We start from the raw sequence: 576,716 nt of genomic DNA, 5'->3' as shown, positions 1-576,716 counted from the left end.
CAAATTTATAGAATGATATTGAATTTTAACTACCCAGGAGAAGCCTGGCAGCCCATGCTTTCCACACAGCAGACATGTGGAACAGGTACAATGTGGATCACATTTAGAGTACAGCTGTCAAATATTTGGTAGCTGTTACTGGGAGATCAGAAGACTTTTGCTACTCCATTAATTAATGTTCTTTTATATCATGCCTCTCCTAGGGTGCTTTCCTGATTTATAACTATGACACTGAGCTTTGGACTTTGATATCAGCTATGACTAATATAACAGCCCAAGCACATTGGATGATCTAGATCTAAAGCAAAAGGAACAGACCCAGGGCTAAGGAGTTCATGATTTTAAAATGTGTGACCAGAGAGGAAGTGGGAAGGAGGAATGGAGGGAGGGACAGGTTAATTCTGTTCAAGCAATTCCTCTTAACCTACATATTTGTCCCTAAAAGACATTGGTGTTTCATTACAGTTTCTTTTTCTAATAATCAGACTGATGAACAACTGCTGAAATAAGGCTTTTTTTAATGCACTGACAGCATAACTAATCACTGGCATAACTAGCTCAAAGCCAGAGCTCCATCATGGCAGATCTTTAAATCAAGAAGAAAATTATGTTCCAGCTCTCCACAGAAGTATATATGTGATGCAGGATCCCATGGGTGACATCTTCTGACATCTGGTAGAGAAAAGATTGGGGTTTTTTATCACAGTGTTTTTTTCCAGTCTTAGTATTTTCTCTTTCTGATTTCAATCATGTTCCAGTAAACCACCTCAATTTCGGAGAGCACTTAGCCATATGCTTACTTTGCAAAATGACTCCTGCTTAAATCCTATGAACTCCACAGTGACATGAGTACATGCAAAAGAGTTCATTTGAATTTGATTTACATTAAAGGCTGGATGCACCACGCCAGTGAACTGGATCCTAATTTCTTTCTTTTTCCTGCATCATCATTAAACATCATGTGATCATTAAGAGCAGCCTGAGTTTGCACTTGTAACTTTGGCTCAGGTCTCCTCAGTCCAGATCCTGTGGGTTCTGGAAAGCCAAGGGTATGTTAGGATCCTTACATAACCTCTGCAGCTTTGATGTGGTTTAGTTTATTTATAACAGCTAGCTCTTGTGAATAATAATTCCCGCTTCAAAGAGCTCATAGTCAGCTTCAAGTTCTTGGCCCTACGCTACTCACCCTCCAGAAAAATAGTCTGTTTATCAGTGCAATTTTCTACCACCCGTGGGGGGAGCGTGCATGATGACAATACCGAGTCCTCCAGTTTGATTCACTGCAGGTTGGTCAACGCTCAGGACAATACCATCAATCAGGAAATTAATTCACTGGATTGTCGGCGTTTTCAGACATAAGTTTGATGTTCAGCCTGAGCCTTTTGCCTTTTACAGTGTATTTTTAGAGGCTCTTGCCACTGGCATTGGTAAAATATTTACAGATGAATACTTTGACTTTTGTTGGCATCCAAATGCTCTAGGTGGCAATTAAACCTCAAAATACAGCAGCAACAAATTTGGAGTTGTGAAAAAAGTTTCTTTGCTCGGGACAATATTTTCACTTCAATCTATTCACTGAATTTCTATTGACATATACAGGAACTTTGCCCAAGGGCCCTTGAAGAGAGATGAACTATTCGTGCCAGTATTGCATAAAGAGTTTAAAAGCATTGTGTTTCACCAATATGATCTCAGTTTCTGTCCTGAGAGAAAGGCACTGAGTACTTGGAAAAGAAGAGGCTGAAGGAAGAAATTCAAAGGGATTTTCCAGCCCTTGGGTTTGTGGTTATAAAAACAGTATTTCAGGGTCAGAAGGCTTCAGAAATGAATCAAGCTTGTGTTACTGGATTAAACTGGATTTTTACATTACTAACTAACATATCAGAACTGGCATTCACCTACATTGTGGTCCTTTGAAGTTCTGGGTGGTGTGGAAAACCACATGTGGAGCCCTTTGTGGAGCAATTAGCTCATCATTTCATCTTTTCAAGGATGTGCTTTAATCTACCTCATCTTTTCTTCCTAGGTCAGTAATTTCAGGCCCCTAATCATTTTTATTGCTCTCCTGAACACCTTCTAATTTCCAGTAGTTAGAACTTAATGCAATATACCCAGTGCAGTTACAGCAAAGCCTCTAAGAGCTACAAAAAACTTCAATTACCTGTTTGGTCTTTAACTACAATTCTGCTTTGCTTTATTTGCTGATAATATCAGACTGACAAATTATACGTCCCCCATCATTGTGATGCCTGTGCTCAAACTATTTTCCACACACTATTTGAGAGCAACCAGCATTTTTCTGACACTTACTGTGTTACTTTCTGTTCCGTATTACCAGCTTGTTTCACTGTGTCTTATTGTTCTGGTTTCATTAGCATGCACAGAAGCTCTAGTCCATTTAAGAGCTATATTCACCTGCTCCAGGTCACGTGAGTGATCACCTTGTTACAAAAATCTGACAATTATAAGGAATTAAGGCAAAATGCATCTGCCATCAAGGAACAAACCAAATCTGGATACAGCCCTGCCACAGCACACAGTTCACCTGAGGACAAGGAGGACACCCCCACATAGGCATCAACATCTGGACTCCCTTTACAGTGAAGAGAAAGAAATGGGCACTCTCAGGGAGAGTTTTGTCTGGTCTGCTTTAGTCATCTATTTTGGCATGACATGCCCTAAAGATGCTGTATCAATTCACTGACTCAAAGGAGCAGAGGTTGCCTCTCTGGTGGGCAGTGCTCTCCAGTGTAGGTGTCTAAAGCAGGGTGAGATGAATCCCATTTTATCTCTTTCCAATTACAGCCCCATTCAGAGTCATGTACAGGTGCAATAGATGCCTAATTTCAGCTATAGCAGCTACTCTGAAGTCTGAAACAGTGGAATGATAGAGTCAGATCAGGACTCATTTCCTAGGATCTGCACAGACAGTAGGGAATTCTTACAACACCTAAGCAAGGCTCGCAGAGTACGCTAATTACCAGCATCTCTGGCCCATTTTCACATTTTTATTGCTTTGATCATGAAAGCCTTTGAGTCAGACTCCTGACTCCTACATTACATATGTACAGAATCTAGCACAATGAGTCCAGCTTGCCTACAGGCCCCCCGGGTGTGACTTAAGAAATAATACTAGAATAGAATGGGATTTTTGTTTTTTCTAAATATAATTCAAGTGGCCAGGCACATTGCCCCTGGTGGATACTTGTCTGTTCATATGATCAACCATGAACACCTCCTGTAAATATCTTTCCTGCAATGAATACTAAAGAATTTAGTTGGTCATTATTCCCACAAGGCAGATTTCAGCTTCTGGAAACCAAACAGCCTGAGCTGCAGCTCAGGATGATAAGAAGGACTGAAGATGGTGGATGTGTCCAACAAACCAAGCACCACAATACGTTCACACAAGTACTTTCCTTTTAATTCAAGAAGGCTCTTGTAAGCTACCACAGTGCCTCAGTCTCCCTCTCCTTACCTAGGAGATCATAGCAGAGCTGTGCCTTGCAAGGTGAAACACATTGAAATGGAAAACGTTGTTCATTCAGTGCTGCTTTAGTATTGTCCATCTCTCAAGGTCATTAGCAAATCTGCCTAAAGCCTCATTTGACAGGCACCTAAGATGCACAAGTCTAAGCACTTTAAGGCTCAGTGGAAATGATGAGATTTCACAAGCTGTATTCAGCTTGTTAGGATATAAGCAGGGTCCCTCTGGGCACACACACAGGTCTCTTAAGCTGAGCAAGCTAGCCTGGGAGCCAGGATTGACTTGACCACGCTGTGACATGTTCCCAAAATGACAGAACAAAAAACACCAGGTCAGAATGATAGCTGTGAGATTGTTTCAATGCATACAAAGTTTTATATTACCTTGGCCTCCAGATTCAGTATTGCTTATTTCAGGAACAAGGAGTAATTAATAGTGAGAGAAAACACCAGGGTTTTACAAGATAAATAGTCCCAAAGGGACATGCAGGACAGACTTCTTTTTTTCCCCATCTCTTGCGAAAGAACTGGCTTCATCCTCGTTCTTTGTTCATTTGTCCTACTTCTTGCAGCAGCATCTTTGTTGAGTCTTTTAAAAATGGCACTGACCTCTGTTTACATTCCTGAGCTTTCCCCAGTCATCCTCAGGGATGACACTGTACCCCGGAAAAATGGGACATGTTCCTGGACTGGGCACACTGGACATGGTGGCAGGTTTTGTTGTGACCCAGGCTTTTCTTGTCACATACAAAACGTTGTCACGAATTAGCCCCCACTGGAAATCCCTGTGTGCTTGAGACACAGATGACAATCCTGTGTTTAAATAATCCTGAACAACCGCTAGGAATAGGAGACTGGAAGGATCTCCTGGGCCAAGTCTCATCCCCAGCTGCCGCATATCATCCAGTTTAGTTTATAAGCTTATCATGTTCCAAATTTAAAAAAAAAACAACAAAAAAAACAAACAAACAAACAAACAAAAAACAAACAGAAGGAGGGATTTCCAGAATCTCACTGCTGCAACAATTAGAAGCACTCTTCTAACTTCCAGCCAGATTTATCCATAAGCGGTTGGTACCTAATTGTTCTTCCAGTTGTATTCCTGAAATTAATTCATTCTGATCTTTCCCTTGTGTTCACCCGTTGGTGTATTTATAGCCGACAGCCACATCCCTTCTCACTCTTCATTCTGGAACACCAGACAAGCTCCCAGCTCAGTTAGACTCTTTTCAGATGATGAACTCGCCCTTCCCTGGTCACCACCATGACCTCTCTCTGTGACTGCTGCAGTATCAACTCATCTTTCTTCTGAAATGGGTGATGAGAACTGTGCAGAATGCAGCACAACTTAACGCTTTCCTGCTGGAAATACTTTCCTTGAGACACTCCAGGACTGCCTTTGGTTTTTTCACACCTGCATTATTTCTGTGGCTCATGCTCAGCTTTTATCTGTTACACACAAGTCTTTCTTCTCCTTAGCTATTTCCTGCTGATGAGCTCCCAGCTTATAACAAATCCATCTTATTACTCCCTAAGCCCCTGCTATAACAAAGTATTTAGGTTTCTAATTCCTATTTAGACAGCTCCTAACATCCCGCTGAAATCAGTAGGAATCAACTGATGCTACCCTGCTCCCACTGAAATCAGTGGGAATGAGGTTTTGTAGTATACAATAGACTAAGTTATCAACTTTTCTTTAAGATGTTTACAATAGAAACATTATCAGCAGGAGACCAGACACCATGAGCCTTAATAGTTCTAATAATTATTCGTGGAGTAATAAATCAGAAGTTGTCTTTAGAGACCTAGTAATGAATTCAGAAAACAAAATGAGCATGCACACTGATTTGACTGCATCCATTCTTTCAAAAAAAGGTTTACTAACTGAGCAGCCCTGTGCTGTATCTTCTGTTTGCTAAGGAAAAAAATGTTGATAAAAGGACAAAAAAAAAAAGGCAAAAGACTGATGATAATATAACAGTTCTAGCTTTTTTTCACTGAGTCAGAATGGCCAGGTAGAACTGTGTTGAAAAAAAAATGGTCCGTCTTACCTTGCTGGTCCCCTAAATTGGTATTGGTACCCACAGTAATATTTCATTCTCAGGAGTTCCTATGAGGAAATCTTGCAAAACAAACTTTGCAGAGAGGGTGAAATTTGGTTATTGTATTCTCTGCATCATAATTTGTGACATTATCCAAACCTGTCATACATTTTTCTTACTGTTACAGTCTAGTCTTGCCATATTGCTAAATTATTAAAGGATGACGCTGCTTGGGATATCACTTGAAAAAATAAAACACAAAAAGAAGAGAAAATTCTTTGATGCAAAAATAACAATAATTTAGGATTGTGTTATTTCAAAAAAACCAAAACCAGACAATTATTTCTTGGAACTAGACTGTAAGAATATTTCTGATCATAGGATTCTGCAAAGTTATAAAAGTGTGCACTTTAATTCCAACCTGTTTTATAAACACTAAATAATGTAGGAAACTGTAACTATGAAACAAGATTGTATTACAATAATTACATGACTGCTCAGAAGCAAAGGCATATTAATTTTCTTCCAGGACACTTAGTTTCTTGGAATTTTACCAAAAATGACTGGCATTTCTTCGTGTGTCAGAGATAAGCCCTTGTTGCAGAAATGGGTATGAGAAATGGGAAACCAGAACTGCTGGGAGTGCTTCTCTGTGGCAGCCCATTGCAGGGACAGGGAGAGGCTGAAACGTGCAGAGCAGTAGTTTGGCTCCATCTCCATCTCACTGCATTGTGTTGAGTCCTAAGTTTTCACCCAAAACACCAGTTTATTCACCCTTCTGTTAATTAGGGAGGATTCGATTCTAGCATTATGTTCTTTATTTTACCAAGTAAAAGGCCCAAACTACTTCAAATCCTCTAGCTGTAGCTAGATTTCCCTGACACAAGCATTTTGGAAGAAAACTGCAATACCACCTTATGAGAAGCCCCAAGCCAGACACAAAGGGTGACAGAGGGAAGTAGTTGAGATGTGTCCAAGACCTCAGGAGATACACAGAGCAGCCTGAAGACACAGCTGAATGCTTTGCCGCCCCATCAGACTTTTTAAAATACCTCAGCCCCCAGAAAAGTCCAGATTTATAGTTTCAAAAGTAACTTTGTGAAGCTAGTGCTGTATATCAAAGAAGCACCATGAAGAGACTTGACCTCAGGATTGTGAATATTAAATTAATAGAGGACAGTGAGATGCTCAGGTACTACCTAAAAAGTCAAGCAAGTAAGAAGATGCATGGAGGTGTAAGTAACAAAGACATGTTGATGGAAATATTCCCATTCTGTAGATTAACAGTCAGGTTGGAAGGCCAGGAGATGGCGGCCCACCAGGATCTTGCAGGGTGGCACAGGCCATTGCATTCTTCAAAAAAAAATGGACTAAGCATGTGTTTAATAGAGATAGCTAGTCTTCTTGTAAAGGCTTCAAGCAAGGGCTTGTTCAGCACCTTTGCTGGTAGCTTCTGCAATGTTTAATTAATCTCACAACTAGGGCATTGCCATTTTTTTCTAACTTATAACCCATCATGTCACAATATAATAGAGAACAAGGCCGGGAGGGACCCTGAGGCGTGTCTTGGTTCATCGTGTTCCAGGAAGGGATCAGCTTTACCTAAACTGCTGATGTATTTGACGTTTATTCTTAACAATCTTGAGGGACATATATAGGACCAAATCCCTCATTCCCACTTTTTCTTGAATAACCTTAATAGATTGTGCTTTTCAAACTTTCTAAAGGAAGGCTAATTTCCTAGCTCCCAGTTAATATTTTGGCCTTTTCTGGAGTGTTTTGGTTCTTTCCATATCTGTCTGGAAGGATGGTCAGCTCAATTAGATGAAATATTTTGTTAATGAACTGCCCAAAGTTGTGTCCAAAGAAAGCATCGCTCCCCTACAAACATACTCTTTTTTCATATAGCCCCTGTGGAGACATTTGTTTTCTTTCCTTCAAGTCCTTGTACCTTGATTAGACCATATGAGACTTAATTTTCTGAATGAAAACTAAAAAAGCAGACATTTCCAATCATCCTTCTCAAAACATGTGTTAACTAACAAATATTTACTATGACCTGCTACATCAGTGATGAAAACATCATATGGTACCAGATGAAGAGCCGGTGTCCAGACAAGTCCTGTACTAATAGCCTCACTCAGGAACAGCTACATTAACGACTCCATTTCAAGGTCTGTCACTGAGCCAGTTTTTCATCCATCTATTTTGTGCCCTGTTGATTCCTTATAATGCAAGATTTTAATCAGTGTGTCAGGCAGTATTAAGTGAAGCGCCTTGGAGAAATCCAAAGGTACCACCTCAGCACAGCTCTCTTAATCATCCAAACCTATAATCTTATCAAAAAGAGATAACAGACTTGTTTAACAAGATGTACCTTCCATTAAAACCATTTTGCCCGGCATCAATTACCTTCTTAAGCTCTAACTCTTCATTGACAGAATCCTGAATTCACTGCCCCACTGCCTGGCCCATAAGGAACACCAGGCTGACTGATCTTCTCTGGTTTATTCCTTTTCTGTCTAACTACAGAAATCACAAGCGGATTCTCTAATGATATGGCATTGCCTTATTTACCATGATGAATTACCAACTAACCACAGAGGTTTAGGGTAATTCTCGCCTCAGGCCTTCTCAACTGTTAAATGTAAATTTTTTTCTTGATTTGTTTATTTGAAGAAGTCTGATATTAAATGCCACTTCATACCTTCTTTTGATACGTTTAGTAATAATTCTTTTTCATCCACAACATCACTGAGGGTGGGTTTTTTTCTTTATTTTGTGTCCTTCAAATACAGAACAGAAATATCTGCTGAACATTTTTGCATTTCTATGTATGATTCTACATTTACTTATTACATCATTCTACATCTGTATCCAGTAAAAGACTTATACCTGACCTTAGCTTTTTTTTCCTCCCTAAAATGTTTGTTCTTACTGTCTGTAAACCTGGCAATTGTTGCTATTCCACTGATTCCTTAGCTTTTTCTATCAAGCACTTACATTTTAAAACTTGTAACTTACATTCATGGTTATTAAACCTCATTTCTTTCTTGTTCTTTACATTTGGGAAATGTTTGTTTCACAGGTGCTTTTTCCTACAGGATGCCTTTTTTCCAAAAAAAACCCCACTTTCTTGAGTTTGGAGGATCATAATCTTATGGACCTTCATGAATATTCAGATAACCAATTTACAGCATTCATTAAGATTTGCCACTTATGTTCCCACATTGCAAACAGATGTTTAAGAAGACAGTTGTGTTGTCCAATGAAAGCCAAGCAGAAGTGGTAACTGCCAAACATCTCACACTTTAGTATTTCAAATCTGTAAGTATTCAAGCATTCTCTCTCTGACTTGGAATCACATATGGCTCCATAATGGTAAGATGGGCTGTGATGAAAAGTGCCTCCTTTTTTTCCTTTCCCTTCCAATGTTACAGAACCATAAGGATCCTCTTATCTTCCCCAGCATCTTGCTTCTCTGCTACCAAGAGAGATGTCTCCTCCCATTTGCAACGTCCCCCAGGATCTGTGCGATGAAGTCACCAGCTCTAGTGCAGACCACTGCCAGGGGACTGTCCCTCCATACCTCAGGATCTCATCTGTACTTAACAAAAGCTTCCCCTCCTTCTCCTATTAAGTAGCTGCACCATTCTACTCTTCTCCTTGCAGGAGACTTGATCAATTTTCTAAGACTTTTCTCCTCTTTTGGCCAATCCTAGCTCCTTTCTGAGTTGCCCAGTTTGAGTTGGATGGAAGTTACTTTGTTTCCCATTTTTTTGAACCTGTACTCCAGTTAGTTCTTACATATTGTTCTCCTCCATCTAACCACATAGGGACATAATTTCCTTTTCTCTCCTTATCCAAGCTGTTTCTTACTCCCTGTCCTTGTGATACAACCTCCACTTCTGTGACAGGACATGCTGTGCTACTGCTTGGGTCTGGATGTCAAGGAAGTCATCTCTACTTATGACAAATATGAAGATGATCAGCTATTCATCAAGAACATAATTCTTCTGTAACTTATAGGCAAAGACTCCTCCTCTTCAGGAAGGAGTATCCAAGGCATATCATGACCATTGATTTCTACACCAACCCTTGATAGTGAATTAAACTTGTATCTAGAAAGCAAGACCACCAATCTTTCTCCCATTAATTCCCATGTAAAATCCATTAACTAAAGACATCTTATTCCTTTCCATAGCCCCTTATGTCCTTCAGCAGGGAGAGACTGGACAAAAATGTTAAATACTCTCTTTCTTTCAAAGATAACTGAAGCAAACTACCAATGTTTCAGACCTAAAGCAAAATGTAGCTCTTCAAGAAGGTTAGCTGAGTTTGTTTCACTAAAATATTCATTACTTCCAGAAATCCAGACAGGCAAATTACCCATTTTCTCTCAGTTCAGCTGGGATGTATTTTGTAAATATTATCAAGTAGAAGACTAACTTCATATTTGAGTATACTATAGCATCCATATAAACAATGTACACTGGGGGACAAGAGATGGAAAAGCACTCTGATTTCCATTTAAGATTCAATCCTACCACCCTTGCATACGCAAAACTTCATGTATTTTCAGCACATGGATGCAGGATCAAAAGACGGAGTGCATAGTAAAACTTCCTACCAAAAAATGTAATGTCAAAAGCTCTCTACTGAGTCTCCCATTCTTTTGTGTAAATTGCAGATCATTAAAATGTCGCAAACAGAGATCTGCTTCTCAAATCTGGACTTCTGAAATGAGAAAAGGGAGATGCAGAATCTAGGTCATGTAATTTCAGAGCCTGCAAGTGTCAACAAAACTTCATAGTCTGGGGTGATTAACATTCAACTGCAGCAACAGCTACAAGTAAAATCTTTTCTTTTGTTCCAAAGCCTTAAGGCTGTAGCCATAAAACTGTCTGTTTAGCAATTATTGATGCTGGATTTGGTTTCTCCTGATTGTTTGGGGGGTTCTCCACACAGTTTTCAAAATAGTGCAATTCATACATTGATTTTCCACACCTAGTTTATAAAATATTGGAGAAGGATGAAATGAGCAGTAATGAGCCTATTTGTGTGCATCGTTGAGTCCATCTGAGTCTTGGGTGAAGGCATCAGGCTCCTGCAGTCTTAGGTCTTTTTAAGTGTCAGCACCATCAGAATTCTGTGCTCCCCTGTCAGGATGAGGGCACACAGGATGACAGTGAATTTTACTGTACCTCAAAACCTTGATCCCTTGATTTACCCTCCATGATAAGGGGGTGGGGGGGAAGGGATGAAATCTCCTCCTGCCTCAATTAGCTGGGGAGGGCAGGAACTCCAGTTCCCCAAGAGCCATTTTCTAGAATAGGAGGTCAGGTACACAGCCATGGGCCACTAAATAGGTTAGGTGGCACTGTAATTATTTCAGTGTATGTATGGAAGGAGAGATGGATCTAAAACTCCTCCAGGGCCATCTTGTGTTTCAATGCCTTTCATCAGCCAGAGTGAGCCACCTCAGTCACTGGTAGATCAATGCACTGTGCTGGAAAGGCACCAGCATAGCAAAGGGGCTGCAAGGCAAGAACAAGTCTGGCCCTGTTTGTTCAGTTGTCTGTAGATGTTTTGAGCATGGAGCACCTCCAAGAACGGACCCTAAATCAGCAGGTTATTGCTTGGCAGGCTCTGCCATGTGCAATTTACTCTTCCTTGGAATTCCTCTGTGTCTCTTTTGCCCTGCGTTGAAGAAGTATATACAGTTAACTTATTACAGCACCTGCTGTCTCCAAGGTGTGTTTCAGAGTGACCTCTCTTTGACTCTGTGTTATTACCATTCCCTCCCATCACCATTTGAATCATATGCCTTTCCTGCATTTTTCCCATCTGAATTTCAAGGGGCTGGAGAAGCAGAGTTTAATTACAGTTTCACTGGTTTTATTATGTTATGGCACTGAACCCCAAGGCTTGGCTATAAGGGAAGCTTTATAATAAGCTGTAATGATCCATCTTTTCTTACGTACTGTGAATTTTAACCCCCTCTCACTGATTATTTATTATTTCAACTTGGTATATGAATTATTTAATTCTCCCAAGCTCTAGCTTGTATGAAAAAATGCTATGAAGCAATAAAGATCTAGACTTGCTTCCACTGAAGACAAAAACCCAGCCCCTGGCAATTTCAGTGGAAGCTGCATTAATTTGTAAGATTGTTTAAATGGAAATTGCTTCATTACCATGGTGACTTACAATGTTATCTACAGAGTTGGCTTTCAGGACCCATGTAGACACACAAATAAGATCCTGGTGCAACTCCTAAAATCATGTCCTGACACTGCAGGGTCTTGTAGCACTTCTGGAACCTCACCTTCTCTAGTCCTCTCTGATTTGGTCCCCCAGACTCTAGCTTAGCTAGAGTTTGGGGTCTGAAAGAGGGTATTGGTATGATATTTATGGTCTAAGTATAGAAACTACATGCTGTGAAGCTCTATTTTGGCTTTAGGCCTGGAGCAGGTTTCATTCCTCAGGACTGGCATAGACAGTACTCTTCCAGGAAGCAGTCACTGTTTGGGAAGGGTCCAAGCTCTGCCAAAGAAAAAGAGGAAGTGCTAGAAGGGACATTTATGCACCTCCTGGAAGGCATCTGCATCTAAGGGAACAGATTCCAACCTTCTAGGCAAAGGATCCAAAAAAAACCAAAAACGTCTGCAAAGCTCATCTCAGAAGCTCACTTCCCTTCAGCAACAGCTGTCTTTGAGGGGGATAGAGATGCTGCCCATGCCATGCTCCTGTCTTCTGTTGCTATGGTAATGCTGAAGTTTTTTTAGGACAGAGCTTTATAAGTTTCATTATTTACATTAGGTTACTCTCTTTGTTTCTTTCCACTCTTCTTGCTTATTTCCCACTGTCCCCATTCCTGTGGACTGCCTGTACACATCGTTAAATAATTAACACTCCTTTGTATTATGCACCTGGGAGAGCATTGCAAACATCAACCGTAAAACGCAATTTGAAAGTACAGAATTTCCTCTCTGATTTGAAATTAAGCAGGGGAAATGTTCAACCCTGAGATCATATTTTTCAGTGCATTTACATTTCTATGTCGCTCACAGCAAATAATTTTAAAAACTTAATTTGCATTTCAATTTTTGTCATTGCATACTTACTTTCTGTATTTCACTCCACATAAAGAATGAAAATAGACTGTGAAACTTACTGGAAGCTAACAAATCTGGCTCTTCTTTTCTAGCAAAATGATGCAGTGTTTGGCTTACAAACCCAGCAAGGGAATAATTCCAATCAAAATTGTTTTCATTGGAATGCTTAAATATGGAAACATTTCTATTGGTTTGAATCTTCATTTCACAGAACTTAAATTCAGCTCTAACCTGACTTGTTGGTGTACTTCCTGAAAAATACTTCTGCATATACTTTCCTCCCAGGCTGCAGACCCTGCAGTTGACTAACCCTTAAACAGAAGTTTTTAAGTAAACTTATTGAGGCTTGTCTGGGGACAGCAGAATCCCATATTATTTTTGAACCTAGTGATAGGCTTTAACACTTCTACAAGGAAATAAATTCAGGCAAGAAAAATATCCCAAAGTAGATAAGAAAACAAGAATTTGAGAAATGTATTAGGAACAAACCTGAAACAAGGCAGCCCTATTTTCTCTGAGTTAGTTGGAATTGGAATAAGAATTTTTCAGGTTTTTCATCTCCTCTGGGCTGGAGTTAACCTGCATTTCGAAGTTCTTTAAATCTAAAAAAAATGTAGGAGAAAATCCAAAATTGGCTCCGTGGACTGATTTCCTTCCATTAGACTTTATTTTTTGTAAAACAGAAAGCTTAACTTCATTATTTTCATGTCCAAAAACAACAGAGCATGATTCCAAATGTAGACATACGGATTTAGTGTACTTCCACTGAAAACATGTGTAAATCTCCAGCTACCTTTCTTTGCCTGGAGGAAAATTCCTTACTCTTCTTAGCCCTTGAAATCAACTGCAACAACAAAAAAGGATGATTTCCAACAATTAGGAATTGCTTGTGGTGGAAGAAGGTAACTAGGAGGTCATGTCAAAGGAATATCTTTAACTACTTTTGTGATGCTTTCTCAGCTCCAGAATGACTCTCAGTTAGACCCCCCACAGAAACATTACTTGTCCCTTGTGACATTGAACATATCTCTGAAACACATTGCTTCAAAGGCTTGGTTTTGTTTGGAGCTTTTTTAAACTGTCCCAGGACAACTTCCAGTGACAGTCCTTGTGCTGGAGAAATGGCTCAGGGCTGAGCACGGGATCTCTGGAACTCACTGTTGCTACTAATTAGTATATATCCTTGGAGGATTTGAAACAATAACACCAGTTCTGCCACTAGCATGAAAACAGAGTCTTGTTCAGCAGAGAAAAAATCTCTTTTTCTGACTACCTATCAGTCATTAATCACAGTACCTTTCAGAGGAAGAGAAGGTGGCAAGTGGAACAGTTTCCCCTGTCACCCTGTTTTGAATGAGCAGGGGATCTTGACTCAACACTTCTTGGTATCTTCTACCATAGATCAAGCCACAGTCTGAGATTTTTACCTCAAAACTTCTGCGTACCATGTTAATCATTATTATGCATGTATACACTCCAGTGGTATGGTACGGTAGTTCGTCTGCTGGACCTGAACCCAGGGAGCTCTGCTGGGATGCACAAGGGGATCTGGTCTCTCACGAGACCTGGGTGAGATCAATTCGTTATTGCTGGCCACCTGGAGGCAAGGTGGGAAGACTAATCCCCTCTCCCGGCTCCCAAAGTGCAGGAAGAAGGTGCCACGTGGCTGCGGTTGGCTGGCATCCACGGGGCTGCTAAAAGGCTTTGGAGCCCACTTGCTTGGCAGCCACCTCCTAAACTGAGTGCCAGCTCAGTGCTCTGTAATGCAGCCCAGAGCAAATCTCCGAGCCTGAGCTCTGCTGTGAAAACACTGATTGAGAAACAGAAGCAAGAGATGAGGTCCCCGCAGGCTTGCAGGAGGTAGCTGTAGAGATGAAGAGGTCATCCAGCGGTGAGACCGCTTGCTTCCAAGGGGGGAATTTGAGCTAAGCTCTTGACCTCCCACAGACTTCCAGTGTGGAATCGAAGACAAATTATATGGTCTGGTTATGTTTTAGGTCCCCATGTACAGCACGGGTGTAATTCTATTTTCCCTGCTTCACAAAAGTGTTGGGAGGAGGAAATTGGAAGGGGCTCCCATAGTGCAGCAGTGACAGCTACGAAAGCATGTAGGACCTGAAGCCCTTGGACGGGACACAAGTCTGGATCTTCTGTGAAACTGGGGGGAGCTAGCATGAGTCAGTGGTCTGCCAGGCCCACACTTACCAGAGGAGAGGAACTGGGATGCAGAATGACTTTTTACATTCCCACAGCAACTTCAGAAAATGATAATAATATTAATAATAATTATTCACTGCACTGTTACACCCAAATAACCAATGCAAAGCTCAGCTAAATGTCAGATCTCCTCTACTGTCATAAAAGAGATTGTGCAATGCTGACAGTCAGAAACAAACCGTTTAGGGGAATGAGGAAGATTGTAATAAGAAATGTCAGGAAGACAGAAATAACTGGTCCCCTCGCAATTTCACCCTCAAGAAACACTTTTTTATGGGATGAGACTAGGAATGGAAGGGGGCGAAGGGAGGCTATGAATTGTGCCATAGAAAGTCCTTGTTAGAGAGAGCTCTATATAAATATAAATCTTGTAAAGAGGATTTTCTGCTTAGCATCAGCAAAAAGGCAACACTGTTCTGTGAAGAATGTCACAAGGAATGATGCCGTAACTGAGGAGAAATTCAAAGTTTAATTGTTTGTTTATATGTACTAGGAGGAACAGTATGGACATTTTCCATCATGTTCACACTTGCATCTGAGATGCCAGTGTCAAGTGTTAGTGTGTTTAACCTTATGAAATCCTTCAGTAGGCATAGGTACAGTTGGAGGACACAGTTTCTAGGACAGCCAACAGCCAAGAACAACAAACATGCCCAGTTAAAAGGCAACCATGGCTTAGCTGCCTTCCGTGCTTATTCCAAGACGCAGCATAGCCAGCCAAGGATGGGATAGATGGAGGGGAAACATGATGGCTGCAAGGAGCTGTGGGTAATACTTTTCCCTGCTTAAGACACCAGCTTCAAAGCACGCGCAGAAGGAGGAGCAGAAAAGGAGGATGGTGCATGTTCTTCAGCCATACCTGGAGGCCCTCATCCAACCCAGTTTAGACCTTAGATAGACCTCCGCATCTTAGACCTGAATTTCATCACCACATATAACCACATTGCTCATCCGGTCCGAGGCTGCCAGGCAGTTGAGAGCAACATCCACCATGACAACTTAGACCGTGAGCAGTCCCAGATGTCAGCATTAAGCCTTCCAGCTTCTTTAGAGATTCATTCGGTGAGAGTTTAAGGGGGTTGTTGAAAACTTGGAGTGTAGAGGGAGAAAAGAAGCCACAACACAGAAGGCCACGCGTTATACTCGCCCTGCAGCTGCCTTTCATCAGCTGTTCTGCAGGAATGTGCACTAACTCAAGAGGGAGCAGCCGGGGTGGTCACGCTGAGGGTGTAAAAGGACGGGGCTGAAGCGTGGTTGAGCAGCCAGGTCCCATGCCCTGTCGTCTCAGGGGCTTTCTGGCACCCCGTGCAACACTAGTGACGGTTTTCTCCAGGGCTTAGCAGCTTTCTTATTTTTAAATAATTTACACAAAAGCATCTTCCTTCCCTAAGTCTGGTTATTTTTAGGTGGAGAAAAATACACACGCTTATCTATATAAATAATCAGAACCATATGGCCCAAGCATTCCAAACGGATCAGTTAAACCAGCTTTTTAGGAGAGGGACTTTATGTGTGCGTGTGTGTCCGTAAGTATGCTGAGCACAGAGGAACTGTGTACTAGCCTGGCAGCCTCAGAGACCTGAGCGCAGGATTGATCCACTACAGACTTACAGCAGGCTTTACAGCCAAAGAAGCTTCCTACAGCACCATTGCAAAGGTACCCCAGGCTCTATAAAGGAGGAGACAGGTCATTTCTGCGGTTTATTCATGCATAGCTGCGTTTTGTGCCTGACCCAACGTGGCCAGTAAGTGCCAAGATGAGCACAGAAATGAAGACAAATGCAGTTTGACTTGGAGCTGCTAAAAAATCTGAGACAGTCCAGGCTACCAAGGTGATCAGAGGGTTGGAGAACTTGACATACAAAGAAAGGCTGAAGGAACTGGGTTTGTTCAGCCTTGAAAAGGGAAGGCTAGGGGGAATCTAATCAGAATCTTCCAATATCTAAAGGTAGTTATAGAGAAGATGAAGGTACTTTCTTCACACAGATGCACAGTGACAGGACAAGAAGCAACGGACACAATTGGCTTCAAGAGAAATTCCACCTGGATATAAAAAATATGCTTCACTGTGAGAACAATTAAACATTGGAACAGGTTGCCCAAAGAAGCAGTGGAGACTTCCTCGCTGGAAATATTCAAGGCTTGGCTTGGCAAGGCCCTGAATAACCTAATCTAAAGCCTGCTTTCAACAGAAGGTTGGACTAGGCGATCTCCAGAGGTCTCTTCCAGCCTAGACTTTTTTGTGATTCTGTGATTCAGAGTTCTTCATATAGGCCAACTCTCTAAGTGCAGTAATTAAAAAAATTAAATCCCCTAAATCCATCAGCTGGGCTCAGATGGTGAAGTAGAGCTCATAGCCTGTTTCCTAATGCTCTGAGTACTGCAGGCCCAAAGGGTTTGACAGTCTGAAGGAACTGAAGGTGCATGCAAAAAGGAATGAGTTTCCATATTTAAGACAGGTGCACACAAAGTGACTCAGGTCAGTTTATTTTTCACCATGTTTTGCAACAGAGCCGGTCCTGAGGCCCCAGCTGTCAGGGGAGTCCCAGTGTAGAAGGCCCTGTACCCCACAACAGACTGACCACGTCAGTATGAAATGCAAAAGGATAAGCAAGATCCATCCCCATGTTTCTATGGAAGGCAGCGTTCCTTTTGCTGCAAATACCCAGCAACTTCCATAACTCATTGGTTGGCTTCCACTCCCATTCTGCCACATGGCAGGTCTGTACAGAGCTCCGGGATATAAATCTCCATACAGCCAGCAGGAATCATGCAGCAACCTGCACATGGGAGCTGAGGAGACAAACATACACCCCAGGAGAGCTTGTTTATTTTTAAGGCTGAAGAACCCACTAAAAATCTGTTGAAGAAAATAAAGACAGAGTCCCGTGGTGACAGCTAATACTGTAAGTAAGAAGACAGATGCGTGTATGTGCAGAGTAGATTAGTTGAGAGAGCACTGCCAAAATCAGTTGGCGTATAATTTTCAGGTCATAAAACTGTTTTTAATAGTAGGGCAGAAGCAGGCTAACATTGCTTCTCTGTTTACTTGTTTGTTTTAATTCCTAATCCCAGGAAGTAGTCACTTTGAGCATTTCGCACTGCATATATGCAGTCAGCACGTCTAAAAATTAAGAGCCTCCACTGAGAAGTGAACGAAGGTCTTTGTACTGCCCAGCCTCCAGCTCTCCTTGGCCATCTGAGCATTTCCCTCATGTGGGGAGCTCTTTGACAGATGGCATAATGGGGCTCAGAGGGGTACTAATCCCCTAGGGTTTAGGAGGGTTGTGCGGAGGGTACGAAAGGCCACGCTGCAGCAGACTCCAGCAACTCCCAGCCAACAGCCACTTTGGCACCATTCCCAGCCAGCGTAGGTTACTGCAGTCTCTGGAGTATTTCTAGCTCTGATGGGGGTAGGAGTATAAGAGGGGAAGAGAGAGAGCGTGAGTAGGCTGCAGCATCTGTAACTCCCTCGGTAAAAAGTACAGTCCCAGCCTTCCCTCTATAGACACACATACATGCACACACGCATTCTCATCCTTGGCCTCACATGGCCAGGAGAAACTGAGCTCTGGATGAGGGACACTGCCAGCAAACACAGCCACGATAAGCAGATTCCCAACGGCTGTTGCATCCCCAAACTCAAGACAAGATTCGTGCTTACAGTGGGGGCTATAAAGCCAATCAAAGTGCGGTGAACAGCAGAGGTGGGATGGCCCTGGAGTAGTTCTCTTAGGGATGAGGAGGATTGCAGAGACTTGATCATTACTGCCAGCAAGGGGCAGTGGTATATTTATAGACACCAAAAGTTAACGGATGACCAGACATCAGTATTGCTAGTGCAGCTGTACAGAGTGGCAAAACAGTGAAACAAGACTACGTGGCTCATCACTGTTTTCCCTCACCTCACAGTAAATTAGACACAGAACATTTCTCCTCTCCCTAGCTCTCTTCTGGTCTTTTCATTTCCATCAACATGATTGCAGACTCCAGTCCTTTTGACCTGTACTGAAGGAGAGAGAAAATCAAACGCACACATCCCTTAAATTCATCGCTTTAAAGTTATTTACCTCTGTTATCTCTATCCAACCAGAGTACTGTAGGGGCTTTCTGTCACAGCAATATTTGTCACTGATCTGGCTTCAGCCTCTTGCTTTTTGTTGGTACTTTAAAAGGATTGGTGTTCCTTCTAAACAGGTGCTTAATTTTAAATCAGTGTTTAGCCCCATTACTCATCTAAGTATTTATTATTTCTCAGTTCACTGATATTTATTCATCCACATTTGATCAAACTGAGTTCTTCTTCATCTGCTCTTCATAGCTTCCACGCTTTGACTCTGGTCCCTGGTGTACCCAGCTGTTTTTCTGCCTATAAAATTTCTCTATAGGCATTTTATTTTTTGCTTCATGCATAGTTAGGAGCAGGAGATGAATCCTCCCTTTGAGTGATTGCTTTAATATTCATCCCTTTTTGTGCCTTTTCGTGTGCATTACTTGCTTTTTGTACACGTGGGATTTGTGTCAGGAGGTGTTAATTTCTTCCTCTGACGTGGGTGTTGTAAGTGACAGGCGTTAATAAGGTTTGATCTATGACTTTCACATTATTCAACTTAAGGATTTTTCTTCTCACTTTAGCTGTCTCTTTAACACCTTTGATAGATGGTGTACAACTGCATATCAAGGCATATTAGAGAGGTCTCATTGATATTTATATGTTTAGGATGTACTCCACTCACTCTCGCTGTGAACTAATCCCTTGACTGAAGAGCTTTTCATTTTCTGCTCATACTTTCACATTTCTGCCTTGACTTCCAAGGAAAATGCATCCAGTCCTTCCCAAGGGAGCCTTGGAAAGGGCAGGAAAAATTAAGAGTCACAAAGACAGCCGTGTGACAAAGAAATATCCACATGTTTGTTTAACCCTTGCTCTTCTCCCAGAAATTAGATGTGATTTTTGCTGAGACTGAGGATTTTCAGTAGTTACTAATAAGGATAACCTTCCCCAAAAAACCTTTCCTCAGGTTGAGACTTAGCCCTGGCAGCAGTGACTCAACTGCTACAAATTCCTAACTGGGAATAAGCCAACTATTAACCTGGTTTGGAGTCTTTCCAGAAAATGATGGGCAGAAAGCGACTTTGCACTTGCCTCTGGGAGCCCCACAGACTCCAGCCTTTCCTGCAGTTGATGTATTATCCACATATCATTGCAGGGAGCTACTGTGAGATTTCACCTGCAAGAGTGGTGCATTTTTCTGCATCAAGTTCTTGCACTGAAAAATGATATTTCCTTTGGAAGGGGCAGCATGGTCTTGTTGAGGAGTTGGTGCTAATAGTGTTAACTTAGATCCTGTTCCCATCTCCATAAGCTGCTGCTTCTGCTAGCTTACTTGTTATATTAAATGCTACCTTGGCTAGTACCAGGGCTGCAGCATAGATGTCTGCAGCTGAACTGTTTAGCCTCTCTCTCTAGTCAGTGAAGAGAAATGGGAATTTCCACGGGGCAGTTCATTGCATCCGGGAATAGATATCAAAGCTGGAAAGGAAGCCTGTCAAGACACAAGGACTAACCCAGATGTTGACCTCTGTGTGGTGTAAGATGAGTGCCACATTCAAAATTCAGATGACATTAACCCCAACCTTGCCTTCCCTTCAATGACCTTTTGCAATTCTTTTTACCTTCCCCTGATGTTTCCTTGGTGCAGAAGAGCACAAGGATCTTCTCAGCCTCACAGTTGTCTGCACACATGCTACTCTGGGCTCACTTTATTGGCTTACTGCTGAATATTGGCCCAAATTTAAACACACTGGCAAAGCTTTGGAAAAAATCTTTTAAAATCTCCATCCTACCAACACCCCTTAATCCTGTTGGTTTCTGTGGTAAAGTTTCTGAACAGGAGTTGAGTAGTTCAGTGTTTATTCTATACGGGCAGAAAAGGCCCATATTATCTACCAGACCTCAACTTCTGCATTTTGGGATGCCCCTGAAAACTTCGGAGAGAATGAGAAACTTGAGAACCACGACACCTACCATGAAAGTCCACCAGCATAAGGGCTTTCTCAACAGCCAAACCATGTCTCTGCAGCCTCCAGCATCTGAGGTGGACTGGACCATTGCCATTTGCCAGTACCAATATAAATCTCCTCGCAGTACTCTCCTCACCGAGCAACAGGTCATTAAGTTAATAACAGTAATTTAAAACTATAATTATCCCACCAGCAGGGAGAGAGAGAACAAGCTATGGAAGAGCCATTCATTTATTTCTTGATCAGTGGGGTGTCCTAACGCTACAGAATATGCCACCCTGAAGAGAAGAGTCCCATTTCCAGTGAATAGGAACCCACATCACAAGAAGTCACATTAACAGCCATAGCAGAGAGGTCAATGAATTTACATTGATCCAGGGTACCAGCTGGAAATGGCAGGGGTTCTTTCCACAGCACCGTGTCCTGCTGTGCCATTGCTTATCTTCCATATGCTGTGGGAATAAATAGAAAATGTTAGCCTCTAAGTGCCCTACAGCCAATAAATGTCACACAAGATTATTTTTTTTCTAAATAACCATTTACATTTAATTTGTAGCTCTTGAAATGGGAGAGGAGAGGAAGGAAATTCACCTGTATTCATGTATCTTATGATTTCTTGATGATTTTGTCAGACCTGCCCTGAGTTAGTCACGCGTTTTCCTGTCAAAGAGAATGTTTCTCTCAGAGTTTCATTGGGTTAAGTACACGTTTTGATTGACTGTTAGAAATTCCTTGCTGTAGCTCTGCACTGAGGGGAGAAAAAAACTGCAGTCAAAGAGAATAAAACTCCTGAGGACTCGGTTCTCTGTCACCCTGTACTAAATTTGGCCGTTCACAGCTGTGCTAAGCAGATGTAAAACTCACAACAGGAGTAAGCATCCACTTTGCAGTCATGTAAGTAACCCTACAGGGTGCCAGGCATCAAGGAGTCGAGCCTTTGTAGTGGAGAGTCTACAGATTATGGAAGAAAATGGACTTTCAGCATGTATGTATTTTAAGTGGCTCTGTGTGTATGTGTGTGCATAAACAGAAAATAAGCATTTCAGACTAGTCATGCCTCATCCCTTTGAAGCTACGCCATCTGAGTCATCAAGAAACTTGTTAAGAGCTCCATGGCACAAACGTTAACATGACTGTGAAGAGATGTTGTTTTCTACTTCTAACACTTGGACAAGGATTCATCTGTAATGGTCAGGCGGGAAGTAATCAACAGAATCAACGTTGCCTGCGGTGCCTTTCATCTCATCCCAAAGTAGTCATCTCAGGTAGCTGAGATGAATCATGCCCAATCATTAGTTATGTAAAGACATTAGATACATAAAATTAGAATTAATCTCACTGTTGAGGTTTACATCTGAGTAAGAAATCTTCATGATCTCTGAAGAAAACAAGAAAATATCCTCAGGGATTTTCTATTTCTGTCCTACCAAAAGCAAACATAATTTGGTTTGGTTCTTACTGATGGGCTAGAAAATAGAATAACTTTAGAGACCACAACTCCCGAAGTCAGTAAAAGGGAATTCTGTGGACATTAATGGGTTTTGAATCAAGCCTGCAAGAAGAGGCTGAAACACATCTTTACATCAAATACCTACTTGAGGGAGGAGCAATGTCACACCTTTTATCTTCGGTGTTCTGCCCCACAGACTTGCTGGCGGCCTCCACCCATAAGGTCCCCATTACTCTGCTTTGCCCCTTTTCACACCTTCATTTGTTCCTGACCTGTTGCTGGACTTTCTTAGCTGTGTGGGCAGAACTGTCTGTGAAGCTGTGGTGGATGAAGCCCACTTTCCCAGAAATACGTTGGACTTTTTTCTAAAACCAGTTTAAATTCCCTAGTACAGTTCATCACAAGGGGGTGCGCAGACACATGTGAAGGGTTATGTGGGCGTGAGAGCAGAAAGGGACAGATATACCTCGGGCAGGCATTGCTGCCGATGCTTCATCTTGGGCAACCGAAGCCTGAGGGTTTTGATCATGCAGTGGGAGTCTCACACGCTTCATGATCTGATCACCCCTGAGCTTTCACCCTTCTCAGAGTGCTCTTTGGTACTACAAAAGAGAGACTCTCAGCAAAAATTCCCCTCTGATATAGCTGCCTTTTTTCCAAGTATCGTATAATGAAAAATGCTATGGTGTTCCATGGTAATGTGAACCACTTGATTCAATATTTAGCAACTTAAACAGGTGCCAAGCAGTAGAGTTATTTGGGTATTTTCCAGAAACATAGTTTATCATTGGAAAATGCCAGTTTGTGGAAATCAAGACTTTTCTTGGGAATATGCCAGTTTTGATGAAATTTTCATAAGAAAGGTTTCCATGGTAGGATAGGATTTCTGATCAAAATGCCAAAGAGAATGAGAGATGCTTTTCCTTCCACTAGGAAAGCCAACATGCTATTGTTAGGGCACCTGCTGAGGTCAGGACACCCAGGCCCAAATCCATACCCAGACCACAACGCTGGACCTGGCTGCCCAGTTACCTGGTTGACTAGCTTAGCAGCCCATTTGCTATTCTTAGTTGACTGTGTTTCAGCATCTCCTATAAAAGATATTCTGCATTCTCTGAACAATTATTGGTGTAGGAATTTGAACCCTAGTCCAAACAACAAGGCTTGAGTCTCAGCCAAGCTCTTTTTCCTTTCCTGGCCAAATATTATTTATTCATTAGAAATGTAGTCATTGGAATGAGTAGCTATTCCTCACTTAGCCTTACTGTGTGCCCCCAAGTCTCATTAGTTGTGTCTATGGAACAACAAAGTGTGGTGTCCACGTTTATATCCGTATATAGTTTGCCTTCCACCCACATAGCAACCTTGTGGATAGCCCCCAGCTTGCGTGTTGATGAAAAAGTGCTGAGCAGCAACGTGTGAGCCAAAAAGTTGCCTGAGTGGTCCCACATGCTGTGGTCACATCCCAGCTACACCTAAATCCAACAGAGGACCTTAGTGAATGTCTGGTGAGTGGGTCCGGTCTGGGCTGCAGACTAAGGGCCATCTCAATAACGAGAGTAAATGCAGACATTGACCTCAACAGGAGTTAAGGACATAGAGCACAGGGCAAGACGCCTGTTAGGGCTGTTTGGATCCATGTACTTAAATGGATTAGTTGAAATAAGGAGAAGTCTTATTTGTTTGAATTCAGTGAGGGGTGCTGGATATCAGCTTTTCGTTTTGGCATGTCTCTGATGTCTCCAGCTGAGTGAACTTCTGACTTTTTTTGCTGGTAAATTTCCACAGTTTCATGTCCTTAATGTCATCCGAGCAGACAAAAACAGCAGATTTTTTTTTATTTATTTTTTTTTTTTAACCAAGAACCATTTCATTATACTCAGAGCTGGTGAAATAACCTCATTATGGATAATAATCAGTGAGAAGTTTTCTAAGTTTTCTCCATGGAGTAAACATTATTTGCAAGTACATGATCCCTCAGGGTTCTCTGAGGTAGAGTAGTGAACAGTAACATAACCAAGATCTTTCTTACCTACAGACTCAATGCTTTGGATTATGTAGGAAAGGGTACATAGGAAGCTTATGGTGTCTGAAACTTTTTAATTCTATATCCCACTGCCCCATGTGTTGAATCAAGGCAGAAAAAGTGTATTTGTGTACTCAGTTATGGGGAGGGGCAGGTTCTCACTGTTGCTGAGTCAGAAAGAGTAGGTTTAGTGCGGGAGGAAGGGGAAGTGTAAAGACTGCAACAGTTGTTTATCCAGTCTAATTTCCAGTTACACCACTTGACATCCCCCCCAGTCATGAGATGATAGTGTGAGAAAGAAGCTGCACGGCGGCTGCCTCTGCCCCGCCGCAGCAGGCACCCGTTTCCGGAGAGCTGAGATGTGGGCAGAGCTTTGGGTTTGCTTAGTCAAACTGGTAGTTGTGGGAGCAAAGGGTACTACTGATAAGGGCGAAGGAAAGGACAGAAAACAACCGAAGGGAAAGTCTTTGTGGGAAAACTTCTACGCTTCCTTTACTAACAGCTGCCAAAGACACCCACCGTGACCCTGAAGGTAAAGACAAACTAAGGCGCTTGTTACTACCACAGTCATTTCTCACTTTCACAGTGCCACCGGTTTGTTGGTCTTTCCTTAAAGAGTGAGTTATAGGTTGCGTACGCGGTACAAGTGACACTCAGCTGGCACTTGGCAGTTCTGAAATCTCACATACACACAGCCCTCACTCCCTGAGGCACCCAGGCAAACATGCATTTCCTTCTAATGTAACAAAGGGGTCATCGGGAGAGTAATAGATTATTGATTTTTTTCCGCTGGTAAATTTAATAGAGGACAGACAAATGGAGCTTTGAAGATGAAAAGAGTAACATTGTCAAAACAAACAGATGATAAAGAAGATTCATCTAGCAAACAGCTCACTTCAAGGCATTAGTCTGGGGCAATCTATGGAGCGTAAGGTGAACATCTATCCTCAACATGCCATCGGATTCTAGACAGTCTGTACTGAAATAAAAATTGACTGCAATTCCACCATCACGACAAATGTCTTCTACAGTATGAGCATTTTAAATATTTATATTTTCAATCATTATGGTATAGTCCTATGCTTCATTACATTTACGTAGACTTGCAAACATCTAATAAACAAAAAGAAAGATTAAAATCCCACTCCTAAAGAAATCTGGACATTTGTTACTTCCTTTAGTCATTTGGGAGGGAGCATGGCAAGAGCCTCAAAGGGCTGGGCCTCTGTTGCACAGCTTATAGACAACGTCTTATCAACGACAATCAAAAGATCTTAGGCACTAGTTTAGCAATGCATGCAATGAAATCCAATCTCGGATAACAAAACACCTAAGTACATGCCTAAGTTACATGTTTAACAGCGAAGAGTTAAATGTGTTCTCAAGTCCCTCACTGGCCAGGGAGCTGTGGTAGCTAAGTGGCTGCAAGACACTATTAGCTGCCACATCATGCCTGACCCATGCGTCACTCTGCCATCTGGCTTGGACCCAAAATGCAAGCAAAAGCATTTTCAACTCTTCTCAGCAGACTGCAGCCACACCTGGAGCCCCAGGATCTCACCTGGGAATGTGACAGCTCAGTAGAAGGGCAACAGCCACAGATTATTGTCATAGGAGGTACCAATTTCCATGTACTGCATTTCTTCAGAAAACTGAGTCTTTCTCTTTCTCTCTTTCTCTGAAAAGTCATAACACAAAGGAAAAAGTGTTTGTTAGATGAGGCTATTGAGATGTAGCCAAGTGTTTGGAACGAAGGCAATATAGCATTCAAATTGTGGTTAATCAATTTGCACATTGGAGTAGAGATGGAAGTTCATTGCAGACATTACAGAGGTAGTCATAATGCAGACTCTTACTTGGGTCTAAATCAATTGTTTCCTTCAAATCATAAAAGGGTCTTAAATATGTATAGATGAGAGACCATCAGTAAATTTTTATTTATTCATGAACCTCTGTCTCTACTAATTGCTGCATTTTCAAGGATAACAGAAAATGCAACACAGTCCTTCCTTCCCTGACTTCCTTCTTGATTATAGCAAGATCTGATGAAATAATTAATTGCTGCAAAGATTGTACAATTAAATGCCTGTCGATTATTTCACAGGTATGAAAATAAATCAGGATTCATTTTATTGTATTCAAACATGGCTATAAAATTTACATGGGTGGCATCAGGACCAGACCTCATATACAGTTCATTCAATTGCTATGTTAGTAAGCTTTGAGGAAATTAGAGTTTCGAAGCAGTTTATCTGGCAGAATGTACAAATTCCACCAGAGATCTCAGCAGCAATTACAAACTCCACAAGTACTGAGCTATGAAAAAGTTTGTAAATACTGAGTTTTTAAGAAGTTCTCCAAGGTCCAAGCATTTGGTGCAGATTGTATCAAAATGAATCAATCAGCCTCCTGGGTAAATAGTCAAAGATTTTAGCCAGGAATGGAGTAAATATTATATATAGAATATATATATAAAATATATATAATATTTAGGCTAGGTTATGCTGGTTCTGAGACCCAGAAATTGAATTTCTTACTTTTTCCCCTCTCTCCCTCAAAATCAAAAAGATAATAAAACCCTCTCATTTTTCATAACCCTGCCTCAAAAACATCCACTCTGATTTAGCTAAAACGTCCTGGAGAACAAACATGCTTCTCACAGAAGGCCATGCACCAGAGAGCAGAGGAGAAACAGAGGGGTTCCAGGAAACATTTCTAAGTCAAGCTGGTAGTGTGGAGTAAACTTTAGACAGAGGTGACTGATGAGTTCTGGTACTTTTTTTTTTTCCCCTCATTGTGGTAAACAAAAAGTCATTTCATCAAAATGTAAACTGAACAAAGAAACCTACTGACTTTTTTCTGGAAGGACTTTGGGGCCTTTATATGGGCAAAACTGGAACAAAAGCAGTTACTGCAGTGTTCTGAGGCCCTATAGCTGGGGCAAAGGTTTGGAATAAAAGTGATAATCAGTAGGTTCAGTCTTTCCTAACTTATGCAATAAAACCAACCCCCATTTGCCTGCCTTGTTTATTTTGGCAGTAAACTTTCTAAAATAAAAAGATTATCTACCCCTGTATATGCAGCAAAACAGGAGCCAGATTTGGATTGGGGCTTCTGACCTGTGTTATTTTATAAACAGTCATGTCCTTGTGCATTTATTTCTAACTAACCGTTGCCAACCAGCTATACAGACTCTGACCATGTACTGCGTGGTGTTTTTGATGGAGAGACTCCGAGTGTCTCTGCTGCTGTGGGAGCCACATTGGCAACCGATGGGGCAGGGACTGGAAACATCCCCCAACCAGACAATGCTGCAGGTCTCATTTCATCACAAGGACTCACTGCAGGGAAAGACTAAGGATGCTGCTTCTCTGCTTCAAGGATAAAGATGAGGACTGGAGTTGACCTTAATGAATCTGCTCTTCATAAGATACTCTGAGCATGTAATGTTAAGCTGGGTGCTGGCTATGCTAGGATTACCATAGTCGCTCCTAGGTATTTAAAACCCTAAACCCCAGCCTGTTCCTGATTTTCTCCCTCTAGGCACAGACTCTATGTCCTTTTATCTGTGCAGTAAAATCTTATGCAGTGTTTCTTTATCAACCTCCAAACACAGTCCATGTCAGGCTGAAAAGCTTTCATTGAGAATACTTTGGCAGATAACTACTAACTTTGGCGTCGTATGCAGCAGGGCAAGTGGCGGCCAGAGTGGATCTGAGGACGGGTGCTGTTATCCTTGGATTCACAGCTCACTTCTGCTGCAGCTTTTAAAACCTGCCTTGCTTCTGTTCTCCAGTCCCCAGCCTTCATCTACTTTAAGCACTGTAGTGTCAGCTCAAAGTCACACAGTGACTTCAGTTCCCAGATCCATATTTAAGCTAGTTTCTATAATCTGACTACAGCGAACCTGGGGGTTTTGGCTCAACATGAAATTGCAGAATATGACACAGAGAGTTAAACCTAGCCAAGGAGGATTTGGGTTTGTTTTCTCTCCTAAAAAGAAGCTGTAATCCATTCAAAGAATTACTGAGGTATTTTGGAATCAAGCTAGCTCATTTCTGAAGTTCGCACCGAGGTAATGTGTTATTAACCTCAATTGTTCTGTTTTAATCTTCTCTGTCCATGTGAACAGAGTTCGGTTTTGGCTCCAGCTTAATTAAGAAAATATTAATCTACCATCCTGACAAACCTCAGAAGTGAAGGGAACTGTGTGAAGGAGAGGACAGTAAAAGGCATGGCAGTACTATATTCTGCTGAGGCAAAGAAAAGAAGGCTAGACACTGTTTTCCAGACCATTTAATACCACGGGTTTATATATCACAGGCTTACTCGAGTGAGCAGAGGTTGCACCTCTCACCAAGAGTGTCTGAGCCCCGGGGTGCTCCCAGTTTCTGAAGAAGGGAGGCAGCCCAGAAGGAGGGGAGCTGCTAGGCTCTCCCATTTTTCAGATATGAACCAAGAAGCTTCAAGTCCTTCACAAATGCCACCCACTAATCCCCTGCTTTATTCAAAGCACCAGGGAGCATGACAAACCAATAGCGACTGTGGCTGAAAAAGTTCTCCAGAAGCCACCAGTTGGCACATTTCAGTGGTAACTGTAATCCAGGCTTACTGGCCAATTCCTTCTGAGCTGATTTTTTGCGATGTAAAATGGGTCTGTCTGCTCCGCTGTACTGATAGGCAGAAGTAAACAGGAGCCAGAGAGCCTGGGAGAGGAGCTAATGGGAAATGCCAGCTAGCACAGTGAGACATGAAGTGCTTAGCGCAGAAGTGGTTGTGTTTCATGGTCTGTAGTATGCCCCAGGTCAGGCTAGAGGATCTTAAAGACCTTCCTGTCTAGGAAATATGGATGACTACTTTGCTATTTCTTAAAAAATCATTAGTTGTTTATTTGTCTTAGAAAAAATCAGAAGCAGTGTCACAACCTGGGAATAGCTTCACCAGTTTGCCAGCCCTGCTCGCAGCCAGAAGGAAAGGGTGGTTAGGGCAGATGGCAATAGGAAAACATCTGGCACAACACCTGGCAGGGCTACAAGGTGGGGATGTGGGTGGCTCCATCTTCCTGAAGGGGGCCTCAGCTCTCAAAAGACTAGAAAACACTTCTCAGGACTGTGCAAAAGCCGTTCTACAATAACAGTGCAATATAGTCTACGTAGTGTCTCCAAATAGCTGCTCATGTCTCTTCTCTCTGTCCTCTTGGCAAAGAGATCCAGATGCTGATTTCACCAAAGTCAGCAGATTTCACACTCCTTTTTGCTGTTTCCTGTGAAATGGTTTCTGTCTTCATCTTTCTCTTTAATTAATTCTGCATCATTCAACTGCCCCTTCTGGCATTCCTGATTTTTAACATTCTCAGGTTTATATGGTTTTCAATGATAATCCTTAAAACTAAAGTATATAGGTATCTATTTAATCTGTTTTTCTGCCTCCCTTCCTTTTCATCTGGGTAATATGATTCTCTCCCTCCTTTTTTTTTTTTTTCTGCAGGATGCCAATGCCAAAACAAAGCTAGTCTTATTACTCTGGTCATACATTTTTAATGAATTTTTGTTTCATGCTAGCTATTCCATTTTTGTGAATAGATTTCTATCTTTCTTTCATGTACTATTGTTTATAAAGCTTTCTCACAGGTCTCCCTGCTGAGATTCTTTGACAGTATGTCTCAGAGAAGCAGAAAGATGCACATTAGCCGGCCAGAGACAAGCCGGTTCCAGCACGCAAATTGGCTGTTTTCACTGAGGTTGTTGGGAGCCCAAGCACTCAATACTGCATGTTCACTCAGGCTCAGCACAGCATGAAACAGAGCTCCACAGCTTCTTGCTGGAGGTAGCTCAGGTGCAGCCAGCTCAGAAGGGTGTCAGAGCGAGTGTGTGACTCTGCACCCATCGCACAACTACACCCCCATGGCGTTCGTCTCCGAGGCAGACTCCTCTAGGAAACGGCTGTCCTTGCAGCCACCTCCTGCAGGATCCTCGCTCCTTATCCCGAGGGTCCGTGGTGTCAGAAAAGATGGAAATCCCCATTGCCCTCTCAACCTCCACAACTGTATAGCACCTGGAGCTGCTTTTAGGACTAGATGCTTTTTTTCAAACAGCGTTGCATGGACTATCACTCTGTCAACTTTTCTGCCTCTGTTAGCTGTGGTTACCCCAGGAACATTTTTTGCATGCTGCCTCTATACCTTCCATTCAGGTCTAGTTTATGCCCATTTAGTATTTTGGTTTTGAACCTCTGGCTCTTTGGTTTGTTCTTTCCCAAGAAGCCTGCAAGGGCATTTGTCTTCAAAGTCCTTGGAAGGACTAATTTCCCCATTATGATTCTGTGTGTCTTCATTTCCATAGTTGACTGCAATCACAAAGGTGCAAAGTCTTTGGATTCTGGCTATTCTTGCATTTTAGACAAAATAAGTAGCAGTCTTCTCAGCTGGACAGAAGGCTTCACCTTCCCCTGCCAGAGAAGAACCTGATACAAAAGTTTTTTTCTTTTCTTCTCCCCCCACCACTTCTGTGCTCAAATATTCCATTGCACAGTGATCAAATTAATTAGTCAGAAAACTTCAGATATATCACCTTCATCAGGACATTTCTTTAGCAGCTAGGACCAAAACCACTGGTTTGTTAGTCCTTTTCATGACTCCAACACAGTACTATCTAAGCAAATTCAAAACCCCAAATCTAATTTTGAGGGCCCTCCATGGACCATGGTTAGCCTATACCACATCCCTATCTCCAAAGCCTTTCTATCTTTAAAATCTATTCAGATGGAAGGACTTACCCAAAAATTCACTTTGAAGAGGCTGGAAAACCAGTCCCCGGCTTCATGTTTCATCTTCATTGGACATGTGGTTCAAAATATCATCACTGTGAACAACAAATCCCTCTGGTTTGCCTCAGAAGCCATTTGAAATAATGAGGCTTAGATGCTACATAACAAGAAAAAAAGAGAAGAGAAAAGATCTAAGGGTGTTCTGCAATAGCATACAAGAAAAGCAAGATTCTTCAAATACACAAATGTGGATATTTCTGTGTACTTTATTTCACACAAAGTATTTAACCCATAATTTCTTAACTTCAAGTTTAAGCTCTCTAGGCTGTTTTCTTGAAATGCAATTTTACAAAATCCAATAAATACATTTTATGTGGGCAACCCGTTTCCTGGAAGCCAAGCAAAAATGTGATAGGAAGAGAATACTCTCACAACATTTTTATTTTTTTGAAAGAAAACCAGAGTTTCTGGAAAATTCTGCAAGTACACTGTAAATCTGGCTGCTCTGTTGGCTTCCTCTTCCAAATTCCACAGTGATACGGAGGACTTTGTACACAATAGTGGCTGACATTTGAATAGCTTGTAAGAGGTTTTGCTGTTAGCATCCCAGCCTCAAACACCCGGCAGTATTTCCATTTCCCCAAAAAATGTTTAGAAGGAAAATAATTCAGAAATGAGTTGTCTGGAATTATTTTTGGCCTGAACTTGAATCACCTTTGGCATTAAACATGCCTTTCATTTTGGCACTTGAACTTTGCTCAAGGAGATGGGGAAGAGCACAGGCACAGTGCCATGTTTCAGAACAAAATACCCATTTCACATTACATTCCCACTGCCTGTATCTAATTGCATGTGAATATCTGACAGGAAATGGAACAGGATACTCAGCATTCAATGCTTTTAGGAAACAGATAATCGGTAAATTGCTCTTTGCTATAGTTAAAGGAGCAATTGTTTTACTGGACTAACCAAAACCAAATTGCACCAGGGATGCCAAAGAAGATTGACAATCTGTACCCTACTGGGTGAAAACGGGATAATTCTTTCCTTTTTTTCTCAGTTTTTACTGCATTTCTTTCCTAGTCTAATGTACTTGTACATGTATGATTTGTAAGGAAAAAAAAAGGTTAACTTCAAATGGTGTTGAGATACCTGTTGTGTACAGGTTTTGCTTATTCCCCAGCCAGGATAATGTCATCTATAACAAATTATCAGAGCTGGCCCACATTAAGGAAAAGAGCTGTGTTCCTAATGATCATTTTCCAGCCTTTTAGACAGAAAGAGGTTCTATGCTTTTTGAGAGTCTTGAGACAGTGATCTGTTTGAATAATGGTAATCAAGTGGTTCAAAGACATGTAAAATCTTTTTTTCTTTCTTTCTTTTTTAAAAATACTTCCCTGATAAAGAAATGAGGGGAAAGAATCCTCCTGAAAAAGAAGCTTTCCAAGGAGACACAATACTCTTATTCTCCACCTAATAGTAACTGTTAATGATCTTCCTATGCAACTTTCCCCTAAGCAAGTTTCTGCTAGGCCATGACAGTGCTCAGTGAATTTATATTCACTCAGAGTCACATTTAAAAGCACAATACTCAAGGGCACACTCCTCTCCTTTGAGTTTGCAGAATTACTCTTCAGATCGCTTTAGCCAAGCTGTCCTATGTGCCTTTCCTCCTCAGTGGCACGGGGGAGGAATGGGGATGTATCTGAAGAGGGATGCTCCCTAGCCCCCATCATCCTGCTCTTTTTAAGCCCCAGATCCCAGGCTCTGGAGGAAGAAGGATCAAGTCAATTCCAACACAGAGCAGGTGCTTTGGATAATGTTTACTCGTTTCCAACTAAGAAATCCTAATCCTAGTGTGGTTGGTGACTCCACATTTGAATACAAGACCTCTTCTTATGTGGGCATGTTCAATCATTGCTCAGCATGGTGGGATCTAAAAGGTCCTGGTTGGGTCCTCACAGGTCCACGATGGACCTACTTGATCTTCCCTTTCTCCTTTCACTAGAGATCATATTCCCACCTAGTTTAATAAATTACAGAAACAATTGAAGTGATTTTTTGCTATTGTCTTTGCAGGGGATCAGGAAAAAGAGGTGCATCAGCAGGATGGTAACTTTTCTTGTCTTCTTTACACAACATGCTCTGCAAGTGGCACAGATGTCATTGGAGCAAATGTGGTTTCTGTACCCACTGCAGTCCCAGCCTAGGAAATGTAGCACTGTTTTCTTGGAGAGTCATCAGAACTTGTCATTTTGCCCAGCGTGGTTTTGTTAATGTTCATCACATTAAAATATAGAACACCTATTAAGGAGCAAAATTCTAATTGAATGATACATCTAGGTAGGAAAATTCAGAGATGAGCCCAGGGGACAATTTGAGTAGCTCTTGCAGTTCTAAATCATTTCCCTTATAATGAGAAAAGGAAACAGTGAGGAACAGAGTATGAATATCTAACAAATATATTATATATGACTTTAAATAGGGTTTGTGGGCAGCAAGATTATATTTTACTTTGTACATTTCTTCATGAGAGAAATAAAATATTTTTTTTAGAAAGCAGAGGTGCAATTTAGATTAAACCATTTGAAGACTGATGTGCCAGATGACAATGAATTTAATGATACTTTACAGTCTTTGGCATCTCTAACAGTAGGATAGCGAAGCACTTCATTAAGCTTTACAATGCCCCTGCCAGGTATTGCTATTAGAGACCACTAAAAGGAAGGTGACTTGCCCAAGGTACCACTACAGTGGCAATAAACCTCAGAAGTCTGAAGTTCATTCCCTGGTTGAACTATAAAGCCTGAACTATGTCAGCCCACTTACCCCATCCCTCACCCTGGGGTCTGGCAGCATCGTCAGACTTTCACATCATGGAGTGTCCGGTGGCTGAATCGTGCAATCACATCTTGTTGCCGTCTCTGTCTTCAGCCGACCTGGTGTGTCTGTCTGCTTCCTAAACACCATCTCAGCTGGAGATGAGCTAATTTTTTGTGGATTTTGTATGGACAACACCAAGTTCAGCAGTTCCCGTCTGATGTATGATTGTACGGCTGCTAAGAGACGGTGTTGCTGTTACAGAGTGAGAACATTGGCTTTTTCTAGTAGGAGAAGCAAACACAAGCAGCTCTGAAAAATGATATAGATAGCCATTTGTTTTTTAAAGATACATTAATCTTTCAGAAAAGTGTTTCTGAAGCTGCATTTGGACTTGGCTTTTGTTAACATCCCATACTGCTAATTGATTTTTCTGACCTTCCCAGCCCATATGAAAACAGGGCGGCTGGGACTGCTGAGGGAAAGTACTGTTTGCTACCACAAAAGCTGCATGGCCGGCAGCCAGCAGCACGATTACACCACGTGCCTGGAATGATAATTGAGATATTGCTCCCTTCTTTACTTGTAACCTTGATATTAGCACTGATGCAGCATTCGCTTGACAGAGTGACAGATAAGATGGGTCACAAAGATTTATAATGAAGGCACTATATAGAAGGTCCTCAGAAGGCAACACAGTGAGAGTCCACTTGGGTTCACCTGATGATGGATTGCCTCTGAAGAAAAGAAGATAAATCGTTGTTGTTGTTATTATTATTAATTATTACTGTTGCTGTTACTGCTGTTGCTACTATTGCTATTACTATTATTACTTGCTGCATCCAAGAAGGATCTGGGAGGTGCTAAGGTGGTAGTTTCTACTAAGCAGGGAGCAGGATGGAGAGGAACATCTTGTCCCAGGAGAAAGATCTACCATTTTTTACTCCTCCCATCCCCTTTGTACAGCTTTTCCAGCCTCTCCCACAGCTCTGTTTCAGTTCTCGTTCCCATTTCCCTCTAGCCTGACCTCCACCCCTCATCGCTGGGGCTGCAAAACTCCTGGGAAGCCTGAGGATAGCTCCAGAAGTTGGATTTGCAACAAGGAATGAAGTCCTGAGCTGAAAACTGAAATCAGAAGTGGGCCACCAGCAAAGAAATTGGCAGCATCTTTCCCTGGGAATTAGACCCTTTGGAGATCTGTGGTGCTCAAGTCTGTATAGCACATAATGAGAGACAGTCCCTCTCCTCAAAAAAATTTACAGTCTAAGCTTCATAGGGGAGGCCAAAGAATGGGAAATACATGGTGGGGAATAATAATCAAGGACACAAAATGAGATTCATTGAGAGAAAAAAACCTTCACTTTAAAATCAGAAATGATGGGGGGGGGGGTAAGATTGCAAAGCATTACATATAGATGTAGATTAAGATAGGATTTCCAGATTTCAGTATTGCTAATTTTCAGAGGGCTTTTTTTTTTTTGCTTCTGTTTTGGGTTTTTTTGGTTCAGTTTGTGGTGGGTTTGGTTTTGTTTTGATGGTTTGGGGGGGTGTTTACGTAGAAACCCCAAATCTGTTCCTTTTTAATTTTTGTTTTTCTTCAGGCAGGGTATTTTGCCTTTTAGGCAATGAGATTTACTTTTTTTCCAGTAAAACCCCAAGGTTTTATTTATCTTTAGGTTTAAAGTGTAAAAACTACCTCTACATTAGTTTAACACTTCTATTCTCCTTAGTGGATCCTTTTATCAATATTTTACACCTTTTACACACATCTCATGGGTAGCAGGATGGTAATTTTTAAGCCTAAATTTACCATAAGAAGTCAGTCCAAATTTAATAATAAAATAACTTAATAACCATACACACAGCACCAGCTGAAAAAAAAGCCTCTGAGGCAACATGAGTCATAACGATCCATTACTTGCTGTCCTTTGCTTTTTCCCTCTTCTGCCTTCCACAATTAAATCCTAATGGTCATGAAGAGATTCTCTGGGGCTTTTTCACAATGTAATTTTTCTGAAAAGCATCTACAATTGCTCGTGCAGTATTGTTCAAAACATACAAATAAGCTGCCCCATCCAATACTTTAAAAGTAGGATTTTGTTGCCAGTTGGAGCGGGTTTAAAGTGCTCTTTACCAATTACCATTTGAGAGAGAGGCCAGGGGAGAGATGTTTATAGAGATGTACTGCACTGTAGGGGTGGATGCAGCCGCAAACTTCACGGGGGCTGTGCAGCGTTCCTGCCTCTCACGTCAGACTGCGCACTGCACTGAGCACTGCTGATGGGAGGAATAAATCCTATTAAACTATTACCTTTTCGTCCTTTTTATTCTCCCTGCAGCAGGCTAAGGATCAAGGCTTGCAGATCGCCTTTGGGGACATCTCTGGTTTTGCAATGGGGCCCAGAGCAGTTACTACAAAGACATGATCTCCCAGCTACAGCCTGACTCCTTCCCTCACTCTCATCCCTGCTCAGCTTCAGAAGCTGTAAATTTCCACCCACAAATGACACAGGAGCTGAGTGAGGATAGCTGATTTGGCGACTCCTATTGGAAAAAAGAAAGGGGGAAGGAAAACACGTCCAATAAATACGATGCCAATGTCAATTAATTAGGGAGAGGGAATAGTTTTGAATTGTTCACATAGGGCAGCACGGGTTTAGTGGCAATTTTTTCTTCTTTAAATAATCAAAAACAAAGTGTTGAGATTTCTGGATGGGATGTGAAGGAAAATTCAGGGGTTTAAATACATAGGAAAAGAGAAAATTCAACATTCTTATGGACCCAGTCTGGCATAACACACATAGCTCAGTATAATCACAAGAGTTCAAGTTCAGACCGACACTAGGTTTCACTCATCATTGCTGCTCTCACAGAGCCACAGCCTACCATCTCTTCTGCAGTACTGCCAACCTCAATGTTTTTTATTACATCTCACATTATTTCATTTTTTTTCTTTAAGACCCTGCTCCTGGAAACATGCATTGCTCAAGAATCTCAGCTTTCTCTTGGAGAAAATTAAGTTTCCAGACCTCACTGTTGCAGGACAAGGCTTGGAAAACATGAATCTTAGTCAAACCTAAAAGCCTCAGAAACCAGAAGGAAACTCAGAAGAATCAAACCATCTTCCTCTCTCTCTCTTTTCTTTTTCTTTTTTTCGTTTTTTTGTTTTTTTTTTTTTTAACACCTCCTTGCTTTTAAACCTGTCACGTGATTGTTCTGATACCTGACTCAAGATTTCTGAGTGCCCGAGGCTGGAAGTCCTGCTTCCCAAGATGAGGAGGTTTGCCAACGAGGAGCCTAACGGTTCTAGCGAGAGGCAAAATGAACACAACAGCATCCCTGAGCTATGCAAAACTTCAGTCCACAGGGATGACTCCTTACACGCTTTGAAAACAAATGTCAGGCTGTGTCTGCTTATGGCTTCCCTCCAGGCTGCCTTCCCCTTTGGTGTCCAATTGCATGAGCTGGGCAAGAACGCTCTGTAAATATTTAGCAAATGCACCTGAGGCAGGAGGCGCAGCTATGTATTCCTTAACGAGAGAGGCAGAGGTCTCTCCAGGATGTAAATCCAATGACTTTCTGGAGATGCTTCCATTGTCTGTAGAGAAAGCCTTCTGATGACCATGACCCTAATCTTGACACATTAATTAAGTGCCTAAACTCAGGTTGGATGAATCCAGGATGAATCCTCATGTCTTTAATAGCTGCCTCTTGGAAAAGTGAGGACTGCAGGGATCCTTACTGCAATCATGGAGTGATCCTGCAACTAAGAGACTGCTCTTAGTAGTGGCTACCTGAGCCTAGTCACAGAAGAGTGTAGATAAACATACCCAACATACATATCTCATTTTTCAAAGTGTGTCATATGGATTAAAATATCTGCCACGTTCAACCCTTGTGCCTGCAGGAGATCACGGTGGTATGCAAAAAGAAAAAAAAGTTAATAGCTTCCTTCAGATGTTCATTAACAAACACTTGGGAAAATTTGCATACAGAGTTTCATACAGAGTTGCCTTAAAAAAAAAGTCCTTTTAATTGGGTATTTCAAACCACAAACTATGGCTGTGGTTTGAGGGGTTGTGCAGTATCTCTCACAGCAAGAAGCAGAGACTTTGACTCAGGGGTCACTCAGATAGCAAGAATATGCTTTCTGCTACTCTCCATGAAAATATCTAAAATATCTCCTTTTGCACACACTCCTCTCAGCCTTGCTGAGTCAGCTGAATTCAGCAGCGGTTCCTTCCACGCAGGCCGTGCTCTGGGCAGCAGATGCAGGGGTTGACCAAACTATTCTCTGCAGTTCCACCCCAAATATTTGTGGTTCCAAATACTGGAAACTAGAACCACGCGTCTCTCCGTGCCCAAGTGTTGGGGAGGAGAAGGTAGCGATAGCCCTGTGGGATGTGGGTAGGTGGGAGTTAAAAGGATAGCAGAGGAGGTTGCAGAAGCATGGGGATGTTTAGGAGGAGGGTGGCGTGATCAGAAGGCAATACCTAGATGCAAAAAAAACAGAAACCAAGAGGCTGATCAGAAGCAAAAGAATTTCCGAAGCCTGAAGTTTGGAAATACCAGAATTAAAGTTGCCAGGGCCCCAGTGAGTATAAGCTTTATGATACAGTCTTTAATTAGGTGACCACATACTATTTTTTCCACAGGGCCTAAAGATCATTTTCAGTGCAGGGATTGGGCGCGGTGCTGGGCGCAAAGGCTGTTGTCCCCAGCAGTCCTGCTCCTACGGCATAACAGGGCAGAGCTAACAGGAATAACAGAGATAACAGGGCAGAGCTGTGCGAGCAGCAGCAAAGATGCTCCCACGGTTGAGGAAAGCAAAACCTCAGATCCAGCAAGGCAGGGCTCTTCCCCTGCCCTCCGACACCATGTGGGGAAATCACCGATTCCTGTATTTCCACAGCCGGTCACTAGTTGATGTTTTTTGTTGGATATGTCGCTTAATACTCCCAGGTCTAGGGAGGGACATATGCACTTGAAGCCAGCAGGTGCTACACTATGGGAGTTAAAAGGATAGTAGAAGAGGTCGCATGAGGCATGAGGTTGACCCTCCTCAAGTACCCTGCTCTGTGTTATAGCCCGCTTTGGAAAATTATGTCCTTCTAGTAAACCCTCATAGAAGCACAGGAGAAAAGAATTATTTTCAAGTCACTCAAGGGCTGGATGGAGCACCTTCAGTATCGGGGTCACAAACTGCCCAGAGCAGATAAATTAGCTGCTGGGGCTTGGCAGAGAATCAGCGCAGGACCCTCATCCCCACACATACGGTGTTTGAGAGGAGGCTTCACAGCCATCCTGGACATCAGCATTACTTCTCCTTTTGTGAGCACTACCCAGCAGCGGCCATGCCCCTTTAATACTGCAGGAGTGGATACAACACTAGCAGAAAACCCGGAGCAGCAGCGGGCCCCAAGCTATGTTACGGTGCTCCCCTCGCTGCTGCTGGGCTCAAATGTGCCAACAGCCACGGGGTGACCTTATGGAAGTCATTACCCTGAGCCCCTGCGTCTCCTCTCCTCGTATTTTATCTCTTTGTTTTTTTAGACTGGTAGCTTTTAAATCAGGACTTATCCTCACTGACTTTTCACACAATGAGACATGATTTTAGTCCGGGTTTTTAAGCCCTCTCATAATCCAAGGAAAACCATCTAAAGTACTCCCAGGTCTTTACTATGTCACCACCGTTACAATGGTATCAGTACTGTCATTTCAATTTTTCTGTTCATCTCCAACACTACAGGAGCACTCTGGATGCACACACAAGTATTTGTGAAGGCGTTTGTTGCTGACGCGAAGAGAAGCGTGTTACTTTGGACCTTCCTTTTAAACATTAACACAAAGAAAAATGAAGGAGAACCAGAAAGCAAGCAAGCAGCTCACACAGCAAAATCGCTTTCGAGCAGAAATGACTCAGCCATTTTCTGCTTAAACACAAACACATACACAAAAATATCCCTGCCACATTATGCAGAAATCACCCTTATTTCAGCCGGAAAAATAAAGAGCCACTGAAGCAATATGAAAGCAGCCAAAGCCAGCCAGCTCCTGTGCCGAATCCACCGCGCTGCCCTCCCCCTCCACTCTGTTCTTCTGCGGCTTAAATCTGACAAAAAGAAAAGGGTTTTGAAAATCAGGAGGGGAGGGGGATTATTCCTGGCCTGAAATCAGACTTTTGCTGCCAAGTTTCAGCCAGAAGCAATTTCTTACAGCTGAGTTATAAAACTCTGGGAAGAAAAAGAGGCTGGGAGAGAGAGAAGGGAGGGAGATGGAGGAATTTATAATGGAAAGGCAGGCATGACCTTCGCTTCAGCAACATTAGTGGGTGATGCTGGAGTCTTTCAGGGGCAGAAAGGTCTTGCATTAAACCAAAAAGATGAGACACCTTCCAACAGCAACAAGAAAATTTCTTGAGATCTTTTATTTCTTTCTTTCTTCTTTTTTTAATTTATTTAGTTTTCAGGCCATTCTTGGTCTTTTTTCTGAGTTGTTTTAAAGTACCTGTCAGCTAAACCACTGAGTCATATAATCAGATATTGTCATTTTACTGGTGACAATGTTTCTTGAACTGTGTTTTTGGCCTGTGTTTTACCTTTGGCAATTATTGAAGACGCCCACAAAAGTTGAGGTAGGCGAAGGCCAGTAGGTATCAATTATAGTTCATATGCATAAAAATTGCTTCTTAAAAATTGTTTTCCATGTTTTCTAAGGTTCTCTATTAAATGCTAAAAAGCTGGACCTTTCTAACTTCAGACCAATGGCTCAAATACCAGCCATTAATCTTTTTGTGACTATTTAATTACAAGGCTGTGCTTGTAATTCAGGACTCCTCTGATGCCCCAAGTATATGTATAAACACTGAAGAAGAAAAACGTGCCATAGACATGGAGCTGTGAAGCGACTTGGCTAATACCACACATAGGCTTTTGGCAGATGGAGGACCTGTGTCTCGTTGCAGAGTCCAGAGCTGTGCACTTTTTATCGCTGTTCTGACCTCAGGACAGTGTTTCCCATCCTTGTTAATTAAAGGGCGCACTGTTCCTTTGGAAACAAAATACCAAATAGACAAAGAAAAATATTCACAGAAAGTTTGCTGCAATGTTGTAGCAATGTTTTTTATTTCCAACTGCATAAAAAATAGATTAAATGATAAACATCCATTTGTTACTTTTATTTCGCCCCTGTTTTGCTCGCTTGCATGTTTGAGGGTTTCTGTGCAGGAGGATTTTGGATGGGTGGGAATAGGGTTTACAACATTCGTGGCAATGCCTCCTGATACTCAGCACCAGTCAGCCCTGTACAAGGGTTTTGCTCTAGCATAAACTGCTTCTTAGTGAGCTTGAAGTTGACCCATGCTGTCCATGCTGATACACCCTCGCTCTGACCGACAGAAAACACTACAGTGCAGGAAAATAACAATTCTGTCTTCAAGCCATTTACGTCTTTGGTCTTGTGGCTTATACCACTAAACATGACAGCATCTGTGGTTTACGTAGAGGTTTACCAGAGATCAGCTACCAGAGGTCATTGAACAGTCATTGATGATATCATCTATAAGGCAGGATCTGATTTAGTTGAGAATGGAGATTTCTAGTCACTGCTGATTTTGAAACGTTTATTAGTTTCATTATATAAGCATAGGGCAGGGCCTCGTACTTCCATCTTATACACAGTTGCATTTGGGCTCAAGGCACCAGGGGCACCAATATTAAGGATAAATGATGTCTGGGTTGGTTGAACAGTTAATTTCTTTTCTGTTTTGGCAATGTTGTGAAGGGCTTCATGTATCCCTGGGCCAGTTTGGGGAACTGGTTGCAAAAGGGAACTACTCATTGCTGGATTTTAAGGAAGCAGTGACTATGCCATAGCCTACAGAGACAGTTCAGATGATGCTCAGGAATTGTCCTATTCATCTGCTGGTGGTTGTTCATATGCATGCTCATGTGAGAGTCACTGATTTAGGGCCCGAATAAGAAATGTGAAGGAAATGCTCACTTTGCAGTAACTGGGTTTACAAGTCATGAAAACGTGTCTCTCTCCTCCAGATTTGGCGTATTTTTTTGAAAGACCCTTCAGTGCACTCTGCTGCACAGCAGCCATTCATGTAGCTAATTTCTTTTATATTGTCTAAAAATAGTTCATGGTTTTGTATCGAGTACCCTCTGCTCTGTATCAGAATTAGGAATGGGACCAGCCATACCCAATTACTGAAGTTACCACTGATGCTGGAAAGTATGAAAAAAATTAAGTCTGAAGTTATCCTTGGATTTCATTTTATGACAAAGTTTTGCCAAACCACACTTACATGCTACACAATTAGAAAAAGAAATGGATTCAAATATTGTGGAGATCTTTCAGAACTGAAGTCCCATTTTTATATATCAGTTCAACCAGATCTTCAAAAACAGGTAAGTATCTAACTCCCACTGAAGTAATTTGAAGGCAGTTGGGTTCTGGGTGTCTTGGATATTTAAAAACACTGGAGTTCAAAGGTGCTAGATCTTACATCTTATTAAAAGTAAAAAAATTGGGCTTGCAAGTGACTTGTCCTGACTGAAGCCATTTAACTAGCATCATCCTGCTGTCAACAAGACTTGGGGGTTGAGCTAAAATGGTGTCCCTCATACTTTTTCCATTGGAAAACTGAAAATAAAGCCCCTCTGATTTTGAGCATTCATAGGGAAGATGCTTAGCCTATATTCTGTGCAGTTTCGTGTTCTTATATCACAGCTGGTGTAAACTGGCCTCAGTCCTGGATAGAGGTTCAAGGCTGGAACTCTCAGTGAGTCCTAGGGACTTGTATTGTCACTCAGATTCCTTGTGTTTGCTTCTTTTTGAAGTTTGGTGCCAGTTTCACGTGTGAAATGTCCAATCCAGAATGCTGGTTTGACTTTGTATCTCTGTCAGCTCTGCAGAAAGTCAGCAATTACATCCTAAACCAAAACCAAAATGTAGTTAGAAGTAAAATGCAATGCAGAAGGCTAACGGAAATGCTTCTGTCTGCTCCTAGATTATTCAGTCAAAAATAATTTTTAGATATCTGGCCACTTCCCAGCGTTTCCTAAATGGAAAACTCAGTCAGCTCTAACTCCACTCCTTTTAGATGTTTGTCGCCGAGTTGAAATTGACTGGAAAGATGCAGGACAAGAGGCTGGCTGCCAGGAGGCAGGGTTTTCATCCCACTCCTACGCATAAAGCTATAAATCATATTCTGCCATCAGATCATTATTTTTCTTCTGTTTCTTATAAACACAGCAGCAGCATCAAATGAAATATGAGCTTTCCAAGGCTGTTGGATTTCCTTGTACGTACTGTAGAAGGCAACATTTGCAGACATATGGCATGCAGGCTACTCTTAGAGAAGCATTTTGAAAACTGAACTTGGACATTTTTCAGTCCAATAATGTGTAGGTGGTCTGCGTTACTAACCCTAAATCACTTCAGTGGTAACTATTTTTCCTAGCCCTACACATCAGTCTACATGACATTAGGTTTGAGGGTTTTTTATTAAATAGAAACCTCAGATATAATCCCCTGAAATGAACTGTAAAAGATTATCTTCTGGATGCATGGCTCTTTTTTTTTATTATTATTGCTCATTCGGTTACAACACCCAGGAGTATGTGGGTCAAGCACACACCACTTGCAGTGCTCTGGTGAACAGGCCGCAGGCAAGCTGGATCTACTCCCCGTTCCTCTACCAATTTGTCTTTCTTCCTGCCTGTTTCCCCTCCTTTTGTCAGGGAAGCATTGTTGGGATAATAACACAAAATTTGTCAGGATTTCAGTTGTTATGAGAGAGGACAGCCATAGAAGCACCTCAAATATTTTGTTAGTTTTGCCCTTTTGGCTTACATTTACCTCCCTATCTATATTTGTGGAGAAAGATATGTATAAGTGGAGGTACATACACACATTTATTCATATCTGTAGATAAATACGCAGACCGTAGATTTTATAATGAATTGTTTTTACGTGATTGACTATTAAGTTACACTCTTCTGTATGGGAACTGGGCTGCATAGGCCTTTTCAGAGAGGCTGCATTTCAGGGATGGCCATGGAAAAGAGCAAAGGAAGAACAGTGACGGGGTTTTGGCACAGGGAGCTGTATGGGTGCAAGCCTGGAGACTGCAAAGGCTGATGCAGATTGTTGTGGCGGGCAAGAAAGTGTGAAAAGCTCCATGAAAAGACAATGCGGCAGGATCCTACCACAGGGGACCTTGCATGCGAGGGTGGCAACATTGTCCTGACAGCAAGCACATCCAAGATCCTCCTATGAACTCTCCTAAGCTTTGCTTCTCGTGCGCTGTGTCTCTGGATGCTGCAAGCCTGCTGCGAGCGGTGCAAGGGTTGGTCCCAAGCCCAGAGGTCCCCGCTTGCAGGAGTGGGGATGGGGAACCCTAAACCACACCTGTATCAGCATGTCACATGTGCCCAGGGTTGTTTCTCAGCTTTTGGAGAACAACCCGTGTCTGCCCTGCGGAGTAGGGTGGCCACATTCACACCACCTGTGAAGAAGAACCCCTGTCCCATGCTGTCCCCCAGACTGTGCCCGAGGGAGGTTTAAGAGACAGCCAATTTGAGTCAAGACATAACAGTGCCAGGGTCTAGGCTGGTATTTTCACAGTACAAATGACCAAGTTCCAGTTCCTAGAAATGTTCCTCGACACCGTTTAAGTTATTGGTATGAATACAGCCCTTCACCTTGTTCTAGCTACAGCGACGCGCCCAGACACGCACCGGTGAGGAGCTCACCCACAGCCAGTGTTCCTCTTTATAATTCCCTGCCGTAGCGTATGGCAGATGTGGCCCATCTACTGCGAGATTAGTCTGAGGACATCTTTTGTGCTGAGAGTGCAGCCAGTTTAATCACACTGTGCACCCTTTAACATGATTGCATTCATATTTATTGCTGCACTGACACGGGCAGTTTAGCTACATTGCTGATGGATACCCTTGAAAACCTCATACATTAGCTCAGTTAGAAAATCTGATTTCCTGTCTCTAAGTGAATAGAGAGATGCTTTAGAAGCTGATACAAATGTCTTATAATCCAGCTATAGCATACCATTAAGGAAATTGTCTTGAGACCAGACACTGTCAGATTGATAGTCTTTGTTTCATTTGCCAAGAGCGCAGGTGCAGATGCTATTAACAAATGCACCGAGGCCTTTTTAAAATACTACTAAGCAATTTGCTCCAAGGCTAACCTGCAGCAAGGAGTTCCTTGAGTTAATTATTCACTGTGTCAGCGCAGACAAAATCCCCAAATTAGAATCAGTAAAACACTAGAAAGTTAACCCTGAAGGCAATACCTCAGAGAAGGATCCTACATTGACAAGGAGATTGAGTAGATGACCTAATAAGAAAAAGTTAGTCCCTTTTCTAATTTCTGTTTTAAGACTTTACCATATGTGCTCAAATCCCAAGCACATTACATGCTTTGGAGAACTTATCCAGCCCTGAGTGCCTCTCGAACTAATTTTTTCTTTGGATATAATATTCCTCACTGTTGTCTCTTTGGCCTTATTACTGCTGACAAGACTGATGTGCGTATTCACACTCAATTCAATTCAATTAACACTTACTGTTTGTGCTCGAGTGTTCACAGTGAAACAGCTTTGAGGAACACTTTGGATAAAGCATGAAATCTTATTAGTTATTTGCATTTCTTTGTTCTCAGCCCACCTCAGCTTTTAGTTGTGTCTGCAGAATTATAAGTTTTTAATACCAATGAAGTAAAGAGCACAGGTAGAACCGAATGATCGAATAGGTCTTCTTCACAGCTGAACTCTGAGATTTTAAGTGGTATTTAAAATTCAGCCAGAGCTGTGACCGCATTTCCTTGTGCTCACTCAATCCTTGATCTTGAATTGGAAGCATTCATTATTTATCCACATCTGTCATTCATAAATCTGTTTATTATGAAAGGGATTAGACACTTCCCCCATACAAATCCCATTATTCCATAGGATTTATAGTCATACCAACTTTCTCCTTTGAAAATGCCGCTCTCTGTCCTTTAGCAACATTGAGTGGTTGCTACCATTTACGTAAACACACTGCAATAGCCTTTCTCGAAATAGCTGCACTCAGCCACACTGACGAGCATCTCACCAGCCACTTGCACTGAGTAAAGCAGTAGTAAGACAATACACAGCGCAGAAGAAACACCTGAGAGTCCTTCCTTCCTCCCCGACACGTGGTGTGGAAAATCCGACCCTCAGACCAGGAGTGTAGAATTACCCTGGACAACATATCTACCACGTTGGCACAACCAGTGTCACCCTTTTCGCATGCTGGGGCAAGTAGCACAAGAACAAGGTGCACAGATTGCATGGGAATTAAATACTGGTAGGAAAGCGATGTCTGCAGTAGGAGTGAACAGATGACAAAGAAACAGCACTGGGGGATCAAACCCGCAGCAGACTTAGAAGTTGCCCTTAGAAACTGAGCTAACAGAAGGTTCTTACAGGCAGCGAAGGCAGGCAGACAACCTGTGCCAGGTTTTTTCACCTGATAGAAGATTTATGGTACATACCATCCCAAAGGCAGTTCTTGGAAAGGTACGCATTAGAGCAAAGATCCTTTTGAAATGAAAATTGTCTCTGCAAATGTCCCCAACGAGCAGCATAGATCTGAGATTATTTTTTTTTATTGTCGTGTTACTCTTGGACTGAATGGGTGTTGTGGTTTAACCCCAGTTAAGCACCACACAGCTGCTCGCTCACTTCCCCCCACCCCACAGGATGGGGGAGAGAATCGGGAAAAAAAAGTAAAACTCATGGGCTGAGGTAAAGACAGTTTAATAGAACAGAAAGGAAGAAAATAATAATGATAATAATAATTTTAAAAAATGACAATCATAATAAAAGGATTGGAATATACAAAACAAGTGATGCACAATGCAATTGCTCACCACTCACCGACCGATGCCCAGCCAGTTCCTGAGCAGTGATTCCCCCCCAGGCCAATTCCTCCCAGTTTATATACTGGGCATGACATCCCATGGTATGGAATACCCCTTTGGCCAGTTTGGGTCAGCTGCCCTGGCTGTGAACCCTCCCAGTTTCTTGTGCCCCTCCAGCCTTTCTGTTGGCTGGGCATGAGAAGCTGAAAAATCCTTGACTTAGTCTAAACACTACTTAGCAACAACTGAAAACATCAGTGTGTTATCAACATTCTTCTGGTACTCAATCCAAAACATAACACTCTACCAGCTAGTGGAAAGAAAAATTACTCTATCCCAGCTGAAACCAGGACAATGGGATGGCAGCACATTGAGTAACAGGGCAAGATCACTCAGTAGTACAAGGACACATGACCGTGCTGACAACAAGCTTGTTTTCCTTCATTCCCTTGACCCAGGACACTGCAGAGAACTCCTGATATATAGCCTGGGTTCAACTACTTCCAGGCACTACTGCAGGCACTCAAAAGCAGTTCTGGTGGTGCTGCTCCCTGCATTTCCGAGCATGCTGCTGGCTACGTGGCTGAGCTGGGCATTGAGCTCTGCTCCTCTGATCAGCCGGCTCCGCGCAGCCAGCACAGCTTTTCCCCAGCAAGGAAGCAGATGGCTCCTGGGACCAGAGTCATCCCTGGCATAAGTCATTGGGTTTCACTGAGGTAGGACTGCAGCTACGCTCATCCCAGGGGGCCAGACCTTGACTGCTCATCTGCATTGCCATATGCTCTGCTATAATTGTAAGCTCTAAAGTAAAAAACAAATATGCGGCTTAAAGAAGCCTGCTCTGTGTGGTGTTATTTCACTTAAGGATTAGGTGAATTAGCCTCTCTGAAGAAAGCAATCTCTTGCCATATGCCTATACAGACCCACGGCTCCCCTGTGGAGGTGCTGCAGGGCAGAAGGGAGGTGCATGCTGTAAGCTATGTGCCAGCTCTGTGTCTCTCTGCTGTTAATGCCTGGCTATAATAAATGGTATTTAGAGAAACAGATCTATCTTTAAACGAGGCCTCATTGGGTAAATAACTGAAATGCAGCAAGGGCTATCCTGAGTTCTCAAAGAAGGAGTCTTGCACCTTATTAACACCAATGTCAAAATTCCCACTGTCATCAGTGAGCCCAAAGCATCACCTTCAGGTTCCTCTATTTCAATGCACAAATTCAGAGCTATGGAATTTTAAAAATAGAATAACCTCAGCTCTTCTTGATATTTGCATCTCTGAGGCAGCACTTAGTTGCCTAAAGCTCTTCTTTCACACAGAGCAGAAGCAATTAGCACAATGAGTACCACACACAGAGTCAGGCACATATATATCACTGAGCATCAAGCTGTGACAACCAAAGTAATGGGGCACCAGAAAGCAAATAGGCAAGCACTGTATTTGCTCCTGAGACAGGGACATAGCAAAAAAAACCCACAAAAACCTACCTTAAACTAAAAAAAACCAAACCTGACTATCAACGAGGAACAGCAGCAAATACCAAGAAAAGATTAAAAATAACAGTCAGCTACTAAAATTGTAGTACATCTTGAGGAAGAAAAGTTTAACCTGTGTATCTAACATGAAGACAAGAAATACTGAGAGTTTCATAGTCAGAAGCTATATCCTTTATGAAACCAATGAGACTAATGGGTAAAAAGGAGGCAGACTGGTAGGCACAGAGCCTTCCTTCAGGTCTGTGAACTTCTGCAGTTGCTTTTCATGGACACTACAAGCTTACCTCAGACTTTCAGATCCGTGCTGGTTCCCGTCCATCTCCCTTCGAGCTGACAGAGGGTATGGCCTGACTTTGACCTGTGCAAAGCTTCAAATCATTGTCTGAAATACAACTCTGTAATTCCACCACTTTTATAGCTATACAGAGTGAAGTCTTGATGGGAAACTAGTCAGATATTCCCTCCATGAGGCAAAAGGAAGGGCAGAATCCTGCTTCCCTCTCCCCGAAGTGCTTTTCTGCACGGCTAGCAGAAATAAAACACTGTTTATGTCACTAGCAGTGGCATATTTTATGCTCAATCCTTGCAGAAAACAGACCTCTAGAGTAATGAAGGGACAATAACTGTAATAATTTCTTCAGAGGAGAGAGATGCTTTAAAATTACAAAAAAAGTACTGGGCATGACACTCTTATAGGAACCATTTATCTTGCATATACTTCCTCAACCTTCTCTTGAGCTCCAATTATGCACAAACACACTTGTGTGCATGGAGAGTACATATCCACATGAGTCCAATAGCCCAAGAATTAAAAGTCATGTTTTTTCTTCCCTTCGATTTGTATTTCACCTCTTAATTCAGCCCTACTTACCCTATAGGTCTGACTTCAAAAACTCAGGCTGATAGTGACAGAAAATCTTTCTGCAACTAGCACAATAATTCCTGTTATCTCAAAATATATCCCAAACACATCCAAAAACTTTCAATCAGAGAAGAGTGGTCTTAGTATTAAAGGAATTTGGTTCATTACAGCTAGAAAATAGACAGGGGTTTTTGCCATCAGGTTCTACTTAGCTGGCTGTAAGATACTCATTGAATTATTTCACATAACAGTATCAGAAAACCACAGTAGATATAAAAAAAATAAACAAATGGTACTGATTCTCTTCTCATTTACTTTTATTCATACCACTTTAGCTTCAGTTAAACAGTTTTTCAATTAATATAAAAGAGTAAGTTTCTATTGCAACCAATAACTCCAGAGTGATTTCATCAATTGACGTTTAGGTCAATTGAGCTCAGTGAAACTGCTGCTATTTATGTCAGAGTAAATAAGTAAATAATTGGGTTCCATATTTTATATTTTCTTACTATTTTCTTTATGAAAAATATTACTAAGTATATATGAAGGAAAGTATAAGAGTGGTAGGAATGGACAAATGCAGCACATCCACAGGATTTCCTAAGCAGGAAGATAAATATGTTTTATTAGGTACAATAATTAGCACTAAAAACATTCTCAGCACTTCCATGCTACTGCTTACACCACAGCATGGTTACAGCTATCTTTTGGGGCTTGCTTTTTCCAATGCCCCAGGCAGTTTAGATCTTAGTTTGCTGCATAAAGACGGAAAAATTAATTTAGATTAAATGTGTCAACAGAGAGTATTTCCATCATTGAAGTGCAGTTTTCTCTTCTTAGCCTCTACAAGATTTCCAGTAGAGACATGCCCATTTATTCGCTTCTCTACTTACTCTGTAGAGCTCTGTAGGGTAGAGATAATTTTCTCGTACCTCAGTATGGCTTTGATTCTGAAAGGGAGAAGCATGGATTAAGAAAACACCCCAGCTGAGCAGCTGTTATTTGTGAATCTATCCCTCAGGCTAATCATCTAGCTCAAGACCTAACAAAGCAATGAAACAGGAGCCTCAGTGCTGGCAGGGCATTTTTTGGCATGAATTGCAACTCATCTTAACCAAAAAGGTAAAACAGTAAAAAACTAAAAGGGTTACATTTAAAGCTGTATGACATTGTTCTTAATAAACCAGATTGTGAACCTCTTACTCCCACTTTGATCAAAAAATAGAGGCAGGACAACCCCCAACAGCCTGAAATTTCAGGTACTTTGGTGTACAGCCAGGAGAGATATTTTTCTGCTAAGGTTTGAAATAAATCCAACAGGTCATTTCTAAAACAGCAGCAACACCCTGAAAAGCATGTGTTCAGAAATAGTCCTTATTTGAAAGACCTGCTCCCCATGTTCATGGAGCAAACAACTTTCATGTGGAATTTCTGTATCTACCAGTAAAGGGAAAAGAAAAACCCACAAACCCTTTTAATTTGTAAATGGACTGTATTTGATCTTACATCATTAGCAGACAATCAGAAGGTAACTCCAAAATTGCTAACATCATATTTCCAGAGAGTGTTTTTTGATCTTCACATTAGACAGCTGCAAATTTATCTTACCTTCCCCTGATACTTTTCCACCAATTATAAGTCAGGAGGCATGCGAATTAACAAATTCTCAAGTTTGGGAACAAAACCTGGCAAGGCCCAATGAACTATTATAAAGTTTTCTTGATTAAATGAAAAAATAAGGCAATATATTTCTATTTTGGCCTCTTCCATTAAAAAAAAAAAGGAAATAATATTTTTTAAAAATGCCCCAAACAAGCACTACCACCTCTTTACTCAGTGGTTTCAGAGTCCAGCCAGGAGGTAGAAGACTGGGGTTCAGTTCTCACTTTTCACACAGAGATCTGAACCTAGAGAAGGAAGTTACAGCTATTTCATGGGGGAATTTTCTGCTGGGAAATACTTTCTGTTTTGTTGGTTTTTTTCCCCTGTTGATGTTGTTCCACTGTATATAGAATATTGAAATATTCATTAAGCCAGAGAGAACAACTCTATATCATGGTGTTTAGGCTCTGCAGCAGAGAGGCAGGACATCACTCTCATGAATATTTCAATATTGTAAACAAAGTAGAATATATTCCATCGGAGGTATTGAAAAAACAATCTTTCTTCTCTCTCCCTCCTTCATTGCAAGATACTGAATGGTCTGGTGATTAGGGGCTGTTACTGGGAAATTAAGGTGGGCTCAGATCTCCTCAGGCAGATGAGGAAACTAAAGCCTTATTTTCTGCATTTTGAATGAGTCCCTTGCCAAATGAACTATTGAAAGAAAGGATACAGGTGGCTTTTAAATCAAGTAATCTATCATTATGTATCTCTTTCTCTTTTCTCCCTCTCACCCTCAAAAATGACAAATTTATCCTGACTTTTTGAACAGTTCTAAGCCCACTGAAATGCCACTTTTGGGCAGAACACTTAACAACTAAAGCTTACTCAAACCTGAGCATATTTTATGTTATTTATATGTTTTTCACAGCTTTAGGTTCAACTCTAGCATTACACAAATCATGTTTCGGCTTCTTTCTACACCTCCTCATACTTGGACAATTTCTTACCCCTGGCTCTGCACTGCAGATTGGATTAGCAAACTAATGGAAAAAATGGTCCAGAACGGCCTCTGATAGGTGATCATTTCTGTTTGGAGGTGGAAATCTTTGATTTGGTGGAGAAGTAGATGAATGGCTTGGAGGGAAGGAAAATGGTGCATAGGAATGCAAATACATTTTACTGTAAGTAAACAGATCTATTAGAATTGACACTTATGAAAAATATTCACCTGGTTTCTATGTTACATGATTACAGCCTTAAAGTTGAAAGTTACTAACTGTGCCAGAGACTGGAATTCTTCCATGATGTATTAAAGCCACAGGTTTGGTAGCTGAAGAGGTAAAATTCTTGTGAAGTGCCTCAAAAAAGTCCTAAGCGCTATTGCATTTCTGTCTTTAAAAAAAGAAAAAAACCCAACATGCTCTGGTGAGCAAGGCTTCCTGAATTATGTCTGAGTCCACATTAAAGGCACAGCATGGTATTTCTTCACAAGCTATATGGAATACAGTGCTCCTTTCCTACCTAAAAGTAGCTAGCCTGAAAGAGTAGAATTTAGGCCAGCCGTTTAATTTGATTGTGAAGTTTGCTTTCATGCCTATACAGTATAACTTGGGGGCATGAATAAAGAAGTCAGGTAAGATCTGGAACAGCTGAGGACTTAGCAGAGCCTTTGGATGTTCAAAGCTTTAACTTCCCTGGGTCTGAATGATAGGCGTACTTAGATCAGGACAAAATTTCTTATGTTGCCTTCAGAGCTGAGAATATCTCTTTAGCTGGCTAAGAAAAATAATGTTTGGAAAATCTCTGTGTGATATTATATAATTTATATTATTTATTTTGCCCAAATTTGTTCTGTAGCCAGCATTCTGGAAGTAATGCAAGTAAAATAACTCTGCAAGGAATGATATAAATGCAGTGAACTGTCGTTGCATATAGCTCCAAGAAACACTTTCCAGATATATTCACCTAGTTTTCTTCAGTGCAGTTGTCACAGGAGAGTTTATTAAGAATCCTAGTTGACAGAAATTTCACACATTTACTCTGCAATTTATTCACCGAAGGATAATCCCCAGGCTCCTAAGTACCAAGGGACTCATTGATGTTCTGGGAGACAGGCTGTTGCGTAGAGGCAATGAGCTCGCATGTATGTCTATGCTCCTTACAGACACACACGGATTCAGGCTATGTCTGCCTTTGCAAGTGAAGTGGTGCAAAAGGAGCACCAGTTATCCTATTGCAGAGTGCAACGGCAGCAAAACCATTTGTACTAAGGACCTAGCAGCTACACCGCACACCTCCTGGTTTTACTTCAGGACAGCTCTAATCTGGTCCTCAGGTCAGAACTCCTGTTAATTGCTGGAGCACATTAGGTGCTTGGTTGCCTGGAGGACATCATTTGGCTTACTTTTATCTGAAGGGATCTGGCTCATGCACTCTGAGACAAATGATGCAAACCAAAATATGGAGAGTAGGGACAATTAGGAAAGTCAAACGCACAATGCTTGAAGCTAAAAGTTTGCTTATTCCTGACTTCAAACCCATCATTTCTACACTGTTAACTCAGAATACCATGTTCTTCATAGAAACCTCCAAGCTCCTTTCTCACAATGGAGGATAAAACTAAAGACTCTTCACAGCCACCAAAGCCAGGACCGCAGAGTGCGTTACAGCCCCAGGTGCAGCTCCCGTGGTAGCTGTGAGCCATCCTGGATGCTTTTGTGATGGCAGCTGGAGTGTTACAGGCTCCAGGCTGGAGGGACAGCCATGACATGTCTGCCCAAGGTCCCTCCATGGGGAGGAGCAGGTGAATTCATTCATATAAATGTCTCTACCAAAATGGCACTAATGCTGGAGTCATTTAATCACAGCAAAGAAGCAATTTAGATATTCTGCTAGGATTAGACAGCTACGTGGAGTTGGGGGCTCAACCATCCCAACTGGCCAGAGACTAACTTTCCTGATCAGTTAATATCAGGATGAGCCTCAGATCAAAGCTGCATATATTGAAAGAGAAGATATAAAAATTTAAGATAAGAATATTACGATGACCTGAGAGGTGCCTGATGGCAAATTGGAAGTGGTAGTAGTAGTAGTAGTAGAAGTAATACTATGATCTTTACTTATTTGGTGGTAATTTGGTTTACTTATTTGGTGGTGCTGAAGGACCCAGATCATACACTGGCAAACAGTTCATGCCTTGTGATGCCTAAATTGAGGGAGAGGGAACATTCACAAGGTTAGGACAATACCCAGGGAGCCTCATTTTATGTAGTTATCCAATCTTTGAAAAAGTCACATGGCTTTGGTAAACCAAAACATCTCACCAGCTTCACTGGAGGTTCAAACGGATCTGGTTTTATACCCATACACAAAGATAAAACTCCATGACGCTCAAGTTTTCCATGTCAAAACAAAAATACATACACCCTTCTTTCTGCATCTCTATCCCAGCCATGGGAAATGCCCTCTTCCACTACTCAGTAACATCCTGAAAAGGTGTTACCAGAACCAGATCCCATAATTGTCTGATTAAACATATAAACTCAGCTTTTAATGTTACGTCAAAAAACTACAAAGAAAGAACTTTACTTGAATCTCTCACAGTTATAAAAGCAAATTGTCCTAAAAATGCACCTATGACTTTTGGAGCTGGGGCTCACATCTTGGCAGGCACAATGGGGTTGCAGCACATTGCAATGGTTCCTCAACATAAATAAAAATAATCTAAATAATTTTTGGTGTCTGCATCTCTCACACAGTAGGGATCAGACCCGGCTGGCCTCCTGTTGACAGTGTCATATAAATATTAAATATTAATAGTACTGTTACTGTTAATTTGGCAAAATGTGATACTGTGTAAATGGAAGCTTGTCTCTTTTGGCCGTGCTACAACAAGGAAAACACATGTTCTCAACATTTCTAGCTGGATGGCTTTCTCTTAGAAATGTTTGCTTTTCTTAAATTAACATACATGAGTGGGTTGGGGAGGTGGGGGGGCTGCTGCCTTTACCTGAAGTTTTTCAGCCCCCTTTTTTGTGAGTCACATTTACACCTACTGGGGATCTGGGCTTGGGTGACACTTGTCTCTAATTCAGAGACAGTCTCTTATTCATCAGATAAAAACTGGAAAAAGCTATCTATCTAAACCATTCCTGTCTTTTACTTTTGTACGTTTTAATGCAGTTCTTGACCTAAATGTAGGTCAGAGACTGAAGCTAGTGGCTGGAGGAATTAAGTGCTCCGTTTGACACAATTGAAAATCAAATAAAATACTTGAGTGTTCAACCATTATATATATGCATTTACTCTTATGTTTTCTATATGTTGTAATTAGGAAATATTTATTGTCATGCAATCTGGAGCCACAGTATCAACAGTGAGAAATAATCCTCATGAATACAGCTATCAGGATATTTGCCAGCATTCTCTCTTCTTTAGCATAACAAAAATGTTTCTACTTTACCCCTTCATAAATGTACTTGAAACTTGGAAGATGAAGTAGAAACTGGAAGAAGAAAAAGTCTGGAGGAGGTTTCCCTAACCCTCTCTAAGTACATATGGTAGAATATGAATTGCACTCTTAAATAGCTCTGCTACTAAGAGCTTGTGAACAGCTCTTAGTAGCAGAGCTATGGAAGCCTAAATGTTATTAGTTACAACACAGCACAAAAAGGTAAGGTTTCATTGGCCATTTCATTTTAAATGGGGAGAAAATGAGAAATAAACAGGAAGATACAGGAACAGCTGTGACCTCTAGAAATAAAATATGAAGGCACAATGGAAAAAAACAAGCACGAAAAGAGTGAAAGCTGGTAATGACTCTGTTCAGAACTGACTGTTGAATACTGGTGAGAAAATCATGGAAAACTCCTTCATTATCTCACTGGGGAAAAGGGAAGAAACAACACACCACAGAAACAAATAACAGCATTTGTGGAGATATGTTGGAGATTAATCAGCCGAGATAATGCTCTGGCACTTTGTAAACATGATGAGATAGATACAACTGCCCAAACTCGGTGCCCCATGTGATGCCCAGGAACAGCAAGTGGAGGCCAAGCAGGGCATCCAAGGGCATTTCAAGTAGCCCCAGACACTTTACTAATAGTGAGATAGCCAAACTTAAGCATCGACGTGTGTGGTAGATGTGTAAAGTCGGGTTTGCAGAGACTGATGGGTCCAGTGTAATTTTAGGTTCTGTGGAGCATCTGCTCTGGTCTCCATCTGCTGCTCTCTGTCATATTGGCCAAACCACTGCAGGTGTCTCAGGTATTCTAGGGAATCTCAAACAGCACTAGACTTGTTTTTAACAACAACGTTTCCTCCTTTGTAGCTACAGGCAATGGAGATTGCAATGGGGATTTATTCAGCCATTCTGCTTCAAAACAGGCACCCAAAATTGGCCAGTTGAGTTCTTTCAGGTCTCTGGACTGGGCCTTCATTGACTATAATGTAAGCTTAGACACCTCATGCATGTGTAGACCCCTACAGGTAATGTACATTTAAGTGTTTTACTCTTGAGATGAGCTCACCCTAAGGAAACAGAACCTTGGAGAAATAAATCTAAATCTGGAACAATTCTTGGAAAATTGTGAGGGCTGCTGACCTATTGAAGGGAGAGGATCAGACAGTAGTAGTCATGAGGTCAGCAAAGATGGGTTTAAGTTAAAGCTAGTTAAGAAACACAATACACACCTGGGCCAATTCAATTGCCTGATGTGGCCTCATGTTCCCTGGAAAAGAAAGCTGCCAGCCATGCAACCAATACACCCACTGCAAGGCTGCAGGATCAACAACGGATTCATTTCCATGCAAACAGTGGGGTCAGCTGCAGTGCTTATCCCAGCAACAATAATCAGTATAAAGCTGCAAAAAATGTGACTACGTGTCGGTGGTATACAAAAAGCCATGCTAAAACCATCAGATGAAAACAAACCGTCAATAGGAAACTCTTACAAAATGCATTGTCTGGCGTTTATAGGACCCAGCAGAAGGCAGGACAACGTAAACCCTGATCTTGTAAAGCAGAGCCGGAGAATGTCCTCAGGGTGCAACAGCAGCCACTGTAGGTCAAGCACTCTAATGGACAAGGGCACAAGGCAAGGAAGTGAAGCTGTAAGTAAGCTTCTATGCAGCCTATGAGACATGAGAAATGCGCAGTGTAGTCACCAAGGAAGGAAGTTACAAGGCTGCGAAGAAAATGGATTGTGACATCTCTGGAAACTAGCACAGACTGACTCTCTAGTCTAACAGCACTGAAAGCCTTGCAGATACTTAGGTATATCTGCATCGACCCAGAAACACTAACAGAATCGCAAAAAAAAGTGTCACTGCTGATTACCAGTGAGTGAAGCCAGAGCACTTGCTTTGTTCAAGGCAAAACTACTGACCATTGCATCAAGACGAGTATTTTGGTGAAGTGCTGTGGATAATGAATTTCTCTGGGCTTGAGCTTACCCTCAGTGAGCCACAGGGAGGGTCTGGTGAACACTGAATCACTAGTGGAAGCCCAACCAGCAACATTTACACATGCCTTTCAGAGTGCAATCAAGACTTTGCTGGATTAGGGAACCTGTCTGAGCACACAGTAACGTGGCTATAATCTGATGGGGCAATAGTTCAGTTGGCATTTGGGAATTACATGGCTGGCCAAATCACAAGGAGTAAATCCTCCTGAATGCCCAGTGATATACAGAAAAAGTAAAGCATGCAAAAAAGTATCCCAGCTATCAAATCTCAACCAGGTCTTGGAAAAGATCAAAACAGACTTTTAAGAGGGGAATTACATCATGAGAGAGAACTTTCCCAGCTTCTAGTAGGTGGATAATTTGGAAGCCATTCAGGCAAAACTCCGATGGGGAAACAGAAAACACATTTTGCAAGATATGACATAACCAGGTCCCGTACTCAAACAATTGAGCACATGACACAGTAGCAGAGTTCAAGTGACTCAGCACTCCAGGAGAATTTTAATACAAAACCTCTTCCCCTGGGTACACACAAAGCAATAGGAAAACCAGATCAGCACTAAATAGCCTGAGCTAAACATCCATCTGGACAAAAGAACAATCATGCAGGCAAATCTGGCAGGCTTATATGAAATAGCAACAGATTCGGGGCAGCAGATGAAATGAAACCAGTAGCAATAGGAGAGTAATGGCAGGGAGCTGGAGCCCTTGCAGAACCGAGGCCAAGGCCAGCAAAGCACTGCAAGACACTCAGCTGAGTCAGAGGAAATGGGAGGTATGGGAGGAGAAGACCCTAAGGAGGACCGCTCTGCGCTGCCTGGGGTAGCAGGGAGGCAAATCCTGCGCTCGCAGCAAGCACACGCTGGGAGTGGCAGCTTTCTTCAAAGACCCACACGTGAGAAGGACTGTGCAACTGAGTAGGTCACAGCAAAATGACTGTGAAAGGAATTACCATATACCTGGAACTTCAAGTTAGCAATTTTCTTTTTTTTTTTTTTTTTGAATAATCAAAAAAAACAGAGTAGTTAGTGCAACAACTGTCATAAAGAAGAAAGGGAGAAGTACAGGTTGCAAAAGCATGCATTTTGAAAGAGTCATTAGAGGAGGCAGTTTGGGTGCACGTGACTGGGGTGCTGGGCCGGAGAGAGGAAGACAAAACCCTTTCGGGACCTCTAAGTAGGCCAAAAGGAAACATAAACCTGAAGCTCAGATCCTTATCTTTCTTTTTCCTTTCCATATTCCCTCCTAGCTCTCGCAATATGTGCTGCCCCTCTGTGTGCACCCACAAACTCTGTGGTTCAGTACACCAAGGAGATGCCACTTACTGAGCTGGAAATGCTGCAGTCTCTCTTCTGCTGCTAAAAGCCTCAGTAATACATTCCTTTTTGCAGTTGTTTTGCTTCAAACTGTGCAGAGACACATCAGCACAGTTCCTCCTAATCCTCTCTTGCTCAAACATCCCCTCTTGCTCAGGCGCATTTAACTGCTTATGAGGCCACCACTACCTTAAGGTCAATCATGATTATGCTGTTCAAAATTTCCAAGTGTTTCTTTCCTATTGACTAACCACATCATACAATGGACTAATTAACCCACCAGGTTCTCATTAAGCAGTGTTCCTTCACTCTCCTCCAGGACCACCAGCTGTGCTGCAGATTTCCTCTGAGTTTAGGAAAATAACAAGATTCATTATCAGAAATGGATTTTTTTTTCCTTCGGCATGTCACAAAGCCCATGATCAAGTTTAAAATAGCAACCCCCAGACCCTGGGACTTGGGGCAGGATTTAGACAGCCTCCTGCAGGAGACCGGGATGATGTTTCAGCAACTCTGTGGGGAGTGAGGGAAGGATCCCATTACGAGGAGACCTGGATTCTTCCCCACGTGCCCAGGATGGAGGAAAAAGCATATTTTTCTCTTTCACAGACCATGATGCATTAAATACCACTGCTTGAGGTTAAAATTTCATTTCAGAGGCCACAGCATGTCTCCAGCCAATGCATTCTCCTGCTTTTGGGCAACAATTCTACCACTCTGGGGCTGATGCTCACCAACTCCCTTGTTTTCCAGAGGAAAACTGCAATACAGATACCTAAGCCCACAAACAGAGAAGGGTGCTGAGCCCAACCCAGCCTCGATTTACCCACCCTTTAGGTGTGTAACAGCTTCAGACACCAACCAGGATTGAGCAATTCCTACATCTGGTTTGGACACCCATCCCTCAGGATGCCAGCTGCCCTGTATCCTGATGAAGGAGCATCTCTCACATCTGTCGGAGCCCTGCTCAACCCATGAATTCACACCCAAACTTCATGCCTTGCAGCACAAATCATCAGGACACTAACGTCTTCTGGTCAGGCAGGCCAAAATATTTGGTTCTCATATTTAACATTGGTGGAGAACAAATTAGACATCAGTATGTAGACAGGTGCTTTGGGTGTGAACTGGTTTTAAAAACTGGAAAAACCCTTAGAAACTGATTTATACAAAACATAATGGACCATTTTGTTGTGTCTTAGTAACTTCCAAGTCAGAGTGGACAGTGTTTCTGGTATTGCATGCAGCCAGTTTAAGAGAGAAGGTTTCTCAGTTTCTCAACCATTGGCCTAATGCTGTGATTTGGGGGATGTTAAGATTTTAAAGGAATGCTTATTCACCGCTTAAAATATCACTGATGTGTTTCCATAATGATAATTTTTGTTAATTTGTATTAAGTGTAAGAAAATGTCTATTTTAAATAAAAATTTCTAATGGCCTGTTGTGAGTAAAAGAAAGAATTTCTAAACTAATTTGTGCATAGAAGTGGATCCCTCATTTCATGAGAATCAGCAGTATGTTTCCATTTTGAATTGCAAGAAAAAAGCAAGACTTCAACATTTTCACGAAAACACGGGAAAAAAAATATTTTTATCTGATGTGTTCCCTGATCTCAGTCACTTTGAAATGTTTCTTTTAAAATTTAATATTGCTTAGATGTTTATGAAAATGTATTAATTAAAAATAAGTTGTTTTGACTAAAATCATTCATTCTCAGCATGTTTTCCTTCAGATTTTTTTTAGTCTGATTTTTTTTTAATGTGATACTCATAAATGAACTATTTCCATTTTTTTACTAAAATAGGGGGTTTTTTTCCACTTGGGCTATCAGAAAATAAAGGTATACTGGAAGATTACAAGCCCACTTTTATCTCCAATAAAAGATTTTCCTTCCATAAAAAAATTTAATTTTTAAAGTTTCTAATTTTTTAATTGAACTGTGCAAAAGGGAAAAAGAAGGGATAAAACATTCATAAGAAAATCCATATGCAGCTAAAAGGCGGTATATTACATGAACTGCATTAGAATATATCAATTTTATGCAGTTATCTTTCAACTGCTAATTATAGATTTGTTACAGGATTATAAATCTTAATAAAGTGATTGAGTCAACGTATTAGAAGGAAGAAGCCCTTTCAAGTACATGATTTGCAAGACCAGACTGTGTGTTTCCAGCATCACACCCAGGCAGGTCTGCCGTGAGAAGAGGTCTTCAGGCTGTGTAAGATCTTTGCGTGAAGCCAGGAGCAGCCTGATGGGGCTTCTCCCTGCCTGTTCTGCATGGGTGGGATTTTCCCCCCTTCAGCCCTCTCTGCAGAGATGGAGCTGGGACTATTTGCAGAAGGGCCAGGCTGCAGAGCGGTACAACAGCTCACCAGGAACCTAAAGACTTCAGGTAACGTGTGAGAGGAAGCAGCTTCCTGAACACTCAACCAATGACTAAAAAAGCTTTTTTAAGAGACACTTACAGTTGCTTGGGAATATTTCCTGTTGTTCCAAAATCCCCAGACAATCAAAACTCAGTCTTCTGCAAACTATATTGTGCAGTGTAAAGTGCTATTGAGAAAGACAAATACACACATGGTAAGAGTACATCCTTATTCAAATACTAGTTTTAATTTGGCTTTCCCAGAATTCACAGCACCATGTACTATTTTGTGTTAAGTGGGCAAAATGAGACTATGTGATCCTGCAAAAATACCACTGTGAGCCATGGAAGTCCTGGGCACAAAGGACGAGACAGGCAGGTTCAAGTAGCTTTAGCTGAGAAACTTCTTGCTCAGATGACCCTGAACTGGGATCCCTCTGCACAGGTAATCCAAGAAAATGTGTATTATTACATAGAAATGTAGTCCTGAAAGAGTAAGGACTACTTCAGTGAAACATATGATATTCCACTTGGATCCCAGCACAGTCATTCAGGGAAAGCTTAAAGCAGTAGTCTCCTTATTTGTAAATGACAGTGGTTCACTTGTGCACCCTAAAAGCCATGTTCAACCCGACTGGTGAACTCTGCCCAGCTCTGATTTACAGCATGTCCTGTTTTACAAAACCGACTTAGTCAACATATGGGAACAAGGATGGAGGAGGAGCCGGGAACATCTGCTTTCCTTGTCTTGGGCTTGCACTGTTGCTGCGTACAGCTTTTTGCTCTGGAAGGCTGTCAAGCCTGTAATAGTCACCAACCGCTTGGATGCAACAGTGTGCTCTGATGTTGCTGCTGTCTGTCTTCCTGCTGTGACTAACTCAGGATTTTTCTGGTTTTGACAGAGTGCTGACGTGCCCGGTGGTTTGCTTGCAGGGCCAGTGGCCGAGGTGTCCACACCACACGTCCACCAGCCACCTCGTGCTCATGCTAAAGGTCATCCGTGTTACCGGTGAAACAACTGCTGCTTATTAAAGATTTCCAATAAGGTGCTTTGGAAAACAACTCTCTTTCTTTGTCACAATCTATACCACTGCTGTCACTTTCTACGTGCATCTCTGGGACAAAAGCATCATTTTCAAGAAAGAGCAACGTTTTTATTTCAGAGGTGGTAGAGAGGGAGAGGAAGGAGCCCGATGTGGCATTTAGCTTTGGAGCATGATAGGGCTTCGGGTCCAGCAGACAGAGCAGAAGTATGGCTCTGGTATGGTTGTGCTGTGGAGACTGGCTGGCTTCTGTCAAAAATAAGATGTTGCCTCAAGAAGAAATTGGCACAAATCTTATGAAAGGCTGTCCGTCAAGCCTCTTCTTCCCTGGGATAAAAAGGCTTGAAATGCTCTTTCTAGTCCTTGTGGTTACATCTATGAGCTCTTACCCTCAACACCATAATTTGTTTGGACTGTGGCAGGAACTTGACCCTTCCTTTAACAAAACTCTTGCCCCAGCACATGCAACTGGAGAAATTTCTGCTTGTCTGAAACACTTGGCTGCTCTTGGTCAGAATAATGTGTGATCAGCAATTGCACGGAAGCAATGCCCCGTGTCTGTACGTCAGGCAGAGGGCTTTTCTCAGCCTCTCTGCACACACCGCAGCTCTCCCACAAATATTCTTGCTCCCCACTGCACTCCTGGTGGCACAAAAAGCCTCGGAGCGGGGAGCGAGGAGGCTGCCCTGTTTGCTTTATTACTGTGATGATCAACTCTGAAATCAGTGCCTCCCAAGGCACAACGGTAAGTACTCCATGATGTGTTAAATCACTATAATGAAGGCCATGGGAGATGGGTTTGAAGATGCCAAGAGCACGGCTGACTTAAGGGAAAGAAAGTGGAGCAGCTCCTATTGTTTCCACAGGGCCAGATCCTGCCACTCTCATGTCCGGTCCTCTGAAATCACTGCAGCGTTAAAGAGCCGACAGCCGATTTGGCCAGCTGGGAGATGGTGAAACAACCCGGGGCCAAGAAGTAAACTTGAGCGAGGGAGGAAACGCAGCTCACGGCCAGAGGCTCGCTCAGATGTTGTTTGCAGACTGCACCACCAGGATGCTCAGAGAGACACCCAGCAAGAAGCACCAGTCCATGAACTGGAACAGATTACTCAGAAGCTGGTTGTCACAAACAAATCCCTTTCCAGTCCCATGTCCTCCAGCTAGCATACCTGCTCCCCAAAGCGATGATCGGGGTTTCTGAGCACCATGGGGAAACAGGAGAACCGTGAACTGGAAAATGGGTCTGAGAGCAGCTGAGTGTGCTTCCGAAAGCAGCCTCTGCTCCCAGCCGTGTAAGCACAGCCTTGTCTGCAGCTCAAAACTATTGAAAGTCACCACTAATGAGTATCTTCGAAAACGCTGCTATTTTTTGTCTCCATTCCATTTCTCTCTCTCTTTATTTTCAATCTTTCTGGGTCACACAATGCCAAAGGATGTTATTTTGGTTGTCTTGCATGTTTTCTCTTAGTACTGCAGATGAAAGTTCGTCCCAGACACTGTGTTGTCCTTGGCTTTGTCATTTTTCTAGCAGGTTATTTCCCACATGGCAAGGTCATCCCGTACTCTTCAAGCCACTGAGCTGGAGGAGTACTTGGTCACCACTTTTCCAGTAACTAGCAACAATGACTGTAGCTGTAGAAGAATGAACATCTCTCAGGCTTCCTCATCCCTCTTCCAACTCCAAACAGAATTGCAAAGTACAGACCAGGACATTACCCCAGGTGGTGTCATTTTTGTGTCATTCATGTTTTTCTCACGCCAACAGTGAAGCAAACAACAAGGCAGTTTGTTGCAGGAGCCCTCGCCAGGTCACACGGCTCTGTCTTCCTGCCTCCCTGCATTAAACTCAAGCTCCAAAACCCTGCCCTCCCTCCTGGAGCATCCTCCTTCTCACTCCCCCGGGTGAGCTCATACACTTCTTTCACGTTGTTGATATGCTACATGTTTCTCATCTCCCCGTTTGTTGGCTCTTGGGGCCCGCTGGGCCCGGAGGAGGGAGCACAATGTGCCGTGGAGACAGCAACCTGATGCTGAGGCAGAGCATAGTATTAGTAAGAAAGGGGCCATGGCCCAAAATCACAGCCTGCCCTGATCCTACATCATCCCTGACTCCGGCCATACATTCAGGCTGGTTTTATCCATTAGTTTCCCCATTAACACCCAGCTCTGCTGCATTTTCCTGAGGAACCTGGTTGAGCCAGTGGGCTTTGGCATTGCTGTAACAGCCAGCTCTGTTTAACAACTATCACTGGATTTTCTGAAGACCTAACTTTGCTTGCAGTCGCGATCTGTGTGTGTCTCTGTGTGCATCCTCTGAGCTCACAGGCCAACCTCAACCAAATCTGGGAGGGGGCAAGACATCCCAAAGTGACTGCATCATTAGCCACGTTCGAGGTGAGAGACTCAGCTCCGGAGAAGGCTGCGAAGCAAGCTCAGCCCTTGATGGATGCAGGAGAGAGATCTCATTAATACTTGAACCAACATCAAGAAATAAACATCGATAAGCCTCAAGGCAGAAGAGGAATTTAGATGTATCGTTTCTGATCATCAGGTAACTACTTGCTTTCAAAAAGTCGTTTGAAGTCAGAGCAGACAGAGCCCACCTATTAGGAATGACTCAGCCTGTGATTGCGAGAGCTGCCTTGGTTTTTTCCAGCCCTCTCCATCACTCCTGCCTCACATGCCCCACACAGTCACACATCAGCTTTGAGGATCAGGGTCTGTCACACAGGGCTCAACCCTGCAGCCACTCCAGCAGCTCAGAGGTCTCAGCAATCTCCACCTGCACCTGAGGGGCAAGGGTGACCTTTGGCTCTGGAGTTACCTGGGCTTATCTGAAGGATATTTCATTTTGTTTTCTCCAGTGGGACGGCATTTGAATTCCTGATCTTCTGTGCAGAGGAAATCTGCTCTTCAGAAACATTTCTAGGGAAGGTGACAAATGGATATTTCTGTTCAGTTAACGTTTTGGGTTTATTCTCATTCAACATTGCTGAAATGCCCAGACCCATTCCAGATTATAGCCTTCTAAGTCTCATAACTTCCCTTGAGCATTTGCACCCTGTTTTCTGGAGCCGCTGGGGTGAGTGGAAGGCAGTGCAGAGGAGGGTTGCAGACGATCACTCCAGATACTTCTTGTTCTCTCACCTCCAGTGACTTCATCACCCCAGGCCTGGCCCTTCCTTTTAAGACAGTGTTGCATAGTTTCACTCAGGCATTGCTAAAGTGGTAAGAGAGGATCTGGATCTGAACGCCCAAATTGCACATCCACAAAATATTTGCAGACTGGTTTTGAAAAGTTCGTTACTATCCAGCCTGCTTGTCTTCACATCCTGGACACTAAGCCTGAGCAGCACTGTGAACATTAACTCTTCCCAAAATATTCTCAAAAATTTGGGCAAACAGCATGAAAGAAAAAAAAAATAATGCAAAGCACTAACTGAATCTGTGCTACCCTGAGTGAGTGACAGAGGAAACTTGGTAACCTCAAGGATTTGTCAGATAAAGAAAAACACAGGAAGATGTGTCCTGAGGAACATCTGCCAGTCTCAAAAAATGTGTGCACATCTCATCACGGTGGTTTTCTGACACCTTCAGTAAGATCTCAGTGTGTTTCCATGGGTACTTCAACTTTGATTTTCTGCGTTATCCTTCCTTCTGTGCTGCTGTCGCCTGTGCAGCCAGTAAGAAGACAGTGAGCTTCTGGAGGTACAGTGTGGATCTACAAGTTGGCTTGCACACTGCTCCAGGGAAACACCTTGGTCTGGACCGTTGTCTGTGCTTGTACACCAGTGGGGGCCCAACCCTGGCCTTCGTAGCTCAATGGCTATCCCTCATGATGCTCTTTGGAAGCGAGGAACCCCAAAGCCTGATCCAGATTGAAAACAATGTGGTCTATCTCAGCCTAGATCCTAACATCATCCTTGATGTTACCATGGTATCATCTGCTGAAATACCACAGTATTTTAGGCCCTCCAGGGAAAAACAGGAAGCAGCTGGGCTTCTGTTCATCTTCTCCTAGAGAGTTTTCCTGTGAAAATGGAAAGAAAATGCTGGGTGGAGGAAGAAAAGTTAAAAAAAAAAATAAAAAAAAAAATCATTGTATCTGGTTTATATAGTTGCATGGAATGTCTAATAAAAAACATGAATATTTTCATTCTTTGATTCAACACCATGCACATTAGGTAGAAATGGCACCAGAGTCCGGAGCGTACAGCATAGACTTTGTTTTATGGTATAAATATCTGAAGCTATTCTTGAAGGAGGAAAGAGCTGGAGTTTTTGTGACAGCACTAGTCAAAGGACAGCCCGTAGAAATGCAGAAACCTACGCAACCAAGAGAGACATGGAACAAAACCAAACAAGAGGAAAAGGCAAAATGTTGTGATAAATGCACCAACTGTATTTAAGAAAAATTAGAATCAATATTTTGCTTGTCTTTTTAAGTGACTTAATGATAGAGAAACATAGCAGAGGCAGCCTTGCAATTGAAAGCCTTCCATCTCGCCACAGAAACAATTGTCACAGGCATTGATCCTCCTAACACAGCTTCGACCAAACATACTCCTGAACTAATCAGTGTGCCATACCATTTTCCAGACCAGCTAGAGTCACTACTGTAAGAGCTAACAGGCTGAAATGGATTGTCATTTACTTGGATCAGAGGTCTGATTCAACTCTCAGAGAAAACCAAAACCTCTGTGAATTCCAAAGAAAAACTACAAATGACACAGAAATCACTGAAAGCAAGGCTTGACCGTACAATAAATCCAGCTTTAGGACACCTGGTATCAAATAAAGTCCACTGCAGCTTCATGATACAAAACATTTATCTGATAAAAACTCACTCTGCCATCTCAAATTTGTTCAAAAACTGTGAGTAGGTTGACTTCACCCTGACAGGCTTCAGGCTGAAAAAAGTTATCACTTGCTTTCACTGCTTAACTTGATGACAGACCTCTGTCATCCCAAAGCCAAGCTTGAACTCAGCATGAAAACACAGAGCCAGCCCGAACCTCATGGTGGGTGCTCAGCTAATTCAATGGAAAAGTGGTTCTCATACTTGTTTTTTCTATGCTCAGCCTCAATCGAAATTAGTGCTGCTGGGTGGTATGTTAATGCACAGTCCCCGTAGTGGGACTGCGGTCGCTGTGTTTTCCTACCTCTATCTGTAGTTTGAAGGAGGTGAATGTATTTTTTTTCCAGGGAATGGTTTAGAAAGATAAAGTGAACCAATGCCAGAATACCAAGCAATTGTTGTCACTTCAACATGAGCTCACTTTGACTAGGGATAGCAGCAGCATGCCAGGTTGCTACACAGCCTCTCAGCAATTCAAATTCCGCCCAACCCCCCGAAAATTCAGGTATGAAAATCGGGTGCTGGCAGCTGGCAGCGTGCCACCCCCCTGGCACTGCACAGGGCGAAATCCCCCTCCCCAGTATCCTATTTACCACGACCCAGCGGCCAGGCGATGGGAGCACCGCACCCAGCAGCTTCATTGGCAGAGCGGGTGCAGAAGATCTCTCTATTAGCTTTTTAACTGGTTTCACCTGCAATTTTCCTCCCTTTTGTCTCCCTGTGGTCACGTAACCCATTTTGTGAAACGAGATAATCTGAGACTCAACAGGCAATTACCCGCCGCTTTGCTGAAGTCCGTGGCTTTATTTGCGACCAACCTCTCCGCTTACAGCACATGACCAAACCCATCCCTCATGTGTGAGGAAAGAGGAGTTCCTCACTGTCTTTAAAAATATTTTTCTCTGGCTAGGCCTCTATATTCAGTGTCTTAATGTTGGAAGTTGTTGATTTTTTTCCTCTTTTGCTTGTCGAGGAGCAGGGTTATTTCTGAGATAAAGCTGATGTGCATGTGTAGGGCCATAACACATTTCAGCACAGTCTGCAAACAGAGCATTTCACAGGTAAATAAAGAAAATCATCAGATTAAAAACCACAATACCTATTTAATAGAGTTAGGAACTGTCTTTTAATGACTTCTTAATACCTGAAGAGGCCATCCTAGGAAGATGCATGCATGCATTTTTGGTAGCTAATGAAACTGAAATAAGCTATTGAACTCAATGAGTTTTTCATGTGATTGAATAAGCTTTGTGAAAAGTGCCTGTGTGTGCACAGCCTCTGTGTGTCCACACGCAAATAAAGAAAACAGCTACCTTTCATATTTCTCTTGGCTATTCCTTTTCGCCCATCCTACAGCGTTTTCCTTTCTTTATTTCCTTTCTTCAGGCATTGCTGGTAACAACAGCACTTTTCAGTTCTTAAGTAGAGCTCTGTGTGTGCTGGCAAATTGTAAAATATTTGGCAATGGAAAAAGACTGTGGTTATCTCCATGGTACCAATGAAGAAACTACTATAGGAGGAGGACTTTGGAGATTTATATCTTATTTGCAGCATATTTCATTGCTCAGTTATCCCATTTGTCATAATTGTTACGACTGATAAGAGAAAATGTTCACTCAAATATTTTCAGGAATTCAGAAAAATATACTGAACCAAAATGAAAAGTCAAAATAATGAAAGTACTTTGTAGATCAAAAATCCTAAAAATAATTGTGTTTGACTGAAAGCCTTATTTTAAGTATTTGGAATTTTTTCATTTAATCTTTACCTTATTTTCCCTTATTTTTCTTTTTACCTATTAGTGCCTTACTCAAAAATAATCCATTAATTCATATATTAATGAATCCCTAAACTCCAACAGCAAGCATCTCAGAAGCAGCTGTTACATGTAATGATGTTGTTTATTTAGATTTATGCTATTTAAAGTAGAAACAACAAAGTACAACACCAGTTCAGAGATTCTGGATCAGCAGAATGTATTGCTCCCATCATTAGTTAAACAGTTAGCCTTTTTCTGTTTCTCAACACCATGAATTTCCCTCAAACAATTCAACACACCTGGACACAGTTAGGAAGAAAAATATAAAACACCTCCCAAGTATTGCAATTAGGTTTGTTCTGGCAAGTTCTGCATCTGTATTCTGGTGGCAATTGGCTTCTGGCGCAAAAAGTTGTGCCAAAAGTAATGTTTTCTTTTGCATACAACATATGGAGCTTTTTTGCTGAATTCCACTGTGCAGCGTGCTTCTGGTAATGCTGTTGTCCAACCTGGGAGAGGGACAGCCCAGCACCGCTAGTTACTGCTGGGAGTACCGAGATGCTCTCAGTGCTACTATAAGGAGAGAGTGGCTTGCAAGTTGGTGAAATGGCTTTTAACGCAGTCAAAGACTAACCAGCCTCTAACAGGGGGAATTTCTGACCTACATGTGATGGCCATGAGCACCCTCAAACGCAGAAGGTGGAGACGGGAGGGCAATTTATTGAAATGTGAAACAAGGAAAATAATTTGCAAAATTTTCCAGCCTGAGCCTGTATCTGCAAATGGCGAACCTGTGCATGGTGCTGGGTGGGGCTGTACCTCTAGCTACCAAGTATTGTTTTATGTGACAAATCTTTGGCCTCAAACACAAAACGGATTTTCCCTGCAGAGCACTTGCAAAGAACTTGATGATATTATTTGCAAAATATTTGCATTGTTTCAGTTTGCTCTTAAACTGGTATTAAAGGATTTCTGAAAATGGTTTTCAGGCCTCATTCATAATGCAGTCATATTACCAGGTTCAGTAAGAAGTATTTTCTTAGTGAAACTCTTTAGAAACTGAAAGTAAATTGTCACAAGCCAACCTCGGAGCACTCATTTTTTCCTCAACTTTACAAAAACTGAGGGTAGCAAATGAGCGCCTCGCTGCACAAACTGATCCTTGGAGGGGGAGCAGCATCCAGCCCTCTCCGTGCCCACTCACCCATCTTCCAGCTGGTGAGTTTGGGCTCGGGCCAGAGTTGAGGCATCGCATAACAGTGGGACTTGATTAAAGTGGACCAAATATTACAAAAGAAGCTTTGTCGCCCTTTCTCCTATGCCCACAAAAAACTCTGCTTTCTGGCTAATATACTGGAAATGCACTTGTGAGAGGGAGCCTGATGCAGATCAGCATGGTCCTGGAATAACAGCCTGAAAGTACAGGGGAGGGATTTGCAGAGCGACTTGTGCCTTGGTCCTGGATGGAGCTGGGAGGCTGTACCTGCCGACATCTAGCGGGAACCACCCACAGCCCAGGGTGGGAGAAAGCCCTGAAGAAGAAATTAGGACTCTGGAAACTGTGAAGTGTTCAGTCTGGAGAAGAAACTGGGTAATTCAAAGTGCAAATTAAAACAGCTCGTTCATGTTCAGAAGCTGGGTCAACCGTTCCCAATGAGACGCTGTGAGCCAAGGGGGGGAGCTGCAAGGCAGGTTCAGGGGTTTGAGGGCCTGCAGGGATTTTAGGGCCAACAACAGCATGTGTGGGCTAGAAGTGGATGCAGGAGCACAGCAGAAGCACCAGCAGAAAAGCTTGGCTGAAGAGTGAGAAGAGTTTGCTTTTCACCAAAGTATTTGCTAAAGACCTTGTGGAGGAGAACTGGAGCAGGAGCTGAGGTGGGCTGAGGAGGTGCTAAGCCACAATGTGACCTTCCTGTGTGTATGAAAGGCCCAGCAGCTGGCTTAAGATAAGGAACAAGAACAGTAATGGGGACTTTGCCAGCTTTTACAATTAATTTCAGTGACACCCGAACACCCCTGAAGCAGTGGCCCGTGTGTGGCTCTTTGGCACGAGGAGTTTTTCAGCGTGTGCAAAGCATTAAGCACTGCAGAAATAGGAAGCTGTATTATTTCTGAGCAAACCGGTCCCTTTCAGACCCACAAAGTTACTCCCCATGGGGCCCTGGTTCATGCTTCATCGTCTTTGGGCACATGAGGCATCTCAAGCACCTTCCAGGAGCTGGAGACTCGTGTGAAGTGAACGCAGGTTGTGCCATGTGTCCCCAGCCTGACTCCTGGGAACAGCAGAACTACCTTAGTTGGCATTTTTTAGAAAATGTTGGGTTTGATAGAATCTCAGCAAAAACGGCTGTATTTTAAAAGCAGACACCTATAGTGGAAATGTTTGGTAAGCTGAGCTACAGCATGGTCAGAGGCAGCGGTAGTGTAGGGGTGGGAGAAGGTTGTAAAGCTGGTCCATCCCCAAGTCCTGTGAGTCCTGCTCACAAACCAGGGAGGGGATTCAGTGTCCTTAAACTGCTCTTAGGCAAATCTGTGCATTAAAATGACATTTTGTTTGCCGTTGAGCCCAGAGACAGCAGAATATTAATGAATCCATCCTCAGAGATTGCTGAGATGTGAATATTTGAATGTTTGGCCTTTTTAATTCTCCTTTTTTCTTTTTTTTAACCCCTGAACTTTCTTTTTAACTCTTGGGTTGGAAAAGTAAGCCAGTAATGTTCGCTTTAAAAAAAAAAAAAAAAAAATTGGCAGAGGTAGAGGACAGTTTGGGAGTCTTAAAGCAGAGCTTGGCCTCAGTTCTGCTCCAGACCCCCTAATCTTATCATTGATTGTGGCATTCTTAACAGGCTTTTAAAAAAAAAAAAATAAATGAAAATGGACAGTTCAATCAATCCACTATCTTTAATTCAATATTCATCCCAATTGATTTTCACTTCCAAGTTTCACTTCAGCATGAAACACGGCATTGTGTTAAGGAAGTTGTGGGGGAACTTGTAGGTTTTGGCAGCTGAAGCGAGGGGAAACTGTGGTTTTTAGATTAGAGGAAGGTGTGGGAATCAGCTCTTTAGCTAGCGGTTGGAGCAGCAGGGATTGTGCACGTTGTTTGTGTGCGTTTCTGTTGTCAGGCTTTAGAAGTTGTTGCCTGGCGGAGGTGAGCGGGATGCAGAGGCACTGATGTGCTCACGCTCCAGCCGTGGTCCTCGCCCTGCCGCCAGTTTGCTCCGCAGCGGCGATGGCATCGTGCCATCCCAAAATCCCCAAGCTGCTCCCCAGCTCTCCCCTGCCCCTGTAACAGGGGCGATGGATTTCCAGGCACCATCCCCATGCCTACGTTAGCTGCCTGGGGAAAATAAATTCCCTTTCTCAGCTGGGGCATCTCCATTTACAAGGCTGCCAAGCTCCTGAGGACTGCAGCTCTCGGGCGAACATATTTCCAGATATTTTCTGTGGCTGCGCTATATATTCTGTGGTTCAGTCTCATGAGATATGCAGGGCTTTCCATGGCAACCACAGAGATAGCTTTCTTCTTAAAGAAACAGCAAGTAACAGAAAACGAGAAGTTTACATGGATAAAATCAACCAGTTTAAGGACATCAGGAAGCCCATCAAAACAAACCCCGCTCCCAGGAATGCAGCTCTGTCCCCATGTGGAGCAGGAGTGGGGAAACAGCATGTGACAGACGTTAATCACAGTCCTGAATGCACTGTGGAAAAAGGCAAATTGAGAGCAAGAGGAGCCAAGCAAAAACCTGTCCTATTTGTGCCTCACCTGTCTCTGCACCTCGCCCAGCTGAGCCCATCCCAGGTCCCTCACCAGCGCCCTGAGGTCTGCTTTTAAAGTGCATTCACACTTATTCCCACTCAAAAAAAAAAAGTGGCTTGCCTGTGCTTCACTACGCCTGCCCAAACACCCAACCAGATTGGCATTTTGACCATGATCCCAGCTGGTCTCCATCTCCCTTCTCCCTCCATGGTCAGTGTCCTTCATTTCTCTGTATCTCCTTCAGAGCTCACTTTTCCTATAAAGCTCAATGACCTTCTCTCAGCCACATAAATAGCTGTCATTGAAGTGGTTAGACCACTTATAATGGTCTGTGTAGCACTTTGTGCTTTGCTACTCCACATTTTTACTGGGAGATCCTTTGGGAAGGCATTTTCCCACTTTTGGGTTTGGTGAAAAAGGGAGGGAGCAACCACTCCTGAATTATTCTGTTAGCTATTATATGTGCCAGATATCATTAGAGTTGTAATGGAGAAGTGTTGACAGATTAGAGGGAAATTCAGAAAATTACAACAACACCAAGGGACCAAAAGGGACTACCTTAGGAACACTGAAAACTCTAAATATCCTCCCCCAGAAAGGGCATAGAAAAGGCTTTGCTAAGTCCACAAGGGTGCAATGGGTACACATAGAAGGAAAATACATGTTTGGGTGGAGTCTGCAAAGCAGCTAAACTTCAGAGGATGATATTAAGAAACAAAACCCTAAAGAGAAACCTTTGGCCTGGTAATCTCTAGTGGCTTGTGGACTTGCCACTATGGCAGACAGCATAAATCTCTCCATTGACACTTTTCCTTATTGCCAGTTTAACTGTGTGATTTTGAGCTACTGTCTCTCACCATCCAGAAGAGAACCCCAGCAGCCGATTGGATGGCATGACTTTAACCTCTCTTGTCCAAAGCACTTCTGCTATATGAAGCAACGACACACACTGATGCAGGAATCTATCCCAGATCCACACCTATACCGTTATGCTACTGGAGCAAAGATCCTACTATTTCTCTTTCCTATGAGCCTTTGCTGTGCTGCAAGTCACTGCTTACCCCCACCCCAGGAAGCTCAGGGATGAGACTCTCTAAAATGATTTTGTTGCCTGAAGTGATTTGTCCTCACCAGTGAGAGATGAGGCTTAATCCTGCCAGTTTCAGAGAATGCTCTGCCCAAGGACTTGGTTCTCCATAGCTGCCCACATGGCATGAGGAGCTGGAGTACCTAAACCAAGGGCTGCCACAGCTACACTCCCTTGTAAACACAGCTCTAAATGCACAATAACAGTCACCCATGTCCCATGGGTGAGGAGGATTTGGACCTAAAGCAGTCTGGCTTTTACCCCTGGGAATTAAACCTCAGGCTCTTGAGGAAGCACCCTCACCAGAATGAGAACCCAACATTTCCGTAGGAGGCCAAATCATTACCCTCCCTGAAGGTTTTGCCTTCAAAATATGGGTGTGGTCATTTGGAGAAATTTATATAAAAACAGTGAAAATCATTTGTTTGATACCAGTCAGGAGATGCAGTCACGGGATGCGGTGACATGGTGCACTGAGTAAATATCACGAAGCACTTTGGAAAGCAAGTTACATGATTTGCTCTGAGTCGCATGGAAACAGAGGACAGGACCAGCAGCAGAGCCCTGGCATCCCAGCTTCCAAATCTGAGCCGTAACCACAAACCTCTCCTTCCTTCCTCCCACGGCTCATCTTGTGCAGCTTCACTGGGGGAGGGAAAAAAGCAGTCAGTGCTTGCTAACTGGAACATGAACTCAGTAGCAAAAGCAATTTTGTTTCCAAAGTTTTAAAATACAAAGAGTCAAGGGAGGGGAGGGCGTAAATCTATAAAAACAGATAATCTACAGTGTTCTGCTAACTGGGGTGTACTATAATCTTTATAAGTGAACTATTTTCCAGCTAGAATATGTATTCATCCTCACAAAATGTCTGGAGTAAGAGCCACAATAAATTGTTACAGCTTCTTTGAAGTCCGCCAAGCTTCTGCAAGCTGGGCAGGCTGAGGACTGGCTCTGGAAAACTTTCTCTTCATTTGAATATTAAGAGGGCTAATAAAACAAAGAGGACATGGTAAGTTCTGGAGGGTTTTCTTTAGTTGCTAAGGGACAATTTGGATGTGAGCATGGTTTTTAATAGCTTTCTTCACTCTAGTTCGTTAGTTGTGCTTACAGAACCAGTCGCAAAGAGCATCTCCTGCTGCTTTGCAGATTAATTACCCAATGTTTGGATGAAGTGCTGTGTCAGTGCTAAGTGTTATTACTTCCAGCAGCATCAGTCTGCAGCGAATGCTAGCAGCCACTTTGAGAGGGCCATCATTGCTTCTGCAATACCTCCATGTTTCTCAAAGCAACGTCCTGCCCTCTGGTCCAGCGAGTGGCATTTCACCATAAAGCTGGAGATACTGGCCCACTCCAGCAAGCATAAACATGGGCAGCAAACACCTCACAGCATTTCGTGCATGCCAACAGACCAAATAGGAGCCCTCAAGGGACAAATCCTGATTGCTGGCATACACTGAATCCTGTCTCACTACTCTTGTTACCCAGCTTAGCTGCTCAAAGTGCTTTTGTCTTGCACCTTCAATTTGCTGTGGAATTGGACCCTATATAATAATCCCCATGGAATTTATAGAGCCATGGTGTCTAGCGACACTAAACTGTTAAGGTGATGGCTGTCCTATATTCACAGATGAATGTACGGATTCTGCCATGATGGTGGCTCACTGCAGAGTATCTCTAGTGCCTGGCCATAGAAAGCAGGATTTTAGGGTCAAGAATACCTGCTTCTCACTCCCTCCAGCAGTGGTTAATGAGAGCCACAACACAGAGCAATTTATGTGTTTTCTCACAGTCCTTGGGACAGTGCTGTCTTGTCTGCAGAAGTCCGTATGTGTGCTTTTACAGTAGAAAGTCATAAAAAGCCTTTTCCTCTCCTTGCCTGTTTTACTCAAAAGCCAGCCATCATCACGTCCTACACTCAAGAGATGTGATCTGTGGTCAGCTTGCATGTTCCCCTTTCTCCAGCTACCTCGAACTCCTGTTTACACTGATATCCTGGCAAGACCCTGGGAAGGTGCACCTCCACTTCTCCCTTGTCAGGGCATTATTTAAAAAAGTAGTCTTGACAGTTTTCCTTCCTACATATGCTATGGACCAGCCCATGCACATTCATCGTTTCCAGGACAAGGAGGAGGACAGTACAGACCAGATCAGAATCAGTCTTTGTTTTCTCACCACCTTTATAGCAGAAGTCTGAGAGAAAAGAGGAAGCAGTTCTGAGACCTGAGGTTCCTCTTTATGTTTCTGTAGGAATTTGCTATAAAATGGGGTGTGCATTTTCCAAGGAAATGAGTTATTCACTCAACACTTGCTCTGAGAAAGTCCTGTGGGGAAGAGAGATGGGAAGGGAACACTCATAGAAAATGTATCCATCCACAGGAAACTTGGATTAATGCAAGGTCACAGCCCATTGCTGAAATACACATGGAAAAAATTTCACATCACTTTTATACTGCTCGCTGAATTATTATATTCCTAAAAGGAGCATTACAGAGAAGACAGAGACAGACTTCTCAGAGGTGTGCTGCAAAGGGACAACAGGCAACTTAATCTAACTTTGAAGCCGGCCCTGCTTTGAGAGACCTCCAGAGGTCTCTGCCAACCCCAGTTACTCTACAGTTCTATGATATATAAAATGAAATGTATGCTATGTAGAATGCCTATTAAGAGGTAACATGATTTTTAAAGATGCCTGATTTTTTTCAGTACTAAGCTTCTATTTAAAGTCATCAATATCTCCACAAAATTCTCCCTGAAATTGCCTCCATTTAGCTCAAAATTTCCCTGGTTTTCTTCAGAAGTCAAAATGAATCAGCTGTCTCTGCATAAGAGCATAAGCTCATTAGAAATACCCTGCTGTGTCAGATCCATCATCCATCTATTCCACCAGTGACAGTAGGAGATGCTATTTAGGGAGAACACACAAGCCCAGATACTATCTGTGGTTTATTTCCCTCACACTCCCCCAGCATCGACACTGACTGGAATAGGGATGTTCAAGTTCCCTCTGGTTGCTGTTCATGGACTATTTCACAGTCTCCCATAGCAGCAACGCCAGAAGTTCAGTACACCCTATGTGAAGCAATTCCTTCTTTTATGTGTTTTTAAAAGATCCTCTACTGGTTTCGGTGAGTGTCAGGTAGTTCCAGTATTGTGGGATGTGGTCAGAAACCGTTCTGCAGTCACGCTGCCCACCACCCCCCGATCTTGTCAATCCCAGTCATATCCCCTCCTCCAGTTTCCTCTTCAGCCAGAAAAGACCCAGCCTCTCTAGTGCTCCTCATAAGGCACCTTCTCCAATCCCTAGGTTATTTTGTTGACCTTCCTCACCGCTTCCCCTCACTCTTTAATGTCATTGAGATGCAGAAACCAGGATCACACATGAGACTCAGAGCAAGGGAGCACCAAAAATGTAGCAACAAAATGACTCTTTGTCATGACTGCAATATCCTTCCTGATAAGCTCCAGCATTTTATTGACTTTCTTCGTTTCCACTTAACATTAAGTCAACAATTTCAGAGAGCTGTCAATGATGGCTCCAAGACATCTTTCCTGAGTTATAACAGCATCTTTACTTTTTTTGTTACAAAAAATCTATACAGATATGTAAGAACAAGAAAGCTCTGTGAGTAGGTGGTGTAAAATGAGAAGTACCTAAAAATACTTAACTCATTTTTAAATAATGATCTAATAAGCTAAATAATTAAAAATAACTACCTTAAGACTACAATAAAAATAAAGCTTAGTTGCATCTTCTTAACTCTGTCCAATGTCAGTAAATGAGATGGCCTGGTCTTTACCTATATTATCACATATTACCCCTCAAGCAATACATTTGTTCCATTACTGGAGCTTGGTTTGCGTTTCCTTGCAGAGTTGCATTTCACTCTATGTACATTTTCCTTGGAAATTTTCTCAGGCTTTGCTTTCTTACACTCTTTAGAAGAAATTATGAACTTGATGTAAAGATGCCTGAAGTACCAACATTAGTGTGGCTTGTTACAGCTACATACATGCATTTTACCTGGACAGTAGTGATATTCCTGCCGTACTTTTCCCCCTTGCATGTCCAGCACATAAGCATGACAGACCTATTTTTCCTACAGCGTTTCCATAGACAAAATGTTTGTCAAGAGTTATAACATACCTTTGAGGTGCACAGATCCACTCCAGGGCTGAACTAAAGAAGGGTGGTCTTCTGGGTGAAAAATTGATGAACAATAATCATAGGCTCCAAAATCAGTACCAGAAATGTACTGTGCCTTGAACAGTAGTAAATTTGTAAGAAAAATGCAGGCAAGTAATCAGATAACTGACTATTACAACAATGAACGTAGTGAAAAAAACTAATAGGAAAAACTTTACTGAGCAGTATCTGCAGCTAAATTAATAGGTTTACTCTTTTGTGTTTATGTCATCATTCACTCACACCAGCCGGCTGCCTGTGCAGGAGATGTTAATTCTCAGTGTTTGGTAGCTGCTGACTTCTGAGCTATGGATTGTGCAGTCTGAATTTTCTAGTGACTTTTATTTTGTCATGGCCTACAATTATGAAACATTTGCTCTAAAGAGCTCAGTATCTTTTCACGTTGCTGCCTCTTTCATTGTCATAAAATGGGAACATACACAACCTAAGGCTAAGTGCTGCTCTGCACTGGACAATGGATAAGTTACTATGGAGAAAGCTGTGTATGCAACTCATTTCAAAATCTTGCTCCAGGTTCTGAACACAAACTAAAATCTTCTTATACTGACTTATCAGCTTGCAGAATAAAAATGAAGGTGGGTGAAGGGCAGAGTCATCCATCCTGGGATTCAAGCACCTCTCAAGGCAGTCCTGGTAGAGCAAACCTGAGGTTTGGGCTGCCATGCCATGATGAAGACACAGGAAACAACATGAAAATAGAAAACTCCATGGACTTCAGCATCAATGAGAACAGCCAAGACTTTTATAACCCAAGAAAAGTCCAGGTCAATTCTGCACTGACAGGGTGCTGGTGTGGCAAGAGCATTTCCCTGGTGCTGCTACTTGGGAGCATTCAAAGGGAAGACCTGGGCGAGAGGGCCACTAAGGGTCTCTAAAGCCACCTCCCACTCCCAGTAAACTTCTTCCAAGTTGCTCTGGTAGGGAATGATGTGATGTGGCAGAAATAGAAAGCACACACACAAATTCCCCAAGGGACCAGAATGGAGGAGTCGTCACACGCGATTGCTGCTAATTATGCCTCTGATGACAAGTCTAAGAAGAATCTCAGATAACATAGAGGCATTTAAACCCCGGATGAGGAATCCCTTGGTTCTGGCAGAGTCTGAACTCCCAGCCTGGGGACTCGCCTGTCCCTCGTCTGAGCCAAACATTGAACCGATGCCTTTGCCCAGATGAGGGAAATCTCCCTCCAAAACCCCATTTTTTAAAGACCTCGTCTTGGCTAAATAAGACATTTCTCTTTTTCATCCACTGAATGGCTTTCACAGACATACACAGAATACAAAGGCTGATCCTAGAAATTGAGCCGTGCTGGAGAAGGCACGGAGAGCCAGAGGAGTTAGGACCCTGCTGGCTGCAGCGAGGCTGCCTGTAAGCAATTAGCTCCTGCCTGAACTAGGATGTACTCTCCTCTACCGCTGAAATCACTGTGGCCAGGCCTGCCTGTGCTACCCTTATGGTAACTAGCTTTAAAAAAAGATGATAATAACCAGATTAGCATACTGACATCATAAACCCAGCTACATGTGAATTAAGTGCATCCATTCTCAAGCTGTGAAGTTATTTAGTCAGAAGCACTGTACCAGCAAGGAGAGGAAATATTTATTTCTTTTTATGATGTCAGGATCAAGACCTGGAGTGGCTGCGGCGGGTGCTGCTGGTGCCATAAGACTCAGTGATTAAAACAAGATGATGTTTATCCACAGCCAGCACTGAAACAAGCTGTTTAAAAGGGAAGTTTATTTACAGCACAGTAGTACCTAGCCTTCCCCTGAATGTACTCCCTCTTCCAGGACCCATCTGCTCTGCAATGTGCAGAATTGCCTTAAAACAGCTCAACATGGGGGCTACACTCTTTGGTGAGGACAAGCAGCCTGCTTGACCCTAACATCCTTCCTTTCCTCTCCATTAAGCAAAATCCTAACGTCAAACAGGAAAGAGAATGACTATGGTTACCTTTTCAGAGGTGATGTGTTATAAGAATATTTGTTTTTTCTCTCCCGGCAAATTCCAGATGTCAGAGGTTGTCAATGGATGGAGATGTCAAACAGTAGCAGGAATAGTCACATGGAAGGAGTCACACATCCACCCTTGGCACTGGGAGGGAAATTCTTTGTGGAGATGCAACCAGAGCTCCAGGATGACTTAGAGACGTCATACCAAGCATGTCAAAACAACCTTTGGACTCTCCTACAGCTCAAGCCAAAAAAAAGCATAGGAAACACTATGGTACTTTAAGGTCAAGGCACAGTCAATGATGCTACTACAGTCTACAGCTGGTGGAGACTTGGTCCTACATCAGTGCTGTTTCCTAGCTCTTCTCTTGGTTTGGGAAAAGCTCTGGTCAGCTCAGCTTCACACACCTTTCTGAACCTATGAGCCTCCCTTGTTTGCAGTGTACTCTGTACTTTGCTCAGTTTGTGGTGTTCATATCTTTGCAAGGAGAACAGGGCAGCAAGCCTCTCCAGAACCTCAACTCCATCTTCCACACTCAGCTTGATCTCTATATTTTGGGCCCATCAGCTTTCAGTGGTATGACATGACAATAGCCATCATAAGGGAGACCATCAGCCTTGTTTGTCTTTGCTGGAAGAAACATCTCTTGATCCATGGGCTAGAGTTAACAGTATAGCAAATAGCCTGTACTGCATTTCCTTCAAGTTCATTCTGTCCTCATGAGGAAAAACCTTTTGTGTCTTCTATTAAACACCAGTCTGTGCCTTGCCATTCATGGGCATGCAAAAACAAGTGATGTTATTGCACAAGCCCATATCATACTCAGCTGCGGACACTGTTCTAGTTCATTTGGAAAAACATACACCACATCTGGCAAGACTGGTATTCCTTTTATTAAAAACAATGAGCTACATTTTGGTATGACTCCTGTTTTGCTAAAGCTGTGCAGCTGTTAAATATAAGGCATGTGAGTATTAAATAGTGCTTTCTCTGTGCTCATGTGAGCACACGCATGTGGGGAATTGGCAAGTCTTCCTGCCTTAAAAGACAAAAGGGAGGCATTTGAGCTTGGGACAACATAAGAAGAATTTGGACAATTGGATGAATTCGTGAGTGAGAGGGAAGTTCTCTCTGCCGTGCTGTGAAATGTGGCCAGATAGCCTTGGGCAGACTTGTCACACACAGAGAGGGAAAAACAACCCATCGCTCTTTACCTCAGCCATAATTTTCCTCTGGCAAAATAAGTTTCACCAAATAAAGTAACTGCTGATGCTCTTCTGTATAACCAGACCACAGAAAGGTAGCCCTCAGAAGCCATGTATAACACCAGGTGGTGCATGAGATGAGCAAAATGCTGATAGAAGATGCCCCACATCTGCCTTAGAAACCTTACATCCCCACTGGAGGTCTTCCTGGCAGCAGCGAACTCCAAAATAAGCCATGCTGAACAAGAGGAAAAATTCTCCAAGGTTGAGCAATACTCTGTGTCCATTGCAATCACATTCAATATCTGCCAGCATCCTCACCAGGCTACTGCAGTGCATCTTGCTGTAAGAGAAGCAGGACTTGGGTTACCTCTACCCCAAGACTGCTTTGCTAGTCAAGTCCTCTTAGACTGGCAGCTACACCAGCAAAGTTACATTACGTTGATATAATAAAACTACTCCCTTGAGGGAAACAGCCTTTACCCTTACAAGACCAGATTTTTCCAGCAAGAGCATTTATAACGGGGACCAGCAGAGCAGCGTCGTAATGACCAAACCTCTGGACCCAGCACCGATGTGACTAAGCAGACAGAAGGGCATCACGGAGATAAAGTTCACTTGGGATGTGCTTTGGCTGGGGTAAAACCCCAGGGAAAACAGTAGGGCTGTATCATATCAGTCTCAGGCCAACATGACTGAAAGAATAACCAGATCAGTGCTAAGCTTTCTGAAGTCCCACTGAAATATGAATACAAATCCCTATCCTACCTGCAAGTAGAGGTGCAGGCTGACTCTTCTGCTTCCCTCTTTGCAGGCCACTATTTAATTTCTTTGCTTGAAATAAAGTCCAGGACAACATGGGGGCAAAGTACTCCATAAAGATGGGGCCTGCTGTCTTCATTGTTCTGCTATTCCCTGGCCTGGGACATTATCAAAAATACCAAATCTTAGACCTGGACTTCAGAATCCAAATGTGACATTTTTAAAGAAACCAAGTTCCTAGCCCAAGCAGCTGAAAAAAAAATCACATTCCACACATGAACCTCTTTCATGCGACTATGTTCTGTATTCAGAAGGGGTATTTTCTCCTCCCCTAATCTCACTACAGTCGAACCTTAACTTACATTGGGCACCTTAATCATGACACGTAACGTAAATGTCAATTCTGTTAATTCTTTCTATGTGGTCCAACTTAACAGAAACCTCACAGTAGTTATTATTATCATGGGCATATTCCACAGCACCTAATTGCTTCTCATTGCATTTGCACATCCAGAAATCTCCGTCTTCCCCAGATCTCTGCGATGTTGCCATGAGCCTGCAGTAAAAAATACTGCACTCAACAGAAGAGGAAAGCAAAATATTTAGGGCAGCTTAGAATAAATCAAACTGAAATAAGTCTTTGGCAGCCACATGGGGTTTTTTAAATTTAATTCTGAGGAAGAAAAAAGAAAAACCCTAAAGATTTGCTCAGTCTGTGATCTGCTGCTTAGGTAAGCTTGGTAATGCAGGTGTTTTGATGGAGAAACTAGGTCAAGTTTCTCTGAGACGTGGGCAAGGCCTCAGATGTTATTTAGCATTGCAGGAGTCTGTGGTACTTCCAGGCACTGCGGTGAGGAGAGGACACAGAGGCAGAGCTGTTCTCATGTGGGTAGCACAGCAGACAGTGCTAGCAGCTGGGGGAAAGGTCTACAGACCTTGAATTTGCATCTCTGCCCTCCTCGTCCCTGGCAAATCAGCTGCTGAGAAATTAGGCAAGATAATTTGCATCCAGCACAGAGCAATAGACAATGACGGAGGCTTTCGCTTGCTCTCATGTTTAGATTTCATGTGTCACCTGTTTAATCCAAAAAATAAGCGCAGCGTGTAAAGCACCACAGAGCCTGCAGCGAGATGAAAACCAGCTTCTTCAAAATGAGTCCAGATACGTCAGATGGGACACAGACCAGACAGGGCTACTTCCTCCATCAGAGGCATCTGCCTTTCCCCTGACAGCTAGCAGACCGTCACGAGGCCACCTGGGACCTGGGCCCATCCTGCACAGCCGCAGGACAGCACTGAGAAACCGTCCCTGCCACCTTCAGCCCCACCAGAAACCACCTGGCTTCACCTTGAATGGGAAGTCGGGTGACGCCGAGAGCAGGAGAGGTCCCGGTGGTGTTTCCGTCAGGCTGCACACCCTGGCCACGGCCAAAAAGAAAACACATTGAGCCCTGTGGCTGTGGAGCAACCCGATTTCCTGATCTCTCTCGATCTCCTCCCCTTCCACATATCTGCTTCCTTCCAGAGCAGAGAAGGCAAAACACCGACCTCCAGGTTTCACTCCAGCATGGAGGCAGAGGGACAGCAGAAGGCACCAGCGCTGCTCCACAGTCCCAACACAACCACCCTCTTCTGCTTTTCTCAGCTGGAGGTGACACCAGACTACAGCATCCCGGCCACCTGACCAAACCATGCAAAAGCGGCATGGCACGGCACGGCACGAATGTCAAATGTGTCCACAAGACCAGTTCCCCAGGGAACACGATCTACAGGACCCCAAGTGCTGGGCCAAAACAGTTAAAAAATGGGGGAGCAAATTGACTGCCAGTCAGGCCAAAGACCCTTCGTATTAAGTCATTACTACTACCAGTGGTCTGCCGTTTCCAATCCACTTCAGGTGGCAACTGAAGGATCTGCTCTTGCTTCGGCAGCCTCTCCATTCACAACTCGCTGACCCAGCTCTGCTGGCGACAAAACATTTCCAGACAAAAGCTCCTTCTTGACTCAACCACCCTGACAGGAAAACAGAACGAGGCTGTAAGCATGACCCTTTTCCATGCACGTGGCACATGACTCACCTTCTTCACAGACCTCTTTCCCAGAATAAGAAGGAGGGGGAAAAAAGGAAGTACAGCAAGAAGAAAACCTCAGAAACACAGCGGGAAAATAAGCAAGCACCGAAAATGTAAAAACAACTGCTGTAGACAGCTGTACAAATCTTCATTACAATATTGTCACACGAGGTTATTGTGAAGAAGCCTTGGAAATACAGACAACGACATGGTGCAATGTGAGTTAGTGTTTGCAAGAGGACAGTGAATCTCAGCATCCAGGAAACTGCTATTAGTGAGATATCTGTCAAGCCACATTCACACTGCAAACATCTCAGTGACCTGCAAAAAGCATCCGAGAGAGGGTAAATGAGCTTCCAAACTTTGTGTCACTGCAGCTAATATCCTGCTAGTAGCAAAGTCAAACTCAGCTGAATAGCTCTGCCAAGCCCCAGCTGACTGCCTGCAACTCTCACATGAGCAGCAGTCATGAAAAGCCACATCTCATCAGTACTATTGCTGGCAGTAAATTAAAATTTGGCCCCTGGTTTAGCCAGGCATTTATCTGGAAAGGAAGTGCAGGATCCATCTGAAAAGAGGAAGGTAACTAAAATATAGAGAAGTGCATCTCAGCTCATCACTGAGTCTCCTCTAGTAATGAAATGAGGGGAACCAGCACTTGGAGGCAATAATTCACCCACCCTAAAGCAGGCAGCAGATCTAGAGGACCTCGGAGGGCTGTTTCCCCACTGGTAATGCAGGAAGGCCACCTGACAAGCTCAGGTGCAGATGACAAACAGGAGGGGACAATTCCCATTCCCACATGCTGGCATATGCTGCAATACAGCTGGCCCATGAGACCACTGATCCCCAGGTCCACGTCTGGTGGTTCCCTGAGTGAAGCCAACCACCAGAATTCCATTTAAATCAAAGTCACCAAAGAACTGGGGGAATTGAAATATGTTGCCAGACTGGTAGGATTTGGTCTGGTTTCATGATTTCCTCATTCTTCTGACACCCGAAGCTTTTTCATTATTTTATTTCTTGAAGCAATGGGGTTTCCTCCCCTTTGCTAGGGCCGGCATGGGACACCCATCCAAAATCTGCATGAAAACAACCTGGATGAAAGAAACATCAGTGGAAAGACATGGAGGGGAAAGAAAAGACTGTTCAGAAAAACAGCAAAAAGAAACCACGTTGGCAGCCCTGAGCTTTTCACACTTGTGTTTGCAAAGATAAATTCCCTGATCAGTTCTGGAGTGCTGAATACATGGAAAAGTCCCTTTTTATCCCATAATAGCACTAAGTCCAAATAAATGCCAGCTGTCCCCTATGTAAGGCCCCCCCTCCTTACTCCCCCTCTGGGGAGTCCGTACTGAGCAAACTTGCCCCAACTGCTCTCCCGTTGCGATCCTTTGGGAACCCCAGCAAGGGGGTGGAGAGAAGACCTCTGGTACCATTACAAAGGCAGAATATGATGCATTTATGCCCACAAGGGAACTAGTCACTAGATACCATCCCTGCTCCCCAAAAGAGGCAACAGCTTTTTCTCTAACCCTGCTGCCGTGTGGTTTGCGCTGAAATCCCAAAGCCTCCTCCTCCAGCAGCTGAGCAGACAAACCACAGGCCAGCCACTTTCTCTGTTTCAATTTTCCTCTTAGCAGAGGGGATAATAAAATTACCCAGCACTTGGGAATGCTGTAGCTTTAATTCATTAATATCTATAAGGAGCTTAGAGATCCTCAGCCGTAAGGGGCTCGGGAAATGCCAGCGGAAATGCTTTGCATCTTGTTGCTGTGCTCTGACTTCCAAAATTTCCCTACTGAATCCACCGATTCAAATAATTTGAGTTCTGAATTTTCTGACTCGGCAAATTCGAATCAGCTTTTCACAATGACGCGAGGAGTAAAAACATGCTCTTTGTCAGTGAGAGAAAACGGGGAGCAGCACTAGGCTATCTGTATGCTGCGTGAGTCAGCCACAGTTTATGCACCTGCTGTGACTTACAAGTCTGAATGCACTGAATGCACTCGGAGATGCTGGTTTTGCAAACAGATGGATTTTGTAAATCCTGTTAACGTTTCTGTGTGTAAGAGCTTCCCAGCAGAAAAGGAGCATGTCCACGTGAGTATCGGATCCACTTACCCTTATAGATTTTAGAAGAGTATCTTCATTTTACTCAGGCTGGAGATATAAATAGATTCATTGTAGAGTGGGCACTTCGTTGTGTTTGTGAGAACAGGGACTTTCAGGAAATTAAATTTTAAATTAGCTGCTCTAAGCTGTAAGAAGAGGAGAGATGTGTGCCTCTAAAGACACATTGGCTCTGGAGGGCTCCGTTCAACCATACTCCAGCAAAATAACCAGTTTGGAGATAACACGGGGGCTGCGTGCGCAAACTGCTTGTTGTGCTCTCTCTCAATCACAGGGTTTTATTCCAAAAAAGTTGCTGGAATGTTTTGTTCTCGTAAGGTTTAAGCAGCTTAGGCAGGGAAAATTGCATAACCCGTTTGCTATGTAAGCTTCAGTCTTTGACATGTACTGAACTCCTTTTGCTTCGTGCGTATACGGTCGCCTTTTGCATGGGACAGGGCCAGAGAAGTAAACAAGGAAGCCGAGCCTGATAAGAAGGGAAAAAGGGTCCTGGGAGCTGCTGTTGTGAATACAGGAGAAAGGGACGGGGGAGCAGCAGAAACACAGGCTGTGTGTCAGCAGTTTACACATGAAATTGCTGAAAACCTTCCATTCACCTAGGCAGGGAGGCTGCCACGGGGCAGGGCACACGCATGCCATGCACCTGGCCGTGTGCTAATTGACCCAAAATCCACAGCAAAACAAGGCAAAAATGGAGAGTGGTGAAGGTTAGCAATCCCAGCAGGACGCTCTTTGTCACTCCTGGAAGTGGCGTCTCTGGGCTGCACAGTCAGCCTTCATTGGTGGGTTTAAGCACGGCTGTGGTTTGGGAGGAGGAGGTGGGAACTGCTAAAAAACTCACCCTTTTGTATATTTACGAAGGGACCCTCATACCGGTAGGTATTGAGGTGCTCAGGCAGGGAGGTGGCAGTCTGGCTGTGACCCCACTGCCTGAGTGCAAAGGAGATTAGCAGAAGTTGCATTAGAAATTGGTGTCCAAAAAGCTGAATCCAGCTCTCAGACTCGCCTCTGTTTAGAGAGATGTAACAGCCCTGTGCTTCCCCGCATCGCTGCGATCATCAGTGATTGAATGCTAGAAACCCACTGTATACTGTAAAATCCTAGCTGTTGTTATCGGAATTTATTATGTGGGCAATTAACATAGGCAATCCCATTACCACTGATGGGATTTATCTGAGTAAATCTCACATGTGTTATTCTCCTAGAAAAACAAGCGATCAACTTTTTGGCTTGGCCTAAGTTTCCAAAGATAAATGTATTCCCTCATTTATTACTAACTACACAGCTTGTGGCCATGTGGTGTGAGTATAAACAAGCTGAACAAATGTCTAGTATGGGAAGGAATAAAATGTTAAAGCAAAAAAATGATTTGGTGATCTCTTTGCAGCCAGTGAGATGGGTACTTCATTGCCAGGTCTGACTATGTAAAATAGTAATTGTGCAATTAGCACTTAATGACTGGAGTTTGTTTCTTTTCCTTCCCAATCGTTAAAGCCACATTGATCTGCTCAGAACATATTGATAATTTCTGAATATATAGGCAAGCAAATCAGAAACCACAACAGCCTGTTCAGGCTCTGTTTATTTCTCTGCATTGACATGCAGTAGCCCTTGCCAGATAAAGATGTCTCCAGCAGGGTAGGGCAGAGGACAAAGAACAAGGAGATGGGGCAGTACCTGAGCTGTTACCCCTCAGAAATACCAAGTCACAAGATTCCGTCCATCCAGAAGAAGACGACTGGGGCGATCCTGCTGCTAAAGCTGGGGGACAGTGTCATCCACAGCTGCTGAGCACACAGCCCCCCGCTTGCTGTGCCCTACACGCAGCTCACACCCCTGACTACAAACTATAACTGCACGAGGCTGCTGCAGCAAATCCCCACCTGTGCGAGACCCAAAACACTTCTCCAATCCATTCTTGGCCACAAAAGACTTGCTTTGTGAGGTGGTTTCCTGCTTCCCTCCCCCATCACTTTCTGCAGCATTTCAAAGCTTGCAGAGCAAGGCTGCGCTTCATGCAAAGGGCTTGGTGTCTCTCTGCACCCTGTGTAGGTATGCCTTTTAGCACAGCTACAGCTATTATTTTGCTTTTGACGACATCTGCAGCATTTCCCAGTCCTGGGAGATCTGACCCTTCACCACCACTCATGCTGCTACAAGTGGTGCTTGAAGTGGGGCTGTTGAGTACCATGGCTGGGATTTTCAAAGAGGTGTAAGGGGTTAGGTGCTTACCTCCTGAGGTTTTTCAGGAAAAGAGGACAGCTAATTCCTTCAGTTATGCCCACTTGTAAGAAAAGAGGGTTTCTGCACATAGCATGCAGCAAGGACGCTCTCAAGCACGCTGTGAACTGACTGGTGTGAGCACACTTATGTCCCTGCTCATCACTTGGCCCAGGGCAAGATATATGTAGGCTATGTGCCAAAATCACTGCAGAGATTCTTGTTCTTGGTCTGCAGCAGGAAAATCCCAAAACAGAACAAGCTACAGTTATGGATAAATATTCATCTGGCATTCAAGAGAAATGCATAGATGCATCTTGAGTTGGTTTCCATCTGTTAGTGATGATGCCAAGCGGTGTTACTGGAAGCAGAATGGAACCGGCTAATTCATCCCTATTGCATGACGCCTCCAATGCAAAAGCAGAAAGCCTGTTTCCTAACCCAGGTCTGTGTTACCAGGCAAACTGTCTGCCTGAGTGATGGACTTTATTATGAGCAGGAACAGTGCCAGTGCTTAGACTCTGTAGGCAGACGATGACCACAGCAAATCTGAGGGTGACATGGTCAAAGGGAGCAGCGCGTTGCTCCTGCTCTGTCTCCTTGCTCAGGGATGCTCCTGTTAATGTGCGTGGGTGGACGAGCCAGACCCTACCATGTGGTCACACAGCCTAGGTGTAAAAAGTGATGATTGGGTCAAAGGAAAAACCTCTACTGGTAAATAAAACAAACCAGGATTCTTTGCATGTTTTTAAGGGCAAGTGAAGCGATGCAGCTCACATCCATTGAGCTCTGCACCCCCAAACCAGAACAGCTTCATCCTTGCTACCTGCTGGCCCTTGCTGTCCTCTGAGCTGTGCCACAGCATCTGTGGCAACAGCAGTTGGGACGGGCCAAAACATTTGAAGGAATGTGTTAATTAATAATTAACAGAGAGAGTCTCCAGCCTGTGCCCCAGCCCTGTGTAGCTCACCAGCGTAGGTGTAGTCAAGGGACCTGACTCAGGAGCCAAGCCCTTTGGACTCAGGAGTCCAAAGCCAACTTTTCTCAGCACTGCGGGTTGTGCTGGCCCTGTGAGTCTAAACTTGGAATTCCCAACGGGACATGAATTCCCCTATAATTAGTAAAGGAGTCTGGAGACCGCTTACTGTCCCACTTACAGCCCATTTCCACTGGACAGGCAGTGAGCCCAGATGGCTGGTTTTGATATAAAACATGTTTTCCCTGTTTTTGTCACTCCCTCCCTGCTGCTCATGTGTTTGCCTCACCCGGTTGTGACTCCCTCTTTATTGCAGCCTGACTGTGGCCGTGGCTCCAGATGACATGGTAGTACACCCATAAATGCAGGGCTTCATACCAGAGTTTGATCCAATGCACCACCACAGAGCAGTACCAATCAATAACACAAAACTGGGTACACAGTAAAGGAAATGGATGGAAATCTCCCTAAATCCAACTTCAAAAAATGGGGAAAATAACCTACCGAAGTCACTTTATTTCTGGTTTTGCATTTCCGATTGATACTACTGTAGGTGGACATGCAAAAAATTGTAGGTGTCCTGCTGAATTAAATTTGGAGGCAACTGATGATGCCATTTTACATTATAAATAACGTCTGCCTAAAGCAGTTGAATTCATTCTTGTAAGGCTTTTTTTTTTCCTTAAAGCCTGGTGCCAAGCCCAATAAATTGACAGAACTCCCACTCACTTTAGTAAATTTTGGATCGGGTGCTGTGGGATTAGCCCACATGAGCTTTACAGAGCAAAGACTTGCACACAGCAGTAACAGATTAATGAGACCATTTCTGTGACCAAGTATTTGCCGACAGGGGTTAAGTTTGCATGGCCAAGCACTAACAGACTTAAGTCATCATCTTAATAGCCTGTGCATCCATTATATTGAAAGTGAAATGAGTGCATCTGGGTGCCTGGAGATGAGAATGATTAATAAAGGAAAAAAAAAAAAAAAGGCAGCGAGCTGAGCGGGTCAAGTGAAGAAACCATATGAAGAGTATGGGACTGTCATTCAAAGAGTCATGCTCAAACCTGGGGAGTTTGGGGATCCAATGAGTGGCGTGTTGTCTTGCACAAACACGCCACGCTGACAAATAAGCCCAGTGTTTGATTTCCATTTGAGCACTGGTGTCAAAGCTGTACTGCTGACACCGAAGTGCAATTCCCACTCACTTTGGTAGGAGCTGCCCATACGTGATGGAAAGCACAGTGTGAGCAGCAGGGTCCAGGTCGAACCACCTAACATGAGGAAATTGGGAGTTAAGCCTAACAACTGACTGCATGCGCAGGGACAGGGTTTAAATAAACACGCTTCTGTGCGGGGACAGGAGATATGTTTGGAAATCTGGGCAGGCTCTTTCTGCCGTCTGTGTTTTGTTTCTGAACCCAATGCTATCATAATGAATAAGCTGTTTGCTCTTTCGACTGCACACCACATGACAGCTAGTTTCCATCCAAAAGCTTTGGCCCCTGCATGTAAATTGATCCTGTAAAGTTAACTCCTTTGTTCAAGAGGTTAAGTATGTGATGTATCAATTGGGCTTTTTGTGTAAAAGCCACAGAGCAATATACTTACTGAGCCATATGTGTATTGCAGAATAATTTGCATTAAAGGTATGCAGAGGAGCAAAGATGGATCATCCAAAAAAAATGTAGGCTCCAGTTCAAGAAAGTGTCCATTTAGAACAGAGCAGAATTTAAGCATATGCTTAACTCCCACTGAAATATGGTTTCTAATCACATGTTTCAGGTTAAGTATGTGGTTAATGCTGGCCCAATAGGGAGGGATTTAGACACATGCTTAAAACCTCTTAACTGGGTCAGGGGTTACAAAAAGGCCTCTGGAGTCTGGGCTGACCAGACCAGGAATCCAGACTTGCACCCAGTTGCTACCAAATGTGCCAGGAAGACCCACAAGGGGAAGAAAAAGTCTGAAGAAAACAGCAGGATCATCTGGAGACACTTCAGAAGGCCAAAAATGCAAGCTAGGTTTGATCCTAACCACAAGACATGGCAATTACACCTCCCCGGGATGCAGCAGCACAGCCAGGAGTTGATGATACCTGGGGCTTCACCACTCCCACGTGGACCCCCTGCTTACACGCTTGGGGCAAGTGGATGCTGAAGACACCAGCCCTGGACTCACAAGATCCATGTTCTTTTGAGTTCTTTTGACTCATGCTTTGGACATCACCTTGGGCTACGTTCCCACTGCAACACGGTGACTCTAGTATCTGTCCCAGCCTCCCACATGACAGTGGAGGACCAGGAGATGCTCTCAGACATGGGGGGCTATGGAAGTCCCTTTTGTAGATGGAAAAGTACCTCCATCCTATATCCTGGTTGCTGTCACTGTAAAAACATTCCAGGGAGCAAAAAGGGCTTCTTTAAAAGCAGCTTTGCTAGAATGGAGAATTGAGAATGAACCATGAGGGACAAAGGAATCTTCCTTGCAGGAAACAGGACTGTCTTTGCATTGTCTTCTTCAGCGAAATCAATGTTGCCTAGGTAGAATGACGTCTCCTCTGACATCTTAATCCCTGCCGCCTACCCTGCTGGCAGTGGGATCATACGCATCTTTGGCAACAGACAATTGGCATTTTCAAAACATGTTAAATTCTTCCCTTCTGCTGCAGTGCATCTGGACACAGAACATACTGGCAGCCTCGCTCAACGTTATCATTTTATTAGAAACTCTTGAAGGAGCATATTTGTCTTATCCCTTCAGTTTTTTGTTATTTCTCTCTGGTAGCAAGAACCAACAGCCAGCGAGGTACTTTCCAAAGAAAATAGAGGCACAGCCTCTGCCTTGCAGAGCCATCAATCCCTATAAGATCCTTTGCAGTGTTGTGAAATAAGAGAATCAGAAATCCAATCCCACCATTGTGAAAATGTAAAGGTACTTTTAGCATTTCTTTTCTGTGTGAGTCTGTGCGTGTATGAGTGTGTTTAACCTTCGTCTCTTTAATAAGGAGGTTTCTTTTTTCCATTGTAAATGGGTAGACTGGGAAAAGAAGTGTTCTCCTTGATTTCCCTGCTTTAATCCAGTTCCTGCTCTGAAGTGGAGCATTGCATCAGCCGCACTGTTAAACACCTAACATGCTCTTCCTCCGTGGCGACCCTGGATTAAGCAATTCCTACGGATGCACAAGCAAAACCTGGAACAGCACCAGCTCAAAGGGCTTGCAGGGATTTCAGGAGCAGAGTCAGGCTCTCATCTGATCTAAACCGGCGGAGCTCTGCTGACTTCCTCAGAGCTCTGCCAATTTGTACCAGGTGGGGATCTGGCCCTCAGCCTTTATTAATTATCATACGCACTCAGAGATGAAAAATACGTTTATCACTAAGCAGAGAGAAACCCGTCAGCTGCACAAGCTGCCAAAAGGGAAGGTGCTCGCTCAGCTCGGCTTGAAGGGGCATCACCTCGGTGGCACTGGACACATATCTGCCAGGAGCAGGTTAGCTCTCCCTGATGCTAACTGGAGGTGATGGAGAGAGACCAGACAGCTCTTTGGAGTCTCTCCCTGCCCTATTTTTCTGTGATGTCTGTTATTTAACAAGGGATCAAGTCTTCCCTGTTGGTACACATTATACCAGCCAAGGCCAGGCAATGTCTTGCAGGAGCAGAGGGCTCAGCGGGCTGTGCGGCTCAGTTTGGACAGGATTTTGAGGACAAAGTTGGGCTTCTTGGGATTGGAACTATGGAGGGGGTGACCTGGAGCTCCCGGTGGAGTAGGGTTACACACAGTGTACATGGTGGACAAATTCAGAGCAGCCAAGTTTCCCCGGGCATCTCTCTGTCTGGTTTAGGAGGTTTCACATGGATTAAGGAAGGATTTGTCAGGCTGCAGTGCCAAACCAGTGTTTATCCACAGAAGCCTTTTTATTTTTTAATTGTGTCAGAGATCTCTAGCTGGCATCTCTGTCTCCAAACCTGGCCAGTCAGTGGAAATAGAAGATGTATTCCCAGTCTTTGTTTCATGGCTGGGGGAGGTGAGGGGAGGGCTGAGGTTTCTTTTGTCCGACTTTAAAGAGATACCCCCTCCTCTTCATCTGCTTCCAGCTCATCCTCCTGGCTGGCAGACGTGGAGGCTTCCCTGCCAGGGCTGGGAAGGGAGGGGGAAGCCGACAATGGCTCTCTTGGTATGAGAGCATCAGTAATAACACAAGGCTCCCTCAGATGCACACGTGCCTTTCTGTTGACTGCTGTGGGAGTTGACTGCATATTTTAGGAGACAATTAGGCCGATGCAGTGTACACTGCCTATTCACTCTTCATCTCCAACCCCAGGGAGCAGGACAAATGATTTATTAGGGAGACAGACTTAACATCTTCTGGCTTTGGTCAGCTGTGATGTGAAAATAGCCTCACTGAAGGCAATTAGTATCGAACTCTAATTAAAAACAAAATCTTTTGTTGGTTTGCTCACAGACAGCTACTGCACTGCAAGCACAGCCTTGCAGGGGGACGACAAGGAAAGTGGGAGAGGAGGAGAAGGGGAGCGAGGGGAGAAGGCAGGGACACAGCACAGAGCACCTCGAGGCGGCCCATCACCCTCAGCTCCCACTCACACTAAGGGCAAGCGTGGGCTCAGGGCAAGCAGGGGCTGCCCAGCAAGGGAAAAGTCTCTGCTCTGCTCTGCTGAGGCTGTGCAATGACCTGAAAGGCTCCAGAGAGATGGTTTGGGTCGGCCGGTGCGTATCCAGACAGTGCAGGAGAGACTAGCACCGCTCCCCGTGACAAATCCTCATTAATCCTCCAAAAGCAGAAACAAAAACTAAACAAGTGATGCATCCTGAGCTTGTGAACCAATGCTTGGGTGGCATTGTTCGACCTTTGGCTCCTGCCCAACTGGGGCTGGCTAATCCCCCAGCACTCCCACAAGGTTTACAGCAGCAGAAAGCCCATCTTTCCATAGGTGCCGGGATGACCTGTGCATCCCTTTGTGCTGGCTTTGCCTGTCAGACCTTACACCTTTGCTGTGGAGCCCCACATTAGCACTCTTATTGAAACTGTGCTTGTTCCATCCTTGCACCTGGCCCTGTGTGACACCAACCGAAACCTTTAAGTGCCTTTGCACTTAAATGTGCCCTCTTTTGGGTGTCCCACCCTGTTGCCAGAGGCTGCAGAATGGGAGACCATAGGTGAGCGATGGGGAAGCCCCTCTCAGGCTGGGTGACCAGTCCCCATTAGCCCAGTGGTGGGGGTGGTCCCCTTGCCCACCAAGTGCTTGCAGGCAGTGAGCCCCTGGCAGGGCTCCTCACTGCACACACTGCTGTGGGGGACATGGAGACTGCACCTATACTAGTCAATTAAACCTGCCCAGGACTCTTCTCCGGCAATGAGGCCAACCAGTTTGGAATAGCCTGCACCCATCCTCCTAAGCTTTTTTTCTCACCAAAACAGTGTGCTCTCTTCCAGGTTGCCTGCTGGGAGAGGTGGTTGACTCACGGTAATTCCTGAGCTGTGCTGGGGACTTTTCTAACAATACAACAGTGCAGACAAGTTCTAGCACTTGGGAAAATCCCCTGGCACTATTTAATTTACCAGTCAAGATGTAGATTAGGCGCCTTCAGTATATTCAGGTGACTGCAGGATTGAATTCTGTGATTGAAGGAGCCGCTCCGAAACGCCAACGGTGTAGGAGAATTTTGTAGGGCTGCTCTTCTGGGGAAAGCAATCACTGCTGGAGCTGAAGCCATTACTAATCTGAGCATGAGTCGATTCAGCATGTTCACATCCGCCGCATCTGCTGCAGCCAGCGGCTGCGGGGTTCTCGGTGCACGCCCGCCCATCTGCTGAGCATCCCACCGCATCGCGCCCACCTCCCTGCCCCAGCCCGGCTTCCTACACGCGAGGGAAGAGCCAGAGCCGGGGACCGCAGGTGTTTCCCGCACAGCCCCGCTGGGACGCTGCCAGCAATGCCTCGGACGCCTGCCAGCACCGTCAGCGAAGGGGATGTGCCAAGCGGGCCGGCCATGCCGTCTCCTTCCACACCACCCGTTCGCTCTGCCTTGCGTGACCGCCTTCGCACTCGCCGTACATTAGACCCGCGGACACGATGAACGGAAAGCCAAAGCGAAGCTGGCCCACAAACATTACGTGGTGTTTCTTATGCTGGAAAATAGATTATTCCAAATGCTAGGAAAATTTGGACCTGGAGTCTGCTCCTCCGGCTTATTTAGAGCTTTTTAAAAATTTAATATATTTCAGTTAAGTCTCTATATGCCTCATCATAGCTTAATAAATCAGATGACACATTGCAGTCAATTAAACCAACAATGTTATAGTAAGCAGTGATGTAGAGTGCGTGTGGTACAGCATGCAGCAATGTATACTGTGGTAAAAGAAACTCATTGATGAGTCTGTACTAAAGCAGGCAATCCCACTCGGTTCTGGTAAGATTTCCATATAAAGAAGAGGCTTCCTTATTTGAGGTTTCAATAAAACTTGGATTCCTGTTCCTGAAAGGAACTGATATATGTCATCCTCTGTCCAATTTATTCTGAGATGTTTTTCACTTCAGGCCTGCCTGCATCCCTCTGAATAATTTCCCCAGAATTATGTGCAGATATTTAAAATGTGCACTTGGCGTATTTAAAAACCTGAGTTAATAGCCAGTTTGGGGTTCCTTTAGCATAGGCTACTGAAAAGATTTTGAAGATTAGCTGTTTTATTAGATAGCAAGGATTAGATCTTCAGCTGTATAAACTGGGGCAGCCTCATTGCAGATTCCCAGATATGATCCTTATCTCACTAATGCATACGTCTTCAGCCTTAAGCTACACTCGCTTTTTCTGCATCCTGGGAGAAATCCAATGGGAGGAATAACATGTTATGTAGCCTAGTGTGGGGGAGATGCTGTCATAGCACCTGCCCTAGAGCCCACTGAAGGCAGCAAAAAGCTGCGCTTTGATTTTGGGATCAGGCCTAAGCCTGGCACAGCAAAGCACTGCTTAAACAAGTAATTAACTTTTACCATGTGCCTCATTTTCAGTGACTTCAACAAGACTCAGAAATGAGATTTTCCAGAGACTGATTTGAGGACATGGTAAGTGTGTTGCTGATTCAGAGCCTGGCTGCAGTTGTTTCATTTGCAGAAACTGGAACAGGGCTTGCACTGAGTGATGCTGCCACATACCCGCTGCCTTTCCAGGGTGGATGCTCTCACTGCGACTTGGTCCATCACATGCAAGAGCTGTAGCTTTCAGATCCTGCACTTAACCTTCCACAGCCCCTGTGGAAAAGTCCTTCACAACTTAATAGGAAATTCCAGCCTTGCTAATGCTTATTTGGGGACTTTTTAATCATTTTCATTTCAACAGGAAATTACATATAAAATGCTATAGAAAAGATAGGAAATCTGCTGAATTTCAGGGGGTAGCTCTGATTTTTTCTATGGTCTCCCGTCCTTGAAGATCCTCACGGTTGCACCAATATTAAATTCTGCAGGACTCTTCCACAGAGGAAATCTGTCATTTGTTTTCTTTACAGTCCTGACTGAGCAAATACAGACAAAATAAAGTTTACTGTGGCACAAGGGAGACTCAAATTTGAAGTCACTTTTCAATTGCTTGACGTTACAAATACCTGGAGCTGTGACTGATATCTCATGCCTGCAGCTGAGTATGTTCCTTGAAAAATCCTGTTACATGAGCAAATGAGAAGGGGAATATACTACTCAAAGTTTTTCACTTTGCAGGGTTTGGTTTTTTTTTTTCATTTCTTACTTTGTCTACCTTGATTTTAAGAAGCTGACTCCCAAACAAGTGTGCTTTTCCTGGTCAAGAGAGAACTGTATCCTCAGAATTGTCACATCTGGTCCAAAATGAACCTTGATCCATGCACGTGTTTCCTCCAAGCCCCAGGCTGTTTCAGATTCAGGGTTGTGATTCAGGTGCATCTTCCTAATGAAGATTAATTACATATGGGTTTCCTTGCAGTTTCAGAGACCTAAAAGGCTGCAGAGAGACTAGCAGAGGCAGATTTTTAAATGAGGGAAGACTGGTGCACGTACATCTTTATAGGCCCAGTTCGTATAAGCAACGACATGATGATTGAGTATTTGTATATGCCTTTGTCTAATTGGGAGACTAATTATCCAGGTAGATTTATAGAAAGAATGGAGAAAGAGAGCTGAAAAGAGGTAGAAGAGTGGACTATCAACTCCATCATACACAATCTATGCTCCTGCACCCCAAATACACGCACTGTCCCCTCCCCGGTGTTGGGCTCCATCCATTCCTGTCATTCAGGAGCATTTTCATGCACACCCAGGTGTTACTTTACATTGCTAGGTTTTACAAGCCCAAACACCTATGTGCTATCTGGATGCATCCAGCTTTGAAATTTGAGCCCTGCTATCAAAACTGGCAGATAATGACAACTAATGTAAAAATCAGATTCAAGAGGAGATTTTATGCCTTGAGTTATCATGGCAGTGCAGGGGACCATCCATGGTTTTGGAGTGGCTGCTGCAAAATGCATGTTTTGATTCAGTGCCCTGGGAGTCTCAAGTCTGCAGCTAATATTTCTTTTCCAATTATTGCTGTGAGTGGATAAAATACATTTTAATATCTTTGTGCTAAGAGTCCTATCTAGAGAGAGAGAGGTATTTCCACTGTACTGCAAGACCATTACATTTATTTGCACAATTCACTTAACTTTGGTCCATGATATCGCCAGAAGCCCTTGATGGAATTATGGTTCCATAATTATAGCTTTATAAATTACAGGCCTTAATAGCTTTAGGGCTGGATTCTCACTTGCAATAAATCATCAGGGCTTCATTGATTTTATTGAAGTATATGGAGGTATGTCAACTTACACCAGCTGAAAACTGAGGTGAGATCTTCACCCTTTGAAGTCATTGGGAGTTCTGCCATTAGCTTAGAGGCAGCCAGAAATTAACCCTTGATCCTCATTTTTCATAGCCACTTTGCTACCATGAACTGCATCGATACGATAAATTGTTGAAGATAATGGTATCACAAACCAAGACGATGTTGCTAATTAAAATCTATCATAACCACTCATGCTCTAAAAGGTTGGGCACTAAAAGCGTTTGATTCCCCACCGCTCTGCACCTTAGACTCTCTTTGTATAGACCGAACACAGCAACTCCTGCAATACCCTAATACCTTTTTATGGATCTTCTTAAATATGCACACATAAATATAAAGTTTCAGAGTATGTCACTGTGCACTCTCAGCTAATTTATTGTTCATACATGAGCCTCAGTGGCAGGAATGGATAAATAACTGGAAGGCATCCAGCATTTCAAATGGTCAGCAAATGGGTGGATGAGTTCACTCAGACTCCTCTGGCAACCTGCACAGCCTTCTGCCAAGAAGCCAGACAGTGGAAGGGGAGGTTAAAATAGTGAGCGTGTGGGAAAGCATTGTGCTTAGTGAAATAAACACAATATTCCTATGTAAGTAGTGAAAGTCACTCACTGTCATGGGTCTGATTTGACCTAGTATTGATCGTTCAGAATTGGATGCAACTGTCATTCACTTGAAGAATAAGTAGAATACACTGTCGAGTCTTTCCCACTAAAATAACATATATAGCACTCACATAGCATCAGTGTATTTTAATGACCATAATACCTTTGTAAGCTTAAATTTGGCTATCTGCATTTTCAGTTATGGAAACAGAGCTACTGAAAGTTTCAGTCCAAAATAGCCATTGATTTTTTTGGCAACTAAAATGTGCATGTCTGTGCCTTGCCCAAAGTCAATTTTGGCAGGCACATCAGAGATCAGCCGTTCCTAAGACCAAGCAGTGAACTCTCGATTACAGCTTATTCCCTCTGAATGTAATTCTTTTAAAAATCAAAACAGGTCCTCCAGAGGAGGATTATTAGGGGTCTGTTGAGGATAGCAAAGCACAGGCCCAAATTTACCAACAGATGAAGCGGCTGTGGCGTAGGCGAAGGAAGGCATAAAATGTTTATCCCTTTAAGCCACAATGACTGATGAAGGGTAAGCTTCAGCGAGGGTTCTCCTGAGAGTGCTCTTGTGCTGCACTTCTCCGGTTTTCCTTTCCTCTGTGCTTATGGTTACAACCGTATTATTTGTCCCTCAGCTAAGATAAACATAACTTTCCCACATTTGAATCCGTTGTGACGAATTTACTGGTTTTACTCAGAAAAAAGCTATCTGTTGCATCTTGATAGCTCCACCACAGAAAGATAAGAGCAGGCCGGTGAAAATGTTGAGTTTCTCGTAACGAGGGAATCAATGGCCATGAGACAAGCAAGCGATGAGGGAGCTCCTGCTCCAGGGCAGGCTGTGCTCTCCTCAGGGAGCCTGGGGCGGCTGGAGTACCGTTTCGGCTCTGGTACGTCAAAGGTGGCATTTGGGAAGAAGGCCATTGCTTCGACTTGTGTCAGGACCATGACAAACAAAAAGCAAAGACAGAAAGTCAGGAAAAGGGTAGAGCAGTCAAAACATATCCAAGAGGCAGATAACAGAGAAGTTAAAAGCACTTGGCTGGGCTTTTAAAAATGGACGACTCAACTTAGAGGATGATGTGCTGATGCCACAAGCTACCCTGCAACAGTAGAGTGGCTTTGTCAACTGGTAGCTGGAGTCCTTTTGGGTCCACTGCAGCCCGAAATGCAATGGCAGGGAAGAGCCCACTCCAGCAAGCACACCTGAACCCACATGTTTTCATGTGAACTAAGCCCTAAAAATAACATGACAGCAATATCAAAAGTGAATTGATAAAGTCAATCCAGGGGCTTTTTTCCCTTGCTGTTGCTTGAAGGATGTTGTAAGCACAGTTTCATCTCAGTCATTCAGTACTAACACATGCCTCTGCTCATTTTACCGATGGAGGAGAGCGAAGTTTTCACAGAGAGAACAGGGTTACTCCAAACTACCTGCAAGGCAGTGATAAATACAGCCCCAGGGACTGCATTTTTCTGGGTACAGTGCATTAACAGAGCATTAACCAGGAGAACGTTAATAACACATTGTCGCTGCTGCTCACCCAAAAGGAATTCAGCCTGGCAAAACACGATCATAAAAAGGAAGGCATTTGGAACGAATCAGTGTGTGTGTGACATATATAAATGCCATTTGCATCCTGCCTATGAAGGCTCCGCAAGCCTTGTGGCTTGCAGCTGGCTGTCAAGGTCTCTGCAGCACCATCAAGCACACCCTCAGATGATGGTCCAGTGACTCTGATCTCCACTTAATGAGCGCTGACAGGGAGATTAGAACAAAACCCAAAATACCCTCTGGTAACATTTCTAGATATAAACCCTTCTTTTCTGGTGAAGCTATAGGTTTGAGCTCTTTTTTCTCTTAATAATTCTGTTTTAAGGCAGGCTTCAACATTTCAGTCACCATGGACCAAGACATCTGGGTCTCTGGGGTTAGCAATGTGCTGTGAGGACACGGCTCCCTGAGTCCCTGCCCAGTTTCATCCCCAGAGCCTCCCAACCTGCTCAAATCCACACTGTCCCCAGGGCCCATGAGCCGGTGGGGAACAAGCCAGCGCAGCACACCCCAAGCACTCAGCTTGCACCCATCCACCCCTTGGGGAAGGAGACCAGGACGTCTGGTCTGCCACATCTAGGTCTGCTGAAGATGCCACAGCGTAGGGAGACAGCCAAGACAGTCCCAAGGGGCCAAATCAGTTCCTCTCAGTTATGTAGGATTACATTTGGTTTCCACTCTGACCAGTTGTTTAATGGAGTACTGATGGCATCCATCTCCAGGGCACTTTGAGCAAAAGCATACCTATCACCATCACCACTACCAGATGGCCAAATTGCTGTTCAGAAGAGCAAAGTGACCTGCATTTTCAAATCTATACAAGAGAGGCAGCGAGTTACGTTCAACAGCTGGTTACATTACCGAAATGCTGTGTTGTTAATGTATGTACGCACACGGTGTGCAGACTGGTATGAGCATTGTGACTTTGGGTTAAAGCCACCATCATTTTATAAATTGTGCACAATCATCCGTAATCTTTGCAAAATACAAAGTACAGTTTGCTCTCTGTTGCCTGTTCTGCACAGCCCTTTCATTACAGAAACATCTGTTAGAAGTGCTTTAGCTAAGGGTTCGTCAGAGTTTCCATTATAAACCCCTATATTCAAGGGGTTACTGCAACTGAGCCATAAAAAGTTGCTCCAGGCTCAAACTTGGCATAAAATGTCTCCAGTGGGAGAATTTTTTTTTTTTCTAAAACCAAAATGTTAAAATACATGCAGTTAAACAAAAGAAATTTACTTTCCCTCAGAGACCGCCTCTCCTGAATCTATATGTGTTAGACATACTTACATGTACATACATTGTGGATGGGCCTTTAAAAGCAAACTATTTATTAATTTATTTTTTAAGCTATTTATTAAAATAAAGTTACTAACTTCACAGCCTTATTGATTCCTTTAAAATATAAGTGGCCGGGTGATTTCAGATAGAAAAGCATCAACTACATAGAAAATAAATTATCATCCATATAAAAAGCAGGGGGAGGGCAGCACTGCTAGGGCATTTTTTCATCCCCAGCTTTAACTAACTTTCCTCTTGCAGACAATGGGTTTACCCTTGGGCTGGTGGTAGGCTCCAATGACCAAAATGACCTGAGGGCAAGTGGAGACAATATTTCTTTTAAGAGGCAGTCTGCTCCAGCAGGATGGAGGAGATTAGCAGAAAGATGTTAAGTAGGAGGAAATATGCTTGTTTAGAGGAGATAAGCAGAGGGGAGGGGTTCACTGTACTGTACTGATGGAGGAGGTTAAGGTGATCCATGAGCAGTGGCAGACACAGAAATCCTCCACGCAGCCCGGGGACAATAATGAAAAGGCAGAAACGATAGCAGAGTTCAATTTAGGGAAGTCTGGTTGGCAGGTAAAGGAAGACGAAGCAAAGCTAAAATCCAGGAGTCTTCTGAACTGAGGAAGGGCTCATTTTTCAGGCTTGAGGATATGAGCAATGCTGATGTTCAGCAAGGCAGCCCTTGGTTATGGAACGAGCAAAACTCTTCTTACACCACTAACTGTGTTGCCCCCGGCAGCTGCAGCAACAGACCTCAGTGCTGATCCTGCAGGAATTTAAGCCCATGAGTAATCCCATTTAAATTAATGGGATTATGCCTCAGAAGTGTAGAGTTAAGCATATGTGTATGCGTTTGCTGGAGCAGGCCTGCGGCCGCAATGCTCTTTGTGTTGCCGTCCCGTCCGTCGGGCAGGACGGCTCCAGAGTGAGCTGTAAAGTCTCTAAGGAAAACCCCCAAACTGGGGGAAGTCACGCAGTGATTCACCGCGTGGCACCCTTTCCTCTGAGTCAGTCCTGAACAAAAGTCCCAGCACGGCTTTAAGATGGGAAACTATGGCTGGATGTGCCGTCCCTTGGAAGAGATGGAAAACAGACATCCTGCCCCTGACCGCCATGCGAGGTCTCGGCAGCTCTTTAGGAGAGTTTGGTTGTTTGCCCTGGTGTTTCTGGCCAAGATCCAGCTCCTGTAATTTCAGCTTTCTGGTTCACCCTCCCAGCATGGGTTCCTGCTCTCCTGCAGCCTTGGTTGCATTTCTGAACATCAATAAGCAGCTGCTGCGGCTCTGACAGGTGAGGGAAGATGTTTCTGTACAAACAACAGATGACCCAGGCACCCTCAGAGAACGAGCATGATGCAAAGAAACAACATTGCTTCCTTCGCTTGCACTGAGGAGCGCTTTGGTTTGTATTAAAATCAGTTATTGCTCAGCATGCTTGATGCCAGCAAAGTGGCTCCCCAGCATTCGTTGATGTTGGAACAACTTGAGATTTCACTACACGCAAACGGTTCCCTTTAATCCCCTCAAAAGCTTCAGTACTAACTGGGCTTAGGGAAAAGCTGCGAACATGGTACAGCATCTTATGTGAGTAATGCACGTATTGTGTTCTCCTGTCTATGGACGTAAGAGAGGAAAATGTATCCACTGCATCTTGTTATCAATCAGCATGCAGAATGCTTGAGAGGCTTCTGATTCCTGGGCATTGGCCAACCTCTTCCAGTGCTCTGGAGTCAACACAGCCATTGCCCGATGCCTTGTGGCACACTCCCTCTTGAGCGTCAGGAGCTCCTAGAAAGAAAAAGCTCAGGTAAGGAATCTGTCACTTAAGTCATAGGTTATTTGAAGTGAAGGCTACCTATGGCTTCCTTCCTTCTTTCTATTTCTGTAACCTTCTTCTAAGGCAGTTGTCACCACATTTCTTGGATCAAGAATGCCCAGATGACCTCTCCTTATATTATTAATTGTTATTATTATGAAATCATAAAAGTCGTCTCAATTAAAGAGAATGTCCCAAATGTAAATGCTTTGACTGGATTGCTCCCAGCAAGTCAGTTTTCCACTTTTGCTTTACGCCAACCATGCAGATACATGTTTTGACCGGTTCAATAACTCTTCTTGAAAACATAAACAAATATTAAAAATCTGACAAGAAAAGTTGACATTAAGTAGCTGGAGAGCTGGGATAGACATCAGTTAATAAGAATTTCCTGCTGCTACTACATATATTTCTACCTTTAATCATTGTCACATACATTATTTTATTATCCCAGATTGTCCTACATGGCTTGATAGCAACAGATACATGACAGGTCCTAAAAAGCCTTTTAGAATAGACCAGACTTTAAAGATTTGCCTTTGCTGTAAGAAGAGAACAATGTTCACAAAAGTTATATACATTTCCATGTATTAAAATATTTTTCCCCAGCAGTCATAGCTAATGTCAACTCTATGTATCATTTCATTTTGAAATTTCCAACATGCCCATCTCTGCAAGTCCAAGTAAAAAAAGTCCCTTTCTTTGCACATTCTTTAGATGAAAGTGCTGAAAATCATGTATTTAAAATGAATGAGGATTGATGTGAATCTGTTACTTTAAGAAGAAACAATCTGGTATTTCCGTAAGCAATTAGACTATGGTAATAGTCTACAATTTATCACTCCAAGAAATGACAGAAGCAACTTCTTAACTATATAGAAGTGTCAGGGGTTTTGTTAATGTTTCTTCTTTAGAGAAAAGATAACTCTCATTTCCATCTGGATCCAACTCAGCTGTTGTGAAAGAGCAGCATCAGCATCCAGAACAGCAGAAACAGCAGAGAGTCAGAGTTCAGGTCCCAGTGCCATCCTGTTGTTTCTGCAAGAACAAGGCAAACGACCCTGGAAAAATACAGCAGAATGCATCAGGGAGAGGTGCTATACTTGGCTGTAAAGCTCTCTCTTAGGTAATCACTAGGGGTGTTGACTTGCCCTTCTTTTATTTTGCTTATTAAATATGATCTGTGATCCTGTTAGCACTTTGCATGTCACGCTGAAGCTTCACGCTAGAAAAGGACTGCGATGGAGATTCCTTAGCTGTGGTCCACAGCGCACTGGTGAACTCACTGTGCCTGCAGTATGCTGGCTTTCATCCTGGACTTCAGTTGAGAGGAACAGAGCCAAGGGAAGGAGAAGAGATGAGATAAACAGCAAAAGCAGAAACCATGGTCAACTTTTACAGGAAGGTCAATACCCATATTCCTCTAAAGACCTCTTAAAAAGAGGCACAAATGCTTTTTCAGTATGATTTTCCATGTAATGTAAATTGCCACAGGGATGTTACACAATGACTCGGAGGATAAGTGCCCATGAGGCAATTTCTTTATTGAGATGTGGAGCTCATCGCAGAAAAGCTGGAAAACACCTGTAGGCGTGGGAATAAGTTTCTGCTCTTACTGGAATAAAATATACCCTGGTCATTGCTCAGGCTTTTCAAAATCCCACAGTGTACAACTTCTATTTCTGTCTGTCCTCTGAAGGATCCTTTCATTTTTTTCACAGATGAGATAATTTACCTGGCTTCTAGTAGAAGAAAAAGCATTAAACCACACAGTTAAGGTGGTACATGATGAAGAGAAACTAAGTGTCATTAGCAAAGTGGGGAAATGAAACGTGTAAAATGCAAGATTACGCTAAGCCTGAGATGCAGTGTTAGAATTGGCTTTTGATGTACCATGTATGTTGTATTGCCCATGAATATAATAACAGGTACAGCGCTGAATGATCCAGTAGTCTGACCTGAAGATCACAGAAGCTGAGGGAAAGTTTCCCGTTGACTCCAGTGGCCTTTGGATGACAATCTTTTGCACGAAGCACCACCGATTACTGAAATAGCCTCAACCATACGAAAACCCTGAGAAAATTAGTTCACTAAGCTGTATCTATTTGTGCCACATTTTCCACCTTAGCTGTCTGTCTCAGGCTGATCTATTTTAAATAATTATTTCTTTCTGGAAGTTTAAAAGCTTGAGTCATTCGAGATGATGAAGTTGCAGGGAAAGCTCCCTTTCCACCTCCTCTCCCCGCCCCCATGTTACAGCACTCACGAAACTTCACTCCTTCCTTTCATTAGAAGAACTTGAAATTTTCACAGTGAAATGGCTTTCAGACAGAGATGTGCCTTTCACATCTTTGAAAGCCAGCATATATGCAGACAATTCCAGGTTTCAGTGACCAAAATCGCCCAAGACACCCTTGACACATAGGATATGCCAGCCCAGAGCTGACCAGGACTGATCTAGACTACAACTGGGCCAGTGCACAGACATTTGAGAGCTGCTAAACTCACCCCTGCTGAGAAGAGAGGGAGGGAAAATCAGGGATGATTCAAGGAGAGAGAAACACATGTCCACATATCCTACAGGGATGGGAAGAAACATAGTGGCCAAAGATGGGGAAGAGGCAGGTTTGCAACAGCTCTGCCCACATAGCTTCAAGTAACCAATCTATGCTCCCTTACAGTTTGGCTATGGTATATTCTACAGTATACATTGAATTTTCATTTTTCTGTGCAGATTTCCACAGCCTTTCCTTCCTCCTGTGGCTTTTACTACCCAAGAAGGGAAAGAGGTGGAAGAAAAAGCTGCAAACTGAAGGGAGTGTGGGTGTGAGGGGGTTTATGTGTGCTTTGGTTTCAAAGCTTTGGCCTGAAAAGAGATATTTGCGTTAACAGACTACAAAAGACGGATGATTTGCTGCACTGAAAAAGTTAGAAACTCCTGCAACGTCAACACAGTTCATTGAAAGTTAAAAGGGGGGCGTGTTATTTTTAGGTGCTAAGTAATTCACAACATTTTGTGTTTAAAATAAAATATTCATCTGTATCATTATGAGTCATCTTTGTTCAGATAGTTTACTAAAATATTCTCCTTACGTAATACTATCATCCAACATACCTGGGATCTCTATTTTATCAAAAAGTTGGTGTACACTGGAAAGTCTACAGATATATTTGTGTTCTTAAGGCTAACAGCAAAGTGAAACAATATTTCAGGTATAGTCACTATTAACAAGTTGTAAAATGTTGACTTTTCTCACTATATTTTCAAATACTCTATGTCTTTTCTATTATTATTTTTCTTCTGCAGTTTATGTGCTGTATGCCTGCAGCCAGGAACATGTGTTTCCAATTATCTGAGCTTTCCAAACCAGCTTTGCGTTCAATAGCAACTTTTTTTTTAAGGTACAGTTCCTCGTCCCACAGAAGTTAATATTCCTCTCCTTTTTCACACAGCAAACAGCAGTGGCTCTTGATTTCAGCCCCATTTAGAAATCATTTAATTTGGAGCTCCCCCAGACCAGAATGTTACTTTCTTCTAAACTTCTTGTACATTTTATGAGACAAAACCAAGCTTTCATATTAAATGTATATAAAGTGTTGAAGCAAGAGAGGGAAAAATGATGTCATCCAGTCTGCCTTGTATGACATTTTTTCTAGTTTCTTATACAGTGAAGAATCCAATTTGACCACTAGAGCCATAACGGTAGAAATGTTAGATAGCATCCAATTCTTACAACTCATGGTTAGGCCTTACAAATCCCATCTCTGAAGCATCTGTGCAATCTGTGACCTGTGTAGCATATCTGAGTCACGTGTTGTAAGGTCATAAATTGTGATTATCCCCATTTGTACATGGAGAATTGAGGCAGACATATGTTTGAACCTCTGTGTTGGCTTAGGGCTCAAGCCTGCATTTGACTTTTCTGTGTGCAGTTCTGGCCCTCACAATTTAAGAAGGATGCAAAGGTCCTTGAATGCATCCAGAGGAGGGCAACAAAGCTGGTGAAAGGGCTGGAAGGCATGTCCTGTGAGGAGCAGCTAAGGACTCTGCTTTGTCGAGTTTGGAGAAAAGGAGGCTGAGGGGTGACCTCATTGCTCTCTACAGCTTCCTGAGGAGGGGAAGGGCAGAGGGAGGTGCTGACCTCTTCTCCCTGGGATCCAATGATAGGATGTGTGGGAATGGTTCAAAGCTCCGCCAGAGGAGGTTGACATGACATTGGGAAGCATTTCATAGAATCATAGAATCATAGAATCATTTAAGTTGGAAAAGAGCTTTAAGATTGAATCCAACCATAAACCTAAGACTGCCAAGTCCACCACTAAACATGTGCCTAAGCACCACATCTACACATTGTTTAAATACCTCCAGGGATGGTGATTGAACCACTTCCCTGGGCAGCCTGTTTCAGTGCTTAATAATCCTTTTAGTGGAGAAATTTTTCCTAATATCCAATCTAAACCTTCCCTCGTGCAACTTGAGGCCGTTTCCTCTCATCCTATCACTTGTTACTTGGGAGAAGAGACCGACCCCACCTCACTACAACCTCCTTTCATGTAGTTGTAGAGAGCGATAAGTTCCCCCCTCAGCCTCCTTTTCTCCAGACTAAACAACCCCAGTTCCCTCAGCCACTCCTCATAAGACTTGTGCTCCAGGCCCTTCACCAGCTTCATTGCCCTTCTTTGGGCACGCTCCAGCATTTCAGTGTCTTTCTTGTAGTGAAGGGCCCACTCTACTGTACAGGGAGGGTGGTCAAACACTGGAACAGGCTTCCTAGAGAGGTGATCTATGCCCCAAGCCTGTCAGTGTTTAAGAGGCATTTGGACAGTGCCCTTAATAAGATGCTTTAGCTTTTGGTCAGCCCTGAATCGGTCAGGCAGTCGGACTAGATGAAGGCTGTAGGTCCCTTCCAACTGAAATATTCTATTCTGTTGATCATCTGCATCAGTGAGATGTTGGCCTCCACTCAGGCTTTGGTCTGGGGAAGACCATGGGCTCACCACCCAAAGAAATTCAGGCACAGAGCTGCAAATTGAGATGCAATCCTTACGGACAGTGCAAACATAACCAACATAAAGCACCTAACAAGAAAATTGACCCCATCCTGAGGCATAGTTCACGAAGATAAGAGATGTAGCCAGAGAGACCCAGGCTGTGTCTTGCCTGACCAGAAGGTATAGGGCAGCATATGAGGGAAGTGGGGTTACTGCACATCCCTGGGTCCTGCTCCAGGTTGGGATGAAGCCAAAACACAACTAGGCAGCAGTTTGGAAGTGTCCTGGGTTTTGTCAGTTTAAATGAAGTCTGGGTGAGTTGACCAAGGCCAGCATAAGAGCTTGAACTTAGCATTATCCACGAATCTGCTTAATGAATCTTTATTAACAACTCAATCTGCTTTCTAGGACCGGAGTGGAATCAGAAGGGGTAAGCCACACCAAACTTCATGGGCACCACTGGGGCAGAGCGTGCTCAGTGCCCCAGGCAGCAGAAAGGCTGGTTGGAAGGTGTTAGGGTGTTAGGAAGAGGTTATAAACCCCTGGCCTTTAGTCACTGAGTAACCAAAGATTGAATAGCAGATCACTCATCTGACCTCCACATCAGGAAAAGTCACGATCCCTCATTTTTATGAGAATCACCACATGAACACTACTGCATGGTTGCCCTGAGCACCAAGAGATATGGGTACCTCCTTCTGAAGCACAAAGCTAGTGAGGCAGTGTGTGCTGCAATTAAAATGTAGAAAAGCAAGATGTTTAACAGAAGAAGAGTCATTCAGAAAGAGGATTAATTCGTGTTTGGTGTTGTATGACCCTCCTCCACGGATGTGCTGTGTAGCCCTAAAACGGATGTGTGATCCGCATAATACTGCAGTGTTTGAAACTTCCAATGATAACATGGCAGACCGCAAGTGAGATATCCTGACTGAGCCAGGACGAGCGCTTCAGCTGGCGAACACTCACAGAGGCGCTCACAGCAAGTGAGAGTGGGATGAAGGTGGCCACCACCTCCCACAGAAGAGCTGAAGGAGCGTCTCCCAAGGAGAAGCCTATAACCGGAGCATAACCAGCCACAACAGTAATATGATGGGGAGAAATATGGAAATGAGACACCTGCAGAGCCCATTCCTCCTTCGGGGAAGTGCTGCAGTCCTTCTGTGACAACGACTCTTCTCTAATCACTATCTTCTTCTCCCCAGGAGCCATCAGACCTCTCTGGTGATGGTCCCAGGTGCATTGGTAGTGGAGGACACGAGCTGCAGTACTTCTGAGCATGCAATACATCACTTTCTGACTCACTGGATCTAATGGAGGCAACTTCACCACCTACTCGCCCCATCCTGGCTTCTCCCCGCAAAAGTCCCATCTTTCTGCAGCAATTCCCACCTTCTGCAGGGTGATCTCATTCTCATCTACATATTTCAGGGCCATTACAGGCCAGGCTTGTATTTTACTCTTCTGTTTTGTTTCTCTGTCCTGTTTCCTCATCAGCATTTGAGCGGTTGGATTTTGACTACACACACATATGCATACACATGAAAATCTAACAGTCTAAAGGATTACAGTCGTGGGGAAAAACCTGGCTTTAAGCTTACCTTCATCACTGTAGACATGTTGCCATGATGGTCAACACCTACTTCCAAAAGCAGTAACTGGAATTAGAAATAACTTTTTTTCCTGTGACCTTTCATTTTCCAGAGTCCACTAAAGCTCCCTAGGCTAATAGCTCTTGTATACAGTCTGTGCTGTATACATGAAGTTTGCAGCATTTATAACAATGTTGACTCTCACATGTCTAAGACAATTCTCATGGCACCCATCCATACTTTTAAATGTTCAGCTCCTTGTGATAAGGGATTGAAGGAAATTTAGCACTAATTTTTATGTATGCGTCTAGTCTTCATTCATAAAAAAAGCTTAAAATTATTGCTCAAATTACTTCCAAAGACTGAGATCATGGGAATCTTACATTTCTTTTTTTAAAAAAATCCCATAATTGCTAAACCAATTTGATGATCATCTGGGGGTTTGTGATAGTGTTTATGAATGTCTGGAATTCAAATGTTGTGTTCGTCATTCAAATTTTCTGCAACAAACCAATGACAATACACTGAGGAGGCATTTTTTTCACCTGTTTTTAGAAAGAAAGCTAAGGAAGACTTTGGTGGCAAAGGCAGAACAAGCCTGGTGTGATACTCACAGCATGTCCAAGGTGTCCTCCTAACCCAGCCCTTTCAGCACAACTGATGGCCTGGAGACCTATAGACAATGATGCAGAGAGACTCAGAAATTCAAATTTCAGCCTTTTCCCCACACAGCAGCATTTAATTACTACTGGTGACTGCGGTGTATAATTCAACTTTTAGTTGTCTCTGAACATTATCTGGAGTTTCCACATATCTCTGGCAAGTGATGAGGCCAGAATCTACACTCATACCATGGGGACATCTTTAGGTGACAGCTCTTTTCCTTAGTACCCTTTACTGATTATATTTCTATATAGTGTATTTTGAGCAGAGCTGGTTAAAAAAAAATTGTTTGGACATGTCTTTGGCTTCCTTTTTTCACATGCCACCTTGGAAAAACAAAATTAGGTGAGAAGAAGAGGACTATGAAAAAATTCCCCTTTTTTGCCATTGCAAGAAGGAAGAATGAATGAAAAGGAGAGGCAAAAAAGGAAATGCTTCGGTGTTTCTTTCCCATATTAAAAAAAAAAGAAAATTAAAAACATTAAAACAGTTGAAAATGAAACATGCACGCATTGGTACAGCCTGTAGTTACCATCAAGGGTCAAGTGCTTCTTGTCAAGGCAGTTTCTAATGCCCGGACCTTTTCGTAACGTCAAGAGGTGCTATTTGCTTAATAAATGTACAAACATGTCATTAAACCTGTTAGAACACAGCTTCTGCTGTATTTCACTGAATGAACAGAGGGGAACGTGGCAACGTTTCTTGTGTAATGTAAGAGCACTTGGGTTTGCTGCTGGTTGAAGGGGGCTCGGTGCTTTTCCTAATGCAGCATTGCCAGCAGGGATGCTGGTCTCAAAAGTAAACCTCCTTGACTGCTCATTTAGGAAGGAGCGGACTAGTAATAAAATTGGCAGGGATCTCCAAGCAAACGTCAACATTGAAAGCCAGTGCACAAAGAGATATGTTTTGTAGCGCAGCAAGAAGTCTCTACACCAGTTAATTACTGAAGTTTTGCGAGAAACATAGTGTTTATAGTTTATGGTAAGTTGTGTCAGTGTTTATGAAATCCTTTTGGTTAGAGTTTTTTACTCATTTTCTCTAATGTTTGCTAAGTTCTAGCATATGTTGTTGTAAATCCAGATAGAGTCACAGTGTGAATGAGGAACTTTGTTTAAGCGTGTCACAGTATTTCTCTGGCATCCAGTTTTTGGTAGCTACTGAGAGGTCTGGGATTGCTGAGTGCACAGGGCTGGCCATGCTCTAAAGGGAAAGTAAATTAGTTTCACGTGAATATATTAAGTCATTTTTTTCAAGGATGTAAAGCCTCAGGGTGACTGAAGGGTGAAGAATGACAAAACTGGGACCTGCGATTTCTTTCTCCAAATGTTTTAATTATTCTGTTGAAGTCTTCTCCAAATCCAATAAGTAGAGAGGTGAAAATTAAAGAACTGATCTTCCTTTCAAATCTATACTGAAAAAAAAAATCCTAACTATTTATAATGATAAGGCTTGTCATTGAAACATGAAAAATAACAGAGCTTGGGGCCTCGTAGGTTAATGATAACTCTTTCTCGAGCATTTTGTTCACAATCTCAATTATAATTTCATGTGCTTTATCTTTCACGTACATAGCTAAACCCTTTTAATCTTTAATTAACTGATTCGTCTTAATTCAGTAGCAATAGAGTTCTTTGTGGATGAAGTGAGACTTTCATTATCAGCTCTAGGACTATAGAAGTTACATCCTGGGGATATAGAGCAAGTGAGCAGAAAGCTCAGCTGCTGTGGGTACATCAAGGGTGGATGTGGTGGAGGGGTTTTTTCCAATTTAAAAGCAAGCATCTTCACATCTGTATTGAGTAAGGCCACTGGCTTTTTTTCTCAGGTGATGGTGGATTTTTTCCAGCTGCTGTGCCCTTTCAGGAATCTTTATCCACTTTTTAGCTTCGACAACTCTGCTGGCCTGAGTTTGAAGTTTTCTCACTACCCTGCTTCTCCTGAAATGTTTCTGTATGGCTTATTTTTGTCAGCTTCGTTATTCTACCTACCATGCTGTCCCTGTTCTCCCTTATACCAAGACTGGCAATAACATCTTTCTGTAGAGCTTTTCAACAGAAATTTCTCATTAAATGAAACTTTTCACAATAAGCACAACCTTTTTTCAACTTATTTTTAACTAGAAAAACAGAAAAGTATAATACTTTGTGGTTCTGTATGGAAATTGTTGGAGCTGTTTTATAAACTGATAGGTTTCCATTGAATATACCAATGAATTTTTTTCCCCCCCTTTGAAATTTTTCTAGACAAAAGAACAGTTTTGCAGCAAGCACTTGGTCTCCTGCTTACAGCCTGTTGAAGGTAGCTAGAGGACACTGGTCTTTTTAATTATTGCTTTATCCCCTCTCACCTTGACCTAACTGTGCCCTGGCAGGGAATGTTTGCCTACCTCTAACTGATTTACAGCAGATGTTAGTGGTAATAAATTATATCCCACTTCCCCCAGCTCCCTTTTTTCTAGAGCTGCTCGAATGTTTTCAAATGAAAAGTCTCTCAATCTTAAAAGGCTTTTTTTTTTTTTTCAAAATGCATATTTTGAGCGTTTATGAATATTTTCTCTTTTTTCCAGTTATACGGAAAAGAAAATGCTGCACTTTATTCTTTTCCTCTCTTTTTAATCTTCTTTTGCTACTGGAAAGAGTGGCACTAAGGGGAAAATACAAGAAAAGGGAAGGTGAATAAAACCGTGACAACAGAAGAACTTGTATGGAAAAAAAGTGAATAACTGAAATAGCTCACTGGCAAAGCACATGGAACATGAAGAAAAAAAAAAAAAAAGTCCAACCCTGACATGTTTTAATTTTTCCCTGTTTTTCCACCAGTTCCCTCCTGACATCATCAAGCAACCATTTGATACTTGTTTCATGTAGCACGTGCTGGGCAAGGGGAATGACTTCATGCCTCTAAAGCCAAGCCTTTGTTCTACCACCTATTTGCACAGATGCTGCCGCCAGCACTCCAGCCACGCTCGTAGGGACCGACCTCCATCACTGGCCTCATGCATCCTAAAAAGTAGTAGGAGAATGCCTGGGAACGTGAGGACCCAACTTGAAAGAGGTTTCCTGACTCAGAACTGGGCTGGAGACCAGAGGAGATTTCCTGAGGCAGGGATGCCCCAAAAGCCCCATTTTCCACCCCAGCTCTGCTGCCAGGCTCCCCACGGCGTCGCTTGGCCAACACAAGCTGTCTCAGTAGACCAGGCGTGATTTCCAAGCCTGGCCACTTCCAGGGAATGCTGTAACCGATGTTGGTTTGCCAGAGCTTCTGTCTTTGAAATAATAAGCAGAAACACACCATAAGTAGTAGAAGGTGCTGAAGGAAGTCTTTTCCTATAGCGCTCCTATTTTATTCCTAGTGGGTACCTTAATATAATGATATAGGTTAATACTGCATGTGGGACTTACATTAAGGCTATTTCAGATGAGCTAACTGCCAATGCCTTAAGCAAGGGCACCAGTCAGTGGATATTACCTCTGTGTCTAATTACTTCCACCAGCAAATGGCAAAGTAAAAATCAAGGTACTCATTTTTATCATTTTTTTTATTGCTATGAGGTCCTAGCAGAACCGGAAAATCTGAAGACACGACATTTTCTTTCCAACATGCTTTGTTGGCAGGACTGTCCCAAGAAGTCAATTTTAAGGGAGAAGGAGCATTTTTGGAAGCAGGCCCTTGCCTTAGGGGTCAGTGACCTCTGAAAACCAGTGAAGCCTGTAATTGTCCTCCTGCAGAAAACACGGTGAAGTCCCCATCCTGCAAACACGCAGGGGCTTAATTGTGTTTGTGTGCTTGTAGTCCTATGGATTTAAAATGGACAACTCTCACGTAAACTTCACTTTATTAATTACATCTGTGGGAGCGAGGAGTCAGGTCTATGAAATATTACTGCTTCTTGTTGCTTTTGTAGCTAGCTAAGAGTTTTACATTAATAGTTTAACCAAGGTAGATCATATAAAAGAAACCAATTAAGAAGCCTCAAAGAAAAAAAAAAAAAGCAATGTTTTTAATGATGGGAAGTGAACACAAGACACAAAGAGCAAAGTCTATGTTCCAGAAACAAGCAACCAAACAGGCTTCATCTTACTTTTACTAAGGACTGCAGAGTTTGAGCCTCAATTCCTTGACAAAACGGCATAAAGGGAGTTTTCAAACTCCCCCTGTTCCTTTAAGAGCGCTCTCCCTCTAATTTCTAAGGTGCCCCCCCAACCCTGCTGCACTAGCCCTGGAGTAAATCATCACTGGTACCCTGAAAGTATCTTACAGACAGCCTTATAAATCTTGCATTACAGCAAAAGAGAGAGGAAAAAACAGGTAAAACTAATTTGGGACTACCAGGTAGCCACTGGTTGGTGGCACATCGGCATTCAGGCAGGTTGCCCAGCAGTTGCAGGGCACAGGGTGCGATATCACCTCCTTCTCAGAGGAGGAAAATCATAAACGTTTGAACTAAAGCATCACTCCGTAGAAACAAAGCGAGGAAAATATCCTTGCCAGAGCAGCGAGGGAAGGAGCAGGCAGGGTTGAACGCAGGGCTGCTGCTCAGACTTTGGAGCGCTCAGACTTTGGAGCCCCCGGGGCAGCTTGTGTTTCCAGGCGTTGCATATCTGATTTCAGCCTCAGCCATGGGCAGGCTAAGGGTTAACGGGAGACGCAGCACGTTAACTGTATCTGTGGAGATTATGGCATGTTTATCCAGTGTTCAGATTTCCTGTCTGAGTGTTTGGATTTCCTGAAATCCCTGCTATCAGCCCAAGTGCTGTCCACTGAGCAGACCTTTCTCTCTCTCTCTCTCTCTCTTTCCCCCCCTTTTTTTTTTTTTACTTTGCTCACATGGTAGGTTTTCCTTCCTGCTCCCTTTCCAGTTGTAGTGCCTGTGTCTCCTCACCCGTCAGGACATTTATGGATGCAGATCAACACTCTTAGACTCCAGAACTCTGGGGATCGCCGTACATTGGATTTCCTTTTTTATTATTATTATTTTATTTCACTTTATTTTATCTTTTTGTGGCAAGAAAACTTGAAGAAACATGCTCTTTTTCAGCAGCCCATGGGAGAATATGTTTTAGTCTGAGATGGAATAATGGCCTTAGGTTTGAGGACCAAATCTGGAATGGGAATTCAGACTGCACACGTCCTGGTGAGTTACAGCGCGCTGGGGCTGAGCATGGTTGGTAACGAGCAGGTCTGAGAGAGGGACAAAGGCTGAGCACGTCCATTCAATGTGGCTGCTGAGCAAACTGCAAACAGCAGATGGGTGAAGCTGAAGTTAGAACTTTTTCCAAAAAAACAACTGAAGTCCATTTTTAATTCCTGAAAATACACGCTGCTCTACAGCCTAGATAACACCTAGGTAAACTTTACTGTAGCAAAATGTATAAGGCCAGATTCTGTGAGCCCTTACTCCTGTAAGTAACTTTTACTCACATGAACGACCTCAGTGACTTTAAGAAGAGCTCATGTAAGAAAAGACTTACAGAATGAGGCCCACGCTAAGTAAATTGCAATGCCTCAATCTCAGCGAAAATCAATCTTAAAAGAAAAATAAGAATTTTCTGAGTGTCTTTGCATGTTTCATTAGCCTTTTATGTTTTATTGTTGATCTAGATTTAAGTTTTAAGAAGAATCCATGTGCCAACTATTCCTCCTATTGTCTCTTAAATAAGTTTGCAGTAGGAGTGACAACGTATTTCAGGCAGCAATGTTCCGGGAGGCCAGAAAGGGGCTTGTTGTTGTTGGAGGGAAAATGCTGAGTGCTATGCTGCTCTGAATGAACTGGAAAGCTGCATTCAGTCATGAGGCTTAGCTAAGGTTTTCACTTCATTTTTGGATGTGAGAGTCCATGATGGCATTATTAGGTGGTTTTAGTTAAACCATGGTCACAAATGCAACGAGTTGACCAGTCTCAAAATCAGTGATTCAGCATTCGAAAAGGAAAAATCATCTTTTCAGACCTCTTTGAAGCAGATTTCGTTGTTGGCACCCATGGAAGTGTTGCTGGAGTAACATGTGGAAGATAAAGCATCATCACTGTTGCAACTTTTATTCTGTCCCATAGCTGGAGGCTGTGGTTGCGCTGAACATTCCTGAGCTACTCCTTGGAGCTGCTCCAGGGATTCGATTCTCTAATTTTAGGGAAAAAAGCTTGATTCAGTAATTCAGTTAGGAAACATCTACAGGGAAAACAGCTTTCTACAGTAATTTTACTTTAGCCCTGATTTTGCTTAGACTATTGAATATGTCCTGAATTCTAGTGTATACTACTGCACATCAATCAAGAGACTTTAACATTTAAATTCTTGGGATTTAGCAGGACAGAATACTTTCCTTTTTTATACCAATAAAGGGAAAGAGCCATTTTCCAAATTCTTTGCAGAGCTTCCAAATCTGAAGTTTTAAACTAATTGCCTAGCGTGCCAGCTTTCCGCACAACCCTTTGAATGTGATCCTGCTGCTCTTCTTCAAGGCTTTCTTTGGTATCAGTGGAAGGTTTGTGTGAGACCAGCCAGACCAAACTCAGGTCTTTTCTGCCTGCAAGCCTTCAGGAATCCAGTTTTAATTATTAACATGGGGCAATGCTGAAACTGATGGCATTTTATGCATTGAAATGTTAGTTCTTGCTGTGTATGTAGCTTTGTACTCTTGACCGACGCTCAAAAAATGAAAGGGATGACGAGGAACCCCTCACCTGAGTTAGACCAGACCATGGTCCCCTGCCTTGTGGTTAGCAGGCAATTTGGTGGTCTGTGGTTATGGGTGCAATTAAACTGGCTAAGGCAGAAATGTGCTCCTCTCAAAGCTGGCAGAAGAGTCAAAATGTCACCAACGATCAGCGATGTGCAGAAAATACAGAGTACAGATGATGACTCAGGGGAAATACAAAGACTTGTCTAGGTCTGCCCAAATTTCCTAGCTTTGGAAATTTTGTTGGCTTTCCAATGAACGGGATGCTTGGGACTGGGTCTCTTGTGGGGTTTTTTTTCCCCTTTTTTGCAGGACTGTCAGAACTTTCTGGTTTCAGTCAGGTTGGAAATGCTGTGGGAATAGTTTTTTTCTGGTGGTATTTTGGTATTTCCTCTTCTGCTCACACCCAGACCAGGAAGTGCAGAAGCACAACCTTCAGCTCATTGTGTACGTGTTTCTTTTTATAAACCTGAATTCTCTTCCCTCCCTGTTGGCTTTTTTTTTTTTTTTTTTTTTTTTTTTGTGTGTGTTTGTGTGTGTGTGTGTGTCCTGATAGCCCTAACATAGGATTAAGGTTCTGTTTGATTTAGACTGGGGGAATTTTTTATATCTCTTCATATAACTATACCAAGCACTATAAGTAATTATCACATTAGTTTTGAAAGGTCTAAGTGCAATATTCCCAACTCAGCTACCCACAGCCAATAATGTTAATATGCCAATATACCCCAGTAGCTGTTTCTGCTGGGATTTATACCTGTACCTTTAGCAGTGTGAGGACTAACTGGCCACTAAGACCTATCTACTCAGTTGCCCATGAAGAAATTCTGCAAAAGGTAATTTTTTTTGGTAACTGGCTGCATCATTAAACTCTCTAAGATTAGACACTTTGTGCTTTAATGGTCTTTCCCTCCCTCTTTTTCCCTTTCTGTATCAGTGAGGAGGTTCGACTCATATGCCCTCACTCCATGTGTCCAACTCATTCACCATCATGACTGCCAGTCCTCCTGCCTTTCTTGCTGTTGTTGGCAAGTACGGATAAACAGTTTTGACAGGCATAGAGTCCTGCAGAGCTAACTTCATACGCACAGTGATGTTTCTCTGCTCAGATGATGAATGGACCAGAGGAACTAAAACACTTTCACTGAGACTGTTCCCCACACCCAAAGCTTTTAACCCCTCCTTTTTGCACTGTTTTCTGCAAAAAGCAAAGAATGCAATTTTGTTTTGTATCTGAGCAAAGTGGATCACATTTGGATTGCAGCTTTTCCTTCAACACTCTTCTAGCCACCTTGTAGAGTCTTTAATCCGACATTTTATAAATGAAAATAAACTTGAGATGGATCTTAAAGTTGGCCCATGGCAAAATAATTATCTATGTTTCCACTTGGGTCCACTCTCATGAGCACTACATGGACAGCTATGCCAATTGTGTTTGGAAACTGTCCCCATGTAGGATTGGGTTTGTAAGACAATTTGCTCCTCAGCACCTTCATAGTCCTCAAAAACACAAGGAAATGCAAGCAAGGGGAAGTTAGTTTTCTTCACTAAAAAACTCTGTAATTTAAGAAGATTTAAGTAGAGGCAATGGAGTTACTGAGGGGTTTTGAGCTCTGTGCTTGTTTGGGGGTGTTTGTTTTCTCATTGCTGTTGGCTCTAAGTCTCTTGGCCTTTGAGGAGCTGCAGGGCTTCAGAGGGAGGGCACGAGGTGGGGGAGGGAACGACAGCATGGTTCATTATTGCAGACACTGATTAGCAGCATGGCTCAGCCTGGACCACGTATCGCTCTCCTCGCACGTGGTACCCACGAGCCAAGCTCCATCCCTGCTGAACAGGGCATGATGTGAAGCTCCTCACTTGGTCCCCCCCAAACCCCAAAACCGTGTTCAGCCCCCCCCGGGAGGCAGCGATGCTTTTCGTGTATCCTCCTCTATCTCGGCTGGAGTTAACAAAATCCATCTGCCTCTGTGAGTCAGCAGAAAAGTATTCAGCTTTTATAAGAGTTAAGGGACATGGGATAGGGCAATGTCAAAGCGCAGGAGACTTCTCCCGGCTTAGCGTTTGCACGGCACGCATGGAGAGGAGGTCGCATTTTCAGTTCTCATTCACCAGACGAGCTGATTTACACCAGGAGAGGACTTGGCCTGTAGCGTACATGGCCACAGCTGTCGAACAAGCTTCCTTTCATCAGCAGTAAACGCGAACAAATGTGCAAACGGCAACAACCAGTGCACACTGCGACACGGTGGCTGCTAGCAGTTTGGAAAGTTGAAAGAAAACTCTATTTTCTTCTCATCAAAAGCAAAATGAGGAAGCTTCCCTCCTCCCCTTCCGCCCCCACCGCTACCACCCTGGCTCGAGCAAGTTGATCCGTAGGTATTTGTGTGGGGGTTTGTTCTCAATGGTTAACCACATAACAATTTGAAGCATGTGGCTAACTCAAAAGAAACTGCCTTTAAACGTTTGCAGACTGTAATTTTGTTAGGGAGACCGGACCCCTGGCTGGGGGCTGCCCGCTGCCCCGGAGGAACATCCCACAGCAAGGTCCCGCGAAGAGGGAAAAAACCTGATTTTTATCTCTAGGAGCTTCTCTTCTTGCCAATGCTCTGCAGCCAGGGCCAGATGTTCCCCACCTCCTGTTTCATGTCTGTTTGGTGTGTCAGGGTGAAATACCCAGCAGGAAACAAAACAGAGAGAAAAGGGGTGGCGATGAGGGGGAGGGCATTTCGGCATGCAGCTTTCATAAATAAAGCCGGAGGAAAAATAACAAACAAATTGGAGAAGCTTTGCCACGAAGCCGAGCGTGCCTGAGACCATTGGGCGATCCGCAGGGGAAGCGATGAAAGGCGGGTGGCACGGGGCTGGAGAACCAGGCTCTGGGGGGGATGGCAAGAAGCAGCCCTGCTTGGGGTGGTAAAATGCCCCATTCAAGCTCTTCCATCCCTCAAACCTGAATTCGTCGGGCTGGAGGGAGGATATGTGTGAACAAGACGTGAGTGGTTGTGCTCGTAGGAGTAAAGATCCCAACACCCACACGGTGCCACGGCGCTCGTTATCACAGAGCCACAGGGCTATACTAACATCCAGTTCTAAAGACTTCTGGGCTTAAAGAAACCAATAAAACGGAAGATTGCAACATTTCCCCATGGGACGAAGCGCCTGTGAGACATTCTGCAAGTGGTTTGTGACTCCCAAAGGTCATGGGCTTTTAATTTCGATCCATTTCCAGTGCATCCTCAGTCCGTGATTAGGTGAGCCTCTCCCTGGCTACAAACAGACATGCTCTTAAGTGTTCATTGCGCAAATAAAATAGTGCAATTAATCTTCCTCACCCAGCTGCAAGCCTCATTTGTAATTCAGCAGGTAAAAATACCCTATCTCTACAATCACCAGAATGGCCCCTGATCTAGGAAAGCAAATGACTTTTGGAGTGTGGCCTTAAGGTTGAAAATTCAGCCTGCTTTGGAGAAAGGGCAAAGAAGGCTTTGCCAAGTCTCCCCTCTCAGTTACAACAGCTGGAGCAGTGGCCTTGTGGCACAGGGATGGGGTGGGATTGCAGTTAGAAACCGAGCTGTGCCCTAGGGTCCTGGGAAGATCTGCACCCACCTGCATTTCCCTGTATCTGTTCTCCAGCCTGGGGAGAAAAGAAACCAGCTTTTAGTTCGTGGCTGAACAACAGTCCTGGGATTGTCACCTTCTGGCACTGAATTATGATGTGACCACAGGCAAGTCCCTGCATGGCACTACCCGGAGCAGGAGCAGGAGAAGCGTGGCTGGCTCCCCCTTTCTTCTCATTCATCTCTGGAGTAGCCAGAAGGGAGCACGTAAGTGGGAAATGCAGGGCACGTGGTCGATGTGCTCCTCAAAACCACTGGGGCAAGAATAGGGAGTTGTCTCCTGCCAAGGCTGGCACAGCTGCATAGCTTTTTTATAGCAGTTGGCCAAATGCATAGAAAGCAATATTGTTCTGGCCAGAACTGCCAGCCAGAGAGGCAGTAGGACATTTCAGGCACTAGGACATGCCTGAAGGTATCTAGATTGAGCATAACATCAAGCACTTAGCATAATACTATGGTTCTATATAAGAACATAAACCTGTCTGAACCAACACTTCAGGATCCTGTCTCCAGTATTGGCTGATGTGTAGGATGCAAGAGTTGAACAGGGAGAATATGTAGTGGTATTTTCCCAGATGATGGTCCCAGCTTTCCAGGATCTCACCCACAGGATTTTCTGAGTCAGAGCTCATATTTAGGATCTACTTGTCCTGCAGATATTTGCAACATGGATTTGTAGGCTTTTTTTCTACTTAAACTAATAGACATTTTAAGCATCCATTAAAAGAAGGCTTATGTGGGTACAACAAATTGGTAGACAAAAATGGGTAGACAAATCCATGGAAGGAATTTTGTCCTGAATTTGCAGCTATTAAATCGTTACTGACAGTGAGGGTCCAATCCTAGTCTCCTACCTGATTTATAGTAGTGCTACAAACTGAATTTTGTGGGAATATTCCAGATTTATTTGTGGGTAAGTAAGATCTATGCCAGCACCATGGAACTCTAACATTTGTTTTACCTAATTTAGCATGGAACTATGTTGCTACTTTCCTTCTGCATTCAAATCCAAGCAGTTCAGTAGTCACCCAAATTAATATGCTTACTGATGTAATTATTTACCTAATGGTATATTTGTCATAAAATGTGTAAGACTGCATTCTCTGCTGACGTAGGATACTGGCTCCATCCATCTGATCAGAGTCAGGCTGTAGTTCCATATCATTTAATAATTATTTCAGCAGGTGTCCTTTTATTCCTGTTCATAATTAGTAGCTGAGTACTTAGCAAAGCTTGTCAGGTTCAGAAATTCCTACAATTCAGTAGTTATCTATATTCATGAACAAAGAGGATCTCTACCTTGGTAGAATAATTTCTGAAGATATTTTATTAAAACTAATGGGTACCATAATTCTAGATTAAATGTAGAGCTTTTAAATTATTATCAACCAGCAGGGTATAATTCTGATCTTACACTTGTCCTACACTAATGTCACAATCTGACTCCAGATGTATTCAATGGCAAGATAGTTCTTAGCCAGAATCCAAGATATCATGGGTCATTTAAACTTTATCATTTTTATTTTCTGTGTTTATGAAGTTGTGGTTGAGAAAGAGCTATCATCATGTTCACATGTTGACCAGGACGGGATTAAAAATCTACTTCTGACCCAAGATGATCTACAGCTGATATTTGTTCTCACTACCTAGACAGACAAATGGGATTTGGCTTAGTTGAAACAAATTTCCTTACCATTGAGAATATTAGACTTAAAGGGTGTCAGTAGCAGCAGGAACAAGGATAAAAAGGTGATTGTAAGTCATGTTTTGGTCCTGTATGCCGGAGCCATACGACAGCCTACCTGACACCTGGTCTGAATTAGAGAAATCACTTGACTGTTTTGATTTATGTCTTTCTTCCCAGAGTTCCTAGGAAGCTCAGAACAGTAATTACACAGTCCCCCCTATAGGGTGGTATATATGTGTATGCACATGGTATATCATAAACGCTTATATTTTGTCCCTTCCATTGATTTCAAGCACAGAGACCAGCCTGGCTGTAAGGTTCTGTGCTGGTTTTGGTTGGGATAGAGTTAATTTTCTTCATAGTGGCTACTATGGGGCTATGTTTTGGGTTTGTGTGGACACAGTGTTGATAACACAGGGATGTTTTCGTTACTGCTGAGCAGTGCTTACACAGAGCCAAGGCCTTTTCTGCTTCTCACCCCACCCCACCAGCGAGCAGGCTGGGGGGGCACAAGGAGTTGGGAGGGGACACAGCTGGGACAGCTGACCCCAACTGACCACAGGGATGTTCCAAACCATAGGACGTCATGCTAACTATATAAAGCTAGGGGAAGAAGAAGGATGAGGGGGACATTCAGAGTGATGGCATTTGTCTTTGCAAGTAATTGTTAAGCATGATGGAGCCCTGCTTTCCTGGAGATGGCTGAACACCTGCCTGCCCATGGGAAGTGGTGAAAGAATTTCTTGTTTTGCTTTGCTTGCAGGCACGGCTTTTGTCTTACCTATTGAACTGTCTTTATCTCAACCCATGAGTTTTCTCACTTTTACCCTTCCTATTCTCTCCCCCATCCCGATGTGGGGGGAGTGAGTAAGCAGTTGTGTGGTGCTTAGTTGCTGGCTGGGATTAAACCATGACAGGTTCCTCTTCAGCCAGAAACCTCCTTGCCCCAAGGATAATTTCTAAGACTAATTCTGCTCATTTTAAGACTGTTTCATTTCCCAAACAGCCAGAAGGCCCTAAGGAGCTCCTTCTCAAGGCTGTGATCTGCAATAGGCCCATGTCCTGTGAGTCATATCGGCAGTTTCCTAATTAAGTCCTCCAGTCACTACAACTTGAGCAAGAGGGTTAGTCTTACAAGTAAACTCCTACAATATATTTGCACCATTAGACAGATCAGGCACAAGAGGGAACATGACCCCAACCAGGAAGACCAGGTTTAGCTTGACCCTAAGGAAAACAAGGAATCTTAGACAACACTTTTTCATGATGCTGGATGCTGAAGGACATCATTTCAGGGAATCTTATTCCTGTTGCAATTTACATCCTGGGAGAAAATAAGAATTTATATCATGGAAATTTAGATCATTTAAATGGAGTTTAAATAGCGTGTTACTGAGAACTCTGCAATATTTGTAGCCTGGTCTCTATGAATGAGGCTGAGGTAATTGCACAGTGTGTGCACGTGTGCCCCCAAGACTTTGAACCTCCCTCAACCAAGACAGATGGAGGAACAGAGGGCTCAAGTGCTCCTACATATTTTGTAAAAACAGGCAGATGGCTAGAAGAAAAAAACCACTGTTTGTAACCTCTGACTACCTCCTCCCCAAAGCCACAGCTAGTGTGAGATGAAGAGAATTTCCACAGGAGTGCAGTGCTGTGCTCACCACAACCTTGGGGAAAAGCTTCCGCAGGCATTTGCCCTTCAGGCTGTGCTCCCAAGTCCTCCTGCTGTTCATGCAAACCTGTGTGTGCCAGCATGGCTTTAGGAGCAATAACAGTTAGGTGAAAGACACCTGTTGTTATTTATCCTAGTATTTAAATTCTCTTTCTTTGGAAGAAACACCTTCCTGCAATATCACAAGCCATTAAACCACCATGTTAATGCAAAAAGTGTTTCCTGGGGATAATAATATCCTGGCATGAGTATTGCTTGCATACTAGTGCTGGCTGCTAGCACAGTGGCAATGGTTTGCTTAGGCAAGCAATACCAGGAGAGGACCCTGTTTGCTAAAGCTGGCCATTGTAGATAAAAGCTTAAATCAGTAACTTTCAAAAGCTGGATGCCTAAAATTCAGAGCCTTCGCTCATACCAAAGTCCTGGATAAATTATTTCAATGTCCTTTTGAAAGCAAGGTCAGTTATTTTAGTCCACTAATTAGGGTTTCAGTAGACAAGAGTTCAGCACTTCCTCGAGTTTCCCAGTGCAGGGCAATGTATCTCAGTCCTGAGCTGTGGAACATTTGTTTTTATAATTCAAGGCCCTTTCTAAATAGAAATCATCAGCTGGGCTGGACTGTTGAAGACAAGTCAATTTGCATCTTGGAGAAAGACACTGGTCTCCCTCCAGAATGTGAACTTAGATGGGAAGGAAACTCAGATCCCCAGGAAGGGCCACTTAGTGCTTTCGCTCCTCAGCACCTCCAGCCATCTGCAACGTATATTAGTTTGCCGGGTTTAGCAGGAGATGAGTGGTGGTCACAAACAACAGAGCTGAACCGTCTCATCCAGCTCCTACTCCAGATGCAAACTGGTTCCCACAGATACAACGCAAGAGAGGAGGAAGGACCACAGTGATCATGCAGCTTCTCCGTGAACGCTGGCAACATCCCCTGGTTTCGACAGTAGTTATCACGAGAAAATATGTTTCTGCTTTGTCCTTTCCTGTGCATGACAAAAACAAACAAGATATTTGTTTCCCAAAAAGGAAATACATTCATTCTGGAATGCGCTGGGCAGATCAGGTTCTTCTAAGTACCAAAGGAGACATATGTGGGATTTCAATATTTTTGAGCCCTCCCAGGATATTTGTGCAATATTGTGTCAGTTACTGCACTGTTTTTGCAGCAAACAGTAGACCTGATGTAAGGAAACCTGGCCTCATTTGTGCTGTTAATGTAGTCTTTCTTTGAAGCAGAAGCTATTTGCAAGATTATAATTTCCCTCACAGACACCATTTTTAATTGGGGAAGAGTTCTCTCAGAGGAGTAATAGTCTTACTTCTGTTCACATCTGTGCAGTATTTTCCTGATCAGGAGATCAAGAGAAAGAGGATCTGAGCAACTGCTTCTCTAAGTAATAATGAACAGAGAGCTGTGCAGTAAATCATAATGTGCAATAATATAAAAAACAAAATTTGGCTGGAGATTAATGACTGGAGTGGGACTTACTGAATTAAATTGGATCAGATGTTCCCTGGAAAAAATCTGAGTTAGCTTCACAGTGCTCTATGGTTTTGGTTTTGTTTTTCACAAAGGAAGATTTAACTTGATTGTTTTGTAACTGCTAACAATTCCTAGGCCTTGCAGAGTCATCTTAGGAGCCTGCAGGAGAGGATCAGCGCTGGCTGGAAATCCTGGTCCCGCTCAGGCAGAGGAGGGAACTGAACATGAAGCCTCCCCAACACACAATGCCGCTAACTGCTCGAGTGTTAGGGGGCACATCGCTTTTTTACAAGATATGAAGGGCTGACTTTAGTTCCCACCTCCAGGGGCAGATTCACGATTACAGGTCTGCTACAGAGACGGATCGCCCTGACTTCTCAAAGGCTGTGATCAAAGCCCAGTTGCACCTCCCGTGTTCCTTGTTAGGTGGTTTAGGTGCCTCCTTCTTACTGTGTCTTCTTCTGTGAACCCACTTTTAAATGTCTAGCCTTCTGGTTGTTGGCTAAGAGACATCTGGGCAGCTGACTCAGGCTTTTGAATTTTCCCAGGGACTAAGGCACCCGAAACCTACACTTGGCTTGGAGTTTCAGTGCCAGATTTTCTTGTGACTCCAACCTCCAGCAGCAAAACATTTATGCTTCTAGGACTGTTCACTGAAGAAACCAACTTAAAACTGTAAACCAGAGACAGGGACTGACATTTCCCATTGGTGTTGGTGGTTTTTCTAATCAGAGATGTCTCAGATTTTGTCAAGATCCAGGCTCAGTTCATGAATATATCAGAAGAAGGAAACCAAAGCTGCATAAATTACCACTGATTGTGCTAGAGATACCGAAACTCTTTCCTCTTTTAATTAATTTTATTTGCCAAACTGAAAGTGAAACAGATCCATAATTTGACAGATAAAAAGGCCCACCTTGGTAGGTGTGATGCTGAAGCTAATGCACACACCTCCTTCTCACCTGCACCTGGTAGTTCTGCAGTGGTGAGTTTAGTGACTTTGCCTTATAAACTCAGTTTCCTTAGGCTTTTGCAAAAAATGGACTTCACAACAGTTGCCTAGAGCCAGAAGAAGAGCAAGGCTACGTTATTAAAACCCAGAATGCAATACCATTTTAAAATTCATCAAAGTGCTCAGAACAAATTCTCCAGAGATTGGGGGCTTAGTCATCCCAGGTTTCTCCAGCTCATTTAGATAATTGCCCCTTGAAATAGTTATCTTTTCTTTTTTTCTCTCTTTTTTTAACACTGGCACTTGGCAAGTATTCACTGAGCAGGCAGCTCAGCTCCACAGCTGCAGAAGGGCAGAAGAAACGTCAAGATTCCCACCATGCATATCTCTACTTCCTATAACATGAGCCAACCGCATCTGAGTGCATCCAAAATAGTTATCTCACTGTCACTTGCTGAGATTTTAGCAACTCATTAGTCAGTTTAACTAATTAATACATTAGTAAAATTCATTTTTTTGTGATTTATTAAATAATAGGAGACATTTAGGGAGTTATTATTTTTAACTACCGTCAGGGCATGGACACAGTCAGTCTCAATGCTTTCCCACCCTCTTCAAAACCATATGATTTGATTGCTTCTGTCTCAGCATAAATTCATGTTGTCACCAAGAAAGGCAGTCCAAGTACTGTCATGTGAACTTGATCAGGAGACTGATAAAATGAAACTGAAAAAAAGAAGGTTATTTTTTCAGCTGCATCATTCTTCTCTTGGTAAAAATATAAAACTTATATTATAACATATAATTTTATTGTATTTTATTTATGTAACTTCTTCTATCCAAGAACATCTAAAAATCATTACACACAATCATTACAAAGAAGTGTGGCCAGCAGGTGGAGGGAGGTGATTCTGCCCCTCTACTCTGCTCTTGTGAGACCCCACCTGGAGTACTGCATCCAGCTCTGGGGCCCCCAGCATAAGGAAGACATTCCAGAGGAGGGCCATGAAGATGATCAGGGGCTGGAGCACCTCTCCTATGAGGAAAGGCTGAGAGAGTTGGGGTTGTTCAGCCTGGAGAAGAGAAGGCTCCAGGGAGACCTTCCAGCCTCCCAGTACCTAAAGGGGGCCTTCAAGAAAGCTGGAGAGGGACTTTTTACAAGGGCATGTAGCGATAGGGCAAGGGGTAATGGCTTTAAACTGAAAGAAGGTGGATTTAGATTAGATGTAAGGAAGCAGTTCTTTACTGTGAGGGTGGTGAGGCACTGGCACAGGTTGCCCAAAGAGGTTGTGGATGCCCCATCCCTGGCAGTGTTCCAGGCCAGGTTGGATGGGGCTTTGAGCAACCTGGTCTAGTGGAAGGTGTCCCTGCCCATGGCAGGGGGTTGGAGCTAGATGGTCTTTAAGGTCCCTTCCAACCCAAACCATTCTATGATTCTATGATTCCTATTAGATTACCAGTGGAAAGTATGTCCAAATCCATGATAGTGCACCAATAGGTATTTTTTTTCTGGTCATTTCCATTAAAAGTTTCTTTTGTTTAAAATTTGTTTTCTTCCTCCTGGCACCTCTTCTTAAATGTAGAATTAGAGATACAGTCATGTATCTGCCCACAGTATGGTTCAGGCAGAAATAATAAGGCCTTTCTGCAATGTACTCAGGACACACAGCATCTTTGGGGTAGGTGCCTACCTTTGGGCTGGCACTTTTAGTAGAATGAAAGAGATTGTTTAGGCTGTGATTCATCTGACCTTTGTAGACATCTACTTTAGTATCTCTACTTTAAACATCTACTTTTGTAGGATGAGGTGAGCTGCAACCTACTTTTAGTAGTCTGTATTGACTATATCATCAGTAACGATAAAGGGACCCTGGGGTGGACAGCCCAGGCAAACACACTTTGTCAGTTACATCCTACTTTTAAGTCTAAAAGTTGAGTCAGAGATCACTATAATGGATGTAAAGAATCCCATTTACATGGGCTGAGTTTGGATCAAGCTTTAAAGGCTCTATTCTGTCACTTGGAGTTAATCTCATTTTTCTATGTAGATAGTATATACGATTTCAAAGAGCATGCTTGTGGATTTGGGCATGACTCACTGTAGGGGCAGATACGGACATGAAGAACAAAAAAAGAGAATATTTAGGAACATTTTTGTATTCCTGTATTGAGGTTTCTATGTGCCTTGTATTTTGGGATGTTCTGTAGAGATGCTTTGATAGTTTCACACTCAGCTGAAGGACAGGATGGCTAGCAGTATTATATCAGCCAAAATACATGGTATTTTCACAGGGCTGCTAAGTAGGAGAGTGGTACTGCTTGGTGCACGTCAAAGGCGAAGGCATGAGGAAAACTTCACTTTGAAGGGCAGAGCAGTACAAGACAAGAGGCATTGGCAGAAGGCACCGTGGAGTAATCCTTGTGATCAAAGACCGGCTCTGTACTTGAGACCCCAGACTGAAGTTGAGCATGTCAGGCTTTGGTTTGCAGCAGAAGCCACGATGTCTCAAGTACAGAGCCAGGCTTTGATCACAAGGATGTACAGGCATCCTACAAATACGTATGAAATATATTCATTAACTTCTGTGAGGTGTTCAGACACAAGGACAATGCAAGACCTTATTAGTGCCTGACTAATCAACGAAGGCGACAAGCAGGAGGTGTGCCGCTTGTTTTGCTTGAGAGCTGCCAACACAGAGTACAAAAGCTGCTGTAGGAAGGACGTGGAAGGTTCAGATGCACCAGACTGTTCTTGTAGTGACAAGTCGATCTTCAATATGGCTCCACCAGGTTTAGTTTCTAATTTCTATAATGACTCCTTTCTAAAAATACATCCAGCAAATGGTTGATTTTGAATTCAGCCCACAATCAGTGGCTATTGAGAGTAAGTCGGGTCAGTGACAAAAGGACTCGATGTTGCATTCAGATTATGTTATCAATCTATTATTCATATACTATGTACAGGCTATTTTGCTATAGACTACGTACTGAGTAAATAATTAAGCAGTGACTAACCTTACAGAGAAGGTGGGAAGCACTCTCATGTGTTATTAGCCACTCACAGTCTTCAGAAGTGGATTGTAAGTAACTCAAAATCTTGGACTGTGGATGGCAGCCTTGTCATCAAATATAAAAAAATACCCTTGACGAGATCAGTGAAAGCTCTCCAGAGGTCTGAAGCCGGGCAGCAGACACTCTGATTAGCTGCTGCCTCCACAAAATGAAAATTCTTCCCTGAGCCCGAGAAACAGCCAATGGATATAGTCAGAAGTGATAAAAAGGTCACTCTTAAGTGGATACAAGGAGATTCAACTCACAATACCATCATCCTGAAGCCCTTAGACAAATAACAAAAGACAGGCTTCAAAGGCTGGAGAGTCCTTCAGTCTAAATACTTACACAAATCTCTTTGTCATATATCTGAGTCTTAAAGAAAATTCACCTTTGAATAAGACTGAAGGAAATTACCAAACAAGTACGCTTCAGCCCTCTGGCCCTCTATAACAATGTTCCATAACATTGCATGGTGGTGATATACTACAAAACTGTTGAGTCTTAGAATTACCATGTTTTGCAGCATGAATTCCTAAACCACATTTAAGCTGTCCTGTGCAACTATTCTATAGCACTTGCATAGTCCATATATTCTACCATGATAATTTCATAATCATGATGATCATATCAGATGAGGGTGGAGGACTAATTTGCATTCTCACAGTAATGTATTTTCCTAAAACTAAATTTTTTTTAATCAGTTGTTGTTTCTACTAGTACTGTTCAAGAAACTACCTGAATTTTTAAGTTGGTTTTCCATACATATTCAAACACATGAGTATTTCAAGATGAATGGAAGAAAACTCACGCTTTGCCAATATATCTAAAAGTTCAGTGGAATGACCTGAGGATTAATAAACCTCTCAGCATGACATCAATCCAGTGTAAAACACTGAAATGGCTAATTCCAGGCACTATTCATAAAGAATCAGAGAAAAGTAATGCAATTCATGCCAATCAAAATGGAATTAAGGAAAATATATTTTGTTTCAAGAAAGCTATCTTGATATTTTTTGAGGTTTTAAATTTTCCTGAAAAAAACAACCTATACTATTGATGTAATACTTATGAACTTTGGTAGAACTTCTGGCACCAAACAAAATTTTGATTAAGAAATTTGAGTTATCTGAAGTCATCACTGTAATTATTTAATAGACTAAAAACTGAGCAATTGACATTTCTCAGAAACCATTATAAATAGGGACTCATCATGAAGAGGATATCAGTCAGCTCTTCAGGGTCACTCCTGGGCTCTATGCTGGGTTAGTACAAATCAGTGATGACTTTTCCATTATTACTTCTTTCAGGATTCAGCTTGTGCCTATAAGCATGCTAGCATTTTGATGGTATATTTTTATGGAAGCACTGAAAACACATACAGGTAATGCATGAGGTCAGGACGGAGCTTCTATTGCTTAGGACATACCAAAATCAAGTCTGAGGTGACTTGTCCACAGACAAATCTCCTCAGATTTGCTTCACTGAAGTTTGTTAGACCACATCCTAATACTGTTATCCAAATCACGGATTAGGGTGAAGCCAAAGAACATATGTTTGTCACATCCTGTTTGGATGATACCAACATAGACACAAACAGAACAAGCAGATTTTGGCACGAATGAAAGACTTTTTCTTTAATCTCACAGTTGTTCAAGAACATGTCAGTTATCACATGGACTGAGTAATTTAATTCTATATTTTGCACATGAAAATAGTTTCAGTAGCCTTTGCAAAATGTGATTTTGAAGACAATCTTTACATTTGTAAGATACGCTTTTCAACAGAATATAGAGCAATGACTTTATTCCCTGTAGTTCAAATAACCAGCTTAATTTTTTCATTTGCAGGAAATGAGATTTTTTTTCTACCTGCTTTATTTTAAAACTTCTTGGGATATAAAAGCTTTCTGCTCAGTCATTAGCTGTAAATGGCAGAATGAAGCAGTACCCTACAGCATTTCCAGATGAAGTAGTCTGTTTATACAGAAAGCACAAGAGCTATAATTACTACATGATCACATTTGTATATCGAGGTCAGAATTCTGTGATTCACGCTATTGTTTGGACATAAAGGGAGTTGATTTTCAGCATTGTGGTGTACAACTACTATTATTGTTACATCAGTGACTGTAGAAACAATATTAACTTCTGCTTGTTTGAGTTTTTCTAGTTAGGTTAACTCCAGTTCAGGCATACATGGAAACTGGCTGGTTAATATTTGTCCTAAAATATTCATTAGACATGCAAAATATATGTTTATATTATTGTTGTTCAGGTTGTGTATTCTATTATGAAAGCAAAACAATCCTCCAAAACAAAAAGCAAACTAAAATAGGTCATTAAATGACTTACGCATGAAATCACACAGAGTTTAAGCAATATCAAATGCAGGTAATTAAAGAGTGTAAAAATATTTCCTGATCTTTTCCTGTCCTCTAAAAAATCCCTGCATAAGATTTTCTTCTTGACTATTATCCAATACATTGGCAATTTCCTGAGAATCCATTGGCTTTCTATACTGTTTAACCAGTTCTAAAAGCTTAAAAATATAGGGATTCAACTCATTATACTTGTTAGTTAAGAGCTAGGATTAGTCAAGCACTTAGATTGTACCAATTAATTCAATATGATTATAAGTATTTATAATCAAGCACAAGAACAAATGCTTTCCTCATCTGAGGACTAAGAATCTGCTATTGTATTATTGTATTGGATTGAATTGTCCCCCAGCTGCCATTAATGTCACCCTGTTCTCACTTAGTCCTCTTTCTTACTTAAGTCCCAACTAGTCTTTCTCTTTTCAGGTGTAGGTGTCCCTATGTAACAAGCAATCATAGTTCCCCAGGTTTTCATTGTTCTCTATCTGCTGGGGTTTTATATTTCTTATTCACTCCCTGCTCCCACTCACATACTGTCATAGATAAGGACTTTACATAAATGTGATAGTGTTACCTTCACATTGCCAAGGATGGTTGGGAAGCACCGTTTTTCTTTTTTTATCTCAGGGAGAAACAGAGTCAAGATGCCCTCTTGACACAGTCCAAATTCTACTGCTGTCCTTGGGACGAGAGTTTCATAAAAGCTGTATTTAGCCTCAAAAGACTCTACCCAGACGATACAATTGCATGGGCATAAGGCCTGAGGAATTTGCCATCTGAATGATGCCCTAATAACTTGTCCAAGGTTACTGAGTCAGGGGGTTGAACCCACATGAGCATATTCAGCACTGGGCCACCTTTCTTCTCTCTAGGGAACCACATCTATTTCCTTCTCAGTGTTGTTTCTCATCAATCAATCCTTATAACTTCAACCAACTTGATTGCTTTATAAATATTTTTCTGGATTTCTTTCATATTTCATTTTATTTGCTGGTTGCTGTAGTACTGAGAGGCTTAGAAATGAGTAGGAGACCTAGAAAGGGAATGTAATCATCCTGAACCACTGAGATCTAACCACAACTGCTGGTAACGCTGCCTATAGCAAATGGGTAATTAAGTAATGTTCAGTAGATTATTGCAGGTGTAAGGAGATTCTGTGACTTTTTGGACTTATGAAAAAATAAATTACCATCAATTCAAAACATAACCTAATGTAAATCATTGTTACTTGTGAACTTAGGTCATCACTCCATTTAGAAACCAATGAGCCATAATATATTTTTTTTCTTTTTGCTTTGATTTGAATAGCATAAACCTATAATCATGAAGGTGACTGTTTTCCCTAAAAAGATGGATAATATCATTAAAAGGAACAGATGTGCTGTAAAGTTAAACAACAAGCAGACATGTCATCATGGGTTGAGTCAGATCCAGGGTTGCCAGTGGCTATGGTCTTGTTGATGGTGGTACTTGGTTGTCTACTGGTGGAGGCCCTTCCCAGTCCCCAAAAAACAGTGTAATGCCCAGGTCTTCTTCTAACACCTTTTTCCTCCATGTAACATAATATTCAAGCATAATATTCTTGGTTTAAGGTACATACTTCCCCTCTCACATCCTTTCCTTCATATCGAGGACACACCTCTCCCTTATGGACAGACCCCATAACCATTTCTTCTCCCATGCTGCCAAGCAGGTGGTACCTGGTAGAATCTCAGATGCTTTCCAGCCAGTACGTAAAAATCTGAAATCTGCTGGTTAAAGAGATGTGTAGTCCTCCTAATGGCAAAAGAGCTCCTGACAACATCACTTGAAAGTATCCTAAAGGCTCAGAGACAGAAGGCAAAAGAGATACAGTAACATCCCATCCAAAAACTTTTATGTCGCAATTTTTAATTGAATCCCATGTGTCTTGGAGACAGGGATTATTCTATGTTATTTTTAATGTTAAGGGTTGGCAGACCTCCAGACCCACATGACATATTTGGAAACATAAAACAAACACGACAAACCCCATAAACAAACTACAGCAGTCTCTGGGGAAATAGGTCAACAGAAGTAACAAGACTTCTCTTAAAAGAGGAGGAAAAAAAAAAACCAACTCATAGAGGAGGAGATGTGCTTTTCCTCATGGAATCAAGTGGTCTGCTCAAATGGAAACAGGCAGACTAGCTAAGCAAAGGGTGTGATCTGGAGGTGACCTCCCTCCAACTCCCCTTCTGCCTTGGTCCCTCTGTTCCATCCCAGTCTCATCCTTATGGGTCCTTGTCACATCTCCTGTTCTGCCAACGTACCCAGTCCACATCTCTGTGTCTCATGTGGCTTGTCCCAGCCTCCTTGCTTCACAACCTCATCTTTAAAGGCAGTGCCTTCTGGGTACTCTTCTCCTTCCCAGCACCAATATCTGGCCCCAAAGCCTGGTCAATCTTTTTCCACCTTGTCCCTTTGGACCTACCACGGAGATCAGCCCAGCAGGTCTCAAAGTGAAAGGTACGTCCCAGTCCTCCCCACCTCCTCCAGAGGCTCTGCAGAGTCTCTATCACCTTCCGTCCCCCGCAGCAACGCAAGTCTTAAACTGGAAATAGTATGCAATATAATGGTGGAGAGGTCTGACGAAAAACTGTGAAGCCACTTGTCCATGTCCTGGTTTGACTGTCTCCCCAAACCCTCCTCCCCTCTCCTGTACGCAGGATTCCTCCCCATCAGGCCACTTCTTGCTCGCAGTCTCTTTATCCTTCAAATCCTATCTCCATCTTCCAAAAAAGATCAGTCTGGTGCATACACCTGACATGGAAATTTTCAGCCTGAATGGTTAGACTGAAGTTATATCTGAAAACAGGGTCTTCTGAAGTGTCAGACAACTTGGACAGGCGACGTTACCAGCTCTGCATTCAGTGCAGCTGAGTGAGTAGTTGCCACATTGAGTTAGACAGAGAGTTTTCCCAGTCAGCTAAATGAAGTGCTCCTGTAGCAATTTCTAACAAGGTGTTCTCTTCAGGCGATTCCTGAAGGATCTGTTTACCACGATGAAATTCACATTATCGAATGCAGTAATCAAATAACTTATGATAAATTGCCATCACTGAACAATTCATAGGCATTGTTTCAAACCGACTGAATAATCTTGTCAGTCCCATAGCTTTGGTCAGTTTTACTTATTTGATCTTTTCTCCTCTTCTAGGTAGGTTTCTGGTCGTGACAGATGAGACATGAGATCTTCAGCTTCCAGGCTTTCAAGTTTTTCTTCAAGAGATTCACTATGGAATCGGTAAGAAAGAAGAAAGACATAAATATGAATTACTGTTTTTAAAAAGGCAGACCAGAATCTATGAAAAATAAGCCTAAAAGAAATTGGTTTTATCAATCGCAACACCTGCCAGTGGGTTTTTTCTCTGCTTAAGGCCACTTTGGACATTACTACAGTGGGTGTTTTTCAGAAAATGTCTAACCTATTGATCCTTCCAAGGATCAAAAATTCCAATAAATCAGTAAATCCTTACAAAACACTGACTGCCTGAGCAAGTACTGAACAAACACCAACATTTATTATGTATTTTGCTTTGCTTTCATAGATTTCAAAGCTGAATGAGGGGGGCAGGGTATAAAAAGGACACTTTCTGTAACTCATTTCAACTCATCTCGATCTTGTAACTGATGTTGTTTTAACTTTGAAAACAACAAATCTCTGAGATCAGCCTGAAAAATCTATGGCAAGATTTGTGCGGGGGCTTGAAAGAGGAGGGACTCTCTTCTTCTCGTGATGTAAAGTGCTGAATAGCACACAGTTGTCTAAATATGCTTTTGTTTATTCAGTCTCTGGATGGTGAGTGCTCTTGTTTTAAAGTTTTTACTGTGTTTCATTGAACTGCTAAAAGCTACATTTGGATTGCCTGACTTGAACCCCCTACAACAACATTATTGAGGGTTAAGGCTGAAGTTTTATTTCTACCTGGTGCGCTGGCTGGAGCTATCCTGGTACAGGTCACTGCTCCCTGCCTGGCCATCGCAGCAGTGTGGGACTTCCATCTTTTCTTCTTCCCTGGGGGAAACGGTTGACCATATTGCACCCCAGCCCAGCCAAGAAGGGTGAATCACTGCTGCTGATCTTCTGAAAATCGGATAAATCTTCCTTTGGTGCATTTGCTTTGTCACATGGCTACACATATTTTTCCTTTTTAAGTCCATGCTGCCATAAATAAGCAAGAGTTCAGAAGTCAGACAATCATCTGTTGAAAAGTATGAAACTATTAATCTGGATATTCCTATTTGATTTTGAAACAGCACTTAAGTTTTTATGTCCCACTGCCCCTATATTTTTTTGGAGGAATAAAACAAAACACAGCCACCAACAAGCAAATAAGTAGTGGTAAGATCACTGAAATTAATGAAACCTGATTTCCTATGGATTTGTGTCTTGACTGCAGCTCCTGAGGAGGTGCAAACCATCAGTGAGACTTTTCCCATGATCGGGACACTTATAGGATCTTTCTCCTACACCAATTATCTTGATAAAGAACAAGATGAGGGTGAGCCTTTTCTATCCATAGGGGCAATAAACATCTTTTTCTTCTGATCATTTTTATTTTCTCACAAAAATTCTAGGAACTGAAGAATTTTGGCACCTTTCCTGCCCCCATATCAAATTTGCTGGGATCAGCAACGCATTAAAAAAATAGTTAGAGGCAGGACAGAGGAGCAGATGATCACCCTCTACCATAGTCAATGGAAAGCCAGAGAACTTAGGATAGCAGCAAGCTCAATTTCAGTGATTAAAAGTAGAAGCAAAGGAGTAGGAGAGGGGCTGCTGTGATGGACTTCTAGACTAAAATTCTGAACTTCTTTATTTCATTTAGCACCATGTGAACACTGACTCAACAGAGACTAGGTCCACACAGCAAGACCAGTTTCCAAAAGTTTCCGGATGGTTTTCTGCTGTCCTGGGTTTTAACAGAACCCAACAACTACAACATTCAAACATCAATAAAACATTCAGACCCTGATTTTAAATTTGAGTAATTTTTTGCTTGATGGCAAGCCGTTGAGTATTAAAGCAGATATGCCTCAAATTATTTCAGGTCTTATGTATTGTTAAACATATTGATCTCCTTAATAAACAAACAGACAAACCAACCCCCAAAATAAACACACACCCGCTCCCCCATCAAAACCCAAAAGACATCACTCCTGAATTGAAAATTTTCTATGCTAAGTTCAAGTCTAGAGTCTGGCCAAGTGATGCATCCTTGAGAACAGAGACTTATATACGGGAAATGCAGATGTGCTAGTAAGTTCAGTGGTTGTAAGGGCCTTTTTTATAACATCCAACACCTGCAGATTTATTTCCAGCATTTCTCTAACGAGACGCTATTTAGGAAATTAAGAAATGAAGTATGCCCAGTCAACACTATAAGCCAGCTTTTGAACTTCAACTCAGTAGGCCCATACACATGCATGTCTGCAGACTGTGTCTTAGAAAAGCTTGTGTAAAACCACAAATGATTTCTGTGTATCTGTTTAGCATGATGGGGTCTCAGTCCCTCTTCTTCCACTAAATACTGCTTTAATGCTAATAAATTCATAATACAGAGGGGAAAAAACCCTCACAAAACCAGATGCCTCTGCTTTATATATTCATATCATCAACACCTAGTAGAAAGAAACCCTTTCATTTGCCTGCCAATCCTTTTTGTCTATCCAATAAAATGCTGATGAAATTGTTTGGCCTGAGAGCCCTTCTCAACTTTCAGCTATTTTTTGAAACTCTTGCAATAAAACCTGTAATAAAAATACTTAGTTCTGATATAGCACTACTCAGCTGGAAAAGCCCAGTGTGCCTTCACCTAGAAAAATAAATGTAATTGTCTGCATTGCACAGATAGAGAAATGATGTACACACAGATCAAATGCCATGTCATAGCCGTGACAGCAGCTCAAGGACATGATCCCAGGTCTACAGAGCCTTTATTTCATTCTCAGTCTGCTTCCCAGGTTCATTTTTGGCCTGAATCTCCAGTTTCACTGCAGGCAAGACGCATGCTGCCATCAGCATGCATTTAGCAGCTTAGGTAGAACCAGAGATGTGCCTGGATAATGACACAGCCATATCGTTTCCAGAGGGAAAGAGAAAATATTGAAATGTTTGCAGTGCGGGTTGAGGCTTTATTTCATTCTCTTTTTATTTTGGAGAGCCTGCTATGCCAGCTGCCCTGCAACATGTTCATTTCTGCAGTATCACACTCTGATTTTAGTCATTGCTATTTCTCATATTAAAACAAAAAAATGTATTCAGCTACGATTCCTGCTTTGGAAAGACTCTTATTTCTCTTGTTTCAATCACAGAGTACCCCTTCATGATATATTGGCTTTGTCTCGTGCTTTGCAATCCCGCTAGCATGGCCTGCTCTCATGCTAATGTGTCTGCTGTGCCCTTCCCAACAATCCTCCAAGGAATCGCTCAGGGTCAGGAACGCAAGGATAACCACGCACAGGTTTCCTCCGTGTGGGTCCTCACCCTCACCGACACGGCGATGGTGGGTGCTGCCAGGGGAGCAGCTCCCGTGGGGTCGGCAGTCCTGGCGTGGCTGTGTCCGTGAGCAATGGGCAGGCAAGGGTTAAATTTGCCAGAGGCTGCACCTACAGCATTCGTAAGAGTTTGGTATCTTTGGACTCTCCAAAACACAGTCCTTACAGGAGAATATACTGATGGGTTTTTGTATTCTGTAGATGTTTTAAGGGCTCTATTTGAATCTGATCTTTCCCAACACACACAGTATTACGATTCCTATGAACTGAAGTAAGGTTTCTGAAATGAGCATCCCTAACAAAAAACCTGTGTGCAATAAAAATACCAAATTCAGCACACCTGCAACAAAAAAAAGAGCACGCCTTCCCTGTCCTTAACCTGCTGCCTCTTGCTGCTAGTGAGCATTTTGCCGTTTTTCTCTTTGGAGGATGCAGAGGTTGCAGGGGAACAGCCCGTTGCTTGTTGTTGTTACTGTGAGCCTGGAATGCCATTACGTGTTTGTCTGCATGACTCTTGATCTTGCATGACAAAACCAAAAAACAAAGGCAAAACTGAATCAGCAGATTAGTCAGCTTAATCTTGTGTAACTCAATGCTGCACTTCATTTTCAGTGCTGTTATTTTCAGCTGTCCTTTCAAATGGCTATTTGAGCTCACCTATCGTTTAGTCATGCTCCTTGCACAGGACATTCAAGTGAATAAGATGCAAAATTCAGTGGTACCATTCAGTGGTATGTTTCTGATGTTTTGATTTAATCTTTTTCGTTTGGTACGTATAGCGTTAAAAATGCAAGATCTTAATGTTACCAAAATGTCATTTATAATGAGAACACAATGGGTTCTCTTTTTGCTATCATATTAATATTGAAAAAATGCAAAAAGAACCTTTTGTTTAAGCCACTATTGCTAGTGCTAAAAGGTCTTTAAACTAATACTGTGGTTTCTGAGAGTTGCTTATGCTTTTTTATCTAATTTTAAATACCAAATGAAGACAAATGCTCAGAGATGCCAGTATTAAAATTGAAATCAGCTGATCCTTGTATTCAAAACAGTCACAGCAGCAACAGAAATTGTTGATGCAGTTCATGTAGTCCATAAGGCATATTGGTAGATACTGTCGCTTAAAAATACTGAATTGCAGTCAGCATGTTTGCTGGATCTGGATTTTGGTTTTCTGCATGTACAGTGATATGATTTAAGTAAGAACGTTTTTCTTTGACCGGAAAGTTACCTGACTATTCTGTCCTCATAAAACAATCATTTCAAAGATTTGTTTGCAAATGTCAAATCCAACAGCCTTCTTTCACAAGCAGAAACACTTTGCAGTTTACCATATAAGTTCCCTTCAAGCAAATTAGCACCAGTCACAATGTGTGATGTAGGCTTCAGTGTTTAAAATAGACTTTGCCTTTTCCTGTGAGTACATCATGCACTTATGCGATATTAAAAGTGTAAACATGCTGCAGGTTAAAATATGTGGTTGTTACATTTCATACAAGGCTCAGTCAGCCGACGGGACTGTCCTCCGAGAGGACACTGCTCCCGGAGGTGGAACTCCTCCTGACTAAACATTTCCCGCTGAAGTACAAAGCGATGATGTTATGTGTCCTTACATAAATGGGGCGGGTTTTTTTTTCAAAACAAAACTATGGGAGTTCCATTAACAAAAAAAGTTTACCGCGTTTGAGCACATGAGATACTCCAAAAGCAAAAGCCAAACTCACCCTGCTGAGATTGTTGATTTGAAGCTCCTTTTATCCGCTAAGCCCAACATTCAACTCAAATGAGAAGAGCTGATGTTCAGAAATTTTGTGGATATTCTAGTACTGATGGCCATATATTTAAATAAGCATTTCCCATTAATTTTGTCAGAAGTTATCTGAAAATGAAATTATAGAAATGTAACAACAGCAATTTACCACATAGACGTTTTCTCAGGGAATATCAAACCAACTTGATCGGGGATCAAATGCCATGGCTGCCTTGTGCCATACAGTGATCCCACACAGGGAGTTAGGATAGGAAGGAGGATGGGAAGTAATGCTGACTGCTGTGTTTAGCTGAAATGGATGAATGTAACACCAAACCACAAATTTATTCAGAATAGCAGCATAGTAGAGCAGCATAGCCTAAGGATATTTTCCTGATGAGTTTTAGCATGCCACTAGTTCTGTTGCTATTTGCTGCTGAGCTGGTGATACTCTCCATATTTGTGAAGTTGCTAAGGAGCATAAAAAGAACAACTATATAGTTTACTAACAATAGCATGCGTTTTTCAATGATTTGATGTTTTAATTAGACACTATTGCCTGATCTACACCACTTTTGTGAGCAGTATTAGCCAAGATGGGAACCCTGAAAGTAAAGAAATGCATGTAGGTGTAAGCCCTTGTTTGCAAAGTGGCCTCCTCTCCTTCATACTTGGGGAGAAAGAAAACACAAATTTGACACGTGAGATCCTGGCATGACTACGTCTATACTAATCAAGAGGATTCATCTGCACAGTAGCCATGTGCACAGTGATTTCCTTCTTCAGCTAACAACTCACTTCACCGCCACCACTGACAGGTTGCAAATGGCCCTGGAGGCAGCTTGTCTGAGCATGCTTGACAGCATATTTGGTGCACAGCCAGGGACCCGGGTCAAGCTCGTTTCCAAAAACCAAGCGGCAACCACGCCTGAGTTTGTATTCCTGAGCTCGTTCTCTATGCAAGCAGGCAAGCGTGGCCTCGGGGGGGGTCCCGGGGCTGCTTTCTGCGGGCAGCCTAATCGTATCCCGCGGGAGATCCGCCAGCGGCTTCAGCACAGCCGAGGCGTTGATACCCTGAAGAGCTGACTTGGCACGACTAGAGCGAGGCGGCCAAAAATACAGCCCTGCCTTCGGTCAGCAGGGCCACAGCCTCCCGTATCTGTCTCCTTATCTGTAGTGGAAAGATAATCTTGCTGTTCTCTACCTCACCGCGGCGTGGTTTAAACGGTTAATTGCACTGACTACCCGAAGAGCTGTGCAAGTGCAAGGTAGCGCTTCACCTCTGGCACATATCTGTAAGGTTTGAAAGTTCGCAACGATGACAACAGTCATCATCACCTGATGACTACTGCTCAGCTCTTGTGAATGAACTCATGATCTCAATCTAAATATGACTAGAGTACTATAAAATGAAGAACACCATAGCTGCTGTTCAGCATATTGCAAAACACCTGTGTTAGTAGTTCGTGCTGTCGTTGCTATGTTCCTCAGCCTCTCCCTAAGCCTGGTGACTGTCACCAATATTGCAGAACTATTATCAGTTTGCTGCAATTAACTCTCCCGTTGGCAATCACAATAAAAAAGGCCAGGGAATCAAATGGATTTGTGGACTGAATCACTGGGTGGGATGGCAAGACAGCACAGCAAGCTTCCTTGACTGCAATGCATCATCAGAAAGGAGTGTGCTTTCCAGGGCTGCTTGCACGCTCCTCACCCGGGCTAACTTGTCCCAGGATGGACACTGAGATGCATTTCACATGAGAATACCAAGAGGAGTGAGATAAGCATAACTTCTATCGGCAAGCCTTAGATGAGAAAAAGGCTGCGGCACAGCCTCCTCCCCCAGGATCTAGCACAAACTAAGATAGCGTTAGAGCAGACGCCGTGAAATATAACTTTCACACTCTGCTGATTATTCTTTGACATTTGTGAAGTGAAACAGTGATTTCAGTTAGTGACAACTTATAGGGAGGTGCATCTTATAAATTTAGAAGTGAATCTCAGATACTGATCGCAATTCAAAACAGGAAACGTGGTTAAATCTGAAATCCACTAAGAGCTATCTGAAACACTTATATAATTTGTCTAGTTTAAATGTAAGCACATTTTTACAAGCAAGTTGTAGCATTTATTTTTTATTAGCATCATATTAATTAACTAATCTTGCTTCCAGTGAGTTTAAGTGAAGCTAATCCAAGCCTAAAGAGGTCATGCCCATAGGGCTATTTTCTCTACTAGCATTTGTACAGGGGAAGAGGAAATGCTGCTTCAAAGCAGCAAAAGTGAGCACCATACTCTCTTTAACAGAGTTAACAATTTCAGAACTGTCAAAACCCCTCGACTAATAGGCAATTATGATCAGTAGCTATTGGTCTTCCTTTTTCATCTTTAGGCCTTGTGCTGTTCTCTTTGTTTCCCAGTATTCTTCTGCATTCATTCTATTTTTTTTATCTATTTTATATTTTATTTGAAAAAAATTTTTTTCCTGATGAGGAAACACAGAAGCTCAGCTACTGTTACTCTCTGCTATGCCTTCGTTCCTGTCACTCTTCACTGCTCCAGTTTCCTTGGCCTGCCTCCTCCCTTTCTTTATCGAACAGGCTCTTCAATTCTGCGGTTTAAATTTTCTCTACATAGTATTAAAGAAATGATGTCTGTAGCAATATGTCCAGCTTTTGTCCACACTCTTTGGGGCAGGATTTGTTCAGGATAGCAGACAAGGTTATTTCACAATCCAAAGACTAGTGCTCAAGCTCAGTAACTTCAGCCTGAAGAGGAACAATTCAACATTAACAGTGGGAGTACTCAATTAATTAAACGGGTTTACCCATCAATGCAATGGATTTATCCTCACTTGAAACCTGCTAGAGAGGGATCAGGTCTCCTTCCAACGCGAGCACCGTAGCTGACCCGCAGAGCGTAGGTCTGGCTCAGGACAGCGGTGTGACAGCCCACGATCGATCCTCTGCAGGAAATTTCAGGAGATGACCACAGAGGTCCTGTTTGGCCCTCGGGCCGTATCCCAGCCCCTCACCCCTCCGGTTTCCAAGCAGGCTAGGCACTCTGAAACAGCTCTGTCTGGTGCTACTAACAGTTCTTTCCTGCCCAAACCCCCAGACAGTTCTTCACTCTCCTTTCCATGCCGCTTGTGATGCCACCAGCCATTTTTATCTTCTTGTTCTCTCTTCCTCCTCCACGGCTCTTGCGAACACGATCCTCAATTGATTTTCTTCCTACCGCTCCAGTCGCTTCTCCACCGCTTCAATTTTTTTTTTTCGCCCAGATCCATTTTTTTTTCAGTGCAACTCCCACGCGGTTCTTTTCTTGGCTTCCTCCTCCTCCTCCTCTTGCCTACTCTACCTTTCAGAGTCTCATGACGTTTAACACTCATCTGTACGAGCCCGGAGCCTTTGTGCCGGAAAGCCGGATCACGTGAAGCAGCAGCAGCAGCAGCGGCAGCAATCACATGGCCAGATGGAGGGCTTCTGCAAAGGCAATGAAATCAAAGAAACGTGTTCAGGCAGGACCATTTCTCAGGAGTGTTGGTCATATTTTTGCTGGCAGAACTGCATACGAGTAATTTTTTTTATGGGTATACACAAATAAGGTATCTCCTTTTTATGCTTACTCAGGCTTCGCAGCCTTTTGTTGGCATTTTCAACTATTTCTGAGTTGTACAGGCATTTTATTAGAATTACATAAAAGCCCATGTAAAAGCCTGTAATACAGGAGTAGGTGCTCATGTACAGAACATTAAAACCTTTGAAATGGATATATCCATGTAATATTGCTCATTTTCAGTTGTTCAGATTTGAGAATATTTACCACTCCTGAATTTCCCAGCTTCTGGGGAGAGAATCCCAAATACAAAGAGAAGGAAAACACATAGTACGACTAAACAAATCCGACTGAAACAGCAGATGACCATAATTGCTTGAGCCTCCTGAGACCCTGCCTTCTCTAGAAAGGCACATATGGGCCCCAAAATCTAAGCTTTAAAAAAAAAAAAAGAAACCCTCATTAGTGCTGCCTGTCAATTCCCAGAGTTACATGAGGCAGTAGCGGATAAAGGATATTTTAACTTAATCAGGAATACTAGTTGTGTGAGGATGCAGGACTGGTAAACAACACAAGGAAGGGCAGCAGGGATGTGGGGAAGGTTTCGGGCCGGTGCTGCTGCTGCTCTCTCGGTTGCACCGGGACGAACTCTGCGATCCAGCCATTTCGACAGTCAGATATCCCTCTCCCTTTCTCTTTTGAGAAGGCTCAGGAGCAGAATTAGTAGCACGTATCAGCACCAGCAGGTTCAAGGGTGTCCCTGAGACACGGCAGGACTTCTTAAAAATTCCCCGGGTGCAAGGAGGGTAAAAATTTATAGAGGCAGACGGCTCGGAGCGATGACTTTAGCAGCAGCGGCTGTAAGAAATCTTCAGGCTTTACATCGCCGAGAGCTCGCAGCGCAAAGGGCTTGACGCAAAGGGGCTTCGACTGGCTGGGATGGACTTAAAAAAGGAAAAACAAAATAAAACAAAACAAACAAAAAAAAAGACACCCGCTGACTTGCCCTTGGGGTGTACCCGGCACCCCCCGACCTCGTACGCTTCCACCAAGAAGCCTTTTTATAACAAACAAACAACAACAAAAAAAAAGGAAATAAAAAAAAAAGAGGCACAGCCCCCCCCCCCCCCGGCTCCGCGCCTCCCCCGCGCCGCAGCCCCCGCGCGCGCCCCGGCGCGAGGCACCCCCCGCGGGGGCGGGGCGGGGAGGGGAGGGAGGGGGGGGGGGTGTGCGCGCGAGGCCGGGGGAGGGGGCGGTGCCGCCGGGTGAAGGGGGGGGGGGAGAGGCCAGGCGGGCGTCGGCGCCTGCGCAGAGCACTTCCTCGTTGGCCCACGTAACGGGTGCGGGCGGGCGCTGGGCAGCGCGTGTCAGTCACCGGGCGACTGTCAGCGGCGGCGGGAGCCCCCGCCAGCCCCGGCCCAGCCGCCGCCGCCGCCCCCGGCCCTTTCCCCTCCTCTCCTTCCCCCCCCCACTATCCCCCCGCCCCGGCCGGGGGGCGCAGCCGGAGCCCGCACAAGTTAGTGCTCAACTCGGCGGCGGGCGGGAGCGAGCGGCGGCGGAGGCGAGGGGCGTGAGGAGGGTCGGCGGCGGGTGGGGAAAGGGGCTGAGCCCGGCGGGGTGGGGGCTGGCGGGCGCCGCTCCCCCTCCCCTCCCTCCCCTCAGCGCCGGCGGCGGGGCCGGGCTCCTCAGAGGCGGCCCCGTCCCCGCAGCCGTCGGGGGGCCGCGGTCAGCCGAGGGAGCGCTCCCCACCGGCGGGGCCGAGCGGCGTGGGGCGAGGGGTTGCCGGGGGGGGGGGGTCTCTCCCCCCTTCACCTCCTGCCCGGGGGGAGGAGGAGGAGGAGAGGGGGCGGCCGGGGGGAGGCTGGATGCGGAGGGCGAAGCCCCAGCCTCTCTCTGCGGCTCCGCTGCTTTGCTGCTGCGGGTCTCTGCTGGCTGTTAACATCTTCCCTCTGCTTTTTTTTTTTGTTGTTGTTGTTTTGTTTTGTTTTCCCCCCTTTTCTTTTTTTCTCCTCTACCTTCCCCCCAAAAAAACTTGGCTTCCTCTCCCCCGGATCTGTGTCCTCGGCTCCTTCTGGGCTTTACCGGTGGGGTAGGATCATGCCGGACCAGATCACCGTGTCGGAGTTCATCGCCGAGACCACAGAGGATTACAACTCCCCGACCACCTCCAGCTTCACCACCCGGTTGCAGAACTGCAGAAATACGGTCACACTCCTGGAAGAGGTAAATCATCCCCCGCTCCCCCCCTTTTCTTTTTTTTTTTTTTTTTTTGTGGTCTTTGAGAAAGAGCATCAGGGACGGGGCAGTACCACCCGCCCAAATCCACGGGAGCTAGAGGCATTGGTATGCATGTAATCTGGTCTTTTAATTGTGGGACTTTGCTCTTGTGTTGAGCTAGTTACGGAAAGCTTTCCTGCCCTGGCGTCTTAAAGATTAGTGCGTAAAGCAGTTGCCTGAACTGAAATATTACTGTTGTACTTCTTGGTGGTTTTGGTGTTGGTGGTTGTTGCAGTAGAAACAAGTGTGAATGTTGGGATTTTTAGAGGGAAGATGAAGGTTGAGTTTTGTTTGGGAGCGTTAGCAGAGGTTTTCCCCAGCCACTCGTTAGATCAAGTCAGCGCAGAACTCTGACTGCAGAAACCTGCCAAGGGAGACTTCATTTAAGCAATGAGGTAAGGATGGAAGGGGTGAATGTGGAGTGAGGAAAATAATATGGAAAACAAAATAAGTGGTGGAAGGAGAGGAGCAAAATAATGCAGCAGAAGTGATTATACAGTCTCAGCATCTCAACCTTGAAGCCTCAGTGTTGGGGTTTTTTTAATGGTTATTATGAGCGTCATTTAAACGTTCATCCTGCTTCACTATCCAGAGGTAGGAGTGTGAAAACAGGTAAACTTCCAGAGCTGGTTTCTATGGGGTATCAGTCCACTGCTTCCTATTTGAGGTTTCAGTGTGATTTCCTATGGACTAGGTCAGCAGTTATGAGGAAATGTCTTCCAAATGACTTTAAAACAAGACAGTGTATAGCTCTTCTCTTGCCCTGCACTTGGTCGAAGGTACTAGCATAACGAAGCTGAAAGAAGACGTTTTTTTGCTGTTGTTTCATAGATTGCAGTTTGTTGTTTTGGGTTATATGCTTAGTTCATCAAGTACTTGTCAATTCTTCAGGAGCCAGCACGTATCTAGGAGATGGATTTAATAGATTCTTTTTAGTTTTGCTGAATGTGTTGGCATGAGCAAAGCATTTGGTATGCAAGGAAAGAGTATTAATCATGGCGTTCTCCTGATAGTCTTGGGTATGGAAAATATAATTCCATAGGATTAAAATTAGTTAATGTTGGCTTAGTAGAAAAACTATGTTCAAAATTTTAACAGTGCTTTTGTTTACAGTAGCTGACTAGGTAAGAGACTAATTGTAAGATTGCATTTAAAATTATATATTTTATTTTTATTATGTAACCTAGATTAACTTCTGTAACTTCTCTGTTAACTGTGACTGCTTCTTTTCTTGTGTGACTAAGCCATGGTTGCTTATGGATCGGTCAGAAATCAACCTGTTCTGGTTTGTGTTTGACGGTGTTGCTGCCCCTTGGTCTTAACTATGTAGAATAGGTACAGCCATTGGTATGCTTATTAGTACAGTTGACAGCATTCATAGAGTTAAGTAAAAATATGTATTCTGCCATCTCCGGTGACTTCTAGGGTAAGAATACAGTATAATGCTTTCATGGTTTGGGAGATACATCAGTGCAATCTGAGTGTGGGAATGCCTGTCCAAAGAAAACTCAAATGTAGAAGATAAATAGAGTTCTGCACCATTTGTGTGGATTGTGTGTATTTTCAAAGTTTTTAAGTCTGATTTGACAGCAGTAAATCAGAGGAATAGAGAATAGTGGGCGCTTCTAGTACATTTCTTGAGTTTCTTTTGTTTGTATAACTATTTTATGTTCCCTCTTTAAACTGTTTGCACTTTAAATTGATTCTGGACTTGTTTTGTATTATTTTTTTATTATCTGTAAATATAAAAAAGCTTTATTTGATGGGAAACAAGATATAAATATGCTCTGCTATTACATACTGCAAAAAATCTGCAACTCTCCCAAATTTGTTTTTATTAATTTGCATGAGGAGATACAGATGGTCAGAATCTGGCAGGCAAAGTGCTCCAGTCTTTGACTGTGTGTCTTTATTGTAGTTGTAGCTTGCATGCGCAGTTCTGCTGCTGCTACTTTAAAGCTAGGTTGTTTTCTATACATCTGCTTACCTAAGGCTGTGATTCATATGAAGCAGGGGATTGAGACTGAATGGTTGAAGTGACTGTTACGTAGCTCTTATTACCTCTGCTATTGTCCGTGCATCGTGCATGACTGAAGAGCTCTTCAAGCATCTCCTGAACTTCAATTTTGAGCCCACTATATTAAGGCAGAGGGGATGATCCCATCCTTGCAGCTGTTTGATTTTTAACTTAAGTGTTGTATGTGGGTTGGAGCCCTCACTGGGCTTTTGCAGGCAGTGTCAAACTCTCTGCTGTTACGGTGCTGCAGCCTGAAGTAGCTTAAGTCATTATTTTAAAGCTAACTTAATTCAACACAACCTGCACTTACCTCAGTGACTTTAAGTTGGTTTGTGGATAAACTAATAATTTTCTTTATTTTCAATAAGATTGTGAACTAGAACTATTTTCTGAACAGAAATGGTAGGGAAATTAAACAGATTTAACAAAAAGATCTGTTTCATAGCCTCTCAGTGTGGTGTAATTCCTACAATAGCTCAGATTAGTGGTTGGATCAGAACCACCTTTTCATAAAGAACGTGACAAAAAAGAAATAGACTGTTTTGTATGTGTGTTTGTGTCTGTGTTTCTGTCAGTTCTGTGAAGGTATTACAGAATGGTGAATTTGCTGTTCCTTAATCACAATTAACAAGTTTTCTGAAATAATAAGGTGGATGATGGACTCAATTGCTGGGTTTTTCACTTGGTTGTCCTCCAGTAGAAGTGCAGTTAGTTCAGCTGGATGCATTGATACATATTCTCTTCTAGTTGTGGCTCTTTTCCTATTAAAACTAAAATTCTTTTCAGAGGAGACTTTGGATCCGATTAGATGCAATGTGGGAACAAGTTTCAGATGAAAAATCAGAGCAAGCATTTTTACTGATTCTGATGACTTTGCATTTGGTAAGTTTTTAGTGGAAAGCACAACAAAATATAAAGGCATACCTCAAAAAATCAGGGCCCTAGGAGGTATTCTCCAAAGGACTTCTGTGTGTTTGGCTTATTAAAGGGAAAAAAAAAAAAGCAAAACCACCCCCCAAAAAACCAATACCCAAACTTAATTTAAATATGTTGTAATATTATCAAAGGAGAAAATAGTAAGTACGTGCTTCTGTGTAGCAGCGTGACTAGAAAGTTTTCATGCTATGTTGTTTAAACTACTGAAACTTCTGAAAATTTCCAAGTTTTTTTTCCTCTTAAGCAACAAAACTTAGGGGTTTTTGTCATCCAGTCACAACAGACCCCCCAAAATACCCTGTCAGCTTTGTAGCTGTGCTTAGGCATCTTGTACAGTAGTTACCAAAGAACTGCAAGATTATTTTTTTTAATAATAATTTTTTTAAAGCATGAGTGTTGTCTAATGGCCATCAGTAAACACAATTTTTAAGGTTAATTCTACTGCTAATGTAGCGCTTTGAAGGAACAAACCCATCATATTGTAGTCTAGGTTTGGTTTAAGAGAATTTACAATCTGTACTCCTTTCTGTGTTGATTTCTTCAGCATAATGTTACATTCATGCAAAGAAAACATCTTTAACTTCGTATTTCTGCATGAAACTGGGAGAAGATTTTTATAATATTCAAAGAGGTGGATTATTACACATATAGATGGGTGGTTAATTACTTTATATTAAAAAAAAAAAGTTGAAATCCAAAGATGGTATAGACAGATTACTGATACAGTGTCTTAAAATAGAGCCTCTGCTTTGTTCTGACCAGACATGCTTTTATATCCACAGTAGCTCCATGATTTGTGTTACTCAAATAGATTTTGAAGAGTTGATTTTAATCCTTGAGTTGGTATTACTGTGTGAGCTAGTTGGAATTTTTAGGGAATGATGACATCTGTTCTGAGAATAAGTACTGCACATGTGGGATCACCACAAGACCGTCTTGATTACCATTCCACTGTGTCCCAGCTCCAGCTGAAAGGACATCTTTGCACTCAAGGGATAACTCAGTTATCATGACCAGGCAGTTCTGAGTCTTTCTCCTAAAGCAGCAGATGTTTTGCAGGACTTTCTTGAGATACAGAGGTTAAGCTTAAATTTTTAAATTCCCTTTAGTCAGGCTGGTAGATAAGAAGGGACAGTTAGAAGCTGATGATACAGTACAGAATAGCTGCAGTTGTTTCTGATGCCTGTTTTACTGTTATACTTTTGTAATACTTGAGCGTTGTTAATGACTAATGTTATTTCTTTCTTTCTTTTGCTCTTCAATGAGAAGTTGAAAACTCAAAATGTGCTTTCTGACAATTAGAACTTGTCACGCATCCTTTTTTAATAAATATTTAACTGATGAGTGCAATGAAATATGGCTGCAGATATGTTTGTTGTTTTTTTTAAAATTAAAAAAAAAAAACAAACCACCATTCCTGTGATGGCTGTTGCTCATTTTGTTTCTCACTATGCTGATCTGCTGGAGCTTAGAGGTCTGTTGGTCTAGACCGATCCTGTAACAGATGTGTGCGTGCTACATCAGTGAAAGAATGACTGGCTCCTGCTTAGCCTACCATAAATTTTGTTGTTCTCAGTGCAAGTCTGGTGTAATCTAACATAACTTGAAAGGGGAAGATTTCTTAATGTTCTTCGTTGTGTCATGGACACTTATCTAAGATTAGAAATGGGAAAGGGGAGAGTATGGGGTTTTTCTTGTTTGTTTTGCCTCTTTTAAAATTTTCTTTGAAAGTATGTTGTGTATGAATCATTTTCACAGTTTCCTATATGTAACTTTCCCTTTATGCTTTAGTTTCTGTGAATTTTTTTATTGTGCTGGGGGAAGGACTTTTGGGACAAGGTAAAGGGACAGGGTTTTTCCTCCTTATGATTTTGTAGAAACTTATGCAGCACTGAAGCTGCTATACAGTCAGTTCATCTACAGTGATTTCATACGCTTTTCTACCACAAGATCATCTTCCAGCTACAAAGTATTCTGTCAAGGGAGGCAGGTGAAATCATGCAAGAGAACAGGAGCACTTCCATTCTAAATCATCTTTTTGTGTTTGTTGGCAATACGTACAGACTTTGTTCCTTAGCCTGGACTGTGAAAACTGCTAAGATCTATTTTGTGTGTGTGTCTGAAGAGAAAGAAATTTTTCTGTTGTTTCTATCACTTCATTTCCCTTGAAGCATCACCTCTATGTAATTACAACAGGTAAATCGTAACATCCTATTTTTATCCTTGTTTATTTTTTTAATTAAAATAGATTTTTATTTTTTGAGGGGGAATCCAGGCAACTCCAAGCAGCACTAGACTTAAACCCAGCCTTTTTTAACCTTGTAACCAGTCGCTTAGGGCAGTCAGAAACAATCTTGCATCATAAAAAGCTTTGTACTTAGAAGCTGGTTCTTATGTAACAGGCTACAAGCAATCTTCAGTTTTCAAAGAAGTATGCTTTTGGTAGCAGACCATCCTAAAAAAAAAAAAAAAAAACAGGTAAGAAAAGTTTCTTTGTCTAGTAAATAAAACTCAGGATAATTATTACTGTTTTTACACTGAATGGCAAATTGCACCAAAGACGTAGAAATGGGTACATGAGCATTCTAAAATACAGAGGCCACAGTGACAGCTCATGGGTGGCTCCTGATCACGATACTGAAAATGTGGTGAAGGAGACTTGACAGCAATGTCCTGTATTTACAAGACCATGTTTCACAAAAATGCAGTTGAGGCTGCTTTTACATTTACATGCTACAGTACTTATTCATTTAGTATAGAATACGTTTTACGCTTCATTTGGTAGTAGCCAAAACATTTGGTTGTAATAATCAGGCAACCTCCTTTTGCCGAAATGTGACTGTTGCGAGGAAACCCCCAAAAATATTCACTGGTAGCTCAAAGTTTCAGACATCTCAGATTAATTAGCTTTGCCTTTTGAGAACTTGTATTTGTTTTAGGCACATTTTTGAAAGTATTTACTGCTTTTTGGTAGCTCGTATGGTTTTTAGAGAAGTACTACTTCTTGTTATGAACTCCCAACAGGCTTCTTCATATTTGCTCATCAGTTAGGAAACTGTGAAAGTGCTTTTTGGTGCGCTCTGTTCAGTATGCCGTTCAGATAAATCCTGACAGAGTGTGTACCATGTAGTCATGGGAACTTGGGCTCTGATGGAGAAGAGAGAGACGCTTAAAGTGACATGACTTAAAGTTGGTTTTAGTGTTTAGATTGGAGTCCTGTGGAGATATCTTATGTAGTTAAAAAGCAATAAAAGGGAAAAAGCTGTTTGAAGAAAAAAAGGGGGGGGCGGAACAACCCACAAAACCATGTTTGTAATCCAGCATGGTGTCACTGAAAGACTGCAGATGTATGATTCGGAACAGAATTAGGTTGGTTGATTTAATTTCCAGTATTTTTCTCACTCCAATGAAGGAGTTTGTTAATAATTTTTAAAAACAGATGTGAAACAAATTTAGAGAGCAGTACTGTAAGAAAGATCATAACATCTTATTTTGAATGGAACAGTACCTTGCAATAAGATCATTAGGCAGACTCAAGCCAAGAATGCTAATTATTAGTATTGTTTCAGGTGCAGAGGTAGGCAATATAAGCACGTTCTAAAAAAAGTGCCCTAAACCAATAGTATATTTTTATATTTCATGGGAAACTTTTCAGAATCCAGTTAATAGCATGTGGCATGGTACTTCTCTTAGAGACTGTTCTGTCAAGTTTGATTGATACTGGCCAAGAGGCCTAAAGTTTACTGGTGAGCGTGAAGGAAAACACCTGAGATAATAGCATGAGTTTCCTTTCCTGAAGGAGTACAGCTGAAAGTATGTATACTCCCTGCTGAGAAGTGCAGCAAACAGTTATTTTATATTTCTAAAGAGACAGTATTGATCTGTGTTTATATATATTTAGTTTTAAATATCAGTGGGCTAATGCTGATGTTTTGTATAAGCATTGTGACAACTAAGATTTTTGAGGACAGTGGGTTTGACTGCTGATTATGGGAAACTTAATGCTCTTGTGAAAAAGCAACAAAACTGTTGGGATCCCATTTCCCCCTTTATACACATATACATGCACTTGGGAGCACACACAGCCTCCTTGTTTCTTGCTCACTGGTGAAAGGACAGGCCTGAAGTTGTGTTGTTACTATGGTTAAGCCACAGGATGTATGCTTCTTCTTTCTTTTTAATAGCCAACTCTATCTTCACCTTACTTGTTTTATCCTTGTTACGTTTATTATCAGGAGAACTATAGAAGTCTTTCTGGTGCAGAAATAGATACTTACGATACCAATAGTGTTTTTTTCTTTTGTTGGTTTTTCCTTGCCCAAGAACTAAAAATCTAGTATGATGCTGGAGATAACTTTCAGCAAAATAAAAGTCTGTAGGACTGCAACCCTTGATGTGGTTTGCTCTGGTAGCCTTCTATACAGGTTAGTGAGAGATGGACCAGATAAGTGACCTGCAGGGTGGGTGGGACATTGACTGGGTTGCCAAGCCCAGAGGGTAGTGGTCAGTGAAGCAAAGTCCAGCTGGTAGCAGATGGCAAGTGGCATTCTTCCAGGCTCAATTTTGGGGCCAGTACTATTTGGTGTCTTTTCATTGTCTGGTTGATGAGCTGGAGCGTGATCTCAGCAAGTGTATTTGGGTGATACCAAGTTGCTCAATATGCTGGCAGGCAGTCACCATTCAGTGGGTCCTGGAGAAATGGCTTGACAGGAGGAGCCTTTTGGGGCTCAGTGAAGAGAAATGTGAAATCCTGTGCCAGTGATGGAGTAGTCCCGTGCAGCAGTACAGGCTGGCTGGAAGACAGGTTTCCAGGAAAGGACCTTGGACTCAGGTGGATGACAAGTTGAATGTGGGTTGGCAGTGACAAAGGCCAGCCACGTACTGGGCTGCATTAGTAAGAGTACAGCCAGAAAATAGTGGTTCTTCCCCTCTATTCAGCAATTGTGAGGCCACATGTGGAGTACTATGTTTGGGGTTCACCCATACATGAAAGAAATTACATACTGTCACAAGTCCAGGTGAGGATCACCAAGATGATTAGGGGCCTAGAGCACATCACTTAAGGAGGGGAAACTGGATTTCTTCAACCTTAGAAGAGAGCCTAAGGGAAGGTCATACTACTTTCTTCAAGTATGCAGGGAGAGGAAACTGATAAGGCAAACATTCCGATTAGATTTGAGGTTGTTTTTTGGGGGGGTGTTTGTGGTAGTGGTGGTATTATTATTATTACTACTTTGGGTTTTTTTTTGTTTTGTTCATTTTGAACCATGAGTCTGATGAACAGGTACCTGGAGAGACTGTGGAACCTCTGTCCACAGAGACATTCAAAACTCCACTTGACTGTAGTCCTTCTTAAAATTGTTTGGACTGCATAATTTAATCTTTAAGAAGATATGACGACAGAGTGAAGTGATTATTTAGTTTCATGAATGTGTTTTTTGTGTTTTCAGGTAAAAGTTTATACTGAGCTTATTCTTGGAAAAACAGCACATTTAAACCTAATAAAACTGATGTAAGCAAAGTTGATAATTTTTTTTCCTTCAGTGGAAGAGCTCTTTAATAGAGGAAATGGGATACTACTCACATTTTTACAAATCTGTATTTCAGAAAGTTATCAAATTTGGGCTTTTGTATGATTTTTAAGAATAGTTTGAATAGTTACTGAGTGTTTGACAAAGATATAGTTCTTTTTAAATGATCAACCTCCACATCTAGAAAGTCAGCTAATTTATTCTGCAGAGTGATGACTGTTACAGCTTAAGTATGTCTCTGCTGGATTAACTTTACTTCTATGAGGAAGATGATCCGAAATTTGAATTCTAGAGTTCCCGCCTTGAATTTAGTACGCTAATTGCCTTTCCTTTTGTATTATAGTTTACTTTTCAGGTAAATTCCTTCTTGATTTTTGGATTCACAAAGCAAGAATTTAGGATCGAAGAGGGAAAAATACTTGAAGAAGTGTTCTTCATATGAAACTTAGTCTTTTCCATAGCACTTCAGAAAAACTTCTTAGGGGAACAAGAAGGAATAAAACGTAGCAAATTTTGTTTGCCAGGAGGGTTGTGGCTTGTTATGAAACCGCTAGGATTTAGATATCCTATTCTGGTTAGATTCTTAAGACTTCATTTCATAGAATCACAGAATATCTCAAGTTGAAAGGGATCCATCACAATCATAGAGTCCAGCTCCCTGCTTCTCGCAGGACTACCTAAAACTAAACCATATGACTAACAGTGTCATCCAGATGCTCCTTGAACTCTGCCAGGCTTGGTGCCGTGACCACTTCCCTGGGGATCCTGTTCCAGTGGCTGACTGCCCTCTCAGTGAAGAACCTTTTCCTAATGTCCAACCTGAACTTCCCCTGATGCAGCTTTGTTCCATTTCCCTGTGTCCTATTGCTGGTCACCAGAGAGAGGAGATCAGCACGTCCCCCTCCGCTGACCCCCTTGAGGAGGTTGCAGACTGCGATGAGGTCACCCCTCAGCCTTCTCTTCTCCAAGATGAACAACCGAGTGACCTCAGCCGCTTCTTATAAGTCTTGTCCTTGAGGCCTTTCACCATCTTGGTCGCCCTGCTCTGGACAGACTCACAGTTTGATGTCCTTCTTATACCGAGGTGCCCAACACTGCACGCAGCACTTGAGCTGGTGCTGCGCCCGTGCAGCGTGGAGTGGGACAATCGCCTCCCTTGACCGACTAGCTGTGCTGTGCTTTATGCACCCTAGGACATGGTTGGTCCTTTTGGCTGCCAGGGCACACTGTTGACTCCTATTCAACTTGCCATCAACCCAAACCCCCAGATCTCTTTCCACGGGGCTGCTCTCCAGCCTCTCATCTCCCAGTTTGTATGCATAACCAGGATTACCCTGTCCCAGGTGGAGAATCTGGCACTTGCTCTTGTTAAATTTCATACGGTTGGTGATTGCCCAGCTCTCTAGTCTTTCCAGATCTCTTTGTAAGGCCTCTCTGCCCTCAAGGGGGTCCACAGCTCCTCCTAGTTAGTATCGTTGGCAAACTTAATGTACATTAAATTCCTGTGTCCAGTTCATTTATAACAAGTTTAAAGAGCACTGGCCCTAAAATTGAGCCCTGGGGCACCCCACTGGTGACTGGCCACCAGCCTGATGGTAACCCCATGGACTAAAACTCTTTGAGCCTGACCCATCAGCCAGTTGCTCACCCAACGTGTTATGGACTTGTCTAGCCGTGTGCTGGACATTTTGTCCAGAAGGATACTGTGAGAGACAGTATCAAAAGCTTTGCTAAAATCTAAACCCACCACATCCACTGGCTTCCCTTGGTCAACTAGATGGATGACCTTGTTATGACAGGACATTAAGTTGGTTAAGCAGGACTTCCCCCTCTTGAACTCATGCTGGCTATGACTAATGACTGCATTGTCTCAAGTGTTTTTCAATAACTCCCAAACAACCTTCTTCATAATTTTACCAGGCACTGAAGTGAGACTGACAGGCCTGTCATTACCAGGGTCTTCCTTCTTATCCTTCCTGAAAATTGGGACATTTGCTGGCTTCCAGTTGACTGGGACCTCTCCAGACTCCCAAGACCCTTGAAAAATAATGGAGAGAGGTCCCGCAATGACATTGGCCAGCTCTTTCAGTACCCTGGGATGAATCCCATTGGGCCCCAGAGACTTCTGTGCATCCAGCTGGAGCAGCAAGTCTCAAACTAGTTCAGGGTTGGCTTGTTTCTTTAAAACAAGACAGAAAACCCTTAATGAGTGCATGAAACTCACTTAACATTTTTGTTATGCTCTGTTCCTGATAGATATATGTCAAAGTTTCACATTTTATTTTAATTATTTACATCTATTTTAGAATTCAAAAATTTTCATGTTGAGCATATTGCTGAGAAAGTGTTTCAGTGTTTAAATCTCAGTGTGTATGCTTTTGATGCTATCAACAGAATTTGGTTTTGTTGTGTTCAGGTCATCTTAGAAGGAGACTGTCGTGTTACTGCTAGGTGTAGAAACTTGGATTTCTGAGATACTTCAGGTTTTAGTTAATGAAAACTATTTTTGCCCAAGCAATATTTAGGTTATTACACATCTTCTGGAAAAGTGATGCTTTTTGCTGTACTCAAATTTGGATTGCATGGTGTTTTAGTAGAGCTGGTTTTGGTAGTTCTTAGTCATGAAGGTGGCAGGTAGCCCTATGTAACATTTAGTAGCACTGCTTGCTAGTAATCATAGAATGGTTTGGTTTGGAAGGGACCTTTAAAGATCATCTAGTGCAACGCCCCTGCCCTGGACAGGGACATCTTCCACTAGATCAGGTTTCTCAAAGCCCTGTCCAGCCTGACTTTGAACACTTCCAATGATGGGGCATCTGCAGCTTTTCTGGGCAACCTGTTCTAGTGCCTCACCACCCTCACTGTAAAAAAAAAAAAAAAAAAAAAAAAAAAAAAAAAAAAAAAAAAATTCTTCCTTATCTCCAATGTAAATCTACCCTCTTTCAGTTTAAAACTGTTGTGCCTTGTCCTGTCACTACAGTCCCTGGTAAAAAGTCTCTCTCCATCTTATAAACCCCATTTCAGTATTGAAAGGCTGCAGTAAGGTCTCCCCAAAGCCTTCTCTTCTCCCAGCTCTCTCACCCTTTCTTCATAGGAGAGGTGTTCCAGCCCTCTGACCACTTCTGTGGCCCTCCTCAGGACCTACTTTTACAGGCCTATGTTTTGTGCTAGGGCCCCCAGAGCTGGATGCAGAACTCCAGGCAGGGTCTCACGAGAGCAGAGTAGAGGGGGAGAATCACCTTGCTTGACCTGCTGGCCACACTTCTTTTTATGCAGCCCAGGATACGGTTGGCTTTTTGGGCTGCAAGTGCACATTGCTCGGTCATGTCCAGTTTTGTGGTTTTTTTGTGTGGTTTTGTTTTTGTTTTTTTTTGTTGTTCTTTGGTTGTTTTTTTGTTGTTTTTTTTGTCCACCAGTATCCTCAAGCCCTCCTCCGCAGGGCCGCTCTCAATCCATTCATACTCCAGTCTCTTGCTGTTGGGGATTGCCCAGACCCAAGGTGCAGGACCTTGCACTTGGCCTTGTTGAAATTCATGAGGTTCACGTGGTCCCACTCCTCAAGCCTGTCAAGATGCTTCTGGATGGCATCCCTTCCCTTGAGTGTATCAAATGCACCACTCAGCTTGGTGTCATGTGTACGCTTGCTGAGGGTGCACTGAATCCCACTGTGTCATTAATGAAGATACTGAACAGTACTGGTCCCAATATGGGCCCCTGAGGGACACCACTCATTACTGATCTTCATTTGGACATTGAGCCATTGATTCAAAGTTTTTAGATGCAGTCATTCAGCCAATTCCTTATGCATCAAGTAGTCCATCCATCAGACACATATCTCTCCAATGTAGTGACAAGGATGTTGTGTGGGACCATATCAAAGGCCTTCTAGAAGTCAAGGTAGATGACATGAAAGTATGTGACAATGAAGGTACGTGAATGCGATGTTCACTGCAAAACAAACAAGACTGTTCTAATAAATACTTTATATATGTCAATGTCATTGTCTTGAAAGTACAATACAATGAAAGTAGTTGAGCTGTTGTTTTGTCCAATGTGTATGAAGGAAGTGAAGACAACTGTTAGAAAAATGTAACAGTGATATTAAAACAAATTTGAACGCTTTTGTTCAGTGACGACAGAATGCCTGTTTACAACCTTCAAAAACTATTTGTTAACTGTCAGTTTATGAAACTGTTGAATTTTAATAAAGTTGAATGATGCTGGAATGGGTCTGGGAAATTCAAGTCCCTTGACACATTGAGCAAGCACTTCTGTGCTGAGAATGTTGTCTGGGAACTCAAGAAAAGTGGTCTGTCAAGTGTAGTAGAACATGCAAACTCTGTGCCAGCCTGTGCCACACTGTAAGCATGCAGGACCATGATGGTCCATTCCTGTGTTCTTAATGATGTAATGTACAACGCTGATGGTAAGTGTTTTTGAAATCAGCAGGAACGGGTGACTTTTAGCAAAGAAGTTTTAAGGAGGTAGCTTAAATGTAAGATATACTGACATTCTTGTTGCTTGTGTTTTGTGTTTGTATTTTTCTTCCCTCACTACATGTCAGAATTATGGGGAAAATTGTGAAACTAAGAGTGATGATGCTATGAAAATGCAAGTGGGATATCCTGACTATGTCTGTTGTTTAATCCAACCTCTTATCCTAGAAGAGTGTTTATACTATCTGTGTTAGTCATTAAGATGGAACTCGGTATAACAGACAATGAGTATAACTAAAGAGAAAGTTGAATTAAGTTGCCTTGAATATTTTGACAAAGTTGTTTGTTTTTACTATAGAACTGGTCTTGCATGCTAGATTTTCCTAACCTTGCAAATGATGCCTTGATTTCTTTTGCAAATTGCTCTTCATATGAGGCCTTCCCAAAATTATGCATTTATGATTTGATTTGTGAAAAATTACTTTGATCTTTGTGAGGCAGAGGGATGTATTTTACAGTTTTTAGTATATTGTCATGTCTGCAGCACCTGCACTGGTGTCATTTTTTTGGGGGTGGTTATTTTTTTGTTGTTTGTTTTGTTTTGTTTTCCCCTGCCTTGTAGCCTCTTCTGGGAGGGATGAAAGAAGCCTACAGAGGCTCTTTGATGTGAAGACCTACTTAAATTAGTTTTCAGTGTTACGATACCAGGGCTGTCTGTCCACAGATTTGGAAAAAATGATGGTGTTACATAGCTGATGTGATTTAAGCATACAAGAGAAGTAACATCTTTTGGGATAGGGTCACCTGCAGAAGTTTGAATGCCCAAAATACTGTCTGCTCACGAGTACAGTTATAGGGAAAGAGATGCTAGTTCTCTCTAAAACCTCCCTTTTAAAAATGTTTATAGTCCTCTGGTGGCAGTTCTGTTGCCAAGCTAGTGTTGCTTTCACAGGGAGTGCTTGGAAGGAGACCTTGTTTAAACTGGCAGAGAAAACATGAGAAGTGCAATTTTTTTCTTTGCTGACACTTTGCAGGGTTATGAAGCTGTTTGTGAAAGATGCTACTAATTTAAACCCTAAAATTCACTGCTTGCCCTTCCTTGTCTCCCCACTTCATTTGAAGTGCTTCAAATGCTTCCTTGCTTGCTTTGTTCCACCATATCTAGGATAGGTTCTTCAAAAATATTTTTGTCCGTGGGTATGGTACTTTCTGGTTAAAATATCTGTGACAGTGTTGCTTTACTTCAGCAAAGCCTAGCCTATTTGCTGAACTCATCTGTAGTTTAGTATAGCTTCCTGTTTTTCTCATCTGATTTAATTAGGCAACAAGTTGCAGCAAAGCAGCTTCCTTTAAATCGAATTGGTGAATATTGCGCATATTCTAAATATGGAAGCACCTAATGTTTCTCTGAATCTTACAAAACTCTTGGACACTTTTCTATAGTTTCAATGTTTGTGTGGAAGGCCAAACCTGGTTGCAAATAAAGTAATTATCTGCCTTTCTGTGTATTCCTTTTCAATTTTATTGGATTTATTTTTTGCTCTCTGTTGCTGTCTTTTGATGGTAACAATAAAGAGCTGTCCTACCTTATTTTTTTCCTGTCACCTTTATTGCTTCATGTCGTATAACTTGTTCCTACAAGTAATGGTGCTATTCATTGGGTCCAGATGTGTGTACTGCTATGCTAAGATAATTATACAATAAAATTGACATGTAGAAGTATTTATTAAAACTGTCTCGTTTGTTTTGCAGTGAGCATTGCATAGTGTGATTATTTTTACAGCAATGCAACTATTTCTTTGAAACACTGTGTGTGTGTGTTTGCCTTGAGAAAAGCAAAGGGAAATGAGAGTAAATACAGGCAATCTAGCTAGGTGCAGAGCATAGTTCATACTGTAAACCCAGGAAACTGACTGATGTGGGGATTAGTATGAAATCATTGATTTATGAGTCAAACTATAAGGGTGAACTACTGGATGGAGCGATGATATTCTGCTGGTAGTTGTAGTGTGCTGAAAGCACATGTACAATGTGTACAAAGATCTTTGGATGGATGTCTCTTCTCTGATAGAATGATTTTTCCCATTGTATACATGCAGGCTGGACCTTTGTCTGTTTGCCAAAAGTTAAACCAGAAGGCTGTGATTTATGACTTACTCAACAGGGCATTTCGGAATATCTGTCATCAAGTTGCTATATGAATCTCTAATTCTGAAACAATCCTATAATCTGTGGTAGAGGAAGAAAACCTGAACTTTTTCATCATAAAGTAGTGTGAAGTAGAGCTAGAGCTTTGCTTGAGGTTCTAAAAATAAGTGGATGCACCTATAGAGAACATATTAGGTGCAAGAAACATGGTGTCTGTTTGTGATTCCTGGGCATCAGAGAGTGAAGCGCAGTGCTTGGAGGACTTCCCAGTTAACAGGGACATGGACTGTCCTACTAGCCTGCTGAATAACTCCACCACATGGAGTTTCTGGTGCTTCTGTTGGAAGCATTTACAAAGGAAGTTACAGCTTGACCATGATTGTGAATTTTTAAAAAAAGATTAGATCACTCCTAAAATGACTCTAGATGAACTAAATGTATAGAACACTAGGTTTTGATAGTGTGAATTTTTAACTATTGCTTATACAATCTGTGAGAGTTTTTGGTGTTATTTCCTGTCTGGCCTCAAAACCTGTATGTGAAATGAGTAATTGCAGGAAAAAGAAATTAAGATCTCTTTGTCAGTTGAATGCTAGAGAAGTGGGTTTTGTCCCTGTCTGGTTAATGAATTCACCTGAGATATTAGAAAAGTAATGTAAACAACACATTTTTCAGGTGACCAGTAATTGGGATTTCATAACTTCTGAGAGTTTGCCTTGAAGTTGAGTGGTCTAGTTGAATGGAGAGAATGTTGAGGTCTCCACCTGAAGGCAATTGAATGTATTCATTTAACATAAAAAATTTTGTAAAATGCTTGTGTCCTGGGCACTCAACATTAATGGAAGATTTTAACCCTAATCTGTCATTTTACTGTTTTTGACAGGGGTCCAGGCAAATTCATTCATATATTGTTAAGCTCTGAGATTATAGTAGTCTCATAAAACTGCAAGAGAAAATGTAATATTTCTGTTTTCAGAGCAGAGTTTTAAATAGCATGTCGATGTAACAGGAAAGAAAAAGAATGCAAACCTAGAAGTGTATGATCACAGTAGACTGAAAATGCTTTAAAGAGCAGTTCATTGATTGAGCACCATGCAGCCTTTGTACAAGATGGACCGGGATAAGTTAAAATAAAAGGCTATAGAGACACATGATCATTTAGTGACGTGGTAGAGAGGTGTGTGTCTTACATACAGTAACAATTAAGATGTGAATGGAGCCTGCAATCAGGCTTTTGTGTTCTATATTAATCTTACTGTTCTACACTATGTGTGAGGGTATATGCACACACATCAGTACGAAAAATATACACATGCCTCAGTACAAAACTGTTGTGTGAATGGACCTGCTTCTTTTCTCTTTGTGCTATGGTTTCTGGCCCACTAAGCAAGGCAAATGTAGCATGTAGAGAAATGGTGCTTTTTCTTCAGCAATGTAGGCATTTCATTTGAATCAAGCTGGTGTGTAAAGAGTAAGTGTTGTCCCAAGCATATTACTTCTCTCCTGAAACTCAAAGACAGTCAATCAGTTTAGGGTGGTATAGAATCATAGAATTGTTTGAGTTGGAAGGGACCTTTAAAGGCCAACCCCTTGTCCAACCCCTCTGCAATGAGCAGGGAGGGACAACTTCAACTAGATTAGATTCAAGTGCTTTGGTTTATTGGACTGCATTGGAAGCCTGCTTGAGCCTACAGTAATCAATGGGTTTATTTGTGTTGGACTTTGATTTTGTGGATTAATGTTCAGATCCATTTTGAGCGTTCCTAGGAAGCTTTCAGTTGTGTTTGAAGAAGCCCTACTTCCTACTTTGTTGCTAAAAGTAAATGTGGTCAAGTGCGTATGTTGTATGTTGTAGTTGGCCTCTACAACCTGGTTTGGATCTACTGTTCTGCCCCATCGAGTTTGCAGCCTTTGAAACATTTTTTTCTTTTTTTTTCTTTTAAAAGAAAGAGTTGACAAAATGGAATAGGCAAACATGTTAGCTGAAATGAAAAGACAGTTTGTCTAGAAAAACAAAAATGCAGACAGGAGAATGACAGGTCAAAGGCAGACAAACTGATGTGCTCCTAAAGTGCATATGCTGTATTGATGTAACGGGTTGTGCTGTCTTGGACGTTGCTTTCCAAAAAATTGCATGAGCTGTATGATGAAATATAAAGCAAAAGGTACATGATGAAACATTATGATCATGTTCCAGGGACTGCTGGGGACCAGATACAGTTTAGTGCTTAATGAGCTGAAGCTTCATGTTATTGCTCCAGAATGTTGGAGGCAGAAAACTTTTTAATTTCAGCTGAGGAAAGAGGAAGTGATATTTAAAAACTTCAGCAATATTAAACTTGAGCAGTTCTTTCTAATGAAGTTATATGAATTTCTGCTCTGAATTTGAACAGAACATTTGGATGGTACTAATTTGTAGCCCATAGTAAACAATTTACTTACAGATACAAGATTCGCTTGCAAGATTTATTTAAGATTTAAGTATATTTGCTACCGAGTAGAAAAGTTAAATTCTTACAAGGAGAAAGATCCTTTCTTTTGCTTTCTCAGTTTTACATTGGTGTTCACGCTTTCCACCCAGCTTTTCACCCTTCTGTTGTACCTTGTGTCTTGTCCCTTCTTGAGGGGCCTGATGTTGACTGATACCAAATCTGTGTGAAAGGTTTTAAATGCTTTAGTGCTGGTAGTAAGATCTCCAAAAGACTCACCTAACAACCCTTTCTATAAAAAGTGCTTTTATTTTTGCAGAAATAAAGTTGTGAATAACAACTTGGTAGATTCTGTTTTGCTGTGTAGTTTGTTCTGAAAGACAGTGTATGCCCCTCTAAATTGTACTAGTTATAACTTTTATTCTGTTACTCATTTTTGTAACTGCTTTAACTTAAAGCTTCTCAAACTCCCTGGCTTATGTGAGTATGACCATCTGTATTAAGAAACAAGAACGATGAATTGGTAGGAATTGAAACACATTGTGTGGATTGAGAAACGTAGTTGAATTGTGTGCTATGGTTGAAACAGTAAAAAGTTTATTTGCACAAGATATTCTCAAAAGTTTTCTAGGTTGTCATTTTTTTTCAACCAGAAACTACCATCACATTGAGTCAAACCATAAGTTCACCTAACCCTGTATCCTACCTTTTAACAGTCAATGATCAATAGCAGCTGTCTTGGGGAGAACATTAAGAACAGGGAAACTTGCTGTGATACTATCCCAACAATTTGCAGCTCAGAAATTTTCTGAGCTGAAGGTGATGAACTATTAAATACACATGTGTCTTGGATATCCCTCTCATTAATTGTGTGAGTTCAGAAAGAATTTGTTAGCATCCATGGAAACCTAAATTTTGCAGCTTACCTAGGTGGCGTTTAGGGGAAAAAGCAGATTTTTAAATGAAGCCTGCATCCTGATGGTTTAATTTGATGTCCCTAGTTTTAATAGTATGAGAAAATAAGTAATCATTCCCTGTGCATTCCTTCTATTCCTTACAGACTGTAGACCTCTCTTGTTCTACATCAACCATTTTTTCTTGAGGTTGAAGAATCGTGGCATAAGTATGTTAACCCCACCTCTCTTAGGAAATATTTCCCTAGTTGAGGTCAACTTAGTTGCCTTCCTTTATCCCTTTTTTACTGTTTTGAGATACAGAGAACAAAATGTAGATGTACTATGAACTTGCATCTTGGTATAATGATGCCCTTTGTGCTGCTTTTACTCCATCCTGGATTACTTGCAGCATTATGGTTTGATGTGCTGGTAGTTCCTGAATATTCAAGCAATAGTTCAGGAAAACGTCTCTTAAAATTGCAGCATGTTTTTGCCTACCCTGGTAATGGGGGATTCAGAGACTCACATTATATATGTACATTTACAGAAGTGTTTTTTCCTGGGTGTATTGCTTTATGCTTATGTATATATTGATTTTTTTCATCTGTGGTCTTAATGGACAGTTAGTATTTGTGAAGTTACCTGTACTCTCCACATTTAGTTTTCATTTTTCTTACTTGAACAGCTTGTATCACCAGCAAACTTTGTCACTTCACCATTCACATCCTTTTCTAGATAATGTATGAATACATTGAGCTGCACAGATGATAGAGCTGCTTCCTTGACTTCTGAATGACAAAGCTGACAGTTTATTCATATTTCCTTTCTTTTTAAACAGTTGCAGCTCCAGAAGAATGGTTTCCCCTCATGTCGTGTCAGTTTATTTTTTTCCAAGAACCTTTAGTGTTGAACATTGTTAGATCTTTTTGGAAATTCAGATAGCCTGTGTCAAATAAATTGCCAGCAAACCTATTTGTCTACCAAAAAGTGGACATAGTTTACTAAATGACTTGGATCTTGAGAGATCTCTTTATAAAACTCATGATTTGGGTTATTTTTGTACCTCCTCTCCTCATGCTTTGTCAGTTTCTTTGTTGCTTTGACATGTGTGAATGAGAGAGGAGGTATACAGCAGAAATAAGACAAGCTTTTTGCTTTGAATGTTTTTGAAAAATATACTAGTTTTTATACATTTAGAAAAATTGTTACTATAAATCTCCTGTTTTGTGATTTTTACATTTAATTTGCAGAGTACTTGTGCGATTTCCTCATTTGCCCATGACTTCAACTTGTTGAAGGATGTCTTCTTTTAGTAATCTCCTTTACTGGTTCTTCTGTCATTGTGGTCTTTCTGAAAAGATATGTTTCTGAAATGACAGCCATTTACTTAGATACAATCACTTAAAATATTATTGTCAAAGATATGAAGTTGTATATCAGGGAGAATGGGAGAAGATCGCCTTCAACATACCTTGCTGAAACACTGTAGTGTTGAAAGTTATATGACAATACTATTTTGGAACAACTAAATGTTTACAGTGTTTCAGCAGGAGACCATCTCACGTTAAGCTTAATTTTAATGTACTTTCAAAAAGTTTGTGCGTTTCCAAATAAAATGTTACAGTTGGATTAGTAATGCCCATGGTAATACATTTTAAAGAAAAAAGATCTTTTTGACCAGCTGGCCTCTGCTAAAACCATGTGCGAGACTGGAATGCTTATGGAAGAACTTTAGCTTAGAAGTATGCTGAAGACATCAGCATCTAAATTTCCTTTTATTATTTATTTGAAGAGGTTCTGACACCCACTAGCAAATGGGATCGGTGAACATGCTTTCCACGTGTTGTCCATGTCCGTTGAGCTCATGTTCAAATGTCAGGAAACTTCCTTCTTTCCCTTTGGAAAATTAGGCAGCACTTCTGTGGGGAAGCTAATATTAGAATAGCCTGCTACAGAGAAAATGGTCTTAAGTGCTTTCTTATGTCATCTGAGAATTGGGCAGATGCTTACTTCAAAGAAATGAATAGTACTTAAACGGGGCAATCCATTTAGTAAAATGAGGGGTAAGGTTCACAGTGTTACTGCTTTTCACTTACCTACTTGGATGAGTTAAAGGGGTTTGTTTTATTTTTAATTTATTTTTTTAATGTCATCTTTGTGTCTTTACTGAGGAGATTTTGGCAGCTTTTTTTCCTCCTCTTCTTACCTCAGTACATTGCTGTCAGGCAGTCTTTGCGCTGCTGGAGCTTGCATTAACCGCACCAGTGCCTGTGCAGGAAATGGAAACTTTCTTGCATGCACTGCAAGAGAAGTTGTGACATTGGCTGTGCACGTGGCATTGGTGGTGTGAAGTTCTGCTTCTCGACAGGAAGAACGTACCTTCTCTGCTCTGCTCCTGAATAGGGTTGATCAGGGAGAAAGGTCAGATTACCAAACTTCAAGTGGAGGTGATCAGGATTTAAGAATATGTAGTCAACTGCTGTTAGGTACACTGTTAGTCAAAGAAAAGGGTAACTTTGGTTTTTCATAGTGCCTTTGGGGTTGCTTTTCTTATCGCTTTCTTTTGGTCACTTGTGTAGTAGACGTGGAAGAAGTAAAGGGAGTAGTCCTCCAAACTTAACTTGTTAACCAAGACGTTTCTTTGTTTCGATACACATCTTTATATCAAACAGTAGGTGAACCACTATGCTGGTTTAATACAATTCCCCTTTAGCCAGTGACAGTTGTGTGTACAGCAGGAGGGGCGTTTGCTACTGCCTTTCTTCCCCAGCCTGCTTTTCTTGACCTGCTTCTATGCCTAGAAGAGGGAGTGGGCAGCACTGGATAGTATGGTACCAAGGGCTAGTTCCTTGGCTCTTGCTGCTGAAGAATGAGATTGCTTGTCTCTCCTTGCTTTTATTCCTATTGACTGGACATTTGTAGTTCTTTTCTAGTAGAATATTTGTTTCCTGAGCTGAATGTTTTGGCTGCCAGTTTCTAAGTGTGACACCCCCCCTCCCCCCCCCCCCCCCCAAAGACATCTGCCCCACAAGTGGCGTTGTGTTGGAAATGCAAGATGATGCAGTTCTGGGAGAAGAAAAAGGGAAAAGGGGTGAAAAGGGAGATGAAGTTCTTCATGCATGGTGGGGGAATATACTTCCATGCTATCATCAGCATGTAGCTCTCTTCTTGTTTCTTCTTTTCTTTACAGAGATAGCAAAATGTATCATTAGATTTAACTAGGAATTTTTTTGAGGCCTGAAGGTACTGAGAGCACAGGGGTTTTTGGGACCTTTGATGTTCATTAGGGAGTAGTTCTGTTTCTGTGCCAGGCAGTGTTTACTTTATCCAGTTGCTTTTTTTGTTTCCTTTGCAAACTGCAGTCTTCTTCTTTCTCCTGTAAATGTTAATGTTTCTTATTTAGCTTTTCTTTCCCAGAGAAGCTCCTAGGCTTTAGAAAATTTGGTTGTCTGACTTCCATGGGATTAAATTTAATGCAAGGGAAAATGGAGGGGTTTGGTTTTTTTTTTTTTGTTTAATACAAAGGACTAATTTGTTTTAAACAGCATGTTAGTATTAAAGTTGCATTTGAATGGATAGGTTATCCCCGTATGGTCATTAAAGCCAGTACTTAACATATTACAGTCTTGATGTCATGATCTGTGTTTGCTTTTTTTATTATGATAGACAGTAAATTGTAAGTTAATTTTATTTCCTGTTTACGTTCTGAGTATTTCAGTGTTTGGCTTTCAGGTAATTTTAAATAAATATTTGTTTTTTAAGGCTAATGGAATCACTTCACAGTTTTAAGAGATGACTCTTCATAAAATTGGCAGAACTTTACATTTGATGTCATATTTAAACTAAATTACTGCTTAGGAAGAAAAAGAGAAGTTATTCCCTGCAAACCATCACTTACGGCAAATGGAAACTTACTTTATTTTTAGCTTGCAAAGATTTGTCTCGTACTTGCTTTTTGCTGTGTTCCCCAGTCTCGATATATTTAAACCTCTCTAGTCTTCACAGTAAACTTCTGTATCAAATAATGTGGGTAGGCTGGTACTACAATCAGGTGTCACGCATGCTTACTAAACAGATTAAAAGAAACTGAAATAGAGAAAGCAACCTGCACAGAAGGTCAGACTATTAAGATAATATTAATGAAACATCTACGTAATACATATAGGAAGTTACCAGGTTTCAGCTTAAGGCCAGCAGATGAGACACCTGTACCAAGGTTACTTTGTGTGATTGATAGGAAGATTGCTGTTTGAAGGTTGATAAATAAATGAGATTCCTATCTCTGTAATCTTGTTGTGACCCAGGCTGACCTTAATAGGTCACAGGGCACCACTGCGGCAGCTGAGAACAGTTGTTTTCAACCAGTGATACCACTGAGATACTGTAGGTTGTCTGAAGAGAAGTAGTGTCTTCTAAGGATTCTCACTAGCCTTTCCTGTGTGTAATTTTTTCTGTTTCTTAATGAATAGCATTTACTGATTGTTACGGTGTCTCATTAAAAGGGATTGTAAGGAACATACCTGAAGAGCTTTAGTCAGTTCATGAAAGTGATAATTTTCATGATAAAGTTGAATGAAGGATAAATGAAATTGTAAAATGATTTAAAAAAAATACTCCTGGGATCAAAGACAAATTCAACAGTCACAAGTAAAAAATGTTGCCAAGAGTATTGGGTCCTTTGTTGAATTGGAGCTGTCTGTCTGACATGGAGGCGGCTTGTGGTGGCTTCTCACAGAAGACACCCCTGCAGCCCTTCTCTGCCCGCCCCTCCAGCTGCCAAAACCTTGCCACATGTCCTACTTGGTGTACTGAATTTATCTACCTAGCAGTAAAGTTGTTTTAATGATGAATTTGAAAATGTCCTTAGCCAAACTGTGGCAACAACTGTCCAATGTGGCTGTGGATTAGAGAATAGAATAGTGAAAGACCGATCAAAACATGCCTGACATCAGCACACAGTTTGATAGTGCAATGCTCTTTATGAGACTCTCTAACATGAAATTGCCTAGAAGTATTTGTCAGGAACTAGTTTGACTGATAAGTGGACTTAAAGGACATTTAAATCAGTTCTCTGGGATTATTGCATGTGTAGCAAGTTTGACAATTTTGGGAGATCTAGGCTTTTAGTAGAGTTGGTCTGAAAGTGTTTAACAAATGCAGTGCTTGCTTTCAGGAGTTACTGTGCATGCCTTGTGGATTTTGCAGAATGGATATAGTGAGTGGGTGCTGATGTCCAGATTCCTCAGTATATACAGGCCCAGTAGGAGTTTCTGCTGCACATGTTGTGAGCTAGTCTTATGTTGGGTCACAAAACCTCTGGAAACCCAGACAGCTGCAGAAAATCCTCAATCTGTGCGGGCACAATTTCTGAGTTTCTTAGCCTGTCATACCACTTCACTGCTTGGACCATTCCATTGAAATGGGAACTTGTGCTTCTGATAACCCCTTGAATAATCTAAAAGATATAATAGGCAGCTGGGGTGTTTGGTAGCATGCCTCTCTTTAGTAATTTAATATATGGTGGGAGGAGAAATTCATTACTATTTCTTTACCTTAAGATCATACTCAATTCAAACCAGGGTAAAATAGAGTGCAAATTTAAAACATTCATCATGACTTGAACAACACAATTGCAAATGTTTCTAAATGATGTAGGAAAAAAAAAATGGGAGAAAGATACTTAATGGAGTTGCACCTGACTTCACTTAGAGCTTTTCCTCTCTCTCAAGTTAGCACACAAAGTCGGCTGGAGAACTGCCTATCCTGGATTCTTTCTTTCATTGTACCTCCTGCTGCACCTAGTAGAAAGCACAACCAGTCTTGATGCAGAGACTTGATGTGTGTATGACTAATCTTATCCTTGAAGTCATTGGTGGAAAAGAGGGAGGGATCTAGACTTCTAATCTTTCTCCAATTTTTTGTTTCCTTCTTGGAGATGTAAATATGGGCCAAGGTATCTTGCAAGCTACCCGGTTGTATTTGACAGGCTGATGTTTGCCTGAGAGTGTGGTACAATTTTCCTGTCCCTTTGTGACTAGCTAAGTACATTACACTGCAAAGTCTTTCTGATTTAACTTTTTGTTTTTTTGATGGTACAGACTCTGTCGCTCTGTACACCGACAGTCATATTTTATACAGGGTACTGAATGGGATAAATATCAATACAGGCATTGAATTAAGTCTAGCCACAGTGGGGTCTACAGTTTTGGGGGTCGCTGACCTCCAGCTTTTTTCCTAAGCTTACAAGAACAGTAGACAGTAACCCATAACTGCTTATCAAGTATGAGGGGGGCTGTGGAATGAGTAGTTAAGCAAAACAAAAGAAAAAAAAAACCACTGCTTTCAGTAATTGTTGTTGTTCTCACAGGATCAGGTGTATTCAATTTTTTTAACACAACTGTAATAAAAGCATCTTCTTGGAAAAGAATAACTCATTCAAGAATTTTCTCGTGTACTTTAAGGGTATTTTTAGTGTATAATAAGATATACAATTCAGAAGAAATATAAATATTGTATGTAAATAAACATTTTTGTTGCAAATATTCTCTATTTGATGTGATTTATGATGAATGAGTTGTAGCACAACATGTTAAAAAAATTACTGCTTTATGTTTACTGATGTCAGTATTAAGTGAAAAATTTCTGCTTTTAGTTCAGTAGTATAGTAATTGTACCAGTGATGACTTACCTGATGTTAAGACCACAGATGTGGTGTTCTTGTTGAGAACACTTAAGACGGCTCAGACAATAGTATTTACAGGCAAAGCAAAATAGTGGACAGCTAGTTTTTCATCCCCTTCTACCAGCAGTTCAGATCAGTTGGGCTACAAACTAACAGTCATGTTTTATCTTTGGAGTGCCTAAAAGATACCTTTAAGGTATGTATGTTTTAGTGTCTCTCTTGGTACTTTTTGAAAATAATATTTCTCCTAACAAGTGAGCTGCTTGGAAACTGCTAGGTGATTTGGAAAGCATGCTTTCTGGTTGAAATACTGCTTTGTATTCTATGGTGCAGATGCAGTTAAGGCCTGTAAGTTAGGCAGTGGCAATGATTGTGCAGTGCTGTTAACGGAAGGTAACCTGTAAAAATGTGGTCTAAGCTACGTGGTGTTTGCTGCAGGCTAGGAGGATGCACAGAGGTAGTTATTAATGGTTCAATTTCATTTTCCTTGTTAGATGCTGTATGTTAGTTAGATATCTAAGGTTTGGGAAACAAGAACCCAACTGATATGGTATGGTATGGTCTATGGACATTCATACATTCTTAATAACTTACTGATTTTCAAGACTTTATTAATTTGGGTGAATTATTTCTACAGGACTTGTTTTGTTTCTTTGTATCAGAAGAAATTAAAAAAACTGCTGCTCATGCTAATGAACAACAAAAAGCTTTATACTGACTCAAGGCATAAACAGAATAGAGGTCTCAACTGAGCATGTGACTGTTCAGGCATAACAAAATCAAAGCAGCTGGTTGAATAGCTTGGGGGTTTTTTTAGTGCCAACCTTGCCAAGACATCTGTTCTATAAGATGTTAAGGGGAGAAGCTGATTTCAAATAGTGGTATGTTTTTGACAGCCTTCCTTTTGAATAAGGGGTCTGTACAAGTTTCCATAGTCAAAAGGGCAGGATGCCATGTGACTGTCCCTTCCGCTGCAATCTTCTGAAAATGTAAAGTATTTTAGTAAGAGTCTGTTTTAATTTGGAGTGTCAATTTTTATATTGTCTGTTCTCTTACCAAGCAGGAAGGTACTTTGGATTCATTGCAACAATAGAACCAGCACACTTTTGCATTGTAAGAACTGGGGGGAAAATCTTTACTTTGGGGGCTTTAGATAAGCTGTTGTACCACTCAACTGTGAAACTAAGAGGTGCACAAGGTATTTGGTTTTTAGCTATGAGTTTTGGAAAGGTACACTGGAAGAGTATCCTATGGTAGCTTCACGAGTGCATCTTTGGAATATCCTTCTTATAGCAGAAAACTACCTCCAGCTAATTGTTTTGGTATGATTTTTCTTTGTTTCACAAAGCTTAGAATATAACTGAGATTACCCCCCCCCCCCAAGATTCCCAAGACACACCTTATAATCCCATACTTAACCTAACTCGAGGAGTCTGTGATACCTTACTTCACTTTAAATGACACATGTAGGGATTGGAAGATACTGCTATATCATAGAAAGGCTTACTTTCTTATAAGACTGAGGATTCTCTGAATTACTTGAGCTCAGTTGAAGTCGGTGATGCTTCGTCATAGGAATAACACTTTATAAATTAAGTATCCTAGCCAAAATAAAATTATATACTACCACAAATTGCCCAGGAAGTTTTAGTTCTTAACCTCACTGAACGATTGAGAAGAGGAGCAAAGTTGCTACTAATTGCTGTGAAATAGTGATGTTGCAGTGAAGTTCTTTTTTTAATATTACTGTTCCTGTATCTAAGAGCATGCACACAGTACTTGTAGCAGCTGAACATGTGTTGTTACCTGAGTGACCATGAAGTCTTACCCTATTGTCATGTGAAGGTAATTTAAGGTAGTTTAGTGTAATAAACAGTCTGAAAGAATCCTTGGAATTTAAAAGTCTTAGTTACTAAAAAAAAAAAGTCTCGTTGTAAATATTAGCAGTATGAAGCATGTAAGTGTGAACTAATAATTTCTGGAACTCATAATTACAGGCCAAAACCTAAATCACCACTTTTCAAAGTTTCACAGGCAAAGTTTCTGTAGCATCTGTTCTTTCAGGATCAGGCACCGTGACCAGTTGAAGGTGCTCTCTCTTCATGAGCCTGAGTGGTTTGTGGACTGAGTGGTAGAGTCCTGCCTGTCTTCTAGACCTGGGCTGCAAATTTTGTTCTGCCACATGCAACTGTGCAGGTGGAAGGCACAACAGCAGTGTGGATTTGGGTTTTCTAACTGGGAAACCATTTCTTGAATAAAATTTGAAAAATTAAAGAAATTCTGCATTTTTCCATTTTATTTAGTAGTGGCTATAACAGTACCTTGGGTATGGTGACTTTTTTTTGACTGCATGTTTTTAGGTTTGTATTTTGTCATATTCATTTGTTCTAAATTTGTGCTCGGTTAATCTATGAATTCACTCAACTGTTTGGTTAGTCTGTGAGTATGTGATGTGCTCTTTGGCTGTTTTACAGTTACCTTGAAAGTGTGTTAAAATGTGTTACTTGTCTGTTAGATGTTTGGGTAGGTAGTGGAATTAATATTTTTTTGGAAAGACGTGAACTTTGGAAAGAAGTGAACTTTTACTGAGCTCTTAGCCAGAACAATTGTAGCTAAATGTGTTTTGTAAGCTATCTATGAGGCACTGATTGATTGACAAAGAGAAAGAGAGAATGGGAATAGTGGAGACTTGAGGAAAAAAGCCATGAAACTCTCAAAGTGAAAGTGGGAGGAGGAAGAGACTCGCTGGAAGAAAGACTAGGCATGCTGGGTGAGCTTAGACAAACATGATAAGGATTCAGGAAAGAGAGGAGCCCAGAGAACCTTAACAGCAGGCAGAGAAAAGGACACAAAGTATTATCTAAGTGGGCTGTAGATCTTTTAGATCAGTAAGTTAAAACAGATATTACCAAAGGGGGTATATTTTTAACGACATGCAGCAAGGCAGACATCGAGAAACCGTGGCACTTTCAGAGGTGCATGAAATGCAGCATCTTGGAGCTTGTGGATCTTGCCAAGGTTTGAACTTGATTAGAGTGAGATTCTCTGCTTTTCCAGAGATTTTTATGTAGGGGTTTTTTTTATCTCCAGTCCTTGACGAATCCATTGATCTCTGGGATACAGCTGAAGAACGTGTGCTGTCTTGAAGATTGTTCTCATGGGAAGTGGTTGTCTTGTGATTCCTCTAAAATAGCAGTGGTGGCTTGTATATACACCTTCAGCTGTTTGGTTTCTTTGTGGGGAGGAGTAACCTTACAGCTTTCCACTTTTTCTTAACCTGTTGTCTCTTTCTTGCTGTCTTCCACTTGCATCTGTCCTTGACTCTGGCCTTCTGTGCTCATTTGCTTGTAAACTTAAAGGGAGTTTCTTTGACTTCTGTGATACCTCTTATGCTTGCTAGGGACTCCCTACGAGCGTGCTCAAATGTTACATATCTCTCTTTCATGATGTCAGTAGAAACTTGAAAAGACTGCTGTCTGTTCATGCTATCAAGTGCTGTCTTGTTGTACTGCTCCTTTGTGTAAGAAAGCGTATTCATTTTCTTTCATGTGTTGCCTCTGTCAGATCAGAGGCTTTTTCGGCACTTGCAGAGTTCTTACCCCAAAGGAGCTTGACTTACGCTTGGGCGCTTTGGTAATATAAGTAAGAATACTTTAACCTTTGCTGAAGCTGATGATTTGACTTAATTTTACTTTTTTTTAAAATTGTTAGACTATACCATCTATGGGGAAGCTGTCATTAATTGGTCAAGGCAAGTCCTTATTGCCATTGCAAATTAATTTCTTCTCTTAATTTTTTTAGGGGATAGGGAATGGCATGTATGTCCTAGTATGTTTCTGATTTGATTTGCAGGCTTTAAAATAAATTTTATAAAAAATAAGTTTTTCATATCACAACACCTTAACTCCTGAGTATTTTGAGGTACAAAGCTTTCAGTGGTACAATCCTGCCTGGCTTGTGTACAATGGTGCAATCCTCTCTGGCTTTACTTCTAAGTGGGGGGAGAAGTTAGGTTGTGAGATAAAAGGCTCATCTCCACAAACACAAAGGAACCCAGTGGGATGGTGACAGGTGGGGAAATCCTAATTATCTGAGAAATGGAGCACCCTGACCTGGCTCTTCCTGAGTTTGCCACAGGAAGGCGATCAGCTCCATGAGACTCATTATGGGATGGGGAGGAAAAGCATCATGGAATTGTTCAGGACTTCTTATGAAATGTTTAGAGGAAGGACCAAAGGCAGGGTAAAGGAGGATTTGAGGTGGTTTGGGGAGGAACAAGCATAGGAAAACAGAAGGATAGGGTAATAAAGGGGCTAGTCCTATTTTCCTGGTTGAGGGGGCTCTCTTCTATATGCATGTTTATACATGGAGTGCTAAGCGCAGCTGCAGTCGGACCATTGGGTCATAGGGGCCTGCGTGCCTTCGAGTGCCAGCAACTGGAGTGCATGCAAACTGTGTGGTTGGGTATGTCAGTGTACAACATTAAGCAGGACTATTATTAGGCTGGTGAGTAGGTAAGATGCTTGGGAGCCAGGTACTGAAGCAGCCATAAATCTGGGAGAGACTGAGAGAACAGAAGGTCTGCCAGTTCGCTGCTAGAGGGACCAGCAGGTCCAAGCCAACTGCCAGAGACATGGTAAGGTCTCAAGGCTGGTTGAGAGACCCGTTTGCATGTGTATGTCTCTGTGTTTGTCCTGGTCAGCCACAGTGGAGACCAGCATGAGGAGCCCTTCATGCTGTGTGTATCTGCTGGAAATAGGTGCTCAACCTTGGTACTGGCTGGATGAGGAATGTGGAACCTCACGTTCATCGAGCTACTGGAATCAGCAACCCATAACCCATTTGGATGGAGTTTGTGTGTATGGTTGTCTTTTTTTGTCTGCTTTCTTTTGGGTGTGGCTAAAAATAGTGCAAGGTAGACATTTGGGATATATCCAACATGGCAATGAGTCTTTTTATAGATTTTTATTCAAAAGAGGTTTGTTTACCACATTATATGTCTAAAGATAGCAAATCTTTATTGAGATGTAACAATTTTTTTTGTTGAAGCCCTTTGAAGCCCTTTGAAGATCATACCTAATATCAAGAGGGCTTCTTGCTTCTTCCTATAGTAGCCCAGTGATGGCTGCCCTTCACTGCATAATCTGTAACCCATGGTTCCCGTTTTCAAGGAATAATGAATGAATACAGTTTTGTATAGAAATGAGCACAAATTTAAAGAACTGCAGGATGAGTAAGCATATGGTAGTCTAACTATTGCCTTCTGAAAATCAGACTCATCTGAAACAAGAAATCTTTGATAGCGGTCGCAATTTTCAGCACTGTCTGCTTGTTCTAGTTTGGAGCGTGAGTGTTGTTTTGAAGTGAATTTCCTAATTATCCCTCTTATTATACCATAATAATCATGTCATCTCATGTCATTGAGCAGTTTTATAGTAGGCAAAACTGGCTTAGTTTTGGATGAAAAGAAACTGGAAGATGCACTCCCAACTGCTACTGGGCATTCAGTGCACAAAGCAGTTTAGATCTGGTCTGGAGTAAACCTGTCTGAAATGCACCTTATGTGGATAAAAAATATTTTGTTTTACAGATCATGTCCTAATATTGTGCTCTACTTGTGGCTATACATATGATCTTTATTTTACGGAGCAGCACAGATATATCTAGTGTGAGTTGTTTGTTTGCTTTTCCTCCTTTAAGCAACAGCAAAGCTTCACCTAGGAGGAGTTTGCTTCCCACACTCTCTAGGGAGGCTTTGTTTTTGTGCACCATCCTGACAAGGGAGCTGCAAGTAATATATACCCCTTGAAAAGATTGCAACTCTGCTTCATCTTTTCCTTCTTGTGGTATATTTTTAAATGCTTTTCCACTGTGCTGCATATTTTGCTTCGCTATATTATTTCCTTAACACCATTTTTTTCCTCAGTGCCTATGACTTTGTCAGTTGAATGTCTGTAAAATAATCCCTTGTTTATGGTCCTCAAGCTCTGTCTTTGATGTTTTTGTAACTATTGTGAAATGTACCATACAATCACATCTACCGTGGGAGACAGTTATCTTCAGTTGCCATCACCTCCTGTGTTATATGTCTTTAACTATGGTTTCTATTTGTCTACATTACACAAACTGTATGTAACGTTGGCATTAAATCATTCTATTTCCAAATTTTGGAGCACTCCAATTTTGTGATTAACAAGTGTTGCCTTTTATGATTATTCAGTGTATAACTAGAGTTTGAATATGTTCCAAAAGTGAACACTTAGAAAAATAGTTCTTTACTGAATCTTCTATTTATACTCCTCATGTGAATAAGCTGGAGGTTTTCTTACTTTCTTCCTCGTATTCAGGCAGAATACAAAGCAGCAATAGGATTTTTTGCATCATTGCACACAGCTTCCTTTTCTAATGCTCCATTCTATTTGTGTCCTGCCTTCAGCCCTGCTCAAATACAGCCCTTAGCATTCTGTGCAGTACTAGCTTCCAGAGAGCCAAACAGTGCGACGTTCATGAAAGCTTTGAAAGACTGCAGTTGCCAGGTGTAGGATTTACTCTGTTCTAGCTGCCTACTGGTGACTTGTAATAAGCTAAGACAAAAAAAATACAATCCTACAATATTCGCTTGTGAATTCACAAGGAAACGTTTATGGTCATGGGTATGCAAGTAAATTTGCTTGCTCGGCCCATAGCTTTCTCTAAGGTGAGAAATAGGTGCTTATGGAAGGAGTGTAGAAACAGTAAGCAGTGATATTTGTCTTGATATGTTGTTCCACCGGTTTACGAACAGGGATATTTTGAGCTGGAGTTCCATAAAAGGTGTTGCGATTGAACCAAGAGTTTCTGACTTAAAGGCAGCATCACTGTTGTGTCTTTTACCATTTCTATTTTCCCTACCCTAAATTTAATCCAAACCTGTGATGATGTATACTGGGATTTTGTTGTAATTTGCCTGGTAGATGTTCACCAATAAAATCTAATTTTATTTTATTTTTTTTTTGTCAAAGTATTCTGCATCAAGGTAGATACTTCTCAAATGCAGCGTACCTTGTTATCCTCATTGGTAAGGAGATCAGTAAAGGGCTGAACTCATCATGGTGGTTTTTTTCAGTGTCTGATGCACCAAGATCCTTTCCAAAACAGTATATGAATAAAGAAAATCTATATTAAAAACATTATGCTTAAAAGGCCAGGAGCTAGCTTATTAACAGTCAGTTCATTTTTTCTGTAAAGGATTATGGGTTTTGTCAAAACAAAATGGCCTTCTGAAAAGACTTTCTATACTTTCAGTGTTTCAATTAGGTGCATTAGTTCAGTAAGTTTCCATTCACTGCATAAAGACTGGATATTCTGGAATAATATAAAGAAGTCAATTGACTTTCACTCTTGGTGGGTTTAGGGCAAAAGATACAATATCAAACAGCTGTCCTTGTTAAGACTGGCAATAAATCACAGCTTTTCTTTTTCTATGACTGTAAAAACAAACATTATCTAATCTATACGTTAAACAATCAGCTTTCGTTCTCTTTAAGATGTACTGTAAAATATACAATGGAAATTTGAACAAATTGTTTATTTTGTTTTAAGTTTAATAATTTGATTTTACTAGAACACATCAATATAATTCGTGAAATTTGGACTAATGTCTAAGGGCTATGTGCATTTAAAAACCAAAATGTATGAAATATTTCATTGGTCCAGTGAACATAATTGTTCAGTTAATATCTTACTACTTAATTACTGCTAAACCTTTCAGAAAATCTTCCCCTTTCCATATGTAAATAGTTTTGGGGGTTTTACAATGATAGCTGATATTCAGATCTGAAGAAAACAAAAGCCATATAAAGGAAGAGGAAAAATTGTCCTAGCTTGCTACAGGCTTCTTGTTTTTTTTCCCTGTGTTTTACTGAGGTTTGTCTGTTGCTTGGTATTGTGCATATATGGTTATCTACTGGTGAATTCCTTCTTGTTGCAGCTTACATAACAGAAATACCATTAGCGAGTGGAAGAACAGCTGTGCTGGGATAGTCCAGAAGTTGATGAAAGTCTAGGATCTTTTCTGATGTCGCCAACAGCAGATGACAAGAGAAGAGTGTAGGAAAATGGCAGAGATGTAGGGATACCTTCTCCAGTAACTTGCAGCTCAGAGTATGGCAGAACAAAGGTGTTAAATTTATATTTAATAGCCATGCTGAATTTCTCCTCCATGACTTTATCCCCTTTTTCTTTCTTCCTTTTTTTTTTAAGTATATAAAATTTTAGGATCCATAAGGAGTTCCACAGCTTACCATATGTGGTGCACTATGCTTTTCCATTTTTAATTTTTTTTATTTTGAATTTGCTACCCGCTGGTTTGTTTAAAGTCCTCTGCCCTTTGTGTCAGAATAGATTGGATATCCACCCTTCTTTTCCATTTGGGATTTTATAGGCCTTGTGAGGTCAGGCAGGGTGCTTGGGCTCTGTCTTGCCATGCACTTGTCTCCAGAAATGCAGCTTGTGCCTGCTGTAGCTGCGCTGCAGAGATCTGAAGGGTTGCGCTTACTGTCTTGGGTAATAAGATGGAATAGGTGGAATTTTTGAAGGGGCTGCTCTGTGTAAGGAAATATAAGGTGAAGTATTTCTGGAAAAGCTACTGTCAATTTCCTACGACTTCTGTTGCATCACTTAGTGTTTTCTTTCTGTTTAGTTCTCTATCAAGGCAAGCTTCTGGCCTTTAAAACTAAATTCACCTTTGCTAAATAATGCTTTCTGAGTGAGAAGCATGCTGAGAGGAAGTGCTGCTTGCTTGGAGTGATGTGTGGTGTTAGGGGATAAATGGTCCTGTAAAAGTAGCAGGAGGTATTTAAACTAGGTTACTAGACAGTTAATAATACAGCACACTGAAAGTTACATAAAGTGCTTTTCAGGTTTTGCTTGATTGGTATTGTCAAATGCAGTAATTCTCTATAGCTGCAAATATAAAACTTCAGTCATACTTCAGTAATGGTTTACGCACTTGTGAAGATCATGAGAAAAAGGCATAAAGAACTCCAGTTAGTTACTGTAGTTTAAGTAGTTGTCTGAGTTTCTGAAGGATATAACCATTTTAAAATCAAGAGAAAGAATGTGAGATTAAAAAAGGAAATCTGTAGCCTGAGTTACCCCTGCTGGTGAAGGAGAAAATTGAATTTAACTCCTACACGTGTGAATATTGCTGCTTTTTCACAGAGTTAGTTTCTGAGGATCCAAGTTTTACAGTCGCAAAGTGTATCATCATGGAACAGAAGTAGGTGAAATGCAAGGGATGCAGCTGGGATGGAACAGATTTTAATGTAGTTGAAATATTAAATATAATCTGTCTCCTCAGGTTATGGTCACATGGCAATTTTAATCTCTTATAAATTTGTGCATCCATTTGAAAGAGGTAGCATCACCACGTGTGTAGTTGTCCTTTGTGCTGGCCATAATGCAATAGAAAAGGCAATTTTCATCTGATCTAGTTTCTTGACTTTGTGGTTTTCTGAACACGAGTGTGCTGGTATAAAGGAAGTAGTGGGAATGGGTGTTGGCAGGGGGGAACAGGAAAACCACCTCTTTCAGGTCCTGTGGAGCAACTGAGTACTCTAGCTTTCCACAGAAACCTGCAGGGATGCCTGTTGACCTCTTGCTTCTGGCCATAATATACCAGCTGGAATATGGAATGCGATTGATCTTAACCTTCATTTGTTTAACAATTTCATCTTCCCTGTCCAAATTTTCACAATATTACTCACCATTTTTTCTATACATTCATTCTGCATTCCAAAGAGGGTATTTTAACCATAAGCATACATGTAGCGTATATTATAAGACTTATAATGTATTTTGTAGACATCTGAAGCAGTGAAATGGTAGTTTATTTCCTAAGGAAAAGGAGAAAAACCCATCTTCATTCATATGCCTCTGCTGAATAAAATTAGATTTGGAGGTTTTAAATTTTTATTAAAAAATACAATGAAGAAGCTGCAGAAATGTAAAAATGAAGAAAGTATCTTTCTGGGTAAGTAAAAGTGTTCATGAAAAGGTACTACATTTATTGGTGATAATGTTGTGTCATGTCCTATATCATCTAAGTCTAAGGGTGTTTGTCAAGAGAGTATGCTGTTGCGTAAATTTACAAGTTTGTTCTGTTCATAGTTTCTTCTTTGCAAATTTGTGAGAGCAACTGTGCCATTACTTATTTTAAAATACTGCAGCCTATTAATCTACTATTGTTCTAGTATCTCAGTCTGTCTAGTTTTTATGTAAAATCATTTGTCAATTGTGTGAGCTTCTTGAGTATCTTTAAGACTGATGTTGGCATGTTAATTTTATTTAAGCACTAACTACATCCATTAGGATTAGGTAATGTAATTTTTGGAGTGAGCTGGAATGAATAAATTGCTTTTGAGAACCAAGGTAACTTTAAGATAAATGCCGTAAATTAATGATTTTAGTATTAGTCTTAATTTTTTGCTTGGGGGGTGGGGTGAGATTGTGTAGTTAAAAAAAAATCATTGGAGTAAAATATGAGTAACTTGGTTTCTGACTAAATATACTTTATTATGTAATTACTGCTCTTTTGGGTGGGTTTTAAATTATGCCATTGCTTTGTCCTATGTTTAAGTGTAACCTGTATTTTCTGTTTACATATTATACAAGAATGAAAAGCTACATGGTTATAATCAGCTTTGTCCATGCACTCTTGTTACCCTGTGGTAGTAGTCTTGGTTTTCATTAGCTTTCCCAAATTCCTTTATCCTGAATCATAAATTATATTCCTTATTCTAAAGGAGAATATTGCCAACCTGTACTCTTTTGAAGTGATATATATCCTCTTCAGCTGCAAGACTGCTGTTTAAATAAACAAATCCAAAACCCGACAATATTTTCCTTCTCACTGGTGTTTTCTGATTCTTCCTGTATGCAAAACTGTTAGTTCCAAACTTTGTTTTGCCCCGAGTGCTTTAAGTTATATTCTAGCTAATCCTTTGGGAAATGCCATTTGACGATTATTGAAGCTGATTCTACTTTTACTTCCTTGCTGCTGCTTGCAGAAGACAAGGTCTAGGGACCCATGTTTTTTAAATCCCCTTAAATAAATAGTAGTTGTCTGAAGAATGGACATAGGAATGCCTTTTCCAAAGGGGGAGACAAGAGTAAACAGACTGAAAACCTACTTTCCATACAATATCTAATATCACAAGGAAATGATAAGCTGAGTATTTTGAAGGTTTGGGGTGGGTTTTTTCTTTTTTTTCTTTTTTTTTTTTTTTTTTTTTTTGTCTCCAAGCAAAATAAGCTAAAAGTCAATAGCTGCTGCTAGAATCTGGCTGTTACTGAATAAACTGGTGTTGTCATTAGTAGAACAAGAATATTGATTTCCAAGAAGTTAACACTCATTGCTGTGTTTAAGGTCCCTTATGTCTATGAATCACTATATGTGAGTTATGTACAAAGCCTATGTTTTATCTGACAAAAATACACTGAAATAATATTTTGTAGAGCACAGTTTGTTGCACAATTAGTTGATATTCAGTGTTGGTATATTCCTGGGAGTCTAGCACAAGTGTTAGCAAAAGTGTTTTAAGCCCTAGCTTAAGGAAGAGAAGGATGACTGTGCATGGTATTCTCTACCTCCACTGAATTTGAACCTCCTACTTAGGTGCTGCATATATGGGGAAGTCGTTATCTTTGACTACTTTTTGCTTTTGAATTTGTGGGATTTGAATGCTTTAGAATCCCCAGGTCCTCAAACAGTCACCTTCCACTTTATTCCTAAGACTTTTCCCTTTCTGAAAACTCCTTTTTTTTTTTTTTTGCTAATTTGCACAAGCTGCATCACAGTGCCTCCCAAAATGATTAAACAATGTAATTGAGAAGTGTTGTAAAATTGGGACTTTTTTTTTGGCAGTTAAATACTCCCTAACGAAACAGTTTCTTCAGCTAGTAGCAGAACTGTATACTTATGTTATAAATGTGGGTTTACTTATATTAAAAATATTCAGTTAAATCTGTGATCAGACAAGTCAGTTGCATTTTCTAAATGGAATACAGTGCAGCTATTTTTATTTTAAAGTATTGATAAGTATTTTAAAGAAAGTTGTTACCAGTGTAATTTAGTTGTATTTAGGATCTTGGCTGTAAATTATATCTGAAGCTTAATATTGTTAAGAAAATTTATAGAATACTCTGTAAGGGTGTCTGTTCTCTAATACAGTCGTAAAAGAGAAATAGCATAGGACTATTTTTACCAAACACAATACCAGGTAAAAAAATGTTGTGAAGTAAGTAACAGTTTGCTTGCAAAGCGCTCATCCTGTTTCCTAACACACTGGAAATTGCTGCCAAATTCTTTTAAGTTTCATTGTGGTTTTAAAACAAAACCTTTAAAATCAGCACTGTATTTAAAGTGCCCTTCCTATGGAAGGGAAAGTGGTAGCTTCTGTGTTGTCCCAATGACTTTGCCAGGTCATATATGCAGTTCGGGCAAATTAAGGTTACCTTTACACTGTAGGATTTCAGTGTTGATAGTATATCCTTTTCTTTCATCTTTGATTGCTATAGCTTATGCATTTGTACATAAGTCAGAAGTTCCTTTCTAGACTTAAACAGTTTGCCAATGGTCATAATGTGTGCCAGTGTCTTCAAAATAAACCTAAGAATCTAATTAGAATATAGGTCTTTGCTTTGGGTTGGATGTCCCTTCTTGTTTCACTGTATTACTTGTATATTGAGAAAGCAGATGTCTGGTTGTAAGTTGTACATAGAATTATTCTGTTAATTACAGCATATATATCATTATATAATATATATGACACATTTATGAGTTGGGTTTTTTCAGCCTGTATTGCTTTTAGAGGTCTGTTTGTTTTCTGTACCACAGTGAAGATGCAATGCACGTCTTAGTTTTCTAATGTACATTTATGCTATTTTTGCATGTTGATCAAAAGAAATGAAAGACAATGTAGGAGAAAGTAGAGGTTTTTAGATAAGGCTTTTATTAAGGTATTAAAATTGACTATACTGATTATCATGTTTCCTTTTCTGTAATTTTCCCCACAGAATTAAATATGTTCAGATAATATATTTGTATCAAAGAAAATGACATTGAAATTCAAAATTACCTCTAATGCTTCATGTCTAAATTATGCTCTTATGATTTTATTTTTTTCTTCCTTGAGGGGAGACTCAAAAGCCCTCTTGTGGATTTTTGTGAATCATCTCTAGTCAATGTCTAATCATGATGATTAGAAACACAACTCCTGTTGTACATTGTAAAACTTCTCATTTCCATTTTTAACTTTGACCTTAAAAACAAAGAAAACTGAATGTGTGCTTATTTTCTAGAATGTTTCTAGATTTGTTGTTATTCTCCCTCCTCTTGTTATCCTATAGTGTCAATCTACATTACTGTAAGAAGGATTAGATGGTAGACTCTCCTAGCTGGTCATCCAAGTGTAGCTCTGAATTTCATAGTAAGTGGTAGTGGTTACAGGTTTAACATGGTGTAAGATGAAGTCTTACTGAGTCTGTCATCATAGCCCTCTCCAATAACAAAAGGAAACGGAGTTGTAAGCAGTGTCCCAGAATGCTGTAGTAGTCTTAAAGGTCTATGTTGTAATGGAAATACCTTTCTTTGTTTTTAAAAAACCTAATGAAAGTCTTGAAATCTGCAGCTTGGAACAAATAGCCACAATTCAATTTTACTTTTTTTTACATAAAACAATTTTAGTGTGTTAATATACCTGCTTTTTTGCTCTGAATGGAATAATTCTGAAATGGAATATTGCAGTCATGCATCAATGTACACATTTAAGTGTTTCTTCAGGGGTTAGGAGGAGAAGGAACATGGGTTGTTTCTGTTCTCAAGAAAGGGACCATGCCCCCCCCCCCCCAATTGAAGCAATTTTTTTAAAGAAAAATGGGTTTATAATAGTATTAATAACATTTTGAAACAGCTTGGTCTACCATGAATATGTTTCTGATGCCATCCATATCTCTGTGGCTAGCTGATACCAGATATCGACAAATAACAATACTGATTGAAATTTATAGAGCTAGGAGGTGTAAGTGTACTGTGTAATTGCAACACCACTGTGAGGCTGGCAATGGCTGAATGAGGGAGCACATTATTTATCCCTAAGTGTCACTTTTGAGCTTCTGTAACGTTCACGGAATCTGTGTACAATACTTGAAAAATTTTGCTGCTTGAGAAGGTGGTAATAACCATAACTCACCAATCCTGATCTAGTGCATCTTCCCTCCCTGTCTAGGTAATGCCTGTGAGTTACTGGGATAACACTTTAAGTACAGAGCATGCTGCAAAATATTTTGTGGTTTCAAAAGAAGAAAGGGAAGAGTTAACGTGGGAGGAAAATATTCTGTGGTATTAAACTCTGGTGCAGCAGCTGAAGAGCAATCCTGTTGCTGAATTTTACAGTCAGATATGGTGGTGGAGAGCAATTATCCAGAGACTTTTGTGCTTTTTTTCCAATTCAGTTTGCTAAGAATCACATTTCTTTCTAATAATTCTTCACTATGAGGGTGGTGAGGCAACTGGTGAGGTTGCCCAGAGAAGTTCTGGATGCCCCATCCCTGGAAGTGTTTGAGGCCAGGTTGGATGGGGCTTTGAGCAGCTTGGTCTAGTGGAAGGTGTCCTTGTCCATGGCAGGGGTTTGGAACTAGATGATCTTTAATGTCCCTTCCAACCCAAACCATTCTATGATTCTATAATAACTATGTCTGCTAGCACATCTGTTTAGTGCATTTATGTTTGTTGTTTGCATGCCGTCTTCTCTTCAGTTTGCTTCCTTTTGAAAGACCTTAGCTCAAGTATTTGCAGTCTTCTGATGTATTTATTTTTTTATTGTTCTAGAAAATAAATAATCTTGTTCTATTTTGGGCTGTTTTGAATTGTATTTTGTTATGTCTTTTGCATATAAGCTTTTTAGGTTAGATTTTGTTAAATGAAAATGGCTCTTTATAGTGTATTTGGTTTTTCAAATTACAAGTATCTTCAATAAATTAATTAAAAATCTTGTTTATATACTATTTCTATGGGACTGTATATTTGTATGCTGGAAAAGAAGATTTTTAAAGATAGTATTTGGTAGCCAATACTGGCACTCAAGGTAATATATTTCCACTGGACTTTGAAAAAAGTGTAAGGAGGGTTTTGCAAGAGCACAGGTACAGAATAGGCTTCTATTTCATGGTTTTTAAGATAATTCCCTTTGTGCTTTTAAAGCAATACTTAGTAGATTGCTATTGCAGACAAGAAGGATTAACTCAGGGAAAAAAAATTGACAATATGCCATGACTTGCTAAAAAGTAGAGCGCAACAGCACTACTTATTTTTAAACAGAGAAGCGTTTGTAATGTAGGAAGACTTACATTTGTGTTCTGTGCAATCACTTGCTAGCGCTCTGCAGCTTTAACGCTAGCAAAAGCTGTGTGTGCAACTTGGGATCTTGTACTGCGGTATCTTCAGGAGCTGTGGGGCTGGCTATGGGTTTGCTGCTTTCTGAGCTTTAACCACATTTTATCCCTTTAGTCATGCTAGTGTGTTTTTTCTGCTGCTGGCGTAAGAAATAGTTAAAACTGTGCTGCTGTGATATGAAAACTGGTCACTGGTTTTGCTGTGGTTTCTAATTGGTAGTAGTAAAGCTGACTAGTGTAATGAATTGAGTTTGGATATAGTGAATGATAGCTGTTCAACCAGTCTTTCCTAGTTAAAGGTATGTTGTTGCCAGTAAGGCAAGAATATTGGCACTAAGTAGTTGTGGATGCCCCACTGTGCCCTGGGAAGTTTTGGATGCCCCGTCATTGGCAGTGTTCATGGTAAGGTTGAACGGGGCTTTGAGCAACCTGGTCTAGTGGAAGGTGTCCCTGCCCATGGGACTAGATGACATTTAAGGTCTCTTCCAACCCAAACCATTATGTGATTCTTCGATATTTATCACCAAGATTAGTTTCTACCCAGTGGAAGCTGGTTTACAGTCTGTGCCTGTGGGGAAAATTTTTTATGTGTCACTGGATGTTTTCAAGTGCTGTCACTAGTTGTGTTTTTTTCAGTATCTCCTACACAACAGAAGTTAGAAAATGAATCTGATCTGTGTCATCATCATATCTGGGAACAAATCTCATCGTTTTATTTTTCACTGTCTCTAAATGTACCTTGTGCACAAAATGAGCTAGACACAGAAATATTAATGTAACTCAACTGAGAACTTAAAGGGAGGAACTGCCCAAAATATTGTTAAATATTCCCAAACGTATCAGAGCATGATCAAGATCAAATATCAGTTCCATGCTCATTAGGAAAAACGTGATGCTATAACTTCATTTTATCTGTAATCATACATAGATAGCAATTAGTATCTGCATTCACGCACTTGCAAAAAAAGCTTCTGGGTAGGAGTGTGGTTGCAGAGAGGGATCCAAAGATCAATTGTCAAAACAAATTGCAATTTAGCAGTACTGTATTTTTTATAGAGAGAGATTTTACAAGCAGTATCTATTGTGCTGCCTTTTGACTAATAATTGAAGAATAATTTATTGACTATTATTTTTCAAAGTCTTTTTAGAGACTACACGTATGAGCTTGCTCATCTAACGTGACTTTTACAGCACTGAAGGGCTGATGATTTTTCTCATATATGCTGGTTTGGAGAGAGGCTGTTGCATTGCATCAGGCCATGTAACTAACAGCAGGAGATGTGAGGGAAGTTCAGCTGATGGGATCTCTGTTAAGCTTTGGCATTACCTCAAATATTATTTTCTGGAAAAATGTATTTCCTAAATTTGATTACTGATGCTCTTTTCATTAGTTTATGGTTAAACACTTGAAGTTTCAATTTTCAGGGAAATCACAGATTTATTTTTTTAAAGTATCTTGTCTTTTAATTGGTGTTATTTTGGGAGTAGCTGGTAAATGATGGTGTACTAAATGATGTTGGTAGCAGTTATTACAGTGATAAGTGTTTGTTGATGTGGGGTTTTTTTACTTTCTCTCATTTGGACCCTTTGGATTTTCAAGTAATTCAGGACAAGTTCAAACTGTGCCTGTCTATATCCATCTTTTACACAAAGTGATTAAGTGTCTCTAGAAAATTTTTAATCACTCCCCTATTTTTGTTATACAGACACGTGCTGAGACCAACAGTTTGAAACAGACTTTATACTGGTGACTGGTAGGGCCAGTACAAACTGAGTGGAGAGAGAAGGACAGGAAGGGTGGTTTGAATCCCTTCTTCGTGTACAGATTTAAGTGAGTTTGGTAGTCTGCTCATTTCTGAGTAGGTAAGCTACAGGAGACCAATGCTCGACTCTTACCTTCTCTTTTGGTTGTATTTCACTGGGGAAATTATGGTTTTTTTTTCTTGTTGCAATTTCAGTGGTATGTAATAACTTATTAACCTGTCTAGTCTGCATTTATTATCCATCTGATAAAATTTGGATTTTATTGGGAAGAAAAGTGATACTGGTGCTGAACAGCCATAACTTTGTAAGGTGCCATTGTTCTACTTTGTTATATGGATATTGTAACTGGGACTTGAGCAGGCGGCAAGCATATTTTCTAGTACAGACAATAGTAACTGTCAGTCACTTCTGTGCTGGGGTTAGAGTAGTGTGTAAATTGATAAGTGACTTAAGTACTTTTAGTCCCTTGAATCCAATATATCATCCATGTATTTTCCATGAAATAATTAATCTTGTATCTGACAATACATGCATGTGACTACTAAGTATTCATTATGCCCATTTGTGTGTATAACCTCAAATATTTTATACTTCACATGGATTGTTTTCATAATATATGAAAATAATTTCTTAATACATGCAGAGGTTTTTGTCATGAGTGCATGCTCTAATAGACTTCAAGCTTCTGTCACGGGTTTGTCTTGTGCAAAATCTTGTAATTGTTTAAAACACTTCTGGTTTGGTATATAATTTTTGTGGGTGGGTTTTCGTAGTGGTAAGATATGGCATTTTTTAGGGCAAACCTCCTACAAATGGAGTGAAATGCTAAACCTCCTCTGATATGAGGATGAGCAGTTTGTTCCAGTTGGAAAATGCATCTCCTCTGGATAATAATCTACTTGAAGGGATTAATAATATATGCTGAAATATTAATGTGATTGTCAGTGTCTTGAGCCACTCTTCTCTTTTTATTATTGTAAGGCTGAAACAGAAATCAGTGGGGCTTTATTCTCTTCAAATTGTAAAGGTTGGCAAGGTGCACAAAACTTGTTTGATATTTTAGTAGATATAGTGGGCTGAAGCGGCCGTAGCATCCTCTGTGCAAATGTATGCCCCTGGGATGATGCTGATTTCTAGAGTTTCTGTAATAGTAGTTTTACATCAGTCAAGAAAGGAAGGTGTGGTTGTTTTTTTTTTTTTTTTTTAGTTGCTCAAACCGTGCTTTTCATGTTTGTTAGGGATAAGTACATCAAATATTCTTAAGTATGATCTCCAGTATATAGACTTTTACATACACACACATGCACACAAATATATATATATATGTATCTATAGAACCTTGTGTCTTTTTTTTTCTGTAAAGAAACAATAACTGGTCTATCTAAATGTGAGTTTGGCAGTTTTTAGTACATCAAAGATAGATCACAATCCAGAATCTAGGACTTCACACACTGCACGGTAGTATAATTTCTGGTTTAAAATTTAGTAGCTATTATAACAGAGCATGGCCCAAAAATAGAAATACACTTTGGTGACAAGAGATCAGGTTCTAGAGGGTTGAAGAGAGGCAAAAGCCGTGTCTGTCTGTGCGAACAGCAGTGCACGACTCTGCCTCATCTAGCAAAGAGGACTGTGGTGTAGATTATGGGATGCCAACATACACCTACTCTGACCTGGAACTGACTTGTGTGCTGTGTTATGCTGGTAAAAGTGTATGTGGAGCTACCCAGTGATCTACACCAGTGAAAGGATCCATTGGGAGGACTCGCCTTCCCTCCACCCCAAAAATTTGATTTAGTTTCCTCAGGTGGACAAGTTTTCCAATTTTTATATTGGTATGAATAGCTACCAGTAAATATACATCTTAAAAGGGAGGGTGCTATGAGAAGTCTTGCTTCTGAATGTGAGATGGTAGCTGTAGGAAGGTGAGCTAAATCCATAGCGCTCAAAAGGAGCCCCTGGTTTTCATGGAGCTCGGGTCACCACAGCAGCTCCTGAACTGGATCACAGTGTAGCCAACATGAGTGTTCTGGCATGAGGAAGGAGAGACACTGCTTTCTTCACTAGTACAGATTTGAACTAGGTTGGTGGTTTGAAATTGCAGGCTAGGTTCAAAGTAGCTAAATTTTAGCAGAAAGGAGAAATTAAATCTGGGGTGACTGGGGGATTCCAAACTGATTAGTTAGAAGAGCTGATCTTGCGTGATCAGGAGGTTTTCTTCTTGAGCATAAGATTCAATATAAGGGAATGCAGGAATATGAAGACTCGACAGGGTATATGTCAGAGATCATGCATAGAAAATCTGCTGAGTATGAGGAGCAAGGAGCTTTCCTTGTTTAATTTTATATAAGTAGATTAAATACGGTGCCTTTTTTTTTCTTCTTCTTCATTTCTTTGCAAATATGTCTCAGGGTTTTTTTGTGAACACTAACTTTACATTATTTCGAATAAAGATAGAGGTTGTCTCCAAGATGACTGTTTTCAAGAATAAAGCTTTGTTCAGCCTAGGAAGTAGGAAATCTGTGTTGCAGGTACCTTTAGTAAATTATCTGTCTTTTCAGAATGCATAAGGGGGTAAGAAAACATTCTCCCAGGGAAGTTAAAAACACCTCCTGGGAGATGGTATCACAGAAATGAAGAAAGAAGCCTTTTTCAGGAATGGGTGGTGATGAGGAAGAGTTTAGTACGTAGGAAGGTAGGAAGGAGAGCGTCTGAATACCTAGATATTGTCACAGAGACTCCTTGGTTCTCCAAGACATTGTAGTTTTCAGTAATATAATTGTATGTAATTTTTACTGGAAGTTTTGTGTTTTCTAAGACGGGGAGTAAAAATATTTTTTATTCTAAATGCTGGAAAATAAAATTAATGGATACTGCAGAAGCATGCTTTCACCTAACTGGGGAAAGCAAGGCTGTTCCCGTCTAGTTTAACATATGTAAAAGGTAACATTACTCTGGAATAATAATTGAATTGAGCATTGAGTGCAGCTTACTTCCTTTGCAGCAGAGTGCAGCTAAAAATTGATAGCAGAAGACATTCAAGAGTCATGTAATATATTTGGAAACAAACTCCCTACAGTTATATAAAACAAACAAAACAAAACCAACCAACCAAAAATACCCCCACTCAAAACCACCTAAAAACCGCTAGATAACAGGTTTTGTGTAGCTAGAATCCTACCTAGGACTGGGTTCCTGCTGTGGTAGGCATTTTACATTCTGCCCTGGTATACCTTTGTAAATGTGCATGGATTTATTTTATTTGGAGAGTTTTGGACTAAGAAGAACTATTTCATGTAAAGTAAAGATTGTATTTGCAAATATAAAAATACAAAATTGACCTGTGATGTCATTCTGACTTAGATCACTGGCTCCTTCAGGCAGTAGATGTCATCTCTGTATATTGCTTTGCTCAGTGATTGCTCTCTTAAAATAATGAATGTTCCCTTCCCTCCTGCTGCCATATTAGTGATTAAATTTAACTCTATATCAAATCCAATTTTGAAGATTTTTCTAGTCTATTTGTCCCAGTCTTCTAGATTGATATCTTTAGGAACAAGTACCATCTTTCTTGGAGTTGTTGCATTTGTTTTTTCCTCCTGAGTGTCCAGTTTGCTTCAATATTAGAATTTAGTACAAAGTTTTATCTCTGAATCTCATCAATGTTAACTGTTGTCTTTTTTCCAAAATACTGGTTTCAAATTCTTATACTATCCTGCATTCAAATTCTGAGTAGACAAGTGAATTATTTTTTTTTTTTCTGGTCATTGAAGGTAGAGAGAACTTCAGTGGAAATGTGTGATAACAACTGTCTGGCATAGCATGCAGGCAGAAGCAAAAGCTTTTGACAGCGTTTGCAGAGGAATCTGAGGAGAATCACCTTCTGTGCACTGCCTTGAAAAGGAACACAGAGTTCTTAATATTTTATTAAATTTAAAAATTTTAACTCTGTCAAGATGAAAGTCAAGTGAAATCCACTGTTTTATTGGGGAGCAAAAGAAATTATATTTGCAGTACTGAATATTTGAATCCATTGTTCTGCTGCAAAAGAAAAACTAAAGGTAAATAGTATTAGAAAGCACTTACATAAATGCTGGGGTTCCAAACTTGCTAGTTTTAGCTACCATAGAAGTGACTGTGTAATCTGAGAATGTGGTGGTTTTCAGTTAAAGAACAGAAACACTACATTTTTCTTTTGTTACAGACTTTAATGTATTGTTGAACTATAATGTTTTGCTTGGTTAAAATTGAGCCACTGCAAAATAGAACTGTTATATATTAATTGGTTTCTCTATATATGTTTTCCTACTGTAAGTGTGCATACTCAGCGTTTTGAACTTATCTAGGAGCGGGTACCCTCATGTATGACCATCTCCAGTGCTTAACACTCTAGTTGTCCTGGAGGTCCTGCTCCAGGCTTTTTGGAGCTTCTTAACACCCAGTGCAACATAGTTCAATCATCTCAGCTTTGACAGTAAAAGCTCTCCTTATTGGTGAAGTTTTCACTCAGAGTGTTGCTGATGATGACCTCTCTGATGAGGTGCGCTCTGCTGTAGGAGTAGCTGCCATTCTGCCTTGGTCTGCCAGTCTTCAGATATCAGACAACAGGAGATCCAAGCTGTTTGGATAAAATGGCTACCCAAGGGTCTCTGCAATTTGAACTTTGTGGTCTACAACAGCTAGCAGGCTCAGTTGGGCTGCTATCCTGACAGTCACTCTTGAATATAAGTTCTCCAATCTTCAGTGATTTGAACATGAATATAGTATGGCAAACACTGCCAGCTTCGTTAAAACTTGAGATTATTGATCCAGCATTACTTATGTGATGGGAAATTGCCTATGATCTAAATGGGAAAAAATATAGGAAATAATTTAAACATTTCTGTGTATGTTCTCCATGGATAGCAGGGAACTGTGTACAACATGTTAAGCAAGCAGAATATCCAAAACACACTTAAATTAAAATTAACTGGATCACTGCACACAGTACCAGTATGTGGCTTTTAAGGTTCTTAATTCCACAAGTCTAGACTAATGTTTACTTTGATTTTATATTTTGCTTTATCATAATAGTTTTTTCTCATGTTAATTTGATTTCTTACAGCAGATTGAGAGTGGGTGGGGAGAAGTTATGTTGCTTAAAAAAGAAAGTATCTAGAAATCTAATCCTAAATTCATCATTACTTAATACCATTTTCTTCTGGATTTTAAATATTTCCTTTCAGTCACATTGTGTTGCACAAAATCAGATCTTGGTCTTTTTGGTTTTATCTGCTACTTTTCACCTTTTGTCTTCATAAAATTCTGTTGTGGAGTTTGGGGCAAGAGGTTAGTGTGATAATCTGTGTCTATAGTTGGAAGACTATTACTGTGGGAAAACCATAGATGTTAACAAGCAATTTGGTTGTAGTAGAAACTATAGGGCTATAGTAGAAGCATCTACTAACTATTTCTTGGTGTTTTTTTCAAACTATATTATAATTTGAATAAATGCTTTGTCCCTTGCAAAACTAGAATAGTGTTTTAGCACTGTCACTACTGCTCTACTCTGCCTTCAGAGCATTTTCAGTTCAACTCTTTAATTTATCTTGAAGGGGTTGAATGACCTTGGACCTCCCTGTAGCCTGAATATGTTGTATCTGCAGTTTTTCCCAGCCTGTGAAACTACTTACTCTGTGGGTTTCTTTTTAAATGTTACAGTGTATTCTGTTGATCAATGAAGTAAATATTTAAAGTTTGTTTATTTCTTGTTATTGTAGGCATTGGATCAAGACAGAACTGCACTACAGAAGGTGAAAAAATCTGTGAAAGCAATATATAATTCGGGGCAAGGTAAGACATTGTTTTCAGTTCTATGTGAGAACCTAAGCATTTGATTTCAAGTTTGCAAAGTGTCTTGCAATTTATCCTGTTGAAGAGTATAGCATAAGAGATGCTTCTCTGTTTAGGAGTGTTTGGACTTAAAAATGTTCTTTCTTTGCTTATGATTATACATCAGATTAATGTTCTCTCGAATGCTTTCACGCTCATATTCCTTCTCAAAGGCCTCTCAAAGAATTCGCATGGGTAAATTTTCCTGCTGTCATGACATTTCAAGCAGTTGCCTTCAGCTAGAACAGTGACAAGACAGTGTCCTTCCTAGTATGAAATTATGGAGTGCATTTCTAAGTGAAATAAGAATGAGAACTTCTGAACAAGTTTAAAAAATAAATAAAAAGGAAGATCTACAAGTAGATGTGTTTATTTCTTCAACACATGCTCTCCCCTCATAACATGAAAAATAAAAATTATGTATTTCCTTTCTTAACTGAAATAGTGGAGATTTATCATTATTTTGCTTGTTTGAAGACACTGTGGATGTTTTATTGGAGCTATAGTAATAAATTTGATGAGAGGATAAGTGGCTGTAATATGAATTGATAATCAGTTTCAAATCAGTAAAAAATGATCAAACACAGATCAATATACGTATTAGGCTTTAAAAATGTTATAAAGTGTACCTGGCTTCTAACTCTGTTTCTCATAAGGTCTAAAAACTGTGCCAAAGGCAGATAGGGTAGCAGAGCTGTACACCTTCCAAGAACCATCTGGCTGTAAATATTGGATTTTAGAAAATGCCAGTTCCTCTTCCCTAGCAATAGTAATCAGTTTAGGGAGTATTTTCCTTGTGCAGAGCCACTTCTGAGTGGTTTTAGTTTCTCTGGTGTTTTGTGTGTTGTCCCATTAACTCATGTTTATGGAAGTGTATGGGGGTTTTAATGTATTGTAGATTTTTAACTTTTCTCTTCTGCCAGTCACTAATACAGTTGCGCCACTAGCACCATGTTTTAATTAGCTTTTCTGTAACTTCAGTTGATGATGAATGTTTTCCCAGTAGACTGTGAAGCCTGATAGAAAGTGAGAATAGTATTTGCTACATGTGTATTTAGTTTTATGCTTTTAGAAGTATTCAGATGCTGCAAGCAGCTTTTCCATTTCAAAGTACCTACTTGCTGAATTTCAAAACTGATGAAAATTGTAGAACACGTGAAGTGTTCTGCCTGTTTTGAAATAGCCAAAATCTCTACTATCATTTATATATCATTCGATTTGAGTCTTGTAATAAAAGTAATATTGTTTTCAATGCCTGCAAGTAGGCCATACTATATCATGAACTAGACCCATTGAGTAAAAGCAATAGAAGGTTGGTTAATGGTTTTAATTGGCTGGCTCTGCACTTAAAAAGGACCAGAGATGGTTAGGTAGTGCTTTCTCTCTCTCTCTGCGCGCCCCCCCCCCCCCCCCCCCCCCCCAAAAGGTCTTGTTTCAAAGGTACAAGTTAGTATGAATTCTTTTGGATAAAGAAAGCACTATACATAATACTCTAGCTCCCTCTTCAGAACGCTGTTGTTACAGGCTACATTATGACTTGAAAAGGGGTGCACAGGAGGCAATTAATGCAGTAATTGATAAACATAAACTAGGCTTAGTAAGAGCAAGGCTAAAAGCATGTTACACATGTGAAACCTTGTAAAAATAAATCTAGAAATAAAATGACTGAATTAAACTCATTTTGCCTGCTTGTACAAAGAGAATTGCTAAGCCAGCTATTTTCTTATGCTTCAGTGATGAAAGTGGATTTCGATGTTTAACTTCATGTAAAACGTACTAAAACCAGCTGTAAAATGCATTGTCGTTTAGCAGTTCAAGCAAGAATTTGGTGACTATTTTTGTATTTCAAAAGAAAGCCTCTAACTACATTTTGGGAACTCAAAATTGGAATTTTGTTTTACAAATTTAATTGTTTGCTAGAAGGTGAGACCATATTTAAACTACTAGAGTAGGAGATTGTTTGGGGTTTTTTGGGTTTTTTTTGTGGGTTTTTTTGTTTGTTGTTTTTGTGTTTTTTTTTTCAAACTTCCCTGCTTCATGATCTCCTTTGAGAACTCTGGCTGGACTGGTGTGAAATGTTTATTCAGGGGCAATAGAAATTCTTCTCTTTTCAGTTCAGTAATCCAATTCATACTCTACCAAAAGTCATAGGTAGGATTTTTTGGGTTGTATTGGTTTTTTGTTGGGTTTTGGGTTTGTTTTTTTTTTTTTGGGGGGGGGGTGGGGTGTCCCATCCCCGTCCCCCAAGTAACATTTGAACAGTGACATTCACACAATACAACGTCTCACACAGAGGTCTTCAGAAAGCCCTAGCCCTCTGGTATGTTGGTTTGTTTCCTCTTCATTGCTGAATTAGGAACTGCAAGGGACTCTCTTCTGTTATGAAGAGAGCTTAAATGTCACCCAAATACTTTTTTCTTTTTGTGCAGATCCCTCACCCATTTGTTGTATTTAGATTTAGATCTACTGCTGTGGAAGTGAAAATGTACCAGCACAGAAATGTGAAAATCCCTTAGAAAGGTCCCATCAGTTTTTCCTTATCTGAAAGTACTGTTTCAGAAGGTACTGTTTATGAAATCCAAGGAGACATATAAATTGATACCTCTTTCTCATCACTTCCTCCTTATCTGGCTTGCTGTTTATTTCTGGCATGATAGATTGCATCTGTAACTAGGAACCCATCTTACGTGAATGGTGCTTGAACTTAATGGAGAATCTGTTCTGACTAGCTTTCCCACAACATTTGGATTGAACCGTAACAGCAGTAGATTGCACAATTAGTTTTGTTGTAGATTTTTCAATAGCTCTTTTTCATTAGTTCTCTGATATAACTCCCAAATATAGTCAAAAGAATTTACGCAATGGAGAAATAAAAACATAAAATCCATGCAAGACCAAAGGTACTGAGCTGGACCAGCAGTCCACATGGTCTCCCACAATGATCAACAGCAGATGCTTGCTTGAGGAAGTAGAAAAATGGTGCAATGGAGTGGTTGTAATTTTTATTTTTTTTTTTCACACTTTCTCAGCTCACAATGATATGAAGGCCAGGAATTACCTGAGTCAGGACTGATATCGTGATGCTTGATACTTCTTAATGGACTTTTACAATTCATTTTGTCTAAGGAATTTAAATTCATGTAAATCTTTATCGTTTGTAGTCTTGCATCAATCTAGTTGAATGCTCCCTTATGAAGTTGTCCCATGCATGCTCTTCAGGCCTTAAGTCCCCTGAGCAGGAGACTGGCTCTGTCCATGCCTCAAAGCATTGGCCTCAAGCCCACCAGAATGACTCATTTGGTGTGGAATTGAGGGACTATTGCATGTTCTGAGGCATGAGAGTTTGTAAAGGGCTTTGAAGTGCTAAAGCTTGCTAAGATAGTGTCAGAAGACTTTTTGGTGGGTGAATCCAAACTTGATTCAGCGTCATCCATTCCATCTCTTGAGATAGGTTTCTGGATTGAGTTGTTTCCACAATCACCCACAATATCCCTCTTCTGAACACAGCAGCCCTAAGGGTTTTTGAGGGTGGTTTGGGTTTTTTTTTGGTTGGTGGGTTTTTGGGGGCTGGGGGGGGGTGTGTGTGTGGTGTGGTTGTTGTTGGGTTTTGGTTTTGTTTTTTTACAGAAACTGTCACATTTATTCATCCTTACTGTCTTTCTCCAAAATGGCAGCATAGACTTTCCTTTTTAAAACAGGGAAGAGGAGGAGTGAATTTTGGGCAACAGGGACAGGAACTGCAGACAGTATTAAGGGTTTAAGCACGCTATGGTAATGTTTTTATGTTGCTCTGTTGCATGCTGTGTTTCTTAATAATTTCTGATGTTCAGCTTTGTTTAGCTTGGTACTGAATGTTGAAGTGATAGAACTCCAGAATCTTTCTTTATAATGTCTAGTTACGCAATAATTTCTTAAAATTAGGAGTGTTTTCCCACGTGCGTTACACTGCCTAATGCACTCTTTCATGCACTAACCTGGGAGCTACCCAGATGCAAGCCTGCTGCTGTAGCCTCTGTGACAATTAATGGATGTATGTAGATACTTCTGGGGTGAGATACATCTGACTTCCTCTGCGTTTACATTAGGATGGGCTGAGCTGTAACTTTTCCTATGCTGAACATAAGGGGAAGGGTAGACCCCAAGGTTCAATATGGATATCTTTGTTGTAGAAGTCTGTGTTTGGACAGATTAATCTCACCTTTGAAGTCAGCTTTTGCTTCTATTGCCCTGAGTAATTTATAGTATTGTATGGAAAAGAAGAACAGTTTATCACTATGAATCTTATTTCCCAACTCATTTATGTTGTTAAATGATGTGGGCCTTATCACTGTTTCATACAGGACTTCACTGGTGATCCTCCTTTGTTGAGAAAATTAACTCTTTAGTCTTTCCTTTCCCCCCACCACATCTTTTTGACCTGTCTTTCCTCTGTGTGAGGCTCATCCCTCTTAGTTTGCTTAGTTCCTTTCAGCGTTTTGGTGAGGGACCAACCTTCTCAGAAATCCAAACAGATCATTTAATGTGGATTTCCTCTCCCCATATGCTCGTTGATCCCCTGGAGGGGGGAGTTTTTCGAAGCAAAAATTTCTTTCTATAAATTCTGTGTTTCTTCTTCAGCATTTTATATTTATCCACATGTCCACAAATTCTGTTCTGCACTGTAGTTTCTACAAATTGCCTGAGGAATATATCAGCATTACTGCTTTGCTGGTGCATACTTGAATTCTCAGTTCTCTCTGGAGCTGTTATTTAAAATAGCTATTATATTTGACTCTCATTCTTCCTGTAGTATTGAGGCTGTTATAAATAAGAGGCTTTACTTTATAACTGTATAGTTTGCCTATTTTGTTCTTCTGTATGTGGGTCTAAGTGACTTACCATTGCTCATTTTGTCAACTTCTGTGAATTCTACTGTTAGCACCTAGATTTGGTATAAATCCTTGGAAGCAGAGTTGAAAGAAAATTCTTCCATGAGAACTTCTTCAAGCACGTCAGCAATGAATACAGGTGCAAAAAGAAGTCATTTGCCTTTCTGGACTGGCTTATCTCTCAGTGCTTTTAGACCATGATGATCTAGAGAACCTTACAGACTCACTGAGATGCTCCTTGCTCTGGAAGTCTTTGAAAGAGGCTTTTATTACTTTTCCCTTCAGCAATCTCAGTTCAGAAGGTGTTATTGTTATCAACTCCAGGTAACAATATAGTGGTCAAATGTTTTTTCTTTTATTTTTTCATTAGATTTCAGCTTTGTGAAGGATGAAATGAGAGAGGATACTTTCTTACTTCAAATAACTTCTTTTCCCATCCTTTTTAACCTTGCCAGCTTTCTTGCTTTTTCTAAAGTCATTCTGAGTCTTTTTAATGTGTATGTTTTTCCATTCAGAAATGCAGTTTGGCTCTGACCTTGGTTATTTTTCCTCTGGCTACCCATGGAACAAAGCCATTTTATAAGTGCAACATAAAAATAGTTGATCAGGAATCTGAATCGTGATTTTTTAAATTTTTTTTTTTTTTGGACTTAACCAGATACACGGAAGTAATTCTCAGTAATTTAGACATTCTTCAGTTTTCTTTGGGTGTAATTTAAGTATAATCAGTGACAGGAAAGAGTTGTATTTGTGCGTTTTTCTTCTGTAAACTATTTAACTCTTTTGTTGTTGTTTTGTTTTGTTCTTCAGTGTTTGCAGGGTAATATGTCTGAACAAAACTGTTTTAGGCAAAGGGAAATTTAAGGCTTTAATTTTAGTGTTGTGTCTTCTAGCTCCAGTATGTAAAGGCTGTTCCTTAACCTCTCTTCACAGTATTTGTTCTTCAGTTTCCTTACTTAATATGCACAAATAGACATGAATTTCACTGGGTTCAGAAGCATATACTAAAATTCTGGTAACTTTGAACGGGAAATAAACACAGTACTTAATGTTGTGGGTTTCATTGAATGAGTACAAATTCTCTGTATGCCTTGGGAATCCGATGTCAGTCTTCTATCTGTGTCCTGGGAAAAGTTTACCACAAGGTAACTTTAGGCACAGACAACTTCAGGTGACTCCCTGTGGCAGCAGAACAAGGTGGGATTCAGCCCTGGGAGTCCTTAAGCCTGAGTCTCCGCAGTGCTTGGGGCTCAGAGCAAGGGTGCTCCCTGCTCCTGGTGAGTACTGCTGTGTACCAAAAGGCTGCTGTAAGCTGCTGTGGCTGTCGTCCGTTCCTCACTTGCTTGGATCTGCATCTTCAGATGTGTTTGTATTATTTCCTCTTTACACATAACCCTCAATACACACGTTACAGCGCAGAAGGGATGCCACCACATTGCTGTGCACTGGGCCCTGCCAGGGTTTTCTCAGAGCAAATGTAAATTCTGTGCTGAGTGTTTCTCAGAGTTGAAGGGGTGGATTGTGGAGAAGAGAAGACGCACGTCTTTCAGCTCAGGAAATCTCACTGCTGTATCTGGTCCAGTATGTTGCTTTATACTACATCTGCCATCCTGTAGTGAGGTCTTCAACATGGGCTCAGGTACTGGCTGCCTTGCCAGATCCCATCGGGGAGGGGATGATTAGTGAGGCCCCTTTCCCATCCCCTTTGAAGGGAGCTGCCTTTGTCAGTGGGTGCAGAGCCCGTCCTCGGTTGTCCGTGATTCTGGCACCTCTCGGGGAGCTACTGAAGGAGGAGGATGTCTGTCTGAGGAAGCTGTTCTATTTTCATCACAGTACTGAACTTTGTTTACGATATTGAGATGACATGAGCCAGTTCGAGAAGGCAAATCTATGTACTGCTGTCAGTGGTTGTGTCTTGCTCTCTAGAGTTATTAAAGTCCTTCCTACAGTACTTGTATCTAAGGATGTAAACATTGTCATGCACATTATAACTTTCTTTATGCAAAGGTCATTCTATTAGGACACTAGGAAGTCATTTTTGTGTTTGCATGAGGCACCTACAGGGAGATTAAAGCTTCTTCTTTTTTGCTCTAAGCATGTCAGTTTTCCTGTGTTGCATTCTACCATAGGCTATGCTGCAGATTTAATTTCTCATCTATGTGCCTTTAAGGTCAAGTAGGGAACTACCTTACCTCTTCAATAGAAAATATTTTTTCTCCTTTTAAAATATTTACATTGATAGTTATGTAAAAATTGAAAGTTTATTATTCTTACACAGTACTTGAATTTTGTGTGTATATGTGTGGTAATTACAGAAGTATTCCTTTTACTTCATAAAGCCTCATTTCTAGATTTAAGTGATCTGCTATCTGGGATTCTTGAGAATTTCCTATGTATTGTTCTAAGACAATGATCTGCTTCCTCTTTCTGACAGGATTTTTTACCTTTCCACAGGCAAAGGAAACAGTTCTTTTTCAGTCTCTTTACAAAAATTAAAAAAAAAAAATGGTGTATGAAACAACACAGCACTTAAAATCAAAATGCTAGGAAATATTGTGGGGTTAGAACTGCTTCACAGGCAAGGACAGGCTTTCCATGATATAGTAGACTTCTTTCTGACCTTGTTCCATTATCCTTCCTTTTCCTTCAGCACAGTTGGGTACATTTGAGTTTTATGAGCTCAGGACTGCATAAGCCAAAGCTCCTTCTTAGATGAAGTCTTCTGTGTATATTTATGCAACAGCTTTTACATCAAAACAAAATGCATATTTTATTATTATATAGTGGTTTCCTTGGTTTTAATGCTAAGCTATTTGATTAAAACCGTATGCTTTTGGAACAGTTTTATTAAAAACATACTGGTTGAATTACAACTCCATATTAACATATGATTAAATATTTGGCCTTTTGAAAACCTCAGTGTTAATGTCTGATTTTAAAATGTAACTTGTCTGATGTGTGGGGTTTGGGGGTTGTTTTTGGTAAATAAGCATTGTGGGTTTTTTTTTGTCTTTTAATAAGTTTTAACTTCTTTGTGTTGGAGCTTTAGTGCACTGTTATTTTGAGTACCTGTAATACCTTCAAAGTATTAGTTTAATGCTTCATCAGCTCTTAGTTAGTGTCAAAGTAGATTCATGCATTGATACATTGTGGGACATCATCCACAAGCCTTGTTTGAAGCATATGTCTTGTCTTCCCACCCCCCCCCTTCTTTTCAGTTTTATCTGCGCCCCCCACCCCCGGCCCCCATAATTCAAATGCTCTCAGGCAATAGGAGAACTTGAAGAATACAAACCTTGCAGGTCTTCTGGGCAAAAACATGGTACCTATTGGCAACTATTCTCTCTTCCCCCCCCCTCCCCCTTTCATTGCACAGGACTTGTTCTAGTTGGAATATCTCTGTGGTTTTGTGTTTGTGGCTTACAGAAAAAAAACATAGGAAGAGTAGGAAACTCATTAAAGTGAAATGTTGATTTAATTAATACCAACATTATTCCTCTAAGAGAGATGGAGGTGATAAAGTATGTCCTAAGGGGCTGTAGTGGCAAATTTTCTATTTAAAGATGCTAAAATGGAAGTAACAACAAAATATGCAAACAGATGCCAGAAAGGAAAGTAATAGAAGCAAGAAAAATATTTCAGGCACAGTGGTCTGTAATTCAGAATTTCCTTCATCCTTGAGTTAAGGATTTTGCTCACTTTCACTGGCTTCAATTTCATCTTCTTGGTTCTGACCTCTCTGTAAGTCCAGTTTGCTATTAAATATATTGAAACAAGTCTTTGGCTATATACCAATATATATTCTATTCTGTGGGGTAACTCGGTTTTACAAAGAAGGTGAAAAGGGAATCTTTGTCTGTAAGACATGTTTCTTCTTTTAAACTTGCAGTCAGATTCAGACTTGGTCTCCTTAGTTTTATATCTGATACTATGGACTTTTTTGTTCTGTAGAAGTGTCCTACCTTACAATAAAAAAAAAAAAAAAAAAAAAAAGGTTGTGTTACAGTAGACAATTATAAACTCCTATGTTGTTTACAAAATGGGCACATATACTTACACTGTTTGACCTTTTATTTATCTTACTACTTTATTAATAACTACAGAGCTTTTTTTCCTTGATGTATTACAAATTCAAGTTGCTGATTTAAAAAAAGCATTTATGCGTATATAGCTAAATAGGTCTTTTTAATATTAAAATTATTGTAATTTTCAGTAAATGCATTAATTTCTGGCTTTTTTGAAAGTACTGTTTGTTAGTTGGTTTGTCACTGTACTGCAATACATAAGCTTAAAATAATAAGTGTCTATAAGAGAAAATTTCTGACTTTTAATTTTTCTTTGCAGATCATGTTCAAAATGAAGAAAACTATGCACAAGTACTAGATAAATTTGGAAGTAATTTTTTAAGTCGGGATAATCCAGATCTTGGCACAGCTTTTGTAAAATTTTCCACGCTTACTAAAGAATTATCAACGCTGCTGAAGAACCTGGTAAGGAGTTTCTAACATTCTTAGTTTTTTATTTTTTCCAGAATAAAATACAATACAACTGCATGATCCTGATGACTGAAGATAATTTTAGAGATGTTTTCATTTTTTTTCAAAACACAGTAAATTCTTCAGAGATTATCTCTAAAGGGTGTTATTACACACTCGCTGTGTTTGGTTGTTAATTGGCAGTTAAAAAGAAAAATATAAATGTTGAGACATCGCTTAAGGCATCATTCTCAAGTGATTGATGATGTTACATATATCTTCTTATGGACCTTAATTTTAAATCATTCCCTGATTTGAAGTCTTTCCAGTTAAAAATCCAATACCATTACTTATGGCTGTTTTGTCTTACCTCAAAAAGAGAAACTTTCACTTTTTGGAAGAAAAATAACAATTTGGGGAGCATGCTTAAATGGTGTTGCTAAAGTCCATTCTCCCTGTGGTATACAAAGCATCCATTGCTTAAATATTAGGTTTATGAAGGTGGTTTAAAGGTTTGCCTCATCTAAAGTTCATCTTAGGCCTTTTATAATTCTGAAAGCTGGATAATAAAACTGTAGTCATAGCAAATATCTTTGGACACTGAAAGTAATGAAGCCAAATTTCATGTGAAATCATGTTTCATGGATTTGATAGCTGTTGTACTGAGAAAGTGGTAGCTTCAGTTTTATGTTTTTCTTACAGTTGGGGTTATTTCCAAGCTTTTTTTGGTGTGTAAAGTATAAGCAATATTACAAGCTAGACTCCCTAGCACGAGCATAGCTGCTTTTAGGTCCCATCAAAGGCCCATGTAGCCAGTACCCTGGCTTTGACAGTTGCCTGAGAAGTGAATCTTTTGGGAAGGGTGTAGGAAGAGAGCAAACATATGGGTATAACCTCTGTACTGTGGTCATGAAAACAGTCTTCAGCTCAGAGACATTGGAGCTGGAGGCAATATTTTTTGTTTTGTAGTCCTTGTTAGTATTACCTCCATGAATTTGTCTTAGGATTTCTTGAATGTATGCTATGCTTGGCACGGAATATGGTGAATTCCTCCAGAGTGCTAAACTGAAATGCTCTCTGAAATGTCAGTTCTATTTCTTTTGAACCTGATCCTTTCGTTTATTGTCCCCTGATTCTTATATCTTATAAGAAATGTAAGAATTTCCCTATTTTTCCCAGGAATTTACAGATAGCCATCATTTTTCCTTTCCTTTGTTGCTTTTCTAGCTGAGTCTTAGTTATTCCGTAACTTGGATTGTCCTTGTTGGTCCTTTCTATATCTTCTCTTAGTACTACTGTACCCTTTTCTGAAATGAGGGGGGACAAACATGAAGATGGTTGCATTCCTGATTTCTTTTTCTGGAGGCTGATTGCTTTATAATTACTGAGCATTGAGCTTGATGTTTTCAAGGGATTCTAGGTTGTAACTTCAAGGTATTTTTTCCTTGAGACATTTTTCGTGATGATTGTTATTTCATAAGCATGAATCTGTATGCAGTTTTTTTCCTCCTTATTCATCACTTTACATTTTTCAGTGTAGACCTCAATCTTTAATTTCATTCTCTCAGTGGTAAGCATTACAAGGTCCTTATGCAACTCTTCATACTGGCTTTTGCTTTAATACCCAGAATAGCTTAGTATCAGCAGACATTCTCCCCTGACTCTCTGCACTCCTCTGAGATTCACTTATAAACATCTCAGACTGCACAGGCCCTAACAATCAAAACAGGGTGTCACTTCTGAACTCTCATGCTTGTGCTTATTTCTGCCTCCTGAGTCTTGCCTCTTCTTCATCACCTACTTACTCGTCTAAGGATGATCACACTTGCCCTAATGAAGCTTGCTTTCTTTAAGAGCTTTGCTCTGGCCTATTACCTGGATCATCCTTTGTTTCAATATTGGCAGTTTTAAAGACCAGTAGGTATGCGAGGGACCTGCTTTCCTCTGTAAAGACTTCTGTCATTCTTGGTTATTTTGGCCTCCTTTAATCTTAATTTAGCACACAATTAAAAACAAGTATTGTAAAATGTGTGTTGAAGTGCAGTTTGAGGACAATTTGGGACTAGAACTCATGTTTGTTGGAAGCTGTTTGGACCTCATCACTCCTTGCAGGGCTTCCACAGAAATTTTTAACTTCTTTCAACTGGCAAACAAGAAGTGGGGGTTTGTTTTATTTATTTAAAGTAATGCTGATTGAGAGGAAAAAGCTCTTTTACTTAAGAAGCCACACTCATTCAAAACAACATTATACTATTTCAGCTAGACTATGAAGCATTATCTATCTAAATTCTTGTTGACAGGTTTTAAATTAGGCTATTCCCTAATTTACTTCATTCGGAAGTCTCAAATAGACAATAAGCTTATTTTACAAATGTCTCAGTGTTTTTAAAACACTTATTTTTCACCTTTTTTCCAAGATAGATAATTCTGCTTTCTTGACCCACTGTTGTTCATAAGCATAGTACTGATTAATACAATTACACTGAAAGAAAAGGATTTTTATAATATCAAAAATAGAAGTTCACGTCCAGTGAAAAAGCAGTTGAGAGGAGGACTGTATAATGTCGCTGATAAAGCCCCGCAGTAGGTGCTGAGGCTTTTGTTAATAAAATTAATTGAAAAAAGGGCAGTAGGTATTAAAATGAATGGCAAGCTAATAGGCTTTTTCTTTTTTACATAGGGTAAATTGTTGCTGCCTTATTTAATAAAAGTACAATAAAATGATGAATGGTCTTTAAAGACAGGAAGACGAATAAGGAATAGAGCTACACAGTAGGCAACAAAAAAAATACTTCAAAAACTTGGATCCGTTTTTATTAAATCTTTTGAACTTTAATTATGATTCATTAAATATTTTCCAACAAATTGTGATATTATGCATATTTCATGAGATGGAGGATACAGAATATTCTTCTGTGTAAAGGAATTGCAGAGTGATCACTTAGAGAGTGATCTTCACTTACTTACTATGACCACTTACTATGAAGTAAAGCCAGCAACTTGTATTATATATACAACTTCTGGAAACCATCATTTTGAAATGATTGCTCTGCACACAGAGTCAAGAGGAAAAGCATACCCATTAATCAGTTTAACAAAACCAAATAAGTCACTATGCAAATTTTACTAGAAATTGTTGATGTTATCACTAAATATAACATATGAAACTTAAAACCTATAAATATCATGTTATATTTCTGAGGGGTTTTTTGTTGTTGTTGTTGTTAAGATTATCTTATAAGAATGACACACAATGACCACTTCTGTAACATTTTCTAAAGGTAATTACATTTTGATTGGCCATTGTCAACATGGGTCTACATTTTCTGCAATCCTGGAGTGTCCCGCTAGAATCGGTTTCTCTGCTTTTTACTGCTTCTACTTCCTTTCCTGTTCCAGGTTTCATTCTTTATGCAGTAATTCATTATAATAGTGCATTAAAAACCTGTATGAAGATCTACATATGTGAAACTGAGTGTGTCAACATCTTTAAATTGATCTAGATGAGGTTTTGGAAGAACATTTGGAGCACTTGCAGATTACTTGTTTGTTTTTTTTTAATTTTGCATGGTTCTTGGCTTTTTTCCAAATGTTTAAAGCCTGTTTTTTCCCATCTCCCTTTCCTGTAAATGTCCTCAGCTAATCTTTGCGGGCAAATTATCTTCTCTTCATATTCTTCCTCCTCAAATTATCATATGTGTTTCCATCTGTTAAGGTTTTTTTCCTTTATTTTGCTCTAGATAGGAGACTGTTTTTGCTTTATCAGATGTGTTTCCGATTCATTTGGGCTACTGTTTTATCAAGTCTTCAACAATGTAATAAGTGATTCTGAAATCTTACCATATTGGAGTAATACACTGCTATTTAGTTCGGGGTTTTTTTGGTGTTTTGGTTTTTTTTTCCCTAGCTGCATAATAACTGGCTACTGTTCAGTAATTTCAAGCCAAGCATTAATGGCTTGAATTGGTTATCCTTAACGGATACACTTGGAAAAAATAAAAAAAGCTACAGTAATGTACTGTTATTCATGCCTGCTCTGATAACTACTTTAAGTCTGCCCATATTGCAGAAATTTGTGTTCTCTCTGTTTTTATGAACTAGGCTGGGATTAAAATCTTTTGCATATTCTTTCTCAAAATTCACATTTGAGATGTGAACTTTGGTTTAGGTTGTTAAGTGGAAACTGATTAAAATGGTTGATTATGAAAACAAGAATACTTTTTCTTTAATCTGTGTATTGATAAAGTAGGTATTACCTTAATCACTTGTTGGCTTAGTAGTCATAGAATCATGGAATCTTTTAGGCTGGAAAAGACCTTTAAGGTTATCAAGTCCAACCATCAACCATGTCCACTAAACCATGTCCCTAAGTGCCACATCTACACGTCTTTTAAATACCTCCAGGGATGGTGACTCCACCGCTTCCCTGCGCAGCCTGTTCCAATGCTTGACAACCCTTTCAGTAAAGAAATTTTTCTTAATATCCAACCTAAACCTTCCCTGGCGCAACTTGAGGCCATTTCCTCTTGTCCTACCACATTTTACTTGGGAAAGGGGACTGACCCCCACCTCACTACAACCGCCTTTCAGACAGTTGTAGAGAGCGATAAGGTCTCCCCTCAGCCTCCTTTTCTCCAGACTAAACAACCCCAGCTCCCTCAGCTGCTCCTCATCAGACTTGTGCTCCAGGCCCCTCACCAACTCGGTTGCCCTTCTCTGGACACGCTCCAGCACCTCCATGTCTTTCCTGTAGTGAGGGGCCCAAAAACTGAACACAGGACTCGAGGTGCAGCCTCACCAGTGCCCAGTACAGGGGAACAACCACCTCCCTGCTCCTGCTGGCCACACTATTTCTGATACAGGCCAGGATGCCGTTGGCCTTCTTGGCCACCTGGGCACACTGCTGGCTCATATTTAGCTGGCTGTCAACCAGCACCCCCCGGGTCTTTTTCTACCGGGTATAATTCTATTACTACTTCAACAAAATTGACATTGCTAAAGAGTTGTTTGTTGTGATGCATTGAGATAAAAAGCCAACAGAGGACAAATTGCAAAAAGGCGTTATCATCTACAAATTCCCTGGCTCCTTTTATATCTGTTATGAAATAATACTGCGTGGGGCTCATGTGCAAATGTTTAAGCGAAGTGGAAAGAAAAACAGAACCTAGCTCTTCAAATAGAATCAAAGCTTAGACTATCCGTTATAAACTCCTTTCGTGAAGCCAGGTAAAGAAAAAAATCTTTTGGTGTTTTAATCACTAAAAGTGATCAGGTTGCTTTTTTGCTTCATACAAAATCAATATTTGAGCATTAATTATGTTGTTGCACTTAAGGAGAAAATCCATTCTCAGATCACGATCTTTTAACCCATGAAGAACCTTTGCTCTGTGTTCATGTTATTGTTTGAAGCTGCAGCTTAAGATATTCTAGTGGTTGTCCTTCATCTCTCTTTGAATATAATTTGAATATAAGATTTTTGTGAATTTAAAAAATATAAAATATTGACACATGGAACAGTTGTCAAGATGTCTTGAACATGAAGATACAAGTGTGTGTCATGTTTTCTGAATTTGATTCCATCTCATACCAAGAATAATCATAGAATCATAGAATAGTTTGTGTTGGAAGGGACCTTTAAAGGTCATCTAGTCCAACCCCCCTGCAATGAGCAGGGACAACTTCTACTAGATGAGGTTGCTCAGAGTCCTGTCCAACCTGACCTTGAATGTTCCCAGGGATTGGGGCATCTACCACCTCTCTGGGCAACCTGTGCCAGTGTTTCACCACCCTCATCCCATAAAAATTTCTTCCTTTTATCTAGTCTGAATCTACCCTCTTTTATTTTAAAACCATTACCCCTTGTCCTATCACAATAGGCCCTGCTAAAAAGTCTCTCTCCATCTTTCTTATAGGCCCCCTTTAAGTCCTGAAAGGCTGCAATAAGCTCTCCCTGGAGCCTTCTCTTCTCCAGGCTGAACAACCCCAACTCTCTCAGCCTTTCTTCATAGGGGAGGTGCTCCAGCCCTCATCAGTTATGATATCTGCAAGCTGTCTAAAAAGAACAAAACTTGAGGGGTGTCTGACAAGCTACCAGGTGATAATTAAGTAGCTGTGTTAAAAGATCCACCTTCCCCTCTGCCATGCTGAGACCCCAGTGCTTTCCAGAGGATAATGCACATCAAGTTCCAGAACTGTGCTTTGTAGCACTGCTTTGTATCTTTATTAGAACAACGGGCACCTGAACTGTGCTGGAGCTCTTGCAGCCAGGTTTGGCAATAATCTCTAGGCGACCATATGGAAATCCTTGTGCCCAGGATATATGAAGAACGAAGCAAGCCTCTTTGTTTTTGTTTTTGTTTTTTTTTTCTTTTCTGTTAAAGACTGATAGTGAATCTAATGAAGGAAAATATGCTATTTTATATGTAGTAGATGTAGTTCTTGTAAATAATGTGAATGTATTTAATATTGTGTAATGTCACTTTTGAAAAATCGAATATGTAATTTTTCATACATGTCTTTTGAACATATAAGGAGTTTGTGAATGGAACGTTAACACCTGGAGAACCTGTTTGAGTGATCATTTCGATATTCTCATCTGTGTGGATCATCTATTTCACAAAAGTCCCTTAAAAATCAGTTTCATGGTCTAAAATATGCTCAGAAGACCTTATAGGAGGGGAGAGCTGGGCTCTCTCTCTATATATGGCAGATTAAAAACTCTAATGCAACACTTCTCCTTTGGTTTACAAGCAGAGGACATGGTGTCTTGCAGCCTTCCTATCATTCTCCCTATCGTTCCCTAGCAGGGAACTGAAGAATTCATGAAGTGTTTTGGGGGAGAAACAAAGGGAGGGATGAAGGGAAGAGGCAACAGACTTTTCACTAAACTGGGATAATATTGATACACATCTTCGGGAACCGTACACACATATGTGTTCAGATAGGATCATAGCAGTAGGTTTTTCTACCCTCAGACTGGCAAAGCCAGACGGAACATTTCCACAGATAAGTAATCAAACAGACGTGGACTTAATGGGCTGAAATTTAAACTCTCAAGAGTTTAAGGAAATGTCAGATTTCCACACTGGACAAGGAAAGGAACACTCTTCCCAAATAGTTGTGAATAATCAAAGAGCTGGTGACTCTTTGCTCCTTTTGTTCATGGTTGAATTAACGTGTGCCTTGCATTTTAACTACCTGTAGCACAGCAGGTCCTTGCTTCTTACGCAGGAGGCTGAGAAACATTTGTTCCAAAATTTGCTTCCTCAATAATTAAGCAGTATTCAAATGTTTGCTTTGAGAGACTGAAGATTACCTTGAGGTGCTTTCAGAATTTTGCTTTTATGCAAATTTTTTAAATTCTGGTTTTGTATCACCCTGTATAAGTAAAGATTAATTATAATGCTTCTATGGCTGATGCAAGTGAATGTCTATTAATTCTTCCCAGACTTGAATTTACTATTGATTTAGAAATTTTGAGGTGATTGCAACTACATTAGTGAAGTTCAAAGACTTGTTGACAGTAGTTTGATAAGATCATAGTAAATCTTTTTGAATTATAACAGTGTAATGTTTTTCTTTTTAGCTCCAGGGTTTAAGCCACAATGTTATATTCACTTTGGATTCTCTCTTAAAAGGAGACTTAAAAGGTGTTAAAGGGGTAAGTGTTGAAAACTAACTTTTTATTTAGGGAAATGTTTTCAGGTTCAGCTGTCTTGTGACTGTTTTCCATTCACCCATCAGATTATTTTTTATGTTGGCATCCATTAATATTTTGTTTGTAGTCCAAAGAACAAATTCAAAATTGACATGACTGTGATGCTGCTTTAGAATTTCATTATAAATTCTTGTCTTAACAGGCACAGGAGAGCAATACTTTACGAGATTCAAAAATAGTATTTTTTTCCAACTGCTATCTGAAAAGTTTTAAAAGAGAACAGTATTTTTTGTTGCTATTTATAACTTGGTATCTTAACTATAGAGACAAAGTTTTTAAAATGGTCTAAACAAATTTTCTGTTTCCTAAGGACCTCAAAAAGCCTTTTGACAAAGCCTGGAAGGATTATGAAACCAAATTGTAAGTATTTTTCTCCCTCTTTTTTTTTTTCTCTTGCCTCCTGGTCCCAAACTATGTACTGTATCTGTGGATGCAAATATGAATACAAGCAAGGCATCTCTTCTGTACTAATAGAAAGAAAGTATTTTTATGTGAAGTAGTTAAATGACTGCTCAGTGTTTCTTTAGTGTAAAGAAGGTACTTCATGCTTAGATACTGAATGTTGTAAAGTAAATTGTGGAGACTTCAGATGGCATTTACACGTTCTTATAACCATATACATAAAATCTATCGATAGTAAGAATTATGAGATTTATATGTTGTCCTGTATTGCAGAACTGTATGTTTTCGAGAGGCAAGAATTTTAGTGCAGTTGGTGTGACTTCTAAAATACCTGTGGTTTTAAAAATATTTTCTTGCTATAATACCTCTGTTCTATGGCTAAAGAATGATTTATAAAAATAGAAGGTTGGAAACGAGTAGTATCATAGTTGCAGAACTGTTAGTGGAATGGTTCAGAATGCTATCAAGGAAGTGATGGGCAGGTTGCTTTATCAGAATTCAAGAGCTCTCAGGAGTTAATTCATATTTTGTATCCTTCCATTTATTCCCCTTTTTAATCCTATTATTAGCTTTGTTTCATTTCTGTCTAACCAGGAGGGGAAACAAGGAATGAAAGAAAAAGTCAGGCCACTAAGAACTGCTGAAACATTTATTTTTGGCATAATTTTCTTACCTACTTATAGTAACTTTTGCCTTCAGAGTTCATTACAATGTTAAATCCCTGTGAACAACTGAACTGAAATGAGGTTATTACTAATCTAAGGCAAAAAGGAGATTGCTGTCCCAATATCACATCATTGTACTCAGTTGAACATTCAGATTTACATGCAGAATTGTTTTTTTTGTTGCTTTTTAGTTATTTAGTTCTTACAGATATTGCATATTTTGCAAAAATATTGAATAGTTTTCCATAGGCAGCAAACTGGTTTAAAAAAAGTACATATTTCTGCCTCTCAAATTGCTATAAGTAAAATCAGGGATATCTTTGCCAGCCTATTTATGCTGAATGACATTAAACAGAACTTAGGAGACAAAGGTGTCCCATACAGACTCAATACATGGAATAATCTGTGGGATTCTGTTCTGAACTTGGAAAGTTTACAGAAAGATGCCTGTTGTCTTGTTACTTTTGTTTTTGTGGGTTTTTTTCCTCCCCTCTTGTGAGCAAATTTCAGTTGGGCTTCTTAAGACCAAGAAGGAGGTGTCCCTGAAACTTCTCACAGAACCTCATTTCCCAGAATTTGTTCAAGACCAAATATCAAATGAAGTTTAGAGGCACAGTGCTGAAAAGTGCTTTGCTCTACGTGCAAACATTATGCTTTCCTTAGTTGGAGAAAAGCAGAGTTCAAAACCAAATAAATTAATCCTTATTACTTTTTTTTTTTTTTTCTCCTGGCAAGGAGTACCAGTCTAATAAACACACGGTGCTTTGTCACCTGTTTTACGGAAATACAGCTTCAGTGTTTACTTTTCTCAAAAAGGCTGCTAGAGAAGAAAGGTAATTTCTTTTTTAAAAAGAAAAATGAAAATAATTTAGATTTTTCTATTGGACATCTAAGTTTGCTTAAAAATGGAATATCCAGTTGTTTGCAGAGTAGATACGCAAGGACAGCCCCACTGTAAAGCTCTAAATAAAGTCTCAGGATGGCCTCTTAGTTCCATATTTGCATTTTAATATTTCAGAATTTCGGTGTTGGCTTTCTCTGAAAACATAATGACTGGAAGTCATCATTTAGCATAGGTGGTAAACTTCATATGCTATCTTATTGTTCTTCTTAACTCCTGTCTTACGAGCATTAAACATATTTGATTACATTATTCTGCCATTTTCCTGCCAAGTCAGTAGTTCCTTATGTATGCTTTACAGTGCAGTATGTAGAGATGAAGACTACGGAGCACATCATAGAAAGAATGAGAATTTTCCCCTATCCCCGCCAAGTAGTACACCAACTAGAGAAAAGACTTAAAGGATGAAAGGAAGGAAGGGCAACTTCATGACTCCATTACTTCTGCACACTTACTAAAAATATATAGGATTTGGTATCATAGAGGAACTCATCTTCAGAATGTCTTCTTTAATATTTCTTGGTTATTATTTTTTTCCTAAATAATATTAGGTCACAGGATAGTAGAATAAATTTTCTAAAATGTTTTCTAATTAAAATTTCAGTACAAAAATTGAAAAGGAGAAAAGAGAACATGCAAAACAGCATGGGATGATAAGAACTGAAATAACAGGAGCTGAGATAGCAGAGGAAATGGAGAAGGAAAGGCGGCTATTTCAGCTACAGATGTGTGAAGTAAGAAACAAGTTTCAGCTTTTAATTATGACACCATAACTTAAAAGTACTTTGTGGGCCTTAAAGGTGGTGAAATCTACTTTGTTGTTTAATGGGGGTGGAGAGAGGAAATGATTTCAGTGTCACATAGTACAGCAATATGAAGATAATTATTTTAGCAACTCTGTACAAAACTTGTCTTCCTTTTGTTTTATTCCTTTTTTTCTTTTTTCTTTTTCTTTTTTTTTTTTTTTAGATTATTATGCTAGGGTTCTTGGGCTGAAAATATTGGCTATGGTAATATTTCTTTTCAGGTTTATGGTTGAGCAGTTCAGGAAGTATTTTTGATACCTTTTATCCAACATGCTTTCTGCAGCCTTTATAATGAAGTGATAAATGATAGTGATACTTTAGTTCCATAAAACTGCTTTTTATATTAATAGTTCTCTATTATGTTTTAGTTGTGTTTACTTTAAATTGCGTAGTATTTATATTTTTAGAATATTTCATCAATTACTGCAGTAGCATTCAAAAAGGGACATCTTCAGACAATTATAAAAGATGCAACTTTTTTCCTGAATTTGTTTTATGGTTTGGGGTGTTTGAATTTTTTAGGAATGGCCAAATAAACTGCTATCTGTTTTAACTTTTGCTTAACTGTGGTGGACTGGTGGCTTATGAGTCAGCACCCAGGTTAAATACAGAGATAATTAATTCACAGAGCAAATGATGTTTTATCGATTGAAAACTGTTGAAGGTTTCATGAGGCATGATTATCAACATGTTTTTCACTGTCTGTGCAGTATCTTATTAAGGTTAATGAAATCAAGACAAAAAAAGGTGTGGACCTTCTGCAGAACCTTATTAAGTACTATCATGCACAATGCAAGTAAGTGCAATGCTTTTAAGCTTTAGTTGCAATTTTCTTTTTTACACAAGCGTTTGTTTCCCTTTGTTTTGAATTTGATTTGGTTACATCAGGAATATTTATCACAATTGTAATCTTCTAGGTGTCTGCAATGTCATCTTATTAGGCTGTAGTCTTTCAGTAGAGAGTATGGAAGTGAGTGGGGCAGGGGAGTGATGGAGAAAGAGGCCATGGGAAAACCTTGCATGCTGCGTACAAAATTAAATTTGGTTCCTGAGGCATAAATCTAGAATGTAATTTTAGAAATAGCTTGTTTATTCTATTTAACAGTTTTAGGTTTTTATGTAAATTTTAAAACCATTGTGAAAGCCAGTAATTTCTTTGAAATTTCTTGAGGTGAAACTGGTAAGATACAAACTTGTCATCAGTAGAACCACAGAGGCAAACATACATGAACTTTTACTGAAGTTAAACACAGGAAAAAGATTCTGGAAATTAGTAAGGGGAAACATATTGACTAACAGTGATAAAAATAAGCTAAGCTATATTCTCTCTAATTTGATATATGTTAAAGTTACAATGGTATATCTCCATTGCTGAAAGATACTGTACTTTAAAACTACTAGGAAGAGGGGGTTTTGGTTTTTTTTGGCGGTGTTTTTTTTTTTTCGTTTGTTTGTTTTGTGTTTCGGAACATGGGAAGAGCTGGATATTGGTTTTGCTGTTTTTCTCCACAAGACAATCTACTTTGTGTTATGAATTATATGTATTCCTGGTAAATCACAGGTGTTTTTCATTATAGTTTCTTCCAAGATGGCTTGAAAACAGCTGATAAACTTAAACAATATATAGAAAAGTTGGCTGCTGACTTATATAATGTAAGTTTACTTATAAGTAGTTTAATGTCTGAAAATGGAATTATTTTTTTATATGAATACATTTTAGGTATGACTACAAAGGTGTATATTTTATTTCTATCTTATAAGTGAAAAGTGTGTTCTTTGAAACTTTGAATTAGCTAGACAGAGGAAAAAAATCTTGGCTATTTTAAACTTTGTATTCTGTTTTACAGTTATTAGGAAAAGTAGCTTTCATTCTACTACTAATTTAATGTTGCATTAAAATAAAACTAATTTAAAGTGGGAATCTTTGAATTAGATTACATTATTAGCACCAATTTTAGCTACCACTTTCGTTTTTCAAAACCAAACTGCTTGATGATAGCACCACAGTTTTTAAATGAATTAACTTGTGATGTTCATTGAAGGCAAGTAATAATGTGGAATCAAAGCCCACTTGTCACCCAAGTTCTTCTGTATTCTATAATCAGAATTACAATAATCCTATTTAATATTGTAGTTTGTGGCTAAATTAAACTGTATTTTCATTCCTTAAATCATCTGACAAGCTTATTGGAGTTATTTAATTATTATTTCAGAGACTATTTTAGTTGCCTTAGATACAATGAACCTTTAAAGCGTAACAGAACAGAGCATGCAGAGTTGTACTTTCATTTTGGCTTGCTTTTCAACTAATATGTGCATAGAAGGTGAATACATGAGAATGGACTAGTTCATGAAAATAAACTCAAATATTACAGAAACGCAGAATAGTTGAGCTGGTTGTTCAGGACATCTAAAATGGTATATTGGAATGCATAAAAAATTAAAATTAATGTTGCATCCAGAAACCATATAATGGCAATGTCTTTCCATAGATAAAGCAGACACAAGATGAAGAAAAGAAACAACTTACTGCCCTTCGTGATTTGATAAAATCTTCTCTGCAGCTTGATCAGAAGGAGGTAAATAATTTAGACATGTTATTCTCAGAGATCATATCAATTTATGAATTCTGTTTTCAGAAGGTGGTTTAATTGATGTTCAATTTGTGTAGTTACTGGTTCAGAAGAATTGGACTTTGAACATTATGACAAAACTAATATTTAGAATGTTCAACTATGTATCAATAAAAAATAGTTTTAGATTAATTTTCTGTTTCTGTTTTATATATGAAAAGAAATTATTCCTTTTTTGTGTAATTTTGTTTTTTTTAATGTACTTTTTTAATGTACTGTAAGAACAGTTGTAATGGATCAGATAAATTCTTCATCTAGCCCAGTATCCTGTCCTTGACAATGATACAGAATGAGTGTTCAGGAAAAAATATAAAGGGATGGGATGCACACTTCTTTCTTATGTCCTGCCATCCTCCAGCCAGATTGTGTTCAGGATTTTCCTGACCTAGGTGTTCCTGAATAAGCCAGAACAAGAACTGGAGGCTTGCCTTTATGTATGGTTTCCATATTACTATTCGTCTGCTAACTCACATGGATTTTGTGATGATGTTCTCCTTCCCAAACCCCTTTTGTTAATACTATATGATAAGGAAGAAAATAGGTATGTTAATCAGATAGCAGAGGCTGAGACAGGGCAGTTAAAAAGAAAAATACATCATCAATTGCACTGGTATCAGAAATGAAGGTGCAACATGCAATGTCTATTGTAAATGTTCTGGAATACTCCTTGAACTAGGAGATAGGACATAATATATAAAACAGCTTTTACCTGAGATAATATTGTGACTTTTTCCAAATTGTAGTGCCTGAGAGTCAGAAATACTGAACATTCTGTGGTGAAGCTGAGTGTGGTGGGGTGGGTGAGTGGAGGAGAGGGAGTGGCTTTCCTTTAGGAAAAGCTCACTTACTCTCTGTTCAGTTTTCTCTTAGGTAAATAAAACATTAGTATTTGCTAGGTGTCGACTCAGATTATTAAATATTTATTATTAAAAATGAATTATTATTATAATTAAACCTTAGACATGCCATTCTGCTGCATATACATGTTCATATATATATATATATATATATGATTGGGCAGTATTGCTATTATCAAATATACATAAGAATATAACTTAGAAGCAGAGGTACCGAGTCAGCCAAGTTTCCAACAGTGATCAATCGTGGATGCTTAGAGTATAATGCAGGGCAATAAACACTGATACTTCCCCAGAATACCCTCCCATTAGTAGTTTGACTTTCCTCACAGTCTCTCCACCATCCTATGGATTTCCTTTCTTTGAATTTGTGCAGTTGCTTTTGAAGCAGTGTAAACTATCAGCTTCTGTTATAGCCGTGTCTTTCCCACCATCACTATGTGTTGTGTGGAAAAATCTTTTTCCTTTTGTTTTGAACTTTTAGATCTGCATACCCTACTCAAGATGGGAGTACTTGTGAATTTATGATAGCATCACTAGATCATTTCTGATCTTTTTTTTTCATCCAAGTCCTAACATTGACTTGCTTTTTGACCAGTGCTTAGTGCAGAGAAGGTGGTGTGTAACATTTAAGCAGCTGTAAAGCTATAACCATATCATTCTGTTTCTGAATCTTAATAGTCAACTCACAGTATCTTATTTCCCGTCCCTGCATCACTTTGCATTTGTTTATGCTGATCTTCACCTGTCATTTATTGTCAGGTTACTCACTACTGTGAGGTCCTTGAGAAATTCTTCAGTCAGCCTTTCTTGGGTATCCTGAATAATTTAATACCATTCAGCAAACTTTGACAGTTTACTGTTCACCCTTTTCCAGACTGTTCTAGTGTTAGATACCACATGTGCTGGCACAGCTTTCTGTGAAACTCATTTGTTTGTTTCCTGCTTTTAACTTGTTAGCTCATTTGAGGACTTTTCCTCTGGTCCAGGAGCAATGTAATTCTTTCTCTTTCACAAGAAACACTTAAGTGCCCATTGAAAGTCCAGGTACGCTGTATCAGTCTGATTTCTCATGTGTATCTAGTTACCGATTTCTTCGGAGAACTCCAGGAGATTTTTGAGACATAACCTTTCTGTACAAAAGCTGCACTGATTTTTTTCAGTATATATAATACTAAATGTACTCTTAAAAGTAGTTTTCATTAGTCTTCTGTGTGTGCTGTGAAGCTTACTGATGTTTACTTTCCTGGAATTCTTTTGGAACTACTTCAAAAATAGGACTTTAGTAACTGGGGCAAGTAAGTATTTTTATGGGCTTTCATGTAATTTTGTAGGTAGCACATTGTGCTTATAGCTACTGTGTGTAGATAAATGGCTTGAAGTTAGTAAATTATTTCAGGTGGAATCACAATTAGTAAGGAATGATTGATGAGTCATTCCTTACAGTGTGGTGGTGGTTGTTTTTTTCTTTTGAATACTTGCCTATGTGTGCTTTTGTAATGTAATGTACATTATGGCTAGAAGGCATCTTTAATCCCATCGTTCTGAAGGACAACACAACCTTACAACACACTATGCATGGTTTTTAGAATTTCTATGTCACAAATGATGACAGGAGCACTACAGAGCACCTTTGAATAGATCCCAATTTATTGTAAGACCTGTCAGCTTTCTAGTACTCAGTTTTCCTTTACCTCATGCTCTACAGTCTTTTCCAGTGCTCTGTTTGGTATTTGTTTTTCCTTCTATCCCCAGTGTGCACATGGACCTGCTAGATATCTTCCATAATACTTACAGAGCTTCCCATAAACATGTTGCATCTGTAATCTTCCTAGTATCTAAATCACTGTGAAGGTAACTCATGCTCATTCTCCATCCTCACCCCCAAAAGTTGAACAGAGAATATTAGATTTCAAGAGCTGTTTGGAAGTAACTTTTAAATTCTAAAGTGTTTTATGGATTGATTCCCAACACACAGAGGAACAAGACCTGCTCTCTCCTCAGGTACCTTTTTCTTCCACAAGCTGATTATCTGGGAAGCAAAGAAAAATACCTCTTTCTCTCCTGGCTGCTGTGTATTCTGTTAAGTTCAAGCTACTTGGTAATCAGCCAGATCTTGGAAATAAAGTAGGACAAACAGGTTGTTCTTTGATGCTGTGTATTGTATATACATGGCTGCATACAGTACAAGTCAAGTTTCAAAAGTTGCTCACAGAGTATTATGAGGTAGAATAACTGAATGAAATACAGTGTTTGTTTTTTTGTTTTTTCCTGGATCTGTAGTAAAAATTACTCTGCTTCAGTGGAAAGTAACCTCATTTAAAATATAAAAAATAAATAAATCAAATTCTGAAACTTAGATACATTTTGTAATAAAGTAGCTTCACAGGCATCAGCAAAATAAACTATGCAACTTTTCTGACTTTCATTATAGTGTAGACAAATCCTAGGACTTGAAAAAAACTGTGTGTGCATGTATGATATCTGTATAAAAGGTTATATGATAAATATAAAAATAAAATGTTTGGCTTGAAGAGAATTGAAGTTGTGTCTTAGAAGAAAAAGGAAGCAATATTGTGATTCTCAGATATCCAGGGAAATCATGGGAGAGAGAGATCTGCTGTAATAAAATAATCCACTATTTTGGATAAAATAACCATTTGATCACATTGATGTTCAAGTGTCTCTTTCAAAGTCAACGTGAGGACTTTCACTCATGTGATTCTGCTACATTCCATGAGTCAGAGTGTAATGATGCTGGCAGATACTGAGGAGCTTGATAAAACAATGTCTTTGTTATTTAGGTATTCAGTGTTTTAATCCTGAAATAGCATGCCAGCATTCATTACTCGTTAGTTAAGTGACAATGAAACTTGAAGAAACACAGCCTCAGTTACAGCAGTCAGCTCTCCATCACTGTGTATATCTGAATCTTCAAGTATGTAAAGCTGGGCTTTATTGCTGTGACAAATGGCCTGGTTGACTGAGGTTAAGAATACATTTTCCCCCTTATATTAGTGCATTAGAATGTCACTGCTGGAAAATTTATGGATTAATGGAAATAATGAACATGAAATGAACGGGATTTTCTCTGGTGATTTGTAAAAATTTAGAAGTACTCTTACCAAAAATTGCTTTGGCAGGGAAACAGTTTGAAATAATAAAATTGGTGCTCTGGTTGTGTGTAGTTTGAAGTTTCTTTGACCCTTTGTGCAAGAGAAGGAAGTTGAAACTAGTGATTCCTATCCAAATTGTAAATTCTGCCACCTTTAACCTCTTTGAGGTTGTCATTAGATGAGTGAGGCTTCCTACCCATCTCAGACTGACTTGCTGCCACAGATGACAAAAGAGATTCCTGCGTGGCTGTTGATCCATCAAAGCATTTAGGATCTTCTTGAATTTAAAACACTATGTGTGGACAAACTACTCTTCAGCACCCATACTTTCATTCAGGAAAAAACCACTAATTTACTAAATGAGCTAACCTTGTTCTGTACACTTTCAAGGTCTCATAATGCAACTCTTGTTTTACTGTTGCATGTATTCAAGGTGTTTATTTAGCATTATGGACAACTTGTAATGCTCTTACACATTTTGCTAGCATACCTGTCCTTTCATTGGTGAAAAAGCTGTTAATGTAATCTTTGCAATTACCTGGTTCTTGGAAAAGCACATCTTGACAATCTTTGAATCCTGGGTTGTGCAGAAGTGCTAGTGCTGTAGCTTCGCTACAGAAAGTACAATTTACTGTGGCTCTGTTATATGCAATGTCTCTTGTTGCCACTATGGTACTGTCTTGATATCAAGTTATGGCAGTTTCTATTACTTTGCACAAGAATTATCTGATTTTGTAAAATGACTATGGTTTAAAGCTTTAGGGAAAATATTTTAAGGGACACTAGTGTAATTTTAATTGTGTAAAGTATTTATTTTGTTTGTTGAAAAATGCTTATATGTTAAGGAGCTTAAATTTTAAAGGAAACCAGGCCTTTAATACAGGCTTCCGTTCTCTATATTTTTGTATATGAATTATTGGTACAAATGTAACTTAATCACTTTAAGTAGAATATAGCTAGTCTTCAGAATCATGTTTTGTGTCTGTTTTGTTAACTATTTCTTTACATTTTGTTTTATTTCCCCAAATCTCCATTTGATATGCTCTTCGGAACAGGAATTGTATCTCACTACGTTCTTTCCTATGCTAATACCAAATGGACCCTAATTCCAATGGGGGTTTGAAATTTACTTATAACAAATGAGCCGCTTACTGTGATGGTGTAAACACTGCTGACAGCACATTGCATGTAGCAGCCTTCATGCTGCTTCCAACCACAACTGCCAGTTTTACCAAAACACTTCTCTCTAAACACCTATGGCAAATTTGTTACAAAATGAGAAACAGTTGTAAGGACCCTGAATAAAATAGGAGGGAGTAATCTTCAATATATATTGGTTATAGTAATTTTAAGAAACTCTGCTTTGAAAGAGAAAAGGTTTTTGCCAAGGGAGTAATTGAACTTCCCATTCTTTTGACTTTTTGTGGGATTTTGTAAGGTGTTTTGCAGGCAATTGTTTCACAGCTACATTTAAAACTGTATCAATGTGTCCTTAATTATAGCTTTTTATATAGATTTGCAAAAATTGAAAGTTAACTTTGGGCCTGATCTTTTTTCAATGGAAATTCAGAATTAGCTCCAGTTTGGTGGAGGATACAATATAGCTATCATTTTAGACAATTTAAATGCAATAAAGACTGGAAGACATTTAGTAAATTTTGATCCTGTAGTCATCTTAGTTGCTTTCTGAAGCCAATGTCATATACGTGGGGTTGCACAGAATTTTGTTAATGATGTTTTGTTACTTGATGAGAAAAAGCACCAGTGTGCCTAAAAAAGTAATTCTTGCCTTCTTTCTAGTACTGTTGTTAGGAAGGGGAAAAGTTATTATACTAGATATGGGGGCTATAAAATTTTATGTTCAAGGAACATGTTTTTAAAATAAAATAATAATTCTTGTTTTAAATTATTTGCTTTCTCTTTCCTCTATTGCTTTTGCCTTTCGTGATCGAAGTCTAGGAGAGTAAGTCAATGTTTTAATGAACTTTTGGGGATTTTTTTTTTCTGCTGTGCTTATAACAAGTTAATCCATTTCACTTAATTGTTTCACTAGATCAGGCCAAAAGTTATTTCAGTTGACTTCATTCACTAAAACTCATGAATTATATACATATTTTTAATTGGATAAAAAAATAGTAATTATTAGCATTTGGTTTTTTTTGTTTATGTATGTTTTTCTGTATATATGCATGCTACATTCTGTTGCTTTCTTCTTGAAATTTTATCTTAGCCTTTTACTCTTTGATTATAAGATTATGCAATATTAAATTTCTGTATTTTAAAAAGTCATTGTTTTGAGATGCATATTTGCATCCATACTATACTTCAAATGTGTAATCTTGGAACATGCAGTTAGTTCAAGGTCACATGACGTAAAAGCAAGCTCTCCTATGGACGTAAAACATGCATTAGGAGTTTTCTCTTTTTTTAATCTTTATTAATTTGTGAAATTGTGGTAGAGAAGAGAAATAGAATAGGCTTAAAGGTTAAGAAAACTTGCTGTTCACATCAGGAAACGTTAATGGTGTTTTTCCCTTTTTTAGGATTCACAGAGCAGGCAAGGAGGATATAGTATGCATCAGCTTCAGGGGAATAAGGAATATGGCAGTGAGAAGAAAGGTTATCTTTTAAAGAAGAGTGATGGGTATGTTCTTGGAGTGCATAGTACATAGTGAGAATCATTACTATGTCCATGCACTGATATTTATTGTTTTTTACTGTGGGTGCTTAAGGCACATTCTCGTAATGCATGTGCCACAAGTACTCAAGAATTTCACAGTTCAAATCTGAACACAGATCTGAATTTAATATAGTATAAATATATATAAAGCATGACAAGCAATTGTAAAAAAAAAAAAAAAAAGGTCATATTAAAAAGAAAGCTGTTGTCTTTATAAGTCTCTAAAAGGTGATTAAGACCTGTCATAAATTTCCAAGTTACTTTTGGTGAGGCATTTAGTAAAATTTTTACTGTACCTGTTTGTTTCTCAAGGCTACTCTTCTCAAAATGTTAATGTGATTAACATGTGTTTTCAAAATGTGTCTAGTTACTGAATTTTTGTTGTTGATGTTCTTATGCAGGTTAAGGAAAGTATGGCAAAGAAGAAAGTGCACTGTTAAAAATGGAATTCTTACTATATCACATGCAACGGTAAGTTATTTTTATACCTTTTTATTAAAATAATAAATTAACATTATCCTTTCCTGGTGAATCTGTTGGTGTTAATCTGCTATTACAAAAAAGATACCAATTCTGGTTTTGACTGTTGAAGTTCTGTGGATTACCAGAAGTTGGAGACTGACTTGCAAAAGTATTCTTACACTTGCTCTGTTAAAATTTTTCCTGATTGTCTGCTGCTGACCACTAGTGGGAACAGTGCTTCAGGTTAAATGGAGCAGTACAGCTGTTCTTACATAGAATCATAGAATGGTTTGGTTTGGAAGAGACCTTAAAGATCATCTAGTTCCAACCCCCTGCCATGGGCAGGGACACCTTCCACTAGACCAGGCTGCTCAAAGCCCCATCCAGCCTGGCCTTGAACACTTCCAGAGAGGGGGCATCCACAACTTCTCTGGGCAACCAGTTCCAGTGTCTCAGCACCCTCAGCAAAGAATTTCTTCCTCACATCTAATCTAAATCTACCCTCTTTCTTTCAGTTTAAAACCATTACCCCTTCTCCTATCGCTACACTCCCTGATAAAAAGTCCCTCCTCATCTTTCACGTAGGCTCCCTTTAGGTGCTGGAAGGTTGCTGTAAGGTCTCCCCAGAGCCTTCTCTTCTCCAAGCTGAGCAATCCCAACTCCCTCAGGCTTTCCTCATAGAGGAGGTGCTCCAGCCCCTGATCATCTTTATGGCCCTCCTCTGGACCCACTTGAGCAGGTCCATGTCTTCCTTACGTTGGGGGCCCCAGAGCTGGATGCAGTACTTCAGGTGGGGTCTTACGAGAGCAGACTAGAGGGGCAGAATCACCTCCCTCGACCTGCTGGCCACACTTCTTTTGATGCAGACCAGGATACGGTTGGCTTTCTGGACTGCAAGCACATGTTGCTGGCTCATACTCACTTTTTTATCCACTAATACCCCCAAGTCCTTCTCCACAGGGCTGCTCTCAATCCACTCATTGCCCAGCCTGTAACTGTGCTTGGCATTGCCCCGACCCATGTGCAGGACCTTGCACTTGGCCTTGTTGAATTTCATGGGGTTCACATGGGCCCACGTCTCAAGCCTGTCAAGGTCCCTCTAGATGGCATCCCTTCCCTTAAGCGTGTTGACTGCACTACAGAGCTTGGTGTTGTCGGTGAACTTGCTGAGGGTGCACTCAATCCCACTGCCCATGTCACTGACAGATGTTAAACAGCGCTGGTCCCAATACCAACCCCTGAGGAACACCACTTGTCACTGGTTTCCATTTGGACATCAAGCTGCTGACCGCAAATCTGAGTGTGACCATCCAGCCAATTCCGTATCCACTGAGTGGTCCATCCATCCCATCCATGTCTCTCCAATTTAGAGACAAGGATGTTGCGTGGAACAGTGCCAAATGCTTTGTGCAGGTCCAGGTAGATGACATCTGTTACTCTTTCCTTATCCAGCAAAGCTGTAATCCTGTTGTAGAAGGCCACCAAATTTTTCAGGCACAATTTGCCCTTAGCGAAGCCACGTTGGCTGTCACCAATCACCTCCTTATTTTCCATGTGCCTTAGCATAGTTTCCAGGAGGATCTGCTCCATGATATTGCAGGCCACAGAAGTGAGACTGGCCTGTAGTTCCCCGGGTCTTCCTTTTCTCCCTTCTTAAAAATTGGGGTTATGTTTCCCCTTTCCAGTCAGTGGGAACTTTGCCAGACTGCCACAACTTCTCAAATATGATGGATAGTGGCTTAGTCACTTCACCTGCCAGTTCCTCAGGACCCACAGAAGCATCTCATTGGGTCCCATGGACTTGTGCATCTTCAGGTTCCTTAGATGGTCTCAGACCTCATCTTCTCCTACAGTGGGTGGTTCTTCATTCTCCCAGTCCCTGCCTTTGCCTTCTGTGACTTGGGTGGTGTGGCCAAAGCACTTGCAGGTGAAGACTGAGGCAAAAAAAGTCATCGAGTACCTCAGCCTTCTCCATGTCCCAGGTAACCAGGCCTCCTGTTTCCTTCTGGAGAGGGCCTGCATTTTCCCTAGTCTTCCTTTTATCACTGACATACCTATAGAAGCTTTTCTTGCTGCCCTTGATGTTTTATTAATCTGAATAAAATGAAGCATCTACGGTGTAGCTGTCTGCATCAGAGCAAGATCGTGTAGACTCCTCTCTTTGCCACTGGAGAGCTGGTCAATGTAGTCAAAGGAGTCTGGGTAGGTTTGGTCAGATGTCTTGTTATAAACTCAATTCTGGCTGTTGACTGTACTGGAAGACCAGTACTTAGCTCATACATAGATGTCTGTATTACAGATGTTTTATTCCCACATAGGTTGTTAACTATTTAAAACATTTTAATGCCTACACATTCATTTTGTAAAAAAAATAAAATTGTTCAACTAATCAGAGTGAGAAAATGAGAATAAAGGCTAGTTTGGAATTAATTTCAAAACTTCCTGTGGACTGTATGAAGTAAGTGAACTCTTCTTTAGCCTTCTAAAATTTTTCTTATTTTTTTTTCCCACTGCTATAGCTTATGGTAGTTGATAAATACATCTAAGTATTAAATCAAAAGTTTGATAAGAAAACGGCAAATATATTGAACAGAATTTTCAATTAATACTTCAACTGGTTTTGCTCAGAAGGATTGTTATGGTATATCTGTGAAGCACATAATTTGGAAACTTGGAAGTGTTTGATGTTAGATGTTATTGATAGAGTCTGACAGATGAGTAAATGTGTTAACATTTTGAGTGCTTTCAACTAAAAGTGTGAAATTTTGGGAAGTTTTGATCATAATGAGTTCTGGGAATTGGGCATATATCTGAAGTATCTTCCTAGGAATCCTAAATCATGTGGAAGCAACAACATTATCATGGTGGAGGCAGTCCTAAAATTGTCTTGCGGCAGTATGACACAAACTTGTTGCAAATGAGTAATTTCTGTTACTCTTGTTAAAGGAGATGGTCCCATTTCATCAGCCTTTTTCCCCCTTTGCCCTAAATTCCAATGGTGGCCATGAGTATCAGGGTCTAAAGTTAACTACCTACCTTAAGTTAAAGGGAAGTTACTACATTTTGTGCTGGAGTGTTGGGTTTTTTAATGGCTAGGAAGATATCCTCACCTCCTTTGAAGACTCATTTAGTGAAATTATTTATACCTAGGTTAGTAATGGTTCAGTTATCACCTTTATTTAAAAAAAAACAAACCAAACATGTATTGCCAAGCTCAAGACTTGGCAATTTAGAATTCTTGGAATTGCACTATTGATTGTAGATTTCCTTTTCTTGTATGTAGCTGTGTAAAAGCAGTCCATTTGCTCTTTTCTGTTGCAGTGCCAAGAAGAAAGTAATTTTCTTGTTTTCAATGATGAGAAGTTCAGATTGTGACAGTCTGTTCAAGACTAAATTTTGAAAACTGAGACTCCAATTGCATATTTACTACTTCAAGGAATCGTTGCTCCTTAAGTGTCAAAAATACTGTGTTCATGAGCTTGTTCTGACAAACATTTGACAATGTGGGAAATGCACTTCGAGATTTTTTTTGTTTGCTAGTTTTGCATTACTTTTATATTTAGTTTACAATTTCTAATATGAACAATTTCCAAAGCTCAGTTCGGAAGTATTTACTGATAACTGACATCTCATGTTCAGTTTGTATCTGCCACCTGTAGTACCTTTAACTCAGTATCTCTATGGTTTCTGTTAAACCTGTATAGCCCCAAAATACTTTGAAGACACATTTAGTTATCATGTCTTAAGTAACCTAGTTACAGCAGAGAATGTTAGTAACTGTATTTATTCCAAGTTCTGAAACTCCAGATCTCCAACTTCCCACTTCCCTTTTAAAGTTTTAGGTTTATATTTTTGATTCATTTAAAATGGGTGGAAAATTGGAATATGGACATGCTATAAGGAAAAATTGCATAATAGTTTTACCACTGTTTATGAAATACAATAAAAAAATTCAGTATTAGCATATTTTAAATTAAGGTTTATTCCTTTAATTGCTTCAATCCCTTTCAAATAATCAGGAAGAATTGTCTTGAAGATTTTAAATTTAATTAATAATTTAATAATTTTTAATTTAATTAACTTAATTTCATTTAGATTTAGCAATCTGTCCATTCTTACAGACCAAGTCAGACGAAGTCATGCTAGTCTCAAGTGTTTTGAGGGTGTACATGTATGCATGCCCATGCTTTAAGTAAATATCATATGTGCCCACTCCCCAGAAAGAAAACCTAATCGTAAATCAAGACATTTTTAAAGTAAAATAAATCTTCTTTTTAGTCCAACAGGCAACCAGCTAAACTGAATTTATTGACCTGCCAGGTGAAGCCAAATGCTGAAGATAAGAAGTCTTTTGATTTAATATCACGTATGTAGCAACTTTAGTACCATCTTGCATTATGTGGGATTTCTAAAAATGTCATTACAAGATAGTTTGAGTAAAAATAAGGCTACAGTTCAAAATTCAGGTTTGTCTCCAGAAACATGCAGCACCTCACGAGTGTTCAGATCTCTCTAGTTTTGAACATGAGTTGAATGGACGAATGAATGAAGAACGTTTTTTGTGTGTATGTGTGACATAAATACTGTTCGTTTATGACAACCATGAAATGCAGCATATGTGCTGTTCACCTAAGTTCAGAGAGCTGTTTAACAGCTTAGTGGAACATGCGTAAGCTATATCCACTAGGAAATGGAAGAGACTTTTGGCCTCATCTTGGTTTTCCTTCATTGTCTGTTCTGCTTTTTGAGTGCTGTATGTGGGGTTGAGGAAGGCAAGAAGAACCCAGTTTCTCTTGTTCTCTTATCCTCCTTTTACAATATGCTTCTGTTTGTCTAAAATTGGTAGTGACTTGTCTTCTCAGCATTAAAGCTCCTGTGATTTCCCTTCTTCCTATTTTGTTCTTGTATAGCAGGTATTTGTATCCAGCCTGATTTTTAAAAACACTTTTGAAGTTGATGAGTCAACTTACTGTTTTCAGTCTTTACATATATAGTATTAAACAACAAACAATTTCAACATTCTATATTTACAAGGACAGTCACAATTACAGTGAGGGATAATACCCAGTTCATATCTCATCCTTTGGTTAGTGAAAAGAAGTTTAACCCAAATGGAGGGAAAAGTATGTAATAGGAACAAAGTCATGTTGCCCTTTTCTGCTACTTGGGTTTCAGATGTGACTTCAGAAGGGCAAAATTTGATTCATGTGCTTATTTTTCTTTAATATTTCTAAACATGAGACTTTTGAAATACGTACATTTGGTGTAAATCAAAATTCAAAATTTCCATCTTTCTCTGTTTTTTTTAGAATTGTTTTTCATAGCTATGAATAAAGTATTAATGTTTCTGGTTAAGAGCAATTGCTCTTAAAGGCTTTAGTTGCCAAACAGGTTTTCATAACAAATATGTTGATATTTTAAAATTTTATCATGTGCCAAATGAAAATATGTATTTATTTATTTCAGATAACAGAACATACCACTTTCAAGCAGAAGATGAACAGGAATACGTAGCGTAAGAATGTTTACATTTTTTCAAGTTTATTTTGCCAATAGAGGTGTATAAAATTGCACATAACAGTGGAAATAGTTTTCTCAGTTAATGCAGAATTAGTGCCTACTGTCTGTTTTTTCTACTGTTGTGAATCTATCAATGTAAAACTATTTTGTGTCATGCTACAGGGGTCTTTGATAACCTTGTAAAATTATAACAGAAACACAACCCAATGAACCAAAATCCCATACAGATTGTGTACCCTACCAGCACATGGGTTTGTGTGCAGTTGCTTGGCATGATATAGTAGATCAGGTTATTAGGATTCAAATGAAATATTTCAAATTTCTTAAGTCTTCTGTGTCAGCCCTCTTCTGCAGTTACTTCTTTTCCTCCTGAACCCTACTTTTCCTTTAAATTTAAAATAATAAATAGATAAAAGATGTCCATATAACACATAGAAAATATTTACAGGTAATGCATCTTTTCTACTGTAGGCCTAGAATAAACAGCAAAGAATATCTGAGATGTGTCTATTTCAGAATCCAGTAACTCGCTTCATTAATGCATGTTTCCTTTAAAACAATCTTTCTTCCTGCTACATCAAAACTACTTCTTGTCCTAAGAACCATGCACCACTTTTTTCCTCCTGAATATTGCTCTTGGTGTCATCAAATGTGTGTTGTGCAGAACATTACAATCTAATGCTCATCACTTGACAATTCTGGGAATAAAGCTACTAGTGAAGAGGGCAGCAAGCCTGAGCCTTCCAGGCTGCCTCATTCTTCAGGACTGTTGTGCTCTTTTGTGACATGTCCATATTCCAATGGAAGACTGTGTATTTTAAAGGTACAGGGAATGTTCGTAGGGTATTTCTGTTGTTTGGTAGTGTTGGGAGGCAATGGGATTGAGAGTTCAATGTTGGAAGGCATGGGTGAAATGAGAAGGCCGGAGAGTTCTTTGTCATGCAGCTATTTCCTTCCAGAATCTCCCACAGCTTTATGTTGACTCTTAGAACACAAAGCTGACTTGCTAGTCATGCTTACTGCATTCATTCTGGAACTTAATTATTCCAGTAATTTTCTCAGTCAAGATAAAATACTCTTATTTCTGATCAGTAATGCACTTAATGAGTCATAAGTTTTTGTGTATATTTCATAGATTAGTTTTTACTGTATTTGTTGGTTTAAAAGGTGAAGTGTGTTTTGTTTTGGTTTGGGGTTTTTTTGTCTTAATGCATGAGCAAGGTAGGGGGAGAATACATTAGTAACATACTTCTGATTGGCAGGTCAGTAAATTCAGTTTAACTGGCTGCCTGTTGGACTCTTTTGAAACTCCAGGCTGTTTTTGCTTCCCATTAGAAGCATAGTTACCATTTGTTTACCACTGAAGTCTGGTTTATCACTTTAGTCCAGTGACTGAGAAAATGACTTGTACTGGAATACAGAATGATAGAATCATAGAATATCTCAAGTTGGAAGGCATCCATCACAATCATAGAGTCCAAATCCCTGCTCCTCACAGGACTACCTGAAACTAAACCATATGACTGGGAGTGTCATCCAGATGCTCCTTGAACTCTGCCAGGCTTGGTGCCGTGACCACTTCCCTGGGGACCCTGTTCCAGTGGCCGACTGCCCTCTTGGTGAAAAACCTTTTCCTAATGTCCAACCTGAACTTCCCCTGATGCAGCTTCATTCCATTTCCCTGTGTCCTATCACTGGTCACCAGAGAGAGGAGATCAGCACGTCCCCCTCCGCTGCCCCCCTTGGGGAAGTTGCAGACTGCGATGAGGTCACCCCTCAGCCTTCTCTTCTCCAAGATGAACAAACCAAGTGACCTCAGCTGCTCCTCATAAGTCTTGTCCTCGAGGCCTTTCACCATCTTGGTCGCCCTGCTCTGGACACACTCTAATAGTTTGATGTCCTTCTTACACTGAGGTGCCCAACACTGCACACTGTACTCAAGGTGGGGCTGCACCAGTGCAATGTAGAGTGGAGTGTAGTATTTTTATGTTGTTGCAAGTTTCAGAAGTCTCATTTAGCTAAAGAGACATTAGTTGCATCCAAGTGTTGGAACACATGCAGACAAACTAATAGAAGCTAAGTGTATTTTGCCTGTATTGGCACTGTAGGCCACCAACAAAAAAGTATTGTAATGTTACTCAGACAAGTGTTCTGTCTCAGAAAGTTACTGAAGTGACCCAAGTAATGGTATATATGGAAACTTACTTTCTTTTTTTATTTAGGAAAATTTCTGCAATATCTTTAGTTAATTGAAGTTCATGAACCAGAATGACTGTTAATGTGTTGATGAAAAACTACAATATAACCAAATGTTTTGTTTTTCTTGTGCAGCCACTGAGTAGGTCCTAAACAGCTTTATTATCTAAGGTGTCATTCAAAAAGCACCCTTTAACTTCCAACCTTCTTGATTTAAGTGTTGTGCAGGAACTATGTGATGTAGCTCCTTGGTTAGAGTTGTCATCCTCTTGTTCCAATTTCCACTTGACTTGTATATGTGTGCCTCTCTTGACCCTTTCTTCTCTATCTTGTATTTTGTCCACTGAGTTTTAGTGCTGCCTCTGTTCTGTCTTTTTTCCTTTGTGCACCAATTGAAAAATAAATGCATAAACAGATTTCCAAATCGCTTTCCTTCCAGACTCACATCTAAATAGAGAAAAAAGCAAGATTCATTTCTTTAGTTTAACTGACCTTGCATACATATCCCTAGTGATCATTTTAAACTGCTTCCATAAATAGATCCTCAAACAACTTATAAAAATAATTTTAAAAAGCAGATGGTTTAAAATACAAATCGCTGAAGCCTACATTCTGTTATAGGTTTATTACTGCTTCCTCTCAAACATTTCCTTTAGTCCACTGCATTTCTTGATTTTTATCCGGCCAGCTGTCTGTTGACCTTTAATTGCTGCTTGACTGTCCTTCAAAATTCTCAGTGGATTATTAGTTTCTCTTGTAGATAATGTACAGTGTGTGCTGGGGGGGGGGGGGGAGTGTGTCTATGTGTGCATGTGTGTATATCTAATTATATGTATATCATGAGAAACATAACCTCAGATCTCTAAAATAACTAGATTTTTTTTTTTTTTAACATACACAATAATAGATGCTTTCTACTTTTTGATAATTGTGGATAGGGCCAAACATACTCCAGACACAACCTTTTAGTTCTTTTTTACCCTCTTTTTGAAGGTCAAGAGTATATTCATTTCTGTAGGAAACACCTGGATTATAAACAAAGCTAGATTCAGAAATTTCGCTATGAAGAAACACGCATCTAACTTCAGTCTAGTGTTTAGCAACAGTCTTCAGTCTTTTTTTTACTTTGGGAAGGCTGAGTTGGAAGGTCTTGATACTATCTGTTGCTTCTTCCGTACAAAAAAGTTGTTTCTGAATACTTGAAAAACATGCTATTCTTGTTCTGTTTATGCATTTACCTGGAAACATCGATGTTGCAATAGTGATTGTCAGAAAAAAAACAGAGATAAATTTTTTATTGCAAACCAAAAACCCTATTAGACTGGTTGTTATTCTTGGGGAGAACACATGGGGATGAGATGACTTTTATTGGCTTAGAAATACTGAAGAAAAATAAGAGAAATCTGAGTGAAAGTCTGATCCATCTGAGATTAATGAATACTTCTGTTTCCTTCATTGGATCCAGAAGTCACCCATGATGCCAGATTTTTGTGTAGCCTCATGAGTTTCTTCAAAACTTGGAATCTCCAGCAAACAAAATGCCTTAAAGGATCGTAAGAAACTGCTGAGATCCAGAAAAAGAAGTAGTATTAGAAGATTGGACAACCTGTGTTATTGTATTAGATAGAAGACAAAGCAATTCTGTAAGACTTGAGTAATTTTTAAATTATTTGAAAGAACACTAGAAAGTATTACCAGCAGCTTTTTGACTGTTGTCTTGACACTGGTGGTATTGAGAAATAAAGCAAAGACATTTTTTAAAAAAGGGAAGGAAAAAAAAAAGACTAGTACAGATAAGAAAAAAGAGGAAGAACAGCAGTCATAAGGCAGTTTTTATAAACTATTGACATTGAATTAATGTACTGTATTTACCAATTTGAATTGTTTATTTTTGAGTGTAGAGCCTGGCAGGAAGGCCTGGCGACCAACTGGGCGCTTCTTGTATAAATAGCACCAGTCATTAGGAATGTGTCTGTTGTTACGCTTGTGTTAAATGGGCCTTGTGCTGATGACTGGGAAGAGCTGACGCTGTGGTGCTTCTTGCTTTGACTGTCTCACAGATGACACCAATGACACGCAGCCTTGGACACTGGGTTCCTTCTAGCTAAGGAAATGTAACCAAAATAAGTTATTGCTCTTACAGTTTAGAAACTCGCAATGTGGAAATCTGTATCAAACTAACAGCTGGCTCAGTCATGTTGTGTTTATTTTAATTGCATCTAATAATTTTTTAATTGTTACTGCATAGTTGAGTTTAATTCAAATTCTGCCTTTTTAACAAACTAATCAAATTGTAACCCTGAAAGAAATTGTCAACAAATGTCAGAATAAATGTTGTCTGTCTGAGTTAAATGATCATTCTGTGTGTTTAACCAAACATTACTATAATATTAGAAGCAAGATACTGCCGCTTCTTATTTTATAAATAACATTGGACTTCATCAGAAAAATTGCAGAAGAATGCCATCTAGTGTGGGTTCTTGTATTTTATCATATAACTGGAGAGAGAGAGAGATTAATGTAAATATTGTTTTCAGCATGTGAACTATGGAGCAAATTTTTATTCAAATTTTCAATTTCTTTTATTTTTAAGGTTGATTTTTTCAATATTTTTTATGCATTTTCTTATAAGTACAAGTTCCCAGATTATTCTCTGCCCATAAAAATTTAAGAAACATATGTGTATGAAGTATATAATGCACAGTGCTCATATACCTGTTCAGGCTCTGAATCTGTATTGCAAGATTATATACATAAATTTCCCTCTGAAATCCTTTAAAGTTTGTCTCTGCATTATTATTTCAGTGGGAAATCATGAATTTGAATATGTAGTTCGCTTAGTTTGTTTAGATGACCATAGCCATTTTAGCACATTTTATAAGATCGATGATTTCGGATAATTGGGATATTGTAGACAGGAGATGGATTAAGAACACTGCCAATTTACACATTTTTTACGCGGAAATATTTTAGGTTTTAGTTGCAGTAGATCTAAAACCATCTAAAATCACTGTACCTGGGAGGATTTTTTTTTTAACTTGCTCTTTTTCTAAATTAGGCAACACTGCATCTGCAATGTGCTGGTCCTTAGCGTAACTGCTTTCCCCTCTTTACTTCCGCCTGCAGGGTAGCACTGACTGAGAGGGGTTTTTTGTTTGTTTTTAATTAAAACATTATTGTGTAAACAAAAACTTGCAGAGTGGTTGGGGAGGCAGGGGAAACTGGTGCCTGAAGTATCATTAAAGAGTCTTGATTTGTTCCAGTCAGCAGTTGCTCTTAAAAATTTTATGTTGGCTATCAATATCGTTACTCTCCTGCCATCTTCTCTTCTTTACCCCATTTGTTGCCATGGCAATTTTCATTAATTTGGACATTACAGTCTGAGTCTGATTAGTGCACTGAGACCTGCATTTTGAAAGGCAACTAGACATCAACACATTCAAAAATGTGCCTGCTGTCTCCTCTATGGAGAGAGAGATGCACATTGGAGAAAGTAGTGGTTATAATTTTCTCCTTTAATAATGGGAGAGACTTAAGGAAGATCTTGGGCACCAACTTTTAAAGCAGTTAAATTTACAGGAGCTTAATTGCACCCTTTCTCTTCCACAGCTTCTGCTTATTTGAGGAACCTGAGAACTGTACTGCTTTAGCTTTAAAATTGTTTACCAAAGGGACTTTAGAATTAAGACTTTTTCTTTTTGTCTTTTCTCATTCTTACTTACCTTTTCTCAAACCTTTCCTTCCTGTCTCTGACTTTTTCCCCCACTCAGTCTCTCCCACAATACAGTCCTTCCTTACATTCCCACTAATATTTTGTTCCTGACAATCTTTCTACAGTTTATAGATTAACTTGTATTTGCAAATGCAGATCTTCATTAAGGTCTTTATCTTGTGCTAGATGGATATCAGTATTGACTAACAGCAAAGAAGAAGCATTAAATATGGCATTCCGTGGAGAGCAGAGCACAGGGGAAAACAGTTTAGAGGATCTGACAAAAGCCATTATTGATGACATACAGAGATTACCCGGAAATGAAGTCTGTTGTGATTGTGGCTCACCAGGTATCTCAACTTGTTCATGTCATCAACTTCGTGTTGGGAGCAAAGTAATTTCTTTAAAGAAGTGTTTGTAGAGTGCAAACTAATTTTCTAAATGGTGTGTTGATCAGTCTTCAACCTGTTTTTAAAAGAACAAATATGACTTTCATACATTAGTTCCATTTAATTCACTAAAATATTTTTGTGTGTTGTCTGTGCTTACTTCCAGCAGTTCAAGCCCCTCTGGAGTTTGAACTGTTCTTGTTGCACTGTCTCTAGATGCTTGTTGCACTTGAATGGAAGTTGCTTGGCATCACTGATCCTGTGCATGCTACTAAGTAGAAGTGAGTAATGCTTAGACAATGATTGTGGAAAAACTGACCTGGCCAGGATCTTACTCTGAGGTTTTATCTTGGCATGAGACTACTGGAATTGCAGTATCAAAAATATTCAGAGGTGGAGTAAGTAGTCTTGTGCAAAGAATGAGACCCAGAGTTGGAATCTTATCAGATTCTATCTTCAGAAGTACAGAGCTACAGGTCAGTTGTATGTTGCTTAGAGCTTGAGAATTCAACTTGTCATAGAGCTACTGAATCGATGTGGTAGTTGGCAGCTGTTACAGCTTTCACATCTAAAAAGACACTTCAAGAAGGTGATGTTCATTTGGAACTGAGTAGATAGTATGTATCTTGAAGATGCTTACTGATGTAGAACTGATCCAAATAAGAAATACCTAGATAAAAATGCAAAGTGGAATATAATTATGTCAAATCCTGAAATCGGTTCATTCAGTTATTTCATCATGTGAAGTTACAGAAACTTCAGATTACAGTTTTCATTCATCTTTTAATTTATGGTGAAGTTTTAAGCTTCACTCCTGCACCCCAGCTTGCTGCTGTAAAACTCTTGACTTAATGCCTTATCAGTTACTATTTAAGATCAAGGAAGAGATTAATCTGAAGACATGTATGTATAAAAAATGTCAGGAGCCTTTTCTTTTCCTTAAAAACTGGTCTTGCTTCTTATGTAGCAGTCATAGTATAAGATCTATTCCAATATTACATGCAGATCTCCTCCATGACAGCAGTTTTTTGTATTGCTTTTTTTTTTAATTTGCTGGAGTAGCCAGCATTCCTTAAATTTTCTACAATTCTACATATTGGAAAATGCCATGGTTAATCTTTAATGAAGAAAGACTATTTAAAGTTTAAGAAGTAAAGATTAAAACTTCAGAGGTTACCAACAGTGGAATTTAGAAGATCTGTTCCTTTTAAAAACAGGAAACAAAAGTCTTACCTTCTTTATACAAGAAACAAATCCTAAATGTATTCAAATATGGTCATTCAATATGGATTTATAAGACTAAATTCAGTGCCTTTGGGACTGTCCCTAAATCTGAAAATCTCAATTCCCTTGGTTGCAATTTGTGTTTAAATTTGCACTGCAGTTTGGAGAACAGTATGGAATATTCTTAGATTTATTTCCATTTGTTAAAACATTAAACGAGGAATCCTTTCAGAATATATTGGGATTTCTTACCACCATGGAAAACCTTTACTTGGACTTTGATTAAATATTTTTGGTTTTCAATTCTACAGATCCGACATGGTTGTCAACTAATTTGGGCATTTTAACCTGCATTGAGTGTTCTGGAATACATAGAGAAATGGGTGTCCATATTTCTCGAATCCAGTCTTTGGAATTAGACAAATTAGGAACGTCTGAACTCTTGGTAAGTTTCTTTAATTTGCATTTTATTTTTTTTTTTTAGTCAAATGTTGACCTATTTATAGGAAACATTCAGATGTATCATTTACAGTTAATTTTTTTCAAGGTATGCGTTTTGCAGAATGTCATCTTCATATTTTTGTATGTATCTTACAGGAGGTTTTTTACTATTATGTATTCTTGATGCTTTTGACTACTTGTCACTTCTCACGTTCACTTCCCGAGATTTTGCGGAATGAATATTGACATAAGTTGTGATTAGTGCCATCAAAATATTGTCTGTTATTAGCTAATCTTGTCCCTAAATCAGGACAGTCTAAAATCTCATGTAATTAAAAAAAGTGAAAGCTAATTTAACTTGACAAGTGAGAATGACCATTGCTAATTTTGTCAGAAAAATGTTGGATGAATCTTTTAATTTGATGGAAGAAAACCTGCAACATTAAAGTTATGAAAGGAATTTGATGTGACCAAAAAAAAAAAAAAAGGAAAAAAATACAACAAAAAACCCCAGTTACAGCAGGTTTATCTCCCCAGCTGTGTTTGGCCTGTGAGAAGACACTTGTTACAGAAATTTTGTATGGGAGAATTGAGAGAATTTAGAAGGCAATTCTGGATTTGTGTATAAGTTTAACATGAGCACTAGTGCTCTTTTTGAAATCTTGTTTGCAAAGTTACTATTAATTTAAATCAAATTTTATTAAGCATGACTTCCCAGTAGGTCTGAGCTTTCCAAACGTAGCTTCCTGATCAGTGTACTAGCACTGTTTCAGTGTTCATGCTGCTAGCTCCTCATTCTGTTTCTATACTGGTGGCAGATTGTCTTGAAATACAAATAATTAGCTGTGACTGTGAAGTCTGTTGTATTATTTCTGGGATGATAAGACTCATACTTGAAAAAGATCTTTAATTGCTTTATGTTGAAATGTAATCATGCTTTAATTTTGCAATCCTGTGTGTTCCATCTTTTATTAATAGTGTGGAAAATACACATTAGTAGTCCAATTTTTAGGTTGCTGTTAGACCCCCCCAGAAAACCCACCCTCATATTTTTTTTTTTTTTATTTTTCTTCTTATTGCAGCTGGCCAAGAATGTAGGAAATACTAGTTTTAATGATATTATGGAAGGGAATTTACCTAGTCCTTCACCTAAACCCAGTCCATCAAGTGATATGTAAGTTTTGAATCTCTAAATTCTTTAACAATAAGTTTACTGTGGAATATATGTGATGTAAAATGTCTTAAACAGTAACCAAGCCACAGGAGGGCTAGGATGGCAGAAGACTGGGGATTTTTACTCCAACTGTGGAGTTTCTTGTCACGTAGTCACTTTTTAGCCATCTCAGCTTTTAAGTTTGGTTTTCAAGATTCATTATTTTGAATCTTGAATGTTTCTGAGTTTTGTAGTATGGCTTTAAGTGATAAACAAAGTTGGACTAAATGATGCTAGCTTCAGGTACTGTCCTGAGACGGTAATAGTGTAGTTACCTGTTGTAGGAGTCACACAGAGAGCATAACACGTGTGGTTTTGCCACAGAAGACCTTTTAACCTATTATGCTGTTTTCTAGCTGACTTAGTATTTTTTTTCTTTTATTCTGTTTTTAGCATGTTTTTTATGCTTATCTTGTTTTTAACATGTAGATATGTTTCCATGAGAAATCACACTTCAGGCTTTGTTTTTTCTTTGGTCTTAGTCCCCAGTGTCAGAGTAATTTTCGTATGTAACAAAGGCAGGGTAAAATTGAATATGTACCTTATTTTGGGCTTGTTTGCAAGAAAGATGTGCATTATAATTGTAACACACTCTTTATCTGATAGTTTTCTTCTTTTCAGGTCCTGAGTTTGGCAAGGTGATTTTAAATTTAAGCAATTGACCCAATTTTCTAAAAATTTCTAAACCAAGCTCTCTTTCATACCCCACAGGACTGCACGTAAAGAATTTATCACTGCTAAATATGTAGATCATAAGTTCTCTAAGAAGACTTGTGCATCTGCAGCAGCTAAACTGAATGAATTACTTGAGGCTGTCAAATCCAGGGATTTACTTGCACTAATTCAAGTCTATGCAGAGGGGGTAGAGCTAATGGAGCCACTGTTAGAGCCTGGACAGGTAAGCTTATCAGGTAAACAAAGCAGAGTATTTTAAATAACGTGTATTTGTAAAATGTCCAGGACCTGGGACTGCTACCTTAGATGCTAAAACAAGAGAAATAACAGATGAAAATGGTGGGTTTTTTCTTCCTTAATGTGTCATCCTTGTGGGGAGGGAAAAGACGACTGTATCTGTTTGTCATCAGTTGGTCTAAAGGAGTGTGTGAAATGCAATAGTAATATCATACAGTGTTCTAGGTGCAACTATAGTATGTTGAAGAGCACCTGTTCTGCAGTAAGTTTCTTTTAGGAATAGGCCCAAAGAGAGAGGGCTAGACTTTATAACCCAGGGTCACTTGATACCACAGACAGTATCATATCTGCTTTTAAAGTAGTTGCTGAAGGAACACATTGACTGTATACAAGTCTCTGTTTACTCTGTATGAGGAAAGAGTAAATCTGATGCCTTCACAGCTTCTGATGAAACATTTACAGACACACAATTTCTTTCAACCAGGAAGAGAGTTTGGATTTGTTTGGTTTTTTTTTAATAAAGTTCTGAATATTTGATCTTTGTTCTGAAGTCAGTAACAGTTTTTCAAAAAAAATAGTCCAGGTTGACCTCAAGTATCCAGGTAGAAATGTTGCTCAAGAGCAACGTAACCTGTTTTTATAGGTAATTGATGCTGTGTAACCACTTGGTTGGCAATGTTTTTTCCTGTTACTTTTGAATCCAACTTGGAGAGATCTTAGAGAATGTTTTCAACAAGTTCTGTGAAAATAGCTAACTTGGCAAAGGACGGAGTGCCTGTCTGTATCGAGTGGAGGGAATAAGTTCAATATAGTCTCGGCACTTGAGATATCACAAAGTGTTTATCATAGAAACACATTACAAATTCTCTAACTACAAAGTAAGCTTTCTTTATTTGTCATCCAGAGCAGTTACCACAATTAGCTCCTTAGCATTTCTCAGCTATTAAAGTTGGTGATACCTAGAAGGGTATGAACACCAATTGAAATGTAGTCTGCAGACAGGACATTTATAGCAGTATTCGCCGCTGTAAATTTTCTCTAATGTTTATTAAAGTCATGTTTTTTTAATAAGTTGTGACTTTAATTCTAAATATATGTACTATAATATACTTTTTTTTAAATGCCCTTTATGATCAATAGGAGTTAATGAAATCTGCATTTAAATTAATTTCTTACGCAACTTTTAAACATATACGTATGTCATATATATAGAAAGTAAAGTATGATTCAGTTCAAGTTCAACAAGGAGAAGGAAGCCCTGTATCTGGGGAGAAGCAACCTGATGCACCAATATGTGCTGGGAACCACCCAGCTGGAGATCAGCTTGGCAGAAAAAGACCTGGGTTTCCTGGTGGACGCCAGGTTGAACATGAGCCAGCAGTGTGCCCTTGTGGCAAGGGTGGCCAATGGTATCCCAGGCTGCGCTAGCCAAAGTATTGCCAGCAGGCTGAGGGAAGTGATCCTTCCCCTCTACTCAGCACTGGTGAGGCCACAGCTGGAGTACTGTGTCTAGTTCTGGGCTCCCCAGTACAAGAGAGACTTGGACATACTGGAGAGGGTGCAATGAAGGGCCACAAAGAGTTTGGAGCACCGGATGTATGAGGAAAGGCTGAGAGATCTTGGACTGTTCAGCCCGAAGAAGAGAAGGCTCAGGAGGATCTCATCAATGTATATAAATACCCGAAGGGCGGGTGCGAAGAAGACGGAACCAGGCTCTTTTCACTGGTGCCCAGTGACAGGACCAGAGGCAATAGGCGCAGACTGAAACACAGGAGGTTCCCTCTGAGCATCAGGAAACACTTTTTTACTGTGAGGGTGACCGACCACGGGCACAGGTTGCTCAAGGAGGTTGTGGAGTCTCCATCCCTGGAGATATTGGAAAACATTTGGACATGGTCCTGGGCAGCCTGCTCTAGGTGGCTCTGCTTGAGCAGGGGTGTGGGACTAGATGAATTCCCCATGTTCCTTCCAACCTCAACCATTCTGTGATTCTGTAAGAGATTTGATGTTTGTAGGTCTATGATTTTTGTGATTTCCCCCCCCCCCCCCCCGGTTTTGTAGGAAATAGTGTTGTGGCTATGCTTGATGCTCACCAAGGCGTCATAAAGCAACAAGTACTGTAAACTCACTCAGTATTCCTTTACAGGTTCCCTTTTAATTAGTAGTAACTAAAATGGTTAAAGGCTCCTCAAGATTGTTCCATCCAGCTGGGAAAAAGGACCGGTTTTGAGAAGGCTATGATCTCAAAGTGTGATGTTGCTTCCTTTGAAGCACATGGTGGCTTTTAGAGATCAGAAAGGCAATAACTGTTTTAATCATAATTTCCTAATATTTTTCTGTTGAAAGAGTTGTAAAAGAGTGAGTGACATATATCTCTGTAGGTCTGATATTAAAAGATTTGCAGAAGTAAGACACAAAAATCTAACTTCTATTTACATGTGTTTAGGAGCCAGGCGAAACAGCACTTCATTTAGCAGTCCGGACTGCTGACCAAACCTCTCTCCATCTGGTTGACTTCCTTGTACAAAACTGGTATGGATTGCTCATTTTTCATCAAATTGTGTATTAAAAATGCAGATGTTCAAAGCTGTCTTTGCAGTGGTTTGGACAGTGTTTGCTCATCACTTATAATCGTTCTCCTTAGATATGTTTCAAAAGAGGATAATTTAATACCTTTGAGTTGACCTTTGTGTTCCTAATGAGTAGAGAGAGGGAAGGAAATGTAGGTTAAAAAACACGGAAAGCAGTTACATAAAAATAGGATGAAAAGAAAAACTATGTAGAGCAAAAGAGAGCATTGATTTAGAACACATGAAACAATACATATGAATGGTTCAGGTAAAGGAGGGATGACAACTAAACGTTCCAAATACAGGACACATGCAAAGAAATTGTAAGAGTAAAAAACAAGGAGCTTTCTCAGAAAATTGTGAATAGAAGCTGGACTGACTTTGAAAAAGTTGTTCTAATAGTTAATAAGCTGTATCAAAGTTACTGAGAGCATAGTCTTCTTAACTAGTAATTTTCAACATCTAGGTTGTCTGAGCTATTCCTTGTTGTCAAGAGATGTGTTCATAGAAGTGAAAAAACCTTCATGAAAAGATTAAAAAAAAAAAAATTGCATGGTGTAGTGGTACAACATTATTTTTTATACGTTTCACAATATAGGTAATGATTAAATGAGATCAATTCCAGTCCAATTCTATAGTATGCTATTAAGTGAAAGAAGAAGCAGTCGCTTCCTGTGTCAGATGATGGTTTTTACAGAACTATGAGAGAGGAGAGTTTGGGAAACACAGAAGATTCATCATAACTTGTTTGAGCTGGTGGGGGGAAGGCTTGAGGATTTTTTTAATTTTTGTTTTTCCATCAGCATAGCGAATCATACCTGCTATTGAAATGCAGTCGGTGAATACTTATTTCTTTTCCTTCCCCTCTCTCATAGTTTATGTGGCATTGTATGTAGGGAGTGTTAGAGAGAAAGTTTGGTCTTCTTGTAACAGGACAGACTTGAAATCCATGTTCCATTCCTGACAACATCTCTTGGGCTATGTAGACTCGCTGTGTAACCTTCACTTAAACTTTATTCTACCACTACTCCCTCATGTTAAATGGAGTGCTGACTATTGTAGGAGTGTTATTGAAGTAAAAAGTAAAATAAAAACTAAGATACTTATATTTGCAAGCTGTTTGAGATCATAATTTGGAAAATGTTTTAGAAGCCCAAATTATTATTCTGAGTATTATTAAAGGATTTGTTATTTTGCATGATTATTTAAAATAATTTTGTTTAGTTATGAAGCTTCATAGTTTCTTCAGATGACTATCATCTTTTACATGTTTCTGTCAGCTCTCTGTATTTTTGTCTCAATCTCAACTTTAAGAGCATCTTCACAACCATATGGGCTCTGCACCTACTGTTCAGTGTGGGTAATACTGAGTGGAGGCAAAGCTGTCATCTTCCGAGCTTTTCTTTTCATTTTTATAAATGTATTATATTGATCCCAATATGTCAGTAACTTTTTTGAGAAACCTTGTTTTAAAAATTGAAATCTGAAGGAAGTACAGTTTTAAAAAGCCCTTTGAACTCCTTTGCCCAGTTTGTCTTTCCCTAACTCAGTGTCTATCCTTGTATTCCTTCTTATGACTCTCTTATGCATCCTCACAGCCACCTTCTTTATAGTTCCTTGAATGCATGGGACTTACTAACCTAACTGTATCAAAATGATTTTTTCAGATACTCTTTACTGGGCTAATTTAGCATGTTTGAAAAAGAAATTCCAGTAAAGTGGCAGGTGGAAAACAACTGGCATGACCTTACAAAGGATTAGGTTTGAATCTTGAGTTTCAGAATTTGCGTTTCACTTTTTTGTTGTGTTTTTTTTTTCCTTGAATGTACATTTGTAGATACTCAGTACTTTTCATCCACAGCTCAGGGATTTCCAGTATGCTGAGAACTATTCTTAATAGTCTTTAAAAGTAATTTTTAATTTAAAAATATTTCTTTCTCCCCCTACTTCATATTTGTTCAGTAAAGTATTTATGCATTTATTATTTATAGGGAAGCTAGATCTGAAATGAAGAGCACAGCATAGAATACTTTTCTTGATTGTTTTTTTCTTTTGTGTTTAGTGGAAACCTGGATAAGCAAACAGCATTGGGTAATACGGTTCTACACTACTGCAGTATGTATAATAAGCCTGAGTGTTTGAAATTGCTTTTGAGGGGGAAGCCAACTATTGATGTAGGTAAGTTCATTATTTAAAACTAGGAAATAAAGATTTCCTAAAATTTCTTTCCATTATTTTAACCACTTTTATTTATGTCCCACTGTGTTAAGTGAACTTTTAAAAGGAAAAATAAAATTGTATTAGAAAGATGAAGACTTCACCAGCAGCAAGCCTAAAGGAAGCAGTCAGTCAAGAAATGGGACTTAAATTCTTAGAAGATAATAGGGACAGAAATTTTCTAATACAAAATACTAATGAAAACCCCTAGTTTTTCTGCAGTTTTATTTCTGACACACTGTAAGTGTCCTGGAATTTAGGTTTGTTGTTTATATTGTAAAATTCATCTAGTACTTGTACGTTAGAATGCTTCAAATGGCTGCTTACATTAATTCCACTCTGGATGTATGTGGGCTTTGTGTACACTACAGTTAATTCTTCTTTTAATATTAATGTCGGTTGGCACTGTGACTTCACCCAGCATGCCCTAGCCACCACTGTAGCTGATTGGGGAAGGGATTAGCTTTCTCAGCTGCCTTTCTTCTTCTGTTTACCATCTACATGTATGAGATAGGTGAAACGTTTGCTGTACCTAAATCAGTCTGTTTTCATCATGGCTTGGCAAAAGTTTAATTAAAAACAATCTGTGTAAACTGTTTGCTCACACTTAGGGTAATCTCTCGTTTACTAGATGCTCTCCTTTCCCCGCCATATTTTGAGTGTTAGGAAGGCTTGTTAGGCTCAGGAGCTAAAGTGTCATCAGCGTGTCTATAAAACATTTGCATTCTGTCAGTTCTTGGTATAGGAGGGAAGCTTTCTGAACAGTTGGTGCAAACTGAAGAGTATGAACTTTTGATTCACCCTTTCTCCTCATTGTCATCATTTTCCTCCACTGCTTAGTAAAAAACTGTTGCATAAATTTAAGTTCATAGCTCAGTGGCAGAAGTCATTGGTTTCCTTGGCCTTTTTAATACATCCTTAGAATATGTTCTAATATTATCATAAGTCAAAGAATTTGCCATGAGCTGTTTTTAGCAGGTATGTCCCTAATTAAGAAAATGGGAAAGCTATCTGAACAAGCTTAAGCCTGTTTATTGGCCTTTCCATTGAACTCTCTCCTAGGTAGATGCCAGAAGAGTGTTCTTACCTTTTTGGTTGTTTTTTTGGTTGTTTTTTTTTTTTTTTGGGGGGGGGGGGGGGTTGGGGGGAGGGGGGAGTTGTTTTTTTGTTTTAATGCTCTCACATAGGAACTGTATTATCTTCTTTAGTCCTTGAAATATCAGATTTATACTTAAAAGTTGAAAGTTTGAAATTTACGTAGTGTCTTAGGCTGTTTGTGTGTTAACTTAAGAAATACTATTACTTTCATTCCTTTTCATATTAAAACTCCTGAGCCATCTCAGATTGATCTCTCTGTAAGGAGCCCTCCTTCTTCTAGGGTTCTTAATTCTTTCAAATTCATAGGCTTTTCTAGATGACTGCTTTGTATTTTCTAGAATTCATGACTGGCATTCTGTATGTAATATTACAGATAGACATATTTGCTTATGAGACCTCAGTTTGGCTGTTTTCAGTTCCCAATCACAGAAATGCTTTACAATCTGGCTATTATGTAGAGCGTACTCTGTTCCAGCTCCATGGCATTTACAGCTATACTGTAAGAGTGAATTTTACCTAAGGTTTGTCCACATAAGGTTGGGGTGTGGGGGCTGTTTTTATTTCTTGAGACTTGCTACTGAGCATCTAGGAAGGGTCCCATTAGATGTGCCAGAGGAGCTTCCAGAGTGCTTGGATATGACCTTTCTGATCAGGCATTATTTTAAAAAGTAAACCCATTTTATAGCCTTTATAAAGAAGAAATAGCTAGAAAGTTTTAAAATTATTCTTGTTCAAATGTCATCTTAGAATAGGACTTCTGTCTTCAAATTCAGGCTTCAAACTGCTACATATTAATCAAAGTAAAACATGCTTGGATCAACTTTAGTGCCTTTTTTTTTTTTTTTTTTTTAAATCTTAGAATATTTTTTTTTTTCTTTAAGCTATCTTACCCTGTCTGCTTGCTTTTTCTGCTTATTCATGTAAGAGTTTTACTGGCAAAGGAGTTGAGTGGAGACTGAAATGACTAAATTTCTTTATATTCTCTGCTATGATGGTTAGGAGGGATTTGGGAACTGTCCCAGCAGATGCTGCTGTTCAGAAAGAACCTGATGAAATGCATGAGCACTTAGAGTGGAATCTTAAAGAGCTGCAGCTGCTATAGAGTAAATAGACGTTTTTGATCACTTTTAGAAGTTACTCTGCTAAAAATAGTGAAACTTAATGAATTGATTCTTTAGACATCTCAAAGAATCACACTCTTTTTTTCTTTTTTCTTTTTTTTTTTTTTAATTGTTAAATTTTGTAGTAAACCAAGCTGGAGAGACGGCTCTGGACACAGCAAAAAGAGTGAAAGCTGTCCAGTGTGAGGAACTGGTAAGAACCAGGGGGGAAGGCAAGGGGGGAATCTTTACTTCTTTAAAGATATCATCTACTTAAGATATCATTACCACTGCATCTTAAACCTGGTATTGCTGCCAGCTGGCTGTGCGCTGATCTGAAGGCCTTAGCACAGATGAGTATTTTCTAACTTCAAAAACACAACAGTCATTTTCTTTGTAACAGTTTAAGTTCTATTGGAAGTACTTAGTTATTTTAACCAGTGTATTTGAAGACCTTTAATACTGGAGGGTGAGGTATTTGAATACCAATTCATGCATCATTCTAGGACATTTGGGCTTCATCACCTCAGAAGTTCTTAGAGACGTTTCTATCAGGAGTGCAAAGCAACCCCTGAAGTATTAAATCTATCAAGACCTTTTAGGTCTGGATCTTTGTTTGCTTTGGCTTTTTCCAGTTTATTTAATGGGACAGATAGTTGAGAGATTGTGAAAGTCGTCTTAAAAGGAGAATTGAAACAACTTGAAATTAAACCTCCTCAAAGGAGAAAGAAGCAAAAGTGTCATGTCTGGAAGTTAGGGTATCAAAAAAATGTAAAACACCAGCTTCTGTGGGACTTTGTCTCTGTATTGAACATGATCAGAGCAAGAACTTTCTGGAATTTTGAGAATATATAAGTGATGTGAACAGATGCCACTCAAGAAAATTACTGGAGTTCAAGAAATAAAGGTGTTAGAGTTAAAGGTACTCTTCTGAAGCAGTTAGCCAGGAATAAGGATTCTATATCAGACCAACAAGCTTGTTTGTTCTTAGCCCTCTGAGGTGCCTCTGACCGGCATGCATTTAGTAGGCAAGTGAACTGAAGTACTATCAAGGGATTAAAAAGTCTAAGTAATGTGGTAGTTTCACATTCAAGACAAAACCAGAAGAATTTACAGAATAGTTGTCACTTGCTGCTTAATTCCATTTCTTAGAATTTTTTTGCCTCATTTTAATGATCCAAGAAGGGTATCTACTTTTCTCTGCAGCTGATAATTTTAATACCTTTCCTTTGACAATTGAAAGTTCCTGTCATGTATTAATTAATTATTGCATAATCAAGAGAGCTTGTTCTTCACAAATCATAATGATTTCCCATATTTCTGGGGATGCAAGTCAACATTTTGCTATGGTTGATAAGGTGGTACTCTCACTGACTTCTCAATTACTCCCATGCCTGGTGTGTAAGTACTGTTTCCAGTGTTTTGAGTATTCTGTTCAGGTAAAAAACAGCTCAGCTGTACAACACACAATTGGTATGGATTGCTTTTTTCTTTGCAGTATATATTTAATAAAGTAACATGTGCCGTTAATGTGGACCAACTGATAGTGTTGTAGAACAAACAAAAACAAGTGGATATTATCAGTGATCTTATCTAGCAGTTAATTGTTTTGATTATTGTAATCAAAATTCCATGAATACCTCACTGATTATTTCACTTAACTTTAATAGAACATTTATGCCTTTTCTCTTTTTTTCATTTTGGAAGGGGAAAATTATTTCTGCATTTTTCTCAAAAGTGGCAATGAGATAAGGTTAAGAGTAAAAAAGAAATATGAGTGAGCATGTTGTTTACCATGTGCAATTAAAAAGTACAAAATAAATATCTAGATGTTTGCAGTATGGTAGATGTACTAAGCTAATTTCTGTTGCATAGGTGGAGTCTTAACTGTGTAATTAAATTCAATTTCAACTCAAGTGTGCTCATTAATGCTTACATAACAGATTGAAAATACTTTCTTCTTCCAAATTTTATTTTGGGAAGATGGTTAAAAACTTTCCTGAATCAACGAGTACAAAGCAGACTACATTTCAAAGGATATGAAGGAATAAATAATGATAGGAATCTAAGCATTGAAAAGGCGAATTTATGTCCTCAGAATAACCATGAACTGCAATTTTCTTTTATTGCTGATCATTGAAGTAGTCGATTTTTAAAGAATGTGGATACATTATTTGGGCTGGCAAAGCAGAGGAATTTTGTGCTTAAGACACATTGGCCTCATCCAGTGAGAGGGAGGAAAATATTTAAATAAAGGATAAATACCTTTTATTTGATTGCAACACAAGGACTGTGATTTTGGAGGGGTAATAGTTGTTTGTACCAGAATTTATAGATAGGTTTTGTATTTTCTTTTTGGAAAGGAGGGCTCCAGATGCATTCTGCTTTTGTGCATATGCCTTCTCTTCTTGTCATCTTTTCAAATGGTTGTCAAACATGGCAACTTATATCTTTTTGAGAAAATCTTCCCTTTTTGTCTTTTACCTGTTTTTCTATACCTCAAGTAAATGAAGGATGTTTGTGTGATTGCCCTGAAATGGTTTCTTTTTAGTGTCTGGAAAAGTTTTAAACCTCTAAATATTTCAGTTTATTGCTTGCTGTTACAAAACTAACCTTGTTGAAACCAAAGGAACAGCAAATATTTTAACAAGAATTGTTATTTCTTTCAGCTTTCTCAAGCCAAGGCAGGAAAGCTAAATCCACATGTCCATGTAGAGTATGAATGGAATCTTCGGCAGGAAGAAATTGATGAAAGTGATGATGACTTAGATGATAAGGTAAGCATGAATTACTGATACGACTTTGCACAAAACCTGCCAAAATTTCTGTTCTGGGGAGGGGAAACTAGTTTTGAGGTCTGTATTAAAGACTGCTGAAGTGCTTTTTTAATACAACCTAGTTATTATGGACTTGAGTTTCAGAAGTTTTACTTTGATAAGACATACAATATAATATAAAGCAGTAAATGTAGATTACTTTGTTGTCATTTTATCCCCTTCTGAATTCTAGGTTGTTAATATTTAGCTGGAGGAAATCCAAAGCTTACATACTTATTTTTCCATAAATTAATTAAAACCCTAGTTGAATCAATAACTATTTTTCAAAAACTGCTGTGCACTTTATTGCTGATTAAAAAAAAGAAGTAATGGAAAGACAAAACTTGAGGGCATAGGATAATTGCCATCCTAGAACATGTGAAAACTTAGCTTTAGTGTCCTACTTCAGCAAGTCAGTTAATTACTCTGTGCTCTGTTTCTGTAATAAATGGGAATACACCTCTTCTATTTTATATATGTGCTGTAGAAAGAAATGTGGTCAACTTTTCATTTTTCTGTGACACTTGGGACTGAAAAATTCAGAAACCCAAATAATTTACATATCCTCCAGGACAGTAGAGAACAAAATGATTATCTGTGCAAGGAGACTCAGGAGGATGACTAATGCTATATTGGAGATAATAGGCTGCCTGAACCAGAGCTGCAATGAAACAGATCGTGCTCCATATGTAGCTATTAATATACAGCAGTCAAAAATTGCTGTGCAAAGTTTTTTCAAAGAGCAGTTATATACATTTAAAAGAAGAGACATACCACTGAATATATTGCTAGTTCAGTCAACAAATAAATCTGAAGTGTCAGAAGTGGTTATTTTATTTTTAATATGCATCAGTGGGGTTAGTATATTTGATCTTTGAGGATAACTGTCTGGACTGAGTAAAGAGCCATTTGAACTGAAAATTACTCTTATTCTAAAAACTTCACTAGGCTTTTATTAATATATTATTCAGTATATTATTATTGTGTATCTGCTGCTTTAAGAATAAATCTAACTTTATGTACATGATGATTTGTTGATGCTACAATCTTTATTTTTCAGTTAGAGGACAGGATCTTTCAGGTTGGATCTCTGAGAAAGGGAGGAATGTGGGCTTATTTGTCCAATAAAGAAAGAAATTATGTTCGCTAGAATATGTTCTGTTATATTCTTTCCCAATCTTATTAACTACATTTAGTATTTAGACAGCTGTATAATATATTTATTTTTCTATTCACAGCCTAGTCCTATAAAAAAAGAAAGATCTCCAAGACCTCAAAGTTTTTGTCACTCTTCAAGCATTTCTCCCCAAGACAAAATGACTCATCCTGCATTTAGCACTCCTAGAGACAAGCAAAGACTCTCCTATGGAGCTTTTACCAATCAGATTTTTGCTTCTACAAGCACAGATTCACCCACCTCTCCAACTGCAGATGCTCCTCCTCTTCCTCCTAGAAATGCAGGCAAAGGTAAGTCTCTTCAAACTACGCTTGCAAGCGGTAATTTTTCCACAGTTGTCAGTTGTCCTTCCTTTAACCAGGTGCATTACAATGGTTCAAGATGTAGTGTGTTTTTCTTACTACATTGATGTGGTAAAATATACAATGCATGTTCAAAACTTAAAACAAACAACCCACCCCCCACCCCCAAACCAAAACCACAACAACCACGGGGGACAATGCTTTGTAATGGACTCATTCATAACAGCGTATGTGAAGGGGTGAAAAAATAAAGTAATACTCTGCTAAATAAAAGTTTGTTCATTTTATGTAGAAATTCTGTTCATATTTTGGAGAAGTGTTTTTATGCATTTACAGTCCCAAAAATACAAGTGTTAGAAAAAGGCTGATGGCGTGTAGTGCTATATGATGATGTGCTGTGTAGCATCTGGCAGAGAGGGCGAAGAAACAAAGCTTTGGTGGAGAGGAGGTGCATGAAGACTCCCTCTCTTGCAATCAGACAGTGTGTAAAAAGACAAATACCAGAATGACCTGTGAAGTGCTAAGCAGGTTGGTATTAAAGTTCCTTCCCTCTCAGTGCATCTGGATTCTCCTCTTCCATTTTAGTGAGTGCTAGAGGGGTGTAAAGAAAAAATACAGGGTGCAGAGAGGGATGCAGAGAAAATACCAAGCCTATTGCCAGATAGTTAACAAGTCACACACTGAAGATCTAAACTAAACGTCGCCCATTCTTCCCTGAGTGAAACAACCATTTTGCTCTTGTAGAATTATCCATAAGGAAGGTTTGTGCTACAGTTCAGTCAGTTTTGCAATCTACAGTTAGTTGAAATGAATGAGTTGCTTTTTCTTAGTAATAGTAGTGACACTCTTGGTAGTGCCTGAAAGGGAAGAGGACTTATTTTCATGAGACTTAACTGTTGCAGCTGTAGTGGAGGATGGTTCTTTGACCTAGACAGCTATAAATGTCAAGTTTAGAGGATGTATTTATGGAACAAAACCTGTTACTTTACTATCATTTGTGCAAATCTACTTTTTAGAACAAAAAAACTCTTCATCTTTTCCCTTTTTTAACTTATTTAATTTAGAAATAGCCAAATTGTGTTTTTACAGTAGACTTCTGTCCTGGTTTTGGCTAGGATAGAGTTAATTTTCTTCCTAGTAGCTGGTATAGTGTTATGTCTTGGATTCAGTATGAGAAGAATGTTGATAACACACTGATATTTTCAATTGTTGCTAAGTAGTGTTTAGACCAAGTCAAGGATTTTTCAGCTTCTCATGCCCAGCCAACAGAAAGGCTGGAGGGGCACAAGAAACTGGGAGGGGACACAGCCAGGGCAGCTGACCCAAACTGGCCAAAGGAGTATTCCATACCATGTGATGTCATGCCCAGTATATAAACTGGGGGGAGTTGGCCTGGGGGGATTGCTGCTCAGGAACTAACTGGGCATTGGTCAGTGAGCAGTGAGCAATTGCATTGTGCATCACTTGTTTTGTATATTCCAATACTTTATTATTATCATCATCGTCATCATTTTATTATTGTTATTATTAGCATTATTAGTTTCTCCCTTTCTGTTCTGTTGAACTGTTCTTATCTCAACCCATGAGTTTTACCTTTTTCATTCCGATTTTCTCCCCCATCCCACTGGCTGGGGGGGGCAGGGAGTGAGCGAGTGGCTGCGTGGTGTTTAGTTGCTAGCTGGGGTTAAACCATGACAACTTGTTAGAAAAGACTTTAGTTTTGATGAAGGCTACAGTATACTTTAAGGCTTCAGCAGTTATGCTGAAGGATGCTCCCCTGTGTTAGCACTGCTATAACTTCATATTTCATTTCTTCAACTGGTAGTTAACTTTTTTTTTCAAAAATAATGAAGAAATGCTCTCAGTAAAAGGAACAGAACAGAGTGTGTTGGCATCAGATGTCTGCTTTTACATGGTTCAGATGCTGTGCTGAAGAACTACTGTTCCACCATCAGTCTTTGTCATGTACTGGCAACTTTCAAATGAATCCCTTGGCTCTCTTTTTTAAACGGGTTTGTTTTCCATTAAGAGGCAAAGCGATTTTGTCAGGGTATGCATTTTCACATGAGATTTCATAACCCACATTTCTTTGTATCAGTTTTATTGGGGACTCATTTGTATTCCTTGTAATTTTATTAAGTTGACCTTCCTGTTTGCTTGACAAGATTCTAACTTTTTCCTTCCTCTCCCCCATCTTTTTTACATGCTCTAACAGTCTGCTACTGATTGTCCATTGTCAGACACATTATACTGGCTTAGATGTTCCTTCAGTCTGGCCTAGGATAACTTTTTTTGTCATAAAGTTGCAAGACTTGGAAACTAATCATGAATCCCATTTTCTTAAGAAGGTTAAGGAACTTGCATCTTGTATTTGTCTGTACACTGCTTAGTATGTTGTCAGCTTTCAATGGATTATAATGAACATTATTTCAGCAAATTGTCTTTTTCTCCAGGAAGGGTAATATTTATGTGCATATTTCATTCTAAGTATGTATTGAAGTTTCAGAAATGTTAGGCATTTTCCTAGGTGTTCCTGAAAAGTCCTAGACGAGTGAATCAACACACCACCAAAGCTACTTGTAAAGAAATGAAGCGTTGAGTTCTTGCGTGTTTTCATGTCAAGGATTATGCAAAAGGTGTCAAGGATTATGCAGAAGAAATCCTTATTTATATTACAACAAAATAATATATTATTACAAAATACAGAGAACTATTGCCTTCTAATGTAACATTAACTGCTTCCTTAGAGTGGAAAATGCCAGATTCACAGTGTAAGTCTGAGAGAGAAGTTGAATGGAACTACTGTTAACATTGAAGTCACCAGGCTTCTCTGCTTCACACATGCCAAAATTTTACAGTCTGTGAGTGATGCTGTTTTTTTGGTTGATTTCCATTCAATAATATTGTAAAGTATTTAATCAGAGTTAGAAGTCTCCATTAAATACATGCCTGTGTTACAGGAATAATTTAACAGACTCAAAAGGACAGGGGAGCGAAGTGACAAATGTGTAAAATATTCCTCAGTGTGGAAAAGTTGCTATAGAAGCATCATTGCAGATGTACTTAAGCTTCATTATAAACTGTGCAACGCCTTGTTATCTTCCCCTCCTTCTAGCTCCCAAACAGATTGTTTAAAAGAAAAAGAAGCAGAGGCTCTCCACTTCCATAAGACACTGGTGACACATCTTAATTTTGAAACAGTCAGAGATGATTATTTTTTCCTACAGAAACAAAATTCTTTACAATTTATCTGTTCTTTTGAGGTTAGTAGTAATAGAGCATATCCCTTACATCAAAGTTTAACATACAAGCTTACTTATCAAATCCTTTTTTGTTAGAATAGTTCATTTTAATAGCTACCTATTTGATTTAAGATTATATGAAAACATAGAATTACATTTTGCCCTAAGATCCCGAAATAGCAAGAGTAAGAAGAGCACTGAACCTGTAATTAAATTTCAGCTTACCTTCTGTCCCCAAATGTAATCTGATCTTCATCCCTGCGCTTCTGTGAGGCCCCAGCAGATACCATGGGACCCTGTTAGTGCATGGAGACAGTCTGTAGGGAGTGGATAGCTGGTGGGATCCATATTTTAGAAGGAGGCAGAGGATTTTAAATTTTCATGGTTTTTATCCTTTGGGGCATACAGATAAAACTCTTTTCCAAAACATGTTGTATATTTTAACAAACACACCTCCCTTTAGCCCTCTGTAAGCTGGCTTCATTCACCAGTGAAGTTCCTTGGTAGCAAGGTTCTATGGTGTTTGCTGAGATGCCACAGTGGACTGGAAGCCATCAAGTCTGAACTTTGTGTTGGGGAGAGAAGGTAAGTTTAGAGCAATTTACATAATGCACACCACTCTTGCCCATGTTTTTTAGTGGATATGGTGTCTAAAAATTAGTTTGATTCATCATTAAAATTGTATAGGTACAATTGTTGGAGGATGTGTATGTGGGGATTTTTTTAAGTTTCTCCATACATCATTACAATGTAAGTCCAGATTTTCCAGTTTGATAACTTTTCAAAATATTCTTAAAGATGCTGGAACGTTAGTGTATTCTACTCCAAACCAGCTTATTTGTGGATACATTTTATTTTTCTGTTATCTCTGATACAGATATAGTTAATCCTAGTAGAATGAAAAGTACTGATTGAGTACAGTAGCTGCATAAGCCAGCCACTGTATGCTTTTTCCAGTAGTTTATCTAAGCTTATTCAGGTTCAACTTACTTGTGTTGTCAGTCAAGTCTTTAGTCTGTAACAGTCTGAAAATCATCTTTTTCTTTAGTCTTTCCAGCTTATACCTGCATTATGGCTCCAGACATCTAGCAGGTCTTCTGCCTGCTTTTTTACAAAAAGCTTTCCCCCCCCAAAAAAAATCAACATATAAGTAGTTGCATGACTCAACACAGTAGCTAAATAAGCTTTTGCACAACCTTAATTGCAAATCCAATGTGAGGGCAATGTTGCTAACTAGTTTTGTAGAAGTGTTAGGCAATCTAAGGCAGGTTTCCTTAATTTTAGCTGAAAGCTAATTCATTTTTGCATGGTTCTACCTATTTCTGTCACATGGGATGAACACAGAGGTTAGGGATCAGTTTTATACACTGAAGTAAGTTTGGATCTTCAGTACAAGTTTGCACATTTTACACTCTTTTTCACAGCTCTAATGTTAGGTACATAAACCCAGAAGGCACTTCCTTTGTGGTTGCAGTCCACCGGTACTGCAGATACTATGTCATACAATCTGCTTCTTCTCTTGATCAAACTCAATTTCTAAACAAATTAGCTCATCTGCAAGGACTAGTAACTTGTAGTTGTCTTACTGCATTGCTCACAGGATTAGAAATCTTTTCAAGTCCACTAAATTGCTTTGTTCATGTACCAGCGTTATCATTTAGCTTCGGTGGTTTTTCTGTCACAGGTGTCTGTGTCAAGGCACTATCTGGAAAGCAATCATACAAGTCTCCATTTCTATTTTGTTAGACTAAACAAACCAAGCTATTTCACCTTTTCTGATAGAAGAGTACTGTCATTCTCCTATCATCCAAGTTGTCCTTTTGGCATACTAGCCCTTCTCTGTACCTTTGCTGTTTAAATCAGCTTTCTTGAATGCAACTGACTGGAAGCATAGGAAGGGCAGCAAAACCTTGCTTTTTCTGCTGGAAATACTATATTGAAGCTATTTATTTTTTCATGGTTGCATCATACTATGGAGTGTCAGGCATTATACAGGTAGTCTCTACTACCATTTTCAACCAGAGTCCCTAATTTAAAGTACAAATGCTTTCTTAGTCTAGAATTTTAACTTTGCATATACTGTTGTACTTAATCTCATTTCTGTTACCTTACTCTTTGAGGGTATCCAGCTTCTTCTATTTGTTTTGAATGCTTTCAGGATTCTACTGCTTTCCTGCATACACTTAGAGTTAATTTTTTAAATATTCTTATAAATGTGTTGTAAATTTTTGTTAAACAATACTAGTTATCCCACTCAAACTTTTTTTTAATACCATAATAGGAAGAGAAGGGTGACAACTGTTGATTTCACATGTTTTATATTTGTGCATCAACCCAAAATACAGTATCCTTCAATATAAATTTGGGGTCTTTTTTTTTTTTTTAACTCAATTTATATACTTAGCTTTCTTGTTCAGAGAGATTGTGATAATTTTTCTTTAACTATAGTCTTAATTTTCAGTACTGAAGATACATGATCTAAAGCAAGACAAACTGAAGAATGTTTTTAGTAATATCGTTCCAAAAATGTCATAAGAACTTTAAAAATAAGTATAACCACACTTGTTAATGAAAATACTATTTTTAATATAAACTTGCTTTCCTTTGCAGTACCCGTTCTGCCATTAACTGGAATACTGGTTCTTCCATATCTCTCATTAAGTGGTAAACAATAAATACAAATGTGAGGTTTTTACACTCTAAACCCACTATTTTTTGAGTGGATGGTAACAGCTTTGCATGGTTTCACAAGTACACAAATTAATAGATACTATACTGACTGCACAAAAGCTGAAGGGCAATGCACTATTAATTGCAGACCTTTTTCAGTTATTTACCTTAGTACAATACGTTTGAGATTTGGTCTATTTGCACATGCAAGCATGATCCCTGTACTAAGAAAAAGTGATAGAAGATGACAACAGCTTTACTGAAAGCAACTGCTTCAGCTAACTGAAGAAAAGAGAGCCCAATAGAAGCTAAATTTAAAAAAAAAATCTAGGTCAAGATTTTTTTTTTGCTTGTGTGAGGGGAAAATTATTTACACGAAATGTGAACTTTGCAACTATGTGAGAAATCATCATTAAGATGCCTATGGAAAAGAAATGATTGGCTTACTTGCTGCCTGGTTAGAATCACAAAATATCTTTGATCTATAAAAATAACTACTCTGATTATTACTTAGGAATATCTGGCTAGCCTTGCATAGTTAAAAATACCATGTAAGAATGTTTTTGAGATTGTGTGTGTGTGTGTATATATATATATATATATGTAATACAAAGTATTTTATAATAATTTTACTGACACTCCATACGTCATCAGATCTTTGTATTATTCCACCAGTTGTTTCCATAAACTGATTTAGATTCCAGAATGTTTCCCACGTTTGCTTTATTCAAAGCATGATGTGACTTTATGCCTCTTTCTGAAAAAATGTTTTGAAGTTTTCCTTTATTTTCGGTTTATTTGAAAGTCAGGTATTTTGTATTTCAGCCATCTAGTCGTTAGTGTACGACTTCTAAATTCATATTTATTCCTTCCATGAAATTAATATAGGAACCCTCCATGAAATTAATATAGGAACCCTTCCATGAAATTAATATAGGAACAAATGCTAGGAGTCTGAAAAGATGCACTATTTTTAATACCTTAACACCTTTTCACCTTTTCCCTGTAACTGTTGTATGCCATGTGAACTTTTGACAGGTGTGAAGTGATAATGTTTTTCACCTCTTCTGTGATATCTGGAGATACACTACTGGTGTGAAATACAAAAAATATACCCGTATAACCACATTTAAAGAGTTTTTAATCCTGCTAAATTTTATTTTTGTAGAGGAGGATTCTTCATTTTATTGGCAATAAAAAGTACAAATTTTACTTCATGTCTGAACTTTTATTTTTGTGATAAGTGCATAATACTATTTCTATGCATTTCCTCCGCTTTTCTCCCTTTAAGCCAAGTTTGAACTGTTTGTCACTTGTGGCGGGGCTGGAGACCCTCTTAGCGTTGAGTGGTAAGACTGGAGTGCAGCACAAACAGCAGGACACTAGGTGGTGGTAGGACAGAACCTCTGTGGTGTTGGCCGTTCCCACTTGCATACATTTTGGAGGCGTGTAACTCCTTTTTGAGATGTCAGGACAAGAGAAAAATACTATACTTACATATACTGGTACACTCTGAGTTACTTATGGTTTATAGAACAACCTTTGATTCATATTTATTTAAGTGAACTAGAGAATTTATAACTTGCAGAAGTCTAGGGGATCGTCAGGCAAAACTTAGCATGAGAAAAGTTTTTTATTTTTGCTGGCAGAAACATTTCAATGTGTGGTTTCAATTAGCTTGCTTGCTTAAGCTCAAGGAAGAAATTAAAATGAGAAAGGATGCAAATTGGGGAACAATCATTAATTTGCACTAACATTTGACTTCTTGTCAATTAACGGTTTTGTGAACTTGGAAGTAAAGTGAGAGGAACAATTGCAAAATACATAATTTGATTTACAAGACTAAGCAAATAATGGAAAGCCAGGCCCAAAATACCTGCTGGGGTTGTGGTTGACAGATCCTCCTTCGCAGCAAAAGGCCATCCAGGTTTGAATCTGGAAGTGAATAGATTGAATCATTAACTCATTATGGGCAGTTTTATTAACCTTTTCTTTGGCGTTAAGGAAGAGGGAAGTCACCCACTGAAAATATCTGGCAAATGTACACATGCTTATAGGATAATTGAAGTTACTTTTTTCAATGTTTAGTATTTCATCTGAGGAATTTTAGCAAAGGTTATTCTTCACTGATTTTAATATTTTTATGATATATAGTAATTTAGGAAGGAATGCAGACTTTGGTAATTCTCAGTCTACCTATAGAGACTGGTAATAAATATTTTTAAAGAGGCAGCTCTAGTTCTGTGTGCAGGTTAGGGTATATGCTGATTAATAAAATGAAGATTTTGTCTCAAATACTGTTCAAATAAGTTACATTTTCAAAAATAGGCAAGTTGGTTCTATAGTGCTACAAAAATATGTGATGATAGACTTGAAATTTCAGGTATAAATAAACTTTGCTTTAAAACTTTGATGAATTTCTGTATGTATCCAAAGCCTGTGATGGCAAAGCTCTCTTACATGCAAAACTTACTGCAAAATCATGACTGCAGTGAAGTGTTATTTGTTGGTTAGATTAAAAAAAAAAAAAACCCAAAACAAACCAATTACAACAAAAAACCCAAACCCCAACAACAAACCCCTTAGAGCTATTCTAACCTAATGTAGAACTAATTTAGATAAATGTTACAAGTAATTTCTTTTGGCGGTAATGGCAGCTGACTTGAGCAGTTGTCCCCTTGCTGCCTGTTTGCGCCCTGCACTGCCTGCTTCCTTGAGCTTCTTATTAAAGACATTTTTGAAGGTGAATGGTGAAGTTGATTAGGGAAAACGCTTGTCTTCCCTCTGGGTTATTTTGTCTTTTAACCTGAATCTGTTCCCATATCCTGTAAAACATGCATTGTGTTGAATACTACTTGTGCCAATATTGATGCAGGGGGAAATAAAGGGTTTAAGGGTAGGGGCAACTGTGTAAACTCTATAAGCAATGCTACCGTTAAGTATCTAATCTCAGTCTCAGGGCTTTTCTGATGTTTATTTTATACACACTGTATACAACAATTTGCATTGCTCTAAGAATACACAGTCTGATGTATTTAAGGCACAGAAAAAAAGGGGAAATAACTACAGAAAAACTTACTAAGCTTACAGTCCTATTTTCAAAATACAAGGAAAATTTGTAGATAGATTTTTATTCCCCTTGTCCCCCCAGTTTATTAACAGAATTCGTATGGGTTGCTCTGGAGGGGGAAAAAAATCCCCACATAATAGAACATCTAGAAAGCTATTTCATTCTGGTATAAATTAATAGTGATTTTAATCCCACGTGCTAAATATTACTTAAAACTAAGATTTCATGGGTTGGCTGCTTTTTTTAAAAAAAACCCAAACAATGCCTAAAATTAGAAAACCTGGAGTGATTAATCCTGTGTAAACATAAGTGCACGTGTCATTCTATTGTCAAGTTGCTTATATTCCCACAGCTAAGATGGTTAAAAATGTGGTGAATGTGTCATTTAATCTAAACAGTGTTTTGGCATGGCTTGTCTTTTTATTTTAGTCTTTTGCTGCACTTCACTGTGGGTCTGACTGTGAATTTTTCAGTGCTGCTTTGACGTTAATGCACATGTATTTGTAAGAAGATTGTTTGTTATTTTGCAGGCCCACCTTCAACCCTCCCTCTAAGCACTCAAACCTCTAGTGGCAGCTCCACTCTTTCCAAGAAGAGACCACCTCCCCCACCCCCAGGACACAAAAGAACCCTCTCTGACCCACCAAGCCCACTACCTCATGGACCCCAGAATAAGGGCCCAATTCCTTGGGGTGAGTTTTGAAATGCAAAACAAAAGGGCAGGGGAAAACCTTTATGATGGATGATATATGATCTTTGGTTTCTTTTACCTGATGCTTGCTTTCCAATGATTGCAGCTTGATGTAACGTCAGCTCAGATAAATCAACAGTTCTATCTTCTGTCACTCTAGCTTCCGGGCTTCTGTATCTGAGTCTCGCTTGAGAAAACTGAAAATATTCCACACTCCCCTGGGGCCCAATTCAATCTCCTCTGCTGCCTCCCTCTCTCTCCCCTAGCTGCCCAGGCTGCCCTCACCCCAGCCCCCTCATCTCCTGCATCTACTTTGCATCTGCTTCCTCACCCCTGCTCCTGTTCTGACCAGCTCGTTAATCTAGATGGAACTTGATTTGGGGCAGATAGACCTCGATGAACCTGTGTAGTTCTCCTGATGGCCAGAAGAGCTTGTCTCCTTGGGCTCTATGCCAAATCCCTCCTGTAAAGTGTTCGCACCTAGCTGGTGGGGATGTGTTGTCTTAATATGTTTTCGGGTTTTGTGATGTTGTCTGTACATATACAAAGACTGATAGGTTTGCATCCTTCTACCTGCAGCAGTTATACAGAAACAGCACTTTGTTTTTTAACAGGATACGTTTTTGACAAACTTTTTGGAAACTATTTTCCAGACTACTCAAATTCTTCCTCTTTTCAATAAACATTGCTCTATGCAGTCAACTCCTAGTAGCTATAAATCTCAGGCCCATGTAATGTTCTATAATTTTAGTCTTGGTGGCAAGATTTCCATAAATCTGTAAACTTTTGAGCTGGAATCCAATGCTTACATAGGGGGTCATCCATACACTACTTATATCTTAGGAGTATCCTCTTTCTGTTCCAATATAAACATGAAATTACTAGTCTAAAAAAAAAAAAAATTGCAAGCCCAAAAGCACCATTTTTTTTTTCTCAGCAAATTGAGTTAACTGTGGTAAATCATGGAGTACTCGTGTGTAGAATATGTAATTTCATCTAGGATTTAATATGAAGAGAAGTACAGAGACCAATGAAGGGCAAAGTCTTTTTCTCAAGGAATACAAATAATGGCAATCTTTTCAGTCCTCTACTCTTCACATGTCTGGGATATGGAAAAAATGTTTCCTATGTTGTGGAGTCTAACAGCCTTGTACTATTTCAGGGGTAGTAAAGACATTTTGAAGAACTTGGACTTTAAAAATTTAAAAAGCGTCCAAATATTTAAGTCCAAAACAGTACCTAAAATACCATATACTAGAATACTATACAATGCAACACTATTAGGATGAAAAGTGTGGTAGGAACAGATGCTGAGCTAGTGCCAACTTTTCTTTTAAAATATTAGACAACAGATAAATGTGGGAAAGGTCCAGGTGTGGAGTTGAAGAACCTTATAGCAGTAGAACGCCTTTTCAAAGCAGGGCCAGAGAAGAACATTGCTTATTCTGTCTCTTCCCTGCTCTACAGTGCAGACTAAACTTCCATGGATGGAAGAGGGGCCTCTTCTCCCCTTTTTCGTAGCTGAGGTCTGTACAAAAACTTGTTTCAAAGCCCATTTGGATTTTAAGCAAGTATTAAGTTTTGTGTTTATAAAAGAGAGAGTTTCTTGTATCTGCCTTTGTGGTTTTGGTGTAAGAATATTGTCAAATGTTGACTGCTTTCCCTTTCAGAAGCTTTTTTCTGTGCTGTTACATTTCTTGTTATGTTGAATTTCAGCATTTGTTTTCTAATCTGTGCATTAGTTGAAGTTTCAAGCAGAGCAATCCTTAGCTTATATCTAAGCAAATTAAGTTACTATTCAAAGATGTTCTAAAAATGTCATTTAGATTATTTTGGATTTCCATAGCAACCATGAGAGCTTTTTCCTTGCTTTATCCATAGGATCTATATGTGAAGGGTTTGCTGTTTGTCTTACCTTTTTTCTTCTTTTTTTACTTTTAAATGTAAACATTTTTAGCAAGGTTCAGCATGAGCCTTTTCTGCTGTTTCCTTTAGACTTCAATGCACTAAGAATGGTGTCTAGGCAGATACATCATTCTTTTGCCTGGGAAGTATTTTGTGTTCTTGGATCGTTAAATGTCACTTTACATCTATTTCACTAACAAAATTTACTAATGGCTGTTGAAGTTGGTTCTAAGATTGTTTAGATGTGCTGTAATAGAAGAGGGAAGGGGGAATGATAAAGGCACTAAACCAACATAGTTAGTATAATTGTACCTTGGGAATGGTGATGGTTCATGAAAGAGGAGCCTTCTGCTGAAGGAGCTCAGAAACACTTGGGTTTGGATATTGCTGCCTTTTGACAGAATTGAGCATACCCAGGATCTTTTCTTTACTAATGGTTAACATTCAGGTTATGGTAACTTACTGACTTAGTCACTGAATCAGTAAAGGCTATTCTTTATGTAAGATAAAATACCAATCCTTAGAAATCTGATGTTTTGTGAATAAAATCAAACACAGGGCAGTTTTAAGATGATGTGCGTCATAAAGTAAAATGTAAACATCTACAATAAATTTATTTGATACTGGCCTGCAGGGTCTCCTTCTATTCAGAGAAAATTGAAGCACGATATTCAAAACAAATGCCCTGCAGCAGTAACTCAACAATGTCACTAAATCTTTCCTTGCCAGCAAATGTGAGCTACCAGTGAGTTGTTTTAAAATGTGTTGTATGAAAGGTCAAGTTGGATTATTATGGTCCCTGCTGCTTTTTCAGTTGCAAAATCATTAATAAAGAATGATCTTCAAAATCTTTAGACATGTCGTATAGAGGATAATTGGAAGAATGTGTACTTCGCTTTAAGTTGCACCCTCTGCTGATTATTTTTAAGTTATCCTAATGATTTTTTCTTTAATTGTGCTTTTTTCACCTCAGGTAATGATTTGGGCCCACCTTCAACTAAGGCTGCAAACAAGTTTGAGGGCATGTCTCAGCAGTCAAGGTAAAATCTGTGTGTATGAAGGCAAAGATGAAAATTTATGTAAACATAACTAATTTGTAAATTAGAAAAAAATTGTCTTTCATATGAATAAAAATCCAGGCTATGCTTCTTCATTAGTTTTCTGCATGCCTTACTGCCATACAAATACTTTGGCTTCATTGAGCCTCCTACGCTTTGTTCATAGCTGTCCATACACAATTCATCCTTTCAGCAGGATGGACAGAACGACTTGTACCAGAATCTATCTACTGCTCCTACAGAAGTGTTCTCTGAGCTGGGGAATGTTGCCTCAGACTGCAGTCCAGCAGGACAAAAGTTTTATTTTCATGTCTCCTGGCATTTCATTTTATCCGTTTCAGTGTGAGGTCTCATGCCTTTAGCTGCAGAAGTGTCACTCGGTACAGGTTGGCATTGAAGATAGCTCTATAAAGAGAGAATTAATCTCAGTCTTCCAGCTTAACTGTTTTCCAGTCTGTTGAGCTTATGTGCTGACACAGTCTGTTGTAACACAAACTGCTTTTAGCTCATAGTTCATCAGGTCAGTACATTACCAGTGTCTTTTTCAATAACTGAAGTAGGAAGGATAGCCATACATTCCTGTCACTTCATTACTCCTTTATCGGTGTTGTGATTCCAAGCTCCTGAGGTTCAAAGCATGGTAATTGTAATAAATGTGTGCCTCAGGCAACATGATGGAGACCTTGCATGACCACAAGTGTGCGTGATCAGGCCATGACTGGAGATGGATGTGTAACGTCAAACAAATCACGGTAGAAGATGTGTAGGTAGAGTTTCTGGATGCTCCTCAGTCTGTGATCTGCCCTGTCAGGACAGGCAGTGGACGTGGTGTTGGTAGCACAGCTGACTTGCCGTGTTTGCTGAATCCAACCAGGAGGCACTGGATATTCAGGGAAAAAGTGGCGATGTTCTTCAGCACAACGAGCTGGTGCCATACTTGATACTTGTAAAACAAGGGTAAAAGTGTGATACTCGTGCTTGATGATATTAGATAAAGGCCGAGGTAATTACCTATTGAATCAAGATTGAGCTTGGCTGTTCTTTCAGTTTTGTGTCATGATATATTTTGACTATTTAAAAAAACCCTAGGAATAAGATAAAAGTGTTTCATCATACTTGTTTTGAAACATTAAGTTCAGAGACAAATAACACCAGAATCAAGGCTGTCGATGCAGAAGACTCTGCTCTGTTGAACATATTCTGGCAACTTCCTCACTCATTCTTCTTTTTACTTGTTTTTTTGAGTAATTATTTTTAGGTGATTATTTATTTTTTATTGTTTGATTTTTATGCCTTAAATCAATTGGCTTTCTTCTTCTACAGTCATTTTCTATAAAAGCGACTTAGGTGTGGTTCTGGTGGAAAAAATTTGGTGTTTTTTTGTTGAAGCTTGTAGTATATTTTGCCCTCACGTGCCATGTTTGTAAATTTGAGCCAGCCTGGCCTTAATTCTTAAAAAAATTGTCTACAACAGAAAGCATAGATGGAAAGTTCTTGCAGTGTGCAACCATCTCAGATTTTTATGTTGTAATTAAATTACTTGCAACTGTCCTGCTTGTATTGTTGCTTACCACTATGAGTAACTAACACAGCTGTAACACATGTTGACAGTGTTGTTTTCACACAATCATCAGTATTTCCTTGGAGTAGCAGAGACTTTGTCTCCTAATGCAGCTGCCATTTGTGTGTAATACAATATCATACTCGTGCAGTAGGCTACAAAGCATAGGCTCAGTCCTAGAAAACTTCAAACCACTGACACAAAGGACATACTACGTTTTTGAATGATTCAGTATAGTTACTTTAAAGACCAAATTTTCCTTAATGATCAGCATCTGCCCACTGAGCTGGTCTTTCAGCTTCACCTATTTTCAGAGTACATTTTTTCACATACCATAGTTCATGGAATAAATGTGCCCTGTAGCATAAAAGCTGTGTGGGGTTTGTAAGTCTTTTTTTCTGCAAAAGCAGTTCATTCTTAATAGTGTTTTGAGTTTTGGGATTGATCCACAGACAAGATGACAAGTTAGTTATACAAAAGAAGCAAAATAAATGGGGATTTTTTTAGATTATAGATGTGTAGAGGGGAAAAAAAAAAGGAAAAGAAAAAGTATATAATTGTTGTAAGCACTAATAATTCTCTTCTGTTGATTTAGTACTGGGACTGCAAAGACTGCACTTGGCCCTAGAGTTCTTCCCAAACTACCTCAAAAAGGTAAGTGTTCTTTTTGTGGGTATTCCCATAATGATATCTTTTAAATGTGTGTGAAAATAGATACTTGTTTTAAATATATGAATCTTTTCATCATTATTTCTAAAATGCCACAAACCATGAAACTTCAGCAAAACTAAAAGGATTTTGGAAGATCGGGAAGGTTTTTATTAAACTAAAAAAATAGTTAGATCTATGGAACATAAGGAAGAAAGAAAAAAAAATCATAAACTAATTGAGGCTGGAAGAGACCTCAAGAGGTCAGCTGGTCCAATCCACCACTCAGAGCAGGGCTAACTTTCTGACATGAGAGCAGGTTGCTCAAGGCCATATCCAGTTGTATTTTGAGTATCTCCGTGGATAACCTCTCTGGGCTCCCACTTCTTTGACCACTCTCTTTGGTAAAGTCTTTTTTCTTCCTAATATCCATCAGTCCAATTTCTTGATATGCTAGAGGTGTGTTGTGTTCATTGCCACGTTTTGGCGATCAGGGTTGTTGTCCATATAAATACTCTGAAAAGAATCAGGTACTGTTACATGCTTGCTTATATATTGGTGATGAACTCACTGAAACCATCATCCCAGTGAATGCCTTATGGCCCTTTCTTTTTAGAAACACTTTTTTCTAGTCTCTCTTTAAACTCATACAGCAGATTTTATATAGTTTTTTGAATTCTTGCAGCAGTTGACTATAAAGTTGAAAGTAGGCCTACCTTCTAGCTCGGTCTGATACAGAATCCATCAAAAATACATTATATCTTTATGAGTGGGTGATCACTATAGAGCCTGAAGATCAGGATATGATGCCTGTCCAAACTTCTGAAGCTAGATGACTGAAATTGAGAATGCAAATCATTTTAACAGAAAATACAAATGTGAAATTTCAACTTTATTAAATTATAATTATTATGGTATCATCTTTTGAAAGACGCACCAATGACACAATGGGGTACCACTGCAATGGAAGTCAATGCTTCCTTGATTTAAAATGATATAGGTGAAAATTCAAGATGGGCTCAATCAAAGCACTTTGATAAGGGCTACTAGCAGTTTTTTCATATCATTTACTTAAGCCTCAAACCAATGTGGGTGATCAGTGCTTGTACATTTGCTACTAGGTAAGTCTAGGAGACAAAGCCATATACAAGTATAATCACAGACATTTTTTTAAATGAGGTATCTGATAGTAGCTATACAATTTCTTTAATGGAAATTATGCACAGTTTTCCTTTTTTGCTATAAATAACCATAAATATAACATGGAAGTGTTATTGCAGTAGGTGATACCCAAATCGAGTATTGTTGCTTTCATAGTAAAATGTCAGGCCATCTTTTTGGCTGGTATTACAGGATACTAAAGCAATCCTGAATACAATAGGAAATTATTGCTTCTAGTCAAGATGTGTTTCTTTCATCATGGGTTGTAACTTTTTTCTCTCCTGTACCCTTCATCTGCTTTAATACAGAGTTGTTTGGTTTAGGGGTTTGGTTTTGTCTTTAGGGTAGATTTCAGTCAAGTTTTCTTAGGGAACTTAGCAGTAGAATGAATGTATGACATGGACAAAAAACTATTTCAAAAGCTATTTTCAATTTCCTTCCATAAAACCTCCAAAATATGCTCATTTAATTCTTCTAATCTTTACTAAATTGTAAATATTTACAATTTTTTTATTAGTTTTAGTTTGAATGTCTATAATACCGTTTATTCTATGCACTGTATAGACATACATACTCACTCGCTCTCTTCTTCAAGATTTTACAAGTACTAATTCTGAGACTCAGTAGGTTTTTTGTATGGAGTTCAACTGTGTATATTAATAATTGGCATTAAAGAGAATTTTCATTGCAGTCACATCAGGGGGTTGATAGGTTGTTTTGCAAAATACATCTTTTCTTATACTTATTTTTTGGTTTAGGCCCAAAAAGCAATCACTTTATTTCACCTTAAGTAGTTAATCTATAAATTGACACCAAGTAGCTGTTGGATTAAGCACTTGTGGGCTCCAGTAGGAGCAATGAAATGAGATCTCAGTGAAAGAGGGTTAAAGTAAAGACTTATTACCTGGCATTTGTCATAGACTAGGAGGACATATGGACAGTTATCAGGACTCAGTTAACAAGTGGTCATTATACAATTACAGTTCTGATATGTGCCTAAGTTCTTTAATATTAAGATGAGATTGTGAAAAACCATTGTTATGTTCTTTTGTTTTAGTGGCACTAAGAAAAATAGAAACCAGTCATCATCTTTCAATAGATAAATCCCATCAGCACACGGAAATCTTTCAGAAGCCCTCACTGTCCATCGATATACCACAGAAGCCACAACCTGGAGACTTGCCCCCAAAGCCTCTGCCTCTGGAATTAACTCAGAAACCTCAAGTGGGAGATTTACCCCCAAAGCCTGGAGAACTACCCCCAAAGCCTCAGCTAGGAGACTTGCCACCAAAACCACAACTTGGAGACTTACCTCCAAAGCCGCAAATGAAGGACCTTCCTCCAAAACCTCAGCTAGGAGAGCTGTTGGCTAAAACTCAAGGTGGAGAAGCATCACCGAAGCCTCAGCCCCCAGAGGCAAATCAAAAATCTCACTCCTTAGATCTTTCTCCAAACGTACAATCTAGAGACACCGTCCAAAGGCAAGCATCTGAAGAGTCTAATGACATAACACATACCCTGCCAGAAACCCCTGTGCCACTTCCCAGGAAAATAAATATGGTAAGTATTATTCCAGCTAGTTGAAATTATCCATGGAAGTCTTTGAAGTTACTGTAGGACTATCTGTGCAAAAAAACCAAAACCCACCCTTGAGCTATACACACAAAACAACATAACTTTATGGGTTAGGATGGTGAATGAGGAGGTCTTTTTGTGCTCCCAAGCAGCTTCACCAAATGCTGGGGGTTTACAAGGCCTCTTGCATGCTGAAACAAATGCTAGCAACATAAAGCAATAGTCTTGGGAGCATGACAGTGTATTTAGATTTATTAGGGAACTTGGGCATTTTTATCTGTGCCAGTCATACTTCTGAAATGATTGCTAGTTTTCTTTTCTGACTTTGCCCACTACTTTGTATGCCTTAGATTACTAGAACATTTATGTATTTGATTTTTGTATCTTTAAGAAGGAATGTTAGCACCTATTGTCAGTAGATAATTTTAAAGTCAACTGTGACAAACTAGTAAATGTTCCTGTCACGAATATTTAATGTCGATGTACTTAAGTGGTTAACAAAGGTTCAGATATATTTCTGAAGTGGCAAAATTGACATTGCTGGATGGTGTGTAGTAGCAAAACTGCAACTATAACTTGATTCCAGGTCTCCTTGTTCAACCCCCGATTCATCTTGCTGTTCATCTTGCTAACCAGTGCAATTTCCATCCAACAGAGGATTCTTCATGCATATGTATATTGAAATAATTTTATGAAACTCCAAAGCTCTCTTAAGATTTTCATCATTAAGAATACATCAAAAAGGAGAGGGTTTTGCTTGTCAAATTGGCTATGCAAAGCGCTTATGTAAAAAGAAATAAGACTTCCGTTCTTGTAGTCAAAGAACACTCTTTCTCTGAAGCCATCACTCTGCTTGGCTTCTCTCATGGACTTGTCTGTAAGCTCCTACCTCACTGAGAACGACAGGGTTGTTGCTTGGGCTTCCTGAATGTTCTGGAGATGAAATAAAATAGTACAGAGATCTGATCAAAAGGTGTCTGCAACTACGATTTGTTTATTTAAGTACTTTTAAATATAAGCCGACAGATAATGCTGGACATTCTCAGCTATTTGTCACTTTAATGAAGAAGGAAAGAAAGGATAATAGTGGATTAGTTGTTTGGTTTGGTTTTTTTTAACTTTCACTTTATTCACTTTATACAGAAAAATTCTGAGGAAGAATTCAGTGTTCTCCAAATTCAGCCATTTTCATAGGTGCAGTAAATTAAATAGTTCCACTGTTTTACAGTGATCAAAATTGTGATGTATCTGTGATAATTACTTTCCAGTTTTCTACACATTGTTGCATGCACACGTGTATCTCTTCTTGTTCGCTGCAGTCTTTCTTGCTCAAGTAATAATGTGCAGGAATTCCTCTTAAATGTATCTTGCCTCCATTTTCATCCTCTGGCTCTATCTTCTCCGCACAAACTGGTGAAATGCTACATCACCGTGCAACCGTAAGACCCATGACAGCAGCCAGTAGTACTTGTGGGTACTTCACTCTTGGGTTTGACTATTTAGCCATTAAATAGATGAGCACAAATTTATTGGAACTTTTAGAAAATCAATTGTTCAGAATTATTAGGTAAGAATACCGAAGCTGTTAATATGTAAGGAGTTGAAAGGATATTTTTTGAAAAATGAAACTTGCTCTGAGTACTTCTAAAATAATACTGAGCACTTGAGTGTTCTTTTGTGAGTTTTGTATAAAGGAGACAAAATTATTTCTTTTTAAACAAAAAAAATGTTGAACGTAAATAAGAACATGGAGGGATTATTAATGACCACAGCAGCTGATTATTATTCAGTCTTAAGCATTAAAGTCTCTTTTTAATAAGTACTAATATTGGATACAAGGAGTTGGGGGCGGACTGGGTGATATTTGGTTTATAGTTGCAGATTACATTTCCTGTAATTGCTTCTATTTCTTTACACACCGGTGCCCCAAACTGTATTCTGGAAAATATATAGTCTCTTCAGATCCATCCTTTTTTAAACCTTCCCAAGATTAAATACACCTCAGACTTGAATTATCTTTTTTACTGCTCTCCTAAGTGAAAGAAATAGAATATTAAAATGTCATCTGTGGTACTAATCAGAAGGAACCAGGAGCAATTTCCATCATTTTTCATGTGTTCTTACAAGCTGAGTTGCATGCAGTTCTCTAAGTTTAGAGGAATTTAACTTTCCTTAGTCTTTTTATTCAATGAGACAAGTTTTATCTGGCAGAAGTAGTTATTTCCCTTCATCACCAGGGTATTGATTGGAAGTGTTCTTAGTTTGTAAAGGTTCTCTGGAGTTGAAAGCTGGGACTGGCCCCAAATACCCATTAATATTGAATTCCAATCCCTAGTGATAGTTGAGAGTTTTGTTCAAATTACATGAATTTGTTTAAAAAAGAGAGAAAGCATTCTTTGAAGTAACTTTTTGCTGCAGCAAATCCTTGCTGTAAAAAATCCTTTGATCTCTCATGAACCTCACTTCAGGTATTTCTGTTCATTTGTCTTGAGTATGAGTTTTTTTTAGTTTTACGTTGTTGTGCCAACTGCTTTGTCCCTTAGATCCCTCTAGAATTGTTATTTTTCTGTACCTTGAGTTTAGTATGAACGTTCTTTGCTGTGTGTCTGTTCTGCTGTTCATCTGCAGGGATGGTTTTTTGTTGTTGTTTTTTTTTTTTTTTGCCAAGACCTGGAGGTATTTTAAGTGGGTAGGTAATAGCAAAGAGAAGGCTCCCTAGGAAATTTCCTCTGTGAAGTTACTTTTGGCTCAAATTCCTCTAAACCTGCTGACTTTTTCCTTCATTGCCCTTCTGCTTCTCATCTCTTTGTGCTTTTCTTGTTTTTTTGCATTCTTGTTATCTGACTACTTCTGTTCAAAGAAGGAAATGTAGTTTTTGAAGTGTGGGTATGAAAATACAGGAATATAAAGTAGCAGGAGTGTTTTGCTGTGAATATTGCTTCCTTACTCTATTTGGAAATAATTTAAAGCATTTTTCCTGCCGTGAGAAACATATGTTCAGGGAGGAGTCCATGGCTCAGGCTTTTCCATATGAATTATCAGTATGCAGCAAAGTATGACCTAGAAAACACTTGGCCTCAGAATGGTAGAGCTGCGAGAATATCTATTGTGAACTATCATCACAGAATAGCACTGCCACCTGAAATTAAGATTCTTTTGGTAAGAAATTGCTAACATTCTGGATGAGCAAATCACTCAAAAAATAATTTCTAGTCCTATAAGCAGATCTGTATTTTTGGTAAGATCCAAAACCAAACCTGTAAGGAATACTGGGAATTCAGTGCAGAATTTTCCTCAGCCCTTACCTCTCTTGTAACATTGAGAGGAGACTGGATTTCATTTTCTGTTCATGGTGGGTTCTTTAATGAAGTATGTATTAAAGGAAAAAGAGGGTGTTTGTGGACTGGAACAATGTAAAGACATTATATCTTCTTTACTGGAGGAAGCATAGGTTACTTAAGCCATGCACTACATGTTAAAGTCTCTTGGGAATTCTGAATCTTAAGAAAAAGAAAACCTACACCTGTGTAGGTAATTTTTCGTTCTGTTGGGTTTTTTTAATAACATTGTTGAAGCAGAGTTTTTTGATTTTATGTACCTGATTGCAGGGAAAGCAATTTGGTAGTCTTTACCTTCTTGTAAAATAAAACATAACTAAAAGGCAAAATTGATATCATATGTATGGTTTTGCTGTTCCTCATGTCCTTCGTCTAAAACTTCATTCTATTTTTAGGGGAAAAACAAAGTTAGGCGAGTGAAGACCATTTATGACTGTCAGGCAGATAATGATGATGAGCTCACGTTTGTTGAAGGAGAAGTAATTATTGTAACCGGTGAAGAGGACCAAGAGTGGTGGGTATGTATCTTTTCCTTTTATAGTTCCACATAACTTCTGTATGACTTTCCTTTAAAAGCCTCTTTTTCCAAATTTGAGGAGTATCTTGTTATTTTGGTTTGTGGGTGGTGTTTTTTTATTTTGTTTGTTTTGGTGGTTGTTGTTGGTTGTTTTTTCTTTTCCTGAGCTAACATCCAGCCCTTAAACTCATATGAGAGGAGCTCCCCTTTCTCTGGTAAGGTCAGTCTCTTCCTGGGAGTCTGCTAGAACCGTCCTGACTACGTTTGACTTTATTGCTGGCTCATAACAACACGTACTTACATACGTCACTCTTTGGAATGCACACTAGCCTTTCATTAAATGAAGAAGTGGTGATTTTTACTCCATTTAGCATGCTTACACCCTTCATGAAAAGTGAGATATGTAATTATCTTCAGTTCACCAGAAATGTTAAGTTATACCTACAGGGGTTGCAGGAAGTCTGAAAAACTATTTATAATTGGTGCTGTGAGCTGATGGTTTTCCTCCTTAAATGAGAGGTAGTTAATATTTTATTTCCCTTCTTTCCTCCTGTGCCATTGGTTTGTATCATACTCCCCCCTACCCTGGACTGCATATTGTCTTTGGTTCTTAAGTGCCAACACCAGCTTTTTCTCAACCTCATTTGAAGGCTCCAACCCTCCCTAGGCAATCTACTTCTTGCCTCCAAAGCCCTGCTACATCATACTTGGCTACCTAAGAATTATTACTGGGGAAAATGAGACAGATTTCATTTTGATTAAAACAAATTCTTACTGCAATGCTGCCTATGAATTCCTAATCTAAGTGCAGTGCAACCCTTGCTGTTTTGGTTCTAGCTACACAGTTTCCTCTCACTCATGATTTAAGTGTGGAAGATTTTTAACTGAGAAGATGGTATCAAAAGAGCAATGCCCAGTGAAAAGCTGGTGTATCAACCATATCATCCAGTCCCTGATTATGGTTGTATTAGTTGCTGAATCTGTTTTGTGAAGTGGCTTTTTAAAATCCCTGGGTACATGCCTGACAAGTTCCATGAAGTGCTCCAGCTTGAGTGTATCTGAGAAGGGAAACGAAGGCTGTTGACTCATATGCTTCAAAAATTTGGCTCTACAAGAGGAAATGGCCAGCCCTGCATGTTTCCCCTTCCCGTTTTGTTAGCTTGTGGAAGAGGAAGGAGATACACTATTATTCTGAAAGTAGTGAGCAGCACTGTAGCCGATAGTTGTTTATAATTATACATTTTAAACAAGTGAAGTTCATCTAGAAGGAGCCTTTTAAAGTTGCTTGGCTATTTCTTTATAAATTATTATTATGCAAATCAGAAGAAGTTGTACATGAAGGACACTTAAATGATACTGTGATTTGTTATAAACACTAGTTTGCACATAAATCATTAGGAATCATCCTAATTCAATGAGAAAATAGCTGGGCCTTTATCACTTTTAAGTGAAGCATGCAGATTATCATAAGTAACTTAACAACTGTAGCAGACGTTTCCCTTAAGTGAGATGTTTAGGATTTACTCAGTTAACTAAGATGAACGGGTTTGAAAGACATAGACTAACTTGCAGTAGCAAGATACATCAGGCAAGAAAATAAGGCTTCTGTTTTGGTGAGATTCTTGAAATTCAGTGATTTATGTAGTTCTTTTAGGTTTCCATATTCAATTGTAGTTGTTCTGTTTACATTTAGTTGGCTTAATTTGTCTTATTTATAACATGTTTGTATGGTTTTACTTTGTTCCGTTATGCAAATTCAAATATTAACTAAGGCCTGCTTTAAACTGTCCAAGAACTTGCAAATGCTCTGTAGGATCCACGCAGTTCTGCTGCTTTTGAATGAAGTAAATGCAGTCTATGAACTCTATGTGTACACGTACACACACACATATATATGTACGTTTTTCTCCTGTGTTGCAGATTGGCCACATCGAAGGACAGCCAGAGAGGAAAGGGGTCTTTCCAGTGTCCTTTGTGCACATTCTGTCAGACTAGAAAAAACAAACAAACAAAAAATCCTAAACTTGAGCATTGCACATTCTTCATGCAAGACGGGCTTTTTAGCAAAAGCGAACGCTGCTGCCTCCCTGTAATCCTGTGCACAATTGTATATATAGCTGCTGTTACAAATTAAGAATTCATTTAAGTTTCACCTCATGAGGTTGAATTATATGTATTGTAAATATACTGTGTTATTCTGCCTTTGCCAGTATTATGGTAGCCTTGGAACCTGGCACGCCTTATTGGGTTCGTTGAAGCCATCCTTGGCATCTAGCACTTACATCTCTGTTTATGCTGTTAAAAATACGTATGAACTGCCAGCTTTCCAAACATAGGTGGTCTCCGTCAACCATGTAACTGTACAGAAATGACTGTTCCTAATAACTCGGTATTTTCAATATACAATTAGCAGAAAGTTAGAATGAGTGAATGGTTTCAGACAATTTAAAAATCAGTCTGCAGTTTATAAGTGTATGCAGTTTACAGCTATGAAACCCACTTCGGTATTTATTTAATATAGTGCTCAGTTAAGTGTAATTATGAAGACAAATATTCACTGACTTTACAGATAACAGTAATGTTTTATGGTGTGCATACAGCATTTCATGTTTATATTATGTGGACCTATGCCAAACTGTGATTGCAGTTCCCCTGTGATATTACCTCACTATAAAAAGTTACAAATTTATTTCATTCGAAAACTTATTTTAATGAAAATTAGTCATATTGTTCTTTAGTAGATATATGTGAAATTTGCTGGTTTCTTTCACTGAATTCGTAGTAACCAAGGACTTCTAGAAAATGTTAACTGTTGACATTATGCATGCATTTAGACGCTTACTTGAAACCTGCCTTTGTACAAAAGTAGTACTGTAGTCATATAGCTACATTTGAGGAAAAGAACATTTTAACTTAATTGCTATTCAGATTAATGTGAGCTTGCAACAGTATTTGTTTATAGCTAAATTGGCTCTTTGAAAAATGATTTTGTGGGTTTTTTTTTCCTCTGTCTTCAACCTTGCTAAAAGTTAGTTACCTAAAATAAAATTTCTTAAGTGGTGATATAAGGATAAATTTAAATTATTTTTAATTGCTCTAAAAAGTGGAAGTTAAGATGACCTCTCATGCATTCGATCAGGCTGTTAATGATAGAACTCAGATCACAAGTATCAGGCTGGTTTTAGTAGAGCTCACTAAACTGTGAGTGTAATAGTCTTAATTCAAAGCACCAAGTAACAGGTATACTGTTATGAAGCTAATTTCTAAGAAAATCTTTGGAAGGCTGCATTTGACCTGAGGTTTCTTGAAAGTTGGTATAAAGTTGCATTGCCAGAAAACACTTAAATGTATTACTGGAAACTTTCATTTCCTATGTCACTTTAAACATCATTTTTTAACTTCTGAAACATAATGAAGTTATGTTTTTCCCATAGTCTGTAGCAGGTTCCATGACTTTCATATGTAGTTTTGTATTACTTGCTTTAAATGTTTTTTTGGCTTCAGTACCTAGTACTGCTATTTCAAAGCAGATTGTCTTGACTGCATGGAAAGATTTTCATTTCATAAAAGCACATCTCAGACTTTCTGAGGGCTTTCATTTTTAATTCAGTTTTACAAGACTGTAGTCAGTGAATATTTAATTCTGTTTGTGGTTAATACAGAAACAAATATCAGTCTAAACCCCACATGGAAAAAATACAAAACATTTATCAACTGTTAATGGTTTTATCATTTATAACAAAAGTTTATTTAAAAAAAAAATAATTATGCAATGAGCAAGCAAGCCTGCTGGCATCTAATCTTCAGTATTACCAGCTCCAGTATTTCAGACTTTATTCTGTTTTTTATGGAAAGGAAGTCAGGTTTAGCATTTACTTAGCATTCCATTTTATCCATTACTACAATGTTTTAAGTTGCATTAAAGAACAAAACCTATTCACTTTTGTGGTCAATTGTATTTTTAAGTGATCTTGAAATAAACTGATAAAAGCAAATCATATAAAGAAAACCTAGGCATGTAAAATTATGTAGAGTCAAATGTCTATTCTTTTCTACGCTCTTTAAAATAGTATACATATGCATTTTATAAAATTAAATGAGTTCCATCGGGAACAATAGTTCTGTTTATTCTGGCTTATTGTGGGTCATAAGAAATCTGAAAATGTATGATATTGATTGAGTTTAAGTACAGTATTATATTTGAACTCAGTGAGCCACTGTCTACAATTTTGTATATGACATAGTATTTGGAAAGTCTAAATCTTTATGGAAAATTAGCTGATAAGGGGTTGGGGGGAGGGGCAGGGGAAGGTGCCCCCAGAGGGGGAAGTATGCTCTGCAGATGATGTCTTATTTACTGTTGAACAACAGTTGCTATTTATTTTTTTATTACATAGTACATCAACGTGTACAGAAATCGGATCTGGTCATGCCACTAGTTAAAATCTTGACTTCTCATTGAATGTTAAGGTAAAACATCAGTACACATGTCTATTCACATGTATTTAATGTGACAGTTTTTGAGTACTGTATGTGTTAATTTCTACTTTTTTAATATTTAAAATTGCTTTTAAATAAATGTATTCAGTTGATCCCAGATATCTGAACAAGGCCCTTTTGTCAACTGGAGTATCTTCTAGGGAGAAAGTCTGGATTCCAAACAGGTAGAATTAAAACACTTGAAATGTTTTCTCTGGAATATAAAGCACCCCTTATATAATGCAATTAAATGTGTATCTCTTTAACAGCTGTTAAATATGGATGCAATTGCCTTTATCTGGAAAACTTTACTTACTAAAGTTAGCATCAAAACATTTATTTTGTCCATGAGTTTCGATTGCTTTCTCTCTGGCTCTAGTAGGCTCTACAGAAAGCCAGCCTCGTGTGTCTTGTTTTCTACATCTGGCCCTTCGGGTTGAAAAGAACTGCTCAGCATGGCCCTCTGTCCTGTATACGGCCTTCCTCTGCCTGTGGGCAGGTCTACCAAACCCGACAGCAGCTCTCAAACCAACTCGAGCAGTACTGACCTTTCCTGGATGGAGTGACTTTACTGCTTACAATTTCAGTTCTGACCCAGGTTGCAGAGGTTGGTTTTCCCCTCCCTGACTCGGTTCTTCAAAGTTTCTCATTTAAGACCTGTTCCCGTCAAAACTGCTCCAAAAAGAACAAGCCACTTGAAATTGCTAGAAAGCAATGAGAACATCCTTTAGCCAGAGGAAAAGTTGGAGTGTGGAATTCTCAGATCTGGTTTGTATCAAAAACAGTGACTGCAACAGCACAGGGCTCAGGAGACCACTGTCGTAGGGTAGCTTTTTGAACACTGAATTGTAGCGCAGGCATAGCCTGGATTGATCATAGAATATTCTGCTCGGTTAGTTTTGGGCTTTTAAATTTACATAGGCTAAACATATGGCGCGAGGGGTGTGTGAAATGCGGACGTGGGGCAGGGGAAGCAGTCTGGTTAAATATTCTGCTCTTGCTCAGTTTCTACCTTGTCACAATATTTCAGATAACGGCATTCAGAGATCCGTTGATTCCAATATCCTTAGTTCTCTGTCCTACTTGTATTACTTATTCTTCCGTGACATGTATTGATTTCCTTTTCAAAGCCAAAATTGAGGTGGATATCTTGTACGCTGTTTGGAGCAGAAGAGACCAAGACAAATGCATGCCCAGAGAACTCCCTTTCTTGTTCAAAGTTTCAGTCTGCTTACACTTCTCCTGGCAAACTTAAAGCTCATAGTTGAACAGAAGACTGATTGGTAATCAAAACCAGTGAAAGTGGTGCAAATCTCAAATACCAATGAGTGAAACTCAGAATTGCTCCCCACTGCCCAACAAAACCCCAAATGCTCCAACCCTATAAATATGATTTGTTTTCAGATGCTTCTCCCCTCCCCAGACTCAGTAGTCCTGTGTGACAGTTCACCAGAGCATCAACAAAAAACAACTTTACTTTCCTCACACTCTACCGTGTTTTTATAATTTCATAACCCTTCTATGCCAAGAAACCAGAATGTGACAGAGGAGCAAAAGTAAATAAAGTTCAGCTTCAGACCTTAAATTCTTACAGACAACTTATCAACTTAGTCTTGAGTTTAAGGCTTTTGGGGGTGTTTTTATGAGACACTTTAGCCCTTGTAAAACACAGCTGGAGGCTTTTCAGATGGATACAGAATGCACACAGGACTGTAAGATGTTTTTGTCTGTATAGCTGCAAGCCAAAAATTTTCTTATCTAATACAAACTATTTCAAGTTGTCTTAATGATACTTTTAGGGCTATAATACATAACATGATTTACAGTTCAGGCATCTGCTGAGAGAGTGGTCAAGTTTCTTCTTGAGATAAGCTAAGTGCTGTTTGTCAACTTGTACTTAAGCTTACACCCCCCCTGCCCCACGCTGCAGCGTGCACAAAACCTGTGAGTCTTGACTAGTTCTCGTCAGCTGCTGTTCAAGTAACACTAAAAACGATAGTACAGGCTTTGCCTTGTTCCTCTGTAAATTACAGAACAGATCCTCTTGTCTGCAGTGAGGCGGATGTCTGCTCTCGTCATTTTTATAATAGCAGGGGCAGGGGACAAACAATTTGTGACAGCTGTCACATCTGCTAACCATGTCAGAGCAGAGGAGAAGCTGATCTGTCGTTTGCTGTATCCACCTGAAGAATGTTTTGAATGAGCTTTAAACTTACCTGGAACTTTAAATCCAGTGTTAATGCTACTCTGCAGTTCTTACCGGTTTGGTCTTGGTTCTTGTAGTGTTTGATCAGAAACATCCCCTCCCCTTGTGCTTGTTGCTTTTCACTGAAAGGTGGTGGCGTGGGACTAGGTCCATTCCACCATGAGATTTTTTCCCAAAGGCTTGAAGATGTTTCTTGTGCTTCAGTTATCACCAGAAATTTAGAAATCTGATTTTTCTCTCTCAGTCCCATTGTGTAGACAAATCACCCTTGAATGCTCAAACTAGACTACTCCAGAATGGCTGCGTTAGAGGTCATTTCATTGTATTTACCTTTGTTCAGTTTAAAGCAATAGCACTAGGCTTGGTTTTTGGTAACTAATTTCCCCAGTCTTTTCCCCAGGGACTACTCCAGGAAAAACTTACTACAGCTGCCTGTAAACTTACAAGACTAAGGAGTAGCATGCAATAGCTTAAGTCTGAAGCTGCTCTCAAACCTAGTTTACTAAAGTAATGTTTTTCATCTCTCCCTGCTCCCACCCCCCTCCTACCGTAGTGTCAACATGCCTCTGAACTGGAGTTCTTAGTGTTTAAATAAAAATAAAAAACTTACTTATTGGAAAGGATTGAAACGTGCTCCTGAAGAAAGACAAGCCACCTCTTGAGCTGAACGTGCACAGAAGAGGTCAGCAGCTGTTTGTTGGTTAAGCGGGTGTTTTGCAGTGGTTTTCTCTTGAACCCTGCAGACTGCCCTAGTGACCTGGTGACACCAGTAGCCACACACTACTTCAAAGACATCTCAAAGATGAAAGCAGACATTTTTTTTCAAATTAGTAAAGATTATACAGCCTGTAATCACCTGTCCGTACTGCACGCTATTCCATCCATGGCTCTAGACCTACACATCGTAGAACCGTAGAATGGGGGACTCTAAAGATCATCTAGTTCCAACCCCCTGCCGTGGGCAGGGACACCTTCCACTAGAGCAGGTTGCTCAAAGCCCCATCCAACCTGGCCTTGGACACTTCCAGGGATGAGGCATCCACAACTTCTCTGGGCAACCTGCTCCAGTGCCTCACCACCCTCACATCACAGTGAAGAATTTCTTCCTTACATCTAATCTAAATCTATCTTCTTTCAGTTTAAAGCCATTACCCCTTGCCCTATCACTACATGCCCCTGTAAAAAGTGCCTCTCCAGCTTTCCTGAAGGCCCCCTTTAGGTACTGGAAGGCTGCTGTAAGGTCTATATATCCGTGTGTCCTAGCCTTCCCTTTATTCACTGCAGATTTTGAATACTGAGCTGTAGCTCTACTTTAATAACTCTAGGCAGGAAAGCAAGAGCCCCAGGTAGCTGAGCAGTTAAGTGAGCTGTATCCAGCCACACGCTGTCATTTCAGGTAAGACTTTTTATTGTGTAGAAATGCATCCAGTAGCTGGAAAAAAGCCTTGTGGAGCAATTCGAGGACGAGTGCAGTAGTTCTGACCTCTGTGGATAGAAGCATGGGGATGAAGGGCAGATTTGTGATCCAGGATCTTCCTCAGCCTCTATCCTCCCTACAGGAATTGGGCCAACCTCCACAGAAAACAGGAGAGCAAATGCTAAGCCTGCCTCGATAGGGTGTTTAGGAGGGGAAGTTTACCAGGTTGAGTAAAGGCAGAGCAAGAAGCATTAGGCTCCATGTGAAGGGAACTTACACTAGTTCATTGATGCTGGAAGATGGAGACTTCCACGTCTTCTGCAGAGTATAGGAACAAATCTGAACTCTACATCTGCTACAAGGTGGAGGTGTGAGAAGAGCAGGGGGCAAAGCAAACCACAACTTGGACACCTTTGAAAGAGTATGAATAACTACATCATTGACGTGAAGATCAATCATAAGGAGTCAGGAGCTCTTCTGTAATCACTGCCTATAGGTGGGCCATATACTCACCTCAGAGCTCAGGGTAATGCAGAGATTCAAGTGATACGAAGAAGCAAAGGTCCATTGTCCAGGAAAAGCAGCAAGATCTTAGCAAACAATAATGGGTGAGAGAGGGCAGTGGAGCAGTCAGACCATCTGGTCAGCACCACGCAAGTAGCTGCCACAGTAGCTGGGCCCTGTGAAGGAGCAGAAGGTACAGATATGCGGATCTGTGCCCAAGATCCTGTGAGCAGGAGCTTTCGGTGGTAAGCAAGGACGTGCTGCTGCCCTGCCAGACCAGTCTCTGGCAGCAGCCCCACACAGGGCCCAGGTCCACCTTAGATGTGGTTCTGCCCCCCCACTATCTCCTTGGAGCAGGTCTGGAAGGGTCACCTTGCTTAGGGATGGATTTTGCTCAGGATCATCCTTTAACTCGGCACGTGTGTTCCTGCCAGGTCTGTCGGAGTGAGATGCTGCTGGGTCCAGCAGAAAAGCTCCTTCTGTTCCCCCTTACCTGCCGGGATGCAGAGAAAGTTGAGATGAAAAAGAAGATACTAAATTTGGGGGTGGAAAAACCCTCTCTACTTCAAAACCCTCCAGAGCAGGATTTTCTTCCTCTCACTTGCCCAGGGCAGTGTTCTGCCTAATTGTTTTTCATGCAAAATGTGGCCCCAGGTAGTGTTTATTTAGACTGGGGTCTGCCCAGGGTCATCGCCTCCTCTCTGTATAGCACATGCCTGGTCTGCCCATGACCCATAGATTTAGCTGCTTGCCTGGTGGAATATAAAAGGTGGCCCTGAGTGTAGCACCTCTGCATAGGGGTCCTGTTACCTACGTGACTTCTCAGCGCCCTGGCCTCACTGCCGCCCACGTCTCCATCTGCTTTGGGCCAGAGACGGGACTTGTAGCCATTGTGGCTGTCGCAGCGAGACCCGTGCCATGGCGCGGGGCCTCTGGGGCTGCAGAGCGAGCTGAAGTATTGCAGCCCCCCGCCAGAGACTGACAGGAAAGCCGGGCAGCAAAATGCCATTTAGAGAAATTACCTTAAGACGTGTTATACCCCCATCTAATCCCCATCCCTTCCTGAAAGGGATTGATGGTGCAGGAGAACAACAGCATCTGTTGCTGGAGGGAGAGCTTCCTGCTGGGCAGACAGGGATGGGGATGCCGTGTCCTGGGGGGACCCTCGCCCCTTCTGCCACCAAGATGCCGTCAATCATCAACATGAGATGGAGGACAAACCCAGCAAGGTGCCTCAGGGACGTCACAACCGCTCCGGTGCCCGGGCGCAGCTCCAGAGGTGGAAGGAGCTGTCGGGATTTGCAGGAAAAAATTCAGCTGCGATGAGTTTTCCCCTGAGTTTGGGAGGATCAGTCTTAAAAGGCAACATCTCGCCGAAGCTGGTTCGGCTGCCAGGCCCCAATAACCGGGCTCTGACCGTAGCAGGGACGAACACCTGCGTTTGGAGGTGCCAGCAGCCCCGTCCCCAGGACTGTCACCGGTCCCCAGGACTGTCACCGGCCGTGCCCTTCCTTCCCCGGGTGTCAGCCTGCGGCCCCAGCCTGCCCTTCAGGCCCGGGCAGTGCTCCCGCCGAGCCTGCAGCCAGAAAGGCCGCTGCAGGGGGTCGTTCGTGGTGTGCACACTCGTGAAGGTACCCCCGGCTCCTCGCTGGCACCATCCTATTTCTGCAAAGCCCGCCTCACCCTCTGCTTTATCCCCCGCTTGCCCGCAGCGGCCCTCCCGAGGCCGCCCCGGTGCGTGGGGACACGGCCGAGCTCCCCGCGAAGGGGTCCCTCCTCACCCCCAGGGCCCCCCCGCCGCGGGTGGGGGCTGAGGCGGAGAGCTCCGACCCTCTCCCCGTCCTACCCCCGGCCGGCCGGGCCTCCCTCACAGAGGGGCAGAGCCGCCCCCACCCGAGCGACCACCTGCCCCGCGGCGGGGGGTGTGAGGAGAACCGGGGGGGGGGGGAAGGAATCGGGCGCGGCGAAGGTGCCGGGGCCGCCTCTCCCTCTCCCCCCCCGCAGCCGCTTCCTTTTATAGCGATGCGGCACCGCGCCCGCCGCCCGCCGCCGGCAGCCAACCTGTGGCCGTGACGACGCCGCCGCTACCGCCGCCGCCCGGCAACCCGGAAGGCCAGGCTGCGCCCCGCGGGCCGCCCCGCCGCTCCGCCGCCCAGGTAGGCTGCCCGCGCCCCCCGCCGCGGGCGGAGCGGAGCCAGAGCGGAGCGGGAGGGACGCGGCGGGAGCGGGAGCGGGGCGGCGGGCGCCCCCCCTGCCTCGGCGGCTGAGGGGAGCGAGCGGGGGATCGCCTGAGGGGAGGCGGGAGGAGCCTGAGGGGAGGCGGCGGAGGGGAGGCTCGCCCCCGCCCCGCTGCTCCCCCACCACCACCACCGCGGGGCCGGCGGAGGGTGCTCGCCGCCGGCCGGGGCAGCCTTGCCCCTTCTCGGTCCCCCCCCGCCCAACCCCGGGGCCGTCTGTCAGGCCGGGGGCTGAGGCGGCGTCGGCGGCAGCCCGGGGGGAGCCCGGCGCCGAGCGCGGTTTCGGCGCGAAGGCCGGAGCCGCCGCCTCGGTTTCCCTCAGGGCGGGGGTGGGGGGGGGTGCGAGGCCGCCCGGGTGGGCAGGTGCGGCGGGGGGGGACAGGCTGGGGCCGGGAGATCCTCTGTGCCCCGGGAGCGGGGGGACGGCGAGGGGTGTAAATGGTTCTCAACGCCAACCGAGAGGATCTCCGGCAGCCGCCGGGTTGAAACGGAGCAGCAGTAAAGCCGGGGCGGTCGGTTTCAGGAGGGAGCCGCGGTTCGGTACCGCGTCCTGGGGGCGGTGGGCACCGCTTATGGCCGTCCTGGGTTTGGGAGCAGCGGCCCCGATGTCGGCTGGCTGCTCCTTGCACTGAGCTGGGTGCCTTGCGTTGGACCATCATCCGATGGCCGGGACGGGTGCCAGGCTGGAAGGCTGCTCAGTCGTCACCGTGCATGCAGATCTTGCATCTACAAAAGTTCAGCCCAGCAGCCAGAAATGCGCTGGACTGGCCGGCGAGGAGGCGAGCACTTCTGCTTTGGGGGATCCGGTACTTCCTCGTCCGCGCAGGGACCGTGGCGTGGTTGTGATCGTGACTGTGAGCGGAAACTACCCCTCTCTTAAGCAAGTTGTAGCGTTTCAAAAGGATTAGTGGTGAAATAGAGAGGAAATAGCCCAGAGCAACCCCTAAACCATGGAGGTTAACTGGCCGTACGGTTTAGAGCGGTGTTACCCTTTTGCCATTTAGAAATGAACTCTTATTCCTAATAATCATTCTTTAACATACACGACCCAGAAAGCCATGAGGGGTATACTGCTTATTTGGTGTTTTGTTAGGTGTGTGATTAAAACAGTAGAGAGGCCCTTTTTTCCGTTCAAACAAAGCAAACCCCGCATCTGCATCCCGAACCGAGAAGTATTTTGAAGAGATGTGAGACTTCGTTGGAAGTGCAACGTTGTCTTTGTTTCGGTGCTTGACTGTAACCAAGCTTGGTGGCAGGCTGCCGCCTGTTTAATGTCGGGAATGCCAGTACTGCCGCTGCGGGGAGAGGGGGAGCATTTGGGGTGCCTACATGAGCTCTGAGGGACTCTCCCGGGTGCACACAGGTACCCTGGGTCATTTCGGTGCTCAGCCTTCATGAAAGAGCTGCTCGGGGTCATCTTGCCTTAGTGAGAGGCAGCACTTCGCTACATGGCTCCTGCTAGGCAGGACCAGGAGCCCGTGCCCATCCGGGCAGCAGATGCTCTGAAGCCGCTGTTGCAGGTGGCAGTTCCTACCTGCTGCTCGCTCTTGCCTGCTTCGAGCACTGATCAGACCGAGAGGCCTCGTTGGTTTGTTTTCCGACAGTTGTCACCACTTGCTTTCCCAGGGTGCGGCAGGGGTCGGTGATGCGGTTTCCTTCATGGCTCAGCAGCAGAAGCACTCCTGGCGCGATGGAGTTTCTGAGCAAGTCCGAGGCAGTGCTCTGCATTGGGACTAGGAAGTGCTTAGGATCCAGCAGGAACAGTCATACCAACAGGACTTTTAAAAACGTTTCAAATGACATCTAGAGCATCCGTTTCTCTAACGGAGATCGATAGTTCAGACTGCTCAGCAAGGAGCATGTGCGATGGATTTTCAGTAATCTACAAGGCACAGATAGGGCTTGAGGAAAAAATAATTAGGCCTCATTCTGTGCCTCTGAACGCGAGTTGCCCGGTAAGAGCACTGGAAGAAGCTGATGCACTGAGGGTAGTTAAAAGCTTGATGCTGCCTCTAGAGCGTGGGAGGGCATAGCCACTCTCAACTGCTATTTCTTTTTACTCAAAGGTATCAGAGGATAAATAGTGGCTCACAAGAATAAAGGCTGGTGTTTGAGATCCTTCCTGTGCTTGTCGGAGAAGAACAAGGCCAAGAGTATTTTGAAAGTAAAAGCATATTTCCTGTGAAAAACTTTTGCTGAAGTGAAGGGTGAGATCATTTTAGAGCTGGAGTCACAGCTGCAGTGATTCAGGCCAGCCACGCTGGCACCTGGATGGGGCTGGCCGGGTTGGTCTGAGGCAGAGTAGAGGGCACGGAGCACTGGCCTGTCTAAACCTGCAAATGGGGAAACAGGCGCAGCATCATGTGCTCCTCTTGCTTCACTGGGAACAGGAAGAGAAGGCTGTGTCCTCTGCCTGCAGACAGCCTCGAGAACTTGGTTAGAGACTACAGGTTGGTTCACCTGCAGGTAGAGACTGGCCTGCTCTGGTTGACTAAATACACGCTCCAGAGGCTCAGTTGAGAGCCACTGTGGGTCTCTTGGCTGCCCAAGCAAAGTAGATGCAGGAGTGTGATCCCATCATGGGTATCGGAACTGTTTCTGTAAGCTGAAGGTCATTGCTGCAGCGCTCTCTCAACCCTGACTTAGAAGGGCTTGTCTCTGAGGTTAGCTCAGTCCAAGACCTGTCTTCCTAATCATCTGGTTTAGGTTTTCCTTAAGCGCTCACCGTGTCTGTGAGCTTGCTTATCTGCTGAATCACTGCCCTCATGCAGACCAGGACGGTTCCACCAGGAGCTGAATCAGGCTCGCTGGCTCCCAGGCACTGCCTTTCCCCTGCAGCAGCACAGCTCTGGGGGAGGAGATGGCCAGGAGCAGAGTATAGCGCTGACAGTCTGCTGGAATACAGTTGCTGGAGCAGGGATTTCAAATCTGCAGTCAGGCTGTATCTCGCAATGGGTAGAAAGCACTTTGCACGGTGTCTGCAGTTACTCAGCTGTTGGAAACCTTTGTTCCATGCTGCTCTGCGTGGAGCTTGATATAGCTTGGATTTTCATTTGGTGCCTGAGTTCTATTACTGTCCTTGCTGAGTATATTTTAAAACTCTTATCCCCCAGTGTTTTGGGTTTTTTTTTGTTGGTTTTTGAATACTGCACACATTAATTTATTCCCTTAAGATCTTTCTATGCCAGAGATGCTCAAACTGAGTGTATGTGTGACCTTGTGGTATTAGGTGGGGTAAGTCTAATAGATAGCTTTTGTTTCCATTCCCAGCAGTTTTTTTTACATGGTGCAAGCTGCTTTTCTATAATCAAAAATGCAGTTTTTATAAAATGCTTGGTTTGATACCTGCTTTGCAGAAATGCTGTAAGATCTACTGCAGAGTATCTAGGGGACAAACTATTTCTCAAAGGCTTGCTGGATAGAAAGGGAAAAATACCAAATCTTCTGACTACAGCAGAAAACCAGGAATTTTATCTGAGTCTCGCTAGGACAGTCTTTGTCTCAGCCAGAACTAGGAACACCCCCCCCCACCATCTTCCTTGTTCCCAGTCTTGAGGTCAAACCTCCTGGCCACAGCCCTCTCTATTTAAGAAAAAAAACACAGACACTAGTTGTAATCTGTGCTATGAAAATCTAATCTGTGACCTAATTTGTTGTGATACCATGAAGAACCTGTCAGTAGCAATCACTGTAACCCGTGGCACAGCCGCACTGCCCGCTTTCCAAGAGCGCTCGCTGGTTGTAGCCTACGAGAGAGCGGTGTCACGCTGAGTGCGTACGTTTGGGCTCCTCCGCTGCCAAACTTGGGGAATAATATACAGACAAGTCTCAGATCACTTCTGTTATTCTTTTAAAATGAAAGTAGCATTGGCAGTCTTATTGCTTGTGGAAGTGAACCTCTTCTGCAGGCGATCCCTGTGGAACAGGCTGGTTTGAAATGTGGGAAGGAAAGTGAGATGCAACCAAAACTGGACAATTTTCTGTGTGTGTTGTAATAGCTGTTTACCTGTTAATTGCTCATTCACCTTGTCTGTGGCAGCGACTTGGATGCAACCAGCTCACTGGGTGAGTGGTTAGAGGAGTGACTCGTCTAAATAACTTGGCACCAGTGTGAGCTGTGGTTTCATGGGCTAATTCTCAGAGGGCAAAATTGGCTGGCTTCTGGTACAGCCCCTTTGAGTTGAGTTTGTTGTCCTTAAAGGAAAAAAAACAAGATCTTCTGTGGTGTGTTACTGAAACCATAGCACTGCCAATCTTGCTCTGCAAGGCTAGAAAAGGAAGGAAGGTTTTACAAGCTGGGAATGCACAAATAATAGAATGGGAATCGTATTCCTAGGTCTGTGCACTGCTACATCTGACAGGGAGAAATCTTAACCGAGGAACTACTGCTCTATCAGAAACAGACAGCAGAGCTGGGCTTCCGGTTTGATTGTTCTAGAAATAACAGTTCCTTTTTTTTTTAAAAAATATTAAAGTGCTTTACTTGAAAGTACTAAATTAAAATGTGCAGGGGCATGCAGTCTATTAATAACTGCTAAGATCTGTGTCCATGCTTAGTGAGACACCATCAGTCCATTTGGACTTTGAGAGCCTCCAGGTTACTAGCTGGGTTTTTGGGATCCAGTAAGATGTATGTCCAAAACGAGGCCATAATCTATGATCTGATGCCTTCCCTGCTTAGCCTCACGGGAGCTACCTGTGCTGCTGTTAAGGCATTAGCTCTTAAACTTTTTATTTTGAGCCTCCTTTTTATTTTCAGTACTAGCACATGTCTTGTTCACTAGCATATGTTAGGTGTATGTTAGCATAGAATACATGCCTTCGCGTAGTATTTTGTAAACTCGGTGTCCTTTTATTCACCCTGGGCACTTGGTGCTCAAGTTTCAATGTGTTATTTGTTGATTTTTGTTCACTCCAGGCTTTTCCCTCCACCCACTCACTTCCTCTCACAAATGTTTCCTCACTTCGCCACTTTCTCACACATGTTTCTAGTGCAGGGTTGCCACCCGTTGCGGGCAGGCTCAGCACTTCATCTGCCGTTCACCTCTGCAGGAGATGGGCGACAGGCTGGTGTGCCAGGGAAGGAGCAGAGGCAGGGAGAAGGTGATTGCACATGTTGGGGGAAAGGTGCAGCAGCAGGGAGGAGGGGTTCTGGGTACAGCTGTATTTTGGGGCCAGAGGAGCAATGGCTTGTAAGCGGGGTGGACGTATGGGTGGAGGGAATGAAGGTAGAAGAGGGCAGATGGTTATACGCATGCTCAGGGATGGGGCACAGCGAGATGTCTGTGTGTATGCAGCTGGGAGACGGCAGGGCATGTAGGGCCGGCACACATACAAGCTTTGAGGAAGGTGCATGCTCCAGACCAGAGTGCAGGCAGACCAGAGACCCTGTCCCTTCCTCAGCCCAGCACAGGCAGGCTGCTCTGCCTCCAAGACTTGTTCTTGGAGCTTAATAGCATGTTTTAGTGTGCATTTTTTTCTATCTGCTTCTTACTTCTAACAAAGTTTTCCCACCTCCTCTTGGACAAAACCGATTTCTCAGCCACATGGGGTGCATCTGGCAGCTTACAACCTGTTAAAAAGAGGGGGAAAAAAAAACCACCATGGAAATAGCATGTCTGTAGTTTTAAATTAGGCAAGGGCCAAAATTAGTAAGAACAGGCCTGCCTGTGGCTGTGCAAACCAGCAGAGAATTAATATTCATCTGATGCTGAGCAAGGCAAGCAGAGGTTTGCAGCTTGTGCTTCCTTTGCCTTGTCCCACTCCTGTCCTTGCAGCTTCTCTTCCCTGTAGGGCTCAGTCACTAGTCAGCAGAGAGCTGAACAAATGCCACTAACCTTGTGCCAATACCAATGCTACTTTCAGCACTGTGAAACGTTAGCAACAGCCAGAATGTTTTTACCGTACTCCTTTAATTTCTTTGCTTGGCTGCTATGAATGCAGCTTTGGATGCATCATGCTAAGGTCACTTGTTGTCAGAGCCCTGGATATGGCCTGGGTCCCATGCTGGGGCCTGTGTCCACCCACCGTTTCCTTGGTGAGATAGGTGCCCCTAACACACTTGTTCTTGTTTCCTCTCCCCAGCTGTGGTTTACTTTCCTCCGCTGTAATTGTGTTGCTGTTAATGGGGCTGCAGTATAAACCAGTTGCTGAAATAATTCACATCACAAGAATAACTCTAGGTTGGTTTGGTTCTTTTTAAGTCCATTTTTCATTTTGCATCCTGCCATCATTTTCATCTGCAGGATCACCCATGCAAATGGGTTTATCTGCACAAGTTAAAGTGGGCAATAGACTGGTGGGAAAGGGTGGAAACTCGATGTTGGAGGGGAAAATGATATGAAAAAAGGATCTTGAGTTGCTGGGGAAGGGAGTTGCAGGAGGGGTGGTTGTGTTGTTTGGCCCTATGCTGTTGGTGGAGGCGACATGCAGCTGCTGATCTTTGGGAGTGGGGGTGATGTGTTTGAGGGAAGGGAGAACAGCAAGAGTCTTCACCTCTCTCCCCCCTCCTTTGGGAACTGCTCTGTTATGCCCTGTGCCCGCCACTGGAGATAAACTCCTAGGAGTGAATGTTCTTCCACCCCTAACATATCCAGAGGAATGGGAGGTCACTTGGAAATCAAAATTAAACAATGCCTTAGTGCAGCTTTGAAAAGTTTACTCAAAGGGCTGGCATTGCTCCAGCACGGTTAAACTGATGACCTCCCTCTCTTAACAGTCCAAGAGAAAGTTCTCTGGTTCGGCTGTCAGCAGCCAGCAGTGACTGCAGAGCTGCTTCTTTGGTGGCAGGGCTGGATTCCTGCCCCTCTCACCTTGCTCCCATCGCAGCAGACGGGGTGCGAAAGGAGGGACGGCTGCCCTGCGTCAGGCACGTTGCAGCCCAGCAGCCTCTGGTGGGGATCGTGCTGGAGGCTTGTGAAGTGCCTGGGCTGCTGCAGGCAAGGGGCAGCGCTGAGGGACCATCCCAAAATGGGAAGAGCCGTGTGGTTGCTCTCTGGAGGACCACAGCAGCCCGCAGAGGACCTGGAGTTGGCTTGTTTCCGTGGGCTGAGCTTCCTTTGAGCTGCTCTGTGGAGGGACAGCTGGAGCCTGTCTCTGTAGGTGTCATCCAGCGGCATGTTTCTGATGGTGGACAGCTGCTGGCATCGGGGTTGAGTTACATGATGAATGATTTATGTTCTCCCACAACTCAGTGTCTTGCCAGAGACACAGGGACAGGGAGTAGCGTGATGGAGAATACCTCTGCAGTCTGCAAACTCCAGGGACGATTTGGGTTTTCATGGTGGTGGATCTGGACTAGTCAACAAAACTTAAAGGGAAAAAATAGAAGCCCCATTCCCAAGACTGTTCTGCCAGTCCCAGAACTGAGGAGGGCAGATGTTCCTGCCTGTGAATCCTAACTCCCTCTGAAGGACTAGCTGTATGACCAGATATGATCTGTGCATTAGTAGGTCTGTCTGGCATCCTGCTTACGTTGAGGCATTAAGAAATATTTACTGTATGCGGCAGTGTTCTCGTGTTAGTGCACTCTGGGTATCGCAGATATCCACTGGCAATGGCATACAGCAATCTGTCAAATGAGAGCATTGGTAGGATTCCCTGTGAATGAAGCAGCCGCTCACATCTCTATTTAAGGGTTGGGACCAAGTTTCTTTCCCAGGATTACCGCTTTGAAAGGAGATAGTTTGTTTTAGGACTTCCTGTGCCCAGGATTCACAGCTGATCAGACATTCTGGTTATTGGCATTACTATCATTGCATTTATGAGCAAAAATTGCTTTAGGCCCACTTGCACCTCTTCTAGGTCTGCTGCTACCCGGTCATATGCCTCGACGTAATATGAATCACAACATCTCTAAAATATGTTTATGCATTCAAGGTATGATTACGCCTAGGACTTGTAGCTGCTGTTAATACCAAAAAAATGATCTTTTAAAGTTGTTGAGGTTCTGTTTGGTCTGTCATCTTTTTCTTAAGAATAAACTAATTTATGTGAGAAGTGGTTGGTGGATGTACTCAGAACTTTTGTTCTTCAGGGGAACACCACCCAGATGGAGATGGCAAAGCCTTGCATGCTTTTGCATCAGGATCCCAAGAGATCATGTAGCTGGTACAGGACCAGTAAATTTTTCCCCCCACAGACTCCTGTAGCACATCAGTCAGTTTGAGGAAGCAAGAAGGCGGGGTGAAGGCCCAGAAGGAAAATACTATGCTTGAGTGAGCATGTAGAAAAGGACTGATCCTGATAACCCGGTGTGCCTGCTGACCCCACTGGCAGGCTGGAGTGCTTATCCAGCCCTTTGAGAGGACTGTCCCATACAAGGCCACCAAAAAGATTGTGGCTTATCAGCAGTTGGTTAACGCTTCATGGGTTTGGAGCTGTTCCTGGGCAGTTGTTTTTATAGAGCTGAATACAGTCGTTTGCATATTGCACAGCGTTTTGGGGCTTTTCCTCTTCCTCTTAACTCTGTTGGGCACCATTGTACGTGTGTCTGTGAGGGAAGTCGTGTTCTCAGTCAGCACCCAAATTGGTGTAACTTCCCCTGGGCAGTGGCTCCCAGAAATGCAACCCCCTCTGCACCAGCCCTGCTGGGGAAGGGAAGGGGCAGAGGCTGCTCTGCAGGGGGACCTCGGCGAGGAACTTCCCCTGCGTTTGTTTGTTCTCCTCCCCTGGTTCCTCCTGCATGAGATGATCCCAGTCCTCATGCCCCCCCTGTCACGGGACGTTCACCGGCTGGGGTTTCTGCGACAGGAGATGCTCGTGTCCGCTCGAGAGGAGCCACGGGCTTCCTGTGAAATCCCCCTGTGAAATAATATCACACACTGCATCCAAATTACTACCCACGTGTCCGGCATGCCCCGGCCTCTTGTCAGCCCTGCCACTGGGGAGGCTTTGGGGGGCAGCCAGAAGGTGTCCTTGCTGCTGGGGGAAACCAGAGCCAGAGCCAGCTCCCACCGGCCCTGCCTGCTGGTGGGCAGCACACGGAGCAGATGCCCCTTTTGCTCCCCTCTGTAGGGAGCTGTACCGCCTGCTGAAGGATGGGGAGAGGAGGAAGGTGAGCCTCACTTCTGCCCCCATGTCCTGCCTGCAGCCGTGCCAGTGCATCCCAAGCCTTGGTCCAAGTGCAGGTGGTGGTAGTTAACACCCAGCTAAGACCCAGCAACTCGCCAAGCTGGCCCTTCTCCAAAGCTGCTCCAGGCCTGCCCTACCCTCTTCTGCAGGATGGAGCCCAAACTGACACTCAGGCTTCGTTGCGTTTTGTTAAGGTTTGACCTACCATACCAGGAACTCTATCTGTAAGGTAGTTGTGGATGTGTCCTAAACGTTTGTTTAGATCATCTTTCTCACAGTGTGCTGAATAATTTCTGAGCTGGAAGAGCGGCCAGAGCCTCTGCCTAGGAACCAGGCAAGCTACCCCCTCTTGCTGTATTTTGTTTTGTTTTCTGCGCTGTTTTGTTGGGCTCCAGTCCTACCATGAATTTCACTGACATCAGTAAAACACTGACAACTCCCCCAGGTGGAGTTCAGCAGGATCAGAGCTGTTCGGAGATGAAAGCATATCCGATAGCGCGAAAGACGTATTTTCAGAGGTCACTGAAACTCGGTCCCTTATCTCAAAGCCTCCATTTGCCCTAGACACTATTACTGCAAGTGCAATAGGTGAATTTAGGTTCCAGCCCCATGAGAGGATGCACCAGTTAATACAGAGAACTTTAGAAATTGCCCTTCCTTTCTCTGATGTCACTTTAATCCCTTGAGTGTACAGAGATTAAAAGATACTTGATGAATGTACTAAACATTCATTGCACATTTCTCTTCCAGTATCCAGCTGACCTCAAATCCTGAATGAAATGCATTTGCATTTGTTTCTAAAAGTGTCTTATTTTGTGAAACAAAATGTTAACACATTTGAAAATGGTCCCACATGAGTTGTTTGTATCTCTTGGAGTTTAAATTGCTGGATCAATTTCCCATTAATGCTAAGGGTATTTAAAGGACAAATTCTCTGCCTACTGCAGGGAAAATTTACCCCAAGGTATGACATTTCACCTGCCACTGAGTGTAAGATTGTTGCATATAATGGACTAGAATAGCTAGATTTGCACATACTGGTAACAAAAGAGGGTGAGCAGTGGATCCCATTACAAAAAACCTTTCCTTCTCCTTTTTCAGCCATCAAAACTTGCATCCTCTTTGCAATTTATATTACTGCGCTATTCAGAAGCCCGTGCCTGAATTTGGGCACAGTTTAATCACGTACCATATGAGTGGGTAAGGAGAGCCCTGAAGAGTTTCCACTCAAAAGGGCGTAAAGAAATGGGAGCACCAGGGTGCATCCAAGCTCTCATAGCTGAGCAGCAGCCACAGAGCCTGGCTCCAGCTTCACTGGTTCCTGCCTTGGACCACAGAGCTACGAGCCCCGCCACATGCTCTTCTGGTTGTAGGTATGCCGACTGACGGGGCTTTGCCACAGCTTGTCTCTCTCTGCTCCTCAGCGTGGCTCTGTCCTGAGTTAGAAGAAAGGAGGACAGTTGGCGAGCCTCGACCCCCTCCTCCTCAAATGAAATGTGGAGGCAAGTGGAATGAGCTATAAGCAAGCTAAAGGAGACAGTATAGCTGCAAATAATTTCAATCTAGGGGCACGGTGAAACTGAGCCTGCGCTAAGGCATGTTTACCCGAGGAAGTGCCAACATAACCTAGGAGAGCATACCATAAAATTGCACCATACTGTCCCTCCCTTGTGCTATCATGGAAACCAGATGCCAGGATGGAAAAGCACCAGGAGCTGAATAAAAAAAGCAAGTGTCAGAGAGCCCTGCTCAGCCCTACCTTCTGCTGCAGGCCATCTCTGCTTCCCGGCATTCCCTGGTTTCTTGCCAATTCCCATCAACAGCTGTGGTTTGTGGTTGTAATGCTCAGCATTTGTCTCCTCTTTCTCCTAGCAGACCTGCATCAAAGCTAGATGTGCAGCATGTAGCAGTTTGGGAGCCCCAGGACTCCCAGGACTGGCCTCCAAGCATGAAATCAAATCCTTCTTTACTCCTTTATCTTCCCCAAGGTCTGAGATACCTCAGGTGTGGGTTTGTAAGTCTTCTGGGCCCTTCTGACAGAGTTTTTGAGGAAAGGTTATAACAAAGTGCTTTGTAATACTTTGTTTCTTTTAAAGAACACAAAAGTGCCTGTAGTAAATCTAAAGCTGGATTGCTAGCCCAGAAGCAGCCTACTTACTGCATTTAGCAGATAAAATGTTCTTCCCTCTACGATGCTTACTCCTAGTTTCTGTGTCTATGTATTACTGTTGAGACTGCAGTTTGAGTAGGAGCAGCTTCAAGATGTAAGTAAGTGTATGTTAGGAATCCCACTCCTTGTTTCAGGAGGCCCCAGAAGTTCATTAGATGTTTAATAGCTTCCAGCCACTGCTGTGCTGGATGGACCTGAACTGGTGACCAAGAGGGGAAAGGTTCTCTTGCACATTTACAAACCGTGAGGCATCTGTTCCCCAGACACAGATTTGTCTAATTTCCCTAAACCACTGATGACCTGCCCTGAAATGATATTCTCATTCCCTTAGGAAATCCCTTGGGCTGATATCAAGCAGATAGTTATTTTTGGGCTCTTTCCCAGAGAGAGTGCACTGTATTGCTCTGAACCCTACACACGAAATAAATATATCATCGGACTGTAGTAAAGGTCCAAAAAGCTTTATTGAAGGGGAAACAGATTATTAATAATTCAGGGTAGTTCACTGTATTGGTTTTGGGCCAAGTAAAGCTAATAGAGCTTTTTTATAGCAGAGATGAAAGTGTAGAATATCGAGACTGAATTGATTGCAACATTTAATGGCAACATAAAACTCAATTAATGAATTGCAATGGTTAACTCTGCATTAAAGTGAAACATGCAGCTCCCAGGCAATGTATTAAGCATTTTTAAAGACTACCAAAACAAAGAGACAAAAAAACCCCAACCCAAAACCCCTTACTGACTAGTGTAGCGTTCACTACATATCAAGGTGCCACGCTTAGATCACTGGTCGGCCTGGACCAGGGAAAGAGACAGATAACATACACAGTGTGAGCGCCAACTTCCCCCTTTTATTGCGCAGTTAATTCCTTTTATACTAACAAGGGGAGGTGGGGTTACAGGTACATCACAAGGCTGCGACTAACCCTCTAACTTTCCGTGACATCGCGAGATCTTCCGAACGTCGAACCCTACAGACTAGTAAATGCCTATATTGTTTTTTACCTGGGAGAGAAACTCATATGAACATTTTTTTAATTAATTTATCCTAAAGCTGTGGGTGCATGTATGTATGTGTGTGCTTTTCCCTTAGCACTTTTCAGAATTAAATAAAGCCTTTACATGAAGTTGATCAGTGATTAATTCTAACAAAATTCTCTCAGGGCTGCCTGCAATTTCTCGTGGCAGGGAAGATGGTAGTGCAGAGAGAACAGGCTTCGACAGATGCGTTTGTAAGCAAGGCTCTAAACAAGGAGGGTACCAAACTGCTACGTGTTTGAACTGCCCTGTGCTGTTTATTATCTACCCAATTACAGTTTCCTAATTTAAAAGTATATTTTCTATTTCTCCACAATAACAGAAGAACGTAACATTGAAAAGAGCAAACAGAATCATTGGGTAGAATAGCTGAACTTCTGGAGGATGAGGAAGGTTTTAAAATGTTCTGCATTGAACAAATTAAAGGTTTATTGCAGAATAAACCTGCAGCCATTCCTTCTCACTGACAGTCATTATATTGTAATTTTGTCCCTTTGCAGCCTTTCCAAAACCATCCATTTCTTTTGAAGCCTTTGTTCAAGCCTCAGTCTGACACGAGGTCTTTTCCTGCACTGCGGTCTCCTACTCTCTGCCTATTTCATGGTAGCCATTCAGTCTTCCAGTGGGGACACATGCCCCCTCTTTGCCATCTGGCCGTATTCAGGTCCTCTGAGTGCAGTCCCCTCTGTGCTAAACCCAAGCTTGTCACACTCATCTGCAAAACCTTTCAGAAGCTCAGGGCCAGAGTCTGTCATCCGAACGCTAGTGTGTTATGCCTTAGGTCAGAAGTGACCTCATTAAAACCATTTAGAAGCATGCATACTTAGGACTGTCTCGCTGCCCTTATGTTTCTCTCTGCTCCCACGTGGTTCCCCAGGCCCTTTCACATCCCTGCTTAAGCTGGTCTTCTTTGAGCAAACCACGTTATATTCTTTACATCCTTCCCTGCCATCCTTTTAAAGTAAAATTCAACAGATAAATAATTAGGATTAAAATAATAATGGGAACATAATAGGAGCATGAAGAAGTCAGTACCTTTCGCCTTTTCTTTGAAGAGAATAAGATATAATTGAAAAATAAAGAGTCCTCTGAACAGTGTAACTAATGAATCCTAATTTTCTCCTAATTTGGGTTCTGTGCACCACACATTTGCCAGTGGAACCTTGTCACTGCAAAACCTCTGGGCCCTTCCCTGTTCCCAGCTCTCTTCTTCCCTGCCACGTTCCCAGTGCCTCCACTGCAGGTCCCCTCAGTCTCTCTCTTATATCTTGCCAGCTGGGCAAGAGATGACACGTGCAGGTTGACTGGGCAGTATACACATGCTGTTTAGTGTCCAGCATCATAAACTAGATTTCCAGGGGAAAGCAGGCTAAATGGCCTGGGATAGGGAGAATTGCTACCTGGCACAGGCCAAGGTCTCACTGGCAAGCTGGAGCCAGCTCTGAATGATCAGCCGTGCTGGGAAGCATATAGTAGAGATGCCGTACTGCTTTGTCTTTTGTGCTCAGGTTAGTTGGCTTAGGACTAGCCTGGTAACTGCTGTGGAACGTTGTATTTTGCCATGTGGAGACACCTTGCTGCAGTGGTAGAAAACCATGTGTACAACTGCTCTTGGTATTTCCGTTTTCCTCTCATCTCTGACTGTGAGCTGCTTGGAGCAGGAACTGCACCAGTGTTTCTGTAAAAGCGCCATACAAATCTTTCCAACTTAGTTTTTTACATAGGAAGTTACTGAAGTTTAACGGTATCGCTTTAGGCACTTACAAATTATCAGAACGGGAGGTACCGCTGACAGGCTACCTAGTCTTCTCGATTAACACCATGCAAGAAGTCCCAGGTCAGAAACATGGTCTAAGCTTCTCTGAGGTATAGCCTAGTACCTCACAAGAGAAGACTATTTTGCTTCTTTCCACTTTTTAGCTTGTTCACTGCCTGAGACAGGAATCATTTAGAATAAGGAGTATTGTTATTATTAAGGAGTATGACCATGTACTTAAAAAAACCACTGCTTTGTGATGCATTCCTGTTGAGGCAGCATGGTCACGGTGGGAAGCTGCTTGTTCTAGCCTGATTGCTAAAATAATACACAGCTAAGCTCTGACTCCAGGAACCCAGATGTCTCAAATGGAACTGTATCCAGGATGGTATAAACAGGCACAGAGTGTTTCCCAGCTCATGCGTGGGGTTTATCAGCTGGACATAAAAAATATCTTTCCATCAATTGGCTAAGCTCAGAATAAGTTTAAGTAATTGCAGTGTGCAGTGTCAGCTTTACTCCCTTTTCTTGCTAGCTGAATGTTAAACAGCTGCATCTGGTGCTAGATTTAGTTGTAGGTGCCATATTCACGCTCAGGAAAAGGAAGAGAAAGACGTCTGGTGTGCAGTGTTTCAGTTGCTCAGCAAAGGAAGTGTTTAAGTGCATGCCTAAATGGTTTGTTTTATGGCAGCCTTCATCTGCACCCAGTCTGTCCTCCACAGATTACAGTATGGGGAAAAGTCCTGGCTTTCCATTTCCTCTGCTAGCAAACTCTTCTTTGCCATTAGAGAGACTTCTGCTTACATGAGCAGTAAGGACTCTGTTTCTGTCCTTCTAGCTACCCAGGCTTCTTAAAATGATCACTCTCAAAGACTTTACTTTGGAAACCAAATATACCTACCATGCAGGTGATGGGTGACTGGGAATTTCTTATCCCACAGAAAAAAAGTGCTACCTACCCACTTCGTATGAGATCACTGGATGGTATACAAGAAAATTTGTGTACTGATGGGGAAAGGGTTTCTTCAAAGTTCTTTACATTCAGCAATTGGGTGCACTAAAATTATTTTAATGTCTGCTGCTCTTTGGAGCCTATTGATGGAATTGCATGAAGGTAACAGTATAATGGGATACAGCAGATGACTGTATCATAATAGCGTTATTTTAAAGAGGTAGATATAGTTGGTGAGCCACTAACTAAATCATACTCTTTTTTCTCTCATTATTCAGTAGCCTTACACTCAACATCACTTAAATCACAAATGAGGATGAATTTGATTTATAGTAGTTCAAGTGAATGTTGCAAGACCAGTCCAGGTTTTGATCAGCTAAATTGAATTCTACTTTTCAGATGGGAGAAAACAGCCAGGTCCTTTCAACCCGACCTAGCGGTGCAAGGACAGAACAGTGGCAACAGTGACACTGCAGCCCCGTGGGGTGCTGAGCCACCCTCAGCTTGCGGTCGTGCCACTGGAGGCAGCCTGAGATGCTTGTCCTTGGTCGTGTCTCTCCCAGCAATGCGTAACACTGTTGTTTAGTGAAATCCATGTTTGTTCACTGAATTTTGAAATTGGCTCCTGAGACTGACGCTCCAGAGCCCCTCCCTGAGGAGCTTTAATTAACTTACCTATTTCCCCACCAAAAGATTGCAGCATCCCCTGTGATCTGAAGAGGAAACTAAGTACCACTGTAGCAAAGGCAACAGCTGAGACAAAGTGAAACGGTCTCTTGACGATGTCCCTTGGCAACACCTAGACACAGCCCAAAAATCACTTATGAGCCAAGTGCTATTCTGAGGGTTTCTAGTAACAAATGAATTAAGCACTTTGGGGAAAAAGGAAAAAAAATAAGCAATAAACAAAAAACCTCCAATGATTACATCACTACAAAGGATGTGACCAAAGTAAAATACCAGTCTCATGCTCCTGAGGTAGGCAGAATTCTCAGTGAAATCAATGCATATTTGTTTCCATCAGGGCAGCACAATTGCGTTTGCTCAAAAAAAAACAAAAAACAAAACAACAAAAAAATTGGGTTCTCTTCCAGAGAGTAATGAAACAGTCTAGCCCTCTTAAATATTGCCTTCTCTGTTCTCTGAAACATTGATTCTGTCCATTAACTGGAATACTATTACGCTGCTGATTGATCTGAAACATTTTGGGGGGAGGGGGGAAAGAGGCTTGTGAGAAAGTTCCAGTTCAGATTTATGGTTTATTTCCTACCGTGGTCCTGGTGGTTTACTTTGTTTAATAAACTGGGTTGACTGAATGCTAAGGGGAGGTCAAGTGAAATGCCTGCCACTCATCACCCCCCCAATTCGCAGCCACCCCTGACTTACTTAGTGAAGCCCTTACTTAAAGGCACTAGCTGCTACCCAGAGTCAATAAATCCAGTGACATTTAGGAGCTTTGTTGGATAAAGGTGCCTTTCATACGAGCAGAGGTGATGACCCGGCACCTGCTGAAGGGATCATAGCTTTTCCACTACACTGAGCAAACCTCTGCTAAAGGAAGAATGGGTGCATCTCGGGTTTTTCCTCATCCGAGTGCCATAAATTTGGAAGCGCAGTCTGTGGCCGTGACCTCCTGAACTTGGTAATGCTGGATGATCTCAATTGCTTAGCAGGCCTCTTCTCTTGCTGGCCAGCTCATCTGTTTGCTAGCAGCATAGGTTTTACCACTGCCATTGTTCAAAGTACTTCTCAGTGCAATGGTGTCTATGCAGTGGTCGCTGAAGAAAGTCCGTATTTCAAAAACTTTAATAAGCAGCTTAAAGATCTTGGTGTCTAATACCATGTTCTGCTCTATTCTGTAACAGGTCTACTACTATAATTTATCTTTCTATTTTCCAGTAGAGATAAAATGTGATTAAAATAGCTGCAGTTCCTCTTTCCACCTTCCCCTATGCTTCCTAGTCTACAGTCTTCTTTTTAATGCAGGCTTAACACCTGCCATTTTCTCTTTATTCCTCTTTTTGCTTCCCTGTCTCATACGTGTGAGCTGTACTGTTGAGGAAAGGCAGCAAAATGTGAAAACAAAAGAGCTTTATATTGTAAAATCATCATTATATTTAACCACGGTCCAACACTGAACCCTCCTGCGTCATTTGACTTGAAGTGTTCACTAATCGAGAGCGTGCTGCATATGTTAGCTGAGGCCCCCCTGTACGAAGAGGCCGAGCTGATTGTTTGCAGGGAGCAATTGCATCAACAGATGAGCGAAATCAAAGATAATCTCAGACATTGTAATGGCAGAAGAGATGACGACTAATGTAATTAGTCACGTGAACGACAGACTTGCACCAGGTCTGTCAGAGTAGAAAGAATGAACTTCTGAAGTGCCTCAGTTTCCCCACTTGCCACCTAAATACCAAAATGACCTTTTGAGGGGGGGAAGAGGCATTTTGAGATCGCGAGTGCCTGTCTCCATGCACATATAAAACATTGTAATTGTTTGGCTGTACAATATCTGGAAGCACTTCAGGCATCCTTGTAAGCATCCAATGATTTGACCTTGGCTTTTTGTTTTGTCTGCGCTTTTCGAAATTTATGTAGATCATTCATATTTTGTTGCAAGTGTTTATATTTCTAAAAAGCTACACTTATATCAGAGGATTTGTACTATCCAAAGTGAAAGCCCTTAAGGACACTGTAGTGTGAATGTGACTGCTTCTGCAATCCCTCATCTACTAGCCATGCACTTGAGAAGATAGAGAAATCTGGAAGGGGGAGGGCAAAACCTGATGTTAGCTTTATCTGAACTGAAAGGTGCTACGAACCACAACAGCGTAACAAGGGATCTCCGCAAAGCTGCCTCTCTTTTCCATTCTTGAAATTTTGCTGTAAGAAATCGTCTCTCTTTAAAAAAAAAAAAAATAATCTTTGGGTATAGGATGCTTACTTTCTATTTTCGTCCATGTAATGGAAAAGTTAGTGGTGTCCTCCCCCCCCCAGACAAACAAAGCTGTTGTCAGTGGACAGTGTGCCCTGTTGTCCCTGCTGAGTACAAATGGAAGAGGATGATGATGACTTCCTTTTCTCCTTTTGACTTTTTCCCCTAGGCTACCATTAAGCTTAAAAGTAGCTGAAGTATTCAAACTGCATGGCACCTAAGGGCGGGTTTGCTTCTGTGGTTTTATTTACCTGTCTGGCCATCTATATATAAAATAAAGTTATCTTTTGTCACTGGTGTATACCCACATGTATACAGTACATATACATCCGATAGTACATTGGGAGCTTAATAATCTTTGCTCTATGAAAATGCTCTGACCTCTTTTCTTTCCTAAGTGTCAGCTATACCTACCTGGCAGCAATACTCCTACTAACAAAACAATCCACAGGCATTTAGCAGCATAAGAGCAGTTATGTTCTGTTACCACTCCTTTATTTTATGATACTAGTAGGCAAATACAATCTATAGTTTTGGGTTTTATATTTATCGCAGTAATAACCTGGTAAAATAATTTTCTATTCAGAAGAAGCAATTAAGAAATTAAAAGTGAAGGCAGAACTAATAGAAAATTGGTGGGTTTTTTAGTCACGCAACATTTTCCAGAGTGTTCAGTAATTTTTTATGCTTCAATTATTACGTGGGATGTGGATGTCTTAGTATGCAGCTGCTGTTGAAAGCATCGCTGATGCTCAGCGTCTGGGCATTCTTACTTGTACTTCTGAAAGATCAGAGATCCAAATCAAGGGTACCTTACAGTTTTGGAGAGCTCTAAAGGGTAGACATTATTATAAACCTGCTTATGGTTTCAGTAGGAAATTTTCCTTGTCTCACCCCACCCTGCCAAGCCCCCAGCAGCTCATAGTGTTACGAGCATCAAAAATCATTCATCCCTGAGGCTGGTTGTATGGTTTCCTTAGCTCTGTGTAACAGCACAAAGTACTGTAGTAGGAGAGGTGAGAGCCCCCAGCTCTGTATTAAGCCCACACGGTAACGAGTCCGACGTAAACTCAGAGCACGATTCTGCTTCCCTTGAATTCAGTTCAGTGGGACCTGGGTCGCTTCCTGCCTGGCACACAGACTCGCAGAGGTCTGTGGACTTCAGAGAAGAAGGAGATGTGGTAGTGACCTGCCATCTTCTGAGGAAGGAGGGTGCATCGATCCACACCTCAAAATTTGTATGGGCTAGTTGCAAAAAATCCTTTCCACAGCAGAAGTGAAAAGTCATGTCAAGCACTTAGTTTAGCCTACCCACTTACACAAATCAAGCACAAGCAGAACTGGGACTTCTCCTGTCATTCTGCCCAAACTGCTCCTGTGAAAATCTTCCTTCCTATCTTCTTGGGCATCTCCTCTATTTGCTGCAATCTACACAAACTTCTAGGAGCCTCCAGGGCTTGCCTGAGCACTCCCCTTTCCCTACTTAGGTGAAGGCAGCAGACAGGTACGTGGTGTACCAGCCCTGGTCTTGCCAGAATGTTACCCAAGGACCACAACTAAAGTGCAGTGATTTCCTCTCAGTTCACCGAGCAGGTTTTGCAGCTGAAGTACGCTCACAAATGGCTTCCTTTATATCCCAGGATACTCTTTTATGTAGAATACTTTAAAGTTATTAGTGTAGTGAATCTACGTATCTTGAATCCTACCAGGTTACAAGAGAAACTAAGTTTACCAGTTTAAGTCAACATATATATAGGCATGAAAATAAAAAGAAGAGAAATATGTCGACATATAAATAAATCTCTGAGGTCCTTTCCATTTTTGTTCTTAATGTGTGTTTGGGGGAACTTGGTATTCCCTAATATTCGGCAGTTATCAAATTGGTGTTCGGCTTCTGAAGAGAAAGTAGAAGTGGTTAGACTTTCAGGTGGTTTGTTTGGCTCTTTCAGATTGAATAAGCACCTTTGCCAATGACAATGCTCTACTGGTTGAGGCTGCAAGTTTTGTCTCGGCGGTATCCGTACGCTACTGCCCGGCTGTCCCGCTCGGTCTCTGAACCGCTCCTAGCGCAGCCTCACCGAACGCAGCGTGTTCTGTCCCTCGGCTTCAGAGCAACCATTCAACGTGAAGGCTGGATGAGACTTAATGGCAAAATTTTGAAAATCATTGTCTAGATTCCAGGTTACTTTACGAAAAAAAGAAGCAGAACTTCTAATTTTTCTTACTCTATGTGTGTACATGTGATTTTACTAAAGAAGCAAGCCCAAAACAAGGTATTTGTGCTATCCCTCTGCTTTGGCAAATTTATCCATTAGTAGAAGTAGTTCAGGGTGTGCGATGTCCCAGGGTAACGACACCAAAATCCCAGTTGTGATACAGGCAAGGAAAAGGTGAAACCTTCATCAACAGGATGCGTGCACAGGAGAGGAAAATACATAATTAAGTCCATGAAGTGCCCTTAAAATGTATTTTTGTGTTTCTTAACACATTCTGCCTGTCTTTTACATTTCAGGGGAGGTGGAGAGCAGTGCAGCGCGAGCCATGAGAGCAGCGGGACGTTCGTCCTGCGCAGGGCTCTGGCAGCGCAGAGCTCACTGAGGGATCCAACTTTCCGCTTTTTATTTTTTTTCACCTTAGATCTTACAACATGATCCACCTGGGAAGAAATTTCAGTCAGCAACCTTGCTTTCCACACATAAGGAACCTGATTTTCTTTCCCATCCCGGCTTTGCCAACTGCAAACGTTTAAAAACCCTGAGCCAGGCCTTCAAAAAAAAAAAAAAAACCCGAAGTCACACAACTGGCTTAAGCGGCCATCTGTGAGGTTAAGTTAGTGGCTTTGATGAGTTGTTAGTGGAGGCGGGGGGGGTCTCAGGGGGCTGCGGGAAGATGGCTGCCCCCTCCCCGGGCCGCCGCGGCGGCGCCTTTAAGGCGCTTGACCCACTCGCCGCCTCGCCTGCCTGCCCGCCCGCCTCTGTTTCTTTCCCCCGCCCCTGCCCGAGACACTGGGAGTCGAAGCAGGTGCATGCGCAGTGCGCTGGCAGCCTGGCGCGCTTGCGCAGTCACCTGCTGGCCGCCCCCCCCACCAACCCCCCCCCGCCGCCGGTACATCCGGGTCATCGCACGCCCGCCCGCACGGCCGGTCCCCCGCGGCGCTGCGCGGCTCGCTCCCCCTCCCCCTCCTCCCCCCTCCCCCCCAGCGCGGGCGGCTCCGGCGCTGTCGCCATCCGCGCCCTCCCCTGCGCGGGGCTCCGGCCACGCCGCTGCTGTCGCTGCCTCCGGCCGAGCGGGGGGAGGCGGCGGCTCCGGCTCCCGCTCCGGCTCCCGTCCGCATCGCCGTCCGCCGGGCGGCTCGGTGAGTGTCAGCGGCGTGGAGGGAGGGCGGGGGGCCGGGGCGGGGCGCCTCGCTGCATCCCCCGCGTTCCTCTCAGCCCCTTCCCGCCGGGGCCCGGCCTGCCCCTGAGGGGACGGCGGCTCCCCCCGGCCGGCCGCCCCGGCTCCCATCTGTTGCTCTCCCTCCCCCCCCCGCCTCCCCGGGCCGAACCCGCTTCCCCTCAGCCCTCCGCAACTTCCCGCGTCTCTGCCCTTCCCGTCCCGCCGCCGCTTCGGCCCCGCTCTCCCCGCCGGGGCGAGGAGGGGGCTGCCCGCCCGCCCGCCGCCGGGGCCTCACGCCTCAGGGCCGGGGTGGTTGGTTGGAGAAGCGGCGGCCGCTGCCTCCCTCGCCTGGGGAAACGGCGCTGACTGCCAGGGACCTGCCCTGCGCTGAATAAACCCGCTCTGGGTTTCCCCTGGTTCTGCGGCGGGGCTCCTTCCCCGCCCGGCGGCGGGTCGGAGGCAGAGGACCCGGTGCGCTCCCTGGTGCAAGCGCAGGCAGCTGCTCCGGCGACGGCGGCGCGACCGGCTTGTGGCAGGAGCTGGTGGTGGTGGTGGTCGGAGGAGGAGCGCGTCCTCCCCGCCGGCCTTCATCCTGCCTCTCCTCTGGTGCAGCCTTGCGGGGTGCAGGTGGTGCGTGGGGAGGTGGAGATGGAGTGACAGTGTCAATGGTTAACCGAGAGGAGGAAACCCGAAGGGACGTCTGCAGCCTTCCGAACTGTGGCTAAAACGTGCAGCGAGTTAAGCAGAATACAGAAATCGCCGCGCATTTGTCATAGTTGGGGTGTATCCTGCAGTTCTGCGTGCGGTAGCTGAGACTGTAATGCCAGGTAGGGTTAAGGTGAATTCAGAAGCTGTAACAGGAGGCTGCTGTTTCTAACCTATTCGTTAAGTAGCTGATAAAAGCAAATTTTAATTGGATTTTAGTTCTCTCCCGCGCGATTCAGGAATAAGAACATGTGCAACTCAGTTCTGTTTTGTTAGTTTTTAGTCTGGTGTTTCATCTTGCATGGTAATAAAATAGAAGTTTCTTCACAGAAACATTTCAGATACCAAAGAAATCAAGTGACTGTGTTTTGCAAAGGTTTTTGAAGTGTTTTTCTTTTTTTCTTTTTCTGTTCCATAGCATCAGCATCCTGGATCCAAATGTCAGTGACAGTATGACAGCTGTCTTTCCGTTGTGATAGCAGAGTCTTACTAACATTTAAAATCTGTCTCGCTGAATTTCTGATAACGTAATATGGAAATACAAGTGTTGATTAGCATGTATGTTAATCTTCAAACCAGTAAAACATTTTCTAGATTGATCTAATAATACGTGTTCTTCTTATTACTGTTTTTGTTGTTAAAAACTGCAAAGTCAGTTTTTCTCAACACCCACCCCACCCCCCCCAACCAGTCTTCCTTTGTGTTCTGATTGCTTGGACTTTAAATATACCTTTAAGTTAATGAGCATTTTCTGTAGTAGGTTGTAGCAGATAGGGGTATTGGACAGGAGATGTTTAGTAATTAGCCTGAGGTTACTATTGTCAAGGTTGGAATGTGAATCCAAACTTAGAAGGTTCAACCTGACAAATATCTTTGTTTAGCAAGGTGCGTTGTTTTGCAAAACATATCTTCAGTTCCGTGTGGCAAGTTTAACAGCAAAATCCTAAACCACATGAATAAGGTGCTGCTCTTCCATGAAGTAGAAATGTTTTTTTGTCTGGCATACAGCGAGTATTCCATTGTTGAAACAGAAGCTTTCAGCAGAAGAGTAGATAGCTTTTTATCCAAGTCAAACTGTCAGATTTCTTACTGCATGCATTAGCTGTCAGAGAGTAGGGGCTGTAGAAAGAAGCAACCCCAGAATCTGTTTTAAAGTATCCCTGTCAAGAAGTACCGTGGTTATATGGAAGTCAGAAATGAATTTGATCCTGTCTGTTATACAACTTCCATTTGTTGTCAGGTGCTCTAGATTTTCTTCATTGTTTGCAGTTTGGCTGGGACCACCTGATGTGACGGATTATTGAAAAGGTTGTCTTCTGAAATTCTCTGCCTCTTCATGTGAAACCTTTCCTGTGGGAGCCTTGCTGACTGTAGAAGCGTGATGCTAACCAGTTCTGTTCTTGCATACATAACTGTCCTGTCCCCTTATCTGACTTTTGCCGGAGTCTTAATGTCTGGATAAAGAGAAAAAGGAAACAATTTTTTATTGTGTCTTTCAGTAGTTATATATCTTAGCAGAATAATTAATTCTGAAATTATTTGAACACAATAGCTAAAATAGTTTAGGGACAGTTATGTGGGGAGCTTAATTCAAGGTGTCTGTCACCAGACTTCTAACAGTTCTCGCTAGACACTTGGAATTAATACTGTAAAGAGGCAGAAGGGTGGGGAATATTTGTGTTGTTAACTAGTGAATTATTGAGTAATACAGTAACAGAAATTGGCTCTGTCGTTTAGAAAAGCATATGTAGGTGCCACTTTGGACTTCTGTAGCTGCTTAGGCACTGTAAATGTAAATGCAGGGGTTTTTTTCCCCTCGCTGTGTATCTAGGAGAATACAGATAACACAAACAGCCTGCAGTACCCTATTTGTTATTGCCTGCCAGCTGGGGGCATAGATGGAACTAATGCATACCCTGTAGCAGAGACAGGCAAAATTAAAGCTTATGTGCAAGAAGTCAGATTTGTTTTTTAAGCAGTCAGGGTATGTTTGTGTGTGTGTGTTTTGGTTTTGCTTTTTTTTTTTTTTAAGAAATAATGGTGCTAGTGTAAATCAAGGTTATCATCTTTGCCTGTCCTTCCTAAAAGCTTGCTCTCTTATAATTACACTGAGAGTTTTAGTCATTGATGTAGATGGGCTTAAGTTGAGAAGAATGACTCCTGTCTGTTAAGGTAATGTTAACTACCCTGAAGTAGATTATAAATCAATTTTATGAGACTTTTTCATTGTAAAAATGTTTGACATTACATCTTCAAAGCTGAAATATTTTGAGTGTTGTCAAATTGCATCTCATGGACTATCAGCTGTCAAGCAAATGTGCTACAGGCAAGGTATGCAACCCAAGTGAATATATGTGCTGAATCCACACAAGGTTTGAATGTCAGTGCCATGCTCCTGTGCTTAATACCAGGGTGCAGAGAGTCATCCTGGTAGTCATTTTGTCCAACTGAATCCCTCCAAGTCTATCAACATGTCCTCAGAGGTGATGAGAGCAGGGGGACTGGGCATATGAATGAAGCTGTGTTGAATTGGAAAGAGTTCAGTGCTGGGGAACCTGAACCAACTATTGAGAGTGCTTACTAGCTGTGGCACCTGAAATACATGAATCAGGCAGGGTAAAGTTTATTTCAAATCATTTTCCAGCTGTGAATGGTGGCCAGTTGTATGCACCTTTTGATATCTTTCCTACTCCCATTCACTCGCATGTATCAAGAGCACTTTTAAATAAATGGATGGTCCTCTTGCATACCTTGTAAGTCTTCCTTTCATCTATGGACATACAGACTTTACTCAAGAGTATTAGTAATTTCTTCCTTGTGATTGCAGAAAATTTAACTCCTCTAACTACCCGACGTGGAGAAGTTTGCTTTTGTCTTCATGTGTATGAAGACAAAGGCTTATTTGATTGCCTTTAATTTCAGGATCTCTTATAAATTTTCCCCCCTTCTGTGATTCAGGAATGTTCTCTCGAGTGTCACAAGTTGGCTGCTGCAGCTGGCAGAGTGTTTCAAACTGTCTAAAATTTGCTGAGAGTAAGAGGCTTTCTTATATAGGCGCTGTTTTACATTTGCAATTCCAGTGGGTGCTGGAGATACGTTTATTGTAATTATATAAACAGCAGAGCTTAACAGAAACCAACAACAATGAGCAGTTTTAGAATTGACTAGGTAAAGCTGAAAGTATTTTTAGTTAACAGCACTTTCTCCTGTGTTCCCCACCTCTTGTGGTTTTAATTGCATTCTCCTTTTTAGAAATAACATTTTGTCTTCTCTGTCACGTGAAAGCCTGATGCACAGAGAATACCTTCACTGTGGACATAGTGAGACTAGTTACAAAGCATATTGAAAGGTGCAAGTAAAATGGTGCATTCTTTTGCCTTCACTTATGATACTTTGAATTTCAAGGTCATAGATGTGAGGTAAAGGCTGACAATGCCCTGCTCAATGTGTGTGTATGTGGCTTATGAACTCACATCTGTTGTTACAACCTTTGTCATCTGGTATGCTACTGTCTTAATTTACTGTTGCTACTGAATCAGATGGTCTTGGTGAAATGTTTAGTAATTTATTTCTGGTTAACTCTGGAAATGTTAATACGGGCCATGAAATTGATTTCTAAAAGGACTTTTGGTACCAGACATTTTGAGTGTTCTTTAACATTACTTTTTCAGCACCTAGAAAAAGAATTTTTACGTTTCTAGTACCTAGACAAGTATTGGCTAATTTGTGCGTATCGGGAAAGATTGTTGTTTGCCCTATTGCACTAACCTAAAGTTCTAGTATTGTATTTGGGGAATGATGTATGACTGACCAAACCCAGCAATTTTTTTTCTCTACTACATGACATCATTGTGGGACTACAGGAAAAATTGGAGGCTAACTATCTCTGAAACAAAGAGGTTGTACTTATGTACAATCTTAAAGTGTATAAAACTTGTTTCCTCTAATAATGCTTTTATGGGAGGATTTATTTTTATTCTTTTACTCCTATTCAGTGGAAACGCTCCATGGTTTGTGGTCTTGTTTACTAAGTGTTCGGCTGATTGTATCTACAGCTTGTATCTGCAGCACTTGGGATTCCCAGGTGGTCTCTGTGCAAATAGTGTAATTGGGTCTGGGACAGCTTAGCTTGTGAGATTGAGTGCATTCAATTTGGTGTGGCTGTAGCTACAAAAATAGCATGCCTTGCAAAACAGGGCTTCTGTCTGCCACCCACACCAAAACCTAAAGCTTGATCCTGTAGGCAGTTAATACGTTTGTCTGGAAGGCTGATTCCCATCAGCAAATGCTTTACCTGAATTGGTAACCACCAGGCAAAAAAAAAAAAGTTTTCTATCGGTAATCACTTTATATGTAAGAAAGCGCAGCAGAACACTGTCCTAGATACATTTTTAAAAGCACTTTTTACTTCAGACTGCGGGGCTTAACCGTTCCCCGGTAGCAGCAGGCTGCTCTGTGAGCGAATTCTGTTCAACTGGCGTAGTTCAAAAGACTCTTAAATTCAGCCATGAAGCAATTCTGGTTCTCCTTCAGTGCTAGATGATTAAATTAAATGGAGTGTTAGCATGAGTAACTTTTTCTGGTGTAGTATACAAGGTAATAGATGAGTTCCTACCCTAGTTGTAAATTAGCTGACTGGAAAGCCCTGTTTTTATGACTAGTAGCTCTAGCAGTTGTATAACTTCAAAAGTTGTGTCTAATTGTGTATTATTCCAGTCAGGTGTGGCACTGGATGGTGGTTGGTTCACCTTTTTATTATAGCAGTTTTGAGGGTAACATCCTCACAGGGAGAGGGAATTCTTGCCTTTTTGTGTAGGACAAGAAATGTGGTTTTTTCGGCTTCTGATGTACAAGTCAGTTTGACCTTTCTACTGAAAAAAAAAAAGTAATTTTCTGAATTCTAGCACTGCTAGTCTGGGGAAAAAACTGTAATAATAAGAAATACGTTCATAACTTATTTTTTTTAAAACCCAGACCTTCCTGTTTAGTGTCCCTGAAAGTGAAACTTCTGAGGCAAAGCGCATTCTGGGCATGAAAAGCCAATTAATTTCTTTTTGTTATATTTGTACCTTGTATGTGCTGAGACATACAGTTATTTGAAACTTCCTTCTTAATGTGGAAGTGAAATATGTAACCACTAGACTTCATGAGGCTTCATCTCAAAGATAAAATTGCTGACCTTTTATATAAATGAAGATCATACAGACAAGGCAGAATGTTATGTAAGGATTGCTTATGGATAGTAGTTAATTGATTTAGAGTTTAGATTTCCTGCTTGTGTGTCGAAGTCTTATGTGGGGAGATGTGAATTTGTCAGCTGAACAGGCAATTGAATTGTAATGATAGTTTTGAAATTTTCTGTTCTGGGTACTTCTTGTAGAAGATTACTTGCTGCTTGTTCCCATGTGCAACTGGCTAAAGTAATATTCTCCTGAACACTAAAATAGTACTTCAAATGCTTTAACTGTTCTTACCTTTGCATCTCAGAGTTCAGATCTGAATTAATTCTTCCTAGCAGTAGTAACAGAATAACATGACCGAGTTGATACCTCCTAGCTTGAAGTTCAGAGGATGATCTTACAAGAGCTTTCAACTAGCCTAACAAAACTCAAGGTGTTTTCTTACATTTTCTGAAGTTTCTGGTTTTAGCAACGTTCAGGCTTCTTATGGAGAAACTACCCATTTTTCTGTGACTATGGCTTCTTAATAAACACAGGGTAGAATCATGTCCCGGTAGGGAACTTATGTAGGTGGGGCTGGCAGTAAAGTCTAGTAAATGGCAGTGTAGGAGACTATTGATTAAGACCTAATACTTTGAGCAAATAATGTTATATAATATTGATGTTAATATTGTGTCAGGTTTTCAAAGGAATTTCAGTCAAACTACTTCAGTAGCTGCCAAAAGTGAGGCTTGGGAACAGATGTTGTAACTGTAGTCTTAACATTTTTTGACAGCTCTTCAAATAGCTCTAGTGTGTCTCAGCTTTACAGCAGAGTGTTTTTACAGGGCTTATACCTCTTGCTTTGCTTCTCTCTCTGTCCCTAGTCCAGAATGGGCCTGAGTTTGACCCCGTTACAGTCCTGTGAAAACTCATGCTCTAATAAACATCTATCCAGCCAGGCAGCATGGGAGAAGAAACGAGTTTGGATGGAGAGGACAGCTGAGGTGAGAAGTGATGGCAATTAACTAGGAGGAGCAGCTTACTTTGAGCTGAAAGCAGGGAAGAATATTAATTAGAATCTGGGACTGAGTTGGGGACAAGTTGTTCAAAAACTAGTGGAGAGGTTGGGTTGGAAGCTTGTTGGCTGTGTGGAGAGTATCGGTCAGGTACCAAGGGAGTGTGTGGAAATGATGCTGCTTCTCACCAAGCATCTTGGGGACATCAAGGGAAATGGGGACTTGCTGGACAAAGAATACAGAAAAGAGAGCTGATGGGGAGAAGGCTGGACAGGAGACGTAAGAGTTAGAAGCTGGAACTTTGTGAAGAAGGCAGATGGGCATGTTGGACAAGGAACTTGGGATGGTAAAAATAGAGTCAGAAAAACTATAAGGAAGGGACTACAGTGAAATAAAACATACTAAGTTTTGTCTATTGCCATTAGTAGCCATCATGTTTTCACCACTTTATCTTAATATGTATCTCTAAGTGATAGAAATTGGTGTTGTGAGGAAATGCTTTTGATTCTGGCGATGTGCCATGCAGCTATGAGGATGAATTGTCCAGGCTTATCCCCTAGCTAAGAGTTTATACTTGGTCTTTTCTGTTATGCTGTGAAGGAGTGCTCAAAAGTGAAGAAAGAGCAGAAAGAAGGCAGTCTTGAATACGTAATGTATGCCGTTTCTTCCATTAGGACGCTTGTTTTATCCCCACGATGAAGTGGCTGGTGCTAGTTTAGTGAACAAGTGCTCAATAGTTTGTCGTCTTTACTTAGTACCTTACTATGCTCTTGCTAGATTGCTTCAGAGATGCAATTAATTTCCTCTTGGATAGTCTGGTACTGCTTTCTGTGCAGTTATTTATTATCAGAATGGTCTAGTGAGATGAGGAAGTGGTTTGCTTCCTATTTTACACATGAGGAGCAAAGGCAAGATGAAGAGAAGTTCCGCTAGTTTTGCATGGTTAGAAATGACTAGAACCTGAGTCTTTTTAGACTAGTTTAAATATTGCAGCCACATCCCCATTGAACTCACTGCTTTTCTCTTGCTATGATTCCATTTTAGTACTATATTCTAACGTCACAGTTGTTTCTTGTGTTGGTTTATAGTCTGTTTAGACATGTAGCTACCATAACTGAATTGGAGAACGTGGCAGTGCTCGAGGTCATTCTGTTTATCACAGCAGCAGAACATGGCCATTTCATTTCATCAAAAAGGCAAAGTTATTTCTTATTGTTTCTTCTTGTGTAAATATGTTGCTTGTTCAGAGAAATGAGGAAGGATTAATTCTGGTATTGTGTGACTCTCAAGAACTCATACTCTGGTATTAGTAACTCCCACAAACTTTTGGTATTGATGCAGATTGATGCATTCCTTAGCTGTACTGCATTCACACAGCTTTAGGGCCAAACTTAAAGGGCCAAACTGGCGTGTGTGGTAAAAAGACCTATTTTTAGTGTTTAAATGTTATGGAAAAGTCAAAGTGGTGGTGCAGCTTTATTGACAGAATTGTGGACAATGAATTCCTTTCTCTCCTTTATGGTGAAGGAAGGCGGTACAAGCTGATTTTTATTTTTCAGTTGGGACTCTCAATTGTCTACATTGCTTTGCTTAGACGTTTAGTTTGAAAGATAGTTCTGTCCTGCTCTAGCCACTGGAAGGAGGAACCATAAGCTGTTTCTGTTTTGTAGAGCCTTGTGGCTTCTCAAGTTTCTCTTTAGAAGAGAAACCATGTCAACCAATGTAAGAAGTATAAAGCTCCTGTTTCTTCTGTCATTAGAAGGAAGGGTAAAAAGCCTTTGCTTATCACTTAAAGTTTTTCTTGGGAGCTTCTTTTTTTAGGAGAAATACTATGAATGAGGCTTATGCTGGTTAGGAAACTGTATAGTATTTAAAAAAAGGAAAAAAAAGTGTTTACTCCTGGGTAAAGAAAAGAACAGCAGCCTCTGCTGATGGAGCTGTGGTTTTTTGACTTTTCTTGCCAGGCCTACTGTGTTGGCTTATGTTCAGTTAATATTTGGCTGATCAGCTTTGCAGCTAGCAGGACTAGAAATACTTCTGCTGTAGCTTAAATTTAGTGGAAACTTTCTTTCTTTTGAAAGCTTTGCATTCATTGGTAGCAAATCTCTATTCAGGTCTTAAGGTAGAGATTTTTCTCCCCTGTTAGGGAGGGGAATGGCCACAGGATTGCTTTTGATCTGAAAAGTCAATCTGTACTCTGGGTTTCTTAGAAGCACAGCTGGCTTCTGATGTGATACTAGGTATGTGACAAACATTAATGTTCAAACTTGAAGTACTTTCATGTGGAAAAGGACACCCAAACAAAGCTTTTAAACAATGAGAGCCTCAGGTGCTGTTTTCTGGCTTTATGCAGGCTTTTTGTGTATTTAGTTATGTGATCTGTCAGCTCTGCCCACCTTTACCTCTGTGGGTGGATTTATGCAATTTAAGTATCTTCAGTTCAAGTAAGAATTGTAGTGACACTTTATAAAAGAACATGAAGTGCAACATGCTGAAGCACAGCTACATGTGGGTGAGTCAGTAGAGAGCTGGGAGTAGCAGCACTAAAAAAGAAAAGGAAGTACAGTCATGATAAAACTTTGTTTAAAAAGGAAAAAAAAAAAAGAAAACAAAACCCCAGCAAACTAACAACCATCTGTCTCCAGAGGATGGGAATGCAATAAGGTGATATAGTTAGTATCTTATAGTTAATCTCTGTGTGTATAGATTTTTATATGCATGTGTGTATCTATCTATATTAACACATGTGCACTCACATACTTGCACATATGTCCACACGCTGTTCAGTGTAGTTAGCTATATTATATCTCAGTACAGTACTCAAGTAGGGCAGTTTGTCCCAAGTAAATTTGACCTGATGTAGAACCCACATGTATTTTTAGGAAACTAATATTTTAATTGCTGGTCAAAATACTTACATGATTTTCAAGCCTCTGTTTTGGTATACCAGTGATGTAGGCTTTGCTTATGCTCTTGTTCCATCTGTTGAGGGCAAATCCTCTCTGCCAGGGGACAAGAATGCACATACTCACTCATCAGGTCACACAATGTGCTGCTGACTGTTGTCAGGTAATAAAAAACACAGAGTGCAATATAGTTCAGTTCTCGCAATGTGTTGGCTTTACAGCACTGCCACAATGATTCAGTGCTTCTTAATTTTGTGTTACTGATGTATATGCAATAGCTTCAGAAAAAGAACTAAAAATCACTTACTAACTTCAAGTAACTTGTGTTTAGCTTCCACTATTATATAGCTTTAACTTCCTCAGAAAACGTGTTGTCTTTGGTCTTAGTATTGCATGTTAAAAAAAAAAAATTGAAAGCCAAATGCTTTCTTTAAAATGAAAAGCACAATTGTTGTGCCTAGAATTGGTCTATTTCCTGGTTCTGAATCAGAGTGCTAGAAAAAAACAACTATACGTATTTACTTTTGTCCTGGTAAAATGCTGTTCTTGGCAAAAGGATTGGGTGTTTAATTTTTATCATGCGTTGTAAACGAGCACAGATTTGATTTAACAGTTCAAGATGTTTCTTAACAACTTAATCATAAGAAAAGCTATTTTATGTTGGTACTTAAGTGTATCTTTTCAAAGACAGTGTTCAGTCTTAATTTGAGCTAGTGCTACAACTCATCTTTGGAAGTTCAGAAAAAGAAAAAGAATTGAAGACAGTGAGTGAAAGCCTTGTTAGATGTGTCTGAATAGACATCTTAATGCTTTATAAATACCCTAATTCTTTAAAGTACTTATGCTCTTGTGTAGTTTTTTGTTTGATTTAAAGCTGGTTTAGTTAAGGTATTCTTTTTTCCCCTTTCCTTAGGAGGTCCCAGAGTATGGATTTCTACACTTCATCTGCTGGCCTTCACTGAAGGAGGGCACCGCATAAAAGTGTTTTTCCTCTTATCAGTCAGTTATTGTGTGTAACATCATCTCTTCCTTACTACTGTCAGCTGTGCTCTGCTTCATAAATTGCTGAGACTGCTGTTAGAGGATAGGCTTGTAACGGAAATGCGAAGGCTGTGTCCTGCCTGTGAACACTGTAACAGAAGTAACTGGAAGGTAGGGTTCATGCTCTTGTTTTACATCTGATCAGATAGTTTCACTCTTAGTGCTCTGTCCTTTCTAATCCTCTTTTATTTGGCATTTATGTAGAAAGCTCTTCTTGCTCGTACTTCAGGAAATATCTGGCATAGGTAACATTCTTTGTGTTTTCTTTTGCTTTTTACCAACTATACTTTTCTCTGCTTTATTCTTCCCTCAATATTTGTGAAAACAAAATGTTTAGGGTAACTGCTACTAGTAGCATCTAATTCAGTAGTACAGTAGCTCTGGTTGGTATCCTAGTGCTTCTTTCATTTAGCATCATTAATACTTGTAATCATCTCTGCAAAGTTGAGGCTAGAACTGCCTGAAAAGGAAATGGTTTGAATTTTGTCTTTGAACTTTCCTTTTTTCTCCCCCCTGCCCCTCTTCCTGACTAAGCAGGTTCAGGGATCCTGGAAGCATGCTCCTTAGGGGCTGGTTTTCAAATTTCTCCAAATGCAGGGCCAGTCTGGCCAGAAGTCCAGACAGGTTTCGTTTGAACTGTGCTTTGGAGTCGGGGATGGCTTGTTGAACAGGACATGGTGCCTTCCGCCCCCCCCCCCCCCGCCTTTACACTGTGGTTCTCAGGGTTTCTCAGTACTTGTATTTGGGGCAGACTGTGTGCCTGTAGTAGTCTGTTTTTCTGACAAATACTCCGTTTGGGTCTGAGTAAAATTTACAGTGCAGAAGCAAACTTTTATTCTTTGTGAAGAGCCATGAGCACTATTCTTATACTTTCCAAAACAGTGCTTCCAGTAAAAAAGGATAAAATTCTCACTTCTGCAGCGAATCCGATCTTCCTGGTCAATCCTTCAAGATTTTCTAGTATCATTTGAGCAAAAGTAGTAAAGTCAGCATCTCCTATTTTTTTTGTTAACTAGGATGAGTAGTGTTTATCATAGGCTGTAGACAAAAACTGTTGAAAGATGCCACTCTCACTTGTAAGTGTCTATTACTGCCTGAGACTTTATAAATGACATGTATTTCTTACTTACATGGGAGTAATTCTGAAAATCTGGCTGGGCTTTTGTAGTTTGTCTTGAACAAGTTTCAGAAAGGTGATCTTTTCTTAGACCGGTGGGTGTGTGTCGTTCCCTCCCCTCCCCCCAATTTTATAGGTTAATTATGAAAATAAAACCTTTTGGGGAAGTTTGTCTCTTAATACAGTAGCCGTGTCCTCAGCCCGGAAACTTGGCGATAAGTTCCTCCTTTGCTGTAGCACCTGCGCCAAATAGTTGACTCTGTGTACCTTGCAAAATAGCACTGATTTAATCTTTAAATAGAAATAGTATGGTCACGGCTTTTAAATATGCTGCATTGTTGTTTTAACAGCTAGCTAGACTTCAAAGAAATTATTTTGGAAAATATTTCTGAAAGCTGCAGCCCCACAACTGTCCCATGCTTAATGAGACTTGTACCTTTTGCAATTGAGTTACAGGTATTAGTTTTATCTAAACCTGTGTTTATAGAAAAGTACAGTACATATCAAGACTGACACAATATATCAGGGCCTTTAGCCTATCCAGATTAGAAAGGATGGAAATGTGTTGTCTAGCCTATTTGCCTGTTAACAGGGGATCAGTTCTGTCTGCTTATCATAATTATAAGAAAATGATTACATTTGCATTTGCCTCATTGCCCAGCTTCTGACTCACTGGCAGGCGTGGATAGTAATGCATAATCTAATGTGTAATACATATAAACATACTATTTATATCTATACAAAAAATATATTTAAACACAATATTAAATACTATGTGATATGTGAGTAATTGCTCCAGAACCTGATAGACGGAGTATGCAGTTGAAAGTTGCACTGACAGAAACGGCGATCTGATTCCAGCAGATCTGGAATGTTACTTCGTTGTCTTTGTCTACGGAGTTGCTCTAATCCCAATTGCTTAATTGTTCTGGTCATACAAATGTGTAACATAGATGATTTGAAGAGGGTCCATCCATTTCAGTTTGATGAAATGAACTGTAGTAGTGCATTGCATAAATAGAAGTAGCTATCTAAAGCTTGAACTTACTTGTTTTAAGTTAACAGTTTTGCTTGCCCCAGCCTGTGTACTGATTGGGCTGTGTAAAACAGACTTGAGAAACTGGTCCAGATTTCAAACAAACAACTTGTGGGGGTACAGTATTTTTAACCAGGGAACTTACCTGTGTTAACCCAGTGGTGTCCATGTTGGTACAATAGAGGAAATAAGGGAAGAACTGTTTCTTCTGCTGGCAGTCATGGCTTAAAATATATTAGAATAAAAGCTTTATTTTATTTGAAGTCCTGGAGAGACCAAAGGAAACAAATACAGATCTTAATTTTATAGTGAACTTTCTCTTTAGAAAGACATTCATTGTCTTTAAAGGTAGTTGAACTTTCTGCTTTCTCCTGTATGTGAGGGTTTGTTTGTTGTTTTTTAAATACTGTAATTTCAAGGAATTTGTTTTCACTAATTCACTCCTCATGAATGTTAAAGCCTTTCATTTATCTCTGAAATACTTTGACAAAGTTGTCTGGCTGTGAAGAGCACCAGATTTTGCTTCTAACAGGAAAAAAAGTGTGCAGTTCTCTTGTCTGTGTCACTGCAGAAAATGAGCCAAAGAATTGAACTGTGGCCTGTGTCAGTGCTGTATGTTCTCTTGAATGTGAGGCTTCTCCATTAAAGATTTTTTTTTCTCCTTCTAACATGGTTTGTTAGCTTTCTAAAAGGAGACCTAAGGATGTGACTCAACCTTGCAGAAGGAAGGAAACATGAAATGTAGGCTGTTCTCCTGTTATGAACTTACAGCAAACCTTTGCAGAGGGTTCAGTATTGTTGCTAAATAAATGTAGAACCGCTGTACTGTGCATGGAAAATAGGGAAAGCATAGCAATGTGTGAGTGTTCTTGGCTTTATGAAGAAGACATTGTGGTTAATGACATCTTGCATGTAAGTAAAACAAAAAAGCAACCTACCCCCTTATTTAAATAATTTCAATCCAAAGGAGTGTGAAGTCCTGTTCTTCCCCCCCCCCCCCTTTCTTAGAATGTGGGAACAGAATGCTATGTGTCCTTGTTGGTATGAGATGGGAGTTTGAGATGGTGGATTCAGGTTTGCTGACACTGGTGTGCAAACAAGTGAAGTGTGGACAGGAGGGCAGTAATAGTGCTAGTTCTCCATGTTTTTTGATGCTTGAATCATTTTGTCATTTAAAGGTCTGAATATGATGATTCCTATCATTTGTTGATCCAAAATGAATTTGTCTTCAGTGCAAATTGGTGAGCCAAAATGGTGAGCATCAATATTAAACTTGTTTTACGGTAGACTTTTTTGTCTAAAAAGAGTGTGCTAGCTAAAGAATAGAAGATGGAGCAGCCAAACATTTTTGTACTTTATTCCATTTGTTACACAGTGCTGAATGGACTTTCCATAGTCATAGGAACTAAGGGTGGGCTTTTTTCCCCAGACTGGGGTATGGACAGTGTACTGAAGTATATTTTTATAAGTAAAAAGCAACAACAACAAACGCAAACAAACACTAAAAGCAATGCCCACTGTGCAAATCACAACTGGTGGCCCCTCTGAGCCAGGGGAGAAGCTTGCACAACCATACAAATGGTTCTCCTGGCATTATTGCAGCTGAGGACAGTGGAAATTCCCAGTACTTTGGGGGTAGGAATAAAAAGTTGTGATGTGATTAAGACGTGATTGATGGCTGATCCAGGACTTCTGCACTGTATGCTTAACTCTCAATCTGTTATGCTGCTTGGTAAATCTACAATTTGAGTCATAGGGTAAGTGAAGAAGGGGAAACCTTCAGGAAAGCAGAGATGGGAGGAGAAGAGGTGGCAGAAGATGGACTTTGTTAAAGGTGCAGCCTTGTTGACTTGATACTGGATTAATGATCTGTTCAGATGCCACGCTCAGAGTACAGTCATCAAGGGCACTAAACTTGAGCAAGGGATTAAAGAGAAAAAACATGAAGCTTCTGAAGAACAGCCTTGCTCTAATAAAGGCTGAAGAGTTAAACCCAAACAAAAACGCAGCATACCATCATCACCTTTTTCTGCTTGTTTGCAGAGATTGAATCTGCATGGATTTCAGAAAATGGTTGACCTAGTTTCTTGGGTAGTAAATTAATGTACATGCCTGCTTTCAGTAAAATCTGGTCATAGACTAAACTAATGTTTAAGGTGATTGAAAATCTTAGAATACAAAGACAGGATACTAACCTAAACACTTTATGCCTTAATTTTGAGGAAATTGAGAGGCAATGTGATAAAGGTAAATAAATGATACAGCACAGGCTCTCAGGGAATGAGTAACTTTTCTTCATGGCACCTGAAGTTGGCACCCAGTTATCAGGCTATAAGTGTAAAATAAATCAGGTTTGTTTTTTTTTTAACTCACACAGTACCTAATTGGACTGTGGCACTTGCTGCCAGTATTGGTTAAAGGAGCAGATGATGTGCCTAGCTATCAAATGTGCAGATATAGCTTCTAGTTCAGACAGTCTCTGCACTACCTTTGAAGTGATCCTGAGGATATTTCCCTAAATACCTGCTACTGGACTAGGTGAGCATTTGGTGTGAATCATATTGGCTGTTCATTCCTTGCCAAAAAATACCCATCTGCATTCAATAAATGTGAGTGTAATGGGTAATAGTCTATGTTCAGTGTCAAGATCCTTTAACTTTTAATGAGAAAGTTCAGTGCTTTTGTTTGTCCTTGGATTTTATCAAGTATAAAGGCAAAGAAAAGATACTCCAGGAAAAAAAGGCTTCTGTTACAAAGAGAGATATTCAGCTTTAAGTAATGCTTGAGTTTTTAAGTTCTGTAAAAATAGGAACATGTGTGTACTTTTTCTTGTATCATTGCTGAAAATCAATGTATTTAAAGCTAGTGGTGGTGCTGGTTGTGATATTGAGAGATGTTTTGATGCCAAAAATTAGAGGGTGAGGGAAGCTACTCTCCTTATCTTGATAAAGGCCACTAGATATGAAATCCTGTACCTGTCTACTTCTGAAGTAGTCCTAAATCAGGATCTAATGCCCTTCCTGTGGTAGTCTTTGTTATTAAAGATGCTGAATGATTATTCATTTATCACTATTCTGTGTGGAAGGTGACTTTGTAAAGCTGCTGATGTGGGGCTCTTAATCAGTTCCCCCCCCATCACTTGCATACTTGCATCAGTCTACTAGTTAGCATCTCTTGCTCTGTAAATCCAAATTTTGTGACCAAGTTAAGCTTCAGCTAGAGTCTTTTTTTGCTACTGTGTACAGCAGAAGAAACAGGTTAACTTGCTGAATGGAAAAGAAACAAATTCTCCCTCCTTTTGTTTGTGTGAAGCTAACAGTGCTAAGAGTGGGGGGGGAGAAGGGTGGGAAGAATATGCTTGCCGATTAACAGCTATCATAGTTTTCAAACAGAGAGCTGCACTTAACGTTATTCAGTGTTAGACAGTCAGTCTTGTTTAGTGTGGAATTGTACAATTCTGCATAAAGGTAATGCTGTATTTATCGTGTGGCTGCTTTTCCATGCCAGTACTGTTTTTCTTCCCTTTATGAGAGTACTATAAAAACTGAATTGTTGATACTGGTCTGCCCGAAACTGGACTTGATGGGTTTTGTTGCTTGAAGGTGGGATTTTTCTGCTAGCGGGTGTAGTTCAGTTTGGTTTTTAGTTAGAGTGACTCCTGTTTATATTAAAATATTGTGTAAACTGACTTTTTGTAGCTATTTTGGTGGCTTCACTTTTTCCTGAATGTTGCGGTTTAACCCCAGCTGGCAACAAAGCACCATGCAGCTGCTCGCTCCTCACTTCCTCCCTCCCTGCCCTCCTTGGGATGGGGAGGAGAATCAAAACCAAGTAGGAATCATGGGTTGAGTTAAGAACAGTTTAATAATTGAATTAAAAAAATTAAATATAATAATAGTAATAATTGTAATGAAAAGGAAGATAACAAAAAGAGAATGAAATACAACCCAAGAAAGACAAGTGATGCACAATGCAGTTGCTCACCACCTGCTGACCGATGCTCGGCCAGTTCCCAAGCAGCGATCTGCTCCCCCCCGGCCAACTCCCCCAGTTTATACACTGGGCGTGACATCACATGGTATGGAATATTTGGCCAGTTTGGGTCAGCTGCACTGGCTGTGAACCCTCCCAACTTCTTGAGTCCCTCCAGCCTTCTTGCTGGCTCGGCATGAGAAGCTGAAAAATCCTTGACTTAGTCTAAACACTACTTAGCAACAACTGAAGACATCAGTGTGTTATCAACATTCTTCTCATACTAAATCCAAAACATAACACTATACCAGCTACTAGAAAGAAAATTAGCTCTATCCCAGCTGAAACTAGGACACTGAAGTTAATAGCCTCAGTGTAGTTTAGCATGATAAATGAAAAAACAAGAGCAAAGGTGTCATAAAAGCTATTATAAAATCACACCACAACCCCCAACTACACCACCACTTCCTACCCCTCCCCCCATCTCCATCTAATCCCTGCTGTGGGTTCAATCCCACCTTCCCACCCTCGTGCTGACTGCGAGAACCCTGTGCTTGCTGGGTGGGTTTGGAAAGGTGCTCTTCTGCTCTTCCCCTCGCTTTTCTGGCATGCCAGGCTGAGGTGGTGGCAAGTCTGTCCCTGCATCCCACCATGGCTTCCATGGCCCTGTCCTGAGGGTTTTGAATTGCTCTAGGCTCAGGACTGCATTGGAGGTCTCAAGGATGCTGTAGCTGCGGGTGAGCAGCTCCATGGGCAGTGAGAGTGAGCCAATGTCGCAGTGGGAAATGGCTCCGCCAGTGCCACTAGGGTCCCCAGGCATGGGGATGCTGCTGGGCCTGTCCTGGCTGACCAAGGAGCAATCTGGTAGCATCTCCTTGGGCAGTGGAAGGTTACCTGCTGGGTCCCCGATGGCTTAGATGTGGGGGGCAGCACAGTGGCGGGGGATGTTGCTGCCCACGGCTGCCCCACTGGGCTGGCCATGTCAGAGAGGCTGAGTTGTGCAAGCTGCTTCTCCATGTCCTTGTACCCAGGAAAGTATGGCGGCAGCACCGGGGGGACTGAGGCCACCACTCTCCTCTGAAGGTTGAAGGACGTGAAGTGTTGCAGTTGGCCCTGCGGGGGGGGGTCCCCAGGGACTGCCCAGGCTGGAGGGATCCCACAGCTCTGGGGGCCCCACAGGGCAGCACCCACCAGAGACATAGCACTGTGACCAAGCATGGAGGTGGCTGGTGGAAGCAAGTTGTTGCTCGTCCACTGGATACAGAAGACACGGGGGTTGAAGAAGCAGCCACATGGAGCCGTCTGCACCCCTGCATGGGTGAGTGGGAGGTGTGCTGGGCTGGCTCCTGGGGGGACCCCCACCGAGCTGGCCCTGATTACTGACGTCCCCCAGCTCTGTGCAAGGCATGTGGGAAGCTTGTGGCCAGGGCGTTCCTTGCAGCGTGAGCTGCTGTGCCAGTGGCACAGGGTTGCAGATCAGGGAGGAGACTCACTTAAAGGTGGTGATGCTGGAGACATGGCCCCAAGTGTTTGGGGAATTCTCTGCAAATTGTGTTTACTGGGCATACCTCACCCAGGTGAGGGCAGGGATGCTTGCACAGGACTGCTGAACCCTCGTGCCACAAATGTCAGGGGGTGGGAGTGCTGGGGACACTGGAGGTGCTGAAGGTGCCATACCTGCTTGGGGGTGCCTGGGGTGCCCAGGCTGCGGGGAAGGGCTGCTTCTGCCCAAACAACACAGGTTCGCTGAGCCTGAAAAGAGAGACGGGGCAGTTGCCGGTGGTCACCTCCACTCTTGCCCCTAGGAGCATCCCCAGGCTCTAGGGGTCAGGGTTGGTCCCTACCTCGGGTGTAGAAGGTTTCAGGATGGACAAAAGGCTGAAGCAGCCAGGGCATTGGCGGGGCCCAGGGGCTGTGCAGTGGGAACTGCAGTGCTGGCAGCGCCATGATCTGTTATGCCTGTTGGCTGCTAAGGACTCTGGGGTTGCCAGCTCAGGCCTTCTGTTTGGGGGTCTCTTCAGAGGGAATGTGGGGGCTCCCTGTGTTCTACCCCCAACAGTCTCCCCAGCATCTCATGGGAAGGGAAAGGGTTAAGGGGGGCTGGGGTGCCCCCTGACCCTACAGGCAGCTGTTGGGTGCTGTGGTTGCAAATGCCTTTGGCTGGAAGCCTGGAAGCCTTGGTCAGTTCCCAGAGCTACAATAATCATTGGTGTTACTGAGAGGTGGCAGAACAAGTCCCACAACTGGAGTGCTGGGATGGAGGGTTATAGGCTGTTCAGGAGGGATAGGCAGGGCAGGTGAGGTGGAGGTGTCACACTTATGTGTAAGGGAGAGGTTTGACTGTACAGTGTTTTGAGTTTGTGTGGCAGGGTTTTGGTAGCGGGGGAGGGGGCTGCGGGGGTGCCTCCTGTGAGAAGCTGGTAGAAGCTTCCCTGGCTCCACGTTGGATCCAACTCTGGCCAAGGCCGAGCCCATCAGTGATGGTGGTAGCACCTCTGGGAGAACAGATTTCAGAGGGGGAACCTGCAGTGGGGGAGGAGATTGGAATGTGAGAGGAACCCCTCTGCAGATACCAAGGTCAGTGCAGGAGGAGGAGGAGGTATACCGCAGGAAGAGATGCCCCTGCAGCCAGTGGTGAGATGGCAGACTGTCCCCCCCCAGCCCATGGAGGGGAGCGAGGAAGCAGATGCCCACCTGCAGCCTGGGGAGGAGCCCACGCCGGAGCAGGAGGATGCCCCTCAAGATGGCTGTGACTCCATAGGAAAGCCCATGTTGGAGCAGTCTGTGCCTGAAGGACTGCAGCCTGTGGGAAGGACCTGTGCTGAAGCAGTTTGTGAAGGACTGACTGGGAGGGACCCCACGCTGGAGCAGGGGATGAGTGAGGAGTCCTCCCCCCGAGGAGGAATGAGCACCAGAGACAACGTGTGAACTGACCCCAACTCCCATTCCCCATCCCCCTGCGCCACTGGGGGGAGGAGGTAGAGAGAACCAGGAATGGAGTTGAGCCGGGGAGGAAGGAGGTGTGGGGGGGAAGGTGTTCTAAGGTTTGATTTTTACTTCTCATTATCCTTGTTTTGATTTGATAGGTAGTAAATTAAATTTACTTTGTTTCTTCCCCAAGTTGAGTCTGTCTTTTGCCTGTGATCATAAGTGATGAGTGGTCCCTCTCTGTCCTTGTCTTGACCCACAAGCTTTTCTTTATATTTTTTCCTCATCCCACTGGGGCCAGGGAGGGGGGGAGGAGTAAGGGAGCAGCTTCATGGTGCTTTGTTACTGGCTGAGCTTCAACCTTGACATACAGCCCTTACAGTTAGCGATGATGTGGTTTAGAGGCTCTGGATGAAGGTTAAGGGGATGGAAAACAAAGGAGATGTTGTAGTGGGTCTCTACTACTGATCACCCAGCCAGGATGCTAGCACCAAGTAGTTATTCTATAGATGATTAGGAGGAGTCTTTGGATCAGTAGCCCTTGTCCTTGTGGGAGATTTCAACTTCCCAGACATCAACTGGGAATATCATACTGCTGTGACAAGCAGGTCAGGGAAATACTTGAAGTTTGTGGAAGATAACTTCTTGTCAGAAGTACTCGGTGAGCTAGCGAGGAAAGGTGCCCTCATAGACTTGCTATTTGGGAATGAGAAGGACTCCATGGTCTCCTGCAACATCCTTCTCTAAATTGGGGAGAGGTGGATTTGATAGATGCGCTATTTAGTGGATAAGGAATTGGTTGGATGGTCACATCCAGAGAGTAGTTAGTGGTCAATGGCTCAATGTCCAGATGGACATCAGTGACGAGTGGTGTCCCTCAGGGGTCTGTATTGAGACCAGTACTGTTTAATATCTTCAGTGACAGTGGGATCAAGTGCACCCTCAGCAGATTTGCAGATGACACCAAGCTGAGTGATGTGGCTGACGTGCCTGAGGGATGGGATGCCATCCATAGAGACCTGGACAAGCTCAAGAAGTGGGCCTGTTTGAACACCATGAAATTCAACAAGGCCGAGTGCAAGGTGTTCTGCACGTGGGTCAGGGCAACCCCTGGTATCAATACAGGCTAGGGGATGAAGGGATTGAGAGCAGCCCTGCAGAGAAGGACTTGGGGGTGCTGGTGGATGACAAGCTGGACATGAGCTGGCAATGTGTGCTTGCAGCCCAGAAGGCCAGCCATATCCCAGGCTGCATTAAAAGAAGCGTGGCCAGCAGGACAAGGGAGGTGATTCTGCCCCTCTGCTCTGGTGTGACCCCACTAGGAGTAGTGCATCCAGCTGTGGAGTCCTCGGCACAGGAAAGACATGGATCTGATGGAGTAGGTCCAGAGGAGGGCCACAAAAATGATCAGAGTGATCATGAAGACAAGTTGAGAGAGCTGGGGTTGCTTTTCAGTGGGCTTATAAGAAAGATGGGGACAGACTTTTTAGCAGGGCCTGTTGTGATAGGACAAGGGATAATGGTTTTAAACTAAAAGAGGGTAGATTTAGACTAGATACAAGGAAGAAATTTTTTATGATGAGGGTAGCGAAACACTGGAACAGGTTGCCCAAAGAGGTGGTAGATGCCCCATCCCTGGAAACACTCAAAGTCAGGTTGGACAGGGTTCTGAGCAGCCTGATCTAGTTGAAGATGTCCCTGCTCATTGCAGGGGGTTGAACTAGAAGACCTTTAGAGGTCCCTTCCAGCCCAAACCATTCTATGATTCTGTGCTTGTCAGCAATGTAATGTGTTGGGAAGACCTGTTTTCAGATGTTTCTCTGATCTGGTGATTTGTATTGGCTTTGTATTATGCATTTGTGGACTGACTTGCGTGTTTACATCTTGTTCTGTTAAGGATGAGTAGTTCATCAGAATCAGAAGAACAATGGACAACAGGTTAATTTTTGGACTTGTGTTTTAATCGCTTATGCAGCTTTTAGCCTCCTTTAGCATCAGTCAAGAGTGAGCAGTTCACGAACACGTAGTTGAACCTGCTCGAACAGCAAAATTGAAATGAACTTAACTTTTTTCCTAGCTGAAAAGTATAAACAATCCTAATATGAAGGTCATCAAAAGGCAGTCAATAACATGCTGTTGAGGAAAGCTAGAATTTAACTTGCCCTGAGATACTAATTATGCTTCTTGTGACACTATGCTGCTAGTGAGAGTAGCCTGGGAAACTGTAGGCATACATACTGCTGGCAGTTACTGGAATATCTTAAAGATCCAAGATTTTGCTGGTTTACATTTTATGTTAAACATAAGCCCTACCAAGAAGTTAAACAGCACATTCTTTCAGGTTCAGATCTGTTTCAAACTAATGTTGCACTTCCGATCCTTTCAGAAATCTGTTCCAAATGTGACTTGTCTCTGCACTGTGCTCATTATTTAAGGCCCTGTTTTACTAACCTGTTGTCTCAAAGCAAACTTGAGATAAGTACTAGCCTCCCCAGATAGTTCTGACAAACTGCTTTGTTTAAAGATAATTGGGAGGCTTATCTTTGTAGTGGCTTCATATTCACAAAGAAACCCAAATGAAAACTCCAAACTGTATCTCAGTATTAAACTGAGATGTATATGTAACTGAAACAGTAGTGTGGCGAAAGAAGTATTTGTTAATGACTTTTTTACAACTTAAAAGACTTTTGCTTGCTGAGCAGCAGCTTTTTGTGCATGTGTGTAAAGATGAGCACAAAATGATTGCTGTTCCAACTGTATGGCAGATTATTGTGCTAGCTACTGTTAAAATAAGTGGCATAGTGCTATAAATGGTGTCTGGGGAAATGAAAAACATTTTACATATTCCAGCGAATTCTTTTTGCTGTTATCTCTGTTGTACACAGACAAAGTCTTCTTTCTATTATATCTCAGTATTCTTTAAGCACCATTTGATGCAATCGGACTTTAGATGGCTACATTTAAAACTATCTCATGAGAGTGGACAGTATTTTTTCTTCCCATGATATAGCTAGAAGCTATGTTAAGTAGGACTAGGCTCAGCTGTATGAAAGATAGGGTGGAAAGTTTAAAAAAAAAACAACCCAAAACAAAAACCAAAACTCACTGCTGATAAATCTCTGGTCTGTAAACTCAGAAGATAAGATGAACGCCACGCTTATGCAGTGAGACCATGGTGACAGAACTTTGTTTTCTGTGGAACTTCTGAGTCCTGAACAATCTCAGTGCTGTTGCAGTCTTTAAAAAGTAAGGCAAATGGGAGAGATCTTTGTTTATTCTTAGGAGTTGAAAGGAATTGTGTTGAATAAGAATGCAAAGTAAAACTGAAATCTGTTTGAGTACATAAGTAATGTGTTGACTGACTGTTACGCATTTTGTATTGAGGGCTGTGTATTCTTGGGATTGGAGTTACTCTGAAGCTAGTTTTTTGTATGAATAGTAGAGCCTTTAGAATAAAAGAAGGTTGATGAAAAGTCACAGTTTTGACTCTAACCTGTGAACAACAAAGTTGAGATTGTTTTTAATGGTTAGATGGAGGAAAGCTTTAAGTGTATACAGATACTAAATCCTGCAAGTGCTTGACAGGCAGAACTCCTCTGTCATAACACAGAAGTTGAAGGTTTGACTCCAGTAAAAAGATGGGCTGCTACATAACCTGTAACTATAGCTACTTTACTGGAACCGGTTGTAATTCTCTTCTCATTTATAGTGTGGCTCTAACTGTGTTCCTGGCATGACAGCCTTCCACCCTCCTAATGTTTATAATGTTGTTTTTTTTTTTAATTTCCTGCTCTTTCTCACAGCTAACCTTTTTGTGTTGTACAGCAATAAAAATGTGTCTTCCTGTTTCTCCCTGGGAGATAATGGGGACAGATGATAAAATGGTTAATATTACCTCCTACCACTGCCTCTGTTTAGTAGCTCCTTCTAGGCTTAAATAAATTTGTAGTAGTTCTTGTCAATGTGTATAGTTCATTATGTTCATTTTCAATTTCAGGTTTTTAAGGCTTTTCTTTTGACCGGATCAGGCTTGTAAAGAAGTGGCAATAATTCTTACTAATCCAACTCTAATAAACTGTTGTCACTGGCAAGTTACTCATGAGGGACCTGAAAGGGTTATGTCTGTAACTGTTTTACAAAATCCCAGCATCCTTCCTGCTTTTAGATGGTTTCTAAGGAAAAAAAGCTGGTAATTCAGGCCAACTGGTCTTTCTTTTGTGAGGAGGAGAAATGGGCATTTTCAGGTCTGATAACAGAACAGATCTTTAAGCTAGGAACCACTTACTGTCTTGCAAATACCTTTTAAAGGATGTCCTCCCATCAAAGTTGGGAAGGCAAATGCTTTAAGTAAAATTTTGGAGATAAGTATAATCCTGTGATCTTTGTCACAAGCAATCCCCACTGTCAGTGTGAATTCAGAAGTAATGTGGGATTGATTGCCTTGATGCCTGCCTTTGAATTCTGTACATTTGTGCCAGTTTATTTAATATTAGTTTTTTATGTACTTTAGGATGTAATGGGAGACTCCCTTCACCTACAAGGAGTTATTTCATTCACCCTTTTTCTTTGCAGATGCCTGTTCATATATGTACAACAAAATTGCTTTTACAGTTTGTATGCTATCTCAACATTGAAAGCATCCAGGAATGGCATTCCTTGATTTTTATCTCCTTGCTGCCATGGAAAGGAACAAACTGCCAAGACTTCTGTGCCAATAAAGAATACTTTTTATGCATTTCTTTGTGAGTATAGCTACATAGAGACAGTGTAAATTAAAGAATGTTTTAAAACTAGGAAGTACATTATCCTAGACTGACAGAGCAAATATTAGGTGTTGCTTAACTTCCCCTTTTAGTCAGGTAACAGTGGTAGGCTGAAAGCCTAGCCTGCACTTAGCCTTAATAAAACACAGCTGTATAAATTAATGTTTTGAATAGTTCTGAGTTAAGAGATTTATAAGAACAAGACTGGTAGCTGCAGATAATTCTTCATTTTCCCTAGCACCTCAGGTAAGTTCAAAGTTGACCTCATATTTGAATAATTTGCCCATGGACTTGCTTTCATATGCAGAGATTTCTCCTAGAATTGTATTATTTCAGCATGGTCTCTTTTCCTTAAATAATTGCAGGACAGTTTTTTATGCCTTTCCTAACTAAGCTGAGCGTCTGGAACTGCTTGCTCTCTGCCTGCAGAAATGGAAAAAAAAAACCCCAAACTGTGCATGTGGACAGGTTTTGGTTTCTCTAACTTACAATAGTGTCTATTTTAGTCTCTAAGTATCTATTTTGTAAATAGGGAAAAGTAGACTTGGTTAGAATTTTTGAAAGCGGAAACAAGTTCTTAAAGGTCAGTCACTTAAGAAGTGCTCGTTTTTCCTTAAAATATCTGGTTAGGCATTTTTAAAGAGGAGTAAACAGGCCAGAAATAAGTTTTTATTCTTCAGCACAGGGCTACAGGCTAAGGAAAAGGCTGAAAGCTATGAATTTGCATGCTGGGATTGGTGTTTATAGTAGTGACTTTGAACTGTGTCGGAACACTTCTGAGCGCTTTACTGATTTGAGTAATTCTGATAATGCTTACACATCAGAGAAGCCTGTTGAGGGTGAGTAAGTGTGCAGCTTGATGGCAGATGAAATTTGCTGTCAACAGATTCAAAATCATGAACAGTGACACAAATAATGTAACTTATTAAAAAAATTGTTAATTCTTAAGCTTTCAAAACATTTTCTTATTAAAAAAGCTTTTGGGGAGCTCTGAAATGCAGTGATAAATTCAGATTAAAACACTGAACTGTTATGTTGTTCTCTTGTAGAACGCATTTCTGACTGTCAACTTGTGAAAGGTACTGATGTGGCTGAGTGAAATTTAGAGTAATTTCTGTGTAAAGAGAGAAGGAGTTGTTTAGAGTTCTTTTTTTTCCATTGGAAATATCTAAAATGGTGTGAGATGTGAAACGTGTATCCTATATTTAAGCATTTTATTTACTTACTAGGACACACAGCTGAACTTTGATAACACGTAAAATTGATAGCATGAAATATTAATTCAATTTAAACAAGGAATTTTAAAGCTGCTGCTCTTCTGTGTGTGTGAGACAGTGGCTTTATGGAAGCCCAGGGCACTCTAGAGTACAGTGACTGTATTGAAAACCTTTTCATCAACTGAAGCATTCAGAAGAGAGAATAGATCAGGTATATCCATCAGTGGGCTGGTCTGTCTCTCATCTCTGTCTGGACTAAAGTACACTTCTCCTTTTCACCTTGTGTGTTTTTTTGTTTTGTCTTTGGTATTTTTTAACTTCCATGTCATTCTGCGTAAGCATGACTTAATTCTACTTGAGTTTGGATGCTGGGGAATGATCCCTTTTGTCATTCACCTGCTCTTAGCAGTGACATAGGCGTCTGAAAGGAAGTGAAGTAAGTATTCTGCCTTTGATCTTATGGACTATGGGCTTACGACAAAAAGTAGAAAGAGCTGCAGTTGGAACAATGTTGAGAGTTGTAGCCTAAACCCAGCCTTTAGGGTCCCAGCCTAAACCACTGCCTTTAGGTTGTAGCTTTTATTGGCTAGTAGAAAAGTTATAGCTATGTTTTTTGAAATAAATCTGTTTCAGTGGCTTGGCACTACCCCAGTGTACCTTTTTGGAACGGTGATCCTTGACGTAAGTGAGTGTTGAAGCAGCTCTTTCATATTATGGGCAGAGTGCTTAATGGCAGAAACTAAATGTCTGTAAAATAGTGTTTGATAATTCCTTATGATAATCAAAACTTTTTGATAGTGCATGTATAGGGGTTTATGGTAATGAAGAAATTGCTTTCTTATAGCTTGATTTCCTACCACGCATTGCTTTTGTAGTGCTGTGTACATGCACAAAAGCAATGAATGAGGCTTGAGAAACTGCCTTACAAATATGGGGATTCTCACAACTAGCATCTGTTAGTTCTCGTCAATGCTCTTCATGTTTGGTGCTGTTTCCCAGTATCAGTAGGATGTGATACCATCTATGGAAAGTTCTGTATGCCTAAAGTTACAGGTTTTTAAGCCACTTCTTGTGGGAATGGTGCATTTTATTTACAGGTCCCAAAGTTGGCAAAGAAAGTGCAGCTGCTAATGCCCTTTGCCATTCAGTAGGAATGTGACATGGAATCCAGGGTTAGAGAGATACCACCTTTCTGAACTAGCCTTGTGTCCCTACCTAGTTTCTTGAGAAAACTTTTTCTACATTCTGATGAGCTGCTCAGTAATGTCTTTGTTATTGTATATATTCTCTGTTGTGTCCTAAGTATGGTGTTTGTGATCTTGGAGAATACTCTGGCTGACCAACAAACTGAGAAGCTGATTGTACTTTTCCAGGGGTGGTTTATTCTTCAGACTCTTGGTACATGAGATAGGATAGAATTCGTGGATCCTGTTAATCGTTTGAGTCTAGCTCTGCATTGTCAAGACCACAAATTTATCTTTGAATCTAAGGTTTCCCCAAGGGAGCAGTTTTTTCTATAAATTTTATTTAAGTACACCTAGTAGAATGCAAGTTGTATTCTTACACTCATTTTTCATCTTAGAAAGTTGTCCTAATGTTAAAAAATAACACTGAACTTACAAGTACGTTCTAACTACAGGATGTCTTATGATACTCCACTGTAATAATCCAACAATAACCAGTGTTGGAGCTGGCTGACCTGGATGAAACTTGTTGGGTTTTTTTTGTTGTGGGGTGTCCCGTCCCCCGTCCCCCCCCCCCCCCCCAAGCCTCTTTGTGTTTAACATATGCATCTTTTCCTTTTTTTAATTATGTTTATTTATAATCTTTGTGAAAGCATGACTTGATCAGCAATTTGGAACACCTGCGTGATTTTTTTTTTTTGATTCAGAATAGTCTTAAAAAGATTTTATGGGCAGAACTATAATCCACATATTGAAGTGAATTTACTGTTTGTTACGTCCAGGATTACACTGGACTGTCTCAAATGATCAGTTAACTTCTTACTATCTGTAAGGCCTAAGAAGCTTAAGTTTTCAGCAGTGAAACAGTAACTTCCATTGTTTTTCAGGTTGACGCGTGAGAGTTTAACATGAATATCTTTGCCAGATAGGAATGCAGTATCTGATTTTTGGAGTCTGTACTGCTTCAGCATCTTCTGTTTGTAATGTGAAGTACTAAAGAGATTTTGAAGGTATTCTGCATGTGTGCTTTACCCAGTGTATCCTCACTGACTGCCTTGAGGGTCACTAAACAGCCACTTCTATATTATCCCCTTGAAGGTTTGTCCAAGGCCATCCTTACCAACTCTTGCTGTAGCAGAATTCAAAGACTACATAAGTGGCTAAAGTCCTGCTATGCTTAATGTTGTGTGTTTTGCCTCATTACAGATAAGAAACTGAGGTACAGCCATGTTAATTATCTGAAAGCAAATAGGAAGTTTGTAGTTAAAAATGGTGATCAAATGCCTGTTTCTCTAGTTACTGCAGCATTAGACTGAGTTTCTGTTGTTGAACAACTCCTAATAAAACATGTTTATAAGACAGAAGCAAGGTTAGTAATTCCCTGTGAAACTCCTTTAGTTTCTCTGCAATGATACACTGACTGAAAGTATATCCAAGTGAATACCTTCCATTCTTTCAGGTCTGGTAGATCTCAGTCATTGTTGTGTGTTGGGGTTTTTTTATACTACTTTTGCTGATAGTTGTATTTTTTTAATACTACTTTTGCCGATATTTGTATTTTTAAGCAAGTAACTGAATTTCCACAAATATGTGGGGAAATGGAGGCCCAGAAGACCAACATCCATTTCTAGATTTGGGTGATAAGACATTGAATAAGCTAATATTTGTCTTGTTATTAAATCTTTGAAAGCCAGATTAATTTTTATTGAAAGACAAAAAAGCTACTGAAAGACTCTTCATCAGCCAAAGGGGTTTTGCATTGCACTTCATGAAGTTGGCTTGCTTGTTTTAGTATGCTTTCTGTGACACTCATGACAGTACCATAAGGCAAAAATAATTTTCTAGTTTAGCCACAGTGACAAGCATATCTTTATTAATGAGATTTATTGTTATGTAAGTCTTCTCACTTCCTCTGTCTTGTTTTTGTCATATTCCAATGTTCAGAGATTGCTGGCAAATGTCTGCTGTGTTGGAAAGTTCCTGCTATAGGAGGTCCTGCTGTAAGAATACCTATAAATCATCCAGTTTTTTTGGCAGTGTCTTTGCCACATGAGATGTCCCTGATAAATTGCATAAGTTCATGAATGGCAATGCAAATAATTCCATAGTAGGTAATGTTTGTTCTAGCCCATGCTAGGCATGACAAGCCTCGAACTAAACCCTGTCTATCGTGAATGTTAACTAACTCCACTTATTCTGAGACTCCTTACAACAGAGATGATACAGAAGATTTCTGTAGTTGCACTGAGTGAATCTGAGGCCAAGAAGGCTTTAATCAATCCTGTTATAGCAGATGATTTAACTTCTCTGAGTGCTCTTAATTGCGTATGTGTGTGTAGCCTTTTCCTGTCAGCAGCCAGACACGTATGTGGTGTACAATTAATCTGTGCATCTGTACTAAATCCAACACACCCTGTAGGCACTGAATCATATTCCTTGTACAGCTCTGTAGGCACTGAATCATAGTCCTTGAACAGATGAGTACTACAGCACCACGTGGTAGATCCAGTTTCTTCCTAGAAGGCATGCATCTATGGTGCATGTGCACGCACTTTTCGTTTGTACCTCCTCCCAACCTGGAGCTTGCTTCTGGGCCTCTGTGATGTAATTCATGTAACACACTTCTGGATACCGTGTTTCTGAAGAGCTCCAGAATCTCTGTCTTTCATTTTGTTGGACATAAACCTCGTATGTGGCACTGCCTATGCTCTGGTTCTACGATGTGGTAAAGGCCCTGTGGGTTTCTCATGAAGGAGCAGCCTAAAGCATGCTCCACCTGTAGAGCAACTCTCTCATCCCATGGCTTGAAAGCACTTTGCAGATGGAGTCCCTGATCTAAATTCAGAGATTGCAGAAGCCAGGCACCTTAGTTTCAAGTCTATTTAAAATACTAGTACCACTTATCCCTGGTATTCTGTTACTCTTGAAATTCATGGTCCTAGGACTGTGTCTCAATGCCTGCAGGTACGTGCAGTGCTTGTACTGATAACACTCGTTGCATGTGCTTGCATATACTTGCGAACTGCTATGTATGCATGCCTGTTGTTGGAGTTTTACTTAGAGAGCAACTTTGTGTCTACTGGAATTACGGTAGGCATGACTCCACAGTGTGAATTTTGTTATGTGAATTTTATGTAATACAGTGCCTTTGTTTCATGTGTGTATTTAGCTTCATTTTTTCATGAAAAATTTACTTCAGAATCTGTTAGTCTTCAAGTAAGTCTTTCTAGCCTTATAGTAGCAAAAAAGCTTTGCAGTGTGACCAGTCTCTAAATAAAAGGTTTCTTTTCTACTTGACTGCTGTTCCAGGGTAAAGTTTGGTTTGCAAAAGGATGAACCGACTCCCTTGTTGCAGTCTCTAGAACATGTATGTGACTATTTGAATGTTGGTGTTTGTTATTTCACTGAAGCAGAAAAATATAAGACTTGTTCTTAAATACTTCCTTTGTTACTCCAAATACAGGGTAATATAGAAAAATTGTTGTGCTCCTATTTTGGCTGAGGTTGTAACATGCACATTAAATGTAGGAAAAATGCCTCTGGAGATGATGGCATCTGCAAGTACACTTTGAACAAAGATCTTGTGCTCTCTTAATACAGACCTAAATGGGAGGGTGTGGGAGTGTAAGAATGGCTTAAAGTTCATCAGATTTCCTGTGCAGAAACAGGAGTCCAGTTGCCTTTAATGTCCTTCTAGTGAGAAGCGGATGTAAAAGCTGAGATAGTCTGCAGACAACCTTCTGAGGGTGAGACTTCCTACTCAAAGTCTCAAACATAAGCTCTGCAGTATCTTTTTTTTTTTTTAAAGTAAATATTGGATCCTAAAAAGATCATTCAGACTGTTTAAGCCCTTAGCTTAAGCTATTTACACATCAGATAGAGAAGGTTAGGTACTGTAAACATGGCTAAGAACTGGAAGTAATGCCTGCCTCTCTGTGGACTAGATAACAAGCTTGTTTAAATCCAGCTGATTAGGAAACAGGAAAAAAAAAAGGATATGTTGACCCACTAGCCAGATCCAGAGCTTCATAGCATCTCTCCTTCTCCCACCTCTCTTTCAGAGTTTTTAAATAGCAGAGGCTTTTGCATAATAACCTACAGATGGTAGCATAAGGGGAACCTAACTCTAATCTCTATTTGAGTAATCTTGAATTCAGCATCTGCTTGTGAGCCAGGCTGGTGCCTTGCTCAGCTGAAGCTGGGACACTTTGAGAATAGGGACTTAAGGGGTGGATCCAGGGAAGACTTAGCACAGCAGAAGCTCGTGAGAAGAAATTTTTGTGGGATGGGCAAGTCCTTGGGTTTAGTCTTTGCTTATGGTAGATCTTTGTTCAATGGAAACCTTAAACTGTTTGTGGAGTTGGGGAATATGCAAATTCTATCCTCTCATTACAAGCCTTAACTTATTGAAGAGTTCATATAGATTGCTCGTACCTTTAACCATTACAGCAGGCTCTTTGATAGTAGTCCTACTGGTCTGCTGGTTTTGGTCACACACAGACCTTCTCCTATTGTGCCTCTGCACAGAGTAGAAAAACTAGGACTGGTCTGGTGTTCGTTCCATGAGTTAATTCCTGCTTTCTACAGTGTAATTCAGTTCCTTGGTCAGGTGTTCTGTATCCAAGGAGCAAACACATAGTAAGTGAGATCTAGGGTCAAAAGATATGTGGCATCTGTACTTCAGAACGAAGAAATCTTCCAAGTTGTGCTGTTTCTCTATATGGCTAAAAGTTTGCAAGTCAAAGCATACCTATCAGTAACTTGCTTCTGCCATCTGATTGCCAGAATTATCAGTGGGTTTGCAAGGTTTGCACATTTCTGACCAACTTTTTATAAGTTATGTGTTATAAACGTAATTGTCATCTGCTTTTGTGCTCTATCAAGAACATTGTCACACTAGTAATAGGAAAAGATTATTCCTGTTTCAGTCTGCATAGAACTGTACGTACCTGCCCTTTTCACCCTTCTATGGAAACCTCTTCCATAACTAATGTGGAGAACATGTCATCTGTGTCCCGCCTCTTCATCTCTGAGTTGAGTCACTCTGAGGACTTGAGCTGCTCTCTAAAGAGCAGCTCTATTTTAAAGGGGAACTGAAGAAAATATTGGTTATGGTTTTTTCAAGTCCTGCCTCAAAGATATTCAGATTGTCCATGGTTAAACAGTCTGTCTTGCATTAGAGTATTCAAATGATTGCTATCATTACAGTTACACTTCCACTTCCACATTTGTCTTTGAAACATGGAATGTGCTAGTTGTAGGGTTGTGGAATAGGTATTTAGCAGTTTCAGGTTTTTGTTTTACGCAAGAGCTACATTCTTTCTACTGCTTCATTTATGGTAAATATAGGCATAGGTTCCAGAGCTCTGCGAAGCTGGATGAATGAGGACTTGAAGGTAAAAAATGGTCTGATGGTAGTCAGAACTTCTGAAGTGTGAGCAAAACTCTCCTGGATCTGGAGCACATATTATTCGCTTTGTAATTAATTAATAATTTTTAAAAAGCTGATAAGGGTAGTCATCTTGTAAGATTCAGACCCTCTGTAATACTCGGAGTTGTTTTGAAAACCTGTATTTTTAAGGGTAGTTGTTAAACCATGCAACACTATTGAGCTCATAATGTTAAGTCCAGTGTTTGAAAGCTGAGATGTGGCACTGACAGGAGAAAAAGTGTTAGCTGTTGGCAATCCTTTCTATGATTTTGGAGTCCTTGACAGAGGAAAAGCAGGTCAGTGTTCTGTTTGGTAAATTACACTTCAATTAATGCATTGTGTTTGACCAATAATACTTCAAACCTGGGCCAGATGTTTGCTGTGGGCACAAGGGAAGGTTATGTGTGAGTCTCTTCCATCTCTGTCTTTGCAGCTCTGAATTAACTGGACAATCTTCACACACAAAATTAGCTTATAGTACATGAATATGTTTTGATGCTTTCCAGCTCAAACCTGTAAGGAAGATCATATTTAAGTCCTGTAACTGATCATGTTCTGGTGAATGAAGGAAAGTAGTAAATTGACGTTGGAAATGGTCATGGTATCTCTTGAGTTACTATGGTGTTACATGGAAGCAGAGCTGGGCAATCTTCTGGAAGCAAATAGTTTTAACTTTGTAATGTGTTGTAGCATCATCGTTATTAACTGTATGATGTACAGTTGAAGCTCAAACTATTGAGTTTTAGTATCATTATTTTGATCGTAAATGCTCAGTTTCATTGCTGTCCTGAAAATAAAGGAATGAGAACTTAGTTTTTCAACCCTGTAGAAGTAAACTACTGGGGATATTTTAATAGATGTCTGACCACCAATTCCTCAAGTCACAGGAGAATTTCCTCTGTCAACTGAAAGTTAAGGTTTTGGCAATATGTGTTTGTAAGGGGTGAAAAAAGTAGTCCATATCATTTTAGTGAGGAATAAAATTCTCAAGTTTTGTTTGCCATGGTGCTATCTTTGTGAATTCTAGTATTTACAGGTTTTCCTATTTTTGTAGGGCACTGGATGTGTTGCTTTCTGCCTCTTCTTTTCATAGCTGCCTTACTATGAAGAGTAGTGTGTCAGAAGCTCTGCAGGGATTATTTTGACTGCTCAATTTGTGTGCTGTCTTATGTCTTGCAACAGAATTCTTTATAAACTACCATAAGCCTTCTAACACTTAGTTTCATGGATCTTAATGATTATTTTTTTTTACTCTTTTTGTATACTCTGCTTTTCAGATATGTCTTAACCTGTTGATGGGCTGCTGTCACTAGCAGTCTGTTGCAATCTGTGTTGGGGAGGATACAGGACCTTAAATCCTCATTGCTGTCTCTTCTGTGCTTTCTATGTTTTGGGCTAAGCAAAGTCAAGCACAGACAAAGATGATGTGTGTAACATGATTTTAAATGTGGTTCGTATCTATACAACAGTGTTGGGTATACAGGCTAGGTGGAGTTATTCCTAAATGTACTTTAGACAAAGATTTTGAGTTGAAATAACCTGCATATTAAGTTGTGAAATCTACATTCTCTGGGCTTTTGAAGATGCTGTGCAAGTCACCAATCACAGAGGAAATGAAATGGCATCTCAGGCCAGTGCAGATGGTCACCTTGGTAGTGTCCTTGGGGGGTGGGTGTCTGACTGGAGCAAGGCAGAGGACTGGAGTGCGGATTATTGGGTTGGCAGTCAAGTATTTGTGCAGGATTTCAGGAAATGCTTTGACCTCCGTTTCCCTCTGCAACTCAGCCCTGAGTCATCCCTGTTACCTGCTGGTGAGGACTTACAGCCAGCTCTGACACAGGGCTTACCTGTGCTGTGAGTGCCACTCTTGCTTTCATGGTGGCAAAGGTTGCAAAATTATTTAAGATAGCTTTAAGCCCCTACCTAGAAACCGCTCGTCTGGCAATAACTAGCTGTTTTGCCATGGTGTTTCAGCAAACTGTCTTGCATGGAGTATGCTGAATCTCTCAGTAAAACCCATTAACCCGTGCGTTACTGGCTTTACCATTCTCCCCTGAGAACATAACCATTAATAAATTTCTCAGAAGTGTTCTTCCTTGTAGCTCAAATGAGTGCAAAACATGGAGGTTGGGAAGCAGTGGCTGTGATTTTTGCCTGTTGAAATGTCTGCCAGAGGAAAACGAACACCATGCAATTCACAGAAGACTCTTTGCATCTTTATGGTTAATAGTTTTCTTGAGCATGAATTTTGTATGGAGAACAAGATTTAATCAGGTGCTGTACTTCAGAGTCTAATTCCACCTTCCCCTTAAGTGACAAAACTAATGAAGTAAGGGATGGTCGCTTAAATGAATAGGTGAAGTCTCCCTAATTTACCAGGAACAAGTAGATCTATTGTCTGCTTCCTTCTTTTGAACTCATCATCCTACAAAGCTACGCCAACACAGTGTGTGGAGGGCAAGCAAGGATATCTCCTGAGAATGAGCTTACTCTCTTGTTGTTCACCTGCTATTCTCATTAGCCTGTCAAAGAACAGTGTTAATTTACTTCACAAAGGTCTGTTGAAGTAAAGAAAATTAATTTTTGAACAAATATTGACTGAAAACTAAGATGGCAGCTAACTTAGTTTTTCTCAGCTGTGTTATTTATACTGTAGCTTACAGTTTGGGGATCTATTATTTAAAAAAAAAAAAGAGAAAAGAAAAAAAATGCTCTTGACTGGTTTTATCAACTGAACCAGATTAATCTTGATCATGTATAAGGAATGGTTGCCTTTAAAGCTGCGGAGGTCTTCCAAAGGGACCACATATCTACAGCCTTCTGTGTGTACCCCCGCTTCAACACCCCTGTCCTTTTGATGTACAGTGCAGCCCGGTTGCTCCTGGCCAGCACGCCTTGTGTCTCCAGTTCCTCCTGTCTCGCCAGACTTTTTTCTTTGCCCAGCACTGGCAGATTACATAGTCCAGCACTGGCAGATTACGTAGTCCCCCTGCATGTGGATGTTTCCATGATCCCTCCAGTCTGCTGTACCTGCTGCTGTTCTGCCAGATTGACTTTTTCCATCCAGAATTGCTGTGCAGCTGTAGCTGCTGGCACTTGCTTCTCTTTCTCACCTGAAGGCCAGTCTGCAGCAATGGGTTGTCAGGGAAAAAACACAGCACGGGAGATGCTGAGCAGCCAGGAGAGGGAGCAATGCAGAGCAGTGTGGAACTGGTGGGGCAGAAGGGTCTCCAGCAGGCTTAGATAATTGCTGTCAGTAAAACAAAATCCTGCGTGCTACTTCGGGTAGTTATGAGGAAGTTTAAACACTCGAATTTGGCAACATGATGGTATGTGCATTGGTCCCATGGAAGTGTAACACAATTTTTCTGTTTAATGAAATGATCAGTCATGCTTGAAAAAAGTTCATTCTCTGGCGCTGAATAGGAAGCTTTTCATACTGTAGTGTAGCAGGGTAGAAGGAAGTATTTTTGTTGAGTATGTTGAAGGAAATTGCACATGTTGCAATTGTATAGATGGTCACTCAGCCAGCAGAACTTTCAAATTGTGTTACCAGGCTGTAGACAGTGACAGTGCTGCTCTGCTCAGCGACTTACCAAGCAGTGTTTGAGTGTAAGACCTTATGGCTTCCATTCCGAAGTTTTTAACCGAATTGTTAATTTTATACAGTTGCTTGGCAAGAGGACCATGAATGAAAGGGACTGAAATAGGGCAGTGGAACAACTGTTAAAACAAAGCCTATGCTTTAACAAAGTGAATAAGGTGGCTTGGATGTTTATTAGATTTCCTTTTCTGCAAGAGAGAGTAGTGCTTCATACAACATTTGCAGGAAAAAAATCAAACAATATTAATTTGCTAGGTACCTGCTTATCACTGCAAAACAGCATATTTTTTATTAAATGCTTGTTGATCAGGATTATCTGATGTAAGAGGAGCTGCTGATAGCTGATTAAATACAAATTAACACTGAATATTTCATGCCTCTTCAGCTGGATCTGCAATGACATGACAGGGATTTTGTATTTCTAAAACAAGTTTATGCTAAAAACAGATGCGTTGCAGAATGTGCTTGACTTTGCTGTAGAAGCAGAAAGAAAATTGTAGTATAAAATGGAATGATCACTCTTTTAAAGAAACTTTGAGATGCGACATATTGACAGGGTGGATTCTGATACCAGGAACAATACCTGAAGTAGGAGCAACAGTGGTTTTACTGGAGATAGGTTAAGCGACGACACTCAAATATTTAAATTAGCTGAAATCCCTGAAACAGAAGCAGCCTACAAAACCCCAAATGGAAGAGGCTTATCAACCTTTCACCACAGCAGAAAGGTGCCATTTTTGGCCAGTTCATCATCCAGTTACTGTACTAAAAAAGGTAGACTGTTTGCTAGATGAACCTACTCCAAATGAACTTAAACACCCTTCAAATGCTTGTAATAGATCTCAGTGCCACATTTCCATAGGAAATGCTGTTCTGTCTGACCATACGTTTACTAATTTTCTAAACCAGAAACTTAATTTTGAAGCAGGAAATCTAAGTAATCCTGGAGTAAGTTCAGAAAGGTAAAAACTGCCATTGGCCAAATTTGTCTTTAACTGATGAAAACTGTAGCATTGAAGCATTTTTCCCTGCATGCAATATATATGACACTGTAAATAAAACTTGAACCGAGACCTACTTTTTTCTGCTGCAATTATGTGTAACTTGGCTCAGTAATGCAGGGATGTAATGCTTTCTTTTTTTTGGGCTGTAACTATGTGTAACTTCGTAGTGCTGAGATGCAGTGCTCTATTTCTGATGCTTGTGATCACGGATAGCTACTTGCCTTACTGAGTCACAGAAGAGTTTGTAAGGATGCCACTCCATTTGCTGGTAATGTCACTTCCATAAAATCACAAGTGTTTTTGAGATTGGCATGTTGTATTTGCATTCCTGAAGATTTATGTAGTTTCCTTGGCACTGCAGAGTTAACTTTGATTTACCTCTGTCACTGGCTTATGTAATTGAAATACTGTGTATTGTTTATGTTTAATGGTATTCTTCTTTTCCTTCAGATTCTGAAGACGAGCTGCTGCATCCGTAATCTGAGGAAGGGAGTTCTCTGTTAAGACTGCAAGAAGATACTACCAACTGGTAAACACTTCCTTAGGTGTCTTTGCTTATAGAATGTTTCTTTTATGTTTTACATAACATTTGAGGCCAAGGAGTACAAAGTATTTTGCTCTATTGAAAGCAAGAAGTAGTTCATGTGTTTTTTGGTTTGGTTTTGGGTTTAGGGTTTTTTTTTGGTAATTAACTGTAGCTTACCAGACAAAAGGCTTAGTAGCAGTGGATAACATGTGGGTATTTAAACTGGAATACAAAGTGATTAAATTCCTTCTATCGCAGTAGAAGAGAAAAAAAGACTAGCCTTTTTTCTGTAGTGGGACGTTTAACATTGTCTATTTGCCTTTTCCACTGAGACTAATACAATGTATTTGTACCTCTTACTATATAAAGACTATTCGAAGTGTGATAGTGCAAACACTGAAACTTCAAATCTGATGCTTCAGAGCCTGGAGAGAGAGAAAAAAAGGAAACTTTAACAAAATCTAGTTTAGAAGTTGAACATGGCTAAGCATTCTAGTTTGAGTGTCCAGGTGCTTTGGAAGATGCCATTAATGTGCTTGTAGTTATTCTGTGGGTGTTTGAGGCATAATTTCCACTGAAAATAATATATAATGATAAAATTAACTGTGTATTATAATTCACAGACATTTAAAGTCATCTGCAGGTTCAGAATGGTAAAAGGATCATCAGTGAAGAGCTATAACCACTTAGGAGTTTACCAGCCCGTAAGTTAAGAGGTTGAGCTACACTGTTACAAGGCAATCACAAGGAAACATGAGAATTAGGACATCTGAGCATGCCTTGACATATTTAAATCATATGCACATTGATAGTAGCTACGAGATTTATATCTCACTTCTCAAATACTTAATGTTGTAAATGAAGTAGCAGTCTTCGGTATGGCGCAAGACATCCACAAAGTTGTAAACTAAATATTCATTCAGTTTTCCTCTGTGATTATCCCTTAAATTATACCTTCTATAAAGCTAGAATTCTACCCTTCTGTTTACTGCTACCATTGGAGCTATAGGGCTAAGTAAATTCATGTCAGGAGAGGGTTCTTAGCCCAGAATGGGGTGATGCAGCTGGGTCCAAGGATTAATGTGAAAAGAAGCAGCATCCTAGCCACTAAGGAAACATTAAGCTTTTATGACCCAAATATTTACAGATGCTTTGTTAGTCTTCGCAAGCCAGTTATTCTGCCTAAATTCTATAAGCAATCGAGGACAACTTTATGAAGTTGTGTTGCTGTTGCTAATAACCAGGGTTCACAGAGAGTACTAAAATACTTTGTTCTGTTATTCTGCCACTCTGCCAAACCTAGACTAATAATAGAAAAGTTTTGAAGGCTTATAGTGGTCAATAATGTGCATCTGTCAGAAATGACATAGTGAAAACAATGTTTGACTTTATGTAGTCTTTTTTTTATATAAAGATTACTTGTATAGTACAGCTATTTGTGAACGATAATTTCAAGAGCTTTGTTGCCTGGGTCTGTAAAATAGCAGCTTCTGAAACTAAAATGTGTATGAGACTCCTTCCCAAGTACTCAGTTTGAAAATGCATGTCCCTCAATTTACAGGAGAAACAACCTGTGGCATGTAGAATGTCACAATTTGAGGTACTAAAGCACTGCATTACCAACACAAGTTTTGAACCAAACTGTAATTATCTGATAGTAATTTTTAAGTTAATCTTTTGGATTATTCTGATCATATATGATGTGAACAAATACTGTATCTCTGTCACTAAATTGGAGTGCATAGCTTGCTCCATACAGAAAATTGAAAATCTCATTAGCCTAGCAGTGAGGGGTCCTCTGTCCATTTCCCTACTTCAGCTTCCCTTCCCACTCCATCATCACTCCACCTTGTCTCTGAGAGAGGAGTTTAACAGGATGGCCATGCTGCGTGAAACTGGGTAAATCTAGAAAATAGGTCTTTGTCTCTAACTGTGGTAAAGTATTTGTCTTAATTCAGCATTTCCTTTAGGACCAGGAAGTGCTTTTTAGCTTGGGAGTAGTGCTGCACAAACTTGATTTTGCTGTTTCCAGCATTAACTTTGGTCTGGGAAGACATGAGCTGAGAGCACACTGAACTGTACCACATTTTAAACCTGATCTGGGTCTCAGCACAGGCCCTCAGCTCTGGTAATATGCTGAAAAGAGAGTGTGACACATGGACACCGCGTCCCTTGGGGCAGAGTGTGTCTGGGTCTTGCATGACTGGTGCCAAGATAGAAATATTGAGCCAGCTGGACCTTGTTGTGGTGCAGACTAGCCCAAACGGTTGTGTAAGACGTGTGCCTATTTTATCCAGGTGGTATTTCTTTTGGTTATGATGTTTCAGCTGTCCATTATCACAGACACTGAAGGACATACGACATTTTAGCATTTGCCCTATTTTTCTTGTGTTAGCTTTTCTTTTTCATTACATTAACTTTAGTTGTATGGGATTATTTTTCCAGAGTATCAGTCATTCAGAAAAGATCTCGGTAATTATCTCCTGCTTTTGAATATAATCTCTGATAATTATTCATTCTTATTTTATAGCTTTATCTCTCATATGCAGCTTGAACTTGTCTGCATGCTTGAAGATTTAAAAATCTTTCCATGCAACTTAAAATTGTTCCCCTGTAATGATGATGGGGAGGTGTTTGGCGCAAACTGATTAACATGTTGTGGAGTCCTGTTCCAGCATTGATACTGTGGTGTTTGTGGATTAACAGGTTTTGCATTTTGTAGTAATTTTAATAAATATGAAAACACCTTCAGTATTATATTTGCAAAGTGGAAGCAAATGCATACCTGTCATTTTCTTATTAATTTTGAGAACTCTTTGTTGTGGCTTGTATAGCTCTTATAAGAGTAGCATTTGTCTGGCTGACACATCTTTAAATGTTGTGTTTCCTTGTGGGGAGAATCTTTAAAATCTCTTCGGTAACAATGTCAGTATTTTAGTGCAAATCCCATAATATGTATTAAACTTAAAAGGAGCAGGAAAGTTTGTTTCTAGTTGTCTCTGTACCTGTGTGCCTACAAAGGTTAGAAGTGAAGACCTTCATTCAGAAGAGATACTGTATTGAGTAAGGCCATATTGCACGTGTTACAGGCTTCTGTATGGCTTTGGCTGTCTGGGAAGTTTATATAAAGTCAAATGTGCTGCAAGAAATATAAAGCAAGGTTCTGTTTTGTTTTGCTCAATGCTAAATGTTTCCTCCATTAAACAAGGAAATAGGTGTTAAAAAGGGTGCAGCTTTTAATGTGTGCTTTCAGGAGGATTTGTTCCATTTGGGGAAAACTATGTAACCAACATAGAAAGTGGTGAAGTTACAAATGCTTCTGAGCAACCTGAAAAGCTTTCATGCAGAGCCTACCAGATACCAACAGTAGGGTAATGTGGGAACCATCGAGGTAAAAGAGTAATCTGTCACAATGAGGTTATATACTGTAAATACATGAAGAAAAATGAATACCTTTCTGACAATTGAAACCACTTTTACTTCCCATTTGTGCCACAAGTTAAAACCAATCTCCTTTGGTAGTGTTGCTCCAAATACATTGCTGTAGATTTGCCTATAAACTCTATTTGCAGTTCAGCAGAGCTTCTTGAATTGATTTGTCATCCATGTGAAAGTGAGTTTGTTGAAATGGTTCTTATATGGACGTTAAGTACCTTTTTGTGGTTTTGACACTTGCTATAAAATATTTTGGTAGAAATTCTGATCATGTTACTGATGTTCTACCAACATGCATTTATTTTGTATTAATCCTGGTATCTAAGGCAAGAAAGAGGAATAGCTGACATTTTTTTTTAGGCCAAACTAAGTTGTCTTCTATTTACTTGCTGTATTTTATCTTAGGGCTAGTTTAATGTGGCTGACTGCGATACCATGGGAATAGATTGAGGGGCTAAAAGCTTTTATGCAATCCTGTGGTTTTTGAAGTCTAATAGTACGTATTAGCAATGAATGTAAACAACTTGCCTGTGCTGATGCAATGTAATGTGGTATCTTTGCTCCCACAGTGGATGTAAAATTACTTAAAACCTTGAATGAAGATGGTAGTAATCTGCAAATGATGAGTGAGAGTGGGTTTTTTTTACGGTAATCAAGCAGAATTCAGCGTAGAGCTCTTCCAAAATATCCTTCCTATACGTGCAGCAGTACTACTGCAACAGTTAGTAGAGTAAGTTTAAAAAGTGAGTTTTGATAATGGCACATTTAGTAAACTGTGTTCTGCTTCAGCCTTTAACCATGCTGATTTGTTTATGAAGGTAAAGCTGCTATTTTTCTCTACCTGTAAATAGTTGCCCAGGACAACATGAACTGTTTAATTCTGTTTGTCCAATGAGCCTTCAAATCAAAGACATTAATTGCAGGGTTGTTTTGACTTTTGAAAAGTCGCTTTTAAACAGATGAGCAGAATATGTAAACTTTGCTCATCAGAAAGGCGTTTGACCTGAAAAACTATGCTTGTTGAGATGGGTGACTGGACTTTCATATTATGTTTTATGTGGTCTGTTCTATTGGGTTAATGTCAGATGTTGCTTATTTCACTTCCCGACTTACAGAAGGACTCTTAAATGCTTGTTAAAGGACATTTCTAGGTTTTGTGGGAGTGTTTTTGTTGGTTTTTTTTTTTAAACTCTGTAGGGACTTGGACTATTAACATGTAGTCCTTCAGATCTGGTTAATATTCAGTTTATTGCTTGACCAAATAACTGCAGTTTTATTATTTAGAATCATAGAATATCTCAAGTTGGAAGGGACTCATAAGGATCATCAAGTCCAACTCCCTGCTCCTTGCAGGACTGCATAAAACTAAACCATATGATTAAGAGCATCATCCAGGTGTTCCCTGAACTCTGACAGGCTTGGTGCTGTTAACTACTTCCCTGGGGAGCCTGTTCCAGTGACTGACCACCCTCTTAGTGAAGAACCTTTTCCTAATGTCCAGCCCGAACTTCCCCTGATGCAGGTTACCCTCTTTTAGCTTATTATGGAATTAATTTTGGAAATTATTGAGCAGAAATAGTGTGCAGCTGTTGAGACTCAGTATCATTGAATTAAGACCTTGTTGTTGTATGGCTTCTGTTTTTTGTTTTGTTTTTTTTTTTCCCTGACTGTTGGACAAAGCTGTTGAATACACACAGTGGTCCCTAGGAGCTGGGCCCAGACATCCCCATGTTATGTCTCTTACATTTGTTACCCTATGTTCTGTTATTTTTGTGCATGCTTCAATCTTAAATGCTACCTAATAGACAGTTGAGGTCACAGGTTAAAATAACATGGTTAGTTTTTTTTCCTTTCTGGACAGCTAATGATCAGTACAATTGTTTTGAGTATTCTTGTTTATCATTTTTACTGGCATCTAATCACCCATGTTTTTCTTTCTATTAGAATAATCTCAAACTTCTGTTACTGGATGTTACTGTTTAGCTGATCTGAAAAGCTTCCCTTTCCCCTCCCCGCCCCCACTTCTGTTTTTAATTTTAGCTGAAACAGTTACTAAAATCTTTCCGTGTAGGTGGAGCTCAAGGCACTCCTGGGCAAGCTGAAGGCAGCCTTAGTGGTATATGACAGTTGTTACTCTGGCCAGAGCAGAGTCCCGCACAGTGTTGCCTCCTGGTTTGTGCATGAATTAGGACCATGGAGGAGCTGCTTCTGCTGAGACTTGCTTAGTGGGGCAGTGCTAGGGACCTTGAGGGGAAGGAGTTAAAGCAAACTGCTTGGGTATCCACTGTAACCTGCTCAGTCTGAGAGAAGCACGTCGCAAAACTTACTGCTGTTGGTTTCCATAGGAAGGGCTTTTCAGACTTTTTGAAAGCTAATCTGTGTTCTTTGAAATCTGGACTAAACAAATCCATTGCCTCTGAGCAGCAGAGATGCTGTCTGTGATCTTCTAGAGCTGTAGTGTAATCAGCTTAGGTCTAAATTCATCTTACACTTTTAACTATCAGAGCATTAACTATGGCTTCAGCTCTCAATTTCTGATGCTGTTTACTGGTTTTACTGAGTTCTAACCATAAAAAGATGTTTTAGGTGGTGAGTTACTCACTTTGCTGGTTGGTTTCCTTTCATGATCGAAGTTCCTTTCTATTCATATGACCTAGTATAGTCCTGAGGAAAGTGATTCAGCCTGAGCGTAGAAATCTAGATTATAAGAAATAAGGACTCCTCTGTTTAAGTGTTACTGAATAGGGCTGTGGGTCTTGGGGTTGCTTAGAGCTGATAATACACTACTAATAATGTTGAATGGAAAAGCCCCTTTGACCTTTTCTTGTCTTACTGTTTTTATTACGCAAGTGTATGAGTATTGCTGCAAACTTCCTGGGACAGGGTATGGTTTTGTTTCTGTTATGCTGATATTGAGTGAGAACTCTTAGCCTTAAACTCTGCCATACTCCTAAGAAATTATATCATTTCTGTAGCTTAGATAAAAAAGCTGTTGAATCACTTGGTTGGTATTCAGCAATACTTTACAGCTGGGTGTTAACACCATAACATCAAAGGAAGCATCAACTGTAGAAAAAGAGCAATGCTAAGTAGTCATAGGGAAGTTAAACATGCAATGGATAGCAAATGGCAATATCATTTAATGTTGTAGAGTTATCCAGTATCTCTTCCTAGCTTAGGAATACCTAAGTACTTTTTTGAGGAGTGACAGCCTGAATGCTAGAGAATTCTTCAAAATTCTGCTCATGTTATATACCTGGTACTAAATCACTTCAGGATTTAGATTTATTAAGGTTCAAAAGAAGTAGAGGAGATAATATGCTACCAGAAATAGCAAGTTCAGTGTTTGAATAATTGATTATTAGACACAGGACTTGCTTCAGTAATTCTTGGAGGTTTTTTAAATTTATTTTTTTTCTTGCAGTAAAACAAGAAGTTGTGTAGTCTGGAGTAAAATATCACAGTTCTACTCCTCCATCCCACTGCCAGAAAAACACCCTCACAAGCAAACAAACCCACCACAAATTAAAAAGCAAAAAGTCCCATCTCTGTTTTCCTAAAAGTCTTTATTTGTCTTCATGTTACCCCACATTTAATATTCTCATGCGCATTAAGAAGTGAAAGAGAATATTTGTAAATATTTAAATTAACTTTCTGATTTGGTTAAAAAAAACCCAAAACTTGTACTTGGTCTTCAGTTTGGAGCTTTTTTTTTTCCTATGTAAAGCTTTTGACAAGATGCAAAAATGAGGATTATGATAGTTCATTTTACTGTTTCCACTAAGCCAAGGTAACGGTTCATTGTGGAAAACATACCTGTAAGTGGATGAAACGTAAATTTTTATGCTGAGTATTAGTCTTGTATATGTCTGAATATCCTCTTATGCAATACAGGCTTCTCAATTATCTGTGGTTTTCCCTCTTTTTTTTTTTTTTTTTTTTGATAAAACGGGTTTATGTATATAACCTTGTACCCTTTTTGTTAATCTATAGTGCAGTATCTAAACTTCCTTGAAATGTTTTCTTCAAAGTAAACCTCATGGCTCTTTGCTAGATTTCTTTTGAAGCCAGATCTTCAGACTAAGCTTTACAGAAACTGAAACAGTGCTTTGTGGACCTCACTTGGAGTATGCCAAGTAATTAGCTGCGCTCCTAACTTAGCACGTGGAACTGAGAGTGCTGCTCGATGTTTGGATGTGTAGTATGAAGAGCTGTATGCCAGTATGGCTATGTATAATATGAGTTATAGTGGCATAAATGCATTTTAATCTGTGAATAAAGGACAGAAAGCATAATGTATGCTTTTGGTATGTGTTTAACACAGGTGGAGAACTACTAAGAAAGCTTTCAGGTCAGATCACCCTTTCTATCATTAAATTATAAACCTAAACCACAGGTTTGAGTGTAGCAAGTAATACGAGTTACTATAAGACAACATTGAGAAATTATATAGGATAGGGAAAGGCTTAATATAACTCATAGACTTTTAAGATGCAATTTAGCTTTTGAAGGATAAATAAAAATGAATGAAGAAGAAAGATTTGAGCTGAAGCTTTCCTCAGCCAGAAGTCAAAAAGGTGGTTTTATAGTAAGCAACCAGCAGATTTGCTTTCTTATGAAGAACTACAGTAATTTTGCAGTAGTGATAGACTACCTTTGCATAGACTTAATCTAATGTTTGATTGCGATACAGATATAGCAGAATCTTTTTAGAATCACTGATGTTAACATTGAAGTTTGCATCTGTTTAGCATTGAACTATGGGTTCATCTGCAGATGCCCTGAAACTTCCTCTGAAACATGATCTTAGCTATGATTTATTTTTTATAGCTTAGCCATCTGTTATTGTTACTATAGTAAAAATCAAGTTTTACTGCTAAACATTTCTTAGCGTTCTTTTTTTATTACCCACAAGATGTGGGATATATTTGACTTGTGGTTCTGTTTTGGACTGGGCTTGGTTTTATGTTTTAATGTGTGCTTCTAAGAGTAACCAGTTTTTGGAGTGGTTTCCTCAAACTTAATTTCAAGTCTGCAACTGAAGCAAGAGAGCAGGAGTGTCTAAAAATTGCCAGAGCACTGTAGTCTTTGAGCTAGGTTCTGTTCTGTTCAGCAATATGCAAAGGGCAATTAAGATTCATGGACTGAGAACATCTGTGCCGTAGTCCACCTCTGGTTCGCACAGAGTTCAAGTTGGTGACGCTTACCAAGGGAAATCCTAGTGCAAGCTTGAACTTCAAACAAGCAATTTAAACATTTGCTCTGTGAAAGCAGTGGAGTGGATTGTTTTGAAGATGACTAGTAAAGCCTGGGTGCCTAATACATCACATGGAGTACCTGAATCCTGTGCAAACTTTCTTTAGTAAGTGTTGTAAGCTTTATGCAGTAATTCTTTCTGAAGTTTCCTGACAAGCTGAGGTACTGATGAAGTACACAGAAAGTAATTTAGATTCTTATTGCAAAGTTGTTGTCAATTCTTTCATACTACTCAATGTTTACTGTTCTTAATAGACAGGAAAACCTGAGTGTTGGAAAGCCTGCAAAATCACCATTCCTGTAGCAAATCTTGACTGACAGTTGCTGACAAGTTTATGCTTGTGTGTAGAGGCTTCTTAATTCAGTCGGGGTTAGGCAGAAGGTGTTGGTTTCATACTGAAAGTTAATGGTTAGCTTTTCTCTTCTGAAAACTGTTTTCATGTATTGCTGAGTTAAGCAGCATTAGTTCAATACGAGGTGGATGCCCAAAATGCAGGGCTTATTCAGTGGTTAGGCAGTGTATTGGGTTTGTGTGGCAAGGTTTTGGTAGCGGAGCCGGGGTTACAGAGGTGGCTTCTGTGAGAAGCTTCTGGAAGCTTCCCCTATGTCTGACAGACCCAATACCAGCCGGCTCTAAGACAGACCCACCGCTGGCCAAGGCTGAGCCCATCAGCGATGGCGGTAGCACCTCTGGGATAACAGATTTAAGAAGGGAAAAAAAGTTGCAGCTGGCACAGAAACAGCAGCCGGAGAGAGGAGTGAGAACATGTAAGAGAAACAGCCCTGCAGACCCCCCGGTCAGTGAAGGAGGAGGGGGAGGAGGTGCTCCAGGCACCGGAGCAGAGATTCCCCTGCAGCCCATAGAGGACCCCACACTGGAGCAGATGGGTGCCTGAAGGAGGCTGTGACCCTGTGGGAAGCCCGCACTGGAGCAGGGTCCTGGCAGGACCTGTCTGTGGCCCCGTGGAGAGAGGAGCCCATGCTGGAGCAGGTTTTCTGGCAGGACTTGACCCCGTGGGGGACCCACGCTGGAGCAGTCTGTGCCTGAAGGACTGCACACCGTGAAAAGGACCCACACTGGAGCAGTTCATGAAGAACTGCAGCCTCTGGGAAGGACCCATGTTGGAGAAGTTCATGAAGGACTGTCTCCCATGGGAGCGACCCCATGCTGGAGCAGGGGAAGAGTGAGGAGTCCTGCCCCTGAGGAGGAAGGAGCGGCAGAGACAACGTGTGATGAACTGACCCCAACCCCCATTCCCTGTCCCCCTGTGCTGTTGGTGAGGGGTAGGTAGAGAATCTGGGAGTGAAGCTGTGCCTGGGAAGAAGGGAGGGGTGGGGGGGAAGGCGTTTTGAAATTTGGTTTTATTTCTCATTACCCTACTCTGGTTGATTGGCAATAAATTAAGTTAATTTTCCCCAAGTTGAGTGTGTTTTGCCCATGATGGTAATTGGTTGAGTGATCTCTCCCTGTCCTTATCTCAATCCATGAGCCTTTTGTTACATTTTCTCTCCCCTGTCCAGCTGAGGTGGGGGGGGGGGGGGGGGGGGGGGGGAATGAGAGAGCAGCTTTGGTGGGCACCTGGCCTCCAGCCAGGGTCAACCCACCACAGCCAGTTACTAATTTTTTTTTTCAAGTTTTGTTATCCACAATGATACCAAGTTTATTTAGTGCATCTTTTATATTTGGGTACCATTTGACTTGTGTCAACTACAGGCTTTTCCTCTGACAAACCGAATGATGCTTGGTTTTGTTTTCTTCTGAAAATGAATAGCTGCAGTTTAGATGATTCACCGTCCCTCTCCAATGGCTGTAGACATTTTTCTGCACTTGGTCTCCAAGTGTTGTGACAATTCTTTGAATTCCTGTTGCAGTTGGTCTGAGATGTTAGTGTAAGCTTTGGCCTTCTCCTGCTGTGGTGAAGTTAGGCTGCAAGTCAAGGGGGGGTTGTGTAATAGAGATTCCTAGGATGGGATTCATCAATCTTTCTTCTGTTTGACTCCATAAAATGGTATTAAAAAAAGGCTAAACAAAATTTCTGAGCTGTTAACCCATTGAATAAAGGTAATTTGCCTGCCTAGAGCTGCTTCTCTCTAACATAATGTTAAATACTTGGCTGCCTCAGAATCACAAGCAGTTGAAAAAATGCTTGGTTCTGTAGTATTCAATTTTCACTAGCTATTAAATTATATACTATACATGTCTCATCTTGTGCCTGTTGATACTCTTTCTATATTAATCTGCAGATCCAAACCTTAATAATGAGTCAGAAGGAAGCTCAGATGTTTTGCAGATCTTCTGTACTAACTGGGAGAACCCAAGTAATGCACTCTGAACCTGACAAGAGGCGATTGTTCATTTGGATACTCTTGGGTCTGAATCAGGGTGCATGCGGAAGTGCAAAAATTGTGTAAATAATCTGTCACACCATTAATTTCACATCTGGCCCTTTTAATGAATGTTGACTGATTATTGCCCACTGACTGCTAGAGATCTGCAAGTCAATTTCTTACCCATTTAGGCAGTGCTTTATTATATTGCATAGTGCTAACCTCTAAATTTAAAATATTGTATGATGTGAAGTCACACTGTACAAAAATCAAATATCTGTCAGCTTGCCAGTATAAACCAAGTTGATAGCATGATCTGAACTGTTCCACATGAAGGCGTGCTCATCGGTACTAAAAGACAGGAATCCAGTTAATGGATTCCTGTGCTAACATCTCTTTGCCTGTTATTGATGATAGTCCAACTGACCTATAATTCTCAGCTTTCCTGGTTGCTTCCCTTTTGCCTAATGGCTCTACTAGGCCATTCAGTCATTCATTGAAGCCTTGAGGACAAGCTACCTGAGCATCAGCACGCTTTTCTTGCAGGTACTAAGTGTTTGTGATTATAAGTGCAGTATTCTGTCTGGAAAGATGTAGAGAGCTGAGCAATTCTAGGTTTTTTTCTAATAATTTTATCAATTGGAAATTTAGCAATTTCTGTTTAGTAAGGAACTAATAGTGTTAGGAAACATTTTTTAAAAAGTCTGTAGTCTTGCTGTTATAGTGGGGTGTTTTTCCTCTATTGCTTTCATATTTATTTCTATAGTCTGATCATTCTAATGAATTAGGACTTCTTTTTGTTTTCAGCTTAGTGAATTAGGTTGGACTCTCACACAAAATCATCTTAACCAAAGCTCTTGACTAATCCCCCCAAAATAATCTATTTTTAGGTAGAATTTTTTAGTGTTCTTAAATGTTTTGTCCTATTTGATTTTCCTTTCACTTTTTTTCAGGAAATTAGCTATTTGAAGTAATGTTGGGTCTAACTTTGGTTTTGGTTTCTCTATTTGCAGTATCAGTTATGTTCATCCCTGACCCGCAGGGCACAAATGTTTTCCAGTCAGTATTTGATGTTCGTTGCTTTGTCTCAAAGCACAAATTGAGCGGTGTGCAGTCATGAGGACGGAAAAAATTCCATATTTAAAATACGCCTAGTGAGAGCATGTGAGTTTTAGGGAAGTTGCAGCAGCTTTTACAAAGATAGTGCTCTTAACCATCTTTTTGTCCTGTGAAGTAGTTGTTGTCCTGAAGTACTAGCTAGCTGTTGCTTACTACTGAGAGAGTAAAGGGAAGTTGACGCCAATTGGCAAAGGAAAAAGCAGATGCTACTCAAACGTACAGAAGTCCTAGTCAAGGGAGAAGCCTCTTTGAGAGAGATGCATACACAGGAAAGAATGGAGCAATAAATTTCTACACCTGTAATAGTGTCTGACAGTTGTCCTTCCGCTTATGTTTAGTTCTGCGGGCTGTGAAGGGTCGTTCTCACTAGGGTCTCCACTCTGCTTCTTGCCCATGGTGTTGTAGATCTTCAGAGCCTTCCCCAGCTAACATTACACTATTATTTCCTGTGAAGCTCAAGCCCTGTGAGATACTGTAGTACTCGGTATCTTCTCCCTTAAACTGTACTATTAAAATTACTGTTTCACCAGCCTTAAGATGGTGGTTAATGATGTGTGTAACAGACTGAGGCTGTCCAAGAATGCTCGTTTTCTTTGTTAAGCAAATGGTTTTCAGTGGTGACTTGAAAATGCCTTCTCTGGAGGTCAGTATACAAGCCATGAATTTTTTTCAAGAGCTAATTTGTGTGGTAGAATTAAGAATCTTGTGTTACACTCTTTCTTTTCAAAGCAAAATGAAATGCAAGTGGAACAATTTGTCACTGGTATTTTATTGCAGCTCTGACTCTTTACTAATTCAATTTATTAGGGGTATGTGTTCTTACGGATTATCTAACACCAGCAGCCTTTTTCCCTAGAAGCACATTTGTTGCCAAATAATTGTGTTCCCTGTTTATTTATATGCCTAGAGATAAAACACAGTTCTGCATTTTCAAAAGTCACAGTGGCATATAGATCCAGGACTACGTTGATAAAGTAAATCCAGAAAAATAGTACAATGTCTGGAACAGATGCATGTTTGCTTTTACAAGGTCATGTAGCATTACATTTAAGACTTTCGGTGCAAAAGAATGAATTTTCATAATCTCTTTTTCTTTTAAAACAGACTGGAGGCCAAGAACAGAGTGCAGCACTGGCTGTAGGTAAGAATTGAAACTTAACCTGCTTGAAAACTCTCCTGACATATAAGAAGCAAAAATTATAATATGTTAAATGACAGAAAAGGGACTGTACTGAATATGAGCAATTTTCTCTTCAAGAACTTGTTTTTCCCTATTTCCTTCTACAACTTTTGAAATCTGTAGTGTTCACTAGAAAGTCCTGATCTATAACGTAATTTATGCCTCTCTGGTTAAAAATGCTAAACCAGGTTGCAAGTGTGTGGTTTTTTGCTTGTACGGTATCTCACCACACAGCCTGGTAATGCTTTTAAAAACTCTTCACTGTAGCAATGTGAAGAAGTACCATTGTTTCAATAAAGGCATTTGTAATGTGCACAGAGTATAGTAGTTTGGGCACATCTAAGAACGTACCCTGGAAGATTGTGCTTAAACTCCTTGGAAGATCTGCGTGAAGACATGTTTTGGTGGTTTTTCTTTCTCAGTCTCTTCAGTAAAGTTACTGTGTAACTTTACTTCTTTTCTGAACCAGATGCCTTATGCTAGAAACCAGTATTCTGAACTGGCTTGTAAGACTGAAGAGGTAGCATGTGCTCATGTGAAGGTTTTAGCTTTTAGTTTTATCACCTACTTGTCATCTAAGCTACTGCGTAGAGTGTGTGTGTTATACTTCATGTTTATTGTGCTGTGCCAGCATAGCTGTCTTCTGTCAGATTTGGAAGGTAATGCTAGCAAACATGAGGTAGGATTTATTTTTCTCCCGTTTCCGATTAATTATCAAAAAGCTCTTTGAATTCTGGGGAGCTGATTAAATTGATTTGTTATCAGTTTTGCTGACAACAGTAGAAAACATTTCTAAGTGCTGTGTCCAAAACTATTTGAATGCTCTATTGAGTAATTAAGAATATATGGCATTATAAATGTGTTACTGAAGTAATTGTCCCTTATTTTAGTGAATGATTGATCTATTAAAATACTTGTTTTGCAGAGTTGCTGGTTTTGATGAGATTTATATCACATTTTTGTCATTCTTCGGAGAGTTTCTGGTAATGTTGGGTCAGACCAACAGTCATTCTGGCCTACTGTCTTGCCTTCTGGGTTTATGGAATGAGTCTAGGAACTGGGCAAGCATGCAGCAATATTTTCCAAATCTGCAATAAACTAATGGAAAAACATCCAGTGTCAGCAGTAGTAGTACCTTTTTCATTCGGTAACCTTTTCTTCTGAAGTCATGGATAACTGTATTAGCAAAGTTGCAATTAGAACTAGTGACAACTTTTATTTACAGCATTGTGTGCATTTGCAAAGGATACATTGTAAGAGTCGCTAAACTGAGTCAGACCATGGGTCTACCTAGGCACCTATAGTCTCTGGGAATCACCATCTTACTTCCCTCTGCATGTGTGCACTTGATTTTGCTCATCCTTTCACACCCCCTACTTATTCCTCCACTAGAGCAGTGCTCCTTCTGCTCAGGAAGGTAAGAGTCATATAGAAAAGCTAGCAAAACTCAAGAGGCATTGCTGGGAATGGTACTGCCTGCAGAAGGAGGAAGGCTGTCCAGTGAACAGCTACAACACATGGCAAGGAACTTCTGTTTTCTTTGAAGACACTGTGAATCAACAGTATTTTGGGTATCGAAGGGAAAATGTTTATAAACCAAGGTGCTGGTGTCCACTTCAGCAGCCCTAAAGCTCAGGTGTCTGACTGCTGATGCTTTCACTTTCTCCAGCTGTGCTGAGACAAAGTAGCTGCCAGATGCTTAACAGCATCTTAAACCAGCTGGGAATCACCATTGTGAAGGGTTTGAAGGGACTGACAGGAACCCTACCCAGGCAACACTTTCAATAGCAAAGCACCAGTAAGCTAACGATAGTAAAGATCTGGAGTCTACTGAAAACTGGTTAAGCTTCAAAGAATGGGGCAAACTTACCTAGATGTTGCTTTCTGAGTAAGGTTAAAACTTGAAAAAAGCTTAGTACCTAACAAAACTTGAACCTTCAAATGTGAGCAGATGCCTAGGGAAGAGTGGGAACAGGGAGAGCATATATTGATGGTTCTTCTAGTATATATTTTCAGGTCAAGTATTTTTCGGAGCCAGATGTGATTATTAAATGTATTCAGTATTGTTTAATGACTTTCTATTCCGCATACGTGCCTGGTTTTCCCCAAGAACTGCTGCAAACTCCTTGTGAGATGAGATGAGGTGGACTTGTAGAGGTCACAGGTGAACTGGTGCAGGAATCTTAACTCTGCATGATATTCTGCATCCTTGCTACTGATCTTAATAGTTTGCAGGTTGTATAATATCACTGGAGAATCGCAAATGTTCCTCAGTATTTCTAATATGTGGATGAAAATAAAGTGTCTTATACCTTACACTTATAGGACACCTCTAGTTTGATTTTAAGATTAAAAGAAAATTTAAGAAATGTTGGGAGAGATGGAAAATGAGATAAAAGATGATCAGATTTAGCACAGCTAGAGAGATCTGGAACAATGTGATCTGCGTTTTTTGTTTGGTTGGTTTTTACACTTGCTTTCTAACAAGAAATAACTGTCCAGACTCAATAAAAGTAGTTGATACTATGCCTCATGAGGCTATCTGAAGAAGTAACTGGAAGTAACAAAGACAGCTCTAGAATCTTGATCTTGCAAGAAATCTCCTGTGAAACTTTAAAGACACAACCAACTACATAGAGACCAATTTTCTCTGTCTGCCCTGCCTAATGCCTGCCTGTTTTGTTTCTGTTTCTGAAAACAGATGGGATGGTGAAGAAATCATTCTGCTAGTCATTTTCTGTTGTACCATCAGTAACTTGATGTGTTTCATTAGCCTTCTATATTTTGCAAACGAACTTTGTCTGACTGGTGTCTCGGAAAAAGGAAACTCCACAAAATAATCAGAAAGTTCTCCTGAAATATGGAAATCTGCCCTTCCAGCTATGTGATTTGGAAGGCCATAGAACTTCCCTTCCTTCTTGGTAGATCAGAGCTGGTGTGTCACTGAACTGAATTTGCAGATGGACAGTGTCAGGTTCATACACACAAGGTTTGCGGGTTGGTACGGCAACATTCCAAAAAATCCCTTGAGATAGAATATGTCAGTGAATATTTATATCCATCAACTCGATGACTAGGTAATTTGTCATAATATTGTTAGTGTAGGATTTGCAAGCCAAGGTGCTGAAGGGGTGCAACAGTTCGGAGCCAAACTAAAGTAAAACATGTCATTTGATTATTAAAGAGTGATGCAGCTGATTGTACTCCTTGTCCTAGTACATTAGATGGCAGCATTATCAAGGCTGGCTGTCAGAGCCTCAGTACAACTTCATCCAGCTTGGGTACTGAAACATATGGGAGTCTGATTCTTATAGATGGAAATTCAGCTATTTTGAAAGAAAACACATTTCCAGATAAAACTAGGCTTGAAGAGGAGTGCTTTTTCACAAGTAAAATACCAACTAAAAGGTGGCAGATCAATTGAACTAGACACTATAGTGAAGTTAGGTATTGAAAAGACTTTTTTTTTTTTTTCCTAGCAGTTAGATAAAACTTGCAGGTTTGGGGCTTGGGGGTTTTTTTGGTGGGGTTTGTTCCCCCCCTCCCCCCCATCTTTACATTGAAATAAAAAGCTGGCAGGAGAAGGACTTACCATACAAGTTATTGTTGAGTTTGGTGTTTTTGGAGATGAGAGCTTGACAGCTGAATTACAGGCTGACATCTTTGAAATATGAAACTTTCTTAGTAATGTGGTATTAGAGCACAGTTTTAATAGGCATACCATCTTTTGTAGAGTAAGAAGCTTTTTCTGTAAAATAATAAAAAAGCAATGTGTAAATCTACCACATCTCTTGTTAAACACTTTTTTGCATCTTTACCTGATAAAAATAGAATGTTCTCAGCCTACTTTGAAAAAAGACAAACTTCAAGATCAGCCACTGTTTCAATGATGTCATAGTATCGTGGACTAAATGCAGTATTTGGGCTGGAAGAAAATTGCTGACTCTCAGCTGTAAGGCTCTAAGGTAGTATGAATACATTTGTTACAAGCTTCCCTTTCTCTGGAAGTTCAAATTGTAAGGTAGTGACCTCTGTTGGAGGAGTTACAGCACTGCAAAAGGCTTGTAAGATTTCAAACTTTGAAGGAGAAAGCAAAGTGTAGATTGCATTCGAATGTAAATCTCCCTGAACTAAAAAAAAGTGTATTTTTTTTTCCTGATGGTTGCAATGCAATTGAATTAAAAAGAGCATTATGCAGAATTATGTTAGAAAGCATGTTGAGCTTGTGTCATTTTGAAAGAGGAAAGCATATCTAATTTTTATCCCCAGATTCATTCTTGGAAGAGTTGTGCAGTTACTCATTGAAGGTAAACCAGAGCAGATTTTTGGAGCATAGTCTCTCCCCTTTTCAATACAAGTTCTGTTTTAAAAATAAGAGTAATCCTTCCAGACAAACTGGGTTTTATTGCAGACTTGTGTGGGCACACTTAGTTATTTTATTGTAGCTCCTGTCAAATAAGTTATTCAGTGTCAGCTGTGCCACTAAAATATTCCTGAATTAACAAGGCTTTAAGACTGCCTCTTCTAAAGGAACTGTGGATTCTTCAGTGCTTTTCCCTTGATTTCCTCTAAATGGAAAAATGGACTGAATAAACACTGACCTGACCATACTTTACAATTCTGGTTTTGAGGAATGTGAGCCTTTTTTCACTAGACTATTTTCCCTGGCAGGCCTCCATTTTCCTGATATGACAAGTTGTGAATTCGGTTTTGTTCAGAAAGGAGACTTTATTGATGATGTGTGATTTCAAAGTAACTTCAGTTTCAACTAAAACAGTTCATTGTATCAAAGTCAGTTTAGCCAAAAGAACTGACATCAGAGGCAGCTTTAAACAGCTTTTAAGTAGCCTAAATACTTACTTTCCTATACAAAAACATTTTCTATATAGCTGTATAAATTGTTTTCCCACTATTCAGATAAGATATTGATGATTGAAGCCCCTGGAATTCAGTGGTGGGTTTGTTTGGGGTTTTTTTGGTGGGTTTTGGGAGGTTTGGGGTTTTTTTGGTTTTTTGGTTTTTTGGTTTTTTTGCCTTGCATATCTTTTATTCTTGATACAGTTGATTTGTAATTAGTGGTGTGTGGAAGAATAACCACTAGGTGTCAGGAGTAGCAAGCAGTGTACAGATCTTTGCATAGGTTTAGATTGTGAGGTATGTCATAAAAGTGTATATAAAAACTGATGAAATCTTAACATTTGCTAGAACAACCTGTCCAGCAAAGAATGAAATTGTGTGTTTTATGCACAACTGGTGACTGGTGTGGCACTTTGTGTATATGTGTTTGGTTCAACAGTTAGATGTCTATCTGAACTGATACCTTTAATATTAATAATATTACTATAGCTATGATGAGTCCTGAAAATGAGACTGGTCTATCCAAAATCTAACTTATTTTAAGCTAATAGCACCAAGCTTCTATTTCTTAAATCTAAAGCTGGTAATTTCCATATATTGGTCTCTTTTTCCAGACTATGAGTGATAACTACTTTTTTTTTTTTTACTGTTACCTCAATAGTTATTTCTTGTCTGGACAATTTATTTTATTACTTGGGAATTTTGTTTAATGACAGATCTTTATTACTTTAAACACCACTAATATCAGTAGTAGGAATTAGAACATGTCGGAGGGCATCTATGCTTCTCTAGCACTACATAGAAGATAAATGTGTGCATTAGACAAGGAAAAACATGTTTGGATTTAAGGAAAAAATTACGACTTTCTGAAAAGAGTGATTCCCGCAATGTAGTTTACAAGCCTGTTTCCATCTCTGCAGCACTCTCTAGCTTTTAAGGTTAAGGGCAGATGCATTCTCACTGCTTCTAAAGCTTAACTGCTTCATCGGGAGAGAAAACGACACTCGATCCAATAGGCTGTCCACTCTGTGATTCCATGTGTTGCTAGGGGCTGCCTTGGATTCAGCTGATGTGGGCAGCCACCTATTCACTGTCTTCCCCCCCTGCCGCTGTTCATGGCTAGATACTATAGGCAGAAAATGTTCAGGAAGCCTTGAAACAATCGCCAGGCTGATAGGATTATTGTTCTAGAAAAACAGTATAAGGAGACATTCAGCTAGGTTTTTGTTTATGTATTAACACTGTAAGTGTTGTAACAGTGTAGTGTTATACTATAGTGTTAGACTTTTAATGCTATAAGTGTTTTTCACTTACTATTTTACCAAAATATCTCTGAATTGGAGGTTTATGCCACACATACGTGACCAATTGAAAATTTAAAACTCAATCCCTGAAAGAAAATGTTTGCTCTTTCATTAGATGTGTTTTCCATATAGTGTCATGCTTAACTTCCTCCTCCAGACTCTAGAGCATAGATATGAGGTTTTCACAGAGTACAGTTTTCATACTCTGCATGTTCCTGTTCAGTTTTAAGCCTTGTTAAAAGTAGTATTGGGAATAGCATATAATTTTCCAAAAGGTGAGCCAATTTTTTTTTTTCCTTGAAGCAGGCATTCTTCAATGGTTACAAACATATATTTTTTTTATCTATTTACTTAACTGGGTTTTTTTCACTAGTTTGAAAGCATGCTATTTTTCTGATAGAACAAAGCAAAATTAAAAATGTCCCTTTCGAACATCTTTGTAGTATTTTACCTTTAACAACAGTAAGTTTTCTAGCTGCCCACCAATTGCAAGTAAAATGCTTGTTGATGTACACTTATTCTTTCAGGTGTGAGAGAGGGAATTTCTTCAGTGCTCGGCTGAATTTAGTTGCATCATGTATTTCTATTAAATTTCCCCTGGGCTGAGCTTAGGAAAAAAAAAATTGAAACGTGTCACGGATGTTTTCAGCATGAAGGGCATGCGTGCAAGACTTGTTTTGAAAATATGCCTTTGCTTTCCGCTTGTCTGATCATGACACTACACGCAACATCATACAACCCCATAAGGCTGTAATGGGCCAAATCATTGTAATCAAATGTGGCATTCCGTATGTCTTCCTCTGCAAGTAGGTCAAGTTTAAACCATGTTCTTGGCTTGCGCTCTGATTTCCCATAACCTGTTCCACGTGGATCAAGTATTGTGCTGGAGTACAGAGCATGTCAGGAGGGATTCTGGGCAGCTTCACAGGGACAGTCAGTTTTTAGACAGAGACTAGTGGGTTTTTTCTGCTCTGATTTTATGATGTTGGATTCACGGCAAGAGAAAACTCCATTGGTCTAAAGCGTGCTTTTACTGAATCTCACACTGTCAGTTTGCCTAATGAGTTACCTTTGGACACTGCACTATAAAATGTTCAAATCGGTAAGACCGCTGGGAGAAAAAAACAGTTTGCAAGTTTTGAAGTGTACTATATTCTGAATGAGAATACCAAATAAAATTGGACAAAGGTTGACAATCTGAAGCTGTGGAAGAACAAATAGGTAGTGACCTAAACCATACTTAAGGCTGGGCATGTAAATATTTTGACGTTGGTGAGTGCAATATGCAAAATTCTTCTTGATAAGGATTACAGCTTTAGTGTGGATTTTGTTCCGGTTGCGCTAGAACAATTGTGGGTCAAAAGGTGTGTTAGCACACACAAGAGTTACTTCCAGTCAGTGTTCTGAGTCAGCTGTTTGGCTCTGAGACAAAGCCCAGCTGCAGGATATAAAACTTAGTCAGTAGTAGTGCTTGCTGTTGGCTTTGGTCTTTATACAAGCTCAAGTCTTTCTTGAATTGGGGCTGACTGATGTGGCAATGAGCTCAAGAAGGATGCAGTTAGTGCTGGAAGATGTCCTTGACTAGGCAATGATAGCTCAGCGTCAGAGCTTGTTAACTGGAACCACATCTGACTTCATGAAACAGTTTACTTCAGCTGAAGTTGTGGACTTTCAAGGAAGTTGGAAGAGTGCTTAGTAAATCAGTACTGACTGGGCATGCCGCTGTGGTGGTTAATTACCAAGATAAGTCTTCATAGAACTACCAAAATCTTCTGTGCTGGTGATGTTTTTACAGGACATTAAATAGCAGAAGAGGTCCCTGAAAATAACTGTAATGGCTAGTTTTGTAGACTGTTTCTTTTAGATGCAGATTGTCATCATCTTTAATATTAGAGCCAGTAGCAGACCTTCTTTCATGTGTTCTGGACCCAGCAGAAATGCAGACAATGAGCCATCTTGAACAAAGCAAGAATCTCTAGTACATCTGGATCTGTCAGGAGCCTGAAGCATCTCTGAGCTAGGCTCCTTTACTCTAGATTGATCCAGGTATTCTGCTGACATCGCAGCCTCTCAGAAAGGTCAGTTTTCATTTTCCCCTCTACAGGTTTCCACCCAAGTGCAACAGGTCAGCTCTTCTTGCTGCTTAGCTGTACCTTTTGAAGGAAAATAATGTACAGAAGTGCAGAGCCATCTAACCTGAGCCATGGCATGTTGACCTGCTGCTGCTTCCATGCCTCTGGGAAGTTCTACGCTGTGACACCACGGTCTCATTTCTAGAAGGCCATTTCAGAGCTCGAGAAGCTAGTGCTTAGCCATGCGGGAAGAATAAATTTCTATCTGTTGGATCTTGCATTCATTACCTTGAATGCTAAGGAGAGAGAAAGTATTCTCCCAAGAAATGCTAGATCAATTATATCTTCTCAAATTGAGTTTTCAAGCTCTCTTTCTAGCTTCTTAATGTCTTTTTGGATTACAACTTGGAGGAATGGTCATTTTCACAGTTCTTAAAACACAGAAAATCTTCTAGTATTAAGGAATACTTGAGATCCTCAAGTAGCTGTTAGAATTCATCTTGATACAAGTTTCAGAAATACTGTGTATGTCCAGCTTCTGCTAGATTTTCATTCACTCCATAAAAACTGAATATACAGTGAATGTTTTGCTGTGAAGAAAGCAAATGTGTTCCTGTATCTTGTACACAAAACTGACATGACTGAAGTTTATCAAGATTTTTTCAGTATGCTGAATGCATGAGGGAAGAGGTCTGTTAGAACTTCATTACGAACAAGTGTTCATGCGGCTTTGTAATCATGTAAATTGAAGTGTGTTCCTATATCACATATTGTCATCTTGGTGCTGTCGTAGTTGAATTAATCCATTCTCATCATCTTCAATTTCTCTCCTTTTCTCAGAGAGGCTGTTCACTGAACTGTTACCATTAGGTCAGTTGCATCTTCTGCTTGAATTTGTTTCCTATCTACTGTTTCATTGTAGTGCCAAACCTTTTATTGTGCTTCACTGTGTTAAACTCACTCCCAGAAAACAAAGCGTTTATTCTTATTGGCAAACTTTTCTGAGGGGTGAAGGTCCGAATGAAAGAATTTGTATTGCAAAACTGAGTCCCCGACCCCTTACTCATTTTAGGAGGTGGTAGGGATTCAGTAACCTCTTCTGCAGTGGCTATATGCTCTTCTGTAAACTTATCTTCAAAACACTTAAACCCTTCAAGCATGCTCCTACTCTAGCCTTCAGAAGTAGTATTATCCAATATTTGAACACATGCATGACCCTGTAAACTCTTAAGAGACTGGTTAATATGAAAACAAAGGCAGAACCTACATAGAGGCATTTACTTGAGGTATTGAAAATATTTTGGTGGAGGAGGGGATGGTGCAGCTGAAGAGCTGAAGCGTGGCAGTAATTGCAGGTATAGTTAGAGTTCTCTTTAGGCAGTTAATATCATTCTCTGCTATGTATTTGCTGTTTACTTGTTAATGTTGGAATTGAAATATGCAATACGCTGTTTTGAGGCTGAGGTTTGGTTTTTAAATCTGAATCTACAGACTCAATCATCATTAGGCAGCTTGTGCTTTTGGCTTTTTATTGCCCCTGTTGAAAATACTTGTTTAAGAGTGCCTCTGCTTTTTCCACATTATGAATGTCCTTGTTGGGGAGTGGACTAAGTGGGTTATTCAGTCTTGTGTTACAGAACACTCTTGCAAGATATGGAAAAGTAATTTCTCTGCTTTCTGATGTTGCTTGTTTACGCTGCATTGGTGCACGTGTAGCATTTGAAGAGTTCACTGAGCTATGGAAGAAAAAGCTCTGGAAAAGCTGCGTCTTTGAAGAAACACGTTTTGATGGAATAGTTTTTGAGATAAGTGTCTAAACTGGACACCCTAATTTTAAACTTCCTTAAATAATGGGTGTTTCTTACAGGCTCAGAAATCTGACTTTCCAGAGAACTGAGTTCAAATACTTAGGAAGTAGAACTTGCATTTTCTTGAGTTTCAAGGCAAGAGCTGAACATGCAAAAAAGCAAGCATACACCTGCTGATGAAGTTCTAGGTGCAAAATTCACTGTGATCAGTTGGGTTACACTCAGAGTTGCTTTTCTAAAAATCTAAATTGTTGTTTGGTCATTCTGTAGAAGTTGCTGGAGCAAAGACCTGAGTAACCTTCAACAATCTGGGATTAACTCCCACTTTCTTCTGTAGCTTTTGTTGATTGTGTGAGTTACTGCTGAATCTTGTGGATCCTGAAAAATAAATTGCGTGCTGTTCTTAGTTTGCTTTTCCCTCACCCAGAGGTTGCATTTTTCTTATGGAACTCAAGAAATCCGTCAACACAGGTTCTGAAAATTTGTCTTGCCTGACAATTTATTTTGACTTCACATTGCGTCGGTTTTCTTGATTCCTAGTAAATTAATAATTCTTACTGTCATGCTACCTCCCTCCAGGTAAACATCAGTCTTCAGTAAAAGTAAAAATCAGGGAAAAAAAAAAGGCATACACTCGAAGGTTGGTATAGTTACACTAATTTGAAATTTGATTTTTTAGATTTTATGCTTGAATCCAAATGTCAGACTGTTGATGACTTAAATAATTTGAAATCAGATTTTTTGGTTAGTGTCTTGTGTTTGTCTTGCAGCAGAATTCCAGTGAACTCCTGGTATTTCAGGGCAATGGTTCTTCAGGATATTTTCAGCCTCTGTAAAATATGGGAGGGTCCTTGAAAAGGTGCCTTGCTATAAAATGCAGTTTTCATAGTCATACTGAAAGTATTGATTTCTGAAACTTACAGTGATGTTTGAAACTGTTTCCTTAATTTATCTGACCTCAAGTAATCTAATGACTATTTAATTTTTCTTCCACTTTTCATATCTTTTAGCTGGGATGTGACAGCAAGCATAAGAAGAACTGTTGAAACTTGATTATCTTCTGTTTTTGGAAAAGTCTAACTTGCGTTTAACTCATCACTTACATGATTTGATGGGGAAAACTGTTCATTGGCCACAGATGACTACTACTAGTAGGCTTTCCGAAATTTGTTTTGGATTATGGAGAGAGAGTAAAAACTCAGGCTTATGACAACACTAGTTCCATTTGAGGTTGCTTTTGTCCTAAGCAGTAATTGTCCTTATTGGCTGCAGGTTGTGGCAGTTATGCAAAACAATTGGTCAGTCATCATAGCTAACATATTCTTTAAAAGTATTAAAGAAAGATGAAAAAGAGTCAGTAATTCAGAACTTATTTTTGTCAAAGCTATAATTCTTAATTTTTTTCAACAATTACTCCTCCCAAGAAGAAGGGGAGTAGAAATGCGCTGTACAGTGCGCATTTTCTACTCCCCACCAGAAGGTGATGAATCCAGTGGGCAAAACCCAATGGGAGCCCTGCTCCAGTGAGCCCCAGGCATGTATTTAAAATAGGAAATGGTTATTGGAACTAAATTATTTTGCCATTTTTATTTTTAGGTTTGCTGGCATGGGTAATCTCATTAAGGTGCTAACCAGGGACATAGACCACAATGCAGCACATTTTTTCTTGGATTTTGAAAGTAAGTCTCTCGGCCCTTCACAGCTGGTGCATTTAAAATGGTAACAGTAGGGTTGCTTATACCTGCTGCAGTGAAGGCTAGGGGACTCAAGTTACAAATGTGCAATTTGAAAAAAGATTTGCATGTGTTTTTTTCCGTTCCTCTTTTTTTTTTTTTTTTTTTTTTTAATCCCTCCCCACCTCCAGTAGTAGCCAAGCCACCATCATGCTACCGTGTAAATTTTCTTTCCTTGTGCTTAGTCATTTTGGGTCTCTGTGGTCAGTGATGTCCATCCATCTGCCTGCAAATCGAGTAATCGTAAAACAAAAAATTCTGTCAGTATGCCATAGTAATCTGTGCTAAGCAGTTTTTCACTGTAATCCTGTCTTATACAAGAGTGAGTGCTAAATCATTCCTGATCCTGGTTTGGTCATTCGTGGTGCAGTTAATGTGCATTTTTGCCATCCAAAAGTCCAAAGTAGAATTGTCAGGGCTTCACAGATGTTTTGGGGACCTTGTGTAAAAGATCTGTGGCATACCTGTGTTAGCATTTTCTGCACACTGAAATGATGTATCTTGATGCTTTTTTCTATAATGGCTTTCTGACAAAATTATAAGGGCTGACAAAATTAAAGCTCTATCCTTCTGTTGTCCCATCAGGTAAAAATCTGTAGCATGGCTACCATGTCAATGCTTGCAAATACAGTACTTGGTCCTCAGTGTGGTACTCCTGCTCAGGACACTGGTGCTAGGGTGTGCTGGGACAGAATTAGTCACTGGCGAGGCCTTCGGTTGGAGTTCTGCCCCGTTCTCAAAGGGGCAGCTGTGAAGATGTTGGTGACGTAGTCACTTCTTACAGGAAAGCTGCATTGCATCTCTGGGATCACCAGCTGTACGTCCTCAAGGTGGGGGTCACCTTCCACCCATCAGGGTGGCAGCCTGAAGGATGGGTTCGTGCCTGATGGAACTCTGGTCTTCTTTCCCCCACAGCTTCAATCAACTATATTTGGGCTGTTCCTTCTTACAAAAAGAAAATTTTCTTTTCTCTCATTCTTGTCTTGGCAGGTACCTTAACATGGGGAACCTTCTAAAAGTTTTGACATGCACAGACCTTGAGCAGGGGCCAAATTTTTTCCTTGATTTTGAAAGTGAGAAGATGATTTTATATATCTATTACTCTTTGCCTGCAGTAGACTGCATTTGTCATGTACTAAGTGTATGTTTTCGCTTTGCCATCCTTCTAACAGCTTTGCATGCCTGAGCTATGGATAATTGTTCAGCGAACTTTTGTAGAAAGCAATAATCTGTTTTAAAATAACCTCAGTTTCTAAAACGTAAAATCTTTATTTCAGGGAGGGCTTTCAAATCATATCTTACTGCTGGAATCTGATATGGTCCTTGTTTTAAATGAAAATTCTGTCTGCTTTTAATCAAAACTTTAAAAAGAATTTGAATTATTTGAAGACTTACTGAAATTGCAAGGAGATACATGCACCTTAAAGGAAGGACCGAATATGAAACCTGATTCTCTTTTCTTCACTTCGTGTGCCACTGAATAATGCTGCATATACAGATTGGCTCACAACAGCTATTCATAGCTCTCCAACATCATCACGTTAAAGGTGTATATGTGAACCTTATTTGATTTGGCATTGAAATTTGATCGTTAAGCTCATACCTCCTTAAAGGGGGGGCTCAGAGAGTATAGAGATGAAATTGCTTTTGAAAAGAGACGTGTAGCTTGTCTGATCAATGCCAAGCATTCTGGAAGGTTCACATATTGTTAGTATTTCTGCTTTTAGTTTTTGTTGCATGATGTAATATAGCCTAAGAATGGCAGGTAAGTGTTGTTGGCTGCTGCTATGCATGTTTAATTACTTTCTTTTGGGATATGCTATTGCTTTACCCAGCTGTACATCAGCAAGCATAAACTAAGAAAGCTAATGTTCAGGTGCATTTTGACCATGTAATAGAATACAATGGAATAGCATAATAAAAAAATTGATGAAGTATTGTGATAATTTGAGATTCATTATATCTTCTTTTCTGTTCTTCCCCCAAATTATTTTTCAGTTGTGTTTGATGAAACAGTAGCAATTGATTGTATTAGTTCTAATGGGAAAGCAAATGCTTGGAGAAACGTGTTTTTGCTTCAGTGATGTTTAAAGTTGTAACTTCTCTAATCCCTTACCCTGTACTGTTGATTTTATCAATTGTCTCTTCTGAATATATTGTTATTGGAAGATTATAGCCATACATATTATTCATAAAGGGGAGATTATCAAGGGCTTTGTTCAAAAATCAGAAATAAAAATGTTGTTTAAAACCACTTGAAATCTCACATATGTGAGATGCATTAGAATAGGTACAACTCAGTGAAGTAGGGAGAACTGATATGGGAGAATATTGGAGTTGTGAAGCTCCAGCTTAATTTGCAAATAATGACTATTTGGTTGGATTAAATTAAATTCAAGTTAGCTGGATACAAGAGGCATAATTCTAAAATCAATTGCAATAACAATTGCTGCTATTTTTAAAAGAATAATGATTCTTTAGCTATCAATTTTGTTTTAAAGTGCATGTTTTGAGCATGAACAATATTTGGCATGAGAGTAAGCAGGTTGCTGACATGAAATGTTTACATACGCAGTCAAGTTAAGTGACTTATATTATGGCTGAATTGTTAGACTGTTCTTTATTCACTTTGGACCCTGTCCTGCATTTGTTTTTTTGCTGCTATATTGTGTATCCATGCTTCTTTCTACTGTTTCACATAGCTTGCCTTGACAGGATCTTGGCTTTGACACAGTCAAGATCTTTCTTCAAGACTTGGCACTTAATCTTGTGATACTTAACATTGTGTTTTTATGTGAAAGAGCAAGTAAGCTCTGTATTAAAAACAAATTTGCCATTCTATGTTACGCCTGGCCCAGTAATACACAGTTTGAAGTCTTTTGTTCTTAAATCCACAGATATCTTTGGAGTGAGTAGACTAGTTAAACATTTCTTGCACAGTACCATGAAGAGCTAAAAATCTAATGTCCATAAACCTTTATAGGGTTACAAACTCCAGATTTAGAAAGGTTTTAGACTGCTTTCTAAGATATTTTTTTCCAGATGTTTATCTTGGTGCTAAATTTCAGTGATTTGTGTGACTGACTATCAGAATACATGCAAAAAATGTTCTGATAAATGATATAATGGGCTGTTGGCTTTTCCTTGCCTTACCACTGGTTAAGCTTATGTTTTCTTTGGTCATTCACCTTACCTATTTGAAACAAATAGTTGCTTAAGTATTCTACTAAAGTCTCTGCAGTGCCACTTTAACGTGAGCAGGGAAAATGCACAGCTTTGTAAGGACAATATTGTTAATGTGAAACAGGCACCTACAATGTGGGAAATGTACAGCTCAACTTCTGCATTGGTGTCATCACTGTCGCAGTGCAAATCCTTTCCAAATTTACTGATTTGAATAGTAGCTAAAATTCAGAGTACTTTTGGTTGCAGATGGTGATCTCGAGTGAGCGCTGAAAGTATTCTGCATTATCTCCAAAGAACTTGGCTAGGTTTCAGAGGAGCCACAAAGATAGCATTCTCCATAGTAATGATGATAGAGATGAATAAATTATTTCATCTCCAGCAGTCTGGGATTTTTCTCTCCCTTGCTTGTGAGTTTTGTCCCAGCCAGTTTCAGATGAGTTGATATGTTCTTCCCTGGGAAAAATCTCAGCTTAAATAGTGTCTGCTGTGCAGTATAAACTTTTAACCCCAAATTTCTCTCCCTACTAGTTCTGTAGGCTAGCCAAATATTTTTTAAGCAGTCACTAAATGTATGTGTTCCCCGCATGCAATATGTTGTCATATTTCCATAGCATTTAGTTCACATAACAGTGTTTGTATATTGTTTTCAAGTCTACTCTTTTGTCTTTAATGCATTATCATGTGAGCTTTCTGAACTCTAAATGTATATTGCATCTAGTTCAGTAACGTTCTGATTAAATTTAAAATTAATTTAAATAAGAACTCCCCATTTACGTGAGGGACCTCAGTCTTCACTTTTCTTAGTGTTGGATTAAAAATGGGAAAGTTGCCCTGAATAACCAGAGGTTGACTCCCGTGGCAACAACATCAAACCTCAGAACATTTCAGTGAGCTGTGCTGTGCTTGCTGCATTTGTTCTTTCTGTGGAAAACATTGCTGGGTAAAGGCAAAGCCTTATCATAAAGTTGTAGCAGAAACTTACATCCATGGAAGGGGAAAAGGGAAATCCCTTCATCCTGCTGTTTGGATGCCCCGCGTTGCTGGTTGCTTTTTCTTAGTTGTCAAGACTAACTCCAGAAGTACAACTCCCTTTCCTGCTCTGTGCACTCCACGTTGAGGAAAACGAGTTCCACAATTAGTGATTCTCAAGTGAAAGTCCTATAGCTTGAGTCCTCAGGTACTTATTGATATGTGGGAATGCTACCTCCATCTATTCAAGATTACAACGGTGCTTAGGAAGAAGAACCTCTCCCTCTTTCTCCGCCTGTGATGGGCTTTCAGAATGCAGTGCCCTAACCAGCACTGAGAAGCAAATAAACCAATTGCTCTGAGCTAGCCAGCACTAGGGCTTGAAGATTTTCTATATTGTGCCTTTTAAATCTATTCTAATAAAATCCTAAATGTATTGTGAAGTGAATATAAAAGACTTTAGGTTTACTTTTTAAATTTGAGCTCTTTTCTAGGTGCAGAAGAATTGCAGATGGGAGAGGAACTTAGCTGGGCCAAATCAGGTTTACAGATTTCTTCTATTGGAGAGGACTAGGTGCACCAAGCTGAAATACATACCAAAAGAAATAATCCAGTGCCTACTGGATTTTAAAAGTTACATATTTAGAAGTTTTTTATAATCAAAACAAACAACCCACCACCCCAACAAATTCACGTATAAACCATTATTTTAGAAAAGTTTCCTGGAATGTTTTAGGGAAATGAAATACAGTAGTTGGCTGATTATATCCTAAGTGAAACACACTAACAGAGGTTTTGAAGGTGTTGACTTGCATAGCCAGCTGTTCAGTGAAGACCACTTAATTTGTGTCTGGAAAATGATTTTCATGTCTAAACTTGGGAGGTCATAGTACTACATCTGTTCTGCTTGTTGGTGGGTTTTGAAATGAGGAGGAGGAGTTCTTGTGGGCCCTTCTGCTGTCCTGTCCCGTCCCCGTCCCCCCGCCCCGCCACTGAAAAATGAACTATCCTTACTAAAGAGGGTAAAGAAAAAATGGCATGAAAAATTAAATAGGCAAGAGACATACTCAGTGTGAGATGATCCAAGTGGCAAGTCTTGATTGCATTATTTAACAACACAATCTGGAATGCTACAGAGCTTCACGTTTTAGTCTGTATTTCACTATAGCATTTCATGTTTGTGCATGAACTGCTGCCAGTCAACTGGTGCTTACCTGTCTGCTCTTTTCCCTCATTTTTTTTGTCTTCATTTCTTACAGCAGTCTTCAGCAGCTTTCAAAATTATAAACGTGACCTTTGTGATGATCTGAATAGCACTGGCCACTTTTACTTGATGCCTAATCAATGTGGTGCTCTTTTATTTTTGTTTAAAAGGAGTGACCAGCTTTTTTTCACCCCATAATTCTTGATGGTTCTCAAAATATCACAGTTAAACTGTTGCAAGGTCTATATATAGGCATAACTGCTAATAATGCTCACTCTCTATGCATTAAAACATAAAAATAAGAAGTGTGCAAAAATTACAGCAAAATCCAGACAGGCAATGCATGTGAAACTTATTTTCTCCTAATACAAACTTGGTTTTCTAATGTTTTTTTCTAATATGTAACACTAGGATACTGTCTCTTTTTTTTTTTTTCTTCTTTTTAATGTAAGTACGTACCTAACTTCCATCACTGTTAGTGGGAGTTATACATATGCATCATGGAAAAGCATTTTTAAAAAGACATTTTCCAGACTCTTTAAACTGCTCAAAGTCATGAGGATATATTGTCTGTAGAAAGATTTTGTTTGTCCCTATAAAAAAAAAAATCTATTGTTAATACCCTGACTTTTGGGATTGGAAATCCTGCATTAAAATATAGTGATATTTATTTCATAACATATTTTGCCCGTGTAAACAGAGAAGGGTTTTGAGGTGGGTTTTGGGGTTTTTTTGGTAAGACCTTCAGTAGCAGCTTCAATAACTTATCAAAATTTTTTATATATCTATCAGTCTAAAAGTATCTAACCTTATAGCTTCCATCAGAATTTTAAAAGAAAAATTGATCTCGTATCAGATAAATAAGGTCTGGAATATTTGTACTAGGTGGTTATTTTTAAAGCTTAAAGCCTTTTGTTGATTCTTCTCAAAACATACTTCTTATTGAATCACATTTCTTTAAACATGTATACGTGGCTTTTTGAAATGATGATCAAATATACTTTTGGAAAGTCTTTAGCTAATTATAGAAAAACTGGGAGACAGCATATATCCTTAAAAAGGGGAGAACGAAGAAAAACCCAACCAAGTTTACACTAGATCTTTTTGTTCTCAGCTCTGATTTTGCGATTAGTGCAATAAAGAATATGTTTTGAGAATTAAATATATGTAGAAATAGAAGATATGGCTCCTTTCCCGACCAGTAAAAGGGGAGGCAGGGAGGATGGAAAATAATCTGATGCAGTGTTTCTAGATAACAATTAGATGTGAACACCTCCTGTAATAATCTGCAGTGAGTCTGTCTTTTGAGTGCTTACTTAAGTCTCTTCCATTGAGTTTGTACTGTACCCCAAGGTGAGATTGACACAACAGTCAAAGATGACTTGTCAGGATTTCTTCTCCGAACTCAATTTTAAGTAAGTCAGGAAGGATAGATTCCAGGTGGATTTTTGGGATGCAAAATGAAGCTAAAAGTCTACTAAAATTAATACAATTACTCTCTTGGAGTCCCTCATACATTGTAGTAGCTCTCCAGAGAATGAAAATTCTTGATGAGGTGCTGCATAAAGAATTTGTCCCATAGGTGATGGTGTGCCTGTTGAATTCCATATTATTGTTAAATATATATATATTTAATATGTTCTACTGTTTAGATGCCCAACCTACAGAATCTGAAAAGGAAATTTATAATCAGGTGAATGTAGTGTTAAAGGATGCAGAAGGAATACTGGAAGACTTGCAGTCATATAGAGGAGCTGGCCATGAAATACGAGAGGTGAGCTAGAGCATTATGATTGTGCACAACCTGTGGTTGTTGGTTGTCTGATCCTAACCAAATACTGCTGGATTTTAACTTTGCTTGCAGGAGCTCTTTTGGCAGAGCATGTTGTCTATTAAAATTGCTGTCTTGAATTTCTGCTCTAGAAATGTTCCTTTTTAGCAGCAAAAACAGACGTCACTTGTTTCAATAATATTAATGCACACATGTAATAGCAAATGATGCTTATCAAGCTTTTTATGGAATTGTTGCTATTGATTTTTTTATTATATTCCTACATAAGCTCTTCTTGAGTTAGCGGTGAATTTGGAGGGAGCGTGGCATGACTACAGTGCAGTATTGAGTAGTATCAACACCTTTTGTATGCTAATTGGAGAAGTCTGATGTGTGATAATCCTAACACAAAAGGCACCTCATTTTCAATCCCTTTTAATTGGCTTTTATTTACTAAAGTAGATGTTTGGAACAGAAGCAAAGTTTCTGTACAGCATGTCAATCCATTTTTCCTTTTCCTTTAAGAAAAGGTGGAATAAATGTTCTCTCAACCCCCTTCCCTTCTTCCTCAGATGCAGCAATGGGGGCTGCTTTGCTCCTAAAGTGAGGAGTTACTCACTGTAACATATCCTAAGAAATATTGTTAGATATGAGGAGTCTCTGCTCACTCCAGATGAATTTGAGATACTCATAGCCATTCAGCTTTAATTAAAGTACCATGATTTTTTCTTTCTGTTGAATTCATAAGGTAGGTTTAAGAAGGGTAACTGTGTCACACAAAACCCTTAGGAGGGGAGATAGCTTATTCCTTCTTCAAGGAAGGAGCATGTTCACAGAGAGGCTGTAGGATCAGGCAGGAATGTGTGTCTCGGCAAGGAAGCCTGCAGCTCCCATGGAGAAAGGAGAGACAGTCCTGAGAGGAGGCAGACATCGCAGGAAGGAAACTTTCTAGGGACCAGAGAGGAGTGTGCTGCAACTCGCAGCCCAGGGTTGATTGAAACAGATTTTTTGGAATCAAGGACTTGGCCATGAAGATGCAGCAGGAGAGTTATGAGCATTTTTATTTCTGTTGTCTTAGTAATTTTGCAGTTGCTAAGTAGTCTAGTTTCTATCATAAAAACCTGGAGAGATTGAATTTAAGGCTTTGTCTGAGAAGCTTACTGTAAAGCTCTGTATACACTATGTCTTGGTGATGCTTTATGTTGATTATGCTGAAATGTTCATACTGTAATATTTAGCCTGAATTTCACAGCAAATTTGAATTTTTCTTTTTCCTCTTCACTAATTCAGAAATTGGTCATAGATACCAACATTAGGATGAGGCTTTAATCACTAAACTTTTTTGCTTGGAGGTTCCCCAATAAAGTTACTGATTTTAATTAACTAGATCTAGTTACGTAAATTTTCTTATTTGAGTAGCTTTATTTTTAACAATTTCCTTATACTCTCTCCAAGCTGTTTTCTTATTCAGGATACTTATTTTCAACACAAGTATATAGAGCTTTTTGGAACAGACATGGGTTAGTACAGGCTTGTCTCTCAACTGGAAGCTTCTCAGGAGGTAGAATTTTTAATTACTAGCTCTTCAAACAATTGTCCTGCATATTTTTTTTTCCAGCCATGTATCAGTTATTCTTAATCCGAGCATACTTTTTTCCTCTTTTTTTTCTAATTTAAGGCAATACAGCATCCCAGTGATGAGAAGCTGCAAGAGAAGGCATGGGGTGCAGTTGTTCCACTAGTAGGCAAACTAAAGAAATTCTATGAATTTTCTCAAAGACTAGGTAAGTGGAATGGTATTAACTTGGGGGTTTTTGTCTTCATTAATTAGTACATTTGGCATATTCAGATGTGATTGCGTCTAGGTCAACCCCTTGTTAGTAGATAAAAGCTCATATTGCATAGATTCCTTCTGTACACTGGATTGAATCTTACTTATATCTGCATACTGCCTTCTTGCATGTGAAAGCAAGCTTGCTTCAGTGGATGCTGAGAGGAGAAAGGGAATGGGCACTTAGTTGTCATCTTCTTTCTCTACCCCTTTAGTAACTCTGGAAAGCACTAACCAGCTGATTGTTTTGAAAATTAGTAGGCTAATTAATTGGGAATTAATTCTGTTAATGTTTCTGATACCAAGATTACTTAAAAGTGACTGTATTATTTCCTCCTCAAACACCAGAAATAATTTGGTCTGTGGAAATGTCTGATCTTAGTTCATGCAGGTGCAATACTTAAGATGGTGCTTCATGCCTCTTACAAAACTAACTTGACTGATGTGTCTAAGCTGATAAAACCTATTAGACTTTATTTGTTTTTTCACAAACTATTTGTGTTACCTCACTTTTAGACACAGTTGTTAGCATGGCTCGTAAAAAATGAGCTCAAAAAATGGAAGCTTTATGCAGGCAAGTTCTGCTTTGTTAAAGAGGTGAGGTATTTTTCTCAAGATGAGCAGGAAGTTGGATTATAAGTTTATCTTAAAACAAACGTGACTTCTGCTGATAGGTATGCACCTCTTGAATTCTGTGTTATCTTAAAGGCTGCAGTCTGCTAATACAGGTTATTGAAATAAGTTTTACACAAATGCTGCAGGCAAAGCTGGAATAAAACTTTTCAAGAAGTTTTTTCATGGCTGTCAGTACTGATTAGACCTAGTCTTTACAGCAGTTTATAAGTAAATACGGTAACAGTGGCACATAGAAGCAATTCGTCAAGCCCCTTTATTTTTAATTGCCATGTATTTTGGCAGATGTATATTTTAATTCTAGCATATCAGTCAATAGAGATACAAGAAGCAGGTGCAGTTGTATATTGCAAAATACTCTCCTCTTGTTTAAGAGGCAGGATTGCGAGGTCTGTTGGGAGCCCTAACAAGCACTCCATATTCACCAACGCAACACCTGGAGCGAGAGCAGGCTCTTGCTAAGCAGTTTGCAGAAATTCTTCACTTTACACTCCGATTTGATGAGCTCAAGGTAAGAACTTGTTATAATTTTGTAAGCACAAAGGCTAGCAAAAAGAAAACAAATGTATTTACTGAAGCAATCTGGGTAGTGTTGTGTTCTGTTCTAGAAAAGAGTGTGCAGTAGATACTGAAGTTTCTAATATGCTCGGCTTGTTCGCATGACCTAGAGTTAGATTGAACTGGAAAGCAGATGAAAAATCATATTAGCTTTAGGCACTTGTTATATTTCAATTCATATTAATCATGTTTCTTCATCTGAATTTGGCATACCTTTTGGGACAATGCTGCTGCTTTTAGGACGTGCACACCCATAGTCCAGCTATTTTCTTGCTAATGTGCAAAGAACTAAGCTGAAATAATATTAATTTGCTGGTCTGACCCTTGGAGTCAAACTAGCAAAGCCATTTTTTTTCAACCTACTAATTTCAAATTCGTATATAGGAGACTACTGCTTTTCTTGTTCTTGTTGGATCTTGTTCTGAAAAATCTGAGAATTTAACCAGAAAGCTTTATGTTCTACATATCACTTCCCAATGTCACAGGCCTTTTTACTTCAGAATGCTGAATATTTTCTTTTTCTCAGTATTACATTTTATGAATACTTGTCCTTATATTTTTCTTGAGTTTTTCACAATTGTTTTACTTCCATATCTATATAGATGACCAATCCTGCTATACAGAATGACTTCAGCTACTATAGAAGAACTCTGAGCCGTATGAGGATTAACAATGTCCCAGTAGGTAACCCTTGGATGAGATGAAATATAATCTTATACTACCACCTATCTTTTTCATGTACAGAACAACAAAATTCTTTTTTCCTTTTGTTTTATAGGCAGAGGGAGAAAATGAAGTAAATAATGAGTTGGCAAACAGAATGTCTTTATTTTATGCTGAAGCAACGCCAATGTTGAAAACCTTAAGTGATGCTACAACAAAGTTTGTGTCAGAGGTAAGAGTATAAATTTATAGCTTGGATAGTGTACTTCAAAGCACTGCAGGGCCAGACATAATTTTACAACACAAAATTCTTGTACCAGGCTTAATCTGGCACCTAGAAATCGAACTTGGTTTTTTGAGCCTTAAGAAACATAAAGTATCTCTCTCAGATGCCATGGAGGTTAGAGTAAGTTCAGGTAGCCACCTTGTGGATGTGTTGCAAAAGGTTAATGGATAGCATTACAACATTGCTATCGATAGCTTTCCTTGAGGAGGGAGGTGGGAGAGGTAAGTATGTTGCCTGCATTTTGGTGGTGGTTTAGAGCAGAAACTTCAGAAAATTGAAAGGGAAATAGCTTGGTTGTGCCTGAAGGAGGGAACAACGGAATTGCAATGTAGCTTCCTTTTCTCCTTCCCAAGACATTCTGTTGTGCTGTGTAAAGTCAAGTATACTTATTGCAGAAGAAGGGAGGAACCTGAACTGGAAGAGTTCAATGTGTCAACATTTTGACACATCCCTATTTATGCTTAACTATCTAAATAAATATTAGTGGTAAAATCCAATCACTACAAGTATTGTGCTTGTCTTCTGTAACTGTGATGATTTTTGTCTTGCATGCAAAGAATGCATACTATTTCTTAATAAAAAATAATTGTGCATTACATGATTAATACAAAGATACATGTCTCTTAATATTTTTTCCTTAAGTTCTGCTTTGCTTTTGAAATGCCTTGAGAAAAATGATGTCTTATTTTACATTTCTTAGATGTTTGTCTGCAACAATTTTAAGTCTTACTATTGCAGCAGATGCATGTATTTGTCTATAGAAATTTCTGTCTTTAAAGAGCAGGATTCCTTTAAAACTTCCCAAAAGTCAGTAGTGTCAATGATTTATTTCTTTAACTATAAACAAGCAAGCAAAACCCATACGGTAAACTTTACTCTGTAAGTTGCTAATCCATATTGTAACATTTTTAAAAACCAGTGCGAGGCTACCTGATTTACCATAGTTGTGTTGATGTTTTTAATTCTTCCACATTGCCATGTGAGCAGACCACTGATTTGATTTAGGTTTTGTAGTATAATATTTCACAATAATTGAATTGGAAACTGTTTATCTTCTGCAGAATAAAAATTTACCGATAGAAAATACAACAGATTGCTTAAGCACCATGGCTAGTGTGTGCAGGGTCATGCTGGAAACCCCGTGAGTATAAACAGTGCTCGTATTGTTTATGAATCATCTCTGTATTTAAGACATGACTTGTGATGCAAAAGGTGAAAGAAATATAATTGGGGTAATTAGGAGCTATGGTGGGTTTTTTTTACCAACTTAGTTGTTTATCTTGACATGAAACTAATGTCTCATTTTGCTAGCCATGCAAATCATGCGGTCTACTTTTCTGAACATATTAATATTTAAAAATAGAATGGCTATGAAAGCTAGACAACTCTTGGCACTCTTTATAAATGGTTTTCTCATGTATAATTCAGGAAAATATACTATTTGAGCATGATTGCCTAAGGCCTCCTGGAAGAGGGGTTATGGGCAATGCGTTGGATTGGTACCTCATTGCAAGTTGGCTTGGCTGATGGCTGTAACAAAATTACAGCGCCCCTGTCTGGGGAATTATGAGACGACTTTTGGGCATGAAGGCAGTCTGTCTGCTGTAAATTTGAGAGGCACTGGGAGTGTGAACAAGAAGTCAAACTAAACTTTGGGTTTTTATCTGTCTCTTCTGGATTCTAAGTAGCTTCTCATTGGTAAATGTACTCAGGTATAAGGTATGTCTTATTTAAGTTAGTTTCTGTCCAAATACCACAGTAATTTTTTTTTTGGAGCACATTGAGAACTCCCATTTATATTCTTACCCTTCTTAAGAATAGTCTGCCCCATTGAAGAAAGTAGTTAAGTGTTGTTCATTAAGCTTGCTTTATTTTCCTTTTTTTTTGTTTACTGAGTCAGAAGTTTGGGTTGCGTTTATATTAGAGGGTGGTGGGGAAGAGAGTAGGAAGCATTGAAGGCAAAGTTAGTATGTATTGTTTTAAATTTTTTTTTTTCCTGCAAAAATATATACCTGAAAAATGGTATAGCAGCAGGGCGCTGTTTTAGGTTTCAGAATCTTTGTTAATTTCCAGATAACTCTTTCTAAGCAGTCGTCTGACTTGTAGGCAGGTTATTGGGGGGAAAAAAACCAACCAAATAGAGTTGATAGGTTGTAGGGTTTTTGTTTGGTTTGTTTTGTTGTTTGTTTTGGTTTTTTTTTCACTGAGGACTTATAGTAGGATTTTTCTCTTTAATCTTAAATCAGGGATTACTAGTAAGTATTCTTATCTTGTGTTTGATAGATAATAATCTGTGTTTTTAAATTACAGTGAATATAGAAGCAGGTTTACAAATGAGGAAACAGTATCATTCTGTCTGAGGGTAATGGTGGGTGTCATCATACTCTATGACCACGTGCATCCAGTGGGCGCTTTTGCCAAAACTTCAAAAATTGATGTAAGTTTATTGTTACAAAATAATCTTTGGAGTATTTAAGTTGTGTCCTCTACTAGCAGACATACACTTTGGTTGACGCTAAATGGATAACAGTAGCTTTAGCAAACCATACATACAAGTAGTGAAAAATACAAGCTAGGCCTTCAGGCACATAAATGGTCATTGTTAGGTCATGAAAAATCTGTTTTGATAGAATTCAGGTAGTGTCTTGAAACACTTGTAAACAGGGATTGTGTTGAAAGATTCAGATCAGAATGACTGGAAATAACAATGGCATCTAGCTTCCTTCCTCACTATCTGGTAAAAAGTTAGTTTCATCATCTACCAGTCTTCAAGTCTTTAACTCTCTGCTGTTGTTTGATAGTACGTCTATGGAGTACGTGCTGTTACAGTATGCTGCTTTGTGGTTGTTGCAAGTGGACTATTATCCCATTGTGTTACCTACAGAGAGTTTGTCATTATTTCACTGGCTGAATGTAATAATTCTTAATGGATTTATGATGAAGAGAGATTTTTGTTTACAGTTCCTTTTTTTAAGGTTAATAAAGCAGAGCTTGACATCAAAGTTGCATTGGCTAAAGATATGCAGATTTTTAAGTAGCTAAGCCATTCTGTCATAGGAAAATGCAATACTGAAAGTTTAATTACTTTCTAATATCAAGAAAATGTTGTCACACTGCTGCAATTTTTAAGTACTTACCTTTTATCTCTCTGACAAACTGAATATAAAACACTTCTATAAACTTAGAAAGTATTGGCATGAAAAAAGCTGTATTTTTATTTTTTAACTCCTAGATGAAAGGATGCATCAAAGTTCTTAAAGACCAGCCTCCTAACAGTGTAGAAGGCCTTCTAAATGCTCTCAGGTACTCTTATTCTTTTATCTGAAATATTTTTATGTGAATTTTCATAAATTGTCCAAGGCATTTCCTTCAGCAGCGAAGTATTCAGTCAGTGTTACAGGTGAATGTGGTTATTGCAGGCTTCTTTTCCAATGTGTCTTGAGACAGGGATGCAAGAAGAAGTTACTGTGTTTTAAAAGCTAGGTAGTAAACTTGCAGTTGTTCATGCTAAGATAACTTTCTGCATACTTTAATTGCATGCAGGTTAAGAACAAGTCTGTAGATGTAAGCTTGACAGTAGACATTGTTCCTGAACTTAAAACTGATGACAAAGTGTAATACCTACTAAAATCTAATTAGAAGTCAACTTGTGATCACATCTGCTGGCTGAACAACCAAACAAGCAAATGCACAGCTGCAGTATGCACGCTGTGATTTGTGCCAGCTTACCAAAGAAATTGGCTTAGTGTGCATTGGCCATATCCTCAGCTGTATGTAGTTTGACCATGGCTTAATGATTTTATTTATTATTAGTAGAATGTAAAAGTAGTTTCATGTGATTTTTATGTTTCACAGATAGCTTCAGACATGTAAGGCAGGTAGTTTTTTGGTACGTAACTAAAAATTGTTCCTCTTTCACAAAGTATTTATAGGGAGGTACTTAAGGCAAGAGTCTCAATGTTTTTCCTGTAGACTAGATGAGACGAAGTTGCCACATGAATTGCAAAGGTAAAGAAAAAGTCATTCTGTATAGGAACAAGAAAAACTGCTAAATTGGGTCATGAAACTGTATCTTAGTAAGTAACATGTTCTTCATGTGGGTGTCCAGCTTCAGAGGAGAGGCAAGAGGTGCCAAAATGTGACAGGCAGATGAAGGCTTCATTCTTGTTCTTAGGTGAAAAAGTATCATATTATTTTGGTAACAGTTAACTGTAACTGGGTATTGTTATTCACGTGCTCACTTTGAAATGTGGAAGCTTTAGTTTGTCTTGCCTGAAAGTGTGCAGTTGTACTTTGTTTTTTTATCTGTAGTGAAACTGCTTTAATTTCATTTACTCTCTTTTTTTTGTGTTAAGATGCAAGAAGTGAAATAATGTGGTATTATAAGTGGTTTCACTTGCCAAGTTTTTTCAGATTATTAGCTAAAGAAAAAAAATTAAATCTGGGCTTAATTTGAGACTTTGTATGAGTATTTCCATGCCTAAAATTCATTTCTGAACCTCCTGTATGTGATCAGTCTGAGATGGTGATCAGTAAAAACACAAGCTTCCAGAGGAAAAATGCTATATTATTAGCGTTATATTCTCTGACTAATTTATTGTGATTGCAGCTGCAAATGAACACCGATCTTTACTAGTACCCCATTTTTCCCCTTTATGGTTGACACTATTAAAGTACATGGAAAATGTGGTTCAGGTTCTCACTACATTGTGCATTATTTTGTGGTTAGCAGTGTAAATTCAGTCTGTGCTGTCATGCTGACCTTTTACCACACCAACCCATTTCATGTATACATACTTTAACAGTCTTGATTTCATACATTTGATTATTCATCTGGGTAGGATATTTAAGTCTTTTTTTTTAAATCACATGTGGAATTGCTAGGAGGAGATGCAGAGGTGAGCTGCTATGTGCATGTGTGATGAAAGCAGATTCAAGATGATGTCATGAGAAATTAAGTCCAAATCTAAGTCTTTTGATTCTGGAGGAGTTTTAGAAGTTCTTGTACTTTCTCAAGAGATAGATAATGTGTCTTAAAAGCAAATGGAAGGTGGTATGGATTTTGGAGAGAGGTCCGCTCTTTATAATTTGAAATTCACATAAGTATTGTGATCATGTTCAGCTTTTTCACATGGGCAGAATACCAAGTGCAATAACTTTTCAGGATTTTAGAGAACCTCAGGCCTCTTGTGGAAAGTATAAATTACCAAAAAGTGCTGAAATCTATATTGATATTAATTTCCAAAACAAAGAGTCACTGCATATTCTTCAAGTGAACAACTAAAATATCACTGCAGTTGTGGATAACTTGCTTTTAGATTACAGTTAGGGAAGGAAAATCAGGGGAATTAATCATCCAAAGAAGCCAGCATCAAGGATGTACAGTACTTTCTTTTAAAATAAGAGATGACTGAGTTTTTTGTAGTGATTTAAAAATGTGCTAATGTTCTAGAGAATTTTGAAGGGGGAAGGGGCTGGAATAAACACATGTATACTCTTTAGTTTTAGCAGCACAGGAACTAAACAGGAAATTAGGCTGAAAAGTGATGAAAACCATTCTTATTGAGGGATCTTAGAAAGGTTTGGTCACTGGCAGTTTTGAAGAAAAGTTTCTGAAGCTGTGTTTTATTTGAAGATGTTTCCGATGGACAGACACCTCAGTCTTACTGAGAATTACCTATCACAAGTGGTAACATGAGTTCACTATGAAATGGCCTATGAGCATGAAAGCCAACATCCAGCTGAGGCTTATTTTTAACTCCCCTTGGTGCAAGGCTGTTGTGTTATAGTTCTGATTGACAATAGGATTTTCTGATCAGAATGTCTGATTTGTGTACTTGGTAACTGTGGAGTGGGTGATTTTCAGTGGCTGAGGGTTTTACTCTGGTACGGTCAGGTTGAGCCATAAACAAAGAAAACATGTATATGTTAAGCCAAAGTAAAATAGCATCCATGCTCTTCTCAACTTGATTTTTATTTCTGTGTTTAGGTACACAACAAAGCATTTGAATGATGAGACTACCTCCAAGCAAATTAAATCCATGTTGCAATAACAATTACCTGGAATTCGCACCTGCTGTAGACAGACAGTATTCTGCAATGACTGAGATGCACAGAATTTTTTTTTTAGTGATTGCAACTACTATCTCGTTCATTCTTGCTTTTTATTTTCTCTCTTCCTGTTTACCCTTTTTTTTTAATCACTTTCTTGTTCTTAAGTAAGCTCAGACTTCTTTTCTGTGCCAAATCAATGAAAATTATCAATTCTGGAAAGTGTTTCTACTTTTCAGAATAGCCATCCTAAGTGGCAGCTAATTATGCGTTGCATTTGGATTTCTCTGTACTGGGGAAAGATTTGTGACTTGAACTAAATATTTTTAAACTTGTGGTTTTTTTCTTTTTTTGAAAAACTAATATTTAATATTGCTTCTTCTGCATGGCAAGACTGCCTACTTCTGCTATTTAAAAATCCCTTGATGACTTCATTTTCTATTGCAGCTTATTTTCATGTGCAACCATGAGGAAACTAAAAGCAGATTTGTTTAAATTAACTGTGTTTGTACAAAATGGTACCCAACACAAAGGTTTTTTTAAATGAGTAAAAACTGTTTTGTTTAAAAGTTACGTTTGCATTTTGACTCATTTTTGTAAGGATGTATGTTGTATGTTTAACCTTTAATAACTAACGTTAAACTGTGGTGTGTGCGTAGCAAAATTACGTATGCATGTTCATGTCAAATGATTGGCTGTGGATAAGATAATAAAATCAGCTTTCATTTTTCTAAGTGTGGTTTGATTTACCAGTATTTTGAGTGAGATGTCTTCGTGCTCTTTGGATTTTTACAAAAAAATAAATTTATAAATTTTATATAGTGAAAACTCTGCTGTTTCATTACCAGTAACCACTAGTCTAATCCACTGATTTAAGCCTAGTATGTTTCAGGGTTCTTGCTCTCCACTCTGTGCTGCTTCCCTGTCCCCAGAAGTATTACTCGTACAGGGTTTGGGGGGGAAGAACTTTGTACAAGCCACATAGATCCCGGTGGATGTCGCTGAAGAACATGCATCTTGGCTACTCACGTTGACGTCTCAGTACAGTCATCAGAAATGACATTCCAGATGAGGCTGCGGGTTTGGCTCTTTCCGTACCAGTGGTGGGGAGATTAACTTCCCTCACTCTTATACTGGTGTATGCTCATGTGGATCTAGGTATTTTGAACTGTGTGTAAAATCTGAATAACCTTAGCATACTAAATCATGTTTCCTGTTTGGCTCGTATTTTATCACAACAAGTGTTAAGCTTTCATAGGTTGGTGAAGAAAAGAAAGCTTTTTGGGGGAGGGTAGGAATTGGAGGGGAAAAGAAGAATTGAGAATTACTGGAAAGAACATCTCTGGGAAATGGCATGTTTTGCATCGATGGGCACACGTTAGTGCACCTCATGTGCGTGGTGCTGTTGTGATTGTGTGTAAAATGAGTTCTCAGCGTTCTGGAAAGGAGATTTGAAACCTGCAGGCAAGCATGAACACCCTCAGCTTTATTTGCTGGACAAATAGTATTTTGTAACTTTGCATGGCACACTAGCTCCAAATGTAACATACTAGTGTGACCATGCTGGATTTCTTGAGCACACCCTTCTTCTGCACCATCAGGAAAGATTTCCCTTTTTTTTGTTGGTGGTGGTGGTTTTCGAAAGAGGTCTGCAAAATTTTAAATCATGACACTTGAGAAAGAGTTCAAAGGAGGCATAAGTGTGTATTGCTGGTACCTGCACGTCCTTCTCTGTTAAGCAGGATAATACATCTTTTTTTCTTTACTGTTAAGAATGCTTAGCAGAGGTTCTTGCTACAGAGAAAGCAAACCAAAGTGCTGTGCTGTCTACAGTAATAAAATACTCTTAGTTTTACACGGTACTGCTCTCTAGTCCTTTTGGCAGCATCACAGTTGAATCCAGCTGAGAAAGGACAAAACTTGATTTGTTTGGGTTTTTTAAAACAAAAAATTTCCCAGAATTGTATGAGTGTTACAAACTCTATACAACCAACCATTCTGCGTGTATCTGAAAGGGTAACTGTCCTCATGAGTTCATTACCCCAAGGAAAAAAATAATTTCATCTCAGCCTTGTTACTGTGAATACAGTTCTCAAATAATAATCACAGGAGGGGCAAATCATATTCCTGTCCAGTGTTATTTTTTTGGAAGTAAAACTTTCTAAACAAAACCTAATTTACAGAGAATAGGTTTTAAGCAGAACTTGGGTATTTGACAGTTTTTATTTCCGATCTTGTTAGAAAACACTTGAAGCAGTAAATCCAGCCTGGGTGCCATTATGGAAGAACTAGCCATATAGCAGATTTCTTCTTTGTCTTGCCTCAATGGCTACTGACTAAAGCAACACAGAATTTCTTCAGTTGACTGTTTTGGACAGTTCTTCCTTTTTGCTGCCCTGCCAATATCTTTGCTTTTAAACATCGTTGTTCTTGTGGTCTGAGAATAATTGGAGCTTTCCTTTTTTTCCTCCGGCATTTGTGTCCTGCAGTTTCTGTGTGTACGCAGCTGGGAAAGGAGATTAGCGCTGGCGTGCCTTGGAGTTGGCTGGCCCGCAACTCTGCAAGCTTCCCTACTCGTGAGCTTTCCAAGAGAAGACAGGCCTTCCCGTGCATCAGGCATCAGCTGTTTGCATTTTTTAACTGAAACTGCTGCGTGTTTGCTGCTCAAGCTTTAGTGCTTGTTCCTTGCAAAACCGCTCTTTAATCTTTGCCCTCTCTCTCTTTCAATTCTTCTGTTATCTGTAGTAGTGGACAGAAGAGCAGCTGGCAGGCTCAGGACTAAGTATTGGCCCCCAAACAGCTTTTATGTAAGTTTTGGGGGAAAATTGCTCACTTTGGATGGCACCACCCTGGCGTATGTGATAGCCTAGTCTCGGGGCACTGGGCTGGGTGGCAGTCGATGGGTTTAAATAAATGTGCTGCTCAAATGAGCCATCCTCCCTCTGCTGTGAGCCAGTGTAACCACGCTGTAGCTGCTGTTGTGGGTGGAAGGCCACCTTCTCGTGATGCTGTGTCTCTGAGTGTAAATGCTATTGTTGTTTCCTTATGGGCCTCAAATTCTGGGCCCAGGTGGGTCTCTGGGGGAAACTGGTTTACAGTGGCTTGTGAGATGCATGTCACCATTCACGGACAGTAAAGTGGTTGCATAGCTTTGCTCCTGATCACAGGGCTAATAGTCTGTGCCACCCCACATGCCCTAGATTTTTTTTCTGCAGTTCTTTACTGCCAGCCTGCTTACATGATATTGATTTGGATCTTGAAGTTTCACATAAACAGTACACAAATTATGGAAGTGTTTCTCCTATAAAAGTATTCTTTCCTGTCTGTAGCTTCTGCTTATAAACCACATCAGCATTTCACTTTGCCAGCAATGCTGCCTGTTTCCTAGAAGTTTTATTATGGCTGGAGCAGATCTGGAGAGGGAGATCCTGAAATGGCTGCTTGTTGCAGGTGAACTCGAAGCATTCCCGGGCAAACATCTCATTCTGGATGCACCGTCCTCTGGCTGCTCTCCCCTGGCTTACAAAGCCAATGGCAGTGAGTCTTCTGCAGCGGGAATGTGGTGACTCTTCAGGCAGTTGCTTCACTAGAAGGGAGCTCATCCTCCTTTTCTTTAGGTTTTCTAAACTTAGTGTTGTCTTTCTGCCCCTGAAAAGACTGATACCTGTGAAATAAATGTAAATAATTAACGAGGAGTAGTTTACGCAGTCACCGTGGGTTCATAGTTGGCATTTCAAAAGCAAGTCTGTGCAGAAACTCACTGTGATGGTTCCTGGGTGCTGCTGCCACGTGTAATGACAAGGCCTGCTCGAGGCAGGAGGCATCCTCGAGGGTGCCCTTCCTGGCTGTGGTTACTTGTTTCTCAAAATTTTGAGAAATGCTTCTTTGTGAAGCAGCTTTCTTTTATCAAAATAGAGGACTAGCTCTGAATTACCAGGCCGTTTGCTCTTGCTCCTTCTTTTGGTCTTTTTACTGTGCCTAAGCAAAGTTTTTTCACTCCTTTTCCCAAGTCCGGTGTAATGTCTGCTGGCTGGTCAATACAGTAGTAGCAGCCTCCATCTGGGGGCAGTGAAGCAAGGACTAAAGCAATCCCAGCATAAAGTTCATGCTATCAATTTGCGTATGAATTTTGTAATGAATTGCTATCACATGGGATATTCAAAAACTGGATGATTGCATCCAATTCTTGTGCCCTGGATCCAGGGCAGTGCTTTGCTTTCCCCTGCTTCAGTGCTAAGGATCCTTTCAGGCTGGTCTCATCCTTCCATTTTATTACTGTGATGATAGAAGGGTGCCTGGACAGGCTTATTGCTTCTGTCAAAGTTATGACACAAGGAGGCCTGTACCTGGTGAGCAAATCTGGCCAGGTATAATTGGACCCTCTTGAATCTGAGCACTGTTCTGGTCCCTTTTTGTCACAGCTGTAATAGCACGAAGTAGGTGTTTGCGGAGTCGTATGGGGTAGAGGTGAGGTCATTACTTACTGTGGGGATCTTACTAGTTGCAAGACTTGGGAAAGTTGTAGAGTAAAGCTGTGTAATTATTTCACTAGCAACGCTTGAGTGCATGGTAGGCTAGTAGTAAGTTACATGGACTTGGTGTGTTAGGAACATGCTTACTGAGGTTGGCATTGTGTGCGAATGGTCTTGGAGCTCCTGGGGCCATGCTCACTTGCAGCCTTTCCTTGGCTGCCCTGCTCAGTCATGTCTGTGTTTCACAGTTACAGCTTCATGCAAGACTTTTCCTTTTGAAAAACATTGTTTTAATACACATAGAAACACATTGGTGCTGTCTGTTGTCTTCTGTGTGCTGCTGTGATTAGGAATGATTGAGAACAGGTCCTAGGACAACTTCTGGGACCTCTGTGCAACAGGAGTTGGAGAAATTCTGGTGTATTTGTCTTCTCCCCTGTAGCAGTCTGCTGTGAACTACAGCAGTCTGCTACCCCCTGCAGGCTCCTGCCCTGGGGACCTACGTTCTCTGCTCACACTTGAGCCTTATCCAGAAGCCAACATGTTGCTGCAGTGGGTCAGAGGTGTCCGATAAATGAGGTAAGGAGTTACAAGCACCTGGCGATCATGACGATCAAGTGTGATATTGGAGAGACGTGCCCTCTCCAGGCTCCTGCCATAGGATTCCTTGTAAGTGATGGCAAATCCCTTTTGATGCCAAGATCTCCGGATGTGTCTCTCTGCATGTTCAACCCTTTCTCACCATCCAGGGTATATCGCTGACATCCCCATCTGCAGCAACATGGAGAACTCCTGCTGCAGGTGATGTCTGTATGTCCTGCATGGCTTTGTTTCTTGCTGGTAACCATGTACACCACGAAGTGACTGAGGCAGAGAAGATCTTGGTGGCCTTTATAGTCATGGGAGTCTAAGACAACCCCAAGTTAGCGCTGGCCTGGCAAGAGCATGTGTTTGGCCTCATCTGTGGCCCATCTTTTTCTTGGATGCAGGCAAGGAAGAAACCGAGCTGCTTATTTTATCCTGGCTCCCCATCTTCCCGCCTTGCGTGATTTCACATGTGCCCATTGTGTCAAAGTGATGCTTGAACACTGCCCAAATGACGGGCCAGTGTCCAGGCTTGGGAAAGGAGTGTGTGCGCACATCCAGCTCATCCCATGCGGCTGGAAACACACCCATCATGTGAAGGGGCGCAGGAGATAGTGTCCGATTGCAGGGTGGAGGGAGATGTTGCAGTATAAAACTGATGTCCCCATAACCAGCTATGTGACCTCTGGTCAGCATCGGTGTAACTAAAAGCAGTGTGGGAGTGCATTTGCTGAAAAACTTGAGCTTAAGTAATGTGGAAGTCTTAACTGTGCTTTTCCTAGCTTTTAAGCAATTTTCTTTATCATCTTTAGCATCCTGATTGTTGTTTTTAAGGTGGTATATTCCATATTCAGTACTCTGCATCTTTGAAATGGCTTGTAGTGCCTGAGAGTGAAATGCCACTTTGAGATCTGGGCTAGAGGTGCTTTCTGCATTTACCAGCTGATTGACTGCATTCTGGCTGGAAAAAATGATGATTTAATGCCATGGGAAGGAAAGTTGGCTGATGACATTAGGAGTTTCCTAATACATCTCTTACGCTAATGTAAACATCTTGCAAGAGAAGTGGAAGGGCATGGCTCCTTAGAGACATTTAAGCTAGACTGAATAAAGGGCGAGGGGTGTCTGTTAGGAAATGTTGCTGCACTGAAATGGGCCGGACTGACTGACAGGTCTTTTCCATCTTAAACCGAAGTTGCACTGGAAATTATGCTTATGAAATGTTTCTGTGTAGGCAGTTTGGGGTGTCAAAATTCAGAAGCTGGGAGGCATTGGACCAAACCATGGTCCACAGAGCGTCAACGATAACTAAAAATATAACTTTGGCTGGAGTTGCAGAAAACGCTTCCTTTTGTATTGCATAAACCAAAAAAATGCTCTCGGGAAAGCTGCTGCATGGCAGGAAAGAGAAACCGGCTGTCCTGAAGATGGCAGTGATGCTCTTCTCAAACGATCCATATTTACTGGCTGAATGCCACTGTTCTTTGAGAGCGACTGTCCCACCCACAAACTCTCCCTTCTATAAATTACTGCAATATTACTTTTCCCTTCAAAGACTCAGTGATCCATTGCTCTCTTTATTTCTCTCCTCATTTCGACACATTAACGCAACTTGCTTCATGCTCTGGCTTTGCAAATGAGGAACAATTGATACTGCGGCGTAATTGCGTGTCTGCTTTCAAGGAGGGAACTTGTTTAATAAACGAACGGCCCCAAACCCCAAAGTTGTGCCTCTGCCGATCTGCAAGTCTCTAAAGAATTTTGAAATATGCTGTTAATCAAAAGCTAATTAAATGTTTTAGTTAGTTTTTACGGGGTGGGTTTGGTTATGCAAGGCACTGTCTAGGTCTTTGTGGCCTGGGAAGCTCTTGCTCGTGGAGCAGAGCAGGTAGAGCAGAGCAGTAGGGTTTCAGTCAGTCACGTTGCTGAAGGACCTTCAGCCTTGAAGACATCATCATCTTCAGTATCTGTCCCCCTTCACTTCTAGCAGAGAGAGCACTGTCTCAGCAGCGAGGCTTTGGGGATGATGCTGATTGCAGGGGCAGTATCAGCTGCTTTCATCCAGCCGAACGAACGGCTACTCTGTGCTCAGCAAACTCACGGCCCCTTCCCACGCTTTGGATTCGTATTTCCTCTATCGGGGCTGAGCCCTGGTCTCTGCAGCCCCAAGCAGCTCCCTGGTGCAGAGATGGCTTATCTGAGGCTCAGATCTGGAAACCCTTAAAAGGCAGATCTGATGGGAGACCAAGCCCACCCCATCTGCACCAGGGATAGATTTCTTCTGGAGTCTGGGGGAGCTGGGGATCAGACCATGGGAAATTTCTGTGGTCTGAACCTCGATCAGCATTTACAGCTATTGCTATGAAGAGTGCTCTGTGTGTCTGTGTGTGTGTTGATATTATATATCTTTTAAATGGCCTACTGTATCAGTACTGTAAATACTATAATTTTACAATAAAACCTCTGTTGCAGGTAAGGAAGGAGCTGATGTTGTGCACTGCAGTGATTTCTTCAGCCTGCTGCATCTCTCCCCCACTCCTGGGCTGGGACTTTGGCTGCATTCTTTCCCAAAACTGTTTTGGGTTTTGTCTTTTTTTTTTTTTTTTTTTTTTTTAAGTAATGTCAATAACAACAGATGCAGCTTGAGACTGCATCCAATGCAGAGAAGTTTCTGGGGTCTGATTAGCCTGAGGTTAGGAATATCCCACACTCGACTTCTCTTGTAAAGGAAGAGCTTGGCTCTCTGAATCCTCGCAGCATTTTTGGGTCTGAGCAAGCGGCCGAGGGCTGGGCTGAGCCACCCGGGGAGCGGCTCTGAGGGGCTGTGTAAGGGGATCGGAATTTGGTCAGTCTGTGCCGCTTCCTCTTCAGCAAGGCGTTGGAGATGGAGGAGGGCTGCCTGGAGCTGAGTGCTGGGCTGGTTTTTGGGGACGTGCCGGAGGAGTGGCAGCGGGTAGCAGGCATGCTGAGCACTGCTTCAGGTGCAGCCTGATGCTTTGATAAAACAAGAAATGTGTGAGCATCAAGGAGGGGGGCTCTGGAGCCCAAATGACATCTGTGTGACTGAGTGGCTGATGAGATTTGGGGCACCCTTTAAAAGCTGATTTTTGTGCAAGGATAAAGTGTATGCTGACAAGCTTGGGGTGGGCTGTAAATGGGGAAAGCAGACAAACTTGCATTACAGAAGTTTCTGGGGATGCTAATTGAATTGCATCTGGAGGCAGAATCTTCCTTTTTTTTCTTCAGGAGTGATTCAGCCACTCAGCAGTCCTGTCACCTCTTCTAACTAACAGCCCATTGCCAGAAATGCCTGTTCTTCAGCACGCAAACAGCATCATTGCTCACTGAACCTCAGGTTTCAAGCACAGTCTTTGGATTTAGGCCAGAAGAAAGGGCTGGTAACTCTTTAGTAGCGTCATTGGAAGATTATTACCTATCAGGACTCGGAACAAATGCTGCTTCCAATCCCATCCCATTGGTGTCTATTAGCGCTGCTGGCCATTAGGTGCCATCTTGCTGTGGATGAGCATTCCAGGAAAATGCACAAAACTAATTTGAATTTTTTGCAGAGGGGTTCACACAGCAAACAGCGGTACCAAACGGGCTGCTCAGGATTAGTGTTGCTAAACTTGCCAAGTCCCACAGGAGTCAATCGCCTCCCACTTTTTTCTTCTGACATCTGCATGCAACCACTAGTGAAACTTGTTAGGCAGTCTCAGTCCTAGTGCAGCCGCTGCAATGATTGCAAATCCTGTTCCATGGTCTGTACCGAAGACAGATCATCGCTCCCAGCATGCTGGCTCATGAGTGGATGTGCCCAGGTCCTTCTGGCTGACACCACTGGTTTGGAGATAGCGGTGCTTCATGGTGGTATTGTCGAAATTAGCTGGTGCTGCCATTGTGTCTGCTGGTCGTGGCACTGACTGGTCTGCCTTGGAGTGCTTGTGCTTTCCATGCTTTGATCGACTCCATGGGCTTGGCAGATCCCAGAGAAACCTGTCTGTTCCTGTTCTCCTCTAGTTCAGCCGTGGCTCAGCAGGGCCCCAAAAGGAGCCCGAACAGGCACACTGACTGGTCATCTCTGCTGAGGCTCGCCTGCTCCCTGTGTCAGTGCTGGCTGACCTAGATGGTTGGGCTATTTCTGTATGTCCTCCTTGCACAAAGAACAGACTCACCCTTGGCGAGACTATGGCTACAGGGTAGATCTGGCACAGCCTGCAGCACATAGGTGGTTCTCACTGGTACAAAATGCTGCCATGTGTCGCTGGACCAGCGCATCTGTTCTGGCTCCTGCCCTGCGTGCCGCTTTCCCGCAGCATTCCTCAACTTACACCTTCTCCAGGGGATTGGTGGGCCCGAGCCCATAACACCCAAAAAATCACTAGGTGCTGGGGACAGAAGTTTGGGGCTGACCATTAAATTCCTTTGGTGACCTGCTATAGCGAAAGAAAACACATTTGGGCAGGAGGTGAAATGTTCTTGTGTTGAGGTTGAGGATCTGAGGACCACCATCAACCTTCCTGGCTGTAAGAAGCGTCTTTTGGCCCTCCTTTGTCTAAGACTTGCCCAAACCCAGCTGCTTCCACAACAAACCACTCCATGCATTCCTGCCTCAGCAGGCTGAAAGCAGAAGGGATGGTAACTTCGGTACATATAGCTATGTATGTCATGAGATATTTGTATTAAAGGACCCAATCAAGGTTGGAGAGCTATTGCTTTGGCTATTACAAAGTGGGCAGTGAAAATAAGTTTCCCAAAAAAGAAACAGTTAATGGATCCAACACTATATGGAGGAAAGAGAAGTAAAGCAAGCTGCACATAATAATTAAAGTTTCAGTGAATTGAATAGATCGTATTGTATATCAATAAGTACTGTGGCCTTTACTTATTTCTTTTATACAGTTTATCTGTAAAAGTGTTTGAGCTTGGGTCTTTTGTGGTGAGAAGCTGTTTTCTCATACGCTAAAAAAATCACTTAAATAGTTTGCAGCATCTAATTTGTGTGTATATATATATAATGTATATGTTATATCAATAAAAAACAGATGTTTGTAATGGACAAACTATTAATTGCAGCTCCTGGGGAAAAAAAACCCCAAACGTAGCTGTAGTTAATGGTTTGCCTGTAACAAAACATCTGATTTTATATAATAATATATTTCTATAATTTGTGTAGAAAATCAAACGTTTGTAGCAAGCAAAGTATAAGTTACAATTGCTTTTCTAGGAATTTAGGAGCTACTAAGCTCCCTCAGACCTGCAAGCCTTCTAGCCCAGGATTTTGACAATGACCAGAAAGGGGTGGACTGAGGGTGTTCCAAGAAACCCTGCAACAAGCAGTTAGGTTATCCCTTATCTCAGAAAAGTTTCCATTCCTCCACTTCTCTCTGTAATTAAAGGTTAGCTAATGCCTCAAATCATGAGAGTTTACATCTTTCCTGAGACTTCATTTCAAAAATAACTTTAAATATTTATTGCTGTAACTCTGGTCATGCTCTTTACTCATCAAAATGTCTAATCATGGTTGGAGTCTTGCCAACATTTTGTTATCTTTCAGCTTCATCCCATTTTCCTGCTGCGTGATGATCTAAAGATGGGTGAGAGCAGTGATCTGTAGAATGACCAAATAAAGAACGGTAAGAGTTTGGGGAAATTACCGGAAAGCAACAAAGTTTTGCTATATATAGTGTTTCCATTTCGTGTCCCTTACTGTGGCAGGACCAAAAAAGCACAACCCCAGGCTTTGACACCACATTTTGGGATCGTTTTCCACCCTGGTAACTCTGTGTTGATGGCAAACCCAAGGCATGCTGCACAGAACTGGCCCCTCCTGACGGGAGCTGTGGTGTGCTGCTGGCTCAGAACCATCTCACGTGCCGGGGTCCACGACCTGCTCTGGACCAGACCCCCTCATCCTTTTCACGCACTAAGGGTGGATCTCAAGGGCAGAGCTGCAAGTGTTGCCCCACAGGGAGCAGACAGGAGGACCACTGATGACCCAGGCATGGAGATATTTGGGGATGTGGGATTTTGGAGACCGTGGGCACAGCGTGCTGGGGAACTTGTGCCATCTGAGGCAGGTAAGTCATGCCAGCGTGGAGGCAGATGTGACTCTGGGCAGTGACTTAGCCATGTTTGCCGTAGAGGTGAAGCAGAGTCAGACATGGGGGCCAGCTTTGTGGAGATGGACAGTGGGCTGGACATATCCAGTGTGCCTGGGGATAAGGGATTTATCTGTGCGCATGCCTCCAGCAGTTGTTTTTCTGGTAACTCTGTAGCCAAATGTCACACTAGTGCTGATACACGGTACCAAAGAAGCCCGTGGCCATGTCTGTTGTCCTTGTGAGCCATAGGCTGTGATCCTACGTAATGGGTATCTGAGAGTAGCCTCATTAAAGGGTCAAGGTATGAAGTGATGGTGGTTCACGTGCAAGAGTAAAACTGTAGCTGGCCAGTCCTTAGAGCACAGAGCTTTTCTGAGACACCTTGGTCCCTCTGGGATTAGCCTTGTGGGGTCCAGACTGGTCTCTCTGCTAGGCATGCTGTTACTTAGATGAAAGCAAGGCACTGGGGAAATGGAACAGCGTTCTGGTGGGATGATAACCTTGTCACAGGCTCCCTGTTTGGAGTTAGTGATGGATCCTGCTGATAAACTACGTGCCCTGATATTATCAGGATGGGTCTCGGTGTTAAAAGCTGGTCTGATGTAGCAGACTTTGGTTTCCTTCTCACTCCTATCACAGTGATAAGACAGTCATGTTTAGCTGGGATAAATACACTGCTGTATTCCAAAGCCTTTTTTTTCCTCATTTGCATTAATAGTAGGCATTATTATAAATGTATTATTGTGTTCAGGAGGGAATTGTGAAATTGGCAGCTGAGGGGCTCTCTTGCAAGAGGGAGACAGCTTCTTCTCAGGCTGAGTGAATATTTAATCTTGGATCCATCCTTTCCCATATGTCCCTCCATGGTCAAAGCTGCTGAATGTCACAACCCGGGCTGGACAGACCAGGGAGGGGTTGTGGTGAGTTCAGAATTCCCTCAGGCTAAATTAAGGTGAAATGACATCAAACACGATCAGTTGAATGATTTAGTCATGGCAGAAGCAGCCCGAACTTGGAGGGCGTAACATTATGTGGTGGGGTTTCTGTCATGACCCAGACTGGGCAGACCAGGGAGTCATGTTTAATTTGAAAATCCCTCAGTCTAAATTAAGGTGAAATGACACCAGACGATCAGTTAAAGATTTTATTTATGACAGAAGCAAACTGAACTGGGGAGGCATGGTAGTAGGTGGCAGGGTTTCTCACAACAGGAATTGGTATAAGACTACTTCTGTAAACCGTGTAACCATACACATTAATTCAGGGAATAAGGAGATCCCTCCCGTTGAGTCCCGAGGTTCAGAGCAGACCCCCTTGCTTTCCAGACTCCTCCTCAGAGAAGGGTCTAGGGGCGGCTGGATCCGCTCCTCATCCCAGACTTGGTCAACAGTTTTATGTCTAAAGGCATGAGGTGTGGGGATTATGGAAAAAGAGAAAGAGAGGAGAGAGAGAAAGAAAAGAGGAAAGAGAAAGATTCCACCAGCCTGGGTGCAGCGTTGGCCCAGCCAGCCTAGAGGTCTGGTCCCGGTGGGCGCGCAGGGCCCCTGGTGTCCGTTTCTCTCAGCCCAGTTCCCGCTTTTTCTCCCGTCAGGCTCTTGCTCTTCTGCACACGTAACCCTCCATCCTGCCCCCAGGTGCCATTTTGGGGTGGGGGATGTCGCGAAGGCTCCCTGGGGTGGCCGTGAGCCCCTGCCTCAAGTATTCTTCGTACGAGCTGTGGCCATACGTGGTGAGCTGCCCCACTCTTTCAGTCTCTCACACTGGCTAGAAGGGAAAACAAATTTAAACCGACTTTGAAAGTTCAGTGAATATTCAGTAAATAACCTACTCCCTATGAGGGAGGCCTTGCATTTGCTGGAAAAATTCATAGGCGCTTTCCTGTGTCGATAGGTGGATCTTCAGAAAGCAAAGAGTCTTTCTAAAAGTCTACTAACAGTATCGGTGTGTTATTTGTATTTAAGTACAAATCAAGGTACCTCAGGACCTTTGATTTAAAGATCAAGCCCTCATAGAGCTAGAAGCTGTAGAAAGAACTAATAGGAGAGTTGCTGCTCTGGTGGTCAGATCGACATGATTAGTGGTTACATGTTGGGATGCAACATGGAATGGAAGAGACAAACGAATTGGAAGACTTGACTACTCATAAAATAAAGTTTTTCAGAAAAGGCAATATCCTAGTTTACCTAGCTGTTGTCTTCTGGACATGACTTAGTGGTCCCTGGGTGAAATAGGCATTGTGGCATGATTTAAAGTAGGGCAATGTAGCCATGTAGCAAGTTTTGATGGGAAGTTTGCCAAAAAGTGGGAAAAAGCTGTGTGACTCAAAACAGTCAAGTCTTACAGCTCCCAGAGGTGAGGAATGATCTCCTGGATGCCTTGTGACCTTCTGGACTGCCTCCTCAAAGACCTTGAAGGTAAAGGCAAACACCTCAAGTCAGCGCTGGAGGGGGTGCTCAAGAGTGAAGCTGAGGCTGTTCAGGGTGGGTTTTTTATCCCATCTCAACCATTGCTTAAGATCACACTTGTTCTTCAGGCTTCAGTTATTGCTCTAGCAGGCAATTTATCTGAATGAGCAAATAGCACCATGCTCTTTTCCTTCAGCTACAGCTGATTCAGATCCTATTAGTGTCTCCGACTACTTGAAATTGCTCTTTGTCGGATTCATTGCCTGGTGCTTTCCTGCACGCAAGCGTAGGGGCTGATGCAGTTGAAGTACAAGACTTTGGCCTCCATCCCCAGTGTTCCTGACAGAGAGGCTGAGGTTGCACATAAACCCGTCCTCATGCATTTAGATGTCTTCATCAGCAGAGAGCACCGTTTGGGAAAGAGACATTTAAAAATCTCTTTGTTGGGTTTATAGGTTCTTTAAAGCCACTTAGTCATTTGATAGCAGGTTAAAATTAGTCCATACAAGATGAGGCATCAACACAGTCTTTTCCCAAAGCTCCTTATTAGCATTGATTTTTCAGTCAGGAGAAGAGTCGAGTGGTGGAAGATTAAATTAATGATACTGCAGTTTGTACGGTTTGCCTGGAAATGCCTGGCATCTTGTGCAGCAACTTTATCACGTGGTTTTCCATGATACAAAACCTGAAGATTCAGCAACAAGAACACAAAAAGGTCATTCCTGTTTTTAGACTGTTATTTTGACTGGGATGAAAACCACTTTTTTCCTCTGTCTTTTGTTTCACTAATAGTCGGTGGTTGACATGCCATGACCTTCGTTATTCAGAACTTCATTTAGATAATTTCCTGGTGATTGTGGTCGTTGAATTCATGAGTGTACTTAGAAATAGTACATTGATTCTTTCAGAAAAATCCAGTAAGAATTGTAGTTTTTGTTGTTGTTTATTTCTTAAAAGCCATGTGTGAAGGAATGCTCTGCAAAATGGTGTGCTGGAAGGATGAGATGTATTCCTAGTCCTTGTGTCTCACTGCTTGGCTGTTGCAGACAAAAGGGCTTATGCAACATCTCTTGAAATTAATGGGACTTTTTCCCCTGGCATCAGCGGGCAGCGGGGCAGTGTGATGGGAGGAAGCAGCCTGGCTGAGGCCCTGTACTCCTCATGCTCTTGGGCAGACAAGGATCCATGTGTTGGCACCCTTCAGTATATGCTGGAAGGAATTAGTTGTTAAAGAGATGAAGATAAAAGGGTCTAGAGGGTAAGGAGCTCCTCCACGCACTTTAATTTCTGGGAAGTCTTTTTGTCTTGAGCTAGTCAGACCTACCTTGAATGATGCCGAAGCAGGAGTCTCATCTAAGCTTTCTTGATAGAGTGTGAAAAGAGACAGGTGTATGTCCAGTTTGATTCATCCTGTCCTAACATCATTAGATAGACAAGATTAACGTCTTTCTGCAGGTATCTCTCTCTCCCTGAGGCTACAGGGAGAACCTAGGTGGCTATGTTTATTTCTTAGATAAGTCAGGTTGTGTGAGATCAATCCTGTTCTTTATTGCTGCCTTTTTCTGAAGGGCCACACTTGAACCAGCACAGGTGTATAGTATATATTCATGGCACGGACACTTGAGTTGTAAGGTGTCTGTAAGACCTAGGAGGTCACAAAAGTCTGGCTCAAATATACCTTAGCATTTTCCTTTTTTTTTTTTCCTCTACTTTGGAAGCAGCAGGGACTGGGTAGCCTGAAGTCAGTGTACCAGTGATGTTAGGTGATTGGACCATAGACTTTTTTTGAGAAAAATCTGCAGACCGGCTTTTTTTGCACAAGTGGTATCACCAGAACTGTATTCTCGTGCAAAGCTGTAATTATAGACTTCTTAAATGAGAAACAATGATGACAAAAAATCAATCATGAGCTTTGTCTGACAATTGACCAGCCACCAGCATTCTCCACAGACATTGCCAAACACCTGGTAATAAGTGAAAAGTCCTTTTTTGGTTGGTTTGTTTTTTCTTGAAGCATTTCACAGACCCATTTCCAGTTCCTTGCAGCCTACCACTGGTCAGTCTGTACCTTAGAGGCTGCAAACCACTGGTTTAGCAGATATTTGGGAATTGGACCTATGCATCCCATGGGAGGAGACTCTTAGAGCCTATGGAAGAACTGATGAGGTGACTTCTTTGAAGGAGCAGGCCTGAAGGTGACCATGGAGGGGCTGCAGTAAGGAGCCAACTCTGTTTATTAACTGTCAGTGGGGTGATGGTGCGCTGAACCCAATGGGGTGGTGGCCTCTCTGGAGAGATGGTGAATTACAAGCAAGGAGGGACTGGAAATAATGACTGCATCTCCCCTTTTATTTATTTGTCTCCAGGCTCTCCCTTAGAGCGATGATGTAAGTTTCCAAGCCCAAATTTTGCCTTGTGGGACAAAATGTGTTCCAAGTATTTTTTCTTGGGATGCTAACATGCCAGGCTGGGGTCTTTGAGGAACATGTGACCACCTGTTTCTGCAGCTTCATTAGCTCTCCTTCTGCCTCTCCCCAAAACCATGTGTTCGAGCACTACAGGAGCATCATATCATCAACACTGCAGCAGCCAGTTACTTTATCCTATTTGATGCCATCATTTCATAAATAAGATCAGAAAATGGCACTGGGTCATCCTGTCCTGACTGAAGTGATTAAGTAGATCTGTGCTATTAACTGCAGCTATCTTCTGAAAATGTCAGACTGCCTGCCAAGATCTTGCCCTGAGTTAAATAAGCATCTGCTGGCTGAGGATTCAGACTCCGGAGCGGAGGCGATCGTACGTAACTGCAAAATGAAAACCCACAGATCAAGCAGCCCCCTTGGACCACCGGGTCCTGCATCATGCTGCCCCTCGGTGTTGTGGTCCTGCACAGAAAACTCACGTGCCCAGCAGTTTTGTCCCAGCTTTATGGGTTCTGTCCAGCTGACATATCATGTAGCTGACAGTTGTTTCTCTGGAGGGGGGGGGAAGAAGTTCTGAGGAAATTAAGTATTATTTTAGAAAGACAGAACTTTTTCTCTGTGTTCACGGTATTAATTCAGTGGCTCCCCCAGACATCTGGCAAATATTGTGGCTGTGTCTGAGAGATTTTGGAGAAGAAGCCTTGGCACTGACATTAAATGCAGCACAAGAAACACGAGAGGAGAAGAAATTGCTGCTTTAAGGAGGGAGAACGTTTGCAGCATTGCAAAATGGCAAAGGGAGCTTTTACTGCAGGCTGAGATGGGATTAACATCCCTGCAGCAGTGTTTTCAACTACCTCCTGGTTGTCTGGAGGTCGTTCAGGAGCTAACCCCCCCCCGCCGCGGCAGTGCCGGCCGTTAGCATTCTTCATCCGCAAATGGATGCTGGCTCACATGTCGGCTCTTTAATAGTTCCCTTTAGGATCTCAGGGCATAAAGCATTAGGAAACTTGCAGTGTTGTAATAAAAGTCACTGGGGATGTTTGGTAAAACAAAGTATTAGAGGTTTTCTTCTGCATAAGTAGTCTGCGTAGATATATACGTGTGCATATATATATGTATACACACACACGTTTGCTTCAGGTTAAGTGCATAGACAGAAAGTCAGGGCTTACCAGCCTTTCCTAGGTTAGGGAAAGTCCACTAATGTTCCTAACACATGAAAACACAATTGATAGTGAATTTCGTGTATTGGTTTTTATTGTTTTCTTAGGATTGCTTTGCAGCCATATGAGGACGCTGCGGAAGTGTAAACGAAGAGTCTTTACAACAGAAATGCTTTTTACACTGGCAGTGGGAAGGCAGGATTCCCAGTTTTTATTTTTCTTGGACTTTTAAATGTTATCTTGCCTATTTCACTAAACCTTTCTGGACCTCTGCTTAACCTTGTTGCTACAATGGGAGTTCCTCTGGTGCTGGGAGGCTGCAGGAAGCAGACCAGACTGGTGGGACAGTAGGAGAAGGACGATTTGTGTTTGGCCAGTGCCAGTGTCATAGCCTGTCACTGTCCCAGGACGTTTGCTATATTTACCATTAGCTTTGCTTCCAGTGGAAGGATTCAAAATTGTGGGTATTTGAAAGTGTGTGTTCACTTGCAGGCAGTTAAAGAAATGGCATAAGGTCATTGTCACTCAATTCCTGAACATGATTTAATGGCAAGGTTCAGCCAGGTTTGCTGGGTTCAACTTCTTGTTTATAAGGGTGTCTGCCTTAGCGAAGAAAGAGCATCTCTGGGAGCATCACAGCAAGAGTGTCTCAGCTTTAGAAGAACAATTGACCTTGGGACCTGGGAAGGATGGGGATGGTAGCTCTTCCAGTCCATCTTGTGCTAAGGGCAGGGGTCTCCCACACAAGTCCTACAGGATTAACCCATCTCTCCAGGCGAGGATTTTCCATTTGTGAAGGTAACAGTACTGAGCTGTGCAGGACACATTTCTTTCCTGCTACTTCAGCGCTGTGCTGGGAGAATTGGCCCTTTGTGGGCTGGTGTCAGTGGCTATAGGCATTTCCCCTCTCGACATGCTGCAGCCATATGGACACAAGGACACACGCCGTTTTCACAGCTGGTGGTTTTGCTGCAGCTGACTTTTTTTCCCTTTAAAGTTTTGATTGCCTGAGATAATACTCAGGCTCAGAAGCAGGGTGGCAGTGATGTTCCCTTGCTTGTTGGCCATAAGAATTTATTTGCTTTTTTATCACCCACCCTTGTAATACCTTAAACGCAAGGTCAGGACAAGAAAAGATTAAAAAGACTATTTTATAGGCTCATGTAAATACCAATGCCATCAACGGCATTATCCCGGCAGGATGTTAGACCTGAAATTCTTATATAAGGTTTTAAAATAAATTCCCCAAATAGGACATAATTCAAAATCAGTTAATTTTCAAATTCATTTTGTTGAATATTTGCATAAGTTTGTTGATATTCATAGGGTGTGAAAACTGTTGTGTCACATCCTCAGCTGCTGCAAACTGGCACCATGCCACTGAAGCCAAAGCGGGAACAATAATTTCCATCAGTTGAGGTTTTTTGGAATCGTGAAATGGTGAGGAAGGGACACAAATGGTTTCCCCTCATGCCCCATAATGGTGTACAACTTCTGCATGGCAGGTTTATAATTTTCTTTTGCTACTTGGCAGTTTCAGTCTAACCCCTTTTCCCCACTTCTTCCTGCCAAAAGTGAAATACAAGAAATGAGTCAGGTCTCCCTCACTCTGGATGCATCGCAAAATTGGAAATAATGTTACTGCATTCTAGTAATAGTTGGTGCGGATTTTTTCCATCCACGGCATATGGCTACTAATGATGGGCCTTTTCAGGCAGTTGCAGAGGGCTGTCAGTGGGATTCAAGAGTACTGATTGTGTTAAAGAATGTAATTCACCTCCATCACAATTTGGGGTGACAGATGTTGTTTTGCAAGATATTACAAAGAACCCCAAAGTTCACTGGGAAACAGGGTCACCCTTCTTGCGTTAGGGGTTTTAACAAATAAGTGTGCATATATATAAATATAAAAATAAAAAAGTTGGTGGTTTTTTTCCTCTTTCTCTGGTTTATCATGTACATAATATCTCCCCTAAAGTTCCTGGAAAAACTTATTTCTTGACCATGGAATTACTTTAACCATGTATTTATTTCCTTAAAGACATCCACCTACCAATTATTTTTTTCTGCTTCCTCCCCTCAGTTTCTTTGCTTGCCACAAACAGATTCATTCCCAGCCTCTAATATTAGTGATATCCAAGGGTAAGTCTGAAGTTGGTGCAAATTTGCCACGTTTTCACTGATTTCTCTGGGGAGAAGGAAGGGAGAACATTATGCATGAGCTGTGAGTGTCCTTTAGCCACTGATATAAGTAAAAGTGCTTTATGTGGGCCCAGGCACTGCAGTGATGGAGCACAGATGGGGCTTGGACACGTAGGCATGGAGCAGGGAGCAATAGGGGCTTGGATACCAGGACCCTGTGCTTTACCTACAAGGCTGTATTGCACCTCACCTCAGTGACATTTTCTTACCCCTTTCATACCAAAATAGTTGCTGTTAAAGGGAAGAGCAAAGCAGCCTCATTTGCTTCTCTCAAGCTGCCAGTGTCCTGCACGTGGGACCTCCTGAGGCTGGGCAGATGATGGGGAGAGGAGATGCCCTCAGGTGAGGTCAGGTAGAGGGTGAGGCCAAGGGAAATCTGCTTTACTTCAGCCTTTCTCACCTGGTTGATCTGAGCCACCTCTATTTCAACTGTTTGAGGGTTTGTGACACAATGAAACGTTGTGAGAGAGCTGGAAGCCCTCCAGGTATCTCTGGTGAGGAAAAGCTGCGGTGGTTGCATCTCCAAGCTCAGGTTGACTTGGGGACCCACCAGAGTTACAGACACGCTCAGCTTGGTTTGCATGAAGTAATGAACTATTTTTCTGCCTTCAAATCATGTGTATGCCATATGCCGTGGATGAAGAGAAGGTAGGTTGTAGTGCATTGAAGTATAGCCTTTTCACATGCTTTCTTCCCTCCTCCTGTCCTTCCCCCAAGCCAGGAGTCTTTTTCACTCTCCTGCCCTTAACTTGAGCTCTGTAGGACACCAGCTAAGGGAACATACGCGCTTTGTATGGTGAATTAGTGAGTTCAAATGGTCACCTTACACAGCAGAGATGTGTGGAAAAGAAAACCTGTGTCAATGTGAAACATGTGTGCGCCTGTCCAGAGGATGAGGCATCTGATACATAAATCAGTGGCAGGGAGGTAAGGAGAGATGTGTGGGTTTGGTAACAACTGTCAGACTTATAGTGCATTTCACTCTTTTTAATCTTAGGTCTCCCAAGAAGATCATATTTTTGACTTATGTATTTTCTCTCTGGTGCTGACCAGAGTTTAAAGCACCCAGAAAGTCAGCATGCTCCTGTTCCATGTAGTCTTGTGATTCCCGGTGATGCTCTGTGCACACAAGCACCGTCAGGATCTGCAGGGTACCTGTTTGGGGGAACGAGGGAAGGCTGCAAAAGCTGCCTGAGAGCTGTGTCTTGCCTGCCCCTTCAGGCTGGTCGGTTACTTGGAGTGTGTTGATGCTGCAGTGAGTAAGACATGCGGAAATTCAAAAACTGCTTATCTGTACTGGAAGCATTTCCAGCAAAGACTTGTGAATGTGTCTCAGGGGAGGACACAGAGAATATATTGTCCTGCTCATATAAATTGCTCCTTTTAAAAAGACTCAGACTGAACTCGCAGTAGTTCTAGATGTCGGGCAGGGAGTTGTCCCATTGCAGTAAAATCTGCAGCCCACTAAGAAGCTGCCTGTCTACCTAGGTGCAGGCAGCTCTTGAGGATCGCGTTAGTGTGGGTCTGAGATCCAAAACCAGCTTTGTGACTGAGCCTGTAGTTTGCAGGATCTCCTCTTCCCTAGTGTGATTTCACATTAGTTATTGCAGCTGTAGCAGGTGTGGAGGCTGAGGAGAGCCCCAGACCAGGGGTGCTGGCCTTGCCCATGGAACCAGGCTGAGGCAGAAAGAGTTGGTCTAGGTCAGAGAGAAAAAAGATGGAAAGAAGCCTGCCCATTTAGCCTGAAGACAGCAATTCCATCTGGCATTTTAGAAATGCCTCCCTTTTTATCCTTGCACTATCTGCATTAGCAGTCTCCGAGCATTGCCTTCTAGGCTGAGGGACAGGAAAACTGTGCTGAAGCAAAATGCACCGTGTCTTCTCCCACACCACAAAGATCAAGCAAGTCCTGCCGAGACTCTCCAGTTCCTGTTTACGCCATGCATGACGTTCCCAATCCCTTCAGCATTCGTGGTATTTTCTGTGGCTCTTCCTCGATAACTAACTCCAACTGGCGCAGCTGAGACATCAGCAAGATGAATCCATGGAGCGCAGCCAGCTCTTGCTTTTATTTTGCACTTGTGTTGCTGATGTCAAGCCTTTGAACGAGGCCTGAGGCCCCCACTACAGCACAGGGCAGATGAATACAAGGAGGGGGTTCTTGTCTTGTGGGGACAACAAGAGTCACAAGATCTCCAACGGGATGCCAGACTGCAAGTGTTTGTTGTGGTCCAAGCCACTACTTATTTCCTCCAGTGACGCAAACTTGTGTCGGCCCTTTTTGGTGGTTGAGCGCGTGCAAAGGGAGATGCTAACCTCCCCGGCATTTCTCCGCTTGTACATGTGCACGTGTTTGCGCAAACCCAGAAATGACAGGCTGGATTCAAAGATGTCTGGGTGGGGTTGTTTGTTCTGTGGGCTGCTGGAGGCCTGAACCAGGAGCTGTTGGGCTGGAAATCTCCGGATGAAGATCTGGAAGGCGTGTGGGGTGTGTAGCACCTCATGTTGCTGAGACCAGCAGAGGCTGGGTTTTAAACTTCTCAAGCTGCAAGCAAGAGCTTCCCAGCAAGAGCTAAACATTTGCCATAGATATCTGTAACAGATGTGGGAAAGAAATAGCATACTCTTAACTAGCCTATGGTAATAATCATACCCTCCTGCCAGTAGTGTCCGATGCAATTGTTTACAAACTGGTCAAAGCAGAGATTAGGCTTCATGATTGCATGACATTGAGTTTGCCTCCTGCTCTGCAAGGAGAAAAGAAAACTCTTCATATTGAATGGTGCCTACAGCTTTAGGACCTATAAGCTATCTGCTTGTTTGTTAAGAACAATTATTTAGTCCTCAATATCTCAGCAGTCTCTTTCCCATTTAATAACAACACTCTTCCTCTCTGATTTTGCTGTAGTTTGTTGTATGCTTTTTAGGGGTGCACTGCCTTACTGGATGTTAATAGCTGAAAATTCACCTGCATTGCATGTGCAAAAGGATTTCTCATTTCCAGAATATTCTGTAGAACTTACTATTTTCCAGGTGACACTGATCTGTCCCTTCCTGTTCCTGACATTGTACAGCTCCTTGAAAGCATCACTCTCTTCCTGTAAATAAGAGCAATTCCCACTGTGCAGGAGTAACAACCTGTACAGAAAACCTTTTTGTTTTGGAAGAAAAAAGTCCTTCTCCTCTGTGGAAATTTAAATTTTAGCACATGTAAATTCTTCCAAATGAAGTTGATTTCTTTTTGGTTTATAATTTTTTGCTCTTTCCATGTAATGGAAACTTGCCCAACGCTTTTCTAGTTTAAAATGATTTCTAGATGCTACAGCAGTAATGAGATTTCCTTGGTTTTATTGTGTTTTATACAGACAAGTGCACACAAACTGAAGTTCTGAATTGACATCCTCAGCAAGACATAGGACAATTTCAAGAGCCTGTACCTAAGCTAAAATATTTGGCTGAGATATTTGGCTCTGCCATCTGCAGCTGTGGGGCTTCTGTGCAGAAGGACCCCACGATGCTGAAGTGGATATGGCTATGTCTCAAATAGCTTTTCCAATAGGAACCTTTGCTCTTATATTTGGGAGAGAATGTTTCTACAAAGCCAAAGCACCATGTGCTTTGATTTGCCCTGATGTGAGTTGGAAAATATAAGTAGAATTAGTGAAAACATTTTTCTTGCCTGACTGATAGTTTTCCACACAAACACTTTAAAATACTTTAAAATTCTTTAAGTCTCAGATCTGATGCTTGAAAAAAAAATAATTCTTTGATTCCCAGAGGGTATAAAAAAAAAAGATTCTCTGCTATTATAAGTTAATTAAATTACATATCAGACTGGAGTGTTACTACAGGTGCAGAAAGCTTTTATCTGCTTTCCTAACTTCTCCAATCTTATTATCTGGCATGACAAATTTCCTACAATTGACCTAGCAGCATTCCAGCAGCTAAGTATATGGCCAGTCATTCTTCTTAGCAAAAATCAGCCAATCCTTTTTTTAACATGGAATTAATGAAGTGATGAAAATTTACATCAGCAAAGGATTTATCACAGTATTTTACACACAGCTTTACTACTGAATTAAAGACATTGAATGATTCCATAAATACCAAGCATTGTTGATAATCCAAGACTTGAAGTCTTAATTCTGCCACGTTATAGTTAAGCTGCTAGAAAATAAGCATGAAAGAGAAAGATTTTTTTCCCCTTTAGTTCAAAATATGCTTATTTTGGTGCTCCAGTAAAGAGAAATTATTACTTGAGCAAAAAATACGATCATGCTAATTGGTGATCTAAGAAATCTAGGGTTTCTAAGCAGAAGGTTTTCATTGTATGCAACAAAAAGATACTCTGGTATCCCCAAAGCTTTTCTCTTTTATCTTTGCATCTTCTATACAGAGTAGTCAAGTGTCAAATGCCAATATGCATAAAGCCAAATGAGCCAACGAGTACTCCTCTTATCTTCTTCACTGACCCTGAAGTCTTTATTTCACTTTAATGAGTGGAAGCCAGAAGTAATTCATATGGCCTGACACCTGGCTGATCATCTGTAGCTTAAATGAGACCTTGAACATGAGTATCCAGAAGGAAAGAACCTGTGTGGTCATTGTGAACCGACCCAGGAAAACTTGACAGTCCCAGAAATAGCATTCATAAAATATATACTCAGCAATTATTAATTTTTTTCAACTGAATGGGGGGGTGCTGTGGGGTGTTGCTATTGCACACTATTCCCAATTCTTTCCTAGTGTGTTTAAAAACACACCTGGGTTTGTGCTCTTACCATTGGATGTAGGCAGCGTCCGTGTAATCATTGGAAGAGTGAGATCACACAGGTGGACAGTGAGATAAAAACTGGACGCTACCTGGGCTCTAATTAAGCCAGATCAAGAGACAGTGAGTGCTTCTGCACTAATAAGCAAAGCCAAGTCCCAAATGTCATGACTAAACTCTTTCTTCTTGTTTTCTGCCACGCAGAGAGGACATATCCAAACAGCCCTGAGAAAATACTGTTCCCTGAACCATACCCAAATGTCACCTGGGAGGAAGATGGTTGGCACAGGTCAAACCATGTCAGGGAGCCCACCAGCACTTCCATGGTGAAAGCAGTCATGGTTCAGTGCTCAAAACTCTTCCCTGACCAGGGTTCATTTGCCAGTAGGGATGTAAGGTTGCTAACCATAAATACTGGTTCGGGGCAGAAGGCAGGACTGGGCATTGCAGTCATTCAAAATCAGTGCATATGTTCAAGGGCTTGCTTAAGAATATACTTAGATTTTATGACATGTATTTCAATGTCCCTGGGAAGTCTTCATTCAGGGTCCAGATATGGACTATTTCTTGGTTTCAGAATGATGCTGATATGATGCCCAAACATGCTGTACCAAAAAAGACCAAGTCTTTAATATTAACCTTTTTCTTCTTGTTTCAGGTTAGTGGTTTAAAAGACAGAGGGACTGAGAATTGACGGCCTCTGTCTCGGTGTAAAACCTCAGCATCAGACCCTTCATCTCTGAAACAGACACAACAGCTGCCTCTACTTCAACAGGTATCTGGAAGGGATATGGGGATGAAAATGCCTATTGCAAGCTCCTTCCCAAACCCCCACCCTGGCCCCTGAATTTGTAGACTCACTATCTGTTGGCAAGTCATTATTCATCATGATTTCATAGGAAAACAGGAGATGGGGTAGCTTTTTCATATGTTTTTTTTTATCTTCACAACTACCTAGGAGCAATCAAAAGTGAGACCTACATATCTGTTCAAAAAGGCTGTTGTTAACTTCCCTTGGAGAAGCACTCCCAACGCTCGGCTTTTGCAAATGTGCATGTGCAAATCCCCTGCTGTAAACAGTAGAAATGATAGATTTGGAACAAGAACAACTAGATCTCTAATGAAAGTGCGTGTTCACTGCCAGCTTCAGCCCAAACCCACATCCTTTTGTTGCTCCTCTGTTCTCTTAGCACCTAGATCTGAACTTGATCTGCATTTAGTATAACTGCCCAGTGCTAAGAATTGCCTTTCTGGGCCCCTGGTGTCAGCACAAGATATTTCCCTGGCACAGTGATAGCTGCATGCAATTCTGTAATCTTTCCAAGCCAACAGGGTCATCTACCTTGTGTTGTTAATGACTGTTATACTCTTAAAAACAAGACAGGGCCTGCAGTGGATTTGCTGAACTCACTCATGCTGTCACAAAACAGTAATACTCAGTGTTGATCTCTTGTGACTGGGGCACGAGGAACAAGGGTTAGCTCATGAAGAACCATTTTGGGGTTTTGCAAGGGAGAGGTATCAGCACTGACTCGGCCCTTTGCAGGACGTGAACAGAGACCTGCACACTTGCGTGACCCAGCGCTGCGGGGGAGTCCCTGCGTGTCCCAGGGAGGCTGGGCTGTGGCCGCTGGAGCAATGAGTTTGGAGTAACAGCCTTTGGTGTGCTCTGAAGCTAGTAGGATTGCTGGGGGAGCAGGCTGGAGTGTTTTCACCTTGGCCTTGTGGCAAGCCTGGCTTGCACGTCAAGGTCGGTGGTGTGCTGGGTGTAGCTGCAGTTCTGTGCTCATGCTTTTGCTGTTGGTCTTTTTTCTCTGAGCTTGAGGGAAGACTGCACAAGGTTTTCAATTCTGGATCTTACACTGGTGTGCAGGTACCTAACTGGTAAGGTGGTATAGCCAGCCATTTGACAGATGTCATATTACCAGGCTTTCTCCAGAGAAGGTTCAAGGGTCAGATCCCTGGATTCAGTGACTCAGGGATTCACAGACCAAATCCCAGTTGCAGGACACCCTCCAACGGTGAAGCAGCTACAGTTGCATGGACTCTCTTTTGAAGGCTTTCTTGTTCTCTCTAAGTGCTGGTGTTCCTTATTTTTAATTCTGTGCTGCCATGAAGTAACTCACAACTAAGTATTCTATTAATTTTCCTTTACTTTGACTTCTCCAGCTTCCTTGGTCATGCCTCAGCCTTTTTTGGCTCACGTGAGTCTCCTCAGTCTACCTCACTGGTTGTAACGCTTGGTGGTGTGGTATGGTGTGGTGGTCTGTTAGTGGTGGTCAGACTCTAAGGCAGGTGTGGTGAAGGGCACCAGAGTTAATTCACACAACCGGCACTTGGAGAACGGTGTGTCCTTTGAAACACACACACTTGGCAATGGCATCCACAGAAAATGTCCACTTACCCTCTCTCCATATCACTAAGAAACTAGAAACTCCTCCTTTGTAAAGGTGAGAAACTCCTGCTGGCACCTGAGAGACCAAAATGAACAAGATGGAGTTTGTTGGATCAGATAGGGATGAGTGCCTTTTGACTGCCACAAAGAGAGACTGGGAGGGCCTGGCAAGAAATTCCCCTCCTCTCTTCATTCTCAGTGGAGGACAGACAGACATGATCAAATGCTTGGATCAGGATCCCCGCTTGGGCCAAATCAGGACAAGGGTTGAACTCAGATACAAATTGTTCTCACTCAGGTTTGGCTGCCAATGGTGGCTATCTCCCAAGATCCAATGGCTGTACGAGCCTTTTGCAATCTTGGCTGGAGATCTAGTGGAGATTGTTCAGCTTTGTGCTGGTAAAACAGGCCCTTTTCTGAAGTGAGAGTACCGAAAGCATTTTCTGGAAGTGTAGACACAGGTTTGGAGTAAGGCAAGGGAACATTTTAATTCAGGGACCAGCCTGGAGTAGTAACAAGTGGTGCAAATAGTCCAAGAAAAAACAGGCTGGAAATGAAAATGTTTGTTGCTATCAGAAAAAGCTGCTCTAGATGAGATTTCTAGAGGAGCAATGAGCTCACGGGCAGATTTTCCCAGAGGAGGCTGTGGCTCCCCCACTATTACTGTCTTCTGCAGTTTTCTAAGTAAAAGCCTTTATAAAAGCGATATCCTAGCGCGGACAGCTATGACAGCAGTGGATGGTTACCATGACCCAGTGGAGACTCAGTCATGTCGGGATAGAGTCTAGGCAATCAAGTAGGACCATGCAAATGTGAGGTGTCCTCCAGCAAAGTCACCAGCAGTAACATAAAAAACAAGGTACTGTTTTGCAAAGGGAGAGTTTGTGCTGTCTGTGTCCATTTGCTCTGTGCTGGGGGAGAGACCTGTTCACAAACTCAGATGTCCCCGAGAGCACCACTGGGCTAAATTTTGTTGGCTTTTCTGTGTAGTCCAAGACCTACACGCTTTGCTGGGTTTTGCCCCTGAGAGGTATCCTTTTTTTTTCTCATCCTGGCTTCATTTTCCTTTGGATTATTGTCCTTTGCCTTAACTCATTACTGCATGATGGTACATAGCTCTCACCTTATTTCTAGAAATGGGTCAGAAATAAACAAAAGCTGTTGACATGGTAAAGCTCTGATGGCTGTGGGGATTTGGGACAATGAGATTGCGGCAGGTTGAGTTCCTTTCATGCTGTAGGTGTCAGTGACATGTAAACTCCTCCCTCTCTAATATACACCTGCCTGTTTGGTTTTACATTTCTTCAGCATCACTTCAGGTTAGCTATGGTTGCATGTACCTGGCAGATATAGTTTCCCCAGCTGACTGCTTGTTTACGCTGCTTGCTAAATGCATTTCCGTGGCATCTTTGCAGACCTTTTGTGACAAGTTCTCCAAAATTCTCACATAGTGCAATTGCTGAAAAGACTGTTCATGAGGTTGGGATCTAAAGCCCCTTTGAGTGGGCAAGGACTTTCATGTGAAGAGATTTCCTGGCTCTATGACTAACTGTGCTTTTTTTTATTCCTTTTTGCAAGGTTGGTGCCATCCTATGATGTGGTCAAGTGGTTGAAATGTGCCAGTCTTGAGCTGTGTTTGAATGCTGTAGGGTGTGCTGGGAATCTCAGGGCATAGAGATATAGAGATATAGTTTCTTTTCACCCCCGATTTGTCTTGATGCCCAAATTAAACAGGCAGTGTTCATCCAGAAAAAGGGAAGGGAAGAGGAAAGGGGAAAAGGGGGGAAAGGAAAGGGGAAAGGAAGGAAAGGAGGGGGAAGGTAAAAGGAAAGGAAAAATGTTTTAAAAAGTTGCAATGGTTTTCACTGAAAACAGAAATTTGTCTGACTTCTTATTTGCTGTCTGAACATGCCAGTAGCTTTGCTAATCTCATCCTGATACTTTAACAGTGTGTACTATTAAAGTGCATGCATTTGATTAAAAAAGAAACATCACTTATTATGTAAAAATTAAACTTACATTAAGGTTAATTTTCTAAATTTGTGATTTATGCCTGTGCATATCAAGAGAGATGGGAGCACGTATCTCCTAGTACCTCAGCAGGAGGCTCATGTCTGCATGAGTGCTGTTAGAAGTCCAGCCTCCAGTTTAATCTTGGGGACACCCCTAAAGAGACTCCTGCCTTTTTCTACCCAGGTAGGGCAATATTTGCTGCCACCCTGGAAGACATAGAGACCTAATGAGAAAGTCCTTTCTATAGGAGTTAATATTTGTTGTTATTTTTATATTAGGGTGGTGATGTGACAAGATGCTGCTGGGTACCGAGGGAAGGGAGGATCATGTGGGAACGCACCCGTTTGCAGCGTTACATAATTTGCAGTATTATGGAGGGTGCCTGGTCTTGACCATGCAGGGTCTCATGCAGGTTCCCACTGCTTTAGTTTCTCCTTGTTCCTCAAATAACAGCAGTCATTCTGCCTACGAATGCATGGGATTAGAAGTAAGTATTTAGCAGCATTAATTCACGGTCTTTGTAAGAGCTCCTTCCTTCTTCAACCCATCGCAGAGCAGTTAAACCTTCTCTCTGCCAAAATATAATAAATTGCAGGTCTGGCCCCTAACGATTCCTTGTCCGGGAAGCTAGGGATGCGGGCGATTTATCTCCCAGTGATTAAACCTGCAGACAAAAAAGGGTGAATTGCCTGAACTAAATTACTGCCCATGCATTATTCAGCCAGCTGTGGGGAGCTCTGTGAGGGGGGGGGGCAGGCGGAGGCCAGCAATCGCCACGGCTCTCGGGAGGGTTCACGTGGGGTGTGCACCCCACGCCGCTCCCCATCCCGTCCCCCCCCCGGGGAGTCGTGGGGCTGTAGATGGCAGCAAAGGCTGTGGGATGGAAAGGCACAGGCGGGACTGGTTTCATCAGCTCCCTGAGGAGGCGGTGAGTGCGCAGACCATGGCCTGAGCTTTGCAAAACGGTGGGAAGAGGAAGGGTGTTCACCCCACTGTTGGGGAGGAGAAGAAGACGCGGGAGAGGATCTGTCCTCCAGCCAGGAGAGAGGTGACTGGGGAGAGGAGAGCACTCTGCATTTGGGTGTGTTTAACCCTGTGTTTGACCGAAAAGTCTGCTACCCTGGCTGGGTTATCCAAATCCCATCTGTGCTTTTGCTGCTGTCGGCCCCTCTGTTGGCCCACGTACAAGGCTGGCGCAGCATGCAGTGGCCTGGAGGTCTTTCTTTGCCTCCTCCCCAGGTGCACAGGAACGTGTCTGCTCCTCAGGGGCAGGAGGGGACAGTGGAGGAGGTGCAGCAAATCCTCTCTCCTGCTGCTCTGTTTTGATGGTTGCTAAACAGGATTTTTCCCCAGCTTCGATTATAGTGCCCAACAGGATATGAAGATGTCAAGCTTTTGCTTTTAGATGCAAGTTATGGGGTCTCCCCTGATCTGCAACTGCAGTGCCTCAGCCTCTGTGGCTGGCCCTTGTCTCCTTAGTCGGACAGAGTCAACGGGTGGGACACGGTGCTCTGGGGTGAACTCCCTGATATTTGCTCCTAGACATGATGGGGATCCTAATTGAGCTGGGGCTAATGATCAGTGTGTCACATCTGGCACACGAGGCTGCACAAGACTTCAGGGAGCATCACTAATACCCATCCTGGTTTAGGGGTGAGCTCTGCTGGCCCTCCTGACTGATGGGGCAGCTTTGGTGCATTAACTCCGTACTACTCTTTTCCCTGCAGGGTAACCAAGCTGGCAGCCATCTTATCCTTTAAACTCACAAGGTTGAGAGATGCAGATACAGGGCAATACATGCAGATAAATGCTCTTCGGTGAGCTCAGATGTTGGCCTTTCATCCTGACCCTGACCATGGTGTCCCTGGACCTGCTGCTGGAGAGCAGAGGGAATTTACCCACCTGGCTGCTCTTTTCTTAACTCTTCCCTGAGCTCTCGGTTGCAATGCCCTAGAAAACTGATCAGGGGCTAGTAAGTGTATTTTATAACATGCAAACCTGTGTTTTCTTCTTGGACAATCCAATGAAAGATCCACATTCAGTCTTCAGCAAAATGACCTTACATCTTTTCCTTTAGGCTCCTTCCAGCTTTGCGTGATGTAAGACTAGGGCAGGGGGTGTGCACAACTGCTAAGGAGTGAGTGCTGCAGTGCTGTTTGCTGAAATAACGTTACTTGGCAGGCTAAAAATCTGAGTGCAAGCCACCTTTAAACTGTGCCAACTGGCTATTTTGAGTCTGAGAAATAGGCAGTACCTCTAGGGTGCTAAAAGTTCAGGAATTCTCTTTATTTTGATTGCACATACATAATAGAGAAACCAGTGCCGTTTGCTCCAGCAAGACGTAAGCAAGTGTTGAAAAGAAACAGGGTCCTGGCTGATGTCTCTCTACAGTGAAATACATCTTCTACTTCCCAGTATCAAAGTATGGGAAAGGGTTTTGACCAGTGATCAAAAACAGGAAGAGTTTTTGTTCCCAGAGCAGTAAGAACTGCCTGGCTGTGGTTGAATGTGCAACGATGGCACTGTAGGAAGTAGGTCAGCATCTTTGTGCCAGGGATGGATGGCAATCCCAAATGGCTGTTCCAGTGCAATGTGTAGCCTCATCCCCTGTGAGTCAGACCTGCCTCATACCCGAATGACTTCTTTCCCTTGGGCAACCCTTATGTGGCATATCATGTCACTGAGGTTCATGCAGTTACAAAACTCAGCCTAGCTGAAAATGGGCAAGAAACACTTTGGGGTCTGTCATTATAGCTCTTCTATAACAGCTTGGGGACTTGCATGACAGGGCCTGGTGTTGGTCTCACTTACATCAGTATCTGTCCAGACTTACTGGAACTGGTTGAACTGAGGGTCATGTGAGGGCTGGTGAAACTAGATGGATGCAATTGTAATGTGAGAACAAAAAGAAATGGCATTGCACCCATCAACTCTGGTCCATGAATAATAGAGGTTCCTGGTTTGCAGGATGTGGGGCAATTGTTTCATTATTTTAGTGTTTGCTGGAATTATTTTTCTTTTTTGTCACATCTTTTAAAGCAGCATGTTTAAAAACAAGGTTGCAGAAGATGGGGTGAGTCTGTGGAACCCTCATGCCCCCTCCTGGGGCATGGACCTCCACCAACAGTGACTCCCCAAGAGCCATTCCCGGGGAGATCACCCTTCCCATCGCCATGGCCCAAAGACGCCGTGGGATTTGTGTGCTTCTACTCAAAGGGCCTTTGAAGGAGACAGTGAGTGCTAAGGGAGAGCTAACAAACGATCGCTTCTGCTCCTCCTTGCCCTCCCGGCAGCCTGGGGGCCGTGTGGCTTTAATTAATCAGTCGGCTCACGCAGCGATGCTGACACAAATGGCACCTGCTGTCGTCCCCTCCCACGTAAGTGCCAGTGATAAATGGCATGGGGTGTGCTGGCCAGTGATTCCAGTTGGCCGAGTGGAGATGGATGCTTGTGTCCTTCTCTGTGACGGAGGAGTTAATCATAATGAAGAGTGAACATGTAGGGCAAGTGGCTCCAGCCTGCTCTTCCAAGGAGGGTGCTGTGGGCCAGTTTGCAGACAGTTTTTGCCAGTGGTTTAGAAAGGCACAGAAGGGACCCTGTTCTCCCTTGTGCGCCAGCAGTTGGGTTTGATGCAGATTAGTCACAATTTAGAGTATATTTTAGGTACCCGTGTGTGGGAGGCTGGTAGCTGCTTCTCATCCTTAGCCCTTCCCAGGTGCAATGTACTATGAGCTCCTCTGCCCCTGCAGAAACGTCCTGGCTGGTGCCATCAAGAGTGCAGCTCTGTTCCAGCCTGTGGGAGGTGGAGGCACTGCTTCTGCCATGCCAGTGTCTGCCAGGCAGGGCTTCACGATGGGTCTAGGTTGCCCAGAAGAAATGGGCACGAGCTGTATCTTCAGATCCTGCTCACCCAGAGAGTTCTTCATGGTCCTTTTGGTACATCTAGAGGGAGGAGTCTGGGTTTTCCAAGTACCCTGAATCCCCCATTGCTCCTCTCCCTGCCGTCACTGTCTCACTGGATAATCCCAAAGCCCTGGCCACCATGCATATCCTTTCTAGGACAGGAGATCCTACAGTAGTGTGACCCACCACACATCACGTTGTGAGATGACATGGCAAGGACTGTCTCCATGCCTGGAGTATCAGAAAAAGGGACAATGCCATCAGAAGGCTGCGTACTCCTCTCCGCGTCTAGCCAAGGAGACATGCAGAAGGTCTGTGTTCAGCATCCACGTGGTTCTCAGTGCAATTCTTCCCCCAGCACCTGAGCTCAGCCACCACTCTCAGTGGCAGTGACTAGTAGCAGTAAAAATGTTTTGAAAGGAGCTGGGATGGAGGACACTTATGCGTGTGCCCAGCTCCCCTTTTGCAGAAAAGTTTCAGAGGTATCAAAGATACTTGGGTAATGGGGTATCTGGTGGTGGAAATGACACAGGGGTTGGAGGAAGAGCATAGTGATGGGACCAAGAGCAGGTCCAGTTTGCCAAGGCTGAGCTCCATGGAATTTGTCCTGTCTGTCATACAAGGGACTGGATGGGGAATGCAAAATCTGTAGCAAAACCCTTCACTCTGGTGCTCAGACTGGCTGCACACAGACTGCAAAATTTCTGGGGCCTCTCTCAGGCCTGGCCTAAGAGATTGAAAGATCATGAATGGCTTCCACTGAGGGATTCATTGGAGCCTTCCCCAGCAGCCAAGGAGAGAGCTTTTAGTGTCTGCAGTGTTTTGTTGACTATGCTACATGACTGAAAAATTGATATTTGTATTGTTATTGATTTCTCCAGGATGATTTCAGCAACCCCTATTAAGGATCTCATTCTTGAAGTAATTCTGTAGTTATTAAGAGTAATCTTTACAAATGATGCTATGCTTCTGCATAATCTCATCCAATTAATCTTAATCTATCAGCTATGATTTTTTATTTTTCATGGGGGAATTGGTGCAGAGTTCCTTGTTGTTTCACTAAAAGAAGACCTCAAAAAGCCTTGCAAGCACCAATTTTTTTTCAGTCTGTGCTGAGCAGTGTGATTTAAGACTGAAAATACATGTTTCTGTCTGAAGTTTTTGACAATGCAATTTGAATGTGAGGAAGCATCCAGTCTTTTCTCCTCTGACAGCTCATTGTACAGGTCTGTGTGTCAGTGCACCATATGGGGACATTACCCAGACTGGGGTCACCAGGGTGACCTTTACTCATCGCTCTGCCACTGAGCTGGACATGCAGGGAACTGGAGATGCTGTCTGCATGCCAAATGAGATCAGTGTTCCCGATCTTCCCTTTTCTCTGCTTTGGGACCCATTGATCACTGTCAGTGAGTGTCTGCTGGGTCTCCCCTGAAATAAAGTCTTTTTCTGTTGCTTACTGTCCAGATCCCGTCAAGGGCTGAAAACTCCTTTTGACTTCAGTGATATTTGGATCTTTTTCTTTGAAAAAGAGAAAATAAAATACATTATTAACTCTGCTACAAATCCCCTGAAGAATTAGAAATAACATCAGTAAAAAAGGAGGATTTGACTCAAAAACTACTAGCACTCCTCTAGGTACACAGGACAGGTTTTGATTTGCAGTGCAGTTGCTGCTAGAAAGCAGAGGACTGCATGGTCTGCAGGCAGCATGTTAGTCCCCATCCATGGACCAGCTTGGTTCTCTTGCCTTCTTCTCAGACTCCAGCTTCTGGCTGCTGTCCAAGATGGGACACTAGATCTTGCACCAGATTAAATGTTCCACATCTCCCCATCCATGTGAAACAGAGAAAGCCCTTTCTTCCCTCTTATTGCTCCAGGCTAGAAGTTGTTGAAACTCAAAGTTTCAACTTTGGGAGATGGGTGTGGGCTGCCCAGGGTTTTACTGTTAACTTCCTTTGTGCCAATGAGAGCTAAAGGAAATTTTGAGATATGCGGGGATGTACATTCCAGGGCATTTCAGAGTGTTGTTACAATGACCCCAAATTGCTCAGGATTCTGTTCTCTCTTGCAACACTGGACTGCTGGTCCTCCTAGACCACTGCTCCTGGTTGATGCTGGTGTCCATCACCCTGCCATCTCGTAGGTGACTCCTGAGCAAGCTGACACAAGGGGTTAGAATTGGATGGATTCTCTCATTTCCAGCCTGCACCAACCCCTTCTAGGCAGTACTCAAATTTTCCCTTGGAAAGTAGAAATGGAAAGTGGAATGAGATGGTGGTGTTTTCTCACTTTTCAGTGATCACACATGTTTTCATCCTAGGGTACACCAGTCCTGTGGATCTACATTAGCAGCATTGCTTGTGTTTTTAGCAGAGAGACCTTGATGTGACTTGACTGTGGAAACTGAACTTCTCCTTCAACCACTGTGGTGTGTCTGAGGGCAGGAATCAAATGACCACTGATGCGGTTTTGTTGCACCAGTTTTTTGGGTAATTAACACTCTTCATAAGCTACATGGGGGAAAAGTTAAAAGCACATTTGATCCTTAAATAGCTGATCTTCATTTTTCTAGAGAGACCTCAAAACACGTAGGATTAGCACATAGCACATGAGTGTAGCTAGACTTTCCCAGGGAATTCCCTGTACCTTCGGTTCCCACAAAGCACATTCTGGTCTTTTCCCTCTGGACCACTTCTAAAGTGTGAACCCACTGTAAAGAATCTTTATAAATCAACCCTTATGCCTGTGGAAAGAGAATTTAGTACTATGGCACACTAACCATTTTGTTCAGGCGCTGCCACCAGAGCCTGCTTAATGAGCTAATGGAAAATTCTCCCCAAGAGAAGGAAAAAGTTTGGAGAATTGAAATATCTTGAGCAGGCTATTCCCTTGATCAATATGGCCATGAGTCATAGTGAGAGAGGGGTACTGCCAAGACTTCCTGATCACTCAGGTGTCTCCTGTCCTTCAGGCTCCTTCTTGTTCCTTCCAGGGATGTGATGGATGCTTTGGAGATCAGAAGAAATCAAGAACTGGCACCGTGCTGCCTTTGCTGTCACCTCCTGAGCTGTCCATGGCATGGGAGTGAAATGTGGTTTAAACTGGGAACACTTACAGAGCCCTGGATTTCACCTCTGTGCAAATCCTTGTGGCTATGTTAAGTCCCAAGCAACAAACTATCTGTGTTAGTCTTCAAGAAGTCTCAGTTTTTGTATTCCTCCATTTTAAGTTCCCTATTTGAGACGTTTAGTCTTGATTTCCCTGGAAGCGTTCAAGGTCAGGTCGGACAGGGCTTTGAGCAACTTAATCTAGTGGAAGATGTCTTTGTCCATGGCAGGGTGGTAGGACTAAATGATCTTTAAAGGTACCTTCCAATCCGAACCATTTTATGAGTCTATGATTTTCAGTGGGTCTGAGCATCCACAGGTTCTGTTATTGCTTACCCATGTACTTTTATTCAAATCCCCCTTTGCAACAAGTTCTCCCCAACTTCAAACTTTGGTAGAACTGTGATTTGGCACTGCTTATACAAAACCTACTATAAATATACAGCCGCTGCCTTGCTTTCTCCCCAGTATTTTTACTTTATTATGTTTCCCAGACGCATACATTTTAAAATCCCTTGTCACGTCACTATCAGACACAGGGGGAAATACAGACTGCTGCATTAAATCACATAGCGGCAATGAGCCCAAGCAATACTCAGTGGTGCAGAGATGTGCCAATTAAGAATGCATCCTACTTGCACGGTCTGGACGCTTTTCTCCTTCAGAGGGATCTGATTGTTTGCTTGCAATTATTTGGTAAGTCTAATGAGGCTGAAAAGAGGTCAGATCACCTGTAAATGTCTTAGAAGTGGGGAAGCAGATGTGAATCCATGTCTGTAAAATTTAATGTTCCAAAGACTTTAAAGTAAAACAAAACAATTTCCCTAGAGTCCTGACTGCAGACTGAATATAAAAATAGTTCTGTCCTAGTCTGCATAACCTTTGGGACTCTGGAAAGAAACTGCCTGCCAGAATCAAAGACTTGTTGCGTTCAGTCTGTCACTTGTCAAACCCAATGCTGTCATTTCAGAATAAATACTAATATGCTGATATTTCTGCTGATATGATTTCATCATGCCCTGTATGTAGACATCACTGCTGGAAAAAACCCACAGGGCTAATGATATTTTACTTTGGCCACAGGTGGTTTCTTGGTGGCATTAGTGCAAAACTTCCATTGATTTTCCTAGAAGAAGGACCAGGACTCTCGCATTTGTTTATCAATCACAGTAAACTGTACTTTATGTAAGATTGAGATTACAAAGATTGTGGCTTCCTATGGTCTGTCCTGGGAAGTGTTCCTATCCCAGAGAGGTAAGAGGACATATATGAACCTTAACTCTTCATTGAATCAGGCCTTCTTTCACCTTGGGAAAGTTGTGATGACCTGAGCTGGAGAATAAGCATAGTTAAGTTGAGTTTGCCCCTTTAAAGATTAAAAAGGCCTTACCTTTTTAATATTGCCTCTTGTTATTACATTATTAGTAACTATTTATAGCATTGCTATTCCTTTGTGAGTTTGTTTTAGGCATGGAATAAACATGTAGGTTATTGACTGTCCTTGCTCCAAAAAACCTTAGCTCCTAAACAGGCAAGTGAATGAGAGGACAATATTAGCAACTTTAGTTTACGAAGAGAGATCTAAGTACAAGCTTAGCAAGACCTCAGACTGGCATATGTATAACATTAAGGATGTGTATAGTCTCTGGGGCTAATCACCAGTGCCAGATTCAGGAGGTGCCAGAGATTTTTTTTTTTCTCCAAAGATTCCTGAAAAGATTTTACACTAACTTCCCATAAAATCAATAATGTCCAGCTATGGAGGATTTGAAGATCTGGCTGGGTAACCAAATTTATAAAATACCTTTGAATTTTGGCCTAAAGTAGCTTTCCTAATGTCATGTTGGGTATTTCTGGTGGGACTGGCACAGGAATCCAAATTCCTGCAGTCTCATTCCAGTACCTTACAGCTTCTCATCCTCCCCTTACTTTACACAGATATGAAATAGGCACACTTGTACCCATTCAGTGTCATTCTTGGAGCTTTGTAGAACTATGTTGCATAATGTTTGCAGAGTGCCTGGAAGATTTCTAGTTGAAAAGGCATGGTATTGGAACTAACACCTTTTTCCTTCCTTCCGTTTTCTTTTTTTTTTTTAAAGAGTTATAAATCTACTTGCCAATGTTACATCCTTCTGCGGCTTGGTCGTTGGTCAGTTCCACATCAATGTGTTCATTATATAATATGCTGATGTGGAAATTGCCGGAAATTATTGCTTCCTATTACACAACTGTTGCTGCGTATCTGATGTGTTTTCTGATGCTCAGGGGAACAGAAAGAGCAGTGGCTGTAATTGCTGTTACACTTTTTGCAGACACTTGACTGTAGATCATCATTAGCTTTTAACAGTTGCACAACATGATTTTCTTGGGATGTCCCAGTTTTTTCTTGAAATATCTTTGTGTTTACAGGTTCCTTTACTGTCCCTATAAAATCAAAACTGGTATTTGTATTTTTGCATAGGTATGCTGGAAGTTGTGGAGAGCTAGATCCCCACATTGCACAGGGATCTCAGGCAATGGGATCAAGCAGCTTAAATCAAGCGTACATAGGGCTCAAATATGCAATGGAGACATGGCAATTGAACGCACTGAAGCGTAGGAGCTGGACTTCTGTAGCTCTCCACAACCCTCAGAGCACATGCTCTTGACCTGATGATGAAGTCAAGTCTCTTATCTTAAACTTTGATAAAGAACATTAAAATTACATTATATTTCCACATATCTGGAGATAAGCAATCATATAGGCAGTCTCCACAATTCAGCTGATCACTGATAACTAATGAAGCCACTGTTTCTCAGCTGTGTGCACCAAGCCCTTGGTGATTAGTACCTGATAGGGCTACTGGTTTCTGTGAAGTGGTATAACGTCAAGGTTGTCACGGTGGTAGCCCATGTTCTTTCTTTTAATGTGCTGCAGAACGATTATACAGCAGCATCAGACTAAACAGTGCCAGTGGAAAGTGTGATAGTTTCCCGTTTCAGCAAACTGAAATCAGAGTTGTGTGGATAGATTTGAGTCAACTTTGAAGCTGTCAACCTATGGTGTAAGTAATAAACCCAACCAGAGTCTATGCAATAAACTCTTGTGGCACAGCTCATAGCACATCATCCAGCAAACAATCAATCAAAAATGCCGTACGACTGGTGCATATCATTTTGAGAAGACGGTCACAACTGATTTAAAGTTTTCAGAGGCAAATAATACTCTGCATCTGAACAAATATAGCATGTAAATTTCCAGTAACAAGCAAGAAAACTAATTTTGCTGATTAGTAACTGTTAAGTGCTCTTGGGACTTGTTGAATATTAATGATGAGCTTAGTCAAAATTCAAGACCCTTTATAAGAGTTGTTTTATAAACCATATAGAAAGAACAAAGGCTGTCTGCCCTAAATGTCTTAAAGAGTATATGTAAGGTAAGATATCCATGTTATCTTTTGCTATGGGTTTGTGGCCTATTGCCTTGCCCAGCCCTGACTGCTAACTGAAAAGATGCAGCTGGGCCTCTACTGCCCATGTGTTTTGCAGTTCATCAAGTTTGTGCAGCAAATCCAACATAATTCATCTGAGACCTGTGTGCATGCCTACATGCACAGTGCTTAGATCTTTGTGATACTTCAGGTGGCTCTGCTGGATGGTGTGAGTTGATACAGCAGGTAGACAGAAAGGGGAGCACAAGGTCCAGGATGGGCCAGGAGATCAGGTTTCAACAACTCATTTATCACACTGTTATCAAGTTTCCTACTGCGAATTATACACTTGAGATTGATTTTAGAAAGTGATTAGCCTATCTGACTGCTGTTGGAAACACCGCTGATGGTATCAATAACACAAATGACTTTTTTGTGTTTAATATCAAATTCATGTAGACGTAAGAGTTACTTTTATTTCTGTTTCTTCTAGTGAGACATAGTTTAAACTGAATCATCATGCAGAATTTGGTGCATCTTTAAAATAAGAATCCACTTTCCATAGAGTGGAGAATTTGTCTCACACAATAAGATCATGAGATCATGGGATAAAACCAGGCTGGAAAGGACCTCAGGAAGTTTCTTGTCCAACCTCCTTCTCAATGAAGGGTCAGCTATGAGATTGGAGCATGTTGCTCAGAGCTTTATCCCATTGGGTTTTCAAAACCTACAAGGATGGAGAGAGCACAACCTGTCTGAACAGCCTGTTCCAATTCTTGGCTGTCCTCATTGTGACCTCTTGTTGTCTTTTGAAAAGTGCATTTCAAAGGTGGTAATTCTGCTTGCTTTCTTCCGACCAGCCAGTCCAGTCACTCCACTGGCACTAGTCATCTGAAAAAGGTGGGCAGATCCCTCAGATTTTAGGTAAGAGACAGAAGTGTTTGGAGTAACACAAGTAAGCAGGAATATTTGGTGAGCACCTGAAGAGCCCATAGTTGAAGGAAATCAGTGATCTTAGGAGCAGGAATTAAGATGATAGCTGAGAACATGCTTAAATGGGTTTTGTTAGAACTAAGTGGCAGCTTTTCTTAATATTTTTTTACAGTGTTCATAATTAAAAAAAAAAAAAAGTGCTCTGGAATGTACTTCTTTTTGTTTACCTTCTATTTTTACGGACATTAGAGTTCTGAGTAAAGGAGTGAGTTGTAGTCAGGCAGGGTTAACATGTTAATGTGCTAGGTCAGGTGATTACTTTAGCGGTAGTCATCTACTAGTGACTGTGATGAAGGAGCTGGGATGAAAGGAGCTGGGATAACATCCGTGCCTTGCTAGTGATTTCTGCAATGTCTTTGGGCATGTTGTTTACTTTCTTTTCAGTTCCTCATGCAGAAAATTATGCTGCTTGCTTTCTCCCCATATTTGTCATGTCTATTTAGAAAGGTTTTTTGACTGGTAGTATCTCTTACAATGCTTGTGTGAGGAACCTAACACAAAGGACCTTGTTCTTGGAGACCTCTATGTCCTACTGTTATACAAATAATAAATAGGACAATGATGTGCTACACTAGCGCTTAGCTCATGCTGAAAGGATTGTTTTAAAACAAAGATTTGTTTTATGTTGGATTTTTCCTCCTTCCACACCTGAACTCTGTGTACTCCAGAGGCTCCCTCTACTTCTATCTGTTTTTTTTTTCCCTAGATGTATCAGGACGGCCGTTGTATAAGAAAAATTCCAGTCGCTTTCTCTCTCACAAATCTTTCCTCTGCAGGTGCCTTAGTGAAAGTGAGGGAAACTGCATGGCTGATCTGTTTGGATTTATAGACATGCTCCACTGGGTCATGGTTCCTCTCAGCTATTTTTCCTGGGCTTTTCCTGGCGTACTCTGGTTGCATTTTATGTCAGAGCCAAGAACCAGAATAGTTTTGCTGACTTCTCAAAATGTTGCAAAAATCTCTGTGTAGGAGAAGGTCACAGCTGAGCTGAAAGAGATGGCATTTAGCTGGGAAAGTGCCCACCAAGGCTGACCACAGGTCCCCAGGACTCAAGGGTTTAATCCTCTGTGATATGATTTGTGAGATGCTTTGTGGGGGCTGAAAGGAGGAGGACTCCTCACTTCTTGCATTCCTTCCTGGAATATTACAGCATCGTTTTCCAGACTGGCTCCCAATGTTGCAGTGAAAGTAAAAACAACAATCCAACAACAAAACCTGTCATCAAGTCTGTATGAGGAGTATTGAAGTAAACTAGTTTCCCCAAGCCCCGTGCACATGTAGGGAGGATCATTTTCTTAGGAGACTATAGTTAGGCAATCTTATCAAAGTATCAAAGCTTCTTCTTCGTCATTATTCCCAGAGTTCCCTGGATTTCTATCAGAATATTGCTTGAGCAAGTCATTAATATTGCAAATATTAAGGGTCAGAGGGTTATATATGTACCCCTGTATATACCTGTCTGTTGAAAACCTGAGGACCAGAGATGGTGCTGCTAAGTATTCAGGTGGGGTTACCTACAGAAATCTTGCCTTGCATAATAATATTTTGTGTCCACTACTTCTTAATTTAGATTGTATTGTGTGTTCTTGCAGTGATAATTAGTTAGATAAAGACTGGTCATTTACAGTTCTGAAATAAAAATACTTCTAATGGTAGGCTGCGGTTCATCTGTAAGTAATAGGACTCCATATAGGATTTATCAAGTCTGATGGCTACAGTGCTCAAAACTTCATTTAGAACTACTTTAAATTTATGCCCATGTAAACCTCATGATGGTGATGGGATAGTTTATGGGTCAGCACCTGATACTTGATTGAATATTGAGTAATAGCTTATTCCAGGGGATACACTATTTCCTTCAGTCAGGCGTGAATGATAGCTGCAATGTCACATAAAGTCATGCCTTAACAGCTGCTTGTCATTGCGATAAGATCCTTATAATCTTGATCTTGTTTTTCCTCTATTTATAAAATTCACTTGAAAAGGGAGATGCTCTGCTTTGGGTTAACAAAAAAGAGAGTTTGCCCCTTGATCTTTCTCAGTATTGTCTACTGCCTGATAGATGGAGGGAAGCATTATGAGCAGTAGAACTTCAGAAATCTAGTTTCTTATGTGCTTGTCTGTTGGAGGGCATGAGAGGCACCATTTCTGTGGATTCGTGGTATCTAAAATAGATTACCGCACATTGATCTTGCTGTCATTAATAAGCCTTGCTCCCCTAATCAGCTACCTATATCCAGAAAAAACTGTAGGAATGCAGCATCTCTGAGGTCGCTATTCCTTTGTCACATTCAACTGATGCGGATTGACATGTTCAAGCTATTGGTGAAGGACTGCCTGACAGAAAATATTGTTATCCTAAGCCTCACTTATTTAAGGAGCCAAGTTAGAAAGAAATATAAACTTTGGGATTAGATTTTTCAAACCAAGTGTCTTAGACCCTTTCAGCTATGATGTCTGGTGTATGGGTGACCTAACATTTTCTACATGGTGCTTCTGATTTAAACCAAGAGGAATATTAAGTGGTTTAAGAGAAATCCAAACCTTTCTAAAATGTTCTACCAAAAGAAAACTTGGAAGTAGATATTGGGTTAGTGACACTGAACTACAGACTGGATAAAGCCCTTGATAAGACTATGGGTCTTCTACTCTAACTTTTATGTTTCCTTCTGCTGAAGCCCCAGCAGCAGTGTTAGCATGAATGCAGGTGGTGTGCTCTGTTAAGAGCCGTTCTGGCCACAGACACTGAGACCACATTTGGCATCTCTTTCCCACTAAATGCACATGATTACCCTGTGAGCAAAGTTCAGTCTAACTTATGTGAGCAATGCTACTACAGAGTTGAGTATAGTTTTTTGAGCTGGATGTTGATGAGTCTTTTCTATGTCAACCAATCAAGTGTTGAATGATAGAAGAAAGAGTTTTCAAGGGAAAATATGCTCATAAGCAGTAATTGTCAGGATATTATAACAAACCAACAAATGCCTTTTCTTTGCTTTTATGCTTGACCTTTGAATGGTAGAGCTTTAGTTTCATATCACACCAACACTTCTCTAACAACAGAAATACAGTCATTGGCAGGACTGAGATTTTGATCACTATCCAAACTGTTTAAGCATTTTGTTTACCTGCAGTTACCAATTTATTGAGAATGGAATGACTCAAACATGCAAAGTTTTACTGCAATAAAATAAGAAATTAAGGCAATTGAGAGGCTCTTGTGGAATCTTTATGACTGTTCTTGTTCTTATAGTAGCTGTCCTTTAAGGCTTAACAGTATTTTTTATAGCCTATAAAGCATGAAATTTAAGTATTGAACACACGGGTGTTCTATTTAAACTGTAGGAGAATCACAACACAGGCAGGTCTGGAGTCAAAAGGAAAAATGAACTAGAAATACTCATAAATATATTAAACTTGCATTGGGAGGTAGATGAGGCTTGTTTCACCTATTTATTGTATTTATAGAGAATTGGTTGTGTATGTATGTGTCGATATATCCACATTTCTAACATATACACACATACTTTAACAGAAAAGCATGCTACACTGATGATTGCTAGGGCTATGCTGGTATTTTTCAGAGATGTGCTACAGGAAGAGGAGTCAGAAATGGGGCAGTGTTGAATGTGGTTATTTATTACTTGGTGCAGAGATGTGGCTTACTGGAGGCCAGCAGGATCAGCTCAATTCTTTATGCTTTGCTTTGGGTGAAGGTGGATCCTGCTGATTACCCTAAGGCTGCCCAATCTGTTGCCTCCAGGAAGCTCATTTCTCTATTAGCCTCCTTTGCAGTCCTAAACGTGCTTTGCTTCTGTGTAGGACTGTCTCAAGGATTGAACAAGTGTTGAGTAATATTGTGTTTCACACCCCCACCCCGCCCCACCCCCCCATCATCACTAGGTCTGAAAAATCCTACAGCTCTGAGCTGTGTCAGTCACGGGCTTAGTCTTTGTCTCTGTCTGAACTGAGAGTGTTTCATGTTCGGATTCCTGCTCACAATTATTTGTTCAGGACCTGACACGGAGATTTTATCTTAAAATCTGCAGTTGCCACGTTGATTTGGTGCAACAGTTTCAGATGTCTGATACTAATTTTTTAAAATTATTTTTTCCAACATTCCATCCGCTTGGAATTTGATTGCATCATTTTAGTGTTTTTCTTCTGGCAATTACACAGTATGATTTTGCAATTTGTTCATTTTTGCCACTCTGTTGGAGACTGGGTAGGCTTTTTCTCTTTTACAAACAGGGAACTTACTTATGTTTAAAAAAGAAGTTCAAATAAAGTAGATGATAATAACTACAGTATACAGCCCAACAAAACAAATTCATCTTTTGGTAAATCTGTGTTTCCCTCAGCTTTTCCATAAGGAATATCCCAATTTTGCTTGGCTGTGAACAACATGGAATTTGTTAGGCCATATGTAAGTCCAGTGTAGTTATGATCTGCCATATTGTATTCGTAGTTGCCAGCTGTTAAATAATATAACAAAATATGCTCATTGTCACTTCTAACAGAGAGCACTCTGGAGCATTTCTCCATCTTTCTCACAATATGAGCAAAACATTTTGTTATAGTTAGAGTAATGTTTCTCCAACTATGGAAGTAATTAATGAAAATATACAATTAACATAATTTGTTTCCAGAGTACTGCAAGCCTGTGTAGGAAGACACCAAGGTAGCCTCTGTCAGATACTGAGAATGCACATCTCATATCTTTATGACATTATTCATGAAGGTATAATTTTGGTTTGAATCGTGGTGTTTTTCTTTTTTCAAAAAGAGTATTATGAATGAGCTTACAAAAAAAAATTTTTCTTTAGAGGGTTCAACAAAGTACATGTTGAAAGCAGGATTTCTATGACAAGTGTTTTGCATCATGCCAAAATGTTTGACTTCCTTTATTCCCATTAAAAAATCTGAAGAAACAAGTGTCTTCAGTCAACCCATCATAATGGGTTTTGGGAAAGTGATGGGCAAATAATGGCAAGGCATATTCAACCATACTTATTTGCACTGACACATGCTTGAAGACACAGACAGTGGGACTACACAGATATTGTTTTCCAGGAACTAGTTATTGGGGGGGGGGGGGGGAAGAATGTTGTAATGAGAAAGGACTGGCCATTGAGATTAGCAGAGGAATATTTGGAGAGCACAGCCTCATACAGATTTATGAGAGGAAACAGGGTAAACTAGATTTGGATCAAGCAAAAGCAGTATATGTGATCTGAACTCATTCCTAGTATGATGATTTCGAAATTTGGGATCTAGACATGTGGGTGGAAGTTATTGCTTTTAGAAATATGTGGTGGGGATGAAAGAAGATGTGAAGTTGGAATGTGATTTTGAGAAGGAAAACTGCTGAAACCTTGCTGACTTCTGCCTTGTCTGTGGTATTAAGCTCAGCTGTCATGAAACTATGACTCTGCATCACCCTATTTGTGCCATTAACCAGGAGTATTTTGGGCAGTTTTGTTCATGTTGGCTAGGTGGTGTTCTGGTGCAACTGAGAGACGTGGGATCCCGTGGGATCACCCCTGCCTCTCTGCTGGGTGGTTAGCTTTCCCTCCAGTCTGCCAACGTACCCACGTGTGAAATTGTACCCTCATTCAGTGCTCGAGGGGTCAAACAGGAGGCTATGCTTTGACTTGCATCATTTGAGTGGACCAGTTTAGGCAGAAATTACCCAAGCAGATTGGTTGGTAGATCAGAGGAGTAGTGGCTTCAGATGGAGAGAAAGGTGACAGAAAGCTTCTCAGGGTAGGCTGGGCAAGTAACCTTCTCCCAGGGCTGACCTGCAGCAGAACAGGGTGCGTTATTCCTGTGTCCTGCTTGTTTCCACTCTGCTAGACAGCCCATAAGCCTCGACCCTGTCTGTCCATGCAGCCTTTGGATTCAAGCCTGATCTTCAGCTCATTCTCCCTGCCCGTGCAGTCTCCTTTCTCCCTGATCCCTCCTACTCTTTCTTTATTCCTTATACCCTGTGGCTTTTCAGCTCATTAGACACAGAATATCAGCTCAACTTGACACTCTGGGAACAGTGATTTACATTTTTTTCAGTTGATTTCTCTGCTGCTTCTCCTGGATTTCCGATGAAGTGGAGGGTTACAGACACTTTGGCCATCTGAATGGTTAGTAATGACCTTGGACTGAGGAGTACCCGAAACAAACTCCCTGAATTATGAAGCTTAGGCAATAAGCAGAGCAAGGGTCACCCAGACGCAGGCATATTTTCCCCCTACTGCCTCAGGGTTAAGACTGGGTAATTGGTATTTCCAGTTTGGCTTCTTTCTCATTTTGTGTCATCCCATCACGGCATGTCAGGATGCATTACATTAAATGGCATCAAATAGTCAGGAAGTGTGACACGATACATTATCTGACATGTCACCTCACACCCTGTCATAACACAGTGTACTCAAAGATCAGCGGGGACCAAAAATTCATTTGTCTGATTCCATTTTATCATTAAACCCAAAGGGAGGCAAGCGTATTAATTATTTGCATGGTGTTTTGCATCCAGTGCTGGTGGGAAGAGGATGGGGTATGATGGCAGAAGGACAATTTCTGTGCTTCAGAACAATTTTACACCTACTCTCCATGCGTATAGGTGATGGTGAACAGGGTGTGATAGTGAAGGATCAGTGTCTAAAACTTGATGCATGATGCAAAGCTAACAAAAGGATGAAAAGATACCTGAAGAAGTGCTGGTTCCCCAGCATTGGAATTTGAATTAAGTATCCATTGTACTCTGCAAGAAAGTGATTGATTACACAAGCGAAAAATGCAAGGATTTCCTTTCCTGTTTGGAGACAATGGATCTTAATATGTAGATTTTTATATGCTTCAGAAAAATCACTTCAACAGGCATAAAGGTTCAGATAAATAAGCCTTCAATGGATCTAGCTGGGATGTTTTAGGACATTTGTTCCTTTTTCTTAAGGTCCAAACTGAGCAGAAGGCAACGTTTAGGTCTCAGCTATACCTGTATAATCTAATGTGTTAGCTAATATTCTGAGAAAGGTTGATTTACCTCATAGCATGTGACTCTGGATATGTAGAAAAGGTGAGAGCACCTGATTTGGACAGCTGAAAAGAAAAAAAGTTCCATTGCCAACTGATTTCCTAAAGTAGAAGCCAGTCTGGGCTCTTCCTGACTTCTTGATGTGTTTTTTGTGAGTAGTTCTATTTCTGTGACTGGATGTTTGGAGGCCCAAACTAATTTGTTTTTTTTTTTTATGAATAAATGAACAGAGGTTGTTTGAACTCATCAAATAGATGAATGTCACAGCAGCTTAGAAAGTGTTACTTTATAAGCTACAGGTGTCACATGAACTCATAGACATAGTGTATGACCACAAGAAGCAGTCATGCATCTCAATGAGTGAATTTAAATTGAAAGACAGAAATACATGCTGCAACCGGTGTGAGCAACACTTACCTCTAGGATTGCTTTTAAAGAGAAAGAGGCTGAATTTTGAGCACATCACAGGAATTTGTGCCTTAGCCTTGCTGAAGAAGGCGTTGCTGGTAACTTGCACATATGAGCAAACCACTGGTGTTGTCTTGTACCTGTGGCTGTGGAATGAAGCTGCTCTAGTGCATGTTTGAATTAAATCCCCCATGTCACTCTTGTTCTGTAGTGTTTTAGCGCTAGTTTTAAGGCACTCCTTGAAATGACTTGTACAGCATGATGTAAGTAATGTTAGCACTGGAGTAACACAAAGCTGCATCTAATGCCAAGGTATTTGCTTCTGGTCCACATTTCCCCATGCCTTTGGGACTAGTATGTAGGTTGACTTGTGGATGAAAGTTCACATCGGTTCTTTGATGTAAACTGGGTTATGCATCCCTCGTTAGCACAGATCTACAGAGAAAAGTACATCAAACACCTGCACTGGCAGGTGTTTCTTGTGGTAGGAAACTGTGTTGCCCTCTTCTGGCTGCAGAAATCCTTGGCAATGTCCCAGGTGTGTGGAGTGGGATGATGGAGAGACCATAGCTTACCTCTTGGAAACAGGATGGAAAGACATCACTAACTCTAATGGTAAATCTGTAGCATAGGAAGGGATTTCATTTGCCTCCTTCAGGGTAATATCCTCAAAGTGTTTCAGCTTTATGACTTTGATCCATAGAGGCTGCACAGGGGAGAGATGGGTGAGATCAGAATGTCAGTGAAAAGTATATCCCCGTCCTGTAAAACCTGTGTTAATGTAGATGCGAATGTCGAATTCTTGTCCAATAGATGAAAGTTCCAGCTGAGTCCTTTATTTTGGAAATGAATGTTGTAGCACTGGTAAACACACTCACAGCCCCCAAAGACCAGGTCTGGTCACACAAACTTCTGAGCAGACACATTTTTAGGTGGATATCATCATTGCTTGTAATTAGACCATGTTCTCATCCCAAAACTAGACAAAAACAGTACCCCAAAACATCCTTGGGAAGAAGTAGTCCTGTTCCTGAGTTGCTAAAGCAAGCCATGAACGATGGTGGATATACTGTATGGAGTATTCTCAGCTGTTTTCAGAAGAGAGCTTTCCTCTTGGTGCTGCTTGCTTTGCTCCACATGTGGCATATTATGGAAAGGAAGAAAGGAAATTGGTAGGTTTTATCAAACATGATAATAAGCCAGGTAGGAGAAAAGGAAAATTCTTTATATCTTCCCAAAGAAGATCCTCTGCAAAGAAATACTGAAAGTGGGAGGGAATTCTAGGAAATGGGAGTATTATATACAGAATATGACTGATGACTGTCTTGTGGCTCAGGCCACAGTACAACAGGGTTGAAATCTTTAATATAAACTCCTATTAGCATGACGAAGGAGAGAGGGGTAAGGAGTGTGGCATGGGAACATCACAATGCATAGACTTAAAAAGTGTGAGAGGAGAGGAAAGGATTAAATGTGAGTTGGAGGAAGAGAATAAAGAAGAAAATACACTTGGAGCTTTAAGGTGTGTGACTTTTAGTGACACTCCTGGTGGTCGCCTGTGCTATTTCAGCTTCTGGTGGGAGAATGTATCTATCTCTGCAAAAGCAGGCAAAGGGCTGGGATTTTGATCTGGATTTGTCCTATGGAATTTGTACAGCTGACAGATCCAGGTGCTGCAAAGAAATAACTGCAGAGAATGTCAGGAAAGCAGAGATTTAGCCCATGTCATTTCAGTCATTCAAGTGAAGTGAAGAAGTCTAGTAACTTCAGACACCTTCAATAACCAATTGTTGGGGTTTAACCCCAGCCAGCAACTAAGCACCATGCAGCCACTCTATCACTCCCCCTCTTCAGCTGGACAGGGGAGAGAAAATATAACAAAAGGCTCGTGGGTCAAGATAAGGACAGGCAGAGATCACTCACCAATTACCATCACAGGCAAAACAGACTCGACTTGGGGAAAATTAACTTAATTTATTGCCAATCAGACCAGAGAAAGGTAATGAGAAATAAAAACAAATTTTAAACCCCCTTTCCCCCACCCCTCCGTTCTTCCTGTGCACAGCTTCACTCCTGAATTCTCTACCTACCCCCCATCAGCGGTGCAGGGGGATGGGAAATTGTCTCTGCTTCTCCTTCCTCCTCAGGGACAGGACTCCTCACTCTTCCCCTGCTCCAGTGTGGGGTCCCCCCCACGGGAGACAGTTGTCTGTGAACTTTTCCAATGTGAGTCCTTCCTACAGGCTGGAGTTCTTCACGAACTGCTCCAGTGTGAGTCACTCCCATGGGCTGCAGTCCTTCAGGCACAGACTGCTCCAGCGTGGGTCCACTGCGGGGTCACAAGTCCTGCCAGAAAACCTGCTCCAGCGTGGGCTCCTCTCTCCACGGGGCCACAGGTCCTGCCAGGAGCCTGCTCCAGTGTGGGCTTCCCACGGGGTCACAGCCTCCTTCGGGCATCCCCCTGCTCTGGCGTGGGGTCCTCCCCGGGCTGCAGGTGGAGATCTGCTCCCCCGTGGACCTCCCTGGGCTGCAGGGGGACAGCCTGCCTCACCAGGGTCTTCCCCACGGGCTGCAGGGGAATCTCTGCTCCAGCGCCTGGAGCACCTCCTCCCCCTCCTTCTTTACTGACCTGAGGGTCTGCAGGGCTGTTTCTCTTACATGTTCTCACTCCTCTCTCCGGCTGCCGTTTCTGTGCCTGCTGCAACTTTTCTTCCCTTTTTAAATCTGTTATCCCAGAGGTCCTACCACTGTCGCCAATGGGCTCAGCCTTGGCCAGTGGTGGGTCTGACTTTGAGCCAGCTGGCATTGGCTCTGTCGGACATGGGGGAACCTTCTAGCAGCTTCTCACAGAAGCCACCCCTGTAACCCCCCATTACCAAAACTTGCCATGCAAAATCAATACACCGATGAAGACCAGGAATGATACAGATCTGGGTGGTCTCACAGAGGATAAGCATCCTTCTTCATGCTCTTAGCAAATTTGCTCTGGTTCAAAGTCGAGGTAAGTCAGTAAAGTGGATTTCCATAGGCTTACTCTCACATCCATTGAAAACTGTCCTCCGAAGTCAGAAAGTAAGGACGTAATTCAATCTACCTAACATGGTCATCTGCACATTTGGTCCCCATATGTCATCAAAGGAGCAAGACAGGCATCTCCCTGAGACACCTCTGTTGGGTTGGATGAGTTACTCTAAGATGAATCCTTCTCTTTTGACTAGATAGAGCCCAGACAAATATCTTAGACCAGATAAACAGCCAAAGACAGATGACATAAAGGCTGTATTAAAAGTTGTGTTATGATGATCTGTTTAGGGTTAGTCCGTATCATGGGCAAAATGCGTGGTTTCTTAAGGAACCACTTAACAGATGACAGTTTGCTTTGCTGGCCTCTGACTGGCATGGTGCATGTGGAGGTTGGAGTGAGTAAACATGTCATAGTCATGCAGAGAACTAGCCAGGCTCTGTTCAGGTGAATCTGTGGTCCACACAGCTGAAGGCAATTTCAAAATTTGGGGGTTTGATTTTCAAAGCGGCTTTCTCACAAGCGGTGGGGCTGGTTCCAGGAACAGTGCTGTGATGGCAGGGCGTGGAGAAGACAATGCCGTTCCCCACACTCGCCTCGTTGTTTTGATTATGCAACATTCCCCTCTGCCCACAACACTTGGGTCACTGTACCATAACTCGTGAACTGTTTTTCCCCTTGGCCGCATTTTATTGCTGTTATCCCTCAAGACAGTCAATATCTAATTGAATGTGGGTTTTGTTGTATGCTCAATGAATTCCATGTGTTTGTCTTTTAAAACCAATTTGACAACAATGAAGACAAGAAAAATTGCAAAAAATAAGGACTCCTTTTTAGGGAAAAGTAATTGAAATGATACAAGCCCAAATCCTGAGTGATGTTGAGTTGTACAGTGCCTGACTTGGCTTGAACAGAAGGTGCTAGAGGTTCAGGCAGACTTTGTTCCAGAAACATATGAAAATGTCCAGGAAAAGTTGCATCTATCATCTAGCGCAGTGTTGATTCACTAAAATACAGATGCAGGTTCAACCTCTCTGTCTCTTACTAACTTGAGAAGACCAAAAAAGTATAAGTGAAAGAATTCTATTTACCTCACGTGAATTAATGTATAACAAAAAACCAAAACACATAAGATACTCTGATCAAAAATGGAAATATAACTAACTCACAAAATCATGTAACTGCTTGAGCGGACTGAGAAAAGGATGCAGTGTTTAAACCAGGCACCTTTCACAAAATACTAGTTTTCCATAATCTGGGATGTTATATTGAGTTGTTGTTGGTCTTGTTTAATCACTGATCAACTTGTAATACTAAAGGATAAACACTCACTCACACACACAGGGAGAACAAACAAACAAACAGACAAGGCAGTGAAAGCAATAACCTGAGAGCTGGTTGGGGACAGAATATATTTTGCCCTGAAGAAGAATCATTTTTTTGTGTAAGGGACGAGAAACTATAAAATTTACTATTACTGTCAATTTCTTAATTAATCATGACTGAACACAAGCGTTTCATGCCTTTCTTCTCTCTCTGTTCTTTTCCTCTAATAGACATTTTTCCTAACGGCGTCTGGTTCATTAAGCACTCAACAGCTTATTACACTATGTTAACCCAGTGCTATCTGACCGTGGACTTTGTGTAGATTTCCAGTTTATCATATTTTTCTCCCATATCCGCTCTGCTCGGTGCTTGTGCTCCATGTAGTAGCTGTGGTGATAGCCCATTCATTCACACTGTGTTGAAGGGCTGACTATAAAATTCTTCTTTCTTTCCCCCCTCCTCTTCTTGCAACCTAATGCCTCCTCTTGCTCTTTGATTCTGACTGCATTCTTATGGGATTAAGGGTTTTCTGTTTCCTAGAAGGAATAAAATATGGCTATCTATCTGAGCCAGAGGAGTAGGAAATCTCTCCGTAAACTCCTTAATGGGGGGTTTTATGGGATATATTTTCACCTCATTTAGTTTTTATTTCAGTATGGCTCTTTCATCAGTCTGAGCATCTGAAGGAAATGACAACTTTATGGGAAGGCAAGGAGGAATCATTGGATTAAAAGAAGATATGAAAACAGAACTCAAAGAATGGAAAGGCTTAGAAAGAATAAAGGCCTGATAGGTGGCTCACTGAAGTCAAAATAAATGTGCTTTTTGGATGGAGAGATTCCTGAGGGACTCTGCATTGTGACCAAGAGGCTGTATGTGACAGTCTGTAAAAGTGGGCAGATTACCTTTCTTCACAGGTTTTAAAAACAGTAAAGGGGCTTTGATCTCCTGTACTGCTTTCTTCTCAGCAAGGGCCCTGGTCATCCCCATATCAAGATGAATATTTCCTTCAACCAGGTCATGTCATTATGGAAGACACCTGGCCTTTCAGACTTCATGAGATTTACAAACCTACAACTTTCCTTGGTAAGTTGATTCAGTGATTATCTGAACTTATTAGTAAAAATATATATTTTACCTCACCTTAATCTAATTTCAAATTCTGGCTGGTCAGACATTGCATGCCTTTTTTCTGCTAAACTGAGCAACTTTTTATTGTCAGAAATAATTTCCATTCCCCAAATAGAGACTGTGATTTCATTGCCTCTCAACTTTGTTCTTAGAGAAGTTAAAGAGGCTGAACTTCTTAAGTCTTTTGTTTTAAGACAGATTTTTCCAGATATAAAACTATTGCTGTAGGATTTTTCTGATCCCTTTCCAGTGCTTCAGCTACCTCCTTGGACTGTACATGTTATTTGAGTAATAACTGTACTGTATGCAGAGGTAATAATAACATTTCACTTTGTCACAACATGTTCTTTGTATAAACAAGCATTGTATTCTCTGTTTTACAGGATAGTATACAGGGGTTTTGGGAGTGCCTACTTCTGAATATGCTCCGAGAGTGACTTTGTCTTAGATGTAGGAATAGTGTGTTTCACTGCAGAGTGACGTTCAAAATAATGCAGTTTACCAAGCTGTAAGCACAACTGACCCGTTCCCATTATTGTTTACTGTTCTCCAAATGTCTGTGTCCTCTGAAAACTTCACCATCCTGGCTAAAGATGTTGAATAACATTGGACAAAAGGAGATCTCTGTAGGACCCACAGAAAATACCCCCCCTTTGATGATGATTCCCCATTAACAATTGCTTTTTAGGAGTATAACTTTGGAAGAGACCTCCTGGGTCATTGAGTCTAATCCCTAGCTATTTCAAGTAACCACATCATACAGTCACTATTAGAAATCTAGTTCAATTTTAATCCATTTAATATGTGCTGCATTGGTTTTTATGTAGTGCTGCTTTTGTAATCTGAATGCCATGTGATAGTAAGTCATTAAGTCATTATTTTATTTCTAGTAATGACAAAAAACATCTGAAGTGATTTTTATATATTACAACTTCAGTCCAGAAACAATGAACCAAAAAAAAAAAAAAAAGCCTGAGGTTTTTCTTTCTTACTCATTTCAAATGAAATGTTTTTTAAAATTAAAATAACAAATAAGATGACACCAATAATGCACTGAGACATGCTGCTGAAAAAATAATACATGGGATGTTTTTAGTAGGATGGTTCAAAGTTCCAAATGGATTTTTTTTCTAAGGATGTTGATTCACAAGGACAGGAAGATAAAACTTTGAAGGCAGAGATAATTGCCTTTGCCAATATTTCCCTCCTCATCTCTCCCAGAAATTGCTCCTTTTCTTTGCAGGGAAGCTGAATTGCATGTGAAGCAGCTTTTGGACTACAGCTGTTTGCATCTGCTCTGTTAAAATCACCTAGGTTGTAGATGATGGTTTAGGAACTGCATCACATAGAGTTTGACTGTATCCACTGCAGTGCAGGAGTCTAGAAAACAGGCAGAATGAAGAGTTGACGGAGGAACCTCTTCTAACTGTCCATGTTTAACCTGCTAGTTGCCATGAATGAATAGCCCTATGTCTAGGCTTTTGCTGGGCTGATGATGCTGGAAAAGGCCAGGTAGTCTCTGAAGCAGTGTCCTGCAGAAGTCGCAATCTGCAGGGATGAATATCCGATGGCCAAGGTCACCTATGGCTGAGTTCAGTGACAGCTGATGGCACGTAGCACCTTACGGTACTGACGTTGTGCGAGTGTGTATCTGTCTGTATTACATGCCCATCAGTGATCAAACAAGATGCCTTTGTGTGTTATGGGAGGAATTAATACAGTACTCAAGCCAGATGCCTGTGTGTTTTGAGGATTTTGCTATATGACTTCCTTTCCATTTTGTAACTGGGAACTATATGGACCTTATTTGTTTATAGAGATACATTTTAATCTCTGACTGTCAAAGAGGATTTAGGTAACATATATCCTTCTTTAATGTTGGAGGTTGAGCAATTCTGAGCTCATCTTTAGAGGTGGGAATGGGAGAAGAGTGGGAAAAATCTCTTGAATATTTTCAACACAGTAGTGATGTTAGATTTACCCTCATTTCCAGACTGACGGCAACACTGAAGCTAAGGTTTGAAGGATTTCCCACTACGTCTGAAGCTAATGTAGTTCTAGCCTATTTCCGTGTTGCTATGAGCCAATTACTGCTTTTGGATGCTTTGGGCTGTATTTCCCTGTGAGACTATGAGTTTCTGTTGTTCTGAGCAAAATTGTAGGCGTAAAGCCTTGGCAATGTGCCAGCACATTGAATCGGAACTGAAACCCATCTTTGTATGAACCCAGCTAAACAACCCTTCCTGGGTCTCAGATGTATACTCAAACTCATTTATTTGGTTAAGTATACTTCTAAAAACCAGCCCACTTTCTGCAAGACTTCCCCGCCTTACTGTCATATCACACATGCTTAAATGAGATGCTTTCATGTCAGTGACATAAGTCCAAAAAAAGAGCAAGGGTTTGGAAGCTGCAAAAGGAGAGTTATTTGCCCCTGCTCGGCAACCTCAGAAATATCAATCTTGCAACTTCTATAAATGTATTTCATCAGGGACCTGTTCAGGTTGGGCATCAGAGTGGAAAACACTTAGGTATGTGACTGAGCGGAGTTCGGTCACCCAGGTGAGCCGTTCCCTGCACAGCTGAGTCCTGGTGGGACGAAGGCACTGGCGTGTTGGTGTGGGACTGAAGGCAGTGGAGCATAATTGTAACCTCAGAACATTTTCCCTTCTATTTGATGGGGCTGTTGCTGCTCCTGGGAGACAGCGAGTTTATCACAGCCTTCCCCATTCACCTTCAGTGAGTGTCTTAAGGCAGAATTCACAGAGGCTGCTTAGACAGAATTTAAGACCTGAAGGATCTTTGTGATCTGCAAAGGCTGTGCTGAAGTGGTAAAGAAAAAAAAAACCAAACAAAACTGGTTTCTAGATCTGCATATTCATCAGCTGTGTTTTACTTGAATTCTGATGGATGGCAGGACTCCCCCATTTTGGCAGAGTGTTCCAAAATGTGAATGCCCTGAGGAATTTAATTTTTTTTTAGATAGTTCTCCTTGTGCTGTCCAAGGGGCCATGTAGCCTTTCCTATTGACTGGTTAGGAAGCTGTCTAGCTCCAGCTCTTTGAAGCACTCAGATGTGGTCAAATGCCTAATTTCTAGTCATTGCAATATCCAAGCTGAAAGCAGCAGAGGCACTTTATTGTCCACAGCCTCTCTTGTGCCTTAGTTCCCATCTCAGCATTGGGAATGGTAGCCCATCCTCCCTCCTAAGGATGGTATGAGGATAAATACATTTAAAAAGGTGAAGTGCTCAATTATTATGGTAATAGGACTCCTATAAATACCTAAGATATATGTGTATATTTGGATTTTAGCAGAACCTAACTTACAAATGCAGCTTAAAAAAACTACCATAAACCCCCATATAAATTCCATCTGTGAATATTTGATCAGATGCTATGTGGGTGGAAAAGTACGTTTCATTGCTATTGTGATTGCTTTCTTTCTTTAGCTTTTCATGAGTAATAAACGTGAAGAATGTCCCAACGCTTTTATGCTCTCCCAGTCAGTAATATTTTCTCTGAATCCGTATGCGAATGTTTAATTCATTAAATAGTATCATGCAACTTTATGGTGAAATCATAAATCTGTTCTGTTACATTGCTTATTGGAAAATCTTCAACCCCAAGCAAACCCCTAGCATTATAGCTTGCTTCCCTTGATTACATATGTCTTTTATTGGCTGCTTCCCACTTTCTCTTAGGTTGCTTTCTCCTTCAGCTTCCAAATTCGCATTCCACTTTACACTAATGAATCTCACCAGTTTGAGAAGAGGACTTGTCTTCATGTGCATATAGCTGGCAAAAAGGAAGATATAGTATGTCCTGCATTTTACTTCATATGGCTTTTATGCTCAGATTTTCAGGATGAAGGTCAAAAATTCACTGTGGGCAGGAGACACCTGTGACAGTACCTGAGGTTAAAAAAAAAGGAAGTTTCTTTTTACTTTCTTGTTTTCTTAAGTTAGCCATTTCCAGTGTTAGCAAAACTGTGCAGGATGGTGTGCCACACACAATATCATACATTGCTGCCCTTCTCAGCATCATGCTTTGTTTTTCAGTTGCTCATGGTCATGACTAATCCTATAAGACCCTCAGGAAACATCTCTGGAGACCTGTAGGTGAGTATCACTACTCTGAAGTGCTCCTAGGAAAGCAGTTGGATAGCAAGAACACAGGCTGCTTAAATCTCTGCAGAAAAGTCCAGCACACAGGCTGCACAGTCAATCTACCAGAGGGGTCCAAGTTTTGGTTACAATTATAGACCAAATAATACCTGTCCAGACTGATGATAAACAAGCTTCTTTTTCTAGACTGCTGTGGCCTTAGTTTTTGCCAGAATCCAATTAAATTGAGACAAAATCAGCATGCTTGTGAACGGCACCCGAAGGGACAGATGATGATGCTCCCTGCTTGTGGCTCTTTGCAGCTGGCTTGTCTGAGAGACCATCAGCATGAGCAGCTGTGAGACAGACAGGGCAAGTTGCCCAATGCTCGGCTGTCCCAGACTTTCTTAAAAACTACCTTTGAATCCTCCTTCCTGAGCTACACTGTACTTTCTTTGGTCATAGCAGAGGTTGTGGGACAGTAATTATTACTGAAGACTTGTTAGTGGATGTTTGCTGAGCTCTCAGTGGTCTGTATCACAGAAGCTGCCCAGGCAATTGAAGATAGTTGGCAGCTTCTTGGCAGTGTCAGCAGAAACACTCAAAAAAGAGCTTAGTCCTTAACTCCAAAGCTGGCTCAGGGACCCGTAAGTTATAAGAAAATTGCCCTCCTCTTGCTATGTCTACTGCTCATCCTGTGGCTGTGACTGCCTTGGATCTCATCTGTCCCCATGCTCTAATTTCCAGAGCGGTAAGCAGTAAGGTTTCAATCCAACAAGATATGTTGCCACCATTATGGCATCATTGGGCATAATGGTACAACTCACGTCTGTGCCTAAAAGTGGCTTTTCTAAGTGCCTAGGTACTACTAAGAGCTATAGGATACAATAGTGATTAGGCATCTAAATATATAGGGAAAAAACCCCAACCCTGTTTTTTCAACCCACATATAAGCTCTTGCATAGTTTTATTAAAACCAATGAGCTCCTTTTCTTTAAAGTGAACATGTGCTTAAGGGCTCTGCTTTTTTTTTTTTTTTTTTTTAGTTTTCCTGTATCTTAAAAGAATCATTGTATTTGCATCAAGGAGTGTCCTCTTTAGAAAGGGTGGGATTCCAGTATATTTTTAGGAAAGCGAACCAAGCAATTATCTTGCAGGACCAGTGCAGATGCCAGCACGAGGAGGTGTGGTAAAGGAGAATGCATGATTGATTTCTTTTCTATTCCAGAGCTGGATGAAATGCCTGACACAGCTGTTAGCTTACACTGCTTACAAGAACGAGGAATCAGTCTCACCAGATGTTGTTCATTTCCTCTGTTGCTGTGTGGCCAGCTCTGTTGTACAGAGGATGCGGGGGGCGGAGGGGAGGGAGGGAAAAGAAAAGGGAGAAAATCTCAGTCTAAATTACACAAGAAGGACCCTGTGTGGGAATTTAATGTAAGAGAGAAACACAAAAATGGGCCATGACTGGGAAAGTGGAAGCTGGAAAGACAGAGCCCACTCATTTGTGAGTCTGATTCATTCGCAGGGGAGAAGAGCAGACTCCCGTCCCCTGTGGGTCGATGCATGACCATCCTATGAGTTCTCCTGAAAGCTAATGTTTTCCATTAAAAGGATGCAGGAGGTACATGGGGAGGGTTCAGTAGCAAATGAGCCAATGATTCAAGGCCACATCTGCCAGCTGCACTGTGCGCTGTGTCGGATGAGTCTGTGGAGCACTTACTCACATGTGTAGAGTGTCTGAGCAACATTTGGGGAAGGGATCACAGTGACGGTGTGATGTACTGCTACCACAAAAAAAAACTACCTGGATGCTTGTGGTCCTGGGTATGCCAGCACCATTTCAAACCACCTTCTTTCCCAAGGTTTGAACAAGCTCCTGTGCTGGGAGATGCAGCTGGGGACACCAGTCAGGACATGGGACGCACCTGGTGCTGGGAAGCTACTGAGATGTTACACCATCTCTTCAAGCTTTTTCACTAGAGCAGGTGTCTTCTGTAGATCCCTTAAAGGTTTCTTTGCCTGTGTAACTGGTTGACAACAAAACAAGCAAAGAGGCAGAGGAAAGGAGCTTCAAATGAGGAGGGCACTTTAAACTAAGGGTAAATGCTTCAGGAAGAATTATATGAAATGAGAAAAATTTGCAGATGAGCTGTAGACGTGCCACAGGCCAGGAGGTGGCATAGTGATATCTGCTTCCCATGGAGAAAAGCTATTTAAATAAACCGGTTGAGCCCTGACTTAGTGATTATCATTTGCTCTGGAATATCCACTTCAAAGTGAATTGATTTCTGTTGTACACTTTTTAACAACTTTTTTGCACATTCTCCATTTCTTTGCAGTATGGACCAGGTAGGTTCCTGTCTCTGTGGCTCTATCAGCCTTAGCAGGTGTAAGGAGAAGGGGAAAGCTCCCAGAGCTGCTGCCATGGAAGATTAGACGAAGCCACTGCTCACAAACAAGCTCTAGCTTGAACTGTATGAGGAAGGGCTAGTGTCATGCTTTGCAACCTTTCTGTCTAAAACACCTTAAAATAAGCCCATCTGTCTCTGCCATATAGCATTTAATGCTTTATTGGTAAAACCCCCGAAGACCAAAAAAACAAATAAAAAAAGGATTCCAAACCAGAAAAAAGCACAAAGCTGTTTTGTTTTTGCCTGAAGTGTTTGGCCTATAAGAGGGTCAAAACTCTGTGGGAGAAAATAACAAACAAGCTGTCACTGCTGAAGTCTCTCTGGAGAGAAACCGTGACAGGATCGTGATGGACTGACACATTCCTCTCTTGAGATACAGCCACCGCCACTGAGGAAGGGACAACCAGTCTCTTGCTGTTCGGCCTTAGGACCTCGTTGAGGTGAGAACAGGGATGGGAACAGGACTGTAATGCTCCGAATAACACTGTTGTGTTGCATGATGTATGGCCACATCTGGCCTGCAGTTATGGAGCAAGATGGACCTACTCTAAGATGTCTTCTCATAAAGTAGTTACTTCTGCCAAGGGTGGGACACTGGGTTATAGGGAGAACTCATTTCACCTTTGTGCTAGTTTCTGTGGTTTTGGTTAACAAAAGGAGTATAGATTGACTTGGGAACTGTTGGGTTGAAAATAATGCAAAGATTCTGTTCTCCAGTTACAAGGATGCTAAGCTCTGAGTCAATCAGTTGGCATCAGTGCAGATAATCTAGATTTACACCAGTGAGAAATGTTGTCATTCAAATGGATTAGCTGAAGTGATTCCTTAAGGGTGAATAAAATGTTCTCACAGGGCATGTTAGAGGCTCTGATGAAAGGATTTATTGTACCCTTCCTGGGAATGTGGATGAGACATCCTGATACTCTAGTTACATTGATCAGATCCTTGCTATTGCTCAAGGCAACTTGGGAGTTATTCCTTGAAGTGCCATCAAACGATTTCCTGTTTTGTTGCAATTATACCCAACCGAATCCTACTTTGCCGTGTTGCTTGCATAGGCTGCTCTGAATATCACCTAGCATATCAATTACTTGCTGTAGTTTGCAAACTCTTTTATCAACCTGTGAGATGCGCCAAGGGGAGCTGATCCTTCAGTGCCAAAGCTGGCAACTTCTGGTAAGTCCTTCACTTTATGTAAACCTTCCTTCACCATCGCTGATAGGCAGACAATGCATGTGCAGTTTGAAGTTACGGTTAAAATTACATGGAAAGAAAATGACAGGCGCAGCTGTCATATTTTTAACAAAATTTGGTCACTGCGGATATGAAACCTGAGAACTTGCATAAGAGACCCGCTCCACTGAGCGTTGGTTTAGTCCACAGAGCAGCTGCACAAAGGGGGGCATTTCACCGCTTTTCTGGAGCTCCTTGCCTGGGGAATTGTGGCTGCAGGTTCCCGAGGGCCCCCTGGTGTTTTGCGCAATCTATCTTTAGAGAACTGCAAGTTAATTTCTGAGAAGGGCACTGGCTCTGAGCAGGGACTACCTCTAAACTGACAAACCACTTCCTGCAATCGTTAACTGAATTAAGAGCTTGCTGTCCCCTTCACTCCCCTGAAAAGACCCCCCCCTCCCGCCCCTTCACCATCACCACCCCCTCTTGGCTTGGCATCAAGAAATATTGGTAAAGACAAGAGGGCATGGAGGGTTAAAGTGATACTAGTTCATAGGCCTCCTCCCTTCCCGCGTCTTCTACAATGAGCCCTGATATCAGTCCCATTGGGTTTCTGCAGGAGCTAAAGCCATGACATTTCCAGAGTGTTTTCCAGTCCTGGGAAAGGAGGTGCCTCCTATGTCCGTGCATGTGATGCTTCCTTTGTATTTCTACCAGCACGGTCCTCCTCTGAAACTGAAGCAAAAGGATGTTGTAATTTTTGGCCAAATTCTGGGAAGCAATAGAGTACCTGCAACTCCTGGGATGTTATTCCCTACTAAAAATATCCCAGATCTGGTCTGTATCAGCTTCCATTATAGGATATTGTAAAACCTTGCAATCATCAGTGTTGACTTCAATGGTATATGCTTGTAGCCATTGAGAAAAAGACCTGCAAAGCTACTCTGAATTCTTCCTGTCTGATTTTATACTTGGTGATGGTGGTGGTGGGTCTTTTTTGTTTTGTTTTGTTCCCAGATTTGTGGTCTTCTAACATCTACTTTACTCAGGCTTTGCATACACGTGTCTCCAAAACCTCTTTCTACTGGGTGAGAGTTACAAGTCCTTACTTAATACACGTTGCTCTCTCCCTAGGTTCCTGGTCCTCCCTCTCTGAAAGTGTCCAGGCAGGTTTATTCACTGTGGGACTTACAGATGCAGACTAGTATTTTGCAAACCGGTGTCAGAAATTTAAGCGTTAGCTAAATAATATTTTTTTCAAGAACTTTTCAATTATGGGCAAGGCAATTTATTCAAGAATGTTTTTCTTGCATTTTTAAGATTCCAGCATCATTGCAGAAGTTGATTGGTTCTATACACAAGAAACACAGAGGTAGTTCAAGACTATAAACCCACCTTAACACATGCTCTTCTACTTAATTTTTTTGGATAAGCTCCATTAAAACATGACCATTGCTTCATAACTTAAGTAGTCATGAAAGATATTCTTCCTGCAGACATGTCTATCTCAGAAAAGAATATAAAGGCTTTGACTGTTTTCATATACAAATATAAAGAAAAGTTTGTTTTGCAAACAAATATTTTCTCTCAAAGCAACTGTTTTGCTTCTCCTTTGCCACAGACACGATGCCAACAAGAATTAAGGAAGAGCTAAATGGGGAACATATGCTATATGTTAGTATCCAAAGTCTGGGAAATGCATGGAAGAGTGCACAGCATGAGTAGAAAAAGCCAAAATCAAGAATATATGCAAGTCTAGAAGAAGCCATTTGAATTTCCCATTAAACTTTGAAGGTTACTTATAGGTGTTTGCTTTTTATACTAAGGACATTGACAGAGCTGAAGCGCTATGTGTAGAAGACCTTTCAAAGGATGCTAACTTCTGTCCCAGAAAGCAGCCAGAAAAGGAACTGGAAGCCTCTACTCCTACTGCCTGTGCAGGATGAGCAAGAGCAAATGACCAGGGGACAGTTTGTCGTCCCCCTCCGTCTGGAATGGGGACCCACAATGGTGCATTTTAACACTTGCAGAAGATGGACTGAAGAAGCGTATAATCACTATAGTATCAGATGTTTTGATTCAGTATTTCCTGAGTGTCCAGGGCACCTGAAAGCAAGATGAGCCTTTAAATTACCTCAAAAGACAGAACCAGTGAAGAATTTTTTTCAGCAGAACAGTTTTTTCATTGGGAAGTGACATTTCTTTAAAATAAGAACTTTCTCTGGGAACACACCAGTTGGAACGAAACTTGTCATTGTCAGTGCTAACAAAGCTGCAAACTCCAGAGGTTTATAAAAACTGGAACTGCATAGGAAATACACACAGGCACGTAGCTTGAATACAGTCTACAATATATACACCCCAGGAGGCTGGAGTGTATAGAGGCAGGCGTTTGCTCCACCAAAAGCACTTGGAGTGTTTCCATCTTTCTTAATGGAAGTAAGATCAGGCCCAGAGTATGGAAATGCAAAGAGGCAGATAGTGTGAGCCGAAGGGAGTTGCTCATTTTTTTGGCCATTGCTGCATGTCTGTTGGATACTCACTTTAGCTGCAACATTCCTTGTTCCGTAGGAAGCCATCGATGCCAAGGGTGCCATTTCTTACACCCCTGTAAACTGGGGTTCAATCCATAAATGCACTGGAGCCTTCACTGGCCCCTTGGTAAACCTGGGAGTGAGAGTCATATCCGTTTCCATTGCTGTAAGCAGGATGTGGAAAGCTTTTTGAGGTAAGTAGATAAAATATGCTACAAGCACATGCAGGATTGTGTCACTTCATGGTTCGCACAGTCCTGACTGTGGCTGGCTATTGAGCTGTTTCATCAATTAGTTCCTTTCTCCCACGTAAACTCACGTGAGACCGAATGGCTGTGGCTCACAGCCAGTCATGCACGCTGGGGTATTTGAACCTGCTGTCCTCACGTCCTAGGAGAACATCCTGCCAAGAATGCCTGGAGGGCATTTGCAGCAAGACTGGGCACAAGTTGCGTTTTGAATCCATCACTGGGAATGGAAGGTTCACAGGTCCCTGAGAAGAGCAGGAAGCTTGAGTGAGACCGTGCAGCCCAGTGGCCGTGGCTCTGAGTGGGACGCCCTGGCCTGGGTGGTGGGCAGCCTCCCGTCCGTCAGCAGTGCCTGGGCTTAATGCAGTAGCTGCCTGGTGTCACAGATGGAAAGGAGCATTGATAGAGACACTGAGAGAAATCAGGCCAGGAACATGTCTCTCTAAGGACTTTCTGAACCCTGCATCTCCAAATTACATATTTATCGTCCCTTTTTGGGTTCTAAATTCTAACTTGCAACTACTCCATTTGATAATGATGGTTTTCTATGGAACAATTTTCACCTAAGCACTTAGTCAGTCGTCTAATGGAAAGAGGAGTGTATTAAACTGCTCTTACGATCTCTGATCTAGGACTACAAATCTCTATCTCAAAAGGCAGACTAAGGTTAGACTAAATGCAGGTATGCTGGTTCCCAGGACTGTGTACTAACCCACTGCCAGAGTCTGCCACTTTGAACTTGATGTGGTGTAAAGGCCTTTGACTCCAATTCCTCAACAAAAAATGCATGTGGAAGAAGACCTACTAAGACATTCAGACCACAAGGGAAAGCTCAGCTAGCCATGATGCACTTCTCTGGGCCACTGCAGCGAGCAGCAGTGACTTTTGAGGAAAGTCCGTAGATCTCATTTACCTTTTTCAAGAAGACAGACATAATTTCCAGCCATCTTGGCCAGAGTTTTTCCCCACTGCAGCAGAGGTTGTGCTCTTATCAAGTTATACCCCCATCTTGCTTGTGCAATCAGCCAGCCTTGATGCTCTGCTTTTTTTGGCTATTCCCCCATCCTTTCTCTCCCTCTCTCTGCCCCCATTTCTTTTCTCTTAGGAAAGTTCAGCTTCTCAATGTAAAGCAATAGAAATCAGGGCCTGAAGGGATTTCGTGGGAGCTGTCTAGCCCATCCCCCTTGCCCACAGAAATTCAGCTATACCTAAATTTGTATATGAGGAAGAGGAGGAAGGGGCAGAAAGGCTGTCAGGCTGCAAGCTACTTTTGGCTTGGCTCTGATTAGCACCAAGCACAGGTGCTAAGCACCTCTTTGCTGTCAGATTTTCCATGCAGTGTGTGTCCTTAATACAGGCAGAAACTATTTTTGGTTACAACACAATCAGCTATCTTTATCAAGGGTTTTTCTACAGTGCCCATCTGTATAGCAGCCAAGTACTTCCCAGACAGATTCAGTCTTCATGGCATGAATGAGAAAACATTTCTCTGACAAATTATTTAAAAATAGTATGGGTAGATTTATTAACACCTTATAAAAACCTAGGCAGCTGCAGCTAAGTATAAAGTCAGGCAGCAAAACGATGGGGTAAAAGCAGTTAATGTTTTACAAGAAGTTTTCTAGATATAAAAAATCACTTCTTTCAAAACTGATTTTTTACAGAAATGATGCCTTTGAAAAGTTTTGTTTGCAATTCACTTATACATCCCAGATACACAACCCACATAATAAACATCTTAAATTGAGAGTCTCACTTCAGTTTACTTGATTCCAGTCAGTAATTATGGATGCTAAATTTCTGTAAGTAACTTCTAAGCTAAGTTTACATTGTCTGCAGAAAGGTTTTCACCATTTAAATCAATTTAGAAATCTGTTAAGTAAATCTGACGCAAGTTTAGTTATAGCAAATGTCTTCGCTAATAAATTTCTTGGGACTGGGTTGTATCTTTTCTACATGCATGGATGAAACTCAAGTGCTCTCAAGGCCTCAGTGAATAAATAATAAATGATGCAAAATAGCTTTTTGATACATAATAATATCATAACTTTAAAATGTGTTTTCCCAGGACTAGAAATGAGTGTGGTGTGTCCCTCTGGGAAGTTATTAAATACAAAGAAACAAGAGCTATTTCTAGTGTTGGAAGCTGGTCAATGCATCTCTTGCCACACCCTGGTTCCTGGTAATCATTTACACTCATCTCTTATGCCCTTTCAAAGGGACTGTAAAGTATTGCCAACTCAGTATGTAACATCCACCTCATCACAGGTGAAAATAAATTGTAGAGCAATGAAGATTCAGATCTCTGGTATATGCATGCACTGAAAGGCTGCTGCTTTAGCTTATCAGATACCTTTATCTTCACTCCATCGTAACCTCGTGTTTAATGCTCTTAACCCTCTCTCAGCTGATATTTGATCCTATGTATCAGCAGTCTGTTTCTGCCTTGTTGTGTGTCTGTAAAGCTTTCTTGCTCAGATTAATCTCCATTCAGACTTAAAGTGTTTCTCTGCTCACTAAACTGATTTTTAGTGATCCCTTATGACTGCGTGGCTTGTCCCTGGTGGTCTGGGGATTTTAGGTGATCCAAAGCCTGACCAAAGCTGAAATCACTTACCTGATGTGATCAAGTGGAGTATAGTCAGTGTTACAAGTAAATAAATTTTCTTAATCCAGTTTCAATCATGTATAAGTTATTTTAAAATATCCCTTAAAATGACTTTGTTATAACCCTAGATGACCACTTAAAAAGCCCAATTTTTCCCCTCTGTGATAAGTTGAAATGGAAGTTAGACTTAAGCCTTGATTTTCCTTCCTGGCAGGAGCTGGAGAGGCTGAGCACATTATATCTCTTCCTCTCTTTCCCCTTCCATTTGCAGGGGAAACTATCCTTCCTTTCAACAAACCTGATGTCCCCCCACGGCCCCCCTGCAGCGGTTACTGTGTAAAGCTCAGAAGCCAAGAGCAGTTTCTGAGCACCGCACAGGGTCTTGCCTGCTCCTCCGCTGCTAGCTGTGTGTCAGCTCCTGGGACACTCCTAGGACAACGAAGCAGCTACTGGCCATCAGCTCTGGCAAATGAGACCTGTGACCTCAGGCACAGTAGTTCAGAAATGTTCCTTGCAATATTTTTTAAAACCTTTGAAACAGTCCCTCTCGCAAGTATTGAAAGAAGCCTACCGTGGCGGCAAATTTAAGTACTCCCGAATTAGGAAATAAAGAAGATAAAGTTGTCTAGGCAGCCCCAACTTGATCTCTTCATATGAACCAGTCATCTTTAATGATGTGTGATCACAGACCCTTGCACTGCCTGGGAGTCCCGTGGACACTGATCATTTAACACTGGGCAGCTCAGCATGGTCAGTGTGAGGCTCATCTTGCTTATCAGACCCACACAAACCACCCTCCGAGTGCAGCATCACTCATTTTCCAAGAGCTTTTCCATCATGGTAGCAGTCAAATGCTATGACAACTCTAAAGAAAATATTTTCTCACTAATGTCAAAAAATGAAGTTAAGCTATTATTGTCATTTTCGGTGACAGAGAGGGATTCAATAGCCACAAATTACAGGCCATGTTTTTCAAAGCCCTTGGTGTATTGTGTGTGCTCAGGGTATAGTTCCCTGCACCTCCCGTTACAGCTGAGGCAGCAGCAGCTGCAAACCGTTTTTGTCCTTTGCACTGAATGAACATGGGAAAAGCAGGCTGAGTATGGCACTATGTATTTAAAAGTGGATCTATAAAATGTGCAAAAAGAGCCTGGGTATGTGACCTTTATTTCAGCATGCATTTACTAACTTTGTAACCTAATTATTCCTTCCTATCTTTAAGTGGGTACACGGTGCATTTTTAGGTTATACTTTCAATGCATTCAAAAATTCGGAAACACAACATGTAACATCACGTAGGAATCTAAACTTGGTATCAGCTGGACCAAACACTTTAAATTCACTGTGTAAAGCCCTGCCAAGTGTGTTAACAGGGTAATCCACAGCAGCAGCCGGTCCCCATCTTCCCTACTGCCTCGAAGGAAAAAGAACATGTGGCCCACAAGCATCCCAGATGTTTGTGGAGAGCAGAGGAATGAGGAGATTTTAAAAAGGAGAGGCTTGGACCATGGAGGGGAAGTGGTTTTAGGACAGAAACTAAGGAGAATTTGGGGCTGGAGTCTAGAACTATGATGAATCTTTAACGCAAGAAGAGATCAGCAAAGAGGCAGTTTAGGAAACAGCTTGGAAGGAAGGACAGGGGATCTTTGTGTGCTGTTCAAGCCACTGACATCAGTGCTGACTAACTCGGCAGCTGCTTTCAACTCAGACATGCTGGGAGGCAGTATGTCATATTTTATCTCAAGCTTCCTACAGAGCCAATTACTTTACCAACTCATGCCCACTCAGAGGCATAATAGAGGTTTCTAATGAGGCATCACCAGGTCTCAACCAGTCTCCGAGCTGACCATCTCTGTCCTGTGGATGTCTGAGGCATTTTATGAGTTTTAGCTCTGCTTTGCTCAGCCTTGTGCCTCCTCTTGCTTTATCCCTCGCTTCTGTTGATTCTGGTTTTGATGTCAAGGGTTCAGACTCATTCTTTTTTTCCCTCTTCCTTTTGTTATGGAAGCTGTAGGTCTGTCTTCCATTAGGAATCACCTCGTGGGAGGGAGGCTACTTCACAAGAGACTATTGTCTTCTGATGTAATAGACTAGTCTGGTGTCCTGCAGCCCCATTAAAGTCATGTTATCCACGATCATGGTAAATTTTCTGGTTCACTTTTTTTGTGAAAATGCCCCAGCATTTAGCATCAGCACCTAAAATAACCTGCTAGTCTGGGCTGAAGTGTCCTCTGCAGGTGGCAGCCCTGTTCAGAGGGTACTGAACAGGGCTGAAATTTAGCAGCATCAGATAAAGCTCCAGATGTGACTCTGCATCTCTTTTAAGCACCCTTTTACAAGTTTGGTTTTGTTTTTTTTTGTTTTCTTTTTTTTTTTTTTAATAGCAACAATAAAATATAGCTATCCTAGAGCTGAAATAATGCTATTTTAAAATCAAACTTTTTTGCAAAACAGTCATGGCAATTGTGGTCTGTGACCCATTATTACTGCAGATGGTATGCTGTGGCTCACAAAGAAAGATTTTACACGTGAGATTGCATGTTTAGTCATTGCATTCTCTAATAATGCTGTTTATGGATAAAGAGGATAATAATCTAAGTAGTTTTTTCCCCAGCATATACAAATGAATTAATATCAGTCTTGGATCACAGATTTAAAATTTTTAGAGATATCATTCTACACTGCTTCTGTTTGACTATTTTGGTCTTGTAAAATGGCCTTTTCTTTACATCATTACTCAGAGCGTATTAGTCTGTATTGGTTTATTTATGGCATTTCTTGACATCCTAGATATTCTGAGTTTTCTTTTGTAATTTCCATATATTAATCTACCTTTCCCTTCTCCTTATCTCTTTATTTTTTAACTTTCTCTTTTCCCTGCAGTCATCTTCTGATCTGAACTCTCCCAGTGGCAGTCTGTTATGTTTCAGGTGCACCTTCTCCCAAAGTAATTGTTAACTTCATCTTTTAAAGGTTTTGTTTTATCTCAACTTCTATGCCCTCATACAAGAGTGTTTGTTTTCTTTGGTTTTCAATGATATACTTACGATCCACTAAGGAGATTGGCCAAATGTTGTTCCCATCCCCGGACCCTTTCCTTCTCCTTTCCATGGGGAGCAACCCAGGGGATCAACAGATACAGAGGCTGTGGCATTATTGAGGGTGCAGCAGGACCTTGGGAGTTTGTGCTGAGACCGTGATGAGTTTGGTTAGGCCTCAGGAAGGAATGGAAAAACCTCCCTAGAGAGCAGAGGGCACTGGGCAGTGTTTGCTGCCATGCAGCAAGCGATCATGCTGGCTGGAAGCAAGGACCCCTGGAAGAGCAGGGGCCATGGCCAGATGGTTGTGTGTAAACATTGCTCCTTGCATCCTGGTTTACCAAGCTGGGTTTTTTAATTTAAAAAGTGAAGTTTTTTACTCAAAGCAAAGATATCTTTTTGGGTAGTACACTTCCCAGGAAGGGTCTGGGCAGTTCCACCTCTCCAGCCAGGTGACTGTCCCGTTATACTTAGATGCCACCTTTTCAGGAGTGATTTATCCCCCATATGGACTGATCATTGTTGGTATTGGTTCTGTCCTCCCACTCAGTATTGTAAATCAGGTATCACACTGATCTGTGCACCCAATCTAAAATTAATAAGGGATCTGCTAGTGTGCAAGGTAAAAATCTGCTCCATTTAGGTATCACTTAATTCTTCCCCATGATGAATTATGCTTGCTTGTGCAGAGGTAAGGTACTTTACACCCACTTTGGTAAATTCTGTCTTTCTAGCAGGCTTTTGCAAAATTATTTTGCTTGTTACAAAATATAGCAGCTCTTTACAAAGGCTAGATGTAAATTTGCTTTTTGTTTTCTTCCACTTTTTGTGCAGTTCTTCATGCTGCTTCTTTCAAATTTTGTGCGCAGTTTTCTCATTCCTTTCTGAGCTTTCAATTTTCTTCTAGTTGCCCCTTTGACTAACCCAATCCTCTGAATGAGACCTGGTTTCCTTCAGCACTTTCAATCTGCAAATAATGTTCTCCGCTTTTGGTCTAATTGCCTTTTCCAAACTGAAGGCAGAATCTTTTCTGCAATCTTGTTCTTCATTTTGGCTGTCCATTACAACTTTTGCCTCAAATTAAAGATTCTATAAACCCTTCAAACAACACAGTTGATTCAACAGTCGCAACTCTGTTCTCAAAGCCTTAAAAGCCTCTTTTTCCCTCTTTTTGAGTTCTCATATGATATCTTGTCAGACGTCATAAGATGTCTCTCAAAAGTTTCATTCTATCTAGAATGAAGTTTTTTTTCCGTGTCTTGATCATTATCTCATTACTAGTTTGATCTTCACTTACATGGATATTATCAAACAAGGTTTGTGATTCTCTGATGAAAAGGCTGCTTTTAGTCATCTTTTTCAGTATCTTTGCTTGCCTTCATGAAGGGACAATCTTCTAGCTTCATCTGATTGCTTGCTGTGAATCGATGCGGTCAGAGCAGTTTTGGCCAACTCAGATCCATGTTCTTCCATCTTTTTTTCCCCTTCTGTTTCTAGGTATACTCATTTGTAATTACCTACACCTCTTGTGCCACATAGCATTGCAAATTCAGTATACTGCCAGTTTGGCCCCAGAATTTTCTAAATAAAATGACAAAAATTTGCTAGTACCAGAAAAAGGGGTTTGTTGTGTTGAGTTTTTTTTGTTTGTTTTAATTTTTTTGTGTGGTTTTTTTTAATCAATATTTACAAGGTGTTGGTCATCTTTTCCAGATTTTCACTGGTTTGTCTCTGCATATAAAAATATAAGCCTTAATATTATAAGTTTCACAAAGGTTGTGAGCACCTGAAATATAGTTTTTAGAATGGGCGATATAAAGCAACTACGATATGCTTCCAACCCACCATAAAGGGCACCTCTCCCACAGAAAAATGGCCTTGAGGCAAGGTGTGCTGTGCTTGTTAAAGTGTCAGTAATGAGCATATCAACCTGCAATACTTCATCACCTTCCCAGCTTTTTACCTGTGAACCCTTGATCCTACATCCCTGCCTTTGACTGTTACATGCTCTGATTTTCTATATCACGGTACCTGTACTGCAAGTCTGTAATCAAAACTGTGCTGGGCTTAATGTGCCTGGCTGTTGAGTGTAGGAATAGGCATCAGGGTGCTTGGTGTTACACCCTTGTCATGGCACCCCTTTGGGCCTGAGCTTATTCCCCTACCTTGTGCTGAGCTGAATTGGGGAAATAAGGGGATGCTGACCTAATCCCACCCCCTAGCTGGTCTGGCTGCAGTCCCTGGATACTGAGGGGCCAGGTAGCTCTGCTAGGGCAAAATCATCTGAAGGCCATTATAAATTTATTGTTCACTCAGACTTTTTTAGTGTTTGTAGAGCTGTTTTGCTTCTGTATTTTGCTCTGCGCAGGCAGAAGGGGGAGAGAAGGAAATGCTCTCAAGCAAATAGCTGTGCAGCAGGGTTAAGGAAGGACGCATCCTCAGTGTGAAAGGTTGTGAGAGTTCAGACTCATTTTGAGATCTAATGCATGCATAATGCATTTCTAATACCGTAAATAGGTAGCAGGTCATGAGAAAAACTCACATGTTTAGAGCTGGCTGGAAACCAAAGCTGTTGATCATATACAAGTGAACAAGGGTCACCATTTGCATGCATTAAGATAAATCCGGAGCTGGTTCATTGTGCATCACTGGGCGTTTCTAAATTTGTACTAATAGGATGAAGAAGGCTGTGATTCAACGACATTTCACTCACTGAAGCTAATCAGCTCTTCCTATCCCCACATTGACCACAAGATATCAGGAGATGAGGAGATGAATCTAAGCCTAAGAAAGGTATGAAATGGAAATGAATTTGTCAAGTGTAACTAAAAGCCAGGACAAAAGCTCCTATTCAGAGTTAAGGTGACCTTAATTCACATTTGTTTGACTAACTCTGAGTGCACTAACCACTGGCTCTCCTGCGGGTAAGGACGTCCAGGTTCAGCTGTTTCATAAGGAATAACATGTTGAGGACACGTGGGGTAACTCCAAGTTTCCTTTTAAACAGCCAGAGTTGTACATTAATTACATCTATCCATAAACATACTTTCTTCATCCTTCAATAAGAACAAAGAACAGCTGTACTCTTGTTAGTTGTAATGTGAGTATGTACATGTCTCTAGAGACTACCCCCTCCCAGGCCTATGTGCTCATCTCAGATCTGAATTTCTGAGACAGTTTGCTCTGTTTTTCATATCCAAACTATTCCAATTTTCTTTATATCTATCTATATATCTGTATCTATTTCTATATCTACATCCATATATCTTTACATGACCAGCAGCAGCATAAAACTGCCCTGACACAGCTAAGTGGCCAGACCATTCCTGCTCTCGTCAGTGTTGAGTTTTTGTAATTCAGTATCAGCAAGGGGCAGTGTAAAGAAAAGTAGTTTCAAGATGAAAATGGCACTTTTACTTCCCACTGACTCTGGCCACATGAAGTGATCCCTGAGGTTGTGCAACTCATCCCCTTGTCCTCAGCACTTTGTTCTGTGCTGAGACAGTGGCTCAATGAAATATGCTCTTCCCTTGGGCGGATGCCCTCTGAAATATATTTTAAATTAAATTTATTACTGTCCTCTGTTTCTTACCTTTTACCTGTTAGTCTTAACCTTAACCTCTGCTTGCCATGACAGACCTCTCTAGCAGATGTTTCTCTGTAACTGTAATTTTGACACAAGGGAGTTACTGCCTCGTTTATCACAGAATAGGTCACGGTTGGCTGGCAGTGAGTGGGAACCAGGCTGCTCTTCCTCTCCAGTGATGGTCTGGGAGGACACAAATTTCGATGAGAGGATCGAGTGCACCCTCAGCAAGTTTGCAGATGACACCAAGTTGGGAGGGAGTGTTGATCTGTCTGAGGGTAGGAAGGCTCTGCAGAGGGATCTGGACAGGCTGGATCAATGGGCCGAGGCCAATTGTTTGACGTTCAACAAGGCCAAGTGCCGGGTCCTGCACTTGGGTCACAGCAACCCCATGCAGCGCTACAGGCTTGGGGAAGAGGGGCTGGAAAGCTGCCCAGCAGAAGAAGACCTGGGGGTGCTGGTGGGCAGCCGGCTGAATATGAGCCAGCAGTGTGCCCAGGTGGCCAAGAAGGCCAACGGCATCCTGGCCTGCATCAGAAATAGTGTGGCCAGCAGGAGCAGGGAGGTGGTTGTTCCCCTGTACTCGGCACTGGTGAGGCTGCACCTCGAGTCCTGTGTTCAGTTTTGGGCCCCTCGCTACAGGAAAGACATGGAGGTGCTGGAGCGTGTCCAGAGAAGGGCAACCAAGTTGGTGAGGGGCCTGGAGCACAAGTCTGATGAGGAGCGGCTGAGGGAGCTGGGGTTGTTTAGTCTAGAAAAGAGGAGGCTGAGGGGAGACCTTATGGCTCTCTACAACTACCTGAAAGAAGGTTGTAGTGAGGTGGGTGCTGGTCTCTTCTGTCAGGTGGCTGGAGATGGGATGAGAGGAAATGGCCTTACATTGCACCAGGGGAGGTTTAGATTGGATATTAGGAAAAATTTGTTCACCAAAGGGGTTGTCAAGCATTGGAACAGGCTTCCCAGTGAAGTGGTGGAGTCACCATCCCTGGAGGTATTTAAAAGACATGTATATGTGGCACTTAGGGACATAGTTTAGTGGTGGACTTGGCAGTGTTAGGTTTATGGTTGGACTCAAAGTTCTTAAAGGTCTTTTCCAACCTAAATGATTCTAAGGTTGTCACAGAGGAGGTCACGGCTGGCTGATATTGGTCAAGGAGGCTGGAGAACACAAGTTTGGGCAGACACACTTGACTGGCATCTGTGTGGGAAGAAACGTGGAACTTCCATTCCCCAAGTATGACTGAAGTTTGTTTTGATTTCAAATGTGATGACAAAGTAGAAAAATAGTTGCTATATAAATATGTGACACTGATCTAGAGAAGATAAGCTGATTACTCCTAATGGCTTAAAAAGCCAAACCAAAAAGTAACAATAGCTTTCAGCAATTGTATTGTGATACGTGAGCAGTGGTAGTACAGTATATCATTTTTGAAAATTCTCTAGTGAAATTTCAAGGTTTTTCCACAATTAAACTTTTTAAACTTTAACTTTTAAGAAACTTTTTAATTTTTCTTGCAGGAAAATGAATTCAGTTTTCCATGATTGTACAAGAAAATTTGTTTGATTTTGATATCTTTCCTTCCCTGAACTAAAGCTTCCAAACCCAGACAGTTTTGATGAAAATTTTCCAGTATATTCCAACATTAGAAAAATGACACAATGACATCTGCAAAATCTTGAGATTTGGTGCAGACAATACCACTACTGAAACAGACTACCCCAGTCCTCACACAGTCAGAGAAATTTTTTAATGCTGTTGTTTGGAGTAGTGTGCACTCAATGAGATGGTTGGACTTTAACCATACAGATTTTGGAAAAAATGTTGTGTGCTATTAAACCCTACCAGCTTTATGTGTTTGTGCTCACACTATCACCGGGAGATATAAATCTAAGTTAAGTAAGTCAAGTGAGGTAAGACTCTGGTCTCTAGGGAATAGTGTAGGAGCTTCTGGAAGAGGGTGGGTGATTTAGCAGGAGCATTCTTTCTGCACCGCCTGGCACCGAAAGTATAAAGCTGATAGAGTTTCCAGCTAACATACCAGAGATAAAAAAGAGCCCTGACTATTTGTGTTTATAAAAGATCTCCTGGCATTTTGCAAAAAAACCCTGACACTTCAAATCTCTGCATCCTGGCTAAGTTGCAACTTTTATTCTCCTCCCATAGACACCCCTATTCTCTCAAGAGGAGAAGAGTGTTCTGCTTCCCATCTGCAACTTTATCTTTTACTTTGTCTCAGTAGGATCATGCACAGCAAGAGTAGTGTGAGCCACAAAGATCCTCCATTTTGATGACGGTGCTGTGAGCACATGGCACACATCCTGGAATGCAGGTGCCGTGGCTATGTGTGTTAGAAGTTGAATGCTATAGATTTACATTAACAAAAGTATTAAAGAGGTCAGGTTATTTTATCTGCTTTTAGTCTCCAGGCTCTACGCAGAGTGCATAATGCACTGTAGATGCTAATGGCCATCTTGCCCAGATTATTAGTAAACCTGAACACTTCTTGGGCCCCAAGTCAAACATCTAATTGGATTTCAACCTGTTATATACTGTGTATGGGGTTTGATGCTTTTTGCTGTCCACCTTCATTCTTTTCTAAGTTAAGATGAGTTGCATTGAGTGGAAGAGATAGTGATATTGCATGTGTGTGAGACATATGTGGGTATGATCCCAGTGTTCATGGACTGTATGATCTCCTGCTGTCTTTTCCTAAACTCTACACTGCACTTCTTGAATGCATCATGTAGTCTTTTAAACAGCAGAGAGTGGTATTATTTACATTATTATATATATGTGATTTGTTTGAACAATCAAGTTTAGATGGAACTGGTTATAAGTAAGCAAGTACCTATGCAAGAAGATGAGGTCCTCTGCATCTGGTTTGTAAACCTATGTGTGGTGAAGCCCATGTGAGAAGTGGAGGGGTCTGAAGAACACTGTTGGTTCCAGTCCATCCATTTTCTCTGAAGACCATTTGGGCACTGCAGGATCTGCGGACAGAACAGGTATGTTCCTCAGGTACAAGTCACACACTGTCTGTGGCCCTATGGGGGAGCTGAGCCTGGTGATATGGAAACCAGGCTTTATTCTCTTTTGTGACACAGATTTCATTTTTGATCTTGGGCAACATTTGATCTTGGGCACTAGAAATGCAAACAGAGTTGGACTTCCTTTTGGAGGTGGGGCGGGGGGGGGGAAGGGAAATATAGAATATTCAACCACCAAGATATAAAACAACAAGGAAATAAAATCATTGTAAAGGTATTTTCTTTAGGTTTACCAATTTACTATGAAATCATCAAAAGTTCATGCCAATCTTTCAAACTATTGTGTCTGTCTGATGACTAATATTTATTTTGGGTGATTAATGGAGGTGAATAAAGATAAACCACAAGAGCACATGTGTTTTCTTGATTATGTCTTACAAAAGGATGCACTTGGACAAAACAATTTTCACATATTCCCAGTTGTAAAAATACCTATTGCAAAGCCAACAGAAATTGAAAGCATATTTGACTGAATCGATCTTAGTTTTTCATTCTCCAACTGCTTTTGAGTCTTCTTCTTTTTTTCTGTTTCTTTTCAGTTCACATTAACACAGTTTCTCTGCCTGTCTGGGTGAAAAATACCCGAATTTTGCCTCAATACTCACTGCAATCCCTCCAGTGATCAGCAGGGGCTCCTCTTGGACTGTGACTAACTTGGCTTTCTACTCTCTTCCCTTACCATTGACCAGCCCATGGTGTTTCCACACTGGCTACCTGATGTGGATCCTATAACACTGGGGAAACAAATTGGCGCAATTTTGTGTTCACAAATTCTCTCTAGTTTTTCACCTCACAAATCATCCGAAAAGGGGAACAGATGGATCACCAAAGAAGTGTTGTCAAAGTACACTTACTGTATTCCAAAAGCCAGGCAATGAAAGAGTAGCAACACCATCACGTTCAAGATATTATGATCACTGATGGATATGGACAGACTTTGATATAGTTTTGCTACACCTGCAGATATCTTCTCTGATGAAGTATTACATCTTCACAAACATGGAGCTGAATTTAAGCATATCTTGAATCTAATGCTCTTGTTTGTCTGCAAAATGTTCAGTTTAACTTCACCGAGTTCAAGGGTATTTGGACTCAGCACTCAAGCTTCACACTCCGCTGGGAGCTGAGGAGTTTGATCCAGATGGCAGGGAGGAGGTAGATGCCCGTAGTGGCCAAGGTGGCTCATGTGATAGCGTGACCCACATACCCAAGGTGACTAAATGTCTCAGGTGCTTTCCTTCACATGCTGAAAAAAACTGGAACAGAAAGCAATAGCTCCATCCTACCAACAAGATTGGCTAATTGGTCACAAACCTATGTTACTGATATATAGGTAGCCTGGGGAAAATACAGTGCAAAGGTACAAGTGCAAGACCAACACCAACAAACCTGGACAGCTGGTAAATCCTGTAATTAACTCAAGTGGGGCTTAGGAGTGAGCCAGAAGAGCTTTCAGAAGAGAACTGAAGAAGATGGAAAAGGTAAGTCTTTTACTAGTTTATGTTGAATAATTTATTTCATTACTGAAAATCTGAGAGGATAAATTATTTACTCAGCTACTTTCCAGCAGACAAAAAACAAATCTAGTAATAAGAAACATTCCTGGAAGGTGTTGTGGTTTAACCCCAGCTGGCAACTAAGCACCTTGCAGCTGCTCGCTCACTCCTCCCCCTCCCCAGTGGGAGCGGGAAAAGAATCAAAAAGGAAGTAAAACTCATGGGTTGAGATAAGAACAGTTTAATAATTGAAATAAAATATAATGTAATAAAATATTAATAATAATGATGACAATGAAAAGGGAGATTAAAAAAAAAGAGAGAGAAAAATAAAACCCAATAAAAATAAGTGATGCAAAATGCAATTGCTCACCACCCACTGACTGTCCCCAGCAGCCATTCAGGCCATCCGGCCAACTCTCCCCAGTTTATACACCTAGCATGATGTTCTATGGTATGGAATATCCCTTTGCCTAGTTTGGGTCAGCTGTCCTGGCTATGCTCCCTCCCAGCTTCTTGTGCACCTGGCAGAGCATGGGAAACTGAAAAATCCTTGACTTAGGATAAGCACTGCTTAGCAACAACTAAAAACTTCAGTGTGTTATCAACTTTATTCTCATACTAAATCCAAAACACAGTGCTGTACCAGCTACTAGGAAAAAAAATTAATTCTATCCCAGCCGAAAACAAGACAGAAGGCTATTGTGATTTATCATGAAGAAAATAAGACACTGAGAGCAGTGGCTGCAAACTGAGTTGTGCATATGCTATACAATGGAAATTAATGAGATGCCTTTTCCATCTTGTTACAGAAAGATGAAAAGCAGTAATGATTGCTGGCTCAATCTTCCCTAGCATTTAGTAACATAAAATTCTTGATTTTTTGAGGGGGAGAGGAGGGAAGCAAATTTTTGGAAACCAGCATTCATGTGGTCTTGCTTTCTCACTCTGCCATTCTCTATATTGTCCTTGTTCTCTAAGGCTCAAGGATGGGTTTCACGTGTTCTAACTTCAGGTGCTTACAGTGTAGGTGTCTGGATCTGAGGGGGCTGGCAGTAGAACTCTGTGACAGTCTGTGGAGACATGTCAATGCAGCCAATGGAGTTCAGGGTGACATTCGACTCACCAGAGCCAGGGGTCTATCTAAGCTGAGATGTATTGCACCTTAAAGAGCATACACGCTATTGATCAGCTCTCCACTGACTACACTGTGTAGAGATGTGCTCAGGTGTATATGCCTAGATTATAAGCAACTACATTTAATACCACAACTCCTAGCACTTGCATTCCAAGTGCCACTTTGAGACCCTGGGTTTTTCGGAGGCTGCCCAATCTGCCAGATGAGTGTCAGTAAAGCCTTTGGATAAAATTCTAGCTTGCATGACATTTTTCTATGATTTGCTCTTACTTTTGGTGAGGGTGTGATATCATTCCATGTCATATGTTGCTCAAGCATGACAGCTATGTGCTAGCCACTACCTAGGGCAAAAATAGTGGAGACTTTCACGGCACTGTACCTAAAAATGGGATTTTGGTGCATAAAATAACCTTAGCAACCCAGGCTTATGCATCTGCTCTTAGCTCATCTGAATGAAAGTGATGAATTTATTTCTGGCTTGCTTAGCCTGAGTGTTGTATGGGTCAAAAGTGAAGAGGCTTTTCTATGGGTCTGGGAGGTGAGTTTGAGGTTGTCTTCAGGCTTGCACTGAGGCTCATCCCTCTTGATTTTCACGTGTGATAAAGCTCACCACGCACCCATCTCTAAATAAATGCCTGTGCGTCGGAGTATCCAGACCTTGCTTTATGCACCCTCAACTTTGTTTCCTGAGACCTGGGCTTTGCCAGGAAGAGCACAGCACCAGCTGTCTAATGTGTGGAGGAAGAGTGGGAATCAGAAGCACAGCCAGAAGCAACACTACTAGATTAGACCCGGCTGACAGCTAAAGCCAGCCACCTAACCTGATGTGGCTGGTTCTGTTTGTCACTGGCTGGGTGGGTCATTGCCTTAAGTGAATTATTTATCCTGTCCTGGCTCCTGTAACATCTCTCATGCCACCGATATTCTGTGGACTTGACTTTAAAACAGTTTGGAGGAGGTTCTGTCTCTTGCAGAGTTCATCTACAGTTCTGCTCATGCTGGGACATGTAGACACTACAGCTATGCAGATAGTATCTGTCTAATAAAAGCAATCCCAAATGTTGTGGTTATTGCAATGAGTGCAAAACCGTTGTATTCCCTATTTCTTCATACTTGCAATATACTGGTATGATAAATATGAATTACCAGGTAAGGATATATTTTGAGTATGGTTATTGAGGAATCAGCCATGCTATTCTCCTGGCAGGCAATAGGATCTGTATGACTAATTCCCTAAGAAACAAAAGGACAATGTTCTTCATTAACAGTAGAGGGAAAGAAAACATTTGCATGGTGAATGCAATGAATTTGTACATGAATGTAATCGGCTTTGCTCAGTCTATTGAACTTCAATGATTTCTGTGTCTAGCATGCAGAGCAAAAATACCATTTCATAGCTCCTTATGAAAAGTGGCCAATCATTACTGCAACCCTTGGGACTGGCTATGATAACATTAATCATGATGAATTCGTGTGGGATCTATGGGACCATAATATGCAGCTCTGTGAGAATACCATGGGGTTGTGTTTCAGAGTACTGCAGACTAGTTTATATTTTTCTCTTGACCCACATAGAACTTTTTCCAGTCACTAAAAATACCTTATTCACAATAACATCTCAACTGACTGTTTGTTACAGTGCAATGGTTGGATTTTTGCTTTTTTAAGGTCAGGACCATGAACTTATCTCTTCTGACATAAAATGACTTAATCATAAGCAAACTCCAAACTATACAATTGCTGAAGATACTAGTCCAGAAATAATTTTTAAAATCCTACAAGTGAAGTTGTTCACTCAAAAAAAAAAAAAAAAAGATCAAGGGAAAAACTTATCTCTTCCTGTGTGATTGATCTTTTTCTCTTGCAATTGCCCTCTGACCTACAATAAATCATTTTAGAGTGTGTCAGGAAAATCTCTTCAGTAGCTTTAGAGCTGGGAGGAGAAATGTTTTGTCTCTCAAAGTATTATCACACAAAACATCCAAACAATTGCAGCTTTTCTGTTATTTTTCCCACATCCAATGAGATGATGAGAGAAGGTTTTTCCCCATCTTGATGTAAGTTGATGGTGTCTAATGAATATTGCCATTTGAAATCCATATACAATCTTAATGCTGTAGGAGGTATATAGAAGGAGACCTGAATATCCTTATGGATGAGGAACCTAACAGGAAAGAGATACACTGGAGAAATTATAGCCCTGCTTTATGGAGCTGGTGCTCATTTGAAAATAAGAGTATTTTCAAAATAATTCCCTATTTAAAAAAAAGTATATTGCAGAAACTGTTACCGCACTTGGTCACAGAAGGCAGGAATGGGTATGAAGGCTGACTCTCTTCTGACCTGTTTTCAGGTAGTCTGATCCCTTCATGGTCATTTTTGTGGTAAGTTGCTTGTAGTTCTTCCACACAGAAAACCACTGTATCTGCAAAACCACCTGAGCTACATCAGACCCTTGCTGTGGAACTGATGTACTGTAACTCCATTGTGGAAATGCCTCTTGGTGCATCCTGAAGAAAACATCTAAAACTGTCATCCTAAGAACATCCTAAAAGTGCCTATTTCTTTTAATGGGCTTTTAATTTCTTTTTCTGGAGCTCTTGGAGATTAACTGATCCATAGATGTCAATATTTCAGATGTGTGATGTTAGGAGAGATGGATCCCTACAGATCCCAAGCAATTTTATAGGCATTTTAAAAGCAGAATTCCCAGTCTAAGTACACTAACAGTTTCAATAGGTTTTAAATACTGAGTTGCTATATTTTACTTATACAAATATATGTGTTTCTTGTACGCTATATATTACATGAATTTGTTAAATTGTTCTCCCATTTAAATTCAATTTCTTGTGGTTTTGCTATCCGCAACCCCCATCCCTTGCTTCGAAGAGGCCCCCCACATCTTTACAGTAAAACAGCCCAGAAATGTCATTATGTAACTCCGATACCCTCCTAATCAGTTGAGCTCTGGCTGGGTGGGTAACCCCAGAGGCAGCGAGAATCTCCCGCACCTACGGCTTGTCCAGCTTCCCGTTCTCAGAACTACCGACCACAAGAAACTCCTGTGGTTACTAACAGAAGAAACAAGTTCCCTCCAATCTCCCAGTGCACCTTGTCAGTTGTGGTTTGTGAGAATTACACTGTGCTCTTATCCAAGGCAGTCAGGACCAGAAGCAGGCTTTGAGCCCCTTTGTGCCACCAGTTTGGGGTCCTCAGCCTACTGCTTCGAACTTCCCGGCACGGCAGCTCCATTCTGTGGGAAAATGTTCAAATTAGTGCCACAAAGAAAACCATTGCCTTGTGAAAACTACCTGCGCTCAATCACAACCACTCTGTGGGAATGAAACAAGGCTTCCCTTGAGATTTTATCACTTATTTTTCATTTATGTGTCTGCTAACGTGTGAGAGAGATAGCCAGTGGTGAAAATCTTGGTGCCTTTTTACATATAAAACTTTCTGAGTAAAACTGAGCAGCCTCTGTTCATTTATATCATTGCTCTGACATTACCTTTGCTGTGAGAATGATAAGGAACCATTTAATGGCAGTGAGGTGGGAACTGGGTGACATGAGATGTCATGCTTCCTAATTAAACCACTAATGACAATAAAAGAGGCCACTAAGTTCTTCTATTATAACACGTAGCCATAGCAAGAAAACTTTTTAATACAGTTTAATACACTCTTTCTATTTTGTTGAGGCTTTTGTGTACATTTGTTTCTCAATATGACCCAAAAGATCAGCCTTGCAAAACACGCTCCTTTTTAAAAAGTTACCCTGTGATCTGTCAGTGCATCTCTCACATTGCTGCTTTGTCCTGTGACTACTTGGCTGTGATCCTGATGGGATTACACCAGCCTCTAATGGGCATGTTTTCCCTGGTTGCTCCTGGCTGTTCTGCAACAGCACCACTCAGCCCCATCAAGGAAATAACTGCAATTTTCTCTTCCCTAATGAATTTCATAACGTAATCAGTGGCAGGCCATGACTGAGAATGAAACTAAAACTTGATGTAATGGTCAGGCAAGAAATTCGACTTGGAGCTTTGTTTTGACTGGGTCCCAAGTGAGGAGAAGCATTGCTGACAGCTCTGCGTATACTCTGTGGATGCTGATGGCTCCAGTGGCAATAAAAATGTTGACAGTTTTTTGTTTTTGTCTTGTTTTCATTACCATTGTCATGTTGCTTCTTTCTGTGAAGTTTGGGTTGCCAGCTAATGATCTGGTTCCAGTGGCAGGAACGGCCTTTGGCTTCCTGCAGAGATTAATTAAAGAAAATACAATAAGAGCACGCTGGGAGTTATTGTGCGGAGGCTGAGCCTCCACCGGGTGCTGGCTGACAGCAGGTACACATCTGAAGATGTCACCAGGGACCCGAGGGTTCTCAGAAATACTCAGCTGTTGAGTGTACTTGGGAGGTTGAATACAAGTTATTTAAGTGCAAAGCATCAGGGACAAACTGATGAAGGGCCACCAAGCTTCACCCACACAAGGGCACACCTCCACATTATTTTTGTACTCTTCAGCATGATCCATTTTAGGTTTGACCTAGCAGGGTGAGCAACAAATGGTCAAGAACTAACAAGCCTGACTCCTGCTCCCTTCCCCGCTTCTCAATCTGCTGGACAAGTTTAGCAGCAGCTGACCACTTCAACCAGGCTGGGGCAAAATTCAGTTCGTACCGACATGTCTTTTTTAGCCTTGGGACAGGCCAGTCCAGGACTCCCAAGCCAAACATCTGTGGGAATCTGAAGACATTATGAAGTCCAGCTCCAGAGGGTTTTAATGTAAGAACCAATTCAGCTTAGTCAACTTGTGGGCATGGGCGACATCTGAATGATGCCAGATCAAGAGAAGGCCATCCTAGCAATGAGTGGGCAAAGCAGCATGACTATTCCTTCAACATGTCAGCCCAAGTATATGCCACGTACCACTGTAAGTGCTGCAGCTTCTCTAAGTTCCCTGGGTAAGCCTGGGCCTGGCGGTGAATCACCATGATTATTGTCTCTGCAAACACCAATTTCCCAGGCGGGTCAAAGAGGATGAGGATGACTGTCTGGGAGCCCTTGCAGCTTGCAACTGGAAGAACAAAAGCCACTCATAGTTTTATTGTGCTTAGTTGTGGCTGCAGTCATTGTGCCAACCTTCCCCTCTGCGGAGCCTGGTCCAGACGCCGTGGTTCCTTCCCCTGGGGCTGGTGGCTCAGGAGCTGGAGCAGTGGGAGCCTTCTGGAAAGGTAGTTGGGGTTTCTCCTTGCTGCAGGCAAGGTGGCTGCTGCTTTCACACCACTGAGGGTGGTGGTGAACTTTCCTGATGGGCTATGGCTGGCTCATTGTGCTGATAAGCAGAATCCCACACTTCTGGAGTGCTTTGGAGGGGCAGGGCAGGCTGTAATACTTTAGGTGAAGTGCATGCAAGGCTTCAAAGACTCATTTATTATGACTGCTGTTCCGCTGCCAAAATCTCTGTTATGGTCATTTGGCACCTGTCCGTGGAGTTGAGTGCAACAGTGCCAATTGCCACCAACAGAGACTTGGCCCTCTCTGCTGGAAAATCCCAGCCTTCCAGGATACGCTTATCTTGCTAGAGCTATTTTATTTTGTCTGCAGTAAAGCTGGACAAGTGATTTGGCATTGCTGGGCCAGGCTGTTAAAAGCATTCATAAACGCGAGGAGTTTTTGTTACTGCAGAGGACCCAGCTCCACAGCCCGCCAAGGACAGCACTCTCACTTCGGTGAAGGCAAGCAGTCAACAGTGCTGACCCCTCTGGTTATTGTGCCCCAGAAAAAGGCCAATCTGCCCTGCTTCTTGTCCTAATACCCTTTATTTTGGACATGCTTAACCTGAAACCTTGCAATTCCATACCCCACGGCTCACCCGTTTGGGAGTATCTGCCATTCCCAGTGCTGTGCTGAGCTGCTTTCCTCCCTTTGGCTGGGATGCTCTGATGGTCTACCCGCATGGTGTGGCTTCCCCTTCTAGGTCATGGCTCATTGCTCTGGTTACACCACAGGTGCCACAGTGTATGGGCCTGCACATAGGGAAAAACGCTATGAAGCTGCTGATGTGCAAGAACTATTTCTGGCTGGGTCCCAGGCAGTCTCTTGGGTGGACTAAACTCAGAGCTGGTCCACAGGACAGTTTGGGAAGGTGGTGTTCCCACAGACAGACATCCACCACAAGGCAGAAAAACCAAACAGTTCTGTCTAAAATATGCAGACCATGACATACTTTCTCCTTCTAACCTGAAAAGTGAATATTAGTGATAGGCAGTGTTCAGGACTTGGCTATTTTGGGTCAGTGACCAGAGAAGTGCATTACGAGACTCACTTGGTGTTCCCCCCAGTTCAGAGGGAAGGAGGGAAGCACTCCCACACTGCGCAGAGCTCAGTGCTCTCAACCAGGCAAGGGTAACATTGATGAGTGCAGTGTGCACTGAAGCTCCACATGTCTTTTTTTAGGATGGCAAAACTGCTCAATACTAAGTACGTACGATGGGATATAGCAATTGTTAACAGTAATGGTAAAGGTAAGCCTTGCAGGGCTGTCACCTCCACACAAACGTTCTCCTGTAAAGAGGGGAGCTGAATTGCTGAGATGAATGACTTAAAATAACTGCAATAGTTGTGGGTTTTTTTGGTTGCTTTTTGTGCCAGTGTGATTACTTCAAGGTACATGCTGCCTTCCCTCCCAGGACTCCAGTCAAAACATGGCTTGTGGAAACCAGTTCCCTTTTACACTCCGACGGCCTGGTATTTACATTCTCCGCTCATTGTTTGTTCTCACTTTCCTCTTGCCTCTGTAGAAGTGTCTGCTGCGAGTCGTGCCATTTGTTAGGGACAGCCAGAAGATATTGACTCTACTGCATTCCCCGCAGGAGTCCTCTGTGCAGTGATGCTCACCGCAGCTGTGGCTGATTTCCTGAACGGTCTGCAAGGTAAACATGCAATCAATTAGCTGTATTGCATGAGTGATGTGATCACATTTGCTAGGATTCATTGATTTTAGAAGCAGAAAGGACTGCTATCATGTAGCCTGACCTTGCATTTTCAAGGTTTTGTTGCAGAATTTATTAAAACCCCTTTCCCTCCTTTGTGGCCTGTAGGACTAGGTACTACTATATATAAGGCTGATGCCCACATCCCAATTTCCAGAGGCAAGCCCCAGGAGGAGACACGAAGTTGGAAACCAGGTGAATCAAGCTGGTGGTTAGCTGCCATAGCACTTAAATGCTGATTTCAGTAACTAGCTAGAATATTTGACCATCCTGTTTAGACACCTTAAAAACTGGACATTTTGCACTGCAGTTTCCTGGCACTAAATCCTTTAGAAAAGCAGGCCAATGACTTCCTATAGATCCTAAGTTTCAAACCTATATGAGTTTTAGAAAGATTATCTGTATGTTTTATCGTTAAGCATATTTTTTGCAAAGATAGAAAAAAATTATTTCACACACAGAAAATTAACTAAAAAGGGGGACTTAAATAGTAATGAGAAGTTTCTACACTTCTTAGAAGCAAGAATTCCTCCTCCCCATTAACTTCTCTCTAGGCAATTTACTAATTCTAATTAAATGCCCACTCTCGCAGTTTCTATACAGTCAAAACTCCTGTTAGTTAGATTTGGTCCAAGGTAGAGGGCACGGGGTCTTCAGCAGACTATTTTTAACTTCTTTAGATTTCATAAGTCTTCAAGTCAGGCAGCAGTTGCTTAGGAAACAGAGCAGGTGGGAGAGTTTGTTGTTTTGGGCAGTTTGCAGAATAAGCCATAGCTGGGAGTAGAGGATGGTCTCCACTGCACCCCACATGGGATGTGAACCATCAGTGCCCAAATGGCGCGAGTGGATGTGATGTCCTGCCAGATCAGAGCTGCAGCATTTACCTTCCGCTTTGGTCTAGTGTAAAGGACCCTACATACCCTACAGCAGTGCGGATCACATTGCATAGTCCAAATTAAGCTCAGGTTACTTTCAGCACCAGACTAAGGAGTGCAGTTGCTGTGGGCTGCTCTTAAGTGACTATCTTTCCTGGCTGACTGAGGACAAAACTTAAGAAGAAAAGTTTCTTGACTTAGTCCTCTTAACTAAGCTCCTACAGGTGTGTGGGCTGATCCCAGATCATCTAAGTGATTGCTAGTCACCAGACAGCTCTTACTAACATAGGTGAAAGTAACTAGTGCTGTGTAGTTGGGAATCTTGATAGCTCCAGAGGGTAGGAGTTCACAAGTCTTCTAGAAAAGGAGCCTTGTAACCTACCCAAATGCATTAATGAAGCAAAGACTAGACACCAATGTGCATGTGTGTGTTATGTGGGGCTTTCTCCCTGGCTGTGTGAATCAAGAACTATTCTCCATCCTACTCTGCCTGAGACCACCAGAAAAACTTGCTGATTTCTGTAGATGTGAGTTCAGACCTCAAAGAAATGCCCCTGTCCGACCTATGCAGCGGCCATCCCTTCAATGCAACCACAGTAGCACTTGGCTTTTCTTCCATTGCACAGGCAGCCTTGCTGCTGGTACCTATATATGGTTAGTTTTCTCTGGGTAGGTAAAGGGCTTGCTTCCATCAACAACCAAAAAGAAAGTCAGCCCAAGCTGCTAGGGCCACAGTAAAAAAAAAATGCACGTGTGTGACTGCAGCAGTTCAACCCCTAATCTGTTCCTCCTGTTAAAATACTGTTTCTTGCTGCCTGTCAGTAAAGAGTGACCAGTAAATGGAGATGCCAGCTCCATCTGGGTGCCAGATTACTGGGAGGAGAGCTGCTTCCTTTGGATCTTCCTGACACATTTCCTAAACTGAAGAAAGGATCTCTGCTTCCTTGAGACTGACTTCCAGCCATCATTAGAGGGAGCTGTTGCCCCAGCAAGCCCCAACCTCCCTTCGCGCTCTTCTCCAAACCTGCTCCGAACTGCTGTGCAGCGAGGAAATTCCACTGATTCATGAGTTGGCACCTTTCTGTACAGCACTGTCAATCATGTCAGCTCTTGAGGGTGCTTCATAAATAAATATCTTCATTTTCATTTGTTTGGCTTTCTGTACGCAACAGAAGAAACATGTCTGAGCTAAACTGTGGCGGCACTGTGATCTTCCACTGCTGGCTGGGGGAGCCGGGGAAGCCTTTTAGCCCTTCTGTTAACCTACATGAAAAAAGCAGGGGAGAGCTTTGACATAATTTTCTTCTGTCATTTCACTAGCCCTTTGTTTGAACCATCAGTCTTTTCCCTCATCCTGACCCTGTTCTCATTTCCATCACAACTGGAGTAATTCAAACCAAGGCAAGGAAGTTACATGGGTGCAAACTCCTGTGAATGAGATCAGAGTTGGACTTTTTGTGAAAAAGGACAAAGGCCCGGGACCAAAATCTTAGCAAAGTTGAGCATCTGACTCAGTAGTTAACCTTTGCTTTTAACTTGTAACCATTTTTCTTGGAAACAAATGTCAGGATCGTGGCTCGGGGTACCCTGTCTTCATGCATTCTGTGCTTGTTTTCCTAATTGGGGATGGGCATGTGGTTAGGTTTTGTTTTCTGACGAGAAATGTGTGGAGATTAGATACACGGTGTCACTGGTGTTATTCCAGGCTGATAACATCACATGGCGTATTTCATACTAAAAGAGGGTGTAGATTGAATTACTGCAGGCCCAGCATGGGTTGTGCACCGAGTGTATTTCAGCTGCATGAAGCAATACACGGGGTATTGTTTTAAATGTGCATGGGCTGAATTAAAAATGTCAGCTATCACATGAGGGTTTTTTTTTTTTTAACGGACAGGAACAATTGTGTAACCAGATCCCCGTGCTTATTAAACCAAATTGAGATCGGTGGATAAAATTTAAATAGGAATGAATTTGCCTGTTTAGTTTTAGTATCTTGAAGCTGGGAGCTGGCTCACTTGCAGCAGAGGGACTGTGCCCTTTATACCTGTAAACCACTGTTCTTAAAACTATGCAACTCATTTGAAGCAGATAAGGTTATCTCGGTATTTGCAGTTTTTCTTCTACTCTTCTGTTTTTCCTATGGAGAGCACTTGGCACTGTCCCCGCTCTAAGGTAATACTATTTCATTTTCCAAAGCAATTTGTCAGGTTTCTAAGTGTGACCATTCAGCATGTAAATTCAGTGCATAATCCTCATGCTGTCATCTTACTTATTTAAATGGACTGAATACAAGGCATATTTTTGTAATCTGTCTGTGCTCTCTCAGGACAGCTTTGTAAATGACATGTTACGTTCCCAAGTCTCAGCCAGGCAAAGAGGTTCATTCAATGCCAATAAAGAGCAGTTATTTCCTAATAAGCATATTAACTGCTCAAAATGCGGTTGTGAAGATCTGAGAAAAAGCTCTGTCAGAGAGAAAGCAAGCAGGAGCGAAGCTCGGAGCGTGTGTCCGTCAGGACAGCGTCCAGCATGCTGCTGGCAGATCTGGAGTATTTGCCTCAGTGGGGTGACCCAAGTACTGTGAGTTAAACTGGTCTGCGGTCAAAAGGCACAACACCAAGGAGATGGTGCCCAGGAGCCAAGCGCTGTTTCCAGGCTCACTGTAAGCTAGCAGCAGCCACTATTGGCACTAAAAGAAGCAGCTCTGCCCTTTCCTGCCCTTCCTGTTGCCATCACTAAGAGTAGGTTTTTCTCGGCTCTGCAGGCAGCTGGGTCTTGGAAGTGACCTGGTTTTAAACTATCCAGGAAACAGCAACAAAAAGTCATTTTAACTGATCTGATTTATTGTACAACCACGGATACTGGCCCCAAGGCATGGTGGTACCAGAGCAGAAATGAGTTGTGGGGAGCAGTAAAGAAGACCAGGACTACTTCTTCTGTCTGCAGTGCTGGTTTATGGTGGCTTAAAGTGAGCACGAGGCTCCAGATTAAGCTACCTATGCAGCCAAAAGCTCCTGCCTGCCTGAGCTCCGCAGTACTGGGCCATTGCCTCCCTAAGTTGAAGGGCTGCAAATGGAAGTCTGGTCTGTCAGCTCCCCTGGCTATAACCCCTGCCCAGCTTTGTACCTCCACGCTATCTTGGGCAGTTTGGTTCAATCAGTGCCAGTATCTCCTGCAGTGAATTTCCTTTGCTGCTTCTCCTTTTGCTGCCTCGGGCTGTCAAGTTATGGTCTTAAATTTCAAGCAAAGAGAAGAAAGTAGTATTTTCACAGTGTGCAGAACAGAGCAGTGGAACTCACTGCCATGGATGTTGTAGATGCTGAAAGCACAAAGGAATTTTGTTTTTTAAAAAGGCTTAGATAACTCATGGAGGAGGGCTATAGTGACAGATATTAAGTATGATGATCTGAGGAAGGCTGTTATTAGCTAATTGATGTGAAAAGGATCATTCTGTGCATAACCTGCTCTATTCTGTTCCTTAAATCTTAATGTACCCCCTCAATCCTGTCCTTAATCTGGCAGGGGCTAAGGTTCAGGACAGCAAACTGGGACGTTGGACTTTTGGTCTGATCCAGCACAGCCATTCCTACACTTCACAAACAATGCTTTAATAATCTGTGAGTAGAACTTAAGACATGAATGTGCATCGTCACACTTTGTGCACAAATTATCACCTGCAAATGTAGTAGCTTATCTGGCAAACTGTGCGGTCATATATTCTTAAGGAAGAATAAGATCTGGGTGTTAGCTTACAAACTTGAAGTTATCCAGTCCTGCACAGCAAAGATAAGGCCAACTATGTCAAACTTCCGATGCCTTTACTCCAGCTGGTACTCTGCTGCGGACACCGAGTGCTTGGGAAGAAAGGAGGAATGTGAAACTTGTTCTCTTTGGTATATAGCTTTAATTACAATCAATTATTTATCCCACAAGCAAGGGTTTGCAACTGAAAATCTGTAAGGAGTATTTGGAGACTGAATTTGCTTTTGTTTGCAGGGGGATACATGCAGAAGGATTCCTTGCAGTTGGTGGATATGGGGCAGTGTGACAACAAGCAGGATTGGGCCTTTAGTATTTCATGGGTACCTTGGTGCCCTTTCTCCCCGTGTCAGACACAGCAGAGCCAGGGAGAGCTGCTCCTGTCTGTCCTCTACCCATCCCGCTGGCAGTGCAGGTGTAGCTCTCAAATGGCAATTGGGAACATTTGGATCAGTGTCGGTTTTGTTGCAAATGCTCTGCTAAACCTATCTCCTTAAGTAAGAGGAAAAGAGAAAAAAAAAAAACAACCATCATCCCTCCACCCCCAAATACTTTGCAGTTGAGAAGGTCAGCATGGCTGATCGTGTTGCTTTCTTTATTGTCATCTCCGGACCATGTGAGAGCTTTTCAAACCCATGCCGTTCCCTACTGCTGGCCCGCAGTAGTGTGTCCTGTGTGCTTACGAACTCTATCACCCTTGATGAGTTTGGAGCTATATCAGGTGAGAGAAGGTTTCCTCCCCGCTGGGAAGCCCTTGGCAGTAATGCCAGGTAGTTTGTGAGGAAGGGCCAGCTTGGGTCTGGCTCCTGGGTCCCTTGAGCTCCTGGGGGCAAGGAGGAGACCTCTGAGGGTGTGCTTCAGAGATCTGACCTCAGGTCCACCTGGCACACTCTGGGTCTGCGGGATTTATCAAGAAAGAGAGAGAGGGCCGTATCCTTCCACCATGCAGTTTGGAGGACACGCACAGCCTGGCATCACCAAGCGAACCTGGTTTCCAACGCAGCACGCGGTGCAAAGCCCACGGGGCACGACAAGTATTTTTAGTAGCAAAATGCACAGAGGGCTCCCAGTCACAACAGCCGCTGACAGAGACGTGGGAATTTCAGCACTGAACCGAGCTGCACCGGAGTGGGGATCCTGGCCGCTCAAACACAGCAAACTAAGAAGTGGTTTCATTCAGAAAGGCAGTTTCTGCTTTTCATTCAGAGTGGGAAGCTTGCGACAGGATCCAGCAAGGTGACGGAGGGAAGTAACCTTTACACGCAGTGGGAAACTGAATTCATTGAAGAAATAGCTCCCCCGTCCCTACCCATCTCTTAAACCAGTCTTCTGCCCCGGGAGAGAAAAATCTATCAGATACTGACCACGTTCTCGTTTTTCTCAATGAAAAGTAGGAAGCTCTAAGTGCCACGCAGACAAGTCCTGCTTCCTCGTGCTGGCCAGGCCAGCGGGCGCTTACAGACTCGCTTGTGCGGGAAGAAACTGCTCTTTGTGGAGTTTGGCCTTCAGGGAGGCTATCGCTCTTGTCTGGGAGTCATGTGCCTTAATCCTCCAAAGTGGACTGCCCTGCAGTTTAACATTCCCCGAATTCCTGCCGCCTGCTGACACGAAGCCCATTCAAAGGCAGCTCCAGAGGCCGGCAGGCTGCGGGAAACCTTTGCACCAGCTAATGGGGGTGGCTGCTGCTCCCGCTCGTGTCCCTTGTGCCAGGCATGCCTTTCTATTCAGAGCTGCTGGGCCACCCGTGCTGGGGACCGATATAGCTGGGGAGCAGCGGGAGAAAGTATCTGGAGGGTCACCACCAGCACCCATGGGTGGGATGCTCGCGTGCCCCCGGAGCCCCAGTGCAACGTAAATCCCACCGTCTGCTGGAAAGTGAAACTGAGGCAGGGGTTGGGAAGGGTATTTTTTTGGAAGGCTGGACCTCCCATCACAGGGGGACAGGGAGGTGGAACTGGGAAGAGGGGTCTAGAGAAGAGGACAAGCTATGGTGGCCCCCTGTGCCTCAGCCCCACTAATGAGACCTAGCAAGGTGGGAAGGATACTGCTTCTGTCTCTTGAGTGTGCTGTGGGCAAGGTCTCATAAAGCCTTAAAATTCAGGAGAAGGTGACATTTTTTCTATCCCAGGAGGGTGGAAGGCTTTCATCCTTGTCCTGACTCCGGGTGCTCGGCAAACCTTAACTTCACTGGTCCTGAGCAGAGCTGAAAAGGAAGGCTATCTCCCTCTCATTTCCCTGTTTCTGAAGTGGAAACAATAATAATAATAATTAGAAGAATTAATAATTCTGTCACATAAGGAGTGTTTTAATGTTGGCTATAAATAAAAAAGTCACCAAGGTGTCTGCAGCCTTTGGAAAGTCTGAGAAATTTACTTGGCCATCTGACCTTGCAAACACTTAAACAAACTACAGGTCTTGAGAGTATCAATAAGATGGCTCTGCTGAGTAAGGGTTATGCTTGCAGACGAGGGCTGGGGACCCAGGCGGCGGCAGGATAGGAAGGATCACAGTTATTTTTTCTCAGTCTGTTATGGTTTCTCGTTTTCTAAGAATTTCAGTGACAGGTAGGAATTTGGAAGCTTTTGTGTGCTGATAACAATGGCCGTTAGGATTTGACAAGTGTGAAAGACAGGCGTATGTTGTCCCCAAAGATATGCAACACTAACCATCCATGCATCATCTGTGGACGAGTGTTTACATTTTACAACTTTCTGAATCAACTGTCACTTTTTCTCATTCTCTCTCTCTCCTTTTTTTTATGAATGAAGTCTGAAGCAAGTCAGACAGAAAGGAAGGCTGCAGCATGTTTTATAGCTTGCGTTTCCTTCTGGTGAGGTTGTTACATTTGCTGAAGCGAATTTCTGAAAGAGATGTGGAAGGGTTTTCTGGTCAGCGTTAGGGGATATTTCATCCAGGCAGGAAGTTGCAAAAGCTGAACAGAAAGTGTATATTCTAGAAGTTTCAATTAAAAAAGTAGGCTGGAGGGTAAAATTGCAAAATACCAGCTGAAGCTCAGAAGTCAAGTTCACTTCATAGTCCTAGTAAAGTGTAATGTTAATAGCAATAACAAATTTCCTTTAAATCTAAGACATAGGAAGAGTATTCCATCCAATCTTCTAGCGTAAATTTTTGAAAAAGCTTGTTTCTGTGATGTATTTCTGAGACAAGTAATAGCTGCCTCTTACATAAGCTGTTCCAATGCATAAACTTTGGACTGAACATGGGGAATTTTTCAGAGCGGGGATGGATGGGATGGACATAATATCACCTGAGTTTGGGTTTAGGGAGTTTCAACATGTTACTGCCAAGCAAATCACCAACACAGAAAAAAACGGGAATGCTGCTGTGTTGTCCAGAAGGGATGCATGAGCTGATATGAGTGGGGATTGTGGTTCAAATGCCTTTAATACTCCACATACCAGTGCATCAGGGAGTGGAAGCTGATGTGTTTTAGCTTTGTTCTGCTAAGCAGTTAGGTTTTCCCATTCATTTGTCCTAGACCCATGGGACACAGCTTTTCTACAGACGTGTAGCCTCAATGGGCCAGATGCCAGGGGGATGGGAAGGCAGTGTTGGCACAGGCTGTGAATTATACCTTACTGATCCACAGGGATTCATAGTTTTATAGGTTTTAACATCAGGAAGAGTTTATTGTGGCCATCTAGGCTGACGCTCTGTGTCACACAGGTGAAAGAAGCTCACCCCAAACTTTCTACACCAGGCTCATAGTTGCTGTTTGAGTGTCTGTGTATTTTTAGAAAGACAAATTCAATGTTGATTTAAAAGACTTCCAATGAATTTACCATTCACTTAGATAAAACTCAGGCTGTGCGAGCCCTTTATGCAGACCAGTTTCAGCCAGTTTAATCCTCTCTGACATCACTATTCCAAATGGATAAATTCCCAGGTCTGAGCACATGATAGGGAATAAATGAGTTACTGAAGATGCCCATCATATGAGACCTGCTAACTGACCATGTGCATGCCTTAAGCTTGACCCAGTGAGAAGTGTGTTAGTTTAAACTGTCTCTAGAGTGGATTTCATTTTCATTAGGATCTAAGCTAGCACAATTTACTTTGCTGCTGCATTATGCTAAGGACACATGCACCGTCAGGCACCAACCATTACTGTGGCTTAGCTGACAATCAGTAGCTTGATTAACTGCCTGAATTCACTCATGCACCCCAGCCCGAAAGGAGCTGGTGGAAAAGATCTAAATAACTATATTGTTATCTCATTTAATTGTCCCTGGACATGTTTTATAAGCTAGAGGAGGCCTTGGATGCACTTCAGAAGTCAGTTTACTGTGGTTTTTGAAAGTGAAGGGCAAACGGAGGCAAAATTTACATTTTTCCAATGAGAAATGGGACCTCTAACTTAAGCTTTTTCCATTAGAGAAAGCAGTCTGTGATCTTCAAAGGTCACAAGCGTTCACAACAGCAGCTTAGCGTCTCATCCAGCAAAAGGACTTCTCCTGTAGCTTAGCGACCCCTTAAAATCACATGAGGCCACTGCTGTGAGGCCTGTAGCTGCTTTGCCTGTGTGATCTCATGCGATCAGAGCCTGGAATGGCATGTAAAGTGACAGGTTGACCCACCAGATGGTTTCATTAGTACTGCACAGGTCATGACAGCAATGCCCGCCGTAGCCCATAAGCATATTGAGAACCAAGTGCCAGAAGACATTGGGAAAGCAAAGACAAGTTCGCAAAATCAGCCGGTTAAAAACTCAGAGGAATGAGTAAGAGAGCAGCTGAAATGTGCGTAGAACTGTTTTTCTGCTGGTGTACAAACCTGTCTTTCTGATACAGTGGTGTCCAAGTGCCTGACATGGACTCCAACAAGCATTCAAAATCATGAAGTGCTTGGAGGTCTCTGCCTTGTGCTTGCCTTTGCCGTCATTCCTAAACACTTGCAGGTAGTTTACGAAAGGGATATTGTTTAACACTTTGGTGTCTCTCAGCTTTCTTGAAGCCTAATTGAACCACCATCCACAAGTTGCAGACCCATGAGCCCCATTCAGTATGGGACCTGTGATGTTTAATGGTGTGTTGTATGGAGCAGGGACTGCTCCTAGCTCTGTCTGTGCTCCTGAGGATCCCAAACATAGTGGGTGGAAGGGAGCTCTGGAGATCATGTAGTCCTCCTTCCCCCAGGAAGCAGGAATATTTGCAAGCGGAGTGAAATACCAGATGGGAAAAGGGAACAAAGGAAAGGGGGAAAACCCCCATAGTCTTCCCAGGAAGAAGAGAGACCCTGAGAGCACATTTTTGCATCTATCATGGAGGAAATATACTGAGGAAGGAGCAGGACTGGAGAGAAGTAATTAATTTTTTGTGTAATCTGGGTGTAAAAATGGAAGATCTGCACTCTCATGGGATGAAGGTTTGAGGTTCTGCAGAAATTTCCAATGAACACCCAGTTGCACTGGAAAAAGTTTTATCCACTGCTGGTTATCATCCCAGCTCTGCCTACAGGCATAGTGGAGCAGTGTGGCCCAAAAAGTACAGTTTCTGGCAAGGTTTTTCCTCTGCTGAATGTGAATACTATTATTCTGCTGAGCTTAATTAAACTGTCTGGCTATTTCAGCTTGCACAATTTAGATAAGAAAATGACTATTCCTCCCAGACTCAGAAAGAAACCACTAGCCTTCTTCCTTATTTGGTGTAAGTCAGTCGTTGTCATGCTGCCCAATTTGTAATACTGAACTGTCTACTCAAATTGAAAGCTGCTCCCCACCATAGATCAAAATTTCTGTCTTGTTTGCCCTCTAGATGGCAAACTCTCCTTAATTTTGGGACGGGAACAGCCACAGCAGTTGCTACTGGCTTTTGCAGACGTTAATCTGCAGCACAGCTTCAGTTTGTAGTTTTGAATCAACCAGACACAAAAAGACAAATCCCAGCAATGATAATGGAAGAGTAGGGGAAGGGGGGATCAGTGGTGACATATGCGAGTTTCACGGGGAGATTTCTCGTGAGATGAAATGTGGAAAAACGGGCATTTCTGTACCATATGCATTTGGGAAGTGCTGGCTGGCTGTCCCCTGCAGCTGAGTGCTGTGGATCTCCAGGAGTTACTCCTCCAGCAGTGCTACATAGTTCTGCTTAGGTGCTTTAGTTATGATCTAAGCAAGAATAAACCCGAACTTTTATTTATTTATTTATTTAGCCAGTGAGAGGCGCCTCAAGTGAGGAGTCAGGGCTCCCAATTACTCTGTAGGCAGCAAGTTCTCTTGTTCTTCCCTTGGCAAACCATACCCTGGATTTACCTAATGTCCTGTCTCTAATTTTGTTCCTTCTTTTCAGCTCCTGTCTCCTGCCAGATGTTTTCTTCCCTCTTTTTCAATCAGAACCAGGAGCCGTGGGACTGCTTCTTTAACCCCTCCACTTATGCAACCCCATTCCCAAACCGCACCTCTTCTCTCTGCCCAATTCCCATCTCCCCTAAACATTCAGATCCAGAAGAAGGTCAGCACTTGCACAGGGCAGTGTGACAAAGTCGCAAATGACCATCTCTCAGTTGCCTCTCAAAATTAAGAAAGTTTGGTGGCCCAGGTCCTAACTATCCCTCCCCTTCCCAGAACCACAGGGCCTCAGGGGAGTGTGTGGCCTTCCAGGGAGGGATTTATCTGCTTCAAGTGGTTGTCTATGGTGCAGGCATCTATATCTGAGCTAATCACCTGGACTGCCTTTACAATCAGTGGAGAGCTGTCAGCAGAGTTCGGGGAATCTAGGGCACTTCCTAAAGTGGTCACCCACATTGGTTAGAAGTTTTGTACTCCCTAAACTGCCTGTAAAGAGAGCCTGGACACTCTGCTTAGATGGAAACTCATATCACAGGCAGAGTTAGGGAAGAGGGATCTCTTTCTTGTGCCTCTGGTCAGCTGAGGTGACATTTTTATTTTATCTGTTTCTTGGAATTCAGAATATTTCAGACTTCCTCTTTGTGCAGGAAACAGAAGAGTTTTTGACATGGCTAGTAAGACTTCCTCCTTCCTTTCTCCTTAAAAACTTCTAGAAATCAATTCTCAGCCACTGTAGTGGAGGTAAATAACAAAATATGTGAGCTCAGCCCTTTGGAAAATAGAGAAAGAAGGTAAATGCAGTATTTTCCAAATCAGAACTGGGTAAACTCCATTTCTTATGTACACTCTTGATTATAAACCTAGGCAGGAATACAAGGTTTCAGAAAGGAGCTAGTTCTTCTTTCATTTTGGGGATGAGGAGGTCCAGTCGAGTATCTGCATTCGGTATCCTATCTAGCACTGCAATATTTTCCTAGGGAAAGTGAAACACCATTTGTCTTTTCTCAATCATCAGTTGTCAGGACAGAGAAAGAACAAGTAATTTCCAGTCTATATGGAGTCAACATGACAAATTGTTCCCCTTCCCACTGAAGTATTTGCTTGTTTCCTTTATGTTCATAGGTTGGTACCAAAGGAAGGTGCTAGACATGTTCCTAGATGGGAACATGTTCTCCGCGAACAGAGGTTTCAGAACTGCACACAGCCAGTGGCTTCTCTGTTCATTGCTCATTTGCTGTGCTCACTTGCTGGGTTAGTTAGTGCAAATGTCTCCATTTTCAAGCAGCTGAGCCAACAATCTTTTATTTCAGAGCCTGATTTCTTATGCTTCATGTAATCTAGCTGGAAAACAGTCAGTTAAAAAAAAAAAGAAGAATTAAAATTTAAATTGTTTGTGCTAACAAGTGTTACCTTCTAAGTATGTTCCACCTACAGAATAACCACATTCAGATCAATGGAGATTTAAATGCAGACCTATGATGGAAAGCAAAGGACCTATGAATGTGATGGCCTGGAAGCTACATTGATGTGCTAGAGTGCTCCTGTTGAGGTGTTGCAAATACAAAATGTGGGGTTAGCAGCTGCTTTGCAAAATATATGTAAAGTCACACCAGCTCATGACATCTTGCCTTTGGTTGTATGACAGTCTTGATCAACTGTATGTGATTTTTTAGTTGCAAATTGGGCTTAATTATCATGTGGTTAGTTATAGAAGGCTGGATTTGTATTTTAAATATTTGTTAGGACCCCGACAAGCAGGCTAACTCTGTACATAAAGCAAGAGATATTAATGAAACATATTTAGTTGTGTGGAAGGCGCCAGTGTTAGATCTCAATTTATTACTTGTTCCAAGAAAAGAGACCCCCACCAGAATTGCACTAATTACATTATTATGAGCACACTGCAGTAGAGCTCTGGTTACTCATGGGAAACTATTATTTTTTATTAATTAATACGTACTTAACAGTTCCAGCCGTGACTCAGTGCTGTGTCCCAGGGATTATATGGGTGCAGAAGAAAAAGACAAAAGTCATAAGGAGAGTGGCTAAGACTGTCTTTCCCAGAATTTGTCTTTGTGTATAAAGATGGCTGGGAATTCTCCTACTAGCAGATGCTATTTCTGCAGAACTAAAATTTGCATTAGGGAAAACATAAGTTTTTTAATGAAAATGTTGAGGTTTCTTTTAGGAACTTGAAAATACATTGGAAACTTGAAAATAGGGTGCCTACTGATCGGGGAGTCCAGTGACATGTCCAGTTGCTCTCACTGACACCTGCCAAGGCAGCAGCCTGTCTTACATCTGAGCTGGAGACTCAGTGGTAGAAGAAGGGGTGGACAGGACAGTCTCAGATAAATCAGCTTTCCTAGAAAGTGTAATGGCTCAGTACCTCCACATAAAATGCGCTCTGGGAATGGGTGGATGGGGCATTCAGCCCTGTGAATGGTTTGGTGTTTTTTTTACTGGTGGTCCCATTTGGCACTAATATTTTTCTGAAAACCTGCTGCATTCTGTGGAACAGAAATTTCACTGATGGCCAAGTGTACAGTACAAACCTTGCTCTTTACAGTGTCAGTTACTGCTGACTGAGAGTGTTAACCATGGTTCAAGCAAGCTAGCAGGTACATGGTTTAGCCATTCATCTCAATTGGTTCATCATATCTCTGGGAACATGTTTAAATCCAAATTGATTACTTTTATTGCTATCTCAGGATGAACTCTACACAAGTCAGTCTTTTGATGTTTTGTAAATGCATACCTCTCCATAGGCTGTTTATCTGACATGTCATGTGGAATTAATGATGTTTATTCCCAGTTGACCAATTTTCATTAGTGCCACCTTTACCCAGTTGCAGGATATGCTTGAGCTGACCCTCCACAATTAATCACACCCATCAACACAGCTTGTGCGACCTTCACTCAGTCACATTAACCAGCTGGCAGCTATCGATTCCATATAGGTGGATGTACTTGTAGAAGTCCCTGTTAAGAAAAGTAGAAATTAAATCTCAGACTATATTTTTCTAGATACATATACCTTACAAATACTCTGGGCTTAATTCTGGGCTAAAAAATGAGAAAATTTCTCATGCACATGGCACTCTTAACTTAGACTAATAAGCCCTAATACTTGGACTCATCCACAGAGTTTTATTTACTTAATTCAGAAGCTAAACTGGAAGATTTTGCCACTGGAGCTGTTATAGTCAAGGGAGAGAGATGACCTTCTCATGGGCATGCTTTAGCTCACCGAAAATCAGACTAAGGGAGGTACCTCTATCTTTCCACTGACGAGTCTTCCTCTTATAGGGAATAATCATGAGCTGAAATAGGTAGGAATGGCCTAAGAATGGGCTGAATGGAAATCTCAGGAAATCTCTATTGGCGTGTTTCCAAATGAAGTCCTAGGTGAAAGTTAAGTTTCCCCTGAAGGATGGAGGGAGTCAACTTTGCTGGCAGAGAAGGATCTTGCTTAAGACAGGTTTCAATTTACCTGTATTCCACTTCAATCATTAGCCTTAATATAGGGTCTGGTGATATTTCAGATGCCCTGCCTTGTCCCACCTGACTTTCAGCTGCTGGAGAAGGGCACAAGTTTCTTGTAGCTTCTGTGTCACATCTAGCAGTGTGACCACATCTATCTATTTCAGATCCACAAGGGCATCTCAAATGGCATCAGACACCTAGGTTTAAGTAACCTAAATTTGCTTGGGAGTTATTATATAATAGTCCCTTATCAAAAGATTAAAGAATCCATCAGACTGAAGGAGAGACCCTGATATTCACGATCTTTTGGATATGTAAATTGTTTGTGACCATCCTCCACGTCTGCAGCATACTTTGGAGGAGACACCCCTGCCATAATGTTGAGTGACTGGCTAATCTCTGGGGCTCCTCATACAGTGGTCAGGAAAGGTGTCTGCTGACAGATTCAGTTCTAGTGGGTTGAATTACCCAGGTCTCAAAGACTGATCAGGAAAAAAGGGACAAATGTGTATTTTTAATCATAGTCTTGTGGGGTGACTTTGTTTTAGCTGCATTATTTAAAATTAAAATAGTCAAAATGTAAACCACATCCTCCCACTTAGTTGAGAACAGGAAAAAGTATTCTGTTTTGTTTCTTTCTCCTACATTGCTCTTCCTTTTCCTAGTAAGAGCCATTTTGCAAGGAAATGTTACCTTTGCCAGGGTGTTATTGCTTTTAATGGTGGAGGAGACTGTCTTTTGACTGTAGGAATGACCCAAAATTCAGGGTCTTAGTGCTTGTTCCAGTTAACAGGAAAAAACAGGGATGTTTTTCTTAGAGCTTTCTCTTTCTTACAGTCTTTTTATACCACGGGAGGACAAGGTTCCTTGGTGGCATCGGGAAGAGATGCTGAGGATGCTCACAACACTTCACTTTAGGTACCTGTCTTTGCAGCCTCTGCCTAGCTGCCAGCCTGCAGGCACACCTGGATGGAGCCTAGACACATCTGCACAGGCAATGGTTAAGTTCCCATCGGAGGACTCAGATTTCCTAAAATAGATGCCTAAAATCAATGGCTGGAATACTGCCTGCCTCATACAGTATCTCCTCTGACAATTTCTCTTCTTTCTGCACCAGCAATTGCTCCCTCTTTGTCTGTAAGCTTCATTTCATAGTCTTCTCTGGATTGGATCTGGTGCTTTTTTTGCTACGCTTTCTGTCAGCCTTTCTCACAGAACACATTTCTCAGTGGAAATCTCCTGGTCCACATATGCTTTCCATAAGCCTATGATTGGAGTGGGCTCATGCTCTCAATGATTGCAATTGTTTCTTTTTTCAGGGAGGTTTGGCCCAAACCAGCACACACTACTTCTCTTGAGCATGTGTCAGTGTTTTCCCCAACAAACATGGCTGGGCAACAGTAACTTTTAAGTGATGTTGAAACAGCAGGAACTAGATTCTCCTTTATTAGATGTGGGTTTAGCCCTCCCTCCACACCCTCGTTAACTGTATTGAACTTAGGCAGTGTTTTCTGTGAGCAAGATCAGATAACAGTTAGTGTATTTTATATTCATGCATCTGTGTGGATCATATCATTCTTTCCTCACCCCAACACACTCACTTTCTCAGGCACACATTTAAACCCCTTGGCTACGGTCTAGCATTACACTAAACCTTTGGAACTCCGAATGAAAAAATTTAGAAAAAACAGATTTGTTGTTCATCTAGAAAAGCAATAATTTCTTTTTCACTCCCTTTACCACTAAAATTTTTAATCTCATGATCGCCCAGATAATTCTCACTGGTGGGTGAAAATTTGGTCCTGAATTTTTTCGTCAACAGCTGCTTCACTAGCAGGCTCCAGTAGATTACCAAGGCTATGGGAACTGCTCTACAGTAGTGTTATCCATCAGTGTGTGCATACCTCTTTACTGTTAAAGGTGGAGTGACTTTAGCAGTGTATTGGGTTTGTGTGGCAAGGTTTTGGCAGCTGGGGGGCTACAAGGGTGGTTTCTGTAAGAAGCTGCTGGAAGCTTCCCCCATGTCCGACAAAGCCAATGCCAGCCAGCTCCAAGACGGACCCAGCGCTGGCCAAGGCTGAGTCCCATCAGCGACAGTGGTAGTGCCTCTGGGAGAACAGATTTAAGAAGGGAACCCCCCCCCCATGAAAATTCAGCCAGAGGAGGGACGACTGAGAACATGTGCGAGAAAGAGCCCTGTAGACTCCCAGGTCAGTGCAGAAGGAGGGGGAGGAGATGCTCCAGGCGCCGGAGCAGAGATTCCCCTGCAGCCCGTGGGGAAGACCCTGGTGAGGCAGGCTGTCCCCCTGCAGCCCAGGGAGGTCCACGGTGGAGCAGATCTCCACCTGCAGCCCGGGGAGGACCCCACGCCAGAGCAGGGGGATGCCCGAAGGAGGCTGTGACCCTGTGGGAAGCCCACGCTGGAGCAGGCTCCTGGCAGGACCTGGACACCCGTAGAGAGAGGAGCCCACACTGAAGCAGGTTTTCTGACAGGACTTGTGACCCCGCAGTGGACCCATGCTGGAGCAGTCTGTGCCTGAAGGACTGCAGCCCGTGGAAGGGACTCACGCTGGAGCAGTTCGTGAAGGACTGCAGCCCATGGGAAGGACCCACGTTGAGGAAGTTCATGAAGGACTATGTCCCATGGGAGGGATCCCACACTGGAGCAGGGGAAGAGTGTGAAGAGTCCTGTCCCTGAGGAGGAGGGAGCAGCAGAGACAACGTGTGATGAACTGACTGCAACTCCCATTCCCTGCCCCCCTCTGCTACTGGCAGGGAGGAGGTAGAGAAAACTGGGAGTGAAGCTGTGCCCAGGAAGAAGAGGGGGGTGGGGGGAAGGTGTTTTGAGATTTGGTTTTATTTCTCTTTACCCTACTCTGATTTGATTGGTAATAAATTAACAAGTCAAGTCTGTTTTGCCTGTGACGGTAATTGGTTGAGTGATCTCTCGCCGTCCTTATCTCAACCCATGAACCTTTTGTTCTGTTTTCTCTCCCCTGTCCAGTTGAGGAGGGGCAGTGATAGAGTGGCTTTGGTGGGCACCTGGTATCCAGCCAGGGTCAACCCCCCACAAGCAGAAGCGACAGCTTTTTGGATTGGAGCACAAGGGAAGGCCATGGGGATGCACCCACAGAAAGACATTTGGCCACTTTCCAGTGAAAACAGAATGACAAAGAAAAGAGAATTTACCTCATTGTGTGGAAAAGTGTCATACAGAAAGGTGGAGAAAAAATGGATCTGAGAAGACTCTCAATGTGTGTAAAAATGAAGTCATTAATTGGTGAATGGAGACTGCCAGTCCAGAAGTGTGATTTTTCTGTACAGGTTAGAGAGTGAATCTAAGAGCTACCTAAGTGTGGTGTGTGTGTGAAGAATAAACAGGTCCCCGAAGCAGTGTGGTGACATTACTGCAATGCTTACCCTCACACCCAAATTCAGAAGCTCTGCAGTGTTTAGGTGCAGTGGTGGTTCTGCAACTTTTCATTCCAGAATTGGTGCATTTGATGGGCTAGACATGCCTGTGACTTCCCACAAAAGCTGGATTAATCTTGTTTTGGTTTAGATGTCCACAGTGTAGAAACACATGTATATAAGCTAGTCACCCATAGCTTTCTTCATAGACAATGGAGAGAAACAGTCATTTTCAGAACATTATCCCTGTGATGTATTTCAGATGTCTACTTCACTGTGAGATGAATTATGCCCCAGAAGAGCTTGTTTCTCCCCACTGATGATAAAGGAAATCTAGATGGTTAGCTCAGGGGTAAACAACTACAAGGAGCTTACTGGAGTGCTGCCTGACAGAATACACAGAAAAAATGAATCCGATGGCTTCAAGCTGTGTGTATTCTCTGCACAGCCACATTCTTCTGGCAATGGACCCCTTTCCATTTTGTTGTGATTAATGCCACATTTTTGTACAAGTAAATTTTGTCCGGGCCATTTGCTGGCCTTTGTAGCCCATCTTTGCACTTCGGTATGCATTTTTAATTGGATTCCCACTGGTCCTACTGAACTTTTCATTTGAAAAGCAGAGTTTTGACTTGACCTGCAAGTATCAACTCTTTTTTGCAAAGTCAAGCCCATTGCTGCAATAACCCTACTCTGACCTTGTTATCAGTTAGACTACAAATAATCTGCTAACTAATCCATTTCCTAAACTGTTCATTCTCAGCAGTCCTGTTTTAGCAGCTTCCAGTAGTCCTCATGCTTCTTCCAAAGCATACTGTCAGATTCCAGTGCCTTTGGAGCTGCCACATCCAATACTGGGGATGATTTCAATCTGTCTAACTTCCCTGCAGTAATGTTTGCTTCCAGGTACAATTAGAAAAACTACAATAATTTCTTCTAGTTCAGTGCCTCAAAAGAAGGAGCTGAATTTCTTGGATCACACTGGCAGTTATAAAAGTTCGCTGCTTCTATTATGTCTGCTACCTGGTAGTTACTTTATTTTTGAGCCCCACAGGATCATGTTGAAACTGGGTAGAAATCCCTGTGTGCCACTAAATGTTAGACATATCAGACTGAAGGGATCATGTTGATAGTTCAGTCCAGGCCTTGGAATCAATGGTTAGGAAGGTCTATGGAGCATCCAGTTTGCCCCACTCCTGACAGCCTACATCCATGACGACTTCCCAGTGATCTCTTGTTTATCAAAGCCTTCTAGGAAAAAAGTCTGACAGCCATCAGAACTAACATGCCATAGAAAGTGAGTTAGAGAAGAGAAGAGCAAGGAAATGAGCAGAAGAAGTCAAAAGCATCAGTCGTATTCTGTATCCACAGAACTGAAAAAGGGAGATGCTGAGGATGTTTGCACCACAAGATGGGGAACCAGGAGTTGTGGCAAGTGCTGATGTCATCTGCTTCATGAAAGATCGGTAGATGTGTGAAGCACTGAGGGTAAGAAATCACTTACTCAACAATGAAAAGAAACCATGGTACTGAAAATTGCTCATAATGTAAAAGGAGAATTAATCTCACTGACCTGTAACTAAAAAGTCAGACATCAGGCTAGGCTAGCTCCCTTGTAGTCAGTGGAGAACTGGTTAGTAGCATTACCAGTGTTTAGGGTTCAGTCTGGTCTTTTCTAGGAGACATTGATATTTGGCCAAGTGTATTTCATCTGGCCTCACTCTTCCAAGACTGAATAATTCCATGATGCCTTGGGCATTTATCATTAGAGAGCAAGCCAAGTACTGTCCTCACTGTATAACCAATTTATAAATGTTTGTTTCCTGCATTGTAAATGGCACCTTCATGTGTTCTTTGCCAAACACACTGACTTTAACTTTATTCAATTAGTAATGAAGAAGCATGGAACATTAAAGACTAGGGACTTTGGTGATTTTATGCACCAATGTCTGGCACTTCATCAGCAAGCAAACACTGGTTTCCTATGGACATAGCTACACACTGGTGGGGGCAGAACCAAAGTCAACAAACATCTTAATTACCTTAGGTACCATATCCGCAGATATCACATTACAGCCCGTGTACATCAGAGAAAGCCGCAGCTCGGCTGCAAGGAGACCAGAGCCTTTGCATCAAGGAAGGTCAAAAGTCAAAGGAAATGCCAGTAGAAGCAGTAGTCACAGTAAAGGAGCTTAATAAACCCCTCACCTTCTTGTTTACCCTTGATTCTCATTTATTGTATAATAGAGGCAAATCTAAATGCATAACGACACAAGAAGCAGCTGGACTATGTTTGCTCAAGAAGGGGACTCAGCTGACAACGTAGACAGGAACTCGGTTAATCAAACCACGCTGTTTTTCTGCTCATCAGTGCCCCGAGGCCACGCATGCAGTAGCTGGAATTAAGTCCTCACATTTGCACTAATGGATAGGATGTCTTTGACAACTCCATGGCAGAATGAAAAAATTGCCACTGATGTTAAGTATGTAAATAAAGCCAATGGATGAGATTGATGCAATTGCATGTCTACTGTGTATACATAGTTGCTTTAATTGGATGTGGGTCCCAGATAACGCTGGATATTGCTGGACAACTGCATACCCACCAGGCTGTCTTCCCACCTTCCTGTAGCCAACTGGGTCTGACTCTTGATCACAGCTATGCTGGTATAGTCTTTCTCTCTTAATGGATTTAACTCAGATCTTAGAAAAATGCAGTTACAACACGGCCCAGATGTGCAAGGGCAGGCCTTTGAGTAGATGTGGTCAGGGCACAATTATCTCATTGTGGCATGAGGGCTTGTGGTGCGAGGTGGCTGGAGCGTTGGGCAGTTGCCTTTGCAGGCTTTGTGCCAGGGTCCAGCTGCCCCTCAGCAGTCTTGGCCCTCACCCTGACCTCTGTCCTGAACCTCGTCTGTGTGTTATCTGGTCTAATTGGTGGCCCTCATCCTCTGCCACTGCTAACAATGTGAACACGCTGAAACTACCACAGTCTATTTCTGTTCTGCTTAACACGCCACAGCTGGACCATCGCAGGGACTGCCAGGAGGTGCATCTTAATTGCCAGCACTTTCAAGTGGTCCTGTCATTGTGGTGCAGATCTAAAGCAATGAGCAACCCCAAGTGCATTTTCTTCTGGTTAAAGAAGGTTAATTTTTTGCTGTCTCTCTGGTGATTCTCGCTTTCTTCGTTCCTTGTATCTTTCCTTCCTGAGTAACCCTGGGGGTACTGCTGGGATGGACCAAGTATGACACATCCTTACAGAAACCCAGAGCTCAGCTGCTGGATGGAGGGTGGTGCAGGGTCTCAGTTAAATCTGATGCTGTGCCACTGATTTCTTCTGTGGTGTTGGATGGGTCCCTCAAACATCCAGCAACTGCTAGAAAGCTGTGTGTCTGTCTGTGGCTCAGAGCCTTTGTGCACAGCCTACCCTTCACGCCTACTCATGCCTCCAGGTTTAAGGGAGTGCTGAGAAAGTCGAGCTCCTGCTAGGCTGGGCTGAGCAAAGAGCAGAGAAGTGATGGCCACGGTTAACGTAGCTGTTCCAAGGAAGTGATCTGAACATAGTCCTTAGGGACTGCAAGGTGCTCAGATGCTGCACTGACTGATTTTAAACATCCAGAATTTACCAAAAGCATCACACTGTTTATCTGGGTTAAATGGTTAATTTTGATAGTAAAATTGCCCATTTAGTTATGTGACCATTTCAAATAGCCTGTTGTATACTAAATCACACACCCGCTCTCAAGTCAGTAATAGTTATTTAGATTTTGTGCTCTTTTAGTGGATCTCACTGGCATAAGCAGATTCATTTCAGTAATTAGATTTATCCTGGTACACGATCTCACTTTTCATTATTACCCAAAAGAAAGCTGATATTCAGACTGACTGCAGAATTAGATCCTTAGTCTTACAGCAGGAGATGGTGGTTGTTTGTCAATATCCCATAGAAATTAGAGCTGTAGATTATGTATTATCTGTTAAATGCAGTTATCCAACAATCAGTCTTGGTTTCAGAATCTGCGAGGTAAAGTGTTTGTAGGTCATGCCTGCCATGGAAAAATGTGAATGGGTAAAATGACTTTTCTTCCACATTCACAAAAGGTTTTAAAAATTGCTAAAGCTGCTGCCAGGTCACCTGTAACAAGTTCCAATTCCCAGAAGCATGTGGGAGAATTTTCAAAGTCAAAAATCAATGGCTATGAAATTACACATTAGTCTAGGGGAGTGTACTACTTTGCCTGTTTTCACAGCTAACATTCATCTTCCTATAGTAATAGTGGCGCAGACAATTTGCCACGGTGAAGTTGATCTATAAGTGTTTTAATTAAAGTTCTGACAGCAAATTGAAATCTTATTTTACTTACAGAGCAGACAGAATTTATCTCCTTCTCACCTGAGAACTCTGGCTTAGAGGAGGACCTCAGGACCAGCACAAGCCTGGGAGGAACATTCGGAAAACACACACACTCATCAAGCTCTAAGTTAATGCTATTATGTCTTCTCTCCCGTGACGGAGACAAGGGTCTATAAGAACAGGGTTGTTGTGGCCTGGAACTTCTTGGACATCAAGAGACCTCATCAGCACTTTAGCAGAGGTCTCTGGGCACTTCAGAGTGCTGGTTTGTAGGAGGTGGTGGGAATTTTTTAGCTGGATAACACATAGGCAAGAGATGAGGTACACCACCCTCTCTGAGCGAGGCTTGGAGGCTGAATGGAAAAAGATGACAGGGAACAAGAATGTCACATCTGTTCTGAGCAATCTCTGATACCTTCCCTCATGTCAGAATAAGGTGGCAGCAGAAAGGAAGGAAAGGATTATCACAGGGCTTTGATAGGCCTGAAGCAAATTCTCAGAAATGATGAGGAAACTGAGGCAAGAGGCTGTTGCAAATTTTATTGATTTCTACGGCTCTGGCATGCTGTATAAGAAAAAGCACAAGGCTGAGTAGGCGTAAGACAAAGGCCAACTAAGCAGTTGCCCAAAGTGGAAAAGTGGAGATGGCAAAATTACAGTTTTGAGACACAATGAGTGAGACCTGGCCTCACAGCAGCATTAGCATCTCTGTGAGAGCTGTGACCAGCGCGGTGCGGTGGGACAGAGCGAACCCTCCAGCAGCACTAACAAATCCTGACGTACTTGTCCCCCTAAGGCTGCCGCCCTCCTGGCAGCTTTGCCTCTTCCACCGCTGAACAAAAGCCTGTGCATGTTGCAGGGTTGCATCTGCTGAGAAGGCAAAGTGGGGGAAACGTGGCTGCCGGCTGTGTGCATTCATTTTTCACCCCACGGCGTGGTGTGCGCACCGTCAGCTCTGGCAGAGGAACGGGTTGGGGACAGGTAGTGCAGGGCCACGACAGACTGCTGCAAGGACAGGGCACTCATTTTTGAGTTATTTAGGCGATGCTGATGCCCAGAGGAGCTCCTCTGCTTCCTCTGCCAACCCGAACTTTGCCTTAGCTGATGAGAAATCCTTTACTCTGTGAGGTTGGAAATCCCACCTTTTACTGATTTATGCATGAGAGGTGTCTGTCCCTTTCCACTGACTGCAGAGGGGATCTGTAAGGGCATGGAAAGACACTGAAGAACCCAGGGTCCTGAGAAAATGAGTAACCAAAGCTTTGCAGACATGAAAAGGAAAATCTTAACTCCTAAGAGTTCAATAAGAGAATTAGGTGATCTAGACCGTGATGTATAATGATCTCATACCTCATCAAATAAAGTTGAACTAGGATCAGCTGAGATAACCCAATTTTCTGTGTTCCCAGTTTTCCTTATGCAAAAACAAGTACAAAGCCTGACAAAGCAGAAATCTCTACTGGGATGGATGCTAACATTTTGATTAAGCTTTGATTTGAGAAGTGACCTGAGAACTGGCAAACAGTACACCTTTGCTTTCAAAATACCCTCTACAGGTTATATATATATCTATCTATGTATATAATTTTTTTTTCAGCCAGAGTAGGAAAGCCCTAGAAAACCACCAAAGCACATGCTTAATTTTCACAAAGTGTGAGACCATGGAAAAGATCCATGCCTCTTTCTTGTGGTTTAACCACTAACTCTGGCAGCTCCTTTTGGGACTCACATAGCAGCTTGGTTTTGTAATTATTTATAGAACATTAATTTTCAGTCAGGAAAGAACTAATTGTTTACTATTAGCATAACACTCAATTTGAAATAATTAAGGAGAACTCTGTTTTGCACTAATCTTAATCTAAGTCTGAAATGTATCCCCAAAGTCCATTAAAAACAAAGCAAAACCCACTGTTAATTAGCGATTTACTCCGTTACAATAGCTGGGAGTTTTAACAAGTTCAACCAAGGACTATACAACATTATAAAATAAATCTCCTGGTTTGTCACATTTGAAAGTTACTAATAAAGAGGGTAATTCAGCATTATAAAAGTGCTTACTTTGTCTGGGGAGGCCTCACAGTATGTCAGAATTATATAATTCACATGACGGTGGATCAGAAGAGAGATATAAATTGTTTGGTTGGGGAAATTAACTGAGGATTGATTCTCTCTGTTTTAATTTAACATCAGAATGCTAGAAAACTCCTAAAAGCAGATGGGCTATTGATCCAACAAGAGGATAATCAGAGCATCAAAACAGGGGGAGGACAAGAAATGGGAACTCTTGAGGCTCTTCAGTGATTGCTGCCTTAGACAGAGAGGTCTTATTCACAGCAAGTGCGTGGAGGGAGAGGGAGCAGGGGGAGGAGAGGCTGCTTTGGAAAAAAACCTTACTTGTGTAAGTGAAGCTGAAAAAATACATCTACCAGGGGAGGAAATGTAAAATCGAAGAGGGAAGATCTTAAATTGTAAAAAGATGGGGGAAAGAAAGACCTCACAATCACTCACTGAGGACACACAATCCATCAACGTCCATCCTGTCTGCAGGGTATTAATTGTCATGTTCATAAGAGGAACTTGAGAGTCCTGAGGGGATGGGCTTGCAAAAAACTGAGGGTCTTCTGCTACGTGAGGTCCAAGCCCTGGCACGAGCTTCCATGAGTATTTATTTCTCTGTGAGGTTTCTGAAGGAATGGAAATAATTAATGAGCTGGTTGTGTCTCTTTGGCTCTGGGAGCAGAGCATTTCTGTGTCCATGTTAACCACACATAAATGATGCTGTCTAATGGGAGCCTGCATTACGGCCAGAGTCAGGACGGTCTGACTCCTGGCATGGCAGACAGTTATGTGCAGTGTCCTAAAAGCAGCACGGGAGCACCACTGTTTGAGGAGAAGAATAGGGAGGAGAGGAATAAAATTCTCATGTTCAGCCAGCAGTAGTTAACAGATCCTGGAGGGAATCCAGGCAGACTTAAAGCAATATTTATGTTACCTTGATCTTGGTTGCCTTCCTGACACAGCTTCTCTCTGGCAAAATTTGGATGACCCAGAAGTGGCTCTGTCTTGTGCACACCCTTGTAACCCTGTAGTCCTAATACAGCATTTGAGAAATAGTTAGGTGAAGCTGCACCCCTTTGCCAGACGGTGCACCCTACTCTGGGGTGTCTGGGCTATGGGAGTGTGGTCTGTTGAATGATGCACCAGAATGAGACTGGTCTATGAACCATAGATTTCCTCAGTGACTCTAAGCAAACCACTGTCTCTCTCTCCCTACTTATGTAAAAACAGGATGATAATTGCTTCCCCCTTAACCCTCATGTGGTTGTTTTAGTTATAAATCTGTCTAGGAAGATATGGTCTCTCATTGCATAGAACACCTCACACAAGAAAGTTTGTTGTCATTTAGTTGTCTCTCAAGTGGGGAGTTAGCTCCATTTCACACATCGCTGGGTATTCTGCAGGTCATGGTCTGCTGAAGGTCCTGTGTCATACCTGACAGCCCCCTGGGGACATCCTGGATGCCTTAGGGAACCTCACCGTGCTGCGACTCATGCCCTGTTTGCCAGTGGTGGATCCAGAAACAGTCATTAGTTCACTTGTTTGTGTTCCTAAGCAGTTCTGAGGCTCAATTCTGACAAAGCAATACCATCAGGAACTAACTGACATTTAACCCTTTTTTTAATTACATTGAACTTATTCCAAAGTATTTACTGACTTGTTGATGCTTTTCTATGGCTTCCACTAGGTTCCAGTGACTCCCAAAGTTTTGCTCATCATGGGCTTTCTTTTAATAGTGATGGATTCATATGCCCTGGCATTGGTGTAAGCTACTTCTCGCCAAAATACTCTTGGAAGGGATGCAGTGGCTTACACTCAGCACATCGATATTAGGAAGGTTGCAGAATATTTTCAGTCCTTTTGGATTCAGGAACATCCCAACCCCTATGCGACAGTAATTGTGCTGTTGGCATCTGCTCTTCCTCTCCTCCCATCGAACACCCAGAGGAGGAGCCATCATCATACACATGACTAAGGTCTCTGTGGACCACCAGCAAGTGCTCTTTTGACCACAAAATTCTGTGTTGGAGCTCGGTAGCCATAAACCAAGTACAATTTGTCCTGATTTTGATATTCTGAATCATTTGCTCTGATATTGCTAGTTCAGAAATGGCTATGTAAAGAACAAGTGGGCAGGATTGAGATATTCCCTGTAATTCTGAGGTTTGCCCCTATCTGAGGCCAGTCAGTTTGTGGTATCAGTCATAAGAGGAAGAGATTTCATATCACAGGGACTCTGGAAAGAGCAAGCAAAATCTGCTGCCTTCCATGGGCTCAAGCTAAATGCTTCTGCCTGAGAGACACCAAATATCTCTCTACTTACTCTTTAAAAGGCAAGAGTACAGTTGGTTGTGTTGAAACCAAAATACTGTGCTTGCTGAAGCCTTGTGGACTTGAGTCTACAAGCAAGCCATAGGGCTTCACAGAGGAGTGGAAAAGATTTTTTGATTCATCAGTTTTTTCTGTAAAAATCTCATAATGTTATGGTGGTTTTAGAAGTATCAGATGTTTTGTGACAAAGTGAAATTGTATTTATACTTACATTAAAAATTCCAGTTTCAGAGTTTGCAGGGAAAATTTGAGTATTAACAGAAGCTGAAGCACCTGAAAGCAGAAAAAATCCGTACCCTGAACCCCCAATGCTTAAGAAAAAATCTTTAGATTTTAACAGGATTTAGAATTGTAATAGCTTTGAAGTAAGTTGATAATGCCATGAGGTAGTAGGCAGAATGTAAATCTCTTCCTTCTGCTGGTCACTGCTAGCTAACTCAGCAGCTTGCCAGTCAGCATTGGTTTCTTACACGACAGGCTCTTCCCTTTCATCATGTTGACAACCTGGGTGCTTATCTTCACTCTGAAACCTCCACTAGCTGGCAGGGAGATGCTCTTCGGAGTATGGCACTGAAATATTTATTGTCCAAAGTGATTAAGGGGGAAGGTAGATGTTGCTACTTTCATTTATAAGGTAGTGAAGCCAAAGGACACTGAAAAAGTAACCGGTGGCAGAGACAGGGTTCAAAACCATGTTGCACACGTTCTCCTGCTCACTGATTGTTGCATTTAAATGTCCCTGCCACAACTAGTTGTTATGAAGTTTAATTTTCAATTGTTGTAGTTGTCAATAGAAGATGCTTGAAGAAGTTGAAACTGCAATGATGATTTTAAATTAAAGGGCTTTTTTTGAGTGAAAAAAAGGAGCTTGTGTTAATAATTATGTGTATTATAATGGTACCCTCAGGCTCCATGCAAAAGCCGCCTTTGCCAGGGAAGAATTCAAGATCCTGCAGGGTGTTAATCCAAGCAGACTAGACAGACAAAGAAATTGTTACCCCCTATGTATCAATGGAGATCTGAGGGATTAAAGCTGAGTTTCAGAGACCCAGGTATGACCTTGAAGGAACTAAACCCAAATCATCTAAAACCCTGTTCAGTGCTATCAGCTACTAATATTATTCCTTTTTATTAATAATCTGAAAACAAACAAAGAAACAAAAATAATCACTCTACTACTGGTCAAAACCAGTGAAAGAGCCACTTATGGAAGCACGATGATACTGTATCAAGCACTTTGGTTCATTCCTCAGAATAAACCCCAGGGAACTGCTGTTGCCTCATTTATGAAACTGAGGAGTTGACTATTATGGGTGGGTATGAGAGATGTGAGCAGCACATTTAATAGCGAGAGGTAAAATCTTTTCATAGACCAGCTGAGACAGCTAGAAAAAGCAGACAGTATTTTAGGCAGTCAATCCCTTCCACTGGTCAGCTTGTCATAATTAGATGATAATGGGATTGCTAAGTATTCTTTAATGGCTTTTAAAACATCACAAGTCATTCCCTCCCAGCTAAGCAGTTTGTTTCCAGCAATTATGTAGGCTTTGTTTTCAAGCGGTAACACAATCCCAGTGCAAGAGACTCCCTGAATACAAAACCTGGCACTGTGGCAATAAGCACTTGTGGGTTTGCACAGGCTGGTTGGTGTGAACTGAAGATTGAAACTCTTTGGCTTTACATTCCTGAACCACAAAAAAAAAAAAAAAAAAAAAATCTGCTTCTAATGAGTCTCTTTATATTGCCCAGTGCAGTACTGGCTCTACGTGAGCTGGTTCCTGTGGTGGTATCATCAATTTAGCATAATGTCCACTGGAGCAAATTAGCCTATCAAGGAAAGCACATTAGCTGGGAAAGATGGTCCGAGTGTGACTGCACTGCTTCTGATTCAGCACGGATTTGGCTGTCTCCTCCCAGCTCTGCATTGTGCCTGGGGGATGGACATCCCCTCTGAGGATCAAAGTTGTCTCAGGGCCCTGAAGGCTGCCCCAGCAGGTCACATCAAACCCTCCTGAGAAGGAGCCTATTTCTCTTCTTGGGCTGGCATTATCACTAGAGGGGCACAAGAGAGAGCTGGAGGTACAAAGCTCAACTATATTACAGGCAAGCGGACCCTAAAACTTTCTACAGAGGCAGAACAAGCTGCCACTTCATCAAGTTATGTACATGAATATTTTTTGGTCCTGGAGCCACCCTAGGTCTTCTTACACAGTACTGCATGGAGGAACAGATAAGTGTATGGATAAGGTAACTACAGGTGACTTACTGCACACTGTTCAAAGAAGAGCATTTTCTCTGGTGGATAACTGACGTTGAACATTTCCTTCTTCTTGGCCTACCTAAATCATAGTGTATGAAGCTTCTGATTGAAGGACAAAGTGAGCCCTATGTTACACAGTAACAGGAGGAAAGGTTTATGATGGTGAAATTTTTGGTTCAAGGTCTCAGTGCAAAGTATCCTAGACCTGACTCAGCACCTGAACTTAAGAAAGGTTCATTGGAAAATTTGTTCATTTTCATTGGAAAAAGTTATTTACATGAATAAAAGTTGTAAGTGTGCTCAAACACAGGAGGCTTCTTAAATGTTTCACTGAGGAAAGAATAGCTAAATTCCTTTAAATAATAATTGAAAGTTTGATTGTTATTGCTGTTAATATTTTTTTTTTTTATAATTTTGGCACATTATGTCAAATTTAGAAGGGACTAGGACACATCTGAAAAAGCATAAGAACTCTGACAACAAAGATCCTGAGTTTTGTATGCACCTCAGGAAGAAAATTAAAAATTTCCAGGTAAAAAGCTGACTGCATGTCTGTGGGATTCTTGCAACAGTTGTTTTAGGGAGTAAGACCTTCCTAAAACTTACCTCCTTTGCTATCTGCTAGCCTGTCTATGCTATTGCCTTGTGAAAAGAGGCTGCTGGGCAACCAGAAAGAGAAAGGAGAAGAGAAGGTCAGGATCTTCCAGTATTATAAATTACTTTTTCAGCAGATAAAACTACAGAGGATTATGGCAGCCAAAATGGTAGCTCCTGGTGTCTGGTGGTTTTTGAATGCACTACCCACTATGCATGAGTTAGCAAGTAATTTCCCAGTTTATTGTGTTCAGCTCTTCAGTGTTCAGTGGCTTATGGAAATTTATGTGACATGTTCACAAAGGAAATAAAAATACTACAATTGGCTTAATGCATCTAACATATAAAGTTTATAGCTGTTCTTTCAGTAAGTAAAAGTATGAGTTTATTGGCCAATACTGAAGTAAGAATCTGTGTTTGATTGCTAAATCACCATGCATCATTCAGTCTGATTACTTTGAAGATGTCCTGATAAGTGCCACTGTAAAACAGTATAGAGCATTTGTGGTGTGTTTGTATCACAGGCCAGTGTTTTAACTGATACTGTAGTCAACTATTTAATTATACCTGTATCATCACCAAGTCTCAGGCTTCGAAAGAAAGCATCTTAATGAAAGTTGGATGGAAACCAGTCCATCTACAGAAAACTTTGGTTTCCAAATAACAGCATGGCTTGTTAAAAAGCCATTCTGGTCAGCTCTGTTTGTGCTTTTGGGCCGTTATTTGTAGTTCCAAACCAAGACTGCTTTAGTCCAAGTGAGCTATCGAATCTTACTCTACCCATGGGACAGGAGTTACCACTTATGACTAAGGATTTTCAGCACCAGCCTTCACCCAGCTGTGGACTGTGTCACACTTCCAGAGGTGAAGAACACCATGAGTGAGGAGCATAGGGGTGGGGATCTATATTAATCCCAGTTTGGTTCAAACTGATGACCTTGCCAGAAAAAAGACAAAACAAAAAAACTGAATGCAGACTGTAAGATCAACACATTTCAGTACATCCTTAGGGCTTTGGAAAAGCATATTGCTTTTAAAGGACAAACACACTAATGGAATTCCTGTTCCTTCATTCTCCTTTACAGGGCAAGCCCAAAACGAAGAGTTTTTTAACCATCCTCTTAAGGAAGGAATGCCTTGTGGGAGATGCTTGTTAAAATCTGGCAGTGTATCATTGCAATGTACCTTTACAAACAGAACCACAAACCTTATGATTGCTCCATGGTGGTTATAACAAGGAGTTCTGCTGCTATTGTAAAAATACCAGCTGACTTTTAACAGGACCATTAATTGATACTGTATCTTATTAGAACTCTTGTTTAAATGGCAGTAAAATGTTAAACATTCTTGAATATATTAATAAAGAAGGGCAATTAGACATGCTTGTTTCAGGAGTCTTGATAAATTAATAAATCTTGAGTTAATTACAGTGCTGGGCACTGAGATTTAGCTCTCAGAGGCTGTAATCAGTACATTTCAGAAGTGACTCTTATCATGGTTAAGTACGTGTGTGCAACAATGGTTAACTGGTATAGTAAATCTAGCAGGAATAATTGTGAGGGATGACAACTTCATAATTTATTCTCTTAATTATCTATCATTAATTTTTTCAAAGTTTCAATGAGATCAAGTTAACATTGCAATCTGAACATCTCCAGAGGTGTGGGGTGAGGTTTGGCCACCTATTTTTCTTCAGATCCTTTGGTACCATTCGTTACCAGAGGATTTTGATCAGAACTAAGTCACATGAAATAATAAGTGACACTGTACATTAATCAAAGCCATTTCACACCTACCATTTTCATCTGATTCTGTCTCTGAGGTAGAAGAGCAAAGAGATTAGACTCATGGCTGAAATTAGACCTGAAATACTAACTGCTTTCTCATTGGAATCACTTACTCTAGAACTGTATCAGCAAAACAGGAGGTGTTTGCTTAAATCTTGGTATATACATGGTGACTCACCTTTCATTTAGCACTGTTTTTAGTAAGTACATGTATTTTTACACATAAGGACTTTGATACAATACACCCTTGCTAACATTCTGCAAATCTTTGTGCTGCAGTTTTTATGCCTGTCTGCCTGAACACCTGGTCTGCTGTAATTGGTGACAATGTTCTAGTTGATTTTTAAAGGTGCTTATTGATTTAATCTGTAAATTTATGGGTATCCTATATCCAGTAGTAATGCTTAGTAGCCTTTCTACTTTTACAACTGTTCCACTCTCTTTGAAATGTTGAGTTATTCTCTTGAACTTTGCCTGTACTGGCCAAGACCCAATGGGACTATTCTGCACAGTATAGGGTAACTAATGTGTGGATTATTTACTTTTCTATTTATCTGTTCAATAACACCCCCCCTTTCCCTCTGATCCCCATGAAATTCTCCAGAACTCATTGCTTTTCAGACCTCGGTTTCTAAGGTGGAATTTAAATAAAACTTGAGGGGAGAGAATACTGGCTCCAGCTGTAGGACACAAGAAGCCTGGACTCTATATTACTATTCCGCAAACTCAAAAGCAGGAGAAGTAATGTTTTGAAAAGATGTGTGTGGTTAGTAACACAACAGTTTCAACAGTATACTTCTGACATGATGCAAACTGGAAATGACCCCATGCTGAGTACCGCTCAGAGTGTAAAATCTAATTTAAGAATGCTATTCTGCTGTGGTCATGCAATTTAAATCATATATGTTGCACCATCTTTTCATACTAAGGATTATATTTTTTTGACCGACAGAGCATGGATTTGAAGCTGAAGAACAGTACAAGGGGCAGAACATAAGCAGGAACCTTTCTTCTAAGACTGTGTGACAGGAACCAAAGACTTTTATTAACTTACTTAATGTAACTAAAGACTAGGTGAAAGCAGGTAAGCTGTATTCCTCAGGAATAAGCATGACAAAAATTGACGCACAAGCAATCACACGAAGATCACATTTTATTAATTCTGTTATTTACTAGGCAACTGGCATATAAATACAAAAGCTTGAGTGAGTCTTTACTTCAACCATTTACTAGGAAGATAAGACTCTTACATTAACTCTTATAATAGAAACCCTTATGAAAGGCAATCAAAAGAAAGGTTGAAAATCTGTTTCAGTTTTTCATAGCAAACTTTTCCATCAGTTCCTTTTAATGAGATAATTATTTGTGTTAGGATTCAATAAATCCAGTGGATACACACTATATTTTTTTCTTTTGGTAAGCTATTGCTTTACTTGGGTATTTTTTTATTGATGCCTCCAAGCTGGCGATTCCTTTTGCTGGATTCCTGCAGTAGCTGACAGTCAAGTCTGATAATAAACTATTGGTCTGTGTTAGCTACTACTAAAGAAGGGCCAGTTATTTTTGAAGCCAGCAGAAAGATTTCAGCACTCTCTCTCACTCTTTGAACACAATGACTTTACTTCAGTTTTACAACAGTCTCCCTGAACCCAGGGATCTGTCCCAAGAAGTTTACCTTTGAGAGGAATGGATGAAGAATGATGATTATGACTCTAAATTCTAATTGTTACAGCCTAGCCTAGCAGAATGACAACAGTGTGGATAGCAACAGGGTCATTTCTGTAATGAGAAAGCCAGGGCTATTTGTATTGTGTGTTTTTTTATGATTAAAGAAGCAAATCTCAGCAATTTGTAAGGAAGTTAATTACTATATAAATGTGCTCAGATTTGCTCGTCTGCAAAGCTGTGTGCCAGAAGATATTTACCCGGGTCTTGCTTGGATTAATGGCGAGAGCCCAGGTGATCAGCGCAATGTTGGTGCAGTGCAGAGCTGCGGGAGGGAGCCCTGGGCTCTCCCTGAGTGGGCAGCTGTGAGTGCGCTGGGCAATACTGCCTCACGCAGAGACGTTAGAGTTCAGTTCAAGTAGGCATCTTGTTCTGTGAGCCATCACATCCCCTGTTGCCCTGACTTTCTAAAAGGTGGGATCAGGAAACCCTTGCTTCATTTTTGGGGCAGGATACCACCTACTCAGTGCTGTATTTGCTCTGTTTAAGGCAGGGAGTCCCCCTCCTGCTCCATTTATGATCTCTGTGTCTTGCTGGTTGTCTGGGGTGCTCAGCTGGTCTCTGCTGTCCTGGGCACAGAGACGACCCGATCCCTCAGGCTGAACAAATATGAGTTAGCCTGCAGTTCATCAGGCATCACCATGTTCTGCATCTACTTGTTTCTATCTGCTTGTGTGGATACCTGTTTAACACTATTCCAGAGGAAAAGTTAGAGTAGTGATGATGGAGGTTATTGTCCAACACACTGTATTTAAAAACCACAGTCCCCTGTTGGAAGCAGACCTATGTGTAGTCTGGTGCCTCAACACCACCCACAAACCAATGGGTTGAGCGTCTGCACTGACTCATCCACTTACTGTGGCAGCTTCCTCACTCCTAACTAAAGAAGTCTGCACAATGCTAGCACATAGCCAGTGTGGCTTACTTGTAAGGCTATGATGTGTCTTCATCCATATTTATCAGAGGGTCTGGTGATCTGCAGTTGAGGAGAACAGAAACAATAAGTATCAGAATTGTTCAGCTGAAGTGAAACCAGCTGATGCCTCTCACAGATCATAGGGCATAAATAAGTCCTATGAGGAGCAGCTGAGGGAACTGGGGTTGTTTAGTCTGGAGAAAAGGAGGCTGAGGGGAGACCTTATTGCCCTCTACAACTACCTGAAAGGGGGTTGTAGTGAGGTGGGGGTCAGTCTCTTCTCCCAAGTAACAAGTGATAGGATGAGAGGAAATGGCCTCAAGTTGCTCCAGGGGAAGTTTAGATTGGATATTAGGAAAAATTTCTTCACTGAAAAGATTATCAAGCATTGGAACAGGCTGCACAGGGAAATGGTTGAGTCACCATCCTTGGAGGTTTTTAAAAGACATGTAGATGTGGCACTTAGGGACATGGTTTAGTGGTGGACTTGGCAGTGTTAGGTTAACATTTAGACTCGATGATCTTAAAGGTCTTTTCCAACCTAAATTATTCTATGATTCTATGATTCTATGATCTTCTCTTTCCAATTAAATTGGAAAGTGCAAACACCTCTGTCTTGTGAACTCAGGTTATCCCCAACAGCATTAGGTTTTAGGTCCACCTCCAACGGCAGCATCAGCTCAGGGCTCTCCCGCTCTGTCACCTGGCCTATCTGAGTTGTTTTACCCTTCTTTTCTCCACCCATTTCTATTAAAAAGTGAATTATCACTTTCAACCCAAATGCTGAGTAACAGTGTCTTTAGCTGAAAAGTGGAGGAAGAAGAAAAGCTGTCTTCAATATCCAATGCCAGAATTACCTGCTTTCAGAGGTGAAGTTTCTCTGACTAGCTCATCATACCACGTTCCTCTTGGAATTAAATTAGCAATTCATTTTAAAACAGAAAGGATTGAGCACTGATTTTCTTTAAAGCCTGTATTCCTTTGTACAACATCACTTCCCTTGTCTAATGCTTTCTTCAGCTTAACCATGGAGGTCATGGCTCTCTGGGATAGTTTTCCAAAGCTATGACAATGTCTTTTCTAGCTGTATGCCTGATTTCCATGTCAGATTAGACAACTCCCTATTTCAGATGAACCATCCTGCTGATAACAGAACAGAAGAAGTGAAACATCACTAAATGTGTGAGAAAAAAAGAGGTCACAGGAGTTCATGCTTTAGAACTTTTCTTCACCTCACTTGGCTGTGGCCTCAAAACTGATCTCATTTAATTTCTGTCTTAGAAGGTAGCTTTTAAAGTGAGATGATTGCCCAAGGAATTTTCTGCCTGCTTGGGAGATATTCCCAGGGAAGCAGCTCCTTCTTCCAGTTAAAGTTAATGTAAAAATGGACCTGAAGTGGTGCTTTTTATGTTATACCCAAGGGAATAGGATATGGTCAACAGAGACAGTGCTGTCCCGAGCACTCACTGCTATCAGGTCCTCCAGACCGTGCTGGAGTGATGGTGCCAAAGTAAAGGTTAATATTAAGAGCTTCAGAAGCAAGATTAGTTCATTAAGGGGGCTCCATTTCTGGGGCACTGGGAAAGAAGTGGAAAAGGAAGATGATGAGGGATGCGCATGAGGAAGGGAGCCACATAACCAGGAAAAGGACTCAGTGCTGCCTGCAGTGAGACCTGCAGGGCTGCAGATCTACGGTGGGCCTATGCAACCTGTGTATGGTGCCCACATGCCACATCTGGGGTTTGGGATGAAATCTGTGCAAGCCTCTTTGATCCCCACATCCTCTCACCCTGATTACTAGAGCAAGGACAGAAAAGTGTCAGGGACACACTGATCTGAGTGGTGGTTTCTTCAGCCGCTGTGTGTTGCTCTGTCATGCTGCTCCGTGATGTTGAACTTGGACGCTGGCAGAAGCAGAACTGTCACGCTGCTGGGCACAGAGTTCCCTTGCCTGGCTCTGAAGGGCAGTGCCAAACTGCCATCACAGCTTCCCCTCCTACATGTGACACATGGCGTACACCGTGCCAGATGGAGCTGAAAGGAGATTTTTTCTTTAGAAAGCCTCAGTAAATCTGCCCTCTAGGAGCTGCGTGCATCCATTTTGGAGTCTGCAAGGGAGAACGCAAACCTTGCCCTGCGGTCAGAGTTCCTTCAGGTTCTGCAGATGTGCCACATCTGGCTGTCAGGCTGACATACAGGACACTCACATATGTGTATGACTGGTTGCAAGTGTCTTCTGCAGGTATTTTCTTAAGTAACCAGTGTAGCTGTGAATAGGGCTGAGAAGCTTAGTGCCACAATGAAAGAAAGTGAAGCAAACTTACTTACTACTTTTGCAGCAGTGTAGCAGAGGCATTTCTTTCATCTGAGAGCGCTTCCATGGAACTAGTATGAATTCATCAACTTTTAAAAATGGGACTCACTTTTGGACCTGTGCAGTTTTGGAAGTGTAAGTTTTGCTGGGCATACAGTCCAGACTCCTGGGAAGATGAGCAATAAGCCCTAATAGTTGCATCCTCTTAGGAAAACTAGGTGCCAACTAGGAAAGCTTTCTCCATCAAATAATGAAGCTGACAGTTACAGCATGCTGTTGTAGACAGTAATGTACCTGTTGAAGCAAAGCCAAACTGAAACCTGGTGGAAGCTGGTGTCTCCCATACATTAGGGGACTTGTACTCACTTACACAGGGTCACACTGGTCCTGCCTAGAAACAACTTTAGAATTCCACAGTCATCACATATAATTGCAACAAATGAATTCACCAGTGTCCCTAAAACCACAATGGACACTGGCAAAACAAACAGACAGATGTTTGATGTAATAAAAGTTAAGCTGCCTCTTGTCATCTCTCTGTCTGTGAAAGGTTTCTTACTCCATATTCTGTGGGAGAGCCATTTGAGGTCTCCGCTTAAAACCAGACTGAAATGTAATCTCTACCCTAGATAGCCATCAGCAGGAAGGTCTCCAGACAACTTAACTAAGTTAAAAAAGGAGAACATTCACCTTAAAATCAAATTCACCATACACTCTTGGTCCTGCCAACAAGCTGGTCGGTTTGAAACAGTAGCCAGGAGCAGGAGAATCTAGATTTATTTCAAGACATCTGGAGTTATTTGTCCTTTTCTTTGGGTTATGTTTCAGAATTCACAGCCACCAAAATTCAGGCTTATGTACATGGTCCATGTAAGCTGTTTTGTACCACACATGGAGAACAAGGACCAATCCCATAAACATCCACTATACCTTCCTGCAAAAGTCTGCAAACATAGGGCTGTTACCAACAGCTTTATTTCTCATTTTATATTGCCTATTACTCCTTAGAGCTGGATTTCACCTCAGATCAGGGCACTGCCATCATTAGCTGTATGGTAGCCAGGCAGCAAACAAAAAAAGTGTTGATGATTTTCTATGATGCAGGTGATAATAGTTACCTACATATTTAGATTAATACTAACTCATTGATAGTTATGCACAAACAATTTGATGCGATTAAATATATGAAGAAAAACACAGTTCTTGAATTCAAGGATTTTCTTTTCCTTTGAAAAATGGCCAGCTAAGCATTCAGAAACAGAGTTGTTTAAAATTGTGTCAGCCCTGGTGTGCTGAGAAGTATGAAGCAATGACATCTGCAGGGCCATGTCCTCTGCCTTTCCTGGGTGACCAAGCTGTAAAATATAAGGCTTCAACCTGTGGGGCAAAATTAACCCAAAGTTTAGAACAGAACAAGGATGGACACCGAGAGCTGCATTTTTAATATCTCATTATTTCAAGCTGCATAGATCTAGGATTTTGATTCAAGGCCACTGCTGGTTTCATTGCTATTGAAAAGCAGTCAGACTTTGAGTGTAAGCATCTATTTACAAGATATTGTAATAATGTTATCAATATTCATACTGAGAATTTATAACTAGTTTCACAAGTTTCCAAATCTTTAAGAGTTATTTACCTTCTGGATTCTGCTGTTAAAAAACTCTGCGAATTGCTACAGATCTTCTAAAAACCCCGGCCTCTTATTGGTGATTTTACATTGGCAGCAGTCAAATTCGCTGTGCTATAAGCCTTCTGGGCATTAGAAGTTAATGGCTGAAACTGAGTAGCAGTAAAAGAATGATTAATGGAAAAATCTCATGTCTCCCTATCGAAGCTGACTCAAGAGCTATGCTCATATAACAGCAGTTACAATATTTCTCAGCTTTGCAATCTCCAGACAATGAAAAATGGCATCTTATATATTTCTAAGATAGATAGTTCCCTTAATATTGACTCTATCATATGAGAAAATAGTGCTTTAAATAAGGATAAATATTGACATATTTTATTATGGAAAATAAACTCACATTTGAGTCAACATGCCACAACTATCTTCTTCAGTGAATTATTGTTTAATCATTATTTAAATTTGGAGTTTATTTACTAGAAAAAAAAGAAGGCACTTCGAAAGGAGATAGTTTAAGAAGCCAAAGCAGCACAGAAGTAACAAGAACCCAAACATTTAAGAGGCACAGAAAGTTAAGTGACACATACAACCAAGGGGTTTTGAGGAGAAGGAATGATGACATGTTAACACCTCTCAAATCAAGTGCCATCAGTTTTGGGTTTAAAACACTTCACACAGGCAGTTTCAGAACTGATGCGCATGAGGTTCCCAGGGAACCACACCAGATTTTGGGTCTCATCAAACTCAGGCAAACTTTGAAGGCTTTTAGCATCACGTAGTTGTCTCAAAATGTGTCATGGCCCTGGTGACAGCTCTGCTGTGGCCTTGATGACCTCTGCAGTCCCACACCCTGCCGAAGGCACAAAAGGAGGTTCTGCTGTGGGTTATAGTACTGTCCATGGCTCCTGGATCCAAACGTAAGATCACAGAATAAGGGGCCTTCAAACTCAGGAGACTTTGTACTTTTTATACTGATGGTATAAGCTAGGCCCTAAGCTTGCTGATGATACTGGCATCTTTTCCGTTGTATTATTGCTTACTGGATTTCTGTTCTTTCCCAGAAAAAAATATTTATTTTTATTTTATTTTATTTTTTTTATTTGTGCTAGCATTGGAGTTGGGCTGGAAGTGTTTCTTTCCAGCACATAAAACAGTTCATGGTTTTGAAAAAAAGCCTTGTTTGATATTGAAAAAGACCATCAATTCCTTGTTGTTTTGTGGGCAACAGGTACTGTGCCCATGTCCTGTGGATTAAGACACCCAGGATACAGTAGTTCAGTGCTTTTGTGATTACTGGGCAGATGACAGATCTGAACTGGCTTTTTCTAGGTTACTGATTTGTTCTCAGACTATTTTCAGTCTCCTACTCTGTGAGCAGAAATAGGACTCTTGTCCTATTTCTACTTACCAATAGATATTTCCTTGGAACTAGCACCTCTCTGTAAAAAGATTTTGTTTCCCAGACAGGTGCTGTCATTTGGACAGCATCCCTTCTTTCCTCAATCTATAAAAAAAAGTTTAATTAAAAACATTTCAAGCTCCTTGCAGAGCACGAGTGCTCATTCCTGGCTGGCAGCATCCTCATTCTCAGCAGAGATGACTGTCAAAAGAAAGAACTGGCAGCTGCAGAGCAAAAGGTGAGCTTCCATGTAAGGAGCATCTACCTCTGAAAGGCTTTGAATATCAACACAGAGACGTGGAGCTTGATGCTCTTTAGCAGTGAGAGGACCACAATATTTTGTTTTTAGGACATGTCAAGATCTACAGCATTTCCTCAACAAATTGCAACAGAAACCTGGACAGAGAAATGAACTCTGTGGTGAGGTTCAGGTGAATATCCAGATGGCAGTATCAAATCTTGTAATTGCTACAGCCTCCAGTAAAATTAATTTGTAAGCCATTGGCTTTCTAAAGGCCACATGTCTACAATTACTTTTTTTTTTTCCCTTTGTGCCAAGATACATTCTTTCAAGAAAAAAGTATTGCTAAGCAAAGGGCACCTGTCTAAAATTACTAAGGCTCAAGTAAGAGATTTGCAGATCAACTTTGCTGCCCTTTTCCCCTTGTGGTAAAACTATATGCTTTGCCTACTGAGAACAAGAGAATATGCCCTTGCCTTGATTTGTGAACTTTAAAAAATGCTGAAAAAAATATCTGGGAGGAACTAGAATGCAAAACTGGCCTTCAGCTGTAAAGGCTTCATTTTTCCTGGTTTCTTAAAAAGAAGAGGAGGATGCCATAAACATATCTGTCTTTATTTATTCTTGTGGTCCTCTGTTTTTCCTCAAAGTAATTATTGCATATTTTTTTTAAACCATTTAGTGATTTACATTCTAGGCAAAACCAATATATTTCCAAATGGGGAAAAAAAAAAAAAAATTCACACTTTAATTTGTTTATTTCATTTGTATTTAGACCTAGTCAGAAAATAGGATTTACAACCTACTTGGAATTGTGTAATATCTGTATTTCATTTTGGTCTTCACTCAGTATAAAAAGACTATCACTGATGGAGTACAATTCTGCGGAATAGTTTGATTTAGAAATACCTAAACATTCTTTATTTTGACATTGAAGTTGAATACAATTTTCTGGTGTGAAACAGCCATCTGCCCACCTCCTTGCCACGTGTGTCTTCTCTTGTGTGACTTTAAACTGAAAAAAAGATTAGCCGTATGACACATTTTTCCACTGAAAAGAATAATTTTATTTAAACTGCTTCCATCAAAATACATAATTGCCAAATGATGCTCATTAAGAACCTGATTACATCTTAGGGATATTAAAAGTAATTTTTTTTTCAAGCTGATTTCCTACAACTGGTGTAAGAAATCCAGGAAAGACTCTGCTCGGATCGGCATGACCCATCTTCGCTCACATCTCAGACCTTTACCATTGCCAGTCTGTGACACTCCTCTGCAACCTCCGCGATGTCTCACGTGCCAGATCTCAAATGACTTAAATCACAGCTCACAGTGTGGTCATCATATTTACTGCAGTGTTAAACTGCCAAAGGACAAGACCAGCTATGCCAGGCCAATGAAGGTATTTTGTGTTCTGGGTTGCTGCAACATCTTTTTTCAACCTATTAGGAGAGGATCATAAAAACAAAAAAAAAGAGTTTGATTAGTTGGCATTAGAAAACCAATGACAAAATACCATTTCCTGCTACAGGTAAAACCAGTCATAAAAGTAAGCAAATGTTTTGGGCTTTTGCAGTGGATCTGTAATTATTCAAGTGTGCCCAGTGTTAGTCCTTACCTGGTGCATAAACTGCTAAAGAGCTGGTTCCTGGAATCCACTGTAGTGGAAGAGATCATCAATAATGGCTCCATTTTTACTACAGTTTATTTTGTGATAGTAAACATTATTATGACACTGCTTTGTTCCCACGATAATCCCAGCAAAAATTGCTGCGCATTATTGTACATTACAAATCACTTTTCCAATAAAAATATCTTTGCAATTGGAAATATCAGAAAAAAGAATGCAAGAAGGTACATGCCGTAGCTGTTCTTAGCATATGTTAACCATTGCTACTTTATGCTACGCATGAAAATTAAATGTACAAAACTGAGGACCAAGGGTCAGTGTTGTGAGTGTGCAGCATTGTTCCACAGTTTAGAGATTGTCCAGTCTGCTGATGTCCTGCAAACCTGTGATAATAATTCTTCAGCTACTGTAATCAGCTGAACTCTGGCAATTTACTCCATTGCAAGATTTCTGCTCCAATCCAAATTGTTATATTCCCCTGGGCTGGAGATAGCTGTGGATCGGTCTCTCTTTCTCTCTTTCTTGCTAAGACAAATGCTCTCACAGTGCAAAATGGAGCAGCTTTATGCACATGAGTTCTTTCTCCAAACCAACTGTTCCATGAAAGCAAGCAAACAGCTTGAAAATCCAGAAGCAGCTTTTCTTCCCCAAAATAAAAACAAGTTTTTCTGTTCATCCCAGTGTGTGCATTCACCTGAAGGAAGAATTTAGCTCCAGTTAAGTCCAAATCAGTCTCACTTTTTATAAGAGCAAAAGCTTCCTTTGGGCCATGTTCTAGAACTATATGTACATGTTGCTCTCGCAAAGCGTGTGTGTGTCAGGTAAGGGTGTATATACTTGTACCTGCTTGTTTTGGATGTGTAAGTCAAGCACATGTACTTGAGAACCTTCCAAATTTTGCACAAATACAGATTCTCCAAGGAGCTTAGCAGCCACATCGGATACATAAAAGTGGTATTAGGGCAGTACTGTTAGCTGGGTTTGAAACAAAACAAAATAAAACGGCTTTGCAGGTTGTTTTCTTTTTCCTTCATGCTCCCTACAACTCTGTGCAAAGTAATCAAAGGAGCAAAATGAGGCTACAGCCACTGATACGAGAGATGGCTCAAAGTGTGACAATCAGTGGAGCTGGGAAGCATTTCTCTCTCATGAAGTAATGTGTGCCGATAATCCTAGATACCCCTTAGCAGGAAGAACAGCTTTTAATAGGGCTCAGTTTTCTGCTTTGAATGAGATTTGCTGAGTGTCTGGGTTACTGTGAACCATGGGAGACATATTCAAAGGCACCTCAGGCGTCAAGAAGCTCAGATCTAAAGACACTTGGTGGTTCCTGGATTCTTGAGCTGTTCCTGACATGTTCTCATTTAAAAAAAAAAAAAAAAAATTAAAAAACACAGAAAAAACTAAAAACATGAGAAACAAATCCAAGCACTTATATGGGACAAGTGATGTGTGGTGTGGGGACAAGAGGTGCAGCAACAGGGAATAGATCAGTGTTTTAAAGCACAGCCTGAAAGCGTCACTATTATTGTCTTTTTTTTTCCCACAATATCCTTTTGAACTGGAGATTGCAGATAATTAAATAATTCTGTTAAAATAAGATATAAAGGTTCTCCCCATGTATAGTGGCAGTGCCTGTAATGCTGGCAGCAGCAGACTGTGCCCAAACCCTATGATTCCGAGGGAGCCCTGTCTCCCCTTACAACGCTCTGCAAAATATGCTGCAGGTCCGTGAGCAGTTTGCGTCACATCTCCACGCACTTGGATTTCACTCCATTTTCAGTGTGTTAGCTCAGCTTTACAGATTTGAGCGTCGGCGCCTGGTGCGGTTCTGACTCTGACCTGGCACACTTACCCGCTGGCTTTAGGCACTGAGTGCATTGCACCCAGAAGGAGTCAGCAGCTGATCCAGCAGTTGCCTGCTGTTTATAGGAACTGCTCGTGATCCCACAGTAAATTGCCAGAAAGCTGCTTTCATGACAGACCACATTCCTTTCCCCCTCATCGCTCCCCTCTCCACACGGCATAGCTGGATTTCCAATTATGGTCGAATACTGATGTGTCTTTTATGCCCCTTTTATTTTTGTTTCTAACCTCAGAAGCCATTGCCAACCTGCTCTTCTCTTAACTAACCATATTCTTCCCTCATCAACATGAACAAGTGCGGCACCATTGAGCCCTGTGTAAATAGCCACAGTGGCATCTGAAACAACAGAAATGTTAGTATTCACTTGATGGGGGTTTTTAACAACATGCTTGGAGATGTCGAGGGTTTGCTTTACATCTGCAGCAAATTCACTATGTGATCTGTTGATGGGTTGCAGATGGCATCATGAGCCACTGCTTGCAACAGAAGTAACAACCCTGGTCACATTTTACCACATTAAACAATTTACTTGGGTGGTAATTACATAGCAATTAACTTTGCTGCCTCACAAATGCTATCTGAGCAGTCTGTCTTTTTCAGTTTTTTCTTCTCTGTCAGCTTCAGTCTTTTATCTATGGCTGTGTGCAAGTGTTCCTGCCAGAAGAAGCTATTAGGAAATTTGGGCCAGCCATGATCTCTTTGGGAAATAATGTTCGCTCCTCTGGGCAGGACTGGGAGATGAGCTACCAGGGTAGTATTTTAGCTACCACTGGATTACTGTTACCGCTTAAACGACAGGCTCCCTCTTGATCAAAACATTTGATGTCTAGTCAAAACCTATTGCCCAGGGTCCTTCTGCAGTCACTGATAGACTAGTACCTCAACGGGGTGATTCCCTCCAGCTATCTAGTGGTGAGGTGAATTTCTTGAGCTGAACATAGAGGTGATGTGAATACAATGATACTTTTAGACAACTATGTTAGGTGGAATGAGCCCTGTTCTGCACGGTTACAATCCTAAAAAGTCTAAAAAGTATATGGGGTGTGGAGAAAATCTTTACAATGAGAAAGAGCTTGACCTACCTGTCTTAAAAAGAAGATTTGCTTACCTGTGATAAGATGAAGTGGCTCTTTGGTATTACTAGGCTTTATAACCAAGAAACTTACAGTGGGAACATTTGTGTGGAACTGAGGGTGGTATCAATCACTGGGACACTCTGTGGTAGATTCCTGAATGCTCGACATGAAGACTGGGCATCTTTTCAAAAGATGTGTTGTAATACATACAAATGATGTGCTACATATTAATGGACTGAGTACTGTGTGGACATTTTTACATTGGATGGCCATGGTAATGCTTCTGGAGCAAAGGTTATGAAAAACTTCTTTCACATATATTTTTCATCTACAAGTTTTGCTGTGCATTTTTTTTTTTTTTTGCTCAGCTTGATGTCCTGGCAATAATAATACATTCAGAACCCTTTGGACACATAGGCTATCCAATGTTGATCCAACCATAGGATCTGGTCCTTAGATTGTAAATCTTTAGGGCATATGACATCTTTGTTGTGTTAACATATTTTCATGACTAAAATTATTAATAACCATCTTTAAAGAGAAAGGTGATCATGGAGGAAGGCATTGCATAAGGACAGAAGTGATCGAACTTCCATTCTGCCAGAGGTTTCCTTTGTGATTTTGTTTGACTCACTCAGGTTCAGCACTTCCAATGTTTTTAAGATTCCTTTTGAAATCAGTAGGAGGCTGATTCATAGCTGAGCTTCAGGCTATATAGGCTGCATATAGACTTACTACTATACGAGTGTAACAACTCCATCGCTACTTGTTTGACATCTACAGTCAATGATGGGCTACTGTGGCTGTCTGTTATCCAGAGCTGCCAGACCTTTGCTCCCTAATCAGTCAACAGATAATTAGGCTCAGCTCATAGTTTGGCACTTTCAGTAGGAGGTCTGAATGTCATCTTTTTTTTCTGAAATTTTTTTCCCATTCCTCTTCCCTTTCTACAGAGACTGTAATCACATTATGTGTAGACACTTCTAATTGCAGATGCAGCTTTAAGCGCTACTTTAGCATAACTAAAAGCCAACTACAGAGGGAATTCACACTTGATAAGTTTCTTTCAAAGGCTTTGCCATTTTGAGCAATGTTACTGGACATTGTGGAATTGCCTACATTGTACAGAATGGACTGTAAAATGATAAATTTTGCAGTATGGAAGAAAGGTGGCATCTGCAGAAGACAGGAGTTTAAAGTCCATTAAAAGTCAGTAGCATTGTTGTTTTATAATCTCCTCATGTAGCTTTTACTATCCCTGCCCATCTGTTCTGACAGAACTTCTCTATGTTCTGAACAAAACCCTGAATAAGATATTTTTCTAGTGCCATAAACTTAATATAATCTAAGCTCTGATTACAGTAGCGTGGTGGGTTTTTTACCTGTGTTTAGATAATTACTATGTCAAAACTGCTGTAAAGCAAATGGTGTGCTGGCTGCTTAAAAAACTAAACAACTTCAATTTTTCTCCCTTTCTAATATTTAGCAACAGTCATTAAGCTCTGTGGCATCTGGAAAAAAGCAGTCCAGCAAAAGCTGTTAACGTTATTTTGATGATATGTTTCCACCCCTGACTATCTTGCTTGCTATACCAGCTGCTGGAAGCACTAAAATGCAACTTCTAACAGTTTTTAGAGTTGCTATTATTATTATTATTATTTTCCTAGTGTGACACACACAGCAAAAAAAGTTTTGTAATAGAAAAGTTCAACTGTGGCTGGAACTTCTGTTGTGGCTTATTTCTTCCGAAATTACAAGAAGCCTCTCAGATCTATGCCAGACATAGGTCTGGAAAGAGGCTAATATTGTTGAGACTACTACTAAGCTACCTGAGCCATCACTACTGATAGAGATCAGAGTTTTTCTTAGTTTATATGGAGGACTGGCTAGGAATTTTTTGTGGAAATGACTGTGTTACAAAAAAATCCAGTTCTGGCAAAAAGGACCTTGTTACACTTTAGTTACATATTGGATCAACTGAATAGGAAAATCACATTTGTTAAATTGAACTGAAATTTTGAATGTCGGAACATTTTGAGATTAATCCATGTTTGCCTAATATTGTGGCAACATTTAATAGATACTAAGTGATAAGTATTTTTAGCTGCTTTCCTTTTCTTTACAAACCAGTATTCCTTGCAGGATAGCATAGATATCCTAATGTACAATGAATTACTGTTTGTGTTGTCTTAAAGTGGTCTGGACTTGTACTAGCTGAGTATCTAACTGGGCACCATCACTTAGGCCTTATACAGTGAAAGCCAAGAAATTTCCTCATCTTCTACATACACCTGCTTTAGAAGTAGGTTGGTTTCTCATGTTGCTGGTTAACACCTTAAATGAAAAGGACTGTAACACTATACTTGTTTATGGCCTTTCTGGAAACACTCCAGAATGTGACTTTGTCTCATGACTGTACAGTAAGAAACTTCCTCTTCTACTGTGGTCTAACCACCTTACGTGGCTGAGATTTATAGACTGAGCTAAAATATTGGTGTAACTACTAAGGTGTCAGTTCAGAGATGGGGGCACAGAGCCATCCATAGTGCAGAGCAACCTGAGCTGCTTCCTCCACTAATGATACCAAAGCTACACCAAAGGTGGGCATGGGGAGCAGAAACGAGCATCTGAGAATTTGGCTCTCCTTCTTTTGATTCCTGACTGTTGAAGGTGGAAAATCTTTAACTCAGCCTGACATAGTTTCAGAGCAACTAAGAGAAACAAGATATCACCAAACCTGCCAAGAAACTTCCATTTCTCATAGATGTTCTCCTCTACCTAAGAAATCCCAGTTAAGACAACCTGCAAGATTACTCTGCAGGGGAGGAGAAAAAGACAGGGAAGAAAATAACAGGAGCCACATGAGGAGACAGATATGCAAGGAAAAGCTTCATTCTTTGGTTTTCATGCTGCAGTCACCCACCTTAGCTGTTTGTCCCCTAAAATCATAAATCATAGAATAATTCAGGTTGGAGGGACCTCAAGACGTCATCTGGTCCCATCACATGTGTCTTATACCTCATTCAGACATTCTCCTGACCTAAGTGTGGCAATCTGTGAAATAACATCCTTGTTATTAGGTGTCACATTATAACTACATTGCAGTGATTTGCATCTCTCCAATCTGAGAGATAATCCTGAGTTTTTTTCTGCTCTGACAAAGCAAATACAGCCTCAGGATTCATAAAAAGTTAGACATGAAAGTAGTGTTGAGTAATCTTTAACTGTAAACAATGTTGTCATGGGATTCTGTTTGAGAAGAGCAGGGAAGGGCAATAAGGATTCATATCCATGTTGTTGCGTGCTCCCTATTGTACACATGGCCAGAGGAAGAAAGTTATGCATGGATGACTGCTTAGTGGCCTCCGTTCAGAAACATAAAAAAATGCGCATGTGAACTGTAAACACATGACTAATTCTGTTGGCCTTCATCTGAATTTTCTCAATGATGCCTTCTATAGAGTCTATATAATTTATGCCTAATTTCTCTACATAATCTGCATATACATAAGAGGATACATCTCACAGAGTAACCATATAATTCTAAACATCTGGGAGAAGGCATTACATGTCTATGTATGTGCCTGTATGCTTTGTGAGCACAGGTTGCTGTGTATGTGTATATTACTTCATGCCCTCATCTGCTACAGAACTGAGGGCACCTTAGAAATCTGGTAACCTGACATTCATGCCATTAAATCTGAATAAAGCCCAACAAAATAATATAGGAAATTATGCAGCACTGGATGAAGAGGGACAGGCTGGCTGCTTTTCTTATATTCATTAAGAGGCTTCTGTTCCAGGCTTCAAAGATTTAAATGCGGTGAGCTCTGGGAGTAGTCAATGAGAGTTGAACGGCCGGCAGGGTCAAAAAAAAAGTCTGTCTAGCTCAGCAGCCCTCTCCTGGCCATCTTGTGCTCAGTGTAGGACAAGCAAGATATTCTTGGGACCACGCCAGAGGTTCGGGAGAAACTCCTTGTAAGAAGGGAATCATTCACTGGCTCGGTCTTTTATGTGGTGCTGGCTGAAGGAATTAGTACAGGTCATTTTGGGTAAGGCATGGAAGGAAATACAGGGAGGTGCCCTGGCGTTCTTCTCTTGTTCTCCTTCACCCTCTGGCTTAGTTTTCAAGCAAGATCATTTGCTGAAAAAAGCAAAAACAAACACAAGAATAATAAAAGCAACATCCCAGATAGGGTCTTTCCTCAAAGTGTATCTGCTCAGCTACTTCATTTCTTCATCGCATTCCTTCTGAAAACTCTCCTTGCCTGCTAGTTTCCAAGACCACAGTTTTTTTGTTCTTACACTTCTGAGTCTTGAATTTGTCCTCTGTCCCTTGGGATACAGGGCTGGGTTTTTATTCTGTTTGTATGGTGCTTCTGATTAGGGGATGCCTAGACAAGGTATCCCCTAAGGCCCTTCTTTCCTCATCTCCGCCTGACAATTCAACTGCTCTGAGAGGCTGGAGATTCCTGGACATGGTCCCTTCCAGCCTGAATTACTCCCTGATTTTGTGGATTTGTCAGTGAGGAGAGAGAGAAGCAATTAGCTGTATCTTGCCCTGGTTTCTGCACCTCGGGACCAATCACTCTAGCTTGTAATGAAGCACAGTCTCATCACGTCATGCCAGAGTCTACCATGTGGTTGCTTACATCTGCTCAAATTAACATAAGGTTGGGTTCAGTTGGCCAGACGCTGACACCAGCTGTATTTAGTTCTCACAGCCTTGGCAGGTGCAGTAATTTGATGAGGTTAACCACCAGTTAAAGGGATGCAGAAACCACTTCTCATGTTTGAAGCTATTGTATTTTGTGTGGTAGGAAATGTCCCTCCTATCTATATGTTTATTGATCATATCATTAAAACGTAACAGTGGCTGGAAACTAGAGCTATGTGAAAGTGTCATCAGTTTTATTTCCCAGAGTTATTATCAAGAAATATCACCTCCCGTGCCCTCTCCATCAGGTGTGTATTCAGGTGAACCCAATATTTCTAAATTTAAAAAGAAAATGCGCAACAACTGAAATGCATTGAATTTTGTGCTTTTTTTCAGGCACAAATTTAACAAGGATGAAGGAATGATCAAAACCACAGACTAATCAGAGTCAACTTGAAACCCAGCTCAGGTATCTATTGTTTTTGCAAATGTTGGCCAAAGTTTTGGATCAGGAATGAAGTAAAAAACCAACCCAAACAGCTCTGTTCCATCCTAATAATAGCAGGAGTGTGTAGGGAATTCTGAGCCCAAACACTGCATATGTCATTCCAATTGTCCTTCCTGGATATTTCCTATTTTAAAAGTAGCCTTTGAGTCCTACACTTCATCATTCCATTACGAGTGACTCCAAAACATGTAAAATTCTCACTAGAGTTGATACTTGGCAGAATGGATCCCGATCCACAGACCACTGCACTGTTGGGAAAGCCTTTCTCATTGGCTTAAAGCCTCTGGAGGTGGCATACTGAGATCACTGTATAAACTCACTCTTTAGCTCCCTGATCATGGGTGTTTCACTGACGGCATAAGTTCCCTCAGTTGGCCTCACCTCTTTTTTCCTACTCTTACTAGGGGAGAGCTACCTTATTGCCTCTGGGTATAGCACTTTGCACAGCAGTGCCTTGTAATGTTGTGCTACATATGCAGAGCATCACTTGTGATGTGACCAACAGCCCTTTGGCTGGATTCATAAGTTCTATGGTGTGCAGCTTTCCCAAGTTATCTTATGTCTGATTTATGTTTAATTGTCTTTTGCCATGTTCAATTTCTGAAGTTATGATTAAACAAATTAATAAATTTCTAAAGGCTACCAATCGCTAATGAACCCAGCATGGGTAGAGTCCTGGTGAAACGTGTGCTGTGTGTCCCCATACATGCCAGAGCTCTCACAGGGTTCACACAGTTTGATCACTAAAACCAGTCCTATGAATCTTCATTAAGCCAGAAATTATAGGCGCTATCACAGCTCTAATTCTGGCTTTCCACATTCGTGTCTGAGATTATGCATAGCAAAGATACCACTTCATTTCCAAATAATTTACAAAGGGTGTATTTTTCCCCACTGAGAAGTTGCATTGTAACAGCAATCAGCAATTCAGAGCTTTCAATTAAACATTGTGCCATTTAAACGGCAGTAAAAATGAAATGGTAGAGCAGAATAGGAAGGAATCTAAAAACAGGTGCAATTACACTCATTTTTATTTCAGACTGTTAAATTTTAATACCTTTTACAGGCACATGAATAAATGAATTATGCAGGATTCGCAACTGTTGGGAATTAATTCAGACTCTTCCAGAAAACTCTAATTCAGCAGAGGTAGCAAACAGAATAATAGGTTCTAAAGGTGCCAGCTGTTGGCCACAGGTCTTCCAGTGATTCCAGGCACATGCCAGCAAGTTACAGCACCTGCTGTGCGGCTAGGGACCAGAGGGAGTGATCCCGCCATATCCTGACAAAATCACTTCCTACCAATATCAGTGGGAGATAGCTGGCTTCTTACTTTGTCTCCATGGCAAACTGTGGTGTCTCTTAATCTTAGGCACACTTTCCCCCATCCTCAAGTACTGTTGACAATAAAAGTTGCTTTCTCTTGACAAGCAAGGTCCCATACTTGTGACCTTGGTAACTGTCCTTATTAGCTCAGCTGCCTCTCATGAAGATCCAAACATTGATTCACGCCTCATAAGTGTATCTGTAACTTGGGACCATTTCACTTAGGCTCCTTGTGGGTTGCAAATTTCCTTCTATTCAAGGCTGTTTACACTTAATAGGATTTACACTTGCTAACTATAATTCTGGAGCTGAGGCTGCTGCTGTGGTCAATGGAAGTTTGAACATTCCTCTGAGGATCTTAGATGTCTGAAGTTTGATGATATGAATACTCCTTTATCTCTCTGAGGCAAAGGACAAGTCTGAAATCACAGCTCCAAAAAGAAGCACTGATTTGATTAAAAGGAGCACCTCATTTCTCTTCTACAGGTCTAGTATATCCATGAAAGTATTGGAATAAGGAAAGCTTGACCTGGGTTATTTTATTGTTTCAGGCAGGAATTCAACCCTTTACAAATTTTAGAGAATATCAATTGCTCATCTGAATCACACCAAGCTGTTTTTGCCATGTTTTGAGTACCCTGTGTTCTCACGAATCAATAGAAATGGAAGAAGCTGAGAAGCTCACATGGGGTTTTCCACATCTTGCAAAACTAGGAGCTTATTATACCATTGCTCCCTATCAGTTTCTGCAAACAGCTGAAAATGCCCAGGCTGCCTTTCTCCAGCACTTCTCTGAAGTGAGCAAGGGTTGTCAACAGAAAAACCTACTTTCCAGATATGTTTGCAGCATATATATGCACATTATGTATTCAGGTATCTTTTCTCAGGTCTGAAATAGCAACATAAGGTCAGATGGCCACAATACTAGTTTGCAGTGTATCTTGTACCAGACATGAGATGCTGCTAGGTGTCTCTTGCTCAGCAGCCCTCACACTCCAATTCCGTCATAATCTCCACATATATCTGAAGGTTGGCTCACAGTGTCTGGCACAGTGGACACAGAGCATGAGCAAGGCCATAGCATGCCCCATTAAATTTGGCCCTGGATGCAAAAATCAGGGAGGGGACTCAGATTCACATATGTAAATGTAACTGATTCATGCAGCTGATGGATTCAGTATCTGGTCATCTTGATCTATGTTAAAAGGTTCACACAGGAACAAATAGGAAGCTTTGCTGTTCAGTTTTACCTCCATCCATTAATTAGTAGCCTTTTGGTTTCATGATCTTGATTATGGGCTCTGGAAAATACAGAAAAACCCTCCCCCTCCCTTTCTCTGCCCAAGTTTCTACAGCGGGTGAGGAGCTGTAGACCAGCGGTGGTCACAGCACTGCATTTCTTTGTGTTACTGTATTTTTTTAAACCTTCATTGTTATTCTTCAGGGCATTACACTGACATCACTGCCACTCCCATCACATCAGGGGAAACTGGCTAGATAAAAAGGCAATCCTGTCTGTCCTCTGTCTGCACTGAAGACAACAGTTTTAGGGAGGAATTACAAAATAAGGCTATTAAAATTATTAAGAGTATCAGGTTCTAACTTTGCTAACAGCAGTGTAACTTCACTCCCTTTTTCCACGGTGCTTTGTAATTTATTCTCATCTGAGAATATGCTTGAGTCTGGGGCTAGGAACACACATGGAGTTCACATGATTTGTCTTTGAATTAAACTTGTTGCAGCATCTCAGATGAAGAGCTGAGATAGTGTTAAGAGGAACAAAGAGTCTTCCCAGTACTTCCCTCCCTTCCATCCCTTGTAGTGAGTTCAAAGATCCCTGAAGTGTAACAACAGTTTAGAGAGAAGGAAAGGCAAATCTTCATTCCCCTCCTGCTGACGCCTTTCCCTGATTTCAGGCTTCTTTCTGTGTGCAGTCAGTGTGATCTGTAGGGTAGGGTGCTCCCAGAAGAGTCCCAAACTCTTTGATCCCTGACCACTACGGTTTGGCTTTTTTGACAGCCTTGTAGTCTGCATTTGCATCCCCAGCCACAGCACGACATGCAGCCTTTAACAGGAGGCTGGCTGACACCTCAGGAGTTGTTCTCCCACTAATAAGCATTTGGTTAAGGTAAATATAAACAAGGAAGATTTTCTTGAATGATAAAGGACTAGTGGCAGCCAGGGAGGCAGCTTCTTGTTGGTCATCCACTGAAACATATCTTCTGTTATTGCAATGGGATCTCCTGCAAATAATTCTGCCCCTCCACCAGCTGATACGCAGCACCTTTCTCCTTTGTGTGCATTTGCAAAGGGATAAAAACCAAAACCTACCTTGCTCCAGAAGACAAGCTACTCATCCATATCACCTCCCTGTCACTCTCATCTCAGAGTTAAGCTCCTTTAGCAAAGGCATAACAAACTCTAGCTCAGACTTTCTCTTCCAGAGCTGTCAGCTCCTCCCTGCCACCCATCTGTGCTGCCCAGGGAGAGCTCTGCCGGCTCCTGCGCAGCCAAGGGATACGTCCAACCTGCCCCAACTAACCTGTAGGAATCCATCCCCTAACACCTCTGCCAGGGGAGGTCAAGAGGAGCCCCACCGCTCTCTGCTCTGTCATCTGTGGGCAGGACTGGATTCCCTCTGGGTAGAGACCAGGCTGCGTCTTTAGCTTTACTGGGAAAGAAAAGTGCTCTGAATAGAAACTGAAGACCAGCTTTGGTAAGAGAGATGAGCACATGCCCAGCGCCAGGAATTGCTCACCTGTTTTCTCTCAAAATGTTTCAAGTGTAAGATTCCAATAAGTGTATTTTTATGATTTCCAAGGTACAGATTTTGTGAGTCAATACCTGTGAAAATCCTTCAGCTCAATTGTATTCTGGTGTTTTTCTCCCAGGGACAAAAGTGCTTTTTTTAATCCTAAGAGTTTCACATGCATAGATTGTGCTGGAGCTAGTTAGGAAAGATTTTTTTTTATAGCTATGTCCTCACAGAGCTGACCTGCTGTCAGAGCTATATTATTCCTTCTAGCACATCGGATTTACAAAGATTTTATTTATGGAATTTTATCTCCCTTCCTGATAACAGCAATTTTAAAATGTCAAACTTTTGGAAGCACTCTGAAATAAAAGGAAGGAGATAAAGGTAACTCTGTGGCCTGTTTAAGAATAGCTCTTTCTAGAAGAAAAAAAGCATATGAAAATAAGAATGTATAGAAATCTGATTTAGATCGATATACTTGGTTGGTAGCTCATTGACTAGTGGTGGCATAGAAGTCTCAACAAGACCATCCATGAAATGACTGCAAAAATATAAAAATGAAACAAACACACCATTCCCACAGCTGCAAACAAAATGGGAGAAATAAGAGCACTTTCAGTGTGCAGCCTGATCCTTATTTGCTTTTAAATGACATGCCACTGGGGCAGCATTGCATAAAATTGTCCTAAGACTTCCTGTAAAAGGTGTTTTTTGATTCAAAACAGTTGGAAAAACACATGTCTAAATGGAAGTGCACTCAGAGGACCAGCTGTTGAGATGACTGTGCCACTTGAAGTCTTGGAGAATATAGTGGAAAACTGTCTCAGAACTGGCAAAGAAACAAACTCAGGACTGATCTTCTAATCAGGAGTCAGCGTGCCAACAGGAGTGCAAATATGAGGGTGGGCAAAAACTTGGATGTGAAGCTACAGTCATAACAGAGAAGTAACAAAGACCTATAAACATGACTAGTTCTTGAAACATTTTGGGTTTGGTGCTTTTTTAATTTGGAAAATTTCACTCGGCAATGGTAGCCTTACTAAAGGAGGTACTAGAAAACAGAGCAATTCAGGGAAGAGCCACCAATGGCAAAAAGAATGTGATTTCAGACATGACACAGCTTAATTATGCAATTATTAAACTCCACTGATTTATATAGGAGGTCATGTAAATGATCACTTACCAAAAGTGTGCCATTACCAGCCTGTAATGAACATAAGATGAAAATGTGTGACTGGTGGCTGTATGGAAACAGAAAAGAAGAAAGAGAGAAGAAATTCCTCTTTTTATGGTTTTTGAAGGTAACAGGAGACATTGAGAAGACACCTGATAATGAAATGCTATCAGGCTGTTGACTAGTCTCGAAGGAAAATCTCTGAAAACCACTGGAATGGGAACACTTATGCAGCCTTGGAAGAAACAGCTGAAGGATTAGGCCAACCACCCCTGGCTCCTTAGCTGCCTTTAAGCATTTATCTTCTGTTTCATTCAGTGGAAGTTGGTGTTTATCTTCTGGAACTAGCTGACGCATAGGAAAGTGCCCTAATGCCCTTCTGTTCAAAGTTCGGTTGTGCAATTTCACCCAAACTTTTTTGGAGTCACTTTCATTCAAAATATTCAACTGCATGTACAACATCCTTCTGGTCCCTGTTTGAAAAGCTCATGGAGGTCTGCTCCTGGCATGCACCAATCTAACACCTGAATTTCAAAACCCTGAGTGACAATATCCATATGCATGGTGGGGAAGGGAGAGGGAGAAAGCACGCTACAGCCATCCCCTAAGAGCTTGCAAAAAGCAGTGCTAATAAGTAGGGGGACAAATGGCAGTGGTGTCCAGGCATTAAAATCAGAAAGTCACCATATTGCTGGTTCAGCTGTGCTCTGCATGCCCAGGAGGTGGGAGTGCCAGCTCTGAGAGAAAGAGGCAGTGAGAGATGGAGGAATACAGCTGATGTAGTATGAAATAACCAGATGTGGAATTTTAAGGCATGAACAGGTGTGGACATCTCAGAATGCACTTTTGTCTGGGTAAGTGCCCTGCAGAGCCTGAAGATCAAAGTTAGGCTCTGGTGGTGGAAGAGAGGTTTGTCTTTTGAAGAGCTGGGGGAAAGCTCATTTTGTGAGCAGATGATAAGTGGATAAATGCCAGCTGGGAGGTTTCAGGGCTGACAAAATCAGAGCAATGAAAAGTTTGCCAGGATTAAAAGCATCATCCTCTGCGTGTTTCCTCATTACCTTCTTTCACTCGGCTGGCTCTTATCCAGCAGACGCTTGGATAGAACTCATGGTTACATAAAGGAAAGCACCTGAAATATCTCTTTTTCATATGTGCACCCACACACGTATAGATATGTAACTTCTAGATTTAAAACTTGTCCTACTGGGAAGCGAGGAATTGCCACTGGACTTGCTTGTGAGGCATCACCCTTCCCTTCATCTCCATCCAATTGTTTTGTCTGTGACATGACTGAGGTTGAAAAGGTCCTCGCACATTTGTGTGTCTGCCACTAGAAACAAATATATATATATATATAAAAAATCTAGTGGAAGGAAAACAATAGGCTCTATTCAACTCCCATAGCCTCTTTATTTTCCTTCTGGCCTCATGCGTGGGCTCTGCTACTATCCTGCTTTCCACCAAGTCAGTTCTCTATAGGTCCCTACTTGCTCGGATAACAAGAAGTTCACACAGATCTTTCTGCACATGCATTCACTGGTGATTTCTGCAGGAACACAGGCTTGCTTGATATGTAACAATGTTAAAGCTTTGCATTTAATCCCGCTATTGTTACTATTGTTGTGCCAGCATAGCATGGCTGCTGTCTTAAGCACTGCACAAGCATAGAGGCTAAACCAGTCCCTGCCTAGAAGAGCTTTCAGACAGACATAAATCAGCAACCACACAACAGCAACAACAACAAAACAATCAGAAATTAAGAGAGCAGAGATTTTTTTTCTCTCCTCCTTTGCCTTCTGCTAACCACCCCTCTAATCTCTGTCCAGTGGTGAAGACACGTGCTCCACCCTGCTTTGTCCATGCAGAATCCTGCCCCGGCAGAAAGGGCCCTCATGCCACATCTGCACTGCACAGCGAAGGCAGAGGGAAAAGAAGAAGCTGGCATGCCTCTGACTGACCCGTCTCACCGACGTGGGTAACACCAGCACGCACAGGGTCTAGCAGGAGGTAACTCTTAGATGCACGTGCGCACACAAATGAGGCTGCGCTGCTGCTGCTTTCAGCTGTGCTCAGCAATGGATTGTGTTGGCACAGGCACAGTGGCATTCATCTACCTTTTGGAAGAGAGAAAAAGGAAAAATGGAAGAGGAATCCTCAGCCTACTTTGTCCCAGGCTCGCTCATTCCCACCCCCATTCTCCCCCGAAGTAACTCCCAGCAGGGCAGAGCCAGGAGCTCCCAGTTCTCATCCCTCTGTCATGAAACCCACAGACTAAGGATGGACAAGACCTGGTGTGTCTGACCATGAGCTGTTCTAAGTATATGGGACGGCCTGTAATCTGAAGGCAACTTCCACCTTTTAGGTGGGAGGCAGTAACTCCTTTCACCTCCTCCTAGCAATGGATGTGAATAAAATGATGACACAGAGACAGGAATAATTTACTCTGAATTTGAAGAAGCCAGTCTTTGGTTACTGATGTTCATATTGCATTGAGCATGGGTTTTGCAGTCCTTGCATTGCCATTTTCCAACATGCCACAGAGTTTTGCACTGACAGTTTTTAAACTGCATCAAAGAAGCTGTCAGAGGTGAAGCTGTATGTTTTGACAGCTGGAGAGTTGACAGCCAATGCTTTAGACACCTAGGGAGGCCTTGGGAGTCAGTTTGCAGCTCTAGGATAAGCACATTAAGTGGATCTATTGACAAAGTAGAAAAATTATTAAGAATGGTGGGATTTAAACTGTCATCAGAAAACCGTCACCATCCTGGCTTGCACTCGTTTATTGTTTTCGAGGCTACTTGTACAAAGACACACTGTTTCTTGGTACCTGGCGAATTCCATAGCGGTGGAGTCCCACAGTATCATGGGGAGCATGTAGCTGGCCTGCTTCACCTGTGCTCTCAGTAATTACAACTCTGGCCTGGATTTTATACTCTTCTGCAGGTTAAAGTTGGAAGGGTCCCATTTTGCCTTCTGCCTCAGCTAGTCTTCTTCCCCATTCTTCTGTGACTAGCCTGCAACCCTGGTTTGCAAAGATGGCATGTAATAAACTAAGGTGATTTAAAGCAGTTGAAGATATTGTTACCAGTACCATTTCACTGGATTTGAAAATTCAGCTCTAAATCTCCACCAGCCTTGTTTTGCAAGGCTTTGACAAACCAGGATTTCTACCTGAAATACATAACGTTTGTTGCACAGATGTAAGAAATCCATTTGTGGTGACACACACACACACACACACACAACCCAAACTCACTTTCAGTGCAATCCATCATCTTAGTGATTCCTTTCCTTTCCTTGTTTTCCCATGTAGATGATTAATTCACTTCAAAACTCATTCCTTCATCTTGAGAGCTAATGCAAGGCTTGTTTAAGAGTAGCTCTAACCAAGACACGTGAGGACATTTGTAGCTGAGCCAAGGGGCTCTGTTCCAGCTCCAGCCGACATGCAGCCCTAACAGCTGATCCAGACATCTACCAAACAGCTGGCAGGATGCGGCCCACAGCTGTTAGAAGAAACAACAGGGAACAGTGTCTGTTTAAAGAGGCAGAAGATAGAGTTTAAATCCTATGACCTAGGGACCAGCAATGCACAAAGGAAGATGTTTTCAAGCACACCGTGTCATACATATGTGTATGTGCGTATGCACACATGCTTAATTGCAATGGGCTATAATAAAGGAATTTGGGATGATAGTAGCCTCAGTGTGGCTAGCCACGTCAAGGCTATATGTGGTGTTCAACTTGCAATAAGAAGATCCCCTTGGAATCCTCCCTCTATGTGAAGGAGAGAAAAGCAGGGGGAAATGGCAAGGTCTGCGTGTGTGGCTGCTGTAGCTTTTAAGGGTGTGGAGTTGCACTAGTGACATCGTTTCCTTGCTTCCACATGATGCAAAGCCTCACCAAGTGCTTTAATAGATCCCTCATACATCAGGTAGCAAAAGATACTGAGGCCACCTGTCTTGCTGCCAAATGAGACCACTGTTTATATCTCAGAGTTGCTTAAGGCCAGATTTGAAAAGAAATTTAGGAGCCTAGAAGTAATGTGCTGCAATGCTTGATATTTAGGAGCCAGCTCTCTGGAGTGGGATCCAGAAATTGAGAGTGTCTTTGCTCCTTACACGAAATCTGAGGAGCACTGGTGTCTCCAACCTGCTGCCCAGACAGGGAGGATATGCAGCTGCAGGTACTGAGGAAACACTGAGGCCAGTAGGGTGATTGAAGCCCAATCCCTATAGATGTCCCACTCCAAATAGCAGGGAACAGCCAAGAAAAAGATTGTACTCACTTGATTTGGTACCTGAGCTGATTTTCTCCAAGTAAGGTCTGACCATACACTGAATTGAGCTACACATGGGATTCTACATAGGTCACATGTGGAGATACATCCATCCGTAGCTTGCAGTCTTCTTTACTTTTTCACATAAAAGCTTGAGGATTAACTGAAGTCAGAGAGGGAAAAGCCCTCTTAGCTGCTGAACCCCAGCCTCCTGCCGTATGGGATTATCCTCTTGGAGGATCCTGCTGTAGCTCAGTCAATGGGGGAAACAAAAAACCAAATGAAATGAGATATTTGGCTTCATGGAACTCAATTTGTAAGCTGCACTTTTATGAACATCTGGTAATGCTGCCTCCCACTCATAAATGTCAAATGCAGAACCCTCCGTGTCCCTTCGGTCAGGATCTTCCCCTTCTGCTGCAACACTTTAACCAGGGAAGAATTTGGAGCATTTCCTCCTTCCCAGCAGGTTAGAAACTGCAGGCTTTTAAGGAAAAAAAGGTTTGTTTCCCACTACTTTATTTTTACTTTCAGTCAGAAGGGACCATTTTATATCTTTTCATTCATTGAAAGTCCTCATGCATTTTCCTGGTCTTTGTGTCAGAAACAGATTTATCTTTCCGTATTATACTCTTAAATTTCAATTGAGCCTGGAAGTTAATGTCTTTATGTAAATAACTGTAGGTCAGAGCTTGTAACTCATTATATAGCAATTATTTATTTAACTGGAGCTTTTTGAAAGGTCTGCATCAGAAAAGCCAGCTGGAGGTCTGCAGGTTGGCTCTGGCTTGTGGACCAAATCCCTGCAGAGGAGACAGGGACATCTGTTTTGGCAGTGAATATGCTGCCATAATTGCGGCTTGCTCCAATGCCAGCCCTTGGTGGACACACGGGCCCAGCCACCACGATGTTGTGTGGACACGGGAGGAGAACACAAAGACCCCTGTGTATGAGCTAAGCCTGGCAGTTAGCTCTGGATTGGGTCTCTAATTTGGCTTCCAAAAGAGAGTCATGAAACTAGGATTTGGGTCCTATGGTTGGCAAAGTCAGGCGATCCAGTTTAAGTCATTTTTCATCCTAAATATGATGAAAATTTAACAACTGTTGGCACATGAATCGTATTGGAAACCAAGGATGCACTCTAATACTTAGGCTGCAATGGATTAAACTTAAGTGGTCATAGCCATAACGAACATCAGGGCAGCCTCTCCTCCTGCCATGCTTTGTCCTGCCCATGTATGCAGAATATCTACAAGATTTCCAACCCAGCACCGGAGCAGCAGAAGACAGCATGTGTCCCTTCTTCTGTTGTTGGGATACACAGACAGTTGGCCCCAGTGCCAAATTCACTGAAATCAATGTTAATTGCCTTCCATGGGCTTTAGTTTAAGACTGCTGAAGATAATTATTATTCAGGGGAAAAAAAATGTAGCCATTGGTTTCTTCTCAAAGGTAAAGGACAATAAACCCATGTAAGTGAAAATGGCCACAGCTACAAGGGTTCCTAGCTTGATGCTAGTACAGTGATCCCTGACTGCAGGGTTGCAGTTCACAAAGGTGTTTTCCTTCCTTTTGCACCACAAACAGCCATCCTGTAAGACCCTAATGAACTATCATCTAGTGCAGTGGGTAGAAGTGAAACAAATCCATGTGACTAGACTGTCCACAAGGGTTTAGCTTCACGTTTACATCACATTCATTACATTACATTCTTGTTACACAAAACTACCTGTGCAGTGTCTCTGGTTGCTCCCTGGAGGCCATTATATTAGTGGCGATACAGGCCTCCACTGGAAATACATAGCCTCCATTAATGAGCTCCTGTGTGTGAAAAAGGGAAGATATACTAAAGGATAAAACATTAACTTTCTTACAAACAAATTTATGTGGAGATAACCCAGATGAATTGGCTGCAAATCAGCTTATCCAAGAATCAACATGTTCTGCATTTTTTAATTTATCACTTGTCTTAGAATAGTGTTCAGTGGCCCTAGCCCAGAAGGGGGAGTACTTAATTAGAGACTACCCTTGACTTAAAAAACTTATAGACTAAGTTTGGATGGTATACAGTGTAAGAAAATCACTAGAGAGGTCTAGGAAGATAACCTCACTGAAACTCTATAACTTTAAAGATGGGGAACTGTTTCTGTATTCCTCATTTCTGTGTTCATGAGCAGGGTTCTTCAGGATCCTGTTAGCCAGTGTTATTGCTCTTTCCCTCTTCCCATTCCCCAGGATTGGCTGTAGCTGTCTAAAAACTGGCTAAGGATGAAGATACGTTCCTCCTGTACCCTTCTCTCAAAACAACACACCCACCTAGCTGAAACCCCCCTCCCAAGTATATACTAAACAGCTCTTACTGGTCTCTGAAAGCTACCAAGGGGTTTTGGGGCTGATGCAGCTTTGCTTCCTTATGGGGAGTATCTGTAAGACAAAATCCTGGCCCACTGTTAAGAAACTCTAGTGGCTAATCATTCTTCAACTAGCAGTCCTCCTGCTTAGGTGAAATTTCTTGTCTCTCATTGTCTGTTACTTGCAAAAATGTGGACCAGAACACACAACTGAGTGTTACTAAATTTTAATGCAAAAGATTATATCTTTAGGCAAGAAATTCAGCAGTTTACTGTCTAAATTCAAGGAGCTCTGCTGAAATATTTTATTCAGTATTTCAACAGTTCTTTTATTGACCTTTCTTAAGCTCACTTCAAGCAACTTCAGTGTTTCCCCAGCAAACAACCCACCCCAGGCCTGCAGCAGAGGACATAGTCCAGCCCTGTTCATCACATTCCCCTTAACAATGCAGCTGTGCTTTGCCATAGAGCATTTCCAAAGCCATTTCCATGGATTAATTTATCCTCCAACTACTCCATGGCAACACTAGGTGACAAAACCGCAGGTGACTATGGATATTTTAATGGTGGCCAATACAGCCAATGGCATACCTTCAAAAACTTTCATGTCAGCAAAGCACATACTGATTTCTTCAAAACATTTTTGCCTAATAGAGTTCTAACTGTCTACCAGGAGAAGTAATTTTGTTGTTCTGGTGTAGTTTGTATGTTTGCTTGTCTACATCTATCTGTCTTCAGTCTTCTAATTTAGACTGTTAACATTTGGGGAACTCGACAATCCATTTATTCCCTACGACAGCATAGTCATGATCAACACCAGGATGCCTAGGCGCCTATATTTATTTAACTAAAAACAGCTTAAAAATCATCCAATGTTTCTCGGACATCCTAAAAGAGAATAGGAGAATATTAAAGAATTCCTCGTGACTGGCAGTGAAAAATCAGTCATTTAAAAAGTGCATTAAAAGACACCCTTTAAAACACAGTTAAAATTTGCCTAACAGCCAACTGTCCCCTCTAAATGTCTATGGCAAAAGTACTAATAGTGACATATATATAAAAGGTTACAAGCATATTTTCATATAAGCTTTCATTATATCATTATTTCTCCACATTCACAAGGGACAGAATGATTTTTGTACACAGGCTTGTGTGAAGCAGCACTGAGATGTGATGACCTACACTTGAAGTTGCTTCCTTGCCACCACAAAAAAAGCCCTTGACTGGTTTATCCTTATGCACAACATGGTGCCTCTGTAATACGTCAGCATTCAAGGCTTAAGTATATCTTCCTATTAAGTTAGTTAAAGATGCATAGTTTTAAGATCACAATCTGCTAATGGAAAGACATTAGGTGTTATTAACCATAAAACATGGAATTGATCAGAACTGACAATATTTTTATGGAACATCATTTTGGTAAAATCTTAATCAGTTTCCTGCTATCGTTTGGATAACATTTACACTATCTATATCATTCCTTTTCAAACTATAAGTAATCAGGGAATTATTTGTCTGAGCTGACTGAGGTTGTGGAGGAGTGATGGTGTAAAATACTAGACTCATTCGAAGGGAAAGGACATGGTCAGACTCACAGGAATAGGTGAAGTTCCTGGGCTACAGAAGTTCCATTGAATACAGAGAAACAACTGAGTGGTTAAACACTTGTTACTAATTTTTTTATTTATGTTGGAGCTTACACTGGCCTCTTGCAGCTAAGAGCTGTACATGTCCCAAACAGCTCATGAACAAAGGATAAGGTAGAAAACAATGCATGAATACAGAGAGAATGAAAGCCTGAGGCAGTGCAAGTTATAAAACTAGACAGAGTATGTGACTTTGGTGCCATTTCAGTGGCAGATTTTTTAAAAATTAAATATTCCTATGATTATTTCAATGCACAGTATTGTAGCAAGGTCCCATCTCCTCCTTCTTCCCCCAGTATTAGTTTGGAATATCTGTGTATTTCTGCTTCTCATCCCAGCAGAAGACAGCTGATCTGGCCATACAGTTTAAATCTAATCTGTGAGATCACATTGTCAGCCACACAAGAGAACCAGGTTGGAGAATGGATGATAAAATATATGGACAGCTCCTGTTGGGTAACTACGAAGTGATTATGACTCTTCAGCCCAGAGAACAGACAGTAATGTTAAAAGTCTGTAAAATCATAAGCAATACAGGGAAAGTGAAAAAGTGGTGATTGTTCACTGCTTCTTGCAGAACAAGAGGACGTCATGTGAAAGTATCAGGAAGCAAGCCCAGAGACAACTCTTCACACAGCGTGTTGTTAAGCTGTAGGACTGCTCCCCACAGGATGTGGGGGATCTCAGTTCAGGAAGGAACTGGACCAGTTCATGAAGGAAAAATCCATTGAGGGCTATTAAGTATAAAAATTCTAAGTCTGGCTTAGAACATCACTGAATTACAAATTATTGGCAGCTGGAATAGTATTCTGGGAAAGTATCCCTGAATGCTTTCCCTAGCTCTTCCATGGGGATCTACAACAGGGCTAGACTGACCTTTGGTGTGAGATGGTGTGGCTGCTCTCGTGTACTTACATCACAGAATTAGTTTAGACTCAAAAGAAAAAGTGCCCAGCTTGTACAACAATTGTGAAACTATACATTTCAGGATGTCTTTCTTGTGTTCTGTTTCATAAAGCTAGTCAAGCCTGTAGGCAGCTCCCTGCATACATTTATCTCCATTGAAACTAATGCCAAACTTAAAGCTCATGTTAAGCTAAACCGGAACCTAAACTCCAGTTTCAAAGACACAAGTGGAAGGGTCTGTGATGGGAAGTATCATTCCCAATGTGGCCACTTGCAGGACTGTATTGTATTATTCAGTTACATACAAATTAAAATATGACCAAGAATTGTTCTTCTAAGGGCCTTGCTTCAGCCCCGCATATTTGTTTTGAAACTTAGAAAGGTATTTTAAACAATGAACCTGGATGATAATGTGGTTAATGGTTGGGTTATGTCAATGTCCCTCACAAAGCTTCTCAGGTAAAAAAGCACCAGTGAGTTTCTCTTCTTTAACTGAAAACTCAACCATAAAACCCAGTGTAATTCATCATCAAACAGATTTTTCACACCTGTTCGGAAAAGGTAAAAACCACCAAGGAACCATCTGGGTGTCAGAAGCAGCATCTGGAGTTGTGGGGACTGCTGATTCACCACCAAACTAGGAAGCAGAGGAGTTATTTTTTGCCTAGGCTACTAACCTATGTTCCACCACTCCTTTCTTGTGCCGTTGAGAGATTAGTCTATCTTTACCCTCTACTACATCTACCAGGAAGAGGGCTGTGCAATGTGCAGTGACCTGGATGCAGTTTTGCTAACTGAAGATGGTAAACAGGCAGGTTGTTATAGCTGAATATGAAGCAGAACATTTCCTTTCCCCTGAAGCCAGAGCTACTTAGCTTTGGGACAGGTGTGAACAAAGAGATTCAGCTTAGGGAAAAAAAAGTGCAACACTTTTTTTATTATTTTATTTATTTATTTATTTTATGCATTCCAAACAATGGCAACCTGTATTTCATATGCTTTTTATCTCTCTTCAGTTGAGATGTTGACACTTTTGATTAAATCTTTGATTAACCCAAACCTGAACCCATTTTCTCAAGCACAGAACAAGGAAGCTCTCTCTTTTTTTTCCCCATACTTTTTTGGATGGCTGGTAATTTTCTGTGTCATTACTGTAACATTTTTCAGCATGTACAATCTTGCAATATCACCTCAAGCTTTTAATTTCACTCAGAAAAATAGATTCAACTCAGTGCAAATTATGCCAGATAATGTCGCTTTTCACACAGGATAAAGGAATAGCAAGTGCAAACAAGAACTTACATGGTTTATTTAACCCTACACAGTGTTAAGGCTACAGTGCTCATTATAATGGGATCCTGCAGACAAAAACATCATTGTACTTTGAAGAAATCAATAGAAGGCATCAGATTCAGGAAAAAGTCAAGAACAGTCAGTCTGCTCTCAATGCAGAGTTATTTGGAAAGTGTGACTGTAGTTATGTAGTAAACTGACTGTTTTAAAGGATGCTAATTTGGGTGCCTAACCTCAGTGGTGAGAGGTGGCAGTTAGGAATCTAACTCTGCTAACTGTCTGTCTTGGGAATTCCAGATTTTAGGGGAGAGTTAAACAAGCTTTAGAGGTTATCCTTGAACCTTATGAAACAAGGATACTCACGTTGAGATCTACAATGCAAGACATTCTGCTGTGAAATAATAACCGAAAAAGCATGTAACATTGGAGTATTAATCCACTTGCTACTGTTACAAATCTACCACCCATTGTCATCAATCTAACCTTTGATTAGTTGCTATTACTCCATCAGTACCCGAATTTGTATAGTGATGGGCTGTCTGATGAAGCCTTCAACTTAAAGTTGGGTGGTTTCTAGAAGATTGCTATAAGTTATTACAGAAAACAGGACTAAATACACCAGAGAAATTGAGTGTGATATGTATAGGATTGTTATGATTTGATGTATTCATTTGCATATTTTGTACTTGTCAGAGTGGATGAATTAATAATGATCCTTTCTGACATATTTGCAACAACATCTCTGTGGAACAAGCTTCATGTAATTTCAGTCATTCAACTCTAAATTTTAGGCAGCCAACATTGTGAATTTTGCCCATTGCTTTTTTTTTCCCTAGGTATTTTTAGGGCAAATAGTGCTGCTTTTGCTGTTTTACTGTTGGGTTTTTGTTTTTAAAGCCTTTTGTTTGCATGCTGGAAAAAAAAAAGCTCTGCTTGCATCTTTTCCCTGCAGAACCAGTCATGCCGTGTTGTAATAATAACCAAATCCCTACCCACATCAATGTCACAATGTTTGTTTTAGCAATCTTAAGTTCAGCTGCCAGCTGTTCTGTTCTTTGGATTTTATTGCAGGAAGTATAAATTCCCCTTGGTTTGGCTGGAGGTGCTTTTAGAAGCCTTTGTATGAGGGGGGAAGGGTAACAGAAGAGGGACGGGAAAGAAGAGAACAGCATGTCTATTTTTGTTGGGGCAGGGTGACAATCAGTTAAGGACTATTAAGCTTAATGGCCTTGATGTTATAGCATTGCATCTCTTTTTACCATTTCTTAATCACTACAGAGTAATAACATCTTTAAAATTTATTGGGACAATTAGAAGAAAGCACAGTTCCTTTGACCCCAGCTGTTTCAAAGTCTTTCTTTTCTCTCTCCCTCTTCTTTTTTTTTTTTTTAAAGAAAGAATAATCACTGGACCAAACTTCTTCTCAAGCAGTTTCTACCTTGAGATTTATGTCAAGTTCCAAGTTGCTGATAACATGATAATTAAACTCCAAAAGAAGAGAGGAGGAATGTATTCATGAATAACATAGCTACCTTCACGAATTCAAATTTGTGTTATGAACGAGCAACTCACTTGCATAGGGAAAAAAAGTCCCTCCAGTTCTTTGCCTGAAATTTGACCCAAATACTTTTTGGAGAGGTTGGAAGAAAGGGAGGGGAATTTAGTTAACACTTCCCTTTGTTTACATTCCTAGTGGCACTTGAAGTCAAGTGATACTGAAACATGGTAACAGAGGTTGCTTCTTGTCTTTTATCAGACTAAGTGTACTGTCCCATGTCCATTCTTTATCTCATTTCCTCCTTCTAGTTCGGCTTTTCTCCTTTTCAGTGCACTCTCTTCTGTTTTATTAGAAATCTGTGAAACTTGTGGCTCTGAATTCCTCTCTATTTTCTTTTTTTCCCCGTGTCCTATGTAAAAATAATTGCCAGTGTTCATTTCAGCTGTGCTCTCCACACTAAAAGATACTTCACTTCTCTGCTCTGGTACCAATACAGAACGAACTGCACCTATCATCTGGTTTGTGATCATTTTTACATTGATTTTTTATAGCTTCCATGTCAGGAAGAGAGAGAATTACACATTTAAAGAGGAGAGGTGAAACTCATAGTTGAGAACATTAAACACCTAAATAAGACAACTAAGTTTTGACTGTAGTCAACACTGCTTCACTAAATAGCTATCAGAAAGAGATAATTATCTCCAGAGGACTACTCAGCCCAGCTAAAACTTAATCTAAATTGTCAACTACTATCTCTTTCCACCATCTATATAAAATGCCTACAGAAAAAGAAGAAAGAAGAGGCTGTGTTTGAACTAGATATCCCAAAGACAAAGACCTGGGCACATGCCAAATTGTTGTAGTAAAAATTGTGCCAAGATGCAGTTTTTGTTCAGAGAAACACAAGGCATCGTGGACAACCTTTATGGCTTTTTCAGAACAGACAAGTGAATTCTGAGTTCCCACTTTTCACCTCAGTGCCCTAACTGATGGGCTAGAGCCTCACCCTCTCTTTTAGAACTGATTCCATTTTGAGCAATAAATTTCAATTAGGCCAGAGTGAAACTGACTGCGCAGTGTTGCTATCACCTAGCACTTGGAGACCCTGTGAATTCATTTATTCATAGGGAGACCCCTGTGAGTTCTTGTATCAGATCAAAAGTGGTGTCCTGATGAAAGTCGTCATTCCTTGAACCTAGTTAATGATGATGGAGTGATCTTGGTTTTCTCTACAGTATGTAATGAAAAGTATATCCTGAAGCAGTATGGAAACAAATGTTGAAATATCAGCATTTTTCCAAATGCAATTTTTCTTTTCTAGCCAGCTTTGTTCTCATGTTTCTGCCTTAATCACTAGACTAGCTTTCTTCCATTGCTGTCCCAGGGGTAGTATTATGTGGCTGTCATCCTTTTATGACCTTCATGACTGAAATCATATCATACCATATGTTTGGAGAAATACCATGTATTTTCATAATATAACACACATTATGTAATCTTCTAGTTATGATCACACTGAACCCCAACTTATTAATCACCTCCAATGTAAATCTAAGCAGTAACATAAAGTGACACAGTATATAACATTGCTGCCTAAGTAGTTCACTGAACAGAATATGAAGGACCAGAGTTTTTCCTGAGGTCCTGTTGAGAAATCTACTTGAGTACTGTGAGATCAGGCTTCACATATAAACATTTCAACATCTATATACTCCCCCAGATATCTATGCAGATTACAGGTATCTTGAAGGTGGGCAAGCACTGGTCTGTCACAGCTTCCTCCATTTGTTGTTTCTCCTTCATGTGCCCTGATATAGTACCATCTGATAATCCAGCTCCAACCCATAATTGCAGAAATTTTAGATTAGAGAGTTAATGTCATAGTCTGGCAACAAAAACTCCAACAAGATTTTATTCTTTTTTTCCTCTTTTTTTGAAGACTATAAACTCAGCTTCCTCTGCTGAAGTTAAAATGTAGACAGAATGTCACAAAAAATAGCTGAAATGTTTCTCTTTTAAAAAAGAAACACTTAAAAATTTTGAATGGCAACATTTGACAATTTTGATTTGGTCTAATTTTAACTTCTTTTTCCTTCCTCTCAGAAGATTAATGCTTTTCTGGCATAAGTCAAGATCCTAATCAGTTAGTTAGATGTTATGGATCCAGTAAGGCTGTATAAACAGGCAATATGAAGATGGTATATAAAGAGCTGGAAGATCAGTAGTATAAATAGGCATAGTTACAGTAATTATGTAGGAAGCACATACATGTGTTCATGTGCGTTTATTTATATATAATGTGAACAGTATTTTATTATTGTTATGCTTTATTGAGCTCATTGATTACATTTACATAATGTCATCAAATATCTCCACAGAGGCTCATCTGCATCAATATTGTTATAGCTCTAAATCACCAACGGCTTAAGCTTTACAGCCAGAGTAAATACCTCCTTTTAAAATATGCTATAGAGAAACAAAACCAAACCACAAAAAACCCGAAGTCATTGCTCTCTTACAAATTTAGTAGTTTGGTTACTCTGAGAGATGAAATCTGTCTAGTTGTGCAGACAAAGAAGTTAATGGTAAGGAGGGAAGTCCTGGAAGACCAATGGAGATCTCTCAATGTTCATTCAGCAATAAAATAAAGAGCAAGAAACTTGAAGCAAAGCCAAGGCTTCCATGGGTGTGGAAATGAACTGGAACGGCCATGATACCAAAAGAGCAGAACGTACAAATGGAGCTTGAGAAAATCATCAGTCTAAATGTAGCAGTGTAAAACTCTTGAGTTTATAATTTACCAGAATGCATGCAAGCGCTAAGTCTCCAGACCCTGAGTGCATCCTCTTTCTGGAGATAAGGAGCTCATCTGGCTGAGTCTACCTTTGTTGGGAATAGCTGTTGTGAAGAAAGCTAGTAGAGAGAAGGTACAAGACCAGGCAGAGACATAGCTGTGATGCACCTGCAACGTAGCACAGGTGAGGGCCAGTGGTAAAGCCTCAGCTTAAAAACAAATCCCAAGGGAAAGGACGGACAGGCTGTCATTTCTAGATCTGGACTGGTGTGCTCAGGGCCCTGACACTAAGGGGAAAACAGCATTAATACGAAGCCTTATGTGTACTGTCTGCCCTTGGTCCACACTGACAAATGTTGAACTAAGCTTGTATATGGTGCTTGGTGAGCTTTACGTTAAAAGTGGTAGGGCCGTTCCCAGCTCTGAATCTCCTAATTTTCAACTTCTGAAAGCTGGGAAGAGTGGTAAGCAGTACTGCTTTTAGAGAAGTGGACCAAAATGTTACAAAGGTCATAATTTCCAGTGAAAATACAAGCTTAAAGTATTGCAGCTTCTGTAAAATTAATTCATTAGTGGATACTTGTACATTTGCAGAAGCCAGCATCATTTTTGTGGCCATTTGCTGAAATGACATTCATGGCTCTGAGCTGTTCTTCCAGGGGAGCGGTGGGTTTCAAGCAATGCTGCCAGCAAGTATTCTTTCCCTGCGTAGCATTGCTGTAAAGTGAACGAGAGCCACATACATGTTGAAATGAGGCATCTGTCTGCAGCATTTCGTACAGTGCTGAAAACTCTATTTTCTGCACCTTGAAAGTCAGAAAACATGGAAGAAACTTATCAATTTAAACCTAAATGCATAAGTTAATGTATAAGTGTGTGTGTATGGGTTCAACTGTGTATGTTATATGCATTTTATAGGGTGTAGAGGACTAGCTGTTTGAAAATACATAGTCAAGTTTGCCTGACATTTCATACTATAAGTCTCTGATTTCAGTACTTTAGATTCACCAAGGGTAAGCACTTTTATTTAAGTTTCTGGACAATTCTCTGTTTCAGGAGATTCTTTCTGTGACTATGTCTGAGAGGCATTTACTTATCAGCAAAAAGTTGTTCAGTTATTTTCATGAAAAAGGTTAGGGGAAAAATATGCAGGTTTGCCCCTATTGAACCATGTTTCACGGAAACCATATTTTGAAGTAAGTGTTTCAAATTCAGCGGTTTGTGAGCTTTGTTAGCGATAGATCTCTTGCTGCTGTCACATTGAAAATCCCAACATAAGTAGCTAAGCTATAAACAAGTAAAAAATCTTAGTTAACAGATGTTCTGAATTTTATTTTGGGCAGGTGACCTTCCAAAGCCTCTCTCTTCACTGAGCTAAGCTGGGGCAGCAGGAGCTGACTACACTTCTCCCCACACCTTCTGCTCCAGACTCCTTAGTCAGCGTGTATCAGCTGAGAGCAGTGATCCTCCCTCCTCTGGTCTGATACCCAAATCCTGGTGTGGTGACAGGATCTTCCTTCAGCTTCGGATGGGATGAAAGCCGGACCAAGAGAGAAAAGATGGCAGCATACTGGTACAAGAAATGTCTCTGGATGTACCAATACAACTCAGGCAGTGACTGATTTTGGCTGATGAATGAGTTTTGTTTGTTTTTCCTAGCACTTCAGCTATTCCTCCCTATCTTTCTTACTGTTCTTCTTATAGACCATGAAGTACTGCAGTGTGTCACCACTGTTCCTAGCGATGAAGAAACTTGTAGGGCTGCTTTCTGCTAGGCAAATGACACAGGGGACCTCGGGATAAATGAGCTGATGAGTCCTGAAATTTATTCTAAGACCCAATAGGGATCCTTTTGATGTAAGAGTAAGACCGGCAGAAAAGAAGGTTGAAATGATGCATAGACCAATGTTGTGGTCCAACCTCCCTTACTGTCCTGGTGAGGAGTCTGCTTTGAGTGCCTCACAGCTATCTTCTGGCCCACAACTTGGACTTACCTTTCATGGAAACCAGGTAGGAAGCTGAAGAAGAGAGTGCAGAAAGCTGATGTTCTTTGCTGTGTCATCTCAGTTTGGAGTTGGAGCATGGACAAGATGTATGTCTGGACCACAGATGTGCTCCTGGGTGTGAATCAAACCAACATTCCTGAGAGAGATCTGAAACTGAAAGTGGTTTTCAGAGCCTGGGAGAGATGGTGTATAAAAAAAATAGCTGGACGCCAGGAGGCTAATAAATCATGACTATTGTCACTTTTTCTACCTGTAGAAGGAGAATAACAGCTTCTTCTCCAAACAGCTCTTTAGGGAAGCAAAGTTTGCAACACTGTTTAGTTTGGTATTTACTCTAGGTGTTCAGAGGATCTCACTCCACAACTTGGGATTCTCCTTCTAAAAGGCATCACAAAAATTTAGTATCCCAGTATCTGGGAAGAAATCAGATAAAAGCCAGAGCAGCTATATTTGGAGCAGTGTAGGAAGATGGTGTGCTAAACAAAGCATGAAAGCAGTTACTGATTAAGTGAGGTTGATGGAGAAAATGCAAGATGTGGATTCAATGACTATAATTGCTTTTGCATAGTAAAGAGGACACATGGAAGAAAATCTGTCGTTCTGTAATTAAAGGCTATTTGATAATGTGTATGCACAAGGTTTAACTGAAGTTGTATATTCATCCTTGATGATGGCATTTCCTAACTGATCATTGCTTGATCTTACCACCTTGTTGCTCTTTTAAACCAAAGGGTTGGATTTAGTGTATTTATATACTCCAAAATATGCATATACCTCTAAACCAGCTAGCCCTCTGCATACAGACCATGTACAGATAGGAAGTATTCATGACCTATAAATAAACAAAAATTTTGGATAATCAAATATTTAAATATTTAAAAAGAGATAAAAATAGTGGGTAAAACCCACAAAACATTGTGTACCAGAGGAGACCAACAGTGTGTATGATAAAATAAAATGATGCCTATGAGAGTTCAAATAGCTGATGACTTTCAGTCAGGAAGGAAGGCAAAAGGATTTTGAATAAACAAGTTCAGTTACTAATGTGATAATGGTACATTAATAGCACAGAAAAACAAATGACATATTGGAAATTGTTTTCTAAATTAAAGTTTGTTATCCTATTGTTTACTTGCTTGTATGTAACACTGAAGGTGTCTGGTTATCAACAGGATATGGACACATGTTTAAAATCAAGCATGTGTTTAAGTGTTTTTCTTCATCCTTGAGACAGTGCAAATGTGAACGCACAACTATTCATCTTGCCATGGAGAACAAGTGGGGAGCACCATGCTGCTTACAGAGGCTGAGGTTCAAACAGGTCAAAGGGAAGACCAGTGCTAAATACTTGGTGAGAGCAATTATTATTTAAAAGAAAAAAAAGAAAGTGTAGTGTTTATTTTTCTTCCCTAAAATCGATGAAAAACAAACATGCCAAGGAAAGACACATTTAGACATACTATGGAAGTATCAGAAGTAAAATTAAGTTCTAAATGTAGTGAGACACGAAATGCAAACCCCCTATCTGTAGAGTAAGCCCATAGTATCTCATATTAAGAAGATTATGTGGGGATTAGTTCCAGTGTAACTGCCATATGAAAATATATGATGACAGGTGTTTTTAAATTACTGTAACAAGGTGGAACCTTCTCTCACAGCCAAAATTTTGGCAACAAAAGAAACTGTTTTTTAAGGATAAGAAACTGCAGACAGCTAGAACAAAGAGAAATCTATTGACAACAAGTGGAAGTCTCTTGCATATATTTATCATAGACCTGAGTGTTTTCCATAAACTCAGAGATGTATTGTTAAAAAAAAGAAAAAAAATATGTTTATTTCTGCTGAAAAAAAGCCTCCCTTACCGTGTTGAAAGTTCTCCGAGCAGCACATTTCTTACCAGCTTTCCTGAGATTACTTAATATTTCCATGTTGTCTGGCAATGAGTCACAAACAAAAAAGGAAAGGAAAAGCCTCAGACGTGAACTCTGCATCAAGTTTAAGAATTTTGGTCTGGATGCAGCAGCTTAAATCCAACTCTACAGGTAAACAGCATCCAGTAAGTGGCAAAGAGTCACACAAGACTTACTGTCTCACTGGGCTACTGTCCTTAAGACATTTTCTAAGTCATTGGCCCACAAGGGAGTGAGCTGACTTGTGTGATGGCTTTCCCGCATGGAAGGACACGGTCCACCTCTAAAGTGGTTCAGTCCAGAGTGAGCTCTGAAGCCCCCATTCTTAAACCTGTAATGAGACACCATCTTCGAACCACCACTGTGCTTCTGAAAAAAAGAAACAAACAATGGAACTGGTTAAAATTATTTTTGTCCACACTTCCAACTAAATTGGTGACTTTAAGTTTTACAGTGTGAGTTAGGACCAAGCACTGCAGCGAATGAGGGAAGGGAATGGACAGTTAAGGTGGTATATCCCCAAGGTTGCATCCTGATATGGAATTGGAATAAGGAGAAATGGGAGCCAAAGGTGGGCATACACTACCTATTACTGCACAAGTACATTACAGAAACTTCACCTGAGTTCCATGCTTGCCTGAACTTTAAGACTATAGGAAAAAAAAAGCTTTTTTCCCTCTAAGTTACATGGATTTAAAGTCTCCTTTAGCATATTTGAACTGGGATTCATCTCAGCTTACTTTAGGTGTCTAGAGCATGGGTGTTTGCATCTAAGCTAATACTGAGCTGCTTGCTTGGCTCCTGTTAAAGCTCATTGAGGTGTAATCAATATGAGCCAATGGAGGCTGATTGGTATTCATTTGATCTCATAGCATCACCTAATTAAGCTGAAATAGCTTCATACACTTCAGTGGCAGGCTCTCTACTGACTATAAAGGGAACCAAGATGATTTTCTCAGCTGTGAATACCTACATTGCAGGCATCCTCACTTAGTCAGATGAATCCCACAATGATTTCACTTTTTCTTTCTTACTTTAAGGGTATGCAAACTTCTTGACCTACCTATTGTGGTACATGACATACCACATGCCAGGTTGCATGGTAATGAGTGAGGAACTGGCTGTTCTGTGCATTATTGCTATGTATGGGTATTCACAGGGCCATATCCTGAATAACCCCCAAGTGCTCTAAGTTTCATGGATGAGAAGACCCTGTGATGCTGGGCTGGTCCCTGGGAATGTGCCTTCCAGCTTGTCATCTCTGAACCCCCGTTGGTGGTGGGAGAGATAAGCTGTTTGCAGGGCCTTTCCGTAACTGCTGCCTTCAGTATGCTGTGAATACAAAAGGTGCCAGTATGGGCAGAAGGTGGCCAAAGAGATGAACCTCTCTTTCACAGCACGAGGCTTAACATAGGTCATGTTGGATGATATAAGAATCATATAAGAAAAGCTACACTCCAGACTTATTTTGTCCTTCTCTAAAAGACCAGTCAGTTGGTTTGGAAGAAAATAGGACTGAGTAAGGGTTGGTAGAATTCCTATAGCAAGCATTATGAAGAGGTTGTCCATGATACACAGAGACATGCCCACTTATATGGGCTACCCTGATCTGTCTTTTGAAACACCAAGTTCTATAACGCCACTAAAGGATTAACCTTAAAGAGGTACTGTCTAATCCTTGGGAATTCATAGAATCAGAGAATGGTTTGGGTTGGAAGGGACCTTTAAAGGTCATCTAGTCCAACCCCCCTGCAATGAGCAGGGACATCAACTCCAACTAGATCAGGTTGCTCAGAGCCCCGTCCAACCGGACCTTGAATGTTTCCAGAGATGGGGCATCTACCACCTCTGGGCAACCTGTTCCAGTGTTTCACCACCCTTATCGTAAAATTTTTTTTTCCTTATGTCTAGTTGGAAACTACCCTTTCTTAGTTTAAAACCTTTACCCCTTGTCCTACTGCTACAGGTCCTACTAAAAAGTTTGTCCCCATCTTTCTTATAAGCCCCCTTTAAATATTGAAAGGCCGCAATAAGGTCTCCCCAGAGCCTTCAGGGCTCCAGTCTGAGCAACCCTAACTCTCTCAGTCTTTTTTCATAGCAGAGGTATTCCAGCCCTCTGATCATTTTTATGGCCCTCGTCTGGACCTGGTCCAACAGGTCCATGTCTTTCCTGTGCTGAGGACCCCAGAGCTCAACGCAGTACTGCAGGTGGGGTCTCATGAGAGTGGAGTAGAGGGGCAGAATCACCTCCCTCAACCTGCTAGCCTCACTTCTTTTGATGCAGCCCAGGATAAGGTTGGTTTTCTGGGCTGCGAGCATAGTTTGTTGAGTCATGTCCAGCTTTTCATCCACCAGTACCCCCAAGTCCTTCTCCACAGGGCTTCTCTTAACCCCTTCATCTCCCAGCCTGTATTGATACCAGGGTTTGCCCTGACTCTGGTGCAGGAGCTTGCACTTGGTCTTCTTGAATTGCAATGTTCACTTTTCTCAGTCTAAAAGAGGAGTAGCCCATTCTGTGAAAGATTTCTTAAGTACAGGCTCCAAATGTTGTTTCCAATCCAGAACGTTTATGTTTGCATGGTCTCAAGAAATCTGCAGAAAATGGTAGTTCAGAACCTCTTAGTAGGAGCTGACTTTATGAATGTTCTCCAGCATCTTCTCAGCTGACCTATATCCAACAGAGGAATCTCCTGCCACCTTCATAGTAGAGTGACACAGGAATTGAAGTCCTTTCTTACAGTATGAAACATAGCAGGAAAAGGTCTCCCTGAGTTTCCATGCTACTGCACATTGCTGAAGCAGTATCACTGCTGAATCACACAGTGTAACACACCCCACACTTAAAACAATAGCTTCGAGAAAATTGTTTCAGCAGAACTCAAGTAAAGCACAGATACAGGTGTCTGTTTTGGAGGTATTTACCAGAGCAGAGCCCAAATTAGCCTAGGCTGACAAAACTTTGCTGAAGCCAGCAGAGCCATCTGATTTACACTGCTTGAGTGTCTGCCTCACTAGTTTTATTACACTTCCAACATTTGTGTTTATACATGTGGGTTCTTTTGATTTTTAACGCTTTTTGGCATCGCCAACCTCCTGCAGTTGAATGGTTAAATACCCTCCCCCCCCCGTACGCACTTAATAGTGTAAGTGGCATTCATAGGGGTTTTAAGAGCATGTGCCAAGCAAAAGCACTTTCAACACCACAAGAAAGTGAGTTCTTATGGTCTCTTGGCTGGAAATGTATGCGGGGGCCTTGCGTGGTGGCACTGCAGTCTGCAAATCCTGGCACCATTTGGTTTTGCATGTGCCTAGGAATGCCTGCCCTTCCTCTGCATTCAATTTTCCTGTCTCCAGCTTTATTTAGTCAGATGTTTCTCTTGTGCATCCAGTAAAACTCAACCACAAAAATGAGTAGTTGCTGTTTATAAAATCAGCACATTGTTATGTAATCCAGATGACAGGAGAAGTGTGAAACGCTGTTAAATACTTGACTATAACCACAGTTCAGTTAGATCTAGACAGTTAAAGTGTAGTGGCGTCTACGTTTCCTGAAGAGCTGACTCTAGAAGTGGGAGGCCCACTTTGCTTTCAGGGTGTAGGAAACAGAACAGCTCTCACTGAAGTCTACATTCTGACTTTTCACTGGTCCTAATGAAGAATTAAGTCTACCAGCGTAATAAAAAATATTAGATGCGTCCATAACTACAGCCTCTTGGGACAGGTAGTTTGATCTTAAAGAACAACACGAGTGAGAAATACATTTGGAAAATAGTAAAAAATACAGTTTTTCAACATATTAATCTGTAAATTGAGAAAGTAGCGTGGTAACATAAAAGGGATATCAAATACGGGAAGAACAAGAATATTGTCCACAGTAAGTTTTCAAACACAACATTATTGTAGAACTTCCTCTTAAAGTACTAAACTTCTGGGAAATTCCAGAATATTTCCATTCACTGAAAGAATGATCACACTGATAATATAGCAGTTTTGTTAACAGAAATATGTTTGAACAAAATTCTTTTAACTACTTAGTCTAATGGGAACAAACTAACAACTTAGGAATTCAGGCCACCGGGTTTAAGTCTGGCATTCTGACCAGGAATAGTCATTACTAAATGCATATATGTTTTCTTGTTCATAATTGATTTTTTATTCAGTGCTATTAGTATGGACTGAAGGAGATTTTGTTCTTTCTTTATAAATGTGATTCCTTTACCTTATAGTGCCTTATAAATCAGCCACTATATTTGATTCTGTAACCAAGCAAGATAGTCAAGTCTGAAAATGAACAAGAACTGCTGAAGTGAGAGACCTCCCTGCTCCTACTCTGCCCACAGACCCCACCAAAATGCATGGGGAGGAGTAGGGAAAGAGCTGAGTAACAACCTTTATGTCATCTTGCATTTTTTCCTAAAACCAAACACCATACTACCTGGTGGAAGGTGCAACCTGCTATAACCCACTGTTGATGACAACAACCCCGTTAACTTACCAACATTTACACTTTTTGCAGTGTGTTCATATGAATAAGATGGGGCAGTTTATATTAATTAACTCCACACCCAGACATATTTTCTTTTCTGGCAATGTATAATTCAAAGCAAGAACTGAATTTAAAACACCTACATTTCTTTGTAAAAGAAAGAAATATTAGCTTGAGCCTCACACCCAGAAACACAGGGAAAAAAAATACCTCCCCCGGGTTGTCTTCAGAAGTGGTGTTTCCTTAGCCATAAGCACAGGAATTCTGTGTAAAACAAGGAAATACTTTATAAGTAGGAAGGACCTTGGGATCTGGGAAAAGAAACCCGTGGTACTCAGACATTATTTCATTTCCCTGTCCAAAGGTATGGGTTTCCTAGAAGCAAAACCCACTTGCTTCCTTTTTGTCTCTGCTACATTCATCTCATGGTTTTGGAGGTGGCTTTCGGCATGGTCCAAGTATTCAGGGTCTGTCTTCAATCTCTAAAAGTGGAGCTTGGATCACCATCAGAGACAGTTGCACTGACTTCAGTTTTACTGATACCGAGCGAATTCTTACCTGGATTTACTCAGTTTTGTTGCAGTCATCTGTAATGAGAACCAGAAATGTCTTTGATGCTACCTCCTGCTGCCCAGCTCTCTTTAGAAAATCCCATTACTAAACTCTCAGGGGTGATGTGTCAAAAGCATAATTTGTCACAGAGCTGGTTCCTACAACAAGGTAGGAGTCCTTGCTTCTCTCTTACTTTGTCCTGCTTAGTCCTGCTACCTCCTCAGCTCTGAATTTCTGTTAGTTCTAGGGGGTCCTCAGGTTATCAGTCAAGGTAAAAGAGAAGAAAATTTCATCTCTTTAGCTGCAATTTCTGCTGTCCCCATGCAGAATGACAAACAGCTCATCCCAATGTACAACTTCTGCCCGTTGTTCCCCCCTCTCCCTTAGAGGCTAGTAGCATGCTCACCATTTTATGCATCGCAAGGACATAGGGTTTGGGTACAGAGACATCCCGTTTGAATGATACTATTCCCAAGATCAAAAGAGGGATTACAATTTCTATCTGTCCAGAGCAGCCATTTTATACGGAAGAGCTAAATGTTAAAATCCATACTGAACAAGTGCTTTTTTACTTAAAAAGTGAGCAAACATTATCCTCTCAGATATAACAGTGAAGAACGAGCAAGACACCGATACCATGAATGATTAGTTAGGAGTACTGACAGATGCATGGGTATGAGCCACCCACTCTTGCTTTCTCCAACTCTCATCCAGGGAAAATTGTTCCCTATATATTTGGCAGTCTCTTCTTTCCTTCTGACATCTGAAGCCAGTCCATTTCAAAGATTGTCTCTGATACACCAAAATGTTTAGCAAAGTGGGTTACTTCATATAACAGTAAGCAAGGATTGCATGCTTCTCAAACTGGTCAGATCTGTTTTAATAATCTACCAGCAGCTGCTGCAGGTTGTATTCAATCTGTTTGCTGTCATTTCATGATTCTTCTTCCAGTTGTGCTCACAAGAAACTCATCTTCCTCTCCTTCTCCCCTGTACTGATCGCTTCAGCGAGATGGAGCAGCAAGACAGGTCAAAGAGGTCTAGCCATAGGCAAAAGACATATACCAGTGCAGGCAGGCACCCTAAGCCCTAGTCTGGGCTGTGAGGTAAATCTAGTCCTCGTGGGCCACCCACACATCTATTTTCTTTGGGACAGATACCTAGATACTCCTGTGGGTGCCTCCCACCCTCTGGCGCTACAGCAGACCCTCTGCCACACTCCTTTTTCTAGGAAGTGGTTTTAGAGATAGATGGGATTAAATGTTACCTCCAATCTAATTTTTGGATAAGTGCATTATCAGACCATGCATTGTGAACAGGGGTTACTTTAATTTGAATGTTAAAAAAAAAAAAAAGTGCTAATATTTTATAGAAGAATGTTCTGGTGTACAATTCCCCCAGCAAATTATCACTTAATATTTCAAGTAAATGAGTAGATCATATTTATGAAACAGACCTTTTAAAGTTAGGAAATTAGGGACCTGCATGAATTTGTGTCGCAGGCTCCATTTTACGAGCTACATTTTATCATTCACAGTACAAAATGAAAATAGAGAGCTCTGTTTCATCAGTTACTCATATCCAGCTGCTATGAAAATAATATGTTTGATATAATTCATTTGACATTTGATGGGTTTAAGGTTCCTCTGACAAGATATAATCAACTCATTATGGAGAAACAGAAGCCTTCCTTGTTACAAATAAATTATTCCTAGTCATGATTGAATTACTGTGTAGTCAATGAAACTGGGATGGCGGGGCTTCCAGTAGAAGTGGATATTTTATCATCAGGCCTGTGTGATAAAAGCCAACTCAAGTCAGTTTATGTTTTCTCTTTTCAGTGCTCTGATTAATGAGTGACATTACTTTTCCAAACCAACAAAATAGGTCTTTCCTCTCCATTTTTTCACATTAAAGCTGTTAGATCAAAGTATAAAAAACCCCTGTCTTTCCTTGTTATGCACAAAGACTGGATCAACAGCTTGGTCAGAGTGTTATTTTACTTTGTTTTGTTAGTTTATTTTTAAAAATCTCACACAGTCTTTGTGAAGCAAGACTAGCTTTATGGGTGGGGTGTGAATTGTCTGTTTTGAATCAAAACCTGTGATTAATTTAATTTTGGTGCTAACATCAAATCTGTTGCACTCTGTTCTGCACCATTACTTTGGGGAAACAGGACAAAGTTGTATCATTTTGCTGGAATCAAAGAATTAAAAATGCATCTCCACAGGGAGCTGAGGCAAGCCGCCATCCAGGACTACAGAGCAATGCTGAACATGCTCAGGACTGAGGGTACGGCACAGTATGCACAGTCCTGCAAGCTCAGCTTCCATGATTTCAAAGGAATTTGCACATGCAAAACCCTTTTACAGTTTTTACAGCCTGTAAAATAGATCAAAATAATGTTACATGGTGGAAACATAAAAACAGCAATAAAAATAAGTCTGGGATGACAAGTTTGGGGAGCAGACTAACATGAGGTGGGACCCTGCAAATACCACCAAAAGACCAGGTTGCCTGCTTCAAAAGCTTCTAATTATAACAATGCTTGTTAGACATTAGAAGAAAAAACACTTGGGCCATTTTGAAGCAAAGGCACATAAATTACCCAGCAGCGACTGATTGTTTCTGTAGATTTCCAGAAATATTACCTCTCTTAGGAGCCACTTATTATTTCTGCATATCTAAAACATAAAAAAGGATTTCACATATAGTTAAAAGAAAGAAGAGTGGACCTGAGGGCTATGCACTCTTTCCTTTATTCTTCCCTGTTCATCATAAAAGGAAAGTGGCTATTTCTTTGTTCTTTGCCATTATTATAGGATAAAATGTATCATGTGTGTGTGCCTTCCTACCTCATAAAAAAATATCCTATACTGTGCTTAGTTAATGTTACCACACAGGGTCACCCTAAGTCCAAACAGATCAAAACAAACTAAAGATGAACTACCAACACCACCAATACTGAAGAAAACTAGAATGATGCAATACATATAAAGTCACTTTAAGTCTCACTAATTCCACATGTGCCAGTCCTGACTCTGCTCTGTATATTATCTTATTGCCAGTTACAAGCAGTGCAATTCACCATGACACAGAGGGATTTAAAAATTAGCCTCCAGCTATTCCACTAAGTACCATTCACTAAAACGTGATGATCACTCACAGGAAAGTTTGCAAGATCTTGCAAACTGCCTGTTGAGACTGAATGGTAAAGTAATATACTCTCATGAGTCCCTGCTGCTTTTCAAAGTGCAGCTCTGTAACCCTTGGCAAAAGTCAGAATAATCTCATGTTGCCATACTTTTAACTCTCTTAGGTGGCTTTGAAAACCCCAGCATCCAATGTCTCCATCATGCTGACAGGTTTTAGTCTGCAGTTTCGTCTTGAGGGCTGGCATTCTTTGTAATTTTTCAGCTCTATCACTCAACATAACTTTGACATCTTTTATTTGTTCTTTGTTTCCTTCTGCATTTTCTCCCTTGTTTCCTGAAGCTGTGAGTCACATTTTTTCACCTATTTACAAAGGTATTTGAGGGCTTTTTTTGCTGTGGGTCAGCTGATGATGCTTGCTTTTCAGAGAGGGATGTGAAATCAAATGATGGAAGAGACCTATATACATCATTAATATATAGATTACTTGTAGCATTGTTTTCCCCATTTAGGCAAAATTAGATGACCTTCACTATCTGAAAATACATGACTGAAGTCTATGGAGAACATAGACTTTAATATATATGTAGCTAACCAGGATTTCTTCAGTTCATGTTTTTGTTTCTGCTGTTGTTTGTAACCAGATGTCACAGCTGAGTCTCTCTCTCACCGAGCTAATTAGTGCTGATAACCAATTTCTGGAATTCAAGCTCCTCTGAAACACAATATTTTTCAAAATCTACATTGCCTAGTTCAACAGAGCTCATTCTTGGCTATCATATAACTGTACTGTTCACACACATACATATCTTTTACATATTTTGCTAGTAGACAGAGGATGCCAACTGTAATACAGGTGACCAAGGGTATTTAAGTAAGACTAGGAAGTGGGAATCTGCATTTTTAGAGTGGTCATTTCTGGCTTCTACACTAACCACCAAATAGCCATAATTTAGTTATCAAGCATAGCCTTTGTCAATGAAATTAAAGAAGTTCCTGCACAGCTGGGAGAGGATTTGAGAGCAAGACCTCCATGGATACTCTCTTTCCTTTGGGTGGAAAAATGGCCAGGCCAGTGGTGGGAGGGAGTCAGAGCTCATGGAGAAGGGCAGAAAAACTTATGGGAGGAGTAGAATTTATCTGCTGGTGATGGTAAAATAATTTGTAGAAAAAACTTGGAGTAAAACTAGAACTAAAGACACTCTTCCCACCATCCTCTCTCCACAGTGAACTGCCATCACAGGAAAGGCAGTTGAATCTGCTGGAAAAGAAGTAATCTTGGCAGTGAATGCTGAAAATACAGAAAATTTAAAGTACAAGGAGGTTAAACCTGCTACATTGCACGAGTCTGTCTCCAGCTTATCTGCAGTGAGAACTGCTGCCCGGCGTAACTCCTGTTGTTACCATGGGAATAAAAACAACTGATTTAGCAGCACAGTAACCAGTCAGATTGGGTTAATCTGTGTGTATTTCACAAAAATATATTTTCTCAGCTTCATGATCTGAGTTGTCATAAACATTAATCTGTTTATTTAACAATATTCAACCAAAAATAAAAAAAAATCACACACCTTAAAATTATTTGACATCAGGATTTGAACAATAATTTTGCAGAGGCTGAACCTGAAAAGTCCTTTTTTTTTTTTTTGAAAGAAAAAAAATAGAAACAAAGCAAAGCAAGGCTGGTAGATTGATACAGATATTTTAACTGCTTCTTGATGAAATCTATTACATAGACAAGCTGATGCCAATAGTAAAGCTATTTCCTCTGATCAGCAATAAAAAAATGATTAGGGATTGGCAAATGGATTCAATAAGATAATTTAAACAATCATTACTTTATAAATGATGTTTTAACTGTCCTCAATAACTGTAGAATGTGATTAGCTTAGTGCCCTTCAATCAAGGCTTACTCTGCTCTCCCCACTTGAGACCTGAGCAGATTTTTTCTCAAATCAGAAATTACTTTAACTAGAATTTCAGAGCTCCACATTCCTATTTCCTGAATTAAGCTTCCACTGTGCAAACAAATTATAATTGAAATGGTAGGTGTGTTTAAAGTTCTTTAAACTCCATTTTGAGGCAAAAAAAAATTAAACCAGCTCAAATTCATAGATTTGGATTGTATATAATGGAATTTCTATTGGCATCAGGCTGTCTATGCAATAGCTTTTAACAAGGGCAGTTAAAAAGACTGGAGAGCTAAAAAAATTAATTTTGGGGTTGTCCATTTAAGACAAAATCCTTTTTATTATTTTCTACAGAGAATATAGGTAAATTGTTGAATGCTTTTGTAATGATGTTCTGGATGAAAAATCTGGATAATAAACCTGGATGACAAACTGGATTCTGGATGGCAAACTCATGAATTGGTTAAAAATTCAACTAGACTTTCATAGAAGAAAAGTCACCAAACAGGCATGAAAGACGAAGGTGCAGTCTCTGATTTGGGAAGTCTTTAAGCCACAGACTTCAGAAGAGAAGTTCCTGGGAGAAATATCACACTCGTTATAATTCGATGTATAATTTGCTGTTAGCTTAGCAAAATGATTAGCGAAGAACTTAAGCATTTGCTTCTGGATCCTCTCTTTAAAGAAACTCTGGTTTTTTTGATCTTCTGGCTGATATTAATCAATCACAAAGGACTAATCAATTGTCTCCTCCAGCCTCCCTTGCAAGACTTTAGCTTTTCACTGACTTATCTTCAGAGACATCTCTGCATACAAGTCAACTTTCATCTCCAATGTCAGCCAACCTCGTTGTGCAGACCTCAGGGAGAAGAGTCCAAAACTTCTCTTAATAGTCTGTCCAAGTGGAGGATCTCACTGGCTGATAAACATTTGTTACCTGCATTACACCTTGTCTGGCTTTGAGTCTCATGCCTTAGGTAGACACGCTTATGTCTTTTGTGAAGAGCAAAAAGGGTGTTTACAGCTTATATTTCCTTCTGAAGGAAGTGTGTTTTGGTATCCTGTTACTGTCAATTTTAAATGCTGCTTTTTTTTTTTTTTTTTTTTTTTTTTTTTTTGGTGGTGGTGCTAAAATAAGTATCCAGGTAGGGGCTTTGGCGCAGGTTGTAACAGACACCAAATATTAAGCTCAGCCCTTCTGCTGGGTGGTAGCAGCAAAGACTGCAGGACTTGAGGAAACCATGAAGGGACTAGTTTTCAAGTCAAATATCATGATGATTACCAAGAATGAATTTAGGAGTAAGATTTAGCAGTTTTTTACACCTATCTCATAGCTCTGCATGATTTCCCTGGTCCAAAGAAGGGCAGAATGGCGTTCAGATGTCTGAGCTATACTGTACATCTTATGCTACAGTGATTGCCATGGTTTGTTTGTGCCTCCTGAAACCAGTGAGACTGAAATCTTCTTTTGCACTGAAGCACAGTTCTTGTTGAAATGGACACTTTTTCCAAATCATTTAAATCTCACTGAAAAGTCCTCTGGGAAAACTTGTAAATTAAACTAAAACCCAAAAATCTTTCAAGGTTTGTTTACATTTGGGAAAAGCCTTAAGGCTTTTTTTGACATTTTTAGTTTCAGCTTGGAACTTTTTTCATTCTATTTTATGTTACTTAATTACAGCCTCTTATTGTAATGACATATTACATTATTTTAACTTTATTTCAGAATCACTAGGGAATTGCTACTTATGTTTTAATATTTGTCCTTCTAGATCAAACTACCCTCTTTTTATTAAATTGTAGGAAACTCCACACACAGAACATAAACAAAAGGGACATGAGAACTAATTCTGTTTCCACTTTGAACAATCATCATTAAATAGCAATTTCCTGTACTGATGTTATAATAAATGAATATTAATAACATTGAACTTGAATAAAATTCCAGATTTAAAATATTATGCAATTAAAAGATTCTGATTGTCTGTCACTAAAATATTTTGAAACTGGATGAAAACACATCTCACTATGACAATTTCTTCAGAAAACTGGAAATTCCAATTTTTCAGCAGTTTCATTTTGTAAGCTGTTACCCAGCATCAGTTATACATCTAAATCTCCTAGTTGACATGGAACTTATTTAAAAACATAACTCTGAGGGATAAGCTTATGAGATACACATCTCATTTCTGAGATGGGCCCAGTGGGACAGCAATTAAGCAATCATCTTCCAACCCAGTTCAATAATGGCAAATAAAGGTTTCAAAATCAACCGAAACATTACTTGAACATATTTTAGTGTTGTTTATTACTAAATAAAGTTGTCGATTACATTTTGCTCCTGCCTCTCAGGCATTCCATGAAGCCCCAATTCAAAGTCTGGAGCATCGCTTTTATTAACACCTTCCTCAGGCAGAAGGCTGTCATTTTTTCTGCATTGTGGGAAGTATATTGTGAAGAACTTCAGTGAAAAAAATGCTTACTGGGATACTTCAAGTATTGCCCTGTACTTATTTTTTGTTGTTGCTGTTTAGTGATAGAAATGGAGTCTTACTAAGTCCTGTGAATGCCCTCAAGCCCCATGAGTAACTTGCCAAGGGAATCCATGTTGCTTCCATCAATAGCAATATCCCAAGACCATCCGGGATTGCAGTTAAAGCAGCCTGGAGACTTCTTTGCCTGATTGATGATGGGTCATCTTGATCTGTAGGGACAGTTCTTGTGCTCAGATCGTTTTGCCTTCAGCCACATCCATTTTCACCCTCTAATTCTGACTCCTTAGGCATTCACCCCCTCACCCAGAACAGCCAGGAAAAATCCCAGGAGGACAAGTCTGTTGGCTTTACATCCCCTTTGTGTTGCTGCCAGGGTGTGATGCAGAGCTGGGCATGGCATGTACACTGTGGTATTCTGCTATTGGAATAGCCACAGCTGCAAAGCTACTTTTCAACTAGTTGCTTTTGATATTTATTTTTTTCTTGTCTGGCTCCTGAAGGAAAGCATAGTTTTATGGACTGTACAGAATTTGTCCACTGGAAGAAAAAAAATAATATATTATCACCAAGGGAAACAGGCAGACAAAAGCTTTCGCTATCTTTGTTCCTATGTTCCTTCCCAACAGCAGTGACAGTTTAGAGAGGCACAGAGAAATGCTTTGTTTACTTAACTAGATGTGTCAGAGAAATACAATTTTTTTTCAATTAGTTTTGCACAGGATTTCTTTTGTAGAAAGAAAATAGAAAAACATCAGAAAATATTCCACCATTCGGGAAAGTTCCTATCAAGAAGAATTCACGAATAAAATTAGTGAATTTTCTATCCTAGCTAAAAGAATATCATTTAACACTTCCAAAGAATAATAACAATGCCAGTTCCATTTGTAATTTTCAAGAAATATGAGAAAACTGGCACCTTTTAGCTTACTGGGATTTCTAACATAGAATTGTATCACTTTGTTCAGTGAAACACATAGTAAGATATATTGGTGCAACTAGAATAAAACCTGGACTTTTAAGGAGAATTGTTCCAGCACCTTTAGAGTTAACCTTCTCCATTTCCTAAAGGCTTTTATCACAAACGCTATACCCTGTGTGCCTGATGTGACCAGCCAAAGAGCTGCTTATTGATCCAGAAGCCTCATTACAACTTGTACAACGTGAACTTACCATCACCGGTCATGCCATTAGTGTAATTATCTTATTTCATTAGTGATAATGCCATTTTGCATTACAGTATATTGGCTCACTTAAAAAGTAATAAAGATTTGCAATCGGGGGATGTATTTGTTAACTTCAGAGCATGCCTCTGAACTTGTCCTTGGCCATGCTAAGTGCCAGGATCTGCCCTGTACAGCACTACTGAAGTCTGTGTTGTTCTGGGAGTGGCAGCCACCCCCACTGATGGTGTAATGATATTTAAATAAGCATAAGGCACTGATGGCTGCACCTGGCTTCCTGGAAGTTAGGAGAGACAACTGTATCTCTGGGTTTTGGACCCCCAAAGGCAGTTTATTTCTCATTAATATGCCACTAATTATAGGCCAGAACCCACTGAGGAAGTAATTTCGCTCCCAACATCATGGTTTTGTATCAGGATCTGACTTTTCACAGTGTGATGGCTCCATTTCAAAGCAAACAAATGGCTGTTGAGCGGGATGCAAACACTGGTGGGTGAAACACCAAAAAGGTAATGTAAGTGAGTATCTTCCACAGGGATTTCCTTTTCTCCTTCCTTTCACACAATGACTTTGAGTAGAGAAAAATGGAAATTCCTGTGGAGACTAGCAATGCTGGTCATCTGCTTGGGTGTAGAAACGTTAACTTGAGGCTATGCCCGAGGTGTTTCATTGCAAGGCAGTAGAATTGATGGCTGGATCCTGAATATTTGTTAATCTTAGTAGGTAACTCCCATTCTCACTCAAGTGGAGGTTGACAGATATTTTCCACTCCTCCTTGGCCTCCTTGTTTGTCCTCCCATCAGTGAGTTCATTAAAGCAGCAAGCTCTAGTATGGTTCCATGTCTTGTACTTCTGCTCTCCAAGCTTTTAGTCAATGAGCAGAACATCCTCTTATAGGAGATGCTTTTGCAATGACAAATCATCAGAGACCTGCAACACTTGGGCTTCCAATCACGGATCACAAAGCCCACTCAGGTTTGGCACTGGGATTGTTAAATACATGAATACATCAAACATATTTTCATAGATTTGATTCACCCTTATGCATTTTAACACTGGACAAGCTGATCAGTGTTTTTCAGCCAAGCAAAAAGCTAAAGTATTTTGAGACTAAACTGGAAAACTGTTCAGAAGAAAAGCAGGTATCTAGGAGGACAACTGAAAACATATGCTAGCACTTTCTTATCCTTGCTCTCAGTTATGAAAACTCCTCATAGCCCTTCCCTGCCATAGATGAGAATCAACTTTTCTTAACTTTGCCTCAGAGAAAAAGTCTTTCAGAGTGGACAAAATCTGAGTCCTCTCTTGCAGTTACACACAAAAGTAAATCACATTTTAAGCAGTCCCTGTGGTCTCTATTTCTATTTCTTCTTAGTAGTTAGTATTAATGGAATCTGCTGCCTTAGCTTTTTTGATTTGTTCTCAACCTTTATGACAACATGAATAAAATAACGTTTCAAATTACTTATTTCTGACCAGCCCTTGGAAATACACTGACACCAGTGTGTTGTTTTCTTTCACTGGGCTTTTGTTCCTCAAGGATTGCGATTAAAACCACAGTTAGTAGGCTGGGGTATCTCAGTTTGCTAGTTTGGTCAGTCTCAGGCATTTGGCATGGCATGTAAGGGATGCAAGAATTGCCATCTCCAGTGTCAACACTGAATTCTGTCTTGTCTGGTGTCCAAGAGTGCTAAACCCAGGTCTTTTAGAACCAAATATAAGTGTATTCATCATATATAATTATTAAATCATACGCAATTGTGAAGGCAGTCTGAGGCTCGAACAGTATTTCACAGTTGAGTAACATTTGAAAGATGCTTTTCATCCTAGTAGAACTGTGAATCATTTCTATAGTCACAGAAACATTGAATTCTACTATACTCTCAATACTCTTGCAACTATGATAGACAAGTACAAATCTTGTATGTAAAAAAGAAATTGAGAGGCTTAGAAGAGGAAAAGAGTTTATTAAAATTAATATGTAGTAAATGCTTTTAAGATGTTAATAACTTGAACAAGGATGACTTCGGACTTAAAGTCTTGTAATAGTGTTCCAAAAAAATCTTTAGCCATTTCATGGCAACTTAAATTCTCAGAATCAATGAGCATCATTATCCTACTGTAAGATGTATATGCCAGTGATCAATCTCTCTTAGCAATTGGTAGTACAGGTCTTTAATGTAAACAGATGTTGCTCTTTCCTGGCAGACAGATGCAGTAAACTCACATTCTAACTCCTTGACTCCAGGACACAAGTCAAGAAGCATGCAAAGTATTTGCAGTTAAACATAAAATATGAAACCTGAACATCCAAATCTTTTTGCTTGTCCAAATTGTGCCTTGTCATGTTCTTGTCATACAAACAAATTTTCTTCACTGTCAAAACATGTGGGTTAAACACCAGAAATCATTATGCTTTTAACACACATAGACAAACACACTCACAAAATGGTCTCAGTTCTGCACGAACAGTCGATCATTTCATTCTGTAAGTCTAGACAGTATCAGAGCACTACCAAACACACCGTCAGAAACAATCTCACATAGTCAAAGTGATGGATTAGCAAATTTCATCACTCTTGTCTAATGCTGTGATTTTATGAATTGTGCATCGTGGGTTTTTATTTGATGTTATCAAAGAGGGACTCAATAAATGCCTTGGGTTTGTGTATTTATTTTTTTACTATCGTTTTAGCTGGAACGTGGATGATGATTTCTTTAGAGCACATGTGAAGATAGCACTGTTGAGGGTAACTAACAGTATGATATATATGCAAAGTGTCTAATTTTGGGGGGGAAACAGCTGCTCATTTCAAGATCAATCTCAGGTATCAAGAGTGTGAATTACTACTGTCTAATCTCCTCAGTCATGCCCCTAGACTATAAAACCAAAGGCTTTATTGTAGAATTACTCTTAGAGAACCATCTAATAATTATCTGATCTTTGAAATGGATACAAACTCACCATATCCTTGAGAGCAGCAGGTAAAGGTCACACGCTGAAATTGCTTGCTAGTACACACAACCAGACATGACGGCTATTGCTAGCTTAAAGATATTTATAATGACTACTCAATTCTTACTGAACCATCAAAACTGTGTAAAATGTTAGGGTTAGAATCTGGTCAGGAACTTATTTCAAGTAACCCTGATGCAATTAATGTCAGCTATTACAAGAGGATGATACTATTCACTAAGTACTTTCCTAAAAAAATTTAGTGTATCTTTGCCTCTAGGATTCCACTATATTCCAAGGAAAGAGTCAGGCTCCCACAGAAAATTATTCAAAGCAAGAACTTTCCTTTGACATTTTGAATAACCCTCTGAGGAGCCTTTCCCTCTGGGGAAGATAATGGCTTGTTGTGAATATTTCACTAAGTGTCTTGCAAAGGCGTTGTACTGTGTGCTGGGAACACCCGTGCCAAAGTGCAAAAGTGCTTTGTAAATCCACACCCTGGGTCTCCAGTGCTAACTTCTCCCCAGAGCTGGCATAAAAGCTTCTCGGTGAAGGCAAAGCTGTATTTTGCTGTTGCAGGGCTGATGGTTCAGACCTGGCCAGAAGAGCAAGGCTTGCTTTTGCCATTGCCCCTACAAGAACATGTCATGGCTGAGGGGGCTGAGACTGAGAGGTGCCATACTAAATTTCACATTTCATGTAGATACTACTGATTCAGGCACTCTCACATACATATTCTCCGCCTGGCTTCTCTGCCTCCTGACATGCATGGTGGGGACAGGGGGATTGTACTGCTCAGCTTTGCCAGTCCTGTTTGCCAGAATGCTTTCCTTGAAAACCTGTGGAGCAGAGCTGTGCCCTCCTGTTTTATAAGAATCCCTTCAAAGGCAATGAAAGAAATATTCCAATGGATTACTAGAGCGATGGCTGAAATTACCTCACTAGTGATGATTTTCAATGGGTTGGGAAAAGGGTATTACTGGGAGAAAAGGATTCACCTGACTAAAGGCTCATGATGTTGATTTTTGCTCGTTAAGTCTTTCCTCTGAGATTTGATTAATAGAAACTACAGACATCCAATAAGAGAGGAAAAAAAAAAAAAAGACTACAAGAGATAAAACAATAACCCAAAGCACATTCAGGAGACATGTCATAAGACTTTGATGCCCTGCTGCAGGGAAGCAGGCTCTATTTGGACAGACAGTGCTCTAGGGAGAGTAGGCAGTTTGCTTCTGAGTATCTCTGTCTTGTAGAAGAATTATCTAAAATTTATGTAAATAGCAAAAGGAGGGGGCATGGTGGAAAGGGCAGAGTGGTGCAAGACAACTAAAACAAAGGGCCAGATGAGAAAGTAATCATTAGCTCACACTTGAAGGAGATCTGTGGGAGTGCTCTGTCCCTGAACAGAAAGTAAACTGTGAGTCTCTTTTTATTGTCCGAGGTTTCCAAAGGATTTCTGAGCAAACAACCATGGGTAGTTCGACATCCTAATTATAGCCCGCTCACCATCCATTTGTGAAGTGTTGCTGAGTTCCCTGGCACAACAGCTGTTTGAGTGTACTTCCCAGAAGTCTTGGGCTCCCTGCCACGGCAATGCACTTGATTTATGTCAGGCTTTTACCAGGGGATCTAGGGGAGACTTGATTGTGCTGCTGATGATGATTTTTTCCTTCAGACCCAGGAGCCAAGAGCGGCCCTTGTCCTGTTTGTTCCCATAGGTGTCTGAGCAAAGGCCCTGGAGTCAGCTGCTCCCTCGAGCGCTTGCTGTGGAAGCCAAATTTGCCTCCATGTGGGATGAAGAATTTTTTCTTCCTCTTGCTAGCTCACCTGACAAAGTGCTAGACTTGTTAAAAAGGACTTCTTTTTTATTAGGTTGTTGGAGGGTTTAAAGCTGTTCAGCACAAACCACTCTTTTTTTTTTTTTCTGATTTTTTTTTTAAAGAAAAAAGTAGAACCATGGGGCCAAAACACCTCACAGCTCCCTGGGGTGCAAGCCCCTGGCCTCAGTCCATGGAGTGAACAAGACTGAGTCCCTCCACACTGGCAGCAGTGGGATTAAGAACAGTGAGTTTTGGCCCCATGTACAGTGCAGCCCCTATGTTTTCTGCATGCCACAGAGCCAACCTATTGAAAAGGTTTACAGCTCGGATGAAGCTGACTAAGGCAGCTTTTCTCCTTTTTGTATAAGAGTATCCCCTATGTTTCCACTGCGTCAAGATTATTTGTTTCTAGGAGGCATGGAAACATGTTCGACAACTAGTGCAGGCAAATCACATGGTTTGAAACTTTCTTGGCTGGAAGCTCCAGAGCAGGACTGTAACTGATTATAGTTTCTTTTATACTCTAAGAAGGCTCAACAATCCTTAATCCAGCTTCATAAATAAGCGCTGATCGTTACTTGCCAGTAAATAAAATTGATTTTAAAGTTGTGACTATCAGGACTCTAGTGACCATACCTTATTTATGAACACAACACAGGCTAAATGCTTCACTGCAAAGGATGTGCATAGAATAAGTACCTAAAATGTGAATGAACTGCGATTGCAAAGTGCCATCAACCTCAAGAATAAGTGCTCTTCCGAGTTAAGCACTGTCCAATTGTTTGTTTCTGCACTCTACAAGTGGAGGTCGAAACTGCAGTGATGATGTAAGAATGAGAAAACAGACCAAACCTCTTGGTAGTGGTTGTGTTGTTGAGCTCAAAAGTAAGAGCTGGTCACAACAGGCAGTCAAAAACCAAGAGGCAAGGAGGTTCAAATTCATGTTTTTCTCTCTTAGAAATGGACACCAGTAATATCCACAGCAGAAAGCACAGGATATCAGGGTTGATGCCAGATTTTTAAAAGTCACAACTAACTTTGGGTGTCTACCTTGGGAATATTTGACAGCCTGATTTAGAGAATGGCAATATTAAAAGCTGGCCGGAAAATCAAACCCAAGATAAGCCATCCAAACCTGGATAAATATCCAGTGAAACTACAGCACAGCTGGCAACAGTCTGCCCTAGCATATGGAAGACCTCCGATGTCTTTATCTCCAGTCCCACCCAAATACCTGCTCCAGGGTGTGGTATCAAGATGGACTTTTCCACAAAACTGTCACCATGAGAAATTCAGTCTGATCAGAGAAGGTGCTACTACAGGGTAATTCATTTCAGCATAATAGATTCTTATCCTTGGATAAGATCAATAAAACTTTCCCTATCTTCTTTGGCTTTACACATAGAAAAGTTTCAGTGAGAAAAAACCTCAGTAATTAACTCAGAGACTTTAATTAAATGCTAAATATATGCATTTATTAGAGACACACATGGTTTTTACATCTCTGAATGGCACTAAAAATCAGCACTGGCACCTCCATCACCAGCAGAAGGTTATGCCCAACACTCTTCTGTGAAAATGGCTATTGAAAGACAGATGAGACCAGCTGATGTCAGTAACCTGAACATGTACCCTGTGAATAAACCTAAGAAGTGAACAAGAATAATGTTAAAGGACAGTGCTTGAATGAAAATTCAAATGTACTTTTCTTGACTTTCTATAACTGCGCAGCTGCTGAACAGTAGAATGAATTTGAATCATGTAGGGATTATGCTGTGTTGTTTTAAATGATGGTAAATTAAATTATTAACAGGATGTTACCAGCATTGTGTATAGTGATAGCTTTTCAAATGCCCCTGAAGCACCAGGTGTAGGCTATTTTGGAGGGAAAGACACTTACAATCATTGGTCTGTTTCAGTATGACATCTTTCTTGAGTGTATAACTAGAAAAATTAATCTAGGATCATATGGCTGAATAGTCTTAAAATAAAAATCAACAGAGGTCAAGTAGTATAATCTGAAGGAATGTGAATGGAAAAAAACCTCTCCTTTTGCTGTAGGAATACCACCCAGTTTTAACACAGGTCTTGGACTGTGTCTAAAAAAAATTGCTAGAGACGTGACATGCTTCAAAATGTTAGGGGAAACTACCATAGGATGCATTTTAAAGGTCTTAGTCGTTGACCTTTGGCATTTACAGAGAATTAATATTTTTCATCTCACAGATCAGTATTTCTTTAGTGAACTTTTGTTCCCAGGAAGATGTTGAAAATACCATTTTTGTGCCTTTCATCACCAGCTGGTCCGTACAAATGTTTAACAATGCCCTGTGGCCACACATCCCAGAAATAACTTAGGTACAAGGCAATTGATGGAAGTACTGTCCCAGGTCTGACCACTGTGCTACTCTAATCATACGCCTTGCATTTGTGAAATCATGGTAGCTACAGCTCTGTAAGTGTTTTCTCAGTTCTCCTAAGCCAAGCTTTCTGAATTGTCAGGTTACATCATGTTATTTTGTGAGATCTTAGAGGATATATGATAAATTTTTCTCTGCTTGAGTCAAGGCTAGTAAAATTGTCCAAAGAACAACTGAGGGTAGGAACATTTTTTCCCATGCTAAATATTTTGGCATCAAACTTTTCTTGGCTAGTGAAGGTTAATGCAGAAGAATGATCCCACAGTTGGTGGAAAGAACCAAAACATCCCTTTAGGAGAGAGATTTCCCAGTTCTTCTGAAGATTGTAACTATACAGTTGCCTTTAACCGCAGTTAAATTTCAGCTAGGAGAGATTAGTTACACTTGCAAAATGGCCACCCAGGTAAGGGCAAGATAAAACCTTTGGCACAAAAGTATTTCCAGTTAGGATGGACCTGATTTCACTGTGCTGCCTTTTGCATGTCATTTAACGCATGGGATGGTTGGGATCAAGTGGAGAGAGTCAAAATGCTCTGTGCTCTGATTCCAGTGAGCTAGATGACCTCTGGAAGCAAGCTGTCTCTCAAGTAGGAGCAGCCTTAGGCCTGGAGCTGAAGTCAAGGCCAAGAATAGTGAAGGATTTGAACACTTTCTAAAACTGATTTCTTAGTCTTCAAAAAGTTGAAAAAAACCCTTTTGCTAATTTATTCAATCTGATGCGCATGAGAGAAAAGTATTTATATCGGAGCTTCTGTCATCCAAGTTCTGAGTCATGTGAGTACCAATTTATTCATGTTAATTCAGTGAATGCATCGGCTTCAAAGAGATCACTCACATGACTCCAGATTTGGAGGGTCAGGTCTTATTTATGTAGTAGCTTGAAGAGTGAGAAAACGAAGAACTGCCTTCTCTAATATTCCCTTCCTGTATAATTTATTTACATTTTTTATAAACATTGATTAGCACATATGTTCCTAATAAGATTTTCACATCTGATTTGAAAACATTTTTCTATTATTTTGCCCTTGAGAAGCTAGAAAAGAGGAAAAAAGATTCCCCACTCCTCAATTTCCTTTAAAGAACAAGAGAGGTTTTATTTATTGTATGAACAAAAAGAAAAGATATTTGTGGGTAGATCTTGTGTGTGTTCTTTGGCTGAACTACCTTTTAGTCAGAAACAAAGACGTAACTCCAGAAACCAAATCTTAATCAACACATGTATAGCATTACTTTACCAAGTTATTTTCATTACGTATGAGATGGAATAAATATTAATACTAACCCTGGGCAAGAGACTTTAAAATAATTTCAAAAATCACAGTGTAAGGAAGCACAGTGACAATGAGCTCATTGTCTAGCCTTAAGTATCTTTTAAGGAGCCAGCTTAATCAGGAAATGCTAGCAGGCTTTTCCACAAAGAAACAGTCCAAGGACTACTAGTGCAGCACCGCAAATTTCTCTCCTACACAGATACTGGCTCATTGTGACAGAGTTCCCTCTGTGACTGGGCTCTAGTGAACACATGGCAAAATGGCCAGTGGACTTAGCTTCATTTGTGTACTTACAGAGTTAAAAATGAATGAAAACAGTTAAAAATAGCATACAAATAAATTACTTCTACTTCCTCAGAACTATTAACTCACTAATTTGCAGGATTTTTTTTCCTGTGGACTGTGTTAATCAGGGCCAAGGAAAAAGACTCCAGGGAAATTATAGCTCTTGAGTTTCATTTCTAGAAGAGCAGAGAAGTACCTTTTACATTGTAAAAGTCTACTTTCCATGCCTGAAAACTTATCTGGAATCCAACTAGGCTCAGAACATTGAATTGCAACTTTGAGCATTTATTTCTGAGGGGCAAACAGTAAAACATATTATAATGACCACTACTTAGTTTATTAGCCTTTTATTGGAAACATCTGCTTAATTGCGAAATATCTGATGCACATGAAAACAGCTTTAATTGTAGAGACAGTGGAAAGCCTGTTTCGGAACAAGCCATTATCCAGTTCTTTTGCTACTCAGTTGGGTAGATGAACATCCAAGATAAGATGAGGTCTGAACCATAGTCTGTCATACCCTATAAAGTTTTTAGGGTATTCTGGGAAAGTCCCAATCACTCTTTCAGTTTGGGCTTCCTTTGAGTTTTTCAGAGAGGCATGCCTTGCTTATTGGCTTAAAAGGAAAGGTAGGGGCCTGTCTGAGGATGAATTGGTTGAGGATGAACAGGTAAACTAAAATGTCCATGCACCTGAGGTTAAGTCACATGGACCAAGAGTCAACCAGTATCTCAGACCCGGTCCTCAAGATCTTCAGCTGGGCAACATCGCACCTGGGCTCCATGTCCAGCCCTAACCAAGGGTTATTTATTCACACAAAGTGGAAGGGACATCATTAATAATAGTGAGTATCAGTTCTAAGCCAGCCTCCTCCTTCTACCCACACATTACACGGTTGTTTGAAATGGGAAAATGGAAATTAATGTCCGTATCCACCCTTTGTCTATAACAAGCTGAAATCACATCAGGGTGTAGAAAGAAATGAAGCAGGTTCTCCTACATCCAGGGAAAATGTTCTAACTGCTCAGCTAATAGACAATAAAAGGACATCATCTTCATTGTACATATTTTATCAATCTGATTGAAGAAGGATAAAAAGTATTTGGTGAATTCATGCTGAATACAGTTTGATCTTTTTTGCTATATTGCAGACCAGAAAGTTGCAGAGTACAGTCCTTCATCTCCCCTCTATACACGTGTATACATACACTGAATAAAGCCTCCATTCAAACAAATATGAATCCTGTTAAACTTGAGAGCCAAAGCTACAAAATGGACCAGATCAGATGATCATGATGGTTTCTTCTGGATAAATTACTTCTCCCTTTTTGACTTGTTTTTTGCATCCTGTGATGTAGACAAATGAGGCAGGTTTTATGTCTAAGCAGGTTTGAGATTAGCAATGAAAACTCTTTTTAGAAAACAGGAAAAATCCTTATCACCATGGTCAGTTAAGTTCCATACTGGACCCTTTAAAGGACTGATGTAACAAAGAAATTATGAACTAAAAGAAAAATGCTCCTTTCCTTCTAGATACAAGATAACTTAGAGCAGAATCTGACACAAATAATCTCTGCTCAACAGAGGCATCATTCTAGTAATCAAAACCATGGATATTCACAGAGCCATATTTTCGGAAACTTTTAACTACTTTCCTTGGGCTCTTCACTAGTGAAAAAAGAGGCAAGCTTCCTGCACTGCCCTCTGGAAGTCTCAGTTTTGCAGTAATAATGCTTGGTCTTGGGACACTGATATTTAGTTTACATGCTTGGATCATGTACCTTAAGTTAGATAGTGTCAATATCTCCAGGATGTACAGGCGTGACATAATATGCCATTTTAGGATCAATATGTCAGCAAAATCAAGTCATATAATAAAGTAGCAGTTTTAACAGAATAGTAGTCAGTACACCTTCATCTTCTACAAAACCTAATTATCAAATGAAAATTGACATAACTTTCAGATTTTAAGAAATTCATTGGATTAATGAAAGTTGAGATGGAGTTTAAGCTTGCTGACTCTTTGGTCTGGCACTGTTTTTATATACTGGAGGAGAGTCTTGCCACCTACTCTGAATTTACAGAACAATGGCTTAATAGCAGGTTTAAACAAGTAGTTGTAAATTCCGCTGTTGATCTCCATCTCACCAGGCTGGCATTGACTGTGTGGCCATGAGATGATGGTGGTGTTAATGGCATTGAGATATACACACAATACAGAGTAGTCATGAGCCTGCTGACTTTAGAAAAGAGAAAGATTACTTAACATTTACTTGAACAGAAGCTTCAATTCAATGTCTATTTTTTTTTTTTTTTGAAACATTATGCTATTTCACCAGCTCAGCTCTGAATCATACGCAGTAACGTGTGAAGCTGAAATTTAGCTTGTTTTAGTTTTACTGGGACACAGCTTGCACAGCAAGAGTTTGAAGTTCTAACTCAAAACCTGATGATTAGAGGAGCGCACTGAAGTATAACATTTTATAGACATCATTGTACTTAAATTGCTTCAGGAATACACGAGGCTTCCAGGCTTGCTAAATGGAGTGGAAAAAATAACTTAATTATGCAACTAAGGGCAAAGACAAATGTATTTCACCTAATTTTAAACAAAGAGAGAAGAAGTAATATGTAAAATTTGAAAAGGACTCAAGATATAAGCTTCAAACTTTAGTGTTAGGGTATTTTTAAAAGTCTCTCTGTTTCTTGAGAAAGCACATCATTAAGCTTTCTGGTTGTCTCAATGTTAGAAGATAAGGTTCACCCTCTGTTCACATTTGAATGCAATTTTTCTTGTTAATAGCCTATTTGGGAAATCTAGTGTCTGCTTCCCAAGAAGAATGTGGAAACAAGAACAAAAGTCTCTGTACAAATAAATACTAGAAAAAACCTGAAAGGCATAGAATTTCATAAGTATTTCTCCAATGTATTATATTAGGAAGGTGAAGTCATGCCCAAAGAAACAACTGTTGTGTCTGCCTCTGCAACCCTATGCTGTTGCCAGAGGCTCTTGCCTAAAGGAGTCAGGGAAAGGAAGACCTGTTAGGAAATAGGGATGGAGGAATTAACTCCTAACAGCTGAGAAATACATAGAGTATGCTATTGAGTCAGAAGTTGAAGAACAAGACATGAGGTTTGCGTAGTACCAGCGTACATTTGCTGTTTGTTTACTGTGGTGCTCCAAAAGGCACAGGAGCTTCTGTTTCTCATAGGGACCTACTACAGTCCAACACAAAAAACTGAGCAAGATAAACATGACTATTTAGAACTGTGTAGTCAGATAAGGAATAGGGAAACCTTTGCCCAGGCTCAAGATTTCCCCATTTTCCATGCATACAGTTTCATTTCATTTTTTTCAAAGTTCTTACAAGACCTAAAGTCCAACTACAGTAATGGAAGCAAATTGTTTAGTAAATATTTTAAACTTCACTTACTACATATGGGGGTAGATCAGTTTATGATTGAGGGTTGACCACAAAATTCACAAGTGGTGAGGCGGAGAGAAACCGTCAGTGCCAATTACACAAGGCTATATCCCTTGAGTGAAAATAAATTGGTTATTCCAACCACCTCACATTGTATGTTTGATTTATATTGTTTCATCCTCTCTCTTAATATTTATTACAATGGTTTCAATACTTTCAATTACCAGTGCTGGCTACTGTCCTTGGGTTGGCACCTGAAATAATTTTGTATCTAACTGATAATGCATTGACAGGAGGTATTTACAACATTAATAATAATAAATATTTGTGCATAGTGTTATAACTGTTGCCCTCTGAAGATCTCAAAGCACTTTATAAATGTTGATTAAGCTTCATAATTAGGCCTTTTGTGAGGTAGCAAAATTTATCTCACACACTATTTTAGACTGAAAGATTAACAAATAGCATTTGATCCCAGCTGGTAAAAGGATCTCAGGTAAAAAGGTGGAAGCAGATGGACCCTGTGACCTAGATGCTGTAAAAAGAACTGGTATAGAGATTTTTCCCTTCAAATGTCGTTAGAGATGTTTAAGATCTTAGCTCGTGACAAAATACAGGTTACTTTTCTAAGATGGTAGTGTGACTACAACCACTGTGGAGAAACTAGAAAGGAAAGGATAGATATTCTTAATGTAAAAATACAAAGGTATTGTTACACTATTCCCAGTAAAAGGCAATCAAAACCTGCCAATTCTTTTGAGCACCACACAATTAAAGAAGATGGTCATGAATCGCAGGACTCAGGAAAGATTTGCTTCAGCCTCTACATCAACTACCAGGAAAGAAAGATGACTAGATGTTGAAATACCATGTAGGTGTCTTCCTTCTTCTCAAAGAAATAGAAGAGAGGCTGCGGCTGTTGCATTAAAATACTTCACGAAACGTAGACTGTAGTGGAGATTTTTTGAAACATTAGTAATTTTGGAGGTCTTAGTTTTGGGACAGTTCTGTTTCCTGTTGATCTCTGAAAAGATTCTTGAAAATATCCCAAATTGGAATTTAAGACTGCTATATGCTACAGTGTATGTGTCTGCCAGTGGGAAGGCAATACCAAATTTCATACTTGGATGGTTCCCCACCAGTGCTAACAGTCAGTTGCACCTGGAGTTGCTTGGGAAAATGCCTGCTGACCCAGGTCAAAATTGTTCAGCAGTTCAGGTGATGGAGATTCAATACTGGAGAACGTCCCCTGGCACTTGTTAGTTTACCAGTACTCATGAAACCCCTAATGCTGAGGAACCCTAAATTACGCGTCTCTTGTGAGTTACCTTGGTGAATACGCTAAATTGTGTCTTGTGCATGGACTTCTTATGATAAACTGACACATTCTCTGTGAGGATAAATTATGGCACAGATTCAAAGTAAAAATGATCTTAGGAAAATACTTTTTTAAAAAAAAACAAACCACTATTTGAGTGTAAAGAGAATACTATTACAGCTATTGACCAAATTTGCCTTCAAAAGAGTAAGATGAAGTTTTCTGAATAGCATTGGGTTTGGGGTTTTTTTTGTCAGCATAAACATCTTGTAAATTAATGTCAAGAGAAACAAGAAAAAATATTTTGAAAAACTGGAAAACATTCCATTAAATGAGTTACTTTACAACTTCAGCCTCCAGGACATAGTCAACAGAAATACATCAGAGATGGAATTAAGCTGTTCAAGTGGCATTAAAGATTAAACAAGCCACATGGCTAAACAGTATTTGGATACACCCTGTTCTCCATGTGACTTTGAATATGAAGTGTCCCAAAGAGAAATAGTGTGGCCAGTGCATTGTTTTAAGCATCTCTTGTCATCAGTGAAATTGGACTGAGTCAGGGACTTCCCTTAGCAGGACATCCTTGGGTAGTAATTACAGCTGTGAAAATTTGCAACAGGCCTTAAAGCAGGATTGCAAAAGTAGATGGGAGAATGTCTTAATTGAGCAGTTGGTGGACTAATCTATGTTCTTGTCTCCCTGATGTCAGTGGGACTTTTACCATTGATCTCAGTGATGCCACGAGTTGTCTCATCTTATTTTGTTTTCAAAGTTTTATCTACAGTTTCAACTAGGCTGGCTGCAGTTCAGGAAAATTATTGAACCAGTGGATGGTTTCTCATAGTTTCGCCTTCCTAATTCATTTCAGTAAGACCGTTCTTAATGAAAAAATATTGCAATTGCTTTAGCACAGAGTAATACTTGTTACTAAGGCACTTTTTGTAAGAGAGAGAAGTATTCAACTAGGATTCAATCCTCTTCTTCCAGAACAAATCTTTACACCTTCTGTCCACCCTTTCCCTTAAAGTTTATTCCTTTCTTATAGCAGTCCCCAGTCTCACACTTCTAACTGAGAATTCTGTTTTTCTTTAGGAAAGGAAAAAAAATATGTCAAATTCTCTTTAGAGTTGGGTCTCTTTATTAAGGGTTGGCTGAACTTTGCAAACTTTACCAAAGGGGGAACCCTTTCCCACAATCCATTTCAAGACCAACCCCTTTGATGTCACAGCTGGCTCAAGTAAACTCATTTCCTCCTTCCCTAATGTGTGTCTGATGCAATTTTGGCAAGCTGTCTCTCCCTGCTGTTACTGCTGCCTGTTTTGAAATGAAGCCAAGTCCAATGTTTAATGTGAATATTTGGTTTGGCCTAATCATCTGTGCTTTGTTTCACTGGTACTCCACATTATATATTTATATATCCAGATTTATCTATAGAGATCTATAGGCAATTTTTTCCCTCTTTCCCTCTTTCTTTGCAAATAATTCACACCACATGTTTTCATTTTATTCCTCTGTGGTCTACTCCACCCATTTCCTAAATCAGTAAATCATCTTCATGCTTCTTCCCACACTGAATGAAAGCAAGTTCTCAATTACAGAGACAGAATAGAGTTTTCAGGCCTTTGTGGTGGATGTTGATTAGTTTCTCGGTAAAACCTGAAGGTGCTTGAAAACAGTAAAGAAGGTTTCAAAATGGCAAGATTTGCCCAATATTATACATCGTGCTTTAATATCAATGGCAGTTTGAATATGCGAGGGGCAAGTCAGGAGCAGCTTGTGAAGGAAAAGACATGATGCAACAAAATTCTGGAGATCACTTGCTTTCCCTAACAGGAAGATGTTGATAGCAGGTGGACCTCACCCACAGCAAGATATGGACTGAGCAGCCCCAGAATAGGAGATGTGAGCCTGCAGGACAATGTACCTTATGGGTCATGTGTGGGATTCACACCCTTGTGGCCTCCTGCAAAACCTCTTTGTCTCAACACATTTATTCAAATTCGATGAAGGGATTAAAATGTTACTCTAAAGTTAAAACTATATTAATAAATTAAACGTATCAGGGGGCGTTCCCAGGCCTTGGGGCTTGATTGCTTATATTGCTGTACTGTTAGAATAGCCCTTGTCATCGCTTTCGCCCAAGTCCGCCCAGGCTCTTCCAAACAATGCTGTGTATTGTTTAGGGAACAGTGGGGCCAAAGGCCGTTCATATTAAATAAAATCAATAAAAAGAATACAGACATCACTGTTTCAAAAGATAAGGGAGTTTAAGACTATAGCCCTGTAATCTTTTATGTCGCTTGGCATCTGTGCCAAAGAAGGTGCTGGGAATGGTTAATTTACCAACACAGACAAAGCCTAAGAGGCATTTTTACAGTATCTGGCATTAAACACCTTCTTTACTGCCTAAATGAAGGAATGAATGCTTCCCTCTGCATGTAGTTCAGAGAGACATATCCTCTGTCTCTTCTGCTCCTCTGGAAGGAAATTCAGAGTATCTGAGGTAGTTTGCACTGAATCACCAAATCCATTCTGGAGGACCCTCCCCCTCTTCATTGACTATAGAGAAGGAGCAGGGTCCAGCTCTCAGCCAGTAACTTTGGGATCTAAAGGACATGCTGCAGTTGAAGTCTTTGGCAAATCAGTAATGACACAGAAAATAGGCATGCTCCTGAATATGGATAAATAATACGATGATACACCAACGTGGCAGGCTGACCTTGGCCAGCTGCCAGATGCCCACCCAGCTGCTCTCCCAATCCCCCTCCTCAGCAGGACAGGTGAGAAAATAGGATGGAAAAGCTCATGGGTCAAGATAAAGACAAAGAGATTCACTTACCAGTTACCATCATAGGCAAAACAGACTTGACTTCAGGAAAATAGGTTTGGATAGTGAGAAACAAACAAACAAAAAGCCACACCTTCTGCCCACACTTTATTCCCAGACCCAGCTTCATCCCTTCACTCCCAACTCCTCTCCCCCTGCGGAGCACAGGGGCTGGGGATGCCACACTCAACTGAACAGAAAAATCACTTGCCACCATGATTTCAGGAAAATGGGAAGGACTTCCAAGGTTCAGGTCACATACAAGAGTCTATCAATATTGCCAGTCTTTGATATAAAGATCATGAGTTAGAGCCCTAAGATTATTAGTTGGGTTTGAAACCTCCCAGATTTCATTTTATAATGGGCACCTTTGAGGAAATAATGACCCCAGTAGTGCATTATAGGATGCATACAGACCACAGTCCCAAGCTCTTCTGAATTACAAGAGAGAAAGGAGCGGGAAGGTGAGAAGCTGTGAGAGTTGACAGAAACTTATTACCAAGTTAGAAGGTCAATGTGTTACATGGTGCCAAGGGTTAGTTCTTAAACTCACAGACAGCTGAATAGCAAAGAACTGTGACAAAGCAAGGCACTAGTGCTCTACTTCTGATCACCTAGCCAAATACATTTTCTATTGTCTTTAAAGTGAAGTTATTTACACTCATATATACTCACCATCTTCAGCTGGCATCAGGAAGGGATTAGTGTGGGAGGAAATGTGAACTCAGGGAGTGAGGTCCTCATCTCTGAATGAAGAACATGAGTGCATATGTGTCCACAGAGCAGGAGGAACAAAAAGTCCCAGAGGAGGAATACAGTAATAGTCACTTTTAATTGGCTAATTGCATTGAACTGATTATTTCTGATGAGTCAGTCCTGCCTGTTTATCTCATTTACTTTTCATCGGTTATATAAGAATGTAAAGAGACACAGTGAATTGTTTGACTAGCTTCTACAGGAAAAAACACCTTAATAAAAATCATGGCATTTAATTGGACAGTATCAATTTTGATAATTTAAAGGAGAAAAATTATTAAAGAGAATTGGCTTTTTCATTTTAATAAGGTGACTGTTTTTCTTTTTGATTCATGCACAGACTATATTTAATGTATTTTAAATAATTTCAATTTCATTCTGACATTAGAACACCAACTGCAATAGAAAGATAGCTATTTTATTATATGGAATATTTGGATTTTACTAGATGAATAATATATATATATAAAGGTTTCCTAAATTAGGTTCTTGGGAACTATTTGCAGCTGTATTTTAGATTTCAGCTTTAATTCAGGAAAAAAATATTGAAATTTGGAATTTCCCACAGAATAGACATTTCTGCTTTTGACAAGGCATACTGGGAAACTCTTTGAGATAGGAACTGTTCTTTATAGCAGATTTGCTTAGCACACAGTGACTACAGTCATACTGATCACTAAAAATGATTGGAATGGATATAGATCAAATAAGAATTTATGAATTGGGTAAATGTTCAGTAGATATCATATCTGATAATTTTAATTATCTGCTGTAGTTCTTGTAACTCCCGTAAGTCAGTAACAGTGATTATATAATCTTTACTGCCTATTAAGCATGAGGCATTTTAAAGACACTTGCAGAAAGCAAAGCATATATGACTTTGTGATGACATTACCTATATTTGTGAGATTGGAATCAGACTTGGGTTTGTGACGCAGAAGTCAGTGCCCAAATGTGGTCTGCTTATGGCGTGAGGAAGAAAATGACAGTAATGTCATTCTTGTGCTGAAACCAGTCTTGGTTTGTTGTTCATAGGCACTAACTGATCACAGCCTGTAAAACAGAATGAAGGATGATATGTGTTTGAAAGGATTTGCAGTTTTCTAACTATTTATATTAAAGATACAAGAACAAGCTGTGCAAATACAAAAAAAGGGAACCTAGAGAGATTCAAACTTGGTTAAACCATGTGTTTCTCAAAGAACTTGAGCCCCAGAACCAAACAGAGAAAAGTGGAGATGGCATCAAAGTTCCAGAGACCAAGTACAAATTTGATGGAAGAAAAATCAGAAAAAAATCAGAAGAGAAAAGACAAAAATTAGATCCAACTGTAAATGAATGCAGGACAATATTCCATAATGCATTATTTTAAGAGGACGGCATAATGTTGGTACGATACTCGATAGAGAGGGAAAATGATTCGCAGATGGAGCTGAGAAGGCTTAAATTTTTCTCCTAAATTCTGATTATGCCACTGGATGAACTGGCTGGACAGACTTACATGAGTGGGGTACCTCCTACCCAGACTTTCAGAAATTCTTCCTAGGGCACTCAGGTGATTGGCCAAAGAGATTTCCGAGGAAATCTCAAGGAAGTGGAAAACAATTTCATATTGTTTTGTGAAGAATTAATAATATTTTAAACCTATCTACTTTCATCTTACATTAGGAAAGAAACAAATTGTTGTTGCCCAGTGGGGATGGTACAAAATGTAACTGTCTTAAATCACAGTGAGGGTGATTTAGGTTTGGCAATAGGAAAAGGCTTTCAATAGTACGAAAAGTTAAGTTCTGGAATAGATTGCCTAGGGAAATTTTGATGTCTTCACTACAAGGAAGTTTTAAAGAATATGGGAGACAAATATCAGGAGAAATTCAAGCACAGTTAATCTGGCATTTGGAGTAAACCTGGCTACATAATTTATAATCCTTTGTCAGCTTTACTCTACACTTGGTCAAATCATATTGCTTTGTGTACTGCTGGGGAACTGGCAGGACACAAATCTGCTCTACCTTTTCTAAAACGTGTATTTCTATACGCTTATACAGAGAGAGTATAGGGCAAATTTGCCAGTGTATTGCTATTTCCATGTGTACACACAGAGATATATATAAGTTTCCATATATATGGAAATAGCAATATCATGACACAGTAATATTTTTACATGGAAATGGTAGCTGCTTTTACCTATGAGAAGAATGTTTAGCGGGGCTTTCATGATGTACACATATATACCAGGGACTTGCAATAACTCCATTATTGAACTTAAACAGCTTGGTTTATTTCAGCTGTCAAACACACCTTTCCTAGTTTCATCGTACTTCTTTATTTTTTTACCAAAAGAAAAAGTGATTCTTTTTGAAAATAGTACACTATCAAAATTACTTATACTTTGAGCTTTCAGTAAGACTTGAAAACTCCCAACAACTGCAGTGGCTTAATCCCTATTGTGTACAGAAGCTGAACACTGAAAATCTCCTGTAGCAGCAAGAAATTCACACAAATCTTGAAGAGAAGGTTTGAGAATTTTGCAGCTTTGTCACTGGTAGATAAACTGATTTGGAAAAAATAAAAAATAATCTGAATTTTCACCACTTTAAATTGAAATCAGGCTGGAGCTGTCAGTAACAAGTTCTACAGAGTTTCAGACTCTTCGATGACCAGATACCTCAAATCGCCTAGGCAGAACTGGCTTCACTTGATTCACGTCTGAGCACCACCTGGTATTACTGCAATGAAATAAGGGAATTGTGAAATTCTGAATGAAAATAAATGTCAATACTAACAGACAGCAGAGTAAAACTGTAAAGGGAGAGAAAACCTGAAATGTCCCTTAAGTAACAAAAGTATAATCTAGACAGGTTGTAGACACTGACTTTGGAAGATCCACCTCCAACTATGCCAATCCACGACAGCCCCTACAGCTGTGCTATAGCAGCATCCAGCTGTGAGCCAAGCTGAGCACTAGGACTTCAAAGCACGGTCTTTCCCTTGAACACCCATGTCTGTCTCAGCTCTCTTGTCCTTCAGGTGGGAGAGCTGGATCCTAGAACTGTCTTTGGAGCTGATTCACCAGGCGGTCTTCTCAGCACATAGTTTACAACCTGCCTATGCTCTTCCCTCCACAAGAAACCCTATACACCCCCACACTGCTTAGCTTTCTGACCTCACTGCCATATCGCAGGACACTCTATGGGTGTTAAACTGTGTTTTCCAAGCTGTAGCCCAGGCTCTGCCAATATCTGGATGCGTGTCTTGAGGGAACTGAACCTCTCTGCATCTATTCCTTTATCTTTTGCAAATAACAATACAGAAAGGTCTTACCCACTTTACATGATTGTTGTGAGACTGAAGTAATTGTTGCTTGCATGTGGTTTTGAAGAGGTA

The 576,716-nt window shown here is 41.0% G+C and overlaps 2 protein-coding genes and 1 long non-coding RNA gene across 9 annotated transcripts; 2 read left to right on the top strand and 1 right to left on the bottom strand.

Annotated features, from left to right (window-relative positions):
- The first annotated feature begins 115,097 nt into the window (after positions 1 to 115,097).
- On the top strand, positions 115,098 to 276,893 carry ASAP1 (ArfGAP with SH3 domain, ankyrin repeat and PH domain 1). Of its 3 annotated transcripts, XM_075023963.1 has the most exons (31): positions 115,098 to 115,538; positions 135,109 to 135,195; positions 145,851 to 145,980; positions 194,065 to 194,137; positions 203,389 to 203,534; positions 211,105 to 211,179; positions 211,547 to 211,596; positions 213,809 to 213,938; positions 214,721 to 214,806; positions 215,588 to 215,663; positions 216,503 to 216,589; positions 223,160 to 223,260; positions 223,698 to 223,767; positions 228,037 to 228,124; positions 229,225 to 229,273; positions 235,373 to 235,536; positions 237,111 to 237,244; positions 238,323 to 238,414; positions 239,165 to 239,351; positions 241,812 to 241,897; positions 243,998 to 244,113; positions 246,497 to 246,564; positions 249,020 to 249,127; positions 250,405 to 250,633; positions 256,498 to 256,551; positions 260,158 to 260,319; positions 263,197 to 263,263; positions 265,438 to 265,496; positions 267,709 to 268,211; positions 271,960 to 272,082; positions 274,002 to 276,893. In XM_075023963.1, exons 2-31 carry the CDS (start codon positions 135,137 to 135,139, stop codon positions 274,074 to 274,076), a joined length of 3,447 nt encoding a protein of 1,148 aa, XP_074880064.1. In that variant the 5' UTR covers positions 115,098 to 115,538; positions 135,109 to 135,136; the 3' UTR covers positions 274,077 to 276,893. The 3 variants fall into 3 exon arrangements, with proteins under 3 accessions (XP_074880064.1, XP_074880065.1, XP_074880066.1); XM_075023964.1 differs by lacking the exon at positions 256,498 to 256,551 and having other exon boundaries at positions 115,101 to 115,538; XM_075023965.1 differs by lacking the exons at positions 115,098 to 115,538; positions 135,109 to 135,195 and adding an exon at positions 145,164 to 145,273.
- A 3,643-nt stretch (positions 276,894 to 280,536) lies between these two features.
- Positions 280,537 to 282,883, bottom strand: LOC142029311 (uncharacterized). The gene is made up of 5 exons (XR_012649901.1): positions 282,749 to 282,883; positions 281,710 to 281,976; positions 281,060 to 281,180; positions 280,697 to 280,863; positions 280,537 to 280,594 (listed from the first exon to the last, which is right to left on the bottom strand). It is a non-coding gene; the product is annotated as an uncharacterized LOC142029311 (long non-coding RNA).
- CYRIB (CYFIP related Rac1 interactor B) lies at positions 282,729 to 384,901 on the top strand. 5 transcript variants are annotated; one of them, XM_075023959.1, is made up of 13 exons: positions 282,729 to 282,843; positions 341,765 to 341,843; positions 355,083 to 355,119; positions 367,923 to 368,005; positions 373,944 to 374,065; positions 375,741 to 375,846; positions 376,901 to 377,037; positions 377,687 to 377,764; positions 377,863 to 377,979; positions 379,095 to 379,174; positions 380,344 to 380,470; positions 381,266 to 381,336; positions 384,023 to 384,901. In XM_075023959.1, exons 4-13 carry the CDS (start codon positions 367,933 to 367,935, stop codon positions 384,084 to 384,086), a joined length of 975 nt encoding a protein of 324 aa, XP_074880060.1. In that variant the 5' UTR covers positions 282,729 to 282,843; positions 341,765 to 341,843; positions 355,083 to 355,119; positions 367,923 to 367,932; the 3' UTR covers positions 384,087 to 384,901. The 5 variants fall into 5 exon arrangements, with proteins under 5 accessions (XP_074880060.1, XP_074880059.1, XP_074880063.1 ...); XM_075023958.1 differs by lacking the exon at positions 282,729 to 282,843 and adding an exon at positions 303,969 to 304,208; XM_075023962.1 differs by lacking the exons at positions 282,729 to 282,843; positions 367,923 to 368,005 and adding exons at positions 303,969 to 304,208; positions 366,796 to 366,878.
- Positions 384,902 to 576,716: the final 191,815 nt, after the last annotated feature.

This window comes from Buteo buteo, chromosome 3 (assembly GCF_964188355.1).
Source record: "Buteo buteo chromosome 3, bButBut1.hap1.1, whole genome shotgun sequence".
In the NCBI taxonomy this organism is placed as follows: Eukaryota; Metazoa; Chordata; class Aves; order Accipitriformes; family Accipitridae; genus Buteo; species Buteo buteo.
Note: the sequence above shows the minus strand (reverse complement) of the source record. Positions and strands in the feature narration are given on the sequence as shown.

Bases quoted from the DNA above. Each gene is read 5' to 3' on its own strand.
- ASAP1 (XM_075023963.1), top strand. From the start codon at position 135,137: ATGAGATCTTCAGCTTCCAGGCTTTCAAGTTTTTCTTCAAGAGATTCA. The intron at 203,535-211,104 runs GTAAGGAGTTTC...TTTTCTTTTTAG, and splicing joins CAACGCTGCTGAAGAACCTG to CTCCAGGGTTTAAGCCACAA. The intron at 216,590-223,159 runs GTAAATAATTTA...TCCCTTTTTTAG, and splicing joins TGCAGCTTGATCAGAAGGAG to GATTCACAGAGCAGGCAAGG.
- CYRIB (XM_075023959.1), top strand. From the start codon at position 367,933: ATGGGGAACCTTCTAAAAGTTTTGACATGCACAGACCTTGAGCAGGGG. The intron at 374,066-375,740 runs GTGAGCTAGAGC...TTCTAATTTAAG, and splicing joins CTGGCCATGAAATACGAGAG to GCAATACAGCATCCCAGTGA. The intron at 379,175-380,343 runs GTGAGTATAAAC...TTTAAATTACAG, and splicing joins AGGGTCATGCTGGAAACCCC to TGAATATAGAAGCAGGTTTA.